Genomic DNA, 561,785 nt, shown 5'->3' with positions numbered 1-561,785 from the left:
ATTCTTTCCACACGGTGAAATCTCTTCGATTGATTCCATTCAAACTGGAAGGCGGTACGTCGATAGATTGCTTTTCACCTATACTTCCCGCGCTTCTTTTGTCTTCCTTCGATTCATTGGTATAATCAACTTTCGAATTATTATAATTATCAAATTTATTCATCATCATATTTTTCTCACACAGAAATCATCTCTACAAATACAATTCTCCCTCTCCCTCTCCCTCTCCCTCTCCTTTTTTTTTTTTTTGCTCTTCCTAATACGCATATTTTTCTCCCCACAGGATGTTGATCTACGCGCGCAACAGCCCCGTGTTTATTTTCACTGGAATCTATTTTTCGTGGGGGACTTTCAGAGCGCTCGTTTCACTCGAATCCAAAATAATGTCCTCCGCCGTTGCGGAGGGGGTCCGCCGGTACTTTTATTACCTCGGGACCGACTCGTCTTCCCGCAGGATTAACCGCACCCTGAAATTAGTCACTCTTCCGTTCAAAATTCGGGTACATCGGAATATCTCTGACCCACGAATAAAAACGAAGAATAAATCATCAACCGGGAGAGGAGAGTTTCCAGAATCGAACACTTGACGAAATCGAAGGGGGTGGGTCGGTCGGTCGCTTGGTGAGGAATGGTAGGAAGCGTATGGGAAATGGTTTTAAGTGGTGATGTCGACATGGTCTAATGAGGTGTAGCTGCCGCGGTTCTATGTTACGTGTAAACCCTTTAAGAAGCTGACGTAGCCTTTAATTTGGGTCAGGTTTAGAAGAGTAGAGTATAATATGACGTGGGTACAAGAACACGAGTTGAGTTGAGATGGAAAATTAGAGGTTTAAACCGTGATTATTATAACCCACCGGAATCGTGCCGGTGCAGTAGACCGCTTGTAACATTGACGTGCACGATGCTGCTTCATCGCGTGAAATGGAGAGAAAAGAAGAAAAAAAAAAGAGTAGAGAAAAGAAAAGACGGAGAAAAAAAATGAAGTCCGTACTACACCCGGGTAACCGACGACGTCTGACGTCTACGTTAAGTATCGTTGAACTTAAAATACCACGTTTCAGGGTACCAATAAAGAGAAAATGTAACTCGAGTAACCCCACCCACCTTCACTCTACGGTTCGCGGTTGACTCGGCCGAAGCTGTAGGGCAATCGGTTGTAGAATTTCGATGTAAATTTTCCGGCGCTCTTCACCGCGGTACTCCGTAGTCGTCACGAATAATGGCTTATAAAGTGAAGTGCAAGGAGCCGCGAGTTGAAGAGTTACGGTTTACAATATAGGCGCGGCATTACGGGGAACGCGTTGGTTGAAGTGGAAAGCGCGGGAAGATATTCTTGGTTGTTTCAGAGATGTAAGTAACGTGGAGTATCGGGGGTCGAGGTAAGGAAACTGCTGATGCTCGGTACATCTCTACTTAACTAGAAATGCTAACGGCTTGATTACGTTTCGGTTTAAAATACGGCCTAGGGCCGGTCGTACCGTTTGTCCCAACTAAATGAAGACCATCAATCTATTTACCGTCATCTTTACGGAGCCTAAACGGCATCGCCGAATCGTTATATTATCCCGGGTGTTTCGGAACGCTCGCGTACGAGGCGGTTAAACTGGTTCCCTCCCAAATATGGTACGCCCCTAAAAATGGTATTTCTTTAATTAATTACGCACCTCCCGAACGTCTGCCGTTTGGTCAACGCGCAATTACTAAATTATATCTAATTACGAATCAACTCTGATCCCGATACACTTTGCCGGGATCATCGCGCCTCGTCCGCTCAATTATCAAAATCATTTCGTAACGGTTGCCGCAGAACTCAATACGCTCGAAAAGGAAATTGAATCGACGAATTTTCTCTTCGCTCCATTCTTTCGTTCTTTAATTATTTTTTTGCCCCATATATTTCCGAGCAAGGAATATTCCGACAACGGAAAATACCTCTCGGAAATCTCGACGCGCCCTTTATCGGTCTGAGTCGAGGGGCTCCGAAATCCACTTGGCTAATCAAATACACACTGGATTTAACACACCACCCGAAAAACGCGAAACTAGTTTGCTAATGAGCTTCTGGCGCCTCTTCTTCCTAACTAACATTGAGAGAGACTCGATCTTCACAGGCCCAAATTAGGACTAAGTAAGGCCCAAAAACTCCTAAAATATGGTCACTTGCCTCTACAGATTTTTTTTTTTTTTTAATCTTTTTTCCACATTTATTTTATCGTAAATTCACTGCGATTTCGAATCAATTCCGAGCGGAGACGAGCTCTTGAATTTTGGATAATGTGAATTTATTTGGTGCAATTACGATGTTCGGAGCGCCGGTGGTAGTGAGGGATGGCTCACGTTTCTCAGACGTGTGTATAATTGCTATTGAAATTTTTCATGATTTCGCTTAATCGAATCCGCGACAGCTACGCGGAGATAGTTGTTATCTCGAGATAGATTTTCCAATTATTATTACGCTTGATAATACAAGACGTGTAATAATTACCGGTTGCGAGAATCGGGATTAAAACGAAAAAACTGCACGCAGGGAGAATAATTGCCGGTTGAATTCGAAAAGAATCCGACCGCGAACCCACGCATACTGTAAAGTTACGCGGGCGCAAAACGCGCCATAAATCTATGAAAGGGATAGTTCGCGACGGCGTTACACGCGCGAAATAAACACCGTTATATACGGAGTTACGAGGACCTCGTCCACCCGAGTCCGGGGCGACGTTATGTAGCGCTGACTGATAATCTGCCGATAATTGGCGCATACAAAGTGGAAATTAAACGAAAAACGAGCCAATATACTTCGTACGGATATATGTATAGAGTCGGAGTCGCGGCGGCGTCGCTCGCGTTGGATGAAGTCGGGAAACGACCGACGAGACGGCCTACGAAAGGCGGTCGTAAACATCAAACCGACCTCCGAAGTCTCTCAGATATTCGCTCGGCAGCAGCGGAACGGTCCACCTTATTCCATCTTCCTTAACAGTATCACCTGCACGCTCGATATAATTAGCGGGACGACGCGGACCCACAGGACCCGATTGAGTCGTTCTCGTTGACGGAGTGACCGAGCTAATATCGGTAGGGAGTTGAGAGGCGGTTCGTACACGCATTTATAGCGGTTAATGCGTACACCTAACTCAAGCTTTGATTTCTCTCGCTCGACGACGAAATGCAAAAGTTGTTTCGCCTCTTCGCTCTCCGCACCTTCTTTATTGCGCTTTTTCGACCGATAATATCGCAGTTCCGAATCTGCGGTGCAGGAGGCCCGAAATGACCATTTCGACGTTCTATTTTATTCGAGTGGTCCCTCTTCTTCTCTTTTTTCTCGATTCGCGATAGGACAATTTTTCGTAATTGTTTGGGGACGCGGGTAAAGGAGGAGAACATCGAGAGTTCCTTATCTGTGCTTATTTTAATTCCGTCTCCACCCTCGTTCTCAGTTTTGACGCGAGAGCTTCACCTGTTATCAAAAGTAGACAGTTGATAAACGATAAGTTGAACATACAAAGTTTTCTTATCGGTGCGACTTATGTTGAATTATATCGTACGCGGACTATCGTACCATGAATTTTTTCTCTCTGTACGGGTAAAACTTTCCAGCAAGTTGTCACTGCACCCCTTTCGTTCCCTAGACTTTTACTCATCCGGAACCAGCTCGTCGCCGCTAGTCTACAATTCCCAAAGTCCCGAAGGCATCGTCTCTACGGGGGATGCGGTGCCCCGGATTTTCTCATAGGTTTTTCCGGGAGTCTAACGCGTTTCCCTCCAGACATGAAAATCGATCGAATATCCTCCGCCAAGGGTGGATTGTATCGCGCTCCGAAATCAGACGGCGAGTAGTAGTCGTCGGACGTTGATCGAGGGCTGACAAATTAACGGTCTTTGCGCCGGTCATTCCCTTTGTATGTAACTCGCTTCCCCCGAAGATCAGGTGAGCCTTCAAGTTCCGCGACGCATAAATAAGCGGTTGATTTTTTTTTTTTTTATTTTTTTTCTTGCGGTATTTCATTTTTTGTTGCTGTTTGTTTGTTTTTTTTTTTTTATTATTCTCGTTGTTTTGGCCCGAGGGCAGTTCAGGCATCGAGGAGTTGTAACTTCAGCGGAGCATATATTCAGGTTTATTCCGCGAATGGTCGTCCGCGGTCCTGAAGAAATCACCTTATAGACGTACCTGTATACCTGTACCCTGTTGTATGCGCTGCCGGTGAAATACCTGCAGCTGCGTTCGGAACGTTCGTTCGTTTTTTTTTTTCTTAACACCGGAGATCCTACGAAGAGGCAGCGGAATACGTAGCTAAGTTTGAAATTAGCGTATCTAAGGAACACACGGCACGGGTTCGGTATACATACACACGTTATACCCATACCTACGGACGGAACACGGAGAACCCGCCGACAGCTACGCTTGGAGACACAATGGATTCTTCTCTTTCTCTCTCTCTCTCTTTCTCCCTCTCTCTCCGTCTCTCTTTTTCTTTTCTTCGTTTCTTCTTCATCCCATTTTATGCATCCGAGAGACTCCACACCGGCAATGCATCTTTCGCCTTACCTCAGGTTGGTTCGCGGCCTTCCGCGGTGCGGCGATGGCGATGCTGATGCTGATGGTGGGTATGGGGTACCGAGGTATTCTTATTTCAACGCTCGTATTTCTCTACTGATTTTTCCTCCCCAGCTCCCCTCAGCTCACCTCAGCTCCCCCGTCTCCTTTTCTTCTCCACAGCAGCCGAAGGTACTTCGGTAGAGAAACCCTTTAGCGTGGCTGAGATATGATCGTCTGCGGCAATACTCGCGAGCAGCTACCTAGAGGCGTGATTTCGTACGTATATAATATACGGTATATAATATATTTGATATCGACCTTCCTTCGCCAAAAGGACTGCTATCCCCGGAATTAGGACGGGTTTCTTTCACTTTTGGACGACCTTTTTGTTCGAACTGGTCATTTGAGACAAAGTGTGCGAGTGCGTACTTCCACCGGGTATCATTTCAACTGAATGTATATGCGTATGAATATAAATTTAATAAGTTTACGATCCGAAATTCTTCGAGGAGAGAAAAACGAAGATGAATCAAATTACTGTTCCGCGTAAGAATATGTGAGGAGAAGCTATAAGAAGGAAGATCTCTTTCTCGAGCGAATGAAAATAAAACGGTGTGAACAGGAACGGAGATTGACCCGAAGGAGCTCCGGGCGCGGAGCTGCAGGATCTCGTTCAAATCTTTTCTCTTCTTCTTCTTCTCGTCTTATTCTCGTTGGCGAATATACATACATGCAGCACGAAGACCGCGCCACGTGGTATCTCGTCGGATGATTTTCCACGGCATAAGAGCAGTACGTGTAACCCCTGCGCATCGTCCACCTCATTTGTTTACGATGTGTACGGGGGCTATTGAGAACTTGTGGATAATTTGTTTGTTTCATTATCTCGACGACGTCCATCGAGCGGTAAGATTTATCTCGCGGTGTAGGAGGGGTAGGGTCATTGCAGCCGGCGGTGACCACGTTGCACTCGAGATAACGGGGCTTCTCTTCTTCCTCTTCTGATTCCCTCTTCTCCTCCTCGAGGTTCAATCCCGTCCGCGCTATATACCCTCGCTACTCCGTCACGATTCTAAAATGAGATTAAAACCGCGCCGTATACAGCGCGGGGCTACGGAGCTTCGAAAAAGCCGTTCCCAAGTTTCGTTGGGACCCACTTTCGCCCCCTTAGAATTCATTGTATTCTAATGCGTCCCTCGAACGGGGTCCCCCCTGGGCCTCCGCCGGAGGAAGGTTTATATACGAATCTCGAATATCTAGGCGGTGCGCGTGGTCCACGCGGGATCCGAATATCCCCCTCTCACCTCCCACCACACCCTCTACTCGGTTATTTAGCTCTTCGGCAACGCGTACCCTGCACAGAGGGCCCTTCTCACACCCACGGTCTCGACGGGTGGCCTCGCTTAAACAATGGGCCCACATCTATAATAAGAAAATAACGCAACGTACGCGCTGCTACCGCTACAGGGTGAAGGTACGCGTATGTACCGGTAAACCCTATTCGTAGTTTCCTTTGACATATATGTATGCGTGTGTTCGGGTACCACGCATACAACCGCAACGGGACGAGCTCATCTTTCGTATATTTCGTCATCTCTATTCACCCTTCTCAAATTTCTACCGGTCCGTATACTACGTATGTATATACCGTACCCGTCTAGCACGTGCACAACGTTTGTATTTACGCATATGTTAGAGGAAACAGAAGACAAAAAGGAGAGGTTTTTTTTTTTTTTTTCTTCCTCTTTCATTGCTCTTCGTTTTTTCATTATTATTCTTAATTACCCCGGCTCTTGACCTGCAACGTTGTTTTACATCGCATCGTATTTTCGTATAGCTTGTTCCCGTGTACGCGCGCGTACGTAACGTTATACGCGGGGAGGCGCGTTTGTGAGACGAAATATATATACACATGTATACAAGTACGCGCGGTTGTGTGTATATTTAATGCAATGCCGGTGCACGCATGGGGAGAGAAAGCCTGAAAGACCGTGACTTTGGGAGTAAAAGATCTCTTACGGAGGAATGCGTACCACCTGCACACCTGGCATTGATCCCGACACTTATTTTACTTATTATTATACCGTCCGCCCTCCTCGACTCAACGCGAGCTAAATACGAGCTACTGTATTGAAAAACCACATCTCGCCCATTTCTATGCGAGAGGTGTCGTCGCGGTTCACGACGAAAAATATGAAGGACAAAAAAAAAAATCTAGTAATAAAAAAAAAAAAAAAAAAAAAAGAAAAGCAAAAACTAGCTAACGAGTCTCCGGACGTCGGACTAAACTCGGAGTAATCACCGCGTTTACGTGCGACGCTTGTATTTTCTTCTTGATATTAATTTCTCCGGCGCTTTAACGGCTCGGTTGTATTAATTATATTTTTATTTTTTTACTCGTTAGCGTTCGTACGGTGGAGATCGTTGAGGTATTATTGGAATAAGGCACCGGAGATACACATGAGATGAGTTATGGAAGGGTCGTCGTGCGCACGGTGGGAGGAAGTGAGGGGGAGATTGGGACAGGTACGAGAGGTAAAAAAGGCTTATCTTAGTCAGGCGCAGCAGAAACCTGATAAGTTCGTATCACTGAACCGTCGAAGAGAAGTTTCTCCGAAGTGTGACGATTCTTTGTCATCAACTCCGACGAAATGAAGCTACCGCTGTAAACTGCGGCGAGTTATCGCAAAGGAGGTGAATCAGGTATTCGTCGGACGCCGAAAATGAATAAAATAAGGAAGCCCTTCGAACTTGGGATCGCGTGTTTTGCGCGAGTGAGGATGACGATCCACTTTACATTTTCCACTCACCCTCGTAACGCTTGTCACTTACCCCGTGAAGTTGGAACTGGATACGCGAGGGCGGTGTGACAAGGTAGAGAGAGAATTTGAAAAAAAATGAGTAAAGAAAATCTGGTCAGCGGAAGTTTTACTTTTCTCGTATCTTTGGAAATGGATGTATAAATTTCCATCAATGATCGTCGCTTCGACGAAGCGCATAAATTTATTTAATCGAAATGAAAATAGAGACAGTAACGATCGCGTGTTTTCAAATGCGACGAATCCATCAGTTGGCGGATTCGGTGGCAGGCGGCGTTTCCGATCTTCCGTTAGGGATCGTCATGGTGTTTCCTTGGTTGGTCGGAAGGTAGACGGGCCTCGCCGATGGATCTGCAAGATCGAGGGTGTAGCGGTACTCGTCCATGGCTTGGCTGGTGTGGTTGTAAACCCTGGCGGTATGATACAACGTATTCCCGATGACCACGTCTTCGCTCTCCCTGTAGTACAATCGACCGTTCCCCGTTGTACCTGAATATATCGTCCTCGTACCACCCGGAATCGAATCTATCGAGATCGACTGACCCGGATATCCACGACCGGATCGCACATTTATCGAGTTGGCTCCATTTTGACCTGTAAAAATGAATGAAAAACAAAAAACAAAAAAAAGATCACGTCTTATCTCCGGAGTCTCACGTACGTCGATCGGAGAATTTCTCACCTACGACTATCACGTTTCGCCTGATCTCGTCCGTTATTTGATTGATCCTCTCCTCTTCGGTCTGCAGATCCTGCTCAATGTTACGATTGAGATTCGCAACACCTTCCTGGATATTGGCGTTCATGTTATCTATACTTTCTTGACCGCGTCGAACGCCGTCCTGAATTTGGTCGTTCAAGCTCCTCAGATTCTCGTTGATATTGCTGGTCATCCTGTTTATATTCGCGTAGAGATTGTCCAACCAACGTCCTCCGTACATCTCACCTTGGGCGAGGCACACGGATGAACTGTAAACGAAGAATGAAAAAATTTGTGTAATCGCACGATGTTTTGGTGTAAATTACCGCGGTGCTTGATCGGACGATTGAGAAAAATCGTCGACGTGCATTTCGTTCGTGGAGGCGGCAAACTTCATCGTTACGACGAATCGATGTGCTCGAAAGTTCCGAGAAAAAATCTGGTATCGATTGAAGCTGAAGAATTGAGAACACCCAGCGAGCGCCGATCAAAAGGGTATACAAGATAGGAAAAGGATTGGATCGTGGTAACCCTGATTGATCGACCGTTTGTTCGGATATGAGGATATAAAATTCTCTTTGGCTTTTTAGTCAACGATAAAGACATCGGGTGGTTCCAATTCATTGAATAGAACATCCTCTAATTGGACCATATCGCGTTCATCCCTCTGTTAAGATATCATAATTGAATGGACGCTCGATGGGATCGGTAATAAGAGAAAGGAAAAACAAAAAAAAAAGAAACGAGTCAAGAAGAGGAATCGCTTCGGATCATGAAAACGAAACGATCGTCGGATTTTACGGTGTCGGACACCGGAGGATTACTCACCTCAAAAGAGCGACGCAGGTGATCAAGAACTTGACCATCTTAATTTACCGCGTGGGCAATATTGTTCGATTCGATAAACCGGCAGCTGTCGTCCGTTTTCACTCGTATTTTTGACACGGCTCTATTTTTTCACCCGTAAAAACGTCGCCTTTTATTCCCCCTCGGAGCGAGTCGAGCTCTATCGCGACTGTCGCGAAGTCGCGGATTATTGTAACTGCGAAGACGAAATAAACTGCCACTTACGCTGATCTCACTAGAACTAAATTGACCCAAGCTTCGCGGTACTGCGCCGATTGCAGCACTGACCGTACACATTGTACCGTATGTATACTATATAAATTGTTATTCCCATTTACGGATGTGTGCGTACGGAAACACCCATGTGGTTTCAATGGTTTGAGAATATGAATCTGCACGCACACACGGGACGCCGCTATCGCCGCTATAAATAAACATATTCACGTACGCACAATTACGAGTATATAGTGTTAGTATTAGTGGGGTCCCAAGCAAATATTTTTCCAACGAAACGAAATGAGAAACAAAGTTAAATAAAAATTCAACTTTGTGAAAAAACAAATTAAAGATTTTCCTCTGGAAAAGAATTGTGATAAAAAAAACGCGATTCTCTAGATTGATCGTAAGTTTTCGTTCCGGAATTGAATTTTGTTTTTTCATATACTTCATTAACCCGATGATGGATCGGCAGGAATTAATATTCAGTGTGTATACGCTTATCTCGTAGGAAAAATCTATTTCTAGAATCGAGTATCAATGCAATTCTGCACGTTATCCGTGGAGAAATGTCGGTGCAACCGCAACCTTGACACTGACAAGCGGATATACGTTATTTTCCTCAATCAAGACATAGGTATAGGCGTTAGGTACGTACATGTAAAACTCGAGGAACGTTTGAATAGAAAAATTCGAAAACCATTTTCTTCACTTTCTCACGTTCGTATCAGAGGTGAAATTTTATCGATGAACTTTTTCCCAGTATACTCCGCATCGCAGGGGATGATAAGAAGTTAATATTATTAGGAGAGGACACTCGCATTATTTCCCTCAGAGTGAAAAATCTGTCGTCCGTAGGATGAATTCGAACGGAATGAAAAGTCACTCGGAATATCACGAGGACGCGAACTCTGGTATAGATATCAATCTTCATTAAGTAGCCCCGGAGCTCTGAATATCTTCTCGGTGAAGAGAGACCGGTCGAATGGACGCGACGTGGTTCAAAGGGTAAAAAATCAATGAGATAAGGGGTCGTAAGGGTCACGTAAATGGGCTTGAATAAATACAAGACATATGCTTCCCAGCTATCGTAGATTTTCGTCATAACTTCGAGAAATTATTGGGGAAAACAGTAGAGTGAATGAATTATCATTTTTATTTATAAACGTTGTACGCGCTGCAGCGACGCATCACACACGCACGTGAACGAGAGAATAAACTCGGCTCGCACACGTCCTTCCATGACAGATTATAACCACGTTACATACATATAGGTATACACGTATGTCCGTACGTACGTATACGCGTATCCATTCGTGACCGAGGAACGACCATATAAGTGAACCCTGCGATGCAACGGTTTCACGTTATACGCTTCTTTTTATTTATTTATCTATTTTTTTTATCTTTCTCGGTCTTTTTCTCCTCCGCTTTTTGTGATTGGCCTAGGCCATCGACGTCGTCTCATGGGACGAAGCCGATGCTGACGCTGTTGGTTTTGTTTCATTATTTTCTTTCATTTGTCTTGCCTCCGAGTCGAACGTACGCTGGAAGGTCTGGACCACGGAACGAGTTGGGATCAGAGAGAGAGTCGAGACCCGGGACCGGATCAGAGACCCGAGACACGGGGCAGCCAGACCCAGGGGAGACACGTATAGCTACTAACCACCTTTATCTACGCCCCCATCTATTATGTACCGAAACATACATACGTATATATGTATACGCGCGCGCGTATTACCTTTACTCGCGTCCTTAGTGCGATGGTTCCTCGAATTTTGATTCCGTAGTAGGACGAGGGTCGATCCGGCCTTGAAACCCACTTCCAATCCCTTTCTTAAAACACGTGATCGTTACAAGGTCAATGTTCCCCGCAAATTAGAAGAGCGTATCTGCACCGTTCGCGAACTTATATATATATATATGTATAATATACCTGTATCCCGATGCGATTACGTTTGCAGCACGCGAACAAAAAGCACCGCTAATTTCTTGTTGCTTCTTTCGCGTTTTTAGCTCATGTCCCCCTCCAACCACTTCGCGGATAGTTACCGCGTACGTACCAAGTTTTGTCGCTATGTTTATAAATATATATAACAAATCATCGATCGTAAATCTAATTATCCCAGCGAATCATTAACGGAGTGATAATTCGCCACCTGTGCGAGCAGCTGCTTTCATTCGGATTGAAGAAACAAAAAAATTTAAACGGATCGTACACTCGAAATGAGAAAGAGAAATGAAAAGATTTTTAATTTCCCGAATGATTTACGGGTGCCAAAGTGAATTTACCGAGATTATAAAGTGTTTCGTTATGGTCGCGGCATAGCGTAACGCGGGGAGATTTCGAAATAAAGGAAATAGAGTTATAAAGCGTTATAAAATACTGTAACCACTTCGGTTTACACGAAAGGTATCCTTCTCGTATAATATACAGTGCCCGTGGTGGGTTAAGGCCCCCGCGACGATTTGGGCATTTTACTATACCTACTATGATACGTTGTACCGGTACGGGGCGGTGTTGTTGTTGACCCATCCCAACTCCTCGCCGAAGAACAGGTTTCGGATTATACGAACGGGGGGCTTGGAAATTGGAGTTGGAAGGGTTTCCTGCGTCCTTGAGCCTCGCTTGGGTCTCCTTGAGGCCAGCTTCGTTTCAAAGCAGGTAGCTGCGAAGGACGACGTGCCTATTCGGAATTGGATATGCATCGATGGGCTCTCTCTGCTTCCACAACAGCGTCGCGATGCCCGTAACAGTTGCGCGCGGTCCCTCGAAACGAGGAGAAAAAAAAAAAAAGGGAGATCCGCCGGTTTTTAAAACCCCCGAAAACTCACGAAGAGGGTTTTCGATCAGATGCCGTACGTGTCGCTTCCGGTGACGGGGTGAAGTCGGTGAATTTTCGCTCCGGATCGAGTTACGTACCGTTAATTTCCCTTCGATTTTTTTTGTATTTTTTTTTTTTTTTTTCTCTCAATCAACGAAACGTATAAAATCGAAAACGGAAATCGTTCGATAGGATTAATCGATTGAAGTAATTTTACAACATCCCGATGCAATCGTTGCGTTAAAGGGAGAAAAAAACAAATAATTCCGACCGCGAGTGTACCTCCTTTTCCTTGCGTGATAAAACACTCGATGATGTAAAACGAGATTTTACGACCCACGGAATAATTAACTACGGGCAATTCGAACCAACTCGCTATAAATAATTTTTCTATCGATACGTCCGAGATATCGAGTGTCATACGCTGAATACTGGGGAGTAAGAACAGCAGTATATTTTCCGTAATCATCCGGGACGTGCGGTGGAACGTAGTATATTGAGGCTCGAATCTTGACGGCGCACGGGAGTCGTTCGAAATTATTTTCCTTTTCCTCCAAAAGCGAGAAATTCTTACGCCCGGTAAAACTTCGAGAAAAATTTTTGTCGCTATACTCTCGGATACCGCGGCAGCTTTGTTAGCCACTTGATCAATGGCCATGCGCTTTACGAGCCACCGGTTCTACACCGTCCTGGGGTTCATATTATTCGGAAGCATTTTACTGCTAGTCGTACAGCGTGTCGTAAGTTATTATAAATTATTACACCTCGGTTTCGAAAGCGAGGAGGATAAAATTCTACGTTTCGACGGAGAGCCCTTGCGTCTCCGATCAGGGATGTGTTCCGATTTTCGTCCGATCTGAAAATGTTCTGCATGACTCTCTCGTTCCACATGAAAAAGAAAAACACATTTTTTCGCGTTTTGATCCACAGGATTCGAGGCCGAGGATGGAGTCTGACGAAGACGACGCTTTCGTGCAAGCTCCGCGACCTCGATACGTCAGGGATGTGGATCCGGATAATGTTCCTAATCCGAGTCTGAATAAGCGAGAACCTGAAGAACAAGCCGAACTACCGTTGATACCGCGATACGTGGGATGCAATTTGGAGGACCCTGAGTACGGCTATAAAATCTGACTGGGATCGATGCGAAGAACAGGCAGCTCGGGGGGTTCCGATCTTCATTTTCAAGAAAAATATTGACTTTTTTCTTTCTATGTGTAAGAAAATTTGTGGATACGAAAAATTATGATAAGTTTGCTCGAGGATAACGCGGCGAGAGCTGGGAATCCTCGGTCCCTCGGGAGGTTCCGTTGTACGCGATGATTGAATAATATACTCTAGTCTCCGCACAGTAGCTACCCTGCAATTAAACTCTGAGAAATTCAATCTCCCGTAGAATAATTCCGTTACGGTTCGCTCTGGTTGGATAAAATTTAAATCATCGGAGTAGAGGGAGAAAGAGAAGGAGTGTGGAAATTATACTAAGCAAGAATTATTAACGATGAAGATTTACGAGAAACTTAAACCGGGTTAACGAAGCGTTTTATATTTCTTTTTTCTTTTTTCGTCTTTTATTGCTCCACCGAATGCATCTCCTCACTTCACATCGTATTCGGAAGGATCTGCAGTCGCATCGACGAAGACGACGAGAGCGAAAAAAAAATAAGGCAGTTAATATCGAAGCGAATTTAATTGAAAACCGGCGATTCGTGGTTTGTTCAAAAATGAATTTCTCGTTTTCGAAAACTAGTTTGATATTCATGAGGCGTCGGTGTGGCAAGGTAGTGCTGCTCTGGCGGCGGTAGTACAAACTTTACTTGATAGTTGTACGAGCGGTTGGTGAAGATTTCTGATCAGTTCTCAGCGCAACACCACACGAGCCGTAGCTCACTCGGAAAATTATCCGTACCTCGTTGATAAGGATATAAACAAACGTTTGTTTTGATATTCCCGAGGTTCTTAATCCGTCGAGCATCGGGCGAACGAGTCGCGAAGAATTATCGAAGCGATTCCAAGTAAAATCGCGCACCGAACCGACGCTATTTTTCAGTTTTTAGCGAACTTTCGTGCGCGTTCCTCGAGTGAGGGTGACTTTAAACTCGGTTATCCGTAAAAAAATACCGACTTTTGTAGCATTTTTTTTACCAGTGATCGTGCTTCGGAGTTTTTCGCTAATTTTCGAACAAACTTTGTGAATTTATAACGATGTACAACGGAGTTACACCAGCCGAAAGATAGTCGCGCGTCGAGCATGTCTTCGCCGCACGGTGCAGGTACCTTCGACTCGAGTTGTCATCAGGTTTAAATAACCCTGCTACTTTTTCGACCCACTGGTGAGTAAACAAAAACATATTCCTATCAGAGATATGACGAGTAAGTAATATCGGTATTCGCTTCGTCAGATTTTTAATAAAACTCACCGATTTTCGATTCGATTTTTGTCGTGCAAGACCTATGCGATCTACGTCGCGCGGTTGTATGCTAAAGAACAACTATTTTTATTCCGTCTATAACACAGCGAAGGAAATTTAAATGAAGACCATATACCCTGGACGACGGTGTATTTTTTTTTTTTGTTTTTTTTTTTCAATGGTAGTTTCTATGAATAATTTATCAAGCCGCACACATTCACGTCCGAACATCGCGGGGCTGAGGCAAAAGCGAGCTGGCGGGAATCGAGGGCTTCTTTATGCCGGTCGCGCGGCTGCTCCGCAGCTACCATGAAATAATCTCACAACACAGGCCTCAGGAAGTTCTCATATAATGGATCATCTTGTCTCTCCGAAGACGAACGTTGCCCCCGCAATCAAAAACGAATGAGCTGACCGCGCGCACGGTTCGTACTCGTGTTTGCGCCCTTCGGATTTTCGACCTTATGTGTAAGGAGAAGAAAAAAAAACGACGCACGCGAACAGCGCGACGCTAATTGCGATAGCAGATTTTTCACGCGATGCTTAATTTTAAATACGTGACTAACGGAGTCGGATAAGAACCTCCGTATATATACATATATATTGCTTTCACAAATAAATCTGGGCGCAATGTTTATCCAAGAAATTTTGTTTTGTTAGGCGGGAGTCGAGGATGTAACGTCCTCCGAAAAGAAATTATTACAACTTGAAGGGGAGCAGCGGTTGAACTTTGAGAAAAAAGAAAAAAAAAGAAAAAAAAACAGAATCCGATCCGCTTCTTTCTTTTTGTAATTTCAATTCTTTCGTCAAAGTTCAGGTAATCTAATCACGCGAACGAAAGAATGCTCCGTACTCGCGTTGCGTAAGACCCACCGCTAGTGAAACGAGTACAGCCATCACTTATCGCGGGATCAACTTCTTTTTTTTATCTATACCCAACGATGACGAGCCGTTTACTCGGATTCTGGGAAAAGTGAAAACCGAAAAAAACAAAATTGAAAAGTAAAAGAAGAAAAAAAAAAATAGAACAAAACCGTCGGAGTTTTCGACATTCAATCGCCACGCCCAACTCACCCCTGTAATTGCCGGTTGAATTCACTCGCTTTTAATTAAACCGGTCGAAAAAAAGGGCCAAATTTTACCCGAGAGTTATTCAAGAAAATTTTTTTTCACCCTACGCCCATGATCCTCTCGAAGAGGAGGGGCCCCGCCGTTCCGTTCTGGCGAGGGATCCTTCGCTCGACCCCGGACCCCTGCAGGCCCTCGAAATTGTGTGTGTAGCGAAAGGTCGGTCGCTACGTACACGACCCTAAACGAATTTTTCAAAACAGAGTGCTCACATGCTTACGGAAAAAAAGAAATACAAAGGGTCTTTAGAAGTCAGAAATTTGGAAATTTAAGATCATCACCCATCGGACGAGTATAACCCGTAGAGCGAGAAGAGGGGAAAGCAGGGAATAAAGATTAAGAAAAAAAAAGAAAAAAGAAATGCGGATCCCGGGGTGCGGTGGTCGCAATGGACTTTGCGATCGTTATATTCCCCGCTGTTATATTCCGGAATTCGAAAAAATATACCGCCGAAAGTATAATATAGAAAAATTTCGCCGCATTATTCCAAGGCACGTACGTATTATTTATACCCTCCGTAGTATACCTACGGTGTGTTTCTTCACCAAATTCATATTCTCTCAACCACGACGTTTTATTTTTTTGTCATCCTTAGCGTTCGTAATACGTACCCCGAAAAACTCTTATCCTCTTTCTTCCTCATCCGTTCTTCGGTCTTCTTTTTCTCTTTCTTCTTCTTCGTGGCGTATTTCAAGATTTATCAAAGTTTTTGTCCCCCATTGCGAGAACGTTCGGTGTATAGGTGTAGCGTAAGACGCGTGTGGTCCATCCTTACTCGGGAGGGGGGAAGAAAAACTCCCTGAAATACTTACCTGCTGCGGGGTTTAATCTCAGTAAGAATGCTCGCCCTTCCGGATTTACCCATTATGGGAACAGGTACTTCGTGCCTTTATTCTCCGTCGCCAGCGTCAAGTTCCAAGTAGAGTCCCCGGTTATAGGTATATATGCGACCGCCGCTACGCGGATGTAGAAACCTCTGAAAACTTAGCTTTCTATTAGGATTTCAACGAAATACGGAGCAGAGGTTTGCGGAGCGTCGCGCGGATTAGATTACGGACCAAATAATTTTCTCTCGATATTTGGTTTGGAAATTTTTCACCGTCCACACTCGATCTGCAGCGGTGAGTTTATCGAATTCGGTACGAATCGCCGCTTGCCGGACCTCCGTGAAATTGTTCTAACGCAGCGAATATTTCACACAACCGCGAAGGTAGGCGAGTACGTGTACGTATGGGCAAAAAACGACTGACATTCGCTCGGAGAACCACGTGATTAGGTGATTATCCTCGTGATCGGATATCCATACGTCGACATTTACTCCGATCGGTTAAATATACACGTTCGAGATATATACCTAAGCTACGTACGATATTACGCTATGAATTTATTTTACCCACCCGTCTTTACGTGGCAATAACACGAGCTGATAATATCCAGGTATGGAAATAACGTAATCTTGCCAGATAATTCCTATCTTCTGTCCGCGTATACGCGAATGTGAGATATCGTTCGTACGAAAACTGTAATAATCATTCTGCAATGATAAATTCTCCGAGGCCAAAGTTTGGATTAACGGCCGTCCAATTAGAATCGTTGGCACGGTACGCATGTACGGTAAAAGAGTTGTGTGAAGAAAAAAATTGATCGCCGAAAGCGTCTAGCCATTCTCGGATTGACCGCGTGATTATTTGTTTTTCTCTTATTTTTCTCACATGCGGTCATACGCGATCTCGACAACCTAGACTCGTCTTATTAGAATTCCGGGTCGTTGGCGATTCTTTTATTATTATACTGGACGAAACTCAAAACTATCCAAACATTGAATCTAGGAAGGTCGAGTTTTCGAGTGTCTTACGTAAGACGAAATGTGGATAAAAAAAAAAAAAAAAAAAAACGCGAACCGCTAACAGTTTTTGGTTTCTCACGATCGTTGTTTCGTCTCGCGAATTCCGCCAGTTCGATCGATAATCAAAATATTATGAAATCCGTACGCACGATACGAACAGCTGACCATATAGGTACTTATAACGTATTCCGATATGTTTCTCGCCCACTTCGTTCGGCCGATCTTATAAAATATATACACAATTCACATATGAAAGTGCGCGCCACTACGCCGGATGACCAACGCCGTACACGTACGGCGGGGGCAGGGCACCACGTGCTCACCAGATTTGCCTACGACTTTTCAAAACAGTTTCGCAGTCGTATCCCGGTAGAGAAACGGCAGCAGCCGACCAGGCGTGTATGTGCGCGCGGTGTAATAAGTGAGAATTGGGGCCGCGTCGCGACGACCCAGCGACTCTTGTAACAGCTAAACGCGAAGAAGGAAGGCGCGCTCCCTATATGGACGGAGCTCGGGACGGTCTGCCCGCCGGGCGCTTATGCATGCGCGTACGACGACGATACACGGTACGCTCTTGTACACAGTTTATATTAAATACACTCTTATATATATATTCTCATTCTCATTCTCATTCTCATCGACCTCGGCCCTCGCGATTCATCCGCTCGGCATGCACGACGACTCCTCCTTATCGCCACTTTTACACACCCCTGGGTGGGAAACCCTTCGACGCGTAAGTCGCGCGTCGAACATACGCGTCGGATTTTCGTTTGATAATTATTCGCAGGTGCGAATAAGCTCGCTTGTATTCGGATCGAATCAAAGAGACACGTACGTTATGTATATTATCTGCACGGGAGAGCACCTCTCGCGTAAACGTGTATATGTATGTATCTATACAGGTATAGTTATAAATACGTACGCGACTTATAACGTTGGTGGTACTTTCTCGCCTCCGGCAAGGCTGCAGTTTATACACGCCGCGACGCTTTTTACGCGTATATTATATATACGCGTATATCCGCGCCACCGTAACCCAGCGTTCGTCTAACGTCGAGCCATTTCGACTTTCCATGTTAAAAGAAAAAAAGGGGGAATACAGCCGTTTTATTGAGCAATAAAATTAAATATTTTATCAATAAAAAATTAGAAGAAACAAGAAATCTTGTACGTAGCGTGGTGTATGCGTTGCGTCGACGACCACCGTCTCACAATTAGAGATATTTTCACCAATTATAAATATGTGGGTAACTCGCGAGATACGCATGCTAATTGATATTATAAGGTCAAATGTACCGTAAAAATTTTTGTCGTTCCGAAGCGTTATTAGGTACGCGGTGTTAATTGACACGGAGTATCGTATAATTACCCAGCGGTCATGCAGATGCAGTGTACGTGCGCCGCTACTTACTTATAGTTCTAAACTACGTATCCGTGATACGTATATTATAATACAAGCTTGTTAACAAATTAATTATACGATCTCTCGACATTAATTATGTCCCACCATTAATTCTCCAATATTTTATACAGTCATGCTTTGATTCGTTCGAGTAAGACGTATCAACGTGTCTCACGATACATACGTTGTGAATAATACCGGCGGATTGCGGGTATCAAATTATTCTACATGACATACGTATTTTTGATCCAACGATGGCTAGACGATATCACGCACGTACGCGCGATACGTACGTACCCTTGACTGAATCCGAGGAGGAGCCCCTATATGTTCGTGGGATGCGTCGAGCGGCGATCAAATAGCCCTTTCTGACGTACCGCGGTCCGGACTTTTTAATTTACAACAAACGTCACACGGGACGACGATAACCGTCGTCGTCGCAGGATGAGAGTTATTAAATACCGACCATCTCCCCCGCGTAGGTCCTCGTGATCGTTTTGATACGACGTGAGACTCTTCGACGCCGGCGGGTTACATGAAAAATGATTTTCGACCCGCCGACGCGACCCCCAGTATTCTTTTTTCTCTTTTCTTCTCGTACACCCTGAACCGATTCGGGATCATCCAACTGTATCTACGTCGCACCGGAGTACGGTGCGACCTTCGTAATCGCGCGACTCCGGTACCCAAGCGTTTCACGATGACCTTCACCTACACCTCGCAATGCAACCGGTATTATGGAAACAGGCGACGAGCGTCGAATCATCGCCATTTCTGGTGTCTATCATTTATCGTTATGATTTTTGGACAAAAAAAAATGGTACCGGTTTCAGCCCGGCCTTGATCCAAGATCTTCGACTATTGCGCTTGGAGTTTCGGTGTATATCGGAGAACAGTGGTTGGCCTATGTTATCTGGAGTCTGGCTTTTATTATTGGAGCCTTGAATCGAGTTTCTGTGTAAACGTGCGTATTGTATGTCCCCGTGAATATTACCGGCCCTTCTTCGTGTTCCCCGTTGAACATCGCGGTCACAATGAGTTCTTTGTATTATTATACGAAAATTGTTCGAACTCATTGGTAGGGTACACGTATGCGTACACGTACCTAGAAGCGCCTCTGCAGCGGTGACGTTTTGAAATTATTTCTCTCGACTTTTTATTTTCACGTTTCTCGTTCTCTTCTTATTTTCGTTCCTATACAGATGTTACGTGCGTGAAAACGAATATACACACCGAACAATCGCGCAATTGTAATTTACTCCTTACCTACGTAGCGCAACGCGAGGAGGACGTATGTAAAAAAATGTAAAACAGATACGTAATAATGAGGGGTTTGTTAATGACAATGAACGTGTTATAGAATGGAATAATTATTACCGAATCTCTGCCAACGAAATAACAATCGTGCGCGAGGACGCGAAAATTAATAGAAAAAAAAAAAAGGAGAGTGGAGACCGTCTTCTTTTGCTTCATAGCTCGGCATTGAAATACGTATATCTGGACGAAGGAGGCACATCGATTCTGTAGGCCACGATCGACGAACGGATGATTTTCTAAATGGAATAAAACGCGGTGTGAATTTGTGAAAAACCAAAAAAAAAAAGAATCATTTCTCTTAATCGGCATTGTAAGATTTGCATGAATTTGTATAATGCTCGCAAATGTATATTTATGTACCGCACATTATATACGTACTCTTGACCGAGTCGTACGAATGTACACGTGTCTCCTCTGAAGGTAATTAAATGCATATATGTAAAGTACGAAACATGTGTACAACACGTTGTTCTCCAACAAATGAGAAAAAGAAAAAAATGTGAAATGTACGTACGCCCCGCGTTGCATACTCACCGCACGTCCTTCGCAAGAATTCGACCTTATTATATCGACCTGTGATCGAAGCAACCGCGATAACGATAGCGACAATGAGATAAATAAACTTATTTTTTCGGTGCCTTATCTAATCACTCGTTTCCCAACGCACGTCAAAAACGCGATTAACGGTCACGAGTACAAAAATCATTTCTATGTATACCTAATCAGACCGTACTACGCTGTCGCGAATCTTGATAATGTACCAACCAATTATCTGGCCAACGGTTTCGCGGGGTTCGCAAACAGATTTTGACACGTACACCGTGCGTAGGTAGGTATCCTAAGTTTTTTCAACATATTTATCGCTTATATGTATACGAATTAACTACGGAAGCATCCCCTTCTGGTTTGCGCGAGATTAAACTTTATAACATATACATATAGATTCACGTGTTACGTACCACCTACCTGTACAGCGTATACCGTTATCGAGATTCTTACGCAGGTATATTACTCGTACATACGTACGGATGTATGGACATAGGTATACATATCTACCCATTACCTCTGTACTGTATGTTGCGCAACCGATGATGCAGATATGCCCGCGGAGTGGGCGGAGATAATTAACGCCCTACAATTAGCGGCACGTGTTAATTGTCTGGAAAAGAATTCGAAAAGAAAAATAAAATCAAACGAAAATAAAATAAAGATTCTTCAACTTGACGTAATAATCGCGTATATCGTACAGCCCGTTACCCTATGTTAATCGTAAAACGACTGCCCATCTTTCCGCTCCGATGGACTATGGAACTCACGTATATGGGTACCGATATACGTGTCTCAAATTTCTCCCTTCGTTTTTAGGACCTTCGCACTTATTCGTGACGTACGAACGTATATTTGGGGCGCGGTACAGACGCGACTGAGCCTTAATTAAACATTGCGCGGAAATGATAATCGCGTACGTGGGTGGTGGTTTCGTTTTTTCTCTTTTTTTTTTTTTGTTTCATAAAAAATGTCGAAACGCGTTCTTGGAACGAAATCGAGTGTACGATAAAAAATCAATTTCGATCCCGATTTTTGATTTGGGATGATTTGGCGTTTTTTTTCTTCATTTCCGCGCAACGCGATTCTAAATTTTGCAATTTCGCGTCGAGAGGGTTCGAAGGCCGAAAGATTATTGCGATGATGTGCCAGACAGCACGTCGCCTAGCTCGTTATCAACTTTCAGCGCGTTTGCGTTCGTCGTCCGGTACCGCACATAATCGTGTGCGGTACAAATATACGTATATACGTAAGACTCCTCAAGAGTACCGGTTGCGTGTGTTAGATTTACGGGCATCGGTCCGTGAATTTTACTCGTTAAATTCATCTACGTGTGTATCGAACGCACACGTGTGTCGTGAATTGGTGTTTTACTTCCAACCTCCGCCGAGTCGACCGAGTCGACCGAGTATAAGAAGCGAATACAGGCGTATCGCGTATCAGCCACGGTCAGGTGTCTTGTCACCTCATTTTTGCGCTCGATTGCTTATGGCGTGACCGCGTGCGGCGCGGAGGACTGTAACCGATGAATTCACTTGTCACTTTCGATATTACGAAGATCCCGAGAAGATATCATCCGCATCTCCTAATATTATAATCATACATTTTTTTCTCTCCCCCTCTCTCTCTCTCTCTCTCTCTCTTTCATTTTCTTCGCTCGCTCGACGTGGATATTTTTTATAATTGGGCCAAGAACGAAATTTTTATCGACGAGATGATCTCCCTACTTCGTACTGCGAATTTTACACTCGAATTCGCTACTCGGCACCGATTTCTTTCACGATTCAATCCGTCGGTTGTTGTTTTTGTGATGTTTTTTTTCTTTTTTGTTCATTCCATCGCTATGGAGAAAAATAGAAGAAATCGTCTTAGACGAACGGTGATTCACGATGAGCGGGGCGTACGAAAAAAAAAAATGTGGCAAAAAAAAAACACGAGTATAAGATACTCGAGACGGAAGGTTGTTATACTTATATTCGCGCGGCGCAAAGATTGAGGGCGTTTCCCTTCGGGGCGCGGATGTGTAATTAAGAAATTTTAATTTCTTCCTTTTTTGTCGATCCTCTCCGTTTAACGACCAGCGAATGGTTTCTCGATGGTAAATTTTTTTTATAATCAACTATATTCTACGCCCCTCGCATTCGCGCGCCGTTTGACGTTCGACTTTGTTAATCGTAACGCCGTACGACGGTTGCCCGAGGAATGGATGGATGTACACCGGGAAGGCTTCGCTTCCTCCGAGGGATCGGATAACGGGGTCCCACATTTTTGGCACCTTCCACTTACGCGGATCGCTCGTCGAACCCCTCCCCCCCCCCGAAATGCTTTCGAGCGTGAAAGCGTGAAAAACGTGGAAAACGTGGAAAGCTATACGCAACGCGCGGCGATGCGTCACCGCCGACTACCACCCTCGACTTCTTCGGTTTTTTTTTTTTCTTCTCTTCCGAAAACTCATCCCTACTCAACGTGTTCTTTTTTCCACTCTCCGCAATCAACGCGTTCGTTTGGCTAACGCTATGCCGAGTGTAAACATCGAAACTACTCTTGGCAACGTCAAGACGACGGACGAACGGAGGTGCGAAGTCTTCTTCGTATACCGTACGTATACTCGCGCACCGAATAAACCGTGAACCGTGAACCACGAGCCATAAAAACCGCGCGAGGATCTACCATGCGGTATAATATAAACTCGTCTCACGAAACGACTCGTATGCGTGTGTTTACTAAACGCGGTATGGTGTAAGCGTGGATTGCCGTACGTGGCCCAGTTTCGCCCTTTTCCATTTTTCTTCTCCCCCCCCCTTTTATTCTCTCGTTTTATCTCCTTCGTCCGCTTCCTGCTCTTCAAACTTTGCCCGTGTCGCAGCTGCAGCGCTCGCTCGCTCGTTCTTATTCGACCGAGGCACTTCAGGTATCCCCATTAATACCGTATAACCGAGGACTCCCATTAGCGAATCTACTGCAGACCTCGAGAATCTCAAGAATTACAAGAAACTATACAAATCGGCAATTCCGAGTCAACGGAGCACCTCGGAATTGAATTCGCAAACTCGAACGACGCGTTTCGTTCCGACAAGGAATTCCGTAAGCGACTCGGTGTCACGATTTCGAAACGGCCGGCGAAGCTATATAAATGGGAAATCGTAATGGGAGCTTTTTTTCATATCGACGGATATTCTGACGAAGTGCTCGAGCGAACTTTTAGGATAATTTTATTAGCCATTTTGTATTTGTAATTCAAAGTAAAGCTCGATGGTTGGAAAAAGTCCGAGTCGATCTTTGGCGACTAAAAAGCGATCGAGTTTCTTGGAATGGTATTTCTTCTCTTTCGTTCTTCTGTCGTCGACAGAGATCCGGATTGGAAACTATAACCGATGCGATAACGTGAATAACGTGACCGCAAATTGGCGAGTTTGAAATCAGACAAAATCATCCGTGACCAATCCACGAAATGATTTTTCAGGTTACTCGTGCGAAAAATTCACACGTATCAGTTGCGTATCAGCGTAGCTATTTGTTATGGGTAAAATGTATATCCGCATTCATATCTTTCCTCTAATGAGTCATGTCAGTTGGCTAGTGATGTCGTGGTGCACGGGTTGCTCGGGCTTCTTCTGAGGAATGCGAAAATTTTCAGGGGTTTTTTGCGATTTACAGAGCCCGAAATCGAATGTTTTTTGGGTTGTTTGGACGATTATTTTATAATGTGTTAATCCGACCTTTCACTCACAACAGTGAATTTGGATACCTGAGATCAGAATACGTTAAGATACCAGATGAAACACGAATCGAAATATTGATTTTCAGGCCGAAAATCAACCAGGTATTTTTTGAATCGATCGTAGAACAATCTTCCGACATATTTTGACCCCAGGAACACGAATCCAACGGTCGAATTGAGCTACGAATTTTTCCTTTCGAGATATCTCAATTTTTCTGCTTCAAAAAGTGAAAAATTGGCGATAACTCGATGAATTTTACAGATAGACCAATTTAACTTGTGAATTTGGATTCCTGGGGTCGAAATTCATAAGAATAGCATATGAAATATTTTTTTTTTGTCGAAAATCGCGTAAATTCCAAGGGGTACCCGTTTGGATTTTTTCGATTTTTGAGCAAAAAATTAAATATCCCAAAAATCGTCCGTATTACCCTTTTCTGATGGTTTTTGACCTCAGGAATCCGAATCTGGAAGAAAAATTGATCTATCTCTAAAATTGACCGAGTTATCGCCAATTTTCAGCTTTTTCGGGTCAAAAATAAAAAATTGATTTTTTGATCTATCCTAATGTAATTTGAGCTCAGGAATCCGAATCCGAAAGAAAAATTGATCTATCTGCAAAAATGACCGAGTTATCCCCATTTTTTCGCGATTTTTCGCGATTTTTGGCATAAATTTGAGGATATCTCCATGGGAAAAAATTGTAGCTCAATTTGGACAACGGATTCGTGTTCCTGAGGTCAAAATACATAAGAAAAGTGCCATACGATCAATTTTTAAAAATAAAAATTTTTGGTCAAAATTTGAAAAAATCGTAAGGGGTACCCCTTGGAAAAATCTCAAAATTTGGCCAAAAATTTTTATTTTTTAAAATCGATCGTATGGCACTTTTCTTACGTATTTTGACCCTCGGAACATGAATCCGTTGAGTAAATTGAGCTACGATTTTTTCCCATCGAGATATCTCAATTTTTCTGGTCCAAAAATCGAAAAATCGGCGATAACTCGATCAATTTAATAGATAAATGAATTCAACCGGCGGATTCTGACGTACGAGAGAAACAAATCGAAAAGTTAACAGAAATTTGATGAAAATAAATTGAAACAACGAGTCCGTATCGTCTTATCCAAGTGCGAACTCACATCTCGCATGTTCACAACGATCGTACTCGCGAGCTCCGTCCGCGGCGTTGTCTTTTTAATATCACGAGCAACACAAGTCGGATAAACACACTCCCATATAATAAAGTGTAATAAGAAAATGATGTAGGTAGTCCTTAAAAAATATTCATTGCGAATATCACATATGGTGGACAGGTTATATGATTCATTGCAATTCCCGATGCGATGCCTCTTTGTATCGTTCTATGAATAATGGGCTCTCCCTCGTTCTCTCGACGTTCAACGGGGTACGTATACATATACACGTGCAAAGCCACGTGCGAGTGTCGGCGGCATAATCTGCATGTACCGAAGTTGTTTACATTAATTAATAACGACGGGTCAACGGTGGTCGTTTTATTAAATCGGAGCTGTTACTTGCACTTTAGATTGCTTTGCCGTAGTTACGAGATGCCGCTGCCTCTCATTATTCTTATTCTACACTACTTGGAAATCTCACTCATTATTACTCGCTATTTAACGAAAGAGAGAAGCTCAAATCAACCGCGTGATTAAACTATCGAGTTACACCCGGCGAATCCGACCTCTGCAGGCTTTGCTTGATTTTCATCGCAGTTCATCTCGACGGCGATTATAGAAGCAACTCCGTTCGAGTGACGTGATTTTTTTTTCCACCCGGACTTCCCGCCCCCCGAACTTTGGAGAAATCGAGGATTGTCGGAGTTCTCTCTCTTATTCCGGGGTCAAAAAACGGACTTAATCTTCTTTTCGTTCGTGAAAGAGAAAATCTCGGAATAAGAATCACACCTCGTTAAGGACCTTCCCACGAGTCGATAAATCTGGACATGTGTGCTGCAGGCAGCTAGTTTGTTTCCTCGTTTAGCCTTTTTTGTACATTCCGCTTCTCGACGAGTTTTCTTTTCTTTTTCTTTTTTTTTCTTTTTTACCTTCCTTCTCCCCCTCTTCCAGGGATATAATCAGAACACTTCGTAACGTCGATGCGGTAAATCGGCCGTGCGTACACGCGTCTAGCCAGTCCGTAAATGAAATACGCCGTACTCCGAGTACAAAGTGTGTTAAGGGTTGACTTTTTTCTTTAGCTTCTCGTCCGCGTCAAATTCTTCGTGTAAAAAGCTTACGGAAGAGAAAATTCATCCCGGGGAGGACGATGATTTACGAATGCGTCGTTTCTTTGGCAGTGCAGCTGCCCGTGAGGCGAGTTTATTTTTTCGCGCACGTCGAGTATAGCCAGCTCGCATAAAACTACATTGCAGTTCGTACCAACACGCAATACGTGTATTACGTCTCACTCTGTTCGTGTTTACTAATAACTATCGCGATACAACCTATCGCGTTCATTTTGCGCAATTGCAAATATTATTTTACTCGTTTTATCGAGTGCGGCGGCTAACGCGCGCGGAGATTTCCACGCGTCGTCCCTCCGCGTATTCAGTTCGGATGAATTCCCTCTCTCGAGTTTCGAAGACGTAATTAGTGCGGGAGGTACGCGTGTATTCCTCGATTAATGGAAATTGTAAAAAAAGAAAGAAAAAAAAACGAAGGAAATCAGGAACGAATTAATAAATCACGGTTGCGAGGCGAGAGAGTTCAAGCGATCAAGGGCGTCCGCGGGCGTCCTCCCGTCGTCGTCTGGGAGACGTTGAAACCACCTTGCGATGTGGACACGCGCCTCGAGGGTCCCGCGTGGCAGGAACGGGGCTTATCGACATCGCATACCGAATGACTTGTTTGCTTCGTACCTGCCACGCGGGTAGGTTGCATGTCATACAAGTATAAAGGGACATTCATACCGTTACGTTAGAAAGGGACTTTGACGAGAGCTCGACGGGCCCAGGAGGAGGAGGAGGAGGAGGAATCGTTGAACTTCGTGGCGCCGTGAATTCAGAGAAGATTATAAATAAAGCGAGAGAAAAAGGAAGGCAAAGAAATGTGTTAGACGAAAAAGAATGAAATAAAATTAAAATGAAAAAAGAAAAAGAAAAAGAAAAAGAAAAAGAAAAAGAAGAAGAAGATGTATCGGTGATTTATCGGAATTATAGTATTAACGAAGAGCTCCAACGTGAAGAAGAAGAATTAGTGGACGCGAAGAACGTGTACGAGGGAACCGCCCACACGAAAGAGATCTAACGACGGATAAAGTCATTTTCTGTTTTCTCCAATGAAAGAGACTTTTTTTTTTTTTTACCTCCTCATCTCTCGAAACTTCTTTGTAAAGTCCAGAGCGCAGGTTTGCGGTCATTATACCTTCACAATTTTCTTTTTCGTTTCTATGCCTCATCTCAACTGTTTTTTTTATTTTTTTTTTCTCTTTTCCGCGTCTTTTCCGGGCAGGTCCACGTCACCTCGAGTATTTTTACTCATCGCTCCAAAGTTGGGGATCGATGATTTCATTTTGCGATAAAAGCGAGAAGCGACGAAGGGCGAAGACGCGATATCCCATCGAAATCACCTGATTCGGCAAAAGAGATATCCGCACGCGTTTCAAGTTTGGAAAACCGGCTGAAAAAATTAAAAAATAAAAAAAATCTCTCGTCGCATCGACGAGGCTCGACCGAAACTCCTCGAGGGTTTGGATTCTTCTTTCTGGAAGAACGTAGACCAGAGCGTCAATATTGTTCGAAGTATTATAATTGTCGGAGAATATATGACGCGTACATTACGTCGTCTTAAAAAACACAGCTCGCGCGATTGTCGTCGAGTGTGTACAGATACAAATCAACGTTCTCGACTCCGTACGCCGCGGGTCCTCCGCCATCCTCTTCTCTTTCCTCATCGGCGTCTTCTTCTTCTTCCTCTTCTTCTTCTTCTGCCTTTTCGACTCGTGTGCGTCTGTCGCTCGCAGCTGACTAATAATTATCCATGCGCGTCGGGCGTGGATAGAAAGATAAACATTCGATATTACCATACTTCGTTTTTCGGCGACGACGCTCGGGAGGTAGACGCAACGCGTATAAATATTAAGAAACCTGTCGCTCGATGCATCAGCTTCCAAAAATCTGACCCGTGCAGAATGGAGAAAACATCGATAGCTTCGCTACGCTCTTATTTTTTTTTTCTCCTCTCCCCCTTATCTACAGGCATTCGCCGATTCGAAACGCCATTTTTTTTTTTTTGCTGGGACATTTACAAGCAACAATTTTAATCGAGGATTCGAGTCTCGAGAGAGACATGCGGGGATACGCGATCAAGGGCCTTATAGCAGCACCAGGTGAACCGAGGGCATGTTACCATGTAGGGCGACTCGCTCCCATAAAACTCTTGCGTATGAGTGCGATCGTTGGTGGTGTACGTACGAAAAATATGTGTGCGCGTGTGCGTGTCGTACGTAATATACCGCACCTTCGTATTCGTTATGCCAGTCTCCCTACTCTTTCTTCTTCTTCTTCGTCGTCTTCTTCTTCTTCTTCTTCTTCGAGGTCTGTCTTTTGGATACAACTTACGCGGAGGTTGCGCGGTGCGAAGTTAACGCGTGCAAACTGTTACAGAGGTTCACAGCTCGGCGACCACACCCCGAAGAAGAATAAGGTAGAAACCGAGTGGAAGGGGGAATAAGAGAAAAAATAACAACAATAATAGCGGTCGTTCTGCAGCGAGAGAACAGATAAAAAGAATAAGAGAATCGCACGCGCACCGCGGCGGGAGCGGCGGCGCCGCAGATTGGGTACATGTACGCACCGTAGGGTACACGTATTTATCGTTCCTCGAGTCTGCCGAAAATAAATTTGACGCCAAATTGGCGACGCATCGATTTCAAGCAGCGAAATATAAATAATTTTTTTTTTCTTCTCTCATTCTTCGACGTTTCGTTTTTCTTTCTTTTATCGTACGCGCGTTATACGCTCGGTATGCCGCTGCCGATTATCTCGAGAGAAAAAAAAAAAAAAAAGGTGGAGGAGTGCGAAACGACAACTCGCGTCGCTAGCAATTATTTTTCTACGTTACACTACCGTTCGATTTACGCGGTTGCGGATCGTTATCGATCGATCTCCGAAATCCTCCAAAGCCCCGAACGGCCGATTGTTACCCGGGGATAGTGCGCATCTGGGTTTTCACGTTATACCTACCACGGTGAATTAATTGACTGTGAATTGTACCTTGATTACATCCTGGCGCACCCGCACGCGCCCGTACGTATCGTTGATGAAAAAAAAAAAAAAACCTGTGCGCGCCGCGAAATTGGTTATAGGTATGGAGTTCGTGTGTATCCAGCGATCGCCGAGTTCGTCGGAGGTCAGCTTTACATCGGTACGCCTAATTCGAGGCGCGTATCTATCGATCCACGAATATCTTACCTTCGGAGGTATTAGGTTAATGAAATTTCATACGAAATCGATACAGTCGTTAATTACGGACGAGCGAAGTCCCCCTTCAACAAACGGGTGATTAAACGACGGAGTGTCGCAAAGATCGACGAATTCGTTCCGGTGATTATCACGTTGCACACGCGGCGGCGGCACATACGTATATGTATATATGCAGGGTATGCGAGATACACCGTAAAGGAGACTTTCCCATTACAACTTCTTTAGGCGTGTTTATCCGTCTCTCACTGTCAAATGATAACGCGTATTAATGGTCGATTCGTACCCAAAAAATTCACCGCAGCTTTTGAATTTGACAGAAGTGATATTTTTCCTCTAGACCGAAACGGCGCAAGATTAATCCCGGAGGTTCGAACGGGGGGAGGGGGGGAAACTTTTGCGAGACTTCAGACGGTGTACGCTTACTCCGATATTACAACGACTTTCTCGCGAAACGAAACTCCAAAATTTAAAACCGCCGCGCAACGACGACGACGACGACGACGACGACGACGACGACGACGTGGTTGAAGAAAAAAATAATATTGCGCCAGCGTTGATCGCTGCCGGTCCCCATGCCGCATGTGCCTCTCGGTCCACCCGAAGAAGTACAACTCTTGACGGAGTTGTTTATGGCCGCTAGTTTATATAGGCAGTCCTTTGTTTGCGGTCTAACTTAAACTCCAGACTTCTCTCAAATTTAAATCCCTATTTTTAGAACCGCGGTATTATGTTCCTCGAGACCAACAGAAATTATTTCAACTCCCTCGTCTCGGTTTTCGAAAGTGGCTAGCCCCTTTCGAAATCCAACGAGCGTATTCCACGTTTTCTATACTACCGTACTTCGTCCTTTTCTTTTCTTTTCCGTTCTTTTCGTTTCGCGTTTATCTTATTTTTTTTTTTTTTTTCTCTCCTTGTTTTTCGTAATAACATGCGAAAGACCGGTAGGTTCACGAGTCACTCTCGAAAGTCTCCGGTTGAAAAAACAACGTACGTACGATGAAAATCGGGGCGGTACCACATCGCGTTTAACTCTTACAAGACCATCGCATCATCTCGCATTAAAAACCATAAAGAGAAGCTAACGACTGCTCTACTTAACGCCGACTTAATTAATGGGCGTAAAAAGTCCGCGGTCAGAGATTCTCAGCTGCAACTCAATACAACGTACGCACCCGCGTCGCGTTCAACACACCCTCCGATGTCCGCCGCGACCGAAACGCGACTCTTATTCATCGCATGTGCCCGCGGTACAAAGCAATTGAAAATTATTCTCGCTCGAGAGATGAATGGATCGATCTTTTTTCTTTTTCTTTTTTTTTTTTTTATATAAAATTTCGCATATCGCGTTCGTTCAATACTTTTGCGCGGATATGTACAGTGAATTAATTTCTCCACGCCATCCGTACGTCTCGAATCTGCGACGCGCTCCGATGAGGATGTTGATAATTATTCACGTAAGCCGTTTCTCTCTCTCTCTCTCTCTCTGTGTACCGTACAATCGAAGGATCGTGCGTACCGAATTATCCTTTTCGCGCGTACGCCGTAGACCTGCGGTACACATAGGTCGGATAGTCGGTTAATTTCCGGTCACGTGTCAACGGTACCATTGCGGGACCGCCAACCCTTTTGTACAATTTCCGTTCGCGGTCGTTCGCAACGCCTGTATCTACTCAGGGGTACCCCACCTACCGTCACATTTCCTCTCCTTATATGCTAATGTTCCTTGAATTATGACCAGCGGGATGAAAAATTATTTCACCGATTCACCATCCCTCGTACGCGACTTCGTTCGATTCTCGACTCGCGTGTTATTATTATTATTGTTATCATCGCGCGTCACCTGAAAATGCTCAATTTTTATTTGTCGTCGTCGGCGGGGTGGGTATTCGATATCAGATTCTCTCGGTCGATCGTTGTTGCCACCGTATCGTTAGGTGAGTGATCGCGCTCCGGATCGGAACGACTCGGTACCGCTAGTCAGCCTTCCGTGACGGGAAGTCGAACCGCTTTTGTCACGGACATCAAATTACTCGGCGTCTACTGACCTAACGCAACCGAATTGGAAAAAAAAAAACAGAAAAATAAAAATAAAATAAAAGGACAAAAATAGAAAGAACAAAAAAACTGGAATCCCCTCCCCCGGATAACACGTAAAGGTGAAGGCCTCGTTGCGGTCGGGACTCCGCGGCACTCGTCCTGTGGCGCGGCTGGGGTGGCACCCTTCCGAATTTTCGATCCTTAGGATCTTCGAGGGTTCTCGTAACTCCGATATGAGAATGACAGAGAAAAAAAAAATGAAATAATCGAACGCCCCGAGTACGGGAAAAAAGTTCCCACCGGCTGGTCTATGGTACTCGATGTTTTATTGCGCTTTCGAATTTTGAAGGAGGTTTAATTGGAATTCGTCGTTCTTCCGTTCCACGTCGAGTATCGTGCGAATAAATTTATTACACGGGTACTCGACGTGAGACGCGTGAGTCACGCCCTACCGGTACGGAGGGTACGTTATTGCTCGATGTCCTGGTCCGATGACGGTAAAATCAAGATCGCGATCTCGGTAGTCGCGGTACCGCAACGCGATATTCGATCTCAGGCTGAGAAATAACGCGTGGATCATGATTTAGGATTTAAACTCGTTTGGGGTCAGCTGCCAGCCAGCTAGCCTCTGCACCCACCGCAAAAGGCATGAGACAATCCGTCTTGCTCCTCACTCGGTAGTTCCTTCTCCGCGTTATTTTTTCTCTTTTCTCTTTTTTCTTTTTCTATTTCTTTCTCTATTCCTCTCTTTATTTCCACGAAGTGTAGTCGTATCGCCCGTCTCTTTAGATTTTGCAATCTCGACACCCGCGCGCGCCCGCGAGACCTCGCCGATGAGAGAGAGAAAGAGAGAGAGAGAGACGAAGATTGTTAGAGTCGTAGAGAACTGTACTCATCGTCAGCAGCTTCACGGAACGTAATTTACATGATTATTTGACGCCAACTTGCCGAGGTGCGCGAGTCTCGAGATGCGGACGCCTCGTTCTCGCCGAAGTGAAAAAAAATTTCCGATATACCGGTTGGTCGGAACCGCGCGGTGTCCGTGCTCATATCCCGTATAACTACCTATTTTACATTCGCTCATTTCTGGGTGGGTGGATGGTGATCGATGCGATAACATTGCGGAGGAGACTCCTCGGATTACATACGGAGAACTGGAAATACTCGAATTTTACAACACTCAATTTCGGCCCACGCAAAGGGCGTAACGCGGCGCCAAATTGAGAATTTCCGGTGGACCGTTTCTCCCGAAAAATCCGAATTAACGGCGATCCGTCTCACGGATTAAACGTCGAAAACTCCACGCGATCGTAGATCAATTGTAATGCTAATCTCGTCGGCTACCGGGGTTCCCTTACCAATCTCCAGCACGTGTGCGAGCGTTTATTCTCCTCCACCTCCGCGTCGACGTCCAGAGAGCACACGTTTGAGTGCGTGAGTAAATTTCCTCTACGCGCGTATAGATGTACCCGATATATAACTTACTACGCGGCTCGCCGATCTATCGTTCGGTAACTTAAGCCCGACATCGACAACAACAGATTCGATCTACGATAAAACGTAATTATTATGTCACTCCGGTCGCCTCGCCGTGCCGAGGTCCCGTAGTACGTACGACACGAGGTGAATGCTAAATTTAAACGACAGTTTTTTACCTATCCACCGGATCGATTTGGCAACGGTGTAATACGAATGAACGGTTCGGCAGCTGGATGAATGAAAACCAAAAATATCGTCGTGATTCTGTTCGACTGTAAAGCGATATATTTTTTCTATCCATATGGAAATAAAAAGTCTCAGTCGATCGTGTACTGTGAGCGTTCACGGGGGTACGACGAGCGACTCGATCTTAATTGAGGAAGCGATTTGCGATCGTGGAATCAAACTATATGAGCGTAGTTTTATTTTTTTGCATCTGGCAAGATGCTCCCTTTGATCGCATCATCATCATCATCATCATCATCGTCGTCGTCGTCGTCGTCGTCGGATGACGCGAGTTTATGATGTATGGTAAACATGTTGGACGATGGTGTTCGTACCTAGGAATATAAATACATAGGAAGGAGCCGCTGAGGACGAGATAGCGAGCGTTGGGCATCGCGGTGGTGCGGAGGTGCGAAGTCTACAGCCTGCATTTTAAATTATATATATATATATATATATATATAGGAACGAGCGGGCGCACTACGTCATGTCAGAAAAGATGCAAAGCAGACGCGCGCGTCCACAGGAGTTATTACTTCGCTAGGATATTAATAGCTAATTACGAGCCACTCCCTCCTTGAACTTCCAACTCCATCAGTGTGCAGACGCGAACTGGCTAACCGATGTATAGAGTCGCTGTACGATATTAAGTAACGGGCATTAACGGATCTTGTTTATGACGGCGTGCTGTTTTATGTTATCGAAAATTCCATCCGTCCGTGATCCGTGATCCGTCCGAGAGCCTCGCCTGACGTTTCGCCGTTCCGTTTCAATTTTTAACCTCGAGAGCCACCGGGCCATCGATTCTACCGCATTGGGAACACCATCGGGACAATCAGAAGCCGTTTAGCCCGAACTTTTGGGTCAAGTGGCACACGAGGAGGTATCGGCACCGATGTGGGGAGAGAAAAAAAAAAAAAAAAGAAATTTTTAATCGAGCGAAATTAAACCAGATTGACCTCCGAAGTGACCCATAATTGTCTCGGCGAGATGGATCGCCGTTCTACGACGTTGTACGTTGTACGTTTTTTTTTTTTTTTTCTCTCTACTTTCTTTCCGTTCCTTCGTACAATTCTCCGCGCAGCGACGTCGCTCTCGGTTCAGATGAGAGATAGATGATGAATCTGGAATGAGAAAATATCACGCTGTATCGCGTGAGATGTGAAGTTTACGTAAACTGGAAGAAGAACCATTAAGATTAGACCGCGGGGTTTTTTAAAGTGAGCGGGGAAAATAAACCACGTCGAAGTCGAAGCCCTTTAAATATTTCGTGTGCAGGACCACCTTGGCGCGTAAAGTGTTGTTGCGAGAATTTGTTTTAAATGGATTCGTAACACCACGATGTAGCGGGAATAGTCGGACCCACGCGACGCGAAAGAAGTATTTAAAATACGGAATTCCACTTTCTCAAATTATATACACTCCTATATACTTCCTCCCCTGTGTGGTGTTGATACCGGTGCGCTTCGGGACGAGGAGAATATCCCTCACGCCGTGGTTCACCCGGAATATCCGAGACCACGTGGGTCGCGCGGTTCGTCGTCTTGTTTTCTCCCTTCTTTCTCTCCCAACGCTGTCCCTTTAAATACCCTCGTTCCCGTCGACCGGCGTCGCCGTGATCTCGAGCTATACATAGAGGACTGCTACTTAACTCTCCTCTGCAACGTTTCTTCCCCCGTCATTCTGTGACGGAAGCCTACGGGTCACTCGGTGCCGACTAGGAACTTCGAAGACCTGACCTCTCACGCCTGTCCGTTTCCAGCTTCTTCGCGGTTACAGCTTCTTATTTCCTTAGATTTTTTATTTGAAACAAAAAAAGAAAAAAAAAGAAAAATACATTTTCCTTTTTTTTATCTCTACACACAATATAAATTGTTTACCGTATGTACCGTTAACCATAATCTATCCGCTGCCGCGCGGCGCGATCATCATCATTCTCTTATGTATTATTAAGGGTATACCTGTTATACAATATACCCATTTCTCCCACAAGCCGATCCTTCGTAATTTCTGCCCATCGGCTAACGTTATTTTCTTTCTATCATTTAAAAAGAAATTTTTTGTTTTTCGATATATTTATACCCGGCGCGAAACCTGCACCACCGATCATCATTTATTACCGAGAGCCACGTTTAATCTATCAACGACCGATCACGTGACACCGGTGAACACCGTGTTCTCAGGTCGGGGGGGTAACGGTTAACACCGGTGTACTACGTACCCGGGATAATATAAGTACACACCGTAGCCATAACGCCATTGCAAAGTGGGTCCATAGGCTCATTGATTGAGACGCGTACCCCGATGGGGTATCCCCCCTCCCCCCCCCCCCCCCCCCCGTCGTTCTCCCCCTACCTCACCCCGGCAAAATAAACTTCTTTAAGTGGCAACGCGTGTCCGCGGTATTATAAGGCATACGAACTTGCCTCGTATATACCGTACGTATTATACACACGCCCGTTGTGCCAACGCTCCGGGAAGCCAAGAATTTTTCTTTTATTAATTTATTTCTTCTTCGAGGATCGAGTCGTATACTCCAGGATTCGATCCGAATATTGTCATTTATCTTTTGTAGTACTCGACAAAGCTCCGCTCAGCGCGGATTTATAATATATATCGCGTAGCTTTCGAGAGCCGATATAGAAAATAAAAAAAAAAAATTCCATCACCGTCGTCGCCCCGTCGTCGTCGTCGTCATCCGGGTATATTGTAATTCTTTTTACAGCGCGAGTATCTATATAATCCACGCGTGTAACGTTCGCTTCGGAAGTGGATATATTTTATCGTAATATACACGTGGTACGCGATCGTATATAGACAAAAGACTCTCAAGAAACGTCGCGAGAAATTGGCGACTTTAATGCTCGGGGAGAAGATGAGACCCGCGCGACGTAGCTGTCGTTGATGCCGCAGCCCGTTAAGGATGAGTTTTCCTTTTTTTTTGCGAGTACGTTGCAGACCTCCTACTATATACCTGCGGTATACTATGTAACGCGGTGAAGCTGCAGCGTTGGGCAGATCTCCGAGCATCCCGAGGGTTCGTTGATCTTAAAACCGCCGCACGGTGTCTCCTCCCCGTGTGTTTGTGTTCCTCGTAGTCCGTACCACTCTCGCGTACGTACCCACCTCACCTACCTCACCTACCTCACCTACCTATGCGCGATATCTCTATATCCAGCGCTTTCGTATACACCTAGAGTAGGCGAGACGATCCGACTGTATAACGTCAAGGCTGACCAGCATAGCCTCGGGTCGAACTGGCACTCTATTCACGATCGGTTTGCAGCCTTGCCGTTGCCGCTGTCTTTAGAGACTCGCTGTAGAGAAACGCAATCCAGATAATCAACCGCTACCGGACGGCTGCAGCGCGGCGGAGGAGGGCGACGGTGGCGCAAAAAGAAAAAAAAAAAAGAGAAAAAAAACAGAAATAAGAAAATCGCGAAGGCGTCTTCTTGCGCCAGTTTCTATGATATCTTGCGGAACGTACGGCGAGTCTAACTTATATTCTTTACGTTGAGAAAATCGGTATCTAAATTGTCATCGACTGCCGAGGCGCTGCAGCCATAATTATACGTATACAGGGAGATCGTAAGGTGTACTGTTCGTTTCAGACCCGGAAAAAATGGCCGAAATCTACTCGACGAATAATTAAAAGAAGATTATTTTCCGTTACCTAATTCGATCCGTCCGATCGACCTTGACGATCAATCAACCGTGCGGTTTATAACATTATACCCGGTTACGCGGAGCGTATTTAGATTCTCGAGATGTATGTGTGTGAATGTAGCATATGTATATATATATATCTATATATCGACTCGTGATACGTGATCATTTTATATGGTTATCCAGTTGATATAATCACGCGTGATTCTATGACGAAGCTTCATAGAGGCTAAACTATATCGAGTTGATCCGATTCTCCGTTGCGATTATACACTTACCTTTGCAGCGTTATAGCGTAATTTAGCGGTGAGGGGAATCGAAACGATAAGAAATTATCTACAGGGTGTCTAGCTTTGTACTTTATATCACACCGCCTTTACTTTCTTTTACTGTCCTAATTATATACAGTGCGGCTATGAGAAGTTATTCCTGGTACCCGAGTCGCGCCTCCTTTTGATACCGCAAGGATATAATTTTATGGCACTGCGGTGTGTATAAGCTTGAAAATCGAACATGCTTAGATTCTCGAACGTGTGATTATTTATTCTCCGCGTTTATCCATTTTTTTTTTGTATTTTTTATTTTTCTCCTTCTCATTTCACAGATATCCGCATTTAATGTATCGCACGTGTGCGGAGTTATTTTATAAATCTACCGTGTACACATTGTGTGCGCTGTGCGGCGCGATAAAAGCCGATATCTCGGTTGGCGAAGTTGGTTTATATTGCGACTGACAGGTGAAAAGATAAAACCTTAGGTGCGAACATCCCGCACTGCACAGCTAGCGCGATTCCGAGTTTATCTTTTTTACGTATATATGTGTTACACTTTCTTTTCCGACGTTTTAATTTCTGTTAACTTTTTCAGGGTGTGCAAAGGGCCGGTGTTCATCATGGAGGGGATCGCGTATCTCCTGGTCCTCGTTCAACTTCTGGGTTCAATTATGGGCGCGGAGGACTTTCGACACATCGCATACGAAGGTAAATTAAATCGACAATTAACCCCGTGACACCGTGACATCTGTAATAGCTTCCGTTCTTTATTCTCATATACGTATACGTATACGTGTATCGTTCGGAGGTTGAGAGGAATATCTCCATTCACGCGTCGCGCGAACGGACGGGACCGAGATAGTATGCACCTCGTAAATTTTAATAGCAGTCGGTATTAATTAGAATCATAGTTTCTGCCGACTACGTACGTACAAACGGTGGAGCTCTTAAAACTCTACGTCTGATATAGGAAAGCGGCAAAGGCGCCGCGCGCGCTTTTAATATCGCGCACGCGGTTATCCCATTCGCGTGCGTTTCGCAAATCCTGGTTAGGTTCGAAGCCGCTGCGGTGCAATAATTTGCGCTCGAAACGCCGCCGAGTCAATTTTCCATGGTCTATGCAAATGCGGGGAAAATTTTTTTTTTTTTTTTCTTTTTCAACCGCCCCGCAGCTGCTTCAGGATGCATAAATAATTTCATAGACCGATTCTCTCGCGGCCGGCTCGGCCGACTCGCGTTACGTTATACCGCAGAGCGATCCGCGCGCGTTTTCTGGATAATCAACATCCCGATTATTGCGAAACTTTTCATCCGCGTTGAGCAACTCGCGCTTTTAAAAACAATTACGCGCTGGCAATATTATACTCCCACTGTAAGATTTACTCCCGCTTTCGCTGCTGCCGTTATATTATTGCCGCGCAACGTTACCGCCGCTGCATGGCGGAAATTCCGTCACGGAAGAACGGGTCTTTTGTTACCCAGCGGCCGTAGCCTTCGCTCGTTTTCTTAATGAAATCGTTAAAACCGCACCCTCGAATCCGTCTGTGGAAAAACCCCCGCTCGGCGAGGGGCCGAAAATTTTCTCGACGTCGCGTACCTCGAGCGAGCTCGTTAACCGCCACCGGTATCCTCGTTATCCTTAGCTCCGGGCGAACTCCTGGATACCAGACGCTCCGTTTCCCATGCACCGTGTCTGTGCGACACACGTAGCGGTGGTTATAATTAAAATAACGGAAAAATAAAATGGCGGATTCTTCGGTTTCAATTCGATCGACGTGGTATGACGTGGTACGTTTCACCGCGACCGATTTTTCGTCGGATATCTCGCGGATCGAACGCCTCCGCTAATTACGCGCGCGCTGAATCCTGGTTTTACGTTCGATACGTATCTATGGTCTTACTGCACCATAGGGTATACGTCGCGAAGCGCTCCAGTTAATATAATTCACAATTATAATTGTGTATATTGCTATGTTTATGGCGCCTCTCATGCATTTACAACCGCGGCATCATAATTATCGTTATATGATCGCGTATAATAGATTGCTCCCTCTGGATACCCGTCAGCTTGTATCCAGCAACGCTCGAACATTTGAAATTAGACGTTATTCGATATTTTCATCATCGGGCGCACCGTATCCATTCTGGACGATTTAATTTTTTCAAATCCTGAAAAATATTCAACTTCGTTCGACGGATCTGGGTCATTTTCACATACCTAACCGCTCCGCATATCGTCACGTATATCCCCTCGGTAGAACGTACACCTCCGCTCATAAAATATAATCGCTACATGCAGAAAACGGTGCGGGGTTCAACGGTTATCCCATTTGGTTTCTTTTCTTTTTTTTTTTTTTTTTTTCCTTATAATTCGCAAAGGATCATTCCTACGCGTCCTTCCAATATAGATAATGCAGGGGATGAACGGGCGGCAGCGCTCTCATGGTATGTAATTAGTTGCAAAATCAAATTACGTTTAGTGCGAGATAACTGATGGGAATAGAATTATTTTTTGTTCCTCAATTTTTTTTTTCCCTCCGAAAGCTTATTTCACAAGATTTCGTTCGAGGGGATTATAATCCTTAAATTTTTAAGCACGTTCGAGAAAGAAGGAGCGGGAAGAAAGAAAAAAAACTGTTGCATTATGCGTAGAAACGTATAGAGGCTTTGCGGGATGTTTGGGGGTAAGAAAAAATGAGAATTATTTACCGTTACGGCATCCGCGGTACAGAAAAGGGACCTCGACTATAATCGCCGAATATTCATGACTCTCGGTATATTCCTGAAAGAAATATTATTGAAATCAGTTGGTCGGAACGCATAAAATTTCCCCTGAATGTATAACGGAGCCGAAGAGAGTATATATGTAGCGGGGGATGGCCGGAGGAAATGAGAAAACATGGGTTGAAAAAATGTTTAAATTAAAAACGAAAGAGGATAGGAAAAAAAAAGAAAAAAAAAAGGAGACCGTTCTTCAGCTTTGCCATTCGCGTTGCTACAGTCGATGCTGAAAGACGAACGCGCATCGCGTTGTAAATCCTTAAGCCCGCTCGTAAATCATTCATTTATTTACACGTTCTCGGGTCACTCCTCGATCCGCGGGGTGTCCGATATTCTCGAACTCAATAAACACCGCGTGCGACTCCAAGCCGTTTTACGCATATGAAAATGATGAAATTATGCGAAAGATCACACGACCCGGCTGACGGACCAGGTCGTCGCGGGGCGGGATAACGTTGTTGCTTATTTTTTTCTCTTATTTGAATTCGAATTCGAATCCGAGGGGGCGCGAGAGAGAATTCTCGGGGTGGATCGGAGGGGGGAAAAATGGAAATATCGAAAGAACGACGCAGGTGAGGAACAAATTTCAATATCGAGGACAATTTTCACCACTTATTATACGTACGTAACGTAGCCGCAGAACTCGAAGCGTAATAGATGGGTACGTGGGATGCTGCGGCGTACGACCCACGCGGCATTGTGTGCTTTTAAACAATCTCTTGTGTATACAATATACACAGTGCATACGTATATGCATCGACGTTTATCTGGAGGATTAATCGATCGTGTGTAGCAAGATTCGAGCCTCCCACGAGGTGAGAGAGACGCGGATAAAAATAAAGTATGAGACGAGAGGTACAAAGGGAGGTCAGCGCTGGCGATGCAGGCTTCCATGAAAACAATATTTTCTCGAGGCCACGGGATCTCGCGACTTCGGTACTTTCCAATATCCCGTCCACGCCCCTTGGCGAAAGAAATTCATCTCTCTCCATTATACTTGGATTAGTTAATTTTATCTCGTGCGCATCTCCCTGCAGGTAGCGAGAAAAAGTCGAGATTCCTCCGAGACGATCTTTGTTCAATCGAAATTCCCTGAGGGATACACTCCGCTGCTGTAGGAGAAAACTGTACCTATACAGAGGTATACGTGTGTTTTCGAGTAAAAAGAAAAAAGGGAAGAAAAGACTTCGTACCGATCGCAAGGTATGAAAATGAGAGTAAAAAAGTACAGGAGATCGCACGATGTACGAAAGCGCGCGCTTCTCCGAGCAATTCCTGCGGAAAGAATTTCTCTTGGTTTGGCAGCTTTGCCGAGTGGTGGTATCCTTTGGAACGTGGGCGACGAGTTTGGCACGCGCCCGCCACGTGAGATCGGTGGGTGGATCGCTTCGCGTTTGTTTATTTTTGAATTTCCTTTTTTTGATTTTATTTCTTTTCTCCCTTTTTTCGTTTCAGCTTCTCGCTCATTAAACCTCCTTCACTTCTTTTCCCATTTTTTGTTATAAATTTATTTCATCACAGCGCACCGCCGCATGTGTTTCGTCTTAAAGTTTTTCATCTTCTTTTTCGATTCACGCCGACGGCGAACTAGTCGTATGCGCGTACGCCTAGATACGTCCTCGTAAGACGAAGAAAAAGAAAAAGAAAAAAAAATAACTGACGCGTGGAGCGCTTTTATACGATCGGATGATTTTTCCTTTGATCCATAAAAATGAAGTATAATAAAATACAATATCCTAGCACGCGAGGACCTGGTAACTTCGAGATTTATAAGGTAGCCTGTTGTGACATTCCTAGTAGTTTCCTAATCACACCCCATCCATAACTCCCGCATTTATAACCCAGGCGCCATTAACCTCGCGCCCACGCCCTTCGACTCTTCTTTTCCGGAGACGCGTCGGGACGAACTCCATTTTATACTCCATTCTTCTTGACCGGCCGAAAATAATAAATAGGAATAACCGTATGGATTGCTTCAATTACTTATATTGTTCATCGGAAACGCAACGTCCTTTTCCACATTGTTCAAAGATCGGATCGCTCGGTATAATCGTCCTTAAAATTGCGAAATTTAATTACGTAGTCTTCGCATTTTTCTAAAAGATTGGAATACCAATTAAGCGAACAAAAATTCTAGACATCTTATTAGTTCCACCACTTTACGCCCATTTCCTAACATCGACTCACAACAAACCCTGCTATTATAATATTTCGTCAGGACTGCTCTGGGCGCTGGTTACATACGAAGTCTGGAATCGCCCAGTCATCGTAGAAGATTTTCGAATTGATTCGAACGAACAGGTGTCCAAGTTTCGTACCCAGATCAAAAACCCGTCCGCAACGGAGTCCGAAATCTAAATACTAGACGTCGCGGTCGGAGGATCTTTAATTTTTCCCGCTGCTCCGTTCGCTTTTTTCACCTTTTTTTTGTCCACTTCGTTCTCATCACCCTCGCGAATACATCGCGGCAACAAAAAATTGATTGGTTAATGAGCCGGATTAGAACATGGATATCGTGAATAAACGAACAAGCATTCGCATCCGTCAAATTATAAAAAGCTTTTTTTCCCATTCTGTTTTCCGCCTCTTCGCCTCGGGCCTCGAGTTTTTTCTTTTTTTTTCCCTCTTCTCGATCGCAATTCTTTCCAACGATAATGCGAGAGTCGCACGTACGTTGTACCGAATAATATCGTTCGAATTTCGGCCCGCCGAGCGGAGCACGTAGGTTTCGGGGACCCCGTAGCATTTCGACGATGCCCGAGGACCCTTTTGTGCCTCGCCAGCCTCGAAGGGCCGTACAACCACCGGCGCACGCCACACACCGTTCCGTACAAGGCAGTACTCAGTCTTTGCGCCACGAGGGCACGTTCCGATCAAAACCTGGTTGATTTTATTACCGTTGTTGCGAGAGCCGGAGTATCGAACCCCCGTAGAAACTCTATGGGGGAACCGACGTGTGTACGAAATTATTCGAACACACGTTGAAGTATAAAATAACCCGCCACGCATCACCGTTGCGGAGGTTCGATACCCCCCGCCCCCCCGTTCGTCGACCGCGTTCGTTATTAAGTACGGTTCCTAAGGTCGTTGAAACTCCCACGCGATCAATTCGGGCGTTACTTTTTACAACGATTTTATTTTTTTATCATCGGAGATTTCGTTCGGGATAAATTTTAATGTGTATCTCGCGTTGCGCACATCGGACCTTCGGTAGCCTTGAATCCGATCGAACTTTACATCGTACCGGTTATTATTAGGAGGATATAGTAGATCGGATGATCGATTTTTCTCGAAATCATTCGCGCAGTGGCCGAGGATATTCCGGGGCCTGTTTCACGGTTCTTCGTGTCCTTTCTTTTTTTTTCTCTCTTTCTCTTTTTTTTCTTTCCTTCAAATCGTGTACCGAATTCGCCTCTATCCTTCTGGTTTAGAGTATACCTGCGGTCTTGACCGACTACCTTCTGCACTTATACTTTTCTTCCGAGAATTCAGCGGTTCTCAAAAGGACGCGTTGCAATTTGCTTGTGACAATTCCACGCTGATTGCGTTCGGTTTTTTTTTTTTTTTTTTCACGGGAGTATAATTAATGTGTGAAATACCGTAAGATGGTTTGTCGATAAAAATAAATGTATATATATATATATATATATTTACAGCCGATCCAGTATCCCCAAGAATGTCCTTTACGTGTCACGGTTGATCTTTTATCTCATAGCTCGGAGGCATCGATCGTTATACTGTACGTTGCACGGGCTGTTGGGTATAATATAACTAGCGCAATGGTATTTGGTCGATGAAAAAAAAAAAAAAAAAAAAGTAATTGATTCTTTGTGCAGTACACCGTGGACGTGCGTAACGTCGATTATACGTGTGTATACCTCGAACCTCGACACGATGTTAATTGTCCCCTTCTTACAACAATCTTCGCACTGCGTTGTTCCGAAGGAATGAGAACGGCCATTTTATATAAATTTTTTTTTTTTTTTCTTTTTTTTCTCTCCCTTTACTCTGAACTTTTGCTCGGTATCGTTCTCCCGGATTTGTTGCTCGGTGGACCCGGAGGAAGAAGAGAGCCGCCGCCCGCGGAGCGGACAAGATTCACCCGCGCGCGTTTCGCCCGATCGCGCATCGGGCATTCAAAGTTTTGCTTTATCATGCGTTTCTCATATACTCGTATTATTGTATTGCCTGGCTCGCGGTCGCCGTGCTCCGCATCGCGCGCGCGCGCCCGCCATAACGATAACGATATTACGTCGAGCATAACAATCGGCTAACCGGACCCCGGTCGAAGATCATTCCCATAAATTTTACCTACGACAATGAACAAAACCGTCGTTTGTTGCGTCCGATTAAACCAACCAACAAGACCGTGCCCTGCACTCCGCAAAGCCGTCGATCTTACGTCCGAGTTCGGCGACAAAAATTTTAGTGAAACATCATATTCTGGAAGTAAAAAAAAAAGGACGAGGTACAATAATTGAGGGGTGGTTGGTAATGAGACGGGAATTAGAATTGTCGAATTTTCATCTACAAGCCGTAAAATCTCCGTGTGTATATGTATAATTTGTGTTGAGAGACGCGCGCGAGGGGCGCATAAAATTTCATATGCACATACCGGATTAGATGCTATGCGGAGATACGTTTATGAAGCTTGCAGTAAAATGCATGTCGGTATGCAACGTAGGCATACGTACCCTGTGTAAGTACTTAAGGGGTCCAACGGCGATCCTGACAGCCGACAAACGCGCTAACGGACCTCGTATGTTTTTCAAACAACTTATATGTATGCGTCGACCAAGCCTTCGACTAATTACCGCTCTTAATTAATTACTACGCAATATAATATACCTGCCCATGGTTTGTACAAGCCTGTCCGCGGGCGCGCGCGCGTGTTTGTTTCAGCTCTTGTCATAGCGCGCCGCGGTTCTATGCGATACGCTGGGAAATAGTCTTTTACGAACTGTGGAGTGCGGACCGATAACGGGAGAAAACCGCTTTTCACCGCCGGTCTAACGATGTGTTTCACGTCTAATTTCATACGTGATTTTTCGTTATTTCAATTCTCATACGACGAGATACATTCACGCCGTCCTCCTCCTCGGACGTCCGTGTCAAGATCATTCGACTCTTCTGTTATGTTATACATCGCTGCGGCATTTCTCTTCTTTCTTCCCGCGTTTTTTTTTTACGCTTCGATTCTTCTTGGGAGAGAGTTTGAGCCGCGGGGGTTCCCGGAGCGGACAATCTCTGGAACCGGCGTAACCAAACGCCTATTATTACGATTACACGTTCGATTACGTTCCCATTAATGCATCGGTGCACCTTCTTACAGATATCTCGTCTCGCCTTCCGTTCGGAGATTCAACATCGCTCCGGTATATACCTATATACCTGTATTAAGTTGTAATTGCTACGCCTCTGTACCGATCGCCGTCAGTCTCGTGGAAGATACGCTCGATACGTGATCAAAATTGGTAGTACATCGACCGATTGCGTTTTTGAAAAAAGAAAAATTTTAAACTCGAAGATGGATAATTTCTGAACGTAATTTGCGTAAGACAGAATGGAATTAATTCTCTCCAAACGGATCCGACAATGATTGAGTCGGGAAGGGAAAGAAAAATGAAAAAATAAAAGACGAGAGATTATGAGGAAAAAAAAGGATGAAATCCACGTGGCAAATTGTTAGCGCGTTCTTACCACCATTTTTGGCATTGTAGAGAAGCCACGAAGGAAGATCCGGGTGCCTCGAATTCTCCTTTTTTTTCATTCCTTTTATTATATTCGCTTTTATATCCTCACATTCTATGGTGCTCTCTTCGAGATTAAGATTCTGTGATAACGGATCCAATTAAACTCGAGTTAGATAACGAGTGCAGATATAGAATTATAGGGTTCTGCTTTTGTGCATGCGGTATTAATATTTTGGTAGATGTATATATATACTATATACACACGTATACGAGTACCCGTGTATATACACCACGCGGCGGCGAGGGATATGATAATCATTAGTTATATATTGGAAGTAAAATAGAGAACACCTGCTCACACATAACGCAACGCGTTTGGCTCGACCAAAGTTTATATCATTATATAGTTTATGTACGGTGAGGCATTTAAAATTATCTGAATCTTATCAAATTATGAAGTTGTTTCCACTCCACTACTTCGCTGAACCGATGTTATATCGATCGATATCGTCTTTGGCGTGACACCGATTTCTGGTAAAATTGTCAATCTTCTATCTCTAGAAACGCTCTAGCTCAAGATTATCGCTAGTTCGAAGCTCGAAGGAGCGGTAGAAAAAAAATAAAAAAATTTAATAAAAATTCAGGTATACCTAGACTTGTCCCGGATCGATCGCGCTACTGCTTCGCGGTAGATTTTTTTTTATCTCCCTTTTCATATCCGTCGTCGTTCGTTCGATGTGCAAGAGAAAAAAAAAAAAAAATGACCGTTCACCGCACTCTCACGACATGTGCAATTCATGAGTGTTATTCCGTAGATTCCTCTCTATCGTGGCGTAAGTATAATAAAAATACATATAAACGGTTCTTTTCCTTCTCTCACATACAACGAATCGTACTTGATCCACATTTCGTTGAACGTCAATGATTTCTCGAACGCGTGAGAAAAACCGAAAACCGTATTACGCTGCGTGTAATAACGAAAATGATAATAATGAAAAAAAAAGAAAAAAAAACGATTATATTATATTTATATACCCGTACATTAGGGTCACGCTTATTATACGACGTGTGATGTACGTGAAATATATATTATAGTATATATTGTGCGTCAAACGTACACTCGTATGTATACATGCATTTACTTCGGTTACGTTAGCAACCCCAGCAATTACCGCCGTCACACGTCTTTACGAAATGATGAATGATTTATAAATATCATCGGCATTTCGTGGTCCTGCAGCAGCCACCACCGTGGCACCGTGGGTAATGGACGTGATACGAGCCTTCGTGAGCCCGAGTCTCTTTCTCTTTCTTTTTTTTTTTTTCCCTTCGAATACCTCGTCGTTCGTATATCTTTCAAAATATTTCACACGCGATCGAACGACGATCAAACGAATGAGAACGTCTCGGGTGAAACTTGACCGTACCCACCTGTTTTTTGAACACCGATACACCGGTACGCACGGTACGATATTAAGGTACGCACGTACGTACATAGGTATTTCTATGTTTGTACGCACCTATTTTACACTATAAACTATACGAGTTATTTTCGAACAATTAGTTCTTTTACCTCTATCTTATTTTTCTCATACGAGATCTTTATCGCCGTTCTTTGGATCGAAGCAGCTCGCCCTTCGCTGCGGGCTGCATCGATAATTAGACTCAATTAACGTTAGCCGCTCTTCGCTTTTCCCCCGTACCGCGTACGGTGTATCTTCGTAGGAGCAATTTAGAGTTAAGGGTTAACGTAATAAAAAAATTAAATACGACGACGAAGGAGGAAGGAAAAAAAATCGGTACCTCGCGTACGCTATAAAAAGAAAAAAAAAAGGAGAAAGGAAAAAAATGTAATTCCTGCCGGGATTCGAACGGAGGGAAAATATTAGGGCCAGTTTCTTGTTGAATATCGTGTACAGGGTAGGCATACGTACGTATCGTCGACGAGGCCAGCTGCACTATGCACACCAGAAGGCAGCATCCGTGTTTCTTGTTGCCGTTGAGAATCGAGATGTGAAGGAGATCGAAGCCCATCGAGTTTCTATCTATATGCGATATCCAGTCGCGCTGCAGCTGGGGGAAAAAGGAAGAAAGAAAAAATTTGCGAAAAAACTGCGTGTACGCGCGGTTGACAATGCGCGCGGCGAGGTCAACTGGACCGGAGGCTGGAACTATTTTCTGCGGTAACCGTGCGTACGCGTCGCGTTTGTACGTGGTAGTGAAGAACACGGAGAGATGGATAAACCGGCGATCATCACCCCACATCTCTTACATGAGATCAATGAGCTTGTCTTTGAAAACCTGCATCGCCTCACGTACGATGAGACCGGAGTTGAACCCGATTTTCTACCTCTTCTTTTGGACTCACCTCCTCCTCCTCCTCCTCCTCCTCCTCCTCCTCATCCTCATCCTCCACCTCATCCTTCCGATCCATGCTGCACTCGACCGCATCGACGTATACCAACGACGAATGTGAACGCGACACGCGTTCCGAGAAACTCAATGGCCTTTTCTTTACGTCCGCAAAGTTAGCAGGACGATTCATTCGAACGAAAACCCATCGTGGGAGTTCTGATAGCGCTTAGACTGCGGATCATATATTTTTCGAATCGCCGTGATTACGCATTTCTCGGACCAAAGATTCGTTCATTTTTCAAGTTTTTTTCTTCGTCCCCGTTCGTGCGTGGATTACACGTTTATACACAAGACAGCGTTTATCTTATATACTGCGACGGAAAGCCGCGTGCCGCTCGGCAACAGGTTACGAAAGAGTCTTTTGGTGGAGTTTCAGTTGCCTCGTTTCTTAAGCTCTTGTAACCCCGTGAGACTAAGAGGATTATAACCAAAGGCCCCGGCGTCCGTTCGTTTATCGGTTAAAAAAAGTAACCGTCGCTTTCGCAAGTTGGAAAGATGCGTCGTCCGCGACGGCCGTCGCGTTCCGGACGCGTGTATACCTATAGTGGTGGAAGAACTGTCATCGATTGATTTTCACGTCGGGATAATGTGCTCGTTTATACCAGCGTCGTTCGCTCTCCTCTATATCTCCTCATCTAATCCTCGCTGCACGACGGTCCATGATGTTCCTCGTTAAACTCGTCAACCGCGATAATCGGACTAATCGAGTCTTGATTCTCGCTGTTCTTCTCATCTCTCATTCGTCCTTTTTTCTCCTGTTTTCTCGATCGGTTGCCTTGGAATACACAGAGACGAAGGATCGCGAAATAACGCGTGCGATACGGTGTAAATATCGAATACACGGGCGGTTGTTCGAATAACAAAGTATTCTCTCGATTCCGCGATCGCCGCTCGGCGACGACGTGCGTCGGTGATCCTTTTGAATTCCAACCGATTCGATAGCGCGGTGTGGTCCGGGGGTTGGAGGAGATCGCGGACACCCCGTAGAGACGAGCCTCGGGCAACATTACTCGCCTATCAATCTCCCGACGAAAGCCTGGAGGCCGAGGCGAGTCGCGCAGCGCGTCTTCGCGGCTGCTTCCGACGCCGCGCTACCTTCGGCTGCGAGCTCGATCTTCGAGTTCTTCTCCTCTTCTTCCTCCCATAGCAGGTTATGCTAAGTCGCCGCCTCGGACCGCGGCAATGTCCGAGGGAATCGAGCCGAAGCTGCCGTTGCTTCTGCCGGGGTATACACGGCTACCTTTGCGGAATCGCTTTCGAATAAAAAGAGACGTACGCGACCAGCCTATCTTATGCGCGCCAACCGAGCCGCGGAAAGCCGCGGCAGAAGGAACGCGCGTACCCCCTTAAGAACGAAGAATGGACCGATGGACGGATGGACGGATGGACGCGCGGACGGAATGGGTCGGGGTTTCATCCCGGTGAGTGAGCTGCACTTAGCCGTTATACCCCGACGCGCGCTCGTATGGGTGTCCAGCGGACGTAAGTATGTACGCGTGTATGTACATACCCCATGCGTGGTACATATGTACGGTGCAAAGCGCGAGTCTTATAAGGGAGTCGAAACCTGAAGTTGGAGGACCGCGGGAGTTTGCTCTCCTCTTACCGGTAGATCCCCATACCCGTTCAAGGAAGCGAACGTCGCGGGCCAGCAGCAGAATGCGGAGAAAAGATGAAGAGGGAACGACGGACGCGAAGGACGGAGGACGGAGGACGGAGGGGGAGTCGCGTACCACCGGGTAAGAAAATTGCTTTTACAGGAAGAGAAGAAGACGGATAAGAGAGAATCGTGGTCGGGAGACGTATGTGGGTATAAAATGCGCAAGAAAACTCGGTGGACCCCGAGTCCCTCGGCCTTGCCGGCGCCGCGGAGGCGACGTACTCGAGGATAGGTGGTACTCGAGAGTGCATTGGCGTCTCGGACTTACCGGTGATAGCGGAGAAGCGTCGCCGCTGATGGAATCGATGGCGTCGATCCCCCCGTCGATTTCCTTTATCGCGCTTACATGGAGTTTCACCAGCCACCGGCAGCTACCGCAAAGAAAAGTACCTGTGCGATGCGAAATGCGTGCGCTCAAGTTCCTCTTCAACCCGGCTCCGAGGAATTGATTTAATCCCAGTATCGTCGAGAATTGCAGACGCTGAGCTATACCTACACGGCATCAACTTCTACGGGGCCCGCGATCGTTAGCGGCCGCATTCCTCGCTTCGACAGAAGCAAGTAAAAGACCTGAGAGGGTCGTTCGTCTCCTCGGCAAATAAATCCCGAGGATTCAATTACTCTCGCCGTGTCTCACTTTCAGCCCCTCTTCCACGCTTCGATTCCAGTTTCACGGCACTCGTCCACGCCGTACGCATCCACGCGCGTTCGAGAGGGAGGATAACCAAAAAAGTCGGGGGTTGAAGAAAACCCGGACGCTTCCGATCGGATGAAATCGCACACCTTTACGCTCGTTATTAGAGAGGTAAAAATTGAATATTAGGAAGCCTTGGAGATCGCGGCGTTAGCGGCGATCGCTTGATTATTCCAGGAGGTAAACTATAATTAAATCCATCAACCGACCGGAAATCAGGTATCGCCAACCATCATGGGAATGTCAAGGTGATCGTATATACCGTGCGTCGTTATAACGTACCGTCGTACGCAAGGAGTACGAGTGAAACGTTCGTGTGACTTTGACAACGCGATTCTTTTTTCTTTCACCCCGTGAAAAAGTATTCAACGTAATCACGGTGAGCGTCGAAGAGCGATGTGATTCAGAGAACCGACGCGAGAGCTGCTTTGACTGTTTCGAAAAGATACGACTCCCTCGGAATGTGCAGGCGATAATTTCGAGCCACGACATCTTCGACAAAGAAAATCGAACGATTCCGAAACAAAGATTCGAGTCAAGGACTTTGGAGGCGAAGCATCTACTCATATTCATCGGATTCGCAAACGTGACTCGATTAATAACTGAGAAATATCGTTAAACTTCATAATTAACACCTACGATCCTTATCTCGTCTGCAATTCAATGCAGAGTGAAAGAAAAAAGAAAACCTTCGATGTAAAAAATACGTGTCAAATACGGCTACGTACTCACGGTGTGTTGTCAGTCGAAATTAGTCTGGAATAATTTTCAAATCGAGTCCACGGAGCCGCAGCGTTTAACTCGGCTCGTGATATGCACCACATTTGGAATAATCGCGTGCCTGAGAAAATATACAGAAGTGATCTCTCGGTCTCCACGAATAGAAGCAAAAATGCCTGGTAATAATCATAATAACAAGTACAACAATAATAATAGATTGTATTAAATATACTACGCGGAGATCCCGGTACGTCTATCAGCAGACCTGTCCTATCTCCTTTCTAGGAAGTCTTACCGAGAGATTAGACGTGCCCCCGATACGCGTTTTCTTCTATCCACCAACGAAGCGTCCCGTCAGTTGGTCCGAAGCTCTCCCCAACGCCGCCATTACACCGTACCTATGAACGCTGGCTACATCAATCCTCCTACGTGTGCGTTATGTAAACAACGCCAGTCTTTATCTGACTCGAGGTTGCTACAGCCGTAAGATACTTTGTTCGACCATCTTATATCATGACGGCCGCTGCAGTTATTCTCTAAACTAGCTCCTACCTCTCTACCCGTCTTGTTTGTACCCCACGTAAGTTTTCAAACGTTTATCTCCCCGTAAAGAATAGAATTAAGAAGACCCACCGACCGAAGAGAGAGAAAGAGAAGGAAAATAATCTACGGGGTGGACCGTTGAAATACGATTATTACACGTTATCTTTGTCCCTTTTTCCACCATGAGAGAGTCTGGTGAGTTTTCGAGAGAAAAAAGGAAAATTTTTTGTAGCGGCCAATGGTGTAATTGTACCGGAACCTTACAGAGAGAATACCACCCACGTCGCACTGCACCTTCAATAGAAGCAAACGATGCGTAATAATAACTGTTATAGGTGATCCTTTCGCTCGCACTCGCTTACGCCTGGTTACAGACATTTTATGCATGTAGGTAAACGTAGGTAATTGTGCCCGATGTACACGCACCGACGTTAGTACGAATAAGCGAACCTGTGTAAGAGCGAAGGACGAGCAGACGCTCAAGCGAACCGATTCACCAAGAATTCGAAGGAGTGCATGTAAGGCAATTATCCGTATTAACATAGCCGACCCGGTGGTCCCCGTTCGGGTCCCGGGACACCGGCGAGTTATCCAATATTCTTAAATTCATTTTTCCTTCTTTTCTTTTTTTTTGTTTTTTCTTTCTCTCTTCTCCTCGTAATCGTGTGCGCCAATTTGTCACATCGATTTTTATAACCCGTGTTCCTTTGTCCGATCTCGTATAATTCGAACATATTACCACATTGGATGCGATAAACCTCGTCGGACAATCGAGTGATTCCGACGGCCAAGACGTTATTTTTTTTTAATTTTTTTTTCTTTTCGTTCGGAGGTTGATCGGCGACGTTATCAAATACTAATTTGGAGTCAGTTTCATACGAGTAAAAGAATGTCCGCCCCATTACGTGGCTTCGAATGGAAAGAAAAAAGTCAATCCTGATAAGAGTCCGAGAGCAGGAGCTGAAGAAGATCGCAGACGGAAGAAGAAGAGGAGGAAGGAGGCGAAGAAAGAAAAAAGGAGGAAAATTGAAATGCACTTTATAACTTCGAGGATCCTCGCGACGCGGTATGCGGCTCTGATGAGTTCCGAGCGATAGAACGATTGCTGAGGAATAATTATTTGCGAGTGGTTCGAGATTTTTTGGGGGATCGGAATACTGCGGGTGGTTTTTTTCACTTGTTCGGCGGCTCATTCGCGACTCCCCGCTAAGAAGATCCTTTGCGCCGTCCATTTGGATCGCGGGGAGCTGAGAGCGAAGAGAAATGAAATTAAGGGAGAAGGAGGGAGGAAAAAAGCTAGACGGGGCGGAGGGGAAGAAGGGGAAATCTTGAGAGACTGGATTACTATCTTTGGACGATGCCACCGTAGCACAGCCCGAGGGATTCGCTGCTGGAAGATAAAAAGAAGAATAAAAAGAAGAATAAGAATAAGAAGAATAAGAATAATAAGAAGAGAACTGTAAGATCAGCAGCGTTTGCCATTGGAGCTTTTTTTCGCTGTTAGCCGCCATCAAACCTGGTTTACGATACGCCAAAGGAGAACTGGAGGAGAACTCGAGAGCCTCGCCTCACCTCCTGGGGCTCTCTTCTCGTTAGTTGCTCCTCCGCAATCCCCGTCGCGGCTATATGGAACCGATGCAGAAAACGCATGTGCGTGCGAAGGCGTGGGTATATATATCCCCCGTGTATATATACCATGGAGCCTATACTTTCGTGCGGGACGCATGGAAAAGGTACGTATCGTACCGTACGTACGTACGTACTGTTGGGTACACGCATATATCATCGGACATTTGCACGCGTCATTGCGTGCGACTCAAGGCGAAGGCCGAACCACCGGGACGAGAAATATCGGCTCATACGTACTCCTCTACGCAATGGAACGTACTATATGGATAAATGCATAAGTTCATCTCACAACTATCTCACGCCTGTTAACCACGGTAATCTACCGGTATATCTTCCCTCGCGCCTGTCTTTACTTTACTTATGCGATGCCCCTTCGCGACGCCGTAAAAGTTGACCACTCGATCGTTATCCGCCGACTTCTAACATCCCCTTCTCTCGCAATTATTTATTTATTTAGTTTTTCTTCTTTTCTTCACTTTTCCAGTTACTACCCATAACCGCTTATCACCCTCGCTGATCGTCTCGTTAATATTTTTTTTTTTTTTTTTCCCCCCTCCCCACTCCCCCCGACAATCCTACATGGCGGGTATTGTAATTAGCGGAATACAGATATCGAGGGCCGGATTACGACTTATTAGCCGCAGCGGAGTCGTAAGAATTAAACCATTTAAGCCGCTGCCGGCGCACGTTGAACGTGAAGTCTCTAAGCCCGAGTGCATAAAACCGTTCTCTACGATCGTAATTATTGCAGCTGATTCCGATTGAGACACGTGTACCCCCGATGAAATTATATCGCGCGTGAATCTACCGCGACCCGCGGGACGGCGCTATTTTACGCCAAAGCGTATAGCTCGGCGAAAGCTGACAAAAAAATGAAACAAAAAAATGAAAAAAAAAAAAAAAAAAAAAAAAAAATGCTCGGCACTGCACCACCACCGTGTGCATTTGGCCGAAGACGTATAGAGACGACGCCCAGCCCGAGGTCAAGGGACACGCGAGGCCTATCCTCGGATGAAACCAGACACTGGGTGGTCCCTCTTCGAACACACCGACGACCAACACTTCCTTTCTTTGCAGCTAAGGCCTAACCTTTGCCCGAGGCAGACAAACCCGCGATACTCCGACCTCACGGTGGTATCTCCCCAGGGTCCGGTGCGAAGCGTCGAGTCTATCTTAAGCTTTTTTCAAAATATTTTCGAAGCTCCGCCGCTACGCGCGTGTAACTTTTTACGCTCGGTCCTCATTGTCACTCGAAATACCGTCGTGGCGCGTTCGCGGTGAGACGTCCGAACGTGCGTTGGATTTGTTTGTCTTTTTTTTTTTTTTTTTTTTGTACGGAGGTTTTTTTAACGGAGTTTTTGACCCCGCTGGAATACGGAGTCGTGTTTCGAGATGAAGAAGAAGAAGAAGAAGTTGAGGCGTTCGGTTCCGTATCGAGGGCACACAACAGAGTGTTAAAATCGTAAATCAATACGTGTAAACTGCTAGAACGTGAGGGCGATACTACTCTACGGCGTACACACCGTATGGCATATACCGTAACACCTTTAAAATCCGAAGTCGTACGCTACGGCGATTCAACGCTAGCGTAAAAAAACGACTTTTCCGAAAAAATGACGACTGGCAATGTGGAGGAGAAACGTTTAACCGTCATCGGCTAATCCATTATTATACTCGTTTATTGTTTGATTTCAGATCTAGTCGGTAGCAATCTCTTCCAGATGGATGGCGTAACGTCTTTCTCGCAACTATTGTTCGACGTGGCGAGACAGCAGGTCTTCGTCGGCGCTCGGTAAGTCTGAAAACCCTCCGAGATTCGATCGAATTTTTCCCTCCCCCCGAATTGCGAAAATTCTCCATACTCCCGATTCAACTTCCCCCCCGCCCCCGATCTTTGTCAAGGACTCCCTTCAATATTTCCCGTTGTATGCAAACGTGTTTCTTCACGGCACATAGACTTCGGGGTAACCATAAATACTCCTCGTTATCGGTATACCCGCGCCCGGTAGTAGCTGCGGCATTACGGCAGCGTGCCTGCTCGCAGTTATTCCGCATCAGCTGTACCCCATTGCCATTGCGCGGAGCAGTTAGTATATTTCCCATATAATATACTGTGGCGTGTACAAACGTACCTACAACAGCTTCTGGACCCGGAGTTTGCCGTAACGAAAGCTCCGTACACCCATTCGATTCTTTTTTCTAATCTCAGAATAGATTCTCAGTAATTGGCCTGGCTACAACACTTTTTATGACTTTTATACCAACCGCTGCGGGTCCCCACCGTGAAAGACATACGAGCACGCACACGTGTGTATTTATTATTAGCGAGTACATCCAAGTGTGTGCGCGCTTGTGCTTCGTACGTGTATGTGTATTTCGTACCCACGCACAGACGCGCGATACGTGCATAATTCTTCAACGAGCTGCAAGCACGATTTACACCTCGGCGACTCGCGAAACAATTCATCCGACGACCCCCCCTCCCCGAATGAAATGTAAATTTCTGAATTTCCAAATACTTTTCGTTCGTATTCTTTTTATTCTTTCTTTCTTTTTTTTTTTTTCATAATACTCGCCAGTAAAACTTTCTCCGGGGACTGCATTAACTGCATTATTGTAGCGAACGCGAACTAATCTTCGACGGAATATAATATATAGAATAATAGAATTAATGTCTCTGCAGCCGACGCAGTCCGCGGTCAACTTTCTCGAGATATACGTTGGTACGTTCAGCAATTTGCTGTAGGTTCTCTCCGTCAGTTTTACTTTTTTCTTTTTCCTTTTCTTTTTTCCTCTGACATTTTTTCAACAATAATTCGCTCGACGAAGTGGTATTTCTGAAATAATGAGCTTTTTACGGGAGAATCTGAATCTGCTCGCGCTTTCCCCGCGAAGTAGGTACACACGTGATGTGAAACATGTGTGGAAAAATTGTATTCGATCACCACACAACAATATCACGTGTAAGTAGATTTTATCTCCATAGGCAAACTAGCCGCCGTGCCATAGGTATTTGTAGTTGTGCTCGTCCAGTTATAGTTTGCGACTAGCTATTTATTCCGGAGTATATTATATACCTATAAAGCTTCACGTTATATGTTATATGCTCTCGTACAAGTACCGCACATATTCGCCGATTTCTTATGGTTTTCTTATTGTTATCGTTATGGCTTGTTATTTCTTACCTTGTTACCGTTGCCATTGTTATTATCATCGTCATTATCATCATCATCATCATTATTATTACGAGTGTTACCTATCACATGTACACCGGTGCGAGTTCAACTTTGCGTCGTTCGACAAAATTAAAAATACTCACAGTCGAATAACGAAATTTCGATCCATTATTCAACGTAACCGCGTCGAAATAATTCTTTGAAAAGTAACGTCGGTGAAACTATAGAATAATTTAAACGCAGCTCGTTCCTCGCAGTAAAAGAGGTTGTGAGCTGTGAAATATGCTGAACTATAAGTCGAGTCTCTCTCTCTCTCTCTTTCTCTCTCGGAGTTTTCTAACAGTCTCAAGATGCAGCTCACCGAGGGCAATGTTTTATATGTAATTAACTAAATCCTGCATCGCTTGGCACGGATTTCCCAAGATAAGCGTCTACGGGTCTCCGACTGCCTCTCCGCGCTCCGCGGTGCAGCTAAGTCGCGCTTTAAACGAGAGAGTCAAACGAGAAGGGGAAAAAAAAAACGTAAAAAAATTGTTACGCCGGTGGGGATGACCCTTTCCTCCGAGCTTCTGGGGTCCTCTCGTTTTCCGTCCTTTATATTCTCCGTCGCGTACCCTGCCGACGCTGCTGCTGCCGCCGCTGCCGCCGCTGCATACGACGTGACGTGGGCGGCTGGACGCGTGCCTCTTACGTATGTGTACACGTACCCACCTCATTCCCAGCTTCGGGATTCAACTCACAGACTCTTTCCCTTCTTTCTTCGCTTCTCTCTAGCACGGCGTCCTTCGCTCGTACGCCGCGATCTTCTTCTCTGAAACGCGCTGAATCGTGGAAGCTGCGGCGGCGATCCCGTGTAACTGAATAGAGAAAAAAAAGAAGATGAAAAACCGACGCTGCGATGCACCGTTGCATTTTACCTATTTGTTTTTTTTTTTTCTCGGTCACCGCGTATGCACCGCAGTCGCGCATCTAGAACTCCCGCAGCAGTTTCTTCTACTTCCTCCTCCTCCTTTTTTCTTCGATTCGTTTTTTTTCTCTCTCCCTTTGCTCCTCGTAGTATTCATTTTTTATTCGAAAAAGAGATTGTACGAGAGACTCCTCCTTACGCGAGTGAAGATCTCGAAGCTGCTGCTGCGGATTCGTACTCACGGAGTCGCCGTGTGGTACCGCTGCTAGAGCCGCGAGAGAGTATAGCAATAAAGTCGCACCCACACAGGGCTCATTAGGCCTCGAGCGACCGGCCTCCGCCCCATCATTGGATGAACACGCTCGACTCGACAGTCATGCACGCCGTAATGCAGCTTATATTATTGCGCAAAACATTAAACATATATAAGTATACATCGCAATGGCGCATACGTATACGTGAGGCGCAACGCCGTCCGTACACCTCTGCTGCACCTCATATTAATCTCAATACTTATTATCCCTGTATCATGCAGAATTTTATGTATCCGAGCGTGCGGCATCTTCGGCGACGATAGTCAACTCGTTGCGGAGATCGGTCGGTACTCGGTGCGCCGCACGATCCGCATAGATCTCTGAGGAGATATGAAATTTTACGTTCAAAAGTATAACTTAATTATACGTACGGGCGATCGCAAAATTTTTTCGACACGAGCCGAGAGATAAGCTTCTATTTTATTACGAGATGAAATTTACGTGGGTGCTCGTGTATCGAGCGATACGGATATTACACGCACACGAGGTACTACCTGCGTACATACATTTATAGTCGTCGAAACGTAAAAATTAGATTTCGTTTCTTTATCGCTACGGGAGAATATGTTTAACGACGTCGAAGTGAGGCAAAGTCGGTGTCCGGATAGCGGTTATACCGGGCCCTGATAACGTCCATAGGAGGTATGTATACGTGTACGCGCGGTGTGAGGTGGATCAGGATCAACGGCTTTTAGCCAACAGAAACGAGGACGCGATGTTACGGAACTGCGATCTGGTTCTCTTCGCACATTAAACGAAGGGGGAAGTTAGTTACGGGTACGCGCTTAGAGAACACGAAGGATATCAAATAGAGGAACAAAAAACTACCCGGCGAATCGAAGAATCGAAAAAGAAAAAAAAAAATGGAAAGCGGCGCTGCGCGGTGTACATCTTGCATACGTATACGTATACGTATACGTATATCCCGTCGAAGGAAGCTGCGAGGCTATAAGGTGCGCTCCGTGGAAGTCTGCGCTGCGCTCGGTACGCGTGGGTAGCGGCTAATAACTATCGTTCTATTAATAGCAGTCGTCGGGTGTGTCCTATTTTCTAATATCACAACCACCGTGCGAGCTCGAGGGCCGGGTTGTGTCGAGTGCGACTCGTGGCGTGTGTGAAAAAGACACGGGTAACTCGCACGGTCCACCAGTCGCTAATTGCGTGGGCGGTACGTACGTACGTACGTACGTACGTATAGAGGTGGTAGCGCTGGCGATCGAAGTTATAAGGCAGGACGCATAGGTGGTGTGGGTAGGGTAGGCGAGGGTACCTTGTAACTTCGAATCGTGGGTTTTAGATATTACCGAAGTGCGTGCCGCGCGATTCGCTACGAACCGTGTATCGACGCCACGATACACGTAAGAGGCGAGCGCGTGAGCGAGTTTAAATAGCTACCTGTACGCGCGTACCGCGAATAATTTCAAACATATGTTGCGGTAGTCCACATTGCAAACCCAGTCCTGCTTCGTTGATAGCCGAAGGAATGCCGTACTTGAATCGCACGCACGCACGCCGCAAGTTCACATTGTATACCACAATACGCCGTATATAATACGTATACGATTCAACCACCACCTATACTACGCGCGCGACTTCGGCTCAATCTCAGCAGAATCGAATGATAAATGTCACGAAGATTAGAGATATAATAACGTACGGTGCGATGCATTATTATTATAATTATCATTATCATATGCAGATATTATCTGGAATGGAAACTAATCGTTTCCGAATACGCGATCGAATTCTCGTGGTCGAAATTTTCACCCCAATCGCGCCCTCCGCTCGACGTCGCGTGTCGTCGCCTGAGCGATTTCGTTTGCTACGCGTCCGGTGGAAAAGCATGTCCGATATTATATGCGACCGTAATCGCAATTGATTATTGCGTAAGTAAAAATAGCGAGGTACGCCGCATGTACCGCACGCTCGCACGTGCGATGTGCGGCGTACGTTTATACTTCCGTAGGATGTTTCGTATGGAATACGGATGGAGTTGCGGCCACGCCCTGCTGTATTTGTTTAACTTTTTGACGAGCATCATATGCCCGATGCATGTAGATCATGTTCGACGCCGTACGTTGCAGCAATGGGATATCAGACACACGACGTGTACAATAAGGAGATCGTAGTCAGGCCAACCTGAGGCATTGTACCACTTTTGTTGTCACTATTGTACCTAAGGTTGTGTCGTTTAACTCGTGTATACCTATACACAGCTATACCTGTAACAGTTCGCGCTCGGTGTTAACAACCACGCGATGGCACGAGACACGGTGTAATTTTCACCGTACATACAACCCACCTCTCCACCTATCCGTTGGAGGTATTATACGTACACCGCACCGATGTAGTTTGCACACTCTTGCAAATGGTGAAACTATAATAATATCCAGTTCGGACGACCTCCTTCCCTCTCCATTAATTTTTGACCCGACTTTATTGCATCGCCGCAAATTTCATACCTAAATACGACGACGACGCGGTAGAAAAGACGACGCGGCCATTCGCCGCGCCGATATTCCGCGTCTCGACGGAATTAGCAGCCGTCGTTTATCTCTTCCCTCTTATTCTCTCCCTTCTCTTCGTCGTCTCGCGAGAGGATAAATTTTCGAACCGCGAGCGTATTGTTTTTTTTTTTCCTTATTCTCTTTTTCGACCTTTATACCTTTTTTAACGATATTTTTATCCCTCATTTGCGCACCTCGCTCATGTCCTTATATATACGCACGTGTATCCCTCCGGTATGTTGCCGCTGCGATTTATTGATTATATATACCGGTCGTAAAAATGCGTGATTACCGTTTAACTACGGTCTCGGGGGGTCGGAAACAAGCGCTGGCTCTTGCCCGCTTGTAATATCGCCAACCACCTTTGGTAAACGACCGACGACCGCGATGCCGCGCGCCGGTCTCTGCGGGTACAAGGCGAGAAGTGAAGCGGCTAATGAAAATGTACGAGCTTTTGCGATCTCTCGGTTCATAACCAGACCCCCCCCACCTTATTTCACGTTACAGAACTCCGTGCGCGAGCATCTAGATGCACCTATCCCTTTACTTCCGTTTTACAGATTGCCGTGTGTACACAAAGCAGCAGCGGGTCGATGAACTATAAATTTTCTATGTAATTCTAGCCTCTCCAGAGATTTATATGTATACAATATACATGTACAGGCGCCACGTTTCCCGGACGTCTGTTTCATATAACAATATGTGCGAAAAAGTGCGCTAGTCCTGCACCTATACTCTCGTACGTTTATCGGACACACATGCGAGCAAAATCTCGGCGCCATCGAGCACGAACGTATGCGTGAAATCCGTGCGTCGTACGTGTGTATGAAAGAGCTAGCTAGCTAGCTATACTAGGCAAACGCGTTGCAATCTTCCACGCATAAAGTTCGTCGCGTTATTCCTTGGTGTACGAACGTAACTTGGTGGTTTGTTGCGCGGAGCGGCAACGACACCGGCAGCGGCAGATTTATATCGCTGCTTAGAGCAAAACTCGACGTCGCGTATGTAGCTACACTATACAATTGCACCGCACGGAGAATTGAATGCGAAGGGCGAGGGGCGAAGGGCTTCGCGTATATTGGAATACGGTACAAAGCTCGGCGAACGGAACGCGAGAGTGTAAAAGAAATTGATTCGATTTGCCGGACGCTCTTAATGACGAGTTATATCGCGAGTCCCGTGGTACCGACGCGTTGCGGGGAAAACCGCAACGCGAAACCCGCGAGGGCTCCGCGTCACGAAGCGTCGAAGAAGAGGGAAAATATCCAGAAACTATGGCGATGGGGAGAAAAAAAAAAAAAAACGAAAAGCTTCTTTTCTTCATATTCTATTTTCAGAACTAGATCGTCGCCAGTCGTTGCGAGCTGTTTGTAATTAATTAGCTAATTGACAACGAGGGGGAGGGGGGGGGGGATCGAAGGGGACCGGGGGAGAGTCTTGAAAATGAATTCTGATGAGATTCAAGCGAGCGTGTGATCCGGCTTAACTTATCGCTCAATCTTCGCATATAACAGACTACGCCGCGTGTTCAGCATCTCGTGATAGGCAGGCGCCTCTGCAGTCCTTCTTTCTCTTCGCAGCCCGCGCCTCTCATCTCTACACGCACGAGAGGATCTTGTTTTTTATACTTCAGCAGGTACACGTACACATACACTTATATACCTAAGTAAAGGTAATCGTATGTAGATGTATCCGTCGGACGTCGACGTGGATCTGAAACCCGGACCGCCCTCGCCATATAGCGAGCAATAAGAGCGAGCTGATTGTGAGAGTACCTATGTTATCCCGGTCGCGGTGTACGCGCCGAGGATAAGACGAGCCCTTCGAACCCCGCGTCCGATATCTCGAGACTCGCGCACCGGCTGTACGACTGCGACGGCCCCGCCTCTATCCTTCTACGGAGTCCCTCAGAAACTGAGGGACTTTTTAATGCTCGAAGAACGCTGCTGCCGATGCAGAATCTACCTGACACCGGGTGAAAAGATCGAGCATATTCGTACGTATCTCGTAACGCGGTGCACACTTGTGAAACGATGTGTATAATACACGGTGGGCAAGTTGTAACGCTGGAGAACGTTTGCCGCTTATACATATTGTATACGCGCGAGGCCTGTGGAAAATGGACTTGGGCCTGGCGGCATCCGTAACGTGGGCTGTCGCCATCGGCCCACGGGATCTTATAAGATCTTTCACGATCTCAACGTAGTATCGCACGTACCGCGACGCCTGCATCTCCTCCGGAAGATACGTAGCTTGGGCGAAAAAATAAAAAACTGTCGAAAATAAAATCGAACACGTTCGCGCGATCGACGATTTCAAGAAATGAACGTTACACCTCGATCGTACGACGGTGCCGCCTACCCCCTCCCTTACTCATTTCGCGTATCGGTCGCGTGCCGCGCTCGAAATGTATAAATGGAAAAATAATTGGCGCGAGGAGATTTTTTTTTTATTTTTTTTTTCATTTTTTCCCCTCTTCCATCTCGGCGATAAGAAATCTACTCCGGAGTGCTAATATGGTAGCGCCACGTCCTACGCGAAACTTGACCGCTTAGACTAAACCGGCGCTAATGTAAGAATCTCGTAGTGAGAAAAATGAAAGACGAAGAAAAAAGAATTCGAATAAACTGGTAACACCTACTACACATCAGGTGTGAATTGGTGACGGAAGTGTCGAACCGTAAATATGCGCGCTTTCGAACCGTGAGCGGAATATTTATAGACGCTTGAAAAAATCGCGGGAGGAATCGCACGGAAACTCTCGACGAGGTAAAACGGGGGAGGGTTTCGCAACGTAAAGAGCTCGCCTTATTTTTCGTCTACCTTCGTTACTCTTTTCACGCGACGGGATCGGGGATCGGGGGCGCGTCCGTCTCAATTTCCTCCCCTGCAAACGTCCTCTGTATCGCGTACCTCGTACCCACCGCGACGGGCGTCGGGGCTCGCGAAGTCGATCTAGGAGAAAGTACAACGGATAGGAACCAGGAGGCAAAGACGACGGCGACGCCGTAACTCTCGGAGCCGCTGCGAGGTTGTTGGTTAATAATAATCGACGCCGCGTCTAGACGTTGACCCGGGTAAGCTCGGTGTATCCGCGACGAGAGAAACATCGGCGGTGATTTAACTCGGCGGGCGCTGATTTGTCAGATCGCCTCTACCCCCCGCAGGGGTTCGTGCAATGATCGCTCTTGTCGCTCAAACCTATACTTCGCCACTCCGGCGTGGAATCGGGACGAAAAGCGTAATTTCACACGCGATCCGTCGTGTATAGGTATACCTAGCGTGCTCACACACCGCTCGTCGGACGATAGCCCAGCTTCCTTTGACGCGCGGTGAAAGTACGTACGACCCGCGTATATATGTGTATTACACGTAGAATTATACGACGAATGCTGCAGGCGTTGAGTAGACGTATTTAAAGTAGACACATCGCGTGACGTGTTTCGTATAAGGTCTACCTGTGCACCGGTCTAGCGATATATCGATGCGAGACGATTACGGTGATTCGAATCGTACGTGAATATTTTCTCCCTTTTAATTTTTTTTGAGCTTTTGGCTTTCGGCTTTTTTCTCACGTTCCTTCCAGCGTACGGTCCCGTTTAATTGTTCGGGGATCGAGGAGCGCTGAAAAATCGACTCTAATGAATCGGACCGGTCGCGGAGTATTTCGATAGCGGAAATCAGTCCGCGAGATAACTTAATTAATGGAACGAATGTCGTTCCCGGCGTTTTGCAAGTCCATGAGCGGCGCGCATATACCACTTTGGATTTATGCAGATTCTACCAGCGCCATGAAAGTAGGTAGCGTAGAGGTGCACGCGGGTATCTCGGGACCCCGGTGTTCATCGCTGCGGTAGAGTTTCGAACGATACGGTCTCCTCTTCTGCTTCTTCTTCGTCTTCTGCTTCTTCGTCTTCTTCTGAGACCTCGAGGAAGACCCACGAGATGCGCTGCAGGGTCGCGCGCGAATGCAAATGCGATCTTTCATGCCGATAGGTGATGCAGAATTCGCTTTTATAAGGGGTTGCTTAGCTCGAGGCTACGGCGCCGTTCGCGCGGGCTTATAAATATTAAACGGTCCACGAGCCTCGCCCCTTACGTACGTTTCCCTCTCACGTCCTCCTCGTCCTTCTCGCGTTTTGATCCTGCTACGTACCGTACGTACCTCTACGTACCTCTACCAGATGGGAACGATCCGGGTCTATATAATATCTATACGCGATATGTATAGTATGCCCACCGCGTAATAATAGTCTTTCGGTGTTGCGCCGTCGCAACGAGCAATTACATCTCATTTCGCTACGATTCTTTTTTCCTCTTTTTACACTTTTATTATCGCCTACTCTCTCTCTTTCGCCATTCCTCTCCGTTCGCCGTTCTTTCTCTTTCTTTTTCTTGTATAATATCTACGATACCGGCGTCGTAAATCGTTCAACGTGCGGTAGGAACGATAAAAATCAATAAAAAGTGATGCATTCTTAAGATCTATATATACATCGAATTTTTATCATTTCTTTTACTCGGCAGATATTTATCTTTTCACTCAAGCGTAATGCGTGTACATAGGTGTATATACATATATATAAATAAGTTATATTACGGAGGGATAAATATACACAAAGATTGCGAATAGCTATAGTTGCTCGCGAATATAATATCTATACGGTGTACAAACGTAAGCCGTAGGTACTGTACGCGCGCGTACACATCGAGAGAAGTGTAACACCGAGTTGCAGGATCAAGACACGCCTCTGAAGATAGCGATAGAGCTTTTGCCGTTGGGCTGCCGAGTCTCAGGTGCGGCTTATCTGCGCCACTAACTTCGCTCCTATCGACGTTCCTGTCGTTCTTTCTTTTACCTTTTATTCGTATTTCTCTTTTTCCCCTCTTTTATCCAACGCGATCCTTTTTTTTTTTTTTTGTTTTTTTTTCTCTCTTTCTTTATTCGCCGTTTTATCGGAGTCGCCCGTCCGTAATATCGCGGTCCATGACTGCGGCTATTTCTATCGACAGGTCTCTCTGCCGACTTACTTTTCTCGCCTGCATCCTTCCCGCGGTGAATTTAACTCCGACGCGACGCGGGGTCCGACTCTCTTAACTACAAACTCGACAAGCGGCGCCCACTCTTTTGCATATTTGCCGTTTCGTTTATCGTTCGTGGGCATTGTATACCTGTTAAACTCGCGTGTCCTTCGCAGGTATATATACTTTGTTATATGTTGTTACATGTGCGGTGTATACGCCGCACCGCGTCGTCGTACGGATGCGGAACGCCGTTTACGCCGCGGAAAAGAAATTCCGTTCGCTGTTGGGTACGATAAATTTCGGGGATACGTATAATCGCTGTCACTCGTTATCCGTTGATAACTGTTCGAGAAAATTTTGCGGCTCAAAAAATTTTCAACTCCTTTACGCCGGATCGTTCGCAGACACACGAGGTAGTACTCGTGTACTAAAAACGCGCGTGACCTGAAAGCGCGGATTATTATACGACGATGGTAGGTATTATATACGTAAAAAGCAAAGCGAACCGATTGGAAAAGAGAGACTCTCATGATTTATCCTGTCATTTGTGTATAGGTATACACGAACGCGTATTTTATGGGCTTGTATATGGATCGCGATGTTGTTTCTTATGGCTGAGAGTTATAAAATGCGGTAGGGTATACGTGTATAATATAAGTACGTACCGCGGTACTATTAGGTATGTAAGTTGCATACTTTCGCCTTAAGTTTCTTCGGCTCGATTCAGAAGCTAAACGCAACATCGGACCTATCCACGTTGTCCTCTGGATACGCGTACAACGTCCGTACATTCGTTCGGACATTCGTGTGCGATATTATCGCTGTCGTCGAGATAACGGGGTGATTTCGTAATTGTCCTCTCGCGGTTACAAGAGTACATTCGCGCTACCGCGGTGCGTCGTACATGAAGTCGTCGTCCCGTCCGTCCTCTGCACGCTTTATATTATATTCTGAGCAGGAAGCAATCTGTTTCAATGTTGTGCATTTGTAACGATCCGTTGGTGCCACAGCGCCGTACCGTGCGCACCGAATCGTTCGAATCACATTCAACTCAACGGTGTGTTGTACGCGATGATTCTCCTCTCGACGTTTCAACGCCGCGTCGTACGCGTTGATCTTCGAGCAACGGGTAGCACTTATCCAAAGTTTAACACGTCTAACGCGACCCACCTACTTCTATACCTAATCGTGATACACGCCACGAGGAAGAGAGGAGCGCTAATTGACAAATTGGTCGACCATCGGCGGACGTCTCACGTCCCAGAAAATTGGGCCACACGGAGTCGGCGGTCTCCGCAGCGTCGTTCCGTCCGACGACGACGACGACGACGACGAAGGAAGGGAGGTATCGGCGGCATCGTCCGATTCGGAGTCCCGAATACCCCGGGATCGAACGGCTTTATCATTGTTTCGCGAAGGACGTCGAGAGTGGCGCGTGGGCCGCGGGGGGTCCCGCGAAATAAATGAATAAATAAATATGAAAAATAATCAAGCGATATTACGGCCGTGCTCTCGATCGTTAGAGAGTGTATTATTAATTGGAATGCAATGTATGCCACTTGTAGCGTACTTAATAATAATTATTTATTAGCAATCGCAGTCTGAGTTTCGCCTACGCAGGCGCCGCGTCGCGGTTTGCCGACCGTACGACGTCTCGTCTTGCGAGCAAATCGTGTCCTTTATACAGTTAGCTGTGTTCGATTTTCCTGACGTTTGCGTTTCAGACGAGAAGAAAAAAAAAAAAAAAATACTTCAAAGATTTATGAAAAATCAAAGCTGCTCCGTCGTACTCTCGTGTACGTGCGATAATAGTGCACGCGTGTGAACGAATGAAACAAAAAAAAAAAACAGAAAGCAGAAGGGAGAGGAAAAAAGAAATTCGAGAAAGATAAAAATAAGGAATATCATTCTGTTTCCTTTTTTTTTCAAAGAGAGGCGGTGAAAAACGATGTAAAAGATATCGGAGGCACACGTGTGCAGCACCGCTGCACCGCGCGTTACACCGGAGGGCGGTTACGACGAACGAGGCAATTACGCACCGGGCGCCGCAGCACTTATACTTTACAGTCCCGTGCCGCGTGTGAACCTGTCGTCACCTTATTAGTTTTAATACCCCTCGACTGTGATACCCATATGATGTTTCCCTTTGTACTAATGAGCTGCTATTTCCTTACGTTATGATCTAATGTTGAGATAAAACAAAGCGTGGGCGCACAGCTATTCAACTGCGTTACGTTGTACAATACGTGAACACACGCGGATGGATGTGTTACACCTATAGCTGTAACGCGTTACGTTAAATAACGCGTTCGTTCCAGCGATTGATTATCGCAGACGATAACGGCTCGAGAGCGTTGGGAGAGAACATTATCGCGAGAACTAGCTGGCGAGAATATACCGTACGGTGATCAGGCAATTAGTGTAAACGAGAACAGATTGATTGAACAGTCCAATTATACGTATATGTGAACCGCGGAAGGGACTCGCGTATATATATTACAACTGCCGAAACGTCGGATCAGAGATGACAAACAGCGTGTACGAAACGGCCACTGTATCGAGTCGGACGTTGTACTCTTACCGCGCATCCATTACATATACATATATATGTATGTGGTTGAAAATTATTCCGTCCCAAGAAAAAATCCGTTGGCCATGTGGATCTTTTTTTTTTTTCCTTTTTTTTTAACCGTTCAGCTTATAAGCTCAAATTCGTGCAACTGAACGGTATTTACATACGATTAGTAGTGAGCGGTAAGCTCGTCGGTTTAAAATATCGACTAAGCTTCTCTAATTAGCGCGGTAAATCCTGTCCCTTGTATGAGGAATCATAATAATATACCGTACGTACGTACGATCGAATACCCCATGCTATATGCACTCGGATATCGAACGGCATTAAAGTCAATCCGCACGATTAATCGATGACGGATACGTACGTTCGAGATCTGAATAAAGTAGAAAGAGAAAAAAAAAAAAGAACACGAATCCTTTCGTTCCGCAAATAAAATGTACAAAGTGATCGAAATGGTTAATTAACTGCAATCGCGCGGTGACGTTGAAGAGGCCGACTGATGCAGAATCCCGTTTTGTCCCCACCAGAAAAATGTTGTTACTCCGCTCTACCTTTTGCGGATTATCGTAGTGTGCGATGTATGTACTGTTCTGAAAAGTTGATGACCAGCGAAAACTCGAAATTCGAGATGAGCCTTGCGTTTCTGAATTCGCCCTCCGAAATGAGCGTGTACCGATTGGTGCCGTTGTATTTTAGGTGTGGGCCGATTGGACTTTGCGAGATGAGCGAAATGATTTTTGCCGCTGGGCGGTGATAACATTTTATTCAACTGCATATTGTCTGAGGGGTGATATTCAAGTTTTTGAATATAATTGTTGGTTTTTGGGGTAGAAAAATCGGAATATCTCAAAGGGAAAAATTCCTAGCTCAATTTGATCAACGGATTCGTGTTCCTGGGGTCAAAATACATCAGAAAAGTGTCCTACAATCAATTTTTGAAATACTTCATTTTGGGCCCAAAAATCGAAAAAATCCAAAGGGGTACCCCTTAGAATTTTATCGATTTTGGGTCGAAAAAAAATATTTTATTTTATATGCTATTCTTATGTATTTTGACCTCAGGAATCCGAATTTAGAAGTTAAATTAGTCTATCTATAAAATTGGACGAGTTATCGCCAATTTTTCACTTTTTTGAGCATAAAAATTACGATATCTCGATAAGAAAAAATCGTAGCTCATTTTGGACAGCGGATTCGTGTTCCTGAGGTCAAAATACCTAAGAAAAGTGTCATACGATCAATTTTAAAAAATAAAAATTTTTGGCCAAAATTTGAGATTTTTCCAAGGGGTACCCCTTACGTTTTTTTCAAATTTCGGCCAAAAATTTTTATTTTTTAAAATTGATCGTATGACACTTTTCTTATGTATTTTGATCTCAGAAATCTGAATTCATAAGTTAAATTGATCTATCTATAAAATTAATCGAGTTATCCTCAAATTTTCACCTTTTGGAGCAGAGAAATCGAGATATTTCGATGAGAAAAATTCGCAGCTTCACAAATAAAAAACTATCAACATGAGTGTAAAATATAATGATGTAAAATCAAAAAAGAATTACGGAACAAGAATTCGAACGACGAATGAAATCAAATGTAGCGCGCGCGTGCTGTGCTAGTATAGTAAATTAGTAATACACGTCCTAGGTATACGTGGATACGTGCTTTCTGGGGTCGGTATATGTATGGTATATATGGAGGATATATATTTATCAGTTTCAGCGGAAGATTTGTCCTCGGAAAGTGGTGCGGCATGCCCGTGGTTCGAAAAAGATAAAAATAAGAGAGGGCTTAAAGGAGCGAACCGAACTAAAAAGTAAAATAAAAAAAAGACAAAATGAATAAAATGAAAAAAAAAAAAAAAAAAAGGGTTAAATCGACTTCGTGCGATCGCGACCGAACGTGAGACTATTTATAAACCGATGATAATTTATCGTCGCGAGTGTGATATTTATTGCCATCGATCGGCAGAGGCGAATGGCGGGTCTTATTTTTCTGCCCCTCCCGGTATCCGCTGCTTCTCTGCAGCTTTACGGCCCCCGGGACGCGTGCTAGCTGCTGCTGCTCCGCATCTCGACTACTGCGGCGGTAGGCGGTCATTGCGGATTATAAAGTACATATACGCGTACGTACGAGGGTTGTATATTGTACACAGGTATTTAATGCGAATCCGGAATCCCTTCTTATGCTGAGATTATAATGCGAGATATCCGAATGCTGCGTGTTTCAATTATAAAGCGCAACTCGTTTTATTGATCTATAACCGTTCAATCAAGCGAGATCCATCACCGATCGATCGGATCGATCGATTGCAGATATTTTGCATCCGATTCACGGTCCATCGACGATACGTAACCACCCGTACACCCGTCCAACTATATATGCAAATTGTGAAGATCATATAATGATTTGCTGCTATCGGTACCGCCTGGGGTTAGAATGATTGTACGGCTCCGTGAACACACGGGAATATCGCGGCCGTTTGATGTGTTTATCTCTCAGTTAAAATCACCAGCTGCTGCCGTTGCCGCTCGCTGCATCTATAGCTTGTCGTGTTAAGAAAATTATAAGTAATCAGCCACGGATGGGCGGAGGTATTCCCAGAGGATGGAAGCTCTTCGCGGTTTAGTTCTATGTGCTCAATTTTATCACATCATTTTCAACTCCTATGTGTATACCTGTGCCACACACCCCATTACAGTCAGCTTGCTAAATCTTATTTCCTACTGCATATTTATATTAACCCGTACTTCAGCCGTTCGTTAATTTGAAGATTATGTTATACATTATCGTACACGCATAAATATACGTGCGTGATGCATGCGCTGAAAAATGTAAGAAAAAAGATTCAAGAAGTCGAAAAAAAAAATGAAAAAAATTGAAAAAAAAAAGCTACAAGGTAGAGAAACTCCTTCGTGGCATATTTTATCGGTTGGATTATGAGTTACGCGTTATTATTATGTACCGCATTTTTTATCTTTACCTTTTTCTTTGTCTTTGCTAGCTGCTGCCGTTCGCTTCGCGTATCTTTTTAAAATATACACATGTGTAATAGCGAGTATCAGCGGTTACGTTCGGTTTACGTTACTCACAACGCGCGCGAGGAGCAAAAAAAAAAAAAAGAAATGTAAAATAATGAGCATGGAAGGTTGTTTTTTTTTTTTTTTTCTTCAAACCTGTAAAGATTCTCAAAATTCAGTTACAGCGGACATAATGATCTACGTGCTCCGCATGAATACCCGTAACCATGTCGTATACGTACATGAGACACCTGTGGTACCTGTACCTACACCTACCTTCGAAATTCTTTAACCGCGTGCGGAGAAGTCGAAACGACACAATGAGAAGAAAAGTATGAAAGTCACTAGCTGCGTTACCAGTCGCTACGTGACTATGTGGTACAGGTATAACCGCCACATGTTATTTGCATTGAAATCACGACTAGAGAACGCGTTCTGTTATTCCCGCGGACGTACATCACCTGCGCTTTCTCGTAAATAGTTATTTAGAGCTGAAAAAGCGTACATGCCCGAGTCGAGAGAAAACGGAGAAGAACGACGAAGAATTTTTGAAAAATGAACAAAAAGGATATATATATATATACGATAAACGAATAAATTCCTCACCTACCCTTCTCGGTAATAAGAAAGAAACGCATTCTCGGTAAACTTTTTCCTCTAATGGATAATATTTTTTTCTTTCTCTCATTATTATTCCAGCGACAACTTGTACCGATTAACTTTAAACCCTTTGGCTGTCCTCGAGCACGCATCTTGGCCAGCACCGCCAGAAAAAGCATCGACGTGTCAGGATAAAGGGCAGAGTGCCGACGACTGTCACAATTATATCAAGGTGGTCCTCAGCAACGGAAAACGTCTCTTCGCCTGTGGAACGAACGCATTCAGTCCTGAGTGCACGTGGAGAGAGGTGAGAAACAAAACTGGAATCAATAATCTGTCGAAAAATTTAATTCTGCCGCAGACGTCGCGTGATGATTTTTCTGTCGTTAATTTGGTTTTTATTTTATTTATTTTTTTTTTTCCCACCCCGTTTCACGGATATAATTTACGGTCGATTCGCGACGAGTTGGCCTTAGCCCGTCATATAGTGGCGATGATGTATTACAAGTCGTGCATATAAGTACACAGCGACTGTACATTATTACCATTTTATCTCTCTTTTTATTTATTTTATTATTTTTAAAAGTTCCACGGTTAATTTCTCCGGCATGTCCGAGAATATAATAACGAATCGGTGCAACGGGTGAGATTTTAACGTAGATGAGCGAGAGCGCCGCAAGTATGGTAAAATACTGTTCGATGATAGTCGGCGATATCATCAGTTTTCTCTCTGTACCTACGTGTACCGAGCTATGTAACATCATCTGACAACGTCCTTGCGGTGAATGCAGCATACGCAGGATCAAGGAAAGTTTGAGTCTGATTCCTGCCATTGGAACAAGACGAAGAATAAGAGGTAGACGGATCGATGTGCTTTGTTGTTGGATAGAATGAGAAACTTCGCGTATAAGTTGCAACGCCGTTCACATTCACCGTACATTATGTGTCCGTTCGTAGAGGAGATATAAACGAGATAAATAGAGAGGCTGGAATATCTGTACCTTTTATTCACTCCTCGTACACCTTCATACGTTTATATACATGTACACCTATAAATACACCTACTTACCACTTCGATAGACTAATCGACTTATACCTGTATCATTATTTGCTTCACTGCACCGCTAACAATATCATTATACATATACGAACCCGTAATAACAGCGGTGAAAAGTTTTTCGCTCGAACGCCCTTTATTCGTGGATGAAAAAAAAATAATAATATTTCTCTACAACGTATCGTCAATGTTAATTGTTGCTAAAGAATCACGACGGATATTTTCGTCGTTTTTTTTACAGATCGAGAACATAACCAGCGTTACCAATCGGATGACCGGAGTCGCCATGTGCCCTTATTCTCCACACGCGAATGTTACCGCTTTGTTAGCAATGGGACCATCGGGGGGATTGTTCGCCGGTGCTCCGACTGATTTTGCAGGTGCTCATCCGGCAATATACAGAACCTTGGCCGCTCCGACCTTAAAAACACATCAGTACGATCCGAAGTACGTTGAAAAAGCGAGAGAAAAAAAATTTGATAAAACTTCTGGTTACGTAAGAGTGCCGATTTATATATATTTATACGCTCATCGACCTTGTATCTTCAGGTGGTTGAACGACCCGCAGTTTGTCGGAAGCTTCGAGACGGATGATCACGTTTATTTTCTCTTCAGGGAGTCTGCGGTCGAGTACATGAATTGCGGCAAGGTATGTACAAATGTGTCTGACATTTAGACGGTTAAACGATCCTCCTCGCAACTGAGGATAGACACGGTGGTTAATTCGGTTCGGTAAATAATCGTGTTCACGGTTACATAATTGACTTGTAATTGTCATTACGTGGTATACGGGAGAATGCGGATCGTCACGTCATTAAAATTTTTCTTCTTTCCATTTTCTATGCCCACACTAACGTAAGCTGAAACTTTATATCGCCGGTTCATCTTATACGTGCGAAAGACTTGGTGGAGATTGTTTTACACGTACATAGGTGTACTTGTAATATTATATTTTATTTTAAACATATCATTATCATATGGTAAAGGCCATCGCGTACACGTCTTATAGAGTCGTCGTCTTTGTAATATAATTGCATCGGTTTATCGGACAGGTGTACATCACCGTGCAGTTTACAGATTGGATCTATCCGTTATAAATTATTGCAAATTATTTCCAGTCGTGATGGGGCGATGCTGATTATTCGACCTTCGCGTCAAATTTTTCTTCTTCTCTTTTCTCTTTTCTTTTTATTTCGTTCAGATTTTTGTGATTAATCGTCATTCCCACGTATTACCCGCAACGCGATGATTTATTATCATAGCGGCGAAGCACACGTACAAATGAAACTGTGTATTGAAAAAAAGAAAACGAGTTATTATTAATTATTATTTTCGATCGAACCTGCAGAGAATCTATTCGAGGATCGCGAGGGTCTGCAAAAACGACCCGGGTGGTCAGACAATAATGCAGGATAATTGGACGACATTTTCGAAGGCTAGACTCAACTGTTCGTTACCTGGAGAATTCCCATTTTATTACGACGAAATACAAGGAGCCGCTTATCAACCAGAGGAGGGAATAGTCTACGCAACTTTTACCACACCGACGTAAGGATATGAAAATATAAAGAATAATCGCGATAATATCGTAACGATAAGAGTGAACGATATTATTTTTAGCGTCACCTCCGCGACTCAAATTCATTTCCTGCTTCGAATCAGCCAAGCCGAATCGCACGTGCGGTCTTTGACTATTGATAGAATCGATCCTTTATTGAACTACCGTGGTTCGAATATCAACGATCCGCCTCGCCACCCACGTAGTGAGGGGATAAAATTTCATCTGTAATTGAAGCAATTATCAATTTCGAATTAGATTACGAAGAATCAAAACTTGAGCCGTGATTCAACGATAAACGTCGCGGCCGATCGCGTGTCATCGTGATATCTGATTACGCGATGGTAAAAATAGCCGGTCGCGGTCGGCATTTGATCAAATAGCCGGTGCTTCGGCTTTGGCTTTGGAATTCGTTGAGTTTAGTTAGTCGTGATTATATCGTCTGTCCGTACAGGTATGCCGATGTCTAATTATCCGGTAAAACTCACCTGCTGTTACATTCCCTTTCAGTAACAGCATACCCGGCTCCGCTATCTGTGCCTTCAACATGTCAGCTATCGTCGCTTCTTTCAACGGACCGTACAAACATCAGGAAAACTCTGGATCGGCATGGGAAAGAAGATCAGTCGCGAATCGCAACAGACAATACTGTGGAACGGCTACGACCAACGCTGCCAATCAATTGCTCGATACCCAGAGATATCAGCTTATGGACGACGCTGTCCAAAGCGCGACTTTGGAACCCCTGCACACGACGATCATGGAAAGGTGGATAAAGAGAACTTTGCCGGATTTTTAATCTCTAGCATTTTTTTATGTCTTCGTTTCCATTCTACGTTTTTTTTTTTCTCTTCGACTTATTCAAGGTTCACACACATAGCCGTTGACGCCACTCCGACGAAGGTTCACCGCAGTGTAACCGTTCTGTACGTGGCTACCACGGAAGGGCTTATAAAAAAGATTTCAGTTCTACCTCGAACTCAAGAGACTTGTGTACTCGAGGTTTGGGGTCCGCTACCCTCCACCCTGATGACTTTGCAGTTTCTCAAGGACACCCAGAGTCTCTACGTCGGGATGGAGAACGGTCTTCTCAGGTAATGACATACCGTTTGTCGACTCAAAATCTCGTCAAAATCTTTTTTTCAAGACGTTTATTCTGAGTTTGAACCCAAATTATTTTTTTTTTTCATCCGATGTTATCCAGAATCCCGGCAGCCCAGTGTCACAGACATCGAGGTCGTCAAGCCTGCGTTAATTCCCAGGAACCTTACTGCGGATGGAACGACATGACGCAAAAATGCGCTGCTATACCAGCTCACGCGCACCTGGACGGTCACTGGATCCAACAAGCCACTCACTGCCCCGTGTTAACCGATCCAGTCGATGGGGGATGGAGTTCGTGGAGCTCGTGGACACCCTGTCAGCACGGAACTGCGGCTCAAGACTCGCATTCTTATCACGGACACGGTTACGACGACAGTAGAGAGGTTGGTGATGTTCGATATCTCCGGGGAATTTTCAAGTTGAAATATTTGACCGAAATTCGATTCTTCCAACCGAATTTCAACCGCATAAAATTAAATTCCTTTTTTCGTCTCACTTCCAGAGCACCGATATGTGTATGTGCCAAACCAGAGAATGCAATAATCCTCCTCCAAAACACGGAGGTGCAGGTTGCGAGGGTACGAAAGTGCGGGTGTCAAATTGCACGGTACACGGCGGTTGGACCGCGTGGTCCGCCTGGTCCGAGTGTTCTCAGACTTGCGGTTTTGCGATGAAGACAAAACGAAGGACCTGCGGTAACCCTGCACCCGCTTTCGGAGGAAGAGTTTGCGTCGGTCACGACCGCGCTGAAACGGTATGCCTCGGCGTACCCCCCTGCCCTACCCCAGCTAAGGCTTCGCCACCCCCGGTAAATGGGCAATGGTCATCTTGGGGCCCGTGGGATAAGTGCTCCAGACCTTGCGGAGGAGGTAATTTATCAAGGTTTTCATCAATTTCTCGTTGATCGCGCATTTTTTTCAAAAACAATTTCCCTCCCATAAAGGAACTCGCACGAGGAGACGCGACTGTGATAATCCCCCACCTTCCGATGGTGGTGCCGAGTGTCCTGGTTGTGGTTTTCAGGTGAGTAGAGTATGAAAAAAAAATCTCGGTTTCAATTCATGCGGGTCGCAAGGAAAATTTCGGAACATGTATCGTATATTTTCCATCAGGTCGAAGACTGCAACGTTCACCAGTGCGACGACGAAAAACGTTCTTCCGCTATGACACCGTGGGTTCCGGTGAATCTGTCGGCTTCTGGTTCTGGTTATACGGAAAAACGCTACCGTTTCAGTTGCCGTATCCAGCCGAAAGATCCTTCGGGGCTCAGGGTTCAAATGGCGAAGGAAGAACGATTTTGTAATTCGGACGGTTCCTGTCTGAAAGCGACAGGCGCGGGAACCAGTGACACCTCCGAAGACGGATGGGGCGAATGGTCCTCCTGGACATCGTGCTCCAGATCCTGCGGAAAAGGCGTCCAGCACAGGGTAAGACCTTGATTAAATAATCTCGCTTCGTTAATCCAGCGAGTCTTTGCATTCATAACGTTTACGCTGCAATTTTCAGGTGCGACAGTGCGAATCTCCGGCTTGCGAAAATGCGGAGGCGATTTCCGGCGATAGCTCGAAGCAGACAAGATTCTGCAACACGCAACCTTGCAGAGATTCTTCGGGTGGGCAGTGGTCATGCTGGACGGACTGGTCGGAGTGCTCGGTATCATGTGGGATCGGAGTACGTTGGAGATCGAGAAAGTGCTTGGATGGGTACGACGAGGATGTCGAGAACAGGTGCGAGGGGCCGACCACTGCTAGAGAATCGTGCGAAATGCCGAGCTGCGAATCTCTTCGCGGATGGGATCAGTGGAGTTCTTGGAGTTCGTGCAATTCAGCCGGACAGCAACACAGAAAACGAGTTTGTCTACAAGAACCTTGCGCCCAAGAACGATCCAGAGAGTCGAGGGATTGCTTACTCGACTGGATGGACAATGGTGAGTGTCGTGCGGGGATCGCTTACATCTTGTCGAATTACTTCAATTTTCTTATCTTTCCGACGTTGAGTTTCAGACATATCGAACGCGCTTCCTCGTAGCGTCGCTGCAGCCGGCGTTTCGGTTGGCGCGGTTGTGGGTAGCTGCATAAGCGGAGTTATAATCGGGATAATAATAGCCGGTGTTCTTTGCTTCGTCTATCAGAAACGTCGGCAACCCAGAGTCCCTGGAAGTCCCCACTACATCAGCAAACAAAATCCTTACGTGACCGTTCCGCTGAAAGAAGTGAGTTGATCTAAAAATTCGGAGGTTTTTTAATGATATTCTGATTATGAATTTATTTATTTTACTCATTTTTCAATCCTTCTTTCAAGGTGAACACCAAGAGGCAACCGAGTTTCTCCGGAAGTACAAACGGCAACGGTACCCTTCGTACGAAAAACAATCCGAACGTGAATGGCGGATTGGGAAGTCCGAAGTTGTATCCTAAGGTCCTGGACTACGAGTCGGCAACCTTGAAAAGGAATAGCCACGGTCAACCGCACATAAGAGCGGACTTGGATCAAGACATGTACTACTGAGGTGGAGTGCCGTGGGTTTTACCGCAGAGGAAAAAATCGCACGTGATTCGCTGCAATCGCCGTAGAAATAATCAGGCGAATCGGTCCAGAAGTACCGTAAGGTATACGCAATTAGTACGAGTTATGGGAACTTGCCGCGTGGTCGATCACTCTTCAGTGAATGAGTAAGGATTGAAATCCAGCGTAATGAAAAACGCGAAATTTCATTTCTAGTATTAATAGGCCTCGGGGTTTTTCCCGTTATTTTCGATTCCATTTATTTTATTGTCATTATTTCGTTTCTGTCCGATATTGTACAATTGCTGACAAACGGCCAGCAACAAAAGGCTGTGCAAATCCAACCAGTACGGTAGAGAGTTCTATTGGATTTGTTTGACAATTCACGTCGAGGGAAATGAGTGATACGAGTTAGGAATTCTAAACGACAGTCTGACACGAAGTGTATGATTTATACACGTATGCACCATATACGTTTTGGAATAATAAGTGCCTTATTAAAAGTATAGCTCTTAGATTTTAATTATCGTTACATATTGCGAGTAAGTATTCTACTTGTGATTAATAGTTGCTCAATATTGCGTGAACGTCAATATTAATATTAAAATGGAGAAAAAAAAAGAAGAAATAATACAACAAAGTGAAAGGAACTGAAAAATTAATCGCAAGGGAATAAAAATAACGTCTTAATATTATTGACAGCTAACAAATAATTTCATCGATCACATTTTCTCGATTAACGAGACAGTTGGAGATGGCGGAGAAAAGAAAAATAATTATCGATTGATTCCAATTCACGGGCATTCAACGGAAAACATTTGTATAAATATTCACAAAACTCACCCCCTCTACTGATATCCATTATTATTATTACATTGAGGGCACGCGATGGTAGTCAATCAATAAATCGACCAACTGACGGAGTATTGTTTCGCGATATAATATATACGGTTATTATAGTATGTAAATAGATGTATGAATCATATTATGTATTTAATGAACAAGTCAGAGAATCAAAAAATTTATATCTGTAAATATCATGCATCTCTATAAAAAACATTATTAATATCGTCATAGTAAAATAGATGAATATGAATATATTTTGATGTAGTCGTTTATTCGAATTTAGATTAACTTTATCATCATACGAATGACATTATTGTGCCATCTCTCCGCTCTATTTGTATATACGTTTATCACAATATTGTAGGTATTATCAACGTGACGAAGCATTTAAAATGTAGCGAGTGAAAATGGTGCCTTTTAAGCGATACATATACTATTTTAAGGTATTATCATTATTACTATCATTACTATCAGAATAGTTAATAACATTGTTATCAAATTTACTTTTTCAGATTCAAGTATACAGAAATGACTCATATTGAGTTACTTGTATTTTTAAGAGAGCTAATATCTTTAAGCATATACCTATATTGATGGATCTAGTAGATAGAATTTATACTATGCATCGTAATATAACTCCCGGTAAAATATCATATTATATTACATCTTTAGCCTTCCCGTGAAATACCAGTAATATTTTATTGTATCGATATCATGCTGCCATTTAGTTTCAGATTCTTTTTACGTGCTATCGTTAGCCTATTATTTTATGTACCCCATTCGCTGTTTATTAAAAATCCATTTTCTATACATTATGTTATTCACAAAGGTTATTCGCCATTTTATTTTCCAAAAATCTCATTTTCATCACCTTCTCCGGATTCAAATCAATCGTGTATGAATTAACGTATTATACCATATAATATTACCATATAAACTGAAATGTAACATTTTTCAGAAAATGATCTAGACAAACTAATAGCTTAGAGATCTTTGCCGAATTTTTCGATTTGCTCGATAACGAAATGCATTGACGATTCCTTTGCTTCTGGGCTGCAGGTTACTACCATCCTGAAGAAATTTCCAAAACCTTTATGAGACAATGGGGTGTATCCCACCATCAGGGATCCTTCCATGACCATTCGTTCTTTAATTTTCGGAGCAACTTTGTACAGTTTGGACCACCATTCGTCAGTTTCCTCCAGGCCCCTGAGACTGGGAGGGATGTACCTGAATATTTGAGTAATAAAAATAATAACATATTCACATGAAATGATAAATACTAATCATTTCACTTGCCAAAAACAGACGTTGCTGCATTCAGAATCTGGAATGACTAGCCGGAAACCTTCGCGAATCGATATTTGTTTCTGAAAATATTTGGAAACAGCCATCGCGTGATCGATAGATCTTCTCAGACCACTCGTCCCTCTGGCCTTCCACATCAGCCACAATTTCAGAGCGTCTACCTGCGATCATAATAGATCGGTGAGATTTGATAATTGTAAATTTACGGAAAATGTGTTTTGACTCTCTACCGACCTTTCGTCCGCATTGAACACTTTTGTCACCCGTATCCCATGAAACATCGTAGAACTTGTCCTGCTGAAACAGGTACCTAGCAGCAGCGCTGTTTGCGCGATGCAAAGATCCTTCTTCTTTTACTAAGAACAACGAACACTGCAGTGGTGCTCCGAGCAGTTTGTGCGGATTCCAGGAGACAGAATCCGACCTGGCGAATATTAACGAACGATCATAAAATTCATACCACCCATCAGAAGATACCAATAACATACAATTCGACGCCCGTCAACAATTTTCGGTACTCCTCGGACAGCAGTAGAGTTCCACCAAGGCAGGCCTGAATTTGAAAGAAAAAATGACGACGAAATAATTGTTCTTTCGGCTGGTCAGATTTTGAACTTCAAAGTTACACTAACGTCAACGTGGAACCAAAGGCCCTCAGATTTGCAGATCTCAGCGATTTCTGACAGCGGATCGATCGCCCCTAGGACCGTAGTACCCGCGGTTCCGTTTACGAAAAATGGCAATCTTCCATCCGATCGGGCCTGGGCTATCGCTCTCTTCAAGTCTCCAGGGATCATTCGGTCCCTGTCATCCGTTTTTACCTGACGTGGACTACATATTTTAGCGCACTTTTCAAATTGCTAATAATTTCTTAACATTTTCCCGGTAAATTTAATCTACGGACCTGGTAGACGGAGTCGGTTCCGAGTCCGAGCCAATGGGCCCCCTTTTTAATCGAGTAATGGGCAGCCAGGCTGGTGAAACACGCGAGAGGTGGAGACCCACTTAGACCTTTGGTCTTCACATCTGGCAGCTTCTTATAACGAGCCATAACCATTCCGTACATATTGGCGATGCTTCCACCGGGACAAAGCATACCATCGCCTACGGGGGACGGAGGATATCCCACAAGTTTCAAGGCTGCATTGAGCACCTCGCACTCTATAAGAGTGAATACCGGGGCCACCTCGAATGTATACCTGCAATTATCCGACCGTAATTATGCCGGACGCTAGATAATGTATGTAATAATGTCGCGTACGGTGTTTTATATGCAAAAACAAAGAGAGGAGAAAAAAAAAAGATTGAAATTAATGGGGGAGAGGAAGTAAAACTTTTAGTCGGACTCGGGTCAATGACTTTGGCGAAGGAATACAGTCGCAGGTAAAATAGATATCGCTGGTTTTTATGACAGGTATTACTATCGTAATCTCCTCGCACCGTTCGTAGCGTTTCAAAGGATGATTTTTATGAGTCAGCTTCTTACTGGCTTGTATTGAGAGCTTCGGTCAGCCAAGCACCGACTAATCCGTATATGTCGACGCCGCCGTATAACTGATTATAGAAATGAGGATTCGAGGTCTTTACGGAATAACGAACAATTTGTCTGACCATCTCATCCAGCTGCTCTGGTGTGGCAGCATCCTCGACGAGATCCAACGACAATTTTTTCTGAAAATCGGGTAGGAAAATTTCAAAATTCAAGTCAATTGAATTCCCAAAATAAAAATACTTCGAACTGAACTCTGTGATAAATTTGTCGTAGCTTCGGGTTCATCTGATATTTTTGCGAAAAATGAAACGTTCCAATGATCCAAAACTTTTTACTGAGACGGATCTTGAGAAAAATACACAGCTATAATCTGCTGAGAGCAATGCCCTACGGCAATGCGTAATGAATGGACATAACATCAGCAAACCACGGCGCAAAATCACGGTCTGTAGAAACTGCGATACGTTGCATTGTCTGCGCATCAAGTGACAGGGCAATGCACCGTTCGAAGAAGATTACACGCTAGTTCTTTTCCTTCCGCGCGACGTACGCATTCTTTAAGATATGATGAATAATTGTTGCCGTTGGCGGATTGGAAAAAAATATTTTGCAAAAATGAAAATCACAAACATAATTCATTCAGGCAAGTGAACAGACAAACTTAAACATCTTTTTTTCCTTTCTACTCGTTTTTAACAGCACGATTTTTCTTACCTTGAGCTCTTCGGGGTGCACGAACTCAACGATTCGGTTATTTTCGGACTGATCCAGGACCTTTTCTTCGGCGAGGATCTTCAGAAGTTCCTCCAAAACCTTTAACGCCCTGCCATTTACTTCAATCGCTGTCATCTCGACGGCTCTTCTGTTCACAACTGAATAGTCTATCGACTCCTGGTTAACGAGATCTGAGCTCCCACTTCTTCGTCTTCGTCTTCTTCTTCCTCTTCTTCTTCGTCTTTATAGTCTTGGCTTACGATCAGCCCGGTGGGTACGATCTTATAACACTTCTCTGTAAACGTTCAGCGTCAGAAGCGTACATGCAAGTGAATCGTGTGTTCGATTCACTATTTTTTATCTTTTCTAAGTTTTTTTTTATTCATAAAGCTTCGATGACATCAGATTAATTACTGATAAATCAACGGAAGAAACGGGAGCAGTTTATACGTAGTTCGTGTGAATTATACGCAATCTATTGCGATAAAGTAGAAAGTCGATAATTTTTCATATTTTATTTGAAAAAATGATTCAGGTATTAAATTAATGTAATGATTATTCTCTAGCTGCAGCTATTGTCAAACTTAATCGCTATAATTTTTTTGAGATCAATGTTGAATCTGGAACAAATAAAAAACAAGAGCTATTAAGATCGGTTCGAGACTCTGCTTCACAGTCGTATAAAGAAGAAAATGACTTTTAGATTATGACTCGGGGTATATATTCTCGTCATTAATAAGTTGCTCGTCCACGAGCGCTCTTTGCAATAAATAATCATGAGAAAAATAATTATCCCCGAAAAATTGAATTGAAAAAAAAAGAACCAGCCACGCTACAAATGTTTTGTTTCTTTTTGTTTGGTTCGGTAGGACTTACGGTGGACGGCAAAGTGGTCGTGGGTGGTTCAACCGGTAATCGAGGCACTAACCCTCGCATGGAAGCCCACTGACCTTCGCAGAGCTCGTGAAAGGACAATTGAACCAGAAGTCTCCCACCGAGAGCACCTGGACCACGACATACGGCACCAGCTCCGTAATCCCAAAAACTGGATTTGTTGCTAGAAACGGAATATCCCCTGGGAGTAGCCAGGTACCTCTTCCTCAACCATCCGGCGAGATAAGCAGCACCGCAGTCGCAATGCCATGGATTTCGCTCCAGCCGTAATTGCCGGATGTTCGGAATTACGTCGAGAAATCGCGACGGCAGATACGACAGGTGGTTCGCCTCCAGTTGCCTGATAAAAATCAGACGAGATAGAGAATCGGGCGTGATTTTTTTCTCGGAACATCCGAGACACCCGCCACGGTTTTTTCGGTGTACAGTTTCCTTACAGTTTACGGAGACTCGGCGTGTCCTTGAGAAGATCCGAGTGCACGTTTTTCAGGTGATTCGCGTGAAGAAGTAGGATCGTCAAGTTTGATAGACCTTTGAAAGCGCCAGCGTCTAGTGAAATCAAACTATTCGCATATAGAACCAGACGTTCCAAAGATCTGACCGGAAGAAAGAGTCCAGGTGTAATGCTCTTCAGTGAATTGTGGCCCAGTTGGAGCTCCTTCAGAGAGATCAACCCCTCGAAAGCTTTCAGATCGATCTGTGGAAACAAAAAGTGAAAGTTTGAAACCGATTGGTCAGTTCATTTTTCTTCTCACTTGTATCTTCTCTTCGATAAATAATTAGTCGAAAGTCGGGGAATTATTATCGTTCGATAAGCATTTCAGTAGCTGCTGGTGCAATACAAGTTTGAAAAGTCACTCGGCTCGCACGTAACAGTTACAAAAGCAGTTTCTCTTGACACGAAATACTATGTTTGGCGTATGCATATTGCAGGTGTGTAACGTAAAATATATCCAGTGCGAAACACGTTCTCCGATTCATCGGGAGAACCGTACTCTTCGATACAACGATCAGTCCTCGGATGATGATTACTTGAATCCCATAAGGATCCTGTTTTTAGAATTGAAAAAATCAAAAACTGAATGAACTCACATGTGCTATTCTATTGGCAGATAGTTCGAGAACTAGAAGATTGGCCAGAGGTTCGAAGAGTCCGTTCTTGATCCTCGTGAACTGATTACCCCTCAGATTTAACTCGGTGAGATGAAGTTGCGCGGTGAAAAATTCAGTGGGTAGATCTTGAAGTTTGTTCTCTTCTAGTCTCAGGGATACCAAGTTACTCAAATCGTGTAAAATTGAACCCGGAAGTGTTGAGAGCAAATTATTGATCAGGAGTAACTCTTCGAGTTCCCTGAGACCGTTAAAAACGCCCGAAGGCAACGTTGATATTCGATTTGAAGAAAGGTCCAAAATCGCGAGGGTTGTTGTGGTGAGAAACAGCGCTGCTGGTAAGGTACTCAATTTATTGGAAGAAAAATCTCTGAAAAAATATGAAAATCAAATCCTCGCTAATCACCCGACAAATTCAGATAAGGTCTTACAAGATATGCAATCGTCGCATTCGAAGTAACTGATTTTGGTGCAGCTCTCGCAGAAGGTTTCTGCTGAGTCTTAGATGGGTCACCGCGTGGAGGGAGAAAAAAAGATTGAGCGGCAGGTGTTCGATCTGGTTGTCGCTGAGATCCCTGTAAGAGAAAAACAAATGGAAAAAATCAAGCGACGTTCTTCGTTCCATCTCTTTAAAAATCAACTCACAAATGAAGGAGCTGCGTGAGATCCAAAAAAGTGTCCCTGTGCAAGGCAGTGAGCTGATTGCTTCCAAGGTCCCTGTAATTGATGGAAAAGGTTGTATTTTTTTTCTGAATTATAACGAGAGATTCAGTATTCCCGTGTGGCTCACAACTTGAGGAGATCGTTAGGGACGAGCTGCGTCGGTGGAACGTCCAAGAAGTTCCTTCCCCAACAGGATATGGACCTTGTTTCCGGTCTGCATCTGCACGGGCCCTCGGCACAGACTTCCCAGTCATCTGGTCTTCCGCTGATTTGCCAAACTACACATAGGAAATGTAGCTGGACGTTATGTCTAGTCGTTTGTCCTGGGGAAAGCAGTGCTCACCCGGCTGCTCTACGGCTCTTAATCTTCGTTCGATCCGCGATATTTTGCTCTCCAATTCTTCGAGGTTTGTCGTTGGCGTCGTCGTTTCGTCGAGACTAATTTCAGCGCACTCGGTCGCAGCATCCGGGCAAATTCGACCCCCGGAACTGAGGGATATCCTCAATGTAACCTCGAGGAAGAACAGCAGCTTGAGATTCATGACTTGGCCGATACGCTTAAGAAGGTATAACCGTCGAAGGGAACGTGTTGCGTGGGTCGTTCGGGGCGTACTGAAGTCTGGCAGCATCCTCATTATCCATTTATTAATAACGATGGTAATTACGTTAATTGAAGGGTCAACAACAATTGCTACTAACTGACAAGAGTCCTTGTAGTGTTTGTTCAACACCCGACTCAATCGACCGACAGATACGCGCCGATCCCGCAAATTCATTTGTCCCAATCATTATGGCAAGCGATTCAGTTACAGCTGCAGCCCTTACGTATATCATATCAATCTTTCCCAGGGATGGACCGGCAGACTTTTCAAAAACATCTGCGCTGTAAATGTGGATTTCTACACGTCTGAAAACTGGCTGTAATCAAACGACCGATGCCTACGTTCATTGTTTTCTTCTTTTCCTATCACGTTCAACACGATACAGTTCTAAATTTAACGTGTTTTATCCGTATAATATTAATTTATCAATTTTATGGGGCTAACTATGTCGAGTCAAAGCTCTGACGTTTTCTCTGAAGCGGGAACTTCATTGGGAGACTGGGGGAAATTGCCATACGTAGCGCTGGCGTTGATCTTTTCTTATCTACCGGACCGCGACAAGTTCAACGCCAGTTTGGTTAACAGGTATACACTGATTTGAATCAGCTGCACTATACGGTGAGTTCGGAACATCGCATAATTTTTGTGCATGTCGAAGAATGTGGGGCGAGGGTTTTTCCTGGCCAGGAAACTGGCGCCATCGGGAGATGATATTTTACGGTGCTTGCGAGGACACCGTAGCCAAGGAAAAAGCATTTGCCGATCGATTCGGGGCTCAGTTGAAATCCCTGAGGCTGAGGTGTTGGAGTCCTGCGCAAGGACCAGCTCTGGATATTTACTTGAGAAAGGTGGCCGAGGTCTTGGACATAATTTCGCTGAACTCCTCGCTTCGCGAGCTCCACGTAAGGATTCCAATTTCACTGCTGGGAATCACTTTTCTTAAAAGACGTGTGGTTCCAGGTGGCGGATGTGGAGGGCCTGGGGTACACGGACGACGAATTGATAACGGTCTGTTGCACTGTCTCCGCATTCGCCCCCCCCCCCGAATCGAGAGTCAAACTGATTAAATCGAAGCGATTTTAATTTCTAGGTAAACGATCTTCTTTTCGAAAGCGAACGGAGGGCGGTGGGAAAAGCCAGAATGGTTATCATTCTGGAAAATCTGATCCAGTGAGAATCACTTGAAAATATCAGCCGCCCGAGATTTTCCTTACATGAATTTAAAATTTTACTCAGAAGTCAAAGTGAGCTGCAGGTTCTCGATCTCCAGGAAGTCGATTGTGCGTGGGAGGTCGGTTTGCGTCTCGTAAAATCAGCGGCATCGTCAGACGCGGCGGAAAACACGCTGCATACTCTCCTCTTGTCCGGCACATTCAATGAGCTACCTCCCGGAATGACCGCTTCCTCCTCGCCCGATTACATCCGAACAATGTCAACATTTCGTAAGCTCGCCTATCTTCGAATGGACTATAGATGTCTGAGCTGCAAACTTCTCGACACCCTTGGCACCTCTTTGGGCGACTACTTCCGCCGATTTGCTATCCTATGTTCCGAAGACGATGGCCCGGAGCTTCCGAACCTGGAAGACGTGACTTGGAAGACCTTGGCTTCGAGATGTCCATTCCTACGGGTTGAATTGACGATAGGTATAAGTAGGGGCGAGAAACCATAGCTTTTGATCACCCGACAGAATTGGTTGATCGGTTTATGTACAACGGAACCATTAATCGAGCTTTCCCGATGACTCTAGAAGGGAATAACAGGAGTGTCGGGTGGAGGAATGCCCTTTTGAAGCCAGGCATGCCTCTCGTGTCTCTCAGTTTGGACGGTGAAATGTCCCGTCAACACTCGGAGTACTGGGACACCACGCCAACCCTGGAGTTGCTCTTGAGGGAGTACCGGAACACTCTTGGTTTGTGTTAACGATTGAAAATTGTTAAAATTATTTCGTCACAACAAGTGATGGTTTGACAACCTTAGAGCATCTGTCGCTTGGCGTCAGTCATCGGACGATGAGTATGACGGCCGAAAAATTGACCGCGGAAATGGTGTCCCGAGCTTTACGTCTGAAAAAATTAAAAACCCTGCATCTTTCGGGGCCGATAGATCGCGAAGCGGTGACGACGCTCTACGGGTTACTCGATCGGTCTCATGGGGCGAAAAATCTCCAACGAGTTACTTTGACCGTCTGGTGTAACAGCGAAGAAGAAATTGACAATCTTTGGAGGGCCAATCGAACGGCGTCGCAAAACAGGGTCTCTAAAAAGACCGAAGTTCGCCTGATCCCGATGCTCTAACGACAATTTTGCTAATCTTTCTTCTGTTTTTTTTTTGAATTCACATAGACGCAGGATGAGGTATGAAGGTGCTGTACAATGATAGAATCTTTTGTATTTGAAAACTGTTTTTATTTGTACACGAAGGAGAACAGGTAATTACTATGTGTATTCTACAGAATCGAATGCATGACAGATATTAATGTTATTGCGCGAGGTTGGGTGCTAAGGTGTATACATGTACAACTTATTAATAACGATAATTTTAGTGAATCCGTTTTCGGCATAATACATAACATGAATAATACTCTTCGAGAATTTACCGGGTGATCAATAATTTACGTATACGTCATTTATGACAGCCTGACGCCACCGGCTCCGGCGCATTCTCCCTTATTTTTAACCGTCAGTTCTGGAAAGAGAGTAAGAAAAATTAGAATCAGCGATCGACAATCGATAACGATCTCATTTTCTGTAATCCTGTGGTATACTCACTAGCTCCGGACTCGCAGTTGTGAACCTCCATTGCGCAAAGACTGCCAAAAGTGACGGGTTTGACGTTTACGTCTGTAGCGGAGTGGGCGCAGACGGGTTCGTATAGGTCGGCACAGGGCTTGGCGCACTCCTTCTTGGTCTTCTTAGCGTCCTTTGCGGCCTTGATGGCGTCCTTCACGTCCTTCGACGCCGTTGCTGCTTCCTTGATCTCTTTCGGTTCCTTAACATCCTTGGGAGTGACGGATTTCTCCGTTGGCAAGGCGTAGACAACACAAGCGCAGAGGAGAACTGAAAATTCGTGTGAATTGGATATTTGCGGATGGCAGGTTTGCGATCGTTGCTGTTCTGGTAATTATCGCTCTACCGTTAACTCGTGAATTTATTAGTACGGAAAGGTGACCGCTCGACGCATTCGATGCGTCACTGTGTCGCTGCGATTCTATTGTGTGGATTAAGTATTCATTTGAATTTTAAATTGAATGATTGCCCCGCTCAACAGGATAATAATGATCAGGCGGTGAGCTCGGACTATACGATCGTCGGATCTCGCGGTGATTCTATCTAAGGACGTAACGTAATGCTTCGTAACATTACTACGTATTATCCAATCCCCGCCACGGGTCCGGTACTACAAAAGCAGATCTTACGCCCGTGATGAAATATTACGGCCGACAAGGTCGCTGCGTGTCACTGAGAAAACCATTACCTCCGACAAACAACTTTTCCCATTACTTTTCCCTCCGATATCACGGCGATTTAACGCGTTATCCGATCGAAAGAGATCAGCGTATGAATGATTGAACGCGATCTCTGACGAAAATGCAACTTCGCTCCGGGGTGAGCGATCGGTGGATGCAGTTTTTCCGACTCACCGAATGCAATGGTGACCTTCATCTTGTTAAGCTCACTCTTTTTCGGTAGAAAGTCTGACTCGAATGCACGTGCGAATTGCCGTTAACTAAGAGATTTAGGAGTTGACTATTCTATCTGGTCCAGGGCTCTGGTATATAAGCGAGTGGACGCCGGTCATCCCCACCTGTATGGCAGTCGCCGCAGGATTACGTCCCCGTCACACGGTGTCGCGCGTAGGCGCCTGCTTTAGGACCGCACGGATGCTGATAGGCACGAATGATCCGCAAAATGCTGCTGCCTACCACGTCTGTTCGTATCCCTCGTTTATTCGGCCGCCTTGGACAGCCAATTTATTCATTCATTTATTAGTTATTCCATTGAGATAAGTACCCCTAGGATTATTAGATCACGCGATGGAAATCTACTAGTCGAGGTACCGACAATTACCGGCCCTAGAAGTCTCACAACAAATTATATCGGACTCTCGTGTGCACCGCTATCGCCGAATTTAATTTTTCACCATTCACTTGGGACGGATATTCGTAATTATATTCTTCAAAACGCGAAACTCACCGCTACGAAATACACAGTCAAGGCTACAACAACATCATTCTATAACTCGCAGTCATTGCTCCCCGGCTTGACCGCCTCTACTTGCAAAGATTACGCAAGACCAATTCGCGAAATAAGCCTTTCTAAGTCTCCTCGTGCTTTTTCTTTTTTTTCACAAACTTGTTTATATACGATCTGTGCAACCGGGCTGTCGCTCATTTGAGAAATATTTCTCTTCATCTGCCGTAAATGAATTTCGCGAGACACGCCGAAAAATTGCAAGTTCAAGCCGAATCGTGACGTGTCGATTGTTTATAATTATACGGAATTGTTCGAGTTAACAAAGTATCCAGGCCATTTCAATAAACAATCGTGTGTAGCCTTGATAGCCTTGCACGCATACGCAGCCGACCCGAATTCGCCGCAGGAAATCACCGGTGTACCTACTTCCGGTCCATTGATCATATCAGCCGCAAAACAAATCTACAATCGCTCCACGCTTATTATATGCGAACGCTGAAAGAACGGTGGAACGTGTGACACATTCGCGTCTCATGCGTCGATAGGTGTGCGTGAAATGCTAGTTTTTCAGGCACACGATTTTCACATATCACAAAAGTCTGGCGCGTTATGCGGGACGACCCGATGTTTCATTAGCGAGTCACACGTGCCCTAAATTACGCGATTCAATTCCAAATGCACATTATGATAATTCGTCGGGTGTAAAATTTTCCGAACAACAAAAAGCACCGCGATCATATCCGAACGATCGGGTGTGAGAAGTTTTTTAAATCGCTATTCGTAAACATGGAGATCAGTAATTGATCTCGATTATGTCATCCATCACCGCAGTCAGCTGAGCTCGACAAAAGCATATCAAGTTGCAATTATTTTCCTACCGGGCTGATTCATCGGCGAGCCGGTTTTAGCGAGTTAATTCTTCCTCGGCTGAACTGAATCTTTCTAGCTGAGCAGCTATTGCAAAATAGGTAATACATTCACACGTCGCGCGTTACAGAGCTGTGTATAGGCGGCGAGCGGCTCTTATCGCCGATTCTGCCGGTTACGTCGATTCACGATAGTGTAAAATGTCAAACGCTAAGAGAAATTGAAATAAACAAATGACCGGGAATGCCCCGCATTTTATGGCCAACAGTTCTTCGAAAAGTCATAACGTGATTCTAGCAGGTTTGCTATAGGCGATCGACGTATAAAAGGTACCTGTTCTTCCGCACTCTGGTATAATATCGATTTCAGCACCACGAAAAACGTACGGAAACAAATTTTCTTCGAAGCAAAATGAAATTCGCAATAGCTGCTTCGGCATTGCTAAATCTTTTGCTGGTAATTCGCGTTGCCGAGATATCCGCAGATTCGCCAGCGGCACCGCGATTCACCTGTCCCGCACATCAGGTACCCGTTTGCGTCGGTGGTGACGGTGATTACGTGACGACTTTGAGAAACGAGTGCAAGTTCGCTGAGTTTGCGGCGGAGAGTGACGGAAGTGAGTTACGTTTGCCGATAAAAACATCCGAGTAACCGATCGGCCCTTCGATTCCGATCGGTTGTTCTTTCGCGTCTTTGCTCTATTTTGTTTGTTCGTTCGCGGTTTCACGGTCCAAAGCATGGCCGTAGATCGTTACTGGTATTTTCTTTGCAGTGGTGAACCGCATCCTTCATCGTGGCGTGTGCAACCGATTCGGAGATCAACAGAAGTGGTCCGGTTGGGAACGAGACGAAGATGACATCCCAGCAAACTACGAGGAATACAAACTGAAAAATCCAGATTCGAAATACTAAATTTTCAAATTTTTTCATGTTCACATCTGGAGACAACGTAACGTATGAAACCCTCGGGCTCTCACGTGTACACAACCGCGGTAAATAAATAACGTTGGATTGATTGGAATCGTTTTCATACACAGTGGGCGTTGTCGACGGCGTAATCAAGGTTGTCATATTCTTTTTGCAGCTCGTAGCCGCCAATGATTTACGCTTTTGTCTCGTTATTGACCTTTACTTTGTGCATTGTCGTTGCACGCACGAATGCCCTACAATTCCCACCTCCTGGTGTTTTGACAACGAAAGCGTGACTCACTCAACCGAGAATATCGTATCGTAACGACTTACGAGATCGATCGGATCAACATCTGCGCACGAACAAATAACGCGATCGAAAGAATTAGTAGCGATTCCAAGAATCCCCTACGAACCGCGTAAGGTTGTAACAAAAAATGCAACCGGGTGATTCATATTCATGTAGATGACTAATTTCGCATTCTAACTGCTATACTGGTTCGTTGCTATAGATTTAAGAAACGCAGTAAGTAATTTTCTGCAACGTATATGTTAAGGTGTTTTATCTTTGGAAGATATTTTTTTTTCTCTTTCCCTACCCGAAAATTATTTGAAGTCCAGCGATCGGTCGAACGCACATAAAAGTGTAAGCTCATTCTATTCGCAAATTGTTTAGCCATTAGGAATCTCCGATATACAATCTATGCGAGAGGAATGGAGATATTCCTCTTTTTCTACGAAGTATCAGATTTTCGAATGGAAAAAGAGAAAAAATAATATCGCCTAAAGACCTACAATATCATTTGATAATTTATCGCTACCAAAGGTTGGCCGCACGATCGCCTCGAGGCCGGATAAACGCGACAATAACATCGTTGTTGAAATTATATTTCATGTAGTCGTTGGACTGGTTTGCTCTGGGCTGACCGAGATCTCTGAGGGCTCCACCATAATGTTAACATCCGGCAGCTCAAAGTCTACGATGTTTAGTGTCCACAGTTCTGTCACGACGACATAACACTAGAAAATCTCAAGATCCGCAGGTACTGACTTTGTGTAATAATTCCATAATTTTTTCCATCCGCGGTGATGGACTAGGACCATAGAAACCGAAAACCGTGACAGAATCGTGACTTCCGGTGTGATTTGCAAATTCAAGCAACGAAAGGTAATTTGCATTGAAATCTCCACGGGGTGTAGAATTTTGTGAATCAAGTCAGAAAAAGTTATAAATCAATTGGGTAAGGAAGAGTCGATCAGAATTCAGTTGCTCCTCGATCTAATCGGCAGCGAAATTAAAAGGTGTAATTTTGGTGATCTGATTTTAGCTGAAATGAAAAAAGGTTAGCAATAAGAAAGGAAACCCATTCACAATAAAAAAGACGAATTTATTAAACAAATAGATAAATAAATAAATAAATAAATAAATAAATAAGTTAAGGCCTTAAAATTTCGTTCGCATTGCCCTCAACCCCGATCGGACGATTGTTGTGATCATTTTTCGGTCCAAACGGTACGATCAGAGAGTTTCGGTAGAAATCAGATCATCACGAGTGCTCTACGATTGGTCCACGAATGCATCCGATCGATCGGTCACGAATTTTTCATCTCGCGTTCGGCGGATTGGTCGGCAGAAATTTTTTGCATCTCCTCAACGGCGAAGCTCTTGAACAAACGGAAATAGTCGCTCCACGACTCGCCGGAAGTGAGAGCATCTCTCAAACGACAGACGAAGGAGTCGCACTCGTCCTTCGGGGCGCCGGTCTTCAGGTTTCTACCTCGTTGTTTTTCAATCGCCTTCGTCACCATGGAAGTGAGAAAATTCAGTCGATCGGTTGCTCCGCTTGCTGCAAGGAATGAAAATCAAGATAAGAAACGAACGGAGCAAATAGAAGTATGAAATAAAAGACAGAGTAAGAACGCTCACACGGCTGGAATGCTCTGCCTTCTTCGTCATCGTCGTTCTTTTCGCTATCCTTCTTGCCGATCTCTAATTTCGGGATAAACAAAAGCAGACAAATCACCGCGATAAACTTAACGATCATCTTAAAGATGACTAGCTTCAACAGAATCTTTGCTATCGTGAAGGCGTTCAACTTCAGAGCAAAGGGCCAGGTAAAGTCGATCATCGGGAGGGTAGGCAGACTCGGCAACCCTGGTAAGGCGTAGGGGGATGGAGGACCGTAGCCTGAAAACGGAGCGAAGATTAAATCCCGTCACTTTAAAGAAACAAACTTCTCCCGTAACAAAACAATTACGCCCTATATACCTCTTGTCTCACCTTGCTGCGGACCCTGAAGAGGTGCGTATCCGCCGGCTGCAGTCATCCCGTAAACATTTTGCGTATGGGGGACTCCGTAGGCGGGTGACGGCGGTCCGTAATTACTCTGAGGAATTTGAGGGGGACCGTACGACTGCTGCGGAATTCCGTAGGAAGGTTTGGGGGTCCCGTAAGTGGGTTGCGGGCTTTCATAACCCGACTGCGGTGTACCGTAACCCGTGGAGGGTGAGAAACTTTCGAACGAAGATTGTTCCGGCAGCGAGAACGAGTTACTAGGGGTTGGAAAGAAAGTGGGTTGAGTCGGAGCCGGGGCGGTGGGACCCTCGTAACTGGGGGCCCCGTAAGCGGAAGCGGGATTGGTAGACGGCGGGTTGTACCGGTCGGAATCCAGAGGACGGTAAACGGGACCCTCGTGGTAATCCCTGCGAAATATTTTCGGCACTTTTGGTCTGACGTCGCTGTGAACGATCCCTTCCTTCTGGTCTTTGCTGGTGTGGGAGTGTTCGAGAGCGTCCAAGTAGCTGTCCTTGCCGGATATTTTCGTCGTGCGAAGACCCCTGATTTCCGGTAGGACAGCGGAAACTGGAGTCGATTTTTTTTCGATCGCGGTGAGTTGTTGACTCCGTCGTTCTGCGCTCGGTGAAGTTTGGGAAGATGATGGGTTCGAGGCGGAGATCCTCGGCGCTGATATCGCCGTTACGTAAGAAACGCCGCTTTTATGGGCAACTTGCGAGACGGGTTTCAGGAGATTCTCGTTGTCTTCGAACTGCATCAGATCGAGTCCGTCCCCCACGTCGATTCTGGCCTCCATTTTAAGCAAAGTGTTGTTGACGCTCGGCTTGAAGTTTCCCTCGTCGATCGAATCGGATGACTTATGATTGGCGGGCAAATTCGCGGACACCCTTTCGGCGGCGATCGTTTGGCTCAAGATCGCCAAAAATGTCAGGGCTGAATACGTGATCCGCATATCTCGTTGTTTCTCCTTCATTTTGACCCTCGGATTTCTGAAAAATGATCGCGATGAGATTTAGTCCTCGTTTCGGATTTTTCATCGCGCATGTATCCATCCACGTATGTATGTATATGTATAATAAATTTTGTCGCCTGTGTGCGGAGCGTCGTTGAATTTATTTCGGGCGTCATAAGAGAAACAATAGGCGCAGCGATTGTTTGGAGGAGCGGAAAAATCGTGTTCAGAATTAGATACGAGACCCAACCGCGAGTCTTTCGCTTTGAATACCAAAGTCACTCGCGCCAATCCTTTCTCTGCATACAAAGTGGATAGCGGTCGCTACCCTTATCCGGCGGAATCACCGCCCGATATAAAGTATGTTAGTAGACGCATTACGCTTAACGTTTCGTACAGGTGTCTCTACGTACGCATCGTACACATTCAACTAAGGAATTCCTTCCAATCTTTATGCAAAATTTTCTCACGACATATCGTCCGCCTGATTTCCGATCAACGTTATACTCGCATTCGCTGAATTTCAACAAGGAGGACACGTTGAAAATGAACTCCATCGTCGAACGCCGTTAATCAAATGCTTCGATGAAGCAACAGAATTTTTTACCCCTGTACACCCCTACAACGCGCTCTACGAGATTTTACTCCGTCAGTCGTAGACTGGAACGAACTTCATAACTCTCATTATAGAAACATCGGTCGAGACCTTTGGGTGAGTTCGCGTATATACGCACACTGATTCTATTTCTACTCACGTTGGAGATAAAACTATCAACTTCTCGGAATGACCGCGAACCAAGAAGTTGCGAAGAATTATCCTCTTGGATGGTTTATTCTATACGGATAAAAAAATAAAAAAACAAAACAAAACTTACATCGGAAAGATCGCTATCGATTTTTCCTTGTCTCTATTTATTATTCGAACACTTACACAGCTGATCAAACCATCCGATGCACTGCGCTCGATTGTGTTACGCAAAATCAACGAGACTGAGTCGATAGATGAATAGACAGGTCACGAGAAAGTTTACTATAAGTCATATATCACCGCGCTCGATAAACTTTGTACAAATAAAAAATTGTCGTGGCTACATCGCGACTATATATGCGAGAGACCTTGGAGGGGCGTAGTATTCGTAAAGTATATGGGTTTACTGGGTTACTGTACCACCACCATGCTCGCATGCACAAGTCAAACGGCGGGTACGGAATACGAGGGCCAGAAAAACGTTCGGCGAGACTCTTCCGAAAACTGGTTTATCGAAATTTCTTTTGTTAGTTTCGTTCCCTTTTTAAATACGTCGAGTTTTTTTTAATTTTGTTTTCAGTCTCATTTGTGAACGTTGTTCACGAAAAACGATTGCCATTCATTTCACCGAACATCCGGCCCATGCACTTGTAAAAAAAAAAGGTAGTTTATCGTTACGACGCTGACGAGAACACGTTCTTCGTACATTTTTGGTTTCATACTCGGAGGAACGCCTCGTCTAAAGATTGCGAAATACGACGATACCGAGAAACCACTGTACGGTAACTTTCATACCGGAATTAAAAATATATCTCGAAAGAAAAATCTAAGACCAACTTTCAAAATAGATTAGATTCCCGAGTCCGGGAAGATTCCGGATCCGTAATTTTCGATAAATTTGGAAGTTGACGAGGAACCAGGAATCGGGGGCAGGCCGCAATTGGGTTCGATCGATCACCAGACCACCTTTCTTCATCCATAATGTAAGTTAAGTTCGGTATTTAATACGAGAATCGTAAATCGTCACGTTTATAGGTGAGGAGGACCCGTCATTACGTAGGGGCGACGTGGTCCGTGACGGGCCCCTTTCCCCTCGTCTTCACATTTTCACACTCCTCGATGCAGCAGTTACTTCAGTCCTCGTTTTACAGGCCCACTGACACACTTAAATCTCTGCCAATTGGACCCCGAACAATTAATCAATGATCGGTAATTCGATGATCGATACCACGGCGAAGGAACGTCCGGGTATAACGAAGTGTTTATCTTTAAAACGAAAGTGCAAATTATCGGCATACGAATCGGCCTCTCGGCTCAACGCGTGCTCGAATATGACGAAAAATATAACATATCGTACAACGTGTTAAGTGCCACGGGTAATTTGTAGCGACGACATCGGCGGCACTTGCAGCTCGCCGTTTGAGATACGGTGGCCGGAGGGCATCACGTTTCCGCGTGCGCAAGTTGTCACTTTCCGCAATTTACACGCGGCTAGCGCGTATACTCGAACAGGATATTTTTACGAGACATTGTTAAGTGCTCGCACATCCCGTCCAGACATTTATATCGACTCGAAAATATATGGGGGCGCGCACACGTACTCCCGTGTTGTAAATACTTTCATTAACATGATTTGTTGAGATTTTTCAACGGAGCAATCGCGCCGGACACCGCTGTAATATGTTCGTGGAATACGCGCGTTCTCACGCTAGAATTATTCAGGAATTAACTCATTTGAATTCTGGCGGAAAATAAATTGAGGGTAGCGGTTGCGAGGGGTTGCGTTACCAGGCGACGCCTAAAAAACGACGCTTGGATACGACGCGAGTTTCGTGAGTCGATGGCGTAACTGCGCTACTCTCGTATTGTCGAAAATTATTATTAATAATCGTAGAAGTGGATAAAAAATGGAATACGCAGAAACGGAAACTAGGTTCGGATATTGAAAAATAATAGCGCGGATCGAGAGCGGATAAAAATCCAATTTGTTTCAGATGGGTAAAATTCGGAAACATAGAAGACCTTGTCTTGATCGGAAAGGACGTTGTCGGTTGTGCGTGGGGCGTTTATCTCCGTTTCCACAACTTGAATACCGGCGAAAGCCGCACAGAGAAATTTGGTCATGAGACGAAAAGCGATGGGGCATCCTGCCTGGCGGGACATCCGGTATAATTCAACCGAGAATATTGAAAAGAAAAAAAAATGTAACGACAATTCACCATCACTGGTCTTGGCAACTAATTTTCCTCGCAAACGTAGGTGGTCTCGATGTTCGCGATCGCAGAGAGAAAACCGAACCCCAGAGTCCTGATATTTACGTATCCAGAAATGACGAAAGTTTCCACCTGCAGTAACGGCGCCCCGAACGGGTTCCTGGGCAGCGTATTCGCGGGAACGGAATACCTGGTCACTCTGTCGTCGTTCCCCCACTTTGAAATCACGCTGTGGCAGTGGCGAACGGGTGAAAAAGTGGCAGTAAGAAACACGAGTATTTCGGATCCGAGGCAGCCCATTAAGTGAGTCCTGAGGGATTCGTATTTCTCGCAATTCTCCAGAGACTCGTAAGGAAAAAAGTTCACGTTGCAGATGTTCGACGACGGCGCCTCACACGATATCCCAACTTGGATTGAAAACCGGAAGACTTTTCGTACACGAGATCAGCGTGTGCTCTCGTATCATATCCCTGCTTCCGACGGAGATAAAAAATTTCAACGAAAGGGTGGCGTCGGTCAGCTGGGCCTTCGACGGAAATTTGGTGGCCTGCGATATTTTTGGCAACGTTTTCACCATGGGTAGCGACGGAAGAAGACGCAGTTTGATCATCCACGCCGATGGTACGGCGTGCGGAGTTCGCGAAAAAAAAATCCCGATGGTCGCGGCAACTCAAACTGGAATCCTGGTCGTCGATGTCAACTCCCAAATACGAGTAGGTACGGATAGGACGGCATACAAATTTTCAGAATCCAATTCAATGATCGCTGTAATTACAGTTTTACAAAAAATCATCAACCGAACGGCGTCCGAGTGACGCGCTCTGGGAATCACGGTGGGAACTCCGAGCCCCCTCTCACCCGACAAAGGTCTTGGTGCACCCCCAAAGGAACAGTTCTTTATTCTGGGGAGAGCGAGGAGATTTCTGGGAAATATTTTTAGAAGATTCCACAAAAACTCCGGTCCCCGATTTGAAGTACAGCCAGGGTTCTCGCTACTTGGCAGTCGCCTGGGCTTACCCCGGAGCGCAGTGTTTTACCTCGTTGGACAAATTTTGCCAGCTGAACGCTTTCGAACCGATGACGGGAATCTGCACGGGGAAACTGTCCCTGAAGGGCGAGGGAGAAGGTGGGAAATTAACGATTCGAATAGAAGATAGGTAACATCGTTAAAAAAATTTTGCAGCTCTTTGCATCGTGTCTCATCCGGACATACCCGTTGTCGCGGTGACCACGGATACCGGAAAGTGTCTCCTCATCAGTTTGTACAGGGTATCAGATCCGATACTCTTAACGTCTTTTCATCTCCACGATCTACCTTTAGATATCGCTAAGTTTTCGTACACCGGCCAGACGTTGGCTGTAGCATGCTCGAATAATGGAGCTTTTTTCTTTCTTAAAGGAGAGCCAGGGTCTCAAATGTACGTGCAGAGTTATTTGGAGACAGGAAGACAGGTATACATATAGAGATGTCACGATCTTATCGAGATTCGTTTCCTGTATCCTGATGCAGCAATTTTTTTTTTTTTTTTTTTTTTTTTTTCGAAAGATAGTGGATTTTCTCCTATACGAAGATGAAGATGGGAGCGCCAAGCTTCTCGCGCTAATCGTAACGAATACCTCAGCGGTTGTGGGTGATATAATAGTTGCGTACACGCGTAAAGCCGGGGATAATGTTTTTCTGGAGGAGAATTACATCGTGGAGTTGCTGAGCGCATTTAAATCGTTACATTACGGTCCGAAAGACAGCAATGACGTGATAGGAGCACCTTATCTGTCTCGGCAGATCCAGCGCTTCGAAATTCAGGTGAATATAATCAAACGAATTCAAAGCCGGACGGGATGACGTGCCGGAAAAAAGTCTCTTTGCTTCTGTTTTTTTTTTTTTTTTTTTACTCATCCGCAGAATAACTTCACGGAGATAGAACTCGTCCAAGCCCTACCATCTGGTCATCAGCTTAGAAATCCCAGGGTTTACGCGGACCGTCATCACGTAGTAACGGCGGGTTTCGATGGCCTAGTTATCGTCAGAGACGGAGTTAACCTGGAGAAGGTCATCGCGGTCTTCGCGCCGCATCATCGTCGTGAGGGTGGGGCGAAAATGGCAATGATATCGCCGTGCGGCTCGGCGATTTTATCTCTCGGGCGGAACGGCACTCTGGTACTCACAAAACTAAAGTACGTCCGCCTACTGTACGAGATCAGTGGCCCGATGGATGGATCCTCGGCTCTTTGTTTCCGACTCTTCTAAAATAGGCTTATCGCGAACTCCCCCGTAGGACACAAAAATCCGGAGCATGCGAAAATTTTTTACCTACCGACGAAAAATTTCAGCTACCGCGAGCCGAACGCGAGGCTACTGGGTCAAGCAGCGATCAAATTAGATTCTCCCGTGATGCAACGTATGTTTTCAAAGCCCACATGGGGATTCGTACCCGAAGACATCGATGACGATGGTAAAAGCTGGGTAGAATGTCAAAAGGCGATAGAACGCAGGAATGAAAATCGACTGTCACTCGCCGCCAGGGCTGACATCAGAGACGACTTTCAGCGATTGAAGACCCAGGTAACAAAAAGATTTCCGTCCATTATACCGCCTCGTAACTCGTCAGCTCTATACACTCACTTTCAATTGCCACATGGTAGCCGCGCTATCTCGTTTGCGCGGGGGGTTAAAAGGTCAGGAAAGAGAAACCGGTACACCTAGCCGGCGTATGATGTCAATTATATTATACTACTTTTACTACGCTTATGTTCATACGCTGTACGGTGGTGATGCGCGAGGACTTATAAGGTCGGTTTTCCATCTCTGTGAAATGTTTCGTCAGATAATCGCTCTGCTCGATGCTAATGAGAGAGCGGATGCGAACGAGCGGTTGCCGATATTCGAGTTTGATCTCGACAAAGAAGGGAGAATCCTGAAGATCGAGAGGGCGGCCGAGGCACGAGCGGAGCTCGAGATCCAGTTGGACAAAGAAATGCGAGAAGAGGACAGGATAGTATCGTTCGTACTGAAGACCTGCTGGGAACCGATGATGGTCCAAGCTAGGTCGATCTACGCGATATTCGGCGATACCTGCGTTGACAATTATCCGCTCGTCGCGAGAACCGGGGAAGAAGAAAAGGAACAAAAGTGGGCGCATTACACGAAGACGCTCTCCATGGAGATTTCAAAGTATACTTCGATCTTTCTTTACTCTTTACCACGGAGATTCGCAGCCCGGTGAACTTCGGAGTTTCACTTTCAGCCTCGAGCCCCCCGAAAACCGTCAACAGAAAGTGAAAATCTCGTCGGTATTCGATCTTACCCCTTCGTCGGACGAAAACGAAGAAAATGGAGACGTCGCGCGGGCCGAGGCTATAGCCTTGACGGGGACCACCACGCATCGTTGGGTGCAACGCGATTCCATGCACTTCAATCAACTGCAGACTTACAACTACACGCAAAGCGCGATGGAGAGTGTTTTTACACGGGGAGAAATCCACAAGCTGAAGGTCAGGGGTGGCTCTTAGAAAAGTTAGCGAACATCCCCAATGAACGATCGTGTTTCAGATTCACTTCAACAAACTCTTCGACGATATGATGTCTACGAAGAAACGTGAAATGGAGATAGTGGCGGAGAGGATGGCGAAATTGAGACACGTGGCGAGGGAACTCCGGACGATGTTCCAGGTGGACTTGGAAGCTTCGATTCCATCAGATCCCATCTGGTATCCTATCGAAAAACCGGAAACCATCATAACGGTGACCGACGAAGAAACGTCTATCAAACCCTACGTATCGCCGGAAGAACAGAAAATAATTGAGGAAAGGAATCGTGCCGAAGAAAAGTATAGAAGAGACATTTTAGCTGACGATTTCCGGGAGAAAACCCTGACGGAAACGATGGACGGCCTTCTGGAAGTCAGGTAATGTGATCCAACCGTCTGAAAATTGTTCAAAGAAAATTAACAAATTTGAAAAAAATACTTAGGTGGGAAGACGAAGTCAAAAAAGATATACCCAAGCCCTCCTGTTTGCTGGAAACTGACCCTGCTCACTATACCGAAGAAAATATCGAAGAGATCAAGGAGTACGAAGCTAAGGTTGAAAAATTGAAGATCGAACGCGAACGGTACCGGGAGCTTTTGCTTAACGATTTCCACCAAACGACTCGTAAGTATGATTCGGTATTTCTTCCACATCCCGTAGGCGAAGAAAATTCAAAAAACTGATTTCTACCTACAGGAGACATGCAGGAGGGCATAAGAAACTTCAACGAAAAACTCGATGCATTTTCTGTAGAAAAGGTAAAGCTCGAATCCGCCGTTCTCCAGGAGACCCTCAGACTGCTGCGATCCAAATGGAGAGATCTAGGAAAATCTCAACGAATGGAAATGATATCGGACGTGAAGGACAACGAATTGCTACCGGCGACAAGGTACAGCCAGGAACTGATAGAAGAACTGGCGTTGCTCGACGTAGCCGTTGCGGACTTGCGAAACCGTTACGAATCGTTGTGCAAGCGTGAAAAAATGATGGACGAAAAATTTCGAGGTGAATTCGCAGACCTGAAACCACCGATCGTCGAACATTTAGCGAGGCATTACAAGAAGAGGCCAAGAGCCGGAAAAGCCTGCACATGCACCTCGATCACTTTTCTCACGGAACTCGGCAGGTGCGTTATCAGCGGGGATCCCGCGGACGTACTACCACCGGAAAATGTCGAGTTTCTCAGGGGAATGAACAATTTAGATGTCATGCCGAACAATCTGCCTCCTCAAATCGACAGTAACCACTGGGGCCACTTGTGTAAATTGAGGAGAACGAAAGTGGAGACAGAAATAAGGGTGAGTTTGAAGTATGTGAATATTCATGAATATTTTCTGGTCGATTATCCTCGCGTTACTGTACATGTCACGTATCGATCGTCGAGAACGATGAAAAGTTTCAACAGCTGCGGTGATTCTAATGAAACCGGTGAGCGGCGGTAACAAGAATGATAATAATGAAAAAGTATCTGCGGTGAACAATGCAAAGTGACATCAGCGCAACGATACCGTGAAATAGTAGTCGGTGTTTTCCTCCTGTCGTTATAAATATTTACGATATTATCTCGCGCGTAATATTTGTCAAGGAAATCGATTCCGCTTGCACGTAATTATTCGCGCGCGTTGACTCCGACCGTTTCATTCCAGGTAAAATGCTGCGCCGTAGAACTAGCCGAAGCTGAACAAACGGTCGCTCTGTATCAGAGGATGATTACAGCGAGCCAAAACCGAATCGGTCAACTGAAAGAGGCGCTCAGAGAGCACCGGATCTCAAGGCAAAGATTCGTCGAAGATATGGAGGTCCAGTTGGTCCTGAAGATGGGTCAGATCGAAGTACCTGCTCTCCTTGGCAACGTGAACGACTTTTCCGATGCGGTGTTGGTCCCTGCGGACGAGGTCAGAGCCGTCAACGACGCCATCGTCGACGCAGGTCGTCTGAAACTCTCCGCGATGAAGAGGACGATGGACTTTCGAAGGGGAATACTCTGCAAGGAGTGGCAACACTCTTACATGTGCAAATCTCTCGAGGATCTCAGGGCGGAAGTTAAATTATTGGAAGACGTTAAGGTGCGAATGGTTTCCGGTGTGTCAAAATAAATTCGAAATTTCATCGTCGATTTTTCGACGATCAAAATCACTGGAGGGAGATCATTTACAGGTGACCAAGGAGATACAAGATTACGTGAGGAGAGGCACCGCAAGTTCAACGAAGGAGAAGGACGTGCAGACGTTCGAGAGAGAAGTGGAGTCTATGAATCTAGTAGGTACTATAAAATGATGAATAGGAATGGCAAGTGTTCGGTTCGGGTCAAGAACTGTGCAGGGTTAAAAATTGCGTCCCACTATTCAAACGAGGCCAACTAGAGTGGCATTGTCCTCTTGGCGGTGTTCAGTTTAACCACAATTTAACCGTGATCACAATCATGCTCGGTGCAACTCTAATTCCAATTGGCCACACGGATGACACATGTAGAGATAATACGAGTAGGTGGTTTCAGTTGTTCATAATCATCGTTATTACCATTTATTTTGTTCTTCGACTTTTTTTTAGCCAAACTCCGATCCAATTAAGGAGCAGCGAGCGTATTTCCTTGGAATTTGCTCATCGAATTATCTTTCGTCAATTGTCTTATTTTTCTCTCAATTTGTTTTCCCAGAGATTCGAGAGGATGGTCGAAGCCGAGCGAAAACATTTGGAGAATTTACGACAGCAGACCAAACACTGGAAAAGTAGAAACGAAAGACTAGACGCTATGATAGAAAGGATAAGCGTAACGAACGCCCGTAATTCTTCGGACGTTAAAAAAGAGGTGATTGACAAAGAGAGCAAGTTCACAAATAGCAGAATGGAAGCCATCATGAAGAGAACTAGATTGGTTAAGGACGTACAAGTCAGCTACAACGAGCTTCTCGGCTTACAATCCGAATTAGAACTCCTCAGGCTCAAGACCTATCCTACTTTGAAATTCAAGTCTGAAGGTCGGAAAGAACCGGCGATATGTAAGAAAGACGGCTCCGATACGTAGATAAATAGATCACCTTGGCTTTTCCATAGTATCGCCGTAACACGAGCCAGCCCATTTTTCCTCGATTATTCATTCGCGATGAACAACGAATGGACTAACACGTAGGTATTCGCGAGCGAAGGCTGAGAGATTATAAATCAATTATCTGTAGCGACGTGGGGATTTACATAAATTGGTTGAAGTACAGTTAGTTTTTTTTCTCACGATAACAATTTTATTATGCTAACTACAATTTTGTTTACGTAACGTTTGTATTTCATATCTTCGTTATAGCTGTTCCTGATTTTCATCGTAAATGAGAAGTACAGTGTAATGGAGTGGTGAATTTTATCAACCGGTCAGCCATAGGTTATCGACTTTCGTTTCTTAATTTTTTACACAGCCAATTACGGAACAGATGCTCGTGCGGATTGAAATAATAATTCAATTTTTTTTCCCTTCTCTCTTCCATTTGAAGCTCCAATGAGTACGAAGTTCAAGGGTAATTTCACGATTACTACGTGATTTGTCACGTACGATATACCAGCTGCAATTTAACAATTACTTCTTAACCTTTCCTAACATCTTGACGATAACTACCTCCGAGAGCGGCTTGGATGATCTGGAGTTTTCCATACATCGTTCGCAGTGCTTTCAAGTAAATTCGAAAAAAAATTCAAACGAACAGCCGGTCATTGACATTGATTTTTAAACGAAGTGTGAATACGTGAACGAAAAATTATCTTCTCCATTAATTTATTTTTTGAAAGTGAACAGAAGCTATAAAATATACAACTTTACCGAGTCAACGATTTGCAAATTCTCCTCACGAATGTTTATTCAAGGACCTACGCGTCGCGGAACTCCATCTCGTTGAAATCGTTCTTTCTCTCTTTTTCCGGCTAATTATATTCGCCTGGCAACGACGCTAATAGGATAATCTCTATATTGATGCAGGTTTCAAGATGGACTACGCGATACATCATGCTCTGAAATCTTAGAACGCAACGAGTAGGTAGTAGTCAGCTACGTTAACGCGCATTTTCTTATCGGGGGAACTCCCGCGTTACGTCACGTGATCATATGTATTATTGTATGTACACTGAATGAGAATAAGATTGAAGAAAAAAAAAAAAAAAAAACTCTCGGCGATACGAGGCCCTTGATTTTATCCCCACGTAGGAGGCAAACGAAGCAAAGATGCGAACGAGACACTTTCATAAATAATAAACAACATGTATCTTGATTCCGAGAAAACACGGTAAAACGAATGTGTGCATTGAAATTTACGCTTACGCACACTCCTTCGAGTTAAATTATTATACAGTGTCCGTGTGAAGAGAGAGAGACGTTTGTTATGCTCGTCCAATCGCTATTTTTTTAGTTTATTTTATTTACACTTTAAAAGTTGGGCCTGATTCAAAATCGAGGACGTCTCTCGTACGTATGCTGAACTGCAGATGTGAGACATTGTTATTTGTCTCGATCCGAACGATGAAAAAAAGTCTTGCAATAATAATCTCGCGGAGGTTTCCATCAATTTGGAAAAGCTCAACAATTTTTCATAACGGGTCTTTCGAGTAACGCGCAATTCTTTTATGAAATTTTTTCGTCAAATTACTCACGCGCGTGTAACGCGAAATAACCGTGAGATTCAAATTTATGCGCATTCATATTTTGAATAGATTTTATTAAAAATCTGTCAAAATTCAGCTATGTTATTCGGACGGAGAAAAAAGGACAACAGCTGCTGCCGGTATTTTACTATCGCTTATACGATCTCTGGGAGAATATCATTAAGTCAAGAGAATATCGGTGTTAGGTAACGCAAGTGGTTCCCAGACCAGTAAATTTTTTGTCAACGTCGTTTTCGGACGCCACTCGATGTCGCGCGATCGCTGATCCGAAACCACCCGCAGCAACTTCCCGACGATCATCCTTGTAATGTGCAGATTTCTAAACTGCATTCATGTATAACGTATACGTGTAACCTATACGCATGCCAATTTAATATTCATATGGGACATGAGCTACTTGCGTTCAGCTATTATATCACAATCTCCGAATTGAAAAATACCCGAGGCTTCAATACAGCGGCAAGTCGCCGGCTGTCCCGAGCAATATTCACAATTGATAAGGACGTGAAGTATGCAAAGCGAAGAGTGCGGGAGAAGCCCCCACCATAAAAGTTTCCACCCCACGACGGCGAAGACCGTTCTGCATATAAGAAGCACCGGCAATGCTTCTGCCCAAGCAACCTCCTGGTTGTCGAACGTGTAACATTGCTCGTAACTTTGTTTTATACCGAGATTTAATTCCGCCGCATGAGGATGATTCCCCGGCAGGCCATCCTGGTGGCCCTGGTGGCACTCTTCGCTGTCGGCTGCAACTCCACCACTACGCGACCATCAGTTTGTGAGTTCTCGCCAATTACTATAGCCAACCTCCCCATAAACCTTTTCTTTTTTTTTTTCTTCTTCTCCCGTACCCATTCCATGGCTAGAAAAACAGCTGGTGTGATTTCTCCTTCGGATTATTATTATATTATTATTATTATTATCATCGCGAAAAGATGACACCGCGAGTGGTCGGTCTGCTCTTAGCGGTATACGTATGCATGTACTTTGTTTCGCAGCGACCGGTTTTCCATGCACTTTCTTTTCTCGCTTTATCGCCAGCGGCGATAACGTATAACCAACACATTTCCCAAAAATTATGACACGTCTTAGAACAATTTGTTACACCAACTTCTTCGCCAGACGACTCACTATATTTATGAATATAATTGACTACGTGAAGAAGTCACCGACTCGTAGAAGCTACAGACTACCTTTTCAACGTATCTGTTGAACGAATTGTTTATTTATTTATTTTTTTTTTGTTCAGTCACAATGTGCGTACCGGAAAGATTCTGGCAAGAATGCGTGCACATGACGAACGAGTCATCCGTCAAAGGATTTCCGATCGCCTGTATCGCCGGGCGTGATCGGTACGATTGTATCGAAAAAGTTGGCAGAAAGGAAGCTGACATCGTCGCCGTAGACCCTGAAGACATGTATCTCGCTGCGAAAAACAACCTTGCGGCAACGGCTGGTTATAATCTCGTTGAACAGGTAACTGAAAACAAGCTCGAGTGATTTGGTGCGCCGTGAAAGAGAAGTCATCGCTTTTCCGCATCTTAAAAATATACAAATGAGATTTTATCGCGTCGTTCGTTTTCACGGGGCCATTTACATTCGCACGCCTGCACGTATTCGCAGGTGAGGAGTAAGGAAGAGCCGGAATTGCCGTACAGATACGAAGCGGTCGCCGTTATCCACAAGGACTTGGACATCACTTCTGTTCAAGGACTACGCGGACTGAGATCCTGCCACACCGGGGTCGGACGTAATGTGGGCTACAAAATTCCGATAACGAAACTGACCGCTATGGGTGTTCTGTCGAATATCAATAACCCGGAATACTCGGCGAGGGAAAACGAACTCCGAGCGCTCAGCAATCTCTTCAGCAAGGGCTGTCTCGTCGGAGAATGGTCACCCGATCCAGCCATCAATCAGCGACTCAGTAAGCGCGGGATATCGTAGCGACCGTCAAAATTTCCCCGAGGATCGAAAATCAAACCTTCCAATTTTTCAGAGGAAACCTACAGCAATATGTGTGCCCTTTGCGAGAAACCCGACGTCTGCGATTACCCGGATAATTATTCGGGATACGAGGGTGCCCTCCGTTGTCTCGCTCATAACGGGGGTCAAGTCGCATGGACCAAAGTTATCTACGTGAAACGGTTCTTCGGACTCCCCGTGGGAAGCGCGCCCGCCGTTCCTTCTACAGAGAAACCCGAAGATTTCCGCTACTTCTGCCCCGATGGTACCAAAGTAGCTATCGATGCAACGACAAAACCTTGCACCTGGGCAGCTCGACCTTGGCAGGGCTACTTGATCAACGGTGGCATCACGGGGGGATCCGTCAAGGCTGTTCAAGACGTGAGTAGTCTCGCGAGAACGGGGAGATCGATCGAACTACGCCGATAATGTGTGACATCGAATTTTATAGGAAATCACCAGTCTGGGAACTCTCGGCGAGGAAAACAAGGCCCCGTGGTGGAAAGACATCCTTTTACTGGACGAGAAAACTCTCGCGGTTAAAACTGATCCAATCAGTCCACTGGATCACTTGAACAATGCCAAGTACACGGATGTGATAGAGAGGAACTCTGGAGCTCCAGAGAGAACTGCGAGGTGGTGCGTCACCTCAAACGAAGCTCTCGAGAAATGCAACGCTTTTGCGAGGGCTGCTTTTTCAAGGTGAGCGATATTCTTCAAAATCGAAATTCGCCGTCTAGCCAGATTATAAAACGACGATCATGTTCCATTATTACGATGTTTCGTAATCCCTGCGATCCCACAGAGACGCCAGACCCAGATTCGACTGTCTTCATGAAAAAGACGCCGACGTCTGTCTGAAGGCCATCAGAGATGGAGGCGCCGATGTTGTCGCCATTGAGGGCGGTCAGGTCGAAAAAGCTGTTAGGGACTTCAATCTGAAACCTATAGTCGCCGAAAAGTATTCGGAAGGTGCAACGAAATTGAGCGAACAAGCTGCCGTAGCTGTAGTCAAGAAGACCAGCACCATTCAGAACCTGGGTATGTGAAAATGTGAAACAGTTCACGATCTATTTCCAAAAGTATAGGAAAGATAAATTAAATTACCATGATCCTGATCCCGATCTTTCCGACTCACAGCGGATCTCAAGACCAAAAAATCGTGCCACAGTGGCTTCAAGGGTGATTTCGCCGGCTGGTCAGCACCGGCACACGCTCTCAAAGCCGCTAATCTAATTACCAATCCTACCGAGCTTTCGGAATTTTTCTCTGCCGGATGTGCACCCGGAGCACCTCAGGAATCGAAGTTGTGCACGCAGTGTGTCGGCGATAAAGCATCTTCGGACGACAAGGTCATTCAAGCAACAAAATGCAAACGCATCGATGCTGAATCTTACAACGGCGACTTGGGAGCCCTCAGGTAATCACAATTATCAATCAGACTAGTCGTAATACTTTCTTTGTTTTTTTTTTCATATTTTCTTCAACATTACTATTTCATCTATTTCTCTTCGCAGATGTCTCATCGACGACAATGGGGACGTTGCTTTCTTGTCTATCACGGCCTTACACAAACTTGGTGAGTGACTACATTGCCTCAGAATCCTCGAAGAGTTTTTTTTTGAAACGGATTTAAAAAATTGCCGATGTATTTAGACAAACTAAGCAAACCCGACAAAGAGGTGAAGGGAACGGACTTTGAGCTTCTATGCCCAACTGGGGGTCGGGCTCCTATCGAGGAATGGCAGCGTTGTAATTTTGGCCTTGAACCTCCACGAGTGATCGTAAGTTCGGCGACGAAGACACCGAATGCTCTTGAGGAACTGACCCACGGAATTTTGGACGCCGCCAGTACATATGCCAGCAGCCCGGATCTTTTACAACTGTTCGGGAGCTGGGGTGGTCATCCAAATCTCATCTTCAAGGTAAGATCGAAGCAGACATTTCAGAATCAAGAGCGTCGTGTGATGTCAATGTTGACTTTTCCCCCAGGATGACACCGTCGACCTGGTCTCCGTCGATAATACATGGGACGCGTGGAGTCGTTGGGCTACGACTGAACAGGAGTACAGTATCGCTTGAGCTTGATAAATCGGTGCGTTAAAAAAGCAGCATCGAGGCTTCGTTCGAATCACAAGCATATCAGTAAATGAAGGTTTCCTAAATGCTAATCGTTTTCACTCGTTAAACCGATCGTTAAATGTATGTTTATTTTATGTAATAATAAGTGAAATCTCGTGTAACAAATTTTGTACGAACTATAATATCAAAAAGATATTAATAACACGAGTGAAACCCCATTGATCTTCTACGATTTCTGACAACTGGCAGAACTCACGACGGATTCATTTTCTATCGACTGATCAGATTCGGTAGACGACAGTTCGGACGCGTGCAGCGTTTTCGTACAGATCGAATTTTTGGTTTCGAGTTTGGTTAAACTTTTACGTTCACTGTGAGTTATCTGTTCAGTTTTTAGCCTGAGAGATTCTTTCACCTCGGGCAACTTCGAGTCCCTCCGCAGAATGTCCCTCGTCGATTCGCCCAAACTATTTAAAATGCAACGTTCCTCAGCTAATTTTGCCACCACTTCGTCCACCGCTTCCTGACAGCCCAGAAGAATGAGTCCTTCCTTCGATAAAACAAAGCACTGCATCGATGCTAGATCTTGATCTCTGGTTAACGAAGGAAGTCTGTAGAATCCGTGTCTGTGAAGGACATCGGTGTTTATTGGCGATCCGTGAAAATAAAAGTTTCCAACTCGCGAGACCGAGTTAACAGGTTCCCCCCGAAGCTTACCCGTGCCGATAATCCAGGATTGCTTCGTAAACGAGCCAAATGAATGCTAATAACAACAACGCTGCAGAAACAATGCTCACTAGGGTCCATTTTTTCCACGGTATCCCGCCGAATTCTGGGAGAAAAAATTCATTTCTTGTCACCATGAGGTATTTCTCGCCATTATAATTAGTAATTGGTAACCTCTGTTTTCATCAATAATCGCTACTCCGAATGTGAAAAGTATTTTTTCCGGATTCCCCGATAAACCAGCTGTTGGATGAGGCAGCCAGCACGAATAAAATCCTTCGATCATATCGCGGCTTAAATAACTGGCGGCACTTATCGTGCTCACTCTTCCGTCATCCTTGAGGGTGTACAAGTCTTTCCTTAGTAAATATATAAGGTACAATTGTTAGTCTTACAATTACAATCGCACGCTAAAGATTTTCAACGATTATTCCAAATGTCCGAAGATATCAGTTGTACCTTTTATTTTTAGAACGCAGAGGCTTGTCTAGAAGAAGCCAGATAACGTTGCTATCCACAGTAGGTGGTGGATGTGTTTTTTGGTCGTGATTACTGCGGTCATAAAAGCAAGATAATTCCAATTCTTGACCAAGTGGAACTTGTACTTCTTTATAGTGCTCTGTAAGCATAATTTGTGCTTGACAAAAAAAAGCATTTCGATGAGACCTGAATAGTCACCTGAAAAACTGGCCATGTGACTTGAGAAACGTTGTCCCGATATTTCCTGAGTCGGCAGAGAGATCAGATCGTCTTCTTTCCCATCAACGGTCACGATTCCGAGAACAAAAGTTAGCTGAGTTATTCTCTTGCAAATGGGACATATCTTTGTCTAGAAAAATGTCAGCGAGCGTTGAGTCATTTTTGATGAATGATAAATCGATGATGACGTTCTATTACTTTTAGATCGTTCGACAGAGCTCCTATCAAAATATTATCGACGCATTGGACTCTGATTTTTTCGGAGATCGAGGAGAGGTATATTTTGTCGTCTCCGTTCACTTGGATATAAACTTCCTCTTCGTTACGAGCTACGATTATTTCGAGCCACTCGCCAATCACCGCACTATCTTCTCTACTCTCCGCATTCGCGTGCTCGTCTCCCTGATAAAGACTGAAACGTACGCGGCCTTCCTCCAGCACGATTAGAAAATAATGGTTCAAGGTCTCTCCAGGAATTATTGCAACCGATCCATCGATTTGATCGGGCTTCAGGGCAATGACCAACTGAAAATTTTCCCAATACTCAGCCATGATGAAAATACAACTTCAAATCGTATTTTCGAACGCACTCGCCAAGACTTTGGATCAGCTGGACATCTGACTCGCATGACTTGAGTTTGATCGAGATGAACGAAACCCTCGTCGTCATCCGCTGTAACGTAATCCATGAAATTGCTGGTGATTGGAGCTGTACCACTCGCGTGTTCATTTGATCCCTGCGGAGGTGATAAGTGCAGAATCGTAAAGTATTGTACGATTTTACGACGGTATCGGTAGGAAAATCATATACCGTCTCAAGACGAAGGCGAATTGGTGTAAAATTTATGGAAACTTGCTGAATCTGTCCCCGAAATCTTTCACCCAATTTCATCGTGTGATCCAGATCAGGTGCGATAGGGACACAGGAAAAAGAAGACACCGATTGTACGCCATTGTTTACGCGTACAGTTCCGGTGACCCCTGCCAATGTTACCAAAGTCTCGTGCCACTGACCAATCTGTCGGGGGTAAGCAATTACTATCTACTAATGTATCGTGACATTCCGCTTTTCAAAGCGCACTGTAGATACCTCTAATCGATCGTCCCGCATCAGAACCAAAGTGCAACCGGATATTTGAGCTAAAAGGGTAACTTTACCACCCTGGAGCGAAAGTCTTACGAAATCGCAGGCTACACCTTCACAGTCATTTTGCCAGCGATGAACGAGCACGCCGTAAGGAGCGAGGGGATAAAATCTGAGATACATGTGGAGTAGACGAGACTGTTTTCCGTTCGATGAATATATGAGATTGCTCTCGCCAGAAAATACTGCTACCTCGTGCGTTCTGACTGGAAGGGAATACGAGTTATTATTTCGCTAATAATGGCGATTTGCGGAGAAGAATCTACTCGAATTTGTACTTGCTATTAACCAGAACACGGTCTTGCAAAGCATTGCCTAATCTCAGTAACAGGACCGTTACAACTTGCTCCATTTCCACTTGGCGCAGGGTTCCTACACATACGGTTTCTCGATCGTGCGCCGACACCGCATCGCGCGGAACAAAGTGACCACGATGTCCATTTGGACCACATTCCGTCTACTGCGAACACCAATGTGTGTGAACGTTGCAGAACTTAGAAAGCTAGAAGATTACCCGAACAATCCGTGATTTCGCATTTTTTGATATCTGTATTCGGTCCTTTGCACGCGGTCCCTTGCATCGCTCTCTTGTAATACGTATGTCTTTTTCGGACCTCCGTACATTCTTTGATTCGCTTCACGACCCCACTTCCACACCTAACGCTGCAATTCGACCATACGCTCCACTGGTTCCATTCTCCTGCTGGAATTTGTTCAGCATCGAAATTTGTCCGTCTATGATACCACGCCCATTAAAATTGTAAATGATACGGAATGAAACGCAACGCGCACATAACTGCTTCTCGCAATAAGCTCCGGTGCAGTCTTCGATCTCCAACGCCGATCCATCGCACATGAGTTCAGAATCGGAGGGCTGGGGGTTGTTGCAAAACCGTTCGCGATATCGCGATCCCTTTCCACATCGAGCGGTGCACGAAGACCAGTCTTGCCACGGACTCCAACCGCCAGTAACTAATAAAATTATTTGATTCATTTGCAGTAGATCGCTACTCGCCATTTTTACACGTACAAAAAAAACTCACCGGGACAACCAACTCCGTGTTTAACGCAATTCATGGCGTTCCAGTACGTCATCTTCGATCGGGAATATTCAATTGTTCGTGGAAAATAGGATTCAACATGATAAACGAATTATGCGAATAGCTGTGCCTCGTGAGTTGAGGAAAATGAAAATCTTTCGTACCGCGTCAGACCCTAAGACTTTATCAACGATTGGAAAGTCACAGTTTGCAGAAAAGCATAGTTTATCCAAAGCAGGGATTCTCTCGTGGATTGCCTTGACCATTTTTACTTCTTCATTTCGAACAGGATCACCTCGAGCAACCTTTTCATAATCGCTCATGGTACATCCTGTGTAAAATAACTGCAATTTTTTTTGATTCTGCAGAAAATGAATTTATCGAAGATCTTCACTCACCGATGATCTGGCAAGTGAGTATCTGGGACTCAGGACCGACGCATGATACTCCGTCCTCCGAAGGTGGGGGATTATTGCACCTTCGATTCCTGATTTTTTTACCTGGAGAGCCACAGTCTCCGGCACATGGACCCCACTTTTCCCACGAACTCCACCCACCGTCAACTGGACAGGAATCGTCCTTGACTAGTCCTAAAGCGCAGTGCAAACGTCGTACTGCTTCCTCGTCGATATCACCTGCAGGATAATCTCGTTCAATGTTTTCTGATTCGAGGTAATTGATGGGAGAATTTATTTACTTGCAGAAATGCCATTAATAACGGTTATTATTATGACGTTCAATAACTTATACATTATCTTTCTCCGCTCTACATTCTGAAGTGAACCTCTGAAAGACTGAAATTTCAAAAGCTGCAGTCTTCATGCATGCAAACTGCGATCAATTTTTATTTTTGTATTCGTGATGCTATGAAACATCGCAATTGAGTCTTCAATTTCGCGCTCAGTTGATTGGTGTAATCTGAAATATCGCGAATTCCACTTCAGTCTTTGTTATTGCAGCTACGGATGGCGCCGGTAGCACCGCAAGCGTTCGCAATTCTTTTTGCACCCCAGGGATGATGACCTTCGGCCAATGAAAAAAGATTCCTACGAAACCTGCTGCCGCTGCCGTACGATTCAAATACCACGAGGGCGGGTATGTAGGTATTATGCGATTTACCATTTTTCAATTGAATACAAGCATTAGATTGTTATTTGAGCTTGATTTATTGCAAAGAAATTTCAAATAATTCAATTTCGAAGGTCGTGCGAATTCCAACCAACTCGATGTCATCGCCAGCAGTATATTACTCCACCTTTGTGAAGCGTGCCCATGCTTTTACTCGGCCTCTGCATCATATTAGCTGAGTTGATATCCACAAATATAATTTAGTTCGCGCATATATGAATACGCAGATACTTTTTACATTTAAGTATAATAAAAATCAAATACTAATATAATCAAATTAAGTAATGTTAATGTAATCATATGTGATATCGTAAGAATTGCTCATAAGGATAGATTACTTTTCAATATGAAATCCAGAATGTTCTTTATAATGTATCGATATCCTGGTGCTAATGATTTATCAATAAAGGCTCATCATTACACAAAATTTTATTGTGTAGTTATTGTCTATTACATTACTACAGGCCTCATCCCCTAACATTAATTTCTAGCAACATATACTGAGGCTTATAGGGTGGCCAGTTTGATATCAGACTCTCAGTATATATGGACATCATGACACATATCATGATACATCACATAAGACATCATGGTCTGACTCGGAACACCTCCTCGCCTATTATGTTCTCCTGATACTTTTTTGGTTTCGGACCAGTTCGCTAATTTGGTCCAAAACTGGAAAAGTATCAGGAGAACATAATAGGTGAGGAGGTATTCCAAAACATGAGGACATCACATGCTTGCATGCAAGCCTCATCATGTGCTTGAAGGTATCACATCATGCATCACCACATTCTCACTTCTCGTCATCCTGACTCGGAATACCTCCTCGCCTGTTATGTTCTTCTGATACTTTTTTGGTTTTGGACCAGTTCGCTAATTTAGTCCAAAACTAGAAAAGTATCAGGAGAACATAATAGGTGAGGAGGTATTTCAGTTTGCCAATTTGGTACGAAACTGGAAAAGTATCAGGAGAACATAAAAGGTGAGGAGGTATTCCAAAACATGAGGACGTCACATGCTTGCATGCAAGCCTCATCATGTGCTTGAAGGTATCACATCATGCATCACCACATTCTCACTTCTCATCATCCTAACTCGGAATACCTCCTCGCCTGTTATGTTCTCCTGATACTTTTTTGGTTTTGGACCAGTTCGCCAATTTGGTGCAAAACTAGAAAAGTATCAGGAGAACATAATAGGTGAGGAGGTATTTCAGTTTGCCAATTTGGTACGAAACTGGAAAAGTATCAGGAGAACATAATAGGTGAGGAGGTATTCCAAAACATGAGGACATCACATGCTTGCATGCAAGCCTCATCATGTGCTTGAAGGTATCACATCATGCATCACCACATTCTCACTTCTCATCATCCTAACTCGGAATACCTCCTCGCCTGTTATGTTCTCCTGATACTTTTTTGGTTCTGGACCAGTTCGCCAATTTGGTGCAAAACTAGAAAAGTATCAGGAGAACATAATGGGTGAGGAGGTATTTCAGTTTGCCAATTTGGTACAAAACTGGAAAAGTATCAGGAGAACATAAGAGGTGAGGAGGTATTCTGAATCAGAGCGTGATGTCATGATGTGTGTTGGGATATGATGCTGATGAAGGACGTTAATAATTGATGGGTTCAGTGGTGTAATCAATATGTTAATAAATCAATACGTATGCGTATAGTAGTCAATTTTTATTGAATACCTGTTATACCTGTTATACATTATCATGTACAATACGATTATGTTATTGCATAAACACTTTCCTTACTGACAATGAAAATATATTGCATTACAATTGGGATTACTTGTTATTTGAATTAACATCTGGATATAATTGATATTTTTTAAGAAGCGGTCGACTTATAGCTATATAATGAATAATTTATGAAATAGCATTCACTCGATCAAAAATTTGACGAATATCGTGGTGATAAACGATCTCGTGGATAGATCGCCGAGTCTTGTGTTCAGGACATATGGCGAACTCGTTCCTGGGCAGCTGAAACTCGTCCTGAAACAGAAGAAATAAACGTTGAAAATCACGAACATACTGAAGCTTACAAACTTGAGACAATCCGGCGTTGACTACGCTTAGAATCAAGCCCTCCCTTGATGCACCGATCGATCAACGTTAATTATACTTATTTCCAGAACTTTTATACCTTTTCATTTGATCTTATTTGTCTATCGTTTAGAAGGTATTTGCAGGGTTTCGGATATGATAGTACGGGGGTTTCATTAAATCACGCCACCTTGACACCGATTACTTTCATAGGTATACGCATTACCCGCTTCAGGATCATAGTACATCACACGACACGTGACTATACTTGCAAATACATTACCTAACCGGAAATTATTAGTAGTCCGCTCATTGTCAGTAGCGACTGCGCGATTTCGAATTTTTAGAGAAAAAGCCTCTTGAATTCGCGAGGATGCTTCGGTAGGTGAAAATTACTATTTTTATGGTGTTTACGAGCACTTTACAGCGAACGGTACGACGGACGTCGTCAAGAGGTATATATACGAATATAAGGAAGGGGATAATGACCGTCGATTACGGATGATCATGACTCTCTTTCTCCTCCAGGCCGATCTTTTTTCCTCCCTTTCCGCGAGCTCGCTTTTTATTTTCATTCTTTTTTACCGCAACGATGCGTCACCCTTCTACGCAGCCGTGCGGAGATCTAAATGGCAAAATATCGTGTCACGGTCTCACGGAGTTAAGAATGTAAATCGCTCGCGTCGTATGCCATAGTTCTTGGGATGACGATCGCCTCGCCCCTTCGATGCATTTAATCATACCGGCTTTGGTCAGACGCTTTGAATAAAAAATTGTGGCGATTTTTCTGAACGATGGTATAATACGGAAAACTATAAAACGCGAAAACGACTGAGCAATTGAGTTGCCATTGAGTCGCTGGAATATTTACGACCGCAATTAATTACAGATAATTGAAATTCAAGGTTTATTTTCCAAAGGGTTGTTAGAAATAACGCGATAAACTCTAATGAACACCGTTTTAAATTTGATCGGGGAACACGCGGCGAGTTTTCTTCGATATTTAAGGTAATCAAAATTATCTAATAACGAACCTCTGATGATTTCTGCTGCAGAATATTATTCTTCATCCAACTGCTATTACCAAGAAACTACCATAACTTGTAAGCATATCAAATCCCAAAGAATGTGTGCGGTAAATGACACATGGGATTGTCGTCCTTCATTATGAGCCTGGTTCATTTCAGCTGAGAAGTCCTTCGTATCCTAAATACAAAGCTTTGTTAATTGTTTTGTCGTGGGAACCTTAATTAATTCAGACACTGTTATAGAGCTACATACGTCGGAGGGAAACTCTCGGAAGACTTAGGGTCGATTTAGGAACATATTTTTTCCAAACTATAATTTCAGTCCCCAGTTTCATGTCGCATTAAATTTACGCTTTCCACCCTCACGGATGTAATTCAACGTATGTACGAATAAGGTATGTACAGGCGTACCTACACTCATACGTGAAATTGTTTTGACTTTGATAGGCCGCGGTGAAGGCGAAATTACCGTCACTGTTTCTCAAATAATTCAAGTTAAAATATTGCAATACGAACGCGTCGTGACGTCGCTAGCTTTTGCAGCGGCTGTGGGTTACGGAAGGAAATTCGGAAAGTAAATTCAACCACCTCCGTGATCCAAATTCAATAGAACGTCAATTACGAATAGAATAATTGTCCGGACGGGCGAAACGGATAAATCGAGGAGAACGTTCTCTAATTTAAGGGATTCTATCCGAAATAACGCGCCACGCGATATAATTGCAGATTTTTCGTAGAATAACAAATTCATTCCTCTAATTTGTTTTTCTCACGCGTGTATTTCTTTTAAATGTAAAACCTCGTTTGATATGCAAACTGCATACCTATGCGGGAGCTGATAGAAGGTCGAGAAGATTGAAATTTAAAATTATCGATCCCCTAGCAGTATCGTCTCTGCACGATACATTCGTTTGAATTCAGAGAACGTTCTACTCATCCTACACTTTGGTTAGAGGAAATTCGCCACAGCTGTCTGTACAGCGGGTTAAAAACGGACGAACGAATTTTGAGTGTATGTCAAATTCAACACGTGAAACAGAGGAACGTATTTTACTCTGGCTGCGATTGAGGATTTGTGTTATAAATAAATTGAATGAATTACCACACCGCGACCGATGTTAGGATCTATCGAGCTTGTATCAGGAACAATTAGAGAGATTGAAAAAGAAGAGACAAGTTTGAGGGAGAAATAAATCTGGTTGAAAGCGTAGATTACCTGAAAGGGTGGATATCGGAGAGTCCGGAAGTTTGCGGAAAATGGACGGAAGTAATTCTTTACTCGGTGACGCCTCTGCAGGGCGCACTTTCCTCCGTTTTCAAAGGCGACATCCCGACGCCGAAACTCCTTGCGTCTATCGTTCTCCGACAAGAATACAGGAGACAACCTTAAAACAGTTGAAAAATCGATGAGAACAGCGTCCAACTCATTCCGCTGCGGATAATTTAAAATTTGATTATTCAATCATGCGCAATGTGCACGGAGACGAATTGAATTCAAGTAAAAGACAATATCCTTCGAAGATTTTTTTTTGTTTCGGATATCGTTCAACCTATCTGTAGTTTTATGCCCCATGATTTTCCCCCTCAAGCGTATCTATTTTCTCGCAGAATAAACAACTCATAGGAAAGATATTTCTCCCTGCCGGCGTCGATATCCCGATTATGCAGCTTACTTTTATTATTTTTTTTCTCGTTCTTACCTCGTACAGATCCATATCGTACTTCTCACGATAAATAAATCATAAAAAAGTAAAGAAGTGCGGGCTGATTTAAAGTGTGAAGGAAAAACTATATTTTATCGTTCTGACACTTTCGGAATACTAAAAAAAAAAAAAAAAAAAAAAAATCCAATACGAAAGCATGTAAATGTAACGGTGTCGATATAGAGCGAGTTTGTCCAAATAATATACATAAATACTAGGCGAGTAAATTTTTCGGGAGATGAAAGAAGTTCCCCTTTTATTCTAAAATAACAGCCCTTCTTCATACGACGTAAGATACGAATTAAAACTTGTTAACGTTGACACACACATTCTGTGAACACTTTCGCATACGATCAGTTTCTAATTCGATTCTTTGTAGCATAATATAAATTCAGCTCGTTAGACCAGATCGTAAGCACAAGTAAGCGGTACGGTTTCTTAATTTTTTATTTTATGTTTCATGCTCAAAGGACAGAAATTTACAGGATACAGTTTTAAGGTCGAGCTATACATCGGGTATTTTCCGAATTGGATAAATTCTCTATGTAATGATAATTGATAATCGGTTGCCACTAACCTTATAGAGGTATGTTAGTGAGAATATATTGCCCAAGTATAGGTATATTGCAATTAGCAGCGGAAACTGCGCCGCTATAAAAGAAATAAAAAAATTAATCCACAGACGGCACGATACGCCAACTCGGAAAGAATTTTGAATTCGGTCACTTCACAGTTCATTTCAAAGTTTATTCGATCATAATTATTATTTTCTCTTCTTTTTAATAGTCTTATGTCACATTATTTTCTAAATCGGTATACAGTATATCGTAGTTTAATGGCCGGGAAAGGGGAAAAAATTTGTTTATGGAAATCTTATGTATATTGCACAGATCGATCAGTTACGTCGATAACAAATATTATTATAAATATTCTAGCTACTGAAAAATTTCATCTTATCTCAATGAAATTAGTTACTCGCTCTCGGTTGTGCGTTAATTTTTTTTTTTTTTTACTGGCTTAAACATTTTATTTTATTTATTTCTTTGGCAATTATTCATTCTCTCGAGAATAATTATTTATACATTTATGTGTATATACGTACGTATGCAAGTACCTATAAATTATAACAATTATATTCGCGATCAACGTGAATATTTTTTTATGTTTCCTATCGCAGTTGTCATTACCATCGCAAAATCAGACGTGTATACAATCGTAATGAATAATATTAATTATAATGTTATTTTATACATATAAATTTATAACAAAAGTTTCCTCGAAGAGTATCAAAGTATTTATATTCTAACCCCTCAATTATGTTCGAGATATCACGTCTCTTTACTATATATTATTTTTTCTGCAAGTTTTATTCATAATTAGTAAATTATCCGCATATCATAGATCTCGGTAGAAATTTTTTTTAGTAGCTGGTAACGTAAACATTTATAATCGCGTTTTATTTATATATTTATCGAGAGAAACGCGCGTTACCCGTAACTATTTTGTTCTCTTCCAAGTTTACAACGCTCCATTTCTTTGCCCTATTTTTTCATTTGTTTCTTTCTACATTCATTATCGTACTATCTAATCTATTATGTTCAAGTAATCAACGGTTTAATAATTAATCCCGTTTACAACAATTTTACGAAGTTGTAAGCCCACGATTTAATTAATTACTTGATTGTATGTGCACGATGAATGTGATTTATAGTTCATCGAATTATTCGCTATCGAAATTGTCTGACTCAAATTCGAAGATATGAGAGGGAAAATGAACGAGGCAATCGATCGATTGGAAAAAAATAAGAATCAATTGTCGACGGAATAAAAATATGGAGTCAACACCGATCACGTTGTTTTCTGTACATTTTAATCTTCGTGAAAATACATCGCACCATTCTAAGGTGGACTTTTGACCTAACGATGTGAATTTATTAAAACACGGTCAAGACACTTTGAACATTAAATTATAATATGTTTATGAACACATTTGTCGCGTATAATAATGCGTTTCTTGAGGAACGATAAGTTTAAACAACGTTGCGCTGCACAGCTGTTTCTAGTTTCACCTTATACTGAAATGCAGAAAATAAGGACAAACTCCACGCAATCATTTTAATACAGGCAGATAATACAGTCGATTTGGTCCATTATCATACCAATCCCACGAATTCAAAACTTCACAATTTCGTTTCATTTTTTTTTTTTTTTTTCCTTTGCTTCATTTATATCGTCACTGAAATTAATTATCGAGTTTCAATATTCACTTTCATCCTCTTCCACGTATACGCGAATTGCGTCGCTTAATTATGAATGAAGCGTCTCGTGCTTCGTATCCAAATAACTAAATTATTATGTCTCCACTCACAGCTTTCAACATTCAATTTTCAAATCGATTAGTAATTATAAATATCGTAACTGCGTAACTACCGTTAGTAAATACGTTGATTGATTTTTCTCATTGCTGTTTTTTTTTTTTACAGTTTTTTTCACATACTATAATATTATACCTATTACAATACATGTCACATATTTAGGTATGTACATCATAATATTTTATATTCATCATTATTTACGTGTCTATATATGTAAGTATAATAGTATTACTTTATTATCGCTTAGAAATTGGCAACCGCTGATCATTCTAAAATTTACCTCTCGCAATCTGTAATTTCTTGATTTTTTTTTTTTTTTTTGCTTTGAAATTCACGTTAGAATCGAAAAAAGAAAAGCATTATTTACATACTCATCGTCATAATTATAATGCTCGAATCGAGATCGTCGGGTTTTCTAACTCATGCACGTCTGAAAAAATTCCTCGCCAGTTTTCAATAATCTTCGATAGACCGGGTAAAATTTAAAAGAAATTTCGTGATCGGATAACGTCACCGACGACACTCGACAACCGGGTGATCGTTAGTTTACATATATTATGGAAATAGTCGGATAGTCGGTGTCTTCGGCGAGTTTGACGATCGCTACGTCGATGGGAATAATAATGAGGAAGACGAAGGTGAGAATGCTCGCCGTTTTTGTTAGCAAGAAGTTTCGCCGCCACGCAGTACTAACTGCAACGATGATCAGGGGACGAGTTTTCGTCCTCCGTCTGCGTGGCGACACTCCGCACTCACGTGGGGCTCTCTCTGCCACCCCCGATACCGACTCCGACTCCGACTCCGACTCCGCTTCCTCCGCACGCCGGTCCCGTTTCCCACGGCAGAGGCGGAGGGGTCGGCGCCAACGAGAGCGACGAACATCGAGCCATCGAACATCTTTCCATCGAGCACCTCTCCATACCTGCAACGAATGAGACTCGAAAACTACTTGACACGAATTAACCCCCATTCGTCTTCTTCTCCGGTTTCAAATCAAGCCCCCCGGAAACAGCTGGTGTTCAATAAAATTTCATTCCTAATATATTTATCATAGGTTTGCTCGTATGTACACTGCAGTTGTCGTCGACCTTGTTCAATCTCGTCGAACGTGTCATTAAATTGACGACTAAAAATCAGAGGGAGAAATAATTCCTTCCCTTAGCTATGGACAGATTTTATCGCGGAGGGAATGGCTCTTCGTTAGATTGCGTTGTTTTAGTAAGGATACGTGTAATTGTGATGCGATAATTAATTCGCGTCGAACAACATCGACCGCTCACTGGACTGCGGTGTAATAACAATTAAACAGGGTGGTTATGGGTGCCCAGAATGTAAACTGAAGGCTACACGATCCGGAAAAAACATCGTAGATTTGTAACGAACATGTTACATACATTAACGTAAAAAATAATGGATTTTGCAATAATCGACGGTATTATATGGATAAGCATGCGTTAATTTGTCCGTCGCGTCATCATCCATTTTTTGTTCCAACCGGGGATAAACTCCGTTGTTACGGAATGGAAATCGCGAGTCGAGTGGCGTGGAGAAAAAAAATTTCTAGCAGCAGGGCAAGTGAAAAGTTTGAGGAGGATTTGCAAAATCAAAACTGTAGCTCCGAGCTGAGTGTAGTTACAAAGTTTATCTTCATAATTAATATACCACGCGGATCGAGATCATTCTCAACTACTGCAATTTTTAAAGTACAATTGTTTTTTTTTCTTTTTCAATAATTCATTGTTCGTAAGCAACGTTTGCATGACTTTTCCTCACTCTGTACATATGTAGGTACAATAGATTGTGAGATGGCGATGAGGTATACGAACAAAAAAAAAAAATGAGAACAAAAAGAATCGCGGATCGTTTTACCTGACAAATCCAAACCACCGATACTACAAATATCCAACCCTCCGGTACTTGTTGCGCAACAGTGCTGCTTTGGGCCCAGAGGTTTCGGTCTGCATAAAATCTGAAAAGAGTGAAAAATTTCATACCGTTCATTTTCAAGCGTATTCTGGAGACGGAAAAACGCCCGATTGTAGTTCACGGTCTCACGTAGCCAAGAAATCAGTTTTATGAAGCGGAATGGGGCAAAGTTGAGGAAATGACGATTACCTTGGTGTACAGTAGCTCCTTGGATATTCGCCGAAAATGATTGTTCAACAACCAGTAGAGAAAGGGGTTCCAAAAGCTGTTAGAGAGAGCGAGCCATGTGGCTAGGAAATCCAGAAACGGAGGTGGCTTACTTCCGGTACAAGCCGCGACCACTTCCTGAATTGTCCACGGAGTAACCATCACAATGAACCCCAAACTCATGGCAGCCATTGTCCGCGAGGCTGACGTGGACAATCGTCTTTCGTGGGCAACCAGCTGCAAGCGGAAAATCCAAAACTTTGAGCCAACACGTCGTCATAAATTTTCCCCCCCCGAGTCGCGAGATTCCACTAAAATCAGTTAAAACTGCCCCATAAAAGAAAAAGTAAAAGTCGATCGTTGCGGATAAAAAATTTTCTTATTATTCCCCCGCCGCGTTGTTTCCTCTTCCACGACGTAAACGCTGCTGCCGTTGGGGATGAAATTCCTGGTAACAATTTGTTGGGAGGGATGTTAAGAACCGTTAACAAAAACCGTTAGGGGGTAATCGTTGGACGGGTATTGTGCGCCGGGATTTTAGCTAAACAGAAACTGATCTAACTACTAGCTAATTACGAGGCAACCAAGCTTCAACGCCTGCTCAAAGGGGGGTGGGTAATCTCATCGACGTCAAAAAGCTCGGAAAGTAGGATTACGTAACTGTTCTCGTCTCGAACACGGCGCTCGGCAACGGTATAAGGATTAATGGCCTGGACCGAGTTCCACCCACCCACCCAACCTCCTCCGCCTCCCCCCACCCCGTATATTCCCCCTCTTTCTTCCACCTCTTTCAGACCAGCTTCTCGAACCGTCGTCCTCGTGACCGAATTTAACACGACGCGGAACGTACACACGTATAATACTTGGGCGTCTTGTGTGTACGCGTTGAAAAGAATGCGTGAAACATAACGGGGTGTTTTTTGATCGAAGTTCAGATGAACAGGAGTCGGATTTTGTCAGAGGGTTCGCAGATCGCGCGTCGCTCCGTATAATCTTCCTTGAGAAAATGGGTAGGTTGGACGGAGGCGCGTTTACATATTTGCAGGAATTGGAATATGAAAATGCGAAATAATTAGCATACGCGAGGTTGCGGCGGAAGGGCACAGCCCGAGACAAACTACCTCGACAACATTAGCATGTGCGGAATTTATTGCAGAAACTTCCCCGATACGCGAGAGCTATAACTGTATACGAATGCGAGCGATCTTCCCCGCGTTTTGCAGACCCGATTTTATGTGGGATTCTTTCCCGTTAGTTCTAGATCCTATCTATCCGTCTAATTTTTATTCGAAAAACTTTTCCGCACCCGGTGCGATTCGATTCGACCGATCCATTCGGAACACCGGTGTAGTGAGTTGAGCAAATTTTTGAAAAGCGGTTCCGTATCGATGGAATGTGGTTTAATATTTGCTCGCGGTATCGATGGAAAAATTTAGAGAAACCCGATAAAGTCAACGACATTTATTACACCGCCAACGCCCGAGGAGATCACGGGGGGGAGGCGAGGAGCGTTCAAAAAGCGTGTAAAAAAGCAAAGTCGCCGAGGTGGTGAAGCCACTATTTTATCGTTTCACGGTAATACCCCTCAGCTGAGATAAAATATATAACCCCGGGGGGTCGACCGTGTTATCCGTTTCGCGGTGGAGGGGTAGAAAATTTCAAATGACCTGTTAGGCCTTTCATTAAATTCTCGGTTTCGTCCGGAATCACGTTCGTTATTATCTTTTTCCCCCCATTATTCTGTTCTTTGCCGCGACGCGCGTTTCTCGATCCTTTTATTCGATTCGACGTCCCGCCCGACCCACGACAGCCACCTTTCACTGTCTGCTTGTCTGTCCTTCCGTCCGAATCGAGACTTTTCCCCGAGTGAAGCCGACGACTCGCCCTACAAGATCCCCAATTAATCCGAAACCCGACTCCGCTACCTTGCTACGCTTCTTCATCAAAATCCGTGAAAATGACGATCATCTGGACTCGAGATAAACGTTGACCAAAATTAAATTAATTTACTTGTAACTCTTGGGATCATTTTCGAGGAAGATCATTTCAGAATGTTGTACATTATAAAGAAAATGAACCAGTATATGAAGAGGGTTGGGTCTTGATCGGGTGGCGAAGGTTGAGCCAAAAAATGCGATCACTGCGTATTTTCTGGGCATTTGGAATCCGGGTTAATGCGTGCTCTTTTAACGTCTAGCAAAGCGTAGCCGTTGTCGCCGCGTTAGGAAAAAAGATTCCGTAAGAACGACCCACGGCAGTTAACGGGGAGCTCAAAAAAATCGAGAGAGGAAAAGGATAACAGAAAAAAAAATGACCAGAGGAGAGCGTAAAAGCCGTAGAAGAAAGGAGGGGAGGAAATATCGGGAGATGGGTGAAGCGAGACGTGGTCGATGCGAAGTAACCTTTTATTGTTTGGTGTATTTGCGCCTTCGAGACACATATGTAGATACGGTGCTAGCGGCGAATACTTCCGGTCCGAGGCGTCACGCATCAGGGAACGGGGGAGCGAAAAATTATCGATCATCCCTCCGCTTAGGGAAATAAAACGGGGGCGCAGCGCCCCGTTATTCTCTTTATCCCCCGTGCTTGCTTCCCTATATTTCTGTATATCCTTTAATAATTTTCGTATTTTGAATCCCGGTAGATTTGTCTCGTTGTAAACAGTCGATTCGACGGGAAGGGGTGTCCGATGAAACAAAAAGAGCTGGACACACGTCAGTCCCGTAGGGACGAATCGTTCGCGGGTATGTGTGGTAATTGAATTCTATTATTCAAAAGCGTAGAAGGGTCGCAGACTTTATCTCGTCTTTGCATTATTCCTCGGTGAGCTCGCCACCTTTTTCTATACTTGCATTTCTTATTTTATTTACCAGCTCCGCACAGCCCCGGGGATCGAATCGCACGGGAGGATAATCCGGGATAAGGATATCAAGCGAACCTTCTTCACAAGGCGCGGCTCGTGAGCATCGTCGGTTTAGGTCTTGACTCGCGGATCCTTGCGGATGATATACGTATAAATTACGTACCGTATGATCTCCCCATTGTCCGCGCCGCGACACGGGTTTATAGACAGACGCGTTGTTCGGAAATGCGTAATGCAGGTTGTTTTTCCGTTCGTTCATAACCAACGACTATTGTTATCGATCACCACAGGGACCGTGCCTCGATTGTGTCCGTGACCGAAGTTAATTAATTGGCCTCGTGACCGTCGTCAAAATTTACGCGGATGTGTTGTACCTGTAACTCGCGTGGGTTCGATGTAATTCGTGCAAAATTTGTGTGTGCGATTGAAAAAAAAAACAAAAAAAAAAAAAACGGCGATTCATTCTTCCGCTAATTTTTGTGCGCCCCTCACTCGTTCGGGATGTGGCGCGGAATTCTTTTGCATCGATGCATTCAATCGTCCAGAGAATTTGATCGAATCGAAAGCTACTCGGACAGAAAACGATCATTTCCGCCAAATTGAGCCACGTACAAAAAAGTACACTGTACGATTATTACCTTCGTTTATCGATGGAATCTTTCGATCGCAATCGAAAGATTCCACATGCTTCTTACAAATCGCGGACATATCAGCGTTACAGTAGGCAGGACAATTAATCAGCATCTGAAACGAGATTCGGCTGGCGCTGAGAGATCGGCGAAATTAGTCAAAGTAACCGAACGACATGCCTCTGCGGTACGAGATTATTCTTTCCTTCATTAATTTCCCGTATCCCATTTATCTTGTGCAGTTTCTTTTCTACGATACGGATATTTCAATAAGGTATACTACCTATAACATCGTATGTTTCATGTACAATTACATGGACAATATGCTGGGAGCAGTTGCTACGTGAAATATGTGTCAATGCTATTGCTATATCGATCAGCTCACCCTCGCATTTTTGCCATCCAACCTCCTTAGACCAACCTCTCCTCCCACATCTTCCTCATCGCTGTTCTAGAATACAAGCATTGCACGCGAGCGCTGCATTTGATTTCATTCGTCGTTTGAATTCTAGTCCCGTCATTCTTTTTCAATTTCACGTCGTTATATTTCACACGCGTTGCGAGGGTTTTTTTTTTTTTTGTGAACCTACGAATTTCTTTCATCGAGATATCTAAATTGTTCTGCGCCAAAAGGTGAAAAATCGGCGATAATTCGATCAATTTTATTGATAGATCAATGTAACTTGTGAATTCGGATTCTTGAGAGGATATTACATAGAAATAGCATACAAACCCGAATGAAAAGAATTGTCGGATTCGTTGCGTTCACAACTCGTCCATCTTGTTGGTCAGATTTGAGAAATGAAAAATATGATTCGCCATACGCGAGTAGCGTAATAAAAAATACATCAATCGTACCATACTTCTCGTCGAAGCGCGGGTGCTTTTGAAGGCATCGTGTATCGAAACAACCGATCGAGCTTTTCACACGGCTGCGGGTTTTCTCGAAATTTCGATTACTCGGGAAAGGAGATTGAAAAATTGATATGCTCGGCATGTATAATAATATTTATCATCTGGACAATTCTATGGATCCGCAATATCCTGCAAAGACCTTTTCACGAACGAACGGAATTATCAAATTTATCAAGATTCATTAGGGTAGGATAATCGGTCATCAGTGTCAATCGAACCATCAGCCCCTTTGTTCGACCATTCGAACGTCTTCCTTTGAATCCAAAGGCCTATACCGCGTTCGGTTCGAGCCCCCGGTATCCGCCTTGGAATACCACCGTCATCCATGCTCCCGCGACCTCCACCCCCCGACGTTATCCCTCGCCCTTTTCCCTTCCCTGCCCCCTTACCCCCCTCTTTTCATTTCAACCCGGCAGTAAGGTAATTACCTACCCAACCTCGGCACCGGCGACTTCTATCTCTGAAGCTTCTGCGTGTTCGAACTCGAGGCGAAAATGCGACTGTGTGAGTTCCTTCGGTAAGCCGGAGAAATCGAGAGTTTTCTTCGGCGGTGACATTCGCGGTGATCCGCATTGACCCGAATTCGGAAATCATACCCGGCGATTCCGCCTTATATTCGGGATAAATATACGTGGAATTATCATTAATCCGGGGGATGCTGGAAAGGCGGACTGCTAATGCCCTGGTCATTTTCTTTATACGAAACGATTATTGGCCGAGGCACTTGGACAGCGTCGCGGCGACGAACGTCGAGCCCACAGGCAATTTGTCCCCGCTTTGCGAATCGGTGGATCAGGCATAAAGATATTGACGATAAAAACTTGGATCCCATATATGAGGAATTTGTACATGTCGCGGCGGTTTCTCAACGATCCGATGTATTATTCTATTGCGATTATTATTACTTACGATCTCGCGATTCGCGGAATTCATTATTTTCGAAATTTTATCACCCGCTTCTTCGATTCTTTCGAGAATTATTTCGCGGTTAATACGTCGACTCCCTTTCACCCCGACGGCCCTTACTCGGGTAATCACGCCGCGCGTACAGATATAATACCGCAAGTCTTACCGAATATCGTACTAATCGAGGAAATATGGTAATCGTTTCATTTAGAATATGTAAATTCGGATTACACAATCGTATCCTCGCGGAAGCTGTGCAGTGTAAGGTATACGTGTATGCGGAGGGGTACGATCCGTTCGCATCGAGCACCTTGGATTTTCCGCTCCGCGTAAATATCGTGGCGAGTAATACCGTGAAATTTGTTATTTATTCGGAATAAAATATGTAAACCGCGGCCTACGAGATTACAAAATATAGTCGCTAAGCCACTGACGCGTAGTCCTATTTTTTATTGACCCGAATACCGGGGAACGAAAATTAAATGAAAAAAAAAAAAGAAAAAAAAGGAGAAAAAGTAATCGGATGTGATTGGCTGAAAATTCTATCCGCATTCGGCTCACCGCGAGAATAACGAATATGTGATAACTTTGGCGCGTTTATAATAAACAAAATCGTTAATCCCGTGCCCCAGGGCGCACGTTAGCGCGTGCGAATAATTCTCCCGCAGGTATAAAGGTATATGTATATGCACATTGGTATTGCGTTCGAAAATCCCTCGCTTCGTACACCGACTGAATAAATATAATAATTCGAGAATTTTAAAATGTAAAAATAAATTGGAAGGAATTAACCGTCGCCGTGATGCCGTAGCATTGGCAACTCCGGAGTGCACCACTTCCATTGACTTCCTGTTTTAGCTGCACTACCGGAAACGCTTCGAGTCCCGATTCCTCGAGTAGCGTACATAGGTACAGTACGTACGTACGTACATCGAGCGATTCCCGGTGGGATATAGCAGCGGAACATACGTTCGAGGTTGGCCTCGTTACAATCCGTAGAAGTGTGTATAGAGGGAAGAAGTTCCGAAAGTGTCCAACGACGGAAGTGCGAGAGAATGTATAAGGAAAAAAGGGAAAATAAAAATAAAAAGAAGATGAGGAATCTCCAAGATGGCGTCGCCGATGCGGAGGTCCGCACGTCGCGTTCGATTCCCTACTACCCCTTGAAAACTCCCGGTTACTCCGTTTTTTTTTGTTTTTTTTCTCCCGGCTCAATTGTTTCTCCTATCGCGAACCGTCCGATTTTCCGTCGCCGTAGAAACCAGTCGACGAAATCTCAATCGATTCCCGGATGTAATGCCCTCCCCATACATGCACTCGGGCTTCGTTCTACCACGTATGTGTACCTGTTGTTCGATAAGAATAGCGTGGACAGCGCATTCGCCCCCTTCGTATTTCTTCGATCTATCTCCAATTTTCGTTCGCGTTTATTTACACGCGAGTGCTGCGCGGCGAGATAGACCTGCCGCGAAATAGCCGGAGAGATAGACTTACACGTATAGGACAGGATAGAAAGCGTTTGATTGTTTTCAACGAAATACGTATACTACGTGGCTTATTCCTCTCGAAACTATCCCCGCAAATCCGGCTCAATTTCTACGTGTACCAAGAAACACCCCTTCATTCCCCGCTATAAAATCCAATTCTGCACGGGGTCTCCGTCCTCACGGCGGCGTCGCACGGATCGCGACGACATCTGCGGCGTGGAATTTCGGTGATTAAAATGCGATACTCGTGATTAAAATCGCGGTTATTTTACTCCTCTAACTTTTACCAATTTATCATTCGCCCGGAGGTTTATACCGCCCTCGTGTTACGGACTTACACACCTCCTTCCTACAGAGCTACAATTTCTCGGTTCAAACTTTTCGCACAAGCTTTAATTAAACGGGGGGAGAACGTGTTCGCGCAGATTTTACTCCTCGCGCACTTTACCCGCCTCCGCTGTACACCGTTGCAAAAATCATATTCACACTCCTGACACTCGCTCACAATTTTATTCAGAGACCCGCATTACAGATACGCCCCGTATCACTCTAACTGTATGAGTTATCATATTATTAATCACATCCCTCGCTCCGGGGAAAAAAGTAAAAGAGAATATGAAAAAAATTGTTTTTTCTCTTTTTTCTTTCTTTTTCTTTTACGTAGGACTGTAGTCGTACTACGTAACGTACGATCTAGACCAGATTAATTTTTGCTGACATCGAGAAGGTTAAATGCGGATCACCGACGATCCAGCGCATCTCAATTTAATTGCGGAAAGAATTTCGTACACGTATGCAAAGAATGAAAACAGAAATATTCCGATCAACTGTTGGCGTATAAAAATATTCGATCATTCATCGACGGCTGCCGCGAATGCGGAGGGATAGTATACTTGTATTTTTCATTCGGCATGGCGCATGATATTTCACCGGGATTACCTTGTTTACTCTGTGCGAAGTTTTCGAAATTTCCGCGATCGGGTGATATCGTGGGCGACCGTCGGACCGCGATTATGGAAAATATGAGTAATTATCGTCATCGGTTATTTTCAGAATCGAGAATAACGGAAGTACATCGCTTGCATTTATATAGGGTATATCGGAGTAGATCGCTCTCGGCGGTTTAAAACGTGCTCTAACCTTATCAAGATATATAGCTTCCTCGTTGCACCGTGAAAACCGATAATTCATACCTCAGACATGATTACGTTGCTTTGTAGATTTCCTCGAACGTGAACATCGTCGTCTCTCGGCGGAAGCTATCGAACGGAATCTACTTTAAAATCAAGTTCAATAAAAAAAAAAAAAAAAAGAAAATAGAAGTCATCAAAACCTATACATTGGACTTCACGGAGCAAATTTTTACAATCCAATAATTCACCTATAGCTCCCACGTGTCGCGATATTCCCTTCCGTTTCGCATATTCTATCTCATTTTATTTGATTTTATTTATTTAGCAACACTGCAACTACACATCGTACAGCATTGTTTGCCGCTCGTATCAAATCTACCTACGTCGCCGCGGAGAGGCTGCACTCGATGGAACAAATAAAATTGATGATATTTTCGATTGCAGTTTTCATAAATTTTACCCCTCACCGTTTCATACATCCTGATTCCCAGAGAAACGTGCGAAATCCCTAAACTTTATGCATCTGCATGATTTTTTCGCGTACGTATTCGCGTTACCGTTTCACACATTTCAACGGTTATCGTTACCTACTCGTCGGCCGGATGTATAGAAATAGTTATACGGTTTGACGTTGGAATTGAATTCTGTCAGTCTATGGGCGAATGAGGGTAGTGAAGGGCGTTATATGCGGCAGCCACTTTACTCGATATCTAATGAAAACTTTTGCCCTTGAGTCTCACGTTCCAACTTCTACATTAACAATGAGAGGAAGACGAGACTAAGACCGAGAGACCGAGGACGATGCTAAAGACGAACAACGAGACTGGGACAAACTTCCGAAGAGCGAGCTTTGCCCCGGAATTAAGCTCCTCTCGCAGGGAACGGAGCCATAGTTTTGGAAACCAGATGGCCCTAATGTCGCACAAACTTTTCATTCAGACATTGCACTGAATTAACCATGTTAATTTCGGTTAATTAACTCTAATTCAAAAAGGAAAAAAAAAAAAAAAAAACAAGATCATAAATGACTTTCGGCGTGATGAATTCTTCACGGGATTACCTCGCCGTGAGGGTTCATAAGTTTTGAAGATAATTTTCATACTTTTACCCGCGCGCCCAATGGAAAAATAATGGTGTTTATCGAATTCTCCCAATTTACCCTTCTCTCGTTCTGCAAATCAAATTTTCTCCGACATTAGCAACTGCAACGTTTTCCGGCCGGCGACGCCTGCGCGAGTTCCGCACCGTAGGGAAAAGAGTGGAAAAAGCAAGGATGGTAACAAAAAGGAAAAAAAATGAATAAGAAAAAAGGCTGAAAGCTCCATCTTTTGCAATTTCCTGCCTCCCTACGTTACTGCGAATAAACGAGCCCGTAACACGCCAAAGCTAGCATATAACTACCCCTGAACAAAAAGACAATGGAAATTGAAGACTCAAAGTTCACGCCGGTTGTCCGATGGAATGCATGTCGAGCGCGGCGATCGTCCGAGGGTGAATTTCGACCGATCTCTTGCACCGGAGATTCGACAATCATTTTTATCTCTATAAGTCTTCTTGGCAAAAATAATATTCCACGCGAAGGTTGGTTGCCGATGCAGCTGTGGTTCAAACTCGACGGGGGTGAGACTCAGCTCATGAAAATTTAAAACATCGAAACGTTATGGTAAAGAGCCTGCGATAATCGCAGGCTATAACTATTATCACCGGGGATCTCCCTTGCGCCCGAAACGGTGAACTTGAGACGAAAAGACCGGCATTAGCTATCACAGACCGTCTACGTAGAGAAAAAAAAAAATCGAGGAAAACGAGGGTGTCGAGTATAGTGCGAAAGAGAGAGTGATTCCTGGATTTTCGTCTACTCTAAGTAATAACCGACGAGGATAACAATCGCGACCGATTTTTCTTCGTTCTCTTTTCTCAAATTTTACTCAGTTTTATTTCTCGGTTTCTCCTCTTCTTCTCGATTTTTCGCTCCCTTGTCTGGTTCGCGTTGTTTCTTTTTTTTTTTCACTTCAATTTTTTACTGCATGTTTATTTTTGTTATGATTTTCGAAAGCAAAAAAAACCAACTGCCGGCGCGCCGCGCGTTCACGACCGAATTATTTATATTCACTGGAAAACACTTAACTCGCAAAAGAGGAACCCATCACTTTCGCAGCAGTGACGCAAAGTTTTTGCCCCACTTTTCCTCGGCTTTTTTTTTTTCTTCCTTCGCTTTCTCAGTGTGCGCGAAGAAATCTGGATAACCCTTCGGTAAAACTCGCGGCACTTTGTTCTCCCGCGGGAGTTTCGTGTTCTACACATTTTACACTTCACCTGGAACTGGGACCACTTTGTCTGAATACATGTCCCCGGGAAGAGGGCGATCGCGAGCCAGAAAAAAGTCTGTCTTTTTTAGAGTGGACATTTCTTGGTCAGGATTTTCATTTTTTTCTTTTATTCCAATTTGCCGATTACCCGGTAACGAAAGCGAATCGATTCGATCGTGGATCGTTCGTGTTTCGAATGTGATTTGGAGCGGAAAATTGGCGAAATTCTGTATACTACATTCGGCACTTGATTCGTCGTTGCTGATTCAGAGGGCTGTTAATAATTCCCTTCGATATAATCCCCGGCGCGATCCCGGATTATCATAATGGCAGGTCATATAATACCGAATGCTGTGTATGATCTCCTCTATACAGTAGAATTCATGAATGTACGTCGATATAATACAGAGATGGAGAATATAAAAATGGATTTTTTAAGCAAAACAATTTTCCGTTTCACTACCACTACGCAAATCGCACGTGCATGCCCTCGTGAATTATTTTAGCCAATGACCGTTATATTAGGACACGTCATATATACACGCGCTTAATTTTCCAACTGGCATAATAAACGTCGATTATAATTCATGGGCCATAATTTCCCCAGCCAAAGCATGTCCTGCGGGGAATCGTTTATAAAGCGACAACCGGGCGATTCACGTTTCGCAAATATGAGCCGCTTGATACTTCGCAAATAATATCAAATTATGGAAAGCCCATCTCTCACCTGGCGCAAAACGAAGAACGAGCGAAATCTATGGACTAACTCGGACCGGAATATCGGAGTTGCGACAGTTCGAACACGTAGCTTTTTCCGAGGAGGTGCAACAACTTGGAAGGGGGTGTCACCGACCTCTCCTAGTGCGGAACCACCGACCACGAACCAAAAAAAATCACCGTCGAAACGACGAGACTCGGGTTCCCGCGGGATCTTTCATAAAGGAAGTCGAGTGTTGCGTTAAGCAGCCTCCTGGGAATACCTCCCTCTGCACCATCTACGGTATAGCAACTGCAGCGGTAGCAACGGCGATAGCGTTCAATGAGATCTCGACGTCTCGGCGCATTTCGCCACCCTACGAATATAGTCCCTTCCTATCTCATTCGAACTTTACTACTAACAGGTTCGTGATTTTCTCCCCTCTTCTCTTTTTTTTTCCAATCTTACACACGTCTTCGGTAGCATAAATTTTTATTCCGCATTATTTTCAACCACGAAGAAAATGGAAGAAGATTTTCAAAACTCTTTAGTTTCAGAGGAGACCGAATCGACGCCACGGCGGCATTCCCGTCCACCTCGTGTGTTATGATCGACAAATTAATTTCTCATCAACGCGGCGCAACTTACCCTCTCGATGTGGCCTCCGCTAATTACTTCCGGTGCGTTGACGCAGACGACCCTCTTAAGTCGGAGTTTGTTTACGTGAAACGCCGACCCGTAGCAGTACATTAGCACCATCGTTGTTGGGAAGTAGAAACAACAACAGGCGAGTATTCTGGAATATGAAAGAGTAGAGAATGAAAAAAAAATTCTCCAACTCTTACGGTGCGGATATTAAACATTTGCATTGAAATAAAAAATGCAATTAGCTTCAGAACGTATCCAGACATTGTTCGCTTCGCAAGCCTGCGGGGGAGTTTGTGGGATTTACAAAACAGTTCGGGGGAGGTAGATACGCTTTCGGAGAGCGAAGTTCGAAGGATCGAATGAATGCACAATTCGCCGCTTCAAATCCCGCTGGTTCGACGAATCTCTACGCTTAAGTGTATTAAACGCGTTTGCCAAAAAACCGCGATCTCAATAAGTTATTGCAATGCTCCGATGCTGGTGTATCTGTTGTATTTTATTCGCGGATACAGTCGAGGTGCCACACGTGTAGATCCATGCAAATGTGTGTATATATACGTACAGATTTCGAATGTAAATCGAAATGGTAAACTCACCTGAGGGATGCTCTGGCGAAAAATGGGTCGCAGGCAAGGAGACCGGATCCGTTGAAGTAGTAACCGCCTCTGGGGAGAACGAGTGCGCCAAAAACCGCTACGCTAGCTATCCATGTTGTCGACATCACTGCAACGCAACCCTGCCGCATGTAATACTGCGTCAACATACACAAAAAAAAAAAAACTTTACAGAGGAAACTAGCACGATTGTCAACCTACGACTCCCTAACGCCGATCTTTCGATATTTTCCATTTTTTGTTTTTTTTATTTTTTCTCCAACAAATCTCCATTTTCTGATCCTCTTTTTTTTCGACTTCGCTCGAGACGGCGTCGGAGGCGCGTGAACCATCGCGTATAATTAACCGGAACGAGATCATTCGATTGTTCTTACTCCCTGTAAGGGAAAAAAAGTAAACGCGAAGGAAGAATTACCAATTTCGCAAGTGCCTCTTTCGCTCTCTCGAATAAAAAGGAAGGAATAATTACGAAAGCTGTCGGCCCGGATCGGGCTGTCGTTGGGGCCCTTGAAAAATCCAATAAATTCATCGGTATAAATAGGAGAGGGGGAGATATTTCGGGTGTAATCGGAATTTCAGATTACTTTTCGTCAGATATGATAACTTCGTTTCGATGTAGAGTCGCTGGTTTTAAGAGTAAATTTTTTTCTTCCTAGTTCCCATCCCACCCCGGGGTGGAATAAAGAAATTGGTCGAAATCTCGAAGAAGGGTCGGGGGGCGGCGGGGGAACAGAAACGATACATGCAGCAAATATTATAGTCGGTGATGATACACCGGTTGTCGTTCTATCGGGTTCACGGATGGCTCTTATATGAGTTCCAACAGGTTTTATCGCGACTGTTTTACGAGCGGTTCACGAAAGGCTCTAGGCGCGATGGCACTCGTGAGGAAGAAAATTCGGCGAAAATAGTGAAACCGACGTTAGAAGGTAGGGGGCGAAAAATGTGAGGGTAAGTAGTTCCCAGATTAGGCGAGTCTCTCGAGCGTACCACACGATATCCTTTTTAGTGTTAAGCCCACTCGTTCGCTCTCGCGTATATCACCTATTAGGCTGTAAATAATCCATGTATTTCGTATAGCGTTGGCTGGCTGTCGCGCACATAACTATCCGTAGGGAAGTCGCGTGTCGTCGGGTTATTCGACTGCGCGATCAACCCTTCCGTTGGAACCGGGGGGGGGGGGGGGGGGGGGGGGGGGGGGGTGAGGCGTCGCGACGCCAAAAGCGCGAGGGTGACGCGCGTCGGTACGTTTGTGTGCACATCTGTACACCGTACACGTAAACTCGTATTATACGTCGAGTATCCCACTCGTGTCTCGAGTAAACATTCGTATCCTTATAGGAGCAATGGACCCCAACGAAATATAAATGAGCCCAAATTACTTCAAAATTTCTATTAATTAAGCTCGAGTCATTCCCCAACGCTTAATTAAGCACGCTAATTGATACCGTCGCCGTGTGCGGGGGGGGGGCGAGGGAAGTAGGTACACCGTGAAATATACGGAAACCCCGAGAATATAATTCCGTTTTCAAACGAAGAAGAGAGACAGAGATGATACCGAGAATTGCAGCTGCAGCGAAATTGCAGGTACTTGTATACCTATGGATGGTATGAAAGGTGGTAAAAAAGACGGTCTGCACGGCCGCGATCTTTCAATGAATAGAAGGTGAACAAAGAATAAAATAAATAAAATGTAAGAATAAAGGGATCCGATTCGAAGCCCCCGCCGATTCATTAGAGTTGCTCTCTTTTTTTTTTCTGGCACCGATTACTCTACCACCCCGGCGGCTTTACTGCCCTGACTAATTTTTTGTCGGTTTTTTTTTTTTTTTTTTCTCTTTTTACAGTTTAACGAACGAACGGTCTCCAACGAGCCAATCACTGCCAATCAAAGCGTGCCTGCTACCGATCGTTCCACTGCATTAGTTCGCCGTTACATTCGCCGCAGCCGAAAAACCCCTTTTAGATTTGTAACCCATTCATTATACCTTTCTCCCCTTGACTCCGGTCCACATCGCTCGATTAACCATGTTCCCGAATCCGAACTGCGTTTGGAACTGCCAATTTTTTTTTTTCTCTCTGTTTTTTTCCAATAATAAATAAATGAAGCATCGCGTTTCAGATCGATTTCGAAGAGCGGAGTGTTGAGAAATTATTTTCGGTACGAAGAGTGTATGGATTTATTACTGGAACTGCTCGGCTTGTAGATTTTTCCATGATGGAAAAACGTGGAATTATTCGGAAAGCCAAAAGAGGTGGAGTTTTACGCTGAGAACGACTTTATGCGAAGCGATAAGCGTTCTTGGTGCAGCAGCAATATCTTCGTATCCGATCCGAACGACTTTCATAGGTCGTATATCCAGCTGCATATAAAATTTATACAAGCGATCTACACCCTCCCACATGTGTCTGGGGTGGTATCGGTTACAGTCTAATACATCCACCGAAGAAGGCGTGACTGGCTCTACTTCAGCTCGTAAAATAAGAAATTCGATTACATGTATGCAGAAACTAGTGAGACCCCCAGAAGAGGTGGAATAATTCTTCCCGAGCCCGGGTCTTATGTCGGTGTGAAAATTTGTTTAAACAGGGAGATGAAAAAACAAAAAAAACAAACAAACAAAAAGGGAAAAAGTGTACCGAAATTCCGGAGAGGTATGCCGACTACGATAAAATCCCTTATCGGTGGAATTCAATGGTGTAGTGAAATAGGGTCGACAAAGCCCTAAAGCGGATCAAGTGGAAAAGAGGTGAGTTGGACTTTCTACGTCTTTAAAACTCGGGGAAAGCGTTTTACATTTTTTTTTTTCATCGTCATGCAGCTTCCTCTTTGATTTCGCAGATAGGTACTATTTTCGCGCGATCTGACGGAACTGCGAGCGAAATCAGAGCGATTCGATCGCGAGTGAAAGAAACTCGTCTGGACCGTTGCCGCAGTTCCGAAGCCTCCGGAGGTTCAAACGACGCGAGGGGTTCAAACGGTAAAGAAGCAAGATCGAACGCGTGTACAACGCGGCCCCAGGTAATTGACCCTGACTCGATTAATTAGTGTAAAAGCACCCTTAGCCAGTGGACGGCAAAGGGAGACCTTAAGCCATTAAAGTCCACCTGCCCAAACGATTCGCCCGCTGTCTCCGAACCACGCCGACGGAAATATGTCTGCAAAAAAGAGCGGAGAGTAAAAACCAGTCTCGTCGTTCTGTTAAAAGCGAACGGACTCCGGGACATGATCGCGCGGCAGGCAAATTTTTTTCTCTCCTCATCGCAGAATAAAATATACATCTAACTATGAAGTTCGAGTGAGATCATAAAAGTTAAAAAAAAAATGCACACATTTCTCTTGCTCCATTTTATCTCTGAATTTGTTTCGTAATTACTTCGTGGAGGTAATTCACTTTTCACCCGGTAATTAAATCTGCACCTCATGTCCGGAGGATGCGCTTAGAATTCCGATTAAAAATTATTTTTTCTTGTTCTTCTTCCGCGCAGGTATCTCTCGCCCGAAGCGAAATAATTTGAAAAAGTTTTTATCTCGGGACTATTTCGCAAAGTAAGAAAAGTGAGTGAGCGAATATCACGTATTACGGGGAAGATTTTTTTATCTCTATCCCTTCTTTTTTTTTTTCTTTTTCATTCTCATCTTTGTAAAGAGAGTGAAAAGGGGCATTGGAGTGTCCCGGATAATAACGTTTCTAGTGCCTAGAACCACCGGGGAATCTCTTGGGCACAATCAAAGGTACAAAACATACTTGAACACGGTATCGAAATCGGCGTTAAACCCGAGAAAGTACTCGGGCACAATGAGACCAACTAATGGTCGGATTTGGAAACCGCGCACGAATATGAGGGAGCAAGGTACGAAGGTGGAAGGTAGCGAAATTGAGAATGAGAGTGACATTGAAAGTGAGAGTGAGAGTGAGAGTGAGAGCGTAGTCAGTAGGTACAACCTTGCGGATAGCGATTCTCAACTTTTTATTAAAATAATCTCTCCGTTGACACGTCATTAAACCTGCTCCGTTGCGACCCCCCCGATTTCCCCTCCGGGTTTCGATCTCGAATCGGTGGGTTGTAATCACCCGCAAAGTTCTACTTTGCCACCGATTTCCCTCCACTGCAGAGACCTGTTTTCCCCGCTATAAAATGCGCATAACTTTGACACCCAACGTGCGGTTCAGTCAAGATAACCAACTTCTGATAGATTTTCAATAAATTCAACCGCGAGTTATTTGCTCAGATAACAAAGTAAAACTTTACCCAAGGCGAAACTCTCCACTCCGAACCCCGACGTACGATATTACAATCGTCGAACTTGACAATAGTCAAAACTTCACAATAATCTATTCGCAAATAATATACATACTTCACCCCCCTCCCTGCCATCCCCACTCATAACGCTACAAGTTGAAGGATGGTGACCGTATCTCGCGAGATGAAAAAACTACTAGCAAAACTGGTACCGTAATAATCCGCGACCAGATTTTCGAAAGCAATTTATTCTTTTCCTTTTTTTTTCATTTTTTTTTTTTCTCTCTTTTTATCCTTCCGAGTCTCAAGTATTATATCTTTTGGGATAAAAATTGGAAGACGAGAAAGATCTTGGGGGTTGTTACGATCGAAAATCATGTTCGTCTATTTTTATGCCGCGCTAGACTCCACTCCACTATATCCTCGGGGTCGTAAGATAAAAAACTAATTCATTGTCGTCGACGACATTTTTCAAGGCAGACATTTATCGAGGCACTTGTTGGCACGGGTTTCCGTTATACGTATAAGCACATATATTATACACATAGAAATTATACATAGGTATGTAGTACATACGATTCCTATCCCACCACTGCAGCGGTGATCTTAAAATATGAGGTCTACCATAATCGAAATACGAGTCGAGTAACGCCTTTCGAATGAGATTGTTTGGAGGAGGAGAAAAAAATTGCAAAATTAATCAAGTTCGTCGTACGGTTGAACAAGTATCTGAGAATCTCGAGGAGGGAAAATATCGAAGAGAATTCAGATGGAAATAATAAATAACAATTATAAAATCGAAAATAATCGAGTCAAAGTGGCACCGTAGCTGCGGCGAGTACGTGTGCAGAATTTCACGTTCCTCGAATGCGGACATTCGATATAGCGAATCGTTCGCTGAAAAACGTGGGAATCATGTAATGAGATATAAAGTGTCCGCGGGTAGAAAAAAAAATTGTAAAAAGTTGAAACGCGAGATAAATGGAAAAAATTGGGGACAACGAACTCGTCACTGTTATTGGCACGAAATTATATCGGCGAAAAATCTACAGATAATAGTTTCGTCGACGAAAATCCATAGAAGAGTTGTATCGAGTAAATCGAATCGTACGCGACGGGAATAGGGAGTTTTCCCCAACGAAAATACTACCACTTCCGCCCTTGCCTGCAGCAACGGCAACCACCGTCGAGCTACACCCTTTTTTTTTCCTTCTTTTTTTATTTTTTTCTTTACTTCATCCACCGCCTAGTTTTCTTCCCGTTTTTTTTTCACCTCACTTCTACCCCAGCGAATTTCGCCGACTCGACGCGTTCGCCGCGTGAACTTTGATAAAAATGAAGCTCATATAATAATATAAAGGCTCGTCTTATACTCCGAGTATTTTCACTTTCCTTTTTTTTTCTTCTTTCGTCCATCGAATTTTTATAATACAATCTCCATCTCCTTTTTCTCTCGTAATATATTGGCATCTGCAGAACGATTTCGTGACCTCTTTTCATATTTTACTACAGAAATTCACCCCGTTATTCTTGAGTTTTCCGTACTCAGCAACATTCGTGTTTCTCCGCCATACGTATTCGAAAAACTAAACCCGTTTATATATCTACGCGTCCGGTTTGTACCGAAAGCTCGGTAATATTTCACCGTCACTCACAGGCGGGCAACGTCCCGCGATATAATAAATATACTTTTCAAATGTTCGCAACGAGTTGAGCGGCAGCGACGCGAAACTCTTCGATCTGCGACACGGAATTTCGTATGATCACTCTGCGGCTTTCGCGGGTAGGACACGATTAAAAGCCTGTTTACGAAGTTCCGATCGCATCGGAACACCGATATATTTGCAGATGAGTCGAAAATTTGTTGTAACCACTTCCGTAGAGACGCGCGGACACCGTGCAACCTAAGCGAAACGCTATACGTATTATATACAGAGTTAACTGCTTAATCTACGTTCAAAAGGCCGTAAAAAACGAGGGTGGAAAACGCTCGGTTACTAAAATCTGAAGAGGCAAGGTCAAACAGTTCAAGGACAAACAGGTTGAACGGCTTGCAAATATTTGCGGCGATTCGAGTGCAAACTTGCCTCTTCTCGGCTCTCCCTCTTTTCTATTCTTCTCATTGATTTTTCTTCCCGTTTTATTTTCATTTTTATTCACTCGTCAGATTTAATGAACGGTCCTCCATCAACGGCTATTACGGGGATAATTTCCCCCAAAAATTTTATGGACACCTCTTCCAACGTCGGTCTCGTGGCAAATTGACGCAAGCCGATCGATATAATCGCCGGGTATAAAATTAACGGGGAAATGGCGATGAAATATTATTACCTTCTTCGACGAATGCCTGTGGTAGTGGTGGGGGTGAAGCATGCACATGTATCTGTCGATCGCCATGCAGACCAGAATCACCGCACTTTGCTGCGTCAAGGCCCCCCTGAGAAGTGCCTGTAAAAAAAAAAACAAAAAAAAAACATCCAGATGAAATAAAACAGCGCGGGATATAGGAACGTGATTTCATTACAGATTACTTCGTATAATTTCGGGGGTTGATCATCCGGAGGACGAGAAGCTGCGAGACGAGGGAGGGAATTCTTTGACGGACGGACGAAGATGGGAGGAGGACGAAACGAAAATTAGACGTGGAGCAGCCGAGGATCGTGATTACGGCATAGGCAGTAAAACTGGCAATGTATAGCCCTGATTGGACGAGGATTTGAAAACGTGTGAACTGAGATAGCAAGGGCCACCGGATTCGTGCGGAACTCACGGCGTACCCCCGACGAACGAGTCTCGAACATTATTCTCGACGGAAATAACGACCTAATTCTCACGACTCACACACCGGCTCTTGCTACCAGCCACTATATATTTTCCAACTAATTCCCCCCCGCCTCCCAAAAAAAAAAAAAAAAAGCTGCAGGCATACGGGGTGCGGAAAATTTTTTTTTCTTCACCGCTAAAAAGAAGGAATTTTAATTTCGCCTTAAACTCCGAAAATTACAAGGAGCGAAGGGAGGGAGCAGGAAGAATGTAGACCGGCCTATTTTTTCGGCCATAAGTTTCGACCGGGAAACGCCGACATTTTACAAGAATTTGGCGCGCAGTTAAGTATGTATACCGCAGTAATTTTTTCGCAGGGAAAAGGAACGCGAGTTCTCGGTGGATCGGAATCACCGGCCGCGGCGATCGTGTATCCGATGAAGTTTTTTCCCCCCTCGCGACCCGATCACGTGCAGGGTTTAGTGGTAATTTTTCAGGATCCGGGGGTAAGGTTCCCACTGCGGCTGGAAAGAATTGAAGTTAATTTGTCCGAGCCGGTTCGGCTCTACCCTCGGCCGTAGCCACAGTAACTTCATTCTTGTAGGCTTGTATTTAATTAGTTCCACCCGCTCGAACCTCTTCCCTTCCCCTTTATCTGGCCCTCGTACCTACCTACCTACCTACCCTCGGCCCTTGGCTCGAGAGCCAACTCCGGACTGACGCCCCTTGTGGGCACCTTTTGGCCCCTTTCGAAAACCGCTGCTCTCAGCGAGATGTATTACACGGTTTTACCTTTCGCGTTACAGCGAATTTTACATAATCGCGCCGCTCAATTCTAAAAATGCATTGAAACCGGTGCGTCGAATTTCTAAAGATGAATTTCTTTTCGGGGTAAACATACCAACTACGATCTCTTCGCAGCTACTCGATTTTTCCTCCAGAACTCACCGGTGCCATGAGAATGGTGGGATACTATAATTCGCCTCGCAATCTCTACCGATATAATATATCAGCCGGAGGCGTCCGGATCGCCTCTGATATCTCGCCTTTACTTTCCCTCAAACCTCCTCTCCCTCTCTTCCTGTACGCCGTCATTCGCCACCCTCGCGATATGGGCACAACGTAGAAGAGAGCGCGGGATCTATATACTGCCCCGAAAAACACCTCAAGTGCGAAACACATCGCCAGGTACATTGATTGTTCCGCGAGTCAATCGCCGCAATGAAAAAAGGATCCAAATCAGTCATCGTGCCTAGTACCTGATGGAAAATTGGGAATCAGAATAAATTTGAAAAATTTAAATAAAGAAGATGCAAAAAATGAAATTCAAAAGAAATTTGGAAACATTTCGTATACGATCGTCTCGTGGTCAACGACGATGATATCAATTCATTCAAGAGAAACTTGAACCGAAAACGGAAACAAAAATCAACGGAGCGACAGCTGTAACGTATGAATTACCCACCCCGCTAATACGTAGAGGTAATCGAACGACTTTGCTCTGGTGTATATCTGACTTGTACATAATCTTCTATCAACTTTTCCACGCGTGCGCTCAAAGATTATATTTTTCTCCATGTGTACCCTACGTGTGCGAGGTGACGTGTTTGTATTATATGTGTTTGCGCGTGTAGGAGGAAAAGAAAAAGATAGCGTAGGAAAAAGAGAGAAAGACATTTAAGATGGTTGCCATGGTGACCGTTGGCGCAACGCCAAGAAAAAGCTCTGATAATCTGAAGGACTTGGACCGCTGCGGCCGCAGCCTCCTTCCCTTCGACTGAGACCTTCACCTAATATTTTCCACTCAAACGAACAACGCGAAAGACACGCGGTACCCACCTCCGCGTACCCAAACCTCGTCCATTAACCGAACGTCGAGGGGTGACATTCAGGTGAATCGTCCGCTACGCCCAATTTTCGCCTACCTTCAACGTCTTCTTCTTCTTCTTCCTCTTCAAATTTTCGCTCCTATCGTCACCGACGATCGGAAACATTTGGTAAATCCTGGATCTCCACGTTCCTCGGGGATCGCACAAAGTTCCCTACTGTGTACAGGCGACGGACATGCGCGTTCATGATCAATATTCGATGAGGGGTTGGCGAAGCCACAAACTGCTGGGTTAATCCGTCAATAACTAACGCTTTCGCTTCGATAATCCCCCCTCGATGAAGAAGACATGCTCGTATTCCATTATGACGTACATACCTATACCTATACCTGTATGTGCCGTTCACCGCATACCCACCCCAGCTGGTAGACGTGCATCGGGGTGGACGCACACCTACGACATCTAGCGAATCGTCCCATTGGAAAAATCAGTTTCTTATGCGCCCATAGCGAATCCATAAAGAACGAAGGGAGGAAGAAACGGAACGGAACCAGCGCTGCAGGGCCCTCAACGTTGTATACTGCCACGGTTATATGGAAGTACTTATCGGCTTAAGTTCGTGTCGCGCACGGACGAGTTTCTTGCTCCGACAAGAATGAAGCCTGGCTCAACAGCTTCCACATTCTTCGACATTCCTCTTGATTTTGAAAATTCCCATGACCCGGTCAGCGAGTCTCAGCTGCTATGGTTGACTACGTAACACATTATTTGCCGCATGTAGTTGGAATGATACCAACAATCGGGTATGATTTGTCGTTGGAGATACGCCTCCCTGATTTACGAGGTATCGCGTGCACACACCCACATACACCTATGGTTAGGAAAGTGCCGGTGGAAAGTGCACTCGGGCGAAACGTGGACGCATCTATTTATCCTGCGGAAAATTGCTGCCGTGGATTCCGCGATGTCACACTTTCAAAATACCCGCTGACCCGAACCGTTACTTTCGAGGTCAAGCTCGTAGCCTTCGCGGTTGAAACTTGGGTACGTACATCTTTCGTATCCCCCCCGCCCCCCTATTTTTATCTATTTTTTTTTTTTTTTCGCCGCGTTTTACATCACGAGTAGAATTTGTTCCGCGTTTCGAATTAGGTTTCCAGGTCGGTTAAATATTCAGGAGAATTACGTGCGCACCGGATACAAGGACGCGATGCCGCGAGGAGCGGCAGCTGAGAAGGGTATAGTGAGATTAGATTACGCCGTTACGAAAGGAAAATGAAGAAATACGCGACCACAAATCATGAAGGTGATGTACGCACTGGATGGGAATACACGGTATAGGTTTCGACCAGGTTTTGCCATGTGCAGCCTCCCTTCTCGGGTATAGAGATGGGTTCTTAGGGAAAATTGTCGCCGCACAATTTTCGCCGGATTTTATAGAGAGAGGAGTCGCGCTTTATTCGTGTTTCGTGATTCACGAGATGGAGCCTACCTACCTCGTGTGTGTATTAGCTTCTCGGTTCTTGTATTCCTCTTTTTTTTTTTTTTTTTTTGTCTTTTCTGATAAGGTTTCAACGGGGAAAAAAATCAAGCCCGATATCATACACGGCTCTGGGACTAGCGAATGTAGTCCGTAGGGTGCGTTTCGAAGGCCGCGAAGTTGAAAGGTTTAATAAACGGGGGTTGTAATCGAGATTTTATTGTCGTTTTTTTCCGTAATACGAAAAGTGAAAGGGCGGATTGTCTTCGGTGTACCAAAATGGCGACGAGTCGACATGCCCCGGGGCCTCGACTCGAGATTGACAGCAATTACTTTTAAGACCCTCGCTAACTGAGGGGACATTGAACGCCAACAATTTCTCTTTAAAACTCCACGGGAATTCCACACTTTCTAGACTTTATACGAAACGGCAGAAATACCGACGTTATACACTATGTATAAGCGTTGAAACGGAGAAGGAATTTCTTGGAATTTTCGGTGCATACTTGAAGGATTCGAGGGTAGAGCATTATAGTGGTAAAAAAATAAAAAGTATTCTTCCACTCACTTGAATTTGACAGGCGACTTCTCCGTAGGGCCAACACCCGTAAACTGCTGGGAGAAATCCAAATGGCGTAACCAAAAGGCCGATGGCGAGGTCGTTGCTGGCCAAACTGGTCAGCAAATACCTGGGCTGTGAATACAAATATATTTAGGCTATTGTCGCAAATCCGGGGACAATACCGTGTACGAATATGATAAAAGAATATATTCAGTTATGCGCTATAAAATGAGGGGGAAAGTGTTTTCTTCCGTTGTATCGCAGTTTCCATTGGTCTTTTCAACGTCTTTCTCACGAAGAAAATGGAGCCGAAGTTTATTCATCGCAAATTCGTTTCGGTAATGCTCGTACTATTAATGTTTGAACGTCTAGAGACCCCGGAGTTGCGAAGCGAGCGGCATCCTATTGTGGGACGCCAATTCCCCTGGGTTATTTGAATTTCGATCAGCGGAGCAACGGCTATAGATTTACTAACCCAGCTGTAGCTTATCGTGAATTCCTACCTTCTGCAGTGAGATATTACACTGCAGGCGAAGATCGAACGTGCATCGTCGCTTAATTGCACCAGCTTATCCCGCCGACCCCCCTCCCGTAATCCAGACCCCACTTTGCATTCGTAGCCCTTCCTTAAAGTGCGACTTTTATAACCGAAAATATACATCTCATTCGTACCAATTAACAATCGGACAAGTAATTGATATTTTTCATTTTTCTTTTTTGCTTACTCTTTTTTTTTTTTCTCGTTTGTACAGAAGATAGGACACATTGTTAAAAACTGATATCCGCGTTTCTTTCCCGATAAACTTCAAAGGCACAAAATGGCGGTGGGTTCCTTTCATTTGTCAGAAGTATAATTGCACGCTCGTCAGATGCGAGGTGTACGCTTTTTTTTTGTCGCAAATAGATTGCCCCTCTTTTATTCCAATTCTTTGATTTTCTCGGCGAAATCATCGGAGAAGAGAACAATCGACTCATTTCGCTTTTGCTAATGCGGATATTATCCCTTCGAGCATAACCATTCACGGGGGGAAGGATACATTTTTTCGATACGTCGCAACAACCCGAGATATACAGCGAAACCCGTTTTGCGCACGGATTAATCGATTAGGCAAGTGGCTCACGGTCGTTTTTATCGGTCATCATACTTGGCACTGCAGTTACCACCCTCAGCCCGAGTATAACGTAACGGACATTGCCCTCGTTCTTCTGCCCCATGAGATATTTCCAGGGGAATGATATCTGACGGATTCGCTGACGATCGTCCCAATTAAAAGTAACTTCTGACAGTCATCGTATATGATCACGACCGGCAGATAACCGTCTGTGAAATCATTAGATTAAAGCGATCGTTTGTCTCCCTTAACTAGACGACGCTGACGGTCGTCGCGTGGCTCGACGCGTTGAGGGTTGTCGGTGAAAAAAAAACCTGGGGAGATGGTAGGTATCAGAGAACCGGAAAACAAGGGGTAAGAAAAAGAAACATTAGCGAAACGCGGGACAGTGCGGGGATCGGACGACGGACGGGGAGGGGGGTATAGGACAGCGAGGAAGCAGAGTCTATTAATTGGTCTCAGTTTGCGTAATTAAGAAAGAAGGAAGAGGAGCGCGCGCACGCCACTAAGCTATCCCTGATCAAACAATTAAGAGCAGGAAGGCACGTCCCTTGCACGTTTATATACTCCGGGAGAGCTGAGAGGAGTCTGGCTCACGTAGGGAGAAGGCGGGCGGCAGCAAACAGTCGCGCAAGCCTCGAGAGAGTCTTGACTTGTACCCCCCCTCGATTCTCCACTCTCCATTCTGCGGGACCACGGTATGAATTCGTTAGCATCAAATTACACGTTTTAACTACCTCGTCCTCCTGCCCCTCACCTGCGCCCTTCTCCTTATCGCGATGCTTTCTTCCCCTTCCCCTTCCCCTCGATATCTCTCTCTCTCTCTCTCTCGCTACCTTTTCCCTTTCCCTTTTCATCCCCTCCTACTCTCTTATTGTGTAACGTTTCTCTTCTCGAACCCCCGTCACGAATCGCGACTCTTGTCTCTCCGACGATGACAATGACGACGACGACGACGACGACGACGAGGACGAGGACGAGCGTGCTTCGACGAAACGGATTCATGCATATGCAGGAAAAGCAAACAGCCCACTAAATACACTTATTGTTAAATACGTTGGAAATCAAGATCAGCCGAGATCCTTGCGGTGCGTTCTTGTTTTACGGGGGAATTAATATGGACGGCGTTGAAGGTGTGCGAGAGAAAATTTTTGTCCTTCTTCGAATTCGATTTCCTTTCGCGGTTAGCGATAGGTCGTAGTTGGGGGGCGAAAGCTCTCCGAAAGTCAAACCAACCCCAACGGAAATTCCAAGTCTCTGAATTGTTTTAACTTCTCTGTAGAGTTTTGCGACTTTTCGTATGACATACGCCCAGCGAAAGGTTTGCTTTTCTTGTTCGGCTGCGAACCAACCGAAATTCGAAAGAGATACGGGCTGTATGGTAAGTGGAGTTGAAAGCCAAATGGAAAACGAAGGGCTGGATGCCCACAGAATGAGAAAATATTACCCCCGAATATGATGAAGAAGTTTCTACCGAATACCCGCGTATGAAGCGCAAACTGATTTCTCAACTTATGCATTACCAGGGAGATTTCTTTTTCGTTATTTTTCTCTCTCTCTCCCTCTCACCATTTCGTCACTCGCTCTTATTCCTCACGCACAAATCGCTAAATAAAGGAAAACTGCGTCCCCGCGAGCTTTCTCTCGGTTTCGCGCGATATCCGACGATTCTACGAGCTGAGAATTTTCCTCCTCGATACCAGGAGCTGCAGATATATATATATATATATAGAGAGAGAGAGAGAATATCTCCGACATCGAGTATATAGTAGGCACAAATCACCGAGTAACAGTCTTACGGGCGATCGTTATGGGCGGTATCAGTTCATTTCGGTGAAGAGATACTCCGCTGGTGAATCCAACCCTGAACCCAACTCCCAAATCGACCGCGACTCGCGATTCCAGCGTCGCGAGTAAGGATCCCGGAATTTATCGAGTCATTTCAGCGTTACCTGATTCCGTAATAATATATTTACGGTAGCGTATAAATTACCCAGAACTTTCCTCTACCGCGAAAACAAAAAATACGAAAAAGAGGGATGAAAAACGTGACCTTTTCCTTTCGACGGACTCACCTGCGCGTGTATGTACTTGCTGTACCTTCGGCTATTGATGACACAAATTACGAGCAAATTTGCACAAAGGATTCCGAGGCTGAGAGCGAGGATAAGCGCGGCTCTGACGAGTTCCCCGAGTCCAGGTCCTGACCAAGAAGTCATCGGTCCGCTCCTCCAGCAGCTGCTGTTGCTCAATGCGGGCGCGAGGAGGATGGTTTGCTTCTGTTCCAGCATGATCTTTGGAGCCGTTCTTTTATCCAGCTGCAGATTATCGCTAAGAAGATCTTTGGCCGTTAGTTGGCCTCCTCAGTAACGAGGCCTCGAGGTAATCTTTTACACTCCGCATCGCTCTGTGCGGCTTTAAACCGCAACGCCGCGCCCGAACAACGATTCTTTCCATATGCAGCACCCGCAGAATCGGTATCACATTGTCGGTTATTTTATTTATTTATTTTTTATTCCGATCCTACCGGAAACAGTGGAACTGCATCGACGTCTCCGAGTATCGCTCCATTTCTCCACGCCTGTAAAAAAACAGTTGTTAATTTAAATCATAGAAAAAGCTTACAGGATTCACAGAAAAATTCAATGTGCAATGAGCAATGACTAGGAGTTACAACTACGTGCTATCGACGTGTTGTTCGCACGATCCATCGACGCTTGTAAATCTGCAGGTGATTTAAAGCACAGCTAACGACGACCCTTCGGCGGTGCGTTGACGGGGTATCGTGGAGGTTGATTGATTGCTGGTTTTTATTATTATATATAAGCTCGGCGAGAGCTTTTGTTTAAACTTTTCACTTATAAAATTTGTTACGCCCGAGTCAACGCGTGGCGCGCGAACCATGCGGCGATGAATACGTAAATATATTCTGGCGTTACACGATGGTGTTTTAAGTTTTTCTTTCGTTTATCTCGCGTTAACGATGAATAATTAATTACACGTTTTTATCGGGCTGACGGATCGTCGGTCGCCCACGTTGAAATTTTTCGTGCTCGGGTTGCAATACATTAGCGGGATGCATACGGAGGAGCTTTTTATCCGAAGGTCATTTTGACCTTTTGCTTTTTCGTATATCATTCTAGGAGAAAACGACGAATTAAACGGCGTCTGGGGGGGGGGGGGGGCGTCTCCACCGGACGAACGCTTACGGATTCCGAAAAAGGTGAGCTACATTCGGTGAACGTGATTCTAATGCGCGGGTGTAAACATTAACCGGTCATTTTTCAAATTTTCTACACGACGTGAGAAAAACTTCTCGCCCGTTCCCGTGAAAACGAAAGAGTGCGCGAGCTGGACTTTTCATTCTCCCCTGATTTATACCGCGCCAGAATTTTCGATTCATCTTCCAGTTTACTGCAATTAATTTTCACCGACCTCCCTACTCCGGTGCAGCGACACGATAGCTATGAATATAATCTGGGTGGCTTGAATAATAATGCCCCGCTTTTCTTTCGCGTTGAAAAAAGCACAAGCGACGATGAGATCGACTTACCGTAGATACGTGTATAGTACAGTAGAAATTGGCCGGGCTTTTCGCCATAGGCTTCACGGAAAAATAAAAAAAAAAGAAAATAACTCGGCGGATGTGGGAGATATAAAAAGTAGTTTGCGAAGCTCTTAAAACGGATAAAGCTCAAACGAAAGGTGGATCTGCCGATTTACATACAATCCTCTCGTTTTGAAACGAAACGCCTTGTACACCAGCTGCTACTCGCCACGTGTTTGCTTCTCTTATTGCTGGAGAATATCAGCTGGTATTATATTCTCTATTAACCTAGTTATAAACATTTCTAAAACTACGACTGTGCCGCGTTCCGTTTGAAATAATGAGCAAGAATTTCGTTAATACGTAGAGCGTGTGTGCTAATTAGTTCCAGTATTTAATTTACCTCTGCTATAAGTATAAAATTCTAATTAAATTGAACCTTGGGTACACATCCTCCGGTCAGAACATCGAACCAACAATTTTTCTACATCCCGTTTTCCGCGATCTGCAGGGGACTAATCGATTTCCATAAATCTCCGAAAAATTAAATTCAACGCAACGGAAAAAAGGAATTACGAAAGCGTGTGCAAATTATCACTTTCCTTTTTTTTCTTTTTTTTTTTTTTATCTTCTCATTATGTATAAATATGTCGAGTGATTATTCGACGCGCGGTGACCATCGGAAATTTTTTATAACGATCTGATTAATTGGAAGACCCTTAGCGAGGTTCCGCTGAGGCTCAGCTGTTATACCGACTCGACTACTTTCCCGTAATACTCGCGGTGATATCAAAACGATGATCGTAAGTAGGAGAGCAGCTCATGTAAGATTCGGATAATGAGAGAGAGAGAGTTAACGAGGCGAGTCTCTCCTCGGCGTTTCAGTATAATTAAAACATGGCCGCCAGCAATTCTCCACACATTTATTTTATCATTTTCACCACGATTATTCAAAGCCCCACCTCCCCTATTCGCCCCTTCATCGTCGTCCACCTACTTTTCTTGATCCAACCGCCATTCATCCCCCGGAAATTTTCATCCCTGAAAAGCGTATAGTCCATCACCCCCGAATACAAATCGCACTTCACTTCAAAGTCCCAACACAGGCCCCGTTAGAGAAATTCCCTCGCCGCGGAGTTTCTTCTGAAAATTTCTCGGATGCTCGTAAAATTTGAAAAACCAAAAACCTCGCGTTCGACGTATTTCTCGGTTAATTTTTTCGTTTTCCATCCTATTATTTTCATTCTTTGTGCAACGATATGTTGAATCTTCAGAGATATCGCGAGGATATCCCGGGACAGCTGAATATCGCATTCGCGCGTACAGGTCAAACCGTCGCGGTGACGTTTACTCGCGTAAATGATTATTGTGGCGAGTGATAAATTAATCGGTTTTCGCGGGAGGACCCCAATCGGGGTACCGTGATCTAGGGGTAATTCGAACGACGTGACGTCGCGGCGCATCGAATCGACCCCTCCCGCCCCGCACCGACGCACCGAGTGCCGGGCGTTTCCCGAATGAATAATGAAAGAGTACAATGACGGGTTAATTACCTGAACCATTAGCCGTAACTTTATACCAACCACATCGTCGTACATAATTTTTTGACAGCTTATTCCTGACGCTCGAGCCAACCGCACGCGCGCCCTCGCCCATCGCGGCTAAAAAACGTTTGATAACTTTTTAATCCCCGGGACGATTTTCGTGCGGGGGAGAAAAAAAATTCGCGCTACCGAACTCGCTCTCGAAGCTGATGAGAACTAAGCCTCTTTCATTTTCACCGAAAAACCGGGAAAAAAAAGCTAGAGCACAAAAAACTAACTTTGAATCCGATACGATGCTACGAAGGGTGTCTTTTCAGCTCCTGTGTGTGTATGATAATATTATACCTATGGAATAATTATTGTTAATCCTCTCGGGATTTTTCGTGGATCAAATTTCGACGAAAGTTCGTTGCCGACTCGGAGCTTATTCATGCCGATATGCGTAGCGTTAATTAACGGACTTGGATAATCAGATTTACGGCGCCTCGGTAATTCCTACAATTCTGCCCGATGCCTTCTCAATGAAATTGAATGGAGTTTCCGTTCGGTAGCAAATCTCTTAACCGTGCGATACGTCCGTTCGGAAAATCGTCGACCGGTTTCGCGTGGCACGAGGTTTCGTTTTTACCCGAGGATAACGCGAAAGTCACGCGGTTGTATTAATTTATAGACGAGTGGCAGTATTCGTGGTTACGCGTATAGCTATACATCCACTCGTCTCAAAAGCCGCCCTTGTTACCGGAGCGAGAATTTGGAAAGCGGCCACAATCCTCTCGGAGGATACTCAGGCTAAGCCGTGGGTTTTGGTCCTGTAGGACGAGTTAACGGACAACTAAAAAGTAAGCTGTCACTCCTCATTCGGAACGTTCAAATGCTGGCCGTATATGCGTTACGTATATCCCTATACGAAAATACCGCAATCTAAGCACACGCATATAATTTTACAACGTCGGGGTTCAAAGTTTAAATATGTATTACGTGCATACCCATCTATGTACGATGCATACCGTGGATATTGTTCGCTGAATTATTCACTTCTGCCATAACATTATATTCATATACCCCTGCGCCCCGGCAGCTGGAACTAGCTGGAAGTTCCTCCCTCTATTTGAAGATACGCTATAGGACCGAGTCGGTCTATAAACGTGAAACTATTTGTAGCGGACAGAGGTAACCGAACACCAACTTCGGACCGGTCCTTGTTCAATATATTACAATGATTCACTTCCCCGAGATTTATCATAATCCCCAGCGAAAAGATACCGCGCCTTATTCCCGGTCCGGTGGAGAAATTTATCTTTCCTCTATTTTTTTTTTTTTTTTGTTTTTTTTTTTTTTTTTTTTGTCGGGCAAAATCCGCCCGGGGTATCGGTGCAAATTCTGCACCTCGGCGGTCGTATACCTATATAACGCTATTATATCACGAGTTCGCCGCAAATCGCGTGTCGCGCGAAAAGTCAACATGATCCGTCGGGGCTCGGCGAGCAGTTAGCGGAAGTGCAGAGGGATGCCGTGGGATTAAGTGCGAACGGGTTTATTATGTCAAAAACTCCCGTTCCATTTGGGTGTGGAAGTCAGTCCGTTACCCGCCTCGTCGTGCAGCTTTTCCCGGCGCGTTGCGCGGGTTGCATTTAGATGACGGAATTAGAATTTTTGGTTCACTGTTACATAAACCCCACGGTGCTCCGAGGCTCGGTAAGAATGAACGTGATGGCTCTTGGGAGCTTCCGGAATGGGCAGGCGGACAAGAATTCTCGCGAACTCGTTGAAATCTCGTTAAACTCTGCGGAGCGCTACTTTGCCGCTTATTTCTTTCGTATAACGAAACGCAAATATTCCTACGCGCTCGATTTTCAAAGGGAACCAACTTTCCCGTCGGCCCCGCACCGAGTCGAACGAGAAAAAAGATGGAAAACGGACGAAAGAGTAATTAAGAACGTCGTGAAACATAATTGTCGCGAATGGTTCTCCGTCGAATCTACCTACGTTTAAAGCGCACCTTTGGCTCTGCGGTTGATGTTAAAAATTTCACGACCGCGCGTCTCCGCGCAACCCGTTTAGCGAGGGTAAAGTGTGGGCGTGTGCCCTCCTCCTATATATATATATATATATACATAGGTACATGCGATGTATAATGGCACATAAGCTGCACAGACGCGACGGTCTCCCCTTATAACGAAAAAGCTGGCGTGTAGCCCGCAACCCCTAAAAGGTTTGAATCGTCTGGCCGTTCGGCACTTCCGCGGACAAAAATCACCCCGCGTACACCTCGTCGTACATATAAACCAGCGGCGAGGCTCGCACGGGGATCGTCGTAATGTAGGGGGACATAAAAACGGTCAATAATAAAAATCGAACGGCATAAAAGTGGTTTATTTCCCCGTCAAACTTACACCCACCCCCCTCAGCGATCGAACGTTGCGGCGCAGACCGACCGGAAACATATCTTAATATATTTATAAGAAAAATCACGTTTCTCGTAGCGTTGCACCAGCTATCGAAATCGTACGCGGAAACTTCGACGTCCGTTATGGGCAATTTTTACGCCAAAGATGACCAGCGATACGACTAAAAATCCTTCGAGAGCCCGGATTATCATTTTCTTGGTTCGGGAGAGGGCGACGGGGAAGAGTGAAATAAATTTCACTGCTACAGGTGCGAATGGCTGCGATGACGTTGGCTCAAACCGACGCAACTTCTACGATCGAGAGAAAAAATAAATAATAATAAAATAAATAACGTCGACCGACCGGTTTTCGTACAACGGGATACGTTCGTCTCGCCGCCAAGAGGGGCCGAAGAAAAGTGCGCCGGAAAGCATAAAGATCGTGGGCTTTATCTACGTCTCCTATTCGTTATTCGAATTCGACACCCGCGGACCGCCAGGCCGTACCGGTATACGGAGAAAACGCTCCCGCTTTCCGTTATTCGAACGATCCCGTCGTCTCACCTATACGTATACATATATAACTAGGAGGGTTTAGTATGCGGCCATCGGATCGGCGACCGCCCAAAGGAAACATAAAAGATTTTCAGTCGTTGAGGAAGAGCGAAAGGAAAAGGTGTACCTCCATACCTCGCTGTCCTTGCTGCTTTAAAGATAGAACCATTCCGCAATAGCGTTTCCAGCTACGCCCGAGGATATACAAGGACTTGCGTAAAGAGAACTGTCAACTCGAACGTTAGGTGGGATACTAAATCCTCCCTCGTTCATCTACGCCCAAACTCCTTTTATTCCGCGAAGGAAGGATTCCTCGAGGATTCCGAAATTCCACCCTCTCGCAATACCAGCGCCGAAGCACGCAACCTTTGCTTTGTCTCGACTGTTTCATTTTCAGCACCCTTTCTGATTGACGTTTTTTTCCCCCTATCTTACGCTCTTTTATATATATTTACTTTTTTTCTTTTCTTTTTTTTTCCTTCGTCCAAACGAAATTCCAAAGTCGTACAGTCACCGACAACGGAACACGCTTCACGTTCCTTTCGTTTCAACGACGTCGTGTTTGGTCCAATGAAACACCTGCAATTGTCGTAATTAGCTGCTCTGTCCCGTAAAGAGTAGATCTATGTACAAACTGGTGTCGTGGTTCGGGTTTCCTAAAATCGTGGTGCTCGTTCCAAGGGTGCAATGTGCTTGCGGCTACGGTACCGGTGAGTTACCACCGGACTAGCTTAGGGAGAGAACTGATGTTGAAACCACAGACCACGAGCCTCAGGATCCAGTATTAGATATACAGGAACTTCCCGCCGCAATCGCCGAGAACAAGATCTGGGGATGATTTCATCGCACCGCAAAGCTTCGTGATGAGGAACAGAAAAGGAAGGGTCGAGAAGCAGCTTTCGTATTTTTCCCCCAGACGTGCTGAGACGAAGAAAATAAAAGAAACGGAAAAATAAGAGAGTAGAACGTGCGAAATAAAATTAGCCATCAACACCGACATTCTTTGTCCATTGCAAGACGGTCATAATTTCAGACTCCACCTTTTTTTTGTATTTATTCTCTTTCAACTCCATCGGCCCCAGGGTGAAAGGGGGCGAGGGATGGGCCATTCGACGCGTTGAGAATGAAAAAGAAAAAAAAATCTCACAGAAAAAGTGCCCCTTTTGAAGTTTTGAAAATTTTACGAGTCGAAATGCGTTGGGCTACAGTTATAACGGGTACTTCTTATTCAAGGCGTCTACGCGAACCCGACTAATTTCCAGCGTATAGCTAGGAGAGCGTGAATAAAAATAAATGTCGTTTTCTACCCGTCGAGGAGAGGAGAAGTTGCGCCTTTTATTCATTACGAACTACTGGGAAACATGACTTCTTTAGAATACATAGATAACAAAATGAACGAAAGTGAAAAAGATTTCTCTACCATTCCGACATTCTATCCCCAACATTTTTAACCTCCCTGGGGATTTGGCGCCCCCACAGTCATCCCTTCCAACAATATCAACCCCCGGCAGCATCGATGCGCGGACAATCCATTTTTGTATTTCAATATACGCTGCTTTGTGTGTAGGGTAGATACGTATGAATACATGGTTGTAAGTATATAGTAGATCCCCCCTCGCACTATACATCAGGTATCGTAACATATATATAAAAAAAAAAAAAAAAAACGAAAATGAATAAATACGGGGATCGAAGGTTCGAGAAAAAAAAACGTACGAATCTAGATAAACTCTGGACAAAAAATAAATGAATAAATTTAGAAAAAAAAAAAAAAACAGGTAAAACCGAACGAAGATCCTAGGATCGCTCCGGTAATATCCAGATCACATTTTCTATACCCGTCATGAATATAAAATCGAATATCTTCGTGACTGCAGCGCCGTTTGTTACAGCCTCGCGTGGTGCATACGCTTCTCCGGAGGTACGAACATCCAGAAGGGTAACGTATTTTACTACAAACCCGGTATTATGTAACAGTTCGTATACCTGGTACATAAGCTTCTTATCGGAGTTGACGACCGGGTTAAAAAGTATAAGGTATCCATTATAAGAACTCGCTCACGGTGCGGCCAAGAGTTTCGGATGAGAGACCGAAATCCCGTGCGCTGATTATTCTTAACCAGCTCAATTGAAATTTACGATACCCGCATATAACCAACCGTACGTGCTGCAACGGCACAGACATCTTTTTCCTCGCTACACGCTCGGTTACGCGGAAACGGAGTAACTTTCCAGACACTGGAAATAAAGAAGGTGCAGATATTCCTCCGTAGGGTGAAAGGAAACAACCATAACACTATGTCTGAATCTGAATCTTTCCGGCGGCGGAGGAATCTCGTGCGACGGTGACCGGGATCGTAGGTAAGAAAGAGATAACTGACGCGGGCGAGGAGGTGGGCGTATAAATTGTTCCCGAGTTAGAGAAAGGTGAATCCGGAATAATAGCGAGATCAAAAAAAAACGCAAGGAATAATAAGAAAAAAGAAAAGAATCGCAGCCATAGTCGGAAAATAGAAGCAGCGGTAGACGACTACTAACGTTTTCAACGACCTGCAACTTCCAACTTGAAAATACGCTAAGGCGACGTAATAGCTGGACGAACTTGCGATTCCTGAAACTTTTTTACGACCCTAAAACCAGCGAGGGGTTCGCGGAATGCAGGTGGTAGGGGAGACGCTCCGCGCGTACGCGACGTACATCGCAAGTTTAAGGACCTCCGAAGAAAGCCGAGCTCGCCGCGGCTCGGAAAACTGAATAATTGCAAGATATTTAATATCCGAATTTCTCCACCACCGCCGAAATCTCGCTCCGCATACCATCTCCACCCCTCGAATCGAGTGGACGTCGGAGGTCGGAGGAGAGGAGGCCGCAGACCTTTTCATCCCGAAGAGTTCAATGTCACCGCGTATACAGCGAAGATCGCGACTCGTTCTCCGATGAGAGCGGCAAACACGCGCGAATCTTCGCCGTGTCTCGTTATCCCTGTGCACCGAGGTATTTCCCCCTTTCCAACGATTCGGAACATTACGTGATCCCAACGGAGTATACCCCTCCTCACCCTCCGCCGTCGAAAAGATCCTTCGAAGTCCGACTCGCCGCGCGGATTCCGCATCAACAAAACCGTGGGCGATGCATCCCTTCGGATTTTCGGCATCATCCCCTTCGGCGGTGGTCCGTACGGATTACGAAATGCTATGGCAACGAATTTTATGAAGTAAAAACGGTTCGCTGAGTAATTAGAACTTTCTGGCTCCGAGAATATTTTTCCGGAGAAACGATTAACACTAAATTTCGCGTATCGTATTATCGCGATTTCAAACAACACTAAAGTCCCCTGTTTTGCATAAAACTCTCCCCACTCCGTAAATTAGCATAACGATTATCATCCCTGGAGTGAAAAAGTAGGAGAAGAAAAAAAAAATTACATCGAAAAAACAACCCCCACGGGAGATGATATTTGGGAGAACATCACACGCGTCCGATACGATCTTAAAAATTACGACATCAACATGCAGATTCACTTACAATTTCCTAATCGTGGCGAATATATAAATTTTTTAAATTGACATCGTTGAAATGAAGTATTATATCGTGATAAAAGAAGAAAAAAATCAAAAAATGAATTATAATTTGTAAAAGATAAACAAAAAAATTTATGAGAACTGCAACGCGCGATATGTTTGGTTGTTTTTCGACACTTTTTCACCTATATTTTCTTCGTTGTGACACGGTACGGTGACTAGGCTTCCTTAATCGAAAACAGATAGTTGAGGAGGTTATCGCAAAGCTCTGAATAAATAGTTGATCGATTTACGAGGCACCCGAAACGCGTTTGGAAAATCCTAATACGTTATACCGGGAAGGGTGTAACGTTACGTTACCGTCCTATTCGCGGTGCGAAGGAATCGATGAAATTCAGAAACGAATCCCAAAGCACCCCGCGCTCCACGAGTTACTCGAGAAACCGGATAAACAAAAATTCACCCTATTCCCTATAAAACAAAACGTTTCGGTATCTCCCTCGGTCGTGTAAGCGCGTATCATGTGTGTCGAGAGAAATAAAGAGAAAAGGAAGAAGACGACGAGAGAGAAGCAGAAAAAAAAAAAAACAAAACAAAAGGCTACGATAAAAACCACAATGCGATCTTTTATCGCAACGATTCTCTACTTCCCGCACTTTTTCACCCCTTGGCGATGCTCCGCGCCCGGCCAATACACGAAACCCCACCGATGGTCCTTTAAATGGCCTCCTCACCCTTCCCTTCTATTTTCGAAAGGGAACAACCGAAAAATAAAACGAAAAAAAAAAATCAATGTCCAAGGTAGAGCCGATACGCGGACGTACGACGATTATCGCAATTTTATTCCAAACGTTTCGTACGGAAATTTCCGCTCCCAACCATGAATTAGTATTCGATAACCGATGCCGAACACCTAATTCTGTTTATTTTTACGGTGCAGTTGCGGTGGAACAAGAAAATCGAAAAATTCCGCAGCTAGACGATTCTCCGCGCAGTATGTAGATGCGGATACATTTGTACGTGCTACAAAACCGACGGGGTGATCGGAAATGCAATCCACGTTTATCGCGATCCGCCTATGCCGGATGACGCCGTCCGCACGTAGACCTGTACGAACACCACCGAGTCGAACGAAGAATCTATACGTTATTCAATAACTGCACGCGCAAGGGCCCCGCCTCGTATCTTTTTCAACGGGAGCGGTGCCGGTGTGCGTTGAAAAGCGTCATCGGAAAGTGATAATGGGGATCGAAGATATCGGTTAAATTAACGAACGACAAAAAAGAAAAAAGCGTACGAAACGCCGGCGACGAGAATAAGAGGACGGGGAAGATCGCGATGCGTATTAGAATTCAGGGTACCTCGGATACGTGGTACCCCGAATTCTGGCGCGGGTCGCCCGCGTGCTAGCAGCATCTTCCTTCGAGTTATGGACCACCTCCGCGATAGCCTAGCCGTATAAGTTGCCACGTCTAGCCTGGTGCTGTGTAAAGTAAAGCGATTAGATCTTAACGCGGTAAAAGTATGAGCGCGTGAATATGTACCGCGGCAGACAGTTGGTACATTTTCATAAATATACGAAGGATGACCCGATGACCCGAGCCTGCGACAAAAAAATTATTTCAGCTTATCTACTGCAGCAGCAGCAGCAAGGATCCCCGTTGCGAAGAAAGGCAAACACTTCGCAAAAATCTGGGACACGCGCGAGACGAAAAGAAAAAAAAAAAATACCTTCGTCTCGGGGTGGCAAAAAATGAAATAATATCTAACGTAACGCAAACCAGCCGCCACTGGATAAGCAGCGAAATTTCTGTCAAGCCTGATCAACGCGCAGCTGGATCAGGTTCCGTCTACCTAAAGTTTTTATAAGGCTTTTGTGACTCCATTACAAAGCTTTAACGGAGGCCGTGCATGAGGATTCTAATCGACGTAGTTTACGTTACATTCGGTACACAACTGATTCGAATATCATTCGATAAAATCTGAAAGGGAAGTTGCTACGGGGAAACTATACTCACGAAACTCGAACGGAGTTTTTGCGATAACAGGTTAAGAAGAAGAGGGATGAAAGGATCCGAGCGAAGGTTATACGTAAGTAGATGCAAACGTGGAGGCGCGGTGGCTATTATTTATTTTTTTTTATTTTTTTTCCTGTTTTATATTTATTATCGCTATACATACATCCACCATTATTGATTCGGCCTGGGGATCAATTAAAATTTGATGACTAAGAAGAACGGCCGATGTGGAACTCGGAGACCGTCGAGAAGGCGGAACTGAGGAATATAATGACGACGCGAGCAGCGAGAGAGAGAGAGAGAGAGAGAGAGGAGGGACGGCCAATCTTTTCCTCAGGGTTAGAGTCAAGGTTTAGACAGCCCGATTTAAGCTGGTTTTCCGCTGATTTTCGGTGGAGGGAAAAGTCGAGTGGGCCGTTCGAGAGGGTGTATCGAGAGTGGGGGGTGACGGAGAGCCGGCATAAGCCGGGGAGACAATTGTCTCAGTCATTAATTTGTTTCGTACGCTCGTAAAAAGCTCCCTTCTCTCTCATACCTCCGTGATTTTATTTCGCCTTCTCCTTTAATTCTTCCCCCTCTAATTCTCTCGGTTTCGAACAACCTACTACCACGGAACAAAAAATAACAAAAAAAAAACAGAAAAATCCTGACCCACATCCCGACATCTTTGGGAGTCTATATATAAAGTTAGTTTTTATCGGTGTAGACGGTAAAAAGCGAAATTAGGTGTCAGCTAAAAATGGGACTGGGTGTTTTTTTTTTTTTTTCTTGTTCTTTCTGGTTCCCTGGAAAACTTGCCGTGTTTTATGGGACGAGGGACCCAAGGGACTCCCTTCGAACAACGGAATAAGGTCACTTCCTTTTAACCAACTACTTCAAAGAGGAAGTCTATACCGTCGTATTTGATCGTCCACAATAACCAACCGCGAGCTATATAGTGTCCGTTTCGTACCAACCGCTATCGCGCTGATGTCCAGTAAAATAAACACCAACGATATTTTTATACCGAACTCCCGAGGGTTTTCGCCGTGCCAAAATACGAAGGGAAGAAATAAACTAATCCTCGTTTCGTTGAAAAAATATATTCGGTAAGGACGAGAATACGCATATATGATAGCAAATGACACGTCAATGTCGGCAGGCTCGATTCCCACGGAGATGAAAGTGAAATGAAAAAAAAAAATAAAAAAATCTAACTCCGCGAAGGGGAGTACGGATAGACGCGGTACGGCGGCAAGTAGTTCGGGTCGCGATTAGTCCGCCTAGCCGCAGTGGTAACGTCCCGCCGTAGTCAGACGCTGCGATGCGGATCACGCGTTTCATCTGATCACGATTCGAAGCGTAGCCTGCGGTACGAAATTTGTGAAAAAAAAAAAGTAAAACGAATATTGGTACGTACGAGAGAGGGTATTTTTCGATAATGAAAAAATATTCGAATCCTTTCTCTCTGATTCAGTTATTTCTACATAAATTAGTTTTTTTTTCTCCTTGTTTTTCCTACGAGATATGCGTAAGCCCGGATTACAGGGGGGAGGTGGGAATACATATATATATACATCCGTGGATGATCGAAGTCATAATAACAAGTGCGAGATTAATATCAGCGATGAGAACTGCAGGAGCAAAATTCGCCCCGATCAATCCCAGCGTGGATGGAACGTTGATTTTTGCGTATCCGGCGGTAGGCAACATATTTTTTTTTTTTTTTCTCGTGTATCAAACGTCTGAGAAATTTTCGCGAGGGGAGAAATGGGTATTTTACAAGTTGCGGGTTGAGCAATTGCGCGCGGAAAAATAGATGGAATAATAATGTATTCGAAACTGACGTCTCCGCGGCAGGGGGGTGTTCGCGTTATGCGTACTTCGTAGGTAAAATTTATTCACGTCAGATTTTTTTACGAGCACGATGCAGATGCGCGAGCTTAGCTGTTACAGTCGTTTATTTTCGTGGGATCATCAATCACGTTGCTACGTGAAGAGATGATAGAATAGCGAAGAGTCGAGTTAATAAATCGGATATTAATAAAATTGACGTTGATTTAATCGGCGGCAACCGCACCGGGCCCCCCCTATCCTTACTAGCGAGTTGCTACGCCGCGAGCGAAAATGAGAATAGTTTTCAAATGTTTTTCAAGAGTTCTTCTCGTCCCGCGGTATTCATCGAGTTTCAAAAGTTTTCCCCCCACTCAAATATATCGAGTATCAGCTCATCCCGTCCCGAACGAAGAATTCCATCTTTATGTATTCCGGCATTTATTAATTTTATGTTATTCTCATCTCTCGTTCACGTTCGCTCTTCTACTCCGCAATTTTACGAAAGCTGTACATATCTGCTATTATTATTCGTACCAGACAACGATTCGATCTGTACGAATAGCTCGCATTTTTTGCCCCGCATTCCCTTACCACTGATTCATTTTCTCCGTCACTTAACTTATTTAGCTCCGATTTTACCGTCGAGTAAAATTACTCGGGAATTGCTCGAAAGACGGCGGAGATTCGAAGGTAACGGGATCGCGGGACAAGCGACAAACCGCACCGGTCAACGGAGATCGAATGAATCAGCGGCAGCTGTACCGAGTGCTCGAGATATCTGTACGCCTGTATTTCGGAAGAAACTTATCTCCGACGTGAATTTGCTTCGCAGACATTTAGAGACAAAGGGAAAACCGGGGATTGTTATCAGCTGATTTACATGTGTCCCACCCCCTTACTACCGACCGTTAAATCCCCACCCCCCGCCCCCGTGACGACCGATACGTGAGCTAATATATATTTTTTACTTTCCGATTCCCCGCTTGGCTTACCCCATGGCGATCGAGATCGCCCCGAAACCAGACGAAATAGCGAGGCTAGACTCTGTCCTAAATTTCTAGTCCAAAGGCGCGATTCGATGTGGATGAAAATACTTTGCCGTTCGGGTATTCATGATCCGACCGCGAGTTCGAAGTTTGCGATAGTTGCACTAGTTTGAATTCAAATTATGATTCAAGGGCTCGACGGTTAGGCTACGGGAAATAATCGATCAGAGGGTAAAGGATACTCACCTTTCGAAAGGCGCGGTGAAGATGATTCCTTTTAAAATAATCGGACAATCATCTCGTCAACAGATTATATCGAACCGAATCGATTCAGAGAACAAAAAAAAAAAGAGGAAATAAAAAATGGTAGCGCAGATTAAATAAACTCCGAAAATTTTGCAGTCCTACACCGTTTAACGCTGCATTAAACTTTGTCAAACTTCCCGCTCGTCGAAGTTCGAGTTCTTTTTACTTTTTACTTTTTTTTTTTAAACTCCGTAAACTTGATCGTGAATTCAAAGAGCTTCAATTGTTCGAGATTTTTGTTTACAAGCACTCCTCGCTAACTTTTTCCACGGCTGTGATATTTTTGGCGTTGTTTTTATATCGCTTTAAAAAATCTCAGTCGTTTTCTCCCTTTATCATTGAATTCAACCCCCGCACTATCATCGCCGCCGAGGTTTTATTCCCTAGTGTTTTTCCAGGGGCGTGAACCGGATGAAAAATCCCGACACTGTTCATTCGATCCAAACATACACTCGATCACCAAAAGATATACCTGGACCACATCCGATGCCCTCCTGTAACTTGGAACGGCACGTCGCGACGTTCGGCGTCGCGTACTGAGTGAGGGGCGTCGCGACGGTGCGGAGGCTGACAGCGCACTGACTACCAGCGAGGCGTGCGAAGCGCGGTCCGAAGCATCCCCAAATCTCCGAATCGTTCATACGCTCTTCTCGTCCCTGAAATCGTTACGATATCCCATGTAGACGATTTCGCATTCTCCGCGCTTTTGCATACCAATATTTTGCGATATCTTAGGCCCCGTTCAGACCCCACGTGGATTGTTGAAAAACGGAAAGCAATTTAAACCGCCGAAATATGCACGTGGCACGTACGTATGCGAGTCTTGGGGTCGGAGACTCACAAGTTTCACAGAGGCGGTCGATTACTGGCGTATTAGATTTTGATTGTTTCCATCATCGGCGTACGGTTATGGCGTCCGCCTCCCGGAATTCTCCGAATACAGATGAGTCGATGGCGAATATAGCTGCTTTCGGAATCCCATTAAGTGTTTACGCGCGCGGGTTCGGGTCGGGGATGGGCCGGGTTGGGTTAGATTTATAATTACAGGAAGCGTTACGTCTCAGTTCGGTTGATCGGAGGATCGCGCATCGCCTCTGTCACCTTTAGATTCTCGAGGATCGCGGTCTGCCGAATTTTCTAGACATACTTCGCGTGTACACAAGGGCTCTCCCGTTTTCTCCGCTTTTTCCTTTATCCGACTCCTATGGGAATATATATTATATTTTTTTCGTTGAATCGCGAGTGATTGGAAGGGACGTGACAAAGCCAGGGGATGGATCCCCGATACTTGGGGTGTCCGTCTGAGGGAAAAAAAAAAAAATAAAGTAAAATACGTATATTCAAACGTATTTCTGCCGAAGAGCTCAAGCCGATAGTCTTATTATTGTCGGCCGTATCGTAATAAATACGAAGTTTTTACTCTCCTCGCGTTTTTAGCACGGGGAAAACTTTCGAAGAGTGTAAGAGCTTTCTTTCGACACCTATAACTGTATTTTTGAACCTTTTATTCGCGACAACCCATACGTACGCCGCGCGCACTTTTATGCCCTAGCTGAAATTATCGCTGGACTCACGGTAGAACCAAAATGGACGTCCGTCTCAGCTAAACCAGACTCGACTCGCTAAAAGCTTTTACTAGCCACGGGTCACGATTCGAAATAACAACGAATAACGCGTAAAAAAAAAACAATTACGACACCTCGTTGCGATTTGTTCTTTTCCATGTGCGGTACGAGTCGTTCTCTTACGACATCGACGGCTCATTGTCGCAAAATAGAGGAATAATCTCTGACGAAACTCATTGTCAGTCGGGGGCGAGAGATAATTTTGTCGATAAGTTGCGGATTGTACATGGCGAATGAACGTGGGCGTTTCGTCGGAACTCTGTCCCAGGGAATCGGTCATTTTGACGGAATCAAGATTAACTTGTAACGTGGGCGTTGAGCTTCACCCTGAACGACGAGTTGACCTGAACTGACCTTGCCAACTCGACTGAAACCCAAGTTGTTTCGCCTACGATCGCGGTGAAAGGGATATCGTGCAGGGGAGGCAAATTTCTTTGCGTTTTTTTTTTTTCTTCATCGCTCGAAAGTAGCGGGAGTGCATTTCCAACGAAGTTAGGATTTAAGAGTGACCGCGGGTGAGCTCCGTCCCGGAAAGGGAGTTGAAATACATCAGGTTAGGGAATTCCGTACTTAGCCTAGGATTAATTATTTCCGTTTCAAACTCCCGACCCGCATTAACTAATTTAATTAATATTATCGCTGTTTCGGTCTCGTTTCCGCGTGTAACAGCTACCTCTTGGATAAAACTTGTTTCCTGGATAAACTCGAGCGCCGTATATCTGTACTTCTCAAACAAACGCACCATATATCACTATTTACTAATTGTGAGCTATACCGGACTACAATTAGTCGAACTCCGCGAATGCTACGTGCAGATTTCACCCGATCCTTCGGCTACCAGAAACGGATATCCAATTTTTCCGCGACTTTCTGCGACTTCGAAAATTCCGCGCAAACAAAATTATAAGAAAAAAACTCGGAAGTTTGAATCGCAAAAAAGAACCCCAGACTTTAATCTTCTATGATTTGTAGAAGTTGGAGAGAGGAGAATGAGAAGAAGAGTGGGAGGAAAGTATCGAATGGCGGGGGATGATATACACTAAACGCCAGGATCGTTGGAATTATGATAGCTCCGTTGACCATCGAGTACCTTGTTCGCGAGTCCTCCGGCAAGTGTTGTTCTTTCCCCAGAACATTTGGGAGATCAGCCGGTTCTCGCCGAGGGGGACGACGGTTCTAATTCCCGAGTTTATGGGTTTGCAGCCCGAAGTCCAAGGGGCGAATTTCGTCCGGATATGACCGAGCGTAGCCGGACGATCGAAAATCAAACCTTGAGATAAAGTCGGCGGACTCGATCAACTTCATCCATCAGAGCCGAACGACTCCATCTTCCGTTCCATCCTCGTTCCCCTCCCCTTCCGACGAGCTTTCCAAGAGGGCTTGGCGCGTGGGCGCCTGACCGATCTTTTTCTTCTCCTCGTCGAACAAACGCTAGATTAGAAGAGAAAGGTGAAGATTTCGGATCGCCAAAGAGACCCCCAAACATACCATTCGAGATTTTTTTTTCTCCCGATTTAGGAAACACGGGAATACCGAACCCGTTTTTTGTTCTTCCTTTGGCTCTACGGTGTCTCCGTCTCTTCTCACTGCAAACTCTAACTTCTCTGTTGAATGTATTTTCGCGTGCCAGAGTTGCCGTAAATAGGCGGTGAACGATCATTTTCATATCTCGCTCGTATGCATATATAGGTATGTATGCCACAGGCTGGAATATTGGCTCCAAAAAAAATACCGGAAGAACGAACGGGTTCTGTTTATCTTGAAATCTGGAATCCCGGGGGGATGGGGGTGGAAAAAATAGTTTTAATATACCGGCCAACAATCCCCTTTCCTCCGATACGGGTATTGAAAATTCCAGCTGATTCCGTAATCAGTAGTAAAACACGATCTCTCCTCAGCCCCGGTAACATCGAACCCCTGTCGGCGTATACTTTTTCCCGGTGTATTCGTGTTCGCGTACATGTACATGTTTAAGTTTAATACTTTGCCCCCCCCTTCGGTACCCGATGCGCGAGGGTGGTAAAAGCTCGGATATAATTTCATTCGGCGATTGAAAATCAGAATACATACCTCGGAGCCAGAGAGCGTCAGCGGATAATGCAAGGATCTAAGATAATCTTTTGGATCAGGGGCGTTTGCTGACGAGCTCGAATCAAGGATCAATGTCTTTCCTACGCCTCACCTTCGGGCGGTTCACAATTCTAACCAGATGCGAGTTTCTTCTTACCGCGGATCAAAGCTCCTTCCGAAGCTCGCTCGAACAAAATTGACTTTGGTATTAACAGCCGCGAAAATCTAAACACGTCGACTCGTCTCAAAACCATCCACGGATAAAAACCGACCTCCTAATAGGGCTGAATCCCTTAAAGTTGAAGCGGATAATACTAGAGGAGAAAAATGAGATGAATAATTTCAAATTGGAGATATACAAGTACCATCCAGCCAGCGGAGAATATAAAATGTGCAAAGTGGCCGTTGAAATGTAACGCGATATTATTTGTCTGGCGAAGTTATAGGTATATGTACACCCGTGTACACCGCCTCGAAACGGAGCTAGGCGAAGGCCGTTTACTTTCTGCGCCAACTTTTGGAGATTATATTTTATTTACATCTCAATAGCCAAGGGGTAGGCATGGAGGGCTTAAAAATTCGTGAGAGCGTCATCACGAGCAGAGATAAGGTGAAGCCTCGATGTCACTGAACGAACGAGAAATTCTACATAATAATGCCACATCCTTACACGGCGGAAGTCTATGTACTGTAAACCTCGGGCTATTATACATGTCACTCTGCGTAAGCTCACCCGAAGAATGTTTGCCCTAAACTTGGATGCCTATTCGACGTGAAAACCGAAAAAAATCTTATTCCGAAGATACTCTGAAGAGACACGGCAAACTTACCTTCGAATCTTTGAGAGAACATCGGTTTTTATTAGCCACGTCAAAGAATTACAATTAGGGAAAGAATGTTTAGCCCCACCTCTTAAACTCCTCTCATCCACTGGTGGCAATTTGTTGAGACATACTTTGTGGACTGGATGACTACTTTACTTCTCTTTACGAGTAATTAGCTTTTTCAACGATGGACGTTTTGTACACTTACACGCACGAGAACTGGCGGGCCGCCCTGATTTGCCTTCGGAAAACACATGATTTCAAAAGTGCATAACCAAGTAATCCAAATCTGAAAGCGGAATTATTCTTTTTATGAAATTGATCGAGTTATCGCCAATTTTTCACTTTTTGGAGCAGAAAAATCGAGATACAGCAAAAAATAAATCATTGTTTCAATTGGGGTTAATATGCTTTTCTGACGTATTTTGACCTCAAGAATCCGAATCTGAAAGAAAAATTGATCTATCTCTAAAATTGACCGAGTTATCGCTAATTTTCAGCTTTTTTGGGTCAAAAATAAAAAATTGATTTTTTGGTCTATTTTGATGTAAATTGAGCCCAGGAATCCGAATCCGGAAGAAAAATTGATCTATCTGCGAAATTGATCGAGTTATCCCCATTTTTTCGCGATTTTTGGCATAAATTTGAGGATATCTCGAAGGAAAAAAATCGTAGCTCAATTTGGACAACGGATTCGTGTTCCTGAGATCAAAATACATAAGAAAAGTGCCATACGATCAATTTTGAAAAAAAAAAAATTTTATCCAAAATTTGAGATTTTTCCAAGGGGTACCCCTTACGATTTTTTCAAATTTTGGCCAAAAATTTTTATTTTTTAAAATTAGTCGTATGGCACTTTTCTTATGTATTTTGACCTCAGGAACACGAGTCCGTTGAGCAAATTGAGCTACGATTTTTTCCCTTCGAGATATCTCAATTTTTCTGCGCCAAAAAAGGGAAAATTGGCGATAACTCGACCAATTTTGAAGATAGACCACTTTGACTTGTGAATCCGGATTTCTGAGATCAAAGTATATGAAAATACCATATGAGAAAATAACTGGAAAAAATATTGATTTTAGGTCAAAAATTAAGTATTTTAAAAATCGATCGTATGACACCTTGCAACGCATTTCGGTTTCAGGAACACGAATCCGTAGATCAAATTCAGCTACGAACATAATATATGAATAAAATCTATGGCCACGTATTCAAAATTTCAATGCATCATCAAATTCCGATCATTCGTTCTCGAGATACGACGGGAAACGCGATGGCGGGTTACTTAGCCCGAGATTTCATATTTTAGCGGGCTGGACTCGAGCGCTCTCTATCTCGTTCGTCTTCCTACCGCTTTGCGGCGTATCGCCTCGTGTCTTACGCTCCCACCACGCTGAGCTTTCTCGCACCAAAATCCATATATAAAAATCATTGGGCAAACGCAGTCCGCGCGGAGTTCGGTGCCAAGCTCCGGCTCACCCAATCAAAAAGAAGTTCGCATCAGCCAATGAGACTTCCTACTTTTACACGTGCTTCAGGCATCTTGACTGACGGCACGTGCCGCAATACAAACATAATTTATGGCTTTTTAATAGGTGATGAGGTGTGAAATCACAGTCCTTGTTTATGTCTTGCTCCTATTGTTAGCAGGTGTCGGACGAGCTGTCAACACCTGATAAAGATCTTGTTCACACCTCGTAAATCACCCCTTTCATCCACCTGATCGGCGGCATCCTTTGGCGGCATTTCTGCGAATTCTACATATGTAACCGCAACCGTTTAAGAAAATAAATATGTAAAGATTCGGTATTTAAATGGTCAGGGTATACCCAGCGAGTTCATTTCTGTCCATGCGGCCATACCGAAGCTTAAGACCTTTAGTACAGAAACAGGGGCACCGGGTGTACATTGAAAAAAAAAAAAAAAAAATTCTAAATAAATTTTTCTTCCCTTGCATCGCGTTGTAATGCATTATTAAAGGTGGACTGACAGATTTGTAATAAAAATGATCGGTCTTTGTAATTTCACACGCATATTCAGAGTTCTCTTTTTCTGAATCTACCAATTTTTCCCATCGAGATATCTCAATTTTTCTTCTCCAAAAAGCGAAAAATTGGCGATAACTCGATTGATTTTACAGATGGATTCCTCTGATCAAAATACATGAAAATAACTTATAAACCCTATTAAAAAAAATGTTGATTTTTGGGCCAAAACTGAAGTATTTTTAAAATCGATCGAACGACACTTTTCTTACGTATTTTGACCTTAGAAATCCAAATCTGAAAGAAAAATTGATCTATCTATGAAATTAACTGAGTTATTGCTGATTTTCAGCTTTTTGGGGTCAAAAATAAAAAATTGATTTTTTAGTCTATCTTAATGTATTTTGAACTCAGGAATCCGAATCCAAGAGAAAAAATGATCTATCTGCAAAAATGACTGAGTTATCCCCATTTTTTCGCGATTTTTGGCATAAATTTGCGGATATCTCGAAGGGAAAAAATCGTAGCTCGTTTTAGACAACGAATTCGTGTTCCTGAGGTCAAAATACATAAGAAAAGTGCCATACGACTAATTTTAAAAAATAAAACTTTTTGGTCAAAATTTGAAAAAATCGTAAGGGGTACCCCTTGGAAAAATCTCAAATTTTGGCCAAAAACTTTTATTTTAAAAAATTGATCGTATGGCACTTTTCTTATGTATTTTGACCTCAGGAACACGAATCCGTTGTCCAAAACGAGCTACGATTTTTTCCCTTCGAGATATCCTCAAATTTGTGCCAAAAATCGCGAAAAAATGAGGATAACTCGGTCATTTTTCAAGATAGATTAATTTTTCTTCCGGATTCGGATTCCTGAGCTCAAATTACATAAAGATCGACTGAAAAATCAATTTTTTATTTTTGACCCCAAAAAGCTGAAAATTGGCGATAACTCGGTAAATTTTAGAGATAGATCAATTTTTCTTCCAGATTTGGATTTCTCAGGTCAAAATACGTTAGAAAAGTATCCTATGATCGATTTTAAAAATACTTCATTTCTGGCCCAAAAATTGAAAAAATCGAACTCCCTTAGAGTTTTTTCGATCTTGGGGTGAAAAATCAAGATCTTTTTAAATCAGGTTTTTATGCTGTATCCATGTATTTCGATCTCAGAAATCCGAATCTGGAAGTAAAATTGATCTATCTATGAAAATGATCGAGTTATCGCTAACAATAAGTTTTTGTTCTATGGTGCGGGTAAATTGAAATATATTGCAACGCTAACTCGCAAAATCATTTTTCCGCATCTCACAGAACTCGAGAATTTCCAGAAGTAGATGTACGAAAGCATTAATAATAATAATCATAAAATAATTACACGAAAAAATTTTTTGCCACATTCACAACGGAGTTTTACGAACATAATAGTGATACGTGACGTTCTTTTTCTGTTATATATCACGTTGCCTATATTTTTGGATCTCGCGCAGTGTTGCAGGGTTTGTGCATCGGTACCAGTTTACTCTGCGTTTTCCATGTATGGAGTGTATAGAAAAGAATTATATGATATGAAAAATAAACATTATAAAACTGCGAACGACCGTAAGATTTATTCTCTCAGGCTATAACCGTTCGCTACCGAGAGAAAATTTCCATTTACAACCGGGATTTCTTTCTTCTTTCCTTAGTTCTCCAGTTCTACATGCAGCAGTTAAGACGATATTTCCACCCCCTCTTCTTGCTCCCGTTCAGATTCTCGCGCGAGTCACGACGATATATGTATATATCCTCAAGACGGTTGGCGTGAATCTCTCAAAACAACGAAAAAAAAATAAATAAAAATTGAAATTCTTATCGACAAGGGTGAGTTTTTCCAGCGGACCGGGCTGCTCGCGAACGCGATGTTTCCGTAGTCCACGGTTCAACGGCATGCGATTCAACAAAGGGTTCGAAATAACTTAATAAGCTGAGGAACTATACGTGACAAACTGATCCGTTTGCATTTAGGAGTGACGAAGGTTTGGGATCGTGGGTGCGTGTCGGTCACGCAAGGTTCATTAGAAGTAAGACAATTAGGATCTGATCCCCTCGCCTCCTCGGCGCGCCACGACTCCTTCATTGCCCCGGTCAATAAGTTCGATAGCGATATCGGTGTAATATTTATAATAAGACCTTTGGGACAAGTATGAATGAATTTTGGAGGGTTTCAATTTATTTTTACTCTCTTTACCGACCATTATACAGAGTAACCTATTTACTCATTTGTTATCCGCCTTATCCTATCGCCCCCCGACTCTGACTCCCCCCCCCCCACCCCCCGTTACAACCAAACCCGGGGTTAGGGGGTTAGGGTTCGACAACACCCAAGTATTTTCTACGGTTTCTACGAAGCCCCTGCAGGGATCGACACGACAGTCTGCGACCATCCCTTGATGGCAGCGCTATTCATTCGTTCATTATTCTTTACATGCATATTTTATCATATAAATAGCATAAATATTTACTTAATCAAAGTTCTTCTTGTTTAATATACGTGATTTACGGGATGCCGCTCCTCCGAGGCACTTGCAATTTTACAATTTATAATTACACTTTGATTTACTCATTCTCCCGATCGCGATTAATATTCAAATTAAATACCTGAATTCTCCTAGTGGCGTAGAATTGAAAAATAAAATCGCTTCCGGCAACATGTCCCCTCTTCCCCGAGACTTTGCTTCTTCGTTTATTCGAAAAATTCAATTTCGAAGACGGACGGTGGTCGAAAATGTACCTCGGCAAGAGGGAATAACGTATCGCGACTGATTTATATATTTAACCGGGGTGCACTTCGCCGGAGATTCGATTATGATTACTGAATAAAATCTAATTTTTGTTTTTTTTCTTTCTTTCAAAATGCTGCGCCACGGCTGGGGTCGCGAGCACTTAATTAACCGGTGAAACCCGGTGACGAGACTCCGTCGAGTGTAAAATTATTATCGGCTCTTTTTAACGCTGCGCAAAATAAAAAGGGGGAAGCGAAGGGAAAGACGAGATAGGAAAAAAAATTATTGTATCAGTGCCCCGGAGTAACGTACTTATCCCGCGTCTTATCTTTAATGCGATTTATTTTACGATTTTTTTGTCTTTAACATTCCATTTACTTTCGTTTTTTTTTTTATTTGTTTTTTTTTTTTTCATTCGCTCATTCTTTCTTTTCCAGTGATCCTTGTGATTGTAGCGTCGTTAAAGATATCTGCGTCGCAAGACACGAACGAACTAGATTTATTAAATACCGGCAACTGTTCGACTACCGATAATAATGTCGATTCGCCACGTAACGTGACAATCGGCGAGGCTGATGAGTTCGACGAAACTTTCGAAGAATCGGAAACTTTGGCCGACGAGACCAGAGATAATACGAACATCTCACACTTGAAAACCCTGAGCCTACCCAAGGATTGGGACCAATCACCCGTTCTCAAATTTCCAAAATCCCCTATAGATGATCGCTACAAAATGGCCGCCCTTCACCTCGACAAGGGATACTTTATATTCGATTTCGTCAGAAGTTTTTTATCCGCCGTTCAACCCAACGACGTGCCGATCGGTAAACTTATATAGAAAAAATTAAAAACGGACGAATTTTTCAGGCGTGACTTTTGAATTGCAGATTTGTTGAGGGACGTATTCAACAACAGAATTACCGTGGCCAAGCTAGTTTCGGAGGTGATTTTCCTTCCGATGTGCAAATAATCGATGTGTACAAAGTGCATGATTTTCGTCGAGGCTTGAATCCGCGATTTTACTTTTCAGTCGATCTACGTGGAAGCGGGTTTCTTGGTGCTAGTCGGAGTTTGCTGTCTTTTGGCCTGCGTTACGCCAGGGATAGAGATATGGCTAACGTGCCGTCCCATGCATTCGGATCCCGAGCCATCCCAGCATCCAGGATTTTTGGCCTTCCTGCTGAGCGTCTCCGTTTTCGTCTTGGGGTAACTAAACGGCTTCTAATCCGTCTAGACGAATAAATTTCCGGAGAGGATCTTCCTTGGGAGCGAGATTATTGTTGGACCGAAACGTTATTTAGGTAGCACAGCGACGCGGTAGGGAGTCATTCGAAATTGGGAGATCAACCACGAGGGTTAAAAGTCGGTTATCCACCGTTGGAATGCGGTCTGCACTCCGTCTTCGTTACGGAAATTACAGTGACATTTGAAGCACCGGTGCATGGTACTGTACAGCACGGGGACGAAAGTCAGTCAAGAATACGACTTAAGTGCTTCGTCTGAATACAAACGACGCGCGCGATTACTCACAAGTTTTACTCGAACCTGCCAAAGTTAGATTTCAACCAGAGCTTCGGAAAACTTTTTACTCTCACGTAACTTTATAGTAATGTATCCACGAATGCTTATGTATAGAAATCTGACATCCTCCTAGATCCGGAATGCTCACCATGATGGCCTGCAACGAAGCCGTCGGTGCAGCGGTGGAAAAAATTCCCATCACGATGCAGACCGCTCTTGAAGACCTTGGAAATTATCACAGCGGCACCACGACGCAGTTGAGACTCACCCTTACGCGGAGCCTAGACGTAGCGAGCGAAGCCCTCCTCGCCGACTTGGACAGTAAGTTAATTTTTGCTTCCTTCCGTAGAGTCGGGATCGGGTAATAGTGGCAATTCATCCTGCGGGAGTTCCCAGTTTGCGGAGAATTTCCTTTTCGTTTTTATAATCGGAAGAGGAATAGCTGGCCGGGATTCCATTTATATTTTGTACACGACGGAGGAGGCGACTTCTGCGATTAGGGGGGTTGTTCCGGGGGTAATATTTCGTAAACAAACGCGCATAAAAGTGAAAAGCAAGACCCTGGGGAGCGGTGGTGCGTTTTCCTCGCGTTTAAAACTTCCGGTCATGTATGCCTCGATAGAATTTTCGCAAATAAGACCACCGATGGTCGGACTGTTTGCCGTTTCATGACGTCACCGTTCCCGAAGTGCGTGCGCCGAATAACGCCTCGAGGGATAAGCGCGCCCAAAGATTCCTACGGGGTTCAAAGCTGGGCTTCGCATATTTTGCGAGAGCCCAAACCCCAACCCTGCGGATCATATTCGTGTATTAAATTACGCCATCGCGCCAAGAACCTCCGCAGCGGTCGGGCGTTTTACTTTTCAATTATCGGGAAGAGAAAAATTATAATATCCGACGATTTCCGGACTTTGAAACGAAGTCGAATTTCTTTGTGAAAACAAAGTGAACGAATGTACGTAACTCGCCGCAATAACGGTGGTCTCGGGTCTGCTTCAGTTTTTTTTTTCTATCCAACAATAACTTTTTCAATCCTTGTTATTTTATTTATTTTATTGTATCGCTCGCAGACGTTGAAGATCTACTTGGTAAACCCGTGCAAGAAGAACTCTCGGCGGAGACTGGCTTGGATGTCGCTTTAGACGCCCTCCTAGACGTAGCGAATGGTGAGCACATAGTTTTTGCTTTGTCGCAACTCTGAAGATTGCCGAGTTATTGCAGCTGGGATACAGGTATATGTTTCGAGGAGCTGTGTAACGCTTGAAGAATGATTTTAGCCAGGAAAAATGACGGGATCCCGAAGTGCGAGGTGATAAAAAGTGGAAATAAAAGCTACGTGAGCAGCGCATCTTTCATTATTTTCATTTTCTTCGAGGTCTTAAATTTTTTCATTTCATTTTATTATATTTTATTTTATTTTATTTTGCTTCGTATTTTTTTCTTCTTCATTTTTCTTTGCTTCGCCCGAAGAAAAGCGGAATTACGAAAAGGGCGCTCTAATGGCGAAGACGACGCGTTGCCGAGATGAAAGCAAAGATTTTCTCATCTTCCTTGCGGTAATAGAAGCTTCGCATATTATAGGTATAGCTGGAACCGAAGAGCTACTCGTATCTTCGTACACTATCAATGCACGTGCTACGAGCAACCGCATAGTCTGCAGAGGGAGACCGAAGCGCAGAAGCAATGTCTACACTAATTTAGTTAGTTTTCAGTTAGGAACTTCGGCGTCCTCCCTTGACTAAGTGTTACCGCGACATGGGCTCACTTAACGAGGAGGTGGTTCGCTTTTGTACGGGGCTACGGGCTACGTAACGAAACTCGCGGCTCACCCGAATTCCGGGCAAATCTCGCAACCGATCTCGAAAAAGCCGAAATAACGATCGATTTTTCTATACGGCGAACTCCTATTGCGGGGTGATTAAATTCTGACGATAAAATAGATCCGACGACGAGCTTTTCCAAGCCCGGTTAACTCAATGCTCCGACTATATACTTATAGTTTTAGTTCAAAACTCATCGGGAAACTCGTGTCGACGATTTTCCGACTAATCTCATCCTCAACGAACTTCAAATGGGATATAAAACTCTTCGCGTTTTATTATTAAGTGAACTAAACTTTTCATGCAAACAATAAATAATAATAAAAATGAGAAAAGAACGCTCTATCTTATAACTACCTACTGCCCGTGCATTACAGTGACGACGGAGCTTTCCTCCCGGACGGAAACGCTTTTTAAATCTGCGGAAAAAGCGCGTGTGGCGGGCGAAGAATTGGGAAGAGAGACCAGCGAACTTAGACGGCAGATGGAAACAGCCGCAAGGGGATGTCCTCAGTCTGACCGACCCCTTTGCGCCACCCTAGACCCGTCAGGGTTACACCTGGCGCTCCGCCTCGACCGGGTGAGTAAGCCGCGAATATAATTTAACCCTTTTCATCCCCTAATTAAGATGAAGAGCCGCTTTTGTCCCGCTTAAATTCCCGGGTCCAGATGGAGGGAGGGGACACCCGGGGTTTTGGTGCGAAAAACCTCGAGGGTGATAATGAGTTCGCATTCCCTTATTTTCCCGACTCTTTTTTGATTCGAAATACCAAAAATACGGTCTTCGCTCTCCATCGATTATCGGATGATAAAAATATTTGAAAAATCGTAAGGTCGAAAAAAGAATTTTTTGTAATTTTCTCCATTGATTGCAACGGGTGAAAAAAATCGAGCGAAGTTCATTTTATAAAACGCCGTTACGCCATAACGTATCACTTTCGTAAAGGATCTATATAACGACGACAACGAGAATTACTATTGCGAAAAGTTGTGCATAAAACTCATACTTTTGAAACTGCAATCGGTCTTTGATTTCATCACCCAGGAACGAGGGTCTGATCATAGAGATGAGAGGAGATAAAATTATTCGGGATGATAAAATAAAAAAATTAAAAAAAGGAATAAGAACTGTGGAACCTATGGAGAAATTTATTTTTTTGTTCCTAGTTATGTAAAAATATATCTCTTTCCTCTGATCAAAAAAAAAAACATTAAAACTCTGGCATACCTTCGTTTCAGCAACTGCAGAACCCGTGTGTAAAGAGTGGCAAATTTCACTTTGACCAAAGAGCGGATACTTTGATCAACTCCGTGCAAGATTTTACAATCCCTCCGGAAAGTCCGGTACCTCGAAATGAACAAATAAACAATAATAAATAGGGTAAATAGCGGTAGCGAGGAGAGAAGATGAAATACAAACCAAATAGGCTCCACGCCGCAACGCCATTAGCTCACTAGAAATAATTGCGAATCCTCATCCGAATCCCGGTAAATATTTGAGGGTCAAATTAATGCCAACGATCGATGCGCCTGATATTCTGATTTCTGTGGGGCTCCGCGTGCGCGCAGCTAATCGTTGAAAGTGCTTCGGGAGAGGGATAATATCCTCGCCATAATTATGATTTTGTTCAGATACGCGTGTACGCGTTTAAAAGAAAAAAAATACCAATTATTTTCGTACGCTGATACGGCGAAAATTTTCATTTCCAATATAATACAGAATGTGTGGGTAAATTTTTATGGGAAATTTTGCCTCACACGGTTGAACAGGGTAGATAGGGATGGAAGTAAGCGCGGTGAACTGCGGAGGAAATAAGGTTACGCGGAATTGAACATCTGTTAGCCAATATATCTGTCTATAGTCGTACTCAGCGACGGATGCTCGTCGTAAGGGAGGAATCTCCGTGCTATATTCCGGTATCTGACTATCTCCAGACCCCCAACCACCGGTAACTCCTCCCCCCACCCCTTACCGGAAGATGGTTAGCGAGTAAACCGTACGTGAAATTCGCGAATAGCGGAGTCGCTCGTGAGACAGAACGACGGATAATACGAGCTTTCGAAACGTTTTTTGCCCGCTGGTGAATTTTTTCGTTCCATTTTTTTTTTTCTTCACACGACTTCGAGAATCGCACAGGTGATTTTTCAAAAATGAGTTTATCTCACGTTTCAGCTCCTCAGAGACGACCGACTTCTTCGACTCCGGGGGACCGGAAGAGATAATCTGACCGAGTCGGGTCGTCAAGCGAGGGGCGAGTACCTCTACGTTCCTCACCACGTAGCCAGGACCACCCTCGATGCCAGGAACGGTAAGCAACTCAATATTCTCGCCGATGTCATTTCAAGTAGCAGGAACGCAAAAAGATAAAGAAAAAAAATAAAGGGTCTAGTGCGATTATTACTTGGAAAAGTGGGTCAAGCGTCGACTCGAACAACATAAATCTGTACGTTTTATTTTGTTTTTTTCTCCTAATTTTTTTTTTTTTTCATTTTTTTTTTCTGCCGGAGACTCGATTCTGCAGAGGGTTGAGACATAGAGCATTTTCACGGCCTTTCAAGTTCAATGAGTCGATATTAATTTTCTGACAATTGCGTCGCTCCCCTCAGCCAGCTAGTGGGCGCCCTACACTTTTAAACTCCACCCATCCGTTCGTTCGCACGAATATTTTCTCAACGTCCAGATCCCTCCTCTTTCTCTCCCTCTGTCCTCAGAAGACCCATCCAAATATCCGCCCAATAATTTTTTTTCGATTTTTTGCGGGTCTGGCCGATCCTTTCGTTTCTCTAGACCCCGTTCAACTGTATCAAATCCGTTGTCAGCCGATACATATTAAAGCCGCGAAACGATCCGCTGGACGAGTCGGATGAAATTCAATTTTCTCCTGCGTCATTTTCGCTAAAATTTCGCGCGAGGACTGCGGCCCTACGCAGTTCTTAATTATCGAATATTATGTACCGGCGAACGACGCGAAATCCACGGAGTTTCCCCACGTGATTCCGGTAGGCGAAGGGAGGAAGTGCGAGACGCGGAGGGGCGACTTGAAGGGCGAAACGGAGTGGGAGGGACGAGCTGTGATTGATGCGAAAAAAGTCCTATGTTGACAAGATGTCCCCGTCTATTTCAACATCTTTTATACGCGTCTGCAGTCCAGCCCTGGCACCCTTTTCCTCCCCCACTCTTTATCTATCTCTTTTTCCGTCCGTCTGTTTCTCCCGGTCACCGGGCCGATAAGAGAATAATACCTGCTCGCGTAATGTAAAATCCATACCAGCGCATTCAACGGAGAAGAATGTGTACCTATAGGAACACTTCCATGTCACGTACATATATATATATATATATGTGTAGATTTTTTTATTCTCAGGGAGTACAATTGAAGAGAAATCATTTCACGAGAAAAGTAAAACCTTCCCCGAAAAGAGCAACAGAATAGCAAACAAAAGGGGAGGACGGTTTGTATCTATAGATGAGAAAGAAAAAAAAATCGCTTGTACCTGTAAAGGTGGACAGTTTTCTTGCCACTGTCATTGAACGGCGCCCGTTACAATTTGTCGATAGCAATTCGACGTGAGATTAGCAACGCCAGGAGCAGGATAACCGAAGAAGCGAGGGGCCTGGAGACCACGACAACCGAGCTGTCCAGGCACCTGGAGACTGCGAGGAAGATTACCAACGATATCGTTCCACACCTCGCCAACTTTGAGCAGACCCGGTGGCTGGTTGGCATAGGTGAGCCGGAGAAAGACGGAAAGGCGAAAAGAAGTTATATGTAACAAAAAACGTTGAAAAACTTTTTCAATCTTCTTTTCGCTACTCTAGTCTTACCACGCGTACAGAATTTTCGATCAAACGTACGTCGCTTTCTCCATCGGGTGGGCTGGTGGCGGTTTTGATTTAAATACCGTTCTTCGGGGTGCTTGATTACATGCTTCGTGATTCCGAAAGACTCGAGTTCCTTAAATTTGACTCTGTAGACGAATTAAAGTTTCCGACCTCATTCATCCCAAGCTCCGTTTGATTTGCCTTTAATTCCCGTCACGGAGTCGCGGTCATACTTTTAACTCAAGTTGTACTTGAAACTTACGATTAGATCAGAACCACAAGTTGAAACCTACAGGTACCGTTCTGGCGGTTTTGGTGGTCTGGACGTTACTTCTGTCAGCTCTCTGTTGCCGTTGTGGATCCGCGGAGGAAAAAATTCGACCGATTTTAATAAGGTGAAGGATTAATGAAAATTATCGACGTTGCTATGCGAATGACACGTCGTATCTCGTAACCCGCTGCACGCATACCTACCGACATACCCAATGAAATTACCTACTGCACTTTCATTATTAACATTCCAGCAGTCTCGACGTAATATCGTCGCGTTAGCTGAGGGTTTCCTTTACTCGCTTTGCTTGTTCCCTTTGCTTAGAATATTTTTTCATCAGATTGTGTATACCTATAGCTAGAAGACTCAACAAGTGTGCACCTCTAGTCGCATTCCACTGTAAATTTCACTACGGTAATAGTGAGACAAAAAAAAAAAAAATTCCAGAGCATTAAACGCTGTTATCGAACGATTTCAGCGCGGTGATTCTCAGCTGCGTCATCTCCGTCGCTTTGTGGGCCGTCGTGTTGGCAGATCTGACCTTGACGACGCACACCGAGATGCTCCTCTGCCGCCCCCTGCATGATCCGGAGTATCGGACGGTCGAGGCGCTCCTGGAAACTCGGGGTTTCTTAGAAAAACCCTTAGGTGTCCCTCTAAAGGAGTTACTCCGGTAATAAGGGTCCGTCCTGTCGGCCATTAAGGTCCACTTTGTTGAACCACTTCGAGAGCTTAGTAGCGCCCAGCTCTCGACTACCCGTTTATAAATTGCTTCGATATACCTGAAGGGTTATATTTATTTTTATTTTTATTCTTGTTTTTCCATTTACTTTCCCCCCTTCTCCGCGCTTACGGGAAATCAGCAAATGTGAGGAGAACCAAGCGGCATATCCGGTCTTCCATCTGGGTGGCTCTACTACCCTCGAACACCTCACGGCGCACTGGACTTGGCCAGGACTAGCAAGGGCGATACCGAAACTCAAGGTCGATCTCAAAGGACTCAAAATCCTCACGCCAAATTTGCAGCTCAGACTACAGAATCTTCTCTACGCCTCCGGATCGAACCTCACAGAGCACAGAATCAGGGTAAGGAATCTTAAGAGATGAACGACGAAGTTCACGGATCTTTACCTCGATAGTTTCGTTTCAGATCCAAGGGCCAGTCCTGAACAAGGACCTTGGCGCGCTTTCGGAGCAACTGGACAACGTGGCGAGACAACTGCGGGACCGTAAAACAGCCCGTGACCTTGACGCGATCGCGTCAACGACGCGTAATTTATTGGAACGCAAGGTGAAACCGTTGGTGAAGATGTACGACGATCTGGTTTACCAGTTAACCACATTGGAGATGCAGCTGCAGCCTCTTCAGCGACAAGTAAACCAGTCGATGTCCCATCTCAAGACCATTCAGTATTATATCGATAATCAGGGTGAAAAAATAGCCCAACAAAAAACGAAAGCTTACGTCGACAGGATCGGCAGCTACCTTGATCAATGGCGAGTCCACATCCTCGCTGAAATGGGAACGGGCGTTGCTCGTTGTCGACCGCTGTGGGACGTTCTCAACGGTGTTCGACTGCTCCTCTGTCAGCACGTTATGGGACCCTTGGTAATTATTTTACGACGAGATTTGATATTTTTCAGCTTTTACGACCTTAACCGATCCCTGTTTCGTCCATTACATTAGAACGGCTTTTGGCTGGCTACGGTCCTCTGCGCATTGGTGTTAATGGCCAGCACTCCAACGGCGCACTTATTGGCCGCTGTTTACAAAAAAGAAGATTTGAAAAAAGAGACTATTCTTTTGCCCTCCAGAATGTTAGTGAAATATTTTTCAGTTTTCTTTGATCGAACGTAGCCACGAGGGTGGGATGATAATTTTCAATTTGCTGTACAGGGAGAGCCCGGACACAATCGTCATGGATCGAGAAACTTGGCGCACTCCAGAGTGAGTAAATTTATTTTACACGTTTCGATACAGAAGATACAAAAGATAGATAGATTAAAGGTATAGAGGAAAGAATTTCGAGCATCGATTACGGAGCATTCGATTATGTTCGCGATGGCGTAGCGTTTAAACGAGCGACTATTTTTCTTACTTAATGCCAGGTCCGATCTTTGTCTTCCGTCGTCACGTCTTGACGCTAATTGATAACCTTATCCCTGTGTGTATAGCGTTCAATTTATAGCCCGTCAAAAAAGATGATTGATACCCCAGACGGAAACATTATTCAATCTGAGACTATTACCAAATTTTACTTGTTTTATATTATTTTTTATTTTTATCTTTTATTTTTCGCTTATACACGATACTTTGCGGTTGTCGTTGACTAACCGTTACCAGTTTCAGAATTCTGAATAACAAAGAGAAAAAAAAAAGCACGGTATATAGTATATATATGTAGGAAAAAACTCACAAAAAACTTTGAAAACTAATCACGCAGACGACGAGATATTTACCGAATTATTTTTCATTTTTAGAACGCCACCGTCTGATGGCTGGTGATCGAAACAAATTGCCGAGAAAAGGAACTCCTCGCAGTACACGTACAGAGTTACTGCTGCAGTGGGTTAGTAATAAATATTATTTAGTAACGTGAAAGAGAGATAATCAAAAACAAACAATTTTCTGTATTATTACGAGTGTCGTTGAAATTTTTGGTTACACTGCCATATTTTTCTTTTTCTTTTTTTTTTTTTTTTGTTGTGCGGAAAAATAAAAAAATAAAACGAAATGCAATTCTAGAAAATAGATAATCCTCACTGCATGGGCAAAATAGTTCCGCAGCCATCCCTACAGTCAAGTCATCAGCGTCAATTTGTAATTGGTTCTAATTAGAGGCAATTACATCCCAGATCAAAGCTCGATCACACCGTACGAGTAGGATGTTCATTGTTCAGCCATTCAAACGAAGAAACTAATCTGTAACGTCAAGGTAAGCGTACAGGGCGTCTTTTCCGCTTGGGTTACTCGCGATGCACTCGTAAGACCCTCTGTGATCTTTCGTCAAACGAGCGAGTTGCATGGTGGAACTTCTCGTCATGGGGTCGGGACCATCCATGGAATTTATAACCGCGTCATGTTCCGGTCCTGAAATATTAATGCCGAACGCGTCACGAACCCAAAGATTCGATTCCTTCTCCCTCCCTCTCTCTCCGATTCTCCCTTTCTTCGTTTCCTTCACTCACCTGGTAGTTCGATGAAGGTCTTTCCGTCCGCGGAGCGATATCGCCAAGATATTTTCGGCAACGGGAACGCCTTGACGTCACATTCAACGGAAATCATCCGCCCCGCAGATTCGACGAGCACGAGATGTCTGGCGGACTGCATTTCCGGCCGGCTCGGACAAGGGCCCTTGTTTTTCAGGGCGAGAGATTTTTTCTTCGCTTGACGAGAGACGTCCAATAGTTGACAGGTTGTCGAATAAGTTATGTTGTCCGTTCCACAGGCGTAACCTTCTTCGGCACAGACGCATATCGCCTCGGGTTCGTCCTAAGAATCAAAGACGGGGGCGAAGTCTCATTTTGGAAGAAGTATTTGAGGGAAAAAACAAATCGAGGCCGGTCGAAAAACGTTTACAGGAAACCCGGCTGTAGCTGACTCGTGAAACCGAAAGTGCAACACGGTATTTCTGGTGATCCGTGCGCATTAATCAACATCCATTGTTCGACCGTGTGTCATCCTTTCATTGTTTGATTGTCGCCGGTGTGACAACATTGTTCATTTCAAGCATCGCGTATTTTATCACCTTCCTACGCACCGAAGAATTTAATGGAACGCAGTGCAACATGCGGGCAAACATCGGGTCGTTGACTCTTCTCGTATATAATACGCGATTACAATTTATCAAGCGACCGTATAACACGTGATAATTATACACTACTCTATAATCTTCCTGCACACTCCCCCGACAAGTATGACTTGAGCAACGATAATTGCTTGCCCTGCACCAGCTCTTCTCTAAAACATCCCCAGCCAAGATCCGATGGAATTTCCATTTTCCAGTGGTATTCGCGCAATTATAATTAGCCAAAGGATATGATTAGTTTCTACTCCAGCATCTTAGACATAGCATTTTCAGAATCAGGCTAATTGTAAATTAAATCGAAATTTTTCAAGATTTTGTTAAATTTCTACGTGGCCATACCTCGGCGTGAAGATCGGTGCGTAGTTGGCACTGGTAATTCTCCGCACAGAATCCGTCGTTGCGTCGTTCCGGGGCTAATTTACCCTGAAGAGTTGAATTCCAACAGGACTCTCCCGGAAGTCTGGCGCAAACACCTTTGGGACAACATCCGCAGGAATCGGTGACCGGGCCCAAAGCACAACGTTCCAGGTCGCCCGGACACCTGTAATACGCGCACTGGTTGCAGCCAGGAGTCCATGACGGGGAAGGCGTTTGGGAGATAGCCTTGTGAGCATCTTCCTCGACGGACCAGGAGACCCGCGCCACGGAGACAATCAGCAGTAGCACAGTTTCGAAGTGAATCATCTCGGTGAATGCGGTGGAAGAATTCCGACGAAGGTTTAAAAGCCCGCGACTATTCAGCGGAAATATAGCAGGGACGCCCACACTCGCGACCCGGATGACCACATTGAGGGAACGAGAGGCAACTGCAAGGAAGAGATTAGACAGGAAACGAGGATCGTAGCGTTGACAGCTGCACAATCAACGCAGCTGCTATGCACATTTTACATTTCACGTAATTCATCTCGGCGAATGACAACACGCAGCTTCGTACCACGATCACACGATTGTTTATTAGACTCTGTAAAAATTCTACAAAGGACGAACCAAAGGCGAATAACAAATGACCGATTATTTGTTTCGCGATGTGTGCGCGTTACTTCGCGAATGACTACTTATCGAGTCATGTGAAGTTCCGGAAGCTACGGATCGTTCCAAAACTGCGGTAGGACGATCCAAGGGCTTGTCGGCCATAACGAACGACATTTTACTGCAGTCGCTGCCCTTTTTACGTGGCTTTCGCCGGTGATCCTGGTAAACCTCACAGCTGATCGTCGAGTCTGTGCTACCGATGGCCTCGCACCTGTCGTATTTCTTTGATTTGATCTTATCCTTGGAAATGACCTTTGACCGGTTTTCCCTAACTCGATCCTTTGCGTCGTCATATTGTTTGTCAATGACTTTATCGCGTACGTTTTCTCTACATGTATTTGACGACGTAGATCTTTCCAACGAATGATCCGGGTCATGACGATTATGCGCACCCTTCATATTGCGATCAATTGTCAATTTTCCATCCAAATCTCGCGCTCTTCTCTCTCTAGAATTTTCTCGCGAATTATTCGAGGAACCTTTCTCGTAATAAACGTGACGTAAACCGTGATCCTTATTAACAACGCGGGTATGAGAATTGTTGTGCAGAATATTAGCGTTATTTTCGCTTTCTCGATTGAATGGTTTAGAGAAATCGTGCCTAAGGATCTCCTTTTCGTCGCCCACTGCCTTGTCCTCGAAAATTTTCCTCGGATAATTTACAACGTTCCCCGTTGCAGCGTCGTGGAATTTTTTTCTCTGTAAATTAGAAGCGCCCGTCACATTCTGTGCGACTTTCCCACCACTGCAATTTTCGCTCGAACTGCATGTGAAACAACATCCCCCATCAACAGCTTTGTCATTTTTATGAACCCTGACGCTGTCTTCCTTCTTATCCCATTTCGAATGATACCCGATACGATCCTTAGGATAGTCTTGCAGCCTGTTATCCCTTTCCCGTAACACACTGTGTCCCGATTCTAAATTATCGTTATTGTTAGTCGTAATCGGAACGATCATTTTATCCGTCACTCGAGCAGAAGAATATCCTTCATGCTTTCTTCGATGATCCTTGTGCGCTTCAAATTCTGTGTCTCTACTTCCAAAGATAAACGGAATTGGAGAACGCTGATCGCTAGGTTTGCCAATATCTCTGGTCACGGTGTGCCGATGTCTCGATGACGTCAACGGGGGCTCGGATTGAAAAGATTTCGCGGTTCCGGAGGACGAGAACGACAGTGCTCCGGAGCAAGACGAAGCCGGCGAGCTCGAATGACGAGAACTGAAGCAATTTTTTCTGTGAATCTGAGAATGAGGAAGAGACTCGGACCAACAGGCAGCGCAACGACAGGGTGGATCACGCGGTAACTTCATTCTGGAACGATATCTGTCCACTTTTGAAAAAAATGCCAACGCCAGCTCGGCCAGGGAACGATGACCTTTTGGGTCTTTTTTTGATTTTTTGAGCCGCGAGGATTTGCAACGATCGCGCCAGGGCATCATGCTACCGGTGCTGCGCGGGGCGCTGAAAACGAATCAGTATTGGATTTGGTAGTTGGACGGATGGCGAAATATACACGTGGATTTGGTATCTGTATTTTTTCATTGTTTTTACCTGTGGGTACTGAAGTTACGAACCAAGAATTCGTGATCCGTGGAATTCCGTTCGAGTTTCCGAAAGTTGGAGAAGCACTTGCTCCGTACTGAGAAGTGGGGGTGAGACGAGGGTATCTTTGCTGTAACGACGGTACTGACGAATTAGTTTAATTGCCGCATAATTAAACGCAGCAATTAAATTGATCGTTTATTTTAACAACGTGAACAAGCGAAACTTTCCTTGGCGACTTCCAGCTCGATTGCTGTTGACATTAGAACCACCGGAAAGGATCTTGCGAAATAGTGACCTACCGTCACCCTGTACAGGAGTCTTCTTGCACCGTTTCGTGTCGTGATTCCGTATCACCGAACGCTGCGGGCGATCGATAGTCCAGGCTAGAAATTTTGACAATTTGAATGAAAAAGAAAAAAAACCCAACTATGCATTTGGACACGGGACAGGCGGCGAGGTGACGACGCTTCGAGCGAATTAATTATAGTTCTACCTGATGTTCGCGAGTACCTTTTTTTCAATCGTGAAAATGAAATAATCAGACTGTTTTTATTTTGCGTAAACATCGATCTATTTCCACAATCATCGGCCAGAGTACCTCAGACATACTTTCTTGAGAGACAAACAGCGGTGGTAGAGGGCGAGCCCGAAAGCCCAGGTAACGGCAACGAGGATCAGCAGGACGAAGGAAATGAGGGTGAGAGGACCGGGGACTAGAATGGAGTGGCCAATGGTCCCGATGTATGAGAATAACTCGCAGCCACCCCCGCTGCACTCCCGGTCGTACGCGCAAGGGCGATCAGGGCAAGGGAACGAGGGAATTTCCGCGTCGCCGCCACCTACTGGAGGCACCACACCGTCACACACCTTTAGTCATAACAAGGGGTACACACAGCCATCAGTTTTCACGTTACATTAACAATCGGAACGACGTAAGGGTATTCACGTGGGAAAGTTAGAAGATATTCGTTAATTATTTTACAGTCCTTGCGACTAAGGTGATCAGGATGCGATAATTGGAATACCCAGCTGCCGCAGCCAAACCAATGCCCTTTTACAGTTTATTCCACCCATCTGAAATTCCACCCTTCACTTACTCTTTGGCTGAACTGCGGCAGTTGATGAAACACCGTTTCCCAATCGTTTTCGAGTAGTTGCCCCGAGGGGATTGGCATATGTATTCGTGGCGATACGGGAATAAAACGCGTTGGTGCCGATCGGGGTGCGGTTTATCGCAGGGGTGGCTGTTTTGCGAATTTTACCCGTAGGAAGGGCGGTGCCGCCACCGGCGATGCGTTCGGTTATCGAGGATGACGTTCGCCGTTGCCCAGGCGATCCCTTCCAAGCAAAAGCACCCTGAGCAGCACTTACTTTGCCAGGCGTTCTTTCTACAGATAATTGCGGCGTGACGGCGCTTTTCGCCATATGATTCACCCGGGTTTGATCCGAGGCAGGTAATTCCTCTCTTGTCACCTGTCCCTCGTTTTTGCACGAAGTTTCCGTTGCTACCGGACAGCTCGGATCAGGATCCGCCTCGGCGCAATTTTGAGAACAACACCAATCGCAGTCGTCGGCACAACCCTTCCCGTCAGGACCGCAACGACACTGAAGAGTTCGCATAATATAATCGCCCTGAGGTAAATCTCGCCCTCCGTCATCGCCGCATCCCGTAACCACCTGCGCCTCGCCGTTATCATTGCAGCAGGGAGATGACTGACCTGGGACTCGGCACGGTGAACAGCAACTGGAACCCCTGGATGACGAACGAGCTAAAGATCTACAGGGTGAAGACGACGCCGGTTTTCTACACGGTGAACACGGTGGGCTGGAACGGCACGTTGGTCTGACGGGTGACTGGGGTCGACAAGGTGAGCAAGGCGGGCACGGAGATGTCGGTCTGCAGAACTTGAATCTTGGTGATGGCGAACAGCACCGCGACGATGAACAAGGATCGCAGGGAGGAGGAAGACACGGTCTGCACTCGGTGCAGCAGCAAGGTGGTCCAGGTGGTAACCTCGGAAGAGGACAGCAGATCCTTGCATTCGGACACCTCACCTTGGTCCTGGAAAACCTGCGCTCGCTAGGAGGGCATGCACATTCCGGGGAGGAGGGGCAATCGCACGAACACTCGTCGTCAGCGCGAGCGTCGATTTGAACCGGAGGTGGACAATTGCAGTTTCGCGGCATCGGTTGACACATGCAACCAGCCGGTGCACAAAGACAGCAGCTCCTTTTTTTAAGGATAGGTTTCGGCTGAGGAGCACACGGCTGACAAGGTGACGGTTGTGCACAGGGTGGAGGCGAACAAGGTTGAGGAGAACAACAGTTCGTGGGTGGAGCACAGGGAGGTGGTCGACTGGGTTCGCAAGCAGGCGGACAGCAATCCGGAGGAGGTGGGCAGCAATTTTGAGGGGGTGGTGAGCAATTGGGAGGTGGTGGACAGGGTTTCGGTGGGGTAGGACAGCATCCCGGAGGTGGAGAGGAGCAGCATGACGGTTGGCAGGCGCCTCCGCCGAGCCTCGAGCCCTCGCAGCAGTTCCGCGCGCACGGATCGGGTGGTGGACAGCAGGGATCACGTTTTGGGCAGGATACGGAAGTCGAAGAACAGCAGGGGGTCGCTGGAGGACAGGGAAGACAGGGACGACACGGTGTGCTGGGACGGCTGGTAAAAAGAGTCGAAACAGAGAGCGATGAGACGGATAGATGATCGTCAAAGTGGGCATCGCTCGAACGCTGAGTTCACCTGGGGCGGCAATTACAGCATTTACAGGACTCGCGTCGTCCGTGGTCACTCCACTGTCTTCGAAGTTCAGTGAAATTGGATATCCATTCGCAGTTTGGTTTCGGAGGGACGTTTCTGTTCCAAGAATCTTCTACTTCGCACTGGCAAGGACCGGGACAAGCCCCGGTCTCCGCGGTTCCTCGTGGTCGAAAACCACCGCAGTCCGGGCGATCTAAGCAGCCCACATTGGTCTGACACAGACAGGTGCGTATTCGTGGCTCGGAGGCTGAACACCCTGACCTTGACCCAGCGCAACTTGTTCCTATGATTGTGAGATTAATCATCTGAGTAGGTATTTTTTTTTGGGCTGATTATTTAAATGGACTGACCGCAACATCCGGTGCCCGCAATTCGTTCTCCTGCGGGACTACCGTCGCTGCAGGACATTCTACTGGCGCTGCGACTTCGACCGGACCTGACACCTCCTTTGCCGGTGTGTTTAGTGGCAAACAAATTCCGCAACAGATTCATTCAGGGTCGATTTTTATTTATTGATGATCCGAGACTTTGCGAATCCATTTGGGAGACACAGAATTTTTTTCTTCCTTTAATTGTGTATGTTTATTATCTAACTAGACATTTTATATTATATAATTCATTGAAAAGAAAAATGGACTGGGCATGTCGAAGCCGACGCTCGACTTCAGAGTTATCAATTCTTCTGTCTTTTCATATCTGACGTTTGAGTGGCCACGATAACGCTCACTTCAATCGATTTAATAAAAAACTACAGCTGATCAATTTCCGCTAGGATATTTAAATTTTTATGCAACTCAACCCCGCAAAATCTATTTCAGCCCGTTTGTTGAATTAGTATGAAAAATGATTCTTCAAAAAGGTATGCACACAAAAGAAATAACGAATTTCTCATAATATAAACATTTTTCTTATTTCAAACGTATGGTTCTTACATTTACACAGTACAAAAAATTATACTTGAAGCCGCTGGCACGCGGTTCATAACTGCTATGACTGAGGGCGACCGGTGACGGGGTATTGAAAGAACACCGAAGGGCGTGGGAAAATATGAGGATTTACGACTGAGGACTGTACATTTACGACCCTTTAATTCCGCCCCCAGTCCACGGCTCCTTTCTTTCATCTAGTCATTCACTCGTCCGTTCTCTCTCTGTTACGCTATCATCCACACAATCATACCTCTTTTTTTCACTCCCTATTCTCGTCAGCTTGATCTCTCGCTTTGCAGACGTTGCCTCACTTCTTCAGCTCACTTTTTTTTTTACCATCTTTTGCCATCTTCGTGCAACTTCTTTACTACCTTTTCCATGAAAATTCACTCTGATTCCGTTTCTTATCTTTCTCATCTTTAAAGTCATTTACACTAGGCAACATTTAAATATCAGAATAATCCATAATATTGGTAATAATAATAATAAGAATAATAATAAGAATAATAATAAGAATAATGATAATAAATCAATTGATTAATCAGACATGATGGTGGTGTGATAATGACATTAATAATAATCAGAATAAATGTATACTTTCTGTCTACCGATGTAAAATGTGTAATATGTATATTGTGTTTTTGCAATATTGATTAATAATAAAGATGATAATACGAATAATAATGATGATAACAATAAAAATTAAAATAATAGTTATAGAAATAATATTATGTGCATGTATAGATGTACACGTGCGACGGCGGTTGTCAAAATACAACTATACATGCACATGTAAATACGATAAACGCGTATCCATTTAATTAATGTACAAAAGAAAAAACGAATGGTTATTTTTTTGCTTTTTTTTGCTTGTATGCAATAGTAATAATAATACACAGAGTACGTTTCTAGAAATTTATACAGCGCCCGTCAGCAGGTCATAGGTATCTTCAATATTATCATCGGTTAATTACTATTTGTTTTTTTCCTTGTTTTTTTTTTTCTTTTTCTTTAAATAATTAAAACGTATTATTAACACTAAGATAATTTCTAAGCTTTACTCTTTAAATATTATTTACTCAAGTCGTTGTATGCTAGACGAATATTGAGATCAAAGAAATTGCAAATTCCAGTATTTCTTTCTTACACCTTGCACCGTTATTTCTTTATTTTATTTAATACCACTTTTCACATCGTCTTTCCGCCATCCTAAATTCTACCACGTATCTATAATCGTGGAGATGTGTAAGAAGGATGTTGAAAGCCTTATTACGTTTGAGACGACCGACGACCGTAAAGGGATTCTTGTCAGCGTCGGGGTCGCCACGCATCGGTTTGCCTTGACTGACCCGAAAATTGAGGATTAAAAGAAATTTCGTAGATTTTTTATTCGAGAAAACCATTTGACTACGTGCATACACCTATCTATTGATCTATTAATCTATATCTCCCTTCCTCTTCGTAATTACTTTGCAAGGTCAGTCAAGTTGACTTAAGTTGACTAATGAAACTGAATAAATTAGGGGCTTCTTGAAATAAAGAATCGAATTATGTATTCACGTGTCCCGCCCGTCACAAGTGATGACTAAGTGTCAAGAACTTCGTTTTCTGTACGATAATCAACTTAAATAGTTCAACTCAGATTTATTTACGGCGTCGATCGACAATCGCAATTGCATGGCCAGCGAATACGTCATCTAATTGCACTGAATCGCGTATTTGGGAGTGTGTGTCGAGCATCTTCCGACATCATCCGCTACCGATATTTATCATGTTTAAACTAGATTTTATTGTGGTAAATTTATTATTATTTTTTTTTTTTTTCATTTTGTTTTTTCTTTAGGAATTTGTTACATAGTAATTTTATCTACATTTATATAGTATAGACAAGTGTGTATTGGATACAGGCACGATAATATTTAATTACAAACAATTATGATCCAAAGTCCCTCTGGTATCACAAATTCGCAAATTCGATAATGGACGCGCGCAGTCGAGCGGACACGATCCACGGGTGAACGAAAACCCTAAGGAGAACAGAAGGGAGGAAAGAAAAAAAATATATATATATTTATGAAAAAAGAAAAAGTCTCACGGACTTCATGTCCGACAACATAATTATTATTATGTGGTAAAAATTTTTCTTTTTCAAAAATCGAAACTAAATAATTAACAACCAACCAATTGGCTCAGCCAATTAAAATGAAACTTTCGAGCTACTCGTCAAATATCACAACAAACTCCGCAACGTTTTCAGCTCCTCAATTTAAACCGCGCAAGAAACGTCGCCATCACCTTACTTCAAAAGGTAATTCCTTTTTATTTATACTCCATTATTATCTACGGTTTGAAAATACCGTGAAACTCGGTGTGCACTCGCCGATAACGAGATTTAGTCAGAAATCAATTGATCCTGCGACCATGGCGGCTCAACCCCTATCGCTACGTCTCCTCTTTAATCTTGACCTCGTTTTTGGGCTTGGCTTTAGCCAAAACTTCCTCCTTTACATTCTCAAGAACGGTCAACGAGTCCTTAACCGCATGGTAAATAATATTCTTTATCTGTAGCTTATCTTCGTGATTTGTGTGCGTGTCGGACAGAGCACGGAATTCTTGTGTCAGATGGAAACAGTGGGACACATTCTCAGGCGAGACGAAATCCTCCGCTACTTTTATGCAATTGTGAAGATTGCGGACCTGATGCGGTGCGCCGGCTGGCACGAAAACGGCATCTCCAAGACATTGTACTATGGCGTACCTGAAATCATTCGAATATTTGTTTTGGTCAATCAGCTACTTGAGAAGCAGTGACACAAATTAAAAATTGAACACAAGAAGAACGCATCACGCAACTATCGCTTACCCTTCAACGCCGTATTCGCGGTACAGACGTTCTCGGAGTGGCCCATCGAGGTAGCAACTCTGATCGTGGATGGGGTCATGATGGGGTTCGAGACGGGCTCCGCGTTCCAGCGAAACAGCATTTAGAAGATCGCGAATTTTGTCCGCGTCTCTTGCCGCGTAAATATGCCAAAGTGCTCCCGGTGCTTCCCCGCGATCCCTGACCCTTCGACGCGTCAATATGTCACAGCCTGCCTCGTCAATTGCCCTGAGTGCCTCTGGAAGAATTAATTGAACGACCGATGAGAAAGTGTTCGAGTGATGAATGAAAATCGCCTTCGTTCGTTAAAATATCGATCGTAAATACCTTTCACGTGTTCGTCGTTGTCTCCGTCCTTGGGAATTCCTACGTAAACCATGACATTAACAGCGTCAGAGATGTCAAGGTGAAGATTGGTGGTCCCTTTGTTCGGATAAAGCGCGGATCCGTATGCGTTGTACATTTTTGGGCCCAAATCTGGCCTGACGAAGCAATCCGGTAATCGACTGGCCAAATTCAATCTCCCGTTTCTATGAGTATATTCCGAGAGAGGCAATACTTTCATTAAATCGGCGAACCTCGAGGGCAGTAACTCCGCGAAGTCTTCACCCGGGGGCCAATCCTTGAGTTTTAGAAGCATGGGATTGCCGCGATCGTCTTTCAGACGTTTTGAGAAATGCTCAAAGCCCTCCCAGAACTTGCGCATCGGTTGATTGGGTACTAAATTGCCAGTCATACAATTGACAAGGTCGTTCTTCTCATCACCAAAATCTCGTGCGAATGAATCAGGGTGCCACAGATCCATGTCTAGAGCTTTCGAAACCTCAGATACAATAACAGGCTGACCTCTCTTCCACTGATCCTGGAATATTTGATAATTATTCGGGTTGTTCGGTTCGTTCAATCTGAGCAGTTTCCCATCACAGAGCCAGGAGTGTGGCACGTCTGGATAAAGACTTTTGCTCTCCGTAAGAGTCATTATCCTGATAGGCAATGGATCTCGCCCTCTCTGGGTCCACTTGTACCGACGAACAAAGTGCTTCAATTCTCGTGGTGCTTTTTCGTCCATGAGTCCGCTGTCTCTCTCCTTTTTAGCACTGTGCTCTATTACACTCGATATCACTTCGTCAAGGGTATCCATTTTGGATTTCTTTCCGGCCTTAGCTACAGCAGCGTTATTTTGGGTTGGAGTATTCGTCGCAGTAGAATTTCCAGAGTTATTCGTTGGTGAATTGGATCTAGAACCACTACCGTTGGGTTTATGGGACGGCCTAATGAGAAGCTCCCTCAACGTCGAGTAATTTCCGTCCCGGTCTTCGTCCGAATCTGAACTGGTGCCGGAGTCGTTCTTGTCTTGATTTTGCAAAGCAACATCGGCCAGCCAGCTGAGAGGTGAATTTTTATCTTCCCCGTTAGTCTTCTTTTCAGTCGCTCCGTTTGACTCGGTTTCCTTCTTTTCTTCCTTCACTTCCTGCTTCATGCTTCCGTTGAGGACACCCATCGATTCACCCTTTATCAAATTTCTTAGGGTCTCATTCACCGGTGCAGGAGCTACCAAATTACATGAACAATGCTGGGGTATTCCCCATTCGCAACGACATTCGTGAAGCCGAGCACCGAGTCGAGACAAACTGTCACCGGCAATAATCTGGGTCAACATTAATCTCTCCGGTTCATGAACTTGTCGATTTGTACACAATAACCACGAAAAATCATCCCTGTCTTTTCCACTTTCACCCCAGATTTTTATTGTTCCGTTCTTGCGTCCCTGTAAAGGAGGAATCCCATTTGTTAACATTGATAACCAAGTTTTTTTTCCCGGCTCAAAAAAATGGGCTTGATTGCGTATCAGTGTTAAAAAGCTCTATTTTCACAATATCATAGGTGATCATCGAAATTTATTACATCACTTTAACCTCATGGATCAGATGAATATAGGATAACTTATTATTCTTGGGGCACCTAGGTATTGGACTGACCTTGTAGCAGTCGATGCACACGACGAAACCGCACTTGGCGCAGGCCCAGTGAAAGTTGAATAAAGTAGTTTCGCAGACGTCACACATCTCTCGTACTCCCTGGACGACGCGTTTCCAAGCTACTGTTCCGTCTGTAACCCCCGAACTCGCTGTAGAGGGCAAGGGCAATGTCAGGGTGCAACAACAGCAAGCGTTAATGTCTCATGCGAGCAGAAATAATAGTCGTAGCAAACTCAATTTAGCTACTTGGGAGTTTGAAATGAAATGAGAAAGGTAGATAAAAGAGAAAGGTGATGAAAAAAATAAATGAATTATGCTATGATGAATCGGAGCGTCTACAGGTTCATTTATCTCAACGATAATGACGATGAAATTGTCAATTTATCTGAACGTGGAGCCAAATCCTGCAGACTCCTTGTTTTTAAACCTACACCATTGAACTGGAGTACATTGAATAAACGAAAATGTCTGAGATTTGAATATGGATACATGAACAAAAGGATAGTTCTTGGCTAATTTTGCCAGTAGAATAATTTCAAGAGTAATAGAGGTTGAAGTGATATTTGAGGAGGATTTAGGTAAAACTTGAAAGTATATTGGGTAACATTTGTTGTTAGTTCAGACTGTCATGCTGAAGATAGCTTAACTAAAAAATTGTGGCAATCAGTGTTAAAAAGCTCATGATAATATCATGGAAGATCACATCAAAATACATTTACATCATTTTGCCAACAATTAATTACAGTACTGCATGCAAGTAGCAATTGGTAGATGTCACAAGACAAGCTCTTACAGAAAACTGTCTTTAAAAATTGTGACTCTGATTTTATTTTAGACAAAAAAAGGTTTCGTTGAAAATCTTTCTCACCTTCTGCCATATGTTCCTGAAGGGCATCCTTCTCTTGATGAAGTAGATCACAAAACTGATCTCCCACTTGACGCAAGAGCCGATGAGCCATTTCTAAATCAAGGTCTTCCCTCTCCCCTTTGTCAGATTTTTCTGATTTTTCTTTGTCATTCTTATCCACTTTCTCATCTTTCAACCCTGCCGCTTCTTGACTGTCCTTAACTGGTAACCAGAGTCGCAGGTCTTCCTGCAACGACACAATGCTATGCTGCCTTATCTGACCTATTGACAAAACGATGCAAAATCCAACTGTAAGTACCGAAGCGATGAATCTCTACTCACCTCAGAAGCATCCTTGTGTGGATCACTGAACCCCGCGATAGCTACCTGTCCATTCTTAGTGTATCGAATTCTTCGAAATGCATAAAATCTACAGAAGATGTTTTGCGGTAAGTTCTTTGACCGCTGATGAGGCGTCCATCTACATTCTCGACACTTTGCTAGCTTGGGAGCAACCTCAAAGCACGCGCCATCCTGTAGCCAGCTGTCTCCTGTTTTTTTCAACTGCGCAATAGGCGGCTTCCGAAATGGATCACCTCTACCACCTCCTCCACCAGGTCCACTGCCGCCACCTCCGCCAGTGTTTTCTTCTCTCCGTTCCTTTTTTTGTCGAGGTTGTGGATCTTCACCTCCTAATTCGCTGCCTTTGGTTGATGTCTTTGGTCTCCTACCTCGTTTCCTGGGCTCCTTACTAGCATTGCCACCTGGGATACAGAAATATCAACTCAACTGCTGTTGCTTGAATTTTAGGCAAGAACAGAAATCTTCTAAGCTTGGCAATTCAAAAACAATTGCAATCAGTGTTAAAAAGCTCATGAATCAACATCACAGGATATCAACAGGTCATTCTACATCATTTTGCTGAGTTTGCAGAGTAATAGAGGACAGTATCTATGCCCTAATTTGAAAATAGTATCACATATGTTTAAACTAACCATTTCCAGAAGAGTTGGAGTTACCAGTAGTGTGTCTAGCCCTAGAAGTTGGTTGGCTAGAACTCAACTGTTCACTGGCATCACTGGCTGAGCCAGCTTCGCTTTCATTGCTAGATTCGCTGCCAACACCACCGCCACCGCTTTTTTCTTCCTTTCTCCTTCTGTGCTCCTCCGTGGCTGCCTGCTGCCTCCTTGCGGCTCCCTTCTTTCGTTTTACCTACCACAGGGTACATATTATTAAGTAGTCAGGAAGTTCATGCCCGTGTCCTATCTACCAACTAAAGCACAACATTATACATGCAAAATAAGTAAATAAATGGATGATAAACTTCAAGTAACTATGTATAATACACACGCAAACGCTATGGACTCTTGGGTCATAATCATAAACGCGATGATAAATCGCGAATAGATTTCCTTGTTATCTCAAAAAGACTAACGATTAGATAAAATGTAATCCGCAAAATTTTATTTCCTAAAAAACAGCTGATGTTATTTGCACACGTGCGTCGCAAAACAAGTCGTCGAATGCCACCGCCTATTGTATTTCTTTATCTTCAGGTAACCGGCTCTTCTTAACAATGTCGCTATCATATCGTAACTGAAAAATCGAACCACTGTAAAGAGCTCTTAATAACTGTGAACACGGTGAAAGAAGCCATAAAAGAAAACAAAAAGGACGAAATCGAACGACCAAGTGGGGTTATGTACGATATTGGTTCTCTATACAAAATGAAGCTTTCTTGTTTTACTTTACCATTTGAATATTCATCAAGCGTCAGGTACGCAACTCAAATTAGTTTAAAAATGTACGATCGACCTCATGTAGGTGATGAACCCGTAATAAAACCGCATACAGCACAATGAAACGCGACGAACGAGACTACTGTAAGAAACGAACGAAGTGGCGTCCCTAGGAGACTTGACGCCATTCCAATCTGCCCGGCTGCACGTAGGTATTCGCCGAGACTGGCCGAGAGCTCAAGAACGAGGCTGAAGGGGGAATGAGGAGGATTGGGGCACCGGAGAGGCGACGCAGACACGTGATGGAACTCGTTCACCCGTCTGTGCTGCGCGAACACGAAATGTGACACGCTGACGCATCGGTTGCTCAGGCCGTGTTCCGATATTTGCTGGAAGCGCTGTGAGTGATATTGTGTCTCTGTCACACTACTGGACTTTCTGCAAGCTCCGTCCCTTTCCCTCTAGATTTTCAGCGCCTGCACAGCTAGTACCTATGTATATGTATATCGGAATACGGCCTGAACCAATCCCTAGGGCAAAAGTGTGCAGTTCGAGCGCGGATTTCAAGCACGTGTAGAGTTCAATGCATATACACAACGAATTACGAAGAATTCGTAACATTATATGACCGGGAATGGTTCGAGTTACACATGTGGCATTAAACTACCGACTGACTTGCAAAAGCAATTGTGAGATATTTTCATGCAGTGAAATGTTTTGGTAGACCGTAACTACCGAGCGCTCGTATTTAAAAAAAAACTTCGATAACGATGCTACATACAGGGTGATACAGATACTACGCTATTGAAAGTAACTGAGATGTATTCATGAGGGTGGCACAAAAAAACGACTTTTTTTTTTGGGTCTCCTATGAAGGTACATCAATTTAGCTAAAAAAAAATGTCAGAATCTCCATCATTTGCAACCTAGAATATAATAGAATAACAAGAAGAAAGATAAAAAAAAATCAATTTTCGACAAGTTCGGAAATTTTTCAAAATCTTGAATAAACCCTAAAATTTTTTCTTCAGAGCTGATTTTTGAAAAGGGCTCCTTAAAGATGTAACTAATACACTTTCATAGGAGATGCAAAAAATGAACATGGTCGTGTTTTTTGTGCTATTCTAATATTCATGCATTTCAAAACAAATCTACCATATGCAGGGAAAAACGTTAAGGAATAAACTGTTCCAGTAGTACAGAAACCAAATAATCCTTCATCTAACGTTCACATCCCCCTCATCGGTCGGATGCAACGAAATGGTTCCATCAACTTTTGATATCATTGTAAAAATCAAAAGAAAAAAAAAAAACTCTAGCAAAATCATTTTCCAACATCGTTACCTCTACGTGTGCTACGTCGAGTCGTGTAAATAGATACCTTGGGTGGTTTCCTTTTGGGAGGGGACTTCCTCTCAGGATCACTGCTAGATGAATCTTCCTGGATGACTTTGGCATCTTGCGCGTGTCCATTGAGGGATTCCTTGTTGTTAGTTTTCCTCCCCGCGTTCTTTCCCGTAACTTTACTTTTGTTTATACTATTAACAGCCATACTCCCGATATTGTGTATCGAATTAACAGCACTTGGTAAACTTGTCGTACTCGTAGGCTCCCTTTCTTTGTTCGATGGCAAAGGTTGCGAAGGGGCCTGCGCTATCGTCAACGGAAGCGTAACGCAGGACCCACTACCGACGAGTCCGGTTGTGTCTTCCGTGCCGTCTTCACCCGAATGCCTCTGAAGCCAGGCCTTTTTAAGCTTATGGACGGGGTAACTCGTACTACTCGGTGGCCTGGGCGCGGGACTATTCGACTTTTCGCTATCGGCGGCGTTCGGAGTCGCCTTTGCCGGTGTTCCAGGTGCGCTAGGTGCAGGACTAGGAGCGGCGGAAGGCGCAGGACTCTGCGTGGGCGCAGGGCTAGGTGCGGCACTGGCTGTTGGATTAAGGGAACTGACGCTGCCCGTGCTGGCAGGTCTCACAGATCCGTCACCGCTGGCAGTTCTAGGCGCAGGACTGACCGATACGACGTTTCTCAAATCCTGGTGCAGAGTTTGACTATTGGGTTGCCCTTGTAGAAGTGCCGTGTTAACGACCGTCGTTATAGAAGTTGCGGCAGACGCTATTAGTGGACTAGGTTCACTGACCCTGGACAGAACGGGAGGACCAACGCATTGCAGGGACATGGGGTGCTGAACTTCTTCAGTCCTTCTCTTTTTACAGCTCATTTCGAGCGAAACAGGTTGCCCGCAAATATCCACCGGGGTCGGCGCTTTTCTTTTCGGAGATCCCGACCTCTCGACACCCAAGTCGAGGGGTTGCGTTTGAACGGAAGTCGCCATCGCCTGTGGATGAATCTGCTGGTTTTGATGAGGGCTGGTTCGATGCCCAGGAATGGCGGTACCGGACCTCGAGAGACTCATAGGAGCGGCAGCAGCACTGGGGGGTGAGCCGTGATGAAGGGGTGGCGGAGGTAGTTTGGACGCCGGTATCGAACCAGCGAATCCCCTTGTGTCGTAAACGGACCTGCTACTGTGAGCAGGTGGTGGTAAGGGTGGTGGCGGAGCTCCGTGATGACGAGGCACTTGCTGGTATGGCGAGCTATTAGTTTTAGAATTCAAGGGCAAAACGCTCGGCACCGTGGGTTCGGGAGCCCTGCACACCGGGGTGCCCGTCATGATCCCAGAATTTGGTTTACCGTAAAAATGCTGAGGCGCGGGACTGCTGACCTTCGGTTTGGACCCCGGAGAAGCTGCATAATGCGACGTTGGGGAGGAGGAAGGGGGATGAGGATAAGGATACGTAGATTTTTGCGTGGCATACGGTATCACGGGCTCAGGCCTGGTCATAAACCTCGGCTCTGGCGGGGATGGATGAGGTGTTTGATGGGGATGCGGGGCGTGAGGCGATTGCCTGTTATGGGGATGCGCCGGATGTCCGTGGGGACTCGGCAGTTGGTTTGCACTTGCCCTATGATGACCCTGAGGAATACCTTTAGCAGCTTGAAGACTGTCCAAGTGATGAAGGTGGTGCGGGCTCTGCGTAGGACTCCGATACTCGTACGGAGCCGGAGGTTTGTGTTGGGGGGCGACGGGGTTAAGATAATGACCAGTCATCATCTTTGGGCTTGGCGAATGGGAGGGAGGCGCTTTAGAAAGTTCTCTGCCTTCGTTTTTCACTATAACGGAACTCTTGTGGTCGGATAGTAGGGGCGGAGGATTTGGAAGCATTTCTCTTCCATGATGGTCCCTGTCCAACGTAGACTGCATACTTTTTACAGCCATTTGTTTATGCTGGTGTTCCGCCTTCACTTTGATCTCGTGCATGTACGGTTGTGGCTGGTACGTCGAATAGCTAAAAAGGCTAACGTTCGGTTCGGCCTTTGGAAGGGCCGTATGAGGTGGGCCGACACCAGAGGAAGGTTTATCGTGGTGACCGGGTACCGGCAGTGACGACTTTGGTTGCCTGGAATGGGCAGGGGGTGGATACTCCACTTTGACAGGTACACTGGACGGTCGGGACACCTTGAAAAACCAAAACAACGACGACATTAGTTTAAACAGATGAAAAAAGAAGTAATTACAACGAGAGAGAGCGAGAGAAATATACGACTTTGACATACCTGTTGCACGGATGGCGAGGCTGAGACCGTTGCCGCGTAATATGCGGCTCTCTGTTGCGCAACAGCATGTTCTCTAGCATCGGCTTGTCTCTGAAGTCTTTCAGCCGCAGCTATGTGTTCTCGTTCCCTTTGATCTCTCGCATCTCGTTCATCCCGTTCTCGTTGTTGTTGCTGCTGATGTTGATGTTGTTGCTGTTGTTGGTGCTGGTGCTGATTCTGGTGTTGGTGCTGATGCTGAAGGGGATGTTGGTGCTGATGCGGCTGCTGCTGATGCTGGTGTTGCTGCTGTTGATGCTGCTGTTGTTGCCTCTGCTGTTGTTGTTGCTGCGCCACGGTAACCGCGTGATGCGTTGCCCCGGCAGCAACAGGGTGATGGTGTCCGGCGTGAGGCGGAAGTGCAGGGTGACCCCCATGTGACCTGCTCCCAGGTGGTGGCAGAATTTCCCACGCCATGCTCACCGACTGTATGTTTTTCTGCGAACCATAAGGCGCCTACTTCAATCAATACTGCCGTTATATTTAGCACTAGGGTGAAACACGCGCGGATAAGGTGTACGCGTGTGTATAACTGCACTACACGTGAGCTGGCGAATTATGTACTTACACTGTAAGAGCGTAAATTACAGCGGAAGTAATTTCCGTAATACTAGAAAATTGTCTCGTTTGAAAACGGTGGGGTTTGTCCGCTGCGATATATCACCGTAAATGGAATTGGTTATATCCTATGTATATAAATAAACATTTTCTATCGTAGGATGGATTTTTTAGAATTCTAAAATTCTATACAAGTTGCTTGACAGGTGCTCCGTCTTGGAAGTTGTTACAGAGGCAAGTCGTGACGACTCTTTCTGCAGTAAGATTTCCTTGAATAACTGTTATACAGGTATTAAAAGCCGTACAAGTGTATAAGGGTAAGCGTGTGAATAAACCGAGAATGATCGAAGACCGCGTAGTTATTCAACGGCGTAAGCGTCCGGTTAAATCGACAGCGTTGCATGTAATACAATTCGCCTGTAGGTACGTACCTAGAAGAATATCTTTACATGCAGATAGTTCGAAATTGATCAGTCTCGGAGATACATAATGCATTGAAACGACTCGCGTCGACTCACCTCGAGAACAGAAAAGAGCAACAGCAATTAACATATCCGATAAGCAAAGTGTACAGATTCCTACAGAGTGTCGTCGCTATTTGTATATGCACAGTTTGCGCACCGCAGATATGACACCTATTAGCATGACTTTGTGCACCGCTGCCCTATGTACGCAGGAGGTACCCAATACTCTCTGAGAATTACTAACAGTAACGGTCAAACGGACGAAAACGCGAAGCAAAGGTGATCAAGGACAAAATTAATAAATGATAAAATTTTGAAATCAGCTCATCAGACATTGAAATCCGCGGAACCCGATTGAAATACAAATGTTACAATCGTATAAATTGTGGACGTGGACGTTAAGTTAGCAGTGTACAAGGTCATGGAATAAAATCAAGCTGTTTTAATGTCATCGTACGTTGTGCGTTAAATTGCCATTAGCATGAGGCATCTAATTATAACAGGAAAGATTACTATGCTAATTTGAACATGGCCGCGTGAATGACAATCTCTATATATAAAGCTATACATCCGTATAAGTATTTACTCCGCAGGTGACGTAACGTGCGTAGAAAGAGAATTATACATATAATATAAATATGTTCATTTATACACATTATCATAATCATATATCGGTATAATTCGCATACGCAACGACCAGACATCGCAGGGAGCTAAAACGGAAATCAGGATCAGTCGAATTTCGAGCGAGACCGAAATAGGTGTATAATGTGTATATAATTGTAACGAATTACGCAACTGGCCAACGTTGATAGAAAAGAAAACTCAAGGATCATTGATTATGCACAATGTTACACAACGGCAAAAATAGACTCTGCGCAAGAGCACGTCACCATTGCGCCAGTAATTTATCGTCGATCATTATCACGTCCGATGCCCTTTGGGGTTCTTGCGACATTCGGTGACGTATGACACCGTAGAGAAGTATAGGCACACGTATACATTATGCAATGAATACACGTTCGGAACTTCTTTCACAAACGGATTCGCAAAAACTTTTCTTATCCGTCACAAGCGATCCGAAACTCGGAGGAGATAGACGCAGCATCGAGACCGATAAAAAGACCCATTAGGAAATTTTTTCAATCATTCAAACCACTCCTCCTACTTCCACGACTTCCGGCATCATCCTCGACAGAAAAACGGGTATAATATGTAAACCGAAATTCGCGACGTCTGTATGAACAAAAAAAAAAAAAAAGAGAAAAGAAAATATATAAAAATGAATGAACGAATAAAGCCCTATGTAGAAACAAAGCTTCTCGGATCGGTGACCTAAATCAATTTGTCTTCGTAGGAAATTCTCGTCGTCGACCGCCTATACTCTTTTCTCGTCTCGATTCGCGTCTCGTTTCTTACGTTGGTGAGAAGAAGAGCGCGGGACACCATCTCCTCGCCTACCCTTGTGGAAGCTTACCGTAGCGAAGTTTAATGAATTATTTATACGACGGCAGAAGAGATGGAAGATATATATTATAGTCTCTGTATAAACGTGGTCCTCCCGTAACAAGAAAGTGGTGACGCACGAACCCTCGCGGCACCCAAATAACAGAGAGGTTGGTAACCTTGGATCGATGTCTGTCCGAACCCCAACCCTGTTTTCCGAACCGCGCCCTCCGCCGCTTCTTCCTCCCATCTCCCAAAAAGCGCGCTAATCGACGAACCCTTCGCCGCCTTCCCCGGGCCTTCATTATTCCTCGCCACCCTTTTCGCAAAAAAGAAGAATAAACGCGCGACTACTTTTTTTCTTTAAAGAGAGGTATCAACTGCAGCAAAGCCTACGGGGATACGGGGATGAGAGAAGTGAAAAGAAAAAAAAAAAAAAAGAAAGTAATATCAAAACTCGTGGGGTTGTTTCGTGATTTTCTCTTTTTTCATCGTCTCCGTTAATCAGTCCACACTTTCTTCGTGAGCTTTTTTTTCTTTACCCCCTGCAGCTACCAACGGCGCGGGCGTCTCGAAGAGCGAGAATGTGACGGATATACACAGCGGCCCTTAATTACAAAAAGTTTAATTTTCCCTTTTATTTTGCGATCTTCTCCGTAAGCCTCGAAGAAAATTTTTAATAATTGATCCATCGAGAATAAAATTGCAAGATTCATATCGAGTTAATTATAAAATAAGTAAGGTATTATGAGACCGCAGAAATTTGATATAGAATCAGGTGCCTCCTTTGTTCGCAAAATATCAGAAGGTTAGACACGTATACCGATATGTGGTACTGTCTCGTTCTTGTATACGGCGTTATGAAATTCTCGGGGATCTGAATCACGTGGAATTTAACGATTCACCTTCTGTGTGACTCATCATTATACCTGCGCAAGGGTCATGGCGTCGTAGCTGTATACATACTATAGTAAAAGAGACCTTATTTCGCTACCTGAACTGCACAATATGCGGCATGGTATATATTTTATATCAACGTGTGCGCGTACATACCTATTCCAATATAACGAGAGAAAGTGAGGTGAATAAATTTCACCGCACCGTTTCTACGGAACGGGATAAAAGTTCAAATGAATGGCAGATGATAATTACTCATATATATGATATTTCTGTATTCCACATCTTTTTGTTCTCTGAACGCATACTTAGTCAATCGGCGAATGAATAAGTGAGATTAATAAATATTATATTTATCGACGTCTGTGTGCCAGAATGTCGTCGGGGTACGTTTGAATAATTTTGATATCAATCTCTAGACTTCGCGCAGGCACATGTATACGATCTTATCGTGATATATAACCCGGGAGCGCGCTGGTATATAAAAATCTACACATATGTAGGTATCTAATACGATGTAGAGACGTCAGCACTATTATATTACATTATAAATAGTTCACTCGTACAGAAAACAAGACGCTGAAACAATACGGTTCATGGATCTCAGATAAAACATTTTCGTCCTTGATTTTATAATCGTATAAATAATTGAATATATAATTACAGCGTATACATATGTAACCAGAAATACCACAGGGAATATAACTGCTGTAGTATCGTAAGATGATCGTGGAATTTCTATTTTCATTCCACAGACGTTTATAATTGTACCACGTCCTTCCTCAGCCACCACAACTGATAACGCAATAAATGGACGCAGATGAATAAGGGAAGAATTACATCACTTCTTCTCGGTCTCCTATGGATCCGTGACTCAACTGCTACGATGTAGCGAAGCGCCAAAAATAAACCGAACCCGAATTGCGACAGATTCAAAAATTTCATTAATCACTTAATCATTGTCAGTATCGATTGGAATGCGTAACACACGCATTGTGTTAGATACGCGATACAAGAAACTAAACAAGTCGCTAGACAATACGTCTACTGAAAATTGCGCAGCACATATAATAGGTATCCACTTTCCATATATACTACTCGCAGTTTTCTTTGTTCTCGGAAAGAAACCTACTTTTTTGAATATCTTTACCAGACGACGAAGTCGACGACTTATGAATCCGTGTACGTATGTAGGTAGTGAGTTTGTGTTCACCTATGTACGAATGTAATGTAGAATAAAGAGGATCGTTTTGCGCGTGCGTTTCTGTGGGCCAGAAACTCCCAGCAGCGAATGCCTCGTAAATATCTGGTCTGCCGCATTCCTGATGCGAATACAACTAACTAAATCTCACGAGCGCGCACGCACATCCAGTGCAGAGAGAAAAATAGAGTGGTCGTGCATCCTAGCTGCATTTGCAACGTTCATTCGGTACGAAATAAAGTTACGAACCGGGAGGGGTTAAAAATAGGAGGAAAAAATGAACACAAAAAAAATAGAGATACTAGGGAAACTTGACCTTTCGTATATCATCGATAACATTCATTCGTATACATCGGTCGAGTGCCTTGCTCATGTCAGTGGCTACTACCAATCAAGATAGCTCAATTTTTCTACGTCGAATAGCGAAAAATTGGCGATAACTCGATCAATTTTATAGATAGACCAATTTTACTTATGAATTTGGATTCCTGAGGTCAAAATGCATCAGAATAGCATATGAAATAAAAAATTTTTTTGGCCTAAAATCGAAAATTTTCCAAGGAGTACCCTTTGGATTTTTTCGTTTCTTGGCTAAAAATTTTTATTTTTAAAAATCGATCATAGGACACTTTTCTAACGTATTTTGACCTTAGAAATCCGAATCTGAAAGAAAAATTGATCTATCTATGAAATTAACTGAGTTATCGCCGATTTTCAGCTTTTCGGGGTCAGAAATAAAAAATTGATTTTTTAGTCTATCTTAATGTATTTTGAGCTGAGGAATCCGAAACCAAGGGAAAAAATGATCTATCTGCAAAAATGACCGAGTTATCCCTATTTTTTCGCGTTTTTTGGCATAAATTTGAGGATATCTCGAAGGGAAAAAATCGTAGCTCAAGTTGGACAACGGATTCGTGTTCCTGAGGTCAAAATACATAAGAAAAGTGCCATACGATCAATTTTAAAAAATAAAAAATTTTGGCCAAAATTTGAAAAAATCGTAAGGGGTACCCCTTGGAAAAATCTCAAAATTTGGCCAAAAATTTTTATTTTTTAAAATTGATCGTATGGCACTTTTCTTATGTATTTTGACCTCAGGAACACGAATCCGTTGTCCAAATTGAGCTACGAATTTTTCCCATGGAGATATCTCGATTTTTCTGCTCAAAAAAGTGAAAAATTGGCGATAACTCGATCAATTTTATAGATAGACCAATTTTACTTGTGGATTTGAATTCCTGAGGTCAAAATACGTCCGAATAACATATAAAATAAAATATTTTTTTTTGACCCAAAATCGACAAAATTCCAAGGGGTACCCCTTTGGATTTTTTCAATTTTTGGGCCAAAAATGAAGTATTTCCAAAATCGATTGAATGACACTTTTCTTACGTATTTTGACCTGAGAAATAGGAATCCATCGATTAAATTGAGCTACGACTCCAATCAATCGTTCATAGTATCCTAGAATGTATACAATATAAATATGTAATTAACGTTGAACGAGCTTTTGATTTAAGGGTCCATAAAGTTCTATATACTCTGACTAATCTAGGTTATAGATAGGGATAGCGCAATCTAGGCGTTCAGAGTTGCCTTACTCCATAATCTATTGTCGGCCCTTGGGGCCAGGGTTAGAGAATTCTCAGGCGCAATCTAATCCGGCGTTCGATCCTCCAGAGAATTCTGACCCACCCCGAGTTTGGTCAATCTCATTCTAAAATTTCCTCCCTTTCGCGTCCCTGTGACCTTCGATCGAATTGGAGCCAGTTTCTCGCTCCAGTTGGTTATTCCAACTCTACTGTACTACGTTTGATGTTCCCGTACGAGTGATCGCCGCTGCGCAGGGGATTCCATCGCTTTTCCATCCATAAACTCTCCCTTTTCAGAGTTTCTCGTTATATAGCTCAACTTCCCGCCTCTCGCGGTAGATACGTATATACATAGGTATAGATTTGCCCCCGTTCAAATTACTTCACAAAAGCTTTGATCCCCGGTAATTGGACGAGCCAAGTCGAGCGGCGAAAGCCGTACGTCAATCTCAAAACTTCTCACGAGAAAAAGGCCCCTGCTTCCGGACTTCCTCTTCGTCCGAACCGCATCGAATAAATCAATCGTCAAAAGTTAGTTCCGCACGTTTTGGTAGAATATGCGGCGTTAATATATGTATGTATACACATGCCGCGATCGGAGGGGGGATATACATATATCCGTTTCTTTTTTCGAGAAATTCATCAGGACGTACAAACAACCGCTACTTATAATACACACAAGCAAACGCGTGTAAACCGCTTACGAAACGCGACAGAAATAAAACATGAAAGATAATTATTAAGATAAAGTGAAAGAACCACACCGGCGGCGAAGATTAAATTTCGCTATATAGACCCACATCCTTCTCACCTCGAATAACCCGCCGCACTTGCTTTATTTGATTTTATTTCATCCGATTTTTTTTTTATCCTCTTAAATTCGTTTATTTTCCTAATTTTCATTACTTTATTTTCAATTTTTAAACTCTCAGTCAACGACACGACTACGAGATGGCGGCGGTTATAGCGTTGTGCTCCAATAAACGCGATTAATCGACCTGGTTGAACGACTCACACTTTAAGTGGTGTATACACCGAGTTAGAGAACTCTGAGCAATAATGTACGGTATACATACATACGCTACACAACGCTACACGTTATATACCGGGCGATACGTGCGTCAGGTCGACGATAAACTTACGGCTCACATCTTCCGCTAGAAGATTAGTTCCAGCTGCGTCCCGTCGGTACTACCAGATAACAGGGAAGATTGTCGCCCAATTCACAACAAACTCGATATTAAAAACAACGTTGAAACAAAAAAAGAAAAATAAAAAAAAAATAAAAAAATGTAATACAGACGAGAAAATAAATTCAATTATCTCTATACATTTTGTACGAGGTTCTCCAGGTGGGTAAAGTTTTTATCTCTTGAAACGTCGGTGTACGTGCGTAATCCGAACGAGTCAAGCTGCGGTCGTACAACGCAGTGATGACTAAAAAAAATGCGAAGCTAACAAAAAAAGCAAATAATTTGTACGTTATAGACTGAATTTTTTATACCGGATACGCAGAGAGAGAGCGGATATACCGGTTTTCTGTCAGACGACGGACTGCGCGGGCAGGTGCAGCCGACTATGGTATACATAAAATGAGAGACAGAAAATGTTTCGATCGCTAAATTATATCGTACAAAGGCAAATCGACGAATTAATGTAAGGACGAGGGGGAATCCTCTCCCTAATTTTCCCTTGCGCTCCCTTCTTCTTCCCTTCCGCATTTCAGTCCCTTCTGCACAGCTCGCGTTTGACTCGTGTTATCGACCTGCCAAGAGCAACCCTCGCAGCTATAACGGAACCCAGAGGGTTACTTCTTCGCGGCAGCAGCCATCGACTGACGGAAGATTCTGTTTTCCCAAACTTTAATCGAATCAAATAACGGAACTCGCTGCTCCGCGTCACTCACAATCAGTTTACGATCGAGGGTATATAATAATAGACGTCGCAACGTCCGTTGTATATCGCATAACAATTTTCGAACAAGTGCGAAGAAACCTTGGCAAATTTTTGGAAGCGAAAATATAATTTCAGATCTAATCAACTCACTCACCTTTTGTTCCGCGAGCCTTAGGGATTCCTCAAAATGTTTATGTACAGCTTGTTCCGCGGCTTTTTGTTTCTCTATTCTGTCTTGTTCCATTCTTGATTCCCTTTGTCTTTCTCTCTCCCTTTTTTCAATATCCCGAAGCTCCGCTTCACGTCGCTCTCTGGAAATTAAAAAATTCAACACAAAAATTAATTCACGTGATTTCGTACTGGTTACAAAATTATCGATCGATCGAACGTCGCACGTACGTGTACTACTGCACGCGACGATCGGTTGGACAATGAGAGTCGTAAATTTTTCCCCTATCTATTTCCAGTGAAATTTTTCAACCGAAATGTGATCAACGGTTGTAATTGAATTGTCGCCGATATACGAAAGATGATAAAGACCCGGTGTGTATAATTGACACATTAGAAATTCCTCCCTTCTCTCCTCTCGTGTGCACGCATGTATACATATACCCGGTATAGACGGAGAGACAAAGATAAACGTATTACGATGTATATCGTCGTCACCGAACACTTCACCTCACTCGTCGACATATGCAGCGGTATGTCTCAACACGTGTTTATCATCCGTAACGTTCCCGGTAATCATTCATTTAATTACGTCACCGACACTGAATATCATGTACGGCAGGAAAATACGTTTGTAATTCTTCTCGGTAATATCGTGGTTTTACATATCGAAATTTGTAACTCGACACCGCGGAAAATGAATAAAATTAAAATAACCGATCAGTCGCAGACGCAGATCGCAAAATTTCAGATTTTCCTCGTGAGTTTCCCGCGATTTTCTGTGTAAACGCTATTCATTCTCGTACCGTATATAATCGTATTACCTATAAAACCGAGGACGTGGACGACTTGGCGAGCGCGTTTATCGAACTGATAGCGAAGGGGTTTTTGCCGATAACCTTTGTAGGCTGGAATACGATGCGTAAATATGAACACGCTTAAATACTTAACCCCTACTCGTGTTTCACATATAATAAAATATATATATACATATGTAACGCACTGTGTAAATAAAGACTATGCATGTATGTATAATGTCATCGTATAATTGCAAAAATATTATTCCGCGCGACATTCGCATAATAATTTTTCCATCTTTCTATCTCCATCTCGCTTTCTATTTACAAACAGATTAAACTCGTGCAAATATATGTATAAAATTTATACAGATCTACATACGATGCGTCGTCCCACACAGCTTATTGATACACATATGGCAGTAGCTGTTTTGTTCCCCAAGTATCGGAAAGATCGGGTGCTCGAAAAATCCCATTATGAAATGGAAAAAAGAAACGTGATTACTACTCCATTTAGTATCGATTTTCTCGTATCTCCTTTGAGAAAAATGAAAAAAAAATAAATAAATTACCAAATAAATCACAAGATTCGATCGATCGGTGAATTTTCGATCTGAAAATGTGCAAGCGTGAAGAATGAGTGTTTGCGGGACGAGAGATAGTTCCAAGAACGATCGCGTGGCAGATATAATATGTAAGAAGTGTCAGGGACGCCCGGGTCGTCCGGTTTTAGCATGAATTTGCTGACTCTCTATTATTAATGAGATACGCGGTAAATAATTGTCGTAGTCGTCGCGTTATGTAGTCACGTGTGGTGTAGCGTATAACGCGGGGAGGCGATGGATCCGTGACCCAGATAACTTTAGATTTTTGTATACCATGTGTACACATACCGATACATATTTACATGCATCATCGCAACGAGATTAATGAACGAGTAGATAAGAGGCGAGTGGATGCACGTATGTGTGCCACATGTACGGAGCGCGGGGGCGCGCTTATTAATCATAGGAACGAGATTATAGCAGGCTCTTATCACCCGACCAACTACACGTTGGTATATATTAGGAGACAAACATGTACGTATGCGCGATACAAATAACGCAATGCGGAACGCTATTAGTAGACGATTCAGAACAGATTTATCGTACGTCGCAGCCAAATTACTAGGAAATTTACGTATAGAATTTATACGCAGTGATCGTTATGTAATTAGATGCTGATACCGCAGGTCTTCGTATTTTATCGACTGATAATCAAATCTGACGGTCTTGAATTCTGGAAAAAAATACCATGAGTAACAACGTCGATAAACGTCGGTGGATGTATTTAAAGTGAGATGAGAATAAAAAAAAAAAGAAAAAAAAAACGAGAGAAATATGGTTCAACGGTCGTGGTTTACGGATCGATATTACATAAGGTATATACGATGTACGAGAAATGTACACACTACGTTTCCCCTCCCATCCATTCTTGGTCGTATCATTGATTGATGACGAGGCTTATGGCGGTCGCTTTGCGAACGGTGAATGGAACTCGAATGGAATCGAGGGGGTAAAAACCTTCGGGGAAACGAGGCGAGTTATAACGGCGAGGGGAGAAGCTTTCCGCCCTTCTCTCTTTCTTTTTTATTGTCTTTTTTCCTCCTTTTCTCTTCGGAGCTGCAAAAGAACGTAAACCCGGATAATGGGAACAGCGCGACGACGTAGAGAGTGGAAAAGGGGGGAAAAAAGGTAGGAAGGGCGTAATCATCCGTGAGTGAGGAACGACCCTCGACTAACCCGACCCGTCATGTCTGGTCCTCGCCATCTTGGCTCCGACTGAGTCTGTTTCTTTTCATTCCATCCGCAAACCCCATCCCCGTGAACTCTCTCGATACCTTTATTCATTTTTTCCTCAGTCTTTTTTTAGCGCACCGCCACCGCCGCTCCCTGGACCATGGAAGTTGTTCGAGTAACTAAAGCAGATATTCCCGTGTATCCTTTTCATCGGGATCTTCTTTTTTTTTTTTTTTTGTTCAAATCTTATCCATTATCTAAAAACTCCGCGATCCTACGCTACATCCTCCTCCTTACTTCGTCATGTCATATTATATAAAGGTATTCTTCTCTTTTTTTGCTCGCGTGCTTTCAATTTTTTCTCATTAATTTCGCGCGCCCGCAACGTTACCTCGTTAACTCATCAACCTGTTTCTCGATTATCTCGTTCTCAGCAACAACATATTATACAAAAGTTGTGAGGTAAAAAAAGAAAAGAGAAGAAAAAAGAAATCTGCTTCTACATGGTCTTAGTTTTTTTTTTTTTTTTCATTCTATTTATCGCCTCCGCATCGCACACACATGTACTCCAACGACCCGGTCGACTCCTTCGAGATATGAATATTTCATCGCATGACGAGTCCGCCAAGTAGAATTTGTATAATTTATTCATTATTATACATATTACGATGTTCATCTGTTGTGCAGGTTTTGATATTTCTTCTTTTTTTTTTTGCACCCATGATCACTTTTTTTTTATCTACATGAAAATTAAACGTTCTCGTTTTTCAATCTCGCTACACAACTACTGCCGCTGCAGCAGCACAGTTGTTGCGTAAAAACTATAAAAAGAAAGTTTCGATCAAGTTTTCCGCTTCAAAAATAACATTAATTATAATTATAATTCTATCGGGAACAAATTGGCTGCGTCAGAATTTCTGGGACAGCCCACCAGCCCTGGGCTCTACGTCCTATCCTCGTACCGCGTATTGCAGTCGAGTATGTGGAATACGAATTTATATATAATAACAGCGAATTGGCTTTCGGACGTAGATGGTACACGTACGCATCTTTCGTTGTACGTAAAAACGATATACGTGACGCGGTTGGACGCCCATCCAAAATCATCGTCGGTTGAAATCCCTGCAGCGTTTCAGTTGGCGAGGATATAGTTTACGCCGCGGAGTTTCTCATAGATTCGCAATCCACTTCCTATTTCCCTCCCTTTATATTTCCAATCAACCAAGCGCTACAAGATATCACAGAGAGAGAGAAGAAAGAGAAATTGGGTTAGCTTCGTTTCAAGTACCGAATTGTCTATCAACTCCGCTGTAAACTCGAATCCCTCTATTGTGTAACTGCACGTAAAACAACGCAACCGTAAACTAATTGATACAATTTCACGTGAATTATCCGGTGATTAAAATCGACAAAGGAGTGTTGTTCACAACAACAGAATTACTGTACATTTTTCGATTACCGCGTACAAATGTGTACAAATATTAGCCCCGAGTAACGATGAAGTGAAAAGAAAAAAAAAAAAAAAAAAAAACCTAAAGAAAAGAGTTCGAGAAAGTTGCGTTCAAGGATACAAGTAGGCTCGGAGTAATGTCAATACGATACACGTATATAATACAGTTAAGTTTGTATAATAGAAACGTGAACGTAAATTCTAAAAGAAGAAAGAGAGAAGCAAAAAAAAAAAATGAATTATAATTATCGTTTGATGAGTAACACAAGAACGTCGCACGTTGTCCATATATTATCGTAATATGAATAAGTAGCGAGCAATGGACTCTGCGCGGCACCTTGGTATCATATACGTATACGTACGTATATACATACATCTGCTGTACGATTGGGGTATAATATTTAATACAAACACAGATGTTGATAATATTATGTGCACGAGCGGTGTTATTTGTTTGGTTTCAGTTATCCATTTATTATAAATTTTATTTGTATTTTTTTTATTTTTCGGTTCGTACGCGGAAAGTGAATCTCTAAATGGGTATATATGCGGTGCGCGCGGAATATACGAAGTCGTGAGATAGGAACCTGACTAGATTACGACGAGGATGCCCATATCTTATTCCGAGAGCGCGGTATCCCCGCGGGTATAAAACGACGGTATATAAAGAGCGCAACGCGATATACTTACGACGACTAAGAGTTCTCAGAACCCGTAGCTAGCCTCTACGATTATAACGTGTCTACGTACGTGAAGTAATTATCGAGTTACGATCTGAGAGGCTCTCAGCTCACGGTTAACTGCAATTAACCAATTAGCCAAGATACGGGAATAGAAAAATTAATTACTATGATATAGCGGGTGCAGAAGTCCACGTATCAAGCAGCTCGGCTCTCGTTTCAAATGTGACGATTATTGGCATACGTAAAATATATATATTTCACAACACATGGACGTTCGTACATATAGGTGGGTACATATATACAAAAATTCCACTCGCTCCGGTGCCGGCAATAAAATTCCGAAGAGACGCGCGTATGGGTGCCGCGAACAGGTATGTATGTTCCACGTTTTATCTGACGTCACGTTTCTCCGGTCGACGTTAAACCGAGCGATTCGAAGCTTCCCGGAAACTTGGTTTCGTAAGGAAATCCACCGCGCACAAGAAATGGGATCAAACTTGAATGTATGTTATCCGAGAACGCGAGCTTATACCGCAGAATTAGCTGGTTTTTTTTTTTTATCTCCCACGTACAGAAGGTGACGCACAAAATAACGAAAAAAGAAACGAGAAAATAACCGAATGTATTCGAACGAAAATAAAACGAGAGGAAAATTGTGTCCATGACTTTGTATAAGGAATGTCATAATGGAACGCAATATGTCGAGGATCGTTCAAAATAGTTTCAAAGTAAAAATTCCACGCTTCTGCGTCTGGCCGTGTAAAGATAGTAATTTAACGTGGAATTGACCTATTAAGCAAATCGCTTTTTTTTCCCTCTTGGTTCCTAGTGAAAATTTCGGTGATTTTATTACGGATATCTCACGCTGACGCATAAAACGTTCGTCGAATGCGAAAGAAAAGAAAAAAAAAAAAAAAAAAAAAGAATTTCCCACAGATTACACGGTAAGAGCTATAAAAACCTTCTGGCCCCATGTCCTCGCGGTGCGAGCGACGTAGGTACAGCGGGAAGTGGGAAGCCTGCGATATTATGGCGGGCAAAGCAGCAGCTGGTTCATTGGATATTCGGGTTTATATGGCCATACTTGTGCCCGTATTTGTACTCAAATATACGCTTTACGAGATGAAATCTAACGTCCCAGTTACGCGTAAATAGGATGTAATGCGACATCGGCGGCGTTGATAGCGTTGATGTTTGTTCAAGATTCCAAAATACCATATGCAAACAATATGCGTAATTTATCTATTAGAAATCCGAACTATTTGCCCGTTTGAATGTAGGCGTACGTATTTGTACGCATCGCACCACTTCTACATATTTGACATTACACGGCTGTGTTACAGTCACGGCGTTATGTGCCAGTTGCCGTACAGTGAACCTCGTACTGCAAGCGTTAATTCAAAGGCGACAAAGTTACGCAATTCGCATCTAGTTCGCTTGCCGTTGTATAGATTTCACGTATACGTATATTTAGCTGCTCTTCTTCGGAATGCCGCTCGTGTACGGAGACGGAATGATAAACGCGCGGGCGTAAACGTTATTGCAAGTATTTTATATGAGCCGCAAATTTATCTGTCCTTGAAGTTTGAAGCGCGTACGATATTACAGGCGTAACACGTACGTACGTACGTACGTATACATGAAACGCAATAAAATGGTCATTGATGAATTCAAGCAGGTTTTCAATCGTTGCGCGATGTAGTAAACGCACAACTTTATATTTACACGACACGACGACCTGAGTAAATGACCAACGCAACCGTTTCGCCTTTTTCAATCAAGCGGAGCTAACGGAGGCAATATTTTTGCGGTCCCCGCGGTGTGCGCACACAAACTCGGGGCCTGCGGACTTTCTGTATATTATTATAACACCGCAGAGTAATGTATCTAGACTGCGTGACTCACGATTCGCATCAGATGTCCTTGGACGATGAAAATCTTGAGCATTAACCAGAACGAACGAACGAACGAACGAACCAACAAACGAATCGGCTCGACTATTAACCGTCCATTTGCTAACGCGTGCAGGCGCAGCTCTTGCGTGGGGTAGAAACTAACTTTTACACCGGGAGGCGCCTTCCTATGTAGATACGGATCATCTTCACCCGGTACACAAGTATACATGTAAATCTACGAGCGGAGCTGGTCGGGATAAGATCTGTAGCGAATTCGCGGCGTCATAAATTCTTGAATTATTATACCGGGAGGGAAACGTGGCGGTGCCAAAATGAAAAATAAAAAGAATAGATTATCTGGTTCGCACAGAATGTATCGCAATCGCGCCTGATAATTGACGAGGATTAGCGAGAATTGTTGTCACCCGATTTACAGGCTTCAGTGGGGGTCCCCGCGATAACGATTCCGATAAGGGTACGTAACGGCGCGCGATTATTAAACGAGAGGAAAAGAGAAACACGTGTGTATAAAAAGTAAAAAAGAAAAAATTAACGACGCAAAGAAGAATTAGGCGTTGCCGCGGGTGGCACGGTGGCAACAAGTTGGCGTATGACACACATTTTTATTTTTTTTTTTTTCCACCATTTTCTCGTTTTTTCTGATGTTTTTTTCAATAACAGTCGCACAGATATATATATATATATGTACTACATACGTTTAATGTATCATGACCGTAATACACGGAGCGATTGAAAGAGAAGAAAAAATTCAGATAACGGGCTCGAGTGAGAGATAAGGTATTTGTGGACGTGTCTGATAAGCGAGATAAGGCTATAGTTCAAGAGTTATCGCGAGCAGTGCCCGCACGAGCAATCGCATTTTAAACAAGTCGGTATTTTAATGCAGTTCTAAATGACGATTGTACACTACGCGTTATAAGTATACGATCATCGCCGTCGTCTTTCTCTTCGCCCCAACGCAGGACAATTAAATACATTCGGCGACGAATCGTTTATTCTTTCATTATTCGCGTATTCGCACATTTATGAATATATATGTATATACCCATGTACCGAACGAACAACGATCGCCCAGGCTATGCTGTAACAGCTGAGCAAACGATCGTGATCCGAATTCAAAAGTGCGAGATCCGTAGATATGTAGATATTTAAACAGAAAATAAACATGACGCGACAGAAGGCGTAAGACAAACATCATTTCAGACATTCGCTGATAACCTGCAATTTTGATCGAGAAAAAAAGAAATCCTTTTTTTTCTCTTCGGTGACAACGAAAATTTTCTTGTTGCGATTTTCACGCGTATATATCATGACATTCTAAGCGTATACAATCACGGAGACGTTTGATACAGCGGACGTTTATACACGTGGTACGTATATGCGTGTACATACACGTCAACGTGATCAAATGATAACTTTAACCGACGTGGTATAATATTAAGTACATAGACGACGACGACGACGACGACGACAGCAGCTACTCTGCATTGACCTAGATTTTTAAGTGAACCGTCGCGGCGTTTTAAAACAGGTCGTTTTGCCGCTGCGACATTTCCATAGGGTATTAATATCAGCAGAAATGCATCGTCGGAAAAGTGGATTTAATACGGACGATGTCGCGCGATAACGATATAAAGTACGATGGCCTTGCGACTCGTCAAGTGCAGCGTTACGAGTTTTTTGACGCCCACTATTTCACGAAGATCACACACGGTTCTACGTGTGCAGCCGGGATAATTTTGCCTCGCATCGCCGTCTCTCCTCTCGCGCCTCCTCGATGGTTAAGGGGAATGAGACTACGGTCGCGCGGTTCTCGCGGGGAGAGATATTTCCGGCTCTGATTCAACCATGGGGCATAAAGAGGACGAAGATAAAAAGAGAAAAGATCGGAGTTTATGGCAGAGACGAATGCGAGGAAAATCAACCAGCTCGAATAACGAGTCTCGTATATATTCACATATACATATACACATAGTTGAAAAGGATAAAAAGACACGGTAGCAATAACCGACGACGCGATCCTCTCGGTGTCTTCGCCGTGTTGAATAATTATACTTATAGTAAAACGCTGACAATTGTGATACACATTATAAGTGCACATGGCGTCGGCGCGGCTGATCTCCATTTGCAAGTCATACGTATTGCAAAAGAAGACAAGAGATATATACACATACGTCGGTGCGTATCTCTATATCTGCGACGAGCAACGAGACGGACAACAAAGAGATACATAATCGTGCTATAGGTATAGGTTGCAGACTGCAGTGAATTTATGTTTAATTGCTTTATACAAGCCAGTTAACGATGTACGAGTTGTTGACTCTCGGAATGAGCGAATATCCGATTGGACGTGAGTATAGTTGGGAATTATGCGCGCGATGACAAAACATTTCGCATCTTTCCATACACACGATGTATATTCGATGTATTGGGCAAATAAATAACAAGGTTGAATCATCACGTAATAAATAATTGATTGAAAAATTTCTTTAAATCCTCTCAACTTCGATAACAATGCTAATAACAATTTACAAACAATAATCTTTGTGAATTTTTCAATCAAAATTAATACCAAACGTAATTCTGCCGCCAAAGATATTTGCCAATAACCTTGAGCGACCTTGCGTCAGTGAAGATCGAACCACCGATATTACGATTTCGTAACTTCGATGAAAAATATAAATGAATAAAAATATTCAAAAAAAACAACAAATCTCTGCAGTTCACAATCTTTCTAGCCACGATAAAAATACTTTTGTGTCATACTTTTTTTTTTTTTTTTTATCTCAACAAATAATATTTGTGCTCGTAATCCCTTTAAATTACGACGTACTTTTTCTCCTCCTCAACACTTGTCCCATACCTCTCACTTGACCAGTTTTCGACATTTGTTTTTCTTCGGCTCAAGGTGTACCCCGTTTTCCTTCAACACGTACATCCTTTTTCTTTTCTTTTTTCATTCTTTTCTCTTGCCTCTACCGCGTTGCTTTTTGTTCCACTTTTTTTCACTCTCTTTTTTTCCCGTATTCCGATCGGGTTTTTTTAGACTAATGTGTTTTCGGGCCAGGGATGAAAGAGCTCCATACCGGTAGGGAGGGGAGAGAGGGACACTTGTCCCATGGCTATAACTTGCAACTCTCTTCCCCCTTTTTCTCTCTCGCTCCCGCTCCGGCTCCGGCTCGCTCACAATCAGTCACAGAAGGGAGCATTGTGCGCCGAACCGAGACCCTGCAGGGCCAGCGAGGGCTTCAGGTAGACGCGGAGTCCTCGAACAAAGGGAACGAAGGTCTCGGGGATGGGCGGCCCTTCGACGTCGTCCTAAGGCCTTGCCTCCCCCGGCTCGCCTTTGTTAATGCGGAGAAGCGAGCGACGAGATTCGGGGGAAAATAGGGTGGAGGAGGGAGGGAGGAATGAATCTCTTTCTACACAATGTAACAGCAGCAGCAGCAGCGGAAAGAGAAGCGACGATTTTCGAACGTTCTACGTGCCTCCCACACCCGAATACCGCTACATACCTGTGCGTGCGCGCGTACGTACCTATACGTTTGAGTAGATGCATGGGAATATCTGTGATCCCGGAAAAAAGGGGCGGGGCGGTGCGAGACAGGTCGGGTCAGGTCATGGTTAACCCTCCTGAGCTTTTCGAATCTCAGGCATGATTAACTGCATTGTTAACTCGGTTCGAATTCCTCAAATCGTTACCTTTTGTACCTTCTTCTCAACGGCAGGGTCTTCGTATTCCTCTCGGTCTGGTCGTGAGTTGTTGGCAGAAATAGTACACGTTTCGTCACGAATTCGGATTTCTTTGATATTCCAGAACGAATCAGCGGTGACTCCAATTTTTCGAGAAATATCAAAACCATACCTATGCACAGATATCCGGAGTTGATCTCTTCCACTACGACGCCAGTGTAGCGCAGAGTGTAGGCATTGCTCACGTTTTACGACCCGCCAATGACACGACGACCTTGAGACTTACTATGTCGTAAATTCCTCGAGTGTTACTCGTACAGACACAGGCATAAATACATTCGTTGCGAGATGGAAATCCTTCCACCTTCCAGATTTACTTCCAGGTGAATAATGAGAGTAGAACTTACAGGGGAAAAAAAAAAAAAAAAAACCAACAACCTTCGATAGAAACGCGTGAAACAACGACTTACAAGGCGAGTGCGTTGGCAGTTGAGCTTGTGGAATCGGGAACAAAATTGGACTGTTGGACGGAGGAGATGTGGTGATGTTGATACGCCTGTCCCGGGTTGGGTCCTGGGCCTGGTCCGGCGCTACCTCCTCCGGCTGGCATCAAGTTGTAAGGTTGATAAAGCAGCTGTGGTTGGGAGGACTGCGTATTGGCACCAAGCAGCTGGGTTGTTTGTCCCTGCTGATGATTTCCCTGCGTAGCAGTTTGCGGACTAGCTGGCAGAACCGCCATTGCCGCCGCACCTCCTAGCACCGGTGGCATACTTCCAGCTTATTATTAACAACCGACGAACACTTTAACATTATTATTTCACACACGGTTTTAACAAACCGCATTTCACACACTTGCCGCTCGTTTCCCTTCCCCCGTTTCACTTCGGGGACCGAACCACAGACTATTTAAATATTATATTATATCGATCAACTGTCACCACGTTTAATGGTACTATTCTCGTTGGTGTTATTACTGTTATTATCAATATTATTATAACATTCGTTGTCGCGGCGTTGAATACCTGCCAGTACGTGAAAACAACCCTCGCGATCGCAAGGGCATTCGACACCGATGGGGTTCGTGGGTGTTGCTTTTGGATTTTATTCGAAAGCCATGGTACTGAGCAGTAATGGCGAGGAGCAACGATTCAAAAAAAAATGAGGAAATAAAGAGAAATGAAAAATCTGTTCCAGAGTGCCTTTTACTCTGATATCGACACCCCTAAAAATCTCAAGGGCACGTAACGCGTAGATTCATCGAGTGAATATAATTATTTCACAATAAACGTAATTCACCGTTACAGAAACGAGGGATATTAAATCCTTTGTTCTTTGCCTGGTGACGGGGTTAGGCGACGGTCGAGAGGAGGAATGGAAAAAATAAAACCTCCTGTTTCAAAGGTCGGATTTGGTTTCACGCACTTATTTTACGTTCTGCAGCGTGCGACACGTGTTAAACAAATATGGCTGTTCTCGTTGGCTACTATCGAATTGCCAAAGGCAAACGAGACGACCAGTAAGAAGAAGAAAAAGGAAAAGTGAGCGAAACGAAGAAACGATGTATCGTGTATCGTGCTCGTTAAGTTGACGAGTTTATCACAAAACTTGAAACCATATCCTTCGAACGATTACATAAACGTAATCCGAAATATCGAACGCGCAATATTCATATCTCGGATCGCACGACGTCGTCGTTGCTATTACGATTACGACGATCGTTATATCCGGCACAATAACTCTTCCGTTTTATCCAATAATATCCAGCACTGAAATCCTGAGCTTTGCGGTCGATTATCGTTCGTGAGTTAAAACTGTATCACGTAAGCCTGTTGGCGATAGTGGCGATGGTAGTGGTGCCAGTAGTAGTAGTAGTAGTAGCAGTTTTGAAATCAATGAAATTCGAGTACATAATAGTAGAAATATAACTATGGCGACGATGATAAAATTAATAACTACATAAATGAAAACCACGCCACAGGTCACACACCACTTGTTTATCGTTAAACGTGAATCACACGAGCCCACGTTAATCGGCGTCGGATGAAAAATTATTCCCGATGTGTAAATGGGTCAATTAAAAAACTCGCTCTCTTGCGTATAGCGCGTCGTCGTCGTCGTCAACTCGGACACCAAGCCACGTCAAAGGCCGCTACACTACTGCGGCGACCGGGACTCTCTAACCCCCACCCCCGACGCTGGGCGTCCCCCCCACCCGACGTCGCAACGTTCGCTCGGCAAACCGAGAGAGTAGATTTCCCCTCCGTGGCTGTGCAGCTACTCGTTACTCCCTCCGTCGCGACGAGGGCTACGTCGCCTCACCCTCCGCAGACCCGAGTGCCGAGACCCTTCTCTCTCTCTCTCCTCATCGCCGCTGCCCTTCCCGGAGAGAACCGAACGTTCCGTTCCCTTCTAGCCGCCGCGCTCTTCGCTCCTGTCTTCCTCTTCCTCTTCCTCTACGCCTCTTTTCGCTCCTCTTCTACCACTTCTTCGTTGCAGACGTCGTTGCCGCGGCATGACCGAAGGCGACCGGGAACCGACCGTCCGGTCGACCAACTCAAGCACAACGAGGCAAAAAATAATACCCGACCCGTTCGAGCGACTCGAACCAGTTGGGAGTTGGAGGCACAAGGCATGAGAGGCTACGCGGCGCAACGCGCGCTGCGTTTCACCAGAGGCGAACACACTCTATACCGGTGGTGCTCTGCAAGTGCAACCGAAAAATAGAAGGAGGAAAAGAGAAGGACGGAAGAATGCTGGTTTTGTGCCCGTTCGTGCGTCGGTATTAGGGAGAAGACCTGCCCGACTCTCGTTGTGAACGACGCGGTGTGTTAAACGTGTGGAACGAAGAGCCGCACCGTAGAAGCGACACTCTGATCTACGCGTGTAGAAAACTGGGGCTTCAATTTTACCAAAAAATCGCTCTCGCTCGCCGGAAAATTCATGGGAAAATTTTCACACCCAGCGAAATTCGATCGAATAATTTTTATTCCTACAGGTAGAGATGCGTACGTTGAAAACGAGAAGAATGAAACAAATAATAAAAAAAAGAAAAAAACACCGGGAAGCGGCGGTTGATGCGGACGTACCACGATACGCTGCAAAGTGGCATATGAAGTTGCAAGTCGGTATCGCCACACACGGTACTTACATACGTCTACATGGTAACGTGTGGGATAAAGCGTGAGTTGGATGGTTGACTGGGCAACGCGTATGTATCCTTGCGTAGGATATGGGAATAGGTTTACATAGGCAGAAACTGGAATGTGGGGAAAGACCCTCTTATATTATATTCTCTTATTTTTTTTTCATGCTCCGCAGCGTCGCGTTACACGCTGCCGTTAGTCGTACTCGTTACCGCAGGGCGCATGGATTACGTAAGGGCGACAGTGTTCGTCATTCCGGATGCTAATAAGATCGCGGACGAGCGCGACAGGTTCATCATTTCGGAATCTCGGGTCTCCTTTTTTTTTTTTTTTTTTTTCATTTCTTTTTTTCCATATCTCTCGGCGTTACGATATGTCTATTTATAGCGCGTGCTACGTCAAGTTTATTCTTATCTTATATATTAACGCAGATCGATGTGAACCGTACCGAGAAGATCGTACGAAGGGGATGTCCGAGCTTCGTTTGAATTCGAATATCATTCGAACAACCGGTGCCGTCCGAACAAAGTTCAAAGGAATCCTGTCCAATCAATTTCGGAATGACTAACCACGCGCGATTAACTAAAACTGAATAATTACGCGTACACGTATATATATAATTATACGCGCGTTACGTAGTCGATTAAATCCCTCGCCGTATTACGAGAGTATGAGTCGGCTGTATGCACGAGTGAATGAAAACGATCCAAGAGATCTCTCATTACCGGATGCGTCACGTGTGACCTTGAACGCCATCCACCGCGTAGCCGATTCAATATAAACGTCTACGTATAGTACAGATACATGCATTACCTATACTCGCTGTACGTTTGAGCGTGTGAACGTTCGAGAAGAAGAAAAAAAAAATATAAAACGAAGTACCATAACGTCGAGTTGCGGATAATAAACCGTTTTATCTTCGAGTATATTATAATAAATTACTGATTAGTACCGCGAGCAGCGCGCACAGCTGTTACGAGGAGATTCTCTTTTTTAATAAACACACCCGCCGCGCGGGGGATCGAAAAACCCCTCGTCATTCGGAGGAAAAAAGTTTTGTGTCAACGGCAAAAAAATGCAAAAGTTGTGCCATTATTATACTCGCGGTAATTAGCGATATTTCGCCACTAATGACTTGGCAATAATCTCAAGTATATACGTGTATATATTCGGACGAAATACGCGACAATCGATAATCGTCGGAGCCGATTCGACGACGCGAAGTGTTTACTCGACGAGTCTCGCTCACGAGGTATCTTCGTGCGAACGACGACGACGTCGTCGCGCGCGATTAAAACTCAACGGGTGTACGTATACGTATACGTATGTACGTACGTATCGCGCCTAGATATCGTCGAAAGGCGAAAACTTTTGTTTGCAGATGTAAATCGGCGAGACGCGTACGGGTTACGTTTGTATCAGAGCTCGAATAATCTCAACCTTAATCAACGTGGGAATATTTACATACCTCGCAATATACATAGTTCGGCATAATAAGCATACAATCGCACATATGTACTTATACATATGTATCCGGCTAGCTCTTTATTCGTACGTAAGAGCGGAACAGATCAACGGGCGGTAACTCTCGACGCGGCCTTGAACGCGGATAGTATCCCCCGTTTCACAGCTCTAGCCCGCGACGCCGGGCTGCGCACCGACACAGACGTTCTGAAATTCCCTCCTTCGGGGTGTATACGGAGCTTCTAGGGTCACGCATGCACGACGGATCACGGGTGTGCGAACGTGCCGTCTACGTATACGTGTATCTGTGATATACCTGGCGTGTACGTTCCGTACGTACGCATGTATGGGTACCAACTTGTTTGCGCAACCCCGCGCGTATTGATTATATCTGCTGGCAACAACCCCTCGCGCTCTGCCGTATACCGCACGAACGTAGCTATATATACCTATACAGAGAAGGACCAAGCTGGCGAGCCGGCGAGCCGAGTCATCCTCAAAGGAACACCCCGAGCCGTATACCTGTACCTCCCGCTCCGCAACCCCCGACTCTCTCTCTCTCTCTCTCTCTCTCTCTCTCTCTCTCTCTCTCTCTCTACGCTTTCCTACCACATCCCTCCGCTACGCCGAGTTACATGCCAAGGGTAGTGGTGTACATACCGAGAGAGAGAGTTTACCCCATTTCGCTGGTTGGGTATTGTTTTGCCTGGATTCCCGCGCCTTCCGGGTCGCCCCGGACGCAATCGCTTACTTTAAACGTGCGCTTCGAACTCCCGGAATTTCGACGAATTGCCGTCGACGGCTCGATTTATCGAAAATAAAGGAGGAACTAATATTCTTTCGGTTGGATGTGGCGGTGAACCGGAGATTGCGACAGGGTCGTTGCGCCCGAGCACACCGTGGGGGTGGAGACCGGAGTTGATGTAGGTTGGAGGCGGACCGGAGGCTGTCTCGGATTAACAAAGGTGACGGCGAGGTCGCGCCAGGGTCACGAACGAATGCCTTCCAGTGCGCCCGAGTATTCCGAGTTTAAACTCGAATTATAATGCGAGGAGTTTTCGACCTCGTGCGGGTTACTCTGTCGTCGACATATTTTACGTTATTATACTCTGCACACCGTCGACCCTACGCCTCCGGCTTGGAATTTATAATATCGTCCGCGGGGTGTCGCGTATTATATACGGAATACGGAGGGGTCAGTTTCCGAGGTTTTTTTTCTTTTTTTTTCTTCACCTCTCAACGGTTCGCGTCAACGATCGGATAAAAATTCCGACGTACAACGATTTCAGAAGATTCGTCGCGTTGTTTCCTGTACGAATGATAATTATCGAAGCTTCGAGCCAAGAGAAATTATTCTCACCGCAACGCGCGATGCAACTTGGAACCCGTAGCACGGAATAAATGTGGTGACGATAGAAAATGAAGAGAGAATAATGAAAGGGAAAAGGAGAGAAAATGCGAGGAGGGAGACGGAGCGAGTTGGGGCGAGGCTATAACCGGGCAGGATACACGTACGAGGCTGGCAACAAATAGTAATAATGAAACGGATTCCCTCGGTTCGCTCGGCTGAAACTCGCGCCCGCACCCTTGTCTCGCATTTCCTCCTCTTATACGCACCACCTGTACACCGCGTGTACCATATTTATGCGTACATAGTTATGTCATGTGCGTATCTTTATGTAATGTAGTTCGTCTGGTAGGTAAAGTATAATACAGGCATGTCCCCCACGCACATTTCACGTAGGTACAGGTATACAGAAGTTGGTTTCGTTTGGGTACGGAAAAAGTTTATCGTATTACGACGGGTAAAGGAGAACGAACACTCGGGAGAGATTTTGCAGAACCCGACTAACTATAATACCGTAAAACCCCTCCTATGCTGCACATAACCCGCTATAATAACCGCTTGCTATGTATACACGTATAGTATACGAGTTTGTAACACTCGCAGCATGAGGTCACGTGGTAACAGCGGCCATCTTGGGAATAACGATCCATCTGCCCTGCTGTAGAACGACGACGACGACGACGCCGGCGTCGTCGTCGTCGTCTCGATGCTATTGCCGAACTCTCGCTCCGCACAAGTTCGAAATACCGGAGTATGCACATTGCACATCTATACCAATAATATTTACAAATACGTACACGTGCTGGACGTACGTGTGTACGTATACCGAACTCCAACCGTGTACGTTACGTACGCGTTGCAACTCCTCGGAGCACGTACGATCAATTATAGTGTATGCAGAACTGGTATGAGGAATGAAATTGCGACGCGTGCAGCTCAAAAATATTGTCGAGTCGATGATATTCGTGTGTACACAGTAGGAATCTCGCGTCTGGGCGCCGATATATCGTATGATACGTACGTAAACATGTGCACACGAGACTCGCTGCATCGGTATTAAAAGAAAAAAATTACGTAAAATTACAATTCCGTGTTTTTTCACGAATATATTTATCGTGCACAAATGCTGACGAGGACCGCAGACGTATACGGGTTGTATGTAACATCCTGCGTTACATGCATCCATTGACGGACGTATATGTTGTACATAATATATAGATATATATATACATAATATATAGATATATATATACATATTATATTACGTATAAATGCACATAGATTTTATGTGTACGTGGGCGATTAGGCGTTGCTGACCTTATCGCTGGTGCAGCTGCTGCTGGCTCAGCTGAAAGTTGGTACCGCGCGTGCAACAATATTTATACGCGAGGTTTATATATGTATATAATGTAAAACTGCATTCTGTCATACATATTTCACGTATACACGCATACCTATATTGTACATATGGTATTCGGATTACCGGCGTTATACATACGTACGTACAGGTATGCGCTTATTAGATATGCAAATTCGAAATATATATATATCTACATATGATACGCGTACGGGGTACGAAACGAGTGTTTTTACTTTTTGCAAGCGCCGCATCTTATTTATCTTTCTGCATACTGCGATTGCTCATCCTAAAAACAAACAACACTTCGAGCTCGTGAGAGCCAAGATTTCTCATTGTAACGTACGCACGGATAGGTAGGTATGCGTCAACTCATCACCGCGATATCGGTTACAACGATTGTGTAATAATTCTCGCACGCAAATATCGCGGGGGGAAAAAAAAATAATACCAACGTTTCCTCCCCCCACCTTCCCTTCGCTATTTCTTTTACTTCGCCCCCGCTTCTTGTCGCCTTGTTCCAGCTCAAGGTCGGAGTAAAAATAGAACCGATCCTATTAGACTATATTTCACAAAAAAAGTCCGCTGGGTTATCTCGACGGTAAAAACCGGTTTACAGGTTGAACAATGCGCGGCACGGACGACGGATGGATACGCCGCACACAGGTAAGTACGTTACACAACACGTATACCTCGCGTACGTCATATTCGTGGATACGATGTATCTATATAGGATGCATATGCATAAGTATGTAGATATGTAGGTAGGTAGAACGGAGAGTATACGTAGCGTTGCTTGAAAGAGGGCAAAGCGTTTATCGGTTATGACTTTATGACTGTACAGCCCACAATCGACTGGGGGTATAAATATACTTTCCATTATACATATGCGCCGATATACCTTCATACATGTCTACGTTATGTACCTGCACATAACCGGGAGCTTTCAATACGGAATACAAGAGTATAGTACACCCCGCATAGCTTCGGGTACCATTTTATCATTATTCCTACAATAGTAATACCCATGTAAGTGGGCAATGTATCGGTGCTAAGGCTATCGAAGAGCAATAAAATCTGTGCGATCTTTGTTGTTTGAATATAAAATTCGCCGACCCAATTTTCGAACTATCGTCAAAAACTCCGTGTACGGTGCATCTGATTTATAATTGCGATACCGGGACGATGATACAGGCGACGTGGAACATAGAAGTAGGGGAGACAATTTACGGTCAGGAAATGTTATACTCCGGCATCATCTCGAGTCCCGCTTGCCATTAGCCGAGGCAATTATTCAATAGCAATTCAATTCAATTCTCGTGTGTGTATACGCGGCGATACGTATGTGGGAACGATATAGCGGCGGCAGACCGTCGAGAACACACGTTATAGCGCAACTCACGATCGGACGCATCGGGGGTACCTACTCGTCTGACACCGGTATATTATAACGATGCGAGTATAACGCGTGTAATCGTGTGCGCTTATACATTATACGTGTAACATAAGGGAACGCACGCACACGAATGTCGAAAGAAACGCATGTGGAGATTCCTACATAATATTAATGCCCGCCTAATGCATACCTATGTATACATACGATGCACATATGTAGAGAAAAACATGCGCAGGAGAGGCATCGCCGCGTGCTGCAGCCAAGCTCTCGTATAATGTGTATGTATAAATAAAAAGTAACTCGCACGAAGGCATGACCTTTACTATACGGGACGAAAGAGAACGTGGGAGGTTGCATGGTCGGGGATCCATCCAGGCTGTCTTTCTCTTTTTTTTTCATTCTCTTTTCCCTTCGTCGCTCTCTCTCTCTCTCTCTCTCTCTGCTCGCTTTCGTATGCAAGCTCGCGCGCACCGAGCCAACCCGACGCACGAACACGAACTCGACCGACCGACGAACGGGCGCAACGACGTACGCGGTAGAAACGCACATGGTGCCGTCGGTGCGCCTCCGTTCCCCGTTCCCCGCGAACGTGCTCCTCCTTCGCCTGCGCGCCTCTCTTCTCTCCGTCGTTTTCGCCCTACCCCCCCGCCGCCCCCGTTTCACCTCCTCCGCGGCGCACCGAAAGCTCAACTCTCGCTGGTTTTATCGCGCGCGTGCGTGTACTGGGGTACGAATGTCGGGATGCTTGCAGACGCTCGTGTGTTTCGTGTTGCACGGTGTGCGTGCGCCCTGCACGGACAGGGCTGCCGGAGGAGACAGGGACGACGACGAATGCAGGTCGGACAGCGGAGCGGAGTGCTGGCCAGGGCCGCGTGCGCGATGCACCACAGTCATAGCGAGCGCGATGGGACGGAGAGGAGAGGAGAGGAGAGGAGTGGGAGACGGTAAATGGGAGTCGGGCGACGGGAGATGGGAGATGGGAGAATTGAACGCGAGGGGTACGGCGCACCGACGACGGAGACAGAGGAGGTCAAAGGCCTTCGCTTCATTCCGTGTTGTGTATGTACGCGAGCTGCCGCGCCAATGCGTGCATCGCTCGGTGAGTAAGAGCCCCGAGACCGCCATGCCCGCCCGATGCCCGTCCGTATTATATTGCCGACGAGCGAGGAATGGGCGACCGGAGGGGACTCGGAATTGGTGACGAGGGGATCTAGGGAGCCGGCCAGATCCCCGACTCGCGCATTCGTCATTAATGTATTCCACGCACACGCGCGTATCTCGCCTCCGTGTATTTATACACCGCGGTGCTCGAGATTCTAACGTGTGTTCGATGTAACTTATAACTATGCGTATCTACCTTTCACAAAAAAGGGGAGCGCGTGGTGGTGTTTTGAAAACTTTCAACAACTTTGTCGAGGTGTTCGACCTTATTGATTATCTACAGGTATACGTATATACCTAACGTATGTACATAGCGTGAAACTTATCTGCCTCTTATGTACCTGAGCGAGGGAATGACGGGTAGAGAAATGACGCTGATAGTCGTCGCGTTGAAATTTACTCAGAGACGGTGCTCTGTGACTCCGTAATAACGGGGATCAGTTTGAATCACGGACACAACTTTGAGGAAGCTTTCCTAAAGCCGGAGAAGGAGGGCGTCGCGACGCTCGAAATATACCGTACACCGAGAATGGCGACCTACGTATATACACACACCGGTTCCGGATCCCGAGTTTGTGTATACGTATATATATAGGTGTGGGTACATAGAGAACAAGTTCGTGGGAGAGTTGCTTAAAGGGGATATCTCGTAGTATAATGCAATAGGCGCTGCAGGGGCCAGGCCGACCCGGGCCGATCAATACCCCCTTTTATTTCTCTCCATTATCCTTCTCGATCGCCTCCTCGCTCTTCCATATTCATATTCATCCCTAACGTGTATGCAAAGTACCCGTGATCCTCTCGCTCGCAGTTCACCGCCGAAAAACAATTTTTCTAATTTTTATTTTCTGATAAATTTTGATCGAACCGTCCGAACTGTATTCGAGCAGAGATGATCGTGACCCACGAATTTGACTCAACGATGGAGATTCCTGCGCATCGATTTCGTTCGCTCGTAAAAATATATCTATTGGTGAAACTGTAGAACCGGTAAAGATCCAAGGACCGATCGAAAACCATAAAGAATGTGCCGGAAAACCCGGCACTGATTTTTACTATTAGAATCCATTCTCCCAAGGTGTGACCCTCGTCCGCGTACAGGTTCGCCCTTGAGTCCCTACAGAGCAGGTAGGTAGGTAGGTATAGGTAGGTATAGGTAGGTAGGTATAATGCGAACGTTCGTGTGGCTGGAGATAAAAAGAAAAAGGTGTTCCATGGATAAACGTGCAAAGTTTATGGTACGCGTAGATGTGTGCGTTACAGATTATATACAGATGAAAAATACGGAGGTGGATGACTATCCGGTCGCCGTATAACCGCGCCGAACTGACTGCGGAAAACAACCGGTATTACAAACGCGAACTCGCGGCTCATTTATTTCACGGTTCTTTCTTGTTGCTTCGATTTTATAACAGGCTTTACGCGCTGCGCGCGGGCTATGCGGCACGTTCGAGCAACAGACCGACAACAACCGGCCCGGTTATCTATCCCGTCGCAGCAACATCGACGACAAGATCCGCGATGACGACTACGCGGCGTTATTTGCCGTGTGTATAAAGTATAGAGAACCGACCGATCGAGAGCTTTGCTGCGAGAACTTGAAGAGAGGAAGAAATAAGAAGAAGAAGAAGAAGAAAAAAAAAAAAACCACTGGAAAACCTGTTCCTCATATCGTGTTGTGCACGCCTTATATAAGTATACTCCCATGCATGCGTGCCCGCCAGCCTCGATGTTTCTCAGCCTGATGGGGTCTGCGAAACGCCGTGAATTGCGCGCATGCAGGTACGTGCATGGAGAGTATTGTGTTGGAAGGTAGCAAAGATATGGCAGGCGTCGAAACCAATAGCTGATCGTAAAATCGGAAGAAGACCAGGTCAACGTGCGTCCAACATTCCGAAAGAAGTCGACGATTGGCTGAACGACTCGCGAATGCAATGAGTTTACGTGTCACGTTGAGATATGTCTAATAATTTATACCCTAGTCCGGTATTTTCATTGAGTAAAATGGACCGACTACCTAGATGCATACGTCAGGTGTCGCCAGTCGCTACGCGCACAGTGCACTGTATGTCCTTAAGTAGTCGGAGCGAGCGTTGCACGACGCTATTAGATCTGATAAAGGTTTGCGTCCAAACGGACGTGGTGCTGCGCTACTTCAAAATATGTATGTCAATTTTTTAATGAAGTGCGAAAACTTTTTTGCTGTAAGTTTTCCGCAAAAAGTTTTCGTGTAAAAGTTGTTTTCCACGAGAAGCTTCGAATTATATGAGCCTAAGCGTAAAATTTTATCATAATTAGTTTACCTGTATTGCAAACAACCGAGGAAAAAAAAAAAAAATCTCTATTTTTTTGAACAACTTGATGAATAATAATTAATTGGTTTGAATTTTAATGGCCGCGGCTCGTTGCGTTACGAAGATTGATGGGGGGGGGGGAGACGAAAGCTGACAATCTCTGATGGTTTACTGCCACGTGACTAATTGCTCAATACCCCATCCCTGGTACCGATTGGATGTTGCGATCGAATTATTCGAGCGAGTCAATAATTGCTCCTGCTTCAAAAGTGATTCGATTCGTAAAATCGCACCCCAGGGGTATAAATATTACATTCGTTCCTCCGAATCGATGGGTGAGCACTTCACGGTGCTTGCGATGTATATTGACGCCGGAAAACGTATTAGCATATATTTAATACAAGAGAAGACACGAATGAGAATTAATGTCAAGTGTGATTAATTGATTCGAACTAGACAACCCGCGACAGAATTTACACAAAGCGATAGCGCGATGATTCGTTGAATAAAGAATAGAAGAAAAAGAAGAACTTTGATCAACAAACGTGATATACCCGAAGCACAAAATGACGGTCATCGATTTACATTAATTAAATATTATAATTCCAACGGTTCGATATATATGTATAGAAACGTTTCTCGAAATTACGTATCCGAATACACCACGCGCGCTCGCTGCAGACCCCAGGGGTGGTAGGCCGCTGGCGATCGATTTCCACGATTTGTAATTCGATATTTTACAATTCTTGGATATACACGGGCGTTGGCACGCGAGCGCTGGCAACCCCCACGTGACCTTCAAAGCAGAAAGGTTAAACGGATCGTTCGGTTCCAACATAACTACCGCGATTTTTCATCTCCCTCTTTCCGCCCGAATCGCGCGCCGTTGGTATCGATCCGCGTGTGTAAGAGATGCAGCGATAGCGTTAATGTTATACGTCGATCTGCAAGAATAGCTCGAAATCATTTTGCGACAAATTCCAAGTGAAACGATGCAAAGTGAGCAGAAATATTTTCAGGAAACGTTGTCGTACGTGCGACCCGCGGAGCCACGTGATGAGGTTACTCGCGTGGGTCGCTTATGCGCAAATACGTCACGAAATCTAAAGCCCTTCACCCTCCGCCCTGCGCCCTTCGTTGTTACCAAAACCTGCGAGCAAAGCTTTTGTGTGGCGAGTAACACGAGTTTGCCACACGTACGTACAGCTGGTACAGTTGTCCTTGAGATCCTAACGTCACGCGACAATATTATCACCGTCGTGTTTGCCGGTATTACAATATTGTATTTCTCGCTTGTACACCTATCTCGCGATCACGTTTTGCGTACATGCACCAGAGGGGTAAAATTCACCTCCGATAATTCTTACAATTTACAACTCGACTGTAAGTGCCGTGCAAAATTATTACGCCAAGACCCACCTATTTTCGAAACATGCAGGCGCATAAGAAACGAACAATAAGTGCTCATAGGCAAGGGATGATTTTTTTTTTCCATCCGAACAGCTCTACGGATTTCTTTTTTGCTTCTTCTTATTGTTCCGCGCTATTGATTAAACTCCTAGGGCGCATCGGAAGAACAATACGATTATAAAAGGTACAGAAATAATTATTACAGAGTAAATTAACGCTGCGCTCCAGCACCACCTCGGGGTGTTTCATTTAGCTGCGGTAGTGCTGCAGTTGTGCAAATCCCGGCTGTCGTCACCTCGCCCTGCATTATAGCTCCATCGAAATCCCGACGCCATGTTCGTCATCGCGCACGTAGCAAAGAGCAAGAGAAAATCCTATGACCGTATATTCGCAGCCTGCGGTCTACTCGTTGATCCGAACGTTGCCTCTGGGCGCAGTCGTAAACCGACGTGCGATATTATTGTAAGCGGGAGCTATACGAATTGCAAAAAGTTCACCAGAGAACTACACTTTTCTGGTTTGCAAGGTACGCGAAAAACTGCAGTTACAATTCTGGATATTGAAACGACGTAGGCCGGTACGCGAATCGGTCACATTTTCATACGGATCGACGAAACATCTGTACAAACATGTGAGCGACTGCAGCAGGCGCCATTGAGAAAAGTCGTTCTCAGCGGCGGATTATCACGCACCTGTGATTAATTAAATTTTATACGGTGAAGGTCGTTCTAAAGTTATACGGTGAAGCGTCGAATAGAATCGCTGTACGAAGTGGTCGTAAAATTACGCGATTACAGTGGCGAGAAATTTCTTACGTAGGATATTCGATGGTCTTATCGTTGAACGGTATAGCAGCCGGGTTTTCCAACCGCGTAATCTGAACCACGTCGTCGGTTCCTACGTTATAATAAGGTTTTATCTGGCCCGGAAGAACGAGGGTTCTCAAGTTCTCGATTTATCACTGCAGTACTGCGCAGCGGTCGAGTCATTCGACCCATCCCGGATCCCGGCCTGGAGCAGCTATGTACGTACGTACGTACTACACACGCCAAGTGAAACACACTTCGGGATTGCATGATTCACTAGTTTATGACCTTGCCGGCTGCTTTCCAGGCTTTTATCGATTATAGAAAGACTTCAGAGCCCTCGTCGCTTACCTCCTCGCCATCAGATATAAAGGGCTGCGAAAATGCATTTTATATGCGTCGCAACTCGATCGGATTAGGGGTCACCGATAGGCGGGGAGGGTAATTTGAAATTCATGCAGGTGAGAATGTGACCTTCGCAGAAGGCGCAATTTTTTTCTTTAATCTACTACTGCGGAGGAATAAGTGAAGTCAAGATCGCGATATCTGCAGGAAAAGACGAAGCATTCGCGTATTTGGCAAATTTGCTGCTGAAGGAAGCTGCAGTCGAGGCTCAGCGACCTGGAATGGCGTGTTAAAAAAAAAAAAAAAAAAGACAAAACGAAGGATCTATAACGAGATGGGAATAAAGGTTGAAAAACGAAACGCGGTATTAACGGGCGAGATCGCGATGATTCATGCGCGATCGGTCGATCGCCATTACCCCCGTTGGCCGTTCGCTTTTCTTTTGCGTAATTCTTATTTGCTATTATAAACTCGGTTACTCGGGCAAACACGCGCACGTCGACTGCAACGATAAATCTGCGTGGACAGGCGAGAGAGAGTGCGAAAAGGAGAGGAAGATAGAAAGGGACGTTGTAGTTGGTCGGGTCGGATAGATGAGGAGGTAGATAGCCGCGCGGCGACTCGGAGGAAAGGACAAGACAGGGCGGCTTACGTATAAGATGTAGAAGAAGGATAAAGGGAATCTCTGGAGCGCGTCGTCAGCTAGCGATCGCAACGTAGCTACTCCGTTTCGTTTTCAACGCCCGCGATTCCGGGCATCGAGATATACGAACGTCAGCGCGATCCGCCGATCTTTTTTTCCCATCTGTTCTTTTTTCTCTCTCGTCCACCGCTCTTTTTTTCCCCCCTTCTCGATACACCGCGGTGCTACGAATCTCGATAAACTTCATCTCGTGGCGTGAAGAAAGGAAAAAATAAATAGACGAAGGAGAAACAGGAAAAAAAACAAAAAAACCGAAAGAGGTACAAGTTGTATAAGAAAATAATTGGACGGCTATGTGCCCAAACTATTTTGTTTCTCGAACAATTTATATTTCAATATTCCGACTCTGCAACAGGGCGTGCTGTTTCTGTATAGGGTATATTAACGCGCGACCGCAACCGCGCGTCAACTTCGCAACAACAACCTCCGCCACCGTAGCCATCGCCATCGCTATCATCAATTCAGCGGCCTGCCATTCGAAGTGAAATAACAGTTAGGAGTTTGCGGGTAGACAAGAAACGGCCACGGTCTACGAACGAGACAATGGATCCGTGCGGCGACGTTGCGTGACGCCCATCAAGAATCACTCCGCAGAAATTGAGCCAGTTGGGTCAAACGAACTCGATACGCGCGCGTTATACGCCGCTGTAATGCTTTTATTAAACCTATCCTTACTCCTCCGTGTACACCAGATATTATTATACACACCTACAATCACGGGTATACGTAGTGTACGATATCTCTGAAACCTCGCCGCCCGACTATATCTATAATGCGCCCAACGCATGCAACATTTTGCGGAAAGAATCGACTCGAAGACCCTATAAAAATTTGACAAATTCGCGACTGTGATATTTCAGGTAGGTTATTACACTAAAGTAAATTATTGAGAATATCGCGTTACACGCTGGGGTATGCCGGCAACATAATAGGGGAATAATGCTTTTCATGTATACGTATAGCAAATAGGTCAGCTGCAGATTCTATGCAAATTTGAACGGTGCATGTGCATAGATTCAGCTTCATTTCGTATGCATGCAACGCGAGGGAGCGACCGGACAAGGGTTGTGCATGGGTTTCTGGCTGCCTTGGCCGAGTTGTAAAGGTGATTTTCCACGGGATATATAGCCGCGCATTTGCCACGAGGAGCAGAATGCAGTTTCCGCGATAGCAGCCACCCTGTTACATACTTTCCATACAACGTCCGTACGCGGATATGCATGTTATTCCGCAGAAAATTCGCACACACACACACACGCGCACACACGCCCGTGCGAATAGATACGATGGCTCTACGTGTGTTCGTACGATGGCTACCCGCGCTGCAAGCGAGTCAAGTGCAGCCAGCGCGCGATCTCCGAGGAATGAGAAAATAAAGCGGTGGGAATACGAATGGAAACTTTGCCTCGAACGCGAAGGTGATATTTACAACCGACCGTTCGGTTGCGCAACAACCGCAATACTCGTAGTGGAAGTAGAGGAGCGTGTAACGACTCGGAATCGTACCATAAGGTTCCCCAGGGTCCCCCGTATCAAATTTACAATTAGAACCAAGGATAGCGAGCGGAGAGAGGAATCTCGGAACGCGACTGGTTTTCTCAACATTTATTCTCTTCATGCTTCATTTATCTACATATCTATCTATTCTAGTTTCTTATCCAACGAAGACGTTCATCTATTTTCCGAAATCTCAATTTACATCAGACACACCACGACGCGAAGCGGAAAGAAATCATCGCGTTCGATCAAATTTAAAGGCGGATTTTAATTATACCGGTTTTCAGTTTTCGAATAAACGAACGGAGAACCGATATGCATATATAGATTTATTTACATCGAGCCGAATGTAAAGCCCACCGGCTCCTATGTACACGAGGTATAATATAGGTATGCGAGTAAATTAGCATTCGTATATACCCACGTATACCATATCCAGGGATAACCGGACGGGGAAAGATAATTAGGCAGAAACCTACCTGCCTAAATCGGCTTTTGTATCTATACCATAAAAAGCAGAAGAAGAGAAAGAGAGAGGAGATATTATACCGGTCGCCTTGAAACCGAACGCCAACTGTTGACCGCTTCGCTTCTCCGCGGAGTGGAGAGCGGAGCAGCGTAAACCATGAGATCGAGCGAATCGCGTTGGCCTTGGTAAAAAGGAACGCTCCGAACTGTACAACCGTCGACGGACAAAAAAAGGCGAATTGATTTCAATTTGTTCGCTTGGAATTATTCGAACCAGTTATTTGTCGATGCGTTTCCGATGATCTTTGCGACGATATCGTTCGAAGATCGGAGCAAGGTTGCGCCGAGGTTACGCGGTAGGTCGCGGACCGGCGTATAACGCGCCCGCCGAGTCGGGCGTTCGATCGAACGACGAATTTTCGACGTCCCGAGACAAGTTTATCCGGAAGAGCGACGATTGCGTAACGCGCGATAAATTGAGCGACGGTTTTGAAACGAACGTTTAGCATTCGCACACATCTATGTAGACCAACGACGATACACGTGCACGTGTTTCATGCACATTATCTTACTCACCTAACGAGGTCGCCGAGACTTTAGCCAGCGACTTTACATAGCCGTTAAACCGTTCGCTTTGGAGAAAATCTGCATGTACAATTTATATACATACATGCATAGGTATATACGAGTGCGTAATTTATAGTTACGTGTTGCATGTACATTGGAATACGTAAAGAGAGCGCCACTTTACAATTAACATCGTAACTCGGGCACGTATGGTAAATTACAATGGCAATTGTAGGTAGGTATGGAATAGCATCGTTGAAAACGAGTCGTTGCACAGTTAACACCGTATTATCTGCACCGCTCGAGACTTTCTCAAGCCCAAGGTCAAGCGGGTCAAAGTCTCGGGGCACCGGCATCAGCGGCAGCTGTCCGGAATTATATCACGAGTTAAATACCTGCTTGCAACGCCGAACTAGCTATTCCACGCGTGTAAAAGTAAAACGGACGTAGGTGTAGGTGTACACGATCGGCGGAAATGAGCATAGGTAGGGTACTACGTACGTGTATTTGGGAGCGATAGCTTCCGTCCGTCGATTGGATGTTGAGAAATTTCAAGAGCATATCGTTTCGCCCGTCGTTGACGTTATGGTATGCGCATACCACCGCGATACACTGCACACGTACAACACTCTTATCCGGTGCAAGGATCGGTGACCACGGTAAGGAGAGACGGCCAAATAAGGCGTGCCAGTTCACGAAGAGGAGATAGAACCGGGCGGGGAGGGAAAGAGGGACGAAGAGGCACGAGGATCCTCCTCGGAGACGCGAACGGTGAAAGGAGAGGATCAACTTTGGTTGTACGTTACACGTACGTACGTTCGTTGCATGTGGTCGGTCGTCGTAGCAATCTATCCCCGATGTGTATGCGAGAGTTGCGAGAGCGGAAAAGGGGAAGAAGAAGAACGTTCGACCGCTACCATGCCATGCCGTGCCGTGCAGACCAGACCAGACCAGACCCAAAGCCTTCGGGCTGCACCGCGTTGCGGTTCGGTGTCGTCGTCGTGATCTTTCTCTACTCCTCTCATCTCTCCCTCTCTCGGCTTGAAGAGAATCGAGCACTCGTGTATGAGGGATGCAGGGAAGAGTGAGAAAAATGAGGGACATAAAATGAGAGAGAATGGGAGAGAACGAGAGTCGTGGCAGGCAGCAAAGCTGGGTGGCGACTGCCAGGGGGACACAGCGGGGGAAGAGAAGAACAGGTAGAACCGGTCTGGCAGGTACGGCTTTTATTTACCTGACCATGTAGCGCCTGCCTACGTTTTAGGTTATGTATTATACAGTTTCCCTCCCTCCCTCCCTCCCACCCTCCCCTGCCTCTTCCTTCGCCTTCCGCCTGTCTATGTAAGGCAGGCATATTTATCCCGAGGTATATAACCGCGCGCACTCGGTGTATTATAATGCGAAATTTGCTCCGGTACAATAACGCGACACAGTAACGGAGGGGGGGAAGGGAGATGATGAGAAGCAGATCTTACGATTTGTATGGAGAATTTAGCGGAGGTAATTGTGAGAAAATTCTCGAGCAGTGACCTCCGGTAATCTTCACTCTCGTACGCGGCGACGAGTTCGTTTTCGGGAACGACGGGCGTCTTTGTCGGACTCGTCGCCCTCCTTTCTCATACCTCCGATCACTCTCTAATTATATACCCCCGATGCACACACGCTCTCTCTCTCTCTCTCTATCTCTCACTCTCTCCCGACATTTACACACCTACATAGCTGAAGATCCGACGAAGGAGAGGCTCGCTCGACGATTCATTTACATGTTCACCTCGCTATACTGTAACGGCGAGCGAGTATTCGCTCAATACGCCCGTATTGCATTATTGAGTCATGTTGACGCCGCCGGTCGTGTGAACATTTTCAATTAAAGTATATAATAGAGCGGTGGGTGATATAGAGGTGTACCTGTAAACGCGTATCTATGCGAGACGTTGGCGTTGGCGTCGCGACGTCGAGTCTCATGGGACGCGCGTTTCGTCGAACTTGTGCACCTCTCGTATATACATATATAATAATACTACACGTGTGTACTTTGTACGTACATATGTAGGCATACGATATACGTTGTGTATAAAATAAATTTATCGCGTGCCTGAAAGCGATGTGGGTAACACTCAGCCACTGTTGGTGCCTATACCGTACAGTTTCAACAACTTTCAACTCTCCGCGTTCAACTCGTGTTCGTAATTAACGAGCTACCCGGTTTTCACCGATCCGCAACGACGAACGACCGAGCACGAGTTGCACATTGGTTATGCTTCCACGTAACCCCGTAACTATATCTCGCTTTTTTCCTACCTCAAACGCCGCATCGCTCATCTTCAGATTTACGAACTAATCCCCCGACTTACCCTCGAGAATTCATTAATTATGTATCACATGTACGCCTCGAATAACGACACCTCGGATGCCGGATCTCGCCAAGGGTGGGGAGATGGAAAATTTTTTCAATTTCGATTCATCGACCGGTCAGGGAACTGCTCGTCGAACGCGACTTTAATATATACGCGGTGGGGCGATTAGAAACGATAAAATTCAGGATTACTCGACTATTTCTGTGGATATCGAGCGATACGGTTATTAGGTTCATTTTTAGGCGAGTTAAAACGTTTACACAGCCCTCGAGCAATGCGGTGACGACGGTGATACTTATCGCCAGGTAATTAGCCGGACGTTCATAATTAACCGTTATGGATGGTACCGCTTAACAGGAATACGATTTTCTGTCTTTTAAAAATGTCAACCGCTTATACACGTATTAAGAACCGACGTCTCGTACCGTAACGACGACGCATCCCGCGGCTCGCATGTACCGCGCGCTGAAAACAAACGAGTATTACGAAGTTAGGAAAAGTACGAATGGAAAAAGCTACGGTCAATTAAGAGCACCATCTATCGTTATAACGGAACTTTGACTGACGGTAGCGGTCGTCGCTTTAGTTGGCTCACTTTATATTAAAACTAATATAAAATAAAGTTTTCATCTTTCTCAAGACTCACGTCATCCACATCCCATCAGGGTCGCTGGCCTGTGTAGTACAGTCACGACCGTCTCCTCTCCGCTCGTGTTAGAGATTGTAAATTTCGAAATACGTGCGTCACGCACGCTACAGGATCGGTGTGAAACTTCGATCGAGTCGATAAAGAATCACGTGTATCGTTGATTTTTTGCATTTTTTCATCAACCTCGATATACCGCAGGAGTTTCCTCGCGCCTTCGGATGCTCCGCTCGATGAAATTTCCATTTGAGAGGAAGTGGGGCGTCGTTGTTACGCGGTTTCGACATTTTAACCTTGGCCGGAAAAAGGAGAAAAAAAAAAAAACAAAGCAACAAGGAGCAAAACGTGCAGCGGCGCAAAGTCTGCAAGAATTCCACGGCGCGGTATTATCGCGAAAACTCCGTCAGCGTTTGACCGCTCGTTGTTCCTGGAACTACCCGACCTGGACACCGATTCAATCCGGTTTTCCAACAGGTCGTTATAACGCGATATATAGCCGGGTATAGCTGAACTGGTCGGCAGGCTTACAATAATCAGCGTTCTCGGCGGCCATGACTGTTGTCCAGGGTACCGCGACCAGCTTTTGCCGTTTGGTATTCGAGGCGTCCTTAAAGTCCCTCGGTGTTTCGTCGTAGCGGGCATTCCGAGCGTCCTCGTCGTCCTCGGGGCGACCGGGCGAAATATTTCGAATGCAGCGAGCGTAGGTGGGATCGAAGTTAGCCAGTGATTTAAATTCACGCGGATCGAATACATTGCGACTGGGAATTACACATTGCGTGTAGATGAAATAAACGCCAAATTCACGATGATTATTATCTGCCTCATAGCCGCAATGTAGTTTCGTGGTTATCAGTAGTCGCGTGTTCTAGTTTTCATTCAAGGCCGTCTGAGTCATCGAGTTTCCTGGTGAGCGCTTTTTTCTTCAAGTTTTTTATTCGATATCGCGGGGTCGTTGGATCGAAGCGTCGTCGTGCTACACGGCTGATCCCTGGGGTCCCTCGACAGAGAGGGAATTTTTTTTAAATTGAGAGGATAAATTCTCGTGAAATATCTTCACCCTCTATCGGACGTTCTGATTCTAACGGGGTGGAAATTGTCGCGTAGAGTGGCCTGGTATATCGTAGCTCAATTATTTCCGAGATCGAAGAAACCCGAACGTTGAATTTCTATTTCGTTGAACCAAGTTGTTATCTCTGCCCATGTCCGTCTTTCGAGCGATTCAAAATTAAACCGACCGTATCGTCTCCTTGATCCGAATCGAATTTTGAAAAAATACAACTGCCTATGTCCTTCGCTACTTCCAGTACAAAGTCTTTGATCTTCTTCGGTAGAACAAAATGAAACTTTGCTCGTAACAGTCACCTCGTCTCGTAACATGACGTCGTATAACGAGGCGTTCGCGTGTCAAATGGCGACTAGCTTTGCCCTCCGAATATGACGAAATGAGAGAAAATAAGGTAAAAAAAAAAAATAACCAAACGAAATAAAAATATTTCCCGAGACCTGTAATCACGGAAGCCTAGGTATACATGTATAAGGATAGAGAGTTCACGAGCGAGGTTGATCGTTGAATATGTAAGGAGATGTATAGGTTTACAACTCCTATTCGAATCTCGTATAAATATTCAAACATGTGTATATATATAAATTGTTCGATAGGGCGGAATAGGACACGTGGTCCGACGTTCGTTATGCTTGTCACGTAATAATGATAGACGCCCGCGAAGGAAAAATTGGAGAGAAAAAAGGAATGAAAATTGGGATCGAGCGCGTAAAGACGACGGTAAAACGTTATCCTATACGTATATTATTTATATAAAAATAAAATAGCTCTCGAACGATGTTGACCTCGTGGCCCGATTGGAGATGCGATAAACGTGATCCGATCGAAGGTAATTAAAGATGACGTTGTCCGTGAATTAACCGGCAGACGCTCGAGGTGTGAGAAACTGTTGCTTGAGGAGGAATTTCCATATTAATACGCTCGACGATATAATTGCACCGTCGAAGTTGCAGTATATCGAGGTCACCGGATGAGAGTAGATCGTTATACGCGGACGAGAGAGATTCGATTAATGTAAGGGTGGGAGGGAACCGACGTGTAGCTACATATGCCCATTATCGTTTGGTAAAATATGCGAGCTTCGAGTCAAGGCCGACCGTCCAAATGGCAATAACGATAGAAACGATAATCGGTGAACATCGTGTCCCGATCGCGGCGTTTTTAACCGGGCTATAGAGGTTTCGGAGACGAGAACAATTTACCTTCCAGGTTTTGCTCCCGATCCGCGAGGGCGGAGCAAACGACGGAGGTATAAGTTGAACGACAAGCTCGGCTGAGCAAGAAGCGAGTGAAAACGATTCGCTCGATAAACTACTACTGACCACCGCGGTGTACGAGTACAAGTCACGAAGTCACGGAGTCACGGACTCGTGACTCGAAACTGATTGCTCTGTAACCGGGATAGGTTACTCAGGATAATTGTCGGTCCGGTTATGTTCTCGGCAGTCGAAAGAGCGAGGCGGACAGATATGGAGGGAGACGGGGCGAGAGAGGGACGGGGGACGGGAGGGAAAAACGAGCTGAATCCGAAGAATGTCTACAATATAATCATGCACGCGAGAGACGGAGTTATAAAAAAGTAAAATGAAACGAGAAACTACACTTAGGTAGGCGATGACTGCGGGAAGATGTTATAAAATGTCATAGCGTAGCAATTCTTAGCGTGGAATTGGAACGCCGCCATCGATGCAGAGGCAAATATAGCTGCTAGCCGCGAGAGTTGACTTTAAAATGTGACAAGAATAAGCGTCTGCGGAGTAACTCATTGAAGAGACAGGTATAGATAGTAGCGGCGTTTTTTTTTTTTTTTTTCCCCCCTCGATCGCGAAGGATGTATAGAATCTTTGAGCGTCGCGTGGGAGGCTGGTGTATATAAGACGACCGTCCGCCGTATCGCGGCGTGAATTTCTTAAGCCGTATGAATTTTTATCAGTCGGTCAAACCGACGAGTCTACGCCACGTGGAAGCCGCAAATACCGCAACACGTATAGGTGTGGTTTTATTATTTTTTCTTCAACGGAATTTGGCATCCGTTCAGGACAGTTGTCGTATAACGAAGTAGCGATCAGTTATCGCGAGTGGAAGAAAACATTCTGGCAACTCCGATTTCTCGAAAGCTAACGCGCTACTATCGAGCGCTACTTGTACATGTATGTATAATGTGTAAATAAACTTGGGTATACATCATTACGTATTCAAGCATGGAGACCGCTAACGCGTTTTGGCAAGACTTCGTTAAGAATGCGTAATTATTATTGTAGGAATATCATCATCATCGTCGCCGTCTCCGCTGCGGACGTTCTTCCGGCGTTCCCAAAGGTCGTAAACTGACAACGAGTCGTACCTCAGACGGTAATCGCGAGGTGAGATCCGATTCTATTCTCCTCGCAATCGCTGCGTTCGTATTCCATATTTATTCCGATAAATCCGATGCGGAGGCAAATCGTGTATGCTGGAACCGGCGAAGTTGACTATCCCCCTAGAAATTCTGTGTACGTTACGTACGGAGGAGAGAGACTCGAAGCGAGTTCGCCTACGCTCCAACACGTGTGTTGACGATGCGACGTTACGTGGACAGCGGGTAGTAAAAGGTTTAGCTATACCGGGAACACGTTGGCGTTAGCTCTCGAGCGGCTCGTGTGTAACGTGGCTATCGGTCACAGTGAGACGGTTACAGTCACCCCAGAGTTCCTCAACCCATGTAGGCAGTGAGTCATTGGCCGGTGTTGGAGGTTAATAATTAACGACGGATGAGCCGACGGCGATTCCGTTCGGACGAGGCTCGGCGACCCCGTTGACGAACTCGACCAGGTGCACGTTCGGCGGTAGAGACGAAGAGCGGAGGAGGAGTTCGCATCTCGTTGACGACGGCGTTGCACCGGCGACGCGATACGGGATAACCGAGATGATGAATAAAAAGTCGAAGCACGAGCGGAGGCAGCGAAGAACCGCCCGCACCGCTAACTGTAGTATTTATACACATCCGAACTCCGCGCCAGGGCTTCGTGTCGTAAATTAGTTTAAAAATAGCTCTTCCCGCGCACAAACACTACCGGCTATCAAAACGGATAAAGCTTCCACTTCCACTTCCATCTCGACTCCCACTCGGCGCGTTCGGCTCGCTGCCGCTTTATCGGGAGGAGCGGTGTGCATGCACGGGGGGGGGGCACACGCGGATTTTAAAGAGAGAGAAAGATGAAAAAAGTGGTCGGCCGAAGGTGACGGACGGGGAGGACGAGAGGGGAAGTTTGTTGCAAAGTTTACGGGCGGCTCCTCCGTTCGAGGTGAGGGTGAGGGTGAGGTCGCTCGCTGCTGGTTTACGGCGCGTTTCGCTTTAACTCTCGTCGTAAAAATTCCTCTCGTCGCAATCATGCCTGCACGAGGTGAGGCTCCGCAGCTACGACCACCGCATAGCCACGTACGTGCGATGACACGTATACCTCTGCGATGCATACAGAGGCATATAAATACTCCCGTGTAAAAGTTTGTACGATACACCGTACGTATACGAGCACACACGAGCGTGCGCCCTGATGCACGGAGAAACACACATTCTACCCGGGGGTAACGAGATTCCCGCAGCAACGCGCAACGACTCCGGAATAATTAAAATTCCCATTCCCGGCGGAATCGCGGTTGAATTACGACTCTGTATCGATTACGCCAGAATCCTACGTAGCTCTACGTCGGATTCGGGCGAACCGGCGAAAATGGATTGTTCTTTATTCGAGAGCGTACAATTGTTCACGTCGTTGTGTCGACTGTCGGAGAATTTTGTCGATCGTTGTCATCGATGATCACCGGCGACACAATATTCGTACCCTCCACGTTTGTCCGTAACAATTTCCAACAGTTTCCCAATTAGAGAAACTTCCAAGTGACTCTGATTACCGGTTAACGGTCTGAAAATATCCTTCAGCTGTGCGGGCGGAGGTTTCCAGCTCGCGTTTGTGTTTCGGTTTAGTTAATTGAGCGTGATTTGTCGAGCCCATCTAACACGTGGTGTTATTCTACTCCGAATGTGATTCAATTATACCGACTTTGGTCTGTTGTCGCTAAACCAACAAACTCGGTATCATTACCGTTGCAGGTAATACCTTCGCGAAATAATTATTCAAGGAATAACGCTCGTGTAAAATACGTGTATATCCATGGTGTGCGCGCGAACCAGCTCCATTCGGCACAAGGTCATCAACTCTTCCGCACCGTTTCGTTCCGTTCCGTTCCGTTGTCACTCTGTGTTCTGCGGTATCTGTGCTTTTTTCAACTACTTCAATGTTCCGTCGAGTGTTACGCGCCGTATTAGGGGGTCATGTATTTTTATTCAGCTTTGTATGCATCGCCTCGTTTTTTTTGCCACTGGGTCGATTGATTAGCCAATTGCGAATCGTTAATCGAGCTAATCCGAAGCGACGTGAGGAAACTGGATGCCCGGAAGTTGTGATCGGAATTAATTTGAGCTATATAAATTGACGATGGTGATGAGTACATTTATTTTCGATGAGCCGTCGCGGCTTTGTAACATCGTTCAATTAAGCCGCGAAACACATATGTATAATAAAAGCACTCGGTACGCGATTTCGGCCGATTATATACGTGCGAGTTTCGTAACGCGGCGAATGGCCGCTGCATGGAGAATATATAGCGAACCGAATTCGTTTAATTCAGTCAACGAGTGGGGGGAGGTTGGAGTGTCATTCGAAATGAACAGGCGATTCTCCTTCTGGTGTATACCCAGCGGTGCATCAACTCGCTGACCGACTTGGCTCCGGTTTACTAAACTAAATAAATAAGGAGTTGCGAATGTGGATACGCGAAACCTTGTATATAACTGAACTGCCCCCGGTACGAGTAACGCGGCCCAGAAACTCCGATGCGATTAAATTATCGCCAAAAATCGCTCAGTTATCATCGAGTAGAATTATTCGAGCGAGAGAGAAAAAGAACGAAAAAACAAAAACAGAGAAAAAACGGGTCTTTATCGATGAAAATAGCGATTCCGCAAAGGCCGTCGTTATCCACTGACAATAAGTTAGTTTCACTTGTGCCGATATAATTGCCTCACGGAATTGCGAATGATCGGTCAATTTTTCTACTGCAAGCGGTTAATTCTGTAGCGCGCGCGCGCGCGCGCGATTACCGTTCGAGTAACCTTGTCCCAGAAACGAACAAGCGAACACAAGAGTACGAGGGACACTGGAAACTGAATAACAAATACAAATTACTTGATATATGTCTTGAACAGCGGCGGAAAGTTGAACGTTGTCGTTTCTCACTCTCTCACCCCATATCTTGCCGAATGCAGCGGCAGCATCTGCAATAGCCGCGGGCGATTTATACATACATCGAATAGTATTTAACTTCGCGTGGTTGACGTGTTTTACATTCGCAATAATTATATCAAGTGATCGGAAGATGATGGGTTCTAATTTACGCCTAGATCACCTCGGCAGCTATTTGAAACGATAATTTATTCGTTTCTAGAATAAATAACCTCGGTCAACATTACTGAACCGGCTCATGACGCGTTGACGCATAAATGGTATATGGTACATATTTTACATACCATACGCATAGTATAAATCCAAACATGTTGAGCGAGGTATGTAGCATTATATGTATATCCGCGTATTCGCTTGACTCGCCCATATTTGAGGTCGCGAGAGCGAAATAAGAAGCACGTCGTAATTTCAAAGCACGCACTCGCTGTGTAACTAGCCGTCAATGAGCTGAGAATAAATTTAAAACAGAAAAAACAACAAAAAAGTAAAAGACAAAAAAAAAAAAAAAAAAAGGCAAAACCGAATACGTAATACGCCGCGATCAAACCGCGCGAATGCCTTCGGGGTATTATATACGCTCGACAACTTTCTCTGGAGAATTTGTACTTCAAAGTCATCAACTCCACCGAAACTCGAAAGGTGCGGCGGCCTATTGGGAGTTTATAATCACAGCCGTGTACACGGTCAGCTATAATTCCGATGCAAAAGTATAATCGCCGTTCCCCATTGATATGAAATATTCTCCCTCCTTTACCGAAAGTCGCGAGTCGAGGATAACGGATGTCTTTCAGAGGGAGAAAGAAAGCCAAGATAGATAGTCGAGCGGTTTTTTTAAATTTTTTCATTTCTCATCTGATCCAGCGCATTTCTTTTTTCCGTCTTTCTCATTCCATCTATGACACTGTACCGAGCGACCGGCAATAACTGTGCGTCGCGAGGTTACGCCACTCTCACATATCGTCGGCTCGAGATTCACCGTTACATACTCCAGGCCCGCACCTACCTATACGTACACAAGAGAATCCTGTATCCGAACGTCAGTTTGGATACAAAGTTTTAACAGGTGTGAGCGCACGTCTGCATGTGTGCGGAAATATTACGTTCACGTCGCGTATAATATAAGTGTATTTGGTTGCGTGATCACGCGCGTGTCCTGCGGTATAGGAGAAAGGCGACCCACGGCGCGAGTCGTCCTTGAAAATATCGAAGCTCCGAGGCAGTGCGAATATGGAAAACGATGATTTTTTTGATCAAATGAATGCAATCGATGTGTAACAAATTACGATAGCGGGGATTCGGTTGTTTGTACCACAGCGAAGGCTGTTGATGCAGCTGATGTAACAATAGCCAATATGCGACGACGACGAGGAGGAGTTTTATGTACATGCAGAGTGGGAATAAAATTGACTCTTTAATGAAGAACGGTGAAGAAAGCGATTTTATACGGCGTGAAAACTATAGTTATACCTCAGCTAGTCGTGGGGACTTCGCGAGTTCGTATAGATTCATCTATAGTACGGCGAGTGATTAGCGTCGAACCGCAATTCAAAGGCCAGCAAAAGACGTAACTCCGGTTCAGTGGTCGTCGTCCGCATTACGCAAGTGAAACGTGTTACGGTATTAACTCTCCTCGCGTACCGCATTCGTCCAGCCGTCGTATAGTCTTCGTCGACCGAAGGAGTATAGATTGATATTTCGATCACGCAATGATAATCGTTGCCGCTATGGTAATATATATAAATCTGCAGGTTTCGACGAATAAAATAAATCGTTCATGAATTATTTTTAGAAAAGCGATCGAACTGTTTTTCATGTATACCTTCATGCTCGCGCGTTGAATGTACGACACATTGTCACGACTGACGAGAGGAGATAAGGCAACGCGACCTTTAAGGTCGAGCGATGTCTCGAATCGAGATCACATCCGATTGGCTAGGCGACGATATATACCGCGCCTCAACGTATTCCGAAACGAAGCAAATACCGGAGGAAATCCTTCGCGAGTTTGGAGAGGCGCGTGACAAACTTTGACCTTAGTTCCCCTTCGGGTCATGCACACGGTTACGTTACGTCGGTGGTGCAGCAGCTTTGACGTGGAATTATTGTTACCGAATATGCGATGTTCTCTATTTGCTGAACTTTGCTACACGACAAACGAGAACACACAACGTTGTCAGAGGGAGTTTGCGTGGAGACGTGAATGCATGGGTTTATTATACACGTACGTGCGTCGTACCTATATACCGACGATACAGAGACAACGAACCACCGGGTAAATATTCATGAACGACTACGTTGGTACAAGGTACTGTAATAGAGTAGAAACTAAGAGGAGGAGGACGAGGAGGAGATTGCAGGATTCGCCCAGCTCGTTTCATCTACTGTACGCATAGATATACGTATACGAATAGATACACGGTCGACTCCCGCGGTTGTTTGCCCGCATGCGTAAGCGATTAGGAGAGGAAACTTTGGGTGTTATTTAATTTACGGTCTAACGAGAGCTGCCCGGAGCCCCGTTTGTGCGTGTATCGCTCGTATAATCAGACGAAATTTAACGAGCGACGTGCCGCAGCCTCTTCTCTTTCTTTCACCGGGTCCGTGGGGTCGTGACCTTGAAGAACCACCGCAGATGACGCGCGGGCGAAGAGAAGGCGCGGGAGAATCTTACCCCCTCCAGAAAAAAAATGTACAGGCGCCGTAATTCCATAGAGTGAGCGAGGGAGAGGGAGTAAAAAAAAAAAAAAAAAAACGGGAGAAGACACTCGAAACTTGCGGAGATGAAGCGATGAAAATATCACGCGCACCGCGAGTACGGCACAAAACGACTTTTGTACTCGCGGTTGGCAACTATATTACAAGCGCGATGTTATTTTTAAATTATGCAAACAAGAGTAACAACTTTTTCTCTATGTGTATTTCAACGAGACAGACCGCCAACGCTCTCCGAGTACTCTCTTCTCGGAATTAGGCAATTTGTTGATACCTAATTTACGAACGTAGATATCATATGTGTAAAAGTTATTTACGAAACGGACGGGAAATCATTATGATGAAGAAAAAAAAAAAAAAAAAAAATCTCGACAAATAATTCGGAGAGAAACACGATCGGCTAGTTTTTAATTACATGCAAGGGATAAGCAATCGCAGGCTCCTCTCGGTCCTCTTATCTGGTTACCACATTACAGCGCGTAAACGACCTCTATAGGTGGACTTTTCGAAATTTATCCATACGGTCATCGTAAGTATCACGTATATTTGAATACGGTTTTACGTAATTCTCGTTCATATCGGCCGTTCGATTTTTCAGGATATAATATTAACCTTGGCATATATTAAAATTTCTGACAGATAGTTAATAAATCGAGACATATCTCGCGTATAGCTGAAACGAGCGAGACTCCGGCCCCTCCGGCGTTATCGCTCTTGAATAAAATTCCACGTCCTAATCGCGTACATACGCGCGGAGTCGCGGAGATCCGCCTCCTTGTCTCCGAGTTGGTCGTGTATCAGCTCGGTGACGCTAAAGTTTGTAGACGTTAATAGCACCGGGCGGTGACGCACGCAATAAGTTTGAACAAGAGGAAGAAAAGGAAGGAACGGAGCGGCGAGGCTCGGGAAGAAGGGGGCGGAGGGGGCAGAGGTAACCAACCTCATCTCGGGTTACCTAGCGATACGAGGCGATTAAAAAAACACCGAAGCAGCACGTGCGTCTCCGAGTCGAGAGTGTCGTTAACAATTTGTTTATACATCTGGAAAATCCTGAGCAATGTCCTGTGAAGGGGAGAAAGCGAAAAAAGCTACGCGACATTTGAAATTGAATCTGGACTCACCGGAGCATCCTCTCGTGCCTGTCTCGTTCCAGCATTTCCTCCGGGCTCTGTTGCGCGGGTCCGAGAAGTCCGTGGGGAAGTGGCGGATACCTCGGGGGTCTCCAGAGCATCTCGGTGGCTACCGCTGCCGCGGGATGATGATGACCGGCGGTGTTTTGTTGCGCCGGACTCTGATAACCGACGGAGGTAGTCGATGTGGGACCAGTCGGAGCGGCGGGTGGACCTTGCTGAGGGTGTGCCATCAGAAGGGATGTGTGCTGAACACTTTGCACGTGCCAGACGCGCGCGGGTGTTGCGGCAGCGGGTGTTTCCTCGGCGCTCAATGCCGAACTTCTACTACCGCTTCTTTCGTCCCCCGAACCCGCGCTCCTGAGGGAACTTACCCCGCTGTCGGAACCACTGTCCCCGTACGCGGCACCACCGCGGATACCTGCAGACGTCGCGACCCCACCCAAGACTCCCGCGACCCCGACACCCCCTGCCTCCACCTCCATGAGGCTTGCCTCATCGCCGACGGTAGCAACCACCCTCGTGTGATGTTGCGATTGTTGCTGTTGCTGTTGCTGTTGCTGTTGCTGCTGGTGGTGTTGGAGCTGCTGCTGGTGGTGAGCTGTTGCCGGGTGGATTTGTTCCCGTTGCTGGTGCAACTCCGTCACCGAACCCCCGACTACCAAATGACGGGGACTTCCACCCGCGACCAGGGGAACCTGCACGGTGTGATGATGATGGGGGTGAATCACCGGACTACCGCTCGAGTAGTGCCGGTTGTGGATAGCGACGTTGTTGTACTGTTGCTGGAGTTGTTGCTGATGCTGCTGGTGAAGCTGATGGTGATGGCTCGCTGATCCCGTTCCCGCTACCGGCGGGGGTTTGTTCAGTCTCTCGGCAAGTATGACGGGGCTCTCGTTGTGCCGTTCTCGTTCACGTTCGTGTTGATGCTCCTCGTTCAGCAGCCCGTGCCGTCCCCCAGCACCGCTGCTAAGCGGACTCAACCTCTCCAGCACGGAGCCGTCCTGACTGCTCGACTCCACCAACTCGACCACCGATTCTACGCTCGGTGCCCGCACCGCGTTCGAACTGCTCACACTGTCGCCTGTACTTTCCTCGGTAACCGTTGCTTCCTCCTCTTCTTCGTCTTCTTCTTCTTCTCGTTCTTTCACTTCTCTCGCGAGATAGTCCGGAGTCTCTTCCGCTTCGGTATTCCTCCTCGTTACCTTGACCTTGACTTCCTGACCGACTATCACAGGCGATCGCTGATCATCCCCGGAAACTACCGCCTCTTTGTTATCCAAGTTCTCTTTACTCTTCTTTCTCTTTTCTTCTTCTTCTTCTTCTTCTTCTTCTTCTTCTTGGTTTTCCTTCTCCTCTTCCGACCCTCCCCGATCTACGTTATCCGGAGGTGGAGGTTCCGGTTCCCTGTCTCGTTCTCTGGACTCACTTTCCTCGTCCTCGGCCGCGGGTCCGTTTGCCTCCCTCGGCTGTTTTTCCTCAGAGTCTTCCTCCTCGGACTTTCGACCCTCTCTTTGCGCCCGTTCTTCGAGTTCCTCCCCTCGATTTTTTCGACTCTCCGACTTTACCTTGCGACCTGTGAGGCTGCTCTTCAGCCTTTTTATCAGAGGATCGCAGTCTTCCTCGGTCTCTCTGTCTTCCGATCTACGCGATTCGCTTTCCTCACCTTCTTCCGGCTCGAAATTATCCTCGAGCCTCGCTTTGACCTCGGGGACTGTTATTTCCTTTACCGTATTTCTGCCCGATTCACGAGCCACCCCGGTTTGCGGTCTGAGTCTTCGCCGAGCGGACCTCTGCGCGGGAAAACTATCCGCCGAACTTTTTACCACCGGTGTACCTCTACGACGGAGTTTGGACGCCGCGGAAACTCCACCGACGATTCTTTTGCCAGTTGGGATTTCCTCGACGGCTAGCACACGACTCGCTCGGTTTCCCGGACCCTTGTTTTCACGATCCTCCTGCTGTTGTTGCTGTTGTTGCTGTTGTCTGGCCGCAGCGACGCCCTCGCGATCTCGATCGACCCTTTCCGTTCTCTCACGACTCGCTGCTCTCTCGCTAACTTGTCTTCTACGGTTACCCCGGACGTTGCTTTTTTCTGCAACAACATGAAAAAAGAACAAGATTCACATTCCGTTGAACTTCATCCTCGAGCGGTTCGACAACAAGAAAGTTAGCAGAAGTATCGACGGATGATCGTAACGATAATCGACGACCACTCCGTCCGGAATGGGTATAGTAGGAATAAAATATCTCAAGAGCGGTAACGTTATTATATATAACGAATGGGAGGGTTTCGGTAATCGCTGTATATCCGTGCGTCGCTACTACCTATTCCAAGGGCGATGCTGGGAGCAGGTATAGTTTGCGGTGATGCACGATCCGCCATGAACACGAGTAACAATTCACAATACACGTTAAGCTACCTATACCATAGATATATATACGGTGGGTTGTGAGAGGGAAGAAGAGAGAATGGATTTATGGCACCGGATTTACTGTTATTGCTCCGCGGTAGCCGGGAAAGGGAATAGAAGGGCCACGGAGGTAACTGCAGGCGAAAGCAGACGCGTACGTGACCGAACCATCCCCTATTGCAGCGCGGCGGCAATTTACGCACCCTTTGTTTCCCTCCACGCTACGCGTCACCCCGCGCAAAATCGTCGCGTCGTTCGCTCTCGCGTCGCTGCATGGTGCGGAATTTTCTCCAAAGTGCGGGAATTATTCCGTAACCCTGGAATTATTTCGAGGACGTTGCCACTTGCGGGGGGATGTTTTTTTAACTCTCCTCTCTTTCTACTTTCAATTCGTTATTTTTGTTAGTGTTTTTTTTTTCTTTCTTGTTTTTTTTTTCTTTTTTTTTCTTTCATCAGACTGCGTCGGTGTTACGTGACGTCCTGTGGCCGCGGACGTTACTGGGTGATGTATCGGGGCGCCGGTCATCGGCATAGCTACGCGCTTCTGCGTCCGCCACGATTACAAGGAACGTAGGAACAAAGAACGGGCAACAGCAGCAGCAGCAGCAACAGAGGCAGAAGCACCACCGTAGCTACACCACCAGTAGCGGCAGACTGCACGCGTCACGCTGGAATATCCCGGCATAATCCGTGTCATGAATTATGCATAGGCACGCGGGGCGAAACAGACCGCGAGAAACAGACCATTTCCTTCGCGAGTCGGACATGCAGCTTTACTGCAAATAACACGAGATTGCACTATCGGCGAGCAAACTCTTCCGTATTAAAATAAATAAATATTGTACGAAAACAGAGAAAAAAGAAAAAGAAAAAAAGAAACCAATACAGATGGTTTATTCTGGAAACGTGTTCGCCGAATGATAAATTCGAGATAATTCCTGCACGCTCGCGTAAATCTCGTTTCGAATAAGTTTTTAACGCCCGCAGATGCGTATACGGCGTATAAAAATAAAATGAGACAGGTATATCGGGCTACCGATGTAAAGGGACTGGTGAGTACGGTCGAATGTGACGTGAATACGCCATGTATATTTTGTTACAGCATTTACCGCAGATCCGAAAACCGTAACGTCCGAACCACCCTTACTTTTCATCCGCAAACTATCCACACCGTAGCCGCGAAACTAATATAAACTTTAAAGTGGCGGTATCCATGGATCCACGGTGAAATATTTCCCTATCACGATGTAAATTATCGCGGAATTCCAACATCGTGGCCAACTTGACTGGAGGTGTTATTTTTGTCTCTATGTTTCGAATAATATTCTATTATATTCCCATATAGCCGATGCCGCTGCCGCGGTCTGATACGGACAAATTGAAGTTTTGTAACCATGCGGTATTTTAATTAGAGTTACGCGACATGCGGGCATCCCATGAAACTTGCCTTTCACCCCTCCCGCATACACGGAGTCTCCGGCTATTACCCTTCGCAACGGGGGAATAAACCCTTTCACGTTAACGGTGGCAGTCAGTGACGCCCGTCCTTATGAATAGGGCAACCGTAGTACGGCGGGGGCGCCGTATGAAGAAGGGCGAATCCTGACCGGGGTGCAAACGGAGTGGGTATACACGGGTCGGAGGGAAAGTGAGAAAGAGAGAAAATTTAAGGGGGACGCGACACAAAGAGTTTAAATGCCAACGAAACTCGCACGCGTGCGGCCGTGTGCGAGTGCGCAGTCCTCCGCGCGGATATATATCGAACCCCTGGGGAGTGCGGAAGGGATTGAATATAAGGGAGAAAAGGTCAGCTGTTGATATACCGTTATAATACCTTCTGCCGGAGATCATTACAGGCTGTGCGTGAAGCACGAGTTTTTTAAGCAAGGACAAAGTTCGCATTCGCACCAATAATTCCGAGTTGTGGTACAACGTTGAAGAGAAAATGGACCGTTTTCATCTACCGTCCATTATTTTGTACCAAAAGACTCTCGACTTCCACTCTTCTTTCGAATTTACTCGACCTTTTCTCCTCAACTCCTGCGAAACTCGGAAGGATCGGGATCTACGGGATAACGCGACGCGCGGCGAGTAAAAAAAAAAAAAACAAATGTCCGCCCACTCGGGATCAATTTCCATGACGGAGCAAAGCTCAACGGAACGACACGGAAAAGATATTCCGAGAGCGACACAATTCGTCGAGCCACCTGATCCCGGCATCCGGCACCTGAAACCCGTTTACTTCCCCTCCCGATTCCAAAGCTGGTACCTAACCGGAATATCCCGATTGAAAAATACCGAGGACGACGAAAAGCGATTTTATCGATCATTCTCCCGATACCGGACTCTCGAGTACAGCGCGGAGCACACGTTTCTGTAATCGACGGTGCGGGAGCTGTTGCCTCAAGTGTGACTCGTTCACAGGTGCCAGCCGAGTGTTGATCCATCACACGCGTAACGGTCAACGTGTAGTCGGGTGCTTCAGAATTATAATCGGAACCGTGTACCCGATGCATATATTAAGCGGGGAGCGGGCTCGCTTGAATAACAATGTAGGTACATTATACCAGTGAATCGAAACGCTGCAGGTTGCAGGTGTACGGAACGTGTATTAATATAATGCATCGGAAACAAAATAAAAGATCCGTAAATAAAGGCCCTGTTGTGGCGAACTCGCAAAGTTACACATACATATATATATACGTATATGAGACCGCGGGGGAATCACCTGAACTGCAACGATGCAGGAATGCATCGTGACCGCACGCGGGAGGGCGCCGTTCGTGTAATTATAGTTCAATAATATGCTTGGCGCGAGTGCCCGCAGTGTGTAGCTATTGGAACTCCTAGGTCGTGTACAGTCGTACAAGTTTGAGGGATTTCTCAAGCGTCATTTCAGGGTGTGAGGATATCTTTAGAATGCACCCTCGAGCCGGAGGAACGGGGGGAGGAGGAGGAGGAGGAGGAGGGGGGGGGGCGGCGCACAAAATGGCGGGAAATCAATACGCACGACGGCGCACGTGCAGCAAAGCCAACAACCGCAGCGCGTAACCCAGTTTGATTTCATATACCGTCGGTATTATATATGAGCTGCATACGTCTACGTAGCTACGTACAGTTTGAAGAGTTGTTCGACTCTGTTGAATTTTGCAGGGTACCCGCTGCACAACTTCCTAGTTTCCAGTCGATCCCTCCCTCTCCCTCACTCGCATCAGCGCACCGTTAGCTGTCAAGGATTCGCGTCAGTCGATTCTATTCCCTCTCACTAAACTGCACGATGTGCACAATCAGCCGTGATTGGTGTAATCGGGTTTGATTACCGACACCACTTCGCCAAGTGGATCGAGCAAGTTTGTCGAGAGCCATCGTTAACCGGCGAACATCGCGATACCGATACGGAAGTGAGTTCGGCAATTGCGGATAATAGAAATTGAACTTGAATTACAAGCGAGAAGCGCGTCGCAATTTTTTTCGTTATCCTCGGTATAAATTATCCTCGGTGCGTAGGTACGGAGCGAATATCGCGATCCACGGTGCCAAAAAATCCCGTTGCCCATCAATCGCCCGTGGCGAGGAGGATGAAATGCCGGATGATGACGCGTATTCGGTTTGTGGCCTAGTTTTCTTCGGACGAAATCCTCTCATTTTACTTTTATTCTCCTTTCCCTTTTTTCCTTTCCCTCGACCGATGTAACGTATCGCGAGGTTTTCGAGGGAGGTTGCCGAGACTCCCGCCTTCGCGTTCCACCAGAACAACTCCGCTCTCTATTTTTATTGGATTCTATTATTAGGGGAGTGGGTTTTGCCAGCGTGCAGAGCCTTTGAAAATTTTCAACGTAGAGTTTGTTGATAAACTTATTTCCGACGCCGTTACACTCGACGGGGGTAGGAGACGAGAGGGATGAGAGACGAGAGAGACGGGGGGCGGAGGGAGGGAAAAAGCGTTCTGGCGAACCGCCAGGAATCGTTACTAGACTCTCGGGACCCATGCCAAGGCGTCGGTGTGGCGTCTGCTCGCTGCTAACCGCAAAGGTGCTGCAGGCACTTAAAAGTCCGAAGTCAAGTACCGAAGAACGACTCGCACCAGTTACCTTCATTTCTCTCAATGACTTTACCGGCTCGAGAGCCGCGTTACGCGACTTACCCCGGTACGACGAACATCCCCACGTCAAACTCAATTAGTCCCGATCGCGCGAACGAAAAAAATGCATCTAACAAAAAGAAAAAAAAACGAAAAAACAAAAAAAATCAGGACTGTTCAACGCGCGGCGATCCGATCGCCGCGGCTTTGGGGGATAAACCGACCGGATATGAGATGCAGGCTTTCACGGTGGTCAGTGAAAAGAAGATGGCGAGAGCTGGTGGATAGCCAGAATAATTATCGAGGCTGTGTACGGTGCGCAGGGTGGATGATGGGCTATACGCGTAGGACGACGTGACGGGGTATAACGAGCGACCTCGTCTGCGGCAGACCGATAACGTTGTGCATAATTATCGCGCGTGGAAACACAGGTGCCTACAGAGTGAGTGGATGCGTAAATCATTCAACGTATCACACCGGCAAAAACGAGGTCTGCATGTAATTTGTACACCTCGGAGCTCTTCCTGTGCCTCCAGAGAGAGAGAGAGAGAGAGAGAGAGAGAGAGAGGGAGAGGTGATAATTTAACAATGCGTATTTATAATGAAAAGCAACAGCTTCGCAGCCCCATGTATTATTGATGAATTCGAGTAACGGTCGCGAATCCGAGGTCGCTCGAGCTACGAAAATCATTCCGAAGAGGTCAACGGAATTATCGATGCATCGCACTTACCTACTCGCACAAATGGTCTCGGGTGATCTCTCGAAATCGCGTGCGTATGGACGATGGTTTTACTTCAGTGATATACGCACACGTGTCTAACCCCCAGACCGTACGGGGCCTCGGAAGAACAGGATACCACCGGCAAGGTCACGCACGCACGCGGGCACGCACGGATTTTACTCGCTCGCTCGCTCGCTCTCGTTCGAGCGAACGAGCCAAGTGGAAAGTGAAGTGAAGTTGAACTTTTTTCACTTCCATATCTTGTTCGGGTCTCGCGCGGTGACCTTGGGGATATATTCAAGCAATATTTCCGCCGGGGTAGGCAACGCCGTGGTCGGGGATACCGTCAGCTACGTCGAATATCCGTGTACACGGGGCGTAGAAATTGAAAGCTCGAAATGTAAATTGAGTGAGCGATGCAGATGAGAGGTGTACAAAAAGTGTAAGAGGAACAGCAGACCGAGGGGATTAGGTTACCGCAGGGGAATGCATCGCGTCAGAGGTTTACGACCGAGCTCCCGTCCCCGTTCTCTTTTCTTTCATTCTCTCTCGTATTTCGTATTTCTTGTTTTCCTTTTATTTTCTTCCCTTTTTTTTTTCTGTCCTTTCTTGGTAACCGGAGCACGAAGTTCCACCGGGTCCGAGGTTCTCTCTTAAGTCCGGTCTTATGTTGTTACAAAGCCGACCGGTCCCCCGTATACGCGATAGCGGGGCAGCTCGTCTCGCCCGGCCTGACCTAACTTTACCCAAGGGACTCGAGGAGTACGCAAACCGAACGAACGCACAACGAATCGGGAGAGAAGAATTTGGCACATGGTTAACATATATACGCCTCCGCATAACGCGCGTTTTCAACAGTCGTTCTCAAGGTCGCTTTCATTTTTTATTATACGCTCTCGCGCGCGAATACGCGAAGCTAAGAAGATAAAGATCCCGCGTCGTGCGATGAGCGCTGGATATAATAACTGCAGCGAAGTATATTATAGATCACACAGCGAACCCCGCAGCTAACATGTGCCGTGACACTCGATTCCCGCTTCACTAGCGAATTTACATAATGTGTAGGTTGGATCGATCGCAGCTGGACATTTGACATTCCGAAAACGAGATTTATGAAACGAAAAGAAAGAAACAAGAAAAAGAAAAAAAAAGAAAATCCAAGCGACAAGTTTATAATTCAAATTCCTCGGCAACTCGTCCGTATAGATCAAAGTGTCCAACCCCATGCGAATGTGATATTTTAAACACAACCATCGTCACGGTCAGCTACGCGTTTATACCGCGATTAGATTACGCGACCCGCGGTGAACTGCGACAAGGTGTTGAGCAAGCTATACCTCCAGCTCGCCACGACGACGATAAAACATTGAAAATGAATTAGCCGGTACGCATTTCACGTGGGAATTATTGACTAACGCCCCTTGAGAAATATTCCGGTATATACAGCCGATCGGTCCGCGCTCGTTATTATTCAACCATGGACTGCTGCAAACGCATTCCGAAAGCCATTGCTGCGTATGACGGCTGGTATTTTCAAATAAAAATTAACGCGAGAAAAAGAAGAGCATCGGAGGAGGGGAGACAGGTCGACTATCTCGGAGGCGAGTGGAACAGAGGGAATGCCGTAGGTAGCGAAGCTCGACGATAATAATTCACCGCGGATAACAGTGCCGGTGTGCGGCAGTGTGCCACCTTTAAGCCGCGGACTCGGACAATCAGATGGTACGAACGCTTTCACCTGCTTATCTTTCCGTCCGATCGCGAGGCGGAGAAAAATCCCTAAAACGGTTTTCGCGCGGCTTAACGGTAACCCCGTAATTCGCAAGGGATCGATTTGCATAGAATTTATAAAGGCACCGCATTACCCGTCAAACAGGATTTTGTAATACTTATTCATTATTTACACGGATAATCTGCACGGTGTGGGTAAACGTCTTCGAAGATGGGCCGGACAGCCTCGGGTGATTCGTGAATATCGCGAGCCAGTTTAAACCCATAAAACGTACGGTGTCTGTTCGCGAAACCATTTTCACCCTTTTTACGATTCATTTTTTTCTCCTCCGTTGCGTCACGGATTTTGCCAATTCTAAAATGGCGGTAGGTACGATCCCGCGACGTAGTTATGCGGTGCACGTAATATGGATGTGGGTATATATTACGCATGTATCGAGCGTATAGTATATAAACGAGCGTAACAGGCTGCGATGTAATATCCTTGTCTGTATGCGAACTCCGGACGACACACACCCTGTTACCGGTGAGGTGAGTCATATCGAAGAAGGTGGGCCGTTTGTTGAGGGGGCAAAGAAAAAAAAAAAAAAAAAAAAAAAAAGGGAAGAGCTGGAAGGCTAAGTGAAGAGGAAGAGTCAGGTTATACCGGACCAGGTCGGTTAAAGACAGATGCCGACACGCACGCGGAAGACACACGCGTCTTTTGCTTTCTCTCTTCTTACGGCGGAGCTTTTATTTATCTCTTCATCTCTCATTGTCAGCGTATAACGTTAACGTTGTCTCATTTTTATTCTCACGCTCGGCTCTTTCCTTCTTTCGGGAAACAAAAAAAAAAAAAAGAAATAAGATAAAATATGTCCGTAAGAGGAGAAGTGGAGATGGTATATTTTATATACGGGAGTCGAATATGAGGGAAATGGCAACGGTGAAGCAATACCGTTGCGATATAGTTATACGACCTAGACACACGAGCTGTCTATATCTTTCTCCCTCTTTATATTTCGCTTCGCGGCGTTCCTTTTTGACCGTCGATGTTAAAAGCTGATACCGATACCGATGCCGATTCCGATCCCGATGCCGATTTCAACGACGTCGGTGACGTGATGCAGCGACTGCAGTTGCAGACACCGTTCTATTTCCAAATAGAACTTGTCCCGACTCAAGAGTTAGAGAACGAATGGGAGAGGAGAGAGAGAGAGAGAGAGAGAAGTCGATCTTCGTTATCGGGTTACGCGCGGCATAATGCTGCAACGGTGAGTATATGGAAATAGTGGGTCAGCGGCGGAGGCGACTGTACGGCTTGGCTCTTCGGTCGCGGTGACTCCCCGGTAAAAGATAGTGAGAATAGACGCGAGATGAAGAAAAGGAGAAAGAAGACCGAGAGAGGGAGATGAAAAGAAACTAGTAGGAAAAATAAAATAAAAGGAGAGGAGGTCTGGTCTGGGTTGGCCTGGCGGCGATCGCTGCTCGGATATGCAACTGAACTACGGGTACGCGCCGAAGAGAACGAAGATGGAGAAGTAGAAGGAGAAGAAGAAGAAGAGGGAGCCTGGGAGCGGGTCGAATGCCCCCGGGGTCTTTTTTTTTTTTTTCTCCGGTCCGCCTGCATCGCCGGAGGTACAAAAAAAAAAAAAACGAAACAGAATAAAGTGAAGAAAAAAAAAACAAAAAACGAGGAGTAGAAGGAGAGGCGGACAGACCAGCTGAACCGGTTCCATAGATACCGAACCAACTGGTGTCTTTAAACTCCGTTTCTACCACCTCCTCGCGGACTCCCGTCTCCCTCACCTCGCTAAACCTCTAGACAAGATTTTTTCACACAAGAGTAAACCGTGTCTGTAGCGATTCAATGAAGACAAAAAGAGAAGCGAATAAAAAACGAGGAAAAAAAAACAACCGGTAGGTCATGAGGAAAGGGGACCGCGGATCGGTACCGAGCAGGCAGGACATGCACATCGGCGACTGTACGGCTCTTTCCGCTCTGATAACCGACACGGATCAGAAGCTGGTAAATGACGTCATCGCTGCCCGTTTTCTTCCGTCTATCGACTCGCGACGGTCAGTCATAGAGACAAACGCACGGTCAGCGCGGTGCCTATACATACGATATCATTCCCGTAAACTGTGATATAATCACGCGGAAGCGGCAGTAGTTGGCTCGTGTCTCTCCCTGCGCGATTCCCGTCTTCCAGCTGCTATATCATCATCGAACTCGATGACGTCAAGGCCATCGGGACGTCGCGTTTATTTTTATCCTCCCCAGACAGATCGATTCGTCAAAAGAAATTTACGGAAAAATAACATGCGAACTATTTCTCAGGGTTCCCCAATGGAACCGTGATATAACGACGATCGGTACATAAAAATGGCTAAATCGTCTAACAAATGGATTTCAACGCGATATGCGCGCCGATGCCGTGTACTCGGCGAATAATTCATCGGACTTTAATTCCACCTGACCTCGGTTAACCCCCGAATTGCCGGGACTGCTCTCTTAATCGTAGATTAGAGGGGGATATTTTTTTCAATCGTCGAAGAATTTCGAACGTACGGCGAAGCCTCCGGGGGAGGGGTTGCCGCGAGGAGTTTAAAATGAGGAGGAATCGAATAAAACGACGATCAAAACTCCTGGCTCGAGGCCAGTAGTCGCCGGGTAGTCCGAGATATAAATTATTTATCACTATACACGTATATCCACCGAGCTAAGGAAACACGACGAGTGGAACCAGGTGCTGATGTTTCCGAACGATCCGCAGCTGCCGCGCGTCGCGGCACCTCCGTTTTCGTGATGCATACACCAAACCTATCTTTGCGAGCCGATCGTGACCGCCGAAGAAAAGGATATGAAAACGAGATTTCTATCTCCGATTACGATTACGTTCGACAATTTTGTGTTTTTTTTTTTTTCTTTTTTTTCATCGACGTCGAGTAATTTACATGAAATCAGAATTGCCGCTGACGTTACGTAACGCGTGACGAATATTACATTTCTCCGTGCGGACTGCAGCAGCGGCGGTGAAATGAGGCGAGGGAACCGTAACGTGTGTATACATTGAAAGAAAGCATCGGGGAGGGAGGAGGATATGCGTGTACGAATCTGACACTTTTTTGGCAAGTCCCGTGACTCGCGTTAAAATGGAGAAGAGTGAGAGAGAAAATTGCGAGGAAGACGGAGGAGAAGATTCTCGACGGACGGTTTTTTTAAAGTCTGGAATTTTGCCAGATAAAATAACCGGTTGTCCGAGAGTCTAGTTAGCCATTCGGGAAGCAGCGAGTATAATCCCGTAAGCAAAATGGGTATGTATATAATTCCCGTGGTGACCGTTGCGCGTTGAGTGGCGATAAAACTAGCTGATTAACGTTGACGAGACCCCCCCCCCCCACGACTCGGGGATCGTAATTTTAAACGGCGAATCAACGCCATTCGCCGCATGATTTAATCGACGCCGATCGGCTATCGACGCTCGATTCCGATTTGATAGACAAATCATTCGCCTCGTTTCATCGCGTGATCGTCCAGTCTCGAGATATAAGAAAAAAAAAGAAAAAAATGGGAATGAAACAAAATGAAAAAATTCAAATAAACAACAATAAATTAGCAAAGGCTGTGAATGAATTGCAAAATTCCGATTAGCTTACGCATATTCGTGTTTTCCGGATCTGCTTTATGTATTTCGTTCCAACAGCCAAGAGAGAGGGGGGGACAAAAAAAAAACCTCACGGTCAAACACTTGCCTATAGGTAAAAAACAAAAATTGGCACCGTAACATTACACAGGAGTGGATTAATCGAAGCATGCACGCTCTGAAATAATATCTTTTGTTCAACCGAATGCTATAATCCGTACCGCGGGTATTCCATCTGCAGGCAATATAATTATAATGGCTTTTATATTATCGAACGGGAAAATCGGGAGTCCGATAAAATTCTGCAATTACGAAAAGGAAGTGGATATAAAATATATATAGTCGTTCGATCGAAATGAAAGGCAAATATTATACGGAAAAAGATGAGTAAAAATAGCCGGCGATCACGATCATGACGCAACATAAATGTACTCCAAAATCTGTACGGACAAATAATACATAAATTCTGCTTATTTTAGGCAGATATGTATTCGGGAGTTATACCTCCTCTTACCGCACCGTTGCCACAGAGAATTTTCTCGAACAAACGGACGAGGTATAACCCTCAGCGGTACGATGCGATAACGATTCATCCCCGTCGCGGTAGTCCAGCTGCGTAAATAATTTCAGTGTGAATTGTTTCGCGTTTTAGGTAGACGTAACGACTGCGCGCGATATATATACGTACGGTAGGTACAACAAATTTCCATTGTTTATACAGCGGAGACTCGAAGGGGATGTGTCACGAAACGGAAGGTTGCGTATCTGCGGAGGGCGAAGAGAGAAAGGGGTGGATCCAATAACGCGAGGGCGTACAACCGTTATGTTTTATATTTTGGTTGCACGGGAACGAGACGTGTTCGAAATACTATGACTTGAAGCAAACTTTATCTATATCCTACGGTTATTCCGTGTCTTTTGTGTGTAGAAATTTTGTACGGTATATCCATAACGTGCATTGTGCGGACAGAGACTAGCTCCGTTGGAATGTTGCACTAATTGAATGGGAATAACCAGGATCGTGATTCTATGCGTATAAGGTTAATTATAATTAATTAAAATCTCTTCTATCTCAAAGAGTTGATTTAGTTTATCCTATATATCCGTCTGTTCCATTCCAGACGAACTTATTATAACGTGTATTATACGTATATCGCTGGGAATTACGTCGATGCCATTGTTAGACCAACTTCCCGCGCTTTTTGTTCGCAACGGTGTCTTTTTTTCGTTATTTCATTACTTCGTACGTTCGTGGAAACGCCGACGGAGGCGAGGCGAGGCGAGGTGGGGCGGCGGCAGCGGAGGAAGAGGAGAAAGGGATGAAGAATTCGCGTGTTGCAGAGTTGCGCTTGAGCGCGGTAAAGGTTATCGCGTTTCACCGAGATATGGGGGAACGGCTGACCGAGCGGTACGGCTTATCGGTGTTTCCTGGACGCCCGAAGCCCTGGGGCAGAGAAGGCAGGTAGCTGCGAGGCTTACGCGCCTCCTCTCGTGTTTCCTTTCTAGCGCACGCTGATCCGCCTACACGTGCCGTACCGGGGGTGAAAATAAGAGGATAAAGCTGAAAAGGGAAAGAAAAACGGACGAACGGAAAACAAAAGGGGAAAAGGAGGAGAAAGAAGAACCGACAAAAACCCCCTAATGGAAAGGAGAGATGGGTATACGACGCAAAAAATAAACAGAGGAGAGGATTTGTCCCGTTATACGATTCGCGCGCACGAGGATCTCCAATTAACCCGACGCCCCTGAATCCGCAACTCTTTTAATTAGGTAATTATATACTTACGGTGCGAGGCGTTAATTTCGGGCAATTTCAGGCCACCTAACGTCCGATAAAAGAGACCGAGGTCGTTCTTACCTGGAACAGAACGAAGGAAACGAAAAAACGAATTAGTATCGCAGACAATGCACAATGTTTTGCGTGGGAAACGATTCAGCGAAATAATTAGATTCTAACAAAATATAAAAAAGCATTATCTCGAGTCAATTTCTCGCTCGTACGTCGATTGATATTTTCATCGTTAACCACCTCGAATGGTGGAACTCGCGATTGGTTTTCTCCTCGCGTCGCGAGCGCCGCGATTCCACGCGATCGAGGATCGGCGAGGAATTATTATCAGGGAAGAGCTACGCGGCGAGCGAGTAAAACGCTCGCTCGAATCTCTTCTCACTCTTAGGGCCGTATTCCCACGCGCCTGCGTACGGTTCACTTATATAAATGAAAAACTTGAGTAAAAATAAAAGGAAACGGCATAACTGGAGATGAAGTAAAACTAGAAAAGGACACGTACGATCGCCTACTACCGTCTACAGTCAAGTGTAACTACGTACATATTTTAACATCTCAACGTGCACACGCGTGTTTCGTAAGTACCTACGGAACATCTGAAAGAAACACGTTACAGCAACCGTACGGTCGGTCGTCGATGTTAGAGAGCATTCGCTTGTCCCTCCGGTCACGATTCCGCGCGTAATGTTCCTTGGGAACAGAGAGTGACCGCGGACGAAGCGTATATTATAACCTGTCACGATTATCTAGCCAGACGTATACTTTCTAGCGGCGTCGCGACGCCGCGTATACGCGAATTTTTCAACGATCGATTCAACGAGTTTGAATCCATAGGAGGATACGAGGAGGGCGCGGTTCTTTTTCCATTTCCCTTTCTTTGTGCGTTATCGATGATCTGGATCGCCGCCGATATATATATCTACTTGGGGTCCATTGTGCGTCACCCGAATCCTAACCTTACCCAATAAAATATCTCCTACGGGTCATTTCTATGAGCCAAGTTCTCATCTCCTACTGTATTCGGCCGCACCCTCGTCTCGACTCGTGTTTTTCTCGGCGACAACGACGATGGCGCCGGAAGAGACGAACGAAACGGCGGGGGCGAGGCGAGGGACGAAGAGAACGAGGAGGGAAGGAGGCAAACTCTTTGAACAAACGCTATTGAAATCGCTGAGTCAAGAACCGTTACTAACTTCCCGTCGTCTGTCTCTCGGACCCTCTCTCGCCTGATGCAGGATAATAAATCACGTTCCCTGTCCACGCCCCCGCGCAACACCCGCCTCGCCAATATCATCCTCGTCTTCTACTAACGATAACCTGAACCGGTCGACATCCACCGCGGAGCTAAAGACAACCGTATAAATAAAATCAATTAAAAAGTTCTCTCGGTTTTATATATATGTATAAGCGAGGAAAGCAGTCGCCGTTAACTTCCTTCGCGGGAATTCTATAAGCGCTCGGTTGGTATCGACTAGAGAAAGATATACGCGCGTCTGCATTACATGGGAATGTAACATTCGCGTATATAAATGTAAATTGCAGAGACCTGTTCTTTCGTCTCTGATATATAATAACTCGCCATTATTTTTCTCTCCCTTTCTTTGAGTCAGAGCTTCGCCATGTGGAGAAGTCGGAGAGTCGGTGTGTGTAGTGTATACATACATGTATAAGCTCGGCACGTCATCCACGACGCTTTCGCGTAGTTTCCCCAAAGTTTTGGCACTTATGTCGAACTTGTTAATGGCTCTGTGGCCGTAAGCGTCGGTCGCATCCCCTCTCCGCTCTCCCTCTATCGCCTAAACCTTAAGCCTCCGAATACCCCTATCTTCCGCAAGTTGGTGCAGTTTGACTTGATTGCCTGAGTTAACTTTTGACGATAGTAGTTAGTTTAGTCGGGATAAATTTCCACCCCCCCCCACGCCACCCTCGTTTACGTTCAGGCTGCTCGCCATGCATACGTGTATATACACCTAGTCGTGTATTCGAATCTCACGTACACAAACGTACATACGTGTTCTAAATGTTTTGCATATACGTTAGGCGAACTTTCAGAACTCTGTACAAAGTCAGTCTGGAGAGTAATGTATTTTAATCCAGAGTCCGCGCGCACGGTTTTCGTACAACGCGAACTCATCCGATAACTTACCTTAATCACGCGTACGAATTAATTTAATCTAAGAGCGCGATATCGAGTTACATAAACATAAAACAGTCCCGGACGGTAGTTAGAATCTATGAAAATATCTTCCACCGGGAAATTTTCCCGAAAGAGTTAAAACTTCCGAAGTGATTCTTGAAAATTATAACTCTCATTCGCGCGATATCGACCCGGCCAAGTTCAGCTCTTCCGCCTCCAGACATAAGAGTTTCTATATATTCCACTGCGCTGATACAGACCGTGAAACTGGCAGCAGTTTGGGGGTCGCAGCAACAGGTATATATATATATGTTCGCACACAGGCATGCCGAATACATACGTCGCAGCGGTTGAGAGAGACCCACTCTCGAGAGATTAGAACTTTGTCCCGCGGTGGAAAGCTGGTAAATGTTTATTTTCAAATTTGTCGAGAGAGATTGGAATGTGAATAAAATCAAGCGCATCGCACACAATATGTTCGCCGGAGTTTGCAGCCGTATAAACGACGAACGATGAAAACGCATTTGGTTCGTTGGAAGTTGAAATTTTTGAGCGAAGACGCTCCTTCATAGTTCGGAACTAAGGACGTGATTACGAGCAGACTCCGCGACTACCGCTACGGTGACGACTAAATGTTTGATTAGCCTCGCGGCAGTCTCGCCTTCCCGCAGACTCCTTTCTTCGAAGCCGGGTCGCGCTGCAATCACCCGACTACTACGTCGAGCCGGTATAACGTTCGCACAAATTATTCATTGTAGAATCCATAGCTACCCGCGACTGGCGGGACGACGGATTAACCAGGAAATCGTTGATCGTACGCGGAGCGAACGAGCCTCGAATCTCAGCGATGTAACGACCTCGTATCGATCGAAATACCGTCGCTGCTGGGTTGGTCGGTCGGTCTCATCTTCTGATAAATTTCGAAATATTTCTCAACATTTATCGATTATTCATGCATTTTTTTTTTTACACGGTAAAAATGTTCCAAGCTGAATAATTAAATACGAGTCTTCGAGGGCCGTGATACGAATATAATCACCGAAAAAGGCACGTGGCCGACTTTCTGCCGATGGTACAGAAGCGGAGGACGGTGGATAGGACGTTAAAGAAATCCAGTTTTGGAATGTCACGCGCTTCACCTCGAGATCAATATGATCTGAGAGCGACGAACCGGTTCTCGAAACGATTTTTATCACTTCGAAGCAAAGATAAGCAAGAGTCGAATGACTCCGGTATAAATTGGATAAGGGTGAGTGGTGACCGTTGATTGGTCGGTTGCTGCCCGAGTCACTCACTGATAGTTGGCCACACTTTCTCCTTGCGTAACCTGTCTCTCCACCATCTCCGTCTCCATCTCCATCTCTCTATTTCTCTCTTTTCTGCAATTACTCCAACGGATTCTCGGAAGCGTAGGTAGGTGTACCGAAACCTGGAGCTAATGCTGCGGTATTCGACGTGAAACGCATTACACTTTTTGCAGGTCTTCACTCGGCCAAAAAACACAATGAATAGGTATAACGAAATGCCGGGGCATGTGATAGACCTTACAAGGCTTCCGACTTAGTACCGTTTCTCGGTATGCAGACGAAGAAGATCTTCCGACATACGTTCCCAGTTATCTGGTTGAAGTACTATACACGGGTAAGAGGGTAGGTACGTAAGCGATGGCTGGGGGTATATGTGCATTGTAAAGTGAGTGGATATGCGCGACCCGGTTCGTGGGCAGCATGCATTATTCAAGAATAAATCTCCCCCTACCACCCGTTCCTCGGAGCACCGGGTTTCTCCCCCGTTCGTTGAAAAGTATCCTACCTTGGAACTAGAACCACTTCCACTTCTACTTCCACTTCCACTTCCACTTCCACTTCTGTTCTTTATCCACATTACAGTATAAGGCTGGCAAATTTGATTCAGCAGCATACCGAGGGATTATGCGGACGTCGAGGAGAAAAGGAAGAAGAAGAAGAAGAAGAAGAATAATGAAATAAATGTACGTCATGTTGCAAATTTCTATAAAGTGGTCTCTCGGATGATTCTTTAGTTGGAAAGCGATCGACCGAGGGACGACGACGAGTAGTGGCGGCAGCTGCAGCGGGACAAACAACGCAGTCTGGAGAGTCGGAAATGGTTGCACAGCCCTGTGGCAGCGGCAATTAGCCATGGAGAATAAATTCCATTCCAGCGGTTGTTGGGGAATGAGGAGAGAAACCGAAAGGAGAAGTGGAAGTGGAAGTGGAAGAGTGCCTCGAGTGGTCTCGTCTAATTGTAAATTACAAAGCCCTGTAGGAGCGCAGACCGGCGCAGCGGTACGAGCGTAAGCAAGTTCGTGCGGTAATCGTAACTCGTATAGTTCGCCGGGTCTTCGCTTTCCCGTTGGGTAGGAGGTACCTCGCAGTACACGTGTGCACATAGAGATACACACGGACGTGTGTACCAGCCAACTAACCCTGAATATACAATTTCCTACCGGATCCCGAACAACGCAACGTTCGTTCCGCGATACCATAGAGATACTATACAGATGATGCTGCACCACGGAAATGTTTACGTCGCAACTAATGAAACCCTGCGCAGATCGGAGTTCCTTCGCTTTTCGGACTGACGAAATCGCGCTCGAGTCACGTGGGTACGCGGTGAACGGATCAGGTGAACGAGGAAATAGCCCATTTTTTTTTTTTCTTGTCAAATTCCTCACCAAATCGGCGATGGATTCCTCACGTTTCGCGTGTCTCTCACGTGTTCGATGTTCAATTGTTATAGTTGATAACGATCGTTAGATGACGATAATTTCGAGCTGCAGCCGTCGATCGTGGCTTCGGATCTTTGACCAAATATAGATATCTCCCCGCATACAGACGTATATACCGAGCCGTCGAACGACGTCCGCAGTCCCGAGACGGACGTGGTGGATGTTGTTTATCGGTTAACCTTATCGGTCGCTGGTTCTTATCGGTATACACTCGAGGTGATAACGGCCTATCTCTATTGGCGTTCCCCACGGACTGGCATGCAAGTGGACAATGAGCCGTTATAGCTGTAACGCTGACTTCACGTGCGAGTGTACGATAATACGTACGAACGATGGAAAAGTAAAATTTTGTCGAGCATCGCCGCGACGAGCGTTAATCTAATCTAATCACGGATACATTGACTTTGATCAGGTGTCTGTGGTGGAGTGTGACACGAAAATGGAATACTAATAATATAATATTAATACAAAATTCATTAGCGTTATCTGTTGAGCGACAAAAATTCGCACTTGCTCCAAATAATCAACAGGTATGTACCTGCAGCCGTATGTATACGACTAAGTAGTGCAAACAGGCCTTATCAAATGCCCTCATTAGAATCGATGACGTCACCGGCAAACGAGACATGCCTCCAGACCCGTTGAAAAAAAATAGGAAAAAAAAGAAACGGATGTTCGACGAGGAAGAATATACTCTTCGATCGATGTTGCGCCGATTGAATGGTTTTACGGTAATCGTAGGTCCTTCGTACGTCCGGCATAACACGTCGGGCTCGAATATCGCGACGGCATTAAAAACTATCGTCGATGTCTCGAAGTGAAATCGATCTGTATAAGGAGTTCGTATACGATTCGTTCTTGCGGCACGAAAGCTATATATATGTTACACAGCTTCGTTCGATTCGATTTGGACATGTAAATGTATTCGCGAGCAAGATCACGTCGGGGCTGGGACCAGACCGGCATTACCAGTTACCGGCACCTCGCCGCTCTCAGTCAGTCTTACCGGTCGTACTGAAAACCAGTCCCAACTCCGAACGCCGCATAAGGATTCAGGGCACCTTCGGCCATAAATCGAGGATAACGAGTGGTTCGTGTACGCGCTGCGAATGCCGCCATTAAAATATAGTCCGCGGGCAAACACTCCCCCGCCGCCATTTTGCCCGGTGGGTACTTCTACGGGCACCGAACGCGTCGAATCGGATAGTCGAGAGTACTGCGAAATCAAGTGGTACGGCAATTACCAAACGTGTTCGACTCGTTGAGATTACTTACAGTACGATCGCGAGCGTCTATCCTTATAGGTATAAGGTATAAACGTCGAACATCGAACGAACCGAGCGTCTACACCGCCAAGACGTCGTGCACTCGAACTCTTGAGAGATGTGTTTCACCACTTAAACTTTGCCGCCACTGTTCTCGTCTGACCCAGATATCTCTCATCTTTTTCTTTGCACGTTCCCGCGTTCCCGCGTTCCCGCGAGTTCCGAGGAAGGAGGAATTTCAGGCGCCGGGGTTTCCACTTACACTCATAACTTCCACCTTCTATCCTCCCTCGCTCTTCTTCGATCCATCCATCTCTCTCTCTCTCTCTCGCTTCCACCTGCCGGTGATGTCGACCGCGGCGGTGGTGGTGGTGCCCTTCGCACGAGGGGAGGGAATCGAGGGGTCGATGTCTGGCTGCTCTGACCCCGGAGGGATCCCTCGGCGCGTGTCGCTCGTTCATTTGTCGACTATACGTAACACCGAGCTACCGACTTTACTATAGGTCAGTGACGGGAAACGATGAGGTACGTCGAACGAAAGCACCGGTACCGTTACGAAATTTTTGAAAATCCGAGCGCTGATTGTTCGTTCTATGGAATCCCGCCTACAATCATTTTTGGATATGCGCTCAACGTGATTTCTACGTGAGAGAACCGCAATAACGATAGTAAAGAACGAAACAAAAAAAATCGCTACTTTCTCTCGCGGTCAGCCGAAAGTGTTCGCTCACGTTCAGCCGAAAGAATCTTTACTCAAATATCAACGAATACTTCGCTCCACGTTATTTCGATCGAAGAGGTGATTTTGTTGCGCACATTGTGCCTCGACGTTGAGCGAGGTGCGATAGTCACCCGTAGTGAACAAAGAATGTAGTTTCCGGTGTCGGACGATTACGTGGTCTCAGCCACCGTTACGCCGCCGCGCCTATAATATGCACACCTAGATATACGTGTACGGAAATATGTGAGGGCGACGATTGTGAATCGAGCGTACGGACGGCTGCGGTATACAAAGTCTGTCGCGTTACGAATAGTAATGACCTATGAACGAAAGTACTCGACTCGTAGTTTCGTCGTTTTTAAAGGTTGACAACTTTCTAACTGACATGGCGTAAAAAATACACAGCCGTAACACGGGTAGGTATACCCGAATTGTAAAACTTTCTTAGTTTTTAGACGCTGCGTGTCGTAAAATCTGAACAAATCATGTCGATTGAATCAGTTTACGCTCACCGAACAAAAAATAACGCCGACTCAGCCGTGTAATTTTGCACGACGTGGGTATTTCGTTGGGCGAGAATTAAAACTGGTCGGGTCATCCAATATTCCAGTGAACGCACGTGGTTAAGCTTCCGTTTGTTATACGTCGTAATATGCCCACGCCGACATATTCATATCTATAGGAATCCGCCAAGCACCGGAGTAATCGTTCCTGGGTACGAACTAAATGCGGCTACGTTGCTTGACCGAGCCCGAGTTATGCTGACAAGGGAGTCGGAGAGACGGAACAGAGGTGGACAATTCGAGTGGGTATAAGTAAGAGCGAAAGAGAGAAAGAGAGAGAGAGAGTTAGGCAATAGGCGTGGATGTCCACTTGGCAACGGAAAGGAAACCCAGACATCCGTTATGTCACTGGCCTCTCCGCGTTCTCTCCACACTCTCGCTCGTTCCTTCGTTCCCTTCTCATTGCCAGCTCGTTCGAAGACGGAATGTACGTACTACGGGGTTACCGGATGAGCCTCGACCGTCACCCGAGGCGACGACGGGCGTCGATTATTATTGCTCCGAATTAATGAAGCTGTTCCAAAGATGTATTTTTTTTTTTTTTTTTAGAAACTCCTATCGGAAAGAGTTATGATTCGTTAACTTTGAATAGCCACGAACGAACTGTGAATCGTTTCGCTGGAGATCAAAGATAAAATAACCGAATAAACTTTATTCACGCGCGACAGCGATATCTGTGAATAATTTAAACGAATAGGTGGCTGCTATTCGTTCCATCGATTCACGAAGGTCAAAAGGTCGTATCAATTGCCGAAACGATTCCGGGATACGAATCTCATTCTTTTATTCACGGTAAATGAGAAAGTGTACACAGTTGGTGATCAGTGGACGAGAAGAAGGGAGAAAACCACAACCGATGTATAGGCAATATTATCGTTCGAGGCACGAACACGAGACCTGTTCTGATAATAAATTATTGACACCGTCGAACGTAATAAAATTCTCAGAGATATGGTATCAGTTTTCGACCGCGGCATAGATGTTACGGAATCGGTCGTATTGGTAGATAAGTGTGACACAAATAAACCGCGAGAACATCGAGATGCATATGGTGTGAGACAAACGTCATCGGCAAAGTTTCTAAAGTGGATTCAATATAAATTGCTCCCGTTACAAATGCGCGGTTCGCCGTAAATGGTAGCGGCTCGTAGAACGAACGAACCACACACGCATGCACATGCGATGAAACTGGTGCAGTAACACCGAAACGAACCAGAAGCCCAGTGACACCGTGAGCCATGAGATTGTGGCCATACAATGGCGTCTATACGGAGGATAAACTCCGAGCACGCGAGATAAGATGGAACAAAGCTCGAAAGTAATTACTAATCAGATTAAGCACGGATGCCCACCGATGGGAGGGAGAGTGAAAGAGAGGGAAATAAAAGTTTTGATCAATCAGCCTCGCGTTATCTTTCTTCGTTCTCAGAGCTTCGGATAAGCACTCCCATTATTAATTCCTTTCCTTTCCTTTTTTTTTTTTTTTTTTTTTTTCTTTTATCTTCTAATCGGTTTTGTTTCTCAGATACTCCGGGCGTCCGGGAGTTTCAAATTAGCCCAAATTTCACAATGGATTTATATCATCCGACTTCACGAGGCGAAATCGATCTCCTTCTGTTTGGATCGCTGTGATTTCGGAATTCGAATCCCGCTTAACCAGAATCCACCGCAAAACGCCGGTTTTGCTAATACACTACTTACGCGTTCGTCATTCGTTCAGCAACTTATGCTGACGAAGGAAGCTAGGGGTTTATCTCGGTCAGGATGTGCCACCCAGAAGCGATAAAAGTGCTGCCTTAACAAGCGACAATATAAAGTTCCGAGAAATAATTGAAGACCGTTGCAGAAAACGAAAGCAAACAGAAAGAAAGAGAAAAAATAGTCGACGAGACGACGAACGATTTATTTATTGAAATATGAAGTGAAATTTATGCACCGGATTGCGGAGTTCTATGGAATCACGGCTTACCTGATCCATTTACCTATCGGTCAAACATCCATCCCCTGTGATCCGAGGTGATGGAGGGTGGTACCCCGGTAGGGTGGAATATCCATAATTTGAGAACGTTTCATAAATGTCCACTGCACACTGTTAGAAAAATAATTCACACCATAGACAAATGTCTACATGGCTACTTCAAAATCACGCTCGTATCCACACTGGACGACCACCGTATCCGCGTCCCACATACGAGATAGGGGAAGTATGTGTAACGTCCGTAGCACTTTTGATGCAACCAGATGATACGTCGAATGATAAATGAAGAGCGAAATAAGAATTGGCGATGTCAAATGAAAAATCTCCCCACCGGCCCGTGCTTCGCGAATAATAAATAATTACGATCACAGTGGCATCCAAATTTTATTTGAATGGAATAACGAAAGATCGAGTTTTGAGAAATATCAATTTTAAAGGTTTTTGTGACGAGTTGTTTCTCGTGTTTCTATATTTGAAAATCCGGGCGAGAGTCACCGGCACAATTTCACTGAAAAAAAAACTCTTTAAGGGTAGCTTTTGAAGGGGTGAATAATGCGCGCGGCGTTACCTCCCGGGACTCGCACAAAGGACTGGCTCCGAAACGCGATTCGTACCTCGACAACGGCGCCGCACCGCGGCCAGACGAACAAACGTTCCACATCGCACGAAGAACGGACCCGCGCCCGGTCGTTTCCACGGTTGACGGTCGTCGTACGTCCGCATCGGTCGTGCGATGGATGGATGGATGTGGATGGATGGATGCATAGACGGATGGGGTCTACATCATACCGTCACACACAAACGTACACATTTACGCGTAACTCTACAAGTGTGTCGGCCTGTTTGCCGTATGAATAACAACGCGTACAGCACGGACGGCCGCATTCGACGTACCTGCTGTTTGTGGTGGTAAAAACACGCGGCGCACACGCGGAAAGTATGGGCGCGCGACGCTGATACGAAAGCCGCTCTACCAGCACCAGCAACAAGTTATAAACTTCAATTTTGTCGTTTCTTTTTTCACTCCTTTTCTCTTTTTCAACCCCTGTCTCGTCTCCTTCTCACTGTGCGGACGCGATCGGAGCTACTGTCCGCGTTGACCGTAAATATGCCGTACGAGCGGCAAAGTAGTTGCCGGTGCAGCGCGCACGACTCGCGTAACGTGAGCGTTCCCCACTTTCGTTTAATTTTTCACGTTATCGATCTCCAATCAAAAACCGATAACAAAACTTTTACGATGTTGTCGCTGTAAGTCGATTCATACGTAGAACACGGACGCGGCGCGATAATTCATTCGACGTTATTCCGTAACCTTTGCCAGTGAACCCGATCTCCTAGTAAACGAATTTATTTATAGACGCACACGCGAAGCTCCGTCAGCGCCTATCGTAGCTCGATGTACATAATTACAACTGCCGTTTACATAATATAATACGTTTCCCATTAAACACATACACCTACCTACACTCACGTTAAAGGTACACAGCTGCGTGATTCGAAAATACGATATTAAACGTACCCATATAAAACTCATCATCGTGCCCGGAAAATATGTGAGCGAAGCGATTAAAAATCAATCGAGCCACGGAATATAACGCAAACACATGTCATTCGCCTCTAATACGATCCAATTACCACGGCTATTTTTATAACCTGCTCTGTTCACATCACCGCAAATACGTTACACTCTACCGTTTATTTTATTCTCTTTCCTTTCATTTAATTTTATTCTAATCTTTTTTTCAACGATTACTCGACTGTTACATTATACACATAGGCGTACACGTCCTTAGTCACGAATACATTTTCTGTGATATTCAAGAGGGATGTAATGGAGATGTATACATACATGTATAAATGTTGTAATCGGTTTATGCATGCTATACGTACGTAGAGACTTATGAGGTGGGTGGTAGTTATATGAATGATGCGGTTCCGTGACCACGGGCAAACAAAAGCTAAGCACAGTCACACTAAACCCCGACACAAATATTTTCGCCGGTTACTCGAGACTTTATCGGCGTCGTTATCGCCTCACCGCTAACCGCAATTAGCGGAATATTTATAATTGAGTAACGCCCCAAGGCATTCAACCACCGCCTGCATCGGTCGATCCCACCTATCCTATCGTGTCGTATAATAACAACAACAGTCTTGACGCACGATTTCGTTGACTCAATTACACGTTCGTGCGACGCACGAATTCACTTTTTTAATAGAATTCGTACGAGCTCATTCGTGAGTAGGTATATCGTATTCGTAAATCAATCCGCGTTATTCGTCGATTTAAAAACAATCTCCCGAAAAAGATGGGAATGATTTCGTTATTTGCCAGTTTATGAAAAATTTCTTCATTCAGTTTTTATTTCGACGTATAACTCACATCGCCAATTAAATCTGCGGTCGACAGCTGGATTGGCGAATGTAAACTATCGCGTGGGGTATTCCTATGAATAACGGACTCTGAAAACGTCTTTTTATATTTATAGAAACTCTGGAGTATCTTGTGCGATATAACTTCTGCTGATTCAGTCCAGTGCTGACGTAGATTTCGTCCGCCAAGTATCGGAGCTGCCGTACGGTTCGCATCGTATCGCCGAGTGATTTTCAAACTCTATCGAAAGTGAACTGAAATATTTCGCTCGCCGATCGTTGTAACGCAACTTTCTCGCCACGCTCGGTGAAAGTAAAACAACTCGAACACTCTCATCCCTTCGTATCAGTTGGTGCGATTTTTTTTTCACTTCTCTTACAATCCTTCGACTTCGAACGTTGCTCCGCGAGTTACGCGAAGGTATTTCCTGGCGAGAAGGCATTAATTATGAGAAGCGACCGCGAACAAAAAGGGGGAAAACAAAAAGTAATAAAAAAAAAAAAGGAGCAAAATAAGGAAAATAAGGAGATGAGAAAAACAAAAAACGATATCATACATAAATAAAGGAAAAGGAAAAGAAAAACTGGTACAATGTCGACTCGTGGCGTGGGAAGGTCTGGTCTGCCGGCTGACGAACACGAGGAGTGCGAGAGAAAGAAGGACGAAAGACGAGAGAGTGAAGAAACGCGGGTGCGTTTATAACGTCGTGACGTACACGTATACTTGTACCTTTTCAGAGGTGGACAACTGTACGGGATGATGCTACGCCTGCCTACATCCGTCGCTGCAGGTGTGTGTCGGTTAGTGCCCCGTCCCTTGGTGCAGCCAAAGCCCTTGTACTCATAGCTATACGTATATCTACCTGCGGAGATCGTCGCCGATTTACCTGCCCGATACCTGATGCGGAGATCCGAAGAATGCGCTCTCGACATCCGCCGAGCTAACCGAACGGCGTCGAGTCGAAGAAAAAGCCAGGGAAGAGACGGAAGAACCAAAAAAATACTCGCCACCTCATCTCCGATCTACTTCCGGACAATTATTCACTTATTCGTCCATTTTTTTTTTTGTTTTTTTTTTTTCTCTCTCCGTTCCGGAGGATTGAAGAGTGGAGAGAATCGTGGTCGATTTTTAGGGATCATGTTTTTTTTTAGCGCGAACGCACGGTGGATCTCCCCACTCGATCTCCCGACGTCCTTTGACGCCAGACCCTTGCCCTTCGCGGGTTAGGTGAAACCCGTCGTTAATTCCGTGCCTCGTATCGCCAAGCGGAGCGTACTGTAATTTCGGATTTACATAATCCGGGCGACACGCCGCCAGATACCCTTAGCGTCGTTAATATCGAGGCAAGACTACCCCCCCTCCCCCCGCGCTTGCCCCCGGTCTTATCCTTATCGCTTTGTTACCAAATTGCGGAATGAGAGGATTACCCGCGATTACCTACAGGTAAATAAGCGACGATTTCAATCATAATCATCGTCATCGCGAATGAATAAATTTTTCTGAATGGGAAATTTCATGGATGAATACGTATTGTGAGGAAAATTGCAGAGATCTGATATCATCGTATAAAATAAGTGGGTAAAAAGAAGTGTCCTCTCAAGAAACCTTGAACTCTGAGAATTGCGCAAGTTTCTTTTCCTGCGCATGTACATCACGTGTTATACATATAGTATTTTATAGGATCGAAATTCCCTCGAGGTAAATGAGGAGCCGAATTTTAAGTCAAAAGTTAGCGAAACTACTCCGATATATATATCGCTGCTCTCATCCACTCTCTAATCAACTCGAGGGGTGTTATATCGTGAAATTATACGACAATCATGCGCGAACGGGGCGACGGAGAATTGCCACTTTTCCGAGAGCGCTTCGGTCCCGCTATTATGTAGCCCAACAAGTGCGTGCATTGAATGTGTGAGTACATGACACGTGAATTACTATTCCATCGGAGTTTCGGTTTATTTCCGTACGCGAAAATCGTAGCGATTTTCAACGACGTTACTTCACCTTCATACGTTGACACACTTCATTGAAAATGAGCGAAGAGGAAGCGTCGAATATTTTATGAAATGAAAATGCAGCTCCCGGGCGAAGGGTTGATAGAGTGAATTTTTAAAATGGAACCTTACAAGGAAGATTTCGAAGCAGAACCTCACGACAATAAGTCTCGGAATCGGTCTCCGGAGGTTTTAAAGAGGGTTGAAAGTATCCGTAAAAACGGGCCACCCAAAATGTTGGACGAATGAAAGAAAGAAGTATATACAGTAAGAAAAAGCGGGGCGAGTGAAACTCGTGAAAAAAAGGAAAGTAGGGAAAAGGGAAAACAGTATAGAGGGAGAAAAATAGAGACGCTAGAGGATCCCCTGCACCCCGTCAACACGTGCTGAGCAGCCGCCTACGTTGAGTAACTGTGAGCAGCGAACAAAATAGACCAGTTCGGTCGGTGTATGAGATCTACTTTTCTATTTTCTACGACCGATTTCGGTCCGACTCGACGTTTTGAAGTAACGTATTCGGGGGAGGGGGATGGAAAATCGCAGTCGGAGGGCAAAAAGAAACAAGGGGATGGTGATTGTCGGTTACGCCAGCAAAGTTCGTACCCCGGGGGCTCACCCGTCGAGTTACCAGTTACCACCGAGTTATTTATACGGAGAGATAACAAACAAATCTTGGACGAACGAAACGAAGACTCATCTATAGCTCGAATAAGATTCCGTACACGATCGTTGCAGGGATTTTCGTTTCTCCTTGGTGTTTATTTTTCGCGTTCCAGAACCCCGTTGGATCGAATCACCGCGATGCCTTCTTCTTCTTCCCGAACGTTTTCCTTGGACGATTTGTGCCCACCTTTGATTGTTTATACGATATCCGGATCCCGCGAATTCCCGAGAATTTCGTATCGACCAGAAAGAGGATTCCAGAAAGCTCAACACCGGTTTTTTTTTTTAAGATGTTGATAAAACATTTGGGAAACTCCCAGAATCTATGAGTCCAGGAAAACTGAAGTCGGAAAATAAAACGAACGAATAAATAAAATCCAGAAGGTTACGCGACGAGAAAAACATTACGTGCGACATCTGATTGCGGTAGCGTCACGCGGCTTGCCGCAGATCGCGAAACGATAATAGAATTATAACAAACTCGAGTTACACACCGTCGCCTCATTGCACCGCGTCGCACCAAGAAATGATTTTTCTTATTACAATGCAAACGTAATTCCGCAAAATAGCGAAAAACGAAAAAACTACGAAATCACTTTGGAATTGTAGCACCTCCAGCCGATCCTTGGAAGAATCAGGATCTTCTTCTATTCGTGAAAGGCGAAAACCTAACGGGAGATTCTCGTCGGGTCCCAAGGCCGAGGATCTTTCCGAGGTCCTCGACGAAGGGCATCTCGCATCTCTGAGCGTTGATCCTTTTCTTTTATTTTTTTTTTTGGTTCTTCAGATTAAACGATTCGAGGCTGCTAGGCGAGACCAAGACAAATGGGGGTAGCCAGACCGGGTTCGGGTTCTTGGGGAGGTTTGAAAGTATAAGAGAGGCGTATTCGTTGCAGTTCGGGTCAACCCCTGGGCTATTAATATCGGCCGTCTTCTTCCCCGGCGCCCCCCGTAGCCCCAGAATCCCGAGCGTTCAGGTCAAATCTAAGCTCTGTAAGAGGAGGAAGGTAGTGCTTACGAAACCGGTTCTCAAAGGCGCTAGAAGGGAATTATTTATTCCGCACCGTAAGGCCCGACGCTCGATCCCTTGACGCGCTGAGTTTAATCGAGAGATGACGTGTCCGATATTCCGATGTTACTTCTATGCCTGCGAATACCGCGTCCGACTCTGTAATGAATTATCCCTTTTCCACCGCCATTTATCACACCCACCGAGAACAGGTAAGAGAATACCGTGCGATGTTCTTCCGCGTGACATTTTTACCGAGATCTAAGTATAAGTGTACGGTGTAAAAAACGCAAAACCAAAGTCAGTTGAGGAGAGTCGGTACAAGTTCTTATCACACATGTAAGAGAAAATTCTCTTAATTCCGAATGCAGAGTCTCTACATCGCTGCAAGGGTGTACACGGCGATAGCGATAAAATGTAACAAATTCCCTCGTTATTTTAATGTCATGAGTTCCTAACGAGCGATAAGCCTCCCTCGCGGTTTCCTGCCGGCATAAATTTTGCCTGCGCCCATTGCTCCGGTGTTTTTTCTGTCTTGTGATGTTTAAGGTTGAAGAACAGGTCGTTATATTGTGTACCGAAGTCCGTGAAACGTTGGGTCAAGATATTTCAGTCTGGCAATTGTGCGAAGACTAGGGCAGGTCCAGACCGCGGGACGGGCCCTGAGGGCCGGCGGAATACCGAAGGAGATAATACCGGGAAAAGAAGAATAACTCAGCGGGAGGCTGGTTCGCTTCGGGTCCACGTCTCCCTCCCGCAGGGTGAGGGGCGAGGGACTGGTGGATTCCTGGAAACTCACCAGAGCGTTCGTAATTCGAAGCACCGGCGAGAAGTAGTTTTCTTGCGCTGTTGAAACGCCGCGTGGCTACCGCTAATCCCGTTTACGTAAGATATGTGAACTGGTGAAATTCAGTATTACCATTGTCGTCATTTTCAGAGTCGACGATTACATATTTCTTCAATCGTTCGACAAAAATGCGCATCTGTCAACTGAATAAGCCACGATCGTCTGCTTTGAACGCAAGAAATTGGCGATAACAAGATCACTTCGATAGAGAGATATTCAGTCAGCGAATTCAGATTCTTGACGGAAAGAAATTTTCAATTTTTGATCCCAAAAATGAAGTATTTTCAAAATCGAAAGTATGAAGGTTTTCTGATGTATTTTGACCCCAGAAACACGAATCCGTTGGCCAAATTGAGCTACGAATTTTTCCCTTCGAGATATCTCCATTTTTCTGCTTCAAAAAGTGAAAAATTGGCGATTGGCGAAACGAAAAAACTCCAAGGGAGTTCGATTTTTTCAATTTTTGCGCCAAAAATAAAGTATTTTTAAAATCGATCATAGGACACTTTTCTAACGTATTTTGACCTCAGGAATCCGAATCTAAAAGAAAAAATGACCTATCTTCGAAATTGACCGAGTTATCGCCAATTTTCAGCTTTTTGGGGTCAAAAATTAAAAATTGATTTTTTAGTCTATCTTAATGTATTTTGAGCTCAGGAATCCGAATCCAAGAGAAAAAATGATCTATCTGCAAAAGTGACCGAGTTATCCCTATTTTTTCGCGATTTTTGGCATAAATTTGAGGCTATCTCCATGGGAAAAAATCGTAGCTCAATTTGGACAACGGATTCGTGTTCCTGAGGTCAAAATACACAAGAAAAGTGCCACACGATCAATTTTAAAAAATAAAAAATTTTGGCCAAAATTTGAAAAAATCGTAAGGGGTACCCCTTGGAAAAATCTCAAAATTTGGCCAAAAATTTTTATTTTTTAAAATTGATCGTATGGCACTTTTCTTATGTATTTTGACCTCAGGAACACGAATCCGTTGGCCAAATTGAGCTACGAATTTTTCCCATGGAGATATCTCGATTTTTCTGCTCCAAAAAGTGAAAAATTGGCGATAACTCGATCAATTTTATAGATAGACCAATTTTACTTGTGAATTCGGATTCCTGAGATCAAAATACATAAGAATAGCATATAAAAAAAAATATTTTTTTTTGACCCAAAATCGAAAATTTTCCAAGGGGTACCCCTTTGAATTTTTTCGATTTTTGGGCCAAAAATGAAGTATTTTTAAAATCGGACACTTTTCTCACGCAGTTTGGCCTCAGGAACTCGAATCCGTCAACCAAATTGGGCTACGAATCTTTCTCTTACCCCAAAATCTGAAATAATCTAGCGTACACCTCTAGTCTTTTCAACTTCAGGCCCGAAATCAACGATTTTTTTACGGCGTTTCGATACGATGTCAGCATGATTGGTAAATGAATAAAAACTCTGAAAAGTAGCAATTTCGCTAGTGAAATGAAAGATTAGCGTCAAAGCTGGCCTAGATCGCCGACATAATTGACGCGTATAGAACCCGCATCGAACGCAATGACAAATCAACGCCTACGCAATAATAATTCGAACCCAGATAAACCCACGCGTTTGATGTTCGATGATCGGTTTCACAACGTGTTCTATATATACGTGTATCACAACTAGTGCAGATGCATTATTTTGCGACTACATAACGACGCTTACATTTGTACTATCAATCTTGGGTCAATCGTTGCGAGAAAATTGCTAAAATAAAAAGATATACGCATACAAAATATAAATATACGGTCTCGCAAATCTATGCAGCAACGTATAAAGATACGAGTCAAGTCTTTCGACTTTACGATACAAAGAAATTCGATAACGAGGTGGTACGAGACTCAACCTCAACCTCTTCTGGGAAACACGAGATCAGCGACTCGCCGTCTTATCATCGGCGAATAACTTTTCATACGAGCTCTCTTTTCAGCTTACTCGCTTCATCGGAGAATCAATGCCGGGATCATCGTATTCACTTCCGCGTATCTCTTTAAATCGCGGTATAGAATCAGCCGCGAATCCGCTGAGATCGCACATCAAGGACAGACATTTTTCTCGATCGATATCCCTGCGGAAAATTTCCGTGTATACGTGATCTGCACGCGTAATTTTCTCTCCAAGTTTGTTTAAGGAAAGTTTGACGCTGACCAGGGTGAGGCGGCGATCGGACGGTGATTCGAAATATTTTGAGTCAGCGGTCGAATATACGACGTGCGCGGGCGTCATGTACATTATTACAAACTGATAAACGTACATCGGCATATAGTCAAAAGCGTGGCCGAAGTATGCGGAGAAGCTGCGGCGAGCTCGTCATGTATATATAATTCGTACGTCGAGCAAAGTTCTTGGTTATACTAGCGCGGGCGATAGCGATATCACTGACAGACATAATAAACGGTTATGTATAAATTTATTTATAGAGCGCGAAAAGTGACCGGCTCGTTCGTTGTTTGGCACCCGGGTAGCAAACAGTAAACTTTACACCATTGATAAACTATATTACAAACGCTATTGAATGATTTAACCGACGCAATGCGCGAACAACTCGCTACCTATACTCGCTCTGACACACGTACGAATATACGTGTACGCACGCATAAAACGTCGTTACAACGACGTTCTCTTCATCGCTCGCGTTGTTTTACGATTGATCCAACAATCTCCCTCTCCCGACTTTATCGCGCCGTTTCTAAGAATAAAAATAAAAAGGGGAAAAAAAGGTCATCGGTGCAAAGTTTAAAGACTCTTCGCTTGTATCAGGGGGTGTGGTCGGGACTTACCGCTGTAGGCGGGGTGCATCGAGGGTCGACGGTTGGACGGTATTTATAATTCTATACGTAGAATCTCTGATATTTACCTGTAACAAAAATAGGGTTCGTTCGTTAAATAGATGTACCACTACGACACTGCTGGTTTAATACAACAACAACACGTGGCGGTGGTGAATCGAATGGACCAACGACAAGGGACAAAATGGCTGCGGTATGGGATTAGGCATTCGAACATTCGCGAACAATGCCGGTACGCGGTTCCCCGCACCTCGTACTTCATTGGTACACGTATAGGTGCAACACGTACCCGCGTTATACCTATACGTCGACGATACGTTATATGTATATCTCTACGTATGTACCACCTATGTAGACGAAAGTTTGTAATTACACGCGACGTTTAGGTCGACGGATGTAAAAAACAATCAGCGTCACTCGAGCGAGACTCGTCGTCGGGGAGAAATGAGAGAGGAATTTTGTAAATAAAGAGATACATTTATAATGTGTGTAATGTAAGGGGTACGGAATATTATTACCATGGAACGCGTGTACGGGATGTCGTTATCTAATAACTCGGCAACGGAGCATGTCTCCTTACTTACATCGGTAAAATCATCCACATACGCGTACATCTCCGTACTTATTATCGTTATGCAAGAGCAAGTGAGCGAGTGTACATTACGTTATACGTCGGTATAGTTGACGACGTGTGTACTTACGATACACGGTCAATGATGATGGCTGATATTTCGCGAACGTACGCGACACACGCACGCCACGTAAACTCCATTACCGCGGTGTAACCACGTGTGCGTCGTCGTTCAATTACACCCACACGTATTTACCGTACTACGTACCGCACGTACCCGTGCATAGATTCGATCGCTTTCGGATCTCCGGCGTATGGGTGAGTACGTATACCGTACGGAATATTTGCATAACTGTGCTGCCGCTATGCCGCCGGTATATACCGGCGTTGCCGGTCATTAATAAAGTCGATTTGACCCGAGCGGACGACCCGGCCACGTGGAAATTCACCCCGTACTCCGAATGCTCGGAATTATTTTCACCCCTCGGTTCGCGACGCTTGTATTGTCGTCATTGTTATTATGCGAGTATAATCTTTCGCTCCGATGATTATTTCACAATTATACTTTCGAAACTCGTCTGCGTGATTCAAAATCGATAACCCTCCGTTTACACCGCAATTTCGAATATGATATTTATGGGTACATATACTTTGACCGGGTCTCCGAAAAATGACGGGTGGCACAACGAGAAAGAGATCAAGGGGAACGGGTGCTCGAGCCGCGCTCGGAACAGTCGTGCATGCACAACTTGCACGCATGGCGAACGAGGACCGATGGAATTTCGAAGAGCTCGTAACGGAGATAAAAAAAATAACCCGAGAGAAGGCAGGTGCGCAAACACCTGAAATATCACGGGTCCTGATATTTACCCCTCCGCGATACGAAACGTGAATTATTCGGCTCTCGTTACTCCCGTGTACCGTATAAGAAAATACGCAATGGTATAGTGCGTAGGAATTAATTCCCCCGTGCAGCTGCTGCGCTGTTATTTTTTTCAATTTCCATACATAACTGGGTTATGTGAAAAAATATTACCCTTTCAAGGTATTCTCAAATTGCTGGATTTTTTCTCGTCGAAGATCGGTAGGCCACATTCCCCGACACAACTTTTGATATTCTACCGGCGCGTAGAAATATTACCTTCTTCTTTTTTGGGTCGACCTTTATTTCCGCCAATATTTACCGGTATGCGAAAGAGTAGTAAAGGAAAAAAAAAAAAAAAAACAGATAGGGGAAGTAAAGGAGAGAGAATGAAAAATAAATAAGGAGATCGAGAGGTTAGCGCCGCGGAAGAACCACCCTATCGGGTTTGGCAGCTATCTCTATATCCGGTTGTTTGCGCTCCGTGCAGCCACGCGGTGCTGAATCCGGGTTTTCTTCTTTATAGCCCCCGGTCGGAGGTAATATTTTGAATTTTATTGCCGGTGTGGGGTTCGCGGTCCGTGGACGATCATACTTTATAACCCACACGTACGCGCGTACCTATCGTACGTGTACGAGCGTCGAAGAATTTCGCAACTTGAAAGCGTGCGAATGTTTCTTTTTTTTTTGGCCGGGAAATAGTAGAACGAGAACGAAGAGAAGGCGGGCGGGCGGGCGGCTAAATCCGAAGCCCCGTAAGTTTTCAGGAATTTCCAATCCCGGGATCTATTTGAAAAGAACGAACGTCCTTCGGTAAGGTTAAAGCCTCGCGTTACATTCGCGCCTAATTAACCTCGTAGCGATTCGAAGGGGAAACTGAAACGGGCATCGGAGGTATTATTATTATTACGTAACGACGATCGAGCTCTGCGAAAACGGGATTCATCCTTTCGCTAACTTTTCGAAGGACAATGGCTCGTTGGTTTCGTTATACAATACTCCAAATTCAGACGCGCGATCGCTATAATTCCAAACGAATGCAAATCGCCATTAGCGAAAGTGTTAATGGAAGTGGGAAGTGGGTTGAATATACTATACCGCCTCGTTCATCTAGCAACGTTCTCTCTCTCTCTCTCTGATTTGAGGGACCGTAAATTAAATTCTCGTCGGATAGACGAACTTGAAACGGAGTGCCGATTCTCGTTGTCCCGTGCTATAGCAAGGGAACATCGCGGCCTTGAAACTTTCGCATCGTAACTTTACGAAGGTGGAAATTGCATTCGGCTAATTGTTAAGTTTCGATCGAAGATCGCCACAAAAAAATGAACTCGCTGAAATACCGTCTCCCATTCGCCGTGTGTAATATCGTTTGGAGAATTTCCAACGTCTCCATTTAATTAGCGAGTCGAATATCGGAAGTCGACGCGCGGAAACAATCCCAAGAATCTCGAAGGGACCACCCAAAATGGCGGAATACAAGATTCGTGAATAACTCTAGATTACGCTATTAACGGAGACCGCTCTCCAAGGTCGAAACGTCGCTCGCAGGTAGATGGCCCTTCGGTATAGAGAGGGGCCTCGTTTTCCTGTGTATAGGATACAAACGCCGAGCGTTCGAAAGCGAGGAAGAAAAAGCGGAATATAAAGAGAGCGAAGGGGAGGAAGACGCGTGGTCTCCTCGGAGGACTCGAAGAAGGTGGAGAAGACCGAGGCAAGGCCGGGGTCGCGCAAATGTTTGCGGAACGTGTCCGGGACTCTGGACCACTCGGAAAGTTCTTGGATAGCTCGGAGTTTCTTTCCAAGTTTTCTTCAACCCTCCGCGCACCTCCGCTCGCCGTATTTACAAAGGCGCACCGCTTTCATTGGCAACACCTGCTACCATTTGCCATCCGTTTGCAGGCGATTGAATAGCCGGAATGCCAAGAGGGTTCCGAGAACGGTTACCTCACGGTAAACTCATCTTCCTCTTCATTTCTTTTTCAAGATCGTTTTTTCGTTTATTCTATTTTGGTTTCGGGATATTTTTTCCTCTTTCCTCTTTCCAGAAGGAGGACCGAGAACCTTCCGAGATTCACGCCGTTCGATAACGAGGATCTTTATTTTCTTGTTTACGCCGGTCGTTTCTATCCCCTGATTTCATCATCGCCGTTGCGTTCCGAGTCGGGCTGCTGGGTTATCGGGAGAAGAATGTGGGTGGCTGGCCGGTTCTAACGCCGATGATTAAATTCCCCGGGTTCCAGCCGACTTGGCAAAACATTCCGTGTGTATACCTTATAGTCTAGTTTCGCGAATTCGCACCGGGTTTCGCTATCCTCCGCATCTACACCGCCAACAGCGTCGCGGACGTTCGACCTACTTCAACGCGTTTACCGCAAAAGAGAGGAGAAAAAAAAAAGAAAAAAAAAAAAAAAGAAAGAAAACTCATATACAACAGAAGAGGAAAATAAAACTGAAAGATATATAACCTCGCATAAAGTATCCGTACGTCGGAGGTGATTCGCCAACGAAAGCTGCTACACGCGCGCACGTATATGTACGTAGGTACGGACGAAACTGCTCAAGCTTTGAATCGTTTGAATGAGAGCTAGGAGTCGTTAGTTTCAAGTCTCGTGTTTCGAATTGCTTGTCATTAGATATTCAATCTCCAGGCCTTTCAGTGCGGGATAAACTGAATCTGAATTTGAATAAGAAACCCGGGGAGTATACAGGGGGACAGGAGACGGTGGGGTGCACAGAGTACATGGCTAAGCTCAAACGGGAGTAGGTCGCGTGTGCCCACCGCCTCGCCTCTGAACTCTGACCTTTTTTTTTTTTTTTTTTACACGTACATATAATCTAAGCGCTAAGCCGCCGCTACTCGCCTCCGTCGCGAAAACAGCTGCACTGGTTTTCAAACTCGCGATTGTGTAATGGACGTATCGAGAGATGCAAAAAAAAAAATCGTACGAGCGGTCCACTACCTGACTCGTCACGGTGCGACGTTAATTACGTCTACACATTTAGGTAAACCGGATGTCCTCGCTCGTGGTTTTAACATTCTTCTCGGATACGGTAAATCAGATTCGAGTCGTGCTCGGTCAATTTTACTCATTGTCAGTGAAAAGTTCGATGTCGTTGAGCGTGTGTAGTCGGACACTATGGGTGCGATACGATGCGGAGGTGGGAGTTGAAGTTGAAGTTAGGTAGGCACGGGTGTAGACACACATGAGTAACACGATCCCCGTATAAGTCTCACGATATTATCGAACCGGTTGCGTTTTGCGGTCACGCCGTGCCCATATAGCCGCTGAAAGCAGAGCGCGTAGTGGTCGCGTCGAGACGAGTTTGTATCGAAGGTGAACTCCCTCCCTCGGAGCGGTCGCCGCGGGACGGATAATGGATATGCCCGCGCTATCCGTGGTGAATCGAGCGGCGATTGCACCAGGCCATAGTTTCACCGCCGATACGAGCTTACAAAAAACTAACGTACATAATTGATTACACGCCGATGTCTTTTCGTGTTGTACAGTTTGCAGAACGCGGCTTTCCTCGTCTCGAATTCGACGTACAACGTCACCGATCGGGGATAATTTATATCAATTCGATTATCCGCCTTTTCTTTCGTTTTCTTGTTTTATTTTTTTTTTGTCCGCATACCTCTTTCGTCCGAATTCTGAGTCACCGGAGCGAATCGAGGTCCGCTGCAAAACATTGCTCGGAAGCACCGTGCGGCGAGCGAGGAATACCTAAAGCTCGAACGCTCGAAAGCTCCGATCGGAGTATTTCCGGAGAATTCCCGCTTCGGTAGTTCGCCTTTAACAGCTGGGAACGCGGTGGAAAAGGAGGGAGTAGTCGGTCGATATCGGCGTCTAGAACTACCCTTCCCTCATTCCCTCACCACCGACTTCTCTTTTCCTGATTTCTCCCTCGTCATCCCCCATCTACTCGACGCTTCCGTCCTCGTCATCCCACCGCGGAAACACGAGTACATCCATCCAACTACCTACACGGATATGGAGAACATGGGATTTGCATGTACATACGATTTCGTGTATGGCTATTACACGTATGTGAATATCGCATAGGTGGGGGTATGCGAGTATGCGACTGGGCCAGGGATACGGCCGACGAAACTAGGAACAGGGATTCCAGCGGGTAGATCCGTAGGTATACATAGGTGGCGGCGATGCTGCCGAGTCCACATAACTATGTAGAGCAAAGAGTCCATTCAGCAACGGCTGTTTATTTAATGCGTTTCATTATACTAGACCCGTCCGGCACATTTACCTCTCCCACATTTAGGTTCACTCTCTCGCGTGCAGTCTCCCGGACACGTGTGAAACTTACGAATATACGGACAACGGTTCGTGTGGCAACGCAACAACGTTGATGTGTGTGATACACGGGTACAACGCGATGCAGCACGTAGTGAAAGACACGCGTGTCCGAATGGGTGGAACATGTCGCGACCATCTGCCGTGTAATAAGGTACAAATGGTCCATCCGACGCTCCCCTACCATCGCCGGCGCTGCCATCGTTGTTGGGAACGAGGTTAACGATTTAATTATACGACGGGGTATCAGGTGTGCATTCTTCTCTATAGACACAGGTGTAATTCTAGGTATATATATATTCATTTTCCAGCAGCGTGAAATGCAGCCATCGCAAGGATAGATGGATCGGTAATTTTACTTCGACTCGCGGGTCGTCGCGCTCCGGGAGAAACTCATCGCCATGTATAGGTACGTACAAGCGGAGTGTTAGAAGGGAAGAAAATAAGAAAACAAAATAACGAGAAGGAGAAGACGGCGATGGTGCAGGGTACGGGGATCCGCGTATACGTAGGTAATGCGTCGTCGGAATTTCCCTTTTTTTTTTTTTGTTTTTTTTTTGCTCTTTTTGTCGGAGGTGGAGGAAGGACGACCCTTTTGTTGGTAAGGTAAAGTCCCCCGCGAGACGTATCCGTCACGTAATTCCGGGCCAGCGCCAAAACCGCGATAGAATTCCCAGGACCAGTTCTTGCGCGAACCCCGCGTCGCGTACGGCCCGCCCATTAGCATACCTATTACGCGGCCTTTACCGCGCCGAAGTTAATTCGACGCTCTTCGTTTTCATCCGTCCGTCCGTCGATTCGTCGTTTACTCATCCATCCGTACCGCAAACTCTGTTTTCTCTCAGCTATCCTCTCGGTGATGCAGCAATGCCGAGAAACAGGTTCCACTACCTGCAATCTTGTACTCCTTTGCCGTTCCGCAGCCCGCTCAAATTATAGAGTTGCGAGCCGGCGCAGCGGCAACGGCAACGGCAACGGCAACGGCAACCCACGGGAATTCAGCCTCTGCGAAACGTTTCGCCTTTTTCTCCGCTTGCACAATTATATCGAAAACCTGCACCTCGATACCCCGACGTCTCGTGCACGACGTATGACGGCCGATTGACACGTCCGGAGTTCTTCGGTAGCGTGTTTTCCTACGTTGGTTTTATAATCGCCTCACGGTTTTCGGACTTTAAACGATCCCGAGGTAGGGCGTGGGTGCCGGCAGAGATAGACGCTAATCGCACGATCGTCATCACCGTCGTACCGTATACTATAATCCCCGCGGTCCAAGAGAGTTTCTTTTTCGTACAGAATCATCTGGCCTGGGGCCAGTTATTGAACGTTGAACTAGCCCGGTGTAAAGAGTATGATCGCATAGTTTCGTCTCTTATTTATTACTTATTTTAGTACATACTTTTTTTTTCTCTCGTTCCTCTTAACCGCGCTCAGCTGTCGCTGAGGCAACGTCGAGCGCGACGATGTCGGAGAAGAGAGCACGTTGCTTTGAACAGGTATATTATTATTACGCGTTCACCGTCGTCCCGTTCCGGAGCTCGCGGTTATATCGCGGTGTATAGTAGACGATGGTAGGCGAAAGGCACGGTTTGATAGTTATACGACTGGCATGGGGCATCGGGGGGCTATTTCCGAACCGCCTCTAAACTCGCAGCGCTATTGCGCTATTCTTGAGTTACTCTAGCCGAGCGGCAATAAATACCGAGGATATAGGTGTAGGTGTAGGTACTCGCTGTGTAACACCTCCGCGCGGCAGCGGCAATAGAAACGATCGCTTACGCCTACGCAACGCCCGGAATTCCCGAGTTAAGGAATCGTAAAATATGCGCTACCTATACCTACCTCTATACATCAGCCACGTTTAACGATCATCAAAGAGACAATCAGCCGTTTTTAGAACCTACCGACGGTTACGAGAAGTGGTGAGCTTAATTTTAGCAGGAATGCTCGCGTACACAATTGATTCGTAAACAAACTATGAAAGCTCGAACGAGGTTGGCGTATAATTTCGTAAAGGAGAGCTCCGCGGCGGGGAACGAAACGATCCGATATAGTTGAGCGCGTTAATTTTTTTTTTTCTAAGTTCAGCCATTTTGGCCGCGTTACTTTCCATATGCCCTCCGCGATATTGTTATTGCTAACTTTTATTCGCGTAATAATTTAACTTCCGAACTTCCCCCCCGGTCCGTTCCCATTTTCACTCCTCGGTGCCCAACCGTCGTGTAAAAATGTAAAAGCGCGCGCCACCGATCCCGAAGAGGTTGCAACAACCATCGGCAAAGAAGTGCTTCTGTTTTTTTTTTCTCCTCCTTTCCGCACACCCTTGTTCTTTTTCTTTTCAATTTCTTTTGTCTCCCTTCATTTTTTTTTCGCTAATAATCTCCTTTTCACTTTAATCTCAGCTTTTTTTTCCTTCTTTCAACGGCGATGCTTTTCGTGTTGATTACACACCGACTCATACCGTTCGTTCATTTCACGTTTTACCGCTACCGCTTTTTAATTAGTAACTGTGGTTACAATAGCTGCAGGCTCGTATAACATACTTTTTTTTTTTTATTTTCAATTTTTTTATTTTCAACCCTGTAAATCCGAAACTTTTTTTTTTTTTCGTCTAATGGAATACCGTGAATCGCGGAGCTTTCTACCACCGCTGCGACGCACAAGAGTTGGTAAATTTCACCGCGCCACGTACTCGGCTTGTTTTCATTCCATTTGATTCATTTATTTAATCATTGTTATTGTTATTTTTATCATTACGATGTATTATTTTATTTTTTTCGTTCAATTTCTCGTCGTTTGTAGGGTCCGCCACTCTCGTCTTTCCATGGTGCAACAGGCTTTACGTATCACGACGAAGTGCTCGCGCAGCGATAACCCTGTCGACTGGGGGCGGTGCGGAGATTATTACACCGCAGTAGTTGTAATAGCTGTAAAGTTTTTAATGTATAATATCAGCTGTCCTAATCGAGAACAAGTTTGCGCCGTGCACGTAACTTTATTTATGTATACGTATGAAAGGAAAAGAAGAAAGAAAAAAGAAAACGAAATGAAATAAAGTAAAATAAAGTACGCACGGATGCGCATTATGTAGATGCTGGAGGCGCTTTTGTTAGCGAGACTGTATAACTAGAAAAGTTTCGCCGTAACTCTTGGCGGTGGCTGACAATGAGTAACGAAGTTTGTTTGTATCTTTTTAGAATTTTTGGACCAGCACCAGGTTACAATATACTCCTTGGTTTTTATGTCACGCTTAATTATCGGCGACATCAGCTGTTACCGCTGTTCTCGCGCGAAAGCTCGCAGTCGGGGGAAAAAGTTGCCCTTGGAAAAGATCAAGGAGGCATCGATCAAGACTTTACAGTTTCTTCCTCCTTCCAACGAGCGTTGGCGGCGACTCGTGTAGTCAGGGCCGAAAGTGATATCGGCTTTGGACGACTTTGACCAGCGGGCTGAGCGCCAACTGGCAAACTGGTTCGACGATCTCCCCGATCCCTGTACGTAAAATCTCTGCCAAGTTTCGCTGTACGCGATACCCGCGACGCCTCCGTACGTCGATCGTCCGTATAACGAAATTTAAATCCGTGTAATACGCTACTTCGTTATCCCCGTACACCCGGGTACTTTACCGGTTCCGACGACGGAACGAAGAAGATTATCGATATCGGGTGCAATGAATTCCATCGATGAATCGTCCTCTTAATTTTTTCGACCAGTCGTGAGATTCGCGTCGGAGGTAACCGTTATCGAGAAGTTGACGGTACGGAGCGTGACGATCGGTCGAACGTCAACTTTCCGGCGTCCGTTTGTCTCTCCTTCGAATATATCCTCTCCCCCCGATTTTTCCCCTCCTCGTAACTTTGCACGGCCTCACTCCGCTTCACTCTCGTGAAATCTTACCGAGACACTCGAGTTTGCCGTCTCGTTTGCAAACTCGAACGATCCCCGACCGACGTTGTCTCCGTCTATGATATCCGTCGCCGTTGATTTCGCTTGTAGATGATATCTCGCGAACGTGGAAAAACAGATCTCCAATTTCTTATGAAATTACGAAACGCTTCTATCCAATTTCGCTGGAAAAACAGACATTACGCCGGCGTAGAGCGAGCGCCGATATTAGAACTCGGTAATTTCGGACGACGTATCCTTACGTAGGCGAACGCTCGATTTTCTCGGCTATTATACTCACGCTCAATTATTTTTGCTTACTCTCTGCCGACCGGAAGTCCACCTCTCACACGCTCGGTAATTTTGCAGATATTCAACGCGATTATAACCGTCTATATATATCCTCTGCTACACACTCATTACACATGTATATTATACCGTCTTCCACATACAAAAGTAAACGCCACACGTGTGTGTGTATATATACTCTGACTCAGGAACGACCTGGCTTTTAAATACGTCGAGTCAAAATATGCAACGCGTTGTTTCGAGGGAACATGAATAACTCATGAGCATATAACATATTCGACATTCAGACGCCTGTTTCGTAAAACTTATGCACGTTCCTTATATACTCGGGCATACGGAATACAATTTTCGTGCCGCATAATGCGAGGGACTACCGATGGAATTCGCTAATTCCTTTATAGTTACCGTCGTTCGGGTTACACGGAATCACCTCCGCCACGTAGATGACCTTGAACGGAAAGTTACGAGATATTTTCCACAAAATTGGAGAAACGAACGCTCGGTTATTGTATATACTTATAAAACGACTGTATGGCGTAACTCGAGACACGTGTGCTCGACACGTGTGCAACCGGCGAGTTGCCGCATACGGTCCGTAGTCTACACACATTCGTGTATCAAGTATTATCCCTCTGAGGAAAATAACAGGCCAGTAAACTCGTCTGGAAGATATGCCCACGTCACTTCCGCCGCGCGTTCGATATTAGTTTTAATAATACGCCGATAAAATTTAAACGAGGTAAAATAGTCGTCGGTATAATTATCGAAAGTCGCGATTGTTCGTATCGGAACGAGGAAGACGAAGAAAAGGCGAATGAAATAAAAAATGTGTATCCACGGGAAATGAGCGAAGAAATTTATTCAAAATTCGGTAATTTGTATTCGTAAAATGTATAAGTTTCTGTTTTCCAGTAGTTTCATAGCTCGGAGAATCGGTTATGCGGGCACGAGGGAGAGAAGGAAAGAAAACATCATGGGATGACTGAAGAAACTTTCCAGTGTATAAAACGCGTGCGCCTATCGAAGTAGAAGAAGAAGAAGGCGGAAGAGAAGTAAAACAGAAACAGAACGTTTTATCAGCTATACCTACCGAGTAATTCTTTGATTGTGATGGTATAAAGTTAGGAAACTTTATCAGAACTTAAACAAAGTTTGTTTCGGAAGACAAGCCCCGCGACGCGACGTTCCCGACTGAAGTAAAATCGAGGCAAAGTTTGTCGTTTTATTTTCAAGGCTGCAGCGGCATCGATAGCTCGGATACATAGCAAGAACTCGAATAAAAAGTCTACTTTGACGAATTTAACTTTGAGCCGAAACCGCCTGTGTGTCTGATTTCCGCACCGTTGGCGCTCTACAGCTACTCCGATGATTCTCAGTTTTCAACCGGGTGAATTTTTCCGGAGATTTCAAATTATATCTCATTGTCAGTACATCACGAGCGTGAAAATTCGTAGGTAGAAAATTCCTGCCCGTAGCTTCATCGATAAAATAACGGCAACGAAAAAGGGCGGGCTCGTTATCGCGAGAAACTTTTCTAGCATGCCGATCGTTGCGTAACTCGGGAGTGACGAGTTAACGAACTTGGACCACATTGTAAGGAGTGTTATAATTTAAAGGCAATCTTTCCTACTCAAAGATTTATCATCGCGAAGCGTGAACTCGGTCCCAAGTTGACCGCCAACGTGGCAACGTCTTTTCCGTAAAACGGAGAGTATCGCGACGAAGTACAAAGTCTCTTCCGCAAGACGATAATAACTACCCGGTTACGCGGTAGTTTAATTGCCAATCGAGATAGCTGCTGCAGGCCTACACACGGGGAGAGAAACGAGAAGGACGGTCTAGCGGCGTGGCTCGGGTAACGAACCACCGCGAGTCTTTGGTTCTCCGCAGAGACGACGATTTGCATACAGAGTACAGATTATACTCGATATATCTAACCGTAGGTACGTCGGGGCGTAGCCGGTTGACGCGATGCAGGTGTGGTAAATTTTTCGCATGACGACAACGGGGACGGCAACGATACGTCGGAAAGGTGAAAAACGTAAAAATAAGGGGGGCGAAAAATGGTTGTAGATGAACGCGAAGCGGATATACGCGCTGCGTATTATAGGTGGGATCGCTTCGAATGAAGAGAGAGTCGGTTTTCCTCTTCCAAAAATTCCCCGACGTTACGAACCCCGCGTGTAATTCAGGTTTCGAGCCTCAAAGAGCGAACGAACTTCGTCTGCACTCCACCTGCTGCCACGTCGGACCCGCTTGCACCTGTTCCCCTCCCTTCGCTCCTCGCGATCCTTGGCTCGAGGTGCAGATCCCGGATGATCGGGGAAGAGGAATCGACCGCGATACAAAGGACAGCTGTCCCTACGGACATCGTCTAGATGCTAGCACTACGCTCTCCGTCCAGTCAGAAGAAACCCCCAGATATCCTAGGTAAAAACTATCCGGTCCTAGTAGCTGCGCCCCTTTATCCGACCCCATATACCGCATAGTACATAGTCCTGGCATTTAAACTCAGGGTGGTTGCCCTCTGGAGCCTGGAGCAGCCTCCGAGCGAACCTTCGACGTTTTTCGTTTTTTGTTCTTTTTTGTTTTTTATTTATTTACTTCTTCATTTTATAACCTTCTTTACGATCCGAGCCACCCTGCAGGGGTATCGCGTGTTGCGTCAGAGATTCGGAGCGGGTTACCAGGTGCTCAACATGGATATATATATACATATTTCGTACACGTACGTACGTACGTTCGTACATAGGTACTACACCTCTATACGGCGCGTGTTCCGACGCACTGCTGCACTGCAGTTCCCGCACTTCACGTACACAAACGCGCAAACACAGAGGGATCGGGTTACACGGTGGTCAATATATCCACCCGGCCAAAGTCGGTACGTTTCACGCGTCCTTGAAATTGTGAGAGGCAAGGTGAAAATGAAACGTTGAAACTTTACGACGAGTTATACCGCGTCAGAGGTGTCGACCGATTTTCGAAAATCGAGGACGGAATCGTATTTTTTCCCTTCGAATATTACACGTGTATCGCGACGACAGGTGGTCCGCAGATATGTAAAGAATATATGCCCTGCAGCGGTAGCAGAAGCGGCACGGCGGGAAATTCAATCGAGCGTCTCCGTGTGTTTTTTTTTTTTTTTTTTCAACTTCGGGTACATGTATTTACGGCCGGTCGAATCGTTATTGGGAAAAAAGGAAACGACGTGGTTATTAGGGACATCGCGTCGCTTTCATAATGTGAATTCGCTCCGAGATGAATTTACTACTAGCAGGGGGATCGATACGGCGCACCGTTCAACCAGTCTCGGTGCATTACGCGATAACCGTTCATTCGTCAGTGTAAAACGCAGCGCTGAATCCCCGAGCGTTCCGTTATTTAATGAGAAACGAACCATAAGATATCTACAATAGTCGAGACAAAAGACGTTTAAGCGGGTAGTCGAGAATGGAGTGTACTGTCAGTTTCAGTACATCATATATAGATGAAATAACCTTCTAACGTCCTCGCGGAGTGAAAATCCATCTATCCATCTCATTCTCTTTCTATTGCGGTTTCGAAGGCCCCGCGATGCTTTTGTGGATACCACCACCGTTAAGAATTCGCAGAATTCGCGTTCAGAGCCGCTGAATGAAGGAATTGACGTTGGTGTACCACGTTTAGCTGGGTAACATCAATTATCTGATAGGGCGAAGAAGACGACGTTATTCATGTTGGAAGAAGAAGAAAAAAAAACACAGAAAATAAATAAAATAAAGGAAAAGAAAAGTGTTCGGAGTCAAAGCTTTTGCTGAATTCCCGCTAGAAGAAGATTCTCTTTTCTTTGACAGACATTGAAAATGGGCTAATCTGAGCTGTTGGGAGGGACGTGACAAAGTGCAGCTTGCGACCGTAGCGAGCCAACCAACGACGGTGAAGTTTGCGGACCCGGAGCTTTCAGGGTCGCTATGGCGACGCCCTCGAATCGTCGGGGATGAAAAGACACGTGCCACGGGGTTCGATCTCGGCAACAACGCTCGCTGACGGAGATGGAAACGGAGATGGAAATGTTCGTCCTTCGGTCGGCCTTCGCGCCGCGAAACGACTAGCGAACAACAAACAAATTGCGAAATGGAAAAACAAAAAAACAAAAAAAAAAAAAAAAGACGAAACAACGGTCCACAAACACCTGGGTGCAACGAGGGGGCGTTCGACGAGAGTCAGTTTCCTATCTGTAAAACTTTGATGTCGTTAAATTTTGCTGCTTCTGTACCATAACGAAGCGAAACATCCTCCTATACAGTTTGCCGCAGTAACAATTAACGTTATCGAGAATGTTCCCTGGCCGAGAGTATCGAGCATTTCGACGAGCAAAAGTTTCGACTTCCGGCGGAAGGCAGGCATTACCTATTCGATGGTGCGAGTGGCAAGGGCAACGAATACCCAACATGCCCGGCCCCGCAACGGATCGCCGTTAATTGCGGGAGCCTCGCGCTTTCGTAGCGAAACCCCAGAGGAGGAAGGTCCTCGAGTTTCTAAACCCTGCTGCACTCTCTGACTTGAACTATACCCGGCCACGGGTTACGCGCGTAGCGAGCGAGTGCAACTAATAGCGGCGTCCATGTTACGCCGTTGCTGCACCAGCGTATTATATGCAGAAGTGCATTCGAGTCGTTACCTCCTTCCATCGCCACGCGCGCGGATCGCTATGCTTCGAGTTGTTTTTAACGGGACTACTATACTTGGTTTCCCAGAAGACATTTACATCGTCCCTCCATATATACCCTTGTGCTTTCCACGCGCGCCTTCACGGTTCTGCATCAACTTTTCTTTTTCCTCGGGATGTGTGTTTTTCTTTTTCTTTTTTTTTTCTTTTTATTCTTTGTTTCTCTTTTTCCCTATTCCTATGCAGCTTGAAATCTTTTCACTGGAATTCCGAGCGCCGAGACAAAATTACAATTCTCCTCTTCCACATCTCTCTCCGAAATTTACGAGAGAATGCGTTTCGTATTTCGTTGTCACGATAAACCCACAGCACACTTACGGTAAAAGTGTTGAAGAAAAGTTGGCAAATTTCTGTAACGTTAGTTTCCGGATTACGACCATACCGTGTACATATCTAACAACGTGTATACCCAGAGGCACTCTGCGTTTATCGTTTGTTTGTTCGAAACGAGGTAATAAATTTCGTCGACAATACAGTGGCGGTGGTGGTGCTCGTGGTGGTGCTCGTGGTGGTGGTGGTGGTTCAGGTGCGCGGGTCGCTTTGGTCTAGCCTGTTAGCCGGTTATACGGGAGAAACTTTGCTCACCGATAGAAACGCCGATCGTAAAGTTTGGGATAAGCGCGTGTCGGTCGTTCCGATCGGTCGTTGCCTCGATTTAGCAACGAGACAACGAGTACGGGTGAACCTGGTGCCCCGCGAACGTAAACTCCACTCTTCGATTGTCAGCGATGTTTTCCCCTTTCCGATTCGGTGTCCGCTAATCCGGCTAATCGAAACCATCGGCATACAAAACGCGCTGCAATCGCCCCCTTCGCGTTCATACCTTCGATATACGAATGTCGTATCTCAAAATTCGCACGTCACAGGTATAATGATTTTACCCTCCGCACGATCTGCAGCGGAATTCCAAGTTTGCGGGCGAGAAAAAACCCTCTTCGTCAACGAGCTCGCAGGTGCGGTTCACCGAGTTTTAGATACGCGACAAGCTCGGCGAACTTTCATATCAGAGTTTCCTCTTCGATGGGCTAAGGGCTGAGGCGTAGGAAAAACAAAGGGGCAATGAAGAACGGTGTGATTAGCGATCGGCGGGGAGTTCCGGGCGAACGATTCCTCTGTGCGCAATCACACTTCGACGTTCGTGGGATATTTCACCCCCAACTATTTTCAGGCGATGTAGGCAAAGTGCCGCGGAAAAGTTGGAGAAAATTTTAACCTCGTCAAAAAAGTCGGGGAAAGTTCTTGATCAAGACATCTCCTAGTTCTAGACGATATCTTTGAGGGTCTGACGCGACGTAACAAAGTTAATCAGAGTTGCGTATATAGTTTCCGTGTCAAAAAAAAAACGAAAAAAAATAGCGAAAAAAGAAAGAAGAAAAAGAAAGTTATTGCTCTAAGTACATCAAGAAACGAGCTTGTAACTCGTGCAGCAATTCCCTTATCTCGTCTTGGAACGGAGAGAAGACGAGGGGGTTGTACGTAGTATATATATATATATATATATATATATATATATATATATATATTAGCAAAGTTCAAAGCGGCGTTGCTCGACTCTGCAGTATTTCTCTGCAAGTTTTCTGTTTTTATTATTTTCTCCACCTCTTAATCTTTTTGCTCTTCAAGTTATCTTCTCCCTTCACGTCTTGCTGCTGTCTCCTCCATCCTCTTCACTATGCACGGTACTTTACACTGGCTTCATGTTTAAGTTCTAGTTCTAGTCCAAGTTTAAGTTGCCGAGTCCAAGTAGCAACGGAGCTTCCGAGAATCTCTGTATATCGCGTGTCTACCGCCTCTATTCCACCGGAAGCACATGACTACGTGGAATTAGAAATGCAGTTTATGCTCACTTACCACACGCGAAAAGACGGAGAGCCTTAAACACCGATTCCGATTTCGCATGCTTCGATGGCGAGTAGGATGGACAGAAATCGTGATCGACCGATCAACATTCTATCCATGTCACGTGTATACGACTCTGAGAATAATCATTTTTGCTCGTCTGCCGTCGACCAAAATTTTTCAACGCGTATATAACGTGGCGTTTCATCTTCCGCAACCTATTTTCCCCCCCGATCTCCCGACGATGTTCCGAGTCCAGCTTGGGATTTTCCTCCGGTTCAACGTTAAGGAGAGTCACGGAGAGTATACAGAGATTACGTCGACCCCGTTTATTTTACGAGCCAGCTCGCCACGTCGAAGAATTCATTAATTTCCATCCCCCGTCATTCCGTACTACGCTACCGCTTCTATTCTACCTACTACACCGGTATTGCCGTGTGACTGACTTCAGCAGGAAACCCTCGGCGAATGGTTTTTGTCGTACAGAGTAAAGTACCGACTATAAGTGTATATAGTCCGGACTGCAGAGTACGTCGTACGAAGAAATTCACCCGCAGTCGGTTGTAACAGTGAGTTGACATTAGACTTCGCGAAACCCTGCTTGGTTTATGTATGTGAAATGTTTTTTTTTTTCTTCTTTGCTCTCTCTCTCTATCTCCTTTTTATTTCGCTTCCTTTCTTTTTCTTCCACTATTTTAGCACCGGCGCGAACGTTTTAGAGTGTCTCGAGTCTCCGCGAGAATGTCGCACGGCCCCGGCGGTTCCTGCATGCTGAAGACGACAACGGAGGAATTATAAAGAGAGGGAAGAGAAGTGGAGATTAAGCGACTTCTACAGAGGACAAAGAGACTCGCTTCCTCTTCCTCACTTCGCTTCGCCTCTCTTCTTCCTCTTCTTCTTCTTCTTCTTCTTCTTTCTTCTCTTCGAATCTCCTTCCAGCATCGTACACGTACGCGTATACCTCTTTCTCCTGACTCAGCACCGCGACCGCGTCTTATGGCCATACCCTCCTACGTATACACGTTGCTTCGAACCCTCTTGGTGTATTATTTTTTGTTGTTTTTCATCCGATCTTTTTTTTTCTTCTCCCATCTTCCTCTTTTTATTTCAGCCTTTCATTTTTGTTTCTGCGTTTATCTCTTTCTCTCGTCCCCTACTTCGATTCAACTTTCACAGCCACTCAGGCGCCCCGACGCGGCACCGGAGCGCCAGGCAATTTCGCTCGACCCGTCAAATCGCAGTTTATACATTGCGTCCTCGTCTTCCTTCGTTCCTCTTTCTATAACCCGCGCGAATCATCGTCGTTCGCAGGAAATTGTATAATTTCCTCAAAACACGCGAATCTCGAGTCCGTAATCTTCACCTTGAGAATCAAACTTCGTTCTGTACGGCGAGTTACAGGATTGTATATATATATCAATCCACGGGGTTCAGCTGAGCGTGAAAATAACTTGGACGGCAAAAAGTCGAGAGAAATTACGAGAGAATTTCTACGCGTCGTTAATTGGTGAAATAAAATTTACGCCGTGGGCTATCGCACCCTCATCTCGATAGAGAGTCTACTCGCTTCGAACGTTGACAATGGCTGTAAAAATAAAGGTACGAAACGAGTTTAGGGTGCATAGGAACCAGTCAAGACTGACTGTTCGAACGGCAACGAAACCACTTCGATGTAGCGGGGAGTCCAGGGTTATTATCTTTTGTTTCACGAACCGGTTGTCAGTTCCTCGAACCATTTGTTCCCTCGGATTCGCTTCCTTCAACTCCTTTTGCTTTCTCTTCGCTCTTCGCTCTCCACCCTCTGCCATCTCCCGATCTCCGCCGTCCCGCCTTCTGCTCTAATACTGCAACTCCGCAGCAGCGGCGCAGCGGTTGTGTATTACCTACACACGCTGTACGCGTATACGCGAGAACTTTTTTCGCGCATTTTTTGTTCTACCCCGCTATGCCGGTTCCGCTGCTTTCGTTCGGGTAATTCCTTTTCGTTTGTTCGCTTCGTTGTTTTGCGGTCGTCCCATTCCAACGCGGTGGAATATAGAAGGATGGAGATCGACCGTGCGCTCGTGAATGAATATCGTCCCTAGCCACGATTACTTTCGACCATAAATCCACTGTAGGATGTACAGAGTGTGTCTAATAAATTTTTGTCAATTTTCCAAATAAGACTCACGTCGACAACATTTTTTCTCTTTCTCTTTTACGGTATGCGAACCCTACTTTCAATTTCACGGTGTAGGGAATACAGGCGAGGGGAGTCTCAGATCTGTGTAGTTTATAGCGATGAAGTCGTTCGCCAGAGCAACGATTCAGGAAGAGAAAAAGAAAATTGTTAAAAGAGAAGAATTTTGATCACCTAGTGAGTAAAATAGCGGCAATCGATCGGCGGTAAAACGATCGCGAAAGCTTGTATGCGATACGCATAGTTCCCGTGCACGATCAACGACTACTGGGGGAGTTCGGTGTGATTCATTGCCCGCGGAGGGATGGGGAGCGCCGCGTATCGGCGATCTACAATCTCCAATCTGCGATCGGAAATCCAACCTCGGATAAGACTTTATTAAACGATAACGATTAATGGCCAACCCAACGTAATAAGACCAGCGGTAACGTTTTCCCCGTTCGAGATGGCGTACCGCTCTTTGAATTCGATTCGCCAGTACGCGATTATCCGGAACGCTCCCCCTATTCACGGTGGTACGGTACGCTTCGGACATGGAAATAAACGAGATGTGAAAAATGACTTACCTTTTTCGAGATGCTGAGGAGTCGGAGGCGGGCTTTCTGGTCTGGTCGGTGGGTGAAGGTGCGCGTTCGTTCCCGGACGTCCTCTTGGTCTGCGGCCAACTCTGGGCTGTAACAGTAGAAGTCGAGGGGAAATTTGTTAGCGAAATTTATGGAAATGCGTAATCGATAATAAAATTTTGATAGCTGTACGCCCGCAGATAATGGGAAAATGTTTGTTTTAGCAAGGTCGCGCGATATCGCGTCGTGTGCGAGTAAATACACCTCTGGAGTAGGATTTATGGAAGGTTACCCCCGAAATATCGGAGAGTAATACATCGCCATGGGAACAGCGCGGCACGAATCTGCGTATCGATTGGTTCTATTGTCGGGGCGCGTCGCCTAGCTATTTATACATCCGGTTTGAATTCGTCGTTGGTATGAGCGAACGAGCGAGCGTTGGTCCTGCCGGATGGTTTCGGCGTAGCTTTCGCTTCGGATCGTTTTTACGATCGTTATACCGATTCCCAGGAGCAACGGTGGCAGCGGCAGCTTAACGCGCGCCTCGGTTAAAAAGCTTCCGTACCACAGAACTCGGTGGAACGCGAAAGAAGTAAGGGAAAGCCGGTAAAAAAAAAGTTGTTGAGAAAAACACGAGACCGGAGAAAAAAAAAAAAAAAAGACTCCTAACTGCCATTTCGCATGCGCATGCTATAGCCGAACGAAGCTCAGAAATCCTTCTATAATTCATACGCGCGAGGATTGACGAGATGCAATTTCAGTAGTACGGAAATAATCGCTCGTAAATCGGATAAACCGGAGAATTAGAAATTGAGGAAATAACAAAAGGAACGAACGAGTGAAATGCTTGGTTTTCTCTTCCTCTCTCTCTCTCTCTCCCTCGAACTTCTCCGGACTGTACGAAGAGCGGATAATCGTCGCCGGCGGCTAACAACGATCACCCTATTCCATTCCACCCCGATGAAGGTGGGCGTACTGAGACAGGTTTCCATTAATTTCTCCTTGTCCGTTGTTCTAAGCTCCTCGTTGCGCGGGAAGGTCGAGACCTAATTATCGGCGCAATTTCGAAAGCCGCGAGAACTAACTGCTAACAATGAAAATATGCCGGAGGAAAATAATCCTCGAAAGTATATCGTTGTTAACCGGGGGACAAAGGGATCAGGGATCGCGTAATATTCGATAAATCGTATCTATACGTGGAGGTCGTGAAGCGTTTGCAACGAATCGTCAGCGAAAAACTCTTCAGCGTATATCGGCGTTAACCCGTGATATATTTCAGGTATACCGAGCGACCTCACCTACCTACCTACATTTGACTTGTAATGCGATTCAAGTATGCGCATAGATAGCCTGGGGGGCGAAGGGAGGAGAGGACCGGATCGATAATCGTTCGGACGTGACGCTGAGAATATGCGACGTTGAGTCTTACAGCACCGGCGACGAGCCAAAAAAAAAAAAAAAACAAAAAAAATAAAGTAATAAAAAGAAGCGGAAAAGAAAATTGAATAGGGGAAGAAGGAATTTTAAACTTGCCAGCTCCTACCCAGTTGCCTGAAATTCCGAAGGGCAACAATCGGGGTGGAGTACGTCGGGATTCCTTAATTAACAAGGAATTTTTCGATGACTCTCTTATAATAAAATATGCATCGATGCCATCGTTCGTTGTAGCCAACACCAGAGATACAAATACACTCGAACGTACGTACGTTAGCCGCATAACAATCACCCTATCATCGCGAGCTGGAAAGGCACGAGACATGGGTTGTGCACGTAGCGAGTACATGTCCGCATGTTGTATCTCTGCGCGTATATATTATATAGACGAAATGAAATGACACGTATAATGTTCGGTGGTTACTCTTACTGGGTAAGAGCAGGCGGAGGTTAGCAGCCCGTTGACATTATGCGGATTTCGATCCCATTATGCAGAATAAGAGGTGGGACGCCAGCGAGGAGCGAGAGAAGCGGCTGCAACGGTCGCGAGGAGGAGCAAAGGAGACGGTAACCGAGCTCGCTCTCGGATAACCCGGTGCGATCAATCTCCATATCTGTCGTCCAGGCGATATCTCTGCAGTCTACACCGATGCACGACACGAAGAAAATCTTCAACACTCGCGTCCCGGTCGGTCTCACACATCCGCGGGAAGCGTCGTACGCCGTTGAAAGCTCGCAGGGTCGCCAGAATCGCATGACGCAATTTAAACCCCCTCGTTATCCGATCAATTGATGCGATGCTTCGCCAAGAGGGAGTTTCTTTTTTATTTATGGATTTATTTGTCCCTTTTTCTATTCTATTTTTCGTCATCATTCGACGCGGCTGGGTATATATAGGACCCCGAGAGTAAATCGGATTCGCGAGTAGCCTATCTGTGCCGTTTTGATTTCCGTGTGCAAATAATTCGCTGCAGCGTCCCCTCTGCGCGTAGTCTGGTTTGTCCAACGGAAATGGAACCTGACCGAAACTAGTTATACCGCGGCATATACAGCGCCTTTGTATTACCCGGGGTCACCAATACGGATTCGCGACACGAACGCGTACCCGTAGATGAGAAATAACGCTCGTTATATTCAATGGCGTATATTGTAATACCGGTAGTTACGCGGAGATCATCTGAGATCTACAGCGCGACGTGTGCATTGCGGGAAATTATTCCAAGTACCGCGACTCGGGGTATAGGTAGGTAGGTAGGTAGGTGGGTAGGTAGGTAGGTAGGTAGGTAGGTGAATCGGTGAGCGTGGGTGAACCCCGGTAACGATAAGCGTAACAACTTCCCTCGACGAGGAGAGTAGTTCCATGAAATAACAATTTAGGAATCATTAACGGAGGGACGAGGTATTAGCGTCTTTGTTCTACTCGGAATTGATGCACGGGCTCTGTTTATTAATAGAATCGCCATAATTTGGGGTGGGAATTTGAAATTGGCTAGATTAGGGGGTTAATTAATTACCGAGCCTCGTAATAAAAGTACAAGGTCGAAAGAATCTTTCACAGTTGATCACGCAGCCCGCACGTATAACCAGACGTATTTTTACGTTGAGGGAAGTCGGAAGATAAGAAAGAAGGATAACGTCGAAGAAATTACGACAAAATCCCTGCGTCGATAACCCCGCAATCTTTGCTCTAAATTCCTCTATAATTAACCGCAAGTTTACACCGATAAATGCGTTTTTTTTTTTTTTCTTTATTATTATTTTTTTTTTTCATTAAAAGCACAGAATGAAAAAAACTAACGCCATCTCCAAGTCTGTAATTACTTCGCGGTGGAAACAGGCGCGCGACGTCGTTTGACAAATGAAACGACACGAGCTTAAGTTTCTTCTGATAACTGCCGATAAGAAAAGCTGATTCGAATTGCTCGCTGGACTCGCGACTCGAAATGAATTGAGGAAAAAAACGAGGCCGAGAAAATTAATCTTGGGCGATTTTTTTTTTCAGTTATCGATATCCGACGATACGTCGAAGATAAATTCTTCGGAGAGCGTTGAACTGACAATGAGAGAAAAAAATCGTCGCGATTCAGGGACACACTCACGTCAAAGTACGACGAGGTCGGCGGTGATGTTCAACTGACAATGAGTGGGAAGGGCGGTCCCCAGACCGGAAGCGATACGGTAGCTCGTCTGCAGCAGAATCTCACTAAAACTTGAGGTCGTTATCCATAGCGTCAATCTTCAGTCACTGAACTCCGAGTGGAATACAACTTACTGGCATTACTCGTATCGGCCGGCGTTATCATCCAACTCATGCACACTTTATTACATTATCACACCGCATTGCGCGTTACCCTGGTACAATGAGATAATTGTAGGATCGGTAATTGTTCGCGGCGACATACTCGCGGCGTTATTTCCGTCTCGCTTTTACGTAATGTTATAACTTATGATCAAATTGATTTAATCTTGCGATAAGGTTTTCTTCACTTCCGCTTGGTACCCCGTGCACACACGATCATACCACCGGATAAATCTGTTTCAATTTGACGGATAACTCGAGAGTCCGACTCGCGTTTCTCGAGGATTGTGATTGGCGCGTTTAGAAAATGAGACTTGTTATAGAAATAAAAGTGAAACGAAACGTAATGTGAGGTGGGTAACGTAATTTGCGAGATTAATTTAATTGTGCGACGTTAATTGATCGTCGTAACGACGCGCAGAATTCACTTTGCGAAACTTCGGTTGTTTCCTTCGGTTTCGTACGCGTATCGTGCAATTAATAACTCGAGGAATAAAAATGTAAAAAATGAACAACAAAAATAAAAGAACGAAACAAAGTAAAATTGAGGAGGTCTCAGCCCGCAACTGGCGGTATATTTTAATTGCCTTCAACCGGTAGCCACACTTGCGCACTTCTCACTGTACGAGAGGACAACGGTGACACTTTCCTCGAATAAAAACGTCACGCCGCAGAGATTGCTGTTGCTTTATGCAGAGGCTTTTAATCTTCGTACTGCAGCGGTCTCATTTCAAAACTGACACGCCGGGCATCACGGGCGTAATAATAAAAATCACTGACGGATTGAATGCGCCGATTGACAACGTTACCGCTAGCTGGTATTTGTCATTACTAATTTATCGCCAAATTGTCTTCTCCGATTTATTCGTTTGATAATTCGAATAAATCATCAATTGTGCGTCATGGTTAATAAAATTATTAAATAATTAATCGCCGGCGAAATATCCGCACAGGCGGCAGACTACAGTTGCTGGCAAACTGTGACGCGAAGAACGCGATATGCTCACGACGTGGTGCTGCCGCCTACTGGAGCCACGATGATATCGCGGCCCCCGAGCCACCCCCACGAACCCGCGGGACTCCGACGTTCACCTTGACGCCGGTTCCGGAATATGCTATGAATAACGAAGTCGAGCACAGGGAGGAAGTGATCGGCGATCGGGAGAGTCCGCCAAAATGTACGATTTATCCTCGATCTCGAGGCTACGTTGTGACTGCGTACCGGTTTTCGGGTTTCTACGAGGAAAACGATCGCGCTGACGGTGACGATTTTTCCCCATGGAGTTTAACGGTCGCGAGATTACAGAAAAAAAAAAAGATTTCACCTCCTCGGTAACCTAGTCAGCAATAAAGAAGTCCGCCTCATTTGTCGACCGCGTGATATCCGCCGATATCAATCTCGAGTGAAATCGGAACGTCGATGTCGTAACGAAGCGCGGGACTGATCGATGATCGTTACGTTAACTTAATTTGTCGGATATTTGATTCGGATATCGTACCAACACGGAGTTTTCGAATAGGCTCGGTTGTCTGGCGGAACAAAGGAAGGATGAAATTAAGGGACGTCAGAAAAGATGAAATTTAAGTCAGATGAAAACACCGGGGGGGGTGTGCGTCCGAGTAATCGGACTCTGAGTGGTTTTGCATTATTTATTTGACCCAACCAGTTTAATATCACCGCTACATCATTCACAAGTTTTACCCGCGTCGACTGGCTGCCCAACTTTGTTGGGGAACTAAAACTTCGGTAAGAACTCACCAAACAGGTGGATGGAGCTCCTCCTCCTCCTCCTCCAACTCGAGCTTCGCGGAGTTGCGAGGATCTTGGAAGAAGCGGTAAGGCGGGAAGCGAGAGCCGGGTAATACGGTATATCGCACCCCCTCCCCCGGCAAAGCGGAGGAGACTCTCTATACGTTCACCCGACCACGCGCCGACGATGTCACAGGGTCACGACCCCTGCGAACACTCGGACAATCCCGGCCTTCGACGATATTCCTATTCCTTCGTGATATTTACTCATGTTGTCGCCTAAACTTTTGCCCTTTCGTCAAATTTAGCCGAATAGATTCCTAACTCGGGTTTGACCCAATTTCTTCTTTTTTTTTCTTTCTCTCTCTTCTTCGCTCCGATAATCGAGTCCTCGCGTATGATACGCGTACGGACAGGTGGCGGGTAGACGTCTCTCCGTGGGAATTAGGTGACGGAAAGAAACGTTCGAATCGATATTATAATTGAGACGTCAGTCGGCGTACATAAAATTCGTTAATCCGATTCGACGATGGAGATGTGCGCAGGGATTTTGTTTGGAGATCGCAATTTCCCGGGGGAGCTGGACGGGTCGTACACATAGACGGTAAATATATATAACGCGGAGACAAAAGCGCGAAAAATTCTTAAACCCTCGGTCCGATACAAATTACCAGACCACGTAACCCGTCTGCATCAGTCAACGGAAGGGGCTATTAACCGTCGCGGACGTAAACACAGGCGTCGAATCCGTCGCGGGGGTATGAAATTTGCAAAGGGTAAATTTACTACACGCGTCCCCCTGCGAATACATAAGTATGTGTGCAGCAGACGTATATACGGGCGTTCGTACACGGTATATAAAATATATGGGGCATTCCACGTCAAAACGAAGACGTTCGAACTCAGGTAATGGTCTCCGATTTACCGATCGATTGATCGCATTGACGAAAAGTACGAAATATCAATTTTTTAACAAAGTACACCTTCGATTTTGATGTTTTTCATTCGAAAAAAGTGACGGAAAAGATGGAAACGAATGGAGTACATCCAATAATTCTTCTCCCTAGAATGTCCCTGCATGTGTTTAAAAAACTGTCAAAGACGATCGGAGACGAGTGAGTTGAAAAGTGTTCGTTTCGACGTGGAATGCCCCATATACACGCGAGGGAGGGTCGGTTATCGTCAACGGGACGGGCACCGTCGCGACGCCACTGACGCTCTCCACCCTCGACGGAGCGAATCAATACAGCTCTCGTCGTCCACGGCACCACCGAGAAGTATAAAGCTCTCCGCCGATTGGACGGGGCGACTGTTTATCACGGGTGTCAGTGGGCGCGGGCCTCTCGCTGGTGCTGCTGTTGCTCTCGAACGAACGAACGAACGAACGAACGCCTCTTCCCTACCCCCCGGGTGCACAGGGGTAGGAATAGGGTATTACAAGCTCTTCGAACGTCCGACGAACGGAGCAGCGGCAGCGTACGGGGCCTTTGAACTTGGAACGACCTGCCGAGGTTTCCATTATATCAACAGGAATTATTAAACCCCCAACCCCCGCAACCGGGCAAATACCTACGTCTGTGTTTCCCATCCCTACTCTCCGGCCCTAGTCAACGCGGAGTTTCTATTACCTGGGGCGAGGCGAGGCGCGGCGAAACCTCCGCTCAACCAAGGGTGGGAGAAAACGAAATTTCTTCCTTCGGATTTTCGGGATTTCAGGTTGCCTCTTGTTGTTTTTTTTTCATCCGGTATACATAGAGACGGAAACCGCGGGTACGTTATACCGCGCGTCTGGCCTACCATGATACGTAATAGGTGGGTCGCTGCGACGTGTAACACTTGTACGTTTTTTGGGGTGGTATTTATTCGTGGACGTATTTGTGTGTATAAACCTGGTGTTTATTCGAGTATAATTCAGAGCGAAGACTTTGATATTTACGGTCTGTTTCTGCGCGAAGCAAACAAATAAAGGAGACAGGCCCCGGCAGGAACACTTTGATCTACCCTCTTTACGACGTTACCCTGGTAAATGGCGGCGCGGGGGGGGGGGGGGGGGGGGGGGGGGGGATACCGTTAAGATTCTCTGAAACGAGAAGAGTCGATGCCGCGATGCGGAACGGAACAATAATTATTCGGAGGCAGAGTAGCAGCGGCACTGAAAATGCCCGAGCCTTCCTCACCGAGGAGGAGTAACTGCAGCGAGGGAAATAAAAAGAAGGGAAGAAGAGGGGAAAATAGACGAAGACATCGAACGACGAACGACGCCAAGTTGTTTCCAACCTGTAGAAATATTTGACAGACGCCTATATGACCGAACAACAAACTTTCCCGCATTTAATTAATCCCAGTCCCACACTCCTCCGATTCTCTCTGTCTCTATTTATTGCTCTCCCTCTACCCAGTAGTTGAAAAGTTTTTGTTGTTCCAGACGTCTGCGGCAACTCGTCTCCGCTGACTCACTCTGAAATGGGGTGATCGGCCCTGTTTGTTCACGATATACCCGCTGAACTCGAACTTTAATTCGTACCTCCATTCATTTTCATTAATCAAATTCCAGAAGAAGGTGGAAAAAACAGAGGAAGTTATTCGCAAATCTGTGCAAAACCCACCCTTGGACGCCTCGCGAAATAACGGCTAGGTCGGCCGGTAATGATAGTCCGTAGTGCCGAGTAGTTCTCGTGACTTTGGCAAATAAAGGAAGGCTTGAGGTTCGCGGAAATCACCTACATCTTCGCCGCTGATCTTGGGTTAACTTAACTTCTAATATATTCAGCACGCGATGCTTACAGGGGGAAAGGAAGAGATCGCGGCACATTTCTGCACGGGTTAATTCGCGTGTTCACGTAGTTTCGTTTTCTATAAATTTGTCAAAATAAAAATCGATTTTTATACAATTCGAATTATGATAATTCGCGAGCCTTGTTTCGTAGTCACCACGAGAACCCGTCATTCGATATTTCAAGGTGGTGGTGGACACCTGGCTGGATGTCGAATACCTTTGACAATGAAAATCGTTTCACTCGAAGAGTGTCGGAACTGTCGGGGGTACTAGCGTGAGACGTTAATAGGTGATCCGATTTCGATACAGTGGTGTAAGTGTTGCGAGTGGCTGTGTAGTAGCTTTGGGAGGCGGCGGACTCTACTCGGGTTTCGTCTGGTTGGCGCCGCTCCGTATTACGTGAATAGAATTCGAAGGCTGCGCGTCCCTTTTGACCGCGGGGGATCGCAAACTTCGCCTTCCATTCGCCTCTGACTCTGCGTAACTACGGTAGGAACGCGCGGGACGATTTAATTGACTCAATCGAACGAGATCGTGACTAAATGGGGGATGAGGGGGAGAAATAGGACCGGCAATCCCGAGTTCACGGGTACGTTTACACGCGAAGTATATACGCACACACACACATGTATATCCCATATACTTATACCTCCTATATCCACACATTCGTGGTGCAGAGACAACGATGTCTGCCTGCCGGTATTTAAACGGCAGCGAGTCGCTGTCGGTCGGTCTGCCGCGAGGCCCTCCGCTTTCATATTTAACGAATATCAATGCACAGGAATACGCGCGCGCGCGTATTGATGGAAGCGTGTGCATATTTCGTTCTTTACGTTTTTTTATTTTCACATTTTTCGGGGTTCGATGATGTGTTTCCGACCCTCCGCCAGACGTCGATTCCCCGCAATGATACGCGAACGTGCGTTCGTACTTATTTTTTTGTTTTTTATTAAAATTTCAACGTAATTTACTCACTGTTTTTTTGAAACAAAAATTTTAATTCACTTTTTCTCCAACCGAATGAGGAAGAAACATCGTAGAGCGGAGAGAATCGACGCCACAAAGAGACACCCCCTTATTTTTTCGTACTCTCCCTCCCTCTTCCTTCGGCGTCGCGCGTTCATTACTTCTACTTCTTTATTCTCGGCGACAACCTTCGCGATGAACGATCACGTTTCACCCTCATTCATCCGTGCGACAGACCTTGGCAAAGTTGTACCATCAGGGTTGAAAGAGATCGGGGAATTTAATATACAGTTCCGGATTTTTCAGAAGCAATTCTATGTAAACGACTGCGAGATATATCGTCTACCGTATATTTATTCAGCTTATCAAATAATGTAACCAAACAATCGGCACGAGCGACGATGTTTTTTCGCTACACGGGCTATCGCTAGAGCGGATATTAGAATGCGACGCTCGTCCCACTAATTTTTCACAAAGAATGTCGAACTCGTACTTTCAAGCCAAAAAGAATCACGCGGTGAGTCCGATTGGGGGTACAGGGAAAAGAGCGAGATCAATCGGACACGTGCGAGTGAAATGAAAATTCACACGTAAATCAACGGCGATAGCGATCGCGATTCCCGAAGAAGAGGTGAAAAGAAAAAATATAATAATTGAAATAAGAACGAAATATAATTATAGTGAAAAATACGGGTATTCGGTTGAAATGAATATTTATAAGAAGTTATGCGAGGTAACAAGCGTCCGCGTGAACGAGAAAAATGGGCAGTCATTATTTGTTTGTTTCTTGTCCTCTTTTATTTTACGGCTGCAAAATACCGCGAAAGAATGAGGGCGCGATGGAAAGAGGGAAAGTGGCGGGTAGGGAATGCCTGGGCCGAGGACGGAAGTAGAAGTGGAAGTGGAAGTGGAAGTGGAAGTGGAAGTCAGCGGGCTACGCGGATCTCAACATAGCAACAGACGCTATTCGCGGTCTCTTCCCATCCCTGGAAAATTCAAGCCTCCGTCATCCCCCTCGCATGGAGGCGAAACCCTCTCGAGTTCTCCGCGAACTTCGCCCCCGCGCCCCCGCGCCCTCCGCCCCTCGTGCCTCAGGCAACGCGTTCGCCGCCCCTACGCCCATCTTACCATCCGCTCTACCCCTGGGGCCGACCCTCTCTATTGATTTCCACGTTTAAAGGGAAACGTTCCCTCCACACTTCTTCGCTAAACGCGAATCTGAATCATCGACGATTCATGCCGCACTTCCTCCTATGATCTACAAGTTTTTAGTTCAATTCACTCACCATTACGAGGGCGTGGGTCAACGCGGTCGAGGACCTGGATCTTCTCGGTGTCATTCCAACTACCTCCCCCCTCATTATACTCTCGACGACTGCGATCAAAGGATAAAAAATTCACAAATTACAAAAGTGAACAGTCGAGTTTCCCAATGAATGTTTGGCCATGCGAAATATATTCGATAAATATCGACAACGAAATCACAGAACTCACCTCCATCGCCGATCAATCGCATTTGCACCAAACTCGGATCCTCGTTATGATCTTCGAGAACGGTATCGTCCGTGACGGTTAGATCCTGAAACAGATCACGAACGAATGAAAGAAAAATGTAATCGGGAGTTGCGTTCGTCCTCGGTTGACAAAATTAAACCAAGGGGAAGATGACGGAGCTGCAGATATCGATTATCTCCGATGGCAAGGCGATAAATCAGAACAAAATAGTTTCTGGGTTGGCAACGAATTATTGGCTATGGAAACAAAAAACGAAAGGGAAGAAAAAAAAAATATATTCGTGATCGGTGAGTTCGCGAGGGGATATTCTGCGGCACAGAGAGGGAGAAATGGTATATAGAGCGCGAGAGTTTCCAGCAACTCGGCTATGAAACGAGAAAAGAAGTGGGATAGAAAAACAAGAGGAAAGAAAAGTTCAAGTTAAAGAAGAAGAAGAAGAAGAAGTAGAAAGTGAGACGGGCGAGTTGGGGAGGGAAAAGAGTTCGGAGCTTCGCCCGAATAAATCTCAAGTTTAAAATAACCGAGTTGGTGTTGGCAAGCAGACCGAGTCTCAAAGTTGTTGCGCGATATCTAGCTTGCCTGCTTGCAGCCCCTGCGGCCGCGACCCTCGATCCCGGTACCGTATTATAGCTACACCTCGGTATATAGATCGTACATGGGTCATCCCACGAGACTTTTTATTTCCCTCGAGCGAAACACACCGAGAAAAATAGGATCCATTGCCGCACCCCCATCGGGTTAAATTATCGCCAAACTTTCACACGGTTTTCTTTGCACTTTTTGTTTTTCGCATTCCTATACGTATAAGACGAGACATACATACATTCTCACTCGACTAACTCGACCGCGGCTATTAGATAGAATTTTTCCAAAGTCACGTCCCAGTTTCCCGGTTTCCCATGCGTATTATATCTATCTCAATTCCAGGAGTGGGATATCGATATTTTTTTTCTCTCTTCTACGTTCTTCATATTTCAAGTGGGAAAAACCTAGTTTAAATTTTACTCACCTTGGTGGCCTCGTTGTATCCAACGATTACGGCGGTGTACCACTGGGTTGTACCCTCAGCCCTGTACACCTCGACTCGGAAGCCAACGAGGACGCTCGGCGTCGTCAGCAGTATTCTCTGTCCATCCTGCATCTCGGCCCATCTTCTCACGGCTCCTGCCCAAGGTGGCGAGCTCTTCGTGAGCTCCCAGTCTTGCTGTAAATTCAAATGAGATGATAATAATGACGACAATGCGACAAACAATTATAAAACAGTTCTCTAATTAAATATTATTCAATCAATTAACATTCGTCGAGTGTCGCAATACAACAGTGTATACGTAATTACGAAGGCGCGTCAGCTGCGCCAATCGCGCATCACGAATCGATCAGCGGGTCGAATCGAGGCAGCCCGTGGTATAAAACTGTGTCAGAATTTGCATTCGCCGGTGTTTTTCCCACGCGAGATCTCGATAGGTTCGATGGTTCGTAGTTTTTTACCGAACCGAAAAATAAAAAACAAAAAAAAAAAAAAAGGAAAAGAAATCTCGTCGTCAGTTTCTTGGCTTAAATCAAATCCGCGGCGCGTCAGTTTCTAGAAAAAGAATATTTTTTCCATCCAAATGGTCAGAACCATTTAAAGCGAAACCAACTTCGTCGGTGTGCCTAATTCGAATGCAAAATCCCACCTACAAACCTACCTGAAGATAACGTACCTAATTAACGTTCAAGTACGCCTATATGCATATTACCACACGCAAGTGCAGCAACAGTCACGCAGCTATGAGGTACGGTATAGTAGGTTGCGGAGTATCTACTTCATAATTATGCATCGACTCCGCGTCTCGAACTCCAACTCCAACTCAGCTGTGTTCCGTAAACCGTAAAGAACTATCCACGTATATATCCACGTATGTATCGATGAATAATATCCTGGTGAAAAACGTGTCGACGCTACGCACACCTAAATAACGTGGTTACAGCTAAAAATATTACGAGTACGCCGAGAGGATGAATATTCAACGATTATGATTAGAAATCGATCAGACTTTATGGTATAATATACGAGATAAGCGATGGACGTAAAGTCGAACACTTTTAGTATTATACCAATGAATCAGCACCATCATCGTTGATGGTACATAAAAATCTGGAGCAAAAACGACCGTTGTATAGGAGAAAGAGAAAGTAATTGCCGTAATATCGTTAATCTAGGCTACGTCCGAGCAACGGAACGTTCGGTTGCCACGGCACGTTATACTATATCCGTATCGAGCTGAAACGTACGTCTGGCGATGGCGGTCCCTGCTTAATGAGGTGAGCAATAAGATCTCGCGAGTCTTGTGTGAGCGACCCTATCTCTGTATCTGGTATACGCTCGTGCGGGTTGATATTCCGGTTGATCCGGTAGACTGAATTTTATGTTTATTCATTGCCAATTATTTACGGAATGACGAGGAATGAAAAAAAAACAAAAAAAAAAAACAAAAACAAAATAAGAAAATAAGATGAAATAAAAATTCGACGCCTCGAGAACGCGGTCCCTTTCTGTAACACGGTTCGACTCCGTGCGGTGGACATGATATTCTTATTTGACGAATTATCTCCATCCTATACATTATATATATTATAACTTTTCGTTTTTATTTTTAGTTACGAAATGAATTACCGCTCCGCGCGCGGTCGAAACAACAATCCGTTCTAATCATACAGCGGTAACGTAGGCGTCTATAGAGACCGTACGGTTCAATAGGTTAATTGAGGCATTGTACGAGGACCACGTGCCTGCAGAAGATTGTCAATAAGGGAACTTATACGTCACACGTATATGGAATATAATAATAATAATGATAATAATAATAATAATAATAATAATAATAAAACATCGCGAGATAACCGACGGACTAAAATAGAATCATCAACTATCGAAACCCGCGACTAACTCTCGAGCGAAAGCCTGCACGAGCGGCCGACGACGTTTGTGGGAACGAGAAAACTCGCCTCGATACATTCGACGTGCATCCGATATGTGTTATTTGCAACACGGTCGTCCTATCTACGCTCTAAATGCAAAGACCTGTTGTAGGAATGAAAAAGAGTCTTCTTCCACGTAGTGTAACTACGTACCTCTATTCGTGTCGCTTCAAAGGTCAACCAACTTGGAAAAGCACTTGACGGTTTTACGGAATGGTGACTGGTGAGCGAGTGCGAGTCGGAGCGGAAAGAATACGTGCATGGGTGACGGAATAAGAACACTTCGATCGAACCACCGAAGCAGAGGTGACGACCCTGAACTATGAATGCCCGGAGCCTTTCCTCCTCGAACCACTTGGCTCTTCTCTTTCGTTCGACTCCGCGAACCGCGCTGGCACCATCCCCAACCATCGGTATAAGCGAGAACTTGTTACCCCTGTTCCGTTGGCAACGGATAGGGTGTTCCGGGGTTTGCGAGAAAAAATGATGACACGCGTTCAACGAACATGGCAAAGTGCATGCGATGGTGAATTTTGGTGCGGACACGTCGGTCCCGTTAATTTCGGGACGAGATCGTTGCGAGATTCCGCCGAGTCGGCCGACGTGTATTACGAGTATAATGAGACGTTACAATACGATGCAAAGATGCACCAGGGAGGATTAATTCGTAGCGGAGAATGGTGAGCGGGGGAGATGCGGGGAACGGTCGGCACCTCGGGGAGTAGAAAGTGCACGTCGAGCCAATTGAGGATACGAGCTGCCGCGTCATTTCCGCAATTAAATTCAATGAAATTATTCCGCTCTCGTACCGCTGCTTATATTCACAGTCACAAGCCGCCGATTGCTGCACCTCGAATTACAAATCACAGAGCAGTAGATAATTGTTTTAATATATCGCACCGTATGGTCTAGCCGTTCTTTGTAACCGTTTCCCCGACATCTTCGAGCATAAATCTACAGTTGTACGAAACCCGACTCCTTGTATCAGAATTCATTAACTTTAATTGTTTCTTAGTTAATATTCCGATATATCTCCTTATGTTCGGCGGCAGTTTATCTTCCGTCCGATATCAAGCGCGCGGTTTGTATAAATGAATAAATTCGCCGCGCAACGACTCCGTATACAACCAACGTCAGATATCGAGGCTTCGAATACCTAACGCAAACTTTTGTGGCAAGAACTTTTTAACGGTAAAAGTTGGTCCAGTTTAATTACTTGGAAACAATCTCGCCCACGTTAGCCACCTCCCGGGCGCATTTCTCGCGCCGTTCTTTCCGCTTCCTAGCCGTTCCCATATCTCCCTTTTCAACCCTCTCCTCCCCCGCCCCGCCGGTTTCCTTCCTCTCGGGTCCGGCTCTTCCGTTTACGCGAGAGCTTTTCCTTTTACGATTCCCTTATTGCTGATAGCGGAAAATTAAGCCCGACTCGCCCGTTTAGCGATAGAACTTGAGCCGATCCTCTTTTTTCTTTTTCTCTTTATCGCCTATTCCCTCTCTCCCGACTTCTCTTCGGAATTCTCTTTCGGCCAGCGCACCGCGATTCGGCGAGCAATTTTTCTTTCGTTCCGGTCCCCGAACAGCGGAACGGGTTTATTCGTTGTCGTAGGAATTGAAGCCGCAATAGCGCCGCTCCTGCAGGTCTGGTTCTATTACCGCAAGCAATCTAGTTTCGTTTACACCGACTCCGTTTCACTGCCTCCCCGTCCGCGATTGTGATACACGTGGTACAGTCATCGACTAGAATTTTTGCCCGCGCGAGTTTCACTTTATCCCGTAGTAAGACAAAGACGACGACGCTGCAAAGGAAACACAAAATACCAGGACCACTTTCCACATTGTAAAAGTTTTTCTCTCAATCCATTTTCATGGTTATTGTAAAACGTCATCCATGCAAATCAGACGTAATCTTTCAAGATTACGACTACCGTAACGGCGGCATTTATATTGCACCTTTGTCTCTAACTGTACTTTGCACTAAAGCAGAAAGATCGAGGAGCGATGTATAAAGGAACGGAGTTGCAGCAGCCTGCACCGGTCGTAAAGCAAAAGTTTATTCGCTCGTATACTCTATAGCTGACAGTTGTATAAATGTATGGAAGAGCGTGCGCCACATATGGTATTGTGTTGTCGGGTATAGATGGAGTAAATATGTATACCTGTATATAATACATGTATCTATACGTATGCGAATGGGCATATATGTACGACGACATACTATATGCTGCAGTAGTTGATAACGGAGGCGCCGGTTCGCACGCTAGTCGACTTAATAATTGGCTTGGCACACGCAACGTTTGAGGCGTGCTATAATACCGTAAACGTTCTCCGATATATAATTTTACATGTATACCTTTGTGTACAGAGAGTGCGGCACATGTGATGTGCTTTCCTCGTCGATTCGAGTTAACTAATTTCTGGCACAGCTGGCGGGATTCTTATCTTGTAGTTTTACCACTTCGTTTTTTTTTGTATTTACATTGGCGAGACGCGGAGCGAATCATCAGAGAGTATCGACTATTTATTCATTACGCGAAGACACTCACCGTCAGAGGTTTCAACTTCGAGTAATCCACGAAGTCCAATCTTCGGTCCTGCATGAACTCGACGGGCATCGTCTCCTCCGAAAGCTCTGTTCGCGCTACCAGAGGGTAAAAACTCTGCAAAAATGAGCAAAGAATAAAAAAAATCGTTAGAAATTTTTTGGTCATTAAAAATTCAATCGTTTGTTGTTTTTTTTTCATAGTTTGTGCGATCGCTCTGCCCTCCACGCAACGATTTTACGTTGGTCGAGAACGCGAAGCGGCCATGTTACTATCGCACCTGTATGGTGACACCCGAGCAAATCAAAGTTGCAAGGATGTGGACATTTCTTGAGTGCTTTTTAATTTTACTATTTCCTATTTTGTTACCCCTACGTCATTATGTTGTCTCTATTGTTAATCAACTACGATTTTTTCGTCATTGCAAAGCTCTATCCAAAGTAGTCAACAAGTTCACGAATTATATCCAAACGCTAGGTAAAGTTATAACATCCGACATCGCGAAAAAACCCAGAGAGGGATTTGAACACGCTCGATCTGAACACTGGTCGGTGACTCTACCGCCACCACCACGAACGGTCCCGTAAATAGTCGTGGAGATTTTAGTTCTAGACAACTGATACGAAAATTCTGTTGGTACTATTTTTTTTTTTTTTCAAGTTCGGAAAAGTTACGTCTTTTTGTTAGAAGTTTTACGAAACAGAAAAATCGAAAAATTCAAGCCATTCGCTCTGAACCGAATATAATCGGCGAAACGTCTATTTGTTCGTGGTGAAACGATCGGAAGAAGGTCACGTCAGGTGTCAAAAGCTTGATGAAAACGTATTGACAGGTGCCATGGACAGGCTTTTCATGTTTGCGGATGATTACGTTTACCACAATAACTCTCGAACTAGTTTTGAGGCGGGGGAAATATACCGAGAGAATGAAAAATATATTCCAACAGAAGGTGAAAAATGAAGTCGCATTGTAGTCGCGAGCATGCAACGACATTTTAACAAAAAATTGATGATAATTGACGGGGCTGTCTGTTTCAATAAACCTAGCAATGTTACAGTCTGATATAATTATCCAAGCGATGTGTGTACTTCGCTTTGTGGTACACTGACTGCGAGTAGCGTACGTAATCCTCCGAGTCTCGGAATTGAACGTTTCTCTACTTCTGCATGACAGGCGACTCGGTAATTAGAAGCCGGCTAATGACGTTAATTACAATTAGAACTTGAAGCTGCAGAGAGCACCCGGCTCAAATTGCATGGCTGTTACATACACGTAGATCGTTGTATATGTATATGCGCAGATACCGCTGCAACTGTACGCACACTGCATCGCGGAGTAACAAACCCTCGTTTCGCTCTCTCGGTCATCTATCCAATCATCGCGATAAAAGTTAGCGAGCAAACAAACGAAACACACTACCGACTATGACCGTGCGCTACGTCAAGTAGGGTAAATTTACTCTCGACTTGTATACTTTCCCCATCAGAGTTGTATCCGAACGAGATAAAAGTACGTTCATTGATCGTGGAAATACTCACGAGTGCGGGCCAGGAAACCGTGCAGGCGGTGACGGTGGCAGCGTTACTCCTCAAGGGTTTTCCGTTGACCCTATGAGGATTGTGATGGTTGTTGTTGGCGACGTGGTTCGGATGGTTGATGTTGACGAGACCGGAGTGTCGGGGGTCAGGTCGATCCGCCCAACAAAGGGCCTTTTCCACGAGAAAAAGGGAGAATACAGCATCCCGGTACGGCGAAAGCCACTCTCTCCTCTGCCACTCCACGTCGTCGTACTCTACTAGAAGCTGAAAATAGAAGACGGAAGAACAATGTCAGCGGTATTCCTTTCTCTCGGTGAATTTTAAAATGAATTTTTGTTGAGGAAGGTATACGAATTCGCTGAATCATTTATGCGGAGAAGAGACAGATCGGTTGGGTAATTAAGTGTCTGGTGAGAATGTTACATCATACAAGTTCCCGGAACTATTGAGAGACCTCATTGTACTCGCGAGATCGCAGCCGAGTTAACGATGTACGTAGTATTTTCTGTTGCAGTCGTAAATGTGACGGGCGTCATCGTTCTCGTGATTCACTACATCGTTCGATGGATGGAGAAATTGCCTCCAAGTTCCATCCATACAACTGTATAAGTGTAGTACGAACATGATACGTACGGTATAGAAACAGACACCCACCGCCTGCATAAGAGTGCTCAATAGAGTGCTGTAGAACGACTCGCCTAGGTGAGCGTGTGCTCGGGACATTAACCAAGAATGTAATCAACGAAGACATCGCTCAGGGTTTGCCACCCTCCCAAATTGCACCCTGTTCCCTTGCCACAACTACGGCCCTAGCCGCATACCCATTCACGACGTAGCTGATTATTACCGACGTGATTGGTGCATCGGAATCGTGTATCGGGGAACGGTAGATATTTTTTAAATCTTACAATTAGATTTCCCCAAGGGGCACATCTACTATTTTGCCCTTGACCCGCGGAAAAAAGTTCCATGCGGGGACGATCGGGTGCTTTCTTTGTCTCCGAAAAAAAGACAATCGTTAAGGTGACACGAGTTGATCAGATGCGCTCTACCCTTCGGATTTTTACTCTTCAGGTAAAAGCGACAGCGATCGACCGGAATGAAAAAAGTCGATCCCACCGGAAAGGATAAGGACTTCGGGGGTTTGGGAAAGTAGTTCTGATTCAGAGACCGACGATCAGATGGCGCCTGTTCCCAGAGTCGAGTTTCAGGATGGCTGACGACACATCAGCGCCGGTGCCGCCTCCTGATCCGAAAGGCCGCCCTCGTGGTTGCCGTAGCAACGACTGAACCATGCTATATACCATACGTATACGTAGCAACGTTCGGCGGCCATCTTTTTCGCGCCACAATTCCGCGACCTGCCTCAAAACTCTTTCTCTCTCCTCGGCTAGCTGGCAGAGCGAGTCATCGTAGCTTTGCCTCCCCCTTTTTTCTGCCGCTCTTCGATCTTTCGACTACGACGACGATGGCGCCATAGCGATGGTAGCGCTCCACCCGGGAGGAAACTTTTCACCGTCCTTGTCTGGCGACCAACAAACCGAAAGTCCCTCTTACCATCAACCGGGTGTCGCGACGGGTTTCCTCCACCTCACCTTGGTTTAAAGAGGATATTGAACTCGACCGATTACCTACGAACCCACCGCGGGGTTCTGAAGATCCCGTATTTTTCTGCAGGGTGACAATATCGCGACTCTCGCTAAAATAATCATTTTCTCGGAGATGAAACCCCCTACAGTAAGATTCCCGAAAATGGACGAGGAACCGAAAATGGAAGCCAAATGAACGAATGATTCTTGTTCCTGGTCAAAGTAGTTCATTCTCGCCTGTAACACGGTTACACGAAGGCATATCCACATACGAGTCCAACAGCGACTCGTATTCATCATTGTGACAGAGCGATGATTAGCCTCGTGGGAATCGTAATCCGATCGTACACACGATACATTGTAAAAATGAGGGAATTCCCGCGGGCATCGAAAGGCACGTCACGGTAACCACTACTCCGCTACCATTCGGCCTTGACCAATCAGAAATAGTCGACAGATGGTACACGTGTCCGAGGGCCATAAAGATCAAGAATTATAAACAGCTGACGGTCCGTCTTCGCTTCCTCTCCATGAATCGAAATAGTGTACGTGCCTACACGTATAACAGCCTGACGATGGTAGACGTGAATTTGCACACTCGACTTAAAAAAAATGACGACAGAACAAACCAGAACACACGAAGGAACGAAGATTTTCCAGCAGTCATTTGTAACCAGAGTTCAACCGCGATGCTAGAACGAGAGAGAGTGAAGATTGTATTCGCACTGTACCGAACTGATGCCCGACACAACAATGCAACGGGGGCTCCGGCCCAGACTGAACACTTCCGTATATTCTCGGAGATGCAGGATGAGTTGTAGGGTCGTGAGTCTCGTTCCAGTTAGTAACGTATACGTACACGTGCATACTGAAAACGTATATTGCATATATATAGGTATTGTACTTGTGCATACGGGAGGAAGGTATTCTCGCTCTCATTTCCTCGTTTTCTCGAAGCACACGGAGCATTAAGGTGAGGCAAGGCACGGCAGCACCATTTCTCTGGAAATGATGGCTGTTCGAGCCCGCCAACCCCGAGGGATACACTTGGCAACAAAAACTTTCTTTTTTTTTTTGTTTTTTTTCAAACTCTTTTCTTCTATCCTTCCTCTCTTTTCTTTTCTTCTTATTCTTCCAATTTTCTTCTTTCACATATTTTTCAGGCAGCAACAGCCACGCTGAAGTCAGCTGGCTGGCAACAGCTAGCGTATATTCATATACCAGGAGTATTTTCTGCATGCAGCGGTGCCAGCAGCTAAAATAGGCCGAGTGCATCAGGTGAGTGCGGCACCCGCGTACATGTAAGTACGTATGTATGTACCTATGTACGTCGTTCGCGAGTGCAAAAGCAACCCCCTCGTCGGACCCTGGAACGGTGCTGCTGGCTCAACTGCAATGCCTGTATGTATTTTGAGATCTGCGGAAATCCGAACGTGCGAAATAAAATCGTCAATCCTTTTGAGCCCTCGATCGTCATTGTTCTACACGATTAAGGAACGGCAAAGTAATATAACGACAATTTTTTTTGAGGTGGTCTCAAACGTTTTGGAGAAGACTCAATTTCGGGCTCCACAGATCGGATTGCAAAAACCGAGACTGAGCCTTCGATTCTTGTCGATTTCTTGACTGTTCGAGATTCAAAATTGGACATATTCGCTACTTTGAAAAATCATTTCGGGCGTTGATCTCATCTGATTCAGAAAAGAGAACCCGTACGGTGTGGGTATAGTTAAAAATCCTAGTGAAAAACGGTAAATCTGGCTATACATAAGAGTTAAAATATATCACATGACAGCGTCAACGTACTCCGTTTATACAGCTGGGAGCATGCAACCCGTATTGATCGGGCACACACGTTTCAGCTCCCGAGCAGTACGGTAAATTCTGTCAAATTCTCTAAGCGATCGGTTGTTTGACAGCTGTCAAACTCCGCAGCCATTCTAATCTGCATATATACCTCCACTTTTTACGCTATCGCTGCTGTCAGTCATGAGCCGCCGCCATGTGTCAATCGAAGGAATCCGATCCTAAGGCAAAATTTTGAGGACCCGATCAACTGATTTCACAACTCGGATCTGCGGATGTCAGATAAAGAAACAAAAAAAAACAATCGTAAAAAATTGAAACCGAGATAGAATATATGAAAATATGAAAGTATAACTTGATATTTGGCAAATTTTTTGTAAACAAGTTTAACCAGTTTAATTTTACCTTGGTATAAAAAAATTGACTGGTATAAGTACACACCTATACGCGAACGCATGAATCGTGTAAGAAAAGAATCGGTCATTTGTATATATATAACACGGGTCGTCATGTTTTCGTAACTATATTTTTGGATCGTGAATTGCATCAGTTTGTTGAAAAAAGAATTGCAGGGAGACCCGGGAGAGGTTAAACATTCAAGAGTATTTGCCAATAACAAATAATGAGACCGAACGAATTAAAAAACATTCGATACAGATTTTTTCGGTTCGGACAAAGATAGCGCTCTCGCGAATTAACAGGTGCATTATGTATTCTCGCGTCGGTATACATATATGTATAAGGGACGGTGCGCGATATACGTGTCTCGGGATTTTACTACCTCTGCCATTTTTTCCCTCGTCATCTTTCGAAGTAGGTATATACACGACGACTCGGTCTTTCTACCGATGTGCAACATCGCGGCAGGCAAAGCTCTGGCGATTCGTCAAGGCCAAAAGGTCCTCGTACCTCGGCCTTGAAGGGAGCGACACACGCGCACGTTTACTACACGTGAATAGGATTCATGCAAAATATATCCTGCGACCGTGTAACGTATACACGTATGTACTCACAAAGATCATACGCGTGAACAGGGAGGTGCGATGACGTGTTTAAATACCCGCATATACCTTGTACGTACAAGTATGTGACGACGACTGTGTTTACCGGACAGCCATATTTCGGCAATTCACATGTACTGTACCTATTATACATACCGTAGAAACTTAATAGCTGTGCAACCGTACATGGCCGTCTATGTTTACGGACCGGCGGTTATTATCCATCCGCACGTGCATAGGTATATACATACGCTATATACGCGTGTATAGGTACACGTCACGCTCTATTTTATTTTTAAGGAAGTACTTGCCCGTGACACGTTGTACGCGCTATGCGCCCAGAACTAACAATTGTACCCAACCTCGTACGACTGACCATTTCCGAGCAGGGTTTACAGTTATTTTGTAAATCTACGGTATCGAACGAGAAGAATGATCTTTTGATCGAAATGGATCGAGAAAAAAGAACGAAGAAATGTCATTTTATCCGTCATTATTCTCCCCGATCCCCGATTCGATGTCGTGTAGTTGAAAGTAGTCAAGAAAAGAAAAAGTTTCGCTCCATGTTTAAAAAATATACGAACAGCTCGTACGGGCCGTTTAACGATTTCTCGTAAAATGATTTTCTTATCCTCGAGTATATTAGTGTACCGGCGGCATTTTTGATATTCTCAGTGTCGCGGGGACCGAAATTCCTACACATGAGTGCAGAGATCTTATCCCCACACGGTGGACCGGGTTCTCGAGGAGCGAGCGGAGTAGGTAGGTATAGCTGGCGAGACGTTGCGAGAGGGGCCGGTGCGCCGGGCCTTTTAGATTAATTACTTGATTACGGAGCGGCGCTAGGTGGGACCTGTAGACCCGAGGAGACCCGGGACTCGCGGTCGGAACACTGCAGTGGACATGGAATAATCCTTCGCTTATCTCGAAGGTGGGGCTCGAACCTTTAGCTGCATTATTTTCCCCATTAAGTCAAGCGGAGTTAAATTTATCCCGAAACATCCCCCGTAATCCTCTAATTTTTTTTCTTTTTCTCTCTTCCAGCACATATGAATAATCGATTGAAAAAATTACGGCGAATCGTAAAGGTCTGTATTTAATATCGCGGATTATATTTATGTATCCCCCACATGGAGTTCGCGGCGTATACGAAACGCGCGTCGTCGGCATAAAGCAAATTGGTTTCGCTGGCGTGAAACAGCAGCGGGCAGTATAACGGCGGTAAAAGCGCGATTGCAGTAACACCTAGACTGGTACAAAGTTGGACAAAGGAAGTATTCGTAGTGCAGCGTGCCGGACCCGGAGCGGTGGTGCAACTCCTCCGCGCCTAGCTCGCGCTCGCGCATGATTATAAGTAATGTTTCTCGAATTACCGGCGTTTCATTTCGCTGCACGCGGTGTTATAGCGGTAGAAAATATGGAATGTTTGAGCACCCGCGAGTTGCTACGAGGAACACAAATACCGTTAATAACAGCTATATATATGCCGACACGGCTGATGATGTTGCTGCAGAGGCAACCGCGTGTCAACGTGGATTTACAACACCGCGAGAGTTATATTGCAATCTAAACACAGACGCGCACGCGCTTCTTTTTTTCCCCCCTTCTTTTATGTTTTTTTTTTTCTTACCTATTTCGTTGCATTCCGGATCATAGAAATGTTGCACATGCATAATCCAAACACCGCCGTGCAACGCGGACTCGCAGATGCCGCGATTAATCGCTCCGCCCCGCGTGTATACACATTTCGCAAGGTCGGAAGAATGTTATCGCGCTAACGCCGCAAGGACGATCTTTTAAACATCCTCAATTTTATTACCCTACAGACCAATAAAACGCTACAAAAACTATTTTTCGATTATCTTTTTTTCCCACCTCTGCAACATCTACGCTCTATGTATATCCAACTGTGAGATGATAACGCTGAATACCGGGCAATAAAAAGAGGGAAAAAAAAAAAAGAAAAAAAAAAGAAGAAACCTGCAACGACCTCGCGGAGTAATCAGCTCTGACTGTACTTGAGCCAGGAACGTTATCTGACTTTGAGGAGCGACAGCAAAGTCATCGCCTGTCGTATCATCGGCGTCGTCATCAGGTTTACGTGTACGCGCAACAACGGGGGCGATATGGGAAGTTCAAGACACCGACACGGTATCCTGTAGCGCATATATATTCTGGTTACGTCCGTCCCAGTGGAGCGTACAAGTGCGAGTGCGAGTCACCGGAAGTTGGAGGCCACGGGGTGACCTTGTCCCGTCGCAACGCTACTCTGCCGAGGCATGCCGTATGGTTTACGTACATACCCACAACCGTATAGGCGCGCTCCCGCAAATTACAGAACCGCGCGCCTCCGATTCGTTCGAAATTTACGCCGCGAGTGATCTCCGTTCCACGGACATTTACCTGTCCGAAAAAAAGCTGGTCAAAACCAAGAGTTTTAACAGAGATCCAAGAATTTTTTAACCCCTTCTACTTTATTTTGTTTTTCAATCGGAGATTCTTGACATCAGATCCCGATCGCAATATCGAATGGAAAAAAAAGAGAGATTTGTCGAGGGAACGAATTCCTTCAAGGGCCAATTTAGTTCGTTTGATAACTTGACCCCGGCTCACGAACCCGACTTCGGAGTCTGCCGGCGCGGTTGTTGCTGCCATTAAACGGCGCAATAATTAAGCGTCGTGCTTAATTATCATTATACTTATTTCCAATTTCACATGAACAAAAATATACAACCAGCCACTCGACACGCGTTTCCGCGTACCGTAGGTACGTCGGCACAAACCGACTCACCCCTCTGCATAGGTATATCTCGAGAATATGATCGCGGGGACAAGCACGTGATATACGTACAGTATGCTATACAATTGATCTGTTTCGGAGTTAAGATGGCGGTACGAATAAAGTGAAACACAATATACTAATTTTCTATCCACTCTATGTATAAGGCACAGTAAGAGTCGACGTCCGAAAAACTAGGTCGCTTAATCTAATCGTCTTTAATTTAGGCACTTGAAAGTGTGCGCGCGGAGATCAACGACGAAGACTTTGCCAACAATCTACACGTACAACACGAGTCTTGTACATCGGCTAAGGCTTTTGACTATAACGCTGGGGCTGCCACGATTTGCGAGGGTTATCGGCTCGGCGCTAACGACAGCGGAAAGCGGATATCGCGGACAGGTAATTATACCGTGATAACGAGTAGTTGATACGTCTAAATCTCGTGTCAATAAACCCGCATGGAATCCATAGTGGCGCGTATAACCCGTAAACTATCTCGTTTACAGTAGAGCCGAGCATATTAACGAACGGAGAGATGAATTGATAATGATATCGCCAGGGTTAAATTCCAATGAGAGATGACGTTCAACGAGAACACATTCGCGATTCGACAGTTGACAGGTGTCAATATATACGTACGTACGTAGATGGCAACGTGTAAAGCCACGTTGATGCGGGCGCCATTATAGGCGTTGACAAATCCCTTTCGCCCCGTCACAGGATTCTCTCTCTCTCTGTATCTCCTTTGACCGAGCCGTGTGTGTGTCCAACTGTGGAGAAAATCGCTGCAGGAATGCAGAACTTTTTTTTTTTTTTCCTCATCCCCCGTCCGCGTAGATCCGACGCAATAAAATTTTACGCGATGATCGTTGCGATTATTTATACGTACACGAGGCTATAAATCCATCGATGCGCGAGGGCGGCATTATGTATATTGCACAGCCTTGATTGTGGGGTGAAATTCATTCGGTTGGTACAAGAGAACATCTTTCGTAAGTTATATTTTCAAAAAGGAGGGGTGATTTTTCCGACGATTCTTCCAGCCCACCTTGACTGGTTTAGAGCCCGGAGGGGGTCTGTGACCGAAGAAAATTCTCGGTGTATTTTATACCGAATTTGAAAGTTGGGGAGAGGCGCATCTCGGAGAAGGGGACAAAACTTTCGCTGCCGTTGGATGCTCGAGATCGGATATGGACCCCTTTAACCGTCCGGAACGTTAATATGGGCCATTCAAGCTGATAGAACAAAGTTCCGACCCTCGAGCTCCGCGGCGTATAGGCCGGGAAAACTTGCCTCACGAGCAATTGGAGGCCCTCTTCGATTTCTCCAACTTTATGGCGCGTGAGTTGATGAAGGGATATATATAGGTAATGCGCTTCCGAGGAATTACAATGATTGAACGGGACTCGATGCGGGTGGAGAAAAATTTTCGTTACTCTCATTATACCCTTTTGCATGACAACCACAGCGTGCATAAATTTATTTTTGTTTCTATATACAACGCTCCGTTAGAAAAAGAGCTTTTCGATTACAAAAGATCTGGAGAGGCCGCAAATGCCGTTTGTTTTGAAAACCTTGTTTCGCCAAAAAGAAATATTTAAACAATATGAAAAAAAAGCTACCCAAAATTTCACACGCTCCGCGGTGTTCGACGTTCGATCCGTTCCAAGGTCTAACGTCGGTCACCCTGTCTGATAAAAGATTTACTCGACTCGCGAGGTTATTGTATATCCAAACGATTATATATATCGCGCCGCCTGAGATTCTTATTCAAAGTCAAAGTCTGGGTCATAAACGTTCACGTCTCGCTCGAACCGTATACACGCGGTCCAGCGGTAGGGCTATTTGTGCATATACGGGCAAAAAATACCCAACTTTCAAGTGTTTTTCCAATCAAACGTCATCCGATAGAAAATAAGGGGAGCTCCGGCTCAGACGAAAGAAGGGAGCGGGGGGAGGTTTTTGATCCAGACGCGTGGAACCATAGGCGCGTCAACTCGCAGGACCTGCAGCCTGATTTATGAATCGGGGTTTTACCTGTACCACACAACTATTGTATATTCCGACGAATCGTCTGGCCACCTCCCACCAACGCGCAGCCGGTGCGTCCGTCGTTACGAACGCTAGAGCCTCCGGGATAATTAGACAATAACTTTCCGGCGTTCGGACGGGTCGCGTGCACGTGTTCGCATGTTCGCATGTCCGCTATGTTCGCGTGTTCACGTCTCTTGGCCGCAGGGGTCGATATAGGCATCTAACCAGGTACCCTCCCCACCCACACCGACGTACCCGATATACCTACGTGCACACGTATACGTATATCTCTTACCGCCCGCCGATCACGCCCATCGCGGTGTCTACCTTCTTCGACCGCTTTACGGATGGCTCGTATAACGTACGTACGAATGTCTGGAATTTTCTTCACACTACGATGAAAACTTGAACTCGGTGAAAACCGATTGGATCCCATGAATCTTCTCCGGTGTACGATATACAATTCGAAATACCGAACTCGTAGGTGCGGATCGCGAGTTCGAATCGCTGTACGAACGAAGGCGAGTTGTGTACAGCTCCATGTGCGAAAATAGGCCACATTTTTCACATCGACAAAAAAAAAAAAATTATAAAAGCGTCGCGTTCGCGAGTCGATTATTCACGCGGTCACCGGAAATATTGATCATTATTTATACGCGCACGAGATATACACTCTGTAACGTGTGTGTACTTCGCAAAAGAATCCGGTACATCGTGGTATGATATATGTGGACGATGAGAGATAGACTTAATGAGCAAAAAATTTATATCATCAACGCGATCGCGAATTAAAGGTGACAAGGATTCGAATGACGAAAAAATCTTTTGACGAAAGACTACCACGTGTTATAATCTCTTTTTTTGCCGGTCCTTTAACGTTGGCGAGGTGTACCTGAGAACGGAAATTTTTTTATCATACCCGTTTCTCCAATGAAAGAAAAAAGTAACGGATAAAAAATTGTTACGATATGAGATAACATCGTACTCTCTTTACCTCCAGTATCTATGCAATATAAGAGCGTGGAATGCAATATCATAGGCAGTGTATATGAGATCGATTTTTGCTGGAGAAAAGCCTAAAAATAGCAGGCCGTGTGGTGCAGAGCTTGCGGGTCGGCTAGCTAGCTAGCTAGCGAACGAATGAACGAACGAACGAACGAACGAACGAAGGAACGAACGTTATAGGAACGGCTGCAGGGCGTTGCCCGATAAAAGAGAGGAGATTGGCTTTAATCAAGCCAGCGACGACCGTTGCTGGCATCAGCTACTGGTGCTGTTATCCCCCGTCGAAGTACAGGGAGGGTTGGCGTATCGGTACATCGGCGTATGTAATATACCCACACACACGCACACACACACACACGGACGTACGTACGTACGTATACTCGCGCATAGCTATACCTCTCCTCGTATACGGAGTAGCGGGGAAAAGCGGCGAACGGAGAGCGAGAAGAGAGTAGCGGAGGTCGATGGCGCTCTGCGAGGAGGGTTGCCGGAGTAGCCAGGAAATCCCTCGAGCTTGCGTGTCCTTCGCGAAGAATAATATTGTTGCAAGGACGAGGACGAGGACGAGCGCGAGTACGGAGAGGGGCGTGTCGTCCAACGGCGAGGGCATTAGCGGTGAGAATAGCGCGATATCCCCTTTAACTACCCCTTTAGGCGCGGTATGTGGATAGTCGAGCTACCGCTCCCTGCTGCGGGCTCCCTTCGTTTTACGAATATGTGGAAATATATGTATCGTCGTTGTACGCACACCGACGACGAAATTCACCCTCTTATACCACACGCTCGTCTACATTTCTTCTGACAATATGTAACATTATATACGCGATTCTAGATCATTTGCATATCAGATAAAACGAGCAAAAAAAAAAAAAAAAAAAAACAGAAGAATTATGAAAGGTGCAGCGATAAGGAATGCGCGGATGATTTCGCCCGGTGTGTACGAAATCGTACGTTGAAAAATGATTTCGATAGAGGGCGGTCAGCGAAGCGCTGGGGTCAGGGGGTTGGGTACCTGAGTTACGATCCGTGGTAGGCTCGCCCGGTGGAAGTCACGGGTGCCGCCCTAATATATTCGCGAGTTAGCGGGCGAGCCCGGGGAATTTTTAACGAACTCCAGTATATCAAGAACTGCCCCATTCGCTAAACTCGCGGGAACGGAATAGCGACGGTAAGAAAAACCGAAGAACGTGGTTCTGCCGCTCCACCTTTTTCTCATTTACATCTTTCACCTCTATTATCGAGACGTGATATTCACGCGCAATATTAATGGCACTTACCCCTACCCCCCGTTATGCGGGTATGATAATTCAATGGAACGATATTAAAATAAAAGCTCGCACCAAGTTCAGCACTCTTAGATATTCCGGTGCACGCAGAAATCGGGTATAATACACGTAAGTCGACGCGAGATTTGGTCGATTTCCAATACATGGATATGGGATGCTCGCTTCTCTCTGGGGGATCTTAATTCGCAGGAAAGGGTGGAGGATGTTAAAAACGATCGGTATCTGCCATGGTATCCTTCGTGACGTCGTGCGAAGGGATATATATGTGTACGCTTACGTTACGACCATGCCTCAACGGATATAATAGGGCGCGTATATATATATATTAGGGTGTATCCACGACAATACATAAATATATATAGGCTGATATACCGAAGTGCCCTACCGACCTCATTTCGGCGTTCTCGTCGCATCGCATCGCATCGCAAACGCGGGAGTGAACGGTGGCCGATATACGTGTATATACATACACAGATCCGTGTAGTCGAGGGAACGAACGAAGGAAAAGAACTAACAAACGAACGAACGAACGAAAGTACGAACGGGGGAGTTGCGATGCCGTCGATCGTCGACCTAATTCCGGACGATCCCACCTACCTACCATCATAGATATATTGAACTAGATCGGACAAGTTGCGAAAAGTCGGAGTCATACGGTAGTATGTTACAAAATAAGAGCTCCAGCCTAGGGCGCCATCTGCATTTTATGGTAAAACAGGGTCTTGATCGATAACGTGAAAATTGGCGGCCAACCGCATGACCGATACGTAGGTATGATCAACAAATTCATTCGCCGACTGAAAATATCACGTGGCATATACGCGGTGACGCAATATAAAATATAATCCATTCGGACGATCCAAAATGGAGCGCAGCAATCCGACGAGATGCTCGTACCACTCGAATGACTTGAGCACCAATTGATCATATCAATATCATAGATATATTGATATCAGATATCATCACAGATATGACTGCATGCGTGATTATATGTTGGCGAAATATTTAATGTAATTGGCCAGCTGACGGTCTTTGGGAAAATAGTACTTTATGGTATCTCTTTTATGGTATTTCTATGGTATTTCCATCATATTTCTATAATATTTCCTAGCGTTGCATAAATCTAGGTAGTGTTCGCGCTGTTTTCGTTTTTAATAACAATTCAACCGCCAGAATCTAATAAAAAAATAGCTGTGGATTAATGGATTTGTTCGGCGTATTAAAAAAAAATGCGAGCCGAACTCGCGTGGGACGGATTCCGCATCCGCATAGATCCCAGACATATTTTTGTAGGGAATTGAATATGGCCCTAGCAAAAGGTATCCATCATTCTTTGAGAAGTCTAAAGGTTTGAAAGCGATTGAAGGTCAAAGTAGAATTCAGGGCACATTTAATGATAGAAATTAAGTCGGAGTTGGATACAAAAAGGCCACAAATCAATTTTAAAATCCAAAATTATTTTATTGAAGCCACGAATCCTAAAATATAAATACAGACAATGAGTGATATTTCGATTAATAAGAGATTCTATTTGTAGGTATAATACAATAGGGTCCATCGATTTCGTCCGGCAGGGACGATGAACGCCAGTTTGCCGAATCTGAAAGTCGCAATTTTGAATTAGTAATAATCGCATGTTTCATAATCATTGTATCGATATTAGGAAACGAAGTTCTGCCGTCAGACTGGGATTTGCATCCATCGAAGCACTCTGTATCCCATTGAATCCTAGATTGGATAGTAAGCGGTACGCTACACTCGATACACATTTACGATTGTCTGACACTTTATAAGTATCGCCAGATCAAAGGCAAACACGAATCGATTGCACGCACAATCTGTATACTAATTCGAAGGAAAAAAACATGAACAATTGTATCACAAATTTCATGGAGGAGACCGGAGTAAAATGGAGTCCACTTTTCCCGGTCTTCCCCCGTCTTTTCGCTTTCGACGTGCGAAAAGTCTTCGAGTTGCAAGATGACGGCAGACCAACAAAATACCGAGAGCCATTGTTACAGTGAACGGTCTAATAAACCGATCACAAGAACATGAGATGAACGTGCGTCGGTCAACAATGTCCCAATCCTACCTGAGAGAACAGGGAGAACTATTCCTAACAGAATAGCCATACTACAGGGAGCTCACATTTGGATTGCTCCAAACGGATCATTATCACACTAAATGCTTTCTTATTAGGAAAGTGTAAGTCGACCGACTTTTTCATACCGCGGAGTCGCTCAAGAACTTCTGCCGAATTCACAGCTCTGTTTTACACATGGGTATTAATCCCTGCAATATAACCGCACGAGCAGCTCACCCTGAACTCTCGGTAGGATCGGGACGGCTATGAATCCAACGTTCCCTTTTCACATATAATTGTGTGACAATAGTAAGATATTAATATGTTGGTATTAATATATAATCATGTCATAATAATAATATATCAATACGTTCATATTAATAATATACCGACATCACATAATCAATTGCAAAAAAATGGCGACTCCACGATACTTTTTTGGAACACATTCATCTCAAAACATCTAGAAAACCCGGAGGCACTTTCTATTCATCATGGTTCTCCAAGTAATGTTATGGTAATATTGTGTGAAAATATTTACTCCGCTCGTCAATATTTTATCATTTGCAACGGGAATATCAAAAACGTCAATGCTGATCACGATGAGACATGTTCGTCTGAACAAGCTGTAATCAACAGAGTTATTTGAATTACGTAACAAGTATCTGTATCACATGTACGTACTGCCATCGGCTACGTGTACTCGACAAAAGTGCCAAGTGTACGTGTCAACCTTAGGTATGGAGGATGTTTCGCATCTTCCTGGCTGGCTTGAGAGCATTTCGTTTCGCCGCAGCTGCACGACGCTTCTCTTGGCTCTTCGATTTGGCAGCCCGGTTGTCGAGCTGGCAATAACGTTGAAGTTTCACCCTCAACATGAACCGCACGGCGAAGATCCTATGGCTGTTGCACGGATCAGACTCGTCGAACCACTGCGGGTCAATTTTGGTCGTTGCATCGATTGCGTGAACAACGAGCTTCCTCAGTATGCCACCCTCGTGCTTGTGCTGGATGAACACTGGAAGAAAAGACTGAAGCTGAGCTTCCACAATCTTATAATACCTGTCAGTTGGTCTTTTTAACGACGTAACTAGGTACGTGTCGTCACTTACGTATTCTCGGCATACCGTATACCTTTCATTAGAATTGACCGTATCGGATACCTTTTTGGCCATCATATCTCGACAGCGGTCACAAGGGTGCACCTTGGACAACTTGTTTACCGTATAGCCGGCGAAGAAGGCTATAGCGTTAGCCTCGTACGATCCTGGTCTTACAGGAGCTGCGGTGGGTTGGAACATGCGTAACTGCGTCGCCAAGTCGAGGTCGTCATCGTCCTCAACGTCGCTGTCACTGTCGCTTTCGCTCCGTGCATCGAGAGGTTCGTCGTTTTCGTCGTCAACAACTGGTGCAAATTCCCCATCTTCGAAGAATTCGACGGCACTTACACCGGCTTCGTATTGCCGATCCGTAAGATCACCGGCGAGCTGCGGTTCTTCGGTCGGAATTGCAACAGCCAAGTATGGCAGGTCAGCGCAGATGACATTACCCCGCTTCGAGGAAATAATGTTGCGGACCGATACCAAGTGACGTGCGGTGAGTCGGAACATTCTGCACGTTGGGTTTGGATTGAAGCCACCACGTCCTCGGAATCTGGAAAAGAGTTGTTCCACCGAATCTTGGTTACATAATGCTGTACATAACTTGTATCCTGGGAACTGCTCTCGCAGCTGGCGATAGAGCATAAGGATACCGCGAACTGTTTGTACTATTCCTACGAATGATACCGGTCGCTTCCATCTACCCTTAGCGCACACTTTCATGTGCGGCGCCCAAGATAGAAAATCTACAAGGACTTCCTCCACCTGTGGGTTCTCTTCGCTTAGAGGTCTCTTTGCGGGGTTCTCATTGAAGATGCTCGAACTGTTGCAAGCATCTATGATTTTGTCCATACTTCGGCAAAATCTCGCGGAGTCAGGAATCGTTTCCGATTTCACAGCTTCCGAATGACGCGCCAATTCCATCGCAGAAGCGAACCGCTTGCTGAAAACCTGAAAAGCTCGGGAGACATTCATCCGTTCGAAAGCGTTAGGCCACATGTGAGCTTCCGTGATATGACCTAAAAGATTAGACGTTGCGCATCCAAGATCGCTACGGAATGTATTAGTGAAATCCGAATAAACAGCAACCTTATCTGCTGCAGTGATCTTACCCCACTTACGGAACAATCCTAGAACGTTTTTTACCGCGTGCGGAAAGTCGAAGAGCGCGATGATTTTTTTCCCTCCGTGAAAGAAGTAAGGCCGGTCTTCGCTTACTCCCAATTCGGAATAAGCTCTGCCGTTACTCGTTCCCTGGTCACAGACTGTCATCTTGAGGTCAGCTCCGGCGTCATTGATTTTGCCGATGCATTGCCTCACCAAACGAACAATGTCTGAGCCCGACACGTTGTTGCATGGCAGAAAATACGCCAACATCGTTCGCCATTGGTTGCCCGCATGCAGTCCGTTCAAGCAGAGCACGAAGGCGTGATTAGCGCGTCGCTCAGTTCTACCCAGAGGTCCAAGGTCTTCAAAGCCTTCGATGACGTCGGTCTTCACGTCATACTCCTCCCGTTCCATCAGGGACATTTCATCCCACTTTAGCGCACAACACCTCTGTTCGGGAGGGATGTCTAGCATGGCCTGCTTCAACGCTGTGAATACGTGCTCACAGAACCCCACGTTGATTTCGGTTTCTGCAATCCATCTGCGAACCGTCCTCTCCGCTGGCAACTTCAGTCCCATTTGACGCAACTTCTCGTACCCCGATGCGGAATAATAGTGCATCTTCATGGCGAGATCTCGCTGATTCTCAGGGAAGGCCTTGGTGGTGTTTTCGGGGCGCAACTGCATGTCAATCATCGTGCGACTGACTTCAGACTTCACCCCGCTGATGTCGATGGAAGTGGAGGGCCTTGGCTCGTTCGAATCCACCGGATCACCCGAAACTTTTAGTTGCGATTGGTGGGGGTTTGAAGTGCTGGTGGCAAGTTGACTCATTCGTCCTTCCATTTTTCGAATGATGCTGCGCAACCTCTCATTTTCGGATCGTAGGCGCTCAGTTTCATCTTCGTTAGAATGAGCGCTCGAAGCCGTCGGACTTGCAGCTCGGGAAGACCCATACGGATAATAATTATCCGGCACCAGATCAGCTAGAGGTATCTGTGGGGTGATACCGTAAGTCCTCACAACTCGACTATTATCGAAACTCTCCATTTCGCTATGGATCTCTGCGTCACGATAGTCGATTGGAATTGCTCGCCTAGTCAACTTGTCTCGCTTTGGTGTCAGGAAGCCGTCCGATGAAAAATGGAGCGAGCACAGTCGGTGGTGTTTCAGGCTGACATATTGCGTAGCCTCTTTTTCACGTCCTATGCAATATGGAAAGATATTTTTTACATACCTAAATGAATTTTATCGCGAAAGTATTGTTATTGCCATTGAAGACTAATTTCTCACCAAAGATAAATGGTAGAGTACCCAAGTAATTTAATAACAAAATTGGGAAATAAATATTAAAAAATACAGTTTTTTTTTTGTTTAGTAAAACAATGAAAAAAGTATAAATTCAAAATTTATTCAATTATAACAAATTATTTGTTAAATAAACAATGATAAATTAAATGAAACAAACTTTTTTTTGCCAAATATCGAAGATCAAGGCGAATCATGACTTAAAAAAAAACGGTTCTTTAATATTATTTATAAATAGTATGAAGAAATTGTTAATCACCAAATCCGTTTTTAAATTGTAAATAAATTTTTTCAAGGAACGATTTTTCTTTCACAAATCATCGTTTGCATCACAGATTTGGTTTCCAAAACAAAATTTTCATTTATCTCGTTAACAACGCATTTGTTTATAACAATTTTTCAAACAACGCGAGATCACAATTAAAAACAATCATTCTCATGTAGCTTTCGATGATAAAAAATGGATCAATGAAAATATTCGGGAAAAAAACTTTTTTTATATGATTAATTTGAGTTTTTAACTTTTTGACTACGTAAATTGTTAATGAAAAAGTGAAAATGTTTATTTATTTTTCAAACTACATTGAATATGATGTTCAAATAATTTATAGCAATATTTCGAATGAATACATATGAATTTTTTTGGAAAGGACTTAATATAGGTCGGATCGAAGATACAAGTGGAATTTCGAAAAGTTTAGAAAAAAGACAAGCAGATTTAAAAAAAAATTTCTTATCCACAATTATTAACGGAGATATTTATTTGTCAAAGTAATCGGTCAGCCCGCGTCGCTCGGCCCTCCCACCACGCGACTCAGCACCCCCCACCATGCATTTTCACCGATCGAGCACGGCTCGAAGCGTTCAACGCTGCTCAATAATTTTTTTCATTATTTTTAACTACCTTCACGATGTTGAAAAAAATCATGGTCATTCCTCGGAGTATTTGACAAATTTTTTTTTTTTTTTCCTTTCTTAATATCAAATACAGCAATAAATATTAGCCAAACTCTAAGATACTGTTATCTGCGGTTCTAATTAACAAACTCAGGTTTTTTTTTTTTTAATACTCAGTGAAGAAAGAGCAATAAGAATCTGTTGAGATCCATTCGAATTTGGATTAAATTGTCAGAGATATCCCTATTTGTTTATGAGCAAAAATTATAAAATCGCGGATAAAGTCGGTTTTTGTGAATGAAATTTTTTTTTTTTCTGTATCTAGAAAGTACTCATGGAAGACTACCTTCACGATTTTGTGGCACCATGTGACCATCGTTCGTGCGAAAGTATGGGCAATCCGCGGATTTTGCCTCGTCGCGTATTGTTGCTCAACTATGAAACTAGGTGAGCGAATCTTCGACTATTCTCTGGGAAAGGGATTGAAGTTACTGCTCCATCAATTACAATACCACAAGTTGATTATTCATCAAGTTATTCGAAAAAATCGGGAAATTTTTTTTCCGTGTCTGCTTGCAATTCACAAGTAAACTAATTTTTATAGAATTTCTAAATTGGGCTCATAATGTAGATCTTTTCACGACGAACAACTTTTTCACATACACTTTTACCGACTTACTTACCGAAAAAAAGTTATATTGCAAAATATGGGTTTTTCATTTTTTCAGAATTTTTTGCGGCCAAATCCGCTTGAAAAAAATGTTAGACTTTTTAGAGTAGCTTTCTACTGGTCCAAATGAGATTTAAATAAATCGACCAGCCTATGTTCTTCCACATTAATAGAGACGTCATTTTCTGCTTAATTCGACTGGACTATTATTACCAGGAGCCGACTACTACGGCAGAATCTTAGAATCATTGGACCTCACGTATTGATGTTTCTTTCATATTCTTGACCAGCTTCGACATTTTTTGCACAGTAAATACAAATCCAAGAGATCTCACTCACAAGCCGACTCCTATGATTTTCACAACGTTGTTCACAACGATCGACGAAGGGATAAATGAATGTTAGGGGGCACTTGTTTCTTGCAACGCTAGCTCATCTTTGATGAAAACGTGGAATATGTAGAAAATAGTGACGATTTACCGCTGCACGAGTGGTACTCGAAGTGATAACTGTCGTGGTTCAATTATAACGATATGCAATCCGTTCTGTACGTTTGCAGATTGTATACCAGAAATAGAATAAATTTATGGGTACCTACCTGCATTCCGGACCCAGTTTACGTATCTCGGATCCTTGGTATTCGGGAAGCAGAATAGCGTTATGCCCTCTTTATCTCGGGTCGATGTGCAGTTTTTATAAAAACACACATCGCTGGTGAGGGTCGTCATGACGTTTTCACTTTCTCACTCGTGGATTTTTTGTTCGGTCTATTTTGCACTGGACAAGCACAGGCTCCGCGATATCAATGAAAGACTGAACAGTAGCTAATTCGTTACAATTAAATAGACGTAAGTCACAAACAAAATTGAATTCTCACCATGGTGAGGACGGATGTACGTACTACACACATCAATAACGGGGAATCAAGATTTGCAGTAAATATGCATAAATTTACAAATGGCGCAGTGTAATGTCCAGCGTAGCATATGAAAAAACTGCGACATAAATTTTTGAAAAGCTATATTGAATATGTGAATTCTTCATCCCTTCTTTCCAAATGAGAAAGATGCGGTCGCGATTCCGTAAAGCAGGAACGCGGTAAAGCTCGCGCATGCACAGAATTGAAATCGGCCGTGATTGGCGCTGCATAGTGGTAGCACTACGCTGATCGGATCACGCCGCCGACGCAATGCATCAAACAACCAATTTCATCAGTTTTTCAAAAACGATCGACATGGCTGGTAAGTAGTGCTTATTTAACTTACATTTTGTTTGCCACACATCCGACTTAAATTCTCGTTATTACACCAGATATGTAACATGTGACGGTCAGAAATACAGTGTGATCATATTTAAAGTCTTATTTGGGATATAAATACAGAAATAAAACACACGTAAATCCTAACCGGGATAGTTGAAAGATTGTAAAATCGGTGCTCGTATTTGCAATTCATTTTCTGAAATTTTCTAATGGGTTACTTTAATGGGATAATTTTTCTGCTCTATTGATGAAAACATATTGTACGAAATTCAACCGATAATGACACAGATTATCGTGTAAAATATGTTGTGAACTGTCTTCCGCCATTATGGTGGCTTGGTAGCGTCATAAATATATTCAGGACGGGAATTCCACGCAAACTGGACAAGCCTCCGTCCCTCACCATTTCTGTTCCGATCCATCCTTTTTTTTGACATTCAATTAACCCAGGATAGGTGAAAAAAAAAATTATTTATAATTTTTCGAAAATATAGTCGCGTGCAACATTTTTTTGTTTCTTAAAAGCCGGTGACGGAATTCGGGCGTTCGAAAAATCATAAATAATTTTTTTTTCCACCTATCCTGGGTTAATTGAATGTCAAAAAAAAGGATGGATCGGAACAGAAATGGTGAGGGACGGAGGCTTGTCGAGTTTGCGTGGAATTCCCCATATATTCTGCATATACTACACGCACTGTATACCTTCCAAATAAATAATTTTTGCACTAATGTGATATTTTATTGTTTCCAAAGATAAAGAAACAAAGAGAGATGAGTCGCCCCGTTCTTATGCGGAGGCGGCGGGCGGGGTGGCGGCCCCCCCCGGCCCGTCCCGGGAGCCGGCACGGCAAAACGTACGTAACAGATCTTCAATGTTCACACAGACATTATAGTTTCATACCGAATCCAAATCAACACTTCAATCATGAATTCGTGCTATCTCTACATCAAATTATAGCTTATAATCATTATCATTCACAGGAGGATGTAATGCGGGAGTTGGTGGCGCTGAGGGCTGCGGTGGCCCAGCTGCAACGGCAGCAGCAGCTGCAGCCGCCGCAGCCCGCCGCGAACGCGGCCCCGGAGGAGGAGGCGAGCCAGGCGGCGGAGGCGGCGGAGGCGGCGGAGGCGGCGGAGGCGGCCCAGCCGGTGCAGGCAGCGGACCCCGGCGGACCAGCGCGGCCGCGCAAGAATCGTCGGAACCGCCGCCGCCGGGGGGGAAATCGGGCGCCCGCCATCTACCACTATTACTACCGTTAGTAATATTGGTAGATGGCGGGCCGGCGACGCTGCCCCCTATTAATAAATAAATATATTTAAAAAAATATACTGCTTGTATTGGTTCTTTTCCTTCCACCACAAATATAGTGCGACAGTAGTTCTAATGCATCTGATGTCTGAATTATGAATTCCCATCGTTGTCTCGTTGTGAATAGTAGTGAACGTTAGTAGTTTAAGCCATTTATAATTCCGTTGCAATTTGTGAGTTCGCGCTTTCGAAAGATCATCTTATTGTCAGTTTTTCAAGTACATAATTGTAGAGGAAAGAACTTGTAATTTTGGTCACCGATTTCATTGAGCAACTGTCATTAAGGTCACAGATGTAGTGCGGTGATTTCGATTGATAAGGGGGTTCACTCTTGATGGTTCACAGATTTGTCTCTCGCAGGGGCGCTCATTTGTATCACCTATTGAATGATAGAAATAGAAACCTTGTCCGGACGTTAAAACCATAGATATAGTATCTATGTAGAAACATATATAGGTATACTGAACAGAACCTTCTCATGGGCCGTGTATTATGTTCCACTACCGTCATAGATGTGTTCAATATATCTATGTTACTACTAACAATAAGCTGTATACCCTTGAAATATGAGGTATCTTCGAGAGGATGCAGATATTTTTATAATTTTTATACTGGGGGTCTGGTGAACTCTTTTACATTATTCTAGTACAACGTTTTAGAAGAGAGAAAACTTAGATCAATAATATATCTGTGATGAAATAATTACTGGAAAATGTGCTTTTTCAACTTATATCGTATTTCTGGGTTTAATGGCTGAAATTTTCAGACATATTTTTTCTCGATTACGAATCGATAAGCCTATCATAAATGGATTAGGGTTGCCCCAAAAAAAAACTGATATTTCTCTTCCTGCGTCTCCTATAGAAATGTATCACACATGTTTTGAGAGCCTCCTCCGAAGATCAGCTCAAACAGATGATTTTTAGGGGTCACTCAAGATTTTAACACAATTTACAAAATCGTGCAGAATTAAATTTTTTTCGGTTTCTTTTCTCAATCGTCTATTGCATTCTATGTTATAAACGATAAAGATACCACAAATATCCAGTAGATACTTTGATTTTTAAAAGTCACTTAAAATTTTTTATCCTCCAAGGTAAAGTACTTAAGATGTTTTCGAGCGACCTTTGAATCTAAATATTAACGAACTTTCAACTCTTGAGGTTGATATATAAAAGAATAGAAAGATAGATAAATATCTATGATGAAAGTGAAGATCAAGCATTAAAAAATTTCCCAAAATTTTTCAACTAAATTAGGTTCGATATATCTATGGTATTATCATAGATGTATTATCATGTGTTATTGAATTTTCCTTTCATGATTCTGCAACTTTTGTTCCACACATTTTCCAAAAGAATCCTCAGGTTTTACAGGTTATTTGCATCATAGCCTGTATCTAACGTTAAAAATTTATGGATACCGTGTATAACATGGCTAATCTTTCTCGGTCACATATCTGTCGGTCAAGTTGAACATCTACGTCGAATTATTATATCGATCGGTCTAGAAAATAATTTGCGAAATCATGTGACTTATAGCGTATCAGGTCGTTCTGTAGGTAAAACAGCGTCCTGAAGCGAAATCCTCAAAAAAGATATTTTCGCCGAGCGCGCCGACTACATTCATGTCGCGACACTACGATTTGCCAGCAACTTGTCCGATCTAGTTCAATATATCTATGCTACCATCCATCCTCCTCGAAACTGCGATGAGAAGGAACGATCGAGTAGCGAAGGATTCGAGCGGGAAGAAGGCAACGGAGCGCCTCATAACGATCGATGTTCGAAAACGAACCCAAAAAACACGTCGCTAAAAAATTGGCGATTTGTTTCGAGGTCCGAATCAAAGTTTCCACGGATTTTTCGGACCCGTGACTCGCGACTGGCGCAACCGATCGTACGAACAAACTGGTTCCGATTCGTTCGTCGCTCGAGTATTTCCATATTCGCGTAAAAGTGCGGGTGTCGTCCCTACGGCCCCGGAGTATGGATTGGTAGGCTGGTGTAAGTCTGGTTCGTTGTTGCCTGGCAACGAACGGCGACACTGCGGGTCGAGGGCTGAGGGCCAAAGGGAGAAAGAGGACGAGAGGACGAGAGGCGAGAGGAGAGCGCCCATTCAAATCCCTCGCAAAGGACGCTGAGGTACGCGAAGGCGGGGCGGCGGGGGCGCGGAGGTTCCTCGCTGTCCCTGGCTACCCCGTCGTTAGCTCAGATTCGAGGGAGAGCGAAGCCCGTGGAGTTTAAATTCGGTCTCGAGATCGACGTTGCTCGCGGAACCGTCGATGTATAGGTGGAGCAGCGAGGGCTGAGGAGATAAAAGGCCTCCCCTCCCCTGCCCCTCCGGAAATGTCTGTCGGGAAAATGAATCCTTCACCGAATTATCATCGAGATTCGCGGACAGCCCCATAAACCCCAGCGCATTCCGTAAGGATCGCTGTACGGTAGTTTTCCGGGGAAACGAAGGACCGGAATAAAACGAGAAATGAAAATAGAACGGAGGAGAATCGGCGGAATCCGCCTTATTGGATCGGCAATGCGAAGTTTTTGTCGTCGATTCGTGAAATACTGTGGCAAATTAGACTGTCGCTATCACAATAAAGAGGCGACAAAGCCTAACAACTCATCACAGATGATTGAATTTCAGAACAATACGTGCAAACTGCAGGTGATAAACGTTCGCTTTGCGGAAGGTCGCGTAGCGGTAGGTGAGAAGTAAGTGGCAAAGGGGGGAAAGATGTGCAATGGAAGATTGCCAAGGTCTCGAAAGTCGAGACGACACGTGCAGCGGTGTATCTCACGCCTGCACCAGCACCGCCGATATCGAACAATTCCAACTCTCCTCCTATGAAAACCGCGCTTCTCTCTGCAGGAAAATTGCTACTGCTGGGATTCTCGTGATACGTACAGTAAAATAACCACGAATACGAAACTCGGGTCCTCATCTGATCGGTTACAAGTCACGCTATGACGTAGAAATACGTTCAAATGGTCATTTCTCGCGAGTAAAAAGGCATCGCTCGGCGATAGGGTCTTGGAAGAGAAAAAGGAAATATGTCCGTCGCAGAATGTCACTGGCTATTCGGCTATTCGGATATCAACCACATCGTACATATTGCATCTCGTTGTACGACGTATACGAGTGAACAAAAGTAGCTAGATTTTCCTCCATGCCGGAGGGATTAGCCGGAAGTGAGACGGATACAAACTACGTTACGTTATATACGTTGCAGCTGCGTCGTGTACGTTTTCAATTTTCAGCGTCTGAGTGCGTGGCCATGGGTGTCGGACGTACAATGCTTATATACCTACACCACGGTAGACTCAGTGCACCGACGCCACACATGTACGATACAGTCGCATAGCATGTCGGGTAGACATTATGCATCGTGCATGTACAGAGTTATACGGTAGACACGCACGCCCACGTGAGCCGCACGATCCAGGTTTGCGGAGGAGAGGTAAAGGAGAGGAGGATGCGTTTCTATCGTTCTACAGATTCTATGGAGTGCACGTGCTCGTCGAACTGTGCGAATGTAGGTGGTAAAGCCGCACACGTATATTTCTCTACAGAAAAGATATTATGGTATTGCACATATGCCGCTGGTATACATACGTGTATACGTGAAGTGAAACTTTGTAAGTTCTACACCGGTGGTTCCATCGAGTCAGGGGACCTGCCTTGAATGCAACCGACTACGAATGGCATACCTTCGGCCACGTCGCCGCAGGTGGCCCCCGGTTCCTGTCGTGCTTTTATACGGCAGGTGTGGAATTTAATTCAATTTTTCACAATCCACACCCACAATAGCGCGAATATACGAGAACAAATTAAACGCGGATGAACAGAAGAAAATGGTGTATATATATATATATATAGATATTGCGAATATAAATCGAAATCAGCGCGTGGAAAACAGTGGAGGAAAAAAGGAGAAAGATAACAACGCGTAATGCGATACAGATTATGCGTAGAAAGTGAAATACAACGGATATTGAAACTGAAAGCGAGTCTGCCACGGAGCTCCGTGGAGGGTCTGTGTTTACGGACTGGTCGGATGAAAGCGTACGAAGGTCTCGTGTATCTCGGTATGTAGATTTTACTATGGGATGTGTTGTGTAGATCGTGGCTGATATGCCAGAGGCACATGTACTCATGTACAACGTCTCCGTGTATTATATACCTACGTAGTTACAGTTGCATAACGTATGTAACATCTAGTCAGGTATTCTATTTACGTTCATCTCCTCACTCGCGGCTCCCACGTTTTCGTGTTCTATATATACGTACACGCGTACACGGACTCCCCAATATCACGCGAAGTCGAGTTTTTAATCTCCGTGCTTCTTTATATTTGAATTCCTCCTATCTCTCCGTACGTTCCGCCGTCTCGTCAAATCTGAAAACGCCATGACCAAGTGCGTTTTCTCGACGTAAAATTATATCGAGACCGCACTTGAGAGTACGATACCGCGGGGGAATCCCTTTTGTGAGCGCTGATTGGTATAGCTTTGGAAATTCAATAATTTTTACTTTCGAACGAAGACGAGCACGCGAGGAAACGGCGTCAACCGTCGATGGGTGCGCTCTATTTTGGAACGAGCTACATACGCGTACGGTCCTTACGTACTTCTGAAGAGCGTCGAGACTCTGTGGGAGTCCCGAACCCTCGCGCCGTTGGCCTTGTATTCCCCGTTCGCCTTCTTATTTTTAAGACCTTTGGCCTGGACCCAGAGAACTTGGCTGCGGTAAGGCTCGCCGGTAGTCGAGATCTCCTTAATTTCGGTCGGGCAAAAGGTGAAATAACGATATTGTTAACGTCGCGAAGGTAACCGAATCGATTTGGAATCAATAGAATTTCTATAGGTTCGGATGCGGGCGGCGCACAATACACACCCTCTGTACGCGCCTGAGCCATCGCACAAAGGGCGTCGGCGGCGTCGAGGTTATAGGGTGCCGCGGAGCGAACGTTCAGCGATTGAATGACCGCGAGGTGCGAAGCGTAAAGGCGTAAAGTGTGAGGCGCCAGGCACCGTCGAGAACAACTAAAAGGGTCGTTCCCGTTGGCGGGTATACGTGTAGGTAGGAATTCAATTACTACTCGTCAAACAAACGTCTCTGATGTTTCTCTCCAATTGAATTTTCAAAGCCCTGCCCCACCGTCTTGGACGGGTTGCAATTTATTCATACAAATTAAAATTGAAAAAAAAAAAGAGAGAGAGAGATCGCTAAAAAAGAAAAAGCAAAAGCGCGTAATATTACTTTCAATTTTTCACCTGGGAATGAATCACAATTTTCGTGCAGAGCATGACGCTAGAGTTTTCCCTCGGCGCATGTCGGGCATGGAGCGCGGGAATCTGGGTCTTTTAATAGCTCAGCTGATCTCTAGTATGTATATATATATATATACGTATTCGGAGAGATGTACCTACATATAGTGTATATCTCAGACTTGGTCCGTTGCACCGGTTTAGGATTACCACAGCGAGTGTATAACGTGCCGACCGTATAAATACGCTGGGTACGATATAAATGTGTGACGTAGATTTATAACATACGTGTAAACATAGTTGGAGAATTAATATCCGGCACGATCAGCTGGAGTTCGGCAAAAAGTTGGTTAATTTCACCGCAGCCTTAGCAGCAGCCTGAGGTAGGGAGAAAAAGAAATTCCGGTAGGTGGAATTGTGTAGAAAATGAAAAATGAGAGTTTGTAATAAGTGAGCCTATATTACAAGAGGGAAATATGAGAACGAAAAGAAATTAAGTTATAGCCGGAGTAACCGTACCCATATATACATATATACAAACCAGCCTATCTCGAATGAAACGGATGAAAATGGGTGAAATGGAAGCGTAAAAGGCAAGCAGCAGCGGCAGCAGTAGCAGCTGAGAGCGAGATAATGGTAGCGAGTGCGGCGATGCGAAGTAGCGAGGGACTAGATTCATAATGTCCATGGAAGCGAGAGAGAGTGGCACAGCGAGAGTCTAGAGAACGATGCCGCGACGACACAACGACGATGAGAATAACGCAGAGGAGTGGGAGCCCGTTGGATGGCGAGAGGAAAAACGAGGGGGTAGGAAGAACGAGCGGGAGTGAAGAGCAGCGAGACTAGAGAGAGAAAGAGAAAGAGAAAAAGAGAGGGCGAGAGAGAGAGAGAGAGAACGAAATGAGGGAGAGAGACGGAAGTTCGGTATGTAGGGCAAAGGGCCGACAAAATCAATAGTTTCCCCTCTTCAACTTCCCGCGAGGCCTACTCTAGACACCCGCGCGCTACGCCACGCCGTATACCGCCGCACCGCGTACTCCGTAGGCTGCAAAACTTTCAGATGTATAATTCATCTCCAACGTGCGGTGAATGTGCAGGGTATACGTGCCACGTACTATCTGTATATATGCGGAAAAGTGCAAAAGTATAGTTTTGCACCACTCCACCAACACCTGTAGATGCGCGCAGGTACACCTATACGCGCGTCCGTGTGTAGACGCCTGAGAATATAGGTATAACCTCAGCTGTAATATTTTGATCCATTTCAATGCAAGTCCCTTCATTCGCATCTACATCTCCCCCCGCCGCCCCCTTACCGTCGTCCTCAATAATATCGCACTTCGATAATTACCGCAGCAGGTGCAAAATGCAATGGCTTTTAGATACCGCGTCTGTATATCTAGGGCATGACGTGAAATGGACGGGTTGAAATTATTCAGACTTGTCGGGCTCGATACACGTTTCGGATATTATCGGGTGACAAAAATGTTTTGACGTCGATTGAAAATTTCATAGATCATCGCTATCCCGAAAAGCTGAACGAACCGATAATTTACGGTTCCAAGTATCGAAATCGCGATGTTTCTGAAACAGGAACTAATATGGATGAAAAACGAAATGGAGATTCATCTACTTGAGCGGCACAACGCCGGAAATTTTTTTTGGGTGTTAGGTATATGTATGATAGCGGGAAAGCCACAACTATACTTATACTGTATGGGTAGATACGGTCGACGTACGAAGCGCGTGGTTTGTTGGGTGAAACGTATTGATAAATTAATGTGGAGGAAAAAAGACGAGTCGACCTCGAGCGAGTTGTACGATTAGCGTACACGTTTTTATCATCCACATCATGTGGCGTTACGCACACACCTCGTCAGCTGCGGATAATTTGGGGACTGATAATGATTCTAAAATTACCATTTCTACAAAATAGAAACTGAATTAGGAGAATGAAAAAAACTACGAATTTTCCAAGTCAAACATTGAATGTGCTTCGGAATTGTTTAAAAGATTTTATCCCAGTATATTCTGATCCCAAAAAAGCGAACTCGTCGACTACATCAAACTACAACTGTCGTCGATCGAAATATCTCAATTTTCCTGCTCCGAAAAGTAAAAAATTAACGATAATTCGATCAATTTCATAGATAGATCAATTTGGCTCGCGGATTCGAATTCCTAATATCAAAATACATGAAAATATCATACAAGACAATTTTTTAAACCATGTTGATTTTTGACCAAAAATTTTTATTTTTTAAAATTGATTTAGTGACGACACTTTCCTCATGTATTTTGAGCTCAGGAACACGAATCTGAAAGCTAAATTGGGCTACATATTTTTCTTATCGAGATATCTCAATTTTTCTGCTCCCAACAGCGAATAATTGATGATTACTCGATCGATTGCATGAATAAATGATATTAGCTTTCAGATTTGGATTCCTGAGCTGATTATACGTGAGATTACCCTTGGAAAACCAAAAAAAATTGATTTTTGGGCAAAAAAAATCGATTTTTGAGCGAAAAAAACATCGATTTTTGAGCAAACAGTAAAGTAGTTTAAAAATTGATTGCAATACACTTTTCTAACGTATTTTGACCTCAGGAATCCGAATCTAAAAGAAAAATTGACCTATCTTTAAAATTGACCGAGTTATCGCCAATTTTCAGCTTTTTGGGGTCGAAAAAAAAAAATTAATTTTTTAGTCTACATAAATGTAATTTGAGCTCAGGAATCCGAATCCGGTAGAAAAATTGATCTATCTGCAAAAATGACCGAGTTATCGCCGAATTATCGCATTTTTTGGCATAAATTTGAGGATATCTCGAAGGGAAAAAATCGTAGCTCATTTTGGACAACGGATTCGTGTTCCTGAGGTCAAAATACGTAAGAAAAGTGCCATACGATTAATTTTAAAAAATAAAAATTTTTGGTCAAATTTTGAGATTTTTCCAAGGGGTACCCCTTACGATTTTTTCAAATTTTGACAAAAAATTTTTATTTTTTAAAATTGATCGTATGGCACTTTTCCTACGTATTTTGACCTCAGGAACACGAATCCGTTGTCCAAAATGAGCTACGATTTTTTCCCTTCGAGATATCCTCAAATTTATGCCAAAAAATGCGATAATTCGGCGATAACTCGGTCATTTTTGCAGATAGATCAATTTTTCTTCCGGATTCAGATTCCTGAGCTCAAAATACATTGAGATAGACTAAAAAATCAATTTTTTATTTTTAACCTGAAAAAGCTGAAAATTGGCGATAACTCGGTCAATTTTAGAGATAGATCAATTTTTCTTTCAGATTTGAATTCCTGAGTTCAAAATACGTAAGAAAAGTGGTATACAATCGATTTTAAAAATACTTCATTTTTGACCCAAAAATCAACATTTTTTTTCTTAGGTTCCCTATGCTATTCTCATGTATTTTGATTTTTGTCCAAATTGAGCTACGAATTTTTCTTATCGAGATATCTCAATTTTTCTGCTCCAAAACTCGAAAAATTGGCGATAACTCGATTAATTTTATAGATAGATCAATTTAACTTGTGAATTCGGATTTCTGAGGTCAAAATACATCGGAGTAGCATATAAAAAAAATATTGATTTTCGACCCCAAAATCGAAGAACAATTTCAGGTCATGACAGCTTTGTGTGTTTGCAATTTTCAGAGCTAAAAATTAAATATTCTTCGCATCGTTAGAATAACTGTGTCCCAATGTATTTACATTCACATGTCGGTATACTGTATACCGTGAATTAGGCAGGATTGTACTTATTACCCATATAATATTATACCAATCGGTCGTTGGGTATAGAAAGTCGCCTCGAGCAGCTGGTTTAGATATTGGATATAAAGTAGTATTAGTACTCGTAGTTGAAGTATAGTTATAAAGTAATTAATTCCTCGAAGAGATTATAAGGTACAAATTAAAAATATCTAGAAATATATACCTATATACGTTGTAAATTAAATTCATAGCAATAGAACACGTTTCGCAATTGCGTGTTTTATTCACCTGCGTGCCTAGAAAACTTTGGTCTATCGTATAATTCGATTCGTTCAGGGCATACGAACTACGGTATAGCTGGGTGATTCTATGTGAAGTCGACCACTCTCGAACCCGCCCCTTTTTCATTTTGCCAAATTCAAAAAACAAAAAAAATTCTACCCCACTACAAACGTTTTTTCAAATTTTTTCCATTTTTTTTCACCCAACCCGAAAAAAGTTACAAAAAAAATCCCCTTTATCTTTCAAATAACCGTAACGTCCGAAACGAATCGTTTCGAAAAATTTTCAGCAAAATTAAAAGGGGTCGGATTTAAAAGTGAACGACTTCACATGGAATGCCCCAGCTGCATGAAATGCATCATTCGGTGAGGTGAAATAGAGAAAAAGGGAAAACGAAACAGGCCTTGAACGACACTAACGAAAAGGAAGTAAAACGAATACGCTATCCAATAATTAGATACAGTGATCAATCCGAACGATCCTTTGTTTCTAACAGAAAATTACCAAGTTATGCGTACCAGAGCCGTACGTATGAACAAAACCGGCGCGGTGTGTATCAGGGGTAAAAGCGGCCGAGTCACCGTGCGAGCAGCTGAGAGTGAGCCACAGTTGGAAAATGTTTCAGAAGATCGATATGTGGGTACCCCGTATGCCTATATCTCATACTTCGTGAGTCGTGTGAGTCGTGAGTAGTCGCGGACCAGCGGTGGGTTCCAGGTCGTTCTCAAGAGTAAAAAAAAAAAAAAACCGACGAAGAGTATATAAGAGAACGAGAGCGAGGAGGTGAAAAGAGGACAAAAATCAGAACGAGGGCTGCATGTGCACCTGCAGCACCGGGAGCAAAAGAGGAGACTCGCGTACGGTTTCACAGATATCGCCTAAAAGAAAAAAAAAAAAAAATTATGCTCTCATTTTTTGACTGCTTTGTTTTTCACTGTATTTTTATCCACGTGTACGTTTACATGCACACGATATGGTGTATCGAAGATCTGTAACGTACCCGAGTATAGCCCAGAAGAAGAACGGGAAGAAGACGAGGTGGGACGGGGGGAGCTCCCGAAGGTATGCCCGTTGCCCATATATATACGCGACTGTTCCGTTATGCTATCCGCCGTGTATAATATCCCCCCATGTTTCGAACGGCGATGCAACTTCGTTTCCTTCGTTTCACCGATGCGGCTATTCATCGGCCCACGCGAATAGCGCTGAGAATTCGAACGGTCGTTCTTTCTAATTATTCTACAGCTCGTGACGAGTGTAAAATTCAAACAAACGAGAAAAAAACGAAGAACTCGGTTCTAAACGTAAAACATGCGTCGGCGATCGCACGCACGAATAGCACGAACGATTTTTTCTACACGACGGTTCTCCTGATTAAAAAAAAAATTAAAAAAAAAAAAACGGTCGAATAGAAAGGCGCTGCATCGAGGGAGTTAGGAGGGTGCGACCCCAGCTGATGACCCCACTGGTTTCCGGTTCCCTGCAGCAAGTTTGAAAAAGGTCCGCGTGCCTGATCTCCGTTCGGAACACCCCGTTGCACGCGCCAAGCGAAGGGTCAGTAACCCCACCCCGTTCCCCGTTACATAACGCGTTCGGGCATTCGACGCACTCGAACGTACTCTGACGCCCTCGAGCGCATCCCCCCGCTTGCGTACATTCCGCAGCACTACACGTAACCACCCACGTGTGTGCATTAAATTTACCCACACGAACGTCGAACGTATACGTATCCTCTGTAATGGATTGCTTTTGTGTTGTGCACCGAAGAAAATTATTGGTAACGTTTCGATCCAGATACTGCCGATGATATCGCTGAACTTCGAATTTTCTCGACGAGTGCAGTGAATTATCCGTTTAGCGATTCGGGTGGTCAATGAGGAAATACGATACTCGCGTATCTCGCGCGGTTATACTTAAAAATGGAAGAACAGGTAACGCTGCGGGGAGTACTCGAAGGCGAAATTATTATTCGATGAGCGGTAGCGATATCATGTTTATCAGCTGCGCGTAACACGTGTACGATGTACAAACGTTGGCAAGTATACTATCTGTACGTCATACGTAGATACTGTAAGCCATATATGCAATACGTAACCCGCGTCCTCGTTCAGGAAACAGTTATAGTAGCAGCGGCCTTGCTTAGCGAATATAGAGATAAAAAAGAAAAGAAATATATATGTGTATATATATGTATCGAAAGAAAGAGAAGAAACTACATCATATATGCACATAAACACTGCATGCGGAATTTATCAGCAAAGCAACTGCAAGGACGGTATGCGTTTTATATAGCAATGCCACCATATACCTACATGTTCTGGGTCATCATTTACGTTGGTCATATGCCCGGAGTCCGGAACTTGCAACACGTACGTACCTATAGCCGTCGTATATTATATAAAAATTTTATTTCATTCGACCGTCTACGTATCGGGGCGATGGAATTCATACTCTTCGACTTTCAGCCGATACGATTGTAATTCCTCTAATTTTCACTAGGCAAGAGCAAGAAAATAATTATCCAATTACCACCGACACCGCTGCACTTTTCGTATACTTGTAACTTGAAAAAGACAAAAAAAAACAAAAACGATTCGAAAGAATTTACCGAATCCAATTATCAAAGTTATAACAAATTTATTTATCGTTGAAATCTAACAACAATTCGTCATTATATAATTTAGTGAGCTAGAGTTTCTCGCGCATGCATTAGACGGTGACGCTTTGAAAAGTTATTGCCAAGGAGTTTTTGGGTCTTGAAAAACGTCGCGAAGATGTATATGATCCGACGTGAGCCTGGCCAGAGAATGTGGGATAGTATTTTTCGACTCTAGAAATAACTTTCGTCTGAGAAACTGTCGGCGGAATGGTGGTTCCACGGCTACCATGGGCCAACGTAGCGCGGTCGTACCATTACTATGGAAACTATTCGCTTGCCTCGTTGCATACGGAGGCATAAATAGCGGGTCGACGGCAACAAAAGCAACGAAGTAGTTTCACCGTTATCGCCAACAACAAGAGCCACGAGGACGATAATCGTCCCGAGCAGAAGTTTGTCATGGCTTAATAAGATAGGGCGTACGTGGCCCTGATCAGATTCCTTATACATGGGATGACCCGCGGTGGCGTTGTTCTCGATTCGGAGTCTGTCCTCAAAAAAAAATTTCTGCTCGCGAGACGTCATCGATAACGACGGAGACATGTCCATATGGCAGTCGTCGCCGCCTGAGTAACGAGACGTGAGAAAGGAAAGGAAAGAAAACGGGAGGAGAGAAAAATTGCGAAAAATGTGCACCCCGACGTCCTCCGTCAAGAGATATAAGGTGCGCCGGTCTAATGGCTGAATTTGTCAAGAGTATGAATGGCATCTCGGAATATATCGACCCTGGCAATGAACTCGCGAAGACCCCGTCTTACTGTTCTCGCATTTTATGTAAAAAGAAAAAAAAAAAAAATAAGAAAACCACTCGCTATGTTGGTTAAGATTTTTTTATACGATTCATTCCGTGCAGATTCACGTGTACTCGCATATTTTCGCTGAACCGTGAGAGCGGTAAAAAAAAAAAAATATTGAGTCACCGTGACCCGTTTTCATTGACATAAGTAACATAACGCGAAGATACATACATATGTATAATATTCGCGCGTGAATCGGATCGGTATTTCGTCTCGTCTGGTCTCGAGGCACCGGTGCAAGCACAGGTGCATGTTCCGTTCGCCAGTAGCAGCGACTCGCGTTGCACTTTAATATACAGATTGCACGCGCAAGGTGCACCAGCATCGAAAACCCGGAGGCGAGGGCAGAACGGCGACGGGTTGAGCTGAACTACTTAATTTGCTGCTCAAAATGTAAGTTTCGAGAAATTCTTGAACGCAAATCAGGAATATCGAGGAATTCAGATGGCATATAAGGTGTAACAATTTGACCAAGTTTACGACGCGGCTGCTTTAGGTAATTTTTAGCGAAACGTTACAGTGTAAGAAGCCGTCTTAAGAATCGCTCTCAATTAAGTCTTATAAGCTAATCAACGACTTTATTCCAGCACGTATTAGATTGGAACTATCAAGGTGAGTCCGCCACGCGGTGTTGCACACATGAATTTTACCACGATACATGTTCAACGCTAGCAATTTATCACCGTATACAACAATTTTATTCCACATATAATATATTGATCTAGTTCTTCGGTGTAATTGATTATATCTCGACTTATGATGTCTCCGTATATAACTTCGTTTCTCGCGATGCGGCAACGCGAATATAACGGAATTGGATTTTGGGGGGGAAAATTCATGACCGGGAGTACGAGATAACCGTATTATAGACCGATTCATCTTACTCGATGCGATAACTTATCTGTAATATATAGAGGAAGAGGATTTGGCGCCCGGTGGCTATAATCTCATGTATAAGCTGATTATCGAGGAGCGAAGGACGGAATATAAATGAAAAGTGAAAGAACTCGGATGAAGAATTCATCGTAAAAATCATACACATTCGCATCTTTTTCCACGACCCGCGTTGCAAAATTGAAAACCAAAAAAATCATATCAAATCAAATCAAATAATACCTTCAGAAGTTGGTGGCACTCGGCCAGGTCTGGTGTTTAAAATTAACCGGCTATTAATTAAGCGGGCGAGATCGTCCCGTGGCTCTTATTAGATACGATTTACGTTTATTTCAGGTTACTACACTCTTCCGTCGTATTTTCACCATATCGCTTTCCTGTATCTCTATTAATAGCTCAATACTTACGCACGCCGCTATTCAATCGTTCGGCATTCCCCAAAACCGGTGGCTTGTGTCGCGGCGCGGTGGACACCCAAAAAAAGCCGATCGACCGATCGATCGATCGAATCTATATTGTTACGGGTATCGAGTCTGGCAGGTGGTTTCAAAGCGAACAACCGCGTCATTTTATTCGTCCGAATAGATATGAAATACGAAAGGGATGTAACGTCCTCGTATATCTTAGCGGCAACTGAAACGGCAGCAAATCAACGAACGAACGAACTAACGAACGAACGAACGAACGAACGCACGCGGGCTAGATCTTGCCCGACCCAGATTCTAGTCCTACGTAGAAAGCAGGATCTTGCGTAATCTGCACCATGGCTGAAAACCTCGCCTTTCCAGGTGAAGTGCAGGAGCATGGCAGGTAGGTAATGACAAGACTCGAACCACGTAGTACACCTAACCGCCTCGGTATTCACATTTCAATGACCATTAGACTTTGGACTTTAATCTCGGCGACCCAAATTGCGGGCGGTCGATTGGTCTTGACCAAAATTCGGTACAGTTCGTAGCTCCGTAAATGATTATTTCAATTTCGCTTGATCGCGAAGTTGTACGGTATAATATACATATATGCTTTGTACGAGATTCCCGTACGGCACGATGGTTTTACCGAATGCGCACGTGGAGAGTAATGCGGTTTGATATCTGAAGTTGGAAACTTTAACGAGGAGAGAGGGCTCTCTCTCTCTTGTTTGGTAAGTACGCGAGGCGGAACACAATGCCTTGGAAAGTAGCAACGGCAGCAGAAGCAGCAGAAGCAGCAGCGGCAGCAGCAGCAGCAGCGATGAACTCATGACGTAGTAGGGTGGTAGCAGTTCGCTGACTGCAGCAGCAGCGGCAGCATCGGTAGTTCTGCTTCCCCGCATCCTGAATGTATATTTATATGCCAGGTAGGATATGAGGAACGGACTCATTGTCGGTGCACCGCTGCAGAACTGCAACAGCGCGAGAGGCGAGCGAGTACAGAGTAAAGGCCCGAAGGAACGAACGAAGAACAAGTAACCTGCAAGAACCCGACCGAGGAGAGCGGAGAGAACGGATAGCTCGGAGAAGAGAACAGGTTCCCGGGTGGGCGAAAGGTTGCCGCCGCGGATGCCGTCGGCGTCGTCGAGAGTAAATCTGACTAGAACAATATTCTATCCGACCGGACTACGGGCTGCACCCAGCTCCACGAGCAATGCGATCATCCCATGGGTACATCATTTTCGGTCGACTCGACGAATCGTATGAGAGTTTTCATCGTGTCCTGCGTTGTTCGAAATCTGACGACGACGACGACGATGGAAAAGAGTATTCCATTCGGTTTCCTTGAGAATTCTGCGTAAAAATTAACGCGGAAGGAGTTGTAACTTTGTTCTGGATGCCGTTTGTTCGATGTTTTGGTAACCTCGATCGCGGCTGCGGGTACCGTTGCGTAAGACGTCGTCGCTGCTTTTTACGTACATATGTGTGTAGTAAGCGCGTAGTAAGCGCGTAGTAAACAAGAGACGCGTGCGAGACGCGTGAACGCACAAATCTAGATAGGTTGTACATAAATAACCAACGGGGAACGTAAGCAAATGCGAAGAAGTGTGCAACAATTTATGAAACTCTTCCCCAAAGTCTCCCATAGAAAGACGACCGACCAAACGCAAAATCAAAGAAGAAAAAAAAATCATATTATTTGCTTGAAAATTTGAGAACATTTTTAAAATTGAACGGAGTCGAGAGAATAATGACGAGAAACTCGTTGGCATTAGTTATATTCCGCGATGACGTAATTACTGTAATGTTTCGCAAGGTATTCTACCTAAAATTTCTGATCAGGTAATTCTTATTCTCAATTTTCAACACGGTCGCGGGGTCGTTTGATTCCATTTATTATTTGACTTCGCGCGAACGCCAACGAATCGCAGACCCACTGGATTTGATCAGGTGGATCAGGTATCGTTACAACTCCGTCCGACATTACTATATGGACTTATAATGGTTCTACGCGTATCAATTCGACATTCACCTTGATTACGGACAATATTCATCATCAACGCAGTCGTTTCCGTACAATGACGAACGTTTCGTTCGTAATGATATTTGCATATCTGAGTACATAATATTAATATATTAAACCAGCACATACGCTGTACGTATACTATATTATACAACGACCATATTACATTTATATATGCCATGGAAAAAACAAAAACGAAAATAGCGATGTTTATAAATAAAAAGAGGCACGCAGATACCGTGTCCGCCATATGGGGTGACGTCATCGGAAACCTAACGCGTGTACGTAGCATCGAATCATGTGCGTGTCATACTACACATGGATATGATCCTGTATACCTGTTAGTGGTCACCGAGCATGATGCGGCACGGTATCCCAACGTAGGCGAGTTCGAGAGAAAATGTGGAACAACCAAGATTTTGACAAACTTGTCGGTATAATTTGCCTGAATTCACGTGATATTATAATCTCTATTCATTTTTCTCATCTTTTCTTCGGTGGCTCCATATATCGTGCAGCACTGCGAAGTGGCTCGGAGTACGCGAGCGATGGGTCAACGACTCCTGCACCTGATTCTCAATCCTCGATTCTCTTTGGAGCAGCGACTATATCCCTGCACTGTCGAAAGTTACTTGAAATTCAGAAACTGGGTAAATCAAGTGGATCTCCATTTCCCTGTATGTATATATATATAAAAATCGACAATTGACCACTGTGATTTCGATGTGCCGATCGAAGGCCCGCGACTGTACAGGTGATAACTAATCGACGAATTTTTCATGAAAAGCATCGATTCGATGTTATCAGTTTCAAATATTTCTGGAGAAGAGTGAGATATTTTGATTTCGCGTCGGATTCAGTACGGACTTCTTTGACAATGTGTGCTCGTACCTCGACTGCAGTTCAATGCCAGAGATCTCGAGTTCTCAGGACTTACAGGATCGACCGAAGGGGCGTTTCATCCCGAAAGAAAAATAAAAAGAAAACGATAAAAAATGAAAGAAATAAGAGAAAAACCGAGGCAAGGAGTAACGGGGCGCCGCCGTCTGATGCACCGGGGGCAACGCCATTATTATATCTCTTCGAATCTCCGAATCCCAAAACCGGCATTATTCGTACCGGGCATAATACAGCCCCGCCTTTACTCAGTTTGCTTTCGAAAAAGGCGACCGCGATGCACGTACGCACGTACGTCTCCATCCACATCCACCTCCACCTAGTTTAACCAGCCGCCAGTTTGCTTGCTTGGTCGGTCGGTCGGTTGGTTGGTTATACCTGCCTGCAATCATTCCAGATTTTCGAAGCGTATAACCGAACGAAGCGAGACCGAGAAGGTGAATCGAGGCAAACCGCAGCCTGCAGCGGAATCCCGCAGGCTTCGCCACCGCGCAAACAATGGAATTCTATACTTATAACGGTTTCTGGTGGGTACGAAAATTTTGACTCCACACTGACCGACTGAATGCAAAACGTGTGCAGGCAGCCTGACTGTTGGTCTTTCGCATCGCCTACAGGATTAGGTGGGTGCCCGTGCAGCCCACATCTGTACACGAGGTCATACGATATCCTGATGCGCGGCTATATTCGTTATGACACGACCGCAATCTGCAGCTATACGTTACATAATTATCACCGTATAGGTTTCCATAAGCCTGCAGGCCTCTTCGCGGGACACGAGCATCGGATGTAACCTGTAAATTTATCCGTGATCGCGTATTAGGTGGGCGTGATTATCAGGAAAAAAGTAGGGTGACCCGCCGCTCCGATCGATAGATTCCGTGATATTAATTTTTTCGTCTCATGGATATTTTTGTTTGTCTCTCGATGATTCAACCCCCGGATACACGAATGCGAATATTTTTAACTACCGTCTATATTTTACACCGTACAAATAAAGTCCATTTATATCTAGGTACTCTCTCGGGCGTCCAGTTACGCGAATCCATACCGAAACTATAGGAGCAGAGGTCAATATCAATCAGTCCGGCCAGGACTGGTTCGTTCGTTCGTTCCAGAGAGACATTCATTGTGCGCAGCGTACTGCGCTTACGTTGCGGTAATACTTTTAATATTCAATAGCCATCCCTCAACCCTTTGCTTTTCTCAACCCTTGAATATAAAAATATAATATAACCGACGCAGTTCGGACCGTGAGGCAATGACATCAGTGTAACTGTAAATCGGGTAGCTTTCCCCTCGAATTCCTTATCGCAAATAGAGTGGAAATTCATACGCAAAGATTTGGAAGTCGTATTATATCCAAGGAATTTTGTCGGCCGCCCACTTGAAACGCGTACCTATAAATTAAAACTCCCACGAATTTCGTGTTCCGGCTCATCCGCGCGGATCATCCAAAACGAGGTATACGGTTGCAGGTATGTTTCTCATAAATAACAAAATGAGGGAACGTAATAAAGATATAAGTAAATGAAAAAAAAAAAGAAAAAAAAAAACAGTATACCTGTACCGCACCTGAAAGCGAATCATTTTATTCGCTGGTATTTTATACCAGGAAAAAGATTACCGATCGCGCTCGCGGTTGCAACGGCAATACGATACCTTTGACCCGACGCACGGTCAGTCTGCGACCGTGAGCCGAATTCGCGAAGGAATATACAAGCGATGGGAATTATAATAGCGGCTAAAATATATATATTTTCCCTATACCACAGCCGAGCGGCGAAGTCGATATGCCTTGTAACTGGTAACCCAGTTTTCACCAAAATCAGTGACGCGGGCAAGACAATGACGGCGACCATCATCATCATCATCATCAACAGCGGCGGCAGCAACAGCAGCGGCAACGGCATGTACATTTCATTATTTTTTTTTTTCTCTCTCGTTTTTGCCTTTTACCAACTTTCCTTCGCAAAGACGTGTCTCTTTGTCTCGAGAAGTACGAGTTTGCCGCGAGAAACGTGTACCTACCTACATTGAACGGCTAAAAACGTAAAGTGTAAGGGAGTATATGAAAGGAAACCCATGAGGATGACGAGGAGAAGTGTAAGAAGACGGGAGATTGAACGCGAAGTCGCAAGTTGAGTGGCTGAGTGGTCCTCGACTCTATATGATTACGCTGCATGGGTGTACATTATAGCTGAATCGAGTGATACGTCACCACGCACGCTATTGTTCCCAAAATATTGATCGAACGGAACGGCTCGACATAATTTTTTGACCGCGGAACAATTATTCATCGAGCAGAAAAATTTATGAACGTGTTTCCTTTCCTCCCCATAATATGCCGGAAAATCGACCAAAATTCCCAGAGTAATTTTTACCGTTATATCGATGAATCGACTGTATCGATGGTTCACAAAAATTTCAACGGATTTTTTCATTTATTGATTATTAAGGTGACTTTTAATGCGTACGGAACGGAACGCGCCACCGTCCACTTCAGACATTACCGATGATATTGAAAACGTGGACGTAAAAAAACCGAAAATTCAAACACAGCGGAGCCGCCTCCGCGGTTCCACGAAATCTCATCAACCTCCGGTACGTAGCACTGCCCATAAAAAAGAACATGAACAAAATGAGAAACGAACAGTTTCGACTAGAGACGCGGTGCGCTCGTGCTTTTTTTTACATACCTTATGTGAGCGACGTTCGCAAGTTTTCATTTTGTAAAATAATGGTAATAGTAATAGTAAAAACGCTACTTAGTACCCTGAATATAGTTGAAGTGTGTCTAGGTATATTAGGCATAACTATACCTGTACATATGAATTTCTTACACAAGGATGAAAGAGTGACCAGGTTCTACCTACCGACATACGTGCGTCTCAAGAGATCCTTCGGAATGTCGTAAGTCGTAACGGTTATAGTCCAACCGTTAACTACGTAGCGCCGCTTCTGTCCTTATATACCGTAAATGTGTGTACCCGAAACGACGAATTCTTTTTTTCTCTCAAACTTGTTCTAGTTTTCCTATTTCGTTCTTTGATTTTTTTTTTTTTTTTTTTGGTTCCCAGTTTCCCCAATTTTGCGTAATCGCTGCACGAGTGTGCCTGGGAGTTACATGTTCATGGTTAATAAACAATATCACTCGGGGTACAGCGATAACATCGACAGTTCGTTGGGTGAGGTTAATTTTTTGCGCTAAATATACAAATTTTTCGAATAAAATAATCTAAGATACTAATACTCCGCACGATATGACGAGTGTTTTGTAATAACGTTATACTGAAATATTTTCTTATAACGAATGTTTCATATGATCCGGTCGCACTTTTTTTTATTCAGCCTCCGTATGAAACGAAACATGTATTTGTAACGATAGTAAAAGTTCAGAAGTTGTGCGTGGATAAAAAACTTTGGCGAAACTATACATACAGAAAAGTCTGAGAATTGTACTTGCGCGGTTAGCAGAAAACCAACCAAACGTTGAAACTAATACGATAAATCAACCGATCGTCCGCAGACACGCCCACAATTTTTTATGTTTTTTTTTTCGAAAATTTTCTTTATTCCAAATCTTAGAACAGAAAACAACAGACGACGTTCGTGCGAAGGTACGGAGGCGACGAGGGTGAAAAACGAAGTAGGTATAGCGATATCCTTTTTTTAAACACCCGAGTACGAGCGCGTGTTTTATAAATAACACGTCCGCTATACTCGGTTTTCGGTAGCCACGAATGTCTCCTCTTCAGGCGGGGGTGTGGCACGTTGGCTGTTTCGATAGTAGGTCTGGGGGGTTTACGCGTACAAAAATGTCTTGCGGCACAGAAGAATGACGCTAAATTTTCAACGTGACATTATCATACGACACATCAATGGCGCAATATTATTAATCGTTCGACTCACTGGGGTCTTTCGGTGAGGACGCTAAAAATATTAACACGGGTTCGCACGGGTGGTGGTCTGTAACATAATTAAAATAGACGCGTTCGAACGAAACGAACTGCGGCGGGTTACGGTATAGGTCTAGTTAACCGCCCCTCAAATTTCTACGTGTAAAATGTTTAATTTTACTCAGGGGTTGTCAGATGGATTATTATCAACCGCGGATTTTCTCGTCCTAGACAAAAATTTCGAATGATTCGATCGGCTGGAACTCTACGCGGTTGAAATGAGGAGCTAAAAAAATCGTAAAATTCTATTTTAACGCATATTACTTATTCATCGTCATCGCAAACTGCACGAAGTGGTTTACGAGGAGTCAAATGATTCTTATTAAAGTCTGCGTACGTCACGGGGACGTAAATGGAGAAGTTTAGTAACTGCATACGTAGTGCGTGTTGTGCACTTTTTTACGATGACACGCATGTTGTTGCATGTATATGTATATTCGTGTATATTTAACAATCGATCGTACGTACGCCAACGCTGAAAGTCGACGAATTAATCCGAGTCGATTAAAGATTGAAGAAACCATTTTGATTTTCCAATCCTCTCTACTTCTTACATTCGAATATGAGACTTTTTACATTAGGATTTCTCACCTGAAGATCATCGTTGGTGTTATCCCTGTGACTTGCAGCACGTATAACTCCGGCTCGCCAGCCCCACTCACTGATTTTATTAACTTTTAACTTGGCAAAACCACTGACGGAAAGAAATCTTTTACCCACTATCTCCTCACGGTACTTGTAAGCCATCATATACCACTGTTATGTTAGTAATCGAAATATTATTACTATTATTATTATTATGATTTATCTGGGTGTAAATAAAAACACACGCCCCGGACTACGCCTGACGAGAAATTTTCAGCAACTGGCCAACTGCTGGCTGGCAGCAGTAAAGTCTACGGCACCTCCGTCGTTACACTAACAAATAATCAACAATTTTCGACTATATAATTATAAATAGTGTGTAATCCGGGATGGTAAATAGAGAGAGAAATGATAACGATAATTAGAGAGCACTAACGTAACGTACGTGACGTTACGCTTTTTCATTCGTCGTAGACGACGACGTAGTCGTTGTCGTTGTTGTTATCGGTGTTTTCTTCAATTTTCGGTGCACTACTGATTAACAATTGATTGGCACGTAGACCAAGTACAACACACTGCACAGTCGACCGTATTGACACTAAACACTATACGCACGTTGTCGTCCCATGATGATTAACAACAATACATGAGCTATATCGCCAAGGTATTATATCTCCGTTGAATCTACTTTCGGTTCACCTATCATTGTCAGTTTCGTTGGCCACTGGCGCGTTTTTGTTCGACTCCTATCGTGGAAAAAAAAACCTGACGTTCACCGTTTACCGAACACAACATTTATCCTGGTTCCTCCCGAACCAACACCTGCGCCACGAAGGATGCATCGGTCTACGGAACCTTCACCCCTAGGTGGTGAGAGCGAGTGGTCGGTGAAATGAGAATATATCGTTACCGCACGCGAACAGAACTTGAATCGAAGAACGCGCAGAACGGTACGAATTTAATCATAGTGACGCACACATGACCGCGCAGTGATATCGCGTAGCGCGCACTGTGGGCTGTTCGCTGCTGCCGATGACGGCTCGGCGTTCGCGAGACCGAACTCGGGGACTCGGGAACTTCGGCCGTTCGTCCGTTCGTCCGTCGGACCTCTCGCGAGCCTCGTTCCTCCGTTCGTACGCTCGGTCGGTTGCGAGGCGAAGCGAAGGGGATCGGCGGCGGGTGGGGAAACACCGCGCCGCGGAGCACCGCGGGTACTTTCTGCGTGTACGTACGTACCTACGGAACGAGCGCGAAGGGGCGGGCGAAAATAAGCGCACTCTTTCGAAAATGATCGGGTCTCGGGTCGATTTTCGATTCGCACTTGTGCCGATATTTTCAACCTTACGACGCGCGATCCCGTCACCTGGTCTTTTATGTTGGGAAATTTCGTTCCGCGCAGATACCTCTAGATGCGACGGCCGTCAAAGCGTTCATTTTTAGAGAGAAGGAATGCGATGATTCTGAACGACAGCCACCAGTGGTAACCGCAAGGCCTGCAGCAGCAGATATAATAATTGCCGAGTAAATTTGGCGCCCGAACCGCAACTGGGATGTATTTTTAAATACAGGAGGCTGATTCGAACAGCTGATGGAACGGTTACTCCGTCAAAACGGAACACAAGGACACGTAGTCAGGAGCTGGTGCACACCGGGTCTCGGGGCATCCGAATTAACCTTTTGACCCGTTTTTAATACGGCAGAATGCGGCGCACCGGTTAATCAATCGTTGAAAGTTTTCTAATATCGACGATTAAACACTTACACCGGATATGAAGATTATAATTATTCATTTTCGCTCGAACAAACATGTTATCGAAGGAACCGACGTTTCGTCGTCGCATCCCCGTTCATTTAGATTTATAACGAGTATCGACGAATAAATTAAGGAGCGTAAATCGGACGGGCGGACGCTCGTCGCTATGGCGGATCGTTTAATCATTCGAATTATATAAAAAAAACTGTGTTCGCAATACGGACGACGTGCCCGCGGTGACCGTCCGCGAGCATAAAATTCGCCTTTATTAATTTACGAGTAGATTGCGACCGCTGCATTCGGAATAAACGACAACAAAGAAAAAGAAATAAGTGCACTTGACAAATTTTATGATCGCCCGTCGAAAAATAGCCGTGATTATGCAGCCACTGATGAATAATTATAATATAATTTCAATCGTAAAATTTAAGTCGTAAATTATTAATCATTCCTTCGCTTATGACTGCGGGTTTATTTATCTCGTCCCCCAGATCATATACGAGGTTGGTGTAATTAATGACTAAATTTCCAAAGTAGCTGTATATGTATAGTGTTATTCCGGAATGCGAAAATAATGTTTGCGCGTACAGTACATATTGAAATATCGAGGACATATTTACTGCCAAATAAAATATTCAAAGATTATCCCATAACTTTGTCGATCTAGCAATCGCGAATGTTGGAATATGCTGGGGTATCGGCTTCCGTTCGTTTGATGCCAAGCAAAGATTGTACCACCGCTATAGTGCTCGGCATTTACCGCTTATTAGGGTATACCGCTAACCTCGTCATTTGCGTAAGAGTATCCCTTAGGAAAAATTCTTCATTTCCAACACCGTATAATAAAAAGTGTTGGAACTGCGTCCGACGACAATCGGTTGTGAATTATTTGAAATTCTGGTGAAAAGCGCGCGAAGGCTGGCGAAGCGCCGGCGCAGGCTACATTTCGCCAGACAACGAACTTCTCGCCTCATTGTTCGAGTCGTTGAAATACGAAAGAAAATGTTCACGTAACAATTACGCAACAATCGCACACGCATAATAAATGTTACGTATTATTCGTAGCTCAACTCATCCACGCACCAGGCATCGAATCATTCGTCCAGCTTACCAGTTACGAGCGGAACGAACGCAGGGCGGATTAGATTTGAAAGCTGCTGCTCCCTCCGGAGTCCGCAGCGAGAAGTATAGTTCCGCCGGTTCCGTGAACCATCGCAGGTTCCATTTCCAAACGCTGGTGCGCCCCACTCTTGGTTTTCGCTTGTGTGTAGCCTCCGTCGTGTACCACGTGACGAAAACATCGCGTGACGTCAGGCGCAGCAAGCACCAGCAACCAGCTGCCAGTTCAACATGGCTGACCTGTGAGCAGCGGTGGTGCTAGCGAGCTCTCCTGCTTTGTCCGCCGATTTAGTTTGTTGTGTAATCATTGTTTTGTGTTGCGACCAGCTAATATGATATCTTCGATCGTCTCGCGGCTCGTCATGTAAGTATTCTATCGTTCTGTAGTTAATAACTCTCAGAAATATGTGAAATGAAATCATCTGCACGGTCACCGCCATGGCGATCCGAGGAGAATTGGTAACGACGAGCGAGCGTTCGAGCTCGGGTCGAGGGCCTATTTGACAGCTATGTTGAAAGTTTTCAACCCAAGAATAAACCGAAACTACACCTCCTCGTTCCTGTCCGTCGAGTATTTCATCTGCCAGCAGAGCTGATCGATAGATTCTCGCTCAGAATTTATTTCATCTCGTCAAACGTCGTTAAGCTGTAGTGCAACGTTCAGTTGCATGGGTAACTTTTTTCTCGATTCTTTATTTTTGATCTCAACCGTTTGCTCTTCCCTTTTGAAGCATCCTCGAGAGAATCGATCGATCGCTTCGTGGAACACTTTAACCGAATCTCCGTCCATTCAATCCTCGAATATAATCGAGATACCGACCGCATTGTCGTCCTACGTGCGAGCGCACAGGTAAGTATAGCGAACGTATCGAAGGAAAAAAAATGATAATTTGACCTCATCTCTCGAACTACGTATGTTTCTCTGTGCTCGAATATTTGGCATACCCGTTACCATTTTCCTAACGTTAAAAATCGATGCTGTGCCCCCCAGTTTGTTACCGCTGCAGCGTTTTGTTGCGGCTGTTACAGCCGGAGCCTTGAGCAAACCAAAAAGTTGCGAACGCTCATTCGGATCCTTTGGGTCCTCGATCCATGTTTTACGACCTAGCTTACGTCAGGCTTGTCAAACATTCATTTTTGTCGGTGATTTCAGCTCACTCGTACCTCGTTTAGAGTTAATTTAGAAAATACATCGACGCTGGTAACTGCGCATTTGAAAAATCATTGCGACAGTTGTGTTGTGCACGTAAATGTACCTAATTAAAAAAATTTCACACGCACATCATTCTAACGATATACGCTGAACAATCGAACAACAACGAGAACGCCTCGGAGAAACGTCTCCGTATCTACCTACCGCCGTGATCGCCGAAGAGAGAGAGAGACGAGAGAACAAAGCAAAACAGAGCGCACGGAGGGCCGGGCTTTTAAACGGTTTAAATAACCGTCGCCCCGACCCCCCCGTCCGACGATAGGTCGGTCAGCTGTTCGAGGCGATTGTAACGTATCTGCGAGAGGCACGTCACAGAATTCTACTTTTCTTTGTGCGTTCGACAGAGGTTTGCACAAACGTGCGGATTCGATTCTCATTCCACCGCAATGCGGTGCTATGTGCATGTTCGCCGCGTCTTATCGGTCGGGTCACACATATGGTCAGATCCTGTCGCGGGTTTTGTCCATGAGCCGCGGTCGATGAGTCACTCCTTCTGGAGATCACTGCCTCGCGGTTTTTTCAGAGTTGCGCGTTTCGCTCGATTTGGAATAAAGTTGGCACAACCGCGCGAATTACGCGTTACGATTCCGCCGAGGTATTATTCTCCGTCGTAAGGTTGCCAAGGATCTACCTTTCGTGTGACGCGAAGCTGATTGGGTCACCTTCCCCAAGCTGTGGAATAGACGAAGCGGTCGCATTTTTTTTTTTTTTTTTTTGCAATCAACGTATAACTGCGCCGATCTTTCGAATTACAGATAACGATGTTTCTAGATATATTTTTCGATAACGCGTACACAGGCGATAACGATAGCAGCGCAGACAATTTAAAAAAGAAGCAAAGAGAAACAAACACTCGTCGAAAATCGAGCACACGATACGGCTCGCCTGGTCTCATTCGATCGTTCGTTATCGAATTAGGTAGGGCAGGTATTGCGGTAGACTTGGCTAGCCAGCACACCGTGCGATCCATTGAAGTTTGTCCTTGGCTGAGATCTCGCTGGCTCGCGAGATTGTTTGCAAGGATCGAGCCGCGTTTGGATAAGTCGGTTAAGTAGTCGTCAGGATTCAAGGTAACATTCACTTCTCGGTAGACAATTTTTATTCAGTTATTTTTTATTTTTCTAATTTCTCTCTTCGAGAGTTATTGAGATTTTTTTTTCCACCTCATTCTTCCAGCCTTCATCCCACCCCTTACCCACGGATAGACCAGCTTCGCCGCGTAGTCGTTATCCCCGATAAACGAACGTTCGTTGCTCGGGCCGCTCGCACGTTTACGTACACATAAATAGGTATGGTGAAACAAAGAGGATCTCCCCGATTCTTCTACGACGTTATGCGGCGTCGTACCATGTAGTTGCGCAATTGCCCGAGACACATGTCTATAATAGAACTGAAATGAGGGAGAGGTGAGTAACGGAGAGAGCGAGTACCTATCTCTACAACAACACGAGCCTCTTTTCGGGGCCCAAATGTCGTAATCCTCGTGCCAAGCAGCGATAGCCAACGGAGTAGCTCGGCACGGATCCAATATCTATGGACCAGAACTCGGGATCGTCGCAAAATTTTGTTTTTAGAATCCTTTATCTCGCTTTCCTAGACAATTCTCTGTTACCCAATAGAACGAAATACAAAGAAACTAAAATACTCGCCATCTAATTGTAATCGACGAAAAAAGTTTCGTATAGAATGTATATGTGTCGTCGGGAGGATGATCATCCGGTTAAAAATTGAGGTGCTCCGTAATGCGCTCAGGAGGGTTGCGTAGTCACCGATCCATTCGGGGGAGTGTGTACTCTCCAGGATCTTCTGAAAAGCTGCAGGAGACCTCCGTAGCTCCGCGTTCGGGAACGCAGTTGTTGGATCGATGGCGGGGGTGGCAACTGAAAACCGCCCTTACACTTCACTCCGTTCTTCTTCCGTCGTCCCGGACCCGGAGAGCCGGGTCTTCACGCCGGTCGATATATTATTTCCCTCCCCTTTAATAATGTCCTTCTCCTTTGCAGCAGAAACTCCAAAGTTTCGCTTCGATTTTCAAATTACACCGTGTCCACCCACCAACCTCTCGATGTCCTCTCCGTCCTGTACACGTGACTTGAGTTCGTACCCGTGTGACGTAATAACTACGAGCAGCTGGTCGTCCTCTTTGGTCAACGACTTCCTGTCTCTCACACGGTTGCACGTAGTGGTACACAGTACATAGGCGGCACATACATGGATTTGTGTTATACCCGTGATCATACCCATTTCGGTGAATGACATTTTCGACGAACGGTTTCGACTACGGCAAGCACTCTTTTAATCTCCTCTGGTGATAGTGCTCAATGAAAAATTTGGAGTTAACTGAGGTGTGTCAGACAGTTGAAACACACGAAAAATAGTATTTCTTGATCTGCTGCAAAATTTATCGAGTCCTTGATACCATCATTCGAACGTTGAATAATTTTTTTTCTCTTTCTTTTTTATCGATGACGCGATCTTCAATCGGTCTAATCAACACCTACGCTTCGTTATACCTACGAACACCGGTCAACGGTGGAAATATTCGCGGCAAAAATGTACGGAAACATGAGATAGTTTTACCGTAAGCCTGAAAAATTTTTGTATGGTAGATTATTTTTCCTCAACGCTCACCTGTAGCTGTAGTCGAAGATTGATTTTCAGGCATCCTCAGTCGTCAGGCGTCGTAAATTATAATATCGCAGGTATACGCGGTATTTGATATTCTGGTTAGAAGCCGCCTGACGCAATCATCGTCAGGAGGTGGTTCGTTATAATAATTAAGAAATTTTTTCCGCGCATAGCCTTTAATTACGGTACGGGTCACAGCTTCCTGACTTAGCTACGACGCACTTGTCATAGGTCTAGTTGCCGGGTCGGGTCGGGCAACGACATTTTTAGAAGGAAAAACTAGTTTTTAGAAGAAAATGTGTTTGGGTCGATGTTTTTTTTTCTTCTCTCGCTGCCTTGCACTTGAAAAATAACTCGAAATTGGAAAACTAAAGTTTCTCATACACGTGTTATGAAAAATTGCAAATCCACAAATTAAGAGCAGCTAGTCTTACCCTCAACGTAACCCTTGACATTATTTTCAAGGAGTTCGCATCTCCTTCGGTGAATTACAGGGCCGTATAAACCCGGCCACGCCACCTTCCAGTTGGAGATCCTCGTTATTTTTTTCCCTTCTCAATTACCCCAGCGGAATTCTTCGTAGATCATTTTTCTTTTTTTTTTTTTTTGCCATCTTGAAAAAGCTCTGCGGTTAAATAAGATGTGCTTCTAGTCCTCTATATTTCTAGCCCTCTCACATTTTCGTCTTGCCTATTTTGAGCCACAGCATCAGCAGCGATAAGAATATTGTTATTTTCGATGGTGTAGCGTATAGCTAAGGAACATGACCCGATCACTCAGAGTCACCGAGTGTACGCGCGGCTCGGTTGTGCGCTTTGTTTATGATGGCTTTAAGGTCGTGGAACTCGAATCTCTCGCTTTTTTTTGCCGACTCTATTATACACCATTTTCTCTTTTATTCTTTTACCCGATAACGAGATTGTCTAGAGGCGAGAGTCAGCGCGAGCGCTTTGATCAGCGCCTTTCTTCCATTTTCTCCCCTGCTCGCGCGCGGTGTACCTTGAGTTTTTTTTTTTCTTTCTTTCTTTCTTTCTGCGCCATTTCAAACTCTCGTTATATTCTATTTCTCACTTTGCTCGAGTATAGCGAATAGAAGGTGGGGAGAAAATTCTCAAAAAAGGGCGAAACGTAGAGCAGAATTTAGCCGAAGATTTTGAATATTATTTATACATGGGTGTTACCACACGATACGCACGGGCGAGGCTGCGATTTTGACCGAATCGAACGAACAACTGATATCGACTTTCGGTATTAAAACAGATTAGATCTTGTTATTCTAGTCGTTGACTCTGCGGGAAATTTTCGATCGATCAACAATCTGATTAAAAGAGCGCTGTCAAAAACTGGGACAAGGTTAGACGCGAATAGAGGTATATAGCAGTAGGTTGTGTCCGCGTGTTTTGCATCGGACACCAAAAGCCAATCATCCGATCGCGGTATCGCGTCATGCCGTATGTGGAAGTATATGCTAATATCGAGAAGCTGAAGTATCCGATTGCTTAGACGTGTAACTTCGTTGACGTTTCATTTCTGATTTTGATTTGATTTTTGATGATCATCTTTTGTATTCTTTAATTTTTTTTTTCGAATCAAATGAAATTTAGTTTGAGAAAATGTTGGGAAAATTTTCCTCCCAAAATCACACCGGTCTACCAGTACACCAACCGCGGAAAAATAGCAATAAATTTGGCGTGTCTGCGAATCTGATCTCGAGTTTAGGGGTGAATGCACGTGCGCGCGGATGACCCTGCGTGACCGGGAATGACCCGGGCGTATACGAGCGGAGGTGCGACCGTGTTTCCATATCAAACCCCGAGGCGGACTATTTCGTCTAGTCGACGGAGTCGGAGGAAGACTAGGAGAGCGGGGTGTAGGATAGTTATACGTACACCGGCGAACGGCAGCTCTGCGGGGATCCTATAGCGTGTTGTGCTCTTCTTCTCGTTTAAATATAAATCGGACCTCTCGAGGTGGTGGGCTCTAGTCTCGGCGTCGCGACGCTCGTGTAACAGACGGTGCAGGCGCGACTCGCCGCTTCTATCCCCGATCGGTGGTTGTGTCGGTGCAACGAAAAACCCGGTAAAATTGGTCTCGGCGGTCCGACGACCGCAGGGCGCCCGCATATACCGTACTCGACCTGCATGACTTTTTCGCTCTCGTCGGGCCTCCTGTCTTCTTCTGCTTCTCGGATTATTCGGCTCATCCTTTCTCTCCGATCTATAACACGTGACTCGCACTTTATATACCAGCGAGGACTCCGAGACCTCCCGAACGGGGATACACACCTCCGAATTCGGCTACCGATCCGCGAGGGAAAATCCCGTCTCGTTATATCCAAACACTGCCGAGCAGAAGAGCAGCATCCAATCCTGCAACATCGCCACTCTTTGCAACTTACACTCGTACAGCTGGGAGACTACGCCTCCTAGTTATTTCGCTACAGAAGAGCCGTCCAGAAATAATCTGCGGGAGTTGTCGATCCCTCGGCATCTGCGGTGGTGGAAACCGCCGACCACGTGGCCATTTCACTCGAGGGGGGATATTTTCAGAGGAATTATATCGAGAAAACAAAACGAAACGGAATAATAAGCAGTCGCTGTGTTGGACGAGCTTTCAACCGATCGACGCTACAGAAAGCTTAAGAACGTTCGTCACTTTCAGAGTCATCATTTTTCGTAAAGTTTGCAAGGTATTCCGCCGATGCACCATTCGAATGACTTGGTCTTGCGGACGTCCTGATTGACTCGTCTATATTTAAACCGACCGACGGTACCAACTCGTGAAGACAAAGGCGAAAGGTTGCGACTCTTTGCAGAAGAGATTTACCTGTGCTCGAGATTATTTGCGCAGGTTGACCTCTATAATCTCGAGTTGTGGATCGTGGACGATAAGCTTTCAACTTTTACTCTCAACAGAGATCGTCCGCTGGGGTGACACTCGAAAAGACTTCGAGTCACATCTCCGCTGTGCACGCGGTCTTGAAATCGGAGCGGGTTGTGCAGTTCGTCGTACGGGGGGATCGTTATCTAACCGAAAGCGAGTAACGGAGGAGAGAAAGCGTCGCGGCAGAAAACATGTCCTCCAGAGTGAAGCAAGAGATTCGCATCACCGTGTACTTCAACGACGGTGTAGTCGTCATTTACATCTGATTGCCAGCAATAGATTCGCGTCAAAGTTAGCTACGGCGGGTGGGTATCCACAGATATATGTATAGGAATACAGGCGACTCTACCGAGCGGCTCATTGTCAGCCAAAGATCGAGTCGCGGGTAGAGGAAAGAAAGGAAGGAAGGAAGGAAGGACAAAGAAAGATAAATGGCCTCGGAGCAGCGTTGGCTGGTGGTGCTTCTGGAGCTCGTCTTCCAGACCCGCCATCAGCTATTCGGACAAAGGATCGGGGAGGACCTGCGAAGTCCTTGTACCTCGGCGAGTATGGAACAGAAAGAACAACCGACGAGGCAACGGTTAAATCCTGAAAATTCAACCTCTTCCGTCCTCCCGATGATCAAAGCTCTTCAGTTCTTGGGATCAGCTTGTTAGGTTAGAACTATAAGCGTCAACGCTGCTCGCTCCCGTCTCGTTAAGAACATCGCCACAAAGAACCTCGTGACACGCGCGAACTGCAATGCCAGAGCAATGAGTGAGACGGAGTAACCGAGCTGCTCGTTTTCTTCTAAAGTCGACTCCCCGTATTTTTGGGGGAACTTATTATATCTCGTCATCTTCACGTTTTACGAGCTCCATTCTTGTTCCCACTCACGCTATCCCGGTCTACGAAGACTCTCCTCTCCACTCCGGGCATAAAAATTTAGTGTGAAAAATATCCTACCGTATCACACACGCGCTGAAAAAAGATTTAGGATCAAGCATGTAACGAAGTTAGGACTGGAACAGCTCTGCATAAAAATACCGAGGGAGTCGCGAGCCTCGGCAGGATCTCACAATGAGTCACCGCGGCAGACTTTGGTGCTCAGGCCGCCTTGCAGTGCTTTGTGCGTTGGAGCATCGACGGGTCATCGCACCGGGTCTAAAACCAACAGACTCTGCCTTTTAATCCCTTTGCATTGTTCGGCGTTGATCCGTCGATTGTGACCTATCGGGTGTTCGGTGGCTCGATTCGCAGGTCAATGCCGAACGTCCGCACCAGCGGAGAAGGTCATACTAGACGAGGAGCGAGTTCGATTGATTCGCGATAAGTGATTGAGAGAAAAGTTTCCCGCTATCTCGCGACGGCCGGTCATCGTTTCGCGGTAAGTCTCCCCGCTCCCACCGTCCCCGTCATCGTAAGAGATGCTGAGCTGACTGAGCTGCTCTTCGTCGAGGCAGCGCCAACTGGAGTTCCCAGTTCGTTCTTCGATCTCGTACGCGAAAGTCCTCCACTGGAAAAAGAATAAACGCTTTGTGTGCTGCTCACCTTGTCAATCGTCGATGCGCAACTGAATAAACCGCGGATAAATTGCGTTTCAAAGTTCGGATTGGTCGATCGATTTAATCGACTTTTTTCCCGCCCCGCAATCTTCACTCGATCTTACGTTGGAACCACGCTGCTGTACTGTACTTGAAGAGGATATTCGTCGGTCGGTCCGTCGCAACGACGTCAGTTCGCATCACACCGTTTCTTTAACGAGAACAAAGGAAGCGGTATTCCTCCTTCGCTCACGAATTTATCGCAACTCTGAGATTAATTCGAGCGAAACGCCGACGATCCTTGCAGCGCGCATCAAAGAAGATAAGAAGCAAAAAGATTGGAAACATCGGGGAATTCGATTCTCGGAGTTCGGGCAGCCTTTGAGGACCTTTTTAACGAGTGAATTAAACAGCTATCTCGCGATCTCCCCTACGGCTGTAAGATGACTTGCTTCACACCACCGGGGCACAGAAACGAACCAGTCGTCGTACCGACCATCGCCTACTACACGAGGAACGTTCACACCCCAATCTTCCAAACCGTCACAGTTGTCAGCACCGTTTCCGTTGTCTCACTTCCTTCACCTCTCAAGATCTACCCAAAATAATAACTCCGAAGCAGAGACGACGATTTCTTTTTTCGGCAACAGTATGAAGAAAAATAATCCAGCCGCTGTTTGCACGTGCGTGTTCTCGGTTCAACGACATCCCACAATCGATTGATCAAAAAAAAAGATTGGACAAAGAATTAGGAAAAGAATTATCACCTTTGGATCTGCCTAAGTTATTTCCGATTGATCTGTGTCTTGTTCTTCCTTTATTACACTAAAAAGAAAAAAAAACTAGAATACATTGAATAAGTTGTTTATCTTAGGGCCTTGCGACGTTAACATCCCGTGATGTTTACGTGGAAATATAGCATGGTCTCGCCGGTAAGGCGCGTGTGCGCCGATTCAAAACCGGATATATAGGTCACCATGTGTGGTGGGTACACGCCTAAATATAGAGGCTGATGAAATTTTCGTTTGAAAAAAAATTTTTACCTCGTTATTATATCTAGCGACAGTTAACGGGCGTGTCTATCTGAATTTCCCAACTCATCCATTCACCTGTCAAAAATGAAACAAACTGACTGAATTTCAGAGAAAATATATTGACAGCTGTATAATACACCGAGTCGAAACATGAACATTGCCTCCGAGAAACGGTGACAAAATTCTCCTGTACCACTGTAAATCAAAAATTAATCACGAATTCCCAGAGTTAAATTATCTACTTTGAAATTCATTACTACGAGGCGCCGGCATCCGCGAGAAACTTGTCAGTTTTTCCAAATACATGAAAATAAAATAAGAAATAAATTACAATTTGGCGTGAACGTTAATTATTTTGTTCTCATCATCTCCGCCATGTCCTCCGAGCTCGTTACTGGTCTATTTCTTTCGAGTACTACGCGAGGAAAATGAAAAAAGAAATGGAGTAATAAAAGAACTAAAAATTGTACCAATCACTTGAGCAACGGGATTTACCTATACACCTGAGATAAATGACGCCCGTTATTTTCTGCGAAGGTTATAACGTTTCTAATATTTTTTAGATCTAGCTAGTAAACAGACGCATCATATGATCATGGAAGGAAGGATCCGATTGCGGTATCACTCCGACCGGTTTAACAGTCAAGATGTATTTATTGTAACAATAAATCACCAGCCGACTGACTAATACTTGTTAAAAAATTCTTTTATACCAGTGTTTACCTTATCCACCCGAAAATATTTAGATCTCGAATTTACAATGCGATTTCTCTAAAGTCGTATCCACGTGGGCGGGAGATCATTGAATGGCTTTGATCCAGATTGCACTATAACCTGCAACCACGGTTGGATAAGTCGGTAATTCCTAGCGATACACAGATCATTAAATTTTGGCACATGTGCCGCGTCCGACACGCACGACTCGCATGTTACACAGAAATGAATCCACCGACTTCGACAAACGACGAAGATTATCCCGCATATGTTGCACCGGTATGACAATGATTAATTTCACTTAAATCCTCTTCGGTAAGATCGCCCTCTTGATAGCGGGAAGATCGCCAACGTCTTTACCTAAATCGTTCAAGCTCATTATAATCGAAGCCAAATGAACAATAAGTTAATTGATCGCGTGAATTTAAATTCACTCGATGTGCCAAGATAGGGAATAAAAATGTCAAATCTGAATCATTGCGCTCCGAACTAGCTGCGGATTTCTTTTTAAATAAGAGCGAAGAGAGGAAGGCTGGTAGTCGCCTTTGCGAACTGGCTGCGTGCACTTTTGCTCCGTTCGAGCGAGCAGCCCGCGAACAAAGCTTTTCGGTTTCCTTGCAGTGACCTTCGTCTCACTCGCAAATTTATTTGCGAAATAAGTTTGTTCCGCGGTCTAGGTCTCAGTTGAGGATTTCTCAAGTATTTCTGCTGCAGCTCGCAGCCACGCAGAGTGCGAGTATACGATCTGGACGTAGCGTGGGTGGACGGGCGTTATATTATTCGACGTTTTGGATCCACTCCAGAGGATTCGCTTTAACGTTAAACTATGACTCGGCGGTACACGCATAGAGTCTAACGGGATGTCCAAAAGGTTTTTCCCGTTCGGTTCGTGCGAATTTGATCATTGAAAATGTTCATCCCCACTTTTATCGGGCGTCAAGTCGACGCCGAGTAGGTGGATTATTGCGTCCGTCACCCCTACGGAGCTGTTTATTTAAACTCCGTTGCGGAATTGGCGTGAGCGCAGTAGTCGTCGAGTGTCGAGTAGAGAGTTGACCGGAAAAAACGGAATCAAAATCACTGGCTCGGTCTCGATATTCTGCATAGAAGGATCTAGCGTTCGATCGAAAACCGCCTGAAAGAGTACTTGGAATACATTGCGGTACTCAAAATTGCAACCGATAGTAGCGAACACGGGATTTATTTTGCTGGGATTGAAAAAAATCGGTTTTTTTTTATTTTTTTTATCTAACTACCGGTGCAGTACGGGACTTTGATCGCGATCAGAGGCTGTCGACATGATTCTTTTATACCACGTCGAGGAGGAGGTTTTTTACGTTATTTGTCCACGGGACAGCGACAAGTACGTGATCATCTACAAGATTTAGGGGAACCGGATGGCGCGTCGCAGGAAGTCCGCGCGTTTTCGGGGCGTCGTTAAAGGTATGGTAAAAAGTTAGTGAAGTACTGCAGCAGTGCAGTGCAGTGAAATACTTTGAACCTAATGTCCCACTGCGTTTTTACTACCGATGATTCGTCATAAGATCGGTGTTGAAAGCTAACCCTGCTGTCTTGTAGAAAAATAATCCAAAACGTTGATAATTATCTGTACAATGAATGACAAAATTTCTTCCGATAATTTCGTTCTTCGATCTTATGAGGAGATGTGATTAGCTGGGCAGGAGGATATAGTGGATGTATTTTATGGAAGCTGTCCAAAGTATAGCGACAACTCAGCGAGTGTATTCAAGATTTAGGGGGTCCGGACGTGCGCGGTGATTCCCTTCCGGAATTATCCCTCTCGGGGAATTACTCAATTAATTAACCCTTCCCAAGGAGAGAAAGGACCACAAGAAGTAGTGGGATTAGCAAAACCAGGATGGTGCTCTTCCACGGGTTGGGTTCCGGGATAATGTATTATATATATAACTTCTCCTGTAGGCGAAACGATGCTGCACACAGGACGGTTTCCGGACCTTGAGTTTCCTCTGATTTTTTACTCAAATACTAGCATTGCATTGAGATGTAATTTGGAGTAGAATTTTGAGATTTGTTTTTCGTTTTTTTCAATTTTGAGCTCAAAAATCAAAATGTATTTTTCGGTGGGTTCTAAAGTTTTTCGAAGTCAGTAATCCGTATTTGCTACCAAAATTGGTTTAAACATCGAAATAATTGAATTATCGCCAATTTTTCACTTTTCAGAGCGAAAAAATTGAGATATCTCGAGAAGAAAAAATCGTAGCTCAATGTACTCAACGGATTCGTGTTCCTGGGGTCAAAATACATCAGAAAAGTGTCCTGCGATCGATTTTGACAATACTTCATTTTTAGCCCAAAAATCGAAAAAATCGAAAGGGGTACCCCTTGAAATTTCTTCAATTTTCGACCAAAAAAAAATATTTTATTTTAACTGCTATTCTGATGTATTTTGATCCCAGGAATCCGAATTCACAAGTTAAATTGACCTATCTATTGAATTGATCGAGATATCGCCAATTTTTCGATTTTTGGAGCAGAAAAATTGAGATATCTCGAAGGGAAAAAATCGTAGCTCAATTTGACCGACGGATTCGTGTTCCTGGAGTCAAAATACGTTAGAAAAGTGCCATACAATGAAATTTAAAAAATAAAAAATTTTGGTCAAAAATTGAAAAAATCCAAAGGGGTACCCCTTGGAATTTTGTCGATTTTGGGTCAAAAAAAAATATTTTATTTTATATGCTATTCTTGTGTATTTTGACCCCAGGAATCCAAATTCATAAGTTAAATTGATCTATCTACAAAATTGATCGAGTTATCGCCAATTTTTCACTTTTCAGAGCGAAAAAATTGAGATATCTCGAGAAGAAAAAATCGTAGCTCAATGTACTCAACGGATTCGTGTTCCTGGGGTCAAAATACATCAGAAAAGTGTCCTGCGATCGATTTTGACAATACTTCATTTTTAGCCCAAAAATCGAAAAAATCGAAAGGGGTACCCCTTGAAATTTCTTCAATTTTCGACCAAAAAAAAATATTTTATTTTATATGCTATTCTTGTGTATTTTGACCCCAGGAATCCAAATTCATAAGTTAAATTGATCTATCTACAAAATTGATCGAGTTATCGCCAATTTTTCACTTTTCAGAGCGAAAAAATTGAGATATCTCGAGAAGAAAAAATCGTAGCTCAATGTACTCAACGGATTCGTGTTCCTGGGGTCAAAATACATCAAAAAAGTGTCCTGCGATCGATTTTAAAAATACTTTATTTTTGGCTCAAAAATCGAAAAAATCCAAAGGGGTACCCCTTGGAATTTTGTCGATTTTGGAATAAAAAATCAACACTCTTTCAAATCAGGTTTTTCATGCTATTCTTATGTATTTTGAGCTCAGGAATTCGAATCCGCAGGCCAAATTGATCTATCCATGAAATTGATCAAGTTGTCGCAAAGTTTTCACTTTTCGAAACCGAAAAATTGGAAACAGAAGAGAAAAACGAGTTGAACAAAATCAGAGGCTGAAAAATTCTCGATTTTTCCATATAGGATCGAGCTTAGCGCAAATAAAGTCAACATAAGTCAGTCATGTGCGGCGCACAATGAATTTCCGCGTTATGTAATGTGATGCTGCACTGTCGGGAGCCACACTGCTGGACTACATGACATTGACAATAATCATCGTATTACCTGGACCGGACATCATAATTATAATCGCCAATTGTCAACGCATCGCCAGTGGTAACCGGCTACCAGTTCTAGTTACTCCGATGATCTTTATAGTTGTGACCTGTGGTCAACATCGGTTGGATATTTTTCAATTACGCGATGCGTTTCCGCGCAGTCTGTGACCGGTCAGGCTTTTCCGCGAGTCTTCGGCAGTTCGAGAATATTTGCTCGGGCAACGGGCGCGGTAGCCGTAGCCAAAGCCGAGCGATAAGCGAAAATCCGAAAATAGAGCTTCTTCTTCGCACACGTACAATAATACATATACGTAGCAGCGAACGCGTGCAGGCTCTTTTGACGGGCTACAGCTCATGCTGCAGCACCGCGGTGTCAGGAACGGGCGGGACCAGCTGCACCAGTCTTTCGCCTGGAGTCTTTCAGTCTCGATGTTGTGCGTGCGCCCATCGATAATCAGACGTTATTTTTTTCTCCGACAAACATGGATACGTTAACGTCAACCCGTTCAGATTGTCATTGCTATTATTTCGTTGAGAAAATCTAACTGTAAGCGTTCAAAAACCAGATCATCTTCAACGCGCCAGTTGACAAATTTGGGACTGTAGGAGTTTTTGATTACTCTCGAATTCGTTTCAGCGAAAAGAATACTGCGATGCGAGTTATTGAGCGGTTATGTTAACGAGAAAGAATCTGAAGGTGTCTGAAATTCTGTTGGCGATGCCTGTGGTGATACCTCATAAAACGTTCGGCTGATCGCATCGTGATGAAGATCACTGATACAATCTATGAAGAGAGGTCACTAAATACACGAAAGAAAAAAGTCAATACGGCGCAAAGTCCTCTATCGAAAATGAAGGACGTGATCAGTCCCGAACAAATCGACAGTGACGTGCAGATGATGATCGCGGGTCCATTAACCGTGATGAGAATGTTTCATGGAAGTAGCATCGCCCGAGTCCGAAAATCTCTCGAAAAGTTGCCCATCAAGTTGACTCTGGGGAATATCGGAATCTTGACGGTGTCGCTCGCTTCCTTGATGCCACGCTCTTTCACTTACATTCTCGTCTATCCGATTTTCAGATTGGTCTTCGGTACCCTCTACCCGGCCTACGCATCTTACAAAGCTGTGCGAACGAAGAACGTCAAAGAATATGTGAGTCACGTGCATTTTATAGAATGATCTTAAAGTCATTCAACCGGTCTTCTTTTTTGTCGTTCAGAAATGCGTGTAAATTTTATTCTTCTAACCGACGACGCTGTTCTTTTTCAAGGTAAAATGGATGATGTATTGGATAGTGTTTGCCCTGTTTACGTGCGCAGAGACGTTCACAGACGTCTTCCTGAGCTTCTGGTAAGAAAACGCAATAAAATTATTATCCGCGATCAATCGATAAAACGATAGAGAAACACAGCTGATTTATTCGCGTATCCGCTTACAATAAGAGTTTACGATACCCACCGCGTGTGCGTGAATTTTCAGGGGGCAACAAACTTTCTCTCCCTTTTCATAGAATCCAGCTCCGCATGGGGAATTCCGTTAGTCTAATTTCAGCCGGCATAGAATATCGGCTTACTAACTCACGCACTTCAGAGACGCTGTCTTTGCCCCTTCCCCTATCTAACAGCGCTCTTCATCGCGTGATTCTTTTTTTTTTAATTTTTCTTCGTCGTTTCTTCCCTCCCTTCCATCAAATATGGGTGTGGCTGCACATTTCATATTATAAATAGCCGGTAAATAGCTGATTATTAATTACCCTCGACCCTGCGAATCAGGTTCCCCTTCTACTACGAGATAAAGATAATCTTGGTGCTCTGGCTGCTGAGCCCGGCGACCAAAGGGTCGAGCATTTTGTACCGCCGTTTTGTCCACCCCGCCTTGAGTCGTCGTGAGGCAGAAATTGACGAGGCTCTCGCTCGTGCCACCGAGCAGGGATACACCGCTGTACTTCACCTTGGATCACGGGGTGTCAACTATGCTACCACCGTTCTTATGCAAACTGCGATCAAGGTAAGTTCATCAATATCGCCCCGATAACCCGATGGCGGCGATACCACTAATTGTAAGAATATGTGACGCACCGATCGAACATTTTGATTTTTTTTCTTTCCTGCTTGTTATTGATTTTGGTTCAGTTTGATAGTTTACATCCGGAAGAATCACTGCTTTTCTCTCCCCTGAACCGCGAATATATTTCGAATTGAATACATAGGTGCAGCACTCGCTTACATGACTAACTTTTTAGCTGCGCTCGCTACGCCTTAATTATCGAAAAGAAACGAAATAATAAAAACCTGTTAAAAGCCACGTGACGTAGATGATCACGTTGGGAAAATAAATGCAATTTCTCCCTGACCGTTTCCTTTAACCCTGCGTTGAATATTCTAACGACAGAACTTCCCCAACGTGGTACCAAGCTCGACTTCGACGAGTGCCCTACCAGCCAGCCAATCAGACTCGGCGATTTCTAGCTTAGCCATGCCAAGAGCGCCGAAGGAGATCGGTAAAGACACCCCAGACTCCTCGCCCCGAACATCTCGGCGACGTACCAGAAGCGATTCGACTACAAGCAGCAACAATTATTACGCCTACGACTCAACGCCACCGAGTTTTGACGAGCAAGGAATTCACGATGTTTCGACCGACGAGGAGTCGATCTACGAACCGGAACGGGAGTACGAACGTCTCGTTGATAAGCCAGCTGAAAAATCGAAGAAAGAAAAAGTGGCGACGCCTCACCGGGCCGACAGAATGCAGACAAGAGCAAAGGCGAGGAATACCCGTAGAGAGAAAACTAGTAGATCCGAAGAGCGGCCAGTCGTCGATTTTGAATTTAGCGACGAAATAGACGAATAATAACTCAACGGTTTCATCATACGAGACTCAAAGACTGGAATTTATTCCCGTAAAGTTGTAGAGGAATTAGTGGTGGTAGAAATTTTTTTTTTTCCCCGTTCATAATCTGTGTCCGAAATTGCATCTCCGTTGTTATCGGTTTGAGTCGGATGTAATGGATGTTAATCAAAATCAAACGACGTGATTGAAGAGTCGGTATACACACCCCATGCATGTATTAATTGACAGTCCGAGTCAATATTTACTGCCTCGTTATTGCTAATTAGTGATCACAAGGGTACCGGAACTTGACGTCGGTAATGAGCTCGTCTATAACGTAATTCGTACACGGTGACTTCAATTCATGGTTTTTTTAATTCACTTTTTTCTTTAATTCGTAATTATACTTATTTTATAAATTTTTTTCCCTACTATTTAGAACTCGGAATGTGCGACGAGCTTTGATAATTGGAAAGCGAGAATTAAAGACCTTTTCTACGTAGTTTTAAAATTAAAAAAACCTGAGACTAATCGCGCGGTGTAGATATAGTTAAAAGCTAAAGTTATAAGTTAAAGGCGTCGCCTACGAATCCAGAAAAAAACAAATTGACCTACGCCGAATAAACTTGATAGTCGACGTTTTTTTCAAAATTCGTAAAATTGGATTCTGTCCGTCAGATTGCTGGCGCAAAACGAACAATATTCCCCAATATAATTCATCCAGACGATAATATTCCTCAGGATCAATACATAGCAGACTGAAAGAAATGATCAACACCTGCATCAACGACTCGTTTGACGATTAGAGTACAGGTTACAATTTTTTATACTTATCTAACGCCATCGCGAATCGAAAAATAATTCGATCTATGCGTTGCGTGCTTTAGAAAAACGAAAAAATTCTTGTTCAATATTTGAGATGCCATACTTTTATCCGTTTGAATTTATTCGTGAACATATAACATAAAAACTATTTTCTAGATTCTTCAGTTATGGTTTATTCATACGATACGCGCGTATATAATTATATGGCCTTGTTATCAGAGAACCTTAAATCGATTTTTCATCGTATGTAAAATTAAGACTGTGTGATAATGATATTCTAGATAATAAGCTGATTCATGCGATAAGAATAATATTGAATGTGGTGCCTTTGAAGTAAAATGATCATTGATAAATCTTTATATTTATTCTTATAATACGTACGTATAATATTTCAAAATGATTCGTCTAACATATATTGTGTAATCGTATGAACATTATTTGATTATTTTATCGCGCAAAATCATTTTGTCAGTGTACATGATAGATAATATTGTATATTTTAAGTTTGTTTTTATATTACACCCAATGCTCCAAAGATCCACTGAATCGCAAACTTTTTTCTTTAAATAAATATTCGTAACTCAACCGTTCGCATAATACATACAGGTATAATTTTTTTTCCTTTCGTCGTATATACTTACGTACACGCACATTGACTCTTTTAATTTCACCTTAAATACCTTCTACTTTCCCTATAATTATCCCTACCCTTCCATTCGTCATCGCGATTATTTTAATTGTTACTATTACTATTATTATTGCCATTATTACGTACGGCATATCTTGTAAACGGCTATACACGCAGCTTTGCTATTCATATAATTTAAATTAATTGGCTGCCGTTGCATTATCTAATTATTAAATTACTAAATATACGCACATTAGATATACACGTATCAAATTAACTACACGCCGTGCTTCGTAGAAAGATCGTATGTAGAATCAATATACATACTTAAAATCCTGCAGTGGTGAAGGCAGATAACAAAATTAACCCTATCCCGTTGGTAAGATTTTTCGCCTATCTTTTTACCTTATTTGTTCAGTTATTATTAGTTTATTATTTTTTTGTTTTTTTGTTTTTTTTTTCAATTTGTTCACCTCAAAGTTTAACTCCGTCCACTCTCGGACCTATAGCAACCTATTATTCGAACGATTTTCAGGGAGGCGGAGGGCTCGTTCAGCAGCTAAAAAAAAGCTACAGCCTGAGCGACCTCACGGGTGAAAAGGAGGATGAGAATCGAAATACGCCTGATACGCGGGACGAGATAGATATGCAAGGTTCGTGTTGTCTACCTCCCCGTCCGCAATTTTTATTCCTATATCTCTTTCCCCATTGATTTCAATTGTAAATGGCGGAAATTATTGCCAACAGCAGAACCTCGTCGCAGAGAGAACCCTGGAAGAAGAGGATACAGCCCGCGCCGGACTCAGTCAGGCAGCAACAGAGTCGACATGTACTTTTCCGAGGTGGACGTTGACGTTAGACAACCAAGGCCTCGGGAACCTATAGCTAGCTTATCGTATGTCAATATCCAATCAAATTTAATTTATGGAATTTGAAGAGAGATTCTTGTTTTTCTTCTTTTTTTCGTGACTCGTGTCGCAACTCACTGATTTGACGTTTCAGTAATATTAGGTCGTCGGACGATATTTCTAGCGGATACAGCAGTGGCGAGGCGTTGCATCCGAGTCGCGTTGGATCTCAGGTCGAGCCCTTGGTCAGGACGTCGAGCGTCGGTGCTAGGACTCGCCCTAAGCCACGATCAACCACCAGGAAAGTACCCGAGGTCGGTATCAGAGATAATAGAGTTCATCTTCCCATGAAACCCTCGTCTGCAGTTTCGATATTCTAAAAAATATAGCATGGCAATAAAAAACGAACGAAAATTTTTTTTTTCTTATTTGTGCATCCAAGTTGTCGAAGAACTCGTTCGATTATTTCCCCACTCAATGATGTAGTTTTCTTTTATGTAAATATTCGACTGCAGATTTTATCAGTTTTAATTCTTATGAATTTGTCGTAAATTTAAAGGACAGCGGTGATGAGGCGAGCGACGTTGACCCTTCGTCTTATCCTAGAACTCCCGTTATTCCTCCTTATTCCCAATCAGGATTTCTTTCCGCGGAACAGGCCTTGGACATTCTGCTTGCATTTGCACAGAACAGTCCAGCTCTCCGAGACGCATTAATTATCGATCACGAATCCATAAAATCGCGAATTGTTGACGAACGAATAATTCACGCACGTGAATCGCCTTCGTATCAGAGTCAATTTTCCTCTACCAACGCGAATTTTCAAACGAGAGATGAGTCTTCCGATAAAGAATCCAGCTCTGAGTTTCTGGATTCGGTTTCGGACGCTGATAATTTTCCGAGTATTGATGATACGCCGGTAAAAAGTCAGAATGTAATTCATGCAAAATTATCGACCCATAGTCCTCCGCTGGACGAATCGAAATCGTTGGAGGGCTCAAAAAACTTGCTTGATTTCGCATTCTCAAATGCGGCTGAATTATCTTCCCACAACTTTGCTTCTGCGCCATCGACATCGATCGACGTTGGCAAAATAACTAATGAAATTTGTCAGAGTAAATTTGACGAACTGAAAGAGCTGATAAGTAGCGCTCGAAAGGCGGTCTCTAACATAATATCATCTGAGGATATTAACGTTGGAAAAAAGATTGAATCGAATATGGATAAACATTTGTTAAGCCCCGCCAGCTATGAACGGCGATCGATATCGAGGAGTAACTCGGACAGCTGCTATAGAGCGGGAAAGTACAACAAAAAACCTGCACCGAAAATACCGGGTACCAAGAGTCAAGATGACTTGGACTCTTCGGCGTCCCAGGGGGCCCTGAAGGCCACTTTAGTGATAAAAACTGGCACCGTTAAAACCGTAACGAGTATCGACGCCTCAAAAGACGTCTTCGTTTCAAGTTCATCCCGTTCCCAGAAGTTTGGAAAGAACGGAAGGCGATCCAAGGCCGCAGCGAAGACGAAGGAGGGGTTATCGAAGCTCCTGACGATACCGAAGACTATCTTCAATACCGCCTTTCACCACAAGGACCACCATGGAAGAGATTGCGACTCGAATTATTCCCCTTCCAGAACTCCGTCGAGATCTCGATCAGTTAGCTTAAGTTCCAGGGAGGAGGTCGGCGCTGAAGATATCAAGGGCAACTCCAATTTGGATTCGGACTTCGAGGATGCACTGCTGAAGGTCGCTGCTCTTGACGAAAAAGCCGAGACTTACGTCGACCTTCGTTCTAATATTATCGATGATTACGCGTCCGATCAAGACTCGAAAAGTGAGGACCTAGACAAGACCGTATACGAACGGGAGGAGTACGAGGAGAAAGTTCTTAGGGGCAGGGGATTATCTGGAAAGAGGGAAGGCGATGAACCGACTATTCCCATTCGTCAAATGTCCCGATCACCCACAAGGATCGCGAAGAAATTCACGAATAATGGCCAGTGATCGGTTTTTTGTTTTATCAAAAAGTAAGAGAATTGGGAGAAGAAAATAACATCGTATATATCGTGGGTAGCAACGTGTTGGATTTTTTGTCTTATCAAGTCCTCCTTCGATATCCTTTCATCCGTTATCCTATTTCTGTGCATCGCCGCCTCCCTGGAGACATCGAAGATGGAAGAAACTTTATATCGATCACGTATGCATTATGCAAATGAATATATTCTCACGACTAACGATAATTGCTCTTGAAGTTGGTCTGATATAACCGTCGCAATGACTAATTTTTTAATGACCCACATTGAAAAATAAATAAATGTATATAGAAAAACACCCTGAAACCACCTGATATTCAATTTTTGTTTTCTCTCATTGTCAATTCGCATAGAATAGGAATATAGGGTGTTGAGATTTGATGTGGTCCAGAGTAGAAACTAAATCTTACAAAATTTTATGGTTATTAACAAGGTTTATATATAAAACGTCCTATGTAAAAAAAAGTATTTGTGAGTGTTTCGATAACATAACATCTGCTACTTGTCTCCAATTCATATATTGGATACATTCTGGCCTGCGCCTTACAGTGAATCACGTATCTCGTTATTTTTAATTCCAGATAACGAGCTTCGCGACTCTTCCCCGCACCAAAAAGCCAAGCAAGAAAAAGGTGCAATGAAACTTGCCAGCTGCTGACCGGATCAATGAGTTGGACTGAATTTTAAAATCGTGAAAAAAAATATCTTACGATTCGGCAACCGCCTTAGCTTCAAAGCGAAAGATGGTGCATGCGTCAGTCAGCTGGGTCAGCAGCAGGAGCAGCAGAATTACACGTTTTTACGTAACAGCGTAATAACTATCGCCGCTATCACAGCTTCGTTTTGCTACCTTATCTTTCACTACAAACGAAGACATCGACAAACTCTTCGTTTTTAAGGGTCTCCGCGGACCAAACGGTGGCAAAATTTTTATCTTGCGTACTGTTTTTTTTTTTTGTATGAAAACACACTAACTGATTGACGACAAATGGCGGTGATGAGTATGGAAGTATGGAAGATAAAAATTTCACCGCTGTTTGGTGCGTTTGGGACCTAATTCTATTGTAACCCCATCGACCATGCCGGATTTTTACACTAACTTCCGGTCACATTTAACCACGCACAGATGCATTATCGTGTGAAGAGGATTGTTTCAAATGTTTTTGTCACAATAGTTGTTTCGTTTTTATTTTTGTTGGTAGTCACAGTCTTGACATTGGACTTCGGAATTTGTTAACTTCGATTAATGTTACTTGTCTGTTGAACCTGCGTTGTAGTTTTAACTGAAGAAATGTAATCTTCCATCAACTGAGAGTCTAACGGATGAAGCGTAAGATTTGATTTTTTTGAACTTTGTCGTTAGTTGCTAAGAATTAGTAATAATCTTCCCTGTTTTACTTATGTGAAATCGTAACATACTTGATTGCATAATTTCCGTACATGACTTGATATACGCATGATATTTATAAATAAATATATCGATATTCTGTTCATATACATATATATTATATATCAATTGGTTGAATAATTGTACTTGCGAAGGTAACGATCGATTCCTATTGTGATAAATTTAAGTACTTTACTGTAGGGTCACAAATTTGAAGATTTTGGTAATAGCTGGAATGGAATACATGTTATTGAATTCTAGTCAGACGAACGTCGATCGACGTACTTTGATATGACCAGTTAGTTGAAACTACCTAAATTGTGCCACGTAAATTATTATTATTGAACTAGTGCTGATTAATTGTTGTTGTTCACAGGGAACTGGCTATCTCTGTTGTATAAATATTTCTGATAGTTATGTATCGGAACTGATTCACGTGATATGAGAACAGTAAATTTGGCCAGAGATTTTCTCGTGTCCTTTCGAAATGAAGGCATATCGAATCTGTGGTACTGGGTGTCTGGAAAAGGATAATTTTTTCTATTTCATGAATTTAATAAGTTATCCTAAGAGGTTTTACACAAACTTGTGATGATAATTTTTAGTCCAATTCTCGTATGCAGAAATAAAAGTTGTTCCATTCTCTAATTTCCGCATACGACGTGTAAATAAAAATAAATTCGTAAACCTAATTTGATAACGTAAAATTTCTAATTGCCGCGTTTGTGGGAAATTATATTTCTACGTATTTGATGAACGTTGTAAGTTCAATGTAGAGAGACTCGTTTCGAATCTGAATTTGTTATAGACACTCTAGATAATATTATGCCTGAGTTCGCGCACAATTGACGACGATCAGCATAATAGTAGTTACGCTAAATATAGCTATAAATGATTTATTTATTAACGTTGAATAAACTTTGCTTCAAGTTCACTAACTAATATGACCTTATGGTTTCTGAATCCGTATATATACCCATTGGTGAAACTGAAAAAAATTTCGTCACGTAGCTCTAAGTACAATAAATGAATTTCAAATAACCATGAGAAGTGCTCTCTGTACACTCGAAACGAGTCACTTCGATGATTCCATGGAATCACCTCGCTGGAACTGGAAAAAATTCATCTTCGAATTTTATTGTCTTCGTGTTTGTACGATACGGTGAGTGAGGTTTGAATATCATGTGAATAACCCTTCCGGATAATGGATCAGTCGCTCAATCGAAATAATTTGACGAAGTGAATAACTATCGACTAGACCCGTTGCGAATCTCCAACGGCCTACTAAATGGTAATTTATTATTGTCATAAATGTTCATTTTCAATCGTCACTTATTGTATACTCACTTAATACAATTAACTGTGTATGTTGCGATCATATAAAAAATCTAATTCGTTTTGTACGTATCGTAAGAAAAAAAACATCATAAACTTGATCGGTTGCAATATGCAATAACTCATAAATGTAACTGCAGGTCTTTGAATCCATATTCGAGACTTGTTAAAAATACTCAATTCTTGAGGAATTCGCTTCAAAGAAAAACCGAATTTTATTTCAGACAGATCATTCATCAATGTAGCTAAATTAAATCCATTATCATTATTCAATAAACATACAGCGATGCTGTTTAATCAATTGTCGTGAATCACCTCTTATTGTTAGTCAGTCTCATAATTTTCCTTGCGCCTGCTCATGTAGCAACCAACTACGCGAGCCCTGTGGCGTTGACTGATGAGCAATCTTCAGTCAACGCCTGTGGCAAGTGGTGCTTATATCGTAGCAACAAGTCTCAGTGCTAGATTATTTACAAATGGCGTCTGAGCAGTGGTTCAAGCTTATACAAGATGCTAAAAAAACGGCAATTATTCAGGATGGTAAGGACGAAACATCATTACCTCACTTGAATTGTGAATCAAACATTCACAGAGTGTATTTGAACCGTATTCTTCTAATGACACTGTCAAATTGTGCCCATTTAACCACGTGAACTAACCTAATGAAACGTCAGCCACACGCATGTTTGCAGAGTTGTTGATTTATACCTAATCCTAATCTATTCCGTATCCTAGGAAAAAGAAAAGTCCACTTTCTGTTTGAAGATGGAAAAGAGATGGTCGAGGAATATCACTTAGAAACAAATGTCATAGTCCGACGAGCATGGAGAGAGAAAGGAAAGCTTGGACAAGATGTTGGGTGGGTTGTTGAAGTTGGTGATCCAGAGCCAAGACCGCAAGATAATCTGGAGATATCTGGCATCAGGGAAAGCTCAAATGCGGTATGCTGAATTTTTTTAATTGTCCAACAATCAGAATTTACTTGACAGAAAAAATTCAGCCTGTGACCATCAGACAATTTTGACATTCTAGCCATTTATATCCAGAAGGATAACAAAGGTCTCCCTTGAGTGGAGAATAAGAAATTTGCCTTATCCAAAAGATGTATATTCAGTAACTGCAGAAAATGACGGAACAATTACTGTGCGAACGAGTAACAAAAAGTATTTTAAAAAACTGAGTATTCCAGACTTGGAACGAGCTGGGCTAAAGCCAGAAGCTGATAGAATCACTTTTACTCATCAATTCAACACATTGATCATAACGGTAAGAGAAAACAGTCAGCAATATCAACCGAACGGTAGAAATTCCAAGCATTTTTTCGCGTTTTTCTCTTCATGTAGTACAAGAAACCACCTTTGCTTATTGACCTGGAGAAAAAAGTTCTCCAAGAAGTTCTACAATTGAAAACCAGAAAAGAGGGAGAAGTGCAATGTCCGACAAGCTAATACAGAGATCCGGAAAAGTATTCCATGATATGTGATTCATCTGCATGGATACAGAATAAATAAAATTACTACATATTCTTGAATTTCTAGCTCCATGAGCTATTGATCGTATTTCGAGATTTTAGTATCTACAGATTCTACGTGATTCTACTATAATCGATAGCTCGAAACTTATCGATATTCGACTTCCGATGCGCTTGGCCTGTGTCGTACACGCGCGTAGTGGTCATGTATGTGTGTGTTATTTTCGAGTGATACATTTAATTCCACGTGAATATCCGCAGCACTTTATGTTACAATCATGTCGAACTCTGTCCCGGATAGGTAAGTAGCCATGATTTGTGGTTTTTTTCATCTTGTAACCTCATAACCAGATAGCCACTGACCGAGTACTTATCTTTGAAGAAAATGGAGGTCACAGATGGTATTGAGGTTATATTTTTGTGCCGCTTTTTCGCGGCATTTAACCGCACAACAATGACATTAAAAATGCAACAAGCCAATAGTTACTTTCAATCGACTCTGCGAATTATTAAAATGTTTGGAGAATTTTTCGAAAAATTTGCATAATTGAAGAATGGGCAATTGTGATGTAAGGGTAATTAAAAAATTCACAGTGTTCGTCACTGCAGATTGCAGTTTACTAGTCGTGCTGGGATATTATCTGTCGTCGTATTACCGTGGGTCTAAAAAATGGTTCGGGTCTTCATCGACAGATGTCGACGTGATATCTGAACATGAGCGACCTCGGCCACGTGGGGAAATTGTGATGAACATTTCTGTCTCCCCCAATATTAAGAACACCGTGAGATGGAGTTTCAGCTTTAAATTTAGAAAATTATCTCGTTGAATGATTAAAATTCATGAAGAATCTTACGAAATTTCACTTAGAGAGCTGCGATCTTGTTTTATTATCTCAAGTTTTATAGCTACCGGTGGCAGTAGTATTGGTACCATGTGTTCGCCAAGCCGAAGACTACCTACCTGCGTCGAAATGATGTTAACTGTACTTATTTATCGCCTTGTGTGTTTATCTACTTAATAGAAAGAATATTTGATTAATTTACAGGTGGTTGGCTTACAAGGCATACGGCAGCGCTATCAAGGGGACTAAAATAATAGCGTTTAAAGTTCCTCTGAAGGAGGTAAGTAGGATCAATCGACAATAAACGTTTGCTTCACATAAAAACGATGAATTTTGAGATTGTAAATAAATGAACGAATAAGTACGTCCAATTTGGGCATCAAACCAAAACGAGGAACCACATAGAACGCTCAACGTTGAGCACTGAAATATTGAATCATCGCGCATAACCGAAAATATTGCTGGTCCTAACGTCGGTTCTTTTCATCTGCGACCCCTGCTGCGCCGACTTCGGCGCCGGATTCAACGAATCGTAAACCACGAAAAGTGCGTTAATGTTGTCACGATTCTTCCGCGTGATTTACGCGTTTCCGATGCCCCATCGTTTCCCGGGCCACCTTCCCTTCGCCCTTCGCCTTTCACCCTTCTACAAGAGGCTGCGATCCTGGCGAGGCAACAGGTACTCTTACCTATATACCTATTTCCCTACCTCCCTACTACCTCCCGGGGATGCCACTGACCCCTGGCGTTTTATCGCATATCGCTATCCTCCTTTGAGCAGCTCCGAGATATTTAAAAATAAATTGAATGTTGTACCTTACGCGAAATTCGGGCTGCATCTGAAGAGCACTTGGAATTTCAGGTACTACTTCGTATACGTTGTGTTGAAAAAATGAATCGAAAACGTTTAAGACCCAGAGTTCATGTTGATTCTGCGAGGAGCCCAGCGTCTTACAGGCAAGGTGGTTTGATACAGAGTCGCGTTTCTGTAGTCCCGAGAGGTGATCATTCAGGGAATTATGCAATAGTTGTGAAAGTCACTGGACGTCGATTATCTCTTCAGTCCTTCGATTTCCAATGAAGCGTCGAGTGTCTTCCCGTGGTCATAGCGAATGAACCGCGAGCATACGGGATTCGAGAACGTGAGGAATTATATTCTATAAAAATTTTTAACGGTGTCGTACGCACACCTTTCGAGGGTTTCTCTCTTTTGTTAATTTTATTCCACTTTTGTGTCCCGCTACGTCGTCGCTGGCGTGAATTCCTTGATTTATTTTGGCGTAAATCACGTTTGGCAATGCACAGACGTTTAAGGTCGAACCAAAGCGTTGATGCAGTTGCACATATACATACACTGCACAGATTGGTATTTGGGGAACGGCGGTGGGTACAGCAGCAGCAGTCGGTTCATTGTCAGCAGGAGCCGCGGGTGAATAATTCTTTTGTGATATTTCGCTCGAGCTGCTCTAAAGATACGAGCGATTTAATCGCCAGACGAAACTTATTCTCAACTATACCAATGCAGTCGAAAGTTTTTCGGTCCCTATTAACGAGGAAAGACTCCCCGTGGCTTACCACCACCAACCTCCGCACCTCGCGTATACAAGGGAGAGAAAACGAAGAGGTAGAAAAAAAAAGTCAGCCTCGAATTCATCGCACCTTGTTTTATGTAAAGCTATTGCGACCGCTGCCGAAATCAATTAGCGAAAAGTCTACCATTTTTTATCCTATTCGCTGTGCGGGAATATATCTAAAAAATTGGATCAGAATTTCATTAATGCCGGAATCAGGCGAGAATCTGCGAGAATCTGCGAGAAATCACTCGGTACGTGGAGAGAACACCTCGCTATTTTTCTGACGGTAAGCACCCTTTTTACATTGCGCTAAGGCTGCTGCACGAACATGGCACATGCAGGCAGACAATTAGTAGGCATGGAGTCGAATTTTAATGAGACGCCCGGACAGGCATTGAAGCCAAGGTGAGGTATAAAAATGGTTTATGCCCTGCGAAACTCGGCACTGAGCACTCATCAATTAGGGCTGGTCTCAGAGTCGCGAAGTATGCGTGTACGTGTATGACTCGCGAATCATTAACATATTCGTTTCAGCTGTTCCTCAAATAATCACGCTAATTTACTTGACCCTCTCCTCGCATTTCTACGCCTTTTGAAATAAATACACGCTCGTACACGGTTTCGCATCGACTCGCCACCGCGCGGATTAGTCTCCATACTTCGTAGCGCGATTTTTTTCTCGTCGAGACTTCGTTCTTCACTTTTTCAAAACTCCTCATTTTTCATACGGTCGTAATAATATACTCACCTACTTGTAATATTGACTGCACAGCTAGTCCATATGACGATCGGCGATGGGCGCGAGCATTGAGTAAGACGTCACCTCAGGATAGGCGAAAGGTATACGTATGGCTTGCACGAGGTGTCCATGAGAAATCCCAATATTTCAATAACGACTCGGTGAGCCCAGCGTGAGCGCGATAGATCACGCCGAGTAGAATACTGAGGGAAGAGAGGGAAAGAGAGGACGGAGGGGATCGAGCCTTCGGCGTTTTCGAGAAAAAATAAAATAAAAGAGAAGATACGCGCATACATCAAGCTTGTTTATAACGCGGGGGGGTTCCCCGAGCAACAATACACCAATTTGGGACCTCGATTGATATCAACTGATCTCAGGAGCTCCGAACTCGCGGGCCACTTTACTTTCCTTCGAATCCGGCGGCACCTCCCGGGGGTTTCTCGTCCTCGTCCTCGTCCTCGTCGTCATCCTCGTTTTCATCTTCGCGCTCTCGTCTTCCGGGAGAATCTTCAAAAGCGATTTTTATCTCTCCGCCGATTCTGTATAGGTAGGTATACCTCGCGTATTATTGTACAAGAGCCCAATCCGTTACTCTATCTTCTTCGGGAAACTATTCGAGATTTGATTTACTGATCTCGGGTATTCACCGTTCGGCCATCTACAAGTTTACCTTATTTTCTCAAAAGATTTTCGTTTTTCCCATTGTATCATTTCACATCTGCAGTATTCGGCCGGCACGAAATTAATCGACCTCTAACCCCCCTCAGAGTCTTAGCTCGGGTTCCGAGCTCCGAAAAACCGTGCGCGAGCTCGAGCTGCGAGCGAATTCCCATAAATTCCTCGAGCGTAGGCAGGTATATCATTTCGAAGTTACATTCCCTGCCTTATGGTCTTCAAATTTATAGAGATTTCGCGTGAGCGCGGGGCCCACGTTGTCCACCAAATCTGGCGTATGTCCCTTTGCCCCCTATACTTTTTTCTTTTCACCGATCTTTTCTTTTCTCTTCTCTTATTATTATTATTATTATTGTTGTTATTATTATTGTTGTTGTTGTTATTATTGTTATCGTCGTTATTATTACTATTTTTCTTCCTCCCGACAATTCGTGAGGGCGGGGAGCCCAGAGGCCCGGTGGCTCAACGAGAAGAGGACCGCATTAGCATAGACACAATGCGGCGTTCACAACGGCGTTGTATGTACATATTTTCACAACTTGTTCGAATCCTCCGCGGACGTCTCCGAGTCCCAGTCGTCCGGTCCGATGGTGTTGCAACTTCTGTGACGACGACGACGACGACGACGACGACGACGACGACGACGACGACGACGGCGATATAATATCGACGGTACCGGCATTCTCGTGGAGAATATCTCGGAGATTTTTTTTATTGAATCTTCCTACATAAATAAGCGAGGGAAAATCTGCGAAACTTGAATTGGTCAGCCACGTGTACACCTGAGCGACGAAGTATCTCGCGTCGAGGTCTGTTTTCAATTAACCGGCGCCCAATACCTCGTCGAATTCCGTTGCAAGGAGTAATTCTTCTCCGCGTTCGAGCTGTTGCCGTTGCTGCTATAGAGCCGGTCAGGTCCGAGACGCACGCGGTAAGATAGAACGAATATAATCCGACGATTTGTCAGGCATAACGAGGATTATGATAATAATCAATTGGTTCTTAGGATCGTGGCTCCACACGACATTTATCTTGCTCGTCTCTTTCGGTTTATTGGGTATACCGTACGTACGTACGTACACATACACGTGGAACACACGTGGTTGCGAAGGTCCACCACTCCCCCTACTCCCCCTACTCCCCCATTAAACTCTTTTCATACGGATGTGTATACGTCAGTATCAGAAACTCCACGTGAATATATCCCTCCTTATCTCATAGGTACTACCTAACCTGTGGGGGATAACTGTTAAGTAAAGAACTAGGTACTGTTAATCGTAAGGCTCATAATTTAGGGTTTATAACTTACGCGGACGAGAATCCCTATTGTTGTTACCCCGATCGAACGGTGCCGTAGCGTGTACTCGTTTGGGAAATTAATTTTTCTATGCAGGATTAGGAATAGGGGGTACGCAAAGACCATGGTGTGCCAAGGAGTCGTTCGTAGCCGATGGAAAGAGATGTGCACCCCCGTAGGGATAAATTTTTTTCGATTTCAACCCCTCGTAAAAATCCCGTGTCTAATAAGTAAACTGAAACGATCGCTTTACGATCACAAGTTGACTATATCTCTGATCGCTGAAGATCGCCAAGCGAGCGATCGTTATAAAATGACCCGATCGCCAAAGGGGTTGTCCACGCCCGCGACAAGGGCTAAACGATTAACCGGGCGGTCCGGACCCGAATAGACTTGGGACCCACGTCTCGATCGCTAAAGATCAATAAAAGTCACTAAAAACCTCGCTCGGGATTCGACCGCCGCAGGGATCACATGGATCTATCGTGGTAGTCGCTAAGAGGATACAAACGGCGGATATGTTGCGAGGAGCGTAGAAACATGTTTCGCTTATTGTTAGCTACAGCGACCCGATTTTCGGGGCTGATACTCGCGCGGAGAAACTGACCAAATTTTTCTTACGAGGTAAAATCCAGAACGAGACCCAGATGTTATTGTCCTTCGAAATTTTTTTTTTCTCTTTTGATTTCCTCCGTGTGCAACATGCAACTTTTTGTTTTTCATCTTGCACAGAGTGAGGAAGAGTGGTAATAAGTCTGTGATGCCGCTACATAGCCGCGGGGAGTGGTGGAGCTTCTTTTACTGCCCATAAACCGAAGTTTTTGTACAAACCGTTTAATTTCACTGTCTTATCTTTATTCTGCCGGGTCGCCGGGTATTACCTGGAACAATAATGCTTAAAAATTTATTCCTATTCGAAAGATGAAAACAGGTTTTTAATGGACATCACTGCTGCAGCAGCAACGGCAGCACGCGCATGGGAAACTTTACCTTTCGTTATTTCGGTAGTAAATTATTAACTCAACCATGCGCATTGCTAAAATACTAACCATATTCCAATGTTGTTGTTGTTTTTTTTTTCTTTTTTTTTTTTGTTTTTTTAATCTCTTTTTGTTTTCACGAACATTTTTATCGTCGATAAAACAAATTTAATACCGATACAGGTAGATCGCTTATCAATTTGATAATCGCTATGGAAAATTAATAAACCATTGCGTTTAATCGTCGCGCGACCCGACTACTACCGGTCAACGGATTCGTTGCCTCGATGCTTACCGAATCGAGAGAAATATTTTTACAGCCGTATCGAAATTATATTCCGCTAAGATAAATACCATAAATTTAACGAATGTAATAACCGATGCCCGTATGATATTATGTGTCGTAGGTTCGCCGTTGGTACCGTACGTAATACGAGAGTGAATAGCATTAATTCGGTGTACCGAATTCGTATTCATCGCAGACTTGTCAGGTCGCACTAATAGCCGACTAATAGTCGCCTCGAAAACCACTCAATCGCTGACCGTTGACTCCATAAACATTACATCAACGCGTAAGACTAAATAATTTAGCTCGTTTAAAAAAACTTTCAATTCTTCGCGACTCGCGAGCGACGGACGGTCGTCCTTCGGACCAAACGAGTGCTAATAAAAAATAAAAGAATCCACAGTCGCTATACGAATGATCCTTGCGAGAACGTTGTACGTAGGTGACTGACTACTTGTCGAAGATATTATTCGAGGTCTTCGGGTCTATTGTGAGAGGTCTTGAATTTTTTCTCTCGACTTTGAGAACATCTGCAAAATCTGTGCGTTCGGAATATCTTCCGGACACCCATGAAGTCCTGTAGGCGAGGGCGACGCTGGTCCCGAAGGTATACGTTTCGTATAATAAGACATGGTATGGAAGGCCCAGGGGCCAGCTGGGGCCCATCTTTAAACTTTTCGTTTAATTACACGAATCGGTCGATAAATCAAACTGGCGCGGATGTTTGAGGTCACATCGAACGACCCCGACGCTTGCCTCGATAATTATACCTTTGAGGTTTGAAGTCTCTCGGAGATGGTTTTTTGTATGTATGTATGTATATCCGTATGCCAACGTTTAATACGTGCACCACGCGTACCTACGACTTACAAATGCGTATCTACGCGCGAATGGGTGTGCGAGTAACGAGAGGAAAATAATAAAAGAGAGAGCGATATAAAAGGAGGGAAAAGAGGAGAGTACGGGTATCCGTTCGCTCGCTATGTCCCTTACATAACGTCCATTAGCCGCACGCATGAACGTCGCGACTTGGATATAAGTGTAACGGTGCACGATGTCCGTCAGCTATACGTAAATCAACCGATTCAAGTGCTCGGTATAATAATAATCGTTGCGCGGGGTTCATAATTGCGCGGTTAAAGCAAACAGTTGGTGAGGAGAACCCGCCCGCTTACCTTTAATTACCCGTGTAATCGGGTAATTAATTTCATTATTTTTACAAGGTGGTTTAACCGTATACGTGGCTTATGGCCCGAGAACCTGACAGCGACAAACGCGATGGTGATTTTCGACGCAGGATCATCCCGTCGACTCGCCACGGTTTTTTTTTTTTTTTTTTTTCGACTACTTTCTTCCAGATCTTTGGTGGGCCGCATCGTTTTCACGGGAATTAGAAAAATTTCAATGTTAGAGTCCGCTTATCAGCCCTTGTGCATCGATGCTAAAGACGTAGCTAGGGTTTCCGAGTCGTGCAGTGGGTCGGAATTTATAATTATTCACTCGTGGAATCGCGCGTCGAGGTGAAGAAAAAACACACCCACGCACCCACACGTATGAAATAAAAGAACTTCTTAGCTGAGTAAGAGGAGTCCAAAAAAAACTAAAGCGCAACGTTGTAACCGAGAAGTTCCCTCGATAGAGATCTGAACGGTCCCGCAGGGGTTGAAATACAGATATCACCCACGTAGAGAAGTGATCCATCCTTCCCCAAACTGCCCGACTGTCCGTCGAGTGCCGCTCTCGCATTAATATTCCTTTCGTGCAGAAATGATCGTAACCCACCTTGAACTACATGTATTTCGAGTCCCTGTGGTTTCCTTCGGCGGGTGTCTTCCGATCACGATATTTTTTCGTAGAGACTCGCCTAGCACGGAAATCGGTCATTCGAGTCGATCGAGTGATATTATAATAATCATCCAATTTTATTCGACCGAATTCCATATTATTCTCTTTTCGATGGCGATATAGCTGCCGCTGCCGCTGCCGCTGCGTATATTGCGTCGGGAGAATTTCGGGTTTCGACGTAGGGCAGACAATGTATTAGACGCCCGGAGAAAAGTACTCCCCACGGAGGGACATCGGCAGCGTGTCGGCCATGCCGCGGACAGAGGGCTTGGGAAAATATTCCCGTGCGCTCGAGAAAGAAAGGAAGAGAGGGGCGAGAGAGAGAGAGAGAGAGAGAGAGAGAGAGAGAGAGAGGGTGGAGTACGGCGTGCATTCCAGGGTTATCATAACGGAATTAATCAGACAGGTTGCCGGGAGGTTTGGTCTTGTACTTTGCTGACCGACCTCGTGATCCCTGCGGAGCCGGTGACTTTCCCCGAGGAAGATCAAACCGAGAAGCTCCGGAGAAGTTTGACCGTAGTTTCTCTTCCGGTTCGAATCGTGCCCGGGACGTATTTAGTTCCTGGAAGTCGCTTATTACCGTTTTTTTCTTCCATCCCCGCCCCTCCCGCGCGCCTCTCGATCGGGGAAAAGAAAGGTGGTGAGAATGGAGAGAAGCCACGCGGGAACAGCTGGGGGAATCATCGGCTTTGCTTTACGATATTCGGTTGTTTACGGTCTACTAATATACCTCGAGCTGGAATTGATGCAGTAGTGAGTAACAGCAGCTGCAGGGTGCATTGTGCCCGTGGAGGCGCTAATCCGTCCGACAAACACTCGATTTCACCACCGATATTCTTCGGCAGCGGGACCCGCGGAGTTACCGAGTGGCCGGTTCCCTAAAAATTTATATTTATACGCTTACGAAATCCGTGGGATCGACGACAAAACGTTAGTTGCATTACCAAACCGTTCCCCGGCGTTGGTTTCGTTCGTTGTCTCTGATGTGATCCCCGTGGCATAGCCTCAGAAACATACGGGCGTTTCACTTGTAATGGAAATCTTGCGGGAGGAACATTTTTTATTCGATTTTGTCATTGCGTCTTTTCATCCTTCGAATTTCGAGTAGGCCATGTGCAGGGATGAAGAACGATTGATCCGAATATCATGCGATGGACGTTTGAAAGATGTGTGAAACAATGCCCTTGATAAGCAATGCTAATCGTAGGATCGGTATGGTAGATTCTGGAGTCGTGGAACTTGCGCCGTTTTGTGTCCAGCGCATAGGTCATGGCGTTTGTAGTTTCACATGTGGGAGTGGGAGTCTTTTATGACGGAGGACAAGAATTGGTGTGAGAGAGAAAAATAGATGGAAAAAAGGAATAAATGAGTGTGGAGAGAGCGATACGTACGCGCGCTCGCGTCACTGGCAATCAAGAGATGATTTAGACTTCTTTTAATATCGGTTTAGTATCGGGGGGGGGGGGGGCGTGAATGTCGCGGTCTATTCACAAATTTCATTATCCAGCACTTTATTGTTTCCATTCTTCCAGTCCTCGCAGCCATCAACTCCTTCGTCTATAGCCATTCGATTATTACTATACAGTCGCCGCGTCAATCGTGCGATAATTCACATATATGAACGGTGAATTACTCATCAAATTTGATAGGGTTCATTTTTCAAAAAAATAAATTCGCTACAAATCAAATTTTCGGTTATAAAAAATCCCATTCGTGTCACGGGCGCGCCAGAGGAGCATCTATGGAATACGGCAACCACAATAGGCACGCGTTTGACGTTTATACTATACGGCGCGGTCTCATCCTTTGCCTTATTTTGGTATTTAAGTGGGCCGCAAAGTCCTCCGCGTCATGCACAGATAGACTCGGGGAGAATGACGGGCGAAGGCAGGCGCGCATAAGAGTAAACCTGGTTCAAAGGAAGGCGTCCGCCCCGCCCCTGCGTTCTGGATTTATTGTTTTCCCATGAAGTAGGGCGGGCGCGGATGTTTCTTTCGCGATTAGCAATGGTAAGTGTTTGCTTAGCGCCCCGCGGGGGTGTTTTCTACAGCTCGGGCACTCCGAGCCGCCCCAAGATCCACCCACGTACCTTCGGACCATCGGAGCAAATCCCGAGAGTAGCGAGAAAGCTACTACTACGGGTAAAACTTCGGAGTCGTTATTTATGCCCAAGTTGGCGAACAACTTCGATGACTTCGTGAAATATCACCGATTCTAACCCGGAGATCTTATCGCGGAGCCAATGTCGTCCTTTGTTTCGTTCGACTCTGGTTTCCTGGCGCCTCTGCGACACCCCCGTCACCACCGTACCCTCGAACCGCGTGCATCTTATTCCCGTCCTTCTCCGATTTTTCACCTCGTACACAGATCTCGCGATATCGCTCCGCTGCGGATTCAACGATCGCGTGATCGACGCGGTTTCCCGACGAATCGAGCGTTCTCGTTGAAAATGAAAATAGGGGTTCGTATACGTGAGCGTATATCTCGTGGATGGAATGAAAAAATTTATCGACAAAATCTAGCGAGCTTTAACGTCTGTAGCTTTCGGGCGCGTTGTTCCTCCTGATGTTGGCTCATGCGGTGGCGACGGGGGTGGACTTTTTTTTTTATTCGTGGGCGAACGGATTTACATTCCGTGCGCCGCGTGACGTCCGGTGGCATCGTGGCGACGTAGCTGGCGTTTTATGAAAAGGAAGAGTCTTCGACTTTGCACCGGAGGGAATCCCACAGCCTCCCGTATTATCTTTAATTATACTAACAGTTGGATGCGGCGGAGGCTACCGCGATCTCAAACTCCCGATGGTACCGGTGTAGACCCGCGGGGAGGACCGGCACAGCCTCACCGTTGGAATAGACGCGGCGAATACGACGCGGCTTATACGAAAGTGTATTCAAATTCTTTACTTTTTTCCCCGTTTTTCTGATGTTTTCAAACGTTTCTTTTTTCTTCTCTTCTTATTTTTGACGTACGGTCGTCAGAGGTCAGATTTATCCGAAACATTAGCCGTACAATTAAGCTGACTTTCTCCCATTACGTGCCGCCGCACTCCTCTCTTCTTACTTCTCACCTATCCTCATCTCGCTCTCGCTTTGGCTCTGCTCCAGCTATCTTACTCGCTCGCGAGCCTCCCCCACCTCCTTTATATGCCACACGGCGTATAAAAATTGTTTCCCTTTGAGATACCCACTACGGTACATCTACTTAAGTTCTATAGATAAAAATTATTTGTAATTTGTGAATCTGTTGTACCCGTATTTACCTTATACCTCGTTTATGACCCTAAATTCTCGTACAAAAAAAAATTCTCCAGAGAAAACATTTCTCTATTGAGACGAAATGAGTTATCAGCCGGAGCAGTCGATCATCGGCGTCGTGATACCCGAAATACAATTAGACCAATAAGAAAAGTTGGGGAAACGTTCGTTGCTCCAGGGGGTTGCGAACGTTGCGGGGGCCAGAAGAAGGAGCGGGGGTCGAGGGAGCTGGTTCTGGGATTGAGGACACTTTTGTCTTTTAGTTTAGTGTTTGTGCTGCTCGTCCATTTCGTCGGATCAGATAGGCAGGACTAGGACTGCCTGCCTCTCTCTCGGTATCTTCGCTAGATGAAACGGCCTGTACGCAGTTGTTTTCCACCAGGTTCGTGGCCTTTCTCTTCATCTCCTTTTCTGCATATCTTTTTCCTCTTCTCTTTTCTCGTCCCGAGCTTTCCGGGAACCTACAGGACTCTCGGTCCCCGATGGCGAGCAGTCGAGTAAGCCAAATGGAGAGAAGGTATACACGGCTCTCTCTGGCGCTCGCGGTAGCAGCCCCTTATCCGAGGGACGATCGTGTTTCGCCGGTCTCATTTTGCACGGGTTCGTTAGACTATCGCCACCCAGCATCTGTCCAACCGGCAGCAGCAGCGGCAGAAACAGCTACACCGTAATTTCCTTACTATAGCCGCGCGAGCTTCACCGGAATAACTCAGACTCGCTCTGATGCCCAGAGGAATCTTGCTGTTTGTCATAGAAGAATTCAACGGTCACACTACTCCGTCAGGTGGTCTTCCGATTGGTCGGACCTCGTCCTCCGGCCCACGATTTCTCGGTTTTCTCTCCAGAGAATCACTTCGTACGAAGGAGTCCAGCGCTAAAAGAAGGAAGTCGAAGTTACGGGTCGAACGTCGTGCCACAATCACGGGGATCCCGATGACCGTCGGAGTTCTCCGGTTTATTTCACCGTCGTTTCGTGCATCGCCCGGCACCCAAATAAGTGCCACACTCGCCGCATTAGCGTTTGGTCGGGCGATTTCACCTCGCGGGTGCCACACCCCCCGAAAGTGAGGAGCGGAACGCAGGCACTTCTGACTCCTTATTTCCTCTCTTCTTCCCTTCTCTCCATTTTTTCCTGTTCTGCTTCCTACGCATTATTGTACGTACATACGTCGTCGCATGCACGCATTGTGGCCCGGCACGGTTTGGTCGGTTCGATGGTTTCGGGTCTCCTCTGTTCCATTGGGAGCCTTCTTTATGCCCTTAGCACATAAATTTCCCTTGAAAGGCGCGTGATCGCGGTGGAGTTCACCTGCCCCCTTTTTCTTCCTCACCATCGTCAATCCCCTCACATTCCACCAATACCAAATCGGACTTATACCCGTTACCGCGTACAACTGCCGCGGTTCACAAAACTCAGCTCCACCTCTCTCCGATTGTCCAAATATAATATTTACGAAACAACGTCACCTTCGCCGGTGGAGTGTGGAAAAATTGGCAAATTTATTGCCCTCCATACCCCGCCTCGGTTCCACGCAGGACCGCGCCTTGAACAATAATATGCGGAATAAGTTTCTTTTCAATTACGTTCACCCTCAAGAGTTGTTCGTTTTTCCTCTTTTTCCCGATTCCGCGAGGAGCAACCGCATCTGCTCGATTAAAATCCCGATAGATCGTTACTCGGCTGATTTTAGTAGGACGGAAATTCTGGATCTGCATGAGGTCTGGAGTTTGTTAGGGAAATAGGGGGAGGAGGGGGGGGGGCACCCCTCTCCCTTTTGAATAAACATGAATACACAACGGACAATCCATGTTCTCTACGGTATAAAAAATAAGAGCGTCGACTGCTGCTATAATTCAATTCACACCTAATAATGGGACCGTAGAATTTCCATATTACAGGCTGTAATAAAATTAAAAATATCTTGGGGGCGGGTTATGCGCTTCGGGGGGTCCTCTCGCTCCCCGGGACTAGACCCGCTACGAACCTCGTCGGTTCACCTGCTCCAAAGATTCCGACCCAGGTACGGATTCACGATTATCCCCTTATCTCCACCCACCTCGGAATTGAGGCATTCCAAGAGAAACGGATAAGCGTTGAATTCAGGGAAATCGTCATTGGACACCCCGATGTAGTTAGTTTGGTTCGTTAAACTTTTTACACGCAGCTAAGTCGGTAGTGAGAAACACATATCTGTACATGATAACGTGTTTTCGACGTCCTCCCGACAGACTCCCGTGTCTGCCATGGACGAATTCCAGAGACGACGATACTCGGGAGGGGGAGGGGGGCGGGGGGGGGGAGGGAACGTGGGATTTTTCGGAGGAGGTAACTTAAAGAGCGTCGTATATCAATCGATTTTTGGAATGCGGTATTGGTCCAGTCGCTGCGAGCGGTCCGTCGTCGTCGGTGTCGCGTGGAAACTGTGACAGTCGATACGTGCGGGCGGCGAGTTGGCGGGCGGGAGGAGGAAAAGTCTGATGGCTGATGCAATACGTAACCAGCCGCCGATGTTGATGTTGATACCGATGCACGCGACTCCGTATGACCTTAGACGACCCGATGTGACCTCCGGGCGACGATCTCCTCCCTACATGGAGATCGGCTCAGCTCGCGTGCCGATCACCGAAAGCAACCGGAGTCCGGCGACAACGTGCGGCCGGTTCCCGACGCTACTTCTAACTGTCGCCGCCCGCACTTCACCTCATCGGGACGATGTTGCGACATCGATATAATGCGTATCATCTCTCTTGTCGGCGCGCGGTTATCGCCTCCGATGTAACGTAGGTACATCGCGAGGAAGGTGCTCGTTTAATCTCCTCGACGCGTGGGCAAAACTCCATTCGGGATACACTTCGCTCTCAACACCACTGATTCCGAGTCGCGTCGCCATTTCGTATCTCGTATTTCGTTACCTGGGCTACTCCGAGAAATCCGTTTTTCAGGGGCAGAGCTTATTGATTTTCTTTACGTGAAAAAAAAAGAAAAAAAAAAAAGAGAACAACATTGAAGAGAAAAAAAGAATCGGGAGGGTTGACCAGGGCGGAGCGAACCGGCCCCGTGGTTCAGCTTCTCAAAAGAGACCCGATACTGATTGTTTTAGCTACGGGGGTGAGAATACATTATATTAACGAGCGACCGCCAGCAGTACGACCGGTCAAAAGATGAACGACCTTCGAGCGTTTACGGTCCCGACTTGTCGGACTCGTTTAAACAAATGTTTGTTTCTTCTCGGGGCTGCGGGTTTAACAAGATTTCTCGCTCAGCTCATCGGTGTGGCTGCGTAGGGAGTATTATTTTTTTTCGCCCGGATATTGCCATGGTTGCGGGAACGCCCCTTACTAGCGCCGGGCAAAATAGTTTTCGCTAAACAGTACAAATCTCCGAGAAATCGCTCCTCCTCGTTGGGGATGAAGTTTTGGAATTTAGATAAATCGCCGTCTCCCTCCGTGAGGGATGCTGCCCGTCCGCGTCGTTACTCCTTCGAATTTTTCTCCGTTTTCATAATCAAGAACTCGTATATTATTCGTGAGCTTATCTCCGGGAACATCTTGTGGAATAAAAATAAAGACGGATGCTCGGTAAGAAGCGTATCACCGCGCTTCTAAGTAGAGCACTTCGGGATCGATGGACGAGGACCACGTGCACACGTACGAAACGCGACCTACATGACCGCAGAAGTGTGTGATAATATATTATACGTAGCGTCGCGTATTTTACGTGTACGTACCTATATTCTATTATCCGATGCATCGGTTCTCGGGTTGCGTTCCAAATGGCTTGGCCGGATTCATTAGGTCGAACGTCAACAACCGGAGTCGGTAGTTCTGGAACTCGTTCAACGTCTATTAGCCGAAGAATGAATTCTTCACCGTTTTAAATCGCCGATTTACCGCGGCCCGCCTCCATAAATCCATCGCCCTGCTCGCATTAGGGCGTACAGGGAGCCAAGTGAAGTTGGCTTGTCCCATCATCGTGCACGCGCAGATCACACCGCGGGAGAAATCATCATTAATCTCGCGTTCGCGGGGTGGTGGTTGCGCCTGCCTCTTGTTGTTTGGTTCGCGCGCGAGGAACTCAGCCGCAACGACGATCATCAACGGAACGAAATAGCCTCGGTTCTCCGTCGAGAATAGACTACGTAGAAAGGAATCTCCGTGGCGCACAATGGCGGGGCCGATTACGATTTGAAAGATATCGTTTTGTGATCGTTGAAAAGTGGAAAAAGGGTGGGCGAGAAACGACTCTGGATTTCCTTAGCTAGGCTCTCTCTCCCTCGCTCCGTTTCCCGGGACTTGTCTTCTCCGTCCGACACCGCTCGACCAATCCGTAGTATAAATTAATTTTTCCCGGATTCGCTCCGGCCCCGTGGTGGTCCCATTGTGCCGTTGAATTGGTCATTACAATTTTGAAGATATCATCACGGAAACATACTTCAAACGAGTTTATTGCCAGCTCGGACCTTCTGGTATTCCAAACTGCCATCTGTTGCTCGGGGAAACGCGCAGCTGACTTCACTTTCGGATATTCTCATATCCTTGTATTTCCATGACGTTTTCTGCGAGAGAGGAGCAGCTCCTTGTAATGGTAGCTCGAGCCGCGGGGGATCCTGCGGCATCGGTCTCAGAATCAAGAGGCTCCTGCAGCGGACGATCTCTCTCCTTTCTTTCTTTCTGTTTTTTTTTTTTTTTTTTTTTTTTCTTTCTCTTCCTTCGTCTCTCTTCTCTCCGAAGCAGTAAAAGTAGCAGCAGCAGCACACTTATTTATGTACCTCGGGCACCGTTCGTCCGTCGGTTTGTCCGTCCGTCTGTCATCCCTTTTGCCTTCCGTGCCGATCCCGTCGCCGATAACACTGGTAATTAAAAGTTTACCCCGAACAGAACTTGGAAAAATGGTTCCGCCAACTCGCCGCGCCGGTCCCTCGCTCGCAGTTCTTGACCCATTAATTTTCCACCCTTGTATACGCACTCGACGCAAGGTGATGACTGTTGAAAGGTGAGCGAGGGAAACCGATGCACTTCGGGAATTGCAATTCCACGGACTCCAGAATCCCACCGAGAATTTTGCGCGAAGGGAGCTGTGAGATGATGCGGTCAGAATGAAGGAGCGAAGTAAGAAATTAAAAAACGAAAAAAAGGAAAGAAAAGGAACACGAGTCACGAGAGCATTGCAGAACTGGAAAGCGCCAAATGTGGCGTGTAGCCCCCACAATCAGGTTTAAGCGCGAGTTGGCAAAGCATGATTTAATGGCATCCCGCGATATGGGAGAGCCTAAATTTGTGCGTGTGGAATTCCTTCGGTGCACTCTGTGACCCCGCGGGAGGACCGTGAGGCCGGTTCGAATATTCAGGAAATGTTGGGCGATAAAAATATATCGAACGATCGTTGACGTACCTGTAAGGAACGAGAGGATTTAATGTGTAAAAAATTCCCCCCCCCCCCCGTGTACGTTGTCTCCGCGAGATGTTATATAGCGTCGGGAGAACAACGTCGGGACGTTCCCGGGGGTCGTCATCGTCGCGTTGGAGGCGCCGCCGCGGTGTACAATGCACTTCGCTCGACGGTCAATAATCCTGATTTAGGTACGGTCATATTTTAGGCTAAGGATCGTGAAATTGAATAGTAGAATCAACGCGCGTGACTCTTCGTCGGACTTGTGCCGTGCAGCGGGGAGAAGCCGAGGAACGGTAGAAGAAGGATCACGGACACACGCCAAAGCCGGTCGAAAGTAAATCTCGCAGGTGGGCCGACCGACTCTTCTTCGTACCCACCCTGCGCTCCCTGGAGCTCCTCTTCTCTCCGCTCAAGATCCGCGAGCGTTATAGTCATTCCCTCGAGAAAGCTGTAAATCTTTAGCTGCCCTCTCGACTCGACTCCTCTCGACTCATGTCCGCGGATGATCCTTCTTCCCTACTCCGAACGAACGCAAATATAATAAGCGAATATCACCAGTCACCCGGGGGACTGTGCACGGGTTGTTTGAGTTCGCGCGCCGCGGGAGCCTTTGTAGGGAATCAAGGAGTCCTTTCCGCCCGTCGACTCGCCTCCGCGGAGTGCGAATTCATCGACAACTATCATCACCACGTCAACGGGTGAGATCCGCGTTGGGATCCGGTGGTCGAAAAACACCGAGGAGACTCCCGGACGTCGGAGGGCTGAGTGTATTTTATTTTATTTCGTTTTATTTTTTATTTACTTTTTTTATTCATTTTTCAACAGAGTTTCCAGCGGCGTCGTGACTCTCCCGGGGTCATAACTCTCGCGTAACAATATTTCCTCAGCGATGTCCTCGCGGTACCCGACGCCGCTTACCCAGCCGAATTGATCCCTGTCCCCGATATCGCGTGATACGATACGCCTCCTCGGCGAGTAGTCCGCAGACGGGTTCAAAGGGGTCGCGGGTCACACGACTCCGTGGATCTGTGTCAGCGGCGTGTCCCTTATACTCCTATATCCCGTATATTTATAGATTTAACATTCGCGAGCTAATATCGCGATTATTTATTTACGTCGTTCGCGTATCGATAGATCGTTGCCTGCCTGCCCTGGCACGGGCCACAAATCATCGTCTTATCTCAGCTCCGTCCGACTGTCCGTCTCTCCGTCCACCTCGTCCACCTCGTCCTACGGTCCGTCCTCGTCGTCGTCGTCGTAAGTTTTATACCTTGTATAACAATTTCGATCCGAACACCTCAGCGGCTCCGCTTCGCTCCGGCCGCAAATCGCGAGCGACGAAGGGTATGCAAACACACCGCGCTATACCTGGAATCGTTAGCTCCGTTCGCGTACTCGCCTTGTAACCCGTATGTGCGAAACGTGACAGGCACTTTGAATTCTTCTCAAAAAAAATTCAATTGCACAACGCGTCTCGCGTTGCGACGCAAAATTTACGAGCCGCTCGCAGCGCTCGCTCCATACGTGTACACTCGCTCATCTTTTCCGTCGTTTACCCTGAACCCCGGGACCCTCTCGTACCCCGTACGGGTTTTATTTGCTCTCACCTACGTCGCGCCTTTCCAATTTATCGCTTCAATCATTCTCGCACGGTTTTCTCAAACCGAAAATGGCGGCGGGTATGTGAGTTCGATTGAGCTATTTTTCTCGATCTCGATCCGATCTCCTATTATACTCCGGTACGGTAATCGTTACGTAACTGAGGGGGGCGCGCGCGCGCGCGAGCTTTTTTATCCGATCGTCGGTCGTATCGCACGGTGAATTGATCGGAGGTGGTCCATGAACGCGCGCGGTATTACATATCGTATATTATTCACGTCCTAGTTCAATAGTCCGCTGGCGAAACGCCGCGGCGCGTTCGGAACGACGTTTAATAAACCATCTCGTGATGTTCGTTTCGTGTGAGTTCTCACTGTCGGCCGGTGATATCGGGATTGTTACATTGGGTACGTTACTCTGTAACGTGAGCACGAACCGCGTCGTAGGGCAAGGAGCGGTTATTAATGCGACCAAACGGACCGAATCTTCCGAAACACGTATCACGACGATACGTACGTATACGTACGCGCTGTGCAGCCTCCGCAGCCTCTTTAAAGCCGGAGAGATTCTCACCTCGGATCTCACATACCCGCCCAGCCAATCGCAACGCGTGACGCGTAACCTGTAATTATTTTTAGCCCACCCATATGATGATTCGAATGAAAGTTTTACGCTGTAATTAATAATAACGCGCATTCTACGATCCGAGACGCAGCTGATCGGGCGTTAGTATTAGGAGATCTGCGCCCCGGACGAGTAGAGTTGTTTCGAGTCTCCCTTCGCCTTTACCGGAGGCTCCGGAGACTCCGGAGATCCCGATGGATTCTACCGGCCAATTATTGCCTCGCGTCTTCGCATTGTTCGCACCCTCGGATCTGCGAGAACCAGAGAACGGAAGGGAAACAAAAAATTCCGATCTTTATCGAGGGGCGTCAGAAAGATTTCGAGATTCTGAAATCTCTACTCTCCGTTTCCGTTGGAATCGTGTTACGGAAAGAGATATCCTTCGAGTAATTTTGCACTCTCCAGGATAGCGAGATACACGCGATTTTACGCGCGTGCGGACGATGAGATTTTTCGTGATTCCGGATGTCGATAGTTTAATAGAAACTGAAATTCCGTACTCGCCTAGAAATATTCGGTGAAATAAATTAAAAAGCAAAGAATCCGTACGTTCGTCGATGTTTCCATTATTTTTATTTTGTCCGCGGGGGTTCCCCCGCCCGGCGTCTTTACTCGGCCTTTCGCGTGATTAATTATCATTTCGTCTCTAGCCCCGCGCGCACGACAGCCAGCCGCGATTAATTATATAAACTCGTAGGCAATGACGCGCGTTTCAGAGGCTCGTAATACTTGCGGAGGTTTACCCGCCGCACTGCCGCGTACCTGCTGCCGCAGTCACGGATTATGTCTTAGCTGTGCCAACTCCGTAAATGATGAAGCCGAGCGGAGATGGAGCCGCGGTACCGCTTGTTCGGGAACATGTTAATCCACTCGGGGTCACGGGATACCGGGTTATTAATTATTTCGAGCACGATTTCATTAGCTCTCATTAGCTGTCATTTTTTTCCAACTCTCTTCTCGTCATTATCATTATATTATACTTCTCTGTTTCAGGCGGTGTCTAACAACCTGCAGCCAGACCAACGGTAAGATTCTCATCTCTCTTTCTCTACCGCGGCGACTCGATCCTCTCTCCCACTCTTACCCCCGGTGGTCGTTAATTCCGTAATTATTTGCCAACGGTATGCGGAGATTCGCGTAATTTGAGACCCGCCTACCCATAGCTCTAAACGCGTGATTTAATAACTCCTATAAACGGGTATACGACACGTGTACACATTTAACAGCTCTTTCATTGCTACCGGAAGCTGCAACAACTCTTTAATTCCTTAGCGACGGTATAGAAAATATTCCGAGCTATTATACCCCTGCCCTCCTACTAAATCGATTCTCGTAGTCCCTTCTGATTGCCCAAAAGGGTTGAAAACACGTAATATATATTACCTTCTCGTAGTCCTAAAAATTTTCTGTCCGAAACTATTAATTTTTCGGTTCGTGGGAGTCGTTGAAAATTTCCGGCAAACCCGTTGGGGGTGAAGCGGTTTGGTTTTTTATACCTTCGCGTAAACCCTCGATGATTAAACAGTCGTATAACTCGAGTTGACAGGGCGGCTCATAAATCTCTGAATCACATTAGCGGTTCGTTAGTGGATTTTAAATCGATTAGCCATCCGATAAATTCTATAAGGCAAAAAAAAAAAGAATCCTTATTTTTTTCCGACTATTCTAATAGTCGAGCAATTCGTGGACGGCGGGTGTTTATTTATGGGGTGGTTCGTTAAGACAAAGGGGCTGCACTTCGAAGGGTTTTGGTATGCGCGTGCCTCGAGTTGCCCGTTACATACCTAACTTCGCCTTCGGCGATTTGATATATTGAGGGGGCTGCGGGACCATTTCGACCGACACCCCCGCCCTTAAAACCATCCCCCGTACCCGAACGTGCGAGAAGAATCACTGGGCCCCGAAAAAAAAAAAAAGAAGAGAATCCAACTCCTCCTCAACCCCCCTTCCCCCCCTCTCAATGCATCATCGAGTCATCGCTGGTCCGGTCGGAAAGCCTCGCCGCCGTGCCACGAGTGTCCGACGATGACCGATATATACCCGTACGAAACGAGGTCTTTCATTTATTTTACAATCGTGTTCCAGATTCACGCCAAAAATGTTACTAGATGCTATGCCACGTATCAAGTATGTAATCGACCTGACGAACACGCATCGTTACTACGATCAGAGGGTGAGTTTTTTATACCTCAGTCGGTATTACACATGTTCTTATTAGAATGCCCGTACACTTCTCGATGCCGTAATGATGATATTTATATTTAATCGAACGATATATCTGTAGCTATGTTAATTTGTAGCGTATAAAGTTACGGGGACGTATCGTCGTTGTGCAAGCCTGAGGCAACGATCAGGTGCGATCGTTCGATCGATCGTTGTCTCGTGTCTATCGCATTAGAGATAAACACGACCGCTTTCATATCGTAGCACAGGGAGCTCCGGTTGCATGGCAATAGCGTAAATCCAGCTTGTAACATTTGGATCGATCGATTGGTTACTGGCTCATTAATTGACGATAGAATTAAGTCGATAAGGTGATACAGAGAGTTACGATACAGCCGCTATTCAGGCCCTACGATATCAAGTGAAAAGAACTGACACGTTTTCACTTTGCTTCATCTTCTTCTTAGTTTTTTTATTTATTTTTTTTTTTTCCGTTCTCGACTTGTCACATTTCTGGAATAGCTACGTGCTCGCTCGATATCTCGGGCGTCTTTTTCAAAGGTAGTTCGAAGCACTCGTCCAGTTTCTTTTAAGGTCGAGCTTAAGACCCATCGGACCAAGTGCCTCAAACTCTGCTCTGTTTTTTCTAGGTCAGAACTGTCAGAAACGAAGACCGATCAATTATATTAATAAGCTTAGCTTCGATCGTCTTCTTACACCTTTTTCGTTTCTATACTCGAGTAGCTTATCTTGTTATATGGAAAGTGAGATTCTCGTCCCCTATAGTCCGACTATCGTTACTTTGGGTGCCACGACCGGCACGCGCACGAATTCCTCATTATAAGTATTCTGCACTTCCAGCTATTCCGGTTGGACGTAATTTTTTTTTCTTAGCTTTTCGCCGTTCATAGGCTTCGGTAAGAATTTGTTCTGAGATCCTATTAGACTGGAGCTGAAAATTTAACCGTGGCATAATCATGAATAATTAATATTTGAATTCCTGGTTGTCACCCCCGCCTAATTGGAGCAGATTACTTAATGAATCTGTTCCCCCTTCTCTGGTTTTCGAGTCCCTCGTCTCCGTAGGGAGAAAAAATAGAAAAAAAAAAAAAAATCATTTACCAAAACAAAGGGCCTATAATGAACCGTGAAGAGATGCTATCGAGGGCAGCAGGCTGGTGCGTATTGCTGCTGTCTTAATAAACACAGTTTGCGTCGAGACGTCTCAACCCTACGAGAATAGAAAAAAGGAGAAAAATAAAGGAATAGCCGCGAGTGTTGTCTCTTGATAAATCTTGGCCTCCCTCGACTACCGGGGCTATCTTCACGAAATTTTCTGATCTCTACTCCACCGCTCGAAATCTGGGAATCTCAGGAATGCGTGGGGTAGGGATTGAACGAACCCTTGCGATATCGCGACAAGTGCCGCGATCTTTACACGCGCATTTGAGACATTCGAGACGCGGGAACGCCTCGTCATCGCGTCTAATACCTCGAGCAAAGGGTTGAAAACCGTAATATGTGAGACGGGATATCGGTGGTCGATCGGTCGCCGCGCCGAGGAGGTAAACTCCCGAAGAAAGTCGTCGCGGAGGATCGCGTCGCGGGATAAATTTCTCTTATTTTCCTCCGTGTATTCCCTTCCACGGCGAACCCCTTAGGGGCGGACTCGTCCGACCGTCGACGAGTTCGAGTCGAGTTATACCTATCGGTGCTGCTGTCAGTGTCACGTCTACCGATCAGCTGGATATAATTGGTTTAATATAACCCGACGAGTGAAGGAACCGGGAGAAGTCGCGCGCGGCAAAGGGGGTGGACCACCTGTCAGTGGCTTTCATCTCGTAGCGTTATACTGAAATAACGCTGGATATTTCAAACTCTACGGGTTCAAAGCCCTCTTCGAGCGTCCGACAATTGTTCATCGGCTCACTCGATCACTTCAAAAACATCGCCCGGAGATCGACCGGAAATCAGAGGAGGCTCATTCCACTTCCGACGCTCGTGCGAATAATAAATAACAACGATTCCCGAGTTTCGAGTAAAAGTAAGGAGGTTGATCGGCTGACGGCGCGGCGGGGCGAGCGGGTGAGGAGCAATGAGAACCTGTTCCCCGTTAGATAATGCTCCGGGGGGACTCATGCATATGCATATTCATATGGATATGGATACGCGTATAATGCATATATGCATGTTGTACGCGTTCCGGCGGAGCCCAACTACCGGGGAGATGTCTCTGTTGGAGAGTCGTTTCGGGGATCGTTTGTGGAACCCGCAAGATGTTATACGGAGTCTGTTACCTTTTCGACTCGCGTTCGAGTCGACGCTCAAAAGGTTCGGCCGCCGGATCGTCGCTTCTCTCGCCTTTAACACCGCGTCTTGTCTTCCACCTTCGTATATTACACACGTATACCTGTGCCGGGTCGCGAGATCACACCCACTTATAATTATTCATAATTAACAAAGGTTGTGTAATAATTAGCCCTCGTAATTAGCAGCAGCGTAGTTGGCTAACGCGCCCGGTCGATCCGGATAGATCGGTGCCCATATATTGCCCGATAGGGATTATCAGTAAATGATTGATTCGTAGGTGCTTTCCCACCAGTCGTGTGGTACACGCTCCGATCCCTTTACCTGCGCCAGAGATAGAGTCGGACGCGCGTTCGACCGGTACATTATCTTATCCTCGCGTAGTTGTATCAATTTTCGTGGCCGGAGCGTTATATGCCCACGTGTTTGGGATGGTACGAAAAAAAGACGGGAAGAATTTCTTCGAGAGATTAGGGGGGGTGGGTCGACAAAGTTAGAAAATAATCAGAACCGATATCACGTTATTCGCGACATTGATGTCAACTTGTGTAATTCTTGATCGATTTGCAGGATTTCACGAACGCTGGATTGAAGTATTTAAAAATCATGGTTCCCGGAAGGCAGATCCCACCGACGATGCTTGTCAGGAGGTAAGTTCGCATCACACATATATGTATATATATATATTATCCCGCGGCGTCGTACGAGAGGGAACGGATGCCGAACCCAAATGAAAAGAGCTTCTGAAGAAGCTTCGTCGGGGTGCCGTGCAGCGAAACGAACTGGACTCGTTCCATGTGTTGGCTGAACCTGCGAAAGGGGACAAGAGCTCGGGGGAGATGAGAGTTAGCTCACAGCCGAGTCCGTCGAGTCGTATAAACACCGACTCGCGCAATTAGATACAGAACTAAAGGCGCGGGATATGCATCGGGACGGAGTCGAACGATCGCATGTATTTAAATTGACATTCGATTTGCCATAACCTGCCTCTGTACCGTACCGCGCGTCGGTGGTTCCAGCGGATTCTTTCCTCACTCTCTCTCTCTAGACTTCGTCTCTTTCTTTTCATTTTTCGAGAAGGAGGGCCGCGTTCACCCCGTCCACGGTGGAAGCGGCGCCGCATGCGCGTCTCGGTGGATGCAAAACAGGCCCACAAACTGCCGGCCCGGGTAATTAACTGCAATAAACGTCCGATGATTTACCGAAGCCTGAACCCACGTCGTCGTTGCAGCACCGCGAATATATCCGAGAGCCGGGGCCGCGCCGCTGAAACGAATTGCCCATTTTCACCGAGACTCGCTTCTCCCTCCCCCCCTCGTGTCTTATTCTCTCTCCGTTTCATTTCGCTCGTATACCATACGCGAGAGTCTCGTAGAGGTTCGAACATAGATATTTACCGGCCCCTCAATGTCACTTTCGCCTTTTCTTTTCCACCGTATAAACGAGGGATCGGCGAATTCCGAATACCCTTTTTTTTCAAGTAGCTGCTTCGCCCTGCCTCTTCGAATCCGCCCGTACTATCTTCATTCGGTTATATCGCGACGTTTACCCTCGCCTTTCGCATTAACCATTTTTCATACATTATAATATTGTTGTTATAATTTCAGTTTTTTTTTTTTTTTATTATTAGTTCATAACGCGTTTTCAGCGCTACCAGGTCCGCGAGCTGCTCGATAATCATTATAAAGAGAATTTATATTCTCCGGAGGTAACCGGACTCCGACGTTTTATATATTCATCTTTTATTTATTCATTTATTCATTTTGGTTTTTTTTTTTTTTTTTTGGTGGTTCAATTTAATTTTCATCGGTACGTCGACGTGGAAAATTGCGACACCGAAAATTTCCGGCGGAAAATTCTCGACGGAGTCGATCCGTCCGTTCTTCGGCGAGCTATCTTCAATTGCTGGTCTTATCCGTAGCGATTCCTGCTACGTACACCGAATTACGACCGTTCAGACTGCAGCAGTTCAGTGGGGGGAAAAAAGCAGACCGGTGTAACTCTGACCAACTATCTCAGAGTCGTTACTATCTTGGAAACGACGTCGTCAAACAACGCGAACTTACCACCCGCGCCCTATCTAAGCATCGAGTTTACTATCCCATGCGATCAGGGAATCCCTCGTTGACGTTTACAGTTCGATAATCGATGCAGGGGGGGGAAAAAATGAAAGTTTCGAAATTTCTTCTCGCGATATCATATATGATCGTATACGCCCCCGTGACGTTAAGAAAATTTCCCGAACCGGGCGGGAGAGAGATGTGGAAATAAACGAAGCGTGTAATGGCGCTAACGATAATCGTCGTTTTCACAAATTAATTTGTAGGTCGATATCGATCGCGTTGCGGTTAACCACTTATCGCGTATATTATATATATCGGTGAAATAGAATGGGATCCTCTGGTATAATTCGAAAATAAACTCGTGATTCACGTTCCTGTTAACGTCCTGGAGGAATTTCTGACGGTGGAACCACATCGGCGTCAGTTGCAGGCGGGGAAGCGAAAACCGACGAGACAGCGACACCGGGGCTCTTCTTCTTCTTCGTCTCTCTTGTTTATTCTTTCGAGAGCCGGTATAACCGAGCGTCGCGCTTCGGGCTATATCTTTGTGGTCACACTCCGCGTCTCCGGGTAATAATTAACTGCATCCTTGATAGCTTCGGATTGGTAACTCGATAAAAAGAGTCAGAGGTTAAGCTAGGCGCCACATAATATTCTAGATATCCTTGAACCCGCGGGAGTCGATGCCGCGGACGCGCGCGCGACACTCTCGAACGCAAGGCTGAGCACAAGCGTTCGAAGCTACGCTAACCGATCACCGCAGCTCGCTTTTAATTAACGTATTTAATTAGCCCGCGTATACACGGTCACACTTCTCCATTCCCCCATACACCCGTACGTACGGATTCCGGCTACACGTAACGTACGCCTATAACCCGCCGTCATCGCGTGTATAAATAGTCAAGTATTTGCCACTCGAGTTTTATTTATTAAAGTATTTGTATACCTATACGCGTCGTACGGATTTGTCTTCGGATCGATAAAAGAAGGTAAAAACAAAACCGAGAGAAACGAAATGGATGAGACGACATGAAAAATAAGAAAAAAAAATAGAAAAAAGTAAAAAATAAAAAAAATAGAAATAAAATAAAATAATACAAAACACCGCGCGGGCGATAGACGCACGCGATCAGAAATTTATACTTATAAAAATCCCAGGCGTTCGTCGTTCCGGATGGAGATTGGAATAGTCAGGTATACACGAACACGCATACGACGTATACCAATGAGTATATGGTGCTTCTATCGATCTAAATGGGTTAATCGAATGCGGTTGTCCCGCGTGTAAGATAGAGCTTATGTAAATTGATCGGTCGATTATTGTCGCCGGCGTTTTTTGTTCCTCCGTTTTCTTGGTTTAATTTCCGCCCTCCGCCCTCCGCCCTTCCCCCCTCTCAACCCCGCCGGTTTCACCGTGTACATCGTATGAATCGATTACTCGACGGTGGAGGTTGCGCGACTGTCCGGTGCCGAAAACACCCACGCTCCGCGTGTGACTCCGCGGTCCTCGAGGATGAGCAGTCGCTACGGTATAGATATTGTATGCGCTCGCAAGAATTAGAAGATATACGACGTCTGATATCGTCTGACGTAACTCACCGCGATTTTTCTCACTCTCTGTATCTCTTACACGCGTACATACGTCGTACGTGTTCTTGTAAATTTCAAGATGAGGAATTTTTACGTGACGTATACACGAACGTTAGCGAATGTACGTAACGTGTATCGCACTTGTATATGGAAATAAATAATAAAGGAATATGAACAAATGAAGCAAAATTCACTTCGCAGGCACGCGTCATCATCATCGGACAAGCCGTCGCTTCACTTGTTGTGACGTTGCGTCCGATCACCTCGTTTACTCTATACGCACGAGTGAACTCGGTTCTGGTGTCTTTTCGATTTCGATCTCATGGAATTCCTATCCTTAGCGCATGCGGTGCACCTTCCATGAAATCGACGAAGGGTGTGGACGTACCACACATCCAGCGGGGAAACAAAATCTGACGAACGATCGGCGTTTCGCGGTCAACGCGGATCGGCTACCTTACCACCACGTTCTACGAGAAGGGGTGGAAATTACATTTATATTAAGTCGGTTGCACCCGCGTCGATGGGAACGTCACCGCAAAGAGAGTCCCGTCCCGTTTGACGGCGATGATGATAATCCCCGAGATTATCCGACGAGGTCTGGGCTCGTTAGTACGCCTGCTGGATTAAGCAATTTCACGTGGAATGTCGTGTTAATTGAAACACAAAGCGGCTAATGCGACTCGCTTCGATCTCCCCGTAGCGTATGTTCGTAACATTCGTATCGTACGCGCGTTTCGCGCTCGCTAAAATAACATTTCGTCGCGTCGACCGTATTACGGTAGGTATTCGTAGAAAATTAGCGTAGTTTCAAAGTCCAATGTTCATCACCCTCTCCGTCGCACACCGTCGTCTTAATTATCGGTGTAGTTTACGGACTCGCCGGCGCTCGCTCGCTTGCTTACGATGAATAATTTTCGAAGAGCGTCTCCGACGCCGCGTGGCTACGCGCGACACACGCGAGCTGCTGTCCGGCGCGTGGGAGGATCGGAGGATCGGGGGATCGGGGGATCCGCGGAGGAACACGGGGAGGGGGGGAGGGGGGAGCGAGGATGAGGGAGAGGATGGCGCCTGTCCCGACGTCTTTATTCGCCTGCGGACCGAGACGTCGAACGTATAACCTACGGTTACCTCCTCGCCGACTGTCGGCTCTCTTGAATTCCACCAGCGTATAATACGTACAGCTTGTCTCTGCCCCGCAACTACCCGCGGCAGGACAATGCTCGAGGTGAAATCTGCCCCGTTGTAACGTTGTAAGCCGATACCCCGAACGCAAAAAAGGATCACCTCATCCTCCGCGGAGTCTCCGAGGGACAAGGATCCTCTTGTACTTTGCACGGTGGGAAATCAGGGCGCTGAGAAATATGGGGATCTAAAGGTTGTATATTCCACGGAGAGTTTACCCATACGATGTGGAGGATTGTTAGGCAGAATCGAAGCGAGGTACTGCCGAGGGCTTGCGAGAAATTTCAACCTTTGCCTATCCTAATGTCTTCCGTATTGGGCACCGGCCGGGTTGATAGCGAACGAGCGAGGAGGGAGAAAAAAATTAGGAAGATGAGGACGATAACGCCCGTGTAGTCGAAGCTGCGTCTCGATTCGTTTCGAGATGGACCCAACTCAAATGTTTTGACGTTGTTTCGCCCATGTACGGATATTGGGGGTAACCGGGGGGGAAACGGACGTGGGTGGCGGGCAGGTCGTCACGGTCGCTCATATGCATAACGCGCGTCGCGTCTTACTTCTTACCTCAGCGCGTCTTTAAAGTGGCACGGCCGGAGCTTTACAAGACTGCTCGTCCGGTGTCCGTGGGACTGGACAACCGACGTTGGACGGCACGGGCATCGTCAATTCGGAGTTGGGCACTTCTCGTGGACCTCGCGGGGACCACCCCGGCGATTTTTTTCCGTTACATAAATTTGCGCCGGTTTTTTAGCAGCTGCGGCTAAGTCGGTGGTTTTTAGTTTTTAGTTTTTTTTTTTTTTTGTTTTGGATCTTCTTCGTCGTCCTTTTGCCTCCTAAGTAAGTCCAGCTGCAATTGGGAAGTCGTCGTCTGTACGGCAGCTCACCTCCGAAAAAAGAACCGATAGCCTTGCTAGGCCGTTTGGTTCCAGATGACTATACGTATATCCACGCTATTCAGAACCAGTTTTATCTCAAACCGCAATTAACCGCTCCGTGTACCGTTTGTTCTTTTGGAGAATGCCGCGTCGCGACCTCCACTCTTAAGTATCTCAGCTACCAGACCTCTTTCTCGCGAGATCGCAGCAACTCCACCGTATTATAGCGATAGGCTACGATTTTGAGCTCAAATATCGAAATCGTATTTTCTGGTGAAATTTTATGTCATTTGAACTCCAAATTCCGCATCTGCAAAATACATTGATCCTTTCGTCGAAACGATCGAGTTGTCGCCAATTAATCGCTTCTCAGAGCTGAGAAATTAAGATTTCTCGATGAGAAAAATTCGTAGCTCAATTTTACCGATGAATTCGTGTTCCTGGGATCAAAATACAATAGAAAAGTGCCATATGATTGAATTCAAAAAATAAAAATTTTTGGTCAAAAATCGAAAAAATCCAAAGGGTACCCCTTGGAAAATTTTCAATTTTGGGTCAAAAAAAAATATTTTATTTTATATGCTATTCTTATGTATTCTGATCTCAGGAATCCGAAATCACAAGTCAAATTGGTCTATCTGCAAAATTGATCAAGTTATCGCCAATTTTTCACTTTTCAGAGCGGAAAAATTGAGATATCTCGATGAGAAAAAATCGTAGCTCAATTTAGACGACGGATTCGTGTTCCTGGGGTCAAAATACATAAGAAAAGTGCCATACGATCAATTTTAAAAAATAAAAATTTTTGGCCAAAATTTGAGATTTTTCCAAGGGGTACCCCTTACGATTTTTTCAAATTTTGGCCAAAAATTTTTTTTTTTTTAAATTGACCGTATGGCACTTTTCTTATGTATTTTGACCCCAGGAACACGAATCCGTCGTCCAAATTGAGCTACGATTTTTTCCCTTCGAGATATCCTCAAATTTATGCTAAAAAATGCGAAAAAATGGGGATAACTCGGTCATTTTTGCAGATAGATCAATTTTTCTTCCGGATTCGGATTCCTGAGCTCAAATTACATTGACATAGACTAAAAAATCAATTTTCTATTTTTGACCCCAAAAAGCTGAAAATTGGCGATAACTCGGTCAATTTTAGAGATAGATCAATTTTTCTTTCAGATTCGGATTCCTGAGGTCAAAATACGTCAGAAAAGTGTCCTACGATCGATTTTTAAAGTACTTCATTTTTGGCCCAAAAATTGAAAAAATCGAACTCCCTTGGAGTTTTTTCGATCTTGGGGTGGGAAATCAAGATCTTTTAAAATCAGGTTTTTATGCTACACCCATGTATTTCGATCTCAGGAATCCGAATCCGCAAGCTAAATTGATCTATCTATAAAATTGATCGAGTTATCACCAATTCTTTACTTTTCGGAGCAGACAAATTGATATATCTCGATGGGAAAAAGTCGTAGCTCAATTTAGTCGACGGATTGGTAGTTTGAAAGTTATACATTAGGAAACACCCGCTCAAATATTTTGAAAAATATCCCATTCTTGGCGCCAGAAATCGGTCTGAATTCAATCTCCTCATTTCTCATTCGGCATGATAACTATAATAATACGGTATCATGGTCAGATTTAGCTTCAGAAAATCTCTCTCCATTTCAACAATAATTTACCCATTCAAGATGGTTTCCTTGCAACCTCCGTGTGCTTATCAAAACTCCGTCGCAGCTTAATCTTGCATTACACGCTCCGACTCGTACCTTTTCGAGGTTTTTCCCCCCTGCGCACAGACATAACACATCAGGCGACATCGTTTTATCAGCGAATACAACGCGATTAATCAGCCTTTGATATATGTATATTTCAAAAAGTGAGTGCTAGCCAAACGAACGAAAGGATAGAAATAAAATTGAAAAGTACGTCGTCGCGATGCCATGCTATAACTTTCGAGTAGTGTAGAAGGAAGGCCACACGCGTGGCCCGCGGTGATATTTAAATGAGTGGACCGAGAGTCCGTGCATGCATCTCGCTGCACGCGCCGCATAAAACGCTTTTCATAGCATAGCCAAGCGACTGTATCGCGCATGTTGCATCAACGTATACACTAGTCTGTAAAACCACCATTTTCCTTCTCCCTTGTTTTCATCTTCGTCTTCATTTCTCCTCTACTTTTCCCCCTTTTTCTTCTGCTTCTTTTGTTCGATTAACGCGCAGTCTGCCTTCGTTTTTACGTTCGTATATCGTTAACGCGTCATTAGCTCGTCACGCGCTAGGAAAGTACCTCATCTTTCGATCTCGTGCGGTCCACAAGTTAACCCGACCCCGTAACTATAAATGAACTTACCAATCGCAAGGGCAATCTTACAATACAATGCGGCAGAATCGGCGCATAATGCGATTTTCTTTGCTCCCATTTTGTTTACCTTCTCACAAAAAAAAAAAACCAATCTTCAATAGGAGTGAAAAAGGTTTCGAAACGCATGATCGGCGCACGAAATATCGTCCGCAGCTGATCACCGCGTGTTTTCGAGTCATCGTAAAATTGATCGGTTTTTCGATCATCCGTATAGATCCTTGTTCAACTTTCTTGAAATGTCGAAGTGATGTTCCTCCTAGAATCGAGCAACCCCCGAGCAAAATTCTGTATATCCGTCCGGGTCTCAGAGTTATCCGTCTGCTCCTGCAGAGAAGATCACGCTGATGGATGGAGGGGTAGTGATTCTTTTTTTTTCTTTCCATTTCTCGTTCCTCTTTATTTTATTTTATTTTTATAAATATTGATGACGCCGGAGGCAAACGGATCGGTCGCGAGGTCCGTGACTCAGGCGTCGGTTTCTCATTCCCGTGGTTAGCTTCGATCTATACAGAACCGATCCTCCGGGTTTCAGGGTTCGGGGAGCGGTTTCCCACTGTGACGAGCGCGTCAAGTCTCGTGTTCGCCGACACCTCTCGCCGACTGCAGTGGTAACAAAAAAAATTTGTAATTCAAATCTAACTCAAATTAATTTGACTCGCGTCATTTTTCACGCGGTTTGGCTAGCTGCTGGCGCCACGCCGAGCGAGACCCACTCACCGCTAGCCCTTCTTCTCTCTTCTTCTTCTTCTCCTTTCCTTTCATTCCGATATTTTTCTTCATCGGCTCCGAGGTCTGTCCCTCCTTGATCGATATCCTCGCATATTTCCGTCGCATCACCCTTTGCCGCTGGATTCGAATCCACTTTTACTTTCGATCTCCGAAAACATGTTCTTCGTTTCCATTTATTTCTTTTTCCCTATTTAATTTTTTTTCAACCCTTTTTTTTTTATTACGAAACGCATCTCACGGACGAGCGGCGATGCTGCTGTTGCCGTTGCTGCCGCTCTTCGGTATGCAGAAGATCTCGGAGTCATTACAAAAGCGAAGGGCACGTGGCCATTAACGGGCCACATAGCAGAGTTAATATTAGAATGAATGCACCCGCTGAAACGAATTAGTGGTAATAATAACGTTCGACTAATCGGAGGCGTGGGTGTAACAGGGTGGAGGGTGAGGCCCAAGATGAAAGGGATTAGGCCTATTAGGGGCTAATACGCCGCACAATTGAGACTTACACAATGCCACCGACCGCCAAAGATCGAGAGCTTGGAGAAAGCAGCTATACGCTGTGAGAGAGGAAGAATTTTTCCGGGGAACGATCGAAGCTATTCGTGCAGGCCGTGAAATAAACCAAATAAATAAACAAACGGAAATCACACTTGTAGATTCGCTGGAACGGTGAGAACTGGTATAAGAAATGTTGTAAATAAGCCGATAAGAATTCGAGGAGCAAAATGAATAATATGTAAATTTGGGATTCCTAGAGTATTACCGGGTTACCAGAACCCACAGAATGCAACTCCTGGGGGAAAATTTGAAAACTTGACGGAACGGCGAGTGCTAATTTATCGACAAGTCGTCGGCTCGTTGGTTAATAACTCGAGGAAAGTCGTGAGCCGAACTCACCGGACGAGGTATTGGATGAACGCCTGGAATTCAGCCGTGAATTATTGTGAGCGCCCGTAGAGAAGCTATCTTCGAATCTGCGAGGAGCGGATATTTTGTTCGGTGGTCTCAAAGAAAGCCGCACCTCTTAGAAGCCAAAGCTTCAGTCTCGCCGAATCTCTAATCAAATCGTTTAGCGTAATGGGCTTCGACTATGAAGGGTCTCTCTTTCTCCAGCCCCGCCTCGGCTTCCCTTCGCTCTTTCCTCCCTCGGTCTCCTATCGTGAACCGAAAGGGCTGACGGTAAAGAAGCGCTTCGGAAGAAAAAAAAAAAATACTCGGGGGAAGAAACTGATGGCTTCGGGAGTACAGAAACCGAAGACCCGTGTGTGCTTTCTGATTTCAAACGGGTGATTTAGAATCGGGATCGGAGAATGATTAAACGGAGAATGGAGTGCGTAGTCCTTTACGAGGGCCAAAGTTGCGCGCCGTGTCATATAGAAGCTGGAAGTCAAACGTGCGTTATAATGTGTAGCAACACTCACGGATATCGTTACCATATCTCCTGGTGGCCCAACGCCCCGCCGTATTACATGCATACCTATTACAGAGCCATTACACGACCAGTTAGAACGCTCGGTTACCATATTTGAATATTTATTTAGCTGATTATTATTTTTCTTAACTCGACAGAAATTTGATCACCTCGAGATTAAATCCTTCTCCTTCGCTCCCCCTACCTTCTCCTCGATTCGTTCTCTACCTTTTTTTCGAGCAGCGCGGAGGGAGAAGGGAGGATAACCGAGCTATACCCTAAAATTACCAGTATCGCGAATATAAATAAGAGAATATTATAAATTGTTAGTTAGCCGTCACTTACCTCAGGAACCGTGGAGCCGAAATCTTTTCGAAGGTATTCGCGTAATACTCCGTGTCCGGACTCCGCACGCTAAGACATCGGACACTTTTTTGCAACGTTTGCATCGTAATCGCATTTCATTACCATCTTCGCTTTATTCATGACCTCCTCCCGTTGCACGCCACCCAACAAGAATTCATCAGATCAGATTATTCCGTATAATTTTTAAACCAAATACTTATTACGAACATTCCTCCTCCACTCATTCTTTGTTCTAGGTTCTTCAAGGCGATGGACGATTTCATGGACTCTAGTGACCCCGGTGAGTTTTGCATAAAAGTTTCTTATCTCAACGATCTTACCAGTGGCAATTGTACAATTTGCGATGATATCGTCGTATCCATTTCCGCAAACGGTAACTACGAATCGGTCGCGCCCACGCAGTCACGGTTTTTCAAACCACTGTTGATAAACCGCCCTGATACATCAGCCGCGATCGACAAAAAAACGATTACCTGCAACTGCGAGGCGAGAGTCCTCAAAAATTCTCTGATAAAATGCGTCTTTTTTTTTAAATATATCGTACGTGAGCTGTTTGTTGCGCGGGGGAGGTGATCCGCGTATTCTCCGCTGCGTTGAAGCTGCCACGGGGCGTCTATCGGCTGCCACTTAGCATTTATCAATACTCGATTCCCCGACGTTTGACGGCGTCGATGACGCGCTTCGTTACGTACCGAGGATCGTTTCGTCCGTCACGCTTCCAACATTGTCCCGTGAGTCCGGCGGCACTTGTATTTCACTTCGAATGCACTTCACCACTGTGGATACCATACAAATGCTGGTGACCGGCGATAATTCAATGTCATCTGTAAAAGGCGACGGATCACTACCCTGCACTTCCCATTCCTACGGAGCGGACAGCGAACGGAGTCCGCCGATCTCGAAGACACGCTCGGATACTCCGAACCAGTTTCGTGATTTGAACGGGTAATCCGAGGCAGTGATGAAAAATAAACTAACGTCTTCGCGTCTCGGTATCCCCTTTACAGCGTAAAATATACCTACCGATGTTCCGAGCTAAGCTTTGGTCGTTGGAACGTTGAACGTCGGACATTAAAGGTGTGGAGGTTCAACGTGTGTTTGAAGTTCTGACATTCGATATCGTGAAACGGTGAAATTGTTTACGCCCGAGGTTCAGGTATTTATGGTTTTTTTTTTTTCTTCTTCTTCTTCTTCTCTTTGATCGGTGAACCGAACGTCGGTGTACCCCACTCGACGTACTCACGCGCATCTTCTTCTCTCCACGTATCGCTGGAATCCTCGAGCCACGCGACGAAGTGCCCGACTGTTCGTTCCTCCGGAGCCCTGTTCTCTTTTTTTTTTTTGATATCTCCGCAACCTAAATCACGCCTCGGCGTCGTCGTTACGCGAGGGAAACGTACAAGTTGAGGAATACGGTGGGCAGGTGCTTTCGACTTCCTTATACATCGACCGATGATGTTGAAATCAAAGTTCGGCCGAATCGACTGCTTTATGGTAGTCCGTTCGAGTTCTAATTCGATCGAGACTCCGAGGGCTCGACTACGGTGTTATAAGTAAGTGGCTAAACGATCCGCCACCAGCGGCAAGTGTTACTCGTCGATCTCCGGGTGTATACATCATATTGCCACATTAACTTCTGAGAGTAGCTTCGGGACAGGATCGAGCCAACCAGCTACCAAGGTAGCTCGAAAACTGTTAGCTGCGTGTGTGCATGATCCGGCGAGAGCTCCGGTGCAGTGGTCATCTCGGCCCTGGGGCTCCTCGCGTTACTTTTCGGCGTTGCTCTCCTCTGCTCTTCCCTTCTCTTCGGGGTCTCGTTGTCGGTTGGTGCCGTTTCTCCTCGCCCCGAGGCACCTCCGCCCTGATTCGTTCTTCGGAGTATATTACACGCCATATATTAACGCGCGGTAGCGCCCCTCGCGGCCCTTTTCCTTTTTGCCCTCTCCGGCAATTGAGTATGTTGCAAGACGGAATACGTACCGTTCCTCTATTATACTCGGAGCAGCGGTAGCTCATCGCTCTTCGCGTCGACGCGGGTCTCGTAAAAATTAGTGCGGTATTAATTTTCCTCATCCGAACAACGCATATCAGAGTTGGAAAGCAACAAAACAATGGGCGGTGCAAGGAAGTAATATTACTGGGGGGGGCGGATGGGGGGGGGGGGAAGGGAGGGGAGAAACAGGGACTCCGAAGACGGGGTCGTTTGTACGGTAAACCGGCACTCCCAGCGGAGTCGGTGTAGCTACGCCGGAACCCTGCATCGACGGACCCCCCGCCGTTTCAAAGTTGAAATCAAACATCAGTCAACAGAAGCCATTCCCCGACCGCGTAACTACTGACCATTGAACGACCGATCGGATCAATCGATCGCCAACTTCGTCCCGATCAATTCGCACCAACGATTCACTCGCAATAACCCGACCCTCGGGGAATCCATTTTCTACGGGTTAGTCGCGTTCGGCGGATGTCCGAACCATTCGCCGCTGGAAGATTCTTCGCCGGGGTGTGACAATACTTAGGAGGTACAGCCCACCCCGTTCCGTAAACGTGAACGACTCGCACGCCGCTCCGACGTACAAACAATTATGTCCGCAGCGTTTGGTATCACTGTCGATCAAGCGGCTCCATCAAAGCGGCGCGCTTCCAGCGATCTTATCTTCCCAGGATATGTTGATTTACTGCACGGGTGGTAGCTGATGGTAGTGCCGCTGTGCCGTACGTGGAATCGGTGAGCCGCGGTCCTCACTTCAGAATGTACGTACGTAGGCACGTCGAGAGGCGCCTTCCGAAGACCCGGGAGTCCAGGTCCAGGTCCAGATTCACATTGGATGGGTACGTGATTCCCAGAAAGAACGATGCAAATACCGCGCTCGATGACCTCCGGACAGATAACACCGTTGCAAACGAGAGCAACTCGTATTACCCGAGAGTCCGCGGGAGTTCGGACGGTCCGGTTTTGACGCTGCTGGTACCAAAGTCTCCGCGAGCGTTGCCTACCCGGGCTAAAAGTCGTCGGGTTTCCTCTTCCACGGTACGACTCCGGGTTCGGATTACCTCCCGCACCAAGACACCTTCCGAGGCACCCGCGGCGCGGACCCGACTATCTTGCCATCTCCGGTATTCTCGTTGTTGTTGTTGTTACCTCTCCATATATGGGCACCGGACTCGTAGAAGCGCTCGAGACGAAGTATCGCACGAGCCAACTCTTACATCTTATTACAAATAAGTCTTTCCGACAATCTCCGTTTCGCTAATTCCGAATACAGGATTGTGATATCGCGTTCGCTGAGAGGAAAAAAAAAATAACAATTTTCACGGTCACCACGGACACGAATTGAGTTCGCATTGTCGGGAAATTCGTTGCAGTTATCGCCGGTAATTCGCTGCAATATTATAATCATTCACTTGGCAGATTCCAGCGGCGTGACCGGGCGGGAGAGCCCGCGGATAAATTGATGACCCGTGGAATCACCCGTATTTTCGCGAGATTGCGTATACGATCGTATGCGGTACGCGTGTAAAAATCGTGCGAACCTGTTACCTTCGCACTACGTTACGTACAACGACGACGAAGGGGGTCGAACCGTCCACGCTACGTATTTCACACGTATAACTAATACCTTGATAATTTCTGACCGACTTAAACGTACTTTGTTTTTATTCTTTTACATTCCCTCGCCAGGATCAGCACTCCGTCATTACGTCGGTATTAAACACTGAGAGAGAGAAAAAAAGGCGAGTGTGATACTCGATTTCTTAGTCAAGCAAAACCGGCATCAGTCCAACGATTCAACATTATTATTTATCATGATTATTTTCCGTGGTTCATTTCACCCTCGGCTTGCCCTCTCACGTATCATTACGCCCACGCGAGGTAGGTGGATATGGTTATAGGTACGCGGTATGGATCGTGTAGCGGAGTGGCATCGAGTTTATATTCTTGTTGGAAGCGAGTGATGGGTACAAATCACTACCGATCTGTTGCCAAATTAACGAAGTGATTGATCGCGCGGGTTGTGCGGAGAAGGGAAAATAAAAAGAAGAAAAAAAAAAAAAATTAAACAAATAAAAGAGAAACGTATAAAATAAGAAATGAGAACGGGTCCACTGACCGACCTTCCACCGCGTACTTGTTTCTTGTTATTAACCCGGATTATCTTCGCGGTTTTATCTCGTCCTCGTAATATCGTATAGCTTGTTCGACTAATTGACGTCTTATGTCGATAAGGCCGTGCGGGGAATGGGAAACACGTTTCTCATATACCTTTCCAGTGCAGGTGATTGCTTTTTCAAGGTAACTCTGCCTGCCACTACCGTGTAAGAGGGCAGTGCCTAATCCACGCGGCTCGTTTATGTTACAGACGAACTCATAGGAGTCCACTGCACCCACGGGGTCAACCGCACGGGGTACTTCATCTGCCGGTAAGTCGTCTAAAGTCTAACTCGTTGAATCTCGACGTATGCAGACGTGAGCACTCCGCTCCGCTACACCCTGAGTACCTTCCCTACTACACCACTAATTATTACTAACTACACCTCTAATTAGCTAATTGTATTTATAACCGAGTTAGGAATGCCCAAGAGTTTCTTGGTTCGTTTGCTCCGACTACCACAACTGAAACCGATCCTGTTTCCTCGTCTTTTTAGTCGCCACAGGTATGCAACGAATCAAGATCATTCCAAATACCTCTCTTGGTGCTTTTCAACATTATCCACACACTCGCGTATCCATGGGTACATTTTATTATCCTCCTTTGAAATTACCTACCTCATTTTTGTCATTGTAGGTACCTCATACAGCAGCTTGGATGGGAGAATCAGGATGCCATCACAGGTAATCACCCGTATTGAAAGCGTAACGTATAGGCACATATGGAAATCGGTCGTAACTTTTGAACCGAAAGTTGAGCGCATGATCGAACGTAATTCTCGTCACGACGAACGATTCTAGTAGTCTCGTATCATTTTGTCGAAGCACCTGATCTATATGTTTGTCTCGTTCGATCGATCCGGTAATATCTCGCTTGCGTAGATTATTTGTATATAACGAGCGAAGGGTAAAACAGGATCCGGAGTCCATCCGCACCGTTGATGCCTAATTATCCGCGGTAAAACATCGAGGCATCGCACAGAGATATCCATTTTTTATCCAGATAAGATCTAGATGCGTTGCGGCGCCTACACGATCGACAATACAATCCAACCGCGCTTAATTAGGATTACGGCCAAGTTACATTTTATTACACGCGTACGCCGGACCATGAGATACAATCTTTTCAGCCGAGATACGCCCCGCGACCCTGACCCGTATACGCAGCGACTGCGGCCGGGTTAAAAGATGCTATGAAAAATTTTCTATCAGCTCCCGCCTCTGATTTCAGCCTTTCAGGAAGCGAGGGGTTACCCGTTAGAACGTGATGTATACCTTAACGATTTAAAAATCACCCCGAAGGGTGCGAAGCTGGATACCAAGAGTATCATCCTGGATGCCCGCAGTAATCTACCAAGGAGGTATTTACTAGTACCTAGATGCGAGCACGTGTTACTTGTCAATTGGCTTTCCGTGCTTCAACGCTTTGAATTTAAAAAAAAAAAACAGGTCACACAAACGAATCTCTGCCAGCAGAATATCGGACCCCTACGCACCGATGGGCCCACATGTATTTCACCCTTCGCGGAGAGGCTTTCCGAACGGCAGGCCGTTCCTACCTCCGGGTCCGCCCCCACCTTCTCACGATCAGTTCAATCGGTTCAACGGTCCGACTTTCAACCCCCCGATGCCGCCAATGCCACTTATGCCTCCACCTCTTGGAGCGCCGTACGGTCCCAGACCCCTCAGGTACGGGCCACCTTCGCAACGTGGTTTTCCCGGACACGGATTCCCTCCAGGTCCGCGAATGCCTCCTTGTCCTCCGAGGATGCCGATGCCTGGCGGACCGCCAAGATTACCCGCTCCTCTCGGCCCGCCTGGTCCGCTTTGTCCTCCAGGACCCATCATGGGACCACCGGGACCCGGTGGCCCGAGGTTACCGCCTCACGGAACTCCTCATCATGGTCCTCCGAAGCCTTTACTTCCGATGTTGCAACGACCTCATCGACCGACACTGAGTTTGTTGAGAAATGAAGGCGGTATCAGGCTAGCGCCAGAGATAGTAAGAAGAAAGGAGTCCATGGAGCCTATGCACCACGTTCTCAGGCTGCACAGGGAGCCTGATTTCACGGCAGATATATTCGAGGAGAATTTGACAGCTGGTGAGATTCCTGCGGCGGTGCATACCCGTTCGAATTTAAGGAGTCCTATTATGAGGCCGCGGAACAAAGGACGTTTCAATAACAGAGGTGTTAATCGTGGGAAGTGACGACGAGCTGCTTAGGGAAGCAGAAATTTTTTTTTATCCATGTACAACTGTGACGCATACGGTCCAAACGACCAGACGATTATCGTTGCGATCGTATGCGTTATTATTGATATAATTATCATTATGAAATTATTCGTACAAAATTAATATCGCTCAGACTTTCAGACAATTACGAAGACGACGAGAGGTACGCAATGGCTGTTCGAAAGCCAACATTTTTATTTCCAGTATTCACCTTCTCCACCTTCCCGCCACTCTCCGTTGTGTCAAATGATTCATTGGTTTACATTACCGCGAACAAAACACTTCGCAAACTGGCTACAGCTTTTTGCGAGTATTTGAATAGTACAACGTCTCGCGTCCCCTGGGCGATCTTTAATTGCTATAGCAAAGACAATCGACCGATCAATTCAATCCACCAAAAATGAAGCAGCGAACTATTCAGAAACAGTAACCTGCGGTCATCCATCCGCTGATGTTCGACAGCTTCTGAATCTTCGTCAATGATTGTCAAATCTGACCGTGTAAAATGTACATTATTCGCGTCTTTCTCGAGCGAAGAAAGTTCGAGTTGAAAGCAATCGAGATAGGAGAATCCGGCGCAAGACTCGCGGAACATTTATCTTTTTCTTAGCTACCCATTTTCACTTTTCTTCTTTTTTTTTTTTGGTTTTCTCTGGGTCGATATAAATCAACGAATAATTGACGGCAACGTGATACCTATACTTTGGCGGGTGGTTTGCGCCCGGTATACGCATCGATTTCAGTCAACGTGCGATCAATTATTTCGTTAGAACGATCGACCCGCTACACCGCCACCAAAGTTAGTCGCAAGAGGTATCGTCGCGTGAAAATTTATTAGGCACTTTCAAAATCGAGATTCACTTCTTCAACTAATACGATTATCTACAAGCGAGCGGTGCGTTAGGTAAAATACGAATACAATTTTCTACCGTCACAAAATCGGTATGGAGTATTACTGAATATTTTGTACAAATGAGTAATTTAGTATGTGACAAGACCCATAAATGAAATACCATTGTCCAATCAATATTATTTCTATTATCATTATTTTTACGTCGACTATTTCAAGAACGAGATAATAGCAATTCATGCTCGCGTCTTGATCGAATAGAAGCTCTAAGTTCTGTTTTAATTTCTTTCGTTTTTCATGACTATCATTTCTTGCTTTTTTTAGTTGATATTTCAACGTTCAGTCTGTACGCTGTCCGTTGTATAACCCGTTAGCGATTTTTTCGTTACGACGGTATGTCGTACCAACGAAATGTTATCGAACACACTGTAACGATATCATATGACTGAGCAATTGTAATAAATCTATGAAACAGAAGCATGTATTTGTCACGTCGATAATCGATAACGATTCACCCCGTATCATCTTTCTTCGATCCAGCTGAGCTTTTTAGATTTGAGGGAGTCGTGGGCGAACGTAATGCGCCCCCTTCGGAACGAGATCACGTACACACGTACGTTCGCCTCGGATGTAATTGGACGCCCGTCGGCCCGCGTCTCGTTGAGATATTAAAGTGATTCAATATTCGGTCCGGGGTCAAAGGTCGCCCGTGTAGGTGGGACACGTCTCCCGACCGATTGTCCATATATCACAGACGGAACGTTGTCGTACGCCGTCGGTCCACCGGTGACGTAACTTTACCGAGAAATCGAATACAACAATAAAACAAACCCAGCTGACGCCGATCATTAAAAAACACCCACAAAACTAAAAAACCTAAAAACGAGACCCTTCGTGCCTTCGCAACGCATTCCTCGGCTTTTCCTTATTTTACTCAGGGTCTGACTTCTTTTTATCATCCGCGAGGCTGATCATCTATCGGTCGTTGATATTTTCCGCGTACTCGCCATAAGCGTGCACCGTACGCTCGATCGGTGACCGCGACTCGATGTTATTAAATCCGCGACGACGTCGTAGCTGGGATAATGTGCGCTGGTTTTTATAATATTAATAAGCATAACGTCGAGGAGGAGGAGGAGGAGGAGGAGGAGGAGGAGTGTCGCTTAATGGGGGCTCGGTGATCTTCCTTGACGCATAAATCGGCGTGCTCGAGGCTCGCCGACGTCGAACAGCCACGACCTCTGCGGGGTATCGTCCTGCACGCCGCATAATTGCTGAAATTATTATTCGGCCAACCCCCTAGCACCGCCGATTTCCACTTTCTTTTCCTTTTGCGCCTTCCTTACCTCGATATCGCCCTGACCACAACTTTTGTCGCCTACGCCCTGGGCTGCGATCGCGATGCTGCATGTGACGCCGTACAACAACGCAAGACTTACGATTAGTACACGCAGGTAGGTGTCCAACTATTTTTTTCTCTTCCCAGCATTGAAATAGCCAGTTTCGTGGTATTGCGATATTGGTTATGGTAATTAAATTGTTTTTCCTAAAGATATCATTGTTTGAGTTAATCACGGCGCCTCGCTTTTTTTTCTTCATTCACTTTTTTTACATTTTATGATCCACGCGTACGTATAGAGGTGTTTATTATCGAGGAAATGTCGACGGTTTTATTTGCCTGTTCTCAGCTGGCGCCTCGGTATTATAATCTCGATGACGTAAAGAGACAAGACCGCAAGAGAGGCTTCTTCTTTGAACGGGCAATTAAAATTCCGCTGTACGAATCGAAACCCGGATGAGATCGTATTATTCAAATCAGCGAATACGCCGCTTGTTGAAGTTGTGATTTTTGTAGAATCCAATCCCGCTTCCGCGCGGATCCGATTCTTCGCGTTGTCGCATTCGGGATGCGGATCGCCACTTTTACTTCTCCTACGTACCCCGCGCGGGTTACATCGTCGCGGCTGATATGCTCGCGATAACTCCGCGGAGGAATTTAACTTTTCAAATAATTTCTAAAAACTCGAAGGAGGCACAAACAAGTCCATAAAGTCACTCCTCCCTGCGGGTCGGCGTCCTTCCTCGTTTCGCGTCTTTCGCAAGCAGGGCGGGCGTGCGGGCGGGCGGGCGGGCGTCGACGACGACGACGACGCTGCCGCGATGCAAAAGTTTCAGATTTCTTCTCGTCCTCGAGGTGTGACGCCCGACGACGGACCGCGATACTTGGATCGTTTATCGATTATCGACGGTGTGGCGTTGCTACCGCCGGGGTTACTCTCCCCATTTCCGAAACAACTGCAACCTCCCTCCCGTGCGCCCCGTCTCTCAATTTCTACCGCTGAATTGATTTGCGCTCCTGTTTACTCCTTCGCACGGTCATAGAGGAAGACATTCCCGTCTCCATCGTCCGCGAACTTTGCACTCTGAGCGATCGCGGCTCCCGGAATCCCCCATTTTTGAAATAATCCAGAGATTTAGGATTAGAATAACTCGGAAACGATAATTCCAGTCGGACTTTCTTTCATCCGCGAGCATCTCAGTTACCAAGCATTCCGAAAATACTGCTACGATTAGCAACAAGTATACAAAAGCACATATAAAAGCTCGAATCTCGTTTCGGGGCGGTGAAAGTAAAAAAATAACTCAATTCACGTCTTCGTTCTTTATCTCCCGCGGGTCGTCGATGGTTGGATCTGGTAAATACCCCGCTGTAAAAACAATTAAATTCTCAAAACGAGGTGTTTACGGTAGTTTTTGAGTCGCGGCGCGGCCGCGCGAGGATCTCCTCCGATATTTTCGAGGATACCGTCTCCGGGAGTCCGACGAACCGAGAAAAGACGTCCCGAAGTGCAGCGGCGATGCTGCACCGCGTTCCGTCGAGATGATCCGAAAGTTACTTCTGCTCCGTTGACGCGCTGCCCTCGAAACAATCGACCTCCACACCCACGCCCGGCAGCCTCCGTAGTGAATGTAACCTGGACAAAAATTTAGCGGGGTCCACCCCGCGTCCACGCGTATCCTATGCAACCTATCTCAGCTAGACTTTAGATTTATTGACATATTTTCTCCGTCCTTTAAGGCTTTATTTATTTCTATCCAACGACTATTCTTCTTTGTTTTTTCATTTTTCATTGAGGGCTTTTATTGCTCCCGCGCGACAGTCGGTGCGCCCTTCTCTCTTCGTTATTTCACCATCTCTTTCTAACGTTTGTCGACGTTGCGAACGAAACGGAAATCTATCAACGAGACTGAAATCTTTCGACTCGCACGGAATCACGATCGTCCTATTAAAGTTCAAACACATGGTATTTCAGCTCGGTGCCACATTTTCCACAGCGAAGCCGAGACGAGTCAAAAACGAAGAGGAGTTCTTTCGGTTGGTAATGGTATACAGGCGAAGGCAAACCGCGAGCTGTATCTACAGCGAAGTGGCGCCCGGTCGCTGTTGTTTTCTGCAATTTTTTTTCTCCTCGCTATAAAAAAAGATTACAAAGGTTCGCAAAGGAGCCTGCTGCTGGTAGGGAGCTGCAAACGAGACCCATAACTCTTCTCCGGGTCTCGACACGATAATTAGTCCCGATTAATTCCCAAAAATTGAGGAATGCGCGGCGATGGCGATGCGGTAGGTCGAACCCCACGCGAGAAGGAGGAGACCAAGGATCAAAAATCAGGATTAGTAGGAGGAGAAGAGGCTTCGTCCCGGTGGCACCAAACGTGACCGCTAATCCGCCCCGTAATTTGTTCTTTTTTTTTTTTTTTCTTTACACTCCTCTTCCTCTCTCCGAAGTAAAGGTACAAATATTGTCGATATTTGTACAGCGACGGCTCATACGCGAACTTCAATGTCGGCCTACTTGTCGTCGGCGAACGAGCGAGCACCTTGATTAACACGGAGTGATTGATAGTGGTGGCTCCCTTTCGTCGTTGCTCGCTACCCCTGCCCCAGGCCTATCGCCTCCCGTTTCACTCGCTAACGCCGCAACCGAAGATCTAATCGGTTGATATTTATTGCCCGACGTTCTCCGCAGTACACCTACTCCCGCAGGACCCTCGTGTGCACGCAAAGGGTTTTCGGTACTTTTTCACTTTTTGCTGGCTCCGAACCGGCGGGAATCACTTTTCGCAAAAAAGATGGGCCTCTCAGAAAACCACCGATCGAGTCTCGCTCTCCCCGTAGCGAAGCCATAGGAAAATGCCAGACCCCTATTTCTTCCCTATGGTACCGGAGGTGGAGAAGGTGAAGATCCGCGTAACGAGAGTTGGACAGCAATTTCGCCAACGGTGGATGTTCACACGCCGTTAAACACGAGTGCGTCGTTCCTCTCTCGGCTATCCAACGCGGCGCGGAGGGACGGTCTGATTTTCATGACTCCGCGTCGTTACCGCGATTTTCTTAATAAGCGTGTTTCTGTTTCGAGCTCCATTTAAATAAGGTGGAAGTATCGTTGAAGTCGCAGCGCGCGGTACGATGTCGCGTTATGATTGTCGTCATGGTTACAGACGTAGTATATAAGGTACAGTTTTGCCGTTACCGCGCGTACGTACGTACGTGTTGCGTCAGCGTTACGTTGGCGCCTCATCCATCGACTCCTGCCCCCGGTTACCCCGCGCTTCCAGACAGACCGGCCGATACTCTCGAAGCTCGTTTTTCCCCGAGTTATCCGGTGGTTTTTTTTTTTTCTCTCGGGTTTTTATCAAAAACGCCTCGGTTTTATTTAATTCGTGAACACGCCACGGTGTACACACGGATATCGACGTTGTTCAATGGGTACGTCCTTTGATTGACCTTTGCGTAGCCGGCTACGCGCGTGTCCACAATAATCTCGGACCCGTTTATGACCGCGCGTGGGTTTGATCGTTGCTTCGCCTTCGGGACAACGACTTTCAACCGAAAAACCTGCATATAGCTGAAATCCTTTAACCGATCGTCGCCAGAAAAACAAGGAATACGTTGTCAATCTCATAAAACCACGACGTATGCACGCGCGTCTATAAAAGATGAAGAGCCGTAATAAATGTATGATGTAGAAAAATGAGGATCTGAATTTTCTGGATCGGTTGATCGATCGCTCTTGAGAAATCGAACGACGACGATCAGGTGCCGCGTAAGAATGTTGAGAGGATCATCGCGACACCGAGCGACGCGAGTCAAAGACCTAGAACGGATTGCACAAGGGACCGAGTGGTCCACACGTCAGGTCCTCTTGAACTCGCAGGTGTAACGCATTCGACTCCTCGGTATTTCTCGGGTCCTTGACTCCTGAAGCACTCCGCCTCCGAGTGACACCGCCTCACGATATTACCGAACGTCAATTGTCCGTATGGTCAATATTACAGGCGACAGAAGCGCCCGTTGAACGCGAAGCGACGAGGAACGCCGGTGTTTCGCCATAGACGGAAAACCTCGAAATCTGTGTAGCGCTCGACTACATCAATATTCCGGAGCTGAGAAAAAGATTGCGGCGGCAGGGGGGGGAGCGAGGAAGACGGAACGGAAGAGAGTCGAGAGGAGAGTAGAGAGGACACGGAGTGTACCGCGAGGAGACGTTTTAAGAGGAGAAGAATTAAGTCGCGTCTAGTATCGCCGTCAAAGTGTCGCGCTGGAGTCTCTCGATGGCGATGGCGATGGCGATGGCGATGGCGATGGCGATGGCGATGGCGAGATGTGAAAGAGGGGAAGATAAATGAGCCGAGTGGATGACCGGCGTCAAAGCGTATAGATCACCAGCTTAAGGAATTACCAAATTTTGAAATTGACCATTAGTTATTGTACGGACGCCTGCTGCAGACTGCCCGGCCTTACCTGGCCGAACGGAGTCCACATCGCCGCATGAACATTCCCGTCCGCCTCACCTACGCCGGAGATTAATCGCAATCTCTGGACTTCGTGGGAGGGACTACTCGCCTAATCAACTCGTCCTCCGGACTTTCTATACCTCGAATTCAGATTCGCTTGGAAATATTAACCCCCGTCCTATCGATACACACATATATATATATATTCGTTATAATTCGGTGATCGTCGAAGGCGCTCCACTCGATCGTGGAAGGGTGGGAGGAGTGACCGGTGGTCGAACGAGTCCGAATGCAGGAATTCGGGACCAGCTGCATCATTCGAGCTGGCTCAACGAGTGAGAATCCTCGGGAATTCGGGGAGTGGAACCGGGCGCCCTGCTCCGGATATTTACTTCTGTACCTAACCGATGTGTATAATCTAGTTGGGAATAGATCCGATCGACCATTACCACGAGAAAAGCGTGGATCGTTGTAATTTGAAAATTAAGAAACGACTCCGGTCCGGACAGCTGACCCTTCTTTTCCTGCCCTCTCTTCATTTTTACTCTCTTCTATTCTCTGGCTGGCTTCGGTCTATCGAGACCGCGCTATTCCCACAGGGCGTCATCGTGTTCTTTCGAGTGCGCGTTGATTTTTTTTTTTACCGCAAGCGAACCGATATATCGGATCGGCAATGGGACGTCCGACGACGAGTGGATAATTAAAGAACCGTGTAATCGGTAATTACCTCGCGTTATTAACAGCGCAAACAATCGGCGACCGTCTTTTGAATAATTTTCCCCATTCACCGTGCAGCTCTACGCGGGTACGTACGACGTACGTACGTACGTACGTAATACCAGTTTGTGGTATCCGAACACTCCTACGCTTGTCCGTACGTTCGTGTGGACGCGCGTGCACACGAAAAACGAGTGACCGATTGATGCTTGTAAAGTGGCGCTAACAAAACGAATAACTCCAACTCCTCGTGCCGTGGTAGTGAACGAGATGAACTGGATGAACGGGTAGCGGGAGGGAAGGTGAATGAAAAAAAAAGGAGGATAAAAACGAGGAGGGCCAAGGAGAACAAGAAGCGCATGCGTGACAGCGTATCTCTCGTTCACGATCAGCAGCAGTTCCTATTATACGCTGGCGCCTCGGAATTGATTTCAATTATTCGCTCCGCTGGATACGCTACCTTTGGCAGATCTGATAGGGAGGCGAGAAGGAGCGATCCGAGCCAGCGACGAACCGTCACCCCCGATCTACATCTCCGAACCCTTTATTGACCGATCCCACGATTCCCTTCCCTCCCTTCGTATTGTTTTTTTTTTTTCCAAAAAACTTAACACCGGTCCGTCCCATATCGCGATTCGCTCGACGCGGCGTCACATTACGCCGAGGATGACGAACGTATTTGGAAATATGGGAAGGAGTTCGGAGCCGAGGAGGCAAGCGATATCGTGTATAGGTAGCCCGCGGCTGAGGCGATGATTAATAAATCAAAGATGGCGTTGAGAGAACAGTTTAACCCATGACCCGGGGCCGATGCATCCCAGTTCCATGTACACACGTACGAGGCTGTGCAGCGTATATTCATCGCGGCAATGTAACGTAACGTAAGTTAACATAACGCAACGTAAGGTAAGGTAACGCACACTGTTTCGTATCACGAGAGTGCGCGCGCGTCATATGTAAGTATACGACGTAAGGAACTTCTCTGTGCCTCCGAGATATAAGAACCAGGGAACCGTAAGAACCGAGAACCGAGAACCATCCCAGAGAACCGAGAAATGGAAGTACGTCTACCGGCGGCTTTGCTCCTTCGGCGATACGGATACGGCTCAGAGCTGTGGGAACAGGTCGACTCTGAATGTTAATTGTTGTTTAAATTTATGACAGTCCTCCCTACATCCCCCTCGACGGATCGCCTCCCCCACCGCCTGTCCACAAAATACCGCATCGCCATCGCCTAGCGGTTCGTCTCGTCTTCACCGAACCTACTAGATAAATGCTTCTAGAGGAAATTCAATTCCTCTAACCGACGTCCGTTCCCGGACATCCTTTTGTCAGTGACCATTGTGCATTCCATTTTTTTTTCCCTTTTTCTTTTTCCTTTTTTTTTTTTTTGGCACACGTTGTATTCCACCAGCTTTTTTATGACTTATCGAGTTTTTGCAGAGACCGCGTGAGAGTCCAGCGCACGTATATCGTACGTACGTACGTACGTAGGTACGCATGCCTTGGAATTTCCGGAGTTAACTGACAGGCGAAATGGGTCAGAGACGGCACGCCGTTAATAAAAGCAAAAAGCCGGGAACGACCCCGCGCGCGGTGCGATTACCATACGAATCCTCGCGGCCCGTGGGGCACCGGCAAAGAAAGATCCACGGGCCTATTGTGTGTGGTCTCGGGTGGCGAACTCGTGTGCGTACGTGTACGCGCCCTGTCATCGAGTGTCACGCCGAGCCGCCTGACGAGCCATCGCTCATCTTGCCGTCGACCTTCCTCCTCCTCCCTTTTTCCTCCTCTCATTCCTCGTCCTCTTCGCCTTTTTACCCATCTTTCGTCATCCTCTTCGGCACGCCCGTGACACCGGTCGACGCCACGCGACTGTACTTCCATTAGACGAGGTTCTGAAAGCCCTTCGAGCAGCGGCGAACATTCGAGGAACGGGAGGAGAAAATTTAATATCGCCCTCCGTCTTCGCCCGACTCGCTTATCTATCGCATTATTTCGTTCCCTGAGGAACCGTTCCCGCCCCCGATAATCCGATAAATCGATCCCTCCGTTCGTCCACCGTGCGGACTCTCCAGCTACACACGAACAATTACCGCATTCGAGCTATATGTATATATACTCAAGAGGCAAGTAGTCGGCGATCAATCGGCATCCGCCCACGATCTCGCCCGGAACTCGTAGATGGGGGGGTACGTACGAACCGGTACCCGCGTACACATTGTTTAGCACGTGCCTATCGAGACGTACAACGACCAACAGGTAAGACAACCGCGTTGTAGGTAGGTACGAAGTCGGCAGGGGCTCCGAAGAGGAGAAAATTTTTAAGACCGTCGTTGGATGCAGCATCTGCTGCTAACTGCGATTGAAATTACATTTCGCTTCGTCGCGTCGCACCGGCGATGCGAAGCACCTCGTAACAATCATCGCGGTGTGTAGTTCCCGTGATCCTCCCGCGTCGATGTTCGACGCTTCTTCTTTTCATCCTTCGATTTATTTTTCCTACTTTTTTTCCTCTTCTTCTTCTTCTTCTTCTGCTTCTTCTCGGAGGCTCGCGACGGCGACTACGAAGTACGACGCTTTTATAGACGGGCATTCAAACCACGGGAATAACTGACACGAATTTTTATGTTAGTCGTGTATATAAATACCGTTTTATTAGCCTGGGTAGCAGGAAATTAACGATGACGGTTCTATTACAGATAACTACGTAACGAGCCAAGGCGAAACAATTCGACTCGGCGGTGCAGCGGCAAAACTTGCAACGCAACGAAGAATAAGAACGAGCCTCTCTATCCGCCTCTCTGTTATTTTACCTCGAGCAACAATAGTCGTGATAAGAAAAATTTCAACAATGCAATGTGGCGTTCGCACGCGCGGTTATCAACGGTACCGTTCATATACGTAACCCGTATACCCATATTGCTTTTCCGATCGCCGCTGGTATTTTTATGGTCTGGTTTACTGCCCGTTTCTACTCCCACGATCGCTGAGACTGTACCACCGCGCCACCGTCGTCGAAGGACCGGTGAACAACGTAACGGCGATCAATTCAGCGAACGATAAGAGACTCATTAATGGACTAATCGCTGAAATAGCGGTAAACGAGCGAATCTCCGCGTCGCAATTTCAGATTTCATTAAAAACTCTACGTCTCCCCGTCTCAGCGCGACACGAGAACGCTTCGAACGTCGAAGCGGACCAGACGTTACCCGTCCGAGAGCAATAAAATTTGTACCTTATCTCCTGGTTTCGAATAAATTTTTCTTGCTTTTCATTTTTTCATCCCGAAGGAGAGAGCCGTTGCCGCGACGACGAGACGGCAGCTTCTGAGCGAGCGAGGTGGGTCCGCGGTGTACATCCGCTGGGCGTAATGAAAATAAATGAGATAGGGAGAACACCGCACCTTGGCGGATCCGGAGGACCCTACGGGGGCCTAAGAGCGAGGGATGATGCGACACTACCGAGAACCGTCGTTCTGAAACAATGGGAATGACTCCCAGAACTTGGAGACTCGATGCCGCCTCCGGACTCCGCTCGTCAGGTTTACTCGGAGTTTACGCCGCGTCCAACGGTAAGAAAATGTAAGAGTTGGTCGCAACGCCGTTCAAAATTTCCCGAATCTACGGACGTCCTTCGTCGACGGAGGGGCGATGTTTTTTTCAGCGGATGCAAAGAGAAACCTCCGAGGTGATCCGTGAGCCAACCAGTAAATTATACTTTCGAGGAGTTCACAGTGAATTAATTTGTTCACGATTCCGTTCACGAGCTTGGTTCTTAGCCTTTGCTGTTACGCGGGAGAGACGAAGAGAAAAAATGAATAAAAGTCCCTCGGTTCTCCGAGTGCGTCGAGAAGCCAGTAGAGTGTAGTCGCGACACTAAATTACCACAAGCGTTCACGTAGGAAAATAGGGAGGCGTGGGGGGGGGGGGGGGACCGGGCCCGGTGAGGTACATACATTAGTCTCAGCCGTAGGAACTGGTTAACCGAGTGAATTGAATAATTATGAAATGAAGACGCGAGCAGATAACTCCTCCACGAGCCGCGACGCACCGGATAATCCGATGACGAAGAGAAGAAAAAAAAAAAAACGAAAAAAAAAACAACAAAGCGGAGGAACAACGCGACGAAGGGTGGGTTCGGGATCTCGTTTGAGCGAGGGTCCGGTCCGCGGGATAGCAAACACGGTTCGTTCCGTGACCTTCGAACCGTCGAGTGTTTTATGTACATGTTAATATACCTGCAGCACTTCTGTCAATCTTTGAACGCGACTACGGGGCACAACCCGCTCTCGACCGTCACTCGCTTAACTGTACCCGGTCGTATAAGACGCGCGAGATATCCGTCGTCGACGGAACGAAGCCCCCCCGGTTTCCAGACTGTATCAACGTACGTACGTTGTATCTTCCGTATCCGAGGATCGGAGCTCGCATTAGGTATACGTACGGTTCTTTTGGACTTGTCACGTGTATACGCGCGGTCGTGTTCACGTGAAGCCGAGCTCAGCAGCTCCACTAGCTCGTGGAAGGGCGGAGCAGACGCATTCCTTCGTTATTAATACGAGAGATACGTGAGCGCGTCATTGTGCGTAGTTATCCATTATAGGGGACACTTCCTAGGGTGTACTCATCCGGGTGATCCTCGCTAGGATATCGAGAGGGACTAGGGCAGAGCGAGAGGGCGGAGGAACCCGACCTGAGCACCGCTGTCGACTCATTAAGAGCTATCAGGGCAGTGGTACAAACAAATGACACTCGCGGGTCGTGCGAGACCGTGGCCAGACGGGTCCAAGACACGGGTCCAGGGTTCATCCTATTCCTCTCCTCTTTTTTCCCTCCAGGCATTCCTCTACGCGGCCGCTATCTCTTTTGTGCGCCTCCCGTCGTTCGCGCTACGTTCTAGCGCGTGAAATTATGTGACTCGGTGATTTATTAATTAACCAGAACCGTTTTTTGCTCCATATGGACGGTGTATCTGTACGCGCCAGCCTTTGCGCCGCTCGTCATTTTTACCGCGCGACCTTTTCGGGATAACGGTGGGGGGGGGGGGGAATCCGTAGACATCTTTTTGTGTATTCGCTTCGATTAATATTTCGGATGAAAATATTAGCTTTGCGGCGGACAATGAAGAGAGCGGGACGAGGCCGCTGAGATTTCACGTATAATATACGTATGTGTACATACAGAAATACTCGTCGCCACTCAATAGCGCGGAGCACGTTTAGCCTAGGAACGAATGAAGTGTTTGTTCATCGTTATGTTTGTTCCCTACGTAGGAGATGGATTTTTGCATAAGCATACAAAACTGGTAACCGCCACGTCCGAAGTCAGCATCTTGTAGACACGAAGTACCGCTGCCAAAAATAGTACCCATTGATCAGGTTTTCTTCAATGAATGCTTACCAGTCAATGAAATCATGGGCTCAACTCGACCTGGGGGACTCTCCGTGGTCCGGCTCAAGATTTAGGGCTAAAATTGCCCTGAAAATTTTTCACGGGGGGTCGCCGGCGCTGCGTCAAACCGAATATGGAATCGGCGCCGGATGATATCTCTCGAAGCACGAGCGGGAGATGGAAATTCTTTGGATTCGATTAAAATATCGCAAACTATTAGGTGAATCACACGGATTTCTTCTCATTGTTTTCGAGCAACGCTACGAAATAGACCGCGATCTATTTCGGTCGGTGAAAATGTATAAATCAGAGGCGTAGTTTATTTTCTCCGATTGCTCGTTTCTATTCTCATGCAGGATCCGTCCTGAGCGACTACCGGCGTCACACGGCGAAATTCCTCGGGGAAGGTATCACGCGATAGTCTAGGAATATCTCCTCATACCCCAACGCGGTAGACTACGTGACTTCCGACACTGCCCTTAATCACCAAGGTCGGTTCACGGTCAATAAAAGAAACGAAAGAGAAGAAGAAACGAAACCACGCGAAGCCGGCATGGCGAACGTTGTAACACCGAAATGGATCAATTATACCGAAGACACGCGAACGAAATTCCGTGGATATCCCCCTCGGACTTATGACCTTCGAGATTCATCGATTGAAAATCGCGTTCACGAAGTGCCAATTAAATCCGTCGTTTCTCGGTTCAATTTTAACTTTTAATGGGAATAGTTGGGTCGTGATTTGGACTTTACTGTTCCCCCGTGTCTTCTCTACGTCGTATTCTAGGGGGTAACCGGGTGGCGGGGGATTTCCCATAGTTAAGCGTCTTAACATAGGTGAGTATACGACCTCCTCGAAGAGTCAGACGCGTGCACGGCGCCTCGACAGCAGTCCCGCGACCAGTGTTGTTATTTGCGAGCGGCATGCCTTTCGCTCGTGCGTGAGCGATGCGTGAGTAGCCCTCGGCGTAGAATCCCGTGCGTGCATGCATACGTTCATTTTACGCTCGCGCCGCGCCGCCCCGTACCATTATACCTCTGCGTCGAGACTCGTAATGCCGCTTTACCCGCAAAATAAAAGAAATGAAGAAAGGAAAAAAAAAAAAAAAAAAAAACAACAAGCTGCAGGAATAAAAATAAAAGGAAATAAAGAAGAGGGAATGAGCCAGAGCTCCGTACAATGCCTACCTGTTTCGTTGCCGCACCGCCTCGTTTTTCCCAAGCCAAGTCCTCCGCGGACGATTCAAGTGCCGTGAATCAGCGTTTTGTGCGCATGGATCTTTTAGCGAAAATGTTAGTGGGTTCGAGTGGAATACACGATGCGGTTACCCACATATCGTGTCTGTATACTTACCTACGATCACGCACATGATACGATTGCGTCGGGGACTAGGTTCGGGATATTTTTTTTTTTTGTTGAAAAATAAGTACAAGTAAGAATAGAAACGATTTATAACTCGATGATAGTTTTCGTATACATTTCAACTTGGAATAGATACCGGCATCGCCGAATGTCGGATATTTTTATCGTTCCCGTATGCGTCATCGGGGGGGGGGGGGGATATGCAACGTCTCGGGTGGAATACTTTTACAAAGGTCGAGGTGATGAACGTCGATCGCCACCCACTCGAAGAAGTAGACCACTTCGGAACTGTAACAAAGCAAATCCACGTGATTGAAATAAATTCATTTCATCCTACATCGAAGACCCTGTAGAGATATGGGAAAACAAAAAAGACATTCTACATTTAGTTTTGGGGCCAATTTTTCCGACTGAATTGCCGCGATCACGGGTTACGTCATTCCGACCACCGGTCAGCTCTTCCGATTCGTTAAAAATTCTTTGTGTACCAGTCCGGTGCGGCGTTACTGATTACGAGCGTGCGTTCGTTCCTCTCGAATGTGTGTCACGAGCGGTGTCCGTACGATGGATGATAAATGACACTAATACGCTTCGTAGAATTAAGAGATCGTAGAGCAATTAATTTTATCGTCCGTAAAACGTTGGCGTACATACCCCACGAATCTACCGGGCTGTCACCCATTGTACCGGTCCTACGGGGAAACGAACCCGGCCGATCCCACCACCAAACCGACGCGATCGCTACCTACTTACGCGCTTATTCGTCACGAGCGTTACAATTACGAGGTAATAGAGGGCGAGGAATTTTTTAACCTCGGCGAACAAAGGGGACATCCTTTCTATTTTTATCGTTATTATTGTCGTTACGACCGTAATGATTATTGCGTTATTATTATATTTTTTCCCTTTGTCGGATCGAAGAAATGTTCGCACGACTATCTGCATTCTCGAGGTCCTGCAAGCCGCACGCGTCGTCGAATACGGGGGCGGAAGTGGAGGGAAGCACGTGGGGTTCGTAGATGCCGGAGTACAATAAGCGGCGTCGTCTACTACGTCAGAGTTTCCGAGACCATAAAAGACTCTTCTTCCAGATATCTATTTTGCGGCAAAATACATAATAGCTGTTGTACCACACCGTTGTACGTGCAGTGTACGCGGCACTCCGCGAGGTCTATGTATATCTGCGTCTGCCATTCCTGGCTCGGCGCCATCGTCAATAACCCTTGCATTGTTGTACTCTTGACGATGGGGAGGTCCGATACAACCGGCCGGCACAATTTACAAACCGCAAATTCCCCCTTCCCACAGCCGTACGACGCGCGGCACACGATCCGGATCACCGAATTTGCAGGATCTGTTTTGCATTTAGAGTACAGAGGTGAGGCGAGGCCGATTTTTGTCCCCGATCTGCCGAAGAACGAATTAACGAGGAGCAAAAAAACAAATGGAGTTAAAAAAAATATGATGGAACTTTTGGTTCTTTGGATCCGATCGGCTGCATCTGGTTGTATGGAAAGAATGCGGTCCGAAACGTTGAGATCTCCGGGTGTTGTTTTCCAAGCGAACGCGTATCATGTAGATACCTACTATTCTTGAATCACGCGTATCTGTATCGTGCGTTATTGTAGTCTATTCGTGAACGGATTGTATCTAATTTTAGCGGGACAATAATAAGCGAGTTTATAACACCGAATCCGCGAGAGGAGGTTACGCGATGCGGAGGCGGAGGTCGGAACCCGTGGGACGGTGTCTGAGAAATCCAACAAATTAGTTTGTATTGTGTGGCGGTAAACGATACGTCTCGATCATCGTCGTTCTTTGAACTTCTTACCGAGAAAGCTCAGAGTTGGTTGTTGACACTGGAGAGGCTGAGTGGTGTTATACTTACGATACAGCTGCAGGAATTCCTCTTCAATTATATCTGCCCAGTGATGCCGTAATAGGTTCGGTCGAGTGCCAAGAATTCCGTTGTTTCCGGAATTCGCTAATTTCAATTTATAGCCGCTAAAGAATTTCCAATCGATAAAAGGCAACGAGCTTTCCGGCTCGCGAAGGAGACTCCGATTTCACGAGTCGTATAATCAATCTCTCTTCGATCGATCGCCGGCCCTGAAAAATCGAAATACCTTATGGAATATTATTGAAGGATAATTCATACAGCGAGGCGTAATCTATTACAGCAATAATACTCCATAATGACATGTTAATTTAGTAATTAGATAGTAATTAAAATCTGAGATCCATTTATGTTGGAGTCTAAATACCGAGAGGTTCGTTATATCACTTTATCTACAGCCCATAAAAAAAAATACCTAGATGAAAAATGGCGTTGAATATTATTATGGTATTATAGTAGGTAAGCTGCGGCGGTGGCGACGGCGACGAGGAACGGCGAATGAATAATAAATAATTATTATAACATCATGTCCGACGGTCTTTACCGTGCAGAGACAGGTCCTTAAATCGTCTTCTATTCTTGTACGATTTTCATAGCTCATTGTAAATAATACGAATAAAATAGATAATATAAATAAGATAAACAAAATGGATATTCGATCCGCACCTCGTATGATTCTATACGTTGAAAGTATTAATTTATTAAATCAGACATGTCGCATATAAAGATCTCTAATGGCGTTGATTTATTTTAATCACTTCATCCGCCTTAACTGCAGACACTCCCGAATAAATCCACGGCGAATTTATAATAAATAATTAGAAAATTCGAGAGAAAAATAGAGAAACGTTATTATTAGTTAATTTAAAATCGCCGTTAAACACTGCTGTATACCGATACCCTGATGGCGATTCTTTTTATTATTATTTTATTATTATTATTATCGCATACTCATATTTTTTACGATTCGGTTGACGAGTGATATTTAGGCTCTGTATATTAATTAATATCAACACGTCCGCGGGTATCAGTCGGATCGTAAATCAGCGGCTCTTGGCCCCGAATGAATTTATTTCAAGAAATGATTTAACGACGATATAGTATACGCGTACGACATGTAGCCATTTAATTTTCGAGAGTAGACGCTCTACGGAACTCGGTGGGTGGTCCGACCCGTTCTAGTTATCGTACAAGTGATTTGCGACTCAATTTGCATATCATTCAGGCCGGGCCCCTCCGCATTGTTTCCATTAATTTTCGTCACTTAATCTCCGCGCAACATACGTAAGGCTACAGCGATATTCGAGTATATCGCGATTCCGTGTCTTCTGCAAAAACCAATAACGATCCGGACTTTCTAATCGCAAAAATCGGGACCCCCGATGACCCGAGTTGTACGTAATTTGACTAACGAGATCGTCACATCGGTGAAATGCAGGGCAGCCGATAAAATCGTACCAACTGTTTCTTTTTCTGTTTTCCTTCCGGTGACGCGTGACGCGAATTTATGTGACAGACAATCCGGCGAACGATAACGTGATGAGTAAAGCTGTAATTCGAGAGAGGGAGAGTCGGAATTAGATAGCGTTCGTTCGTTCGTACGTTCGTCGGCGATTTTACTCTGACGAACGTGAAGTTCACGACGTATCCACGTACGTACGTACGTACGTATGCGATATATTTATCGACGTTGTACGTACGTATTTCTAACGCGTCGCCGCAGCCACGCCTTGGACAACGTTTGACGAAGTAGAATAAAATAGAATACGATAAGCCCGGTTTCAGGGTAATAATTGTTTACATGTGCCAAGTGAGTTATTTGGCACGTGGCCGAGTGGCCGGCGAAGGCGAAGGGGTGGTAGGAAGGGGGGGCGAGCGGAGGCAGAGAGAAGCCCACGTGGGCCCAGTGCGACCACTTTGCTCCTCGGGCAGCGGAATCCAATCGCGCACTGCACACTCGCGATTACACCACTCCGATATCGTAAGCGTAACACGACGCCTAATCGCAACGCGACTCGCAAATAGTTCGGCAGACATCGGTGTCGAAGGACGTCTTCGTCGCCGCGGAGCACCCCTCGAGCTCCTTTGAATCCGAGTCGAAAGAATCGCCCGTCTCCGGCGGAAAAACGGGAGCGACGGCGCGGACTACGGGGAGATCGAATTCACCCCGATTAACCCCTGGCCGCTGATTCAAAGTCTTCGACTCCTACGTCATAGGAACTCGGCGCGTGGCTCCGGCGGCCGGGGAGTGGGGGAAATAAGACGTTGGATACAGACGTAGGTGGTTGAAGTGCAAGGGGTAGTTTGGCGCGTGGTTCGCCGATCGGGTTTGTGTGGGTGTTCGTTAGTTTCCGGGTTGTTCCGGATTCCGTGAGGGCGTCAGGAACGTCGGGGGCATCGGGGGCGGCAGGAACGTCGACGGGCCACCACGACACAGCGAAGCGTCGCGACGTCAGTAGAGTGCCGCGCTATCGACCACCGTCACGAGATACGAGCGTCCGAGTGACGGGACCACGAGATACCACGGGACCCGCGAGCGCGAGATACGATCCCGCGATACCACGAGGCAGAGAACACACCTTCGGTGCGAATTCGAAAAACAAAATTCCGAACGAAAAGATAACGAAAAAAATTCACGACGTCGTACCAGATCGCGGGAGTTTTCTAAGTGCGGACGGTTCATCCCCTCGATATACCGGACGGCCGACTTTTCGAAAGTCGAACACCTACTCGACCTCGGACTGACCCTTCAACCTGCAAGTCGCTTCGTCTCCCTTCACTGACGGAGACCAATGACTGCCCATCCAGAGATCACGGGATACACATGTTCATTATAAGGTCAGTGGTCATTTCGAGAAGTTTTTGTTTTTTTTTTCACCCCGTCAACGAGGATCACCGGAACCCCCGTCGGTTGTAGGAAGGTGAATGAAAAGGTCAAAAAAACAAATAGATGAAAATGAAAATAGAAATTTGTCGTACGCCAGAGACGACGTTGGAGTGAAACGGTGTGGGGCGGTGCTCCTCCTGATTCTTGATGGGAGCAAGTGTCGGTTATCCAGCTCTTCCGACGATAAGCGCTCGGGTCTCGAGTATAAAAGAGGTGGAAACTGCATCTAGGGATGAACTGCTCGCGTTTACGTGTAGATAAAACGGTAGGAATAAATTTGATCTCGCTTAGCTAGAGACGCCGGGTGTCAGACGGCGTCGTCACCCACTTGACACTCGGTTTTTGTGGTCCGCGGAGCGCATCTCAGACAAGTGGACAATCCGACGACCCGGAGGGCCGACCCCGTGGAGGAGATAAACGCATCGCGTGCGTCGCCGGTGATCGCTTCGCCGTCACCGTACCGTCCCTCTCGGAGGCTCCAGTCTCCCCGTTTGCCGTCTTTTTCTCATTCTTCTCATTTTCATTTCTATTTTACCTCTTGTCTTCCGACTACCCGATGGCGCACCGTCAGCGGCGTCGGCGGCAGCGCCGAATTTGTTCAACTCGGCACTGTGTCACTCTCGCTATAAATACGTCGAGTATATTTTATCCCGAGAAAGTAAGTCTCTAGATTTGCACTCCCCGAAACATAATTTTACATCTCTTTTTTGTTTGTTTTTTCTGTCGCTTTTTCATCATCTTATTTTTTCCGCAAAGAACGTTGGCACCGCGCGTATTTCATCTCGGGGTTTTACGTAAGCGGTGGATACGGAGAGATGAAAAATGTGAAAATAAAAGATAAAAGAAAAATCAATCGATACACGAGCATCGCCCGGTTGCCGAACGACGAATCGAGCGTAAAAAAGGCCGTGTAGACGCGTATGCAGATTCGCGGTTTTAGAGCTTCGATCAGCGAGTTGAGAAAACAACAAGGGCTTGCGGGACCAGAATCTGTAATCCACTCCGACGGTGTTGATGTATTCATTTCGTTGTTCGCGCAAATGTATACGCCAAAAGATTGATGACGTTTCTTTTCTGCGGACGTTCGCTAGGTGAATAAAATTAAGAAAACGTCCGAATCCTCATAACGCTTTTTGTCTACTTTGCCGAAATAAAAGGACTACCGGTTTAAAACGTATTACTGGTATTTGCACCGCTCTGCCTCTTCTCTGATTAATTGCCGTTCGTCGCTCGTTTCTTATAACTTATTCGCTAAGAGGTAGAGACGACATTTGGTGTAAAATATTATTGACACAGAAATGATGGAGCCAATTATTTGTACACCATTGAACTTTGCATGCAGATCCTCGCATAGGAAGCGATACTTTCGAACGTCGAAGAGGCGAAAAAATTTCGTTCGACGATACGAAGTCCGCGGATTTTCCTTTGTAAAGTGAAACTCGCTTGCGTTTCGTTTTGTGAGAAAGTGTGAGCGAACGCTGGAGAAAAAAGGCGAAACTCGCGGTGCCGAAAATAGGAGGAATTTTGTGTTGCCATATTTGCGAGATGACACGTATAATAACTTTGAAATTAATATACGACACTTCGCGTTAGAAGAACAGACCGAGTCTACTCCGACGCTCGAACAGAATTTCACCCCGCGTCGGTTAATCCCTGAAAAAACAAAGCGCTGCGGAATATTTTTCGGAGGCAAGCAAAAAAACCACGTCAATAAAAGTAGAATAACGTCGCACTTGGCACTTGGAGCGAGCGAACAAGCGAGAAGACTTGGGTCACTTTAAATGCCGTGCGATAAAATTAGTTCATCGCGTTTCATTGACGGGGAGGAGGATAATCGTCGGCCGATCGGTGATTATCCGTCACGCGAATACGCTCGTTAAATCTTCCATAACTCGCTGAGCGATTTCTGTGGCACGATTAGTTGGTCGTGAATCGACCTGGTATAAACATCGCTCCGAGATCTATATTATTTGCATAAAATTCACGGCGGTGTGACGTTCGTATCGCGGTGAGCAAACGAATTATATTCACACCCCTGACGATCCGCCCCGAAAAGTCGGCGTCGCGGCGTCCGTTTTTTTCGAGGCGAGACGGAGGCGATAGAAGAAGAGGAAGCCGCGCTAATAGCATCGCCCCGCTAGTAGCTGCACCCCATTACGTTCCAACGTACCCCGCAGGTAGTTCTTCGAGTCGCTGTCGTGACTTTGACGGTCGAGTCCTCGGGTCTTCCAGCGAGCCACGTAGTCGAGTGGCGAGTGTTTTCTCGCGAGCGGGTTTCACACTCTCCGAGGTTGGGTTTGAGGAAGCGCGTGAAACCTGTCGTTCGATTTTCGGAAAGAACCCGACGTCGTTTCGCTTCAGCTCCAGTGGCACTGACCAACGTCGGTTTTCCTGCCCGGCTACGGCGTTAGAAAGCGTCTCGAGGTTTCGTGTTTACTTTAACACCTAGAACCCGACAGGGTTATCCAAACTGCCGGAAACCCTGGAGCGGGATACGAGAGGGAAAGGAAAAGGAGGGAGGGAGGGAGGGAGGGAGGGAGGGAGAGCACCTGTAGAGCTTAAGTGGGAAAAAAAATCTTTTGTTCTTTGCCTCTTTGAACTCGCTTGGATATAGAGGCTGCCCGCGAAGGGTGGCATCGGGTACCTGTGGACGAACCTCCTGGACGAATAACTCGCCCTCAGAAGGTTCACTTTAAAGGGATTAGCGCAGTTTTCGGTCTCCCTCAGAGGTCTCGAAATAATGAGAGACTCCCGAAATAACCGCGTCACGCTCATCGGACGTGAGAAAACTCGGTTTCAATATCAATGCGGTCGAGCCTGCGAAAAAAATATCACGCGATACCGAACCGTGAAAATTTTTAGAAAAAAGTGTACCGATTTCGATTGCTGTGAAGATTTTTTTTCGGAACTCCAACTTCCAGACACGTCACGTCCTCGATGTCATCGACGAGAATAGGGGCGGGGGTTTCCACCGGTCGTTCGGATAATTCGCTGGGGCGTTTGTCAGTTTCGATAGACGTTATAAATGCATTCCTTGTGAGGATAGCCGGCTTCTCACCCTCTGCAGTTACAAGTCCGTCCGTTCTTCCGTCTATAAATGCATCCATGCAGACATATTTTATTGCCTTCGAATACTGCGTACCGGTTCTTCCCCGTGCAGCCAGCACATAGGTACGGCATGTTGAAAACATATATTATCCGCGCGTATACGGGTACCTCCTCTAGGTACGCCAACACCCCGCCCCCACCGCCTCTCCCTTGCTATATTTTCGAGGTAGGGAATTCTTTTTGAAAATACTTAAAACTTGGGCGATTTGTCCTCGCCGCGGGTCGAACTCTATAAAGTCGGTCGGTCGAGACGGTGGAGCGTAGCTAGCTAGCGGCAATCCGCTCGCGCCGTAGAAGTGCCGGGCGAATGCCGGAGTGTCGCCTCTTTTCCTCCCGCATGCAGTTCCCGGGGGGGCGAAGGAGGGTGTGCGGGGGGGAGGGATACGGTTGTCGAAGGACTGCTTGCGCCGAGAAAACTCCTCGGGGAAACTTAATCACGTAAAATGTTTGAAGTTTGACCAAGCGTGGCTCGCCTTGATTGCTGAATTTATGGAGGAGTGCACGCACCGTCGAACGGGTTCAGTGTACGTTTACCGTTAGACTCCAGCGGCGACTATATCTTTGCGTATTCACCGGGTATAAAAATAGAGGACAGTTTAAAGTCTCCAGCGATACATTATGCGCGATTGGCAAGTGAAATTCTGACCGATTCTGGTAGAATTGCTCTGCGTCTCGTTAGACGGTTTGCCAATTTTTACTACGGCGAGGATTGTGCGTCATCGGTTGTAGCGCGAGGCGATATTATACTATGGCGATGAGACTGACTGCTACAAAGTCCTGTGTACACGGAATGTCTATTATAGGGTTACGGGTGTCTCATTTGCGCTCGTTAACGGTCGTAACGAATGATAAGAAGTGCGAAATTGCGAGGCACGCTTCATTTAGCCACAGGTGCATTCGGCGAACAACAATGTCACGAGCTCGCGGCGACAATTAGGGAGCGTCTGAGACGCCCCTCTGTCTCTTTGTGTGGAAATTCACTCCGCGGTGACAATCGTTCGATCATTATACGAGCGTTCGACCCGGGCCTCGCATTAGTTCGCTTTTTATAAAACCCTTCGGCGCGGAATGCTGGAATATTTATCGAAGATATAGGCGCGAAACGACGTCTGCTTCCGGATCGATCCGCGACCGTCACTTTCGACTTTGACGCCGAATCGGGTCCCTTTTTCACTGACGCCGGGTACGAAGTCACCGCTCGAATCGGTAAGGGCTTTGCGAACTCTTCAACATCCGCGGAGCGCCATAAGTCGACAGCGACTCAGGTTTCGACGTCCGAGGTGCTAAGCCCCTGTTTACACGCGGCTTACTCAGCCGCCGTTCTAATTAATGGCAAAACTTTACTTTTACGCCCCCCGTCTTCCCGACTTCCCATCTTCGACTTCCTGGATCCGAAACAACTTGTTATCCGACATCACGTTTAACGTCAACGAAAAACTCTCGAATACCTTATACCCCGCGTACCTACCTATCCGACTATTTCTGCTTGTGCAGAAAAACACGAGCGCGTAGCGCAGATCGCGAGATGTGCGGAACTCGTGCTGCAGTCCGTTAAAATGGGTCAATTTACTAGGGACGACAATCAGTTAATTGGTCCGACGAAAGTCAGAGCCGACCGTCCCGTCCCTCGTTAGCCAGAGATGAATCCGATTATTAACACTCTTTTATACCGGTGCTTAATAAATTGCGAGTAATCCGGTTCTGGTTACGATGCAATTGCGTGCCAAATTAATTAGCGAATCGATTCGAGTTCAAATGTACGACACGTTACGTCTGAGGTCGGAATAGTTTTTGCCGTCATATCGCTGGCACCGCAGCGAACCTCGGCCGATGTGTAATTACGTATTGAAAAATTGTTGCAAGAAAAATGAGGGTAGGAGGGTCCGCACTTTGGTGCACGCCCGTAAGACGTGGTCGCGGATGTTCGTATAATAGAAGTAAAAAGAATTTCGCGAGAGATCGCTATCACCGTGAGGAGCGGCGAGCCGGTGAATGTAGAGACAATGAAAACATCTCGGTAAATCAGAAGAGAGTTCCGGACCCGGAGGTAAAGAGGTAAGAAGAAGAGGCAAGGAGATTAGTGCGGCTTACAAGGCATTACCGAGGCACGCCGACGTCGTCGCCGCAGCATCCCCTCTCCTCGCATCAGCGGCGGCGGCAGCGGCAGCGGTACTATCTCTGTAGTCGAGATGAATCTCGCCCTCCTCTCCATCCCTCTTACCCGCATATTACCCCGGGGCCGCCGCTCTTTCGTATCTCACTCGGTACTCTCGGTAGGTAGCTACTCTCGCGGGCTTAACCACCCGTGAAGCGACATAATATATCTCGGAGATGATTCGCTTGTTAGGTCGGAGGCACCTTTGCATTAATCCATCTGGTAGCAGACTCCGACTCCTCGCTCTCCCGTTGTTCGCTTCTGCAGTTATTTGCGCAGCGACTTATCCAGGACCCGGTCCAAATCCCGGCATTCCCCCTCCACCCCCTCCGCCCTCCCCCCCGATAATTGGACTCCCGTACCGCCATCCCCAGATTATCTTCGCTCGTACTCCGAGGAGCCTCCCCCGCGGGACAATAAAAAGAAAACGTCGGAGGTGGGTGGTAGGTATATGGAGGAAATAAAGAGATCTCGCCTCCGATCTCCGACTTCGGGAACTCCCTGAGAGGCCCGTTCCCCCCGGGAACACCCCGAATGCCTCGAATTACGGGTACGTGTAAGATACTCGCGTATCGTAGCGCCGCGTCAGTCGCGAGTCCTCGTGCCCTTCGACTGAGGCCGTGGCAGTCGGAGCGTCGGGACGGGCTGCACTTGTCGTCGCTCCGATGTCCGCGATAGCGTCTCTCGCCTGTCACTCGGCGGCGATTGATCGGTTCTCACTTCTCCGATACCGGTGTACCACGTATTATTCGATCCCGCGCGCTCGCGCAACTCACGAGTTCCCGATCCCACCTCGATTCGACGAACCCCTCGGGCGATCCTCGGAGTCTGGTCTACCGGCGACCGGCCCGGGGACCAGGCGACTCACTAATTTGATATACAAGAGCTGCGGTACCCTCGGCAAAGCAAAAGGAAGCAGGTTCCTGCCTCGGTAAATTGTACCTAGCTATCGGTACTCCCAAAAGTGAAACCCCGAGCGCCCGTCCACCGCTTCATTTCTCAACGATTTATACCGATTTCATACGCACTTAATCCCCTCTATAAATATTTCCGGGTGATTATGTGAAATTTCATTTTTTATACACTTTTAGATTTTCAGGTGAATTAGTCGATTACACCACCTTTTATACCCCGTCCGATATACACACGTATAAATTCTTCTTTCCTTCGCATTTATTCACCTTTTTAATACACGCGCACACATCCTCTCAATTTCTCCTACCTGCAGTAAATAATTCAGTGGCAGACGTTAAATTCTATAGAGTTTGCTTCGGGATTTTCTGATATTTTTTTTTTCATCTTTTTTTTTTCCTCTTTCATTATTTATATTTTCTTGTTTTATCGGTTTTTATCGAGTATAATTGATCGACGCGTACGATGGGCCCTGATTTCAACATTGTCAGGTGGCGCGTTATAGGCCGTTTCGCTTTTTTTCCTTTTATTTTACACATCTTTCCATAGGTTATTCCGTGTTCGGATCACCACCACGCCCTTGTCCCGCTCGATATGGAACGTATAGCCGAAGAGTATTACGAGTAAGACCGCAACATCACCCATAAAAACCTACCGAATGGTTTATGGCTGCCTAAGGCTAATTCTCAGCGCATCGGTTACACGGCGAACGGTGTGATACGGCATGTGCCCCGTCCGCACGCACCTAACGATTCGTCCTTCATCTCCACCCTTCGCCATATCGGGACAAAAGGTATGCGGCAGCAGCCGTTCGGCTACCTATTCTTGAACGTTACGCTCCCGGTGTGTAAGCTGAGTCTATTAGGTAATCGTAAAAACGACGACCCCGAGGATATGAAAAGGCTTCGGATTAAGTTTTATTGACGTGTGGATATACACAACTGTTGGGGTATGAGAATCACTGAGCTACAATGACAACCTTTTCCGTGTAGGGCGCCAAATAATAATATCATCGCAATGCGTTTTGATGGGTGACCGGGAGATAAAATACTCATCGGTGGTATAGGTACCGTATAGGTGAGGTGAGGCGAGGCTGAAACTCGCTGCTGTTGGAGGATCGGGACGTCGACTCGGAGACTCTGACCGTCGCACGTCCCGGTCCACGTAATCTGATTGAAGTCGGTCGACGAAAGCTAATGAGCACAAACCGACGCATTCCGTTCTCACCTTTGCTGTACACACCATTTCTCTTGTGCGTGTTACGCCTCCCCGAACCCCATCGGACCCTCGATTGACCGACAATCTTCACGGGAGCAGCACAGGTGCGGGACCGCGATCGCCAACGCTTCATTTTTCACTTCGCGAACGATCATAATTTTATTGGTTTTTTTTTTTTTTTTTTTTTCTCTCGTCACACGTTATCGAGATCCGAAGTTACGAGGTCCTCGCTAAACGATTTCCGCGACCGAGGACGATGAACAAATTCGTATGGTATAATGGAGTGTAGTATGTATACCGGTACCAATCGGGAATGAAATTAATTAGGACGGCGGGCAGGTACCTGGTGGTGATTGACCGGGTCCAGTCTGGTCCGGTCTCATCTGGGATGCTGCGCGTACGTATAATCGACGAGGATGCCGGATAGACACGTAGAGCGCGACACACCTGGAGGCAGAGAGTACCGTGGGCGTAGGTAAAGCTTGCAACACTAGATGGATGAAGCGACGTTCACGATGCCCCCGTCATCCGCGAACGAGTTTTACGAATCGAGATTTGTGATCGGACCCCGTTTAGAGCGAATGAATATCTCTTAGATTAGGCGTCGGACGGGACCGCGGGCTGCACCGGCGGAATGTCATTGCCGTAGAGAAAAATTAATAAAAATAAAAAATAAAAAAATAAAAAATAACATAAATAGGAATATTCAAATTAATATCAATAATTATGTCCTCGAGTTTCGTAAGGCGGCAGCCAGCTAGCTTGGGAACACGTTTTCACCTGTATGCCGCTGCTGCCGTTGCTGCTGCCGATGCTGACGACGCTGCCTCCACAATCATCCGCGCGTGACTCGAAAACTTACGATCTTTCGAACCTCCGCTCGTACGCGCACGATACGATACACCTACGTCTACGTCCGTCGCGGGTATATTTGTAAGTTTGATACATCGAGAGGATTCACGCGTACGTACGATAATATGAGTTACCCCCCTCGGCACTCGCGCAGAACCGGGTGGCCGATGCTCCCTCTTTTTCCTTAAATCTCTTGTTTTTTTTGTTTTTGATTTATCTATTTATTTTGTTGGTGCGTTGTATTTTTAAATTTTCACGTTCGTGTCAACGTGATCTCTAAACATTCTCGGTGCTCGCTCGTCGTAGCGCGTGTCGATGGAATAGCAAAAACTGTTTGCGTAGACACTACCGCGATGTTGCTGCGTAAATAAACGGCGTCCTTCTGCGGGGGCGTGAAAAATACGCCCGAGAGGGGGGGAGTTTTTTTTATCAAACCGGTCTTCGAGGAGGTCCTGCAGCGGTTTCGGTATATCCGCGCGACTCTGTGATAATTCTTGGCAATATTTGCACCGCGATCGATTCCGCAGCCGTACAAGAAACTACCTAGTCACGTCAAACACGAAAATTTAACGACCGTTTCGTACGGAAAGCGTGCGAAATGTATATTCAACGGTGGGGTTCGATGGCCTTTGAGACGACCGGGATTCGACGGAGTTTAAAATTGACGAGGAAGGGAAAAAGGAGAAAAAAAATAAAAAAATATACGTACAATCCTCCCGCATCCTACGTCGCGTCCTCATCCCCGCGTTTATATAGGTATGCGTACCCTCTTCTCCGACAATGGGGCAGTTCATCGTAACCCCGTGATGGCCGAAAACAAAGGGTGACAGAGAGTCCCTTCTGCCGGTTATTAAACGGGGGGTGCCGCGTCACACCCGTCACACGTTATTCCCCGACTATTTTATCCTGAATAAAAAAAAAAACGAAATTGAAAGAAAAAAATATCACGTTTGCGTAGACTGATCCGTTTTAACGAGCTTATCCAAAAAGTATGAAACTTGTATAAGCAGAGTTTCGATTGGATTTGTTTTAAAATGATCGTACGCGGGTCCGAAGCGGATAAAAGCGCACTAATGCACCAAGACGAACTCGCTGTCTGCAGCGGTCCGGGAGTTTCAGCTCGTAAACTACTGGCTTTCGGTAATAGAGATAGGGGATTGTAAACACGAGAAAGTTACGAGACCGAGTAGCGTTATCTACTAGAAAGGATTCGAAGATCGAATAACGCTGAAACGAGACTGGCGGCGAAGTCGACGTTCCCGAACGTGACGCTATCTTCGTATTTCCCCTCACCGAAATTTCACGCCGCTGTGATCCTCGGGCGCTGAATTTTTTGGAAACGCATCAACGCCGAGAGAAGAAAAGTAAATGCGTAATTTTCGCCGTTTTCAAATCGGCGAAGCCGGTAGAACCGGAATCAAGGTTCTCGGTGGATGGTGTTGAATTTCAGACGAAGGGACTTCGTCGGGGGACGCCCACGACGCGAGCGGGGCGACGTCGTCATATTCTTCCCTTGCACCGACGTCCTCGTTCTCGTTCTACGAGCCGAACTCTCGCCGGCCCCTCCCCACCATCCTCCGCGAGTAATGGATATCGCTGGATATCCGGTTACAGGAGCGCTTCTGCCGAGACAGGACTACCGAATCCCGAATTCGTGTCTCGACGCCCAGGAAGACGAGCGCAGCGGTTCTCCGGGTGTCGGGATCACTTAATCGGACCATCCGATCTGGACCGCACCGCCACCGTCGCGCCGAACTCGCTTGACCTCCGAGCCACCGCGAAAAGGATCCTCTCAATTCGTGGCTCGAATGCGATTCGTTATCGTCTATTCGGAATGTACGAGAGTCTCGGTGCAGAGCGATCGATTTTGTACGCGGTGTGGAAATTATTATCCCAGAAGAACACGACGGATGAGACTTCCCACCGTTGACGCCTCTCTCTTTTTTTTTTCCCCCCCGTCGATTGCGGAAATACAAAGCAGGAAAGCGTTCGAATCGTTTTAGATCTTCGAAAGATTGTCGGGAAAGGCGGCGCGCGCGCGCCTTAGAGAAACGCTAGTTCCCACGTGCGTCGATCAATCGTACGCGCACCCATCAGCTGAAGAGAAAAATCGATCCTCGAGAGCCAAGAGTGCATAAATTAACGCCGCCTACCTCGGCTTAATTAATTTAACACTCGAAATCGTCAAATCAGGCGAGAGAGCCGCCGACAAAAACCAAACGAATAACTCCCAGTGGTCGTAGCGCACGTCACGCCTTCGCCGAATGATTCTTAATCCTGAATCAAGACCTTTGTACCACCGGATTATCGATTCTCACTTTTGCTTATCTACGAGACGAAGAGGAATTTCTACTACCGATCAACCGCTGCACCCTCATAGGAGGATTCGAACTCCACTCGGCGATCAAAGTGGCGAATCGATACGGTGCAGAGTCAACGGTAGAAGAGTGACCATATTTATGTGAATCCTAACGAGAACTTAACGCCTCCTTAACGAGTCGAAGGTAAACCCGGCCGTTCGCCTTGGGGCTGTAAGTCGGCGTTATTTACGTTGACTTTTCGCGAGCACGTTTAAATAGAGTTTAAACGAAACGGCCGGACAATTAAGTTAGTCTGTCAGCGTGGAGGGATTATGACCGCGATACCATCGGCACGCTCGTAAACGTAACCAGAAAAGAGACGGAGCTTTTTTTTTTCATTCATTTTATTTCTTTCTCTTCCGTACATCTTACGTATGTATACATAGGTATAAAAGGAGCGAGGATCTCAGGCACGTGCATCGAGCTCTACGTGCCAACACCCCGGTTGAAATATTATTATCGATTCGCTTCAACGCCCCGTTTCGCACCCCGTCACCTTGTTATCCTCGCTGCTCTCACTCGGCACCAACTAAATGCCAACGATCATCGCATGTGATTTTCATTAAACAAATTATCGTTATTTAAGGAGGCGTCGTAATAAATCGCCGGAGCTATTCAATTACGCGATCCTTCGCCTCATCTTCGTCGGTGTGCGTGCTACAATTAGAAAATATCGAAGTGAATTCCTCGGTAAAATTGGACGCGGAAGGCGCAGGAAAAAGCCCCGAGGCCTAGGAGGGGCGGCCTGAGGTACCTACTTGCCTATGCCTCGGAAAGGTGACGGTGGGAGACACGATCCGGGCTCTTATATTCTAGCTGGCGTTAGTTAATAAATTTCCTATACGCCCGAGTGAACTCAGCTGAATTCGGAGCTGAATGGAGTTTGATCACAGAGCGAGGAAGCGCTGTTCGGACGGCGTGTCCCATCCATCGGAGATAACTATCGCAATAATGCCCCGAAGGAGGTCGTAATTTTAGCTACTAAAAATGACCATTCACTTTTCGACTAAAATATTGCTTACTTACTCACGGAATGTTCCTTTTGTCTGTCCTTATTTTTTGATATTCATCTTTTTATTGCTTATTAATTTAGTGCCCGAGCACGTCTCGTCCTCGTCAGCAACTCTGCGCGGCCCACGAGATTTCGTTTCACGTCAATCGGTATATATGGCTACGTATCTAGGTATACATATGTACGTGTGTCCATGTACCAAACTTTTGTACGGGTCGTTAAACGATTTCTCTCCGATGATGTCGGAATGAAATGCAGAGCGAGAGGATAAGGAGACCATCCGATTCCAAATAGAGCCATTGGACAAAAGTCGACAATGTTGTCCGACAATTTGTTACAATTAGATTGAGATCGGCTTCGACGATAGCGGGATCGACCGAGTGACATAAGCTTGCAAGCTCCAACCGAGAGGACGCCCGTACGAGACTCACCGTTCAATTTACCGCGGGATCAAGTTTTTCCAAATGTTCATCTCGGCGTTAATCGTGTTGCCGCGTAACGGCCGCTCACCTCACCTCACCTATAACCCGGTCGCACGAAGTCGTCCGACCGGGGAGACCGGGGGATCCTCCGTATGCCGTGAGAAAGACCCATAGAATTCCCGTAAAGTAACCCCCGTACAACCACTCGAGCTGGACTCGGAGTGAAATTTCCCCCTTACGACTTTTACCGACTCGTTTCTCGTTGTGAGATTCGACTCCCGCGTCCGGTACCGCGCCCGCGCTGCAGAAGCTTCAATAAATTCTTGATAAGAACGCGTTTCGTCTCGCGGGCGACTCGCTACAATGCCCCTCGGGAGCCACGACGCTTGTCCACATACATCAAAGTCCTCTCTTCGGGCGCATATATTTCTTCTCGATTCTCTCAACTCACTGACCTTTTCCCGGTGCCGACTGGCGCTTATTTACTCTACCGGTTCTCTATGCACCGCGCGCGTCTGCCATAGGTGATTGATTTTATCCCGGTATCAAAACACTCGCCCCCTAGCCCCAGGAATATCCATCCATCCTCCGCGGCTGCACGAACTTTCATTTGACTTCCTCGTTAAATCATCATTCCCACTTGTCCTCGGATCTCATTCGCTCCGCTGCTCCCCGTGCGCTCTCACACTTTTTTATTTTTCCCCCTCCTCTCTCTCCCGTCTCCCTTCGGTATGCAAATCGTGCGACGTCGATAGGGCGTCCGAGTCCTCAGAAAAAAAAAAGAAAAAAAAAGGGACGTCATCGGTTACCGATGTAAAAAGGATAAGGCGAACGAAGTTTGCGACATTAGAGAGACCCCGACGGGGTGGACGTCCTGTGATTCTCGCGACCGAAACCCCATTCAAGAAGACACGAAAACGGGATGAGGAGGAACGCCGCGAGGAGGGGTGAGACGTTTACAGAGTTGCTCGGCGCATTTGTCCTGAAAATTCCATCGATCGGAATGTCCGATACAAGCCGGTGGTGAACGCGATGCATTCGCTGGCTGCCAAACTGGTCGTGCGCCACACGAACGTCTCGGGGAATCCTCGACCCCTCCTCTCCTCCCTTCGATCCCGAATGCCCCCGTCATCCCCGGGTACCGAAACGTTCGTTCGAAACGAGCGAATGATTTTACTCGCGTCACCGCGACGCTGCGCTCGTGCGATTCGATTCAACTGACAATGAATTCCGACGACCGTAGGAAGCCGACTTTCTCAAGTTTCGTATCTAATCGACTTTGAAAGTAGTAAATTAAGTAAGTGGCTCCGGTACGGGCGACCTTAACTTGACTTGACAATGTCCAAGCTAGGGACCCCGGCTATAACTCAGGTGTTTATAAATGCAGACAGGTAATTAAGAAGGCGCTGATTAGGAACACAGAAATGCAATTGCAATTAAAAAAGTGGTGTGGTGTCCGTAATCGAAAGTTGAGTCAAGTACGAGTTAAGATAGAGTCCGTTCCCGCGATGTTTTCTGTTTACCTCTTGACCTCTTCGCCTTTATTTTATTTATTAGATGCGCGTACACCGCAACGCGCGCGGCCATATAATAACAGGGAATTACACTTTAAAGCGTCCCTATGACGCCGCGGCGCTCTCTCTGTCTCTCCCGCCTCTTAAAATGCCTCCCTTCGATTTCTCGGATGCTGCTGCAGCACCGGCCGTTCAAAGCTAACCATTTCTCTCCTGTCCCAGCGACGAAACACGAAACGTAAAACGCGAAACACGCGCCGCCTATCGAAACCATACGACAGACCAGCTCTCACCTACCTCCAAAAATCTCCGCGAAGCTGAGCGCGATACTCCCGGCGAAATTGAGAAAAAAATGAACAAGAATGGGAATCGTAAATGAAATCCGCTGTATTCAACATTATCGGTTTTGTGAAGATGGGAAAAAAAGAAAAAAGGGAACGAGGAACGCGTGGAATTCTACGAAACTCGTGTCCGGAAAGAATTTCCAAATGCCCGAACTTGGGGTGCGGATTCTCATGCGAGGCAAGTTGCGGGTGAGTCCGGTGGAGTGTCAGTCATGGATTTGGGCGGGCGTGCGTATAATAAGTATAAAGCGTTGTTCCCAGTCTCGGTCTTCTCTTCCTCTTCGCGGTCGGAGCGGCGTGCGTCTTGTTCATCACGCCAGTTGCGAGTCGACACTTCGTTCACGAGCTGTGAAATTTAATTCAAAGTTACAAAACTCTCGAAGCTGACACCTTGCTCTCTTTTTGATTTTTTTTTTGATTTTTTTGCTGCCGGAGGCACCGACTTTGGCGTTTCGGCGTCGAGGAGCATCTCGGAGGTGGAAACGCGCCCTTGGCGACGACGACCGCGACGACGACGACGACGACGACGACAACCGGGACAGGCGAGCTCGAGCGCAGCCTACGGCGTTGGTTATAAAGGCGCATAAAACACTTCCGAAACAACAAATTAAATTTCACCCCACATCTTCTGGTCCCGGTTATAATAATTTCGTGAGCGTCCGAAAGAATCCAGCGCATCCTTTGCGCTCCATCCCCGCGTACGTACGAAACGAAGAACGGGGAATTTCTCGACTCTGACCTCTTCACCCCGGCGCGGGCGGCCCCAACGAGCGAGCGTTGCGAACTCTGAGGCGGCTGTATACGAGAACGATTCGCCGGCTAACCGCTCGGAGTCTGCGAATTAAATTGAAATTTATAATAAGAATTTCATTATCTCTACCTGATCTGAGTGAGCCGAAGCTCTCCTTGTTATTTCTCTAACGTAGAAAACACACGAGTTACACGCGCCCGAGACGAGTCCCGCGTTCTTTGACAAGTAATAAATAAACAGGGGCATAAATAAACGAAAGAAACTAGCGCGAGGAATCTTCTTCGGGTTTAGGATTCCCTCCTACCTCCTCTCTTTCCCAATTTCTCCTTACACTTCTCGCTCTCTCTCTCTCTATAGCTCTCTATAGCTCTCCCTCCCTCTCCCTCTTTCTTTTTGGGCGTCTTCTCGACTCGTCCTCGCGGTGCAACGAGCGTTCGTGCATGGCGTGTGAACGTTCGCCCACGCATTCGATGGTTCCGAGAGTGCGATCCCCGGACACATCTCGGTAATGTGATCTTATTCAATTAGTGGCTCTGTCCTTACTACGGCTTACACCGAAAAAAAGCAACACCCGTCCCATTCCCAACTTCTCGATTCTCCATCCCCTTGGAAAGCGAGTCCTCGCTTCGGTCGTTTCGAGCGCGTTCGAGCTCTACCGATCTCCCGAAAATTACCGATCGAATAACGTAAGGAAAATATTCCTCCCCGAAGTGAACCGCGTCCGCGGCACGTGAACCAAAATCCACACGATGCGCGGAGATCTCTCGGAGCGCGTGATCGATGCGGAGGCGATAACGTCGTAGCCCTAATGCCGTCATGCCGGACGGTTATGAGACACCGTGTATATTTCCGAGACACGGCGTGGACAGGACCTGGACAGGAGTGAGCCTTGTTCGGACATCGTCGCGGTATCGTACCGCCCGCTATTAATCACACCGCGATGACGTCCTCGAGGGCAGGTTCTCACGCGTTCGATTTATTCAATTTATCGACGCCATCCAGTCGGTATACCGCGCTGACTTCTCCTTATCACCCACGCCGCTCTGACCTAGGCCCCGTCTCTGAGTTATTGTCTCGGCGGATTGTACGAGGGGAAAAAAAAATTCCCACCGATCGTCACACGTCCCACAATCTGCCGTCAAAGCGATCGGGAGAACGGAGTTTTCTCTGTTCGGCTGGCTTCCGTTGAAAATTTACGTTGAAACTACCGTGAAAAAATTCCGAGTGAATCCGAAGAAGCGTATGATCGGTGCGAGGACGTTATCGTCTCGCTTCCCGGTGGCATCGTTATCCCAGATCTCCTCGGAGGGAGTGGCGCGGATGATCTCGCGGGCCCTGACCTCGCCCAATTCACTCTGTCAGCACTCTCGTTCACATCAAACTTAATCGGCGTAACCATCGAGGAGCATATCGGCCTCCGCTCCAAATTATAGACCGCGGGTAGAAGCCCACCGTCGACCGAATGACTCGAAACAACGAGCGATCTCGCCGGCTGCCGGCGTCACCTGGCAAAGAGATCCGAACGAGCCGCCCCACTTGTCCGCGATTATAAACAGGGAGGGGAACAAAAGCATTTCCCGCGTATGCGACACCGTTGGTGACCAAACGTTCGATCTTCCCGGGTCGTCCGATCGTCCTATCTTTCGGGATCGTCGACGAGGATTTTTCGCGGTAGTTTCAATACAGACACATCGACGGGGGCAACGGTTGCCCTTGGCTGATTTGGCGTCGATTTTATACGCTTATGATTTACGACGGCAGCGACCGCGATGCTCCGATAGAGCTGAGCTCGGGGATACGGACCTCCCGGGTTCCGAGTAACGACGCTAAGACCTCGAAGTAGAAGTCTCATGGACCATTTGTTCGTTAGTCGTAAAAGAAAAATCGGTCCGAGGATCACACGAGTAGTCGGTGTATCGAACTGACTCCCCATAGAGTGAACGAGTGTTCGTAAGCCGAGCGGTGCACCGGGCGGGTACATAAATGATACGTTTTTACTGCTATGTCCGCAGGACACCTCGACCCGGACACCTCCGTTCCATTCGATCCCCGAGCTCGGCTCTGAGCTGCCGGGCGACCAGCCCCCCCGCGAGATCCCCCGCGAAACCTACGGGGGAGCGAACTGATATACGCCATCGTAAACAGGTGAAATTGTGGCACAAGAATCCTCTGATGGCTCTATTAAGACCGTATTTCGTTTTCCCAGCTGAACCAGCTTTCTATCCTTTTTCTCAACCCGTCCAAGTCGGTACCCTCGTCTCTTTTTGTCGTACGTTCGAGTCGCGGCCAGTCCCTATATTTCGCTCCGACGCGACGGACGGGGGGCTCGCCGCGACTAGAGTCCGCGTTTAAATCAATCACGACCGCGCATTCCCCTGAAATTATAGTCGCCTGAAATGAGGAGGCGCTCGCATTTCGCGCCGCTGGCCGCAACGTGCCCCCACTCGTGTCAATGGGACGTCGAGGGCTTGAGTAATGCTTCCTAATAATCGTGGGGCATGCGGCCCGACGTCAGCGGCTCCTCAATCAGCTCGTAGCCTCCCTTTATCCGGAGACGTCGAGCGCCGCAAGAAGATGTCTCCGTTTTCTTTCGCCCGCCCACGACACGTGCGTGAAAAGCCGAGAGTCTCAGCGTCGCGAACTAAAAACACGACCACGGTGTATTATCGTAAGTAATTCGCCGACGGTTTTCTTGTCACCTTCTAGAGGCGATAAACGGAACTCGACTTCTCTCAGCTCGCACAGCGGAGGCAAGAAAACGGGGTGCGAAGAAATCCACGCGAATACGATGCACCGCGTTGACCCAGTTCTCGGGGGGGGGGAGGAGGGAGGGATCTGGATTAGATTCGGCGAAAAAACTTATAAAAAGTCCGGGGGAGTTTAGCGTAACTGAAATTCTGGAATAGCGGCTCGTCCGTTTCGTCGGTAGTCGTGAAATAGACATGCTCCGTGATTATCGGTGTTGAGAGGCAAAGGGCCGACGAGATCTAGGAACGTCGGGCGTTGCGTCACTCGTCACGGACACTTGAGAGGAGAGCGCGCGAGAAGTCCGCCGACATAAATTGCGCAGTTATCGGGCATCGCCGCATAATAGACGGACTAACGAAGTACGCGTAATTCGAGCTATAAGTGTATAAAAGTGAGAAAGAAGAAGAGTAGACCACAGAGAAGGACGTTCCTCGGCGTAACTACGGCGCTAAAAGATTCGAGGTATGTATATTCGGTATCTACTATCGCTCTTACGCTCCTATCTAAATGTGTCGTTCTATCTCGAAGAACTCTCCTATATACCACTAAAGATTGGTCGGGTCGACCCGCCCGTGACCTCTTAACCTCCGCGGTGCTCTGCCCGCCACCGCTACTTTTTATACTATCTCTGACTCATCGACTAAATTAATTTTTAAACGGGGCGATTAACCGAACGAACCTCCCGTCAAACGTGGCTCGTAACTCACCCCCCTTCCCCCCCCCACTCCCTCCCCTCCTCCATCCCTCCCAAAAAAAAAAAAAGGAAAAAGGAACAAGAAGCGTGAAGACTCATCGATATTATCAATGATCTTCGCGTGAATGTTCGAGGCGCCGGGTCTATTCAACCCCCAAGGCGTACGGTCGTCTTGTTAACAACACCCTTCAACGCCTGTGATGACCACCCTTTCGTCCCTTGAATAGCTTATTATACCTCGATGATTCCTACGGTCGCGCTATCGCCGGGGCCCTTTCAACTTTTTATTAGTTGTATTTCATAGCTGGTCTTCTTGCGGGGTGTGTAGCGCGCTGGGCCGACGTGGGTATTCATATGCTAAGGCAGAGGAGACCCGGGGTTGCGCGTAGGACGGATCTCATTATATTCCGGCGAGGTGTTCAAACCCCCCTAAAAATCCCTGCCATCCTCTCTCCATTAGCCCCCGTTTCTCCTCTCGATGCGTTAAACATCCCGGTTGGGCACCTCTGACCCCCCCTCCTGTTAACATATGCCAACAACCCTATAAAAATTCAATCCAACCACTCTTAAAAATAATAATACCGGGTCGTTCGCTCTTCCTCGATGCCCGCGTATATATATATGTATGTATGTATACCTACTTTTGTTACCTACCCGATAGGCGCGTGTGAGTGAAACTCTATGTAAATGTGCACGGACGATGTCGTGTCAGTGTATATCCCCGTACCTATATACCTGCCCGCGCTTTTTCCCAGCGTATCCGTGTCGAGTGAAAATTCTCGTGCCTGAGTACGGCGGTTTTCTTATGGCGAGGATCATCGGGTTGTTTGGTTGTAACTGCCGCGTCTACGACCAATTAATACCAAATCATTTGTCGGAAGAATAATTAAATTTAATAAGCGGTCGCTCCTCCCCGGGCAGCGATTAGATACCCTGCAGATGCTCGCTCCGTAAAAAGCGATCTGGCCTAGCTACAAAACTGAATAAAAAAAATGCCGAGAAAATTAGTAACGACGATTTCAAATCGGATTTAAATTCCGAAAATATCGAACGACACCGTGTCGCATGGCTCAACCTGCGGGTATAATGTGCCTGTGCCTAACCACAGGGAATCCAGCTCCGTCGCTGGTAATCCTCGCGTTCGTTCGGGTTAACACCGCAAACAAATCGGATGCTGGATAAACGCAAACTGTTAACAGAACCAATCGTCTGGCGTTAATAATGCACGATATTAAGTATTTAAGTGCACCACTTAATGCCGCCGCCGCCGCCGCTCGTACTGCAGCTAATGCGTGGGAGTTGAAAGTTGAAATGTGGTATACCTGTGTATACGTTTTTACGATTTTTTTTTAAATCTCGAAATACATCGCCATTAATTTTTAGGACGGTTATTAAATTGCAGATTAATTGTAAGGGCTATGCAGCATTCCCACTTTCGTTCCGAGTTTATTTTCGTCTCACAATATTTTCATACAAAGTCGATGTCCGTTCGAATCCCGAAACGCGATATGAAACTCGAGAAACGAGATGTACAGCTGGGTGGTATTTCTGTCGTTTGTGAATTTGCTTGTTTCCGGACACTTTTTGATTTCAAAAATAAAAATCCGTCGACCAGCGATCGGGATATCACAATTTTTTCACTTTGAACCAGATCATTTTGATAGATCAATTCAGTTAACATATCGAGATTCCTGTGCTGGATATACACATCGGAATAGTCATTCGAACAATATTGATTTCTGGACCTAAAGTCGAAAAAAATCAAAGGCTGTAAAATCTGAATAAAAAACTGAGAATGCTAAAATAGTCACGGCTCTTATAGCTTGAGATTCGATGCTCTTCTAGGCGTCGTTATGATCGCGCAGGTTGCGTGGTATCGTGATTATTTCTACAAGAGAAAGCTTAAAGATTCAATCAGAGAATCGATGAAATTTATTCAGAAACTCTAAGCGAGCGTATGTAATCAGGAGTTTGCCACGGTAAGCTACGGTGTCGTTGTCGGATGTGTCAACGAGTGCCGCTGCTGCCCACCTCTTCTCTTCTCTTCTTTTCTCATCTCATCTCATCTCATCTCATCTCGTCTCGTCTCGTCGCCTCGCGTCGTTTCACCGGCAGGCGTGTGCCAAGAAACGATGAAGAGATCGCGGCTTCATTGAAATCCGATCCGATCGGCGATCACCGATCATCGTTCCTCAGCTTTATCCCCACCTTTCATATTCTCATGCTGCACGCTTATGGATCGACAAACTGAGCAAGTCTTTCTACGAGTTGACAAAACTCTCCATGTCCAGAACTTTTCTCTCAATTCTTGAAAATGAGTTTATTTCCACTATTTTAACACCCGTGAATTTCGAAATGGGTCCAGAATCAATGAAGCATAAGATGGGTGTGAATTGAACTAGGATTCCATTGAGATATCTTCAATTTTGAACATTTCAGATCGACAAGTTGACGATAACTCGATCAATTTTATAGATAGATCATTGGATTTTTTCAATTTTTGACCAAAAATTTTTATTTTTTAGAATCAATCATATGACACTTTTCGTATGTATTTTGACCTCAGGATTCCGAATCTGAAAGAAAAATTGATCTATCTCTAAAATTGACCGAGTTATCGCCAATTTTCGGCTTTTTGGGGTCAAAAATAGAAAATTGATTTTTTAGTCTATCTTGATGTATTTTGAGCTCAGGAATCCGAATCCGGAAGAAAAATTGATCTATCTGCAAAAATGACCGAGTTATCCCCATTTTTTCGCATTTTGTAGCGTAAATTTGAGGATATCTCGAAGGGAAAAAATCGTAGCTCAATTTGGACAACGGATTCGTGTTCCTGAGGTCAAAATACATAAGAAAAGTGCCATACGATCAATTTTGAAAAATAAAAATTTTTGGTCAAAATTTGAAAAAATCGTAAGGGGTACCCCTTGGAAAAATCTCAAAATTTGGCCAAAAATTTTTATTTTTTAAAATTGATCGTATGGCACTATCCATATGTATTTTGACCTCAGGAACACGAATCCGTTGTCCAAATTAAGCTACGATTTTTTCCCTTCGAGATATTTCAATTTTTCTGCTCTGAAAAGTGAAAAATCGGCGATAACTCGATCAATTTTTTAAATAGACCACTTTGACTTGTGAATTTGGATTCCTGAGATCAAAATACATAAGAATAGCATATAAAAAAAAATATTTTTTTTTGACCGAAAATTGAAAAATTTTCAAGGGGTACCCCTTTGGATTTTTTCGATTTTTAGGCCGAAAATGAAGTATTTTTAAAATCGATCATATAATGCTTCTCTAATGTATTTTGACCCCAGGAACACGAATCCGTCGGTCAAATTGAGCAACGAATTTTTCTCATCGAGATATCCTTGATTTTTCACTCTTCAGACCGATAAATTGGCGATAAGTCGATCAATTTCGTAGATAGTTCAATTCAACTTTCAAATATGGAGTCCCGAGATTGAAATATCATGGAAAACCCCAAGAAAATGTTGATTTCAGGCCCCAATTTTGGGAAAAATCTTAGCCTACAAGATTCGTGATTTTGTGGCTTGGCAATTTCGCATTCAATCATTCATTTATCGGCCGAAATGAGGAGAAAAATAATTGACAAAAATTCTGTTCTTGATCAGTGAGCACGTGAGGCGGTTCGATTAATCTCGAAAAAGTAGTAAATATTTGAGTACGCGAGGGATCGAAACCGACCTCAGCAAAAGGCAAGCCGACAAGGTATTTCATACTACGTGTACGGACGCCCGGTAATAAGGTATCGTGCCGTATTGTGGCGCCAAAATGTTTACAATCTGCTGGAGCGAAGGCCGCAGAATCCCATGCGAAAGAGCCGAGCCACGCCAGCTTTCTCGCAGAGATACGAAGGGGAGGGGGTTCGAACCCCCCGAGGAAACGGGGGAGAAGAGCGGTTAGTTATGGCGTTGGTGGTAAGAAAAAATAAACGAAGAGAGAAGGTAAATGGAGATAAAAAACTAATTTTACATAGCCAACCGAAGCACTCGATTTCTCTGTTCGGATGCGAACCGCGGGTCTTCCAGGTACTTTATTTTTCTTCTCCGAGTTTAAATCTGCAATAGAGAAGGTTAATTGGATGTTCAGCTTCTTGATTTTCAAATTGTTGGGTCAAGGATCTTTCGCTTATGAAACAAATTGAGCGATTTAGTTGCGTGGCGTTTACTTTTCGATTGGTCGGTGCCTTTGGAGTTTCGTAGGCCGAGATGCCGGGGTCGTGAGGTTCACGTAGGCGGGACGCGAGGTCCCTGGAATCACCTTTTTAAGGGCCGAATAACCCGCGGAGGAAGAAGAATAAGACAGCTCTTAAATATAGTATTTCTGCGCGGTGCGGGGCAGGGTGGCAAAAATAAACCATCGCGAAGCCTACCCCGTCACTGATCTCCAAATCTATGACGAAGAAGCGAAGAACCCTTCAGACTGCGCTCAACGTTTCTCCTTTATTTTCATTATTCTAGGTAAAACAATAACCTCGAGATAAACCCCTCGTTTTATTTGGTAGCCACCCAACTACGCCCTCGGAGGGATCAAGCGCTAGGAAATATCGTACCTACTGGTCTAGTCGCCCCGAGGCCTTGAACGTTGCAACGATTGGCAAAAAAGATTGAAACGAGACCCGCCCATCCGTCTGCCTTCTAACTTCAGATGCCAAAGGTCCGCTCTTCGAGTCTGACCATTTTTGACGGAGGGAGAAAAATTTCTTTGGACAGAGCGGGGGGTTCTCCGGAAATTATAGCACCTCGAGGTGCCACCGCGTAATGATTACCTTTTACCTCCGGTGTCTCCGAACTAATTTTGATTAATACCAATTTAGACCATTTTACCAGGAATAAAAGGCTCGAAATTAGCGTCGAGCCGGTTGCTCCTGGATAACGGGGGACCGAAGGCGCCATCGAGTGATCGTCTTCCTTTTTTCGGTGTTTTGGAGATTTTTTCGTCGTGGTTTTATATAGTAATTAGGATATATTCGCGGCCCACCGGGACGGCGGTAATGCTGAGGGCTACGTCTCTATTATATCGCGAATTAAGTTGAGGTAATCATAACGTTTACCTCGGCCCGTGAGACCGGGTAATGATCGTTTAGCAGCAGCCGGTCGGACGATCGGCCGTTGCAGTCGAGTCGAGTCTCTTTTAATACTTAATAGTCAGTTTTCATCGAAGCGGGTCCCGGTTGCTCCAGAGGTCAAGACTTTCCTAAATAAAACGAAAAGAAAGAAAGAAAGGCGAGGTGCGGCGCCACGGGGTGCAGCTGCCATCGCCGCGGAGCTCGCGTACTCAAATAATTTTTATACAACACTATACGGCTGATTGAAAATAAATAAAATAAAAATCACCCGAGGCGCAGCGAAAGATCATCCGCACAATTTACAAGCGACGATGTAAAATAAAATTTTACCATTCGGCAAAGAGGATCGCCGCTCGTGTACAATTTGTATACCTATATAAAAATTGAAAATTGTCCGTTACAGCGGAGTCCGTCGATGTTCGAAAGGTGCGAGCCGCAAATAGCTGACCATTACGATCGTAATATACGCACACTGTTAGTGACGAGACATTCACGTGAACTGCATCGACTTCTACACAGACAATGAGGTGGTGGACCAGAAATAATGAAACCCCTACCTCTCTCCGTATCTGGCGTTCCGCAGGCAGGCGGGGACCTTCGACGAGTCAGTGGTTCTCGCCCGGGTTCCTTCGATGCTTTGCGAATACATTTTTATCGTGAGAAAAAAATCACATCGGCTTTGAGAACCGGTGCAACCCTTTACGCCGTACAAATGACTGATCGACCGGCATATGGCAGTCGGTTTTGCATATTTATGAGGTTAACGCTGAGTAGGGTCCTGTGCGATGTGCACGCCGACCGCACCGTCTAATAGAAACCCCATCGCCCGAGCTATCAACTCCTGTCAAACCGTTTACCGATCCGATCCGTTCGGACTATTTATTTGCGGAGCTGTTTGTTTGCTTCGTTCTATGGAAAAGTATAAGCATTCGATTTATTTTCACGATCGAGTCGCGCCGGAGCACCGTAACGCGTGAATAAGTGCACGCCATGTGGCTGCGGGAGTCCCGATGTGCGAGTATCGTTGTGTACATATCTGGTTCGGGCATTCCGGGGAGCGGGTGAAGAGGAAAAAGGGGGCTGCGGGACCAATCGATCAGAAGGAGCTCGACGCGACTGCAAGAGGAACGGAATAGAAGAGGAACGGCGCATCTCGAACATCCGAAATTGGTTTCGTCGAAAACAAACAAATAACTCCCGATTTCGTCCAGAGGAACGGAAAGATCCTTCTTCCTCTGTTACGCGAGAGTCAGAAACGGCGGCGTTCGGACTCTTGCGGTGTATAAAGGAGCGAGTCCGGCGGAGGGTGGAGGATGGAGGGTGGAGGCGCGACGGCGCAATAAAGCTCGGAGATCGAAAGAGTGAAAAAGCTCGGTGTCCGCGTCGGTATCGGTGTCCGTGGCTGGTACTCGCGGATGTTGCTCGACTACTGTGCGCAATAAACCGATGCCCGGTGGTGCTCCTGCGTCGCTGCGAAGCGGTTGCTATCTTGTTAGAGGGCGGGGGAAGGTCGTGTAATATACCGAGGCATCGGCATCACTACCTGAAAGCCAGCTTCTTCACCTGCAGCGGAGATCAAACGCGGGAGAGAAGGAGAACCGGAGGAAAGAGGAGGGCGGGAGGGAGGGAAGAAGGAGGAGAGGCGCCATGCTCGGAGCGAGAACCACGCGCGTGAACGTCTTGTGTACTCGGTTATATAGCAATTTGTGGCACGCGAGATTTCTGTCAGCCTCAGGCCGGCAACCGACACGTGCCGGACATCCGGAGCACCGCAAAAAACACGAATTTAAATTTTTCAACCCAGTCGAGAACTCGACCCATACCTACTAGCCGAGACTGGTTTCGGAGCTAATTCCTTCGCGTCCTACGTGTATTCAAAAGACTCGCCGATCGCCGATTAATAAATCGATACTCCCAGTAGTAGCGTATCGATTAAAATCGGCATTCGAATATTACCGAATTTCGTTCTATTCTTTCGCTAACTATGTAAACTTGCAAATTATTCGACGAACTTGTTTCGTTCATTCCGTACGAAAACGATTTCAGTCGTTGATTAACGAAAAGTTCAAAGAAAAGTACCACCGAGTGTATACCTCTTTGGCGGCGCTTTCGCGGGTCCACCTTCGGGGTCTAAATTAACGAATTTATGTAGCCGGGCCCGCGAGTCCTGCCGTGCTTTTTTATGCTACAGGCTATGCGACGTCAGTTATTAGTTGGGTAAAGAGCAGGGGGTGGGTTTGACGCACGATTTAACCGGAGGCGGAGGCGGAGACGTGAGGGCTACCGCAAAGTCGGTTCTATTTTTGCGCGATTTTTTCGGTGCATAAATTCGGCGAGCCGCTTGTTAGCGAGTAAATGAGTGTAGCGCGGGGTACGTGAGACCGCATGGAATTCGTTCTAAGCCCGAGGGAAAATTTTCGTCTCTCCCTTCCGTCCGCGGGGGATCGGAGAACGTTTGTTCTTCGGTACGAAGAGAAGACGACGATGACGAGGGGAAGCCGACTACTCTCTCGGGTCCTCGGGGATCGGATTCAACCGTATATAACGTGTATATATACCGGGGAACGGTGATTGTTGCATACCTGAAGAGGAGGAGAGGAGGGAGAAAAGAAGAGGAGTAAGCAGGACCACCCACGAAGTCGGGCGAAGGTCCCTCCGGTTTCACGGAGTGAGTGAAAAACGGAACTTCTATGGGCGCAGGTCGTTGCATACATACATATACATACACATGTATATTTTCGTTCCCGCATTTTGTTGTCCTCGAAAAACTTTCTACGAGACAAACTCGGATTGAGGTGAAATTAAGCGTGCGCGAGGTGGAACTGGGAATCCCGTTAAATCGTAGGAGAAGATAAACGGGAGGATTATTACGAGGAGGCGATGAGCGTGTTCCGAGATGATGTCGATGTCGACGTCGATGTCGATGTTCGTGTTTATACGTTGCGCGCGGGTAGGTGTACGCATATACCTATACCTACATCCACGCTCTGCACGACGACGTCGTAGAGTCCGTTGCACATATATACGTGCGCCTATGGTAATAAATAATAATACCTGCTTCTAGTACCTTAACGACCCGTCAACGCCTGACGTATCAATCCTATTTTATCACGGGCTTATGACAATGGTGGATATTGACGACGCGGACCACCGTGCGGACGCGCACGCGATCTCAAAGACTCCGTAATACAAACTGCAATGTCATGCTCGAATCAAACGGCAGCACGGGCGATCGAAGATTTATTATCGAGTGCGTCGTACGCACGCGGCTACACGACCAGACGCACTCCATATCGGTGCATCGATATTTCGCCGATAGTTTACCGTGGTTCGACACACGGTAGCACGCGATCGTCGAATAATCGCTTTCGAATGCGACGAGAGGTGAAAACGAAACGAGATGAAAAACGGCCGATGTACCGTGAGCAATTTATTGTCCGATCGGACAAAGAGGATTTTCTTTATGGAGGTAAAATACAGCTGAATAAACTGTTCGGTATAGGCGGTCATTTAACTGCCCACGGCTGTCGACGAGTGTCACAATGTCCCTGTGTCGGTGGATTAACTCACGCCGCGGATACTACGTTTGACGGTGGCTAATTTAATCTGCTTAAGTCGATGAAATCCTTTCACAGCTCCTGATCCCGGTCATTCTCATTCTCGTTCGATCACCGGATTCCAGGTAAGCGATTATATTGAAACCACCCCGGCAACGTGGAGCACAACGAATCACCATGGAAGGATCAACGCCTTATTTGGACCCGGACTTCCGGCTCTCCGGACAAAACTGGAGGCGGTAATTCCGGGTAGAGCCGCGGCATATTCTCCGATTGATTTCGTTCGAAGAACTCTGGGAAAAGCTCCGGCTGTTTTGTAGGGCAATCAAGGAGTCGGAGTTCCCATTAAAACGGAACCAGTTCCCCTTTAAGATAGTTTAAGATAGTACAGAACGGGCCAAACTGCCTCCAGCATCGACTGGCGTTCCATTAGCAAAGACTTAGTGGCCAGTCCTCTCCCTGCAGGCAGTTTCGAAGGAGCGGTCCCAGCTCCGCATCTTCCTCCTGAACGGAGGGACAAATTGCGGTTCGGTATCGTGTCTGCTTTACAATTAAGATACGCCCGGGATCCTCGGCGCGCAGCTCTCCCATCTCCTCGCCACGAGGGAGTCTCGGAGTAAGTTCATTTCGTACAGAGTCGAATAAGGGACCTTCTCCGTACCCGTGAAAGAAACCAGAGAAACGGCCCCGGATATTTGTACCCGAAATCTCGCTATAATTATTACCGCGGAGATTTGCATTTTATATTTATCGACGACGAGCTTTTCGCCGCACTACGCCCGCCCCGATTGCTTCAATCGCTCCCACATTTTATTGCACCATCTACGTTTCTTTTGACACGTCACCGTAACGCGCTCGTTACGATATCGTTCCCGGTAAGACTGTGCGGCTCATTTCCGATGTTTACAGACGATGACTGATCGAACGTCAATTATCACGATCGATACTCGTGTAAGTTCGGTCAGTAGGTGGTTGAGATTTCTGGGACAAGAACGAGAAGAGATGGAGGTGGTTTTAACACGGAACCGTTTGTTTTGAATATCGAGTGACGGTGACACGGTGCTCGAGGATTCCGGAGGAGTTGTTCCCGTGACTCGAGTAAAAAGGTGCATTTATATCGTGCGTCGACGAACCCGCGCGTTTAGAGAACACGTATACGGTGTAACCGGTTCGTATTCTACGGTACGATCGATAATCGATATCAGAGAAGAGCTTAAATTTGTTTACAGTTTAGTAACCCAAATCGAAGCGGAAACTACGCGTCCCATCCCTCCTCGGTTTCACGTACGCCGCGCGCTTAGCCGCTCTCCGACGTCCCAACCCCTTTATCCGTGTTCTTCTATTTCTATTTCCCTCCGCCGAGTCTCGGCCCACTTTATTTTCCCCCGTTACGAAAAGAGAGAAGAGCGCGTAGAGTTTGTTGAACCATCGCGGTCGAGCGTCCCTTGCCGTGGCGGGTATTTATCAAACTATGAAACAAATTGGCAGACAGATCGCGAATACTCGTAAATACAACGGCGTTGGTCGCGTGTGCGGTGCAACTCGAGTCTCCCGAGTGTGTTTACATGAACGAAAACACTATATGCATCCCGTACGAACGAATACGCGCCCGTTAAACACACGAAGAGAGAAGATCGTTGGTGAGTGCGCCGCCTTCTCGACGCAACTCATTCCTGACTAATGTGTTGTGTTCGCTTCTGTCACGGCCCATGTACCTCGCGTTTGCTGAATTTTACAACTCGTATCTCAGCCCGATTTCGCGTTCTTTACGCTGCACTACCTACTCCACAAATAATATCCACCCACAGCCGTTCTACCGATATCCGGGCATCTCTTCCGAACCCTTTTTCTTATTCTTGTGTTCGGCAAACTTATCCCGTACACTTATCCTACGTATGTACCTACGACTCGCGCCCGGATTTCCACTTTCTTGCGAATCGCATGAACATTTTCGCTAAATGTTTCTTTTTCAATTTTTCCATCTTTCCATATCGAACGAAAACCTCCTAAGCTCTTCACCGGGGAGTTCCTCCCACCGGAGGACTCGATGCGATACAATTGCGGCGGAGGTATTCCCAGCGCTGTCATTTTTATTACAGTTCTAAAGTTTCCGAGCACTCAGCTGGAGCTGCAGGACGCCCGCCGCCCGCGCCTCTCGCCTTCCTCTTCCTGGAATAAACAAATTGAAAAATACAACGAGCAATTTTATCACCGCCATCAACTCGAATTCTTCAACGCTGCGTAGTACTTAAGGTATGCCAAACAAGGTGGGGATACAGCCGCGGCTAATGCGGTTTAAGTACGACGAAAGTATTCCGAACGCGCGAAATATCTTTCGTACAGATTCTCCTTATTTATTGCGCTTTACGCGATTATTGTGTTCGCGATCCGCGATTTCGTCAGAAAACGTCGAATTCGGGGCAGCCATCCTTCGATTTCTTACGCAACCGAAAGACCCGACGCGAGATCTCGCGGGGGGTTAACAACGCGGTGCGGAGAAATGAGTTTGCTTTTTTTCGAGGACCTCCCTTTCAACATCGACTCGAGGGGACTCGGTTAAAATAATATACAGCGTAGAAAGTCAAATATTTCCCTCGCTTCGGATATTAGCTAATTTCCAGTCATCCGATGGCTCCTAGTTTTCCCACTCCGACGTCGTATCGCGGGCTCCTTCGAGTCCGTCGGATTCTGAAAAACTTATTCTCTCCGCATTGTTCCGAAATTATTCGTCACGTTTATCCACCCGGCGTTAATAGTTCTCGGTAAATTGAACCGTTGCGAAAAAATCTAGATTACACCTTCGCGTGGCTCATTCGGATGGCATTCCATTCATCGGTCGTCTTCCCGAGGTACAAGGTAAATTGATAAATATAAATAAAAAGATTGGTATCCGCGATGTTTGCTGATCAGAGATAATCGGACGCGTAATCTCAGTCAGCAGCAATACGAGCTTTGACGACGATACCGACGGCTTATCCTTTGGCGGCTAGACAATCGCGCGTAAGGTGAAGGAAGAGACGGTGAAAAAATACCGCTCCGATAAATCGCCGAGGAAAATAAGTGAGCTCGAATTTTTCGATCGCACAGTTTGGATGAAAATCAATGCCGCTCATAGGAGAGCCCATCTCGCACCGCGTACGGTCTTGCGTAACGAATAACGATATTCGCCGAGGCTCAATATTTACCTGCGAGAAATCATAAACTGGAGAAGATGTTCGGTAGAGGCGGGCAACCTCATAAAATGAAATCTTGGCCCAAGTTCTCAGTTCCCAGCGCCCAGCCTCTTCAAAGCGGAAGCCCCCGAGTGAATGTTTGCCGATCGGCCTAGCGTAGCTGTACAAACTTAACTGCTGAATATCCCCGACGTTGCGAGAAAAGATTAAAGCTGGAAAATTCATATTTTCGCGTTAGCTGGAAGCGGGCGACTATTTTTTATTTATTTTTTTTCACTCCGCCAGACACAATCGGAAAGTTGCCATCGTAGATCGCAAACTACGTCTAACTTGGCCGCATTCTGCGTGGCGCCGCGTGGCTGGTCGCACTGACGTCGACCGACTCGGACTCCGGTAAACACGCGGGGAAGAGTCAATAAGTCATAAAACGCTCCACCAGGTATAACTTGCCTATGTATTACTGAAATGCGTACGCTCGAACGCGTATATAGGGTGACTAGTTTTGCGCAGAACTCGCAAAGGACGTCGAAGATCGATTCTTCAAACGCTGTCGGATCTGCCGTTCACTTGCCATTCGTAAATTTGAAGAGGAAAATTTTTCGGACGTCTCGCGCGTCGTTCCGAAAACTGGAATCCGACGGAATTCGTTTCAAGCAGATTACAGTCGATCACCCTGTAGACACAGAGGTGTTGCGTAGCTAGGCTACGTAGGAATACAACGTGTAGAGTAAAAAGTAAAAACGTACAGTCGGAGCCTTGTCCCCGTATGGGTGAAGTCAAAGTCGTGAGAATGGGGATATTGGGATGGATGTACCGATTCAATGTTCCGATCGGAAGAATAAAAAGGAGAAGGAAACCGATCGTTTGTTAGAGGATTTGAAATTCGTACGCCACCGTACGTCGCCCAACGCAAAATTTATCGATTTTGCATTCCGGTGCCGCGAGAAGAAGAAGAAGAAGAAGAAGGAGAAAAGAAAAAAAAAATAATTCTTCGTCGTTTTATGAAGGTGCGGTCGGGACCACAACGACTCGTGGTAACCGATCGCGGAGGTTCATCGCGTCCGGAGGACCGCACCGGGAGGAAGGAATGTCTCCGGCAAACACGAGCATCTAGACAAACAGGAGGAAGGTCTTCGTCGGGCCCGAAGAACTCCGGTTGTCGGGACTCCCCGCGCGAAGCACCGAGCATCAAGACTCCAGTCAAGACTACAGGCGCGATGCCCGGTTAAAAGTGTTTACACACTCGGCGACGCTCCGCGTCCCGACGCCCCCCGTCAGTTGGGTGGTTCTGCGGCGTATTTCCTCCGAACTTAAATTCCCGCGGTGCAGCCGCACGGGCAACGAAACTGTGAACTTTGAATCACGGTCGCCGGTCGCCGGACGGCGGTACCTCGCGCTAAATCCACCGCGACGATCGCGTGAAGAGGGAATCGGATCTCCGAATACTCGGTCAAGGTCGGTACGAAGCACTTGGCCTCTGCCCGGAGGATTAATTCACGTCGAATTACGTATTCGCGACACGAACGCTTTGCCAAACGTACGTACGTACGTACGTTCACGCGAGGCGCCTTTCGTATCGCGGAAAACGTTACCCGCTATCCACCAGACGAGCCAACTGTTACGTATGGTGCGTTTCTTTGAGAACGCAAAAAACAAAAAAAAAAAGACAATGATGAAAAGTATAAAACAAACAAATAACATTTCTCGGGCGAGATGACAGCGGTCGCTGGAAATTTCGCCTCGTGCGAAAGGCGGCGGTAGACGTCCGAGGTGTAAATTGACGCGTGAGTTTGCGCGACGATTCGTCATCGTACATGTGTGTGGGAATGGGACGTCGATTTACGTATAGCTTTAGGTGGAGGTATTGTTATACTCGCGTGTAAAACGAGGCGTACGTTTTGTAGAATATTGCATTTTTACGACGCTTTGCGAAATTCCGGAACGATTGATCGGCGGGAGGAGAGACTGAACAGTTTTCCGAAACGGCGTTGTCGCCACACGGGTATAGACAATATAATATACTTCGAGTTATACCGGCGCTTTGCAAAAACTTCTGGCACTTGCGAACCGCGAAACGAGCAATAAGTTGAACTTTATAACACCTTGGAAAAAGTTCTTTCAAAATTTTTAACGAGTACTTTCCGCGGATTGCAGCTGTATAAAATACTTTTCTAAAAAGATTCGTACCTATATATATATATATACAATTGCGCTTTACGATTCTCAAACGTCTGGATTTCTTACGATGTTACCTCAAAAATTACACCTTCCGAAACTTTCAGCGAAATTTATATAATCCATGCAACCTTAAAGGCGTCAGTTCGTTCAAAGTTTGTAAAATTGCGTATAGCTATTGCCGATCATTTTATTGACGCGAATTCGCGGAAATAATTTCGTCGTAAAACGCTTGCGATATTCTTTCTACTGCTTTCGCAATAATCGTACACGTCTGCGGACATGTGCTCGGTGCCTTGGAGTTGCGGAAGAAAAAATATAATCGGCGATCGGAGAATACGCGCGTGCTGGCCGCGGATAATGGACGACGAGGCAAATTGAATCCAAGCGTTATCCGGTGACCTCGTTTGCCTCGCGGCAAACGGGGCGACACGAGGAAATATCCACCTGATCTTCGAAGGGGATATTCTCAGAGTACGTGGTTAGCACCGCTTCGCCAACGAGTTCCCACAACGCGCACAGCCCTCCACTGTCCAAGCATTTCAAAGGCGCTGATTCCCGCATTGTAACGCGTTGCGCGGTAAGAGCTGCCGCCCTTTCAACCTTTTTCACGCGTTGCCGCGCGCGTCCGTTACCTTCGCTCTTCGCGATCGTAATTCGATCGAACGGCGACCGGATCGGAAAGAATTTGTCAAAATATTTCCGTAAAGAGTGCGCTTTTATTGAACCGTTGAGAAAACACGCTACAACCGGTTTCGTCGGAACGATATCTGTAGCTCGTTATCGGCCAAACGTGAAAAGTAATTGTCCCGACGTAGCGGATGATCGGCCAGAAAAAGTCCGGATTCCTCGGTGCGTTGATAAGAAAATTGGCATTCCAATGGTCAGGTGATAGCGTTGCGAGCGTTAATTATTTCTCGATCACAATACCGCTCGACGATTATCGTCGACGATCGCTGGTGTGCAGCAGGCGCCGTGGAAAACCTTGCTCGGATACGATAGTGAATTTTTTTTGCACGCTGACATTCCTGCGCATCCCTATGATCGATCGTTATCAACTCGCTGACATATATTTTGCATCGATATCTTGAATTTTTCGAATTCCCCTGCCGAAGAGAAAGAGACAAGAGCTACGCTGATAATTTCAATTAACGAGTTTCCATTAGTGGGGGATGACCGTGCAATTCCTAACTCGAGTAGAATTATACCGATAGACACACACTAGGCAAGAATAACTGAAATTAAGCAATCGATTTATCTGATCTTTTGTACCATGGCGCCGCCAAATGTGCCCAACATGTATGATATTTCAATTTTCACTTGCATGATATAGTAAAAATGTTTTGGCCATATATCGAGATAACGGAGATTGTAAGCACCCAAAATTCCCTGATAATTCCAACGTGTGCTTGAATATTGTGCTGATAATATAGCCACCGATTTAGCGACCGAAATATACCCAATAACCCCGACGACGTGATTTCCGATGCGAAAAATCAAACGTCGCATAAATTTGCCCAGGAATCGAATGAAATAAACTCATCCAAAGCACGTTGAATTCCGAATAATTAATCGTATAATATCGGTGTTGGAGCGAGCAGCAAGTGAAGACCCGACATGCCTCGTTATCTCCCGAGTTAGAAAGATATCGGTAAGAGCAATTTCATCGGGGATTAAGGTGGTCTTATTGCTCATAAGCTTTCGGTGATGTTCTGGTTCCATGTGATGTTGGAGTCGGGCGTAAGAACGCGAAGAGAATTCGTTTATGCGATCGATCTGACAAAAAATCGGGTTACACGCAAAACGTTTTTACCGATACATCAGGATCCCCCCGTAATTGTTTTCTATATAATAAACGCGAAGTTCGCTCGTCATTATCCTTGAGGATATTCCTCCCCTAATTTACGGCCATGATTTAAGGTGTCCAGAGATCCGCGATTATCGGCACCGATTATCTTAATGCGAACTGCGGACCTTCCCTCTCGGTTTTGCGTCGCTCCTTTTTGCTTTTCTCCTTCTTTTTTCCATCCGTCGATCCACTAATTCCAAAAATTCCCCCTCGCGGCCGGGTATCGTGGAGAATAAGGAAGGAGAGGAAGGGGGCTGCTTCGCTCGAGGAGATGCTCGCGAGCGGAGCGAGCTCGGACATAAATCATCCGGTACAAAGTGACTAATGAATCGATTTGAATAGGCAACGAACTTCTGGCCTGTCACTTAGGACCTTCAGTCTTTCGCGTTCTAAACTCGACTCCGCGTGCGCGGGCAAAGAGAATCGTCCCACCGTTTCGGTTGAACCCGTAGGTGATGCTCGGTCAATTAAATATACGATGGAAGTTGAGAAAAAAAATATTCCTCCGGGTATAAATCGGCGTTTAAAGGCGCTATGATTGGGTGAAATTATGTAAAAACTTCTTGTGAAATGATATTTACTTGACAAGTTGCAGCAGCAACGGTCGCTATTAACGTCATATCCAACAATCCCGTTAATGCGTGCGCGTCTCATTACTCGCCTTCGACAAACTTCTCTGACCTTCTTTGTCGAGTGAATCGAGCACGGCCCGCGGTTCGTATAATACATCGCTCACACCGCTTTCGCGTTCGTGTTCTTCTATCCGAACGGCGGTTCGTACGTTCGCCAATCGGCCGATCGCACACACCGACGATTCCTTCGAAGTTGAACGGAGTTCGACTCGACTCGTATTATCGTATGTCAACCGGCTGCTCACTTCACCCGGGATACGACAATCTGGACGAAACGAGGTAAAAATTGCGAAGCGTGGAAATTGCGTGGAACATCGAACGAATGAAAAATCATGGAATCGAAACGCCTGCATATAGTGAAGGAAGAAAAAAAGCGATACATATATATACATATATTGTTCGCCCCGCCGGGCTATTCACACGACCGCAAGTCGCACGCATGCAGGTATAATGCAAAAAGCGTCGTTCTGTAACGAGTATGCAGAATAAGGTACCCATACGCTACGCTAACGCGAGGTGCCAATATTTGCAAACGAGTATAAATATATAATGGGCCTTAGAACGGCGCCTCGATAAGTAGCAGCGCGAACCGCGGCTGTGGACGCCTTCTATTTTTTTGTTATTTATTTATTATTTTATTTCTCCTTCTTTTTCTCTTTTTCTTTTCATTTTTCTTCTCTGATTTACTGAGAAAACAGCGGAGAGTTCCACCCGGGCTGGATTCCCAGTGTAACTACATCCTATACATTCTTCGCCATTATTATACCGGTATAGGAATTTTCCTCGGTCATTTGCGAGACGCGTGTCATACGAGGCAGAGCTGCTTGGCTAGAGACGCTGAAAATTTATGTCACTGTAGGTGAGAAAACGTTTCCGGAAATTCTGCCGGCGCATATCTGATTGTATTACGTGTAATTTTATAGATGCGATTAACTAACGGAGTTAATTTATTATGGAAAAAAGGTGATAACGTTGTTACGTTGTTGCAACACAATCGTCGATGACGACCGAATTCTGTTTAAAAAAAAATTACGTCAGGTATATATTCAAGGCGAACTTTTCCTAGCAATCTTCGTCGAGATAAGGCGATTCCGTTTAAATCCCGAATACCCGATACACCCGGTGATATTCGCTGGCTCAAAATTTCAGGTGTAGAATTGAACATTTTTCTTATTTCTTTTGCTCCTTTTCTTCACTTCTCCTTGAAATGATTTGCAAGTTCGAGAATCGCCGTTGGTATGCGACCGACCACACGCACGCGAGCGTTATGTTATTGTTGCAAGATGTGAAGTGAAGATCTACTCTTTATGCACTCGAAACTTATTGACGAATGTTGTTGTTGCGGAGAAGCGCAAATGTTATTGCAGGAGTTGAATATATGAATCGAGGTGTCACAAAACTGCGGTGGGTCGTACGGCCGTCTCGGTTACCGCGTTGCTCTGCCGCGCCTCCTCTACGAAAATGGAATTGGATTTCGCGCGAGATAAAAATAGAAGAAAAAATACAATACACAGAGATACTTTTACCGCTCGTACTTTTCGGACGGTGAAACGCTTCGCGTTGCGCCGCCCCCACAACTCGTACCATTCGCCTCTTCGCCTCGCGTTATTATAGTTACACGTCTTCGACTACACTAATTACTTATTCCCGTCCGCGTCGTACTGCCGCCGCTATACCGTAGCGATCGCTAACGAACTAGGGAAAATATATTGGTAAGCCATTATGTAGCGGGGAGTCGTACGTATCTACACTTATACACGGCCAGTGGTTATGCCGGTAAAAAGCTGAAAGCACATAAAGAAGACGCGGGGCAAGCTCACGGAGTTATACGTCTAATATATACTCGTTTAATTCAATGTCTTCATTCCGACTTTATTCATCACTCGTTTCTCCGCTCCGTGAAATTATATCTTATCTGTACGAATTACTTTCTGTTGAAAAAAATTTGGGGAAAAAAAAATGAATAAAAATTCTACATTCATATCGCGTCAATCACCAGCTGCGGGAATAATTCAAGCATTTGGTGTAACATGTGTATACATGGGATATCCACCACACGCGCTCGTTGAGAGAAATTATTTGAAAAAATGATAAAGCGAAATTATAAATAGGAATAACGAATAGAGAATTTACGACGCGAAGATAATAATTGACAGGCGTTAAATCCCCTGTCAGAATATATCGCAAATGAATCAGCGCGACTAACGCAATCGGCGGGGTGGTTCGGGACAATTGTTACGTAGAAATGCGGGCTAAGCGCTACTCTGTAAATCAATTAGTATATTTAGTGGGACATAAACAGTACGTTTTAGTGGTGCTCCGATGAGTATAACGATAGCCGGAGCGCGGGGAAGATCCGTGTACCGAAATTTACTCCGTAGATTCGGTGGTGCGACTGAAATGGTCAGTTTTACTCGTTCGGTTCGTTTTGAAACTCCGACGAAAAAACACCCCGAGGGCCGGTCGAGGCCCAGAGCGTCAGACCCAAGTCTTTGATTTTAGAACCCGCATGCCTCGTGACCGAGCACTCAAACAACGCGCGGCGAAGTCTCCGTTCTTCCTCGCTTCTCTCTATTTCTTTTCCTTCCATCCTATGACTTACCTCGAAATTGAGGTGTCGACGTGAAAACTAATACCTCCGCGTATGTGCGTGCGGTCCGTTTTTTTCTCCTTATCGTTATTATTGTTATTATTATCCTCTCGGAATAATTAAAATGTATATCTATGCCTCCGTAAAAACGAACGAACTTTACGAATGAACTGAAAAATGAACCGGGGCCATGGTCGAAACTCGACAACCCACTAACGACGATTTATCGCTCGTATATTGTACTTCTACGCTATCTCCTCTGTTCCGGCACCTCCAACAACTCAACTCTCCTCCGTGTACCGAACGCCGCCTTTGTACTTTGTACGCTTCGAATTGCGTCCGCTCGCTTCTCTCACCTGTTTGAAAGGAAAGATTTTCCGATTCCCAGATTCGATGATCGTCGAAAATCCACCTCGTTTTCCCCGATAAACTTACAGCACGAAGATCAGCTCGACGCGACGTACCACCGCTCGTTCGGGGGATTCCAAAGAGTCGTCGGGCTCAGGGACAGCTGCACGGTCTGAAGGTTAGTGTGCAGGTTTCGGTATGCCTAATTAAATAGCGCTCCGTATTTAACGGTATACGTGTACCTAACGTATGTCTCCCAGCCAGCCCCGTAGCGCGCAGGTTACAAGGATAGGAAATGGGACGGGGATAGGCAGGGTGAATTTTATTACGTCATAACGCGGTCCAGGAGGTGCTGAGCCCGAACGATCCACGCCTGTGTGGTCCACCTCCTCGTTCGTATTATTATACGCCTCGATCCACGGTTTTTCGGATTTCAATCTTTATTATTTCCAATGGTTATTTGGGGCGGTTTTCTGTTTCTACTTTTTATATTTTTCGTTTCTCAGTTCGATCCGTGCACCGCGTCCAGACCCCTCCGACGGGATCGTAACACTCGCCGCTTCAGTTCCGGTGAAAACCGCAGGCTGATTAAATGCGGTTTGCCGAAACCCGCGCGCGGAATCCGTCGCGACGCCAAAGTTGGTTCCACCACCGTAATGGAAACTACTGCCGACAACTGCATCATGCACACTATCGCCCACATTCCGTGTAGACGGCTCGGTAGTTCTACGCGTAATTGCAGGTTTGCGGCTTGCTGATTTCTGCTGCACTTCAAGGGGGTCGCAAAATATTCCGCTGTCCGCCTCGCGCTACTACACGTTTCGCCGATCGATCGCGCGGACATCCCTCTCCAGAAAAAGATGAAAAAAACGCGGACAAAAATTGACGAGACAAAAAAGAAAAACCCGCGATCTACCGGAGTGAAAATTTTATTCCGAAGTAACGAGTTGTCGAGGTGCTAAGGCGTCCGTGGATATAATACAATAATCGGGCGAGTTAACACCTCGATAATGCGCCGCGGCAATCTGTGATCGGTGTCACGACAAACTGCGGCAATAACAGTAATAGTGAGGAGCAACGGAAACGGCTTTTGTGCCACCACCTGAGCGAAGAGCGAACGAAAAGGGTTTAGCGAGCTATGAGCCATTAATGTGGTGGCGGAGTACGAGGAGATGAAGAGCGCAGGGGGACCGAGGGGAAATGGGAACGGTGCGAAGAACATTCCTGAGCGTTATCGGCCGCAGTCCCAGGAGAAGGTTATTTGCCACGCCGAGAGCAATTAGCTGTTGCCTCTGCGCCCCCCCCCCCCCCCCTTTCCCTCCATCTTTCGCTGCTCGCCCCTTCTTTCTCACCCGCGGAGTTTCATCTCGTTCTAACTCGAAGTTTTTCACGCGTCTTTCTCGCCTCGAGTGCGTTCAGACTCCAAGGGGGCTCGAGTATCGCGACTATGCTGCAAAGATCACCAATGACGAGAGACTGCAACAGTCAAAGTCATCCGGAGACCGAGCCAAGGTGTCTCTCCTCGAGATCGATTCCATGTTTACTCAATACCCGGCTCATAGACCTCTGCAAATAACCGCTAATTGCCGCTGGTCATCCACTACCGGGAATCCGTTTGTCATCCACGATCGATCGATCGATCGAGTGTTGACGATTGTTCAGAAATTTATCGCCTCCGACGAGCCGTGCATCGGTTTACCGATAAGACGAAAATCCATCGGATGCGTCGAGTTTTCCGAAATTCTCGCTCTTCTCGTACAGGTGGAGAAAATCCTCAATTTTACTCTCCCAAAGGAAAAGTTTCGGATTATCTTTGGGGAAAAAGTTTTTCGAATAGACACAATAATAGTTAGGAGACTTCGGACTCGCCGGCTGTATTGCGTACGTCGTGTCTCATGGCCGGTGCAATCGAGACGAAGTGTAAGCGGGCCTTCAGAGAGAACTACGGCAGGCAAACAAAGGATGCCAAGCGTCGTTCTATGATTTACACTCAGCGGTCGCCGGGTACCCCTGGGTACGTCGGGGCACGCGGGGGCGTCGGTTTCGCCGGCAGGTAGCAGTTATATAGGTACGCACTCCGGCGCAGCAACTGCGGCGGCAGGTTCTTCCTTCTTCTTCCTGCAATTCAATGCGACGCAGGAACACCAGCGGCAATATAAAGGAAGCAGTCGGAGGGAACTTGTTTATTTTTTTTTCATCTTTTCAAAGCGACGATGTCCGTTAAGATCCCGTAAAAATCTACCCCATTTCCAGGACGATCGATCCTTAAAAACCGAGGAAGGCACTTCGGTGAACGGTGAGCAGAGACAATGTTGATCCCGAAGATAGGGTGACGTACCTTCGCGAGCAATCTATAACGATCCCGATATCCCACCAGAGTCCATTTCGCGTCGAGCTGCAGGGGTTGTCGATCTTATATAAATTCAGTTAGCTTGCGTCCGCCTAGCAAATTCTCTCACGCGACGAATTTATTTGAGGGATTTTTTCGGTCCCGAGATTTAGCGACAAGCTTCTGGAATTTTAACGAAATTGTAACCCTCGGTTTTGGTCCTGTTTTCAAATCGTAGGAATTAGGGGGTGGTCGTAAAAAAAAAAAAAAAAAAAACTATCCGCCGCAGAGACGCGAATCCGCGTCATTATCGTCGCTCGCGTTTCCGCAGGTACGACGTCACCGATGATGTTCCGCACGCAACCGCTCCTCCCGGTTTTACACGTCGTATACGTCGTACACCTCTACATGTATAATATATACGCGCGTACGCTTCGTCATCGGCGACGGTAATAACAATGATAATAACAACGGTAGAGGGAGAAAAAGAACCACACACACACCGAGAAAATAAAATAAAGATAAAGAATTAAAGAAACTAATTAACACAGCGTAATAAAACCAAATATTACTGCCGAGACGTGGCTGCTGCACCGCGGAGAGCTCCTCGTGCGTTGCGTGGGCGTAGGGTAAGAGAGGAGGATATCAGAAGCGTGGAGGGGAAAGTTTGAGGCAGCGATTTATTCGAACCACGGTACAAATAATGTAACGTAATATAATCTCTCTCTCGACTGCGGTAGTATAATATGAAAGTATGTAGCCGATGCCGAGCTGCCGTCGAGCTGCGAAGCAGGCAGAAGCGGTGTAATCTAAAACCTATTGATAATTAATTATCTCCGTCCGTTACTCTGTTTTCAATTCTGCGGGAATTTTTTTCGCACTTTTTTTTCCACTATTTTCCTCTCCCTCTCCCTATATCTCTCTATTCCCCCGTATAAAGAATGCGATGAACTTCACATACCCGTTCCGTAACAGGGTTACATTCTTCGATCTTCGTCAATCCTCGAGCTGCTCTGACGCCGTTCGGTTGCGGGCATTTACGTGCTGCTATGGAGAACGATCGGTGAAGAAAATATGAAAACGCGTCGCTCGGAATAGGTGCGCGGGGTGTATCGGACTATGAAAAACGGGGGGTTTTTCGTAATAAAATGAAAAAATGTGAACGCGTTATTACGCGGTTACATCTAAGTTCACTCGTTCGCTCCGCGCATCAAAGTCGTCGTCGGCATGGCCATGACTGTATGAAATATAACCGTTCCAGCTATAATGTTGTGTAAGTGACGTAAAATAAATAATTATGGATTTCACCGGCGGCTAAGCAAACTCCATTCGTATATGGTACACGTACATTAAATTTTATACGTACACTTGCGCGTCTGACGCAACGCTGTAATTATATTGTCAATGGCTCGGCGCTATGAAATCTTCATTAAATTAACGAAAGCTATAAATTTTTCACCGGGCTACACCAACATTTTCCCGCGCAAGCTTTCACTTCGTACCTAGTTCCCTTCATCGCCGACATAAAACGCCGCTCAAGATTACGATGATACGTCCCGATGCACTTGCATCTCCGATACCCAGCTGCGGCGGTCCAAGGGTACCCGGTAGCGATTATTACCGAAGAATTCGAATCGACGAGATCCGTTTGCCGCTCGTACTCGGATCTCTCCTGATTCTCATCCACGCGCGCGGTGTCGCTGGATGAAATCGTCGTGAGCCGATCGGAACGGAACGTCAATTGTGTTTGTGTTGAAAAGCAGTTGTGAAAACTTTTATCATCGACAGTAGAGTACGAAAAAAAAGTGGAGTGGAGAAACGAGACGAGAAGAGGAACAAGACCAACGACGATAAGGTGCATCACCCTGTCTGCATGGACAGTGCAAGAGGAACTTAGGGATAAGTTGGTCTCGCAACGGAACCAGGTGAAATATGGAAAGATCCGTCGTACGAAGAGATCGAGGATGAATCCATCGTAGAAGGGTGATTCTCCGTGAGCGGCTCGCGCGGAGTTGACGCCGCGTCCGTCGAAGCTTTTCTCGGTATAGATCAAGATCGAGGGATCGAGGGATCGAGGACGGATCGTCGGATCGTCGGACGGCGTAGCGCATCGAGGCGGGAGCGGCACTGTCGTGTCGTTCGTAGCGTTGCTAGCGGAATGGAGAGCGTTCCGTAGAGTGGATCGGAGTGTTCCGTTGCGTTGAGAAGGGGGGAGGACTCGCGCGCCTGGCTCGCTGCTGCGTTTAGTGGTGGGTGCTGTGGCCCGTGTGTGCCAGCAAACTTACTGGTTGGCAGTTGGCTCACCGATCACTCGCCTAACCCTAGCTCGCTAGAGCGCCTACCGAAAATCAGTGATCCCCACCGGAGTGGATGGAGTCCGGAGTCACAGTCGGTTCAGTACGCGCTCAACCGTGATCACAGCAGCAGCGGTAATACCGCGCGGCTTACCCGCGACAACTACACAACGCCGACAATTTAATTATTTCTGTTTTTTTTTTTTTTTTTCTCTTTACGTTCGACATTTTGTCACTATAATTTTTATACTTGCTGCAATTTTATACTATTGCCAAGTACGTAGTGCGTCGGCCCCCCCACCCCCCTCCTCTTCTGTGACACTGCATCGGAATTTGTTTACATCGGTATTATAAAGTATCGCAATAAACAACAATTGCAACAAAAACTTGGTGTTACAACCATTTCATTTCAACGCAGAGGAAGACGAAAAATTGATTTGAAATTTCACGCTTTCCTCTATTATTTTTTTTTTTTTTGTTTTTTTTTTCTCCTATCAGTCGACGACAGTATCAACTTTTTGGATCAACTGGGATTTTTTTTTTCACGTTCGATCCTACGATCGACGACAGTTTCAGCAACGGTGATAGATTGTTGTCTATGCACGAATAATTACTTTGCGGTCAAGTGTATGTTTGGTGATTCTTTCTACCGATCGATTATTCGTTTGCTCTATCAACTTCTTCAGTGAATATTGATTTTTTTTTTTTTGGTTTTGATTCGATTTCGATATCATCGGTGATTAAGAGAAGATCAAGTGCAAATGTGAACGATCAGGATATTCGTTTTTCCCTCTGCGACGTCTCCTATATCAAAGTGGCATAGTGAGGATCTTGGATTTTTTCTGATCATCATGACGGAGGAGCGATGCACTTTGGAAGTGTTCACAACGATCGAGTATCACCAAAACTTCTATTCGATGAAAGAAATCACGTGTAACGATTGAACGTATTCGCAACATTACACTAATGAACATCGTTCACTGATTGAACTGCGTACAATTGACCAGTAACTGATCCTCGAGCTTTCGAAGACCTTGGGAAAACTGAGATCTGATGAGACTATCTGCCCAAAAGGGGGGTCGAAATTTCATTAACCGGATTATTATTGATTTTTCAAATCGATGAGGAACTTGTAAGTTTTTTATATAGCAACGGCGGCAATAAACCTACTCGATTCTGTTGAAACTCGAGAGTTAAGTTTTTCAAGTCCTGTGAGTGGATTCGATGAGCGGATATGAGCGGATTTCGATTATCGGGAAGATAATCGAAAAGTTGAATTGCCCCCTGTGATTGTGTGCTACTGATAATTGAGGTGCAAAATAGTTACGAAATATAAATACAAAAAAAGAAATTGAAAAAAATAAAATAAAGTAAAATTAAAAAGTATTACTGTACGCGCGTGCGTTAACTTTCGGAGCAGAAGTGCATCGCGTGCGAATAGCGATAAACGAATCCGACAGAAGACGAAGAACCGTACGAAGAAGAGGGCGGTTCAAATTCAAGTCTTCGCCGATCGATTTTTGGATTTTTTTCCTGATATTTCGTCAAACTCTGCGTCGAGCAAAGTCCGAGTGCGATATTGAGCCATCGATCACCAACTTTTCGGAATAACGCCGTGTGAAAATCGCGTGTGAAAGGGGAAGGGAGACGGCGAAGGGTGTACGTCTTCGATGTGCGGTTTTTGAAAGCAGCTTGGAGGCCAGCCCGACGCAATGCGTCGACGCTGCTGACGTAACGCGCCTGGATGCGTCTCACTCTAAGCACGTGAGTTACAAGTAATTTAATTGAAACTACGATAATTAAAAACCCGAAATTATTCCTCTCGAGAATCTGGTAAAAACTATCAAGGAAATTCCTACACTTGTTTATCCTCCGAGTCGGAGCAGGTACCGATATCGACACCCCTCGTCAATTACGAAGTCCGTAGTCGTCTCGGTTATTTTCTCCTCTTGGAGATTGAAAATGCAACTTTTACGGTGTAAATTTGAATGCTTGCATAACGGTACCTTCCGGGGTCCACACAGGCGTTCTCAACTTCGGTGTCGAACGAGCCTCGTCCAACAACCCTGGCCCTCGTCTGCCGAGAAAGAAAGAAAAGGGAAAGACACGAGCGGGGCTGCGGGGCGTGTGACCGCGAGACGGATTCGGTTTTCGCTTCTGCGCTCTTCTAAACAAGTTTGAATAAAAAAAAAAAATGACGAAAAAGAACTCGAAAGGAGAATAGGACTAAAGGCGAACGAGGAGGAAGAGGAATCCAAAGAGATAATGCCACCCCGTCTTAATCCGCCTGGTCAGGAAATATAAGGGGGGCTTTATTCGCCTTATTTGTAATTTCACGGCTCCTCTATGTTCGTCGAACGGATGGGGAGCCGGATTTCTCATTCACCCCTTGCTCGGGGTTTCAAGCTCTCGACCATGCATCAAGATTTTAACCCCATTGCGATGGAATCACGACGTGCCACCCTACCTAGCTGGCCCCAGACCCCCTCCAACTCCCGACTGCGCCGTCTCGACGATCCCTGTTCTGCTACAGTAGCTGCGAAAGCTGCGGCAGCTTTCCTTTTCGAACCCCGAGAGTCGGCCGCGATTCGCCTTACGACCCGGTGCACGTCTTTCGAAATCATCGGTGCCGATCGTTGAATAATTTTCTCACGCGTACAGCGAAAATGAATACGATTATCATGGGGCATGCGCCATGTGCCCCGTTATCGCAGATTGCAAAACAGACGATCTCATGATTCGCAGATATCTCGTACAACATTGCATGACTGAGCGTAGATAGTAATCTTTAACGATGGGAATTTCCAGACTCTTCAAAAGTTTGAGTAGGCACGGAAATTAAAATCCATATCTCTTCAATATCGCGTCGCGGTGTTCGGAGGTGTACGACACCCGCGCCGTTCTTACTCTTCCATACTCCTGACATCCAATAATGCATACGTATTCCAATGAGATGCGTCATCGAGTTATCAATATCTCGCCTTGTATTCGGGTCTTCCGCCTCTGACCCAATCTTGAAAACGGTTACGAGTATGCGTACCTACCGGTATGTAAGATATACCTGTACTCGTGTGCGTCTACGATCCGACGTTTCATTTACCGCCCATTCAACAAATCCCCGCTGTCTGTCGGGCCTCGTTAATTAGCGACAGATGTCGATAACGATTTCAAAGTTATTTATACTCTCAGCTGCGGAGATACGCTCGCGAAAAATTTCACCGACTCCGAACGATATCGAGAACTCCGTAACCTTATATAGGCATCGACCGCGCGCGAAATTTTATTTTTCTAAAATAGAAAATCGCATATCTCGGATTCAACTCACCCCGTCCAGGGATGATTTTCAACGACGAACGCCGTCAAATATTTCGCACGAGAATTCGCTGATCTTGTACGTAATCTTTCTGAGAAATCTGCGTGGAATTTCATAAAACTTCGTATGCACCTGAACCGAATACACACACGAGCTCATTAAATTTCTGCTGAATCAACAGAAAAACATAATTCCACAAGCCGGCGAATAATCGATTTGTGCTTATTCCTTTTTTTTTTTTTTTAATCATTCTTACTCGTTTCAATTAGCATCTAGTTATCAATGTAACAACCTCGCTGGAATACTCAGCTCCTCCTCTCGTCGATTCATTCGTTGCAAGTCCCAATAAATGTTGAAAAAGGTTAACAACTGTAAGATCGTACATTTATCCATCGAATCGGTTCGTGTAGAGAGGCGTGCACGCGCAGCAAATTCCGTGATAGCCACCGCCGCTGCCGCTGTGCACTTCTCACACAGCGGTATAAACCGCGGATAAGAATTATGTACACGTGCGGCGGTCTCGATCGCAGTGGTCCAACTTGCACCCCGAGGTGCGGGTACACGTGTATTTTCAACGTGCGCAACTGCTGAGCGGGGCACGGTGTGCGAAGAAAAAATAATATATACATGTGCGATGATGCAATAATGTACCCCTTTGGAGAAACCCCTCGATGGATATACATATATTGAGTGTCGTATTGCAGTTTCGTGCATGCCTCGCTTCTTTGATCCTTCGGAGATCGTATGGCGACCCTTGACACGTCCCTGTTTCCGATCTACCGATAGGTATAAGCGATCCAGACTCTTTTGACCCGAGACAAAGCGTTTCTTTCCTCCAAGAGGCGTGCGGGGTATACATGTATTCACCCGTTGTGAATTCTGACTGCAGCTCACGCCGCCTCCTCTGCTTGTACGCGTGGAAACGTTGAACGGAAACGAGAGAGAAGGGGTTGCGTCGACTCCTTGAGGGGCGGAATCGATATCCATCAATTTTCGTCATCCTATTCCGTAGAGTCCGTCCGTTTGGATGCTTCGTTGTTTTCACTTCGGTTGTTGTTACTTATTTATTTATAAGCCATTTTTCTGAGGAGAGGTGCGATCGACGCACGCGGCATTTCTTGTTCAATTTTATACCGCGCCTACGCGTCACCGTTTTCGTTGTACGTGTGTGCTCGATTCTATGTGTACATTACGCATAAACAGATTCGCTCGATTCGCGTGTACACGCGTACTCTTTACTCTTTACTCTTTACTCTTCGCTTTTTACCCTCCTCCCTTGCTCCCCACCGTTGGTGCCACTTTCCCATGTCGACTTTACGACACTCAATACGACAGACCGTGTAAAACGTGAAACTCCCTACCGGCTATAATCACGCCGTACATGCACCTGCTACAGGTATTATTGCAGTTACTCAGCTATATACCCACCTAATATAATATACGGTACTGTACATACCTACGCGAAGTTCGCGGTATTAGATCTTTTTGAGAGTGCACCAGTGGGTATCCCTACGTGCGACCGAAAAAGTGAGCGTGTATCGGACCACAAGTGCGAATCTGAAATAAAAAAATTATTTCATTGATGGTTGTACAAGTTAAAGTCGAGATATCTAATTTTTTTCGCTTCGCAAAACACCGAATGACCGATAACTCGATCATTTCGATAAATGAATCAATTTTATTGGCAAATTCGGATTCCTGAGCTCCGAATATATAAGAATACCCCATAAACGATGATAGGAAGAATGTTGATTTTTAGGTAAAAAATGAAGAATTTGAAAAAATGATTGTACAACGCTTTTCTTACGTATTTTGACCTCAGGAATCCGAATCTGAAAGAAAAATTGATCTATCTCTAAAATTGACCGGGATATCGCCAATTTTCAGCTTTTTGGGATCAAAAATAAAAAATTGATTTTTTAGTCTATCTTATTGTAATTTGAGCTCAGGAATCCGAATCCGAAAGAAAAATTGATCTATCTGCAAAAATGACCGAGTTATCCTCATTTTTTCGCGATTTTTGGCATAAATTTGAAGATATCTCGAAGGGAAAAAATCGTAGCTCAATTTGGACAACGGATTCGTGTTCCTGAGGTCAAAATACATAAGAAAAGTGCCATACGATCAATTTTTAAAAATAAAAATTTTTGGTCAAAATTTGAAAAAATCGTAAGGGGTACCCCTTGGAAAAATCTCAAATTTTGGCAAAAAATTTTTATTTTTAAAAATTGATCGTATGGCACTTTTCTTATGTATTTTGACCTCAGGAACACGAATCCGTTGTCCAAATTGAGCTACGATTTTTTCCCTTCGAGATATTTCAATTTTTCTGCTTCAAAAAGTGAAAAATAGGCGATAACTCGATCAATTTTGTAGATAGACCAATTTGACTTTCGAATTTGGATTCCTGAGCTCAAAATACATAAGAATAGCATATAAAAAAAAATATTTTTTTTTTATCCAAAATTGACAAAATTCCAAGGGGAACCCCTTTGGATTTTTTCGATTTTTCGGTCGAGAATGAAGTATTTTTAAAGTCAGTTGTATGATGCTTTTCCAATGTATTTTGACCCGTTGGAATACGAATCTGTCGACCAAATTCAGTAACGAATTTTTCCCATCGACATATCTCAATTTTATCGATTTTCAGAGGGATAAATCAACGATAATCAAATCAGTTTCATACACCGATCAATTCAGGTCACAGATTTGGGCTCCTGAGGTCAGACCATGCCTATGAAGACACCAACGGAGACTTTTTCGATTTCCGATTGTTTGGTGTTCGGGAAAGTCGGGGCGCCGTAAAGCGAGATCCGGTCGTTTAAAAATGACGTACGTTTTTCCCTCGACCTAGGCCACGCGGCTTGGTTACCGGCGACCGAGTGGCAAACATTGTAAATCCTCGACACATGTGCTAATATGAATAATAAGCGAACACAAGAAATATTTTAGCGCGGCAGTCGCCGCCTGGTCGGTGCAGTCCTCTCATCAACGATGATCGCCACTCGAATTCTCCTCGCCGGTATATAACTCTCGAAGTTTTCGCGCCTTTTTTTCTTCCGTTCATTTAGTTATTTATATTCATATTCATTGTATACTCTTGTCGTGAATATGAATTACAAACATCGGTTACTTCATACGGGATGATCAAATTTTACTCCGATTCCATTGCGAATCATCGACCCAAGTATTCGCCCAAAAACAGGAAGAGAAAAAAGAAACGTCGGGGTTGTTCACCCCGTTAAAACTTTTCTCGTCCAAGCGGCAGATATATACGATCGTAAAAGTTTGAGACTGGTAGAAAACTTGAAGCATTGTTGTTTTTTGTAAGCAGCAGCAGCAGCAGCAGCGGCAGCAGCAGATATAAGGAGACGAGACCCGCAGACTATAGAAAAGGAGGAACAACTATAATAATCTTATCATCGGAAGTAGCGTCGCGTCTCGCTTTTAATTCGCACCGGTTTATAAGATTAATTATATTTGCATTCACACGCCGTTCTAAATTTCGCGCATAAACTTTTCGGGGAAAATATTTGTACAATGCAGGAGTAAATTGTCAAACCTAAAACAACTTCCGCCGATAAAACCGAATAAGGTCCTTTTCATTTTATTTCATTTTATTTTATTCTTTTTTTTTTTCTTTCCTCCTCATGTACAAGTTTTCGGAAACTCAATTTGTTCAGTCTTATCTGCAGACTACTTTGTATAAGTGCTGCACTCTCTTCAGTGTACACATTGGGTCGTCAGGTGGTAGACGCATGTGGGTAACGAGGTATACCTACATTTGTATGTAGACGATTCTCACTGCGCTTCTCGGAGAATGAAATGTGTGCCGAGTGTCGTAAATACTGCTGCATAATTTACTGCACTTTCAATGGGTCTCGTTTACAATCAAATAATTTTCTGATACCCATAGACTGTTTTCAAATGCGCAGTGATCCTCGCTTGCGTTGTCAGTGCGTTGAATCTGCGATACAATGTGTGCCTTCGCGTGCGTCGAAACATCATTGTATCGAAACTTCAATGTAACGCCGACTGGCCAAGTGGGGGGGAAAAGCGAACGTCAATTTTGAACTATATGTTCTTGTTTTATCTGTAAAAGAAAAAAAAAAAAAAAAAAAAAACAGTGAAAAAAATAGATCAAATGTGAGAAGAAATAAAATTAAACGCTTTCTACATCCGATCTAAATGAAGGATTTAAAAATTGCCGCAGGTGAATCATTATACTTATTCAAATTCGTAGTTGTTAACGCGATACTAATCTGCATTTTGTTTTTTTTTTCCAATTTTTTTTTTTTTTTTAAACGGTACATAACGACCCATGTAGCTCGCCTGTGTATAAATGTAATACGAAATAATATAAGTTTCTTAAGAATAAAAACCCGCGAGCTTTTTGATCCGATTAACTCCGTCAAATATCGCCGCTGAAACTTCCACTCTCTGTATACCTATGTATGGATATACGCGCGGTTGATAATCTCAGCAGTATAAATAATTTCAATCAATTTCTCAACGCCGATAAATTCGAGCCACTGCAGCGTAGAGGAACTATGCTAGGCTTTTCACCTATTTGCCGGCGGACAAACCATCGCCGCGCGATCATGAACGCGGTCGATCGAATTAACGATCTTTTGATCCCTCGCCGTTCGATCGCGTACAGGTGTTTTTCAATCGCGCGGTATTGAACTTCGGACCGGCTGCGGGTGTATACACCCGATCGTATGAATAATCCGATGGACGGAACTTGGCCGATTTCAAGTCGACTCGCGAGATTTTTGATCTCCGTGAATTTTTTATGCACATATGCCACATACCACACGCGAACAAACAAATCCGTGCAAAATTGCCGCAGGTGTACGTGAGTACGATTATACCGACACGTACGCGATAGTCCGAGGTCACCCAAGGTACGTCGGTGCTGCATGTCTTTTATTAATTTTCTTTTTTATCTCCACCCAACAGGAGGTTAAATCACAGTCAGGTACGTCGTTTACGCACCTCGGCATCGGCACGAGAATGTCAGATTTTCTTGGAACCGTTTGACACAAATTCTTTCACACCTATGCAATAACGTGATTTTTGCGGTTCTGCCAAAGATAATTTCTTTTTTTTTTTTCCCCGACGAGAACTATTTAATTCTAAGGACGTCGTGTACATATGTTTCCGACACCGATGCCGTACACTGTGACAATTTCACGAGGATGTATTAGGACCTGAGTCTGTGTGCGACTCGACTGTACATATGCCCATTTGATAGTATCCACATAGAAGCCCTGCGAAGCTTTGATTGCGAGGCATCGGTCTAGCTGACACGAGTCTCGGATAATTTCGTTACATCGGCTTTTTTTCCCTGATTGGATTGCGATTACATGATCGCAGGGAGGTGGAAGGTGGCGAGGAGCGGCGCCTGTCGACCCTGAGAAGTGATAACCTTCCAATAAAGTTAATTCGTAACAGGTGACAATTATTACTTTCGTTGAAATACGTTTTTCTCATTTTTTTTTTTTTTTTTTTTTTTTGTAAACCGCAGACTACTCGTCAATGACGGACAGCTTCTTCGTAAAATTTAATGATATCGATTCTCTGATGTACTTGAAATCAGTATATCCCTCAATTTATGGATAATTGGAATTCGGACCTCGTGGAAATTCCAACTTTACGTATTCGGCGTTACGCGTAGGCGTCCATTAATTTGTTAAAAAAATTTATTTTCGCGTCTACTCGCGAAATCGTGTACACTCTGCGTCCGAATTGAGAAGACAGGAAAAAAAAAAGAGGGAAAAAGTAATCGACGTACGTACCAACGTTTCACCGACGAAATAAAATAAAATTAATTCACGTCGTGCGGTAGTCAAAAAAATGCAAGAAAATCACGTGTTTACACAGACTCGGAATTGTACGATTCTTCCGTACAATGTGAAATAGGTTGATTAAATTTTATGCCAAACAACTTATGCCAGTCTCCAGCCAAGAGAGGGGTGTGTATGTACGGTATAGAATTTCCTGGGGAATTGGCTGTGTCCGCGACTATTTTCTCCGTGTAAATGTATCCGGTGTGCGTTTCGCTTTTTGCTCGTTGTACGCTTACCGTTAATAAACTAAATAATCCACGAACGACTCGCGAAGTCTGAAGAATATTAGGTAACACACCTAATCTCGGAATTGTATACTTCTACGCGTTACGTCTAGATACGGTTGCAATTATTATTTTTCCCGTTGCAGCCGTTTTTCTCCGTCTCATTTTCGCCTCTCTGTTTTTTCTCCTCCACCGGTAATTCGCCCGCCTTCGGTATCACGAGCGGCGGCTGTAAGCCCGCACAACTGGAGCAACTCAGCTATATTCGCGGTAGTAAATTCATCTCGCGTAATTTCTGCCGAACGTCTATTGCAGCTAGAGGCCAGACGAGCCGCTAGGCACGTAACAATGCACAATATTTCACCGCTGTATACGTTAATGTGTACCGACGTAACATTGCCCGCACGTGGCTTTTTCAGATAGTCTCGTGAGATTTAGCGCGACGTACGCGAACCATCGCCAAAAAGAAAGTCATTCCCCTCCTCCTCTTCCTTTCTCTATAACCCCTTCCACGTATGCACTTCCCAGTGTCTCACGATCAGCGACGATCGAGTGCTGAAAAGAAAAGAAAAAATTATCACAACAAAAGAGCGGAGGGTGAATTATTGGACCCCGGGGTATTCGGAGTGTGCAATTGTGGCCGCGATTTGGCACCGACAACTCCGCGTTATTAACCGTTGGACGCCAAAACGGCTATACGATGTCGATCGGTTATTGCGCTATCAAAATCCCATTTACCTGCAGTCTGTTCTTGTACAGCGTATAATACGATGCAGCGGTAAAACAGTCGGGATTCCAATGGATCTATCAATGGATGAATGAAATTCCTCCGATAACAATAAAAGCTAAGAAGAATTTACTTCGGAATTGGAATAAAAATCATATGATCGGGTATTAGGATGGGTGAGCAACTAGAAAAAAGTAACGAATACCGAATAATACATTGTTTAAAAAATCGTTGAAGCACTCGAGATCTGCTGACGAGCTGTTTTTGATCCGATCTCCGATCGAGACTCCGACCATCGAGTATCGCTAATTCGGATAAAAAATTTCGACCGATCTGACATTTATCGAGCGTGGACCAGGACAGCGAGAAATTTCGTCGGATTCCAATCGTCGGTTTATTAACTTTTTGCCGAATGAAAAAATCTAGCCGCTCACGATATCGTGTGAATAATTTGATCGTCGTATGCTGCGTGGGAAATACCATATGCGGCATAACTACATCTGATCGCGCGGATTATAGAAGTCGAAGGATATTCGCACCGGTTGCTATTCGCATTCTGCTGATATAAAGCGCCGATTAGAAGAAGCGGGCCGTATGTTTTGCTTCCTTATCAATCTGGTATCGTGAACTGATTACGAGGAAGAATTGACTGACTCCGATCTGGAGCACGCGACGTGGATAAATTCCATCGGGTCTTCGGCTCGATAATCTTTGAATAATTTCAATAACGAGATGCAGGTTACGTATAAAATATACAGGTACGTAGAAATTCATTTGTCGCCGTGACTCGTTACTGTAGTTGCAGCGAATACGCCGTGATGTTGCCGTTCGTGAAAGCGATCGTCGTCGTCATCATTGTCGTCGTCGTCGTCGTCATCGTCATCATCATCATCGGTATCGCGCACGAATAAACGGTTAAGAGATAAATATGCAAATACAGATAGTCACGAATATACAAATACATAACATTATATTCCGGCATCACGACTCGGAGAGGCGAGTTGCTCCCATGCAGCTACCAGATTACGCAACTCGAATTAACCGTGGAGATACAAATATATTTACAGGTGTATTTTATAACACATATAAATATATTGCACCTCACGGTTTCCCTGAACGCTCGTTTTCTCTCTATGGAATTCCTTGGGCTGTACGATCGAGAATCTCGGGGCTTACTCATCGTGCGTCAGCCGGGTCACGGATCGGGCCCTACCGCGATTACCCACCTATATTTCGTCAGTTGTCTCTTTCGATGCAACTGATCGCGTGTAATTGGAATTCCTCCCCGCTCCCTCTCTCCTCTCCTCTCTTCTCTTATCCATATCTCTCGGATCGTCCTCGTCCTCGTCGAGCTCCGCGACATGAAATTCTGCTCGACGCTTTCCTTTTTTTCATTGAATCGCGCGCGTCTCCTCTTCAAGGAATCGAGTTTCGATCGTGGCGTGGACCCTCGTGTTGCGTATAGGTATATTACTATACCTGCGTCTACAATCTGCAGGATCGCATCTTGATTGGCAAAACCTACATACTTATCGCCGTGCTACAGAGTATACTCGAACCTCTCGACGCGGCTCAACGGTGGTCGAGATAATTGCGCTACTCTCGTTTCAATTAAAAAGTCAATCAACCGCTCGCGGCTCCTCATGTGACAGATGAAGCGTATACGCACCTCACGCATACCCGCGAAACCCGTACGAAGGTGCAGGTTGAAATTAACGACATCCGCATGCGATCGCACATGCGACACAATTATTAAATATTATTCATATACGGTTGCAACATCCGAATGCATGCAGGTATATGTGCAACAATTTTTCAGGACGAATTTTTACGCGATATCCTTGAAGATCTTGTTTCGTACTACGTATACCTCACGCTGTGTACAATTAAATCGACCCCCTGGGACCTAATCTCTAACTTCAAGGATTTTCTCACGCCTCGGTCGGGTCTAACCGATCGCCTCACATGCGTGAACCAACAAAGCAGCTGCAGCAGCTTTTTTCATCCCACAAAAGACTAGTCTGCGACTGGCGAGGGGCGAGTCAAGGTGAAAGATCCCGTCATACGCTGTGGAGCCGTTAAAATTTTTCACCGTGCGCATACCTAATTGGGTGTCGGAAAAGAATCGAATGTCCGATAACTCGATTCGGTAACCGATCCTGTTATAAATCGTGGAACGCGGGGCGCGCTGCCGCTCCACCCGGACTCTTTTTTTTTCACCTTTTGCAGCGTACCTCATTTTTATTCCGCTCTTTCATTTACCGATCGCGAGTACCCGCCTTCTCGGTACTTTCCCTGGAGGTGGGGGTGGATCGAAGAGGGGGATAAAAGGCTGGCGTAAGCCACCGAAGTCTACTGATATATATACACGTACCTGGGACGCGGGTACCTACGCCATTCAACACGTACCGTGTGGAAGGATGTACGTTGCGGGGCTTAAGCGCGCAATAAGAGAAAATAAGGATCGCGGTGGTGCAGCTCGGATAAATGGACAGACATTAGCGACCGTGTAAACACGACGTCTTCTCGTCGCCGCCATTAATCCTCTCGCGCTCTCGCCTCGATCTTACATCTTGCAGCCTCCTTGCTCCGATGTTTTAACATCGCGATCACCGTTGAATGATAATTACATTTGAGAAAAGGGATCACGTCGAGTGTGTACGGCCACATATCGCAGTTGCGTCGAAAAAAAAAAAAAAAAAAAAAAAAAAAAAAGTAAGAATATTCCTCAAAGATTTTTCCGTACGGAAAAAAGTGCGAGGGAAATTATAACCGCTGTATATCCTTGGCTTATAAATATACGTGAGAAGGAGTGATCAATCGGTAGGAATTGCCGAGCCGCATCAAAAGAGCCGTCGGGGTGCGTTTTCAAATATTTCTTTGTCGTTTTCCAGTTTGAATTTTTTACATTCGCACGAGATCAAAAGAGCAGGTCCGTTAATAGAACTCTTTGGAGGATGGAGCGCGCGCGTGCAAATGATCGGTATTACTTTTTGTATACAATGTGAGCCGATCACGTGGCCGGTTGGTTGGTTTACCGTATCGAACGTCGTCCTCTAAATATTTAGACCCGCTCGTGGGTATAACCGAGCAACTAACTAACCTGCCCCAATGTTGTTTTGCCTGCTGCACGCGCAGCTCCGTTTCGATTACGTCACGCGATCCGGTCAGCCGCGCGTAACTGACCACTACCATAATAATGCTCGTAGTTGTGAATCGCCGGGGCTTACTTACAAAGTCTCAAGATCCCCGGGCCCCTCGCCGATATCCCTACGCTTCTTTTTCCTCTCCATCCGGTCTCCGTATAATTTCATCTGTATCAGTTTTATCGTCCGGTGTTACCCATACCCACCCACATTTTTCTACGGCTACGCACGGCGACCGAGCGAGTGATCTTGACACCGTGAAAAAAAAAATCACCGATAAAAATTACTCGACTCGCGAGCGATTGCGCGCTCCTCATCCTACTTCTTATTTCTTGCGGGTTCGATGTCCTCGTCGCGTCGCTCCGGGTCTTATGGTACAACCGACGTACGAAGTCATACCTAGTACAATAAGTCCGTGACAAAATAAAAAGTACGGACAGAGCGGGCGGCAGCTATATTATAGCTGTGCGCTAGCTAGCCGGCTATGGTGTACGCCTTCGCGAGTCAGCGGTAAAAGTTTCTTCCCCTTGTGTCGTTGTCGTCGTGGGTATAGTTGGTCGTTCTTCGAAGAACGGCGCCGAAGAAGTTGCCCAGATCGCAGCAACTAAAAGTGCAACGGTACTACCTCGGAACCTAAACTCCGAATTCGGACAGCTAGGCGACGCCGATGGTAGGTAGGGGTGGAGCTCGATTTGGATCTGGAACTGGAACTGGAACTGGAAATGGAAGTTGAGGCGGGAAGAGGACCCGGCAAAGTCCCGCAATTTGTAAACAGGAGTTTCAATAACGGATAACCGGTGAACCGCGGGATTCCACATCTATTCGAGTCTCTCAAGAGTGAGTAACGCAAGTATAACCGGAGGTAGGAACTCGACTCGAAAACAAGGAAGAACTCTTAATGGAAAACTCGAGCCAGCGGCAGCTATCGCTATCGCTGTATTCGCTCGATGCCAAACAACTTGTAGGTTTCTACGGAGTACGTTTCTCCGTCTTGTTTATCTGTCCGTCTGCCCGGTTCCCGTCGCCCGTGATGCTGCACGAGGTTATTGTCTACGAAATATCGTCGATCGTAGTTCATTCACTCGGCAATGAATGTGCTTTCGGCGATGGATTCGAAGCTCTTCTTTTCTTTGCTCTACACCGTTTCCTTTCTATCTTTTGTTCTCCGATACCGAGGAATTGCGGAAGGGTGAGAAACCCACAAACAGCGATAACACGCCGAACGGAATGGTGCATCAAATGGTCCTTTGGTCTGCGGCGGAAGAATGTTACTGCGATACAAAGCTCGAAACTGCCGCATTTCAAAGAGTTATGCGTTAACCATACCTCACTCACCACCGCCTGAAGAAAACCTAGCGAAGATCTCGTTGAAGAAAAGATGACTTAGCTCTCATTTTTAACTGGTTGTTGTACGCAGCGATTCGCGAACCAGCGAACACTCGCTCGAAACCCCCGGTATTATTCAATCCTCCTCTGCGGTAACGCGCTCTTTTCTTTTTCATTATAGTAATATTCGTGTTATTTCATATTTGATTAACGACGTTTCGCTGTGTTATAATTCTCAACTTCGAGTGGGTGTACGTATGTACGTGCATACGTTGTTTGACTTCGTCCGAATGACCGGCGGTGAGGGGAACGAGTGGAACGGCAATTCGCGATTAAGCCGTTTCGACAAACGCGAAATCAATTGGCAAGTGGAAATCTGGTTGCAGGCCCGCAGTCTGCTGGAACTGCCTTGATGGGCGATTGTCTCTTATCTCCACGCGTCACGGTTGCCGTTGGGAATACCAAATCGAATCCGTCAAAGCAGCTACAGCTCCCACTGGAAATAAAACGAATCGACCGCACGCTACGAAGTGAGTGATAATAGCGAGAAAAGAAAAATGGGTATCGTTACCTAATACATCAATTTTCGCGTTGTTATTTAATTGATTTTTATCGGGGCGATCGATCGTTCGATCGACCGATCGATCGAGCGATCGGTGGGCGTTGCGTTATTTAGGATTGAGACGGTGGTGTCTGTAATCAATTTGTGAACTCTTTCCGACCCTTTATAACGCCGTAAATTGACCGTAAGTCTTCCAACCGGCAACCACGATAGTTACTAATGGGTGTTATTTGGTGGCAATTACACCTTCGTTCAATCAGAATCCAAGTGAATAGTATAATAATGAAAATAATTGCGGACCGACGGTTCGCTGGAAGGGGGAAGAACCGAAGGGGGATAACTGATAATCGGCCGGGGGGTGTATCGATGAATCCGACTAATTCACTCGCCTTGGATAAGAGCCTGGCTTGATCGGGACACTCCGCCGCTGCACCGGATTCTACTTCCATAAGATTTATGGGCTCAGTCCTGACGATGCGGCGCGTATACGCGGGGCCTTCGCCGACCGCATTCTGAATTATTCCTTCGGGAACCACGCACCACCGATCACCTCAGATATCGGCGATCAGCCGTAAGTCGATGGCAGAAACGGTAATTGATTTCGATCCTAATTGCCACGTCCATTCGAATCGCCGTAACACACGCGAGCCACACCGACGACCTTACGTTGCCACAGCTATCGCTGTGATATTGTTGTATGCGTGCCATGAATCCAGACACACGACACCGAAATCTTTCTCTCATTCCTTCTCCCGTGAGGTACGGTGAATTTTTGTTTCTTCATTTTTATTCTTGTGTACATACAGCTGCAATTCCTGTTGTTGCTCCATGAGTATAAATCTTTTTCGAATTAGCAGGTGCTCCGCAGACTCTTGATTACACCAACGCGGGGGACGAATATCATATGCGGAGAAAAAAAAAAGGTGGTCGACGTTTGCATCGCGTATAGTGCAATGCGCGTTGTACCGGTGTTAAGGGGAGTTCGGTACATGCGGGAGAAACGCAAATCAAAGAACGTTATTCGCGCACTAAAGCGGGTGTTGCGGTAGCCGTTATAAGGTAGTACCTTATACCACCAATGTTATGGCTGCAGGAACGTTTATTGCCACAATCTGGGTCAGATGTATAATAAAGTTATATCTTACGTTGACGGCGATTCGCGCGGGTTTTGTCGATTGCAATTTCGCGAGTACAAGGTGCAACTATTTCGTTGGAATCCAAGAAATACAATTCCGTATATATAATACCTCTTCCAACTGCCGTGGCAAAAAAAAAAAAAAAAAAACCGTATAAATGTTACGGTACATTCGCGTCGACGTTGAGACAAGGGTACCCACCTATCTTGCGAAATCGGTTGTGTATCATATACACCCGAAGCATTGAAGGGTGGGCATTTCTCTGAGACGAAATTAAAATTCCGGACATAATTCGGGCATAAATATCGTCTCTTTGAATTATGCAAAGTGTGATGAGCAGAAAATATCTGGCAATTACAATCACTTTGGAAGCTAACCGCCGCGGGTCCCGCTATCGAACGCTCCAATGAAATCCCCTGGCAGCTTCTGATCGTTAATCGGAAGAAAAATCGCCGCATTATTTTCCCCCCCACGTTGAATGATTAGAAAAATACAGGGGAGGAGGGGGGGGGGGGGGGGGGGGAAGAAACTCGCGAATGTCGAGCAAAGAAATTGTGACAGGGATTCCCGTGTCTCGATCATCTCGCCGCACGTCTACGGTCATTCGATCGCGTGCGTCTGGCATATTCGCGCTATATTATTATGCATATCCGTACCACGAGTTGATGACGATAACGGGCAACAGCCACAGCAGCATCGAACGATAATAAGAGCTTGATTGATCGTGATGCCGCCCATCCGTAACCATAAATATGTTTCCAATAATTAATTGATCTTCAATCGTCGCAATATAATTTGCGGTGGGTCAAATTCGGTGTAGCGTATGCCGCACCGTTCTACGCGCCCGTGTACAAACTGCATCAATCGATATTACAACTGCCGAGCTAATCTGGCCATCGTGACTCGTCGGAGCCAATAATACGACGAGCTGCTAACTGTCACGAATATTATAGGTTCAATAAATTTTTCCCAGCCGACAAAAAAATGTGATAAAAAAATTGATTCCGTCCGCACCGGAGGTCTGCATTCAATCTTCTCGACAAAGATGGTGGTTAGAAAAAAAAAAACAAAAAACAACAAAAAATGGCTAAATATTTTCATTCTGACCCTGTTAATCTGTCGTATACGCCGTGTATAGCGTAATATAATCGATCATACAAGCCTAGTGCGCCAGTTTATGTTCACCGGTTGTCAAAACTGTCATTCGGACAGTTATTTCGAAACGGGTCCGCCCGGTGTCCGCGCGATTAAATTTTCTCATTTCGTATAGTACAGGTATATAATGTACAAGGTGGGTATAGGGTATATAGTTAGAACTCGTAAGGCCCCGCGCGTTCGGCACGCGGTTACATACGTCGTCGCTGAGGGACCTGACAATCCCGCTAATTGATCACCGCGTGCTGCGAGGCGGTCGCGTTGTCCGCCCCAGAGAACTAACTCTTCAACGGCTGTAACGTGGTAGAGAAGACCGGCGAAAAACAGGCCCGTCAGTCGAGTTGTCATTGTCATCGGCGACAAAAGACACACGCGTGTAGAAGGGGGGAAAAAAAAAAATGAGAGAAAATAAATTTGAAAATCAGAAAAATAGAAAGAAACGAGCAGGAACGTCTTGATCATTGATTAACGAGCCCACGTATGTGTACGCGTGGTCCGAACTATACGTTTTGTCATAGGGTCCTCCGTCCTTTCCGGCTGCGGTTTATCGAACCGAAGTTCCGGCGCGTGGTAAAAGAAAAAAAAGTCGATTCCCTCGGCGCAAAAAACATCGTCGACTACATTCCCTCCTCACCTTTCGCAGCTCGTCTATTCATCACCCTCGGGATTATTATACTGCGTGATCGAAAACTGGTTATGTATACGTTTGTGGTACCGATGGATTAGGTACGAAATTTTTGCACAAAGCACATTGATTCTTGTTCTCCGAGAGCGGGGGTAGCGCGAACGAAAATAATAGCAGCGCAAGTGGAATGGGAACGATTTTGTTTCGAAAGAGAAAAAATGTTCAATCATTGGGACCGCTCACTTGTATTTTACCTTTCAAAATTTGATTCAGCGATAATTTGATAACGATAAAACGGCAAACGACGAAATCCTCGGGCAAACATGCGTCCACGATGTTCCAGCATGTGCATGAAAAATTTCGAAATTCGAGAGTCCTGATTCTCGCAGTTCGACACGTAAATTATTTCGGTGTAAGCTGAGATTAAGGCTACGGGTGCTCGATAGATATAAATATACGTAAATGAATTGCGAAAAAAAATCGCGAAGGAATTACCGCGATAACCTTAATTACATCGGTTGGTTAAGAGGTATGTCAACGTTGTTATTATATAGATACCTTTATAGATAAATGTCTACTTATATATACTCGCAAATCTGTGGTCATTCAGTCGGGGATCGAAAGGGGTTTATTTTCGTACATACTCCGTCGGTGTTGGTACAAATATCTCGTTACAACGAATTGGTGTAATTGTGTGGAGCTCGGTACCGCGGACGATAAGTTGGCGCCGTTCTGCTGATCAACGTTTGCGCGTAGCGGAGACAATATCTAATCTATCGATAAAATGAAACGTAATATACAGGTATACGAGGAGCACATGTGTGCAATATACGTGTACCGATATGTCGGAAATGTCGTTGAAATTCCACAGGCATAATGGAAAAAGTTACGCAATAATTCGTTCCATTCCTTCATTCTTTCGTGTATATATACGCGATATCGCTCGCGCTGTACATACTCACATACATAGAGAGGTATATGTACGTATGTATACGTGTTATATAACTCGTACGAGATTCGGCCCGCTAATAGAGGTATAATTGTCAGCCGTCTCTATCGTACGCAAGTATCAGGTGCGTTGTCACTTTCGGCATGAGTGACGTCCCGGGCTTAAACGAATGATGGATGAACGAAGACACGTTCCGTTCCGCGTTGGTTCCTCCTGTCGTTGGTGGCGCGTCGCAGCCTCACTCGTAGATACGCGGAGAGGATCGTGAGGTCTCTCTGCATCTGTACGGATAAGAAGAAGAAGAAAAGAGAAAAAAACCACTCGGGATCGAATCCACTAATTAGTAATCAATGCCCTTCAGATATCGATAGTCGCCGTGCGGCGGCTCCAGCGACTCGCTTACAATTAATCATAACTCCACGCTCGGAGATCGAGTCGGGTTCGTCGGAGAGGAAGAAAGATATTGCGTATGCATATCTCTTACGTTATACCCGGTACATAAATACGCATCTATGATATACATATATGTATATTTCGAGATACGCCAGCTTCAATCTTATTCATTTCCATTCTCTTTTTTCTCTCGAGACCCGCTCCTGCGGGAGCTTTCCTTTTCCCTTCGGTATAAATCTTAACCATTCCGATGTTTTTATTTTCCGAATTTCATTTTTATCTTTATCACGACATCCTCCCGTTCTTCGCTCGACTCGCGCGCTCTGTTTTTCGATAAATATTTTTTGAACCGGGGGGGGGGGAACAAGGATCGGAGTCGCAGGATCGCCCGGCTTGATCCGTTCCAAAGAAGGCGAGATTCGTCGTACTATATTGCGATAGTCGCGACGAGGAGGAGGAGGAGGGTAAACGGTTTACGTATGCGCCCGTAACACGTGTGTATTACACATGAGAGATGCTGCTACCGGTGCAGTTTGTTCACAGGTAACAATAGCGCCCACGTCTAGACCTAATGCGTGGGCCAAAGGGCTTAGATCCACGGATAATTGCTCCTGAGACGTCATTCGTCAGGATCATGAGAAAAAGCTTCGTTCATTCATCCGCCGTTCGTATATTCATTCATTCTTAGTCCGTTTGAAAAATCGCTTTATTGCTCACGAGTGCAGCATCATCGGATGCTCGCATAAAGCTTTTATGTGCTTTTACAACCGTATACACGCGGTAGAGTGAATATCATTCATCTCGCCCTACCGGAAGAACCGTTTTAATTAATCGCAATGTGGGAATGGAGCAGAGGCCGATGGATATCATTCCTGTGCTCCGAGCCTTCGAAATGACGAAAACAATCCCGACCGTTCCGTCATCGTTGTATCGCCGTCACCCGGAAGTGAGGACGTCGTGACGTCGATCGGGTGTTATGGTATAGGTTGTAAATTTTGATACACACCACTCTACTCGTATCGTATTGACTCAACGCTGACGTTGTTAGATGTGAAACGATCGAGGTAACGTACTCTACCGACGACTATGAGGAGGGAGCTTGGTTTTCGAACTGATTCGAATCCGGTAAGAACCGCATTCCCTGGCGAACGCCGTTGACTCCCGAGTGCTCCTCAAACAAGGTAATGTATTTATAGAGGGTAACGCGTCGCGCACGCATATATCCAAAACTTTGGAGTCAGCCTCAATCGCGGGCACTCCTCGTATTCTACTTTCTTAAATGCTGCGCACTTGTGTCGATTGTGTAATAATGACCACGAGCGCATCTCCTCGTTTCGTTACGTGGAATCTCCGATGTTGAAAAAGAATCGGTAGTCTTACGTACTTCCAGTTCACATCCCCGTAGCGGATGCGACGAAAAGGAAAAAAGCGAAAAAATTTATGAAACAAGATTTGGAAAATATCCTCCTATCGGAATCACTTGGTAAATTAAATGGACGGGTATAATTACCGTTCGCAACCGCAAATTGGACTCTCGAGTCAGTCCAGTGGGCGACCGAGAAATCGCACCCTCGGGGGCACGTGTCAGAGCAAAGTCATTACTCCTGGATACACCTATTCATTCGGTTCTTCGCAACGCGTTACCGAGTCCGGAGGAGACACGAGGCGGGACAATTACGCCAAAGGGATCGTCGCGCTCCACCCGGTAGGGATAATCGCGTAGCTCATCTCTAATTTCTCGAGTTATTTTCATTACCTTTTTTTCTTTTTTTTTTTTTCTTTCAATTTCGATTTGTTCCGCAATCGACTCGAGGTGATCCTCGCGCCGCGGTTCTTGCCGCGAAGCATGCAGACCGCGTCTTTGCAGTTGCGCTGATTAATGGGAATCTCGTCGCGAGTTGCACCACCACGACTCGAAGAAATGTTGCAATACCTGAGATCGCGTTGCGTTTCAACGCACGAATCGGTGGCGTCGATCTACGCCGGGGTATTATGCACCGAAAAACCTCGATCGATCACCATCTCGTCTCATTGACGACCGATTTTCTCGCCTCCCTATAGGAAACCGATCATTACAAAGTTGGGCACTCATTCGCCGGACCCTCCGATGAGCTAATCGCCACTATACAAAACCCGCCGGTTTACGATCGCTTAGGATATCTCTATAAATAAATAATAAGTGGGTAAACAAATAAACAAACGAATGGTATGGATATATCATCGTACGTGATGTATATGACTATAATACCTATAACTCGGTGTCTAAACGATTCGGCAAACACAACGCACGAGCAAAGTCGAAATGCAAAACGTTTCGTGACCGTACATACGAGTATAAAATTCCTTTCCAAAATTAACCGACGATTCTCGATGCGACGCTCCCCGCTCCCGATTACGAGATTCTGAAAATTAGCGATGATCCCCCACCAATCGAAAACAACTCGCGCCAGCGGCTCTCGAGGGTGTCGCAGCGACAAAAGAGCGGAGAGCTAGCCGATGATCGGGCACGCAACGTGGACGCCCCCCCCCGTTGTAAATTACCTCGCGAGAGGCGAACGGACGAGGGAAAATATCGAGAAAAAGTAATGCCCGTCTCGTAGCGATGCAGCAGACAGCGGGAGCAGAAGCAGCAGCGTCGTTGCAGCGACGCTATATGGGGTACCGCTGCCGTGTGCACGTACACGTACGTCGTTGTATTACACGCGTGTTATATTTACATACGTAGAACGCGGGCCAACTAATTAAGAGCTCAAGCTAATTCAATTATAATTTATACCTTCGGACTCGCCTGGTTTTCACTTACGAGTTGCCGCAATCAATTACTCCCTTAAACGCCACATGCCCGTCGAGTAATTTATAACAATTAGGTATAGTTTTGGGGTTTCCGAGATTTTCGCCTCACGATGCCGCAACAACTCTTTTCTACGTACGTCTGGTCCGGGCCCCGTCCTTTCGTGTTTCTCTTTTCTTCGTTCCGAGTATACCGCACAGTTTCTTCGGTAAACTCAACCAACCCTGCTTACAGCAAGATTGAAACGTCCGTCGTTATTTGTTCTGACTGCCCGCCGCTCCGCCCACCTCTTTCTGCGCCAAGCTCATATAAATATACGTATACGTATATATTTAATTTTTTCTCTTTCCTTATCCTCTATGTTTTTGGGGTTTTTTTTATTTATTCATTTTTTTTTTATCATCCTTCAGTCGATCCGCTTTCTTTTCGTTGCTCCCTATCTGCTCTTCCTCATCAGATCCTTCTCCGCACGATCTTCTCTATAATTTTACCATACGCAGCCCCTAAGAGGTGCATCAAACTCTGATTCGAGGTCCCTTTTATTTTTCATTTCTCTGTATTCTTGTTATTCTTATCGTTCACTCTCGCCGCGTGCGCGGTACCCTCTTGAACAAATAGTGTTACTCCATATATTCTCGCTCTTCCCTCTTTGCGGAACATCTGTTACCTCGAACTAGCTCGGCGATGATTGTTTGCCGAGTGATTCTCCGCGCTCTTCGGATACACTTTTTTTCAAAGACAATTTTATATTCACGATCTTTTTTTTTCTTTCATCCGTGAAATAATCATTGTGCCTAAAAACGTTGGAATACCACGCGAAAAATGTCTGGAAACTCGGCGGACGCGCAGCTACCGTGGAGTTTATCGGTTAGAAGAAAAAAGAGCAAGGAGAGAGAAGAATGTAGACACATGCAGTATGTGGCGTGCGAAATTTTTTTTGTACATTAAATAAATATGTTAATTGGTTGAAAATATTTTGCGCCTCTTCGCTAGGTTTATGTAATTGTATGTACCTTTCTTCAGGTGTTGTTAATGTAACCCGATATATCTGCACACACTTGTTGCGAATGTGCGGGGCGGCGGAAATTGGCATATTTATTTATCACACGAAGACCGTATGGGTGTGTATAAATGAAAAAAATTTCACGTTTTTGTCGACTCTTTTTTCACTATTCTACGACACATGTATTTGGCGAAGTGTGCACACTCGAGCTACTGGTTTCCATTGCAAAAAATATCATAGGAAATTTGAATATTCGCGGATCGATGGAATTCGTTTATAGAAACAAGAAACAAAAAAAAAAAACGCAAACTTTGTGAAATCGATTCTTTCACCGTACGCTCGGTCAATGAAGGTCCATCCGGCATTGGAAGGTGAAATGAAAATTATCCAGGGCAAAAAGGAGTCGCGAGTATTATATTCTTCGCATTATTCACATCGCGGTGGCTACGTATATAGGTAGCTGCCGTTACCGCTGCTCTGATGATGCATAAATTTGCCCGAAACTTATTTGCTGATCTTACCCATGTATAATTCATATAATTATTTGGTCACGGGTCGGTTATGTCGCAGCGTTCCTCTCGTCCCCTGTACCCTTTTTTTTCTCCTAATTTTTTTTCACTGCGGTCTCTCGGTCTCATCGCTAACGTCAAACGCCATGACGTCTTACACGAGAGGTTTAAAGAACAAAAATTATGCACTCCGATTCTCGTCGTGCGAATCAAAATTTCAGAATCGTTACGGCGCGTAATTTTTTCCATATTTCTTTTTCGTTTTTTTTTTTAATTTCGTGTGTCCCGTTGAAGCTCGGAGGATTATAAAAGAGAATTCAATTATCCCGTTGATTAAGAATTACCTGGGGAATTACCGTCTGCGCGGGTGGTCCAGCTAACTTTGTATAACTTGAAGCGTTAATAATAATCAACACGAAAACTATCGGACACGAAATTGTCGCTTTAAAAATTTTGTTGCTCATTTAATATTTCAAATATCTATCTCCTTATACGAATGCCGCCTAATAGGACCCGAAAATTATTAGTATCGAGAATAATCGGAGCCTGGCATGCGATGCTCTCTCCCATGAGGAAGGTCAGACGCATTTATTCGATATTTCATATCAAGGCAATGGGAGATGTTTTTATTTATTTTTTTTTTTTTCCATTCAATGATGTTTTATATAATTATATACGCCAAGAATTTACTCCGATCGAATATAATTCACACCTTATTCTATGCCGTTTTTTATAATTACAGTAAATTATCAACGAGAAATTTATACACATATAAATGTCCGCTTATGAATATATGGTTGGAAAATTATTTTTCGATATTTAAATAATTCTAATATATTTTTTTCAAATTCATTTTATTTACAAACAAAAAAAAAACAGAGAATCGTGGCGCCATTTTCGGCGTACACGTGACGTGCTAAAACGCGACTGAAAGACGCGTGTCAACGAATTAATTTCTAAGTATGTATGTAAGTGAGAACTCATAGAATACAACCCACGCAAATGATTACCTACTTTCTGCACCTTACTCTTTACTACTTTTATTAATATTATTATTTTTTGTTGCTTATGTTTATCTTCTTAAGTGCTCCACGCTTATTGCAAACAAATAACGTCACTACAGGCTCTCAGACGCAGACGACATACAGGAGTAACCAGCCAGGCTCGTGTCTCGGCAAAATCTTCACATATACATGTATATTGACGAGTGTAGTATACGCATATTTTGAAATCCTGACGGTGGCGAGTCGAATAGTCGGCAAAAATATCCGCGACATTTTGCGGAAATGAATGGAGTAGAATTTACAATTTGAGTCGTGTGTAGAAGCAGGATTTTGATCACAGCCAGATCACAGATAGCTCGGATTTACCAGAGTGAACCGAACAGGGCCTGGACTCGGTATACCGACTGGCCAGATTTACGCTAGATTTACAGGTAAGTGTTAACAACTCGGTAGAACTCGACTCAATGCCGATCAGATTCCCCAACGAATTTACCGGCCAGCAGCATTGATTCGGTATTGGCCAGATTTCTGTGGGATTCACTTGGCAGCGGCACCTCATCAGAAACTGGTGAGTTTCCGAGGTCAGGTATTATACGCAGTCCTATCCAATAACTGATCGGAAACTGATCAGATACATGTTTGTAATGCGGGTAGGACTTTTTTTCGGAGTGTAACGCAGCAGCCGCATGGGGGGCAGACGTTAAAAAAAGTTAAAAACTCAAACAAATTAAGGCGAAGGAATAACGAATGCATGGTTAGCCACAATTAGCGCCGGAATCAATCGCTGCGCCTGCGGTTCGGCCATCAATATACATAATCGAGGCGCCATTAGCACGCTCTCGTAACGGCCACCTCGTGTTCACGTTCACGTTCACGTACGTATACACACACGTTTATAGGTATATCGTACTTTCACGTACATTATACAGAAGCGCGCCTCGAATGCAATAGCGTATTACCGATATACATACATATACATATGTAACGCGAGAAGTGCACGAACTGCACGGGACTGTTGCACGATCATCTCGTCCGTACAGCCGCGTGTACGCGAATGTCTCGGTAAATCTCACCCTGACGCATACCCTCGTATATACCTGCGTCGAACCGGGTAAGCCGTTGTATAGGTAGAAAATTCATCAAGCGGCAATACGGCGGAGGAGTCGTTTCGGATGTGGGGTAATTATAGCGAGTGATAAATCGTGTTGCGCCGGTGAGCAATAATTCGCGGGGATCTCGTAAGTCACCGGTCGCGGTCGCGATACGCGAAACGCCGTAGGATTTTCCACGCGGTTTCAACGCAACGCATCGGTGCAGGAGGATATCGTAACGCGGCGGCAGCGGTACGACGATCGCCAGTGGTCAAGCCTATTCGTACGTACGGTAGGCAGTACTTCGCAGGTTACGGAGGTGGAAGTTCCTCCGCCCCCCAGCTGGTGAACGTATCGATAGTTTGTTCCACTCGTGTTGGTATACGCTCGTGAGTCGCATTCGCCTTTTACCTACATCTGTAATACCTTGTAACTCGTGTAAAAGCTCGAGTGCAGCAGCCGTGTAATGTAGTCGGTTCACGGGGTACACAGGTATATAGGTACTAACCCGGGAGTGTTATCTTGTATGCATAGATAGAGATAACCGATTCCCAATGGTATGCTTCGATGAACGCATGAAAACCGCGTCTCCAATCGTAATATAGATTGCTGCTAATTGCCTTCGATATACGTACGAGTACAGGTATAATTATCTCTCCACTGTGCTACCTTCAGCTGGTAGGTACGATCCTTGTAATAGCTAACTGCACATTATACTTGCAATGTGGTGTATAGTTTCGTCTGCATAGGACGTTTACAGCTGCTGCTATATATGTATATATATATTCGCTTACCTATATGTATCACAATCGCCGCGGGTGTTATCTGGGACACTGTTACGTACAGATACAGAACTCCGATGGGTATTATATATTTCTTATTCTTATTCACAAATGCGAGTCATTACGACCCTCCAGTCTTCTTCTTGTATACTTCCCGTTATTTTCCTGCTTTATTATACCGTCTAGCAATCTCTTATCCTTTATCAACTTTTTACAAGTATACGTATACCTCTATACGTGTATACGACTCGGAACCAGCTCGCGGCGACGTCGCGACATCCCGCAATTATCATCGACGATGATCAAAGAATTTTGATAATTCATTTCGCGTATGGGATCTCGAGCGAATCCTCGATTCACCGTATGAATCAGTTTGTCGGTCGCACGTATACCTGTATCAGGAAATCGTCATTGCGACATCATGTCGTCTCACCGCTCTGATTTGAATTGCTTTCTCTTTGTGGTCGTTGCGTACATGGCGTATATTATATTCATACATACTTACGGCAAATGTCATGTGTTTGTAGAAACGTTAAACTATACCGTAGTTGCAATCGCAGCGATACAGCATCTGGGTGAGCGGGGCAGCACGATTTGCTGTATTGTATAATATAATCTTGACAGTAGCAGAAACGGCGATAGCGAAACGCTACGGCGCATGCAGGGGAAAGTTTCGAGCTGTGGTGAAAACCGGTGACGGATATACCTGCGTGTGCTTCGTACCCACGGCGTAGGCCGAATGAAAACAGAGACGGGATGAGAGGAAAAAATTCGTATCGGCCGGATGAATTTTTGGCGTTATAAAATCTCCGCGGTTGCGCGCCCTAGCTGCAGCGGCAGCACTTCGCTCGACGGGCAAAACGGGCGGCAGTTCCCTTGGGATAACTGCTCGAGCTTCTCGCCGGTTGTACAGGCGCCAATTAGCAATAAACGTATCTTATTTAATTAACCAGGACCACGATATTAAGCGAAGCTCACCGCGGGTACGCCGAAATGGAATTTCTTTTTCCTTTGGCCCGTTAATTGGGCGCGCCAAAATATTGCCAGCTGAAATAGGCCGGTGAAGTACGTAGGGATCGTTCTCCGTGGTTTCAAAGTCTTTCCAAACGGTATCCTAGCGAGAAAAAAACAAAAAAATGACAATAATTTCTGACGCTGGTCACCAATTCCGTTCACGGAGTAATAATCATCGATGCTGACTGCACGCGTATCGGCGACGATCCAGAAATCGTGTCTTGTCCGGCATCGAGTTATTGAGAGAGTAGGAGCCTGGGGGGAAGGTGTGGTTCATTTCACGGCAGCTTTAACTCGAGTGTGCACCTCCTTTTTTTCAACGGTCTCCAAAAGAAACATCGGGGATTCGGCCGTTGCATCACCGACTCCGGTGTTTGATCTTTTCAACCGTGCGAATCTGCGAACCGTAATCCGCGGACGTTTTCTAACGTGAGACGCCGATTCGATCGGCGGTTCGCAAAAACGATTCCTGCGGTTTTCACTACGGTGTCCGTCCGTCAGTCTGACAGTCTGTCAGTCGAGGCGTCCTCGTTCCTCGTACAGTCGTCGTTCCGAAAGCTTTGAGTGCGACGTACGCGTAGGTTTGTTTGTCAGAGAGACGGTCATTGTGAACCTGCATGTAGAACGAACGTTGTCACGTTCGCACGCACGAACGAGGATTCGATAGGAGGTAGGAGGGAGGAGGGGAACGGGGGGAGCCCGGTCGTACGGCGGGCACCGTAAGACGACCGCAACGACGACTGGGACGTCGTCGACGAAGGCGACTCTCGACTCGACTCAACTCAACTCTCGTATATAAGCCGAGTGTGATCCCATTCGCCACGCCAGCCCCGAGACTCAAAGGGAGTACCGCCGAGCTCACCGGGAACTCGAGCCAACCGTGATCAAAACGAGTGACAGTCAAGGCCGGAAACGTTATGGAAAACGCCCGGAGAAACCCGCTAAGCAAAATATTTACCCGATGCCATTTCATTTTGTCCTTTCAAAGCGCCATATACGCTCCGCGGAGTTCAAACATCTCGAAAGATGACGAGGAGAGAACACAAATCCGCGGCCATTGATGTATCGCGGGACATTGCAACGGTGCAAATTCGCTTATATCTACGGTATGAAATACGCGATTTCTGAGTATCGCAATTACCATGAAAGCGATGCGACGGGATACTCGGATCTCTGAATCCAGTTCAACGACTTCCGAGTGTCGTTTACCGATTCCGCAGCTATTGTGCGGCAGTGAAAGCGCCATCGGGAATACCCGGATGAGAAATAGCACCATCAGAATCACCAAAATAATATATCCCTACGCGTAGCTTACATCGTTGCACCTGATACGAGCAATAACACGGAATAGGTGGAACACGGTTGTCACTGTCCAACCGTGTATCTACGTTATACGTGTGTACCTATGCATCGTGCGACATGTTGACACTCTCGCGGTAAATCATGGAGGTCCGATGGAGTTTCGAGATTATTTGTTCAACCCAGAAATACGTTCGTAGCGACTGCAGCAGGTGCCGGCGTTGCTGGTAACGATAGCTTCTATATATACACGAGGTCCTACACGAATCTTCGAATAGTACCGTGTATGAATGTGTACGAGCTGGACCGCCGCTTGTCGTCAACCGTGTCTCGTCCACCTTGCCTCGTTGCTTCTCGACCTATCGAGAAAGAGAAATGATCCAACGGAATCGTGAAAACCCTAAATTCGGCGAACTTGTTTCAGCAGTCCATCAAGGACGCGATCTCGCGCCTTTTTTTTTTTTTGGGAAGCGCGATGACTACGAATAGGCGACGAGGTCTGGCGGTGATCGATCGATTCGCATATCCGCGGTATCAAAGCCCGGTATTGGTCATCGGGTTGCTGAGGGCCCTAGAAGTGCAGGTGCACTTTTCAGGGTTCCGCTAGCGCCTGGTTTCGGATAACTATCCTGCCCGCGTCCACCTGACCAATAACTCGCCGTGTATACGGTGTAACCGATCGTGAGTCATCGTCACAAGTTTACGGCGAATCTTGGATTATTTTTATCACGTGTATAATAAACCAGCGTCGAGACCCCAACGTACTTTGGGTCGGATGACTGTTTGTTCGAGTCGGGAAATGGAATAAAAATGAAAGAAAAAAAAAAAAAACAGTTCCCAGACGTTTTTCGGAAATCGGGAAGAGCGTATGAAGTTCGGTACCTTTAAACTTGTGCTTGGTCAGCGCTCTGCGCTATCTGGAGCCGAAATCAATTCCTAAAACTCAATTAACCGGAGCTGTTTAAAAGTGCATTAAACAAATAAGCACCACGTAACGAACGACCGGCCTTCGTCGAGGGATCGCGGCTTTACCTTCCGTAAGCGCGTGTCTCGGCCGACGTGATATCCTGATTCTTAAAAGCCCCCCGACCCATGCAACCCTTTTAAGTAGTAGGCCTTCTTCTCCTCGAGTAAAACGCCAGGAATGCGCGACCCGTTGCCAGGGTGACTCTTTCCAACTTTTTCCCTCGCATTGTTTTTCGGCGGAGTCGTCTAGCCAAGTTTTCCACGTTCTCGTACACTCCGTTCCACTTCGGTCGATTCATCTGGCGAATAAGAATCTTGGAGCGGAATTATTTATGAACGAAACGTAGCCGATTCGGTGGGCTTTGTATGAAAGAACTCTGAGCGTATCGATTCAGTTGTGGGCGTAATGATTCACCCTGGAGATAGTAAAAAGAAAAGAAAAGAAAAGAAAAGAAAAGAAAAGAGAAGGAAGAAAAAAGGGTTGACGCAAGCCCGAGAGATATCTACGCGGTGCTTTCTTCCGCGTCAATAGTCGAATCGGTGACATCATCTCGAGGCACGTAAGTCACCGGGAGTAAGGTGAGTCTGTGCCGCGTGTAAACGGGGCGAAGATCGAGGAGAAAAGTTAACTAAACTGAACTAAAGTTGGGTAAATTTGAGTAAAGTAAAGTCGTCCACATCGTCTAGCAGATTATCAGTAAATGGTATCCCCCGGCGCCAATCGTATCCATTTCGTCTCGTCCTCTGATGGTAGCCGGTCTCACGCACACTATTACGTCACGCCGTGATGCCTCCTCTCGCTTGTTTTCATCCTCAGTCACAGAGATATGGTGAACGGTTTTTGCTACACGTGTATCTTTTTTGTCTAATGTCGGATAAAATGACGGTAATGGGAAATGTGGCTGTCCGTAATAATTCTCTGGGGAATTTGTCTTCGTTCGTTTCCCGATCGTACGAAACTTACAATGACGAAACGCACACGGTGTCCCGTGAGATTTGGGAAAAATGAGAGAGGAAAAAAGGAATTGCTTTTCAGAAAGACGTTTTAATAGAAAATTGTTTTCTTTTATCTTCTTCATTTTTACTCGAATATAATTGAATGGGGTTAAGTGCCTCCTGATTTACAGGCGTAAACACAATCCGTGTAAATACCTCGGAAACCTATAGGGGACAAAAACACCCGTGAGATTCACGCCGGCCCGGGGAGATAATGCATCTTCTATTGTTCGGGTTGCCGGATCACGTGTAGCGCCTTCGTTAGACCCGTGTCTCGCGAAGGAGGTAAAACGTATTCTTCCACTTCACTTTCCCGCGGCTTCGCGCTCTTTCTTCTCATTGTTCGTCTTACCCACTTTCATCGGGACACGTTTTGTTCCACGGAGTGTCGCGGCGACCACCTCCCTTGCTTCGGCTCGTCGGACGCGCTGCTTCTTCGTTGTTTGAGCCTAATCTCTAATTGTCTCGCCACGGGTCTTTAAATATCCATAATTCGGGCCCACCCACCGTCACGTGTCTTTTTTCGTCCCACAGCCGCGCGCTCCGAGCTCCGTAAATATCGTCGGGGGAAACTTCGGACGATTTGTTCCCGATGGCTGCTACGTTCGTGATCCGGATTTATCGTGTCGCGAATGAACTTCGCGGGGTAGAATTTGAGATCTCGAGTTTACGGGGTGCATCGCATCCTTCGGGGATCGTCTAAATTGTAGGAAACGCGATCGCGTAGCAACGGTTCGAGGCGTCGCTCGTAACATTTGACGGTGTTTTCTCGTTCGCACTTCATTTCTCCTATTTATTGTTCGATATTTCTTCTTCGTTGCGTTCTTAGACCGCGCGAGAGCAGCGGAGAACGGGGGAAATATCGCAGCTTTTTTAGTCGTAAAAACTTCGACGTCACCGTCAATGGTATTGCGCGTCTTCCTCTGGTCCGATATACCCTAGTTGGTATCACGACGAGACTCACAGATCTTGATATATATAGGTACGCGTCACGATATCCACGACTCGCGATCCCGTCTCTCCCTACTCCTTTTTTTTCCCCAGTGCTCGGTGCTGCTACTTTCAATCCCCTTATTGATACCCGCGATAAGTCGACGACCGATGAAAGCCACGCGTATGCAACTTGCACTTCTATACGCACGTTACACCTAGGTATAATACCTTATATATACCTGTGTGCGCACCTTCCTTATCGTGCGTTACCCCGATCGTCGCGATCGATGAAATGATTTTTATATATAGGTGACCCGTGAAGATCTATTTCCAAATTGTGAATCAGAGTGCACTCTCGATACGAAGATATATGTAAACTGTGAAATTGAGATAATTGTTTATTTAGGTAGTTATATAGAAACGACTTGCGAAAGATATGTGTGTGTCGCGAAAGGTGACACGCCGCTATGAGATCATCGGAAACTGGAGCATATCCGAGATGCAACGTAACACGTGGGCCACGTGCAGAAATGGCAATAATAATCCACGATTACCGACCGACATCCGTGAAAATAGACGATTGAGACATGCGGAGCGGATTCGAAACGGTCGTTAGCGAACGTTTAGGCAGTTGAGCTGCTCGGCGTCGTGGGTCGATGCGAAATCGCGGCAATTACACGCCGTTCGTTCGTCGTTCGTTCGTTCGTTTCATATATTCCGTTTGGCCCCGATGGTCCCGTTTTCCGTTTACGGTATACGTGTTACACACACTCCGCGTCCGTGCGACTGTACGGATGTACCTATTTCAGACCTATATTTCTTTATTCTCCCCGCGATCTCCCCGGAGTAGGAAAAAAAAAGGACGGCGGAGGCAGGGGAGGTCTATTGAGCTCGGGTGATTTGTCGCAATTTGTTCTGCCTGTTTGGGAAACATTTGGGGGGTGGTAGTTTTTACTAGGCTTTGTGGGTAGTCGTCCAGGTGACTCCGGTCGGATTCGTGTGTATCGGCGGTAGCGGCAGCTATAGCGAGTGCAGGAGTTGAACAGAAATCGATTCTGGCTCGTGCGTCGGTACCACGGCACAATGGTAGTAAATTTTGCGGTTTTCAATTCTGTGAATGGAGACGTTACGACCGCGGGGTAGTCGGAGCGCCGCGCCGCAGTCCGAACCATCCTCACGGCTCACAGTCAGCTTTTGCGGGGTTGCTTTTTTTTTTTCTTTTTTCTTTTTCACATTATTCCTTTCCGCTTCCTCTCTAGGCCTAGGTCCGCCTATCGGAGAACAATGATTCAACAGTAAAAGGGCGGTCGAATCTCCCCCCTCTTTTCTACTATTTACCACCAATTCCAAAGATGAGCGGGCTCCACCACGTGTCGGGATGCTTGGACGTTCGCCATTCCGGAAGTCGATCTCGTACCGCCGCGACCGACGGATTTAGGATTTCCTCATTTCGTACAAACGGTGATTCCGGCTAATACCTCGGCGAATGCGTTTCATTTCGAGATATTGGATCAAACGCTGCGCTACGGCGGCAACGCGACCGCTATCTAATCTCGACGACGTTTCGCTGCGAATCTACTTTGGTATTTGCGACCAAAGACGGTGTCTTGCGCTTTCGTGCGAATTTCGTTCGTTATGGGATCCGAAAACTTTTAGATCCGGTGGTACTTAATTAGTGCAGTTGTTAATGTCATCGAATTCGATACGGATAAAATTCAGCTCGTTCGCAGTGCGCGGTAGAGATACTGGAAGTATGGTCGCCGTTACAGGCAATCGGTACGCGGATAGCTGAGCGATGTCGGTCACTGACAGGTGAGTCTAAAAAACAAATAAATGAACCGATTCAACTCTGCTCCAAAGGGAATTCCTCCTCGGAACTTACAAAATTCATTTGTATGTATAGATGAGGATGTCGCATTTTCACTATCATCTTTGCGCGGGCATAAATAGTTCGTCATCTCGTGTAGCGGAATATGTTTGCACTATTTGCTCAGCTACGCGTTTTGATGCTCGCGTTTCCGTGCGTGAAAAAGCTTCGCTCATTGTTCGTTTACGAAAAATAACTATAATGCAAAAAACCAGAGAATTTTACTGGAAATCTAATTTTCATTACGAGAACTGTGAGTTCTGGATCACGGCTGGGATGAAAAAAAAAAAAACAAACAAGGAAACTACGGGAGCAAGGAAAGGAAAAAAAAAACTAAAAATAAAATAAAAATTGTTTGCCCGTGCGCGGTGTATTCAACCTCACACTGCACGGTTGCTGCAGTAGCTGACCGATGCAATTAAATTCTTGAAACCCGAGAGCTAAGCGCCTTCCGCGCGCCGCGTGCACGTATGCTTTATGCTGTACGCGTTTATTTCGTTATACCGGGCATACGAAGATTGCCGGGTATCGCTGCAACGCCGATATACGCATATAGCGCACAGATTCACATTTTGTTCTTCGAAATGTTTCTCCAATTCCCGGATGACACACGGGTGGACCACCGCGTCCCGTACCTCCGTACCGCCGCGTAGGTGAAGTTTTCTTTCAATTTTGCGAAGCGAACCTCCGGCAACAACGGCAGCATGCGGCAGAAAACCAAATGGTTAATGAGTGTGACTGAAAGCGTTCGCTGCGGTCGTCCGCTGCGGGATTCTGTAACTTGAGATGCATTCGCATTGCACAAGTTACGCGTACACACGCGGGTAGGTACTAGTCGACGGTGGCGTGAGTTTGTGCCGGAGTGCAGGGAGGCGGCTGACCGCAAGAAGGAGTTCGATCCTTGCGGCGGCGGATTGCGACTGCAACTGGGTTACTATATATACGTACGTCGGCTTATTACAGTGTGGCCATACAATGCCCCACATGTACATACGCGTGTATACTCTCTCGATTACTTATTCGCTTATTACATTATTTAATTATACCTTATATAGAGTTTTTTACTCATTCGTATCTCACACGAGTCGCTGCCGCGGCGGAAATAAAGAACGAAAGAAGACCATACGTATGCCCATGTGGAAAAGCGAAGCGGGGTTTCGGCCGTATTTCATAATTTTTGACTACTCCACGGTGATCCCGGTAACCGCGGGGCAACTTAAAAAACTTAAAAAACCCGGGGTACCCTAGGAGCCGAATACAAACAACAAAGGAATAAAGGGGTATCGGATGTCGCGAGTGGTTAACGAGAAAAAGTCACAGCTCCCAGTACAAATTAGGGCCCTTAGTTCGGCCCGGGAACGTATAATACCGCGTATACGCATTATAGTATACTTAAATATGTACGGGTACATATGCGACGAAGATGATGTAAGGGGGGAAGAAAGGCGGGCGAAGGGGGGAACGCCTCGTCCGCAGTCTGTACGATGCGGTATCGCGCGCGCCTCATGAAACTAAATCTACGACGTAATTACATCAGGGACAAATTATAACTAGCTCATTACGCTGCCAAGAGAATACCAGCTAAGTCTGGTATACAGTCCTAGCTCATAGGGGAGATCCTATCTCACTGACATTGGAATTTTAATAATATCCTACCAGCGCTACTATCGCCGTGATGCACTTCACGACAGAGTACAAACGATGCAGTGAGCCCGAAAAATAAAAGAAAGAATTATAATAAAAACGGTATTCGTCGTAGTGCGGCTCGAAAAATCCCGATAACGCGTGAAATCGAAGGTTCTGTGTATTCTATATTAATTTTTATTTTCCTCCTAATTTTCCGAAAATCAGGCGACCGTTTAATTTTTTCTGTTCGATAAATTATTGCACGGGGAGTTTCCGACAATGTTGATATTGTGGGCATGTATACGTATACACGGGGAGAGGCGATCAACGGCGTGGGCTCGACGATTGGTTCTTTTACACGGTGTTGGCGTGTCTCATGTTATATTCATCGGAGTTAAACGCGTCATAAGTTTATTCAATGCTCGTGAAGAATTTAGCTTTACCTGTAAAGCGGTATGGCAGTAGCTATAAAATAATTCTCCCGATATTACTGGCGGTTTGCGAATTAATCAACTTTTCATTATGGCAATAACGAGTGTACTTCGAGTATCGCGACGACGTCGCAATTCTCGATTCCCCCCTTACGATATACATATATATATATATATATATTTATATATCGCGTACGTTCATTTGTGTATATCGTGTGTACACACCCGTAACGTTCGACGAATTCAATCTCTCGACTTTCCTTGTATGGGGTTTTATCGCCTCGATTTTCTTCGAAACTTCCCATGTCCCTCTCAATCAGTCCGTTCGTACATCCTCGTCTATAATTATTATCATTCATTGCCGGAGCAACGATAACTAACCCACTCGTTTTTTCTTTTTCAATTCTGTTACAGGTTACCACAGCTTGCCGTCTTAGCGAAGATTTTGTGCCTCCTGATGGTAAATATCGATCAATTTCAATTCCCTAATGACAATCACAGCAATCGAATCCTAATATTTGAAAATCACTGTTAGAAAGTCATACCGCTAGATTAAAAAAAAGTTGAGCGATCCATGCCGAACTCGTAGTTCTTCACACCTTATTTCATCTCTTTTTCTCCCCTCGCGAGACAGACTTTTATGCTCTTCCTACTAGATGAGCATCGATAAAAAACGAAGACATGACATACACAAAGAAACGTAATATACCCGTAGCACATCACATAGTGTGTACGACCCGGGTGACGGGGTCAGATCCTGAGCGGCGATAACGCTCTGGCGGAGTCATCGCGTGTGCTTACCGATTCCTTTTTCAACGAGCGCATTAAAACCTCCGGCAACAGCAGCAGCAGCAGCAGAAGCGGCAGCAACCCCGTCGACTATATTTACCTCGTATTCTACGACGACTACCTGTCACAGTTTTCGAATTGAAACGATCAAACGCTGCACGTTCCACATAAGCTGCCTGAAAACGCCGATCCAAATACCACGTTACTCCAATCTGTCGCGGAATTAATTAACCGATTTTCGTTTTTCTTCATTACTTTTTTTTTTTGCCCCCTCTTGTGCTTCGGATTGCGCGGGTATCCTTGATGTTTAAATTGCATCCTGGTTTGTGTATTTTTTCATTATAACTCCGAGTGTTGCGGAGCTGAAAATGTGCGTTAAATGTCAGATTGAGCGAGATAAGTGCCCGGAGTAGTTGGTCGAGTAGTAAGAATGTCCGACATTGTATTCGAAGAGGGGAGGGGGACAGGAGCGTCGTCGTATAATTTTGTCCGCGGTAGCTACCGGCTCTGGCAGAAATCACGTTAGAGGGTCGATCGGTGCAATGTTTAAGGCCGTTGGTCAGTCCGCAAATTGCGGAACGAAATATATATTTATATAAAGCATTCGACCGCGTAGGATTATAAAGTTAATAAGGAGTGGTTGGTGGTTGGTTCCTCGTCTCGTTTGCATAATTTTCGCATCGAGCCGCTCCGTTTCGCGAGGACTACGTGGTTACGCGGTTTTCGCTGTTACCGTTGCCGTTGCGCGCTCAAAGATCGCCGAGATTTCCTCTTGACGATTATTTTATTACGGGGCGAGAAATGGGTCGCGGACATAACGCGCGACGTGAAAACCAAGGTCAGGCAAGGGTCGGAGATCCGCCGAGTGCAGAGACGATAAATTTCGCCGACAGATCGGAGTCGTATCTAGCAGAGGTGGATTTTTCCCATTTATGCGCGGATTTGGTCCATGAGTGAAGAAATGTTTTTTTTTTTTTCCCCTCTTTTTCATATTTCAGGTGGTGATGTGCGGGGCGGTGCCGGCGATGGTGCGCTCCGTGAGTCTCTACTCGACCTGCAGCAGCGGCAACGTCACTGTCCACGACCGGTACGTCATGGCGGTTGGACGAAGCGAAAAAAATGCAGCCTACCGTAAGTATATATCACATATCGTTAACACATCCCGTTAACCTTTTGCCGCTGCTACTTCGAGAAACCACGTGAAACTTACTTACTTACTTACTTACTTAATACTGCGGCAAATTTATTCACCTGTATACCATGATAACGTGAGTGTGTAAGGTGTATTATAAAGTAGAAGGAATAAAGGAGGTTCGACGTCGCACGGCGAGGTACAAGCGCGTACCGGTCCTTTCCGATGATATTTTTAACTACGTAAAGAAACACAATTCCGCAAGGTGAGCTTCGTAAATGATCCAGTGGATTCAGGCTGCGTGAAGATCAATAATTATTAGATCACGTAAGAAGTATGCTAAACTCGGGAACGAAGTTTTCGTTTTATTGAACGGCTCCGGGGACCGAACGTACGTAGGCAAGGGCCCTGATTTATGAGGGACTAAAACGCGGAGCTGTATCTCCATTCTCGTTTACGCTTATCTACGGTCCGGCTACCACGCGGGCTGGTAAAAGATCATCGGTATTTCGATATTTATGAACTAATAACTAGGCGCTATCTCGTTGGTGATCCTTACGTGTCCATAAGCCGTAAGATCATTGAAGATCACGATGACGGCGATGCGGCGACGACGCGCCGCGTCCACTAAAATAGGCGTCGCACTTTCTCGACGTAATTTTTGACGTACTAGCTCTGTAAGTCCCTGAGTTATTACGGGGGCTTTTTTTTATACTCTGCTCCATGCTGCGGGGAATTGTTTTCTACACGCCGGACGTATACGGACGTGTACACTGTATATTTATCTTACATTGGTTTTATCGACGATCCGGAGATAGCGCGCCTTATTTATCCCCCAATTTATCGAACGTACGGGATACGTCGGTGTGCGGTGCACACACGAGCGTCGCGCTATCCTACGTACCTCCACTTTTCTCGGGTAACAATAATACACGAAATTCTACGAGACTCTTACGCCTTTAACAAGATTTATTCGGACCTTCGAGAAATGTAATTTTGAAATTCTAGTTTATCACGAACAACAGCGCGATCCTCGCGACGATACAATTTTCAGGACTCGATCTCTCTCGGTGGGTACCAGCTACGCTCGCGATCGTGTCCGTGCATATTTTTTTACTATTCATCACTTCGGCGGCACCAATTAGTATTCAGATCGCAGTCCTGCGAAGCGCGTGGCTCTCGGCTTTCCACGTGGTTCGCCCCCACGAAATTTCTTTGTTTTCCTTGGATTCCCCTTTACTCTTCATACCTCGTGTATCTCGTTACGAGTGAGGTGTAGGTTGGAAAATTCACCCCATTTTCGTCCATTCGACCCGATCGTTCACACGGTAGAGGGTTTCAGAGCTCCCATCGTCTCGTACGCGCGTACAAGACAAAATGATCATTACGACACGTATACTGGAGGAATTTATTATTTATTCATAAAGTCCCCCCTCCATCGGTTCCCCGATATACGTGTATCCCTTCACCGAGAGGGAAGAGCTGAGACCAGTGCCGAATATAATGCCGCGGAAGATTAGAGGCCCTCAAATGAATTAAAAGCCAATTTTAATCAAGGGCGGCGGTCGCGGCGCACACCTTTTAGACGCGATTACCGCCGATATATAATAACGGGTGGAGAGGAGGAGAATACGAAGAAAAAAACCCAGGAGGATGCGGTATAAGGCTATCGGATAAGAATGATTCGAGAAAGAGAAGAATTGCCCCCATACATCAGCTGAGGGGTTAACTTCATACAGAGAGGATGTAGCCACGTGCAGGCTTTGGGCTTTGCATCCGTCTGAATCGAGAGACTTTCGAATATTGGGGATGAAAATCGTCGGCTCTACGAAAGGTGTACGTACGTACGTATAAAAAATACGAATTATCACATCGGTGAGTTGCGACGTATAGCGCGGGGTGGGTAGCTCTCGTTATAACCCCGCGCCAACCCGACCCTATGATTAACACCTGAACGCATGATTGGCCGTGCAGGCGTACTGCCGTTTATTGGTAAGTTGTTCTTCTTAACGCGAAGGTTCTCTTCGTCGAGTCGGCGAGTAGGAGGTGAACGAAGTTACGGTAGAGGCGTTCGTACCTCTCGCCCGCTTAGGCATATCTTCTACGCAACACGAGTATACACGACTATACGTGTAAGTAAAAAAGTCAGAGCTTGTATATCTCTCTGTAGAGATCATCGTGCATCGTTGTGACGTGGCGGGGACAGGTGAAGCCTAGTTTAACGCATGACGGGATAATCACAGCCTGTAACGAGAATAATTAAATTCCCTGGCGCGTTCGAGAACCGGCAGCAGCGAACAGCAGTCATAGTTATAAGATAGAAGCGGCGGCAGCTCCTCCTCGCCCGATCCTCTTCCATCTCCTCATCGGCGAAGCGCTCCGCTCCGCTCCGTTACGGAGGTGAGAGTTTCTAAATATTTGGTAACGCCTTCAAATTGTCCGGTAATAAAACGGATCCAGACCCCGCGACGAATTAACGCGCCCCATTTATCTCGATCCCCTGATCTAGTCTCTTTAATAGATCTCGAACGATATGCACTTTACAAGCTTTTTTTTAACGGCCAACTCACGGTCGTTCAACGGAACACCGACAACAACCAAAGTACGCGACTCTACGGGTACCACACGGTGGCACAGATTTTTTTTTTTTTTGTTTTTCTTGTTTTTTTCATTCGCTACGCTTCGTCGTCTCAAATTTTATTCCTTGATCATCGTTAGCGATAGTCGGGATCCCGCACTCCGAGTAAATATACACATTTCCCGATAATGTACGTGTATAATTACCATCGGGAATAACCCGCGGATCGACCACGTCGGTGTCAAGGTGGGTTCGTGGGTATATCCCCAGGTTCGAAGTTTTGTCCGTTCGTACTTCTGTCCCGGGGCATAATGAAGATGCGAGCATCGTCGCCCTACAACCAATTAGTGGTGCCATTACTCCGTGGCAGATGACCATCTCACCGGGGAGGTCACACTTAATTATCACACCGCGTTCACCTTTTTATGCTTTAAGCTCTTAACTTAAAACTCCTTCTGGCCCTGACTTACTCCTCCTTTTAATATAATTCTACGCGCGGGCACGCTCGGAGGCGTCTAACTGTACGTACGCAATGGCACCCTGTAATATATCACGGGAATGAAGTAAATTTTCAAGCAACTTCACACCACCGCCGCTTATATGTATAATTTCCGACCGAAGTACGGCCATCAGAAAATCTACCACAGTAATGAAAATACCCGTAGTTTACGCCTTCTGATTAGCATTGAAAGGCTATCCACGGAGGCAGGGAAACGAGCGAAGCGCGAAATACTACGGGAGAGAGGGAATCCTCCGCCTCCTTCGGTGCACTCCAGGGACTTGGGGAAACTTTGCGGAGTCGAGGAATCCCGTGTATTCCGCAGGTGCCGCGATCAAACCTCGATGTTCCGGTGTATTCACCCGTTAACGTTCGCCTATTCTATCTATAAACTTTCTAGACGTGAGACTGATACGTACAATTGCGCAACGGGTTCGATCGCACGTATCGTCGGCGAAAAACTTACTTCTAGACAGTCCGGTAGAGCGACACCTCGAAATCGACCTCCGATATTACGTTACGTTCAGTCGGAATGTTCCGCAATGACGAAAGTCTTCGGAGTCGAGCCGGAGCCGGAGGAGCGTTTTTGATGGTATTACAAAATTCCAGTAATTAACTGAATTGATAAACGTTGAGTGTGTTAGCTGGTTCTACCGGGGCAGAGGTGAGCCCTTGTCTTCGGGGTCAAGCGTCGGGGTCTTCCAAGTTAATTACGTTAGGTGACGGATGGCGTCTCACCTGCAGCGGAAGGGAATGCCCTGGCTATGTGAACGCGAACGTACGGCACGCCGGTACCCCGAGCGTAATCTGAATGGATCTGAACAATGGCTTCGATATTCAAATCGGCGTCCTTATCCGGACCATTTAAATACCTACTAGTAGGTGGGCATCGCCGAGGAATTCTTCCTCGAGGTGAGCGAGGCGATCGAACCTCCTTTGATCGCATCTCCGCCCCCTGATCCGTGAAACGAACGACGAGCGATCCTCGCGTCTGCACCTCGGCGGCATCCTAATGGCCGCTTAATCCCAATTAGGAGATGGCAATTGCTTTTTACCCCGTCAAAGGTATCCTTTGCCTTCGCCCCCCCTCATTTTCTACCCGCTGTTCGATGTCCTGGTTTTATTTGGACCACCGTAACGCGGAGGAAGCTGCTGTGCAGCCCTCGTTCCCGATCGCACAAGCGCCACGCGCTACACTCGAGGACGTCACGTTCGGTAAAGAGATTTTGAAAAAGGTTCGGTGATGGAAAGTAAGTAACCTCGAAGTTTGTCAAGAAAATAGAGAAAAGCGGCGTTACACTGGATCTCGGGATCGGAATCACCGATGTCGAGTCTCTAATTCCAACCAACCTCACGGTGAGAAAAATGACGTGATAGCGGAGAGGAGGTCGAGGGGCGCGGTGGGGTTTGGACGACGTGTACCCGAGATAACTCGCTATCTAAATTTATTTATCACGGACTTATGGAAACACAACTGATCAGAGTTAATCAGATATCCTAGCCTCGAGCGAGGGGCCGATGACCCGGACAACCAACCAGCGTCTTCGAAAACTCCGTCTAAAATAGACGATCACGAATAAGTGACACGAAACCCTCGTAAATATTTGTCCGTACTCAATCGAACGCAGTTTATATAATTGAGACGAGCCATCCGATCGGATCGGAAACTTTCGAACCGGATGCTGTTGCGCTCCGTTTTACGCTGAAAAATATACCAAGGCTCTCGCGTCTTCCGGTTCAAAAGTTGACTCCATCGTACCACTTCCGTGTACACCCTTCGCCCTTGACGCGTGGGTTGGTATAAATAGTAATAACGATTTTTTATTTGCGGGTAGCCCAAGGTCTGGGTTAGATTAAGGGGATCCGCGAGTCACGATGGCCCCTTTGCCGCGGGTGCCTCGTTAAACTGAAGTGCCTCTCGGAGTCTCGGGCCTCCGGGTATATCCGGGAATCCGCTCCTCTCCTCTCCTCTTCTCTCGCCTCGTTTTTTCTCACGTCGCCTCGTCGTCATCGAAATCAAGAATGTCCCCGAACCACCTCGTAAACCCCCTTCGCATCCCCACGGGAGGTCTTAATCTCAAACTATCGCGAGGTCCGTTCGCGTCAATTAATTACCAGGCGTTTGTCAATTAATTAAAATCCCGAATCGCGAGACCGATCGTTTCTCTCTGACCGGAATTTCATTTGATTTTTCTCCCTACATTTTCATTTGTATAATTCTTTCTCGCGTTCGCATTTCCGAAGGTACAACAATCGCGCCTGAAAACTGTTTACCGCGTCATCTCGTTGTGCACGGTCAGATCCATGAATGGCAGTTAATTTCGTCTTTTTTCCTCGGATATTCTCGGTTCCTCCGCATACCCCTTTGACCGACCCTTACGGTGCCTTTTTTCCAAGAAGAAGGGTTTCTTATTTCTTTCTGGTAGCCGGACTTTATGACGGGAGTTTTACCTTTCGCCCGGCCGACGGGTAGGTAGCCTGCAAAGATGTGGAAGAGCCAAAGAGTAGTCTGCGCTTTGGATGTGCTAATGAAGGAAAATGAAGATGAACCAAGAGAAAACCATGGAGACACAGAGGGACGGTGTGTGCTTCGCCACTTAGCGGATGCCGTTGGACCTGCACACGGTCGACCTCTGGGATGCATCGTTTGTCGCAACGTTACGTAATTTCTTAATAATTTTTTTTTTTTTCTCTCCTCGCGGTAACAACTCTCCACGGCGCACTACGAACTCCTTCGCGTTCCTCAGTTCCTCCGACTCATTCGGTTAGTTTCGGGGAAAAATGCGGGATCTTTATGTAATTTTTATTCTCGCAACGTATCGACGGTTGGCCGTAACACAGCTGCGTACCGTTACGTCCTTTGAACCCTTCCGTCAATTTAAAATCCCCATTACCGATTTTTGCTTACAGAAAAGCTGTCTACACAGTCCGACGACTTCAGCGGGAAGCTGTACATCTTTGCAGAGGAAAGCGAGCGATACATATGTTTCAACAAACGATGGAAGCTGGTTGGCTTGGTGAGTGTAATTTAACGAAATTGAATGAATGAAAATGAAAAAATTTCAACAATTTCACGAACCGATTCTCCGTGGAGCAGGGCGCAATTTACCGAAGGGCGTGTAAAATTTTTCGCGTCGTTTTCCTCTGTTCACAGCCAAAGAAACGAAAAGGACCGATGTGTCAGTTCTACGAGGAGTACAACGGTTCTTATCTAAGGTACAGAAGTGCGGTAGACGGTTCTCACTACCTCGGTTTCAACAAGCGGGGTATGCCATTGAAGGACGCTCAGGGTAGAGAACAGTGTCTGAACTTTATCAAGTACAACCCTCACTTCAATATTAACCACCACAACATTCTCGTGGCCTCGAACATCGGCGGTGAACTACGAAAACCCGCGATGCAGAGGACGCCCAAAAAGTACCGGACGTCAGAAAGAGGCGTCGGCTGGTCAGCGGGCGGCGGCGGAGGGGGAGGAAGGGGAGGAAGCGAACCGCATCATCACCACCGACATAACCGCGGTAAAATGCACGAGCAGCCTATACCACGAAGACGACTTTCGCTGGGACGTCCGATGCACGAAGCGAAGAAGTACTGAAGAATGAAAGGGAGCTCCTGAAGACTGTCGCGCGACCCTCGCCGGGATTGTCGAGCTTGAAAAAGAAAAGAAAGGAATATATATATAAGAGAAGAGAGACTCATCTCTTCATTCGCGCACGGCCTAACCGCCCGTGCCTGTTATAAGAAAAATTAATAAATAACATTAATAATGTGTACGCTCCGCGAGCTAATGCAGTCGCTGCAAATTCAAAAGTAGTATCCGCGCCGCCGCAGAATTCAGACTGCTGACTGATGATTTTCTCATTTTTGTTTTTTTTATTATTATTCCGTTTGTTTATCGATTATTATTTTCATGCATAACTGATGGCCGATTTGCGCTCTTGAATTTTCGCAAATACACGCTGCAGTGTGTCATAATAATACCTCGTGCAGCTTTAATAATCGTATGTACCGCGTGCCGAGATGGCGAATATGAAAATAATTAAACAAATGAATAAATAAATAAATAAATAAATAAATGAATGAACGAATGAATGTATAAACAAATAATGATGATGATGATGATGATGATGATGATGGAAATCGTAATGATACGGAGTAATAATGTAGCAATTATTATTTTAATGACGATTATTATTAACAGTCTCGCGTCACACGTAATGTCTGTGTGTGTGTGTTGTAAAATAAATTAAGTTTTTCAAATAACTTAAGATTATTTAGGTTTTGAAAAAACGATAGAACTACCCCCGAAGTATTTTGTTTTCTCTAATTTTTGCGACCGATTAAACAATCTTGTATCTTCTTTCGATTTTTTCACTTCGCACATCGCATTGGCATACCATGAAATGAAAAGTATCTTCAGAAACGATGGATACGAACGAACGACAAGTGGAACAAAAATCACTAAAACAATCAAAACGAAACGAAAACTAACCGATATTAGAATGAAACGAGAATAATTTGAAAAAAGATAAAGCAATGCAAAAAATAATTACAAAAAATGAAGTGTGAGAAAGAGATATAAGAAAAAGAGAAACGATATGTATTTGTATGCTGATGGTGAATGCCGTGTTTGTTATTATGTTGTGTCATATATGGAGAGCAAGTGCGTGTAAAATATTACGTATATTAATGAAATTTAATTGTTAGAATGCTGCTGCAGACTGTATTACTAGGTTATAGGTACGTTATGTAATATTTTTACGCGGTGGCGACTCGATCAACAATAAATAACCACAGTCCCTGCCTTCTTCAGTGAGGATGCGATGATCGTTATATGCAACATCCTAAGATTAAGTCGAACTTTATCATCATTATATTCTCTTTTCATTTTGTTTCAATTTTTTTTTTTTTCTACCATTTCTGTAGAGAACGCGGGGATTTCAGAGTGGCCGAGTATTATTGAGAGTAAAAAAGTAACGCATATAACTTTACATAAAAACGAATATATATAGATATATGTAATTCATGTAACAGATATTTCGCGTATAGTCGTTACGCAACAAGCGTTTTCAACGCCCATAATGAAACGCTCCCCTAGGTAGCTTATTTATTGAAATCATGTTTAGATTTTACTTTACAGATATCCCCTTTCTCTTCCCTCTCGTACTATGTATAAAAGTAGATTGTTGCTCTCTCTTTTTCACCAGCACTTTCTTTCAGTTTTCCATTTTTTTCTTCAAATTTTCAAAATGTTTCCCCATCAATACTCCCTTCCCCCCATCTCATAATCGTAGATGTCATGTATATTTGTACCTCGGCAACCCTCTCCACACGGCATCTATCCTTTCATTTTGTTTCTGATATTTTTTTTCCCCCTCATTCTTCATTTGTATAAGTTAAAGCACCAACGTCCATAATTTAATTTCAAATTATTCAAACAAAAATATTTGCAAAAAAAAAAACGTTATATTCATCGGGATTCTCTCAACTCTTTATTTTTTTCTTTTCTTTTTTTTTTTTGTTCTCTGCCTTTGGTTTTGTATTTTCATTTCTTTACTGATATATTAGACACGATTTTCCTTTTGGTTTTTGTACAAAACTGAGAATACTCAATAAAATACCTAATTCATTTTGTACCGGAAAAAAAAAACGATAAAGGCGCGAGTTAATGAAGTAAAGTGAGCGTCGAGGGCTTGGGACACGCGGTGTTTGTATGTGTATTGCTGGAAACTAGAATTACTATGAAAATGAAAATACATAGCAAAATAAGCTCCGTTGTTCTCGAACTGGCGATTATCTCTCTTTTTATTCCTACCGTTGAAAAAATATCAATGAAACAGAGAAATCAGAAAAGAACAAGGTGAAAACTAGATGTTCAGCGATAGGGGTAGAAAGACAAACGAATTTGTACGTCGCCAATTCGAAGATCGGCTATACTTGATGCAAGATATATGCTGTTGAGCTGCAATAATCAATGTCGCGCGCTAAAAATACAGCTGACCATAAAGAAAATAAATAATTAAACAAAAAGCAAAAGAAAAGAAAGAAAAAGAAAAAAAAAAAAAACGTAAATCCGACGCTTATAATTTAATGAATTTAATAACAGACAACTAATATAACGTGTAATGTATTGTATTGTAATATGGTATTGTAACGCCACATTTAAGAAATTAATCCCCTTCCCCATACCCGCCTTCCCGCTACCCACCCCCAACCCTTCCTCCCCTCAACGTTTGTAAATGTATGCATAATCTCACACTCACCCAGTAGGCTTTTTTAAGAGCGAAACTTCGTGACACGGCGACGTTTTTTCTTCCTTTCTAAATTCGATTCATCTGGAAAATAGAAAAAAAAAAAATCTATTCAAAAGTAGAAAAAGAAAAAAGAATTAAAATCAAAGTAGACAACTGCAAGTGGTTAAAAAACTGACCGTCTCTCGATACTTCGCTCGATTAGTAAAACACGAAACAAAAAATGTATCATTAATTTTTTTTCAATTTTTTTTTATCAGTTTTGTCACGATCAAAAAATCAGCGATATTTAGAAATGGAAAACAAAAGAACCTATGAATCTGACTACATTAGATAGATAGTACCCTATACATAATGAATAAATAAATGAATAAAATTAAAATTAAAATAAAATTAAAAGTATAAATATTATATATAAAATAAAATACTATATGAAAGATGTGTATTGTAAGATATTTAAATACTGACATGGGCGCACTTGATAATAACAAAAAAAAAAAACGAGTAAAAAAAAAATGGAGGAAAAGAACAAAAAAAGCAAAAAGAAATTGATTAAAAAATAAAAGATGAAGCAATAACTTATATTCACTTCGTATGCACCACTACTCTATAACGCGAATAGATCAAGTCATACGTTGTGAACGTTTGCTCGTTGGAGACGCGCTAGTTTGAACCGCACCTATGCATTATTCGCGTAGCCAAAATTTAGTAAGATTCCTCACATTAGGAGCGCGATATTTCGATCATCACCAGCCTCTGACGAGCAACGCGTTCACATTTGACGAGAGGAGTCGTGACACGTTTCGGTTCTCAGGTGAGGATTACTGCAATTATTGTACGTGGGAGAAACCGATGCAGGTTATTTTTTACTCGATCCTCAAAAGGAGAGAACAGCAAAAAAAGTGAAATTAATCGAAAATCGTGCAAGTCTTGCCTGATAACGAATTGGCGCGATTTCTCTCGAATCAGCTATAGCAATAACAATAATATAACATTCCAACACGAAGCGCGTGCGTGTGTTGTGTGTTGTGTGTGCCACTATACACGAGAGAAATTTAAGAAAAAAAAAAAACAAAGAAAGAAAAAAAAAATATATTAAAAAATAAATCAAACGAAAACGAATCACTGTCAAATACACGCTCATACACTGCTATACCCGATTGTCTATATCGATCTTGATTATTTAAACCATCGCCCGGAATCCCGATCCCTTCAGAGTGAAAATAATCATTGACGGTCATCCGATATTCGTACATGTTATTTTTGAATAAGCTGAAATTTGGTGGCGTCAAAGAGATTAGGAAGCCCTCGGTACAGCAGCGGAAATCAAGTTTAACGGTCGCTGTCGGTTTGCACTCGTGATTTTCAAATCAAACACTCGAGCGTGTTAAGAAGTAGTCGGAGAGCGGTTGCTGGCAAGAAGAGGTCGCTGGTAAGAGGAAAGAGGTAAGAGGGGAACGGGCAAGTTTTGACATTATTTGGGGAGCCCTTGAGACCCACTCCGGAGAAAATTCTACGGCCAGGAATTGGAGTGCCAGGAGCGTTACGTGTACGTGTGTCCCGCAGCTACGACGTGTGCGTAGGCCGTTGAACAACGTGTGTACGCAACCCCTTCAGCACCCTAATGTGTTCTCGGATCAGGGAGACATAACGCCCGTGGGAGGAAAAGACGGAAGATGAGGATGAGGATTGTTTGATTTTATTTTTAGTACCACACCGCGCCAGTAAATCGGTTTTTGGTTTTCGGCTTCGGACCTTTCGATTGTACGAAGCTGTATCGAACCCTCAGGAATTCCGGCATTTTCAAATACCAAGACGAATAATAATAAGGAGTCGCGGTGTTTGAGTAGAAAAGTGAGTCTCAAAGACTCCTCGTGGAACCCGTTTCACGTTCGGCATTAGCCCTCGATATCTTTTACTTCGGATAATTACGACCATTGCACTATACGGGATATAGTGCCCAATTGTAATTAGTCCTTGGGTAAAATTTCGTTGTGTACGAACGAATTGTTATATATACAGTGCTTGTAATCCACTGGTATTCCATATCTTAATCGAGCTCATAAAATCAACTCACACGGGACCCATCGCGTCCCTTTGCATCGGGACGCTTTTAATTAAACTTCAGTCAGAATCGGATCCTCTCATGCTGCAGCCAAAGGTACACCGAAATAACTCCCATGTAAGAAAACCGAATTCAGAATGCGGACGCGTCCCGATCGCCTCCTGGTTCGAACAAGAGCAAAAAAGAAATACAGCAACACTACAGGCTGACTCGCTTCCAATTAAGAGCTGACAATTAGTTTATCTTATCTCCCATTTGTTCAACGCAACTTTATACCGACCCTCCGACCATACAGGGTCTATGCACCGGAATTGTCATCGCGGTCCGTTTTTTTTTTTTATTTCCATCATTTCCTTCGTTCTACTTCGTCACGAGGTTTCTCCCTTCCGTCTTCACCCGCTATTTAAACGTCGTTACAAGAAGGTTCCCTCAACTGACGAGTATTATAGGAATCAGAGATTGGACCGGATTCGTAGATCTCTCTGGATAAGATTGAACTACCTAAAAATGGGACTTTTTTTATCATAGCTTTTCTAGGGTGTCTGATAATTCCAGGAAATCGGGAAAGATCGGTACCTGCGACCGACCGAATCTGCTCTGAGTTTTTGGGATGAAAAGCACTCGGCGTTGCGCGGGGATCCCCCGATGCCCGGCGTAATTCGCAGGCGTCGTCGACCACCCAAAAGTTACATAAATTTACCAGCAGCGAACGAATTTGTGACAATTAAGAAAACCGATGGACGACAATGCTGCGGGCTGTCCCGGAATATTTACGGGCTACAGGAAGACGCATTGTCCAGCGTCAAATGGACCCCAGGCATTGTGTCGCGTTTACATTTCCTGTCGGGATTCGGACGGCCGTCCGAGATGCGCAGGAAAAAAAAGTAATCCCGAGTTCCCTCCGCATAGTGCGCTAGGCTACAGATTTCGCATGATCGGTTCCGATTTTTGCGCGGCATCAGGTGAATCTTTGCCGCTGCATCTTACGTAACAGCGATGAAAAATTTGGGTCAAGTGTTGCCCATTAAAATGAAAAACTCCGTGTAATATTGCATATAGATATTTCGTATGCACACAAAGTGAACGTCGAGGAGTCGACCTATTTCGACTCGCTTAAAAGATAACTATAACGACGGCGATATTCGAGAATTTATTCGCCGCAACCGGTCTGGAGCTAGACGTCGGATGAATAGAAAATATCGCATCGTTAGATCCACATAGATACACCGTACGAGGTGCGCGTTCAAAGAAATCCGTACGTGACGTGCGCTGCACCCGCTTTCTATACAGAACCGAGTTCTCCGCAATAGAAGTGAACATCAAGGGGATGCGGTTTGAATTCCACGAGGCATATCGACTGGGTATCCCCGGCAGAAACGACGCCCGGAATGACAAATAAATAAATTCTCTCCATTCCCTGCACCCCTGCGATTTTTACAATATATTTTGGGTATCTCCGGCCGGTTTAGGCTAGTATTTTCGATACGGAGGCGTCGATTCTCCTGGTAAGAAAGCGTGCGATGAATTCAAGGAAAGAAATCCTTTGCTTCTAAGCGAAGTAAGAGCAGGTAATGCGGCGCGGGAGTCCGGAGAACGTCGAGTTGGGGCTCGTTTGTATGCAGCCTTCCGCTTTGATCGGTAATTTATTGCTTTTTGGATGACCACGTTACATCAAATGATTTGCAAGTCCTCGGCACCTCGATGAGTAAAGCCCGTTTACACGTTAAAACCAAAATGTTTCTTTTCTAAGAAGTTGACGTTCGATCGAATCTAGGTAAAAACTCCAAAAGCGAGAAATTATTGCAACGCGTTCGAAAGAAACTATTTCAATGGAATCGCCATTAACATTTCATCATGGAGCATGGATTTGCGCGAATTCTGATGAGCGCACACATGAAGCGGTGAGATTCAGTTCATTCGCGATTTTTAATTTCTTTTCTTCTGTTACAGGAGAAAAATTGGCAGTCTGCGAAGCAACTCCGTCTCGAATCCAAAACACAACGCTACTTTGTTCACTGAAATAATTAAAATGCCAATTTAATTAATTAATTTTGTTAATTTTACTGTAACACATTTATTGTGAGAAAATATTTCTCCTTATGAATAAAGTCACGATGTACATGATAATTTGTCAACATTTATTACATATACTTGATTCGTTAACAAACGAAGAGCACCCTCGAAATATATCAGTCGATTAACATTGATCACATCCCTACACTCATTACTCATTGACATCCTTGATCAGCAAGGTATCATGACAGACGTGATGACGTTGTCCTCTGACTCGGAACACCTCCTTACCGGTTATGTTCTCCTGATACTTTTCCCTATTTCGACCAAATTTCGCTTTCCATTTTCAGGGCCGATATTACAGGACTCTGCATTACCACTTCCGGTTTGTCAATTTGATCCAAAAATTGATTTTGGTATCAGGAGAACATGACAGGCGAGAAGGTCTTCCGAGTCAGTGCATGATGTCTCATGTGATGTGTCGTGATGTATGTCACAAGTCTGGACGTACAATGTGTCGCCAGTAATAAATGTCAGGGAACGATACGTGCGGGGATGTAATAGATATTAATTATACAATCAATTTTTCAGTGGTAGTAAACGTTTATTGATAAATCATCGGCGTAGAATACATGTCAATGCAGACAATACTTTGATTTCAATTATATACAGTGAAATTTTATTCTAATCATTATATGTATGTACTCGAATGTAAGAGATGCATATAGTTATGTAATCACACGTGCATAAGGTAACTTATTTATGAATAGTTGTAAACTCGGCACATATGACGATTGACTCCTTGAATGCAGCAAGAATATCCTCGTGTTCCGTAGGTGGTGTCGAGTCGCTTCAGGGGCTGCTCATTGAACAGCTGGGAGAAAAAATGAGAAAGTGGTTGTTATAAAATCTGGCAGAACTGAATAGATTTTTCAGACAATATAATTGTAATACCACCGAAGATGAGTCTGTGACGGAAAGATGCACAGTGACTTCACCTTCATCATGCGTGCTTAACAAAGATGAAGTAATACACCTTTGATGATGACGTTGAAATGGCAGGAATCCGCGTAACCTTGAAGATGAAATTCCTGAAAAATTGCAACATAAGTGACAATGAATGAATGAAGCGCACGCAAGCAATGCCGGTAACTTGATAAATCCGTCGACGATCTTACGGTAAAGAGCAGTGGCCGAAGCGCGACGTCTACCCGATCGGACGCTTCGACAATTAGTGCCGCCAATCAGTTCCGATCGTAGAGAGATTACGGGGACCGACATTATCTCCGAGATAGGGAGATAGGGAGATAACCATCGGATGTAATTACGCAATGACACAGAGATATGGGTATTTATTTATTCATTAATTTTTGTTGTTTTACTTCATTCCTGTCCCATAGTCAGAAGTCCGCACCTGGCGGCTGTTGGTACGTAATCGTTGGACTGCATTTATGGGTCATTAAAAAATGACATGCCCAAGAGATACGCAGCCGATTTGATTGGGCTAATTGTAACTGTGATATAAAAATCTTCTGTTTAATTTTGTAGTTTTTCTGTCCTTCGACTATACGCCACATCCACATCGACGAAGAACGATGACGAAAGGAAAGGTGAAAAAATAAAAATCGCTCTTCGATTATTCGACTCCATAGACCGCGCGCCGGTCTTTGCGGCACCCTGTGCGACGATCGCAGCGGCATACCTAAACTAGCGTCGCATTCTTTTACTCTGACCCGTAAATGTGCTTAAATTGAGACGTACCACGTGCTCGTGAGCTGAATACGAAATATGAAACGTTCGCTCTCTTCTCTTCTCTTCTCTTCTCCACGATTGATTTCCTTTGACGTACCTATGCGTATACGTATGGCACATAATATATGCCTATATATAAATTGCCGACGGACTATTCGCTACGTTCTCACAGTGCACAGCGCGCTCAGGAATTCCAATGTTTATTCGGGAGGTTTTATTTATTATAAATTAACGGCGATGCGTTTTCGGAGATTAATTTTTGCCACCTGGTTTTCGTATACAAGGGACCGCAGCAGCGGACGGTATTACCCTTTGGCGCTTTTTACGCTGAGCCCCAGTGTTTCTTGCGGTGAACCCGCCAATTTTCATGGACTCATCCTCCATCAATCTCAATTAGGGATTTAGGGAATTGGGGAATTGGGAAATTAAGACATCACGGATATGAGTGGTGCAGGTATAGAATCAGACCTCCGGACCTCGAACCACCTCCGTTGTGGGACGTCGAAATTCTAGTGTCGAAGACTGGGAGGCGGGAGTTTACGTTTTAACCTATTGATTTTGCGTGTGGCCCACCGCGAAGGACAGATAAATCTTTACCGAGGAATTTCCTGATTGAGCCTCGCCGAGCGAGTTAATTGGACCAATGGAATGAAATGCTCCGATTTTCGTAATAGTCCTTATCTGACCATTACCCGTAACGGGGATCGTCCAGCCCCCGGAAACGATATCGATCCTAAACGGTTGCGCGCCGATCTCACTCCCTCCAATTATACAAAAGGAATGATGACCAGACGCGAGAACGGATCGGAGAAGTCATTCGACCTGCGTGGGAAAAAAATTAAATCAACCCGGTATCGAATCACGCGTCGCCGATTTTCGACCATCTACCCAAATCTCCGTTTCATCCTGGAACACCTCAAAGGTTTAAAATAAATGAACGGCGTACGTAATGCAATATTGGCGGTCCAGTTGGTCCAGCATCTCGTACAGTTGGTTACGGTTTGGGAGTCCGTCGAACGCGATGACGAAACAGGCGTCGATGAGTCAGTCGACCTGCATCAGCGGCGGCAGCGTCAGCAGCAGCGGCAGCAGCGGAGTCTGTGCAAGTGTATAAGTAATGCCCGCTATTTGCTGGGTATTAGTTTTTGCGTTGGCCTTAGTTATCGACGTCGTAAACTGCTACACAATTACCCATCCTTTGCGCAGGTAGCGGTGGTCCAGGAATTAAAACGATTCCGCGCCGATGCAATCATAAAACTGACTCGTCGCGTTTGGGGCAAGAATTGGTATAGGAAAAAAAACTTTATCATCGTTCGCAACAAATTCCTCGCCTCCCAAAATTGGGGCAGCGTTCGGTGCTATCTTCTTTCCTCGTTCGATGGTTATTTTCGAGTCCGTTACAAGCGCGTCAGCTTGTCCTTTGTCCGCGTCGCGGCGATCACTTGCGATTCAGAATTTAAACTCGAGAATGATTCAGCTGTGGTGCATCAGTCAGTTTATTTTCTTTCGTTCTTTTTTTTTTTTTCAATTTAACTCCGGTCCGCTCTCTATAAATTCGATCGAACAGAATAGGGTTGGTATCCGAACGCGTGTTCTCTTTGCGCAACGTAGCTGAATAGGAATACGAGAGAAATAGAAAAATCTGTTAGGAAATCGTGTTAAGTAGATCAGATAACTCTCCGGTCGGACATAGTGTGCCATTGTCAAAGTTGAGCCGCGGTATTATGCGTCATCTCGCCGCGCCTTTTTGCCTCCATATGCCACGGCTAAGAGATCTTATATACCTACCAGAGATGCGAGAGGACCGAGTGTGAATTGATTTGCGGTGGACCGCAGCGTCGCGTGGGCCTACAGGCGCCACCGCGACATTCCTACGTTTCCGGAATACTCCACATCGCGTGCTCCCCTCATCTCCTCCTCGAAACAGCGGCCAATATTTCATCGGAGTCGACGTTACAATAATTGGGTTGACAAGAAGATGGGAGAAAAAAATTAAAAAAAAAAAATCACACCAGCAAATAATGAGAGGCGCGAATGTGGTAATCGAGAGATTCCGTTTTTCTTTTTTCCGCTTATTCGTTATCGTCTAACGGTTCCGCGCGTTCGGGAATGAGGTGACTGAAAAATTCTGTAAATTTTCTTCTCTCCGGAATCTAGATGAAAAAAAAATCATGAGCTCAGCTCGTTTCTTCAATTCCTTTCCATTATCCCGCGTCTCATAATTGCCGGTTACGCGCACCTATTTAACAAAGTTTTTATCACTTTGCCGGTTGTTTTGCTCCGAGTGAATTTCGACGCGCTTATGCAGCGCGAGGCGAACCAATTAGGGCAATTATGCGTCGCGATGTCAGAATATTCCGTGGATAGTATAGGTGCGTCTTCAGGATCACAGACAAAGTACGATAAAACTGAATCCAGCGCGGTCCCGTCGCTACTCTAACTTCTAGCCTTTGAACCTGCTTATGAAACTTCGTAATTAATTTTCTAGATCACAATCTACACGGTAATGAGCCACGTTTTGTACCCACGGCCAAAGCGGCAGCAACATCACCGACAGCTTATCGCGTTAACCCAAATACTTTTAATTCCACCACCGGACAGCGGTCATACCCTAAGAAAATTTACGATTCACTTTTACGAAAGCCCATTGGCTTTCCGTTACATCCGTTATAGAGAAAAATCATTCGATCATGAAAACTTTAAACCACCCTCCCAAATGTTCGTTGTGAAATGAAAGTACAGCCGATCTTCTTCAGATTCCATAGACATTTCGCACTGATTTTTCATCCAAGTGGTAAACGTATTACGGTGTACAAATAAAACCCGCGTATCCGTATCACGCGGTGAGAAGGATCGGGGAGTATGTGTAGTTGCGTGGGTGTAAAAAGATGCGGCTTGATTACGTTGAGTTCGGAGCAGTCGCGTGGCCCTCCCCCTCCTCCTTAACCCCAGTCGTCTTGTACTCGTTCTTGCTCGCGCACATAAAATACAACCTGGAATTTTAATAAGCCCGCCATTGTGCCGTGGAGGGTTCCCACAGATTTTGGGCAGAGACAACGTTTCAACTGCGGTGATCAAGTTGGCCACGGGCATGCACGCGGGGCAATCAGAAACTATAGTGTCCGAGAAATAATCGTGGTGCGCCAAGAAACGAAATATGCCCCGAGTATTCCCTGTGGTCGGTATGAAACGAAAATGAAGAAAACGAAATGAGAAAAAAAAAAAAATAAAAACAAAAAAAAATCGAAACGAAAAAAGAAACAAAGGAGAGGACGGAGGGGCGAGAAGCGTAACAATAAAAACTTTTATCGATTATAATTAAGGTAGAAACGTGAGGTGTATACACAGGGACCGATTTTCCCGAAGTGTGCAGGTTTTTTTACACGCACACCGCGTGTTCGTGGTCAGATCGGTAGAGGTAGATAAGTAAGTTCGGTAGCAACTTCTGTACGCGTTGAGTCCCATTTGTACGAGTTACGCTGGGTAGAGTTGATAATTTTTTTACCGTTTTTTTGTTTCTCTCATTTATTCGGTTTTTTTTAATTGACCGCAAGTTGAATCGGTGTCGTTTCTTAGACGCCGCAGCTGCGACGAAACGCATAGATCACCGGGCCTCGGTTAGATAACGTCAATTAAGTCGGCACGCGACGCGCCGCGCGGACCGACCTCTTGCCAAAGTATAAGTCAGAGCTTTCCGTACAGTGTACGCGGGACCCAAATGAATTAAGGTATAATATACTGGATGGGATAAATTTGAAAAAATTAATAAAATTACAGCGTGCCGTGAATCGGGGAGTCGGATAAAAGTCGATGTGAATCGTCGATCTCGCCGTTATGAAGTTCCACCGGCTCTCCGTCTACGAAATTGCTTAGCTCGTATAGTAGTTACCTTTTCTATAAAAAATGCGGCGCAACTCGCGCGTCCGCGTATCACCGGTATACCCTCACTCGTAGCCGTAAGTATACGGGCGACAAATTAAGTAAAATTTTCTTTCTCCACATGTCTCAAAATCATCCAATAAAAATTCCAATTAAAAATCCCTCGTCCGCACCGTGCGCCGCTCGATTCTCCCAGATGCCGAACGAGATCCACGAGTGAGATTAGCGCCGGTAGGCGCTGCAGAATTTCATCTCCGCGCCAGTCGCCGGCTTTGATGTCGAAGATGAAATCACGATAGCTGAGAGACGAGAGTCGAGCGGAGGATATCGTGCCGCGTCTTCATCGACCCTGTCAAAATACGGATGTACGTCCTATGAGACTCGCCCTTGTCTTCTCACGAGGCTTTCAGGGTTCGTTTCCTGCGGCTCCAGCGCGAATCGACTCAATTCGGTCGAACGCGAGACGGAGAAAATAACGAAGAGGAACCCGGCGGCAATCCCGGCGGCGATCCTTGACGAGGCGTGTCGTCCTCCCACATCCCCGTTACCGCGACAGCATCGTACCGGTATGCAATGCACGTACTTATCTCCGGCTTCCACCGAATTCAATGGGCCTCTCTATTGTTATTTATTTCCCTAGGTGTGACTCCCGTTGACCAGGTCGCACCCACGAGGCGCACGACGATTCGTTATTCGTTAAAATCTGGACCAAGGTGTACGCTCCGTATCGAGACTAATTGACGAGATTCTTGTCGAAATTTTCCTCGCTCCCGAAATTTACCATTTCCGGAGTGAAATGTACGGGGTAATTGACCTGAGCCGAGAAAGGACGCGATTGAATTATAGCCCAGATAAAAAATTCGCGATAAAATCGATTGATTTCAATCGTCTAGGTATAGATTTCACGGTATATGGTGTCTTGCGCAAGATCATGGTCAATTATTCGGATGAGGTTTGTATCAGTTATGAAATTATAACTTCGTCTGTAAAGTCTTGGGGGGGGGGGGGGGGGGGGGGGAGATCTATCGATTTCTCTCAGCACCCACGTCTACGAAGTATCGGAATATTTTTCTCTTGGATATAAAGCGCGGTTTGTAATCGTGATAATTTAACTGCTGTACAAGATTTATGTAATAAGCTATTGATTAACTCACGGCTGTCCAGATGAAGACATAAACTTGTTATTACGCTCGGATGATATGCAGCGTTTGTTCGATAGAATCGGAGGGCAAGAAATGTACGTAACGGCGCTGAGTTACGTACGCCGCGTATTGTACAAAACTAGCCAACGATCGGAAGGACGGACGTACCGGGCTCGCCATAATTAAGCCGCGAGGATCGGTCGAGATAATTTATTAGCGTTACGTCGAGTGCGAGCGAGCAAACGCCCGACCTTATTGGCAGGTATAGGTGGAAACGTACGTAGTTCGACGTATCGTCCATACGTCGTCCGTGACGTCGTATAGCGAGAGCAACGTGAATCAATGCCGACCATTTGGCGTTTATCTTTATTCCCGTTTTTATTACAGAGATTAAAATAAATTATTCAAATTCTGCACTACCGATCGTTTCGCGCAACGAGCGTATCAAACGAATTCTCGACCATAACGTAACATGACATAACCATTTGTTCACCCGTATATATAGGAATAAATGGCGATTTCTTATAAACTACTTTCCATCTCGATATTGGCCGAGGTTTTTACAACCGAGGGTTCGCGCCGACGAATATGGGACCCTGGCGAAATCGACCGTATTGCATCTGAGATTCCGGACGAATGAGATCGGAAGAATTTCATTGGAAACACAGAACTCTCCGGGACCGGGAGTTTCGTTTCTCGTTGGCGATGCGTAGATTTATTCTCTACCGAAGGGCAACTCATAAACAAATCCATGCGGTGCCCTAAGACCACCAGGCGAGCGCGTAGAAAAATCCCGAACAAGACAAGACAATCCAACTCGTTGGAAAAAAATCACCTTACCGATATCTTCGTTTCGAAGTACAACGATACCAGCGATACACCATTCGATCCGATACAGGTATACTTCAATCACCCTTGTCACGCTCACCGGTATTCGCTTGTCCGGTCGTCCGGTTCTCCGCAAGACCACAGCGTGCAGCTGGTTCGTAATATGTGGGTCAGTGCGTCACGCGTATATCCCACCTTTACGTTTAAACGTATGCTCCGTCCACTCGGTCGGTTCCGATCATCGACGTATGGATGTCAAGTTGGTCGTATATAATATCAACGTCGCGTATTAGATGGAAAAGAATGAGCGGAGAATTAATTTTTCTCGGATGCGTGTACGACACCGAAGCTAACCGCGAACGCGACTCAATTGTTCAATGCTCGATAAATAATCCGCTCGGCGGTGGTTGTGCGACCTTGCGGAGTTGGAAGAAGTTGGCGAGAACGGCGAGTCAATTGTCTACTAGTTGGCCTCGTAAAATGAGAATTGCGGCCGGGGGAGGTACGCGGGGGAAAGACGCAGCTGTAGGTGTGGGTTATACGGGAAACGATAGCCGTTCCACTTCGTGGCCCCCAACAGATTTGTAATTACTGCCGCTAATACGATACACTTCACCTCGTACCGCCGCCGTTTGTGTTCAGCGTCGAATAACGAAGCGGAGGAGGTCGAAGTACCAAAGTAAAGATTAAACGGAGCGAAGAGCAGCGCCGCGAAACTGTTCCAGGACGAAGTCGTTCTTTACGATCCGTGCGGCGCCAAGGCGAGCCCGGCTCACCTTTCGCCTCGGTCATTCGGTGCGCGGGGCTTGTAATTTCTGAAATTGAATTTGAAAACATCCCCAAACAACGCTTCGCGAAGGCACCCTCAAAAATCTGTTATTATAATTTAATAAGGAAATGTTTTTTTTTTGTACGAATGCCATCGTTTCATTCGTAATTACCATTGGACTGTGTCAGGCGTTAATAACCGGACGTCAACGAATCAAATTAAACGGTGTAAGGGTCGCGGAGGGGATTTCTGGACGGTCGAGATCTCCTTCCGATTATGCGTCTGCGCCTCGATCGACCGACGTCATCAGGAAATTTCACGGCGTTATTCGAAATTTCCCGTCTGTCAGAGTTCCGCCCCTAATATCCTCTCGACGTACCCCGACGTCTCGACGCTCGAGGCGCTCAACAGATTTCACGGGTAGGGTAATTAAATATCCTCCGGTGTCTCAATCCACTCCGAGGTACCGAAGTGAAAGAAAATAAACGAAGCAAAGCCACATCTGATTTTCTGGATGAGATTAGTCCGGTTAGAAAATGATAATTGAGCGATTTTCCGCCACCTTGTTAATTACATCGACGAACTCTTGAACCGTGTTTTGTCGAAATTTTTTTCCCCCCTCACCGTTTCCCGGCGCAGGTCAAGGTGCTTGAATAACGCCTCCGTATATACGCGTCCCACGTCGACGATCGTTTACGCTACTATACGACGACCGAGAAAAAAGTACGATAATAAAGTAATTGCGGTAAAAAGAGACCCTTTGAGTCCGAGTCGGCGTCCAAGTTTAATTAAGACATCATCAGCTCTCTCGGTGATTGCGGTTGAGGCTCGCACGTAATTTCTGTATACAGTACGCGGTAATCGTGCTGAGGTTTAAACGCAGTAAAATACGTTAGCTTTTATACGGAAAGGTGAGCCAGCTGCCGTAGCCGCACGCGGATCATCATCGGCGCAAAGCCATTTGCCTTACAATTCGTTACAAACGATCAACCCGATAGCCTCGCATGTCCAAGTATTAGCGGAGCGAACGCTCGTTACCGTAGGTACTGAATCCAGCCGAGTCCGAACAAAGTTCGCGATACAATCGATGTCGAATGACGAAAAAAATGCAAATAAATTTATAGGGAATCAAACCTCGTTACAAGTAGATATCAGAAATGACATTCCCCTCCGGATACCGGGAACACAGTTTGCGGGCGTGCCCTTCGATCTCCGGTCTCGGCCCTTGGGCCTTATTTCATGTCCACGGTGGCAGCATGACGTGCGCGGTAGGGGGACGGTGCGATAAAATGAAATTTCGTTACCCATGCCACCGGTATAATACGAAGTGGATCTTTTCTATCCGGAGGTAGGTGCGCGCGGTAGTCGACACCCAAAATTCCCGGTGCAATGTCCACCGCGTCCTGTCAGCCGGCGCCCAGCTCTATAAATTACCGGGAATGCCGCGTGCACGGACCTTATAAGGTGACCAGTATTTTATTTCCGAGTTCTAAGAGTTAAAACGAAATCGTTCCGGAACGTAGGGAGAAATTAGGGCCGGTAGTTGAACCTTCTTAGCGTAAGGTATATACGCGTGTCCCGAGTATCTGTTTAAATAAATTTACCAAAGACGCGTATCCGTTCGCCAATCATTTTTCAGGATCCGCCCTCAAAACTGATTCGCATGGATCGGATCGCCCTTAAATTTTCCGTCCCGAAGTCGGTGTCGTCGTTGAAATCCCTTCAAGTTTTAGTCAAGTTTCACATGTCCCGGAGGCACGACTGGCCCCAGGGTAAAATCAATTTTCGAGAGTTTACCGCAACGGCTCGCGAGGTTCATCTTTGATTTATCTATCGAGACGAAAGCTGAAGCTGACCAGAAATTTGGTCGGAGGTATGCATATAAGTTATGCGGGCTTGATGTGAACGTTATAACGCGCAGTGCATACACGTCCACTTTTGTCTTGCGTAACTGATATTGTAGATGCAGCGGAGCCGCGAAGGGGAGAGGAGGGTGGTCGAATATCTGTATGACGTTATTTTCTTCACTTTGGTACGAGCTTCTTTTTTTTAGTCTCAACTTTGTCGAAACGACGACGACGACGACGACGACGAGGACGACGACGTTGCTCCGAGTTCGAATCAGCAATCGCGTGCCGTGCCGTGTAGCTACCTGGTGCATTTTGACTGTGTACCACGTCCGTTTAAGGAAAGGTTATCGATCTCTCGATCTTGTCTCGGATCTCCTCCTCTTATCGGCGTACATACGGTGCCCGTATATTCTCTTACGTTACACTTCCTCGTGTATTTTCATCTACACGGGGTGATACAAAAGTTGAAAATTACGCCCGTAACGGCTTAGATCAAATTAATCAAAGAGATAACCGCCCGATCCATTTTATTCCTCCGAGTAACTTCGACGATCCGACGATGACGCGTGTAAATATTTTCTAATAAAAAAATATCAAACGCGTCGGAGAGACTTTTCGAAGCACCCTGTACGCTTCGGACGAACGCGTATACGCTTATGTGTTATGATCGTATATTCAGGCGATAAGGAACAAAGTCCGGCATCAGCGTCACCGAGTCTTTCCTCTCGAACCTGTGCTTCGGTTGCGCGGCTGCCCACGCGTACGAATATACAACCGATCAAGAAAGCTGCTCGTGTTTCTCTCTCCTTTCCTTATTTCCCTTTTATTATTCTATATTGTTTTATGTCCCGAGTGTGGGTATACGGCGTTGCCGTATATTAGTGACGATCTTTCTCCGGTGAAAAAAAAATATGCGTGTATCCCACCGTTCTCCTCCGAGTCTCATCCTTCTTCGGATCTTCAGAAGATATCGTATCTGATACGGTAACACGACTTTCCAAATTCATAGGGTGTTCCGGTGATCAAAAATGGAAAGGGTAATCCACCGCGGTCGAGGAGGCCACGATACACACGTCCAAACTCGATAATGTTTTTACAAATTCGAGGCGTCTGATGTAGACGTCTGTGCCCCTTCGCCACTACGGAGCTGGCGGTACCTCGGTAATTACCTTGAAAAGCTCATGCGCGTATATAACCGCATCGGCGATCCTCGTGGACGATGCCATAGGTGTTGATTTATCGCGTGTGAAGATCGGATTGGTTTCGCACATTGCTCCGTTCACGCGTGCTGCGGACCCCTAGGGACTCTAAGACGTCGTCGCCCGTGACTCTGTCCTTCCCGACTTCTATGGCGCGAAGTGAACTTTGAACTCTGCGCGCCGTACGCCGCACGCTCATTTTTCTCGCGGTGCGTTAAACTCGCGGTCTCTCATACTCTCCGCCAAGTTAAACATTCTTTCGTACCTCTGTTTTTTTTTTTTTTTTTTCTTTTGTTCAACGCGATAATCCCATCGATTCGTACGATGGACTTGGGGGTCCGGTACCAGACGACGTGGGTATCGGTGTCAAAAAAATATGATTGTAAATCGTTGAGGAATTCCTTGAGTACGTGGAGGTAGAAGGGGGGGGGGGCCGGTAGGTGAGAGGGAGGTAAAGAATAAGGGCGAACGATCACCGGAGGATGAAAAGAATGCCGTGGCGGAGTCGCGAGTAAGAAGAGATGAAACCGAAAATAACTGAGAAGTGCATATCACGCTACAGCTTCGGAACGCAGGAGGCGAGCGAGGGAAGCGCTAATTTGGTTTTACGTTTCAGAGTGATTATCTGCCTTGGCGAAACGTTATACGGATTTAAAAGACGCTTTAATTCGAAAGAAAGGCTGCAGGCGAGCAGCTAGGCGGTTGACCGACCGTTGCCAGTATTATAGAAGGTAAGGGGCGTTGGACGAGGGATCCGGACATACATAGGTGCTGCTGCAGCGGTGAAGCCGATCTCCTCAGCGGTGGACCTCACACAGTGAGAGTTTCACTCTTTTGGGTCAGAAGCCCAGGTCTCTCTCCTACGAGTTCTCCCTTGCCCGCACCCGTTCCTCCGTCTCCCCGAGTACCTCGTAGACAGAGAGGATGTTGAATTGACCGCGGTCACTCGGCTCAACTTACTACCGAGAGAAACCGTGTGTTTATTTCAGGCAAATTATACGATTTATCAACTATATTGAATTAGAGATCGGGCATTATCTCCAACCGGACGACCCGTAATGGAATCGGTAATTCGTGGTTTCGGGGGACAAAAAATACAAACGTTGAAATTATCGAACGCATATAACGTCGTCGTTACGTGGCGCCTCGATTCCCCAGCTGCGAGCCTTTTCGAATGTAGGGGAAATCCCCGCTCAATCAAATTACCGATACGATCCGTTCTGCGGAATAATATAGGCGGTGCACCGGGTGCTTCCGTGTCATATTTTCTGCGCATACTTTGACGACAGTCAACGAATACGAGCGATGTAAATTTTAGCATGATGAAAAGGTCGGTCCCGAGTTGGTTCTCCGTTCGGTAGTCGGACGGCTTGTGAGTCGAAGCGGTAATACGGGTGTTACGTGGTGATCCGTAGTGGCCTGGCGCACGTTGTTATAAAGAATAACCTTCTCATTAACTAGCGATTTCACGGCTAATTTACTATCATTACTAATTACTTGAAGCTGCGATCTTTACCACGTGCCGGGGCGCTGCGCAACGTATCATCTCCTCTTCCCGCCTTCGAGTTCCCGCAGTATTTTTTTTTCTCCCTTTTTTTCTCCTTCTTGTTTCTCCTTTTCTTTCTCGCCGGACTCTCGCGTCTCGATACATAAACGACGACGCAGGCGTATGCGCGTATATCGTTATGGTCATGTATATTATGGGTATACGTGGAATATTGAGAGAACAAACGTAGCAGTGGAATGCAATTTGTATTCAAAGAGGTTTCCTTCAACTTTGCCTGCCGCACGTCGCCGCGCCGTTAACGGGCGGTAGGGAATACTTTTTTTTATATCATTTATTTACGATCCATACTAATGATGCGTTATAAACGACGCTCCCGCAACCGAGCCATACAGAAGGATATACCCTGCGATGCGTGTGTGGAGGAGGGGTACATTATACATGTACTACCTATTCGTGTACCTCGAATCCACCCAGCAGAGGTTTGGCTTTCGTTGGAAATCGCCCACCCACGCCTAGTTAGCACCTCGCCGCTTCCAAAGCCATCCAAATAAAATCTCTGCAAAGATTCAACTCTGCACTCTCCGCTGCGGCCACCTATTTTATGTGAAGAGATATATTCATTCATTGTCGGAGAACGATGCGAGTCCTGGGAAAAAAAAAATTATCTCTGCCAAGAGATTTTTGTCCGGAGTAAATTAGAAGAAACTGAAAGAATTCTGGCATATTTTACCGATTTTTGCTTCCACACGATTCCAATTGCCTTTACGATTTTTCTCAAGTGAGAAATTATCGGGTCCCAGAGAGGAATCGCGGTTCGAGCGAACGTAAGAATCGTGCTGCTTCGCGTCATCTGTGTCGCAAGTTGGCAACTGAAAGCTCCGTATCAAGTCCGGGTCACCTTCAGCTTTTGAGCCAAGGTCTTATACCAACCGATGGCACAGCGTAGCACGCTTTTACCGACGTAATCTGAGAATGAGCGGTTCACTGTTTTGTGGGCTGCAGCAATGATCGAACTGCAGCTGCAGATGTTTCGTAGACCCATTCGAGGAGGGCGGTTAGATTCGTTGCAGTCCAAGCTGGTTTCGAAAATTCGAATTTCGAAAATAGAAGACGCACAGTTTTCTGCACAAGAAAATTCGTACGTTTGCCGATGCGGTTTGGTCAATCGGAAAAGCAGCTTCGACGAAAAGTCGTATATATTTTTATCGAAGGTATATCCGACTTTGTGAAAAAATAAATCAACGACGATGAACAATTTTGTATTTGTTCGTCGGAAAGAGAAACTGCACGGGAGAAAAACAACGAAACGGAAGAGGTGCTAATCTCAGTTTCGTGTGAAAGTTTCAAGATGCGAACGTGTTTCAAACAATATACAGAACTTACTCGAGCTGGGGCCGTGTCCTGAAATAGCGATGACCTAATCCCATCGAGTACTACTGCGGTCGTGTACTCCATTGCGATTCAACTGCACCACTAAACATCCGATGCACTGATTCTTCGTTTCCAAAATTATATCGCACTGGTGAACTTTGAACTTAATTTATGCGATCCGTTCGCGCGATGAACTTTTTCTTTTAAATTTCCGCACATGTTATCTCGAAAAATCCACTTCAACGCAACGAGTAAAGATCTAGCAAAAAACTTTGAACAACCGGTAAATCTAAATAAACAAAAGAGGACGCAGCTTGTACGGCTCAAGAGGATATTGAGCGATCAACCGATACTCGCGCCGAGGAAATCCAAACTGGCTGACCGCTTTACGAATCGGTTAAGTTTCCGCTGCCCGAGTGTAATATACACAGAAGAACACTAACTCGCAAAAATAATTCCTGGTAGTCGCGATTGACGTCACTAAATTTTTATGGTCCTCGTTTCACATCGATAACCGGAAATTCTACAAGCTGGGAACTTCGGTGTACCAGTTCGCGTCGGTTTTCGTGAAAAGGGTGTTTTGGTTGGCGAAAATCTGGAATAATCACCCAAAGTTCCTGACGATACTGTACGTTCTGTCGTAGATATCGATATCAAGTTCGATATCGCGAATCGCGGGTTGAGTCAACGATACGAGTATCAATAATGTCATCGTCCAAAAATTATCAATAATTGCTCTTGTATGATTGCAGATAACCGTCTATCCGAGATGATGACGTCCTCTTCGCTTGATCGGAGTTGTCTACGTATTTCACTCATCAACGTCACTGTTGCGGGACATTTAACGAACTCGCGTGATAACATAGTATACGCTCATCTCGTCGCTCGTCCGAAACGAGAGAGAACTTTTCGCAGGGATATTTTTTGAACGAAAAATTCATCATCGACCCGTTCGTAAGAAAGGCTACGTGCCTACTGAGCCGATTCTCTGCCACCGTTACACTCAAAATATCGTTTGTCGTAATTTTCAGTCCTAACAATTAGTGTCAACTCGGTTAGCCAGGGCTAACGCACTTACCGGAGTGATGGATCGCAATGTAATACGTATCAGAACGCTCGGCGATACAATGCCAGCTGAAACCAAAACAATCAAATCTCCTTTCCTCTTTTTCATTACGGTATAACCGCAGCTCGCTATCAGATTCAATAGCGACTCGTATTCAACATTTGCGATATGAATTCGGCAATTTTTTATCCCGCGGTACGCTCTTCGATCGAACTCTCGATGGGCACCA

At 45.3% G+C, this 561,785-nt stretch overlaps 19 protein-coding genes, 3 long non-coding RNA genes and 2 other non-coding genes across 55 annotated transcripts; 11 read left to right on the top strand and 13 right to left on the bottom strand.

Annotated features, from left to right (window-relative positions):
- Positions 1-7,445: 7,445 nt before the first annotated feature.
- Positions 7,446-9,158, bottom strand: LOC105684164. Its single transcript, XM_012397323.3, has 3 exons — positions 8,882-9,158; positions 8,036-8,322; positions 7,446-7,947 (listed from the first exon to the last, which is right to left on the bottom strand). The coding sequence occupies exons 1-3, from the start codon at positions 8,917-8,919 to the stop codon at positions 7,601-7,603; spliced, it is 672 nt and encodes a 223-aa protein (XP_012252746.2). The 5' UTR covers positions 8,920-9,158; the 3' UTR covers positions 7,446-7,600.
- A 4,628-nt stretch (positions 9,159-13,786) lies between these two features.
- On the top strand, positions 13,787-79,573 carry LOC105684171 (semaphorin-5B). Of its 3 annotated transcripts, none has more exons than XM_012397331.3 (16): positions 13,787-14,273; positions 38,033-38,145; positions 55,268-55,364; positions 71,793-72,000; positions 72,992-73,197; positions 73,300-73,399; positions 74,099-74,298; positions 74,819-75,076; positions 75,175-75,402; positions 75,513-75,795; positions 75,915-76,281; positions 76,356-76,435; positions 76,525-76,839; positions 76,919-77,339; positions 77,416-77,624; positions 77,714-79,573. In XM_012397331.3, exons 2-16 carry the CDS (start codon positions 38,058-38,060, stop codon positions 77,918-77,920), a joined length of 3,267 nt encoding a protein of 1,088 aa, XP_012252754.1. In that variant the 5' UTR covers positions 13,787-14,273; positions 38,033-38,057; the 3' UTR covers positions 77,921-79,573. The 3 variants fall into 3 exon arrangements, with proteins under 3 accessions (XP_012252754.1, XP_020706945.1, XP_048515946.1); XM_020851286.2 differs by lacking the exon at positions 13,787-14,273 and adding an exon at positions 17,452-17,891; XM_048659989.1 differs by lacking the exons at positions 13,787-14,273; positions 38,033-38,145 and adding an exon at positions 54,940-55,096.
- A 7-nt stretch (positions 79,574-79,580) lies between these two features.
- Positions 79,581-82,600, bottom strand: LOC105684159 (cysteine sulfinic acid decarboxylase). The gene is made up of 8 exons (XM_012397317.3): positions 82,278-82,600; positions 81,558-81,742; positions 80,976-81,270; positions 80,704-80,892; positions 80,560-80,624; positions 80,306-80,495; positions 80,063-80,232; positions 79,581-79,993 (listed from the first exon to the last, which is right to left on the bottom strand). The coding sequence occupies exons 1-8, from the start codon at positions 82,410-82,412 to the stop codon at positions 79,747-79,749; spliced, it is 1,476 nt and encodes a 491-aa protein (XP_012252740.2). The 5' UTR covers positions 82,413-82,600; the 3' UTR covers positions 79,581-79,746.
- A 117-nt stretch (positions 82,601-82,717) lies between these two features.
- Positions 82,718-85,720, bottom strand: LOC105684166 (leucine-rich repeat-containing protein 15-like). Of its 3 annotated transcripts, none has more exons than XM_048659991.1 (8): positions 85,288-85,720; positions 85,072-85,222; positions 84,927-84,998; positions 84,713-84,856; positions 84,264-84,651; positions 83,609-83,868; positions 83,228-83,511; positions 82,718-82,897 (listed from the first exon to the last, which is right to left on the bottom strand). In XM_048659991.1, exons 1-8 carry the CDS (start codon positions 85,718-85,720, stop codon positions 82,869-82,871), a joined length of 1,761 nt encoding a protein of 586 aa, XP_048515948.1. In that variant the 3' UTR covers positions 82,718-82,868. The 3 variants fall into 3 exon arrangements, with proteins under 3 accessions (XP_048515948.1, XP_012252749.2, XP_048515947.1); XM_012397326.2 differs by having other exon boundaries at positions 82,741-82,897; positions 83,154-83,511; XM_048659990.1 differs by having other exon boundaries at positions 82,741-82,897; positions 83,154-83,511; positions 85,075-85,222.
- Positions 85,721-85,979: 259 nt separating this feature from the next.
- On the top strand, positions 85,980-88,144 carry LOC105684162 (F-box only protein 39-like). 2 transcript variants are annotated; one of them, XM_048659997.1, is made up of 5 exons: positions 85,980-86,131; positions 86,205-86,448; positions 86,507-86,554; positions 86,637-87,192; positions 87,297-88,144. In XM_048659997.1, the coding sequence occupies exons 1-4, from the start codon at positions 85,980-85,982 to the stop codon at positions 86,718-86,720; spliced, it is 528 nt and encodes a 175-aa protein (XP_048515954.1). In that variant the 3' UTR covers positions 86,721-87,192; positions 87,297-88,144. The 2 variants fall into 2 exon arrangements, with proteins under 2 accessions (XP_048515954.1, XP_048515952.1); XM_048659995.1 differs by having other exon boundaries at positions 86,205-88,144.
- On the bottom strand, positions 87,933-89,347 carry LOC105684163. The gene is made up of 3 exons (XM_012397322.3): positions 89,190-89,347; positions 88,318-88,605; positions 87,933-88,234 (listed from the first exon to the last, which is right to left on the bottom strand). Exons 1-3 carry the CDS (start codon positions 89,209-89,211, stop codon positions 88,176-88,178), a joined length of 369 nt encoding a protein of 122 aa, XP_012252745.1. The 5' UTR covers positions 89,212-89,347; the 3' UTR covers positions 87,933-88,175.
- Positions 89,348-90,216: 869 nt separating this feature from the next.
- LOC105684157 (cilia- and flagella-associated protein 43-like) lies at positions 90,217-107,262 on the top strand. 11 transcript variants are annotated; one of them, XM_048659972.1, is made up of 20 exons: positions 90,217-91,225; positions 91,382-91,601; positions 91,694-92,561; positions 97,509-97,680; positions 97,774-98,030; positions 98,101-98,440; positions 98,505-98,853; positions 98,911-99,179; positions 99,274-99,531; positions 99,631-99,902; positions 100,059-100,290; positions 100,553-100,899; positions 100,973-101,219; positions 101,278-101,633; positions 101,699-101,880; positions 101,953-102,554; positions 102,903-103,322; positions 103,414-103,515; positions 103,913-106,675; positions 107,147-107,262. In XM_048659972.1, exons 5-19 carry the CDS (start codon positions 97,783-97,785, stop codon positions 104,279-104,281), a joined length of 4,593 nt encoding a protein of 1,530 aa, XP_048515929.1. In that variant the 5' UTR covers positions 90,217-91,225; positions 91,382-91,601; positions 91,694-92,561; positions 97,509-97,680; positions 97,774-97,782; the 3' UTR covers positions 104,282-106,675; positions 107,147-107,262. The 11 variants fall into 11 exon arrangements, with proteins under 11 accessions (XP_048515929.1, XP_048515931.1, XP_048515902.1 ...); XM_048659974.1 differs by lacking the exon at positions 91,694-92,561; XM_048659945.1 differs by lacking the exons at positions 90,217-91,225; positions 91,382-91,601; positions 91,694-92,561 and adding exons at positions 96,154-96,291; positions 96,363-97,447.
- LOC105684158 lies at positions 92,886-96,370 on the bottom strand. Of its 4 annotated transcripts, none has more exons than XM_048659994.1 (4): positions 96,352-96,370; positions 93,788-94,803; positions 93,446-93,706; positions 92,886-93,365 (listed from the first exon to the last, which is right to left on the bottom strand). In XM_048659994.1, the coding sequence occupies exons 2-4, from the start codon at positions 94,785-94,787 to the stop codon at positions 93,112-93,114; spliced, it is 1,515 nt and encodes a 504-aa protein (XP_048515951.1). In that variant the 5' UTR covers positions 94,788-94,803; positions 96,352-96,370; the 3' UTR covers positions 92,886-93,111. The 4 variants fall into 4 exon arrangements, with proteins under 4 accessions (XP_048515951.1, XP_048515949.1, XP_020706947.2 ...); XM_048659992.1 differs by lacking the exon at positions 96,352-96,370 and adding an exon at positions 95,698-95,847; XM_020851288.2 differs by lacking the exon at positions 96,352-96,370 and adding an exon at positions 95,698-95,846 and having other exon boundaries at positions 93,800-94,803.
- On the top strand, positions 106,591-109,944 carry LOC105684169 (transferrin). The gene is made up of 10 exons (XM_012397330.3): positions 106,591-106,675; positions 107,147-107,373; positions 107,521-107,824; positions 107,897-108,243; positions 108,314-108,564; positions 108,668-108,903; positions 109,003-109,282; positions 109,380-109,441; positions 109,519-109,787; positions 109,855-109,944. Exons 1-10 carry the CDS (start codon positions 106,591-106,593, stop codon positions 109,942-109,944), a joined length of 2,151 nt encoding a protein of 716 aa, XP_012252753.2.
- Positions 109,945-110,170: 226 nt separating this feature from the next.
- LOC105684156 lies at positions 110,171-114,237 on the bottom strand (the record flags this gene model as incomplete). The annotated part of the gene is made up of 14 exons (XM_048648886.1): positions 110,171-110,570; positions 110,662-110,776; positions 110,845-111,029; positions 111,130-111,289; positions 111,349-111,499; positions 111,568-111,888; positions 111,923-112,387; positions 112,460-112,719; positions 112,803-112,973; positions 113,028-113,216; positions 113,306-113,485; positions 113,557-113,608; positions 113,718-113,884; positions 113,952-114,237. Coding segments are annotated over 14 exons (3,102 nt in total), but the record flags the coding sequence as incomplete, so codon positions are not given.
- Positions 114,238-116,361: 2,124 nt separating this feature from the next.
- On the bottom strand, positions 116,362-165,441 carry LOC105684154 (trace amine-associated receptor 9). Of its 2 annotated transcripts, none has more exons than XM_048649757.1 (12): positions 164,793-165,441; positions 150,250-150,755; positions 147,069-147,194; positions 142,760-142,876; positions 136,166-136,320; positions 135,570-135,717; positions 123,965-124,219; positions 123,719-123,818; positions 120,052-122,771; positions 118,988-119,156; positions 117,778-117,949; positions 116,362-116,692 (listed from the first exon to the last, which is right to left on the bottom strand). In XM_048649757.1, the coding sequence occupies exons 2-9, from the start codon at positions 150,463-150,465 to the stop codon at positions 122,602-122,604; spliced, it is 1,287 nt and encodes a 428-aa protein (XP_048505714.1). In that variant the 5' UTR covers positions 150,466-150,755; positions 164,793-165,441; the 3' UTR covers positions 116,362-116,692; positions 117,778-117,949; positions 118,988-119,156; positions 120,052-122,601. The 2 variants fall into 2 exon arrangements, with proteins under 2 accessions (XP_048505714.1, XP_048505719.1); XM_048649762.1 differs by having other exon boundaries at positions 136,166-136,305.
- Positions 165,442-173,764: 8,323 nt separating this feature from the next.
- Positions 173,765-184,285, top strand: LOC105684172 (prominin-1-A). Its single transcript, XM_012397332.3, has 16 exons — positions 173,765-173,916; positions 174,558-174,944; positions 175,008-175,063; positions 175,151-175,326; positions 175,775-175,962; positions 176,712-176,807; positions 177,839-178,041; positions 179,635-179,770; positions 181,021-181,191; positions 181,580-181,679; positions 182,034-182,228; positions 182,419-182,641; positions 182,706-183,164; positions 183,243-183,373; positions 183,453-183,503; positions 184,037-184,285. Exons 1-16 carry the CDS (start codon positions 173,901-173,903, stop codon positions 184,059-184,061), a joined length of 2,613 nt encoding a protein of 870 aa, XP_012252755.2. The 5' UTR covers positions 173,765-173,900; the 3' UTR covers positions 184,062-184,285.
- LOC105684173 (insulin-like growth factor-binding protein-related protein 1) lies at positions 183,489-190,687 on the bottom strand. Of its 2 annotated transcripts, XM_012397333.3 has the most exons (4): positions 187,952-188,330; positions 185,704-187,861; positions 184,745-185,048; positions 183,489-184,646 (listed from the first exon to the last, which is right to left on the bottom strand). In XM_012397333.3, the coding sequence occupies exons 2-4, from the start codon at positions 186,046-186,048 to the stop codon at positions 184,474-184,476; spliced, it is 822 nt and encodes a 273-aa protein (XP_012252756.2). In that variant the 5' UTR covers positions 186,049-187,861; positions 187,952-188,330; the 3' UTR covers positions 183,489-184,473. The 2 variants fall into 2 exon arrangements, with proteins under 2 accessions (XP_012252756.2, XP_048509583.1); XM_048653626.1 differs by lacking the exons at positions 183,489-184,646; positions 184,745-185,048 and having other exon boundaries at positions 186,070-187,861; positions 187,952-190,687.
- A 910-nt stretch (positions 190,688-191,597) lies between these two features.
- On the bottom strand, positions 191,598-366,729 carry LOC105684167 (probable JmjC domain-containing histone demethylation protein 2C). 4 transcript variants are annotated; one of them, XM_048653575.1, is made up of 18 exons: positions 365,677-366,729; positions 322,914-323,177; positions 321,379-321,492; positions 316,884-317,078; positions 315,854-315,938; positions 315,646-315,734; positions 305,138-305,243; positions 252,415-254,518; positions 210,944-211,100; positions 202,700-203,191; positions 200,463-202,601; positions 198,338-198,554; positions 197,685-198,106; positions 197,364-197,589; positions 196,496-196,644; positions 194,844-196,284; positions 194,499-194,754; positions 191,598-194,393 (listed from the first exon to the last, which is right to left on the bottom strand). In XM_048653575.1, exons 1-18 carry the CDS (start codon positions 365,833-365,835, stop codon positions 194,078-194,080), a joined length of 8,931 nt encoding a protein of 2,976 aa, XP_048509532.1. In that variant the 5' UTR covers positions 365,836-366,729; the 3' UTR covers positions 191,598-194,077. The 4 variants fall into 4 exon arrangements, with proteins under 4 accessions (XP_048509532.1, XP_048509549.1, XP_048509542.1 ...); XM_048653592.1 differs by having other exon boundaries at positions 202,700-203,173; XM_048653585.1 differs by having other exon boundaries at positions 196,496-196,626; positions 365,677-366,726.
- Positions 197,154-197,224, bottom strand: LOC112695068. The gene has a single exon (XR_003150342.2). It is a non-coding gene; the product is annotated as a small nucleolar RNA SNORD36 (small nucleolar RNA).
- On the bottom strand, positions 198,195-198,264 carry LOC112695067. The gene has a single exon (XR_003150341.2). It is a non-coding gene; the product is annotated as a small nucleolar RNA SNORD36 (small nucleolar RNA).
- On the top strand, positions 323,190-325,957 carry LOC125500572. Its single transcript, XR_007277945.1, has 3 exons — positions 323,190-323,323; positions 323,428-323,799; positions 323,988-325,957. It is a non-coding gene; the product is annotated as an uncharacterized LOC125500572 (long non-coding RNA).
- On the top strand, positions 342,764-344,167 carry LOC125500570 (translation initiation factor IF-2-like). The gene is made up of 3 exons (XM_048653661.1): positions 342,764-342,822; positions 343,596-343,696; positions 343,824-344,167. Exons 1-3 carry the CDS (start codon positions 342,771-342,773, stop codon positions 344,100-344,102), a joined length of 432 nt encoding a protein of 143 aa, XP_048509618.1. The 5' UTR covers positions 342,764-342,770; the 3' UTR covers positions 344,103-344,167.
- Positions 366,730-368,748: 2,019 nt separating the features above from the next.
- On the top strand, positions 368,749-391,699 carry LOC105692965. 4 transcript variants are annotated; one of them, XM_048653614.1, is made up of 9 exons: positions 368,749-368,906; positions 383,280-383,352; positions 383,471-383,550; positions 383,973-384,207; positions 387,021-387,138; positions 387,236-387,380; positions 387,488-387,647; positions 387,893-389,534; positions 389,952-391,699. In XM_048653614.1, exons 1-8 carry the CDS (start codon positions 368,875-368,877, stop codon positions 389,339-389,341), a joined length of 2,292 nt encoding a protein of 763 aa, XP_048509571.1. In that variant the 5' UTR covers positions 368,749-368,874; the 3' UTR covers positions 389,342-389,534; positions 389,952-391,699. The 4 variants fall into 4 exon arrangements, with proteins under 4 accessions (XP_048509571.1, XP_048509573.1, XP_012267981.2 ...); XM_048653616.1 differs by having other exon boundaries at positions 387,233-387,380; positions 387,518-387,647; XM_012412558.3 differs by having other exon boundaries at positions 387,233-387,380.
- Positions 391,700-392,568: 869 nt separating this feature from the next.
- On the top strand, positions 392,569-393,540 carry LOC105692960 (protein DPCD). The gene is made up of 4 exons (XM_012412543.3): positions 392,569-392,632; positions 392,828-393,033; positions 393,125-393,358; positions 393,436-393,540. The coding sequence occupies exons 1-4, from the start codon at positions 392,569-392,571 to the stop codon at positions 393,538-393,540; spliced, it is 609 nt and encodes a 202-aa protein (XP_012267966.2).
- Positions 393,541-393,660: 120 nt separating this feature from the next.
- LOC105692953 (RNA/RNP complex-1-interacting phosphatase) lies at positions 393,661-435,438 on the top strand. 3 transcript variants are annotated; one of them, XM_048653646.1, is made up of 10 exons: positions 393,661-393,864; positions 394,610-394,685; positions 413,665-413,696; positions 414,757-414,844; positions 417,712-417,791; positions 427,965-428,008; positions 432,090-432,150; positions 432,516-432,562; positions 433,110-433,239; positions 433,352-435,438. In XM_048653646.1, exons 1-10 carry the CDS (start codon positions 393,842-393,844, stop codon positions 434,085-434,087), a joined length of 1,317 nt encoding a protein of 438 aa, XP_048509603.1. In that variant the 5' UTR covers positions 393,661-393,841; the 3' UTR covers positions 434,088-435,438. The 3 variants fall into 3 exon arrangements, with proteins under 3 accessions (XP_048509603.1, XP_012267957.2, XP_012267958.2); XM_012412534.3 differs by having other exon boundaries at positions 433,328-435,438; XM_012412535.3 differs by having other exon boundaries at positions 393,666-393,864; positions 433,355-435,438.
- A 12,591-nt stretch (positions 435,439-448,029) lies between these two features.
- Positions 448,030-561,487, bottom strand: LOC125499712. 2 transcript variants are annotated; one of them, XR_007276679.1, is made up of 6 exons: positions 560,503-561,487; positions 542,128-542,199; positions 499,916-500,016; positions 461,969-462,165; positions 450,119-450,339; positions 448,030-448,518 (listed from the first exon to the last, which is right to left on the bottom strand). It is a non-coding gene; the product is annotated as an uncharacterized LOC125499712 (long non-coding RNA). The 2 variants fall into 2 exon arrangements; XR_007276680.1 differs by lacking the exon at positions 499,916-500,016 and having other exon boundaries at positions 560,503-561,485.
- Positions 451,937-543,270, top strand: LOC105692968 (fibroblast growth factor 18). 2 transcript variants are annotated; one of them, XM_012412563.3, is made up of 5 exons: positions 451,937-452,965; positions 531,281-531,326; positions 532,654-532,786; positions 538,775-538,881; positions 539,019-543,270. In XM_012412563.3, exons 1-5 carry the CDS (start codon positions 452,952-452,954, stop codon positions 539,457-539,459), a joined length of 741 nt encoding a protein of 246 aa, XP_012267986.1. In that variant the 5' UTR covers positions 451,937-452,951; the 3' UTR covers positions 539,460-543,270. The 2 variants fall into 2 exon arrangements, with proteins under 2 accessions (XP_012267986.1, XP_012267985.1); XM_012412562.3 differs by lacking the exon at positions 451,937-452,965 and adding an exon at positions 494,884-496,910.
- Positions 546,790-552,814, bottom strand: LOC125499713. Of its 2 annotated transcripts, none has more exons than XR_007276681.1 (3): positions 547,372-552,814; positions 547,148-547,284; positions 546,790-547,067 (listed from the first exon to the last, which is right to left on the bottom strand). It is a non-coding gene; the product is annotated as an uncharacterized LOC125499713 (long non-coding RNA). The 2 variants fall into 2 exon arrangements; XR_007276682.1 differs by having other exon boundaries at positions 547,148-548,767; positions 548,892-552,814.
- Positions 561,488-561,785: the final 298 nt, after the last annotated feature.

Source organism: Athalia rosae, chromosome 1, assembly GCF_917208135.1.
Source record: "Athalia rosae chromosome 1, iyAthRosa1.1, whole genome shotgun sequence".
Classification (NCBI taxonomy): Eukaryota; Metazoa; Arthropoda; class Insecta; order Hymenoptera; family Athaliidae; genus Athalia; species Athalia rosae.
This window is presented reverse-complemented; position numbering and strand designations above follow the sequence as displayed.

What these genes read in the sequence shown, in the direction of transcription:
- LOC105684162 (XM_048659995.1), top strand. Translation starts at nt 85,980, where the DNA reads ATGGGGCTAACTATGTCGAGTCAAAGCTCTGACGTTTTCTCTGAAGCG. An exon ending in AACGCCAGTTTGGTTAACAG is followed by an intron (nt 86,132 to 86,204) that starts GTATACACTGAT and finishes TGCATGTCGAAG; the next exon opens with AATGTGGGGCGAGGGTTTTT.
- LOC105684164 (XM_012397323.3), bottom strand. Translation starts at nt 8,919, where the DNA reads ATGGTCAAGTTCTTGATCACCTGCGTCGCTCTTTTGAG. An exon ending in ACCTGCGTCGCTCTTTTGAG is followed by an intron (nt 8,323 to 8,881) that starts GTGAGTAATCCT and finishes CTTCGTTTACAG; the next exon opens with TTCATCCGTGTGCCTCGCCC. An exon ending in GCGAAACGTGATAGTCGTAG is followed by an intron (nt 7,948 to 8,035) that starts GTGAGAAATTCT and finishes TCATTTTTACAG; the next exon opens with GTCAAAATGGAGCCAACTCG.
- LOC105692965 (XM_012412558.3), top strand. Translation starts at nt 368,875, where the DNA reads ATGATATCTTCGATCGTCTCGCGGCTCGTCAT. An exon ending in GACGTCTTCCTGAGCTTCTG is followed by an intron (nt 383,551 to 383,972) that starts GTAAGAAAACGC and finishes CCTGCGAATCAG; the next exon opens with GTTCCCCTTCTACTACGAGA. An exon ending in GAACCTATAGCTAGCTTATC is followed by an intron (nt 387,381 to 387,487) that starts GTATGTCAATAT and finishes TTGACGTTTCAG; the next exon opens with TAATATTAGGTCGTCGGACG.
- LOC105684157 (XM_048659945.1), top strand. Translation starts at nt 97,422, where the DNA reads ATGGAATACGCAGAAACGGAAACTAG. An exon ending in AAGTGGAGACAGAAATAAGG is followed by an intron (nt 102,555 to 102,902) that starts GTGAGTTTGAAG and finishes GTTTCATTCCAG; the next exon opens with GTAAAATGCTGCGCCGTAGA. An exon ending in AAGTGGAGTCTATGAATCTA is followed by an intron (nt 103,516 to 103,912) that starts GTAGGTACTATA and finishes TTGTTTTCCCAG; the next exon opens with AGATTCGAGAGGATGGTCGA.
- LOC105684158 (XM_048659994.1), bottom strand. Translation starts at nt 94,787, where the DNA reads ATGAAGGAGAAACAACGAGATATGCGGATCACGTATTCAGCCCTGACA. An exon ending in GCAGCAAGGTGAGACAAGAG is followed by an intron (nt 93,707 to 93,787) that starts GTATATAGGGCG and finishes CTCCGTTTTCAG; the next exon opens with GCTACGGTCCTCCATCCCCC. An exon ending in AGGCAGAGCATTCCAGCCGT is followed by an intron (nt 93,366 to 93,445) that starts GTGAGCGTTCTT and finishes CATTCCTTGCAG; the next exon opens with CAAGCGGAGCAACCGATCGA.
- LOC105692960 (XM_012412543.3), top strand. Translation starts at nt 392,569, where the DNA reads ATGGCGTCTGAGCAGTGGTTCAAGCTTATACAAGATGCTAAAAAAACG. An exon ending in TCAGGGAAAGCTCAAATGCG is followed by an intron (nt 393,034 to 393,124) that starts GTATGCTGAATT and finishes TTGACATTCTAG; the next exon opens with CCATTTATATCCAGAAGGAT. An exon ending in TCAACACATTGATCATAACG is followed by an intron (nt 393,359 to 393,435) that starts GTAAGAGAAAAC and finishes CTCTTCATGTAG; the next exon opens with TACAAGAAACCACCTTTGCT.
- LOC105684154 (XM_048649757.1), bottom strand. Translation starts at nt 150,465, where the DNA reads ATGCTGGAACAGAAGCAAACCATCCTCCTCGCGCCCGCATTGAGCAAC. An exon ending in ACAGGCATTCGTCGAAGAAG is followed by an intron (nt 136,321 to 142,759) that starts GTAATAATATTT and finishes ATGTTGACGCAG; the next exon opens with TATTACATGCGGCAGGGTTG. An exon ending in CGGTGGTTTGGATTTGTCAG is followed by an intron (nt 122,772 to 123,718) that starts GTAAAACGATCC and finishes CATTCGTTGCAG; the next exon opens with GTATGGAGAGGTGCTCGATG.
- LOC105692968 (XM_012412562.3), top strand. Translation starts at nt 496,891, where the DNA reads ATGCGTCTCACTCTAAGCAC. An exon ending in ATGCGTCTCACTCTAAGCAC is followed by an intron (nt 496,911 to 531,280) that starts GTGAGTTACAAG and finishes ATTCTGTTACAG; the next exon opens with GTTACCACAGCTTGCCGTCT. An exon ending in CGAAAAAAATGCAGCCTACC is followed by an intron (nt 532,787 to 538,774) that starts GTAAGTATATAT and finishes TTTTGCTTACAG; the next exon opens with AAAAGCTGTCTACACAGTCC.
- LOC125500570 (XM_048653661.1), top strand. Translation starts at nt 342,771, where the DNA reads ATGCATCAAACAACCAATTTCATCAGTTTTTCAAAAACGATCGACATG. An exon ending in AAAAACGATCGACATGGCTG is followed by an intron (nt 342,823 to 343,595) that starts GTAAGTAGTGCT and finishes TTGTTTCCAAAG; the next exon opens with ATAAAGAAACAAAGAGAGAT. An exon ending in GGGAGCCGGCACGGCAAAAC is followed by an intron (nt 343,697 to 343,823) that starts GTACGTAACAGA and finishes TATCATTCACAG; the next exon opens with GAGGATGTAATGCGGGAGTT.
- LOC105692953 (XM_012412534.3), top strand. Translation starts at nt 393,842, where the DNA reads ATGTCGAACTCTGTCCCGGATAG. An exon ending in AACCTGCAGCCAGACCAACG is followed by an intron (nt 413,697 to 414,756) that starts GTAAGATTCTCA and finishes ATCGTGTTCCAG; the next exon opens with ATTCACGCCAAAAATGTTAC. An exon ending in CATGGACTCTAGTGACCCCG is followed by an intron (nt 428,009 to 432,089) that starts GTGAGTTTTGCA and finishes TTTATGTTACAG; the next exon opens with ACGAACTCATAGGAGTCCAC.
- LOC105684167 (XM_048653575.1), bottom strand. Translation starts at nt 365,835, where the DNA reads ATGATGGCTTACAAGTACCGTGAGGAGATAGTGGGTAAAAGATTTCTT. An exon ending in GCGATTGATCGGCGATGGAG is followed by an intron (nt 315,735 to 315,853) that starts GTGAGTTCTGTG and finishes CTTTGATCGCAG; the next exon opens with TCGTCGAGAGTATAATGAGG. An exon ending in CACACAAGGATGCTTCTGAG is followed by an intron (nt 197,590 to 197,684) that starts GTGAGTAGAGAT and finishes GTGTCGTTGCAG; the next exon opens with GAAGACCTGCGACTCTGGTT.
- LOC105684169 (XM_012397330.3), top strand. Translation starts at nt 106,591, where the DNA reads ATGATTCCCCGGCAGGCCATCCTGGTGGCCCTGGTGGCACTCTTCGCT. An exon ending in AGCCATCAATCAGCGACTCA is followed by an intron (nt 107,825 to 107,896) that starts GTAAGCGCGGGA and finishes CCAATTTTTCAG; the next exon opens with AGGAAACCTACAGCAATATG. An exon ending in GGCGACTTGGGAGCCCTCAG is followed by an intron (nt 109,283 to 109,379) that starts GTAATCACAATT and finishes TTCTCTTCGCAG; the next exon opens with ATGTCTCATCGACGACAATG.
- LOC105684159 (XM_012397317.3), bottom strand. Translation starts at nt 82,412, where the DNA reads ATGACAGCGATTGAAGTAAATGGCAGGGCGTTAAAGGTTTTGGAGGAA. An exon ending in GCCTTTGGTTCCACGTTGAC is followed by an intron (nt 80,625 to 80,703) that starts GTTAGTGTAACT and finishes TTTCAAATTCAG; the next exon opens with GCCTGCCTTGGTGGAACTCT. An exon ending in TGCAGCAACGTCTGTTTTTG is followed by an intron (nt 79,994 to 80,062) that starts GCAAGTGAAATG and finishes TCAAATATTCAG; the next exon opens with GTACATCCCTCCCAGTCTCA.
- LOC105684172 (XM_012397332.3), top strand. An exon ending in CCTCCTCGCCGACTTGGACA is followed by an intron (nt 175,963 to 176,711) that starts GTAAGTTAATTT and finishes TATCGCTCGCAG; the next exon opens with ACGTTGAAGATCTACTTGGT. An exon ending in TGGCGCTCCGCCTCGACCGG is followed by an intron (nt 178,042 to 179,634) that starts GTGAGTAAGCCG and finishes CTCACGTTTCAG; the next exon opens with CTCCTCAGAGACGACCGACT.
- LOC105684166 (XM_012397326.2), bottom strand. Translation starts at nt 85,720, where the DNA reads ATGAATTTGCGGGATCGGCGCGTATCTGTCGGTCGATTGAGTCGGGTG. An exon ending in CCTAACGATCTCCTCAAGTT is followed by an intron (nt 84,999 to 85,071) that starts GTGAGCCACACG and finishes CATCAATTACAG; the next exon opens with GGACCTTGGAAGCAATCAGC. An exon ending in ACGCCGAGTCTCCGTAAACT is followed by an intron (nt 83,512 to 83,608) that starts GTAAGGAAACTG and finishes GATTTTTATCAG; the next exon opens with GCAACTGGAGGCGAACCACC.
- LOC105684173 (XM_048653626.1), bottom strand. Translation starts at nt 187,839, where the DNA reads ATGATGCCCTGGCGCGATCGTTGCAAATCCTCGCGGCTCAAAAAATCA.
- LOC105684171 (XM_012397331.3), top strand. Translation starts at nt 38,058, where the DNA reads ATGGAGGGGATCGCGTATCTCCTGGTCCTCGTTCAACTTCTGGGTTCA. An exon ending in TCGACACATCGCATACGAAG is followed by an intron (nt 38,146 to 55,267) that starts GTAAATTAAATC and finishes GTTTGATTTCAG; the next exon opens with ATCTAGTCGGTAGCAATCTC. An exon ending in ACTCGACTGGATGGACAATG is followed by an intron (nt 77,340 to 77,415) that starts GTGAGTGTCGTG and finishes GTTGAGTTTCAG; the next exon opens with ACATATCGAACGCGCTTCCT.
- LOC105684163 (XM_012397322.3), bottom strand. Translation starts at nt 89,211, where the DNA reads ATGAAGGTCACCATTGCATTCG. An exon ending in GAAGGTCACCATTGCATTCG is followed by an intron (nt 88,606 to 89,189) that starts GTGAGTCGGAAA and finishes ACGAATTTTCAG; the next exon opens with TTCTCCTCTGCGCTTGTGTT. An exon ending in CAACTGCGAGTCCGGAGCTA is followed by an intron (nt 88,235 to 88,317) that starts GTGAGTATACCA and finishes CTCTCTTTCCAG; the next exon opens with AACTGACGGTTAAAAATAAG.